General features: G+C 38.6%; 1 protein-coding gene across 3 annotated transcripts; it reads right to left on the minus strand.

The window, feature by feature from the left end:
* Positions 1 to 63,439: 63,439 nt before the first annotated feature.
* Positions 63,440 to 417,328, minus strand: PATJ (PATJ crumbs cell polarity complex component). Of its 3 annotated transcripts, none has more exons than XM_067006872.1 (45): positions 417,182 to 417,328; positions 405,017 to 405,073; positions 404,752 to 404,918; positions 402,918 to 403,112; positions 401,451 to 401,590; positions 396,009 to 396,204; positions 393,877 to 394,005; positions 382,626 to 382,844; positions 380,316 to 380,418; positions 377,905 to 377,996; positions 375,783 to 375,924; positions 371,448 to 371,591; positions 368,087 to 368,163; positions 366,001 to 366,057; positions 347,056 to 347,190; positions 342,239 to 342,400; positions 338,657 to 338,788; positions 317,344 to 317,553; positions 313,366 to 313,482; positions 311,223 to 311,618; positions 305,110 to 305,233; positions 299,498 to 299,672; positions 285,477 to 285,548; positions 284,038 to 284,215; positions 270,470 to 270,580; positions 265,883 to 265,960; positions 256,219 to 256,318; positions 211,912 to 212,108; positions 182,278 to 182,369; positions 164,500 to 164,572; positions 155,063 to 155,143; positions 135,910 to 135,984; positions 130,768 to 130,882; positions 127,560 to 127,693; positions 108,881 to 108,964; positions 104,061 to 104,254; positions 101,165 to 101,312; positions 99,756 to 99,842; positions 96,240 to 96,351; positions 95,461 to 95,498; positions 92,240 to 92,362; positions 91,387 to 91,491; positions 72,868 to 72,974; positions 69,338 to 69,461; positions 63,440 to 65,650 (listed from the first exon to the last, which is right to left on the minus strand). In XM_067006872.1, the coding sequence occupies exons 2-45, from the start codon at positions 405,036 to 405,038 to the stop codon at positions 65,504 to 65,506; spliced, it is 5,709 nt and encodes a 1,902-aa protein (XP_066862973.1). In that variant the 5' UTR covers positions 405,039 to 405,073; positions 417,182 to 417,328; the 3' UTR covers positions 63,440 to 65,503. The 3 variants fall into 3 exon arrangements, with proteins under 3 accessions (XP_066862973.1, XP_066862974.1, XP_058939176.1); XM_059083193.2 differs by having other exon boundaries at positions 64,007 to 65,650; positions 96,240 to 96,354; XM_067006873.1 differs by lacking the exon at positions 69,338 to 69,461.
* Positions 417,329 to 424,866: the final 7,538 nt, after the last annotated feature.

Below are 424,866 nucleotides of genomic sequence, written 5' to 3' on the forward strand. Positions count from 1 at the left end.
TGGAAAAGAATATGAAAAGGAATACATATATATGTATAACTGAATCACTTTGCTGTACAGCAGAAATTAACACAACATTATAAATCGACTATGCTTCAATAAAATTAAAAAATGCAAATAAATAAAGCTGAGGTTAGTGGATTTCAGGGGGGAAGGCTCAGGAAGGCCTTCAGAAGGAGCATCCTCTCAATGGCTAAGTATAATGGATATGTCCTCAAGATACAGGCCCCTGTTCCATGCCCACAGTGAAAACACCCCACCCACAGTCTTGCAGGTGAGGCCTTGTATCACTGTAGCAGATTCCTAAACACAGGCTCTGGGCCACAGGTCAGTCAGTCCTTAAGCAAGACAGTGCCTGTGAACTGGCCTGGTATGGAAATATGGGCAAGACCACTGAATTATCTGAGAAATTTGAATGAACAAACATGTAGTGTTTTATCTACTAGTAGAAGGTCATGTTAGGGAATGAGAAGAGAGAAAGCTATGAAGTGGAGTGAGGTATGAGGACAGGTAGAATTTGCATGCACAGAGGTCAAGCCAGGCAACAAGTATGAGCAACAGGGAGCTACGAGTAGAGAAAAGTTGGAGAGCAAAGTCTATCAAGTAGACACCTATGGATCGTCTGCCAGATCCTCCTGTCCTGGGAACCTCCCCTTCCCAGCCCCATCCAGCATCCACATGACTGCAGCAGGAGCAGCCACGTTCCTACATGAAATCTTGGCCCTTGGCCACTGAAGGATGGACAGTGGAACTGACTGGGCCAATCAGACCTTCTCCAAGGGGTTTTGGAGCTGGGATTTAGGAGAGAGATTCAGTCTCCTTCTGGGTGTCTGAGTTATAACATGTTGATCTCAGAAGCTGCTGGTGGCCAGGGTCAGCCTTGTGCACTGAGGAGAAAAAGTGACTCTTCAGCCAGAAAGACTGAAACAGACTTCCTGGCTTCACCAGAGCAACTCTTGTTCCTTCCAAAGACCCCAGTAGATAACTGCCCTACTTGCTTTCTTTCCCAGTCTCCCCTCAGGGCTGTGTAGCATGGTGGGAGGCAAGCAAGACCATGGTGTCTGGAATTGGCTGTCTCTGGTGCTGAAGCCCAGCTAGACCACTTGGCCACTCAGGCTCCTGATCTGTGAACTGGGGGATAATAGTGTCCCCTCTGTTCTCATGAGAGGTTAGTTAGATTAGGCATTCTTTTAATGCTTGGCCCCAGTGACAGAACTCAATATACAGAAGAGTACTTCCCCTTTCTGCTGGCCATTTGATCTTTTCCTCTAGACCTGGCCCCATAAAAATAGAAGCTTGCCTTCACTGAGTACTTAGAAATACCCAGGCATCAGTCTTAAGGGTGTTGTATGAAATCATTTGCTCTCACAATAACCCTTTGAGGTTGGCATTAATATTATCCTTGCTGAATATATGAAGAAACTGAAGCACAGAGAGGTTAAGTAACTCATCCAAGGCCACACAGCTACTAAATGGCAGATCTGGGATTTCAAGCAGTGGATTTGGCTCTGTGACTCTACTCCACCACCTGCCATACATCTGGAGCTCTCCTTGCTCCCTTGCCAGTGACCCAGGCTGGGGACGAGTGCCCAGCAGCAGTCAGTGGCTGACCTGCAGGTCCTGCTGGGTGGCCCCAAGACAGAGGAGACAAACAGGCAGAGTGTTTGGGACTGGAACAGCTGAGGGGTCAGGACCCCCAGGCACTCAGCATTCCTGGGGAAGAAAGCAGCCTTCTGTGCAGGGTACAGATAGTCTGAACCCACATTGCCTCAACTGCCCCCTAGGTAGGGAATTCCCTTTGATTCCAAATCAGTTCCTTCACCCCCTCCCCCATCCCAGAGAGGGATGGTCCTGGAACAGAGGAGCCCAGCTGGTGATGGAGGGGGTCCCACCTGCCTTCCTCTCCGCCTCAACTCCACATCCAGACTCAGTGAAACAAACAGAACCATCCTACTGTTGAAGTAGGGAGTGGGGAAATATTCTTCAATCCTCTTTTGCCTTAGAAGTGAGGAAATTTCCACTCTTCTCCCCAGAAGGGAAAGCTATGAGAAGAAACTAGATACCCTCCTCCACTGTCATTGCAGTCAGATCCGGAGCAGGATGGGAGCAAAGCCCAGGCCCTGTCTGTGCTCTGCCTGCCCACAGAGAGGATGCACGCAGGTCTGCTTTCCACCCCACTGCTGGCTCAGCAGGACAGGCCTGGCCATGCCTCATTAGGGGACTGAGATTCTGATCACCAATACCAGTGTGTGGGGTTTTCCCCTCATCCAAGCCATTCTTGCATACCAGCTGGGAGTCCTACCTTTCAACTTAATTCTGACGTTATATACCTGGAAACAGCATCAGTTTCCACAAGTTAAGGGCTCAGTCCCACAAAGCTGCCCTGCACTTCAGTTGCAAATCACAAGCCCAAGTTGGCACCTGTGCTTTTGATGGACCGGCTATAGATTAGAGTTTCCCATGACCTCCTCCTTGGGTTTGATTAATTTGCTAGAGCAGCTCACAGAACTCAGAGAAACACTTACTTACTAGGTCACGAGTTTATCAACAAAGGACATAACTCAGGAACAGCCAGATGGAAGAGATGCATAGGGTAAGGTGTGGGAAAATGGGATGGAGCGTCCTCATCCTCTCAGAGCATGCAACTCTCTGCATTTCCACGTGTTCACCAACAGGAAAGCTCTCTGAACCCTGGTCCTTGGGTTTTTATGGAGGCTTCACTACACAGCCATGACTCATTAAATCATTGGCCACTGGTGATTGATCTCAATCTCCAGCCCCTCTCACCTCCTCGGAGGTCAGAGGATTGAGATTGAAAGTTCCAACCCTTTAATCCCATGGTGGGTTCTTCTGGCAATCAGTCCCCATCCTTAGGTGCTGTCCAAAGTCAGTCCTCAACATAACAAAAGACACCTTCATGGCTCTCATCGCTCAGGAGATTCCAAGGGTTTTAGGAGCTCTGTGCCAGAAATGGGACAGAGTCCAGATACATATTTTTTATTACTAATCACAATATCACAGGGACATTGCAGGGGGCACCACGGCTCTGCCTGTGACCAGAGTGAACCTGTGATTCTGGGCTCAGGTGTGAGATGCTCGCTGTGCACATTTAAGCCACGTCCTTCTTTCTAGGTGTGATCAGCAATAAAGTTGACATCTCTGGTGTCTCATCTCCCACTGGTTTCCCAGCTTTGGAAATGAGAAAAGTAATGGTATTTATTGTCCCCGAACTCCTCCCCCAAGTCCCCCACACTCCCTGGTCATCACATTGATCTTGTGGATGAGGCCCAGCCTGGTCTTATTGGTGAAGTGGGGTGGAAAAGCGGGGCGGCGGGGTGGGGGTGGGCGGCCACAGGCAGATGAAGGAATCTTGCCTGAAGGGGGCACTGCCAGACCCAAAGTCTGTCTGAGCCTGCAGTGATATTAGTCACTTCACTTGCACAACTCCAGGGGGCGCCATCTCCCTGTATTCTAGTGAACATCACCTTCTGCTATTGTGTTCCAGGAATTGCCATTCACAGATGGCACAATGGTGTCCCTGATAGGGCTGGAACAGGGTGCCCTGAATCAGGGTGAGGTAGGATAAGATTTCACTGGGGGGGAGTTTGGGGCATCCAGGTCTCACGGTTCAGAGGTCTGGTCAGGCAGGCAGGTGGACGGACATGCAAGTAAATAAGACCGTACCAAGGGGCAAGGTGTGCACACCAGGAGCCCATCCAGGAATCAGGAGGAGGGAGTCAGTGGTCCAAGGAGGGGCCCAGCCAGGGAGCAAGGAGGGTGACAATTCAGGATGGCACAATTATAAAGCCACCCGAGTGCCACCCCCAATCGACACGATCTAGGCTTAAAAGCGCTCACAGCGCAGCAGGAAGCAGACATGGGACACGAGGGATCAGCTCAGCCAGGGCCTCTCTGCCATCTCCTGGTGGCCGCAGACACTTTGTGGCCTGTGGCAGCATAACTGCAATTGCTGCCTCCACTTTCGTGTGGCCCTCTTCTCCCTGTGTGTGTCTTCACATCATCTGCCTTTTGTGCATGTCTATCTCTGTGTCCAGATATCTTCTTTTAGGACTTCCCTGGTGGCACAGTGGTTAAGAATCCGCCTGCCAATGCAGGGGACACGGGTTCAAGCCCTGGTCGAGGAACATCCCACATGCCGCAGAGCTACTAAGCCCGTGCACCACAACTACTGAGCCTGTGTGCCACAACTACTGAAGCTCACATGCCTAGAGCCTATGCTATGGAACAAGAGAAGCCACCACAATGAGAAGCCTGTGCACAGCAACAAAGAGTAGACCCCACTCGCCGCAACTAGGGAAAGCCCAGACCAGCAACAAAGACCCAATGCAGCCAAAAATAAACAAATAAATAAATTTATAAAGAAAACACAACAAATTTCTACGTTCACAAGGATGCCAGTCATATTGGATTAGGGGGCCCCCCCTAAGTACCTTATTTTAACTGGATTACCTCTGTAAAGACTATTTCCAAATAAGATCACGTCCTGAAGTACTAGGGGTTAGGACTTCAATATATCTTTCCTGGGGGAAAGGGGGACGCGATTCAACACATATCACGTGCTTTTGTTCCTCTCTTCTTAAGATGTTCTTCCCTCTAGCTCTCACCCTTCCTCAAAGCTAATGCCTAGATATTCTGAAAGTTGCACCTCAGTGGAAACTTCTCTGGGAAGCCTTCTGTGACCTCTGCCCCCAGCACCACTACAGATACCCACACAGCTGGAAAGATGATATACAACCCTCATACCCTCCATATCAGTGCCACTCAAAGTGTGGCTAGGAACTCTACAGTAGTTTGACATTTTGCAATCAGTGGGCTTCTATTGTGTTTAATTTCATTTTTCAACTTATTCATTTTTATGGATGTTGTGGGTTGAATGGTGTTCCACAAAAAGATATCCTTGTCCTATTCCCTTGAAACCTATGAATGTGACCTTATTTGGAAAAAGAGTCTGCAGATGTAATTAAATTAGGATGGCAAGATGAGACCATCCTGGATTATCCAGGTGAACCCTAAATCCAATGTTGAGAGTCCTTAAAAGAGTCACACAGAGATGGAGGCAGAGATTAAAATGATGCAACCACAGCCAAGGGGCACCTGGAGCCACAAGAAGCTGGAAGGAGCAAGAACCATCCTTCCCTAAAGCCCCCAAAGGAGTATATCCCTGCCAACATCTTGGTTTCAGACTTCTGGTCTCCAGAACTGCAAGAGAATACATTTCTGTTGATTTAAGCCACTCAGTTTGGGCTAATTTGTTGTAGCAGCCAAAGAACATGAATAAAATGGCATTTTACAAAAGCATTGATCCACAGTAGATTTGGTAGGAAAACTCGATTCTTAACCACATATTGTTTAAGAAGCACTATTCTGCATAATATCATTGCATATAATACAATGTACTTTATCTGTTTAAATGTCTCTCTCCCCACTAAGCTGTAGACTGAAGGCAGACAGGGGGACTCCATATTTCTTCAACTTTTAATTCCCATCGCCTAGCTTCTGAACTCACAAATAGTACACAATAATACATTGAATTTACATGTAGGCCCAGGCAGATCACCTAGGGCCATGTGTGTTGAACATAAGACTAGGACCTTTGTCCTACTGGACCAGAGTCCCTCTAACCCATAACCTCTTTGTCTTAAGTCCGAATGGGTTCCAGAACTCAGGGAAGGCTGAGATGACAGATGAGATTGTCGGTGAATGCTGCCTTCCCCCCAAATAGCACCAGGACAACCTGTTGTTAAGACAAGACTGTGTTCATTCTTCTCTCAGTAAGGTGGAGTCTTAGTAGTGTCTTGGAGAAGGGAAGGCAAAGTTGGGAGATCTGCAAGGTTTTGGAGTCTGGTTTCAGAAGTTCTTTCAATGAGGGCCTTGATTAGGATTGGGTAAGGATCATGAAATAAGAGTTTGAGATTGATGACCACAACAAAGGAAGCAGCAAGGGTTCAAAGAATCTTGGGGAGTAAATTGTCAGCTGATGTTTTCTGTTGAAGAGTTAAACAATTGAATGATCATTTCAATAGTTTTTTGGAAACTTCCAGGAATAAACAATAGTGACTTCAACTTTCATCCTCTGGGCAAGAGTTTCCTGAAATAGTCAACTTATGTTGAAGCAGAGAGTGGAATAGGAAAGTCAGGTTAATATAAACAGTTGCTTTGTGGGTGTAGATGGTTTCACTTCTCTTGAGTCAGGTGGCCCAACTGAGGGAGGGAGAGCTCAGGGGATGCTCAGACCTGGTGGGCACAGACACCTATCAATTGCTTATCAGGATGCTAAAAAATAATCTTGCAATGAGAAACTCCCGTCCGTCTTAACCAAAATAGCAAAAAAACATCATTTGAATGCACGCTCACTATTCTCTTGGCATTGACTTTTCCTCATTGACCCCAGGGGAAGCCCTTTGGTCTTTCTCTTCCACCTACCCTCTCCTTCTGGCCCTGGCATAGCCTTGACTCCATCATGGGGCTAGACTAAGTGCCAAAAATCTGGTTAGGCTTCCCCTCCTCTCCCAGAGCCCACCATGGCCAGTGTGAGCACTTGCTGGTAGGCCAGTCACATATGACGGCATGGGTGACCTTTTCCACACCCCTCTGGAAGCAGGAGACCTGCCCAGCAGCTTCCAAAGTGACTATTCTGTTGCAGACACCTGGCAAAACGAGCAGGCCTAGTGGTAGTGAATGCTGATGCATGTCGGAAAGGTCAAGCAATGCTGGTGAGCACACGGTCTCTGGCTGGGAAAGACAGGCACGGCTGGCCCCAGACAAGAAGACCTGATCTAACTTCTAGGCAGGAAGAACATAGCTCCCTGTGACGGAACACCAGGCCTGATTTGCCTAGAAATGTATTGGGAGTGGGAGGTGAGGGATGATAACTAACATTTATTGAGGGCCTGCAAGGCATTTTTTACACATCGTTTCATGGGAAAGCTCAGCATATCCTCAATCTCAGTAAATTGAATAATATTTTCAGTACTCTAAGAGAGACCTCTCTTTAAAAGAAATTTGTAGCAAATCTTCTCTAAAATGAAGCCTACAACCCCTGTTTTTGTTTTTCCTCGGGTTGACTTCTCTTTGACAAAAACTGTTATCTGAAAAAAGGCGCCAGTTAATATTCTCCGCTGAATACATGCTACCCAGATAGATAAGGTTAAATTTGACCTCCCGGTCCCAACAACAGAAACCACAATTGTCTAATATTTTGTTCGTTAATTGTGAATAACATGAAAAGATCTGAAGGGTGAAGAGCCCATTCTCTCCAGAACCTACGTCCCATCAGCGCTTGCATTCTGCTCTGTAACACTCACTAGTTTAGTATTAGCAATGAGGGCGCCCTCTAGATTGAGGAGTCTTCACCGAGGTTCTCCCCTCCTCCACCTGCTGGCAGCTTCGCCCTTGTGATTCCCTGTAGCTCAGCGTGGCTCTGCCCCTTGGCTCTTATGTCTGCTCTCCCTGGTTCTCCTCTCCAGATCCCCATCTCGGTGTCCTCTCTTTAAATCCCTTTAAAGAAAGTTTCATCCACGACTCTTCCTCTCTTCCCCCCTCTCCCTTAGAATACTCAGGACTTCTCTGATTACTTCCATGCAAACCACTTCCATCCTGCATGTCTGCCCTGACCCCTTCGAGCTCCATTCATCCCACCTGACTTGAGGTCTGATCGTGCAGATGGGCCTGATATCCTGCCCTGTTCACTGTGTCTGACACCCTTGTCCTGGCATCTGCCAGACCCCTTCTGAGCTCATGGCATTCTACCCTAAAAGAGTCCATCAAGGGCTCCCCAGAGCCTGTAGAAATTCTCTAAACTTTAGCCTTGGATTCAAGATCCAGTGTTGTCTGGCTTCCAAACGTCTACCACCACCCTATTTGTCATACCCTCCAGCTAGAAAATACCCCTACTCTTTCCCTACATCTGAGAACTTCTTACAGTTTTTTCTCAGCGATTACAATCTTTTCATGCCCAATTTCTGCATATTCAGATCTCACCTAGGCTTCTTATCTAGTCCTTTGGGTTTAAGGTTCCAAAATATCTTGGAAAATACATATATCCCCAAAGGCCATCTCTAGTGGGTGTAATATCCTGGAAGGTCGATAGATGGCGCATGTCAGCTACCTCAGAGGAAAATCCCGGTACATTAACCGCCATTACAGAAAAAATACCTGAGGAGTCACCTCAGTATCTCAAGAAGTTAGAAAAACAGTAAAATAAACCCAAAGAAAGTAGAATAAGGAAGCAATAAAGTTAAAATCGGAAAATAATGATTAAGAAAACAAAGAAACAGATTTGTAAGTCTAAAAACTGGATTACTGAACAATATGGGTGTCAGTAGCTAGCTTTAAAGAAGAAACAGAAGGAGAAAGCACAAAAACACAAAATTAGGATAAAGGGAAACTTGCCCTATATACAGAGGAAATATAGACAGGTTTGTGACTATTTTATACTATTATAATTAATATATTTGAAAACTCCCCCAAAATTGATGCTCTTTTATAAAAATATATATTACCAAAATCAGATTGGAAAGAGATGGAAAACCTAAAGAAGTAAATAACATGGAAGACATTAAGAAAATTCTTCTCAAAAACTTTAGTCCCAGATCATTTCATATGTGAATCTTTCAAATATTGAACAGATATTTCTGTTGCTGTTTAAACTATTCAAGAGCAGAGACATATAGGAAACAATCTTAATTCATTTTTTAAAAGTGACAAACCATTAATCTAGTAGCCTAATAAAGACAAAGCTACAAACTAATTTTACTTGTGATTAGAAATTAAAACTTTTTAAAAAACGTTTAAAAAATATATATATCCACATATAAATTATATGTATCAAATCAAACCTGAAATACATTAAAAGAATAACACACGAAGACCAAGTGAGGTTCATTTCAGGAATCAAGAAATTAAGGATGGTTCCATATTAGGAAATTTAGTAATATAAATTAATTTTAAACAGTAAAAAGAGCAAAACCATTATGAATGCACTTTTATGAGTATTGAAAATGCATTTAGTAAAATTCCTATACCTATTTCTTATAAACCTCTTAATAAAATGCAAATGTAGAGGTATTTCCTTATCTTAAGGAAAACATTTCTCAAAACCAAAGCCACGATGCGTTTAATGCTAAAACACTAGAAGTATTTCTAATAAAGTCAGACACAAGAGGGGACCTGATAGTATCACCATTATTGGATATTATTCTAGAAGTTCCTGCTAATACAACTGGACTGAATTAAAATGCAATTGCAAAGGACTGAATTAAAGTAGTAATTAATAGAAAGGAGGTTGCAAAACTGTCATTATTTACAGATCATTAGACTGTACATCTAAAAAAAAAGCAAACCCCCAAAACAGCTTAAATCTGCTACAAAAATAAAAGAGGTGAGTAAAGAGATTATTTACAAAATTATAATTAAAAGCAGTATTTTACTAAAAATAACTTCTATTAAAATTTTAGGTCAAGATGGTAGATTAGGCACATTCTATAACACACCCTTCCTTGCCTAAAACAGAAATGCTGTACAAAATATTATTTAAAATATTTGAATATTAAAATAGTTCAAGATACATGTCTCAAAGGCAAGAAAAGAGGATTTCCTAGGTGTCATATAAATACAGCAGTAGCTGAGAGTGTATAGCCCTCAAAAAGACCAGGGACAGAGGCTGTAGGAGCTGGGGTTAAAATGCCCACAGGCCTGGCAGTTAATAAGGAGCTGGAGCCAGGACCAAGCTGCCCATCCACAAACAGGAATCTAAATGTCCTTCCACTCACCCAAGTTCTCAGCTGGAAGATAGAGTTAGTCCTAGCAGACTGGAATCATGAAATTGGAATACTGGGTCTGCACCACATACATGTGGGACTTGCATTCTCAAAGTAGCAAAATCCAAGCCAATCCACTAACATAAAAAATTATCTAGAGTCAGGGGACCCAGCATAGGACCCAAGCAGAGGCAACCAAATGGAGTTGCCCCAAATAGAGACCCCCCACAAACCAAGTCACATGAGTAGAAATCTCTTGGGCAAGAATTATACATGTGAGGAAGACCAATGCCATTTAAGTACAATCTACACACTCCTAAAGAAGTAAAGCTACTAGAACAATCTAAAAGAGAAATTAAAATACACTTGAGGTGTGTGAATAAAGAAAGAATAGCACCGTTAAGCATAAATAGGAGGTAATGCTCTACTAGCATGACTCAAGCCAGTAAGGCTTCCAGCCTTAGTCACTTGCTCTGCCAGAATCTGTTCTCTCCGACAATCTTCTAGACGAGATCCCCGTGGACCCACCTCCACGGCCCCAACTACCCCTGCCCATTTGATGCGATTTCCCCCTTGGGACACTTGGATGTCAAGGGGCCATCATCCACTCCAACAGCATTTCCTAAATATGAATTTCTAATAGAACGGGTTGTGGAGGGACCTCCATCCATTTCTACCTAGAAGACTGTTGTTTCCTTAGGCCATGCTGGCCCCTCCATCCAAGGCTCAGCAGATGAAGGCATAGCTGGAAGGGGTACAGGCCCTCATGGAAGCACAGAAAAAGTTCTATTACATCCTTCCCTCAAGGCTGCCCAGGGCCTTTTCCATGGTGACTTGCTTCCAGATTTGTCTGTTGTTTTAAAATTCCACCTCAACTGCCATCTTTTACATTTTGTTTATAAATCCAAACATAATTCAGTCTGCAGAATAATGTGCATATATGAGCTTATTTAATTTGGGTACACCTTTCTGCATGCCAGAAACTGGGAAGACAAATTTATTTTAATTTTCTAAAAAAATATACAATAGTAAACCTAGTGCCTAAAACCTAAGAGTCTGCTTTGCAAAATCAAGAAGAGTGGCGTGGGATTATCTACTGACCTGGGGGAGCCACAGTCCTGCTCCCAGCACTGGCACAAGGGTCCAGCTATGCAGGCTGGCCCCAGACCCACTGTGCCCAAGCACTTTCCAGTTCCTGGGAACCCACGGCCAGGCAAAGCCCACCTCACTCCAACTTTATTGAATTGGGGCCTTTCTGCTGGAAAATTGTCTCATTGTTTTTAGTCAAGCCCAAGATGTCCAGGACCCCCCGATTTCATGTGTGTGCTCCTGGGTCAGCTTGACCTTTCCAGCATTCATTAGTGTTCACCCCAGCCAGGCCTGCTGGTTTCCCTGACAAGCAGCAGGTTAGGAAAAGGTTACCAGTGTCCTCGCCTTCAACTACCTCACCAGGCACACAAAGAGTACACAGATTCTGCTGTGACACTTTACTCTGAGCTAATCTGATTTTAGTTTCTTGCTCTGGCTCCGTGAGATGGAATTAAGGCTAAGCCGGGAGGTGGGCACAGAGGCAAAGACACAGAAGCTGTGAGGGGACTACAGAGTCTCACGAGTCAGGGACAAAGTCATTGCTCAAGAAAACTGAGCACTCCCTGGGACCTCCCAGGTGGTCCAGGGGTTAAGACTCTGTATTCCAGTGCAGGAGGCATGGGTTCTATCCCTGATCAGGGAGCTAAAAGACCACATGCTTCACAGCCCCAAACACATAAAACAGAAGCAATATTGTAACAAATTTGAAAAAAAACTTTAAAAATGGTCCACATAAAAAAAAAATTTTTTTTAATTGACCACTCCTTAAAACACCTCAGAATTTTGATTTTTTATTTTCTTATGGGATTTGGAGAAATCAGATTGGGAGTGTGGGTGAGAGTAGAGACTTTGCATTTTTAGAATCTACATTTTTAAGTGCTTCTCTAGGAAATCGATAGCTTGTCACCACCAAACCGCACTTGGCTGGCAGGCTTTTGGTTGGGCCAACTGACTCTCACCTGCCATCTCAGCAACTTGCCAGGTTGGGGCCAATCCTGACCTCAGGAAGCATTAAGAAGCTCCAGCCAAGTACCCTGCTGTCTATAATGGACCGTCAATCTTTCACAGCTTGACAACGTGGCCCTTCCATTACTGATGCCAGGGAAGGGGAAATTTCCCCTTCCACTCTTCTTGGGTTCTTATAGCTGGGCGATTAATAAAATTGACACAAGACAGATTCACAGGAGTAAAAGAAACAAATTTTATTTCATGCACATGGAAGTCTCATAGAAAAGGGACCTAAGAAGTGGCCGGAGCAGGCAGCTTTCAGACTTTTTAGACAAAGAAACAATAAATTTGTGAGGAATTGACAGGACAAAGAAACAGGCTTTGGGTGCTTAATTAGTGAAGAAACTGAACAGAGTTTGGGCTTGGGATAGTAAATTAAAAGAGGTAACAAGGTGTGTTTATACTTCCCTATCTCTGATGATAAGGGTGTCCTTACCTCCAGAAGCAAGGAGTGCACCTTTCCCATGGGAGGTTTATCTCTTGCTTTTCAGGGAGACAGAGAAGGGTCAGAGATTCCTTCTTGCATCGGCTGCTTCTCAAGCAACTCCAACTCAGAATAATCGATATATCATTGTGGCAAATTTTGGGGTGGTCCACGCTGAGCCCCAAGTTTGAGTATTTGCCTCCAGACTGGGGCTTAAAGAGAATGACAGGGCCGTATGGTCTTAGGCCTTCGGCTACGGGTACAGCTTCCTGGAGGGGGCGAACTGACTGCTAAGTGGGACATGACAACAAGGAGAATACTTTTGCGGGAGTGGGAACAGCACATGGATAGGCAGAGGAAAAGAGAACACAGCACAGACACAGAACTGCTGGTCCCGAGAGGTTGTGAGACAGAAAGGGGGCAGGGCACAACCTTTAAAAGACCGACATAGCCGTTGAAGACACAACATAAACTGGTTAGAACCAACTAGGTCCAAGATGGCGGACAAGTCAACTTCCACTAGACCTTGAGCCTCAGTGTACGCTCACTGTAACACATCAGCATGCTAAGTGACACACCCACGGGCACCATGACAGTTCCAAGGCTGACCATAAAAGGTCAAAAAGCGAGCAGTGGCCCAATTCCTGGAAATCCCCGCCCTTTCCCCCAAATAACTGGAATACTCCTCCCACTCATTAGCCTATGAAATTACCCACCCCTGTAGAAACTGACAACCCTGAACCCTGGCACCTCTTCCCTTCTGAGGTGGCCCACACTCTGCCTATGGAGCGTGTATCTCCCTGAATAAACCTTCTTTCACTTTACGAAGGCTCATTGTTGAATTCCCTCCTGCGTGAAGCCAAGAACCCACCCACACTTAGCCATCCCAGGGACTTGCCTGAGACCTGAGATGTGACCATCCTCTCACGCCCCACTTTCTTTCCTGGAACAGTTGGATGGAGAAGTGCAGGGAGGGAAGGGAGAGACCGGGTAGTCTCTTTACAATCTCTGCTGTCTTAAGTTTTAAACTTGTTTTGGCTGTCTCTTGAGCACATATAATTTTTTAAAATAAAATTTCCCTAATCAGAATATAAATTCTTGGATGGCAGCGCGTTTGACATATATCTTTCTTCCCAGAAGAGCCCTATCCTAGTCTGGAGAGACCTATTGCCAGGCAGCCATGCCCAAATTTGGAATCATCAGAAGGATGAATACATAATGATAAATGTCCTAAAGACCTGTAAGCTTTCTGTCCCTGGTGTCCATGGGCTTGGCATAGAACACAGAGGCTTCTGCTTCTAAGCCTCTGGTAGAGGTGAGAGGGGCTCTGGGGCTGGAGGGGGGACATCCCCAAACCCCTCACTCTGGGTGACACAGCAAGGACATTGCTTTTGAGAGGATCACTTCCTGTGTCAGATGTTGCTGTGTTAATTTTTGAACAATTTGCCAGCAGAGTTCAGAATTTTTCAAAAATTGGATTTGGGAAAGTCCATGTGGTCTCAGGAACAATTTGATTTTCTGTTTTAAGTTGGAGAGGATAAGAACAAAGCTTACAATAAGCATCTTCTGGGTCTTTGCCTCACAGTGTCAGAGCTGCTACTGTCTTGGCACCCTGGGGAAAGGAGGGGTCCCCAGCTGGTCTGAAGAGAGAAATGCCCTCTGAGGATTGTCTCCACGAAACAGGTAGATCAAGAGAGCCTGTTCTGGAGAGGGCGGGACCATCATCGTGCTGTGAGCAATTATTGCATTCCGGAAAAACAACACCGTGGATAGGGTTATATTAATGTTTTGAATTTCAGTGGCTTTGCAGCTTTGTTTGTAATTCAGATGTAAGTCTGTTTCCATTTTATACTTGTATAGGAGCTGTAAGCCCAAGGAGTTTAAATATGCACAAAGCTTGGCATAGGTAACTTTATAACAGGAAATTTTATTAAACATTTTTTCTTTAAAAGAAGTCAGGCGTGTGAGGCCTTTGGCTTTGAGGAGGTGGGGGGCTGCTGATCAGACCTCATGACACGCTGTTGGTTTGGGGGCCTGAGTCTAGGCGGCCACCTGGCCCTACCTTGTATGCCCACGTTACCTCGACCTCACCTTTTCCAAGGTCCAAGGATGACAACCATCTCTAGAGCTGATAGGGAAGTGTGTGCCCGTGCAGGTCTCCTCCAAGAGAGGCTACGATGGGGATCCTGGGGTGGGTGGCCCGAGACTCATGGTCTCCTTGTAGCCAGAACCCTGGAGAAGCAGAATCTGGCCCCAAACTCTGGGCTGCCCACACATTGCACCTTTCAAATTCCATTGTGGTTTTTTTTGGTGAAATAGCTGATAATGGCGTACTTACAAGCAGCTGATTTTTTTTTTTTTTTTTTTTTTTTTTTTTTTTGCGGTATGCGGGCCTCTCACTGTTGTGGCCTCTCCCGTTGCGGAGCACAGGCTCCGGACGCACAGGCTCAGCGGCCATGGCTCACGGGCTTAGTTGCTCCGCGGCATGTGGGATCTTCCCGGACCAGGGCACGAACCCGTGTCTCCTGCATCGGCAGGCGGATTCTCAACCACTGCGCCACCAGGGAAGCCCTCAAGCAGCTGATTTTGAGCAGTGATGGATCACAAAGACTGGGCCCATTCTTCCAGGATCTGGCTGTGAGAGAAAAGCCATTTTCTGCGGAAAGCCATTTCCACTTAGAAATGGACCAGTTCCTCTCCAAAGTTGTCCACATTTTCCCCGGTGTTTTAAATGTTCTTCCTCATCCCCCATCTGCCTCTCAGCAATATTTTAGTATAAAAGCTCCATAGGTTCAAACTTAGCTCCATCCAAACATCAGTCGATCTCTGGTGAGTGAGAAATAAGAGTCCTGGGCAACTGAGTCTTCCGCACGCGGGCACAGTTATGGGGCTGCGGGTGGGGCGTGGGGGGCGGGGCCGGCTGGCAAGGAAGCATGCCGGCTCTTCCAGGAGCAACTCACACCCAACGCACTGTTAAAAGTAAGAAGCTAGCTCTTTGTCCTCCCACAAGGATACACCAATAATAATCTCGGTTTTGTTTTTCTTTTTGTGTTTGTTTGTCCTGAGTCATCCAAGGCCTTTCTCCTGCCAAAAGCAGAGTGTCTGTACTTATATTGTTACCAACCCTCCTGAGTAGGCCCCCAGTAAAAGTCCTTCTGCCTGGTGTCCCTCCTGCCAATAGAATGGTTCGGTTCAGAAGCAAAGGAAAGTTTTACTCTTCCATCAAAGAACAGAGAGGTGCGAGCTCAAGCTCTAGAGAACACCCTCTCCCTGAGGCTGTGGGCGGGGCTGCTTTATAGGGATCTGGTTGGGGCAAGGGGAGGAGCTCTCGAGGGGCAGGGGCAGGCGCAGCGCCGCTGCACACGGCCCATCATCACCATCTTGATCTGAGGTGTCATGGGCGTCACTTCCACACACGCACACAGCTTGCAGAGCTGAGGTCTCTGTGCAGGTGTTTTGCACCAGGAACTCTGGTCTGAAGTGCTGGGTGCAAGGCCTCTGATCGCGGCCCCCCACGAGCAAGTGACACCAGATGAAGCATAGAGAAAAAGCTTAGACCTTATTTCATTACCAGATTCTATTTTTATTTCCAAGGAATTGTTAATAGGCTTTGTTGCTGACAGCATCATTGATAAGTTGAACTCAAAATCTCACTAGCATATAAAACTTTCTAGCAATACCTACCCTCCCCAGTGTTACATACTAAGACCTCGATATTTACAGCAGCCTAAACCCTGTTAGGTCATGTCACACAGTGGCTCAGGGAAAAGCTTGGTAGGTGGTAGATTGAACTCCAGGAAATGACGGTGCATCACAGCACATTACCTTGCTGGTATTTCTAACTCTATTTCAGTTGAACTTTGTCCTTTTTAAAAAATTATTTCTTTCTTACCATTTTCAGGACAAAAAACTTGATTGTGATATAATGACATATGTGTCATTATACATGTATATATACAATATATGACATATACAATGTCTTATATGTATATATTGTGTATAAGTTTGTGTACATCTTTTCGTCCTCTTAATCTCTAAACGTCTACCTTTGTTTTCTTACTCTCTTTTTACCTCTGACCGAAGGTAAAAATAATTGTTTTGTATTTTAATTTAATTAAAGGTAAAAGGACTTTATCTTTTTTTATGGAGTCTGCTTCCCCTAAGTTTTAACCACCTCCTTCTTCATCCTGCCTGATAAATTCTCATTTGATCCCATATTTTTAAAAATTTACCACTTAAATCTTTGAGCATCACTTTCATCATGAATTCCCCTGAAATAAGCTCTCAAAAGCTCCCAGATTCCAGTAAATCAGAATGTCTCATCCCTAACTCTGGAGCACAAGTAAAAATGGAGGCCCACTATCCTACCTAAACGCCTAAAAATTATAAAGCTAACAAACTACAACAAATGTGCCTTCATGAGGATATAGAACGCCAAGTTCAAATTCAGAGTTCTCAGACTCCTCACAGTTCCACATTAGAATCTGGAGACAGGGAGAGGGTCATCTCTGGCCCACAGTCCATCTCTTTCTCTTCCTACCCCATGTTCATTTTTCAATTTGGAGGATTCTCATAATACACTGGTGGACATCCAGACTCATCCACACGTCTCCCCAAGCATCTCCACTCAGAAAGTCAGCCCTCGGGCTTCCCTGGTGGCGCAGTGGTTGAGAATCCGCCTGCCGATGCAGGAGACACGGGTTCGTGCCCGGGTCCGGGAAGATCCCACATACCGCGGAGCGGCTGGGCCCGTGAGCCATGGCCTCTGAGCCTGCGCGTCGGGAGCCTGTGCTCCGCAATGGGAGAGGCCACAGCAGTGAGAGGCCCGCGTACAGCAAAAAAAAAAAAAAGAAAGTCAGCCCTCAGCAAACTTTAGGGCCCAGGGATGCTCACACTGGTTGTCTATGCTCTAGAGGTTAGGTGGGTGAGTGATTCTGGAAAGCCCTAGCAGGGGGGTCCAAGCTGCTTGGCCCGGAAATTCTTGGAGCTTGGCTAGACAGTGGGGGGAGGGGCAGACTCTCTATATGGGTCCCTCCCTCAGCTCCTTGGACTCCTCCTGTGGGTGGGAGGAGAGTCCAATGGGTGAGGAGCTTTGGCGAACCCAGGGGGACAGGGATTTAGATTAGGGGGAGTTTTAGGACAGTGGTGGCCTCCAAGTTTGCTTGTGAACACACTGGGTCCTCTCTATACCTCTTCATTGGGGAACTGTTTCCTAGCCCTTGCTCTAAACACAAACTAAAGTGAAACACAGGAGAGCAAGAGAACAAACACATAATCAAATACAACTCTAAAGTGAAGTAGAGAATGAGGGTAAAAGGAAAGAGTGACGTAAAACTAACTACATTAAAAATAAGAAAAAGGTAAGTATTGGTAAAAGAAACAAAATTCAAAAATTAGCACTGGAAACCCCAAGGAGATATGATGAAGGATATTTAACATAAGTGATTCAAAGGCTAAAACCAATACAAGAAGTGAAAAACACAAAACTAGAAGGGACAACAGATTTAGTGGGTAGAAAGATAAGACGAATGCCCCAGCTTTTTATTCCTACAAGGAGAAATGAGATAAAGAGCACTTAAATATATAAAAGTAAAAGCACAGTCTACAAGTAGATAAATGGGTGCAGTGCCTGAACATAATACCCAGTGAAATAATGCAAACAGAAGTGTTATCTCAGTAGATGTCAACATTGAAAGTTATGTTACAAGGCACCACTTTTTTCTTACTAAAATGTGTTTTTAATTACAATAGTCCTCCCCCCCACCCCTTAATCCATGGTTTCTCTTTCCACGGTTTTAGTTACCCATGGTCAACCTCAATTCAAAAAGATTAAATGGAAGTTTCCAGAAATAAACAATTCATAAGTTTTAAATCACACACTGTTCTGAGTAATGTGATGAAATCTTGTGCATCCTGCTCTGTCATGCCCGGACATGAATCATCCCTTTGTCCAGTGTATCCTGTCTGTTAGCCACTTAGAAGCCATCTAGGTTATCAGATAGCTGGCTGCAGTATTGCAAGGCTTGTGTTCAAGAGACCCTATTTTATGTAATAATGTCCCCCTAATTAGAGTGGTGCTGCTGGCCATTGGAACATGCCAAAGACAAGTCATAAAGTGCTTCCTTTAAGTGAAAAGGTGAAAGTTCTCGACTTAATAAGGAAAGGAAAAAATCCATACGCTGAAGTTCCTAAGATCTACAGTAAGAACGAATCTTTTATCCATGTAATTGTAAAGAAGGAAAGAGAAATTTGTGCTAGTTTGGCTTTTGCACCTCAAATTACAAAAGTTATAGCCACAGTGCATGGTAAGTGCTTAGTTAAGATGGTAAAGGCATTAAATTTGTACAATAAGATATTTGGAGAGAGAAAAAACCACAATCATATAATTTTTATTACAGTATATTGTTATTGTTCTCTTTTATTATTATTTACTGTGCCTAAATTATAAATTAAACTTTATCGTATCAAAAAAACAAAAAACAATGCAGTTGATCCTTGAATAACGTGGGGGTTAGGGGCACCTCCACATAGTTGAAAATCCGAGTATAACTTGTAGTCAAGTCCTCTCTATCTGCAGTTCCTCCGTATCGGCAGTTCCACATCCACAGATTCAACCAACCACGATTATGCAGTACTGTAGTATTTATTACTGAAAAAAAAGTATAGGTGTATAGGTGGATCTGTGCAGTTCAAACCTATGTTGTTTAAAGGTTAAGTGTATATATAGGGTTTAGTACTGTTGTTACCAAACTAGGTCAGTTTGCCCAACTTGCAGCAAGCCAAATGCTGAGATGCCGAGGTTTACAGCCAAGAGTTATTCACAAGGCCGCCAAGCAAGGAGAAGGTAGAAATAATTCTCAAACCCGCCCCTGAAGGCAAAGGAGTTGGGGTGTTTATGGGATACTCATGATGGTCTTAGGTGAGAGGAAAGGTGATTGGAGGCAGGAAGAAGGCAAGGGAATCAGTGTTCTGTGCAGGTGCCTCTGGGTTACAACTTCTAAATATTCAAAATGGAGGCTCTCAGCTGACCTGAGTGTGGAGTTTTCTAGTCTTTGGACACCTGCGCAGGCCCAGTTTTACGTGTGGTGGTCCAAACCAGCCCTAGCTGGCTCAAACTGGGCAGGAATTGACTCCAAGATCCTGTAAAACAAATGAGCTGCATGAAGCTGGGAAGGCAATTTACAAGCAAAGGAGTTTTGACAAGCTGTTCCCTTATATATTGTTCTGGAAGACAAGTTCGAGAATTCCTATTAGTTATCAGCTTCTGTTAACTCTACGGGGCACAGTTTCACTATCTGCAGTTTCAGGCACCCACTAGGGGACTTGGAACGTATAGCCCATGGATGAGGGGGAGTACTGTACACCCTTTGTTGGCAACCAGAGGCCAGAAGCTGGCCCTCTCAGTCAAGGCAATCTAAATCATTAACAGTTTTTGAAGATCTTGTGGGTAATATTTAGCAAAAGCCATAACATGACCATGATTTTTGATCCATTCATTCCATTCCCACTAGACTGTCCTATGGTAGGAGTTCTGTGGTGAAGGGGGTAGGGTTGAACAAAGGACACATGCTTATTGATGGGGAGGAAGAAATTTCCTCTACCCTTCTAGGTTCTTCTGGCTCTTCTAAGAATTAAATTGACATGAGACAGATTAACAGGAGAAAATGAAACAGAAGTTTAACAAACCTATTAGCAGGGCAGGAATAGAGACGCAGACGTACACAATGGACATGTGGACACAGTGCAGGGAAGGGAGAGTAGGATGAATTGGGAGATTAGGTTTGGCATATATACACTACTGTGTGTAAAATAGCTAGCTAGTGGGAACCTGCTGTATAGCACAGGGAGCTCAACTCGGTGCTCTGTGGTGACCTAGAAGGGTGGGATGGAGGTGGGGTGGGAGGGAGGTCCAAAAGAGAGGGGATATATGAATACGTATAGCTGATTCACTTCATTGTACAGCAGAAACTAACGCTGTACACTGTACAGCAACATTATAAAGCAACTATACCCCAATTTTTAAAAAATTTAGTGATATGTATACATGAGAGAAACCCAGAAAAACTAACTCACCAAAATGGCCAAAATTGTCACATTAAATATCATCTTCAGCTGAAGACAAAAGAGGATGTTAGGGGTATTGGATTGGTATTGGATTGGTATTTCAAAGGTGAGGACGGCAATTTACATGGAGAAGGAAAGCAAATATTTGGTAAACAAATGTTTGCTGGGCCCTTTGGAGACAGTGGGACACAGAGAGAAATTTTTTTTTTTTTTTTGCGGTATGTGGGCCTCTCACTGTTGTGGCCTCTCCCATTGCGGAGCACAGGCTCCGGACGCGCAGGCCCAGCGGCCACGGCTCACGGGCCCAGCCGCTCCGCGGCATGTGGGATCTTCCCGGACCAGGGCACGAACCCGTGTCTCCTGCATCGGCAGGCGGATTCTCAACCAATGCGCCACCAGGGAAGCCCAGAGAAAAATTTTAACAGAATTTACTAGGTACCTCCCTGTCTACACACTTAGTTCACACTATAGTTTTATGTATGGTGACAGCTCCCTTCCTGGAATAGTTCCTCTATCCACATTTTTTTTTGTCCACGTAACTTGTGGGATCTTAGTTCCCCGACCAGAGATTGAACCTGTGGCCCCTGAAATGGAAGGGCAGAGTCCAAACCACTGGACCGCCAGGGAATTCCCCTCTATCTATATTCTTTAAGGCAGTCAGGGGGAAAGTCAAAGTGAGACAGGAAGAGAGCAGGGCAAAACCTTTAAAAGAATGACATAGACATTGAAGATACAACATAAACTGGTTAGAACCAACTAGGCCCAAGATGGTGGACAAGTCAACTTCCACTAGACCTTGAGCCTCAGTATACATTCATTGTAATACATCAGCTGCTAAATGACACACCCACAGGCACCATGACAGTTCCAAGGTTGACCACCATAAAAGGTCAAAAAGTGGGTGGTGACCCAATTCCTGGAAATCTCCACCCCTTCTCCAAAATAGTTGGCATAATCATCCCACTCTTTAGCCTATGAAGGTACCCAGCCCATAAAAACTAAGCCCCCCATATTTTGGGGCCTCTTGCCTTCTGAGATGGCCCACACCCTGTCTGTGGAGCATGTTTCTCCCAAGGCTGCTCTCACACTCTGAGACCAACCATATTCTGTCTATGGAATGTGTATCTCTCTAAATAAACCTGCTTTCACTTCAATTCAAGGCCCACCCTTGAATTCTTTCCTGCCTGAAGCCAAGGACCCATCCTTGGCAGCCGGCCCCAGGGACTCGCCTGAGACCTGCGGCGTGACCATATTCTCTTGCCCCACTTTTTCCTGGAACAAAAGGTTCTTCCTCGTCTTTGGGGCCTTAAAAATAATCAGCCTAAATTAATCCTCATGCCCAGAAGACACATTTTGGGGTGGTACATTTTGCTCCCCTATACTATTCATAAAATTTTCTGTCTTTGTATTTATGCTGATTAGAAACTTAAAACAATCAAATGTCTAGCAATAGGCGAAAGATTTAACACATCATGGTGCATTTATTTGAGGAATTATGCAGCTATTAAAATGATGGTTATAAAGCCTTTTAATGAAAAGATAACCATATTATTTATTTATTTATTTATTTTATTTATTTGTTTTTGGCTGCATTGGGTCTTCGTTGCTTCATGCAGGTTTTCTCCAGTTGCAACAAGTGAGACCTACTCTTCGTTGCGGTGCACAGGCTTCTCAAGGCAGTGGCTTCTCTTGTTCCGGAGCACAGGCTCTAGGCATGCGGGCTTCAGTAGTTGTGGCACGTGGGCTCAGTAGTTGTGGCTCGTGGGCTCCAGAGCACAGGCTCAGTAGTTGTGGCGTATGGGCTTACTTGCTCTGTGGCATGTGGAATCTTCCCGAACCAGGGCTCGAACCTGTGTCCCCTGCAATGGCAGGCGGATTCTTAACCACTGTACCACCAGGGAAGTCCCAAGATACCATTTATTAAGGGACATATGAAAAAATAAAATTCACTGTGCTCTAAAATTATACAGGTATATAAGGCAAATAATTTTTTTTAAAATTTAATGTTCTAATAACAGCTGTCATGTTTTGGTGGTAAATACAGGGTTATTCCCCCTTCCCTTTGTTACCCCCAAAACTGGGTTTGCCTCTTGGTGGATGTCGAGCAAAAAGACACAATGAAACAGAGATCAGGAGAAGGAAGGATATGTTACTTCTAGCAAATAAGGAGAACACCATGGATCTTTCCCAAAGCAGTGTCTCCAGGAAAAGCAAAATTCGGGAAACTTTAAGTAAGGGTACATGCATATTCATGAAGGGGATTGGACAGAGGAGAATTCAGCATAGAATTGGGGCAAAGATTGACAGAGTCCCAGGCTTTAGTTGATTGAAGTCACAAAGGTCAGGAAAGGTCAACATCACCATTTCTTAAATTCCTATGGATCTAGTGGTTGACCGCTGGAGGGGGGTTAAAATTCCACAACAAAGCTCAGGAAAGTGCTTCAGGCGAATCTTTACCGTTGAAACACAACTGGGAGTCTTTAAAACTAATCTGTTGTCTTTGCTATTTTTACTTCTCTTGCCTGGTAATAGTAGTTTGTTTTGTTCCCCTAAAATCATTGTTACTGAGACCTGTTCAAGGGCAAGCACTGTGGTCAGGTTTAGATGACGAAATGGCTTAAGCCCTAAAATGCCTTCTCATATGTCAGAAAGATTTACCAGGTTCTTTTCCTCTGAGTACCCCCTACCCTATCTGCTTCCATTTCTTCAGATAAACCTTCTGAGCCTCCTCTATCTCCTTTCTACAGGTTCCCAGAGTACACAGTATTTCCCTTTATATAACTCGCATTTCCTTTTTTAATGCCTGACTTTCCCACTAAGACCATAAACTCTATGAGGTCAAGGAGTGTCTCTTAGTAAAGAAGATGTTCAGACCCTTGGTATTCAGTTAGCATCTTCGGTTGTTGCAATGAAAAGAAAGATGGACATGATGGTCTCTAACAGGCTGGCCTTTGCTGCCTGCCTGGGGCGATTACCACATATAAAGTTTAAACGTCTGCACACTCCCAAAGAAAAACTAACAGTTAAACAGAAAGTCAAAATTGCAGATTTTTATAAGATCTCTAAGCCCCAGCTATACCGAAGGAACAGGAATTCTCTGCATGAGTCCAGTCCTCTCTTTTCTGGGTTTTTCCAGGCTGCCCTATCTACCTGAAAGCCCTTCTTCCTGTCTTGCCCCAGCTAACTCTTAGAACCCTTCATGGCTTAGTGTGGATATCACGTCCTTTAAGTCTTCTTTGACTCCCCAGACTCTGCAAATTTGTGGGGAATTTCTGAGAATGGATGCAAACCATTCAATGATGCTCAGGCCCACCGGTACCTTCTCTTCATAAGCTTGTAAAGTCCTTGTAAAGACAAGGACACCTTGTGTGTGGGGATTTAGTCCCTAGGGTGTTCATATTTCTTTAAAACTCTGGAGGTAGTTGGGAATGTAAAATGGTACACCAGCTATATAAAACAGTACCGAGCTTCTGGAAAAAAATTTTAATACAATTACTATATTAACCAGCAATCCCACTTCTAGGTAGATATCCAAAAAAATTCATAACAGTATCTCAAAGAGATATTTATACAGTAATGTTCATTGCACATTATTCATAGCTAAGAGATATAAATAACCCAATGTCCATTGACAGTTGGATAAAGAATATGTGGTACATTACCTATTCATTCAGTGAAATATTATGCAGTCTTGAAAAGGGAGATCCTGTCATATGCTACAATATGCATGAACTTCAAGGATACTTTACTAAGTGAATTAAGTCAGTTACAAAAGGATAAATACTGATGAGGTCACTCATATGACATGCTTTTTATTTTATAAGCCCATTAAACAAAATTTATGGATGGGAAATGAATATTTTCCTTTTATCAAATCTACAACAATGGAGGTATTTGTGTGTGTGTGTGTGTGTATAGTGTGTGTGTGTGTATATATATATATGTACATATAGATACATATATATATTTAAGAATAACATTGTTGTATTTAAGCTAACAGCCTTCTAGGTCATAAAGGTAACCATTACTAACAGTCTACATATACTTCACTGAGCACAAAAACAGAGAAATTGAGGGACCTGCAGTTTCCCTGAATGGCTCAAGCTTGTGGAAATGGAGAGGAGCTTGGTAGTGGGCGACTTGGACCTGGCAGAGGCAGGCCTCTCCCCTAGATGGCACAACTAGAAGTTATTTGGGTGGTTCTTCATTTTCACAATTCTAGAACCACTCTGAACAAACTGGCAATACTCAGCAGAATTACACATAAGCTTACTTTAGGAGCCAACAGAGGGACTCTCACCCAGGTTCCTAAAGGGACAGGGGTGAGAATGGTCATCGGCAGCATTGTTTGTAGTAGTGGGAAGTTGGAGGCAGCTTGGTGTTCATCACTAGAGAAACTGATAAATAAAATATGGTGGGTGCATACAGTGAAACTCAAGTTAGAAACAATGAATTCTACATGCATGACAACCTGCACAGATCTTTTAATAAAGGATGTTGAGTATAAATTGTAGAAAATAAATGAGGTCTAATGCATAATTCTATTTATATAAACTAAGGACATAATCATCCACAAAATAATATATTTTAGAAGAAAAACATAAATCCAAGGACTTACATGACACACATTAGAGTGAGTGGATTCTGAGGATGGGGAGTACAAGTGAGGACAGTGGATAAAAGTGGAAATGGAGGGGGACCTTGTGTAGACTTGATGATAGAGGAGCAGAGACTAAAGGATACTATCAACTGTTCACTTTTTACAGTAGAAATTCTTACCTCTCCCCCAGCCTTGGAAGAAAACCACCTTAATTACTATCCCCAAGTAAATCCCACAGGACAGGAAGGCTTGAGTTTGTGTGGCTATGTCAATGTAAGCATCCCTGTTGGAGGATGCTGCAGAAGTGCAGGCTTGTCTCTCAATCTAGTCACTGTAAATAAATGTGTCAGCAGATTCCTGTGGCTTGACCTCTTCCAATCCTTCACCTCTCATATCTAGGCAGGAATGGGTTATTAGTCTAGGGGACAGCACTAGCTTGAGAGCTGACGTGGGTTCATTACCACTATATTAAGTTTCCTAGAGCTGTCATAACAAAGTACCACAAACTAGGTGGCTTAAAACAAAAACACATACTCTCACAACTCTGCAAGGTAGAAGTCTGACATCAAGGTATAGGCAGGATCATGCTCCCTCCAAAGGATCTAGGGAAGAGTCCTTCCTTGTCTCCTCTAGCTTCTGGTGGTTGCCAGAAATACATGGTCTTTCCTGACATGTAGATGCATTATTCCAACCTCTGCCTTGTCTTCACATGGCCTTCCCACTGTGTGTGTGCCTATGTCCTCTGTTTTCGTTTCTTATAAAGACACCAGTCATTGCATTAGAGGCCATTTCATCAAAGACAAACTACATTACATCGTGGAAAGTGAAATGCACATTAGTAAGTGAAAGAAGCCAATCTGAAACCACTACATACTGTATGATTCCAACTATATGATATTCTGGAAAAGGCAAAACTGTGGAGACAGTAAAAAGATCAGTCCTTCACAGGGACTGTGGGGAGAGGAATGAACAGGCAGAGCACAGAAGATTTTTAAAGACACTGAAACGATTCTGTATGGCACAATGGTGGATACATGTCACACATTTGTCAAAACTCAGAATGTACAAAATAAAGAGTGAGCACTAGTGTAAACTTAAGACTTTGGGTGATAAGATGTATCATGTAAGTTCACTGCTTGTAATGAACGTGATTCTCGTGTAGGATGGGCTGTGCTTGTGTAGGGGCTTGGAGTATATGGGAATTCTCTATACTTTTCAATCAATTTGCTGTAAACCTAAGCTGCTCTAAAAAATTAACTTTATTAATTTTTTAAGAATCAGTATAAGATATCTTACCTGCAATGCTGAAGCCTAGAAAATGGAACTTTAAAGACTACAGTGAGCCTCCTACATACGAACCTTCAAGTTGCTAACTTTCAAAGATATGAACGTGCATTCACATGTCCAATCATGTAAGTTAGTTCACATGTGTTGTGTACATTGTCACGTGCATGCACCTTCCTCAAGTGGTTGTGCTTTTGTGTACTTTACTGTACAGTACTGTATAGAGTACAGTAGCACAGTATCTTTATTTCAAGCTAGATGTGCAAGAGGACGACTTCATTGAACTCCTTGCCGTGCAACACAAGGACCTTACTAATGAAGACCAGATGGAACTGGAGGCCCAGAGAAAGGATGAAGAGAGACAAGAGGAAGAAGAAGTAACTGAAGAACCAAAGAGATTCATGACACAAGAAAAGGCAAGGGGATTTTCTTTATTTGAGGGAGCACTGTTAGTTTTTGAGGCACAGGACCTGAACATAGAATGGTACATGGAGGTTGAAGCAGCCATTCAGAATGCAATCCAATGCTACTGCGTCATACATGACAAGAGAAAAAAGAACTACTACTCAGACATCATGGGATTGTTTTTTCAAGCAAGCAGAATGAATCAAATCCTGCAAGGAACCAGAACCTGTGCCATCAATGTCAGGCCTGAGTGAAATTGCAGCTTGCCCTCAGTCTCTTATTGCTGACTATCCTTCAGCTCTACCATCTCCAACCTCCTCTCCTTCCTCCAGTCAGTAACTCTTCTTGCCTGTTCACTTGATGCCAGCCCCTGCATGCCAGCTGTTGTACTGTACTACTGTACATTTCCAGGTACTGTGCTGTAAGATTAAAAATGTTATCTTTATTTTTTGTGTTTGTTTTTTATGTATTATTTGTGTGAAAAGTATTATAAGCTTTATTACAGTACAGTACTATATAGCTGATTGTGTTAGTTGGGTACCTAGGCTAACTTGGTTGGACTTACGAACAAATTGGACTTAACAACGCGCTCTTGGAACAGAACCCATTTGTATGTAGGGAACTTACTGTATTACAAAAAGACTGTGATGTAAGACTCATAGGAGCAGCTAACACAACGTTAATGTCAGGGCAAAAGAAAGATGTATACTTACAATTAAGAAGTTCAAAATTTCTCATTACATAAAATCTGAGCCAGGAAAAATTAAGAGAGCACAAAATTAAAAGATAAAGATTTCTATGTTTGGTATTTAAATACTAAAAGATACAGTTATTTAAATTCTACAATAACTCATCAGCTAAAAATAAGGGAAATTTGAAAATATTGGATATCAATCATAATAACTACTTGTGGTAAAAGTAGTGAAATGAGGGAAATTTATAGACTTAAAATATTAGAAAAGTAGAATAGGTGAAAATTGAGTTAAATTGAGAGAGAAACAAACAAACAAAATGGACCCAGAAAGTTGAAAACATTGAACCTCTGGGTGGCATTGACCTAGCTAGAAAAAAAGGGACAAATAAATAACACTATGAACAAAAAGGAGATAAAACCACAGGTAAACAAAACAGGAATATTATCAAACTTTCACAATTCAACTTGAAAACTGAGACACAACCTTTATCTTAGTAGTACCCAGACTCCTCTAGAGAACAGCAAAAAAGGGAATATTTCAGTATGCTCCAGAAGGCTAGATAACTTCAATAACAAACCAGAGGACAGTGGAAAACAGAGCTATTTTCCTCAAACTCAGAAACATGTAGAGATGCAAAAATCTTTTAAAAATAGTAGCAAATCAAATTCAACAGTTATTTAAAAGGATACACCAAGATGGAGTTGGTTTATTCAAGAGTGCAAAGAGAGTCACTATGGAAAATAAGGGTGTTCCTAAAAAAATTAACTATAAAATTGCCATATGTTCCAGCAATTCCACTTCTGGGTATATACCCCAAAGAATTTAAAACAGGAACTAAGTTATTTATTTGTACACCTATGTTCACAGCAGCATTATTCATAATAGCCAAAAGGTGGAAGCAACCCAAGTGTCCTTCACAGGATGAATGGATAAGCAAAATGTGGTATATATGTACAATGTATTATTCAGCCTTAAAAAGGAAGGAAAATATGACATGTGCTTCCACATGGATGAACCTTGAAGACATTATGCTAGTGAAATAAGCCAGTCACAAAAGGACCAGTAGTGTGTGAGTCCACTTATATGAGGTACCTAAAATAGTCAACTTCAGAGAGAAAGAAAATAGAATGGTATTGCCAGGGGCTTGGGGGAGGAGGAGACTAGGGAGATAGTGTTTAATGGGTAGAGTTTCAGTTTCGAAAGATGGAAAACTTGTGAGATGGGTGATGGTAAGGGTTGCATGAATGTGAATATATTTACTGCCACTGAACTGTATAATTAAAAACAGTTGTGGTAAATTCTGTGTTGTGTATACTTTACCACATTAAAAAAATGCAAGAAGTTTAAAAGCAAATAATTTATAAACATAATTCACTACATTAACCACATTAAAAACCTATAGTGGTTATTAAAAAGCCTTAAATTTAGCACTCATTTATGACAAAATAACTCAATTTATGAGTGACAGGAGGTGAAGAAAAAATGTACACAAAAGATCTTAAGTCAGAGAAAAAGTCAAAAGAGAAAGCATAAAAATGACTACTAATAAAAAAACGTGATCAGTATTAATTTTATCCCTCTTAATGGAACAAATTATTTAAAAACAGGAGTTGTACCTGAAGCTGTCCAGGTGACTATGAGGAAGCAACAGGAAAAGTCCACTGGATAGCACTTTCAAAAGGGCTCCAATACTTTAATACCTTGGGGAATAAGGTGTTGTTCTACTTTAGCAGATGGAGAGAATTGTGTGCCCCTTATTTAGATCCTGGATTGAATAAATCAATTGTTGAAGAGCAAGAAATTTTGAATATGGACTGAGTATTAAATATTAGGGAATATGATATTCCCTAACATTATTAACTGGGATAATAATATTGTGATTATTTGAGAAAACACCGTTATGTTTAGGTACTGAAGTTTTTAAGGGTGAAATGGCATGATGTCTGAGAATTACTTTAAAATATTTCAGCAAAAAAATAAATAGATGAGGTAAATGAGGAAGATGCTTGTTCTTGAATCTGCATGATGGGTATGAGAGTTTACTCTTCTGTATGCTTGAAAGTGCTCCTAACATTCAGAAAAACTGAAAAATCATTAAGAAAAACCACTGAGTTCTCCCAATTGAAACACAGGTTGTTACTGAACCAAACTTCGGTTTGCTCACCCGAGGCACAGCAAAGTCAATCTCCTGACACAGGGTTGCGATGAAGGAAAGTTCAGCATTTATTTGCAGGGTTCCAAGCAAGAAGAATGGGCAGCTAATGCTTAAAGGACCTGAACTCCCTGATGGCTTTCAGGCAAGTGTTTTTAAAGACTACAATTAAGGATAAGGGTCTTAAGCATGTGATTAGCTCATAGATTCTTCTGATTGGTTGGGTGTTAAGCAACAAAGTGATATCTGGCATCTTGATCATCACTCTTCTGGCTCCAATTTGTCTAGGTCTCCTTAGCTGTGGTCACCAGGTTTCATCATGGGGACTTGGTTTCTGTAAAACAACTCAGAGATATGTTGCATCAGATTGTTATCTATATCCCTATATCCCTTATCTATATCCTGTGATCCTGTGTTATGGCTGAGCTTTTCTTGCTTGATTGCTTTTCCTTTGTTTCTGCATTTCCTCACTTCTGTAATCATTAACTGTTTGAGTCTGCTCTTTATAACTCTGAGAAGGCCTCAAAAACTCATGCTTTTTCTACAAACAAGAAGTGGGGACAAGAGGGGATTATACCCAGGAAGACCCTGCAGGTTCCTACTCCATTTCAGTTCCCTCTTCTCTTCGATATTCCTCAATCCTGAGGGGAATGGGGCGACGACCGCTCTGGCTACTTCCTGCTGAACAGGGGCGCTGTCAATTCTTCAGGATTAGAGGAGAGAAAGTCTTGGACCGTCTTTCAAAGAATTCTTAGGGCTTCCCTGGTGGTGCAGTGGTCAAGAATCCACCTGTCGACTCTGGGGACACGGGTTCGTGCCCCGGTCTGGGAAGATCCCACATGCTGTGGAGCGGCTGGGCCCGTGAGCCATGGCCACTGAGCCTGTGCTCTGCAACGGGAGAAGCCACAGCAGTGAGAGGTCTGCATACCACAAAAAAAAAAAAAAAAAAAAGAATTCTCAGGTCCCAGGCCTAGCATCAGTATTTTGCATTATGAACACATTATCTCTCTCTTTGACCACTTTGCCATAGCATCTGGACAAATATTTGAAAATTAATAAACACATTAAAAAGAGGATGATGATCAAATGGAGCCTTGTAACAATAATCAAAAGAGTCCCCCTATTCCAGATAGTACCCAGGAAAATAAGTCCTGATGCATGTCCTCTTTACGTACATCCTGTAACCAGGTAGCCTTTTGAATTATTCTGTTGGCTCGGGTTTCAACTTCTCCAGAGGTATTGACGTATGTACAGCATGTGGTATGAGCCACTGCACATACTCCTCCTTGTTTTGCCAATAAGAAGTCAAGGGCTATTCTATTATCCAGGACCACTCGAGCCAATGAGTCCAAAGATGTTTGTCGGGCTGCAATACTTTTAGCTATTTCCTCAGCAATTTGCCCAATTGTGGCAGATACATTATGAATCATATCTCTATTGACATAAAGTCTGGCAGATGGTATGGGGCTGCCAAAAATACTTTGTCCTATATTGTCATCATACCCTTCCAATATCTCTCTTTTAAGATGTGTGTTTGATTTAGAGAGGGAAGTGATGCTCTCCAGGCTGTGCAAGGAGAAAGGGATCCTAAAATATCCCAGTAGGCATGACCCTTCAATTTCCCAGCTGTCTAAGCAGCGAAATGCCCACCCTTGTGTTGGTGAGTCACTCCCTATGCCACAGACAAAGATATATCCTGGAGGAGAGCAAGTTATACCTCCCATGGTAGTGTCATCAATTCTTTCATTTTTGGGTAATACAGAGATTATGTTATCAAGCCAGGGGTCAGAGCTACTGCAAGCCTTCCATAGTCCATTTACATGATATCCAACTTGTCTGGCTTTCTGGCATAAATTTGTGTCATTTTTAGCCCTTACACATTTGTCAAGTGTACAATTCAGGGGATTTTGGGCATCACATTTTTTCAGGAGAAATTTGAGGGAACGCGGGGGACCGGTAGTAACTTCCCCTCCAATGGAAATTACTTCAGACAGGTTGAAGCAAGGTGTTGGGATATTCTGAATTTCCTGAATTAGATTAACTTGGAATGTGATGCCTGAAGGAGGAAGATTATAGTAGGTTATGGGGTCTGGTATAGTATAAAACTCAGTTACAGGGATCACATATGGGATATAGTTTTCCTTGATGGTTTCAGATTTCAAATGACATATCCAACAATTACTTAAATTCCTACCTCTGGCTATACTCTGAGACAACCTAATGAGAGTATTTTCCTCCCAGGAAGCAGCAGACACCAGTGGGATGAGACAGTAAAGAAAAGCAAGAGCCATCATTACAGTTCGGGCCAACAGCTCGTCTGGGAAAATAGCAGTGACCCTAAACTTTGGTATTAACCCTATTATCAAACGGGTTAAATCAAAATAGAGCAAGCGTTATGTAATATCACAACAAATTACTGGTCTGATTGACTGCAATATAATCACAGGTAAAATGATTAGATGAATCAAGAAACAAGCACAGGGATATAAGCAAATAATAAATCAGAAAAATGCTCCAGCCAATTACAAATGTTATTATGAATGGCCACAATTCATTCACTACTTATCTAAGATACTTTCTTTAATTTTAACTGAAGCCCCAGTCCAGACTTGTAGGAAGGAGCACAGGTTTTCAGTCAGTGTTGTGGTTGTCTTTTCTGTAACTGCCGAGGACTGTGGACTTGTAGTTGGGTCAGAAGCCAGCTTCAACCATGTGCAGTGGATCCATAGCTTGACTCCTGTTGATTTAACAGATGAGCAAGTTACTAGCAGAACCTGGTAAGGCCCCACCCACCATGGCTGGAGTTGGTTCTTCGGGTGTACATCCTTCCACGTTATGAAGAGCACCCAGTCTCCAGGTCTAAAACACTGGAGGCACTTCTGTCTTTCTGGCATTGTCCCCTATTAGTCTTCCCTTGTTCACTCTGGATTCCTTGATCTTCCTCCTGTTCAACAGGCACCTCCTGCTTGAGGACCTTGGCATTGGCCACCTGATCCACTAGAGGCAGCTGCTGTTAATCTGTGCTCTTCCCTCAGACACCCACCTGGTTGTATGTGAACCTGCTTCAAACCTTCCCTTAAATATTGCTGTCTGAATAAAGCTCACCAACTACCCTATTTAAAACCACAAACCACTTCCTGCTTCCCAATATTGCTGACTCTGCTGGGGGTTTTTTGTAGCACTTATCACAATGTAGTATGTCATATATTTTACTTATTTGCTCTCTTTATTATTTATTGCCTGTCTTCCATCCATTCCACCAATATAAATTCCAAGAATGCAAGGATGTATATTTACTTGTTTTGCTTATGTATCCCATTTGTAGAATGAATAAATGGATGATATTCCTGGCCAGAAAAATGAATGAATGAATGAATGAATGAATGAATAAATAAATAAATAAATAAATAAATAAATAAATAAATAAATAAATAAAATAAAACACTGGAGGGGGACATCTGTGGGAATCATCATTTTTTTTAGTAGCAAATTTAAGAATAGCATTTAAAACTAATGCCAGTATTTGCACATATCTTACAGTGTCTACTTCTTTTACCTTTTGGTCATATATCTGGCCACCAAACTGCTCAGAATAGAGGAAGGGTCTCCCATAAAGTATTTCATGAAGACTCACTTGGAGTCTACTTCTAGGATCCATTCTAATTCTAAGCAGTTCAACCAGCAACACTCTATCCCAGGTTAAATTAGTTTCTTGACAGATTTTAGCTATCATCCTTTTTAAGGTGTGGTTCTTGTTGATCAAGGCCTCTAAGATGCATGCAAATTCCATTTTATTCCACATATCTGAGATACCTCCTGAATCACATTATCAATAAAGGCGCCTCCATTCTCACTCTGAATTGAGCTGGGTAGCCCAAATCTAGGAATTATCTCCTGGAGCAAGACCTTTACTCCCTCTGAAGTTTTTACACTCTAGCAAAGGAATGCTTGTAGCCAGCCTATAATGGTGTCCGTCATCACTAGTACATAGTGAAAATTTCCTTTAACTTTGGGCATGACTGTAAAGCCTACTTGCCAAACTTCTCTCAGGCCCTCCCCTCTAACTTGGACTCCATGCAGGGTAGGGGAGTGTCAGTGCTGGAATTACTTTTAGCACAAATCTTACATTTTCGTAATATTATTTGAATTTTCCTTTGCACATTTGGTCTTTAGATGTACTCCTGAATCCACTGGATACTCATAATCGGTGCTCAGGTATATTGATCCAATTATTTCCTCCATTAGATATTCAGGAATTGAAGACACTCTTTGATCATTTACCATTTGATCCTAGATGGGTAAAAGCAAATCCCAATTCTGTGAACTTTCGAAGTTCTCAGGTGAGTATGTCGGGCTAAATTGGGTCAGGTGTATACTTAGGAACAGAGCTATAACCGAAGGTGTTTTGCTCCTGGCTATCCTGGGCAATGCACCACTGCCACCTCCTTTGGCTTGAGCACTGTGTCTAGCAGTTTCAAAACTTCTTGAGGGCATGTTTGATTTCTTTTCTTTCAAAAGTGAGCAATCTCTCTTTCCAAATTGCCCCATGTGCATTCACAACTGAAAAGGCATATTTTAAGTCAGTATAGACATTAACTTTCATACCTTCACTGAGATGTAAAGGTCAAGTAAGGGCAATAATTATAGCCTTTTGGGCCAAGGTACCTGATGACAAAGCTTCTGCTGCTAGGATCTCCTGTAGGGTTACCTATGAGTATCTGGTTTGTTAGTGTTGGTGGTCCATGAAGCTACTTCCATCTGTGAACACCTCCAAGTCTGGATCTCCCAAGGAAACATTAATCAAGTCTGAGCATCTGCTCAATGACCTGCATAAATCATACATGAGCCTGCAAGCATGGGCCACCCAAAGGGGTGGAGAGCAGAGTGGCTGAGTTCAAGGAAGACACAGTCTTTTGAATCACATTAGGATTATCAAGTAAAATGGCCTGATATCCTCCCAGTGGCCTGAAGTAAGCCAATATCCATCCTTTTGTTCCAATGGTGGCAGCACATAGTGGGACATATGCACCCTGCTTGGCTGTTCTAGAGTGAAATCCTCTGCCTCTTGCAACAAATCTTTAGTATCAGCTATGACACTCAAATATGTTGACCATCCCTGGATTATAATGTCCAAAGTCTTTGAGAAATAGGATACTGGGCGTTTTGTGTTTCTCATATTCTGGGTCAATGCCTCCAGTCTCACTACTTGTTTTTCATGTTTTAAAAGATCAAATGGCTTTTTCAAATCTGGCAAACCCAAAACAGGGGCAGTCAGTAGTTTTTCCTTCCTTGTTTGGAAGGTCTTTGACATTGTCCCGTCCCCACTAAGGGCTTATTGTCCGCCCCTTTTAGGGCCTAATGCAGTGGCTTACCTATTAGCTTAAGTTGGGGATCCAAATGCAGCAGAATCCTGCCATTCCAGGAACCCACACAACTGTCTTTGGGTGGTGGGCACCTTCACCCAGGCTACTGTCCGCCGGCAGTCCTGGAGCAAATTCCTCTGGCCTTTTGTCAGTTTGAATCCTAGATATTTCACAGATGTTGGGAAATTTGGGCTTGTTTCCCAGAGACTTTATAGTGTCATTTGGCCAGAGAGTTCAAAGTAGTCCCAGTGTTTTTACCAGAGTTCTTCATCTGGCTAGTTGTGAAGGTATCCACATATGTGAGCAGAGCTCCCTCCTGTAGCTGGAGCTCCATTACGTTTTTAGCTAGCACTTTTGTGAACAATGTGGGGTGGGGTTTAAAGTCCTTTCAATACTGTCCAGCAGTATTGTTGCTTGCTTTTGTTTTCTAGATTTTCCCATTCAAATGCAAATGACTCTTGGGATTTAGGATTCCCAGGGACAGAAAGAGACATCTGTTAAGCCTAGCACAGTGAACCAACAAATGTCTCCGGGTAGGTCAATGAGCAGAATGTAGGGATTTGGGACAACAGGGTGAATATCTTCCACTATCTGATTTAATGGCTGGTAGGTCCTTAAAGTCAGGATGGGAGCATTATATGGTGACAGGGAGGCAAATAAGCTCGCATTTCAAAAAGGCAATTACAAAAGCCTGGATCACTGTTTTGCTTGCTCCTTTAAGGGGTATTGCCTTAAGCTCAGAGCCTGAGTGTCTGGCTTCAGTTTCACCTTTACTCTACAGCCCTAATGGCTCTCCCTGGCCTACAGTAGCCCATGGTCCCAGGCTTCCCTGCTGCAAGATGTCTTCAGGAATGAATGCTGGTGGTGACTCCTCCATACTTTGACAGAAGAGGGCTGCCTGCAAGGCACGGGCTAGTTCTGGTGGTACCTCTATATCCAGTTGTCCAGGTGTGAAAGTCAATTTAGTATTGAATTTACTTAATAAATCTCACCTTAGCAATGGGACTGGGTACTCTGGCATGTACAAAAAGCTGTGTTTTAAGTTAGTAGCCTCAATCTGACAGTCTAGAGGTTGCACAAGCAGTTTTTGGAGAGGCTTCTGGAGACTCCTCTCGCCATTGCACTTTTTTGGGTTAGCTAGTTAATCGAGTGTCCAAAGCAGAGCAAATGGCTCCAGTATCAGTCAGAAAGTCAATTTGTTAATTTCCCACGAATGGGTTACCCAGAGCTCCTCTTGGGAAGTGAGATGGAGCCTGTTTCCCCAAGAAGACTCCCCGCCAGGCCTTCCTCACTCTGTCTCTTTTGGTTATCCACAGCATGAACAATGCTTTTTCCTCCTCCTCCAGTTTCTTTTTTGAGCTGGGGAAAATTTCCTTCTTGGCTTACAATAGGCACTGCTGGGGACCCACTTTAACATGTCCCTTTTTGGGGTCTCCCTTCTGGGGGCCACCTTTCATTCTCTTGGTTCCCTGTGATCTTATCCTCTGCTCAGATGTTTTGTTCTCCCTTCCTCCCATGAGTGCAACTGCCAAAAGGGCCATCTGCTGCTTCATTTAACGGGTCTCTCTTTGGTCTGTATATCCTCCCGACTGTGAAAAACTGAAAGCAATTTCTACCAAATGAGATATGAGCAGGCCAAAAAGCCCTTCTATGTTCTGCAGCTGGGGCAGTCTGAGCCGTAAGGTCTGATTAACTAACTTGAAATTCTCTGGATTATCTGGATCCACATCTATATATTGGCAACATGCCCTATACATTCTCTCCAAAGACTCAGGAGTTCTCCTGTGGCAGTTGGCACACTCCTTGCACCTTATGAAACCTCCTGTGTTGGCTCTCCGTTTTAGAGCCCTGCTAAGTTGCACTCCCTGCCATGCTCAATTCGAGCTTTATCTCCCTAGGTCATTCTCAATCCCTTCCTGGATCTGTGGTGGGAATTGCATTTGCTGCTGGTGCTTGGATGGGTTTGTTAGGGGCAGAAGCATGCATGCTATCTGCCTCTTCTCTAGCCTTTTCTATCACCATCCTCCTCTCTTCCTCAGCCAACAGGGGAGTTAGCAAACTCTGAACATCAGCCCAATTTGGGCTGTGGGTGGCAAAGATGGAGAAGAATAGATTTTTCCATCCTGGTAGTGTCTTCCCAATAGGTTAGTATATTATTTTTCCAATAAACAAGTCTGAGGTTGAAAAGGGAGAGTGTATCCACATGAATCCTGCTGGCTGATCTTGGGCATTTATTCCTCCAATAGGAATCTGCCTCAGTGGGAAATGCTCTGCCTGAACAATAGTAGTTCCCTGGCCAAAATTGGGTTCCTGTCAGGTACAAGAAGGACACCAGTCTGTTTTCCTCAGCTCCTGCCCGAGCAGGTGGGGGTGAGTTGGCTACTGTGGAATATAGGACCCTGGTGATTGCTTCTGAATTCTGCCCACCATACAGGGGCAGTTGTGGCAGAACTCTCGGAGCATTTATTTGTTGAATTAATTCCTTGTCTCTTGATTTCTGAGAATCTGGTAAAGCTTTTAATATCACCTTACTGGAAGAAATTCCTTTGTGTATCATAATTCTATGCATGATACATTTTTCTGTGCTGTCAAATATCAAGGAGGCCAGCAAGCAAACAAACACAAGTCAGCTCTCAAGGTTACAGATTCCTTAGTCCAATACAGAAAATCCCCCAAATCAATGCGCTGCCACAGACAGAGCCAAGTGCCTAAAGAAAAATTACCCTGGTTCCATCACACATGAGCTCTGCTATTTAGCAGAGACATCTCAAGCAAGTGCCTTGTTTCCTTCACCATGAAAGCACTGAGGACCGTCGACACCCAGGTGGTGGCAGATGCTAAGGGCTGTCCCTGAGACAAAGGTGCTCAGAAAGCTGTTGGACAGAATCTTAGAGTCACCTCCTGTCAGGGACCAATGTGCCACAGTCAAGACACCCAGTTGGGATCGTGGTCCTTTCATGGTCACCAAAATTGTTACATAATTGAACTCGGGTTCACTTGCAACAAAGTCAATCTATTGACACCAGGCTGTGGTGAAGGAAAAGTACAGTGTTTATTTGCAGGGTGCCAAGCAAGGAATTCAGATCCTTTGAGCACTAGCTGCCTATTCTCCTTGCTTGGTGCCCTGCAAATAAATGCTGTTCTTTCCTTCACCACAACCCAGTGTCAGTAGATTGACTCCTGTGTGTTAGGTGAGTGAACCCAAGTTCAGTTCAGTAACAAGACTGCTCTATATGTCTTACAAATACTATTAAAGCAAAACACCAGTGAAAACTGAAAATAAGGGCAAAGTTGTACAGATAAATGCTGACAAAATTAAAGCACAAAGAAGGTAGTACTGACCAATAAAGCATAATTCAGGTCAAAGGTATGAAATGAAGCAAAGAAAAAATTTTCAGTTACAGTAATCTCCAAATATAAATATCTTTGTGCTTCAAACAACATGGCTAAGACAAAACTAAGAAAAGAAAAGACAAAAGTTTGTGATAAAAGTAGAAATTTAAAAGAAAGCTGTAAAGAATAAAATCAAAAACCAAGTAAGAATTTTCCTTAAAGAGAAGAAAATTACAATGTGCAAAGTTAAGCATGAAAAAGGACCCAGTGTGAGGATTTTAAAAGATTAATTTGCAAATGTATAGTAATATAGAAAAACATCTAGATGAAATAAATGATATCCTAGCAAAACTGTAAAATAATCAAATATTGATCCAAAAAGTAAAAACAAACACAAAGTCCTCATCAGATGAGTATAAAGAAAAGTCAATAAAATGCTCAACATTTAATAAAAGGTTGCATGTCCAGAACTTTCCATTTAACCATATAGAACAGACAGTTTTCATTAAAGAGTTGTGAACTGCAAAAAAGCTAAAACAGGGAAGTATTTCACAGAAGAGAGAATAACAAATTCTAAACCACCACAAAAATCATTAATGTTTCTTACAGTAAAAATTTATGTAAACTGATAAACTAAAATTTTAAAAAGAGGGAATTGGAAAGCAATTAATACTAAACATGAAAAGTTGTCCAAACCCAGAAACTGTGGCTATAATTGAAAAAAATAGGATCATTTTACCCATCTGGAGTGGGAATAGTTGTAACTTTTCAGGAACTTGGAACACCTATTAAAATCAGAAACAATACATATACTCACCCCTCAAGAATCTACACCAGGAGTAAAACCACCTAGACTTAACAGTACACAAAAAAAGGTTTAGCATTGAGCTTTTTGTGACAAAAACTCAGAAAACAATGCCCTTTAATAAGAGAAGGATTGAGCCAAAGAAACCCTATGCCCACTGAGGAGTCAGAGGTAGGTGGCTATTAGTGACTATATCAGAGACACAATGCACTGGTTAGGGATGTCCTGGATATATCAGAGGAAAAACAAGCTGCAGAAAATGCAGATGGTACAGTCCTTTTTTGTAAATAGACACAAAACCACAGAAATGAGAATGGACAGTAAACAGATAAAAACGTGCTCAGCTTTAGCAGTCAGGGGAATGCTAACAAAACTGGTTCCAGTGTTGGAGAAAGCTGATGATGGTCAGTTCTGGGCCAACTATCCCCCCTCTCCGTCTTGAGAGGAGCAGCAGGAACTGTTAGACCTTTTGGGTAATTAAAATGTGAAAAGTATACAGTAATGTCAGATGTTGGGTGGTCACAGAGAGCGGGGTGGGAATATGAACTGTTCTTTCTCTTGAGAAAAGGGAGTCCACAAAACCTCGCGAGCAAATTCAGAAAAAAAAAAAAAAATCACACTAAGAACAGCCTGCCTATTCTGAAAAGTTAATTCAGCATAGAGGAAATGCAAGTAGATAATAAACATATGAAATGATGGCAGTCACAAGCCAAGAAAATCAAAGCAAGCTGTTTTCCACCCCTGATTAAGGGGAAATTGGTTTATAGTGGCCCAGCCTTGCAGGAAGGCCAGGTGAGTCCCGGAATTGGAGACTACGAAACACAGCCAAATTCAATTTATGATTTGCTCCATTTGAGGCAGGAGACAGATGGGCCCCCAGGGCAAATGGTTGGAGATTCGTTCCCTGTGGACCGATACTCCAAGAGGAGAATAACACGACAATTGAGAGAGGAGGCAGGGCGCTGCCCAGAGAGAAGATAAGAGACCGCATATTTCTCATTCTCGAAGTCAGGAGACCTCCCTGGCTACACATGTGCAGAAAGGCTCCCTGGAGGTCAAAAGGGAGAGGGCACCACCCCATAGTAAGTGATGCCAAGTCTCCCCATAGGCCTCTTTGGTGAAATCCGTCTTGGCTAAGAGATGTGCATGCATACATGGGAGGATCCTGAGATATACCAAATAGGGACTTTGAACAAGGCAAATCAAAATGATTAGCCAAAGGAAACCCGGAAGAAATCTCCCATATAAGTGATTTAAACTGCCACAAGGGGGCGACCCTCTCTCTCTCTGTCTCTGAGTCCGCCTGTGTGTCTATCCACAGGTACTGTACTCTTTTTCCTCCTAATAAATACGTTACTTGTTTCACTACTTTCCGTCTTTGTGGAAATTCTTTTTCTGCAAAGCCAAAAGGGCCAGGGCCTTGTCACTGACCACTGGTCTAGTGGCTAGGGTTCGGTGCTCTCACCGCTGCGACCTGACCTCAATCTCTGGCGGGGGACTGAAACCCCGCTTCAAGCCGCTGCAGGTTGAGGCCACCCGAGATCACATTTATTGCACGCAATCACACACGCACCAGAAGTTAGTCACACAAGTAAGAGAGAAGAGGGGGGGCTTCCCTGGTGGCACAGTGGTTGAGAGTCCGGCTGCTGATGCAGGGGACACGGGCTCGTGCCCCGGTCCGGGAGGATCCCGCGTGCGGTGGAGAGGCTGGGCCCGTGAGCCATGGCCGTTGAGCCTGCGCGTCCGGAGCCTGCGCTCTGCAACGGGAGAGGCCACAGCAGTGAGAGGCCCGCGTACCGCAGAAAAAAAAAAAAAGAGAGAGAGAGAAGGGGGACCCGGAAGGAGGCAGCACTCATGAGTGGCGCCCCCGAACAACGGGTCTTAAGACTAGGGTGAGCAAGAAGTCACAGAGCTTCCAGCCGCATAGCCTCGGTCGCCAGACAGAAACCTTCCAGCTGCTCAGCCCAGTGGTCTTTTTTTTTTTTTTTTAATTAATCAATTTATTTATGTCTGTGTTGGGTCTTTATTGCTGTGCGCGGGCTTTCTCTAGTTGCGGCGAGTAAGGGCTACTGTTCGATGCGGTGCACGGGCTTCTCATTGCGGTGGCTTCTCGGCACGGAGCACTGGCTCTAGGCACACAGGCTTCAGTAGTTGTGGCTCACGGGCTCTAGAGCGCAGACTCAGTAGTTGTGGCGCATGGGCTTAGTTGCTCCGCAGCATGTGGAATCTTCCCGGACCAGGGCTCAAACCGTGTTTCCCGCATTGGCAGGCAGATTCTTAACCACTGCGCCACGAGGGAAGCCCAATGTGGTCTCCTTTGTAAGGAGCAGCCAATAGGGAGTACCAGTTAAGCCCTGGGTGGGACTGAGGGGGGGTCTTAACTACATCAGTTGCTCCTGTTCCAATGAAGTCTCTCCTTGGACCTTACCAAATTCCGTACCCACATTAACACTCCTAAAATGCCACACTTAAACACTCACAGTCTAACATCGACTGTTTAAGAACAATCATCATGCAGGCGCCCATCGGCCACTGTGACTCCATTTCAAACTACTTAACACAGCCTAAAGTTGTACAAGATGAGTAAGAATCACACAATTAAAAGGCACACCAAAACATTTACCATCCGCCAACCCTCCCCACCCGCAACGCCTTGGGTGTGTGAATTGCTCAGCGTTTCTCACCCTTCCTGATCCCTGTCTCCAAATTTCGCCCTCCTGCTGTATTTTGTTAGAGCAAGTTCTTAGAACATAAAGCCGTGCTCATCACCGCACTGATTAAAAGCCTCTTGTCAAGTACAAAGTAGCACTTGCCATCTACCTCTACAAGGATTAAATCATGTGCTGCTGGAGCTGCTGACTTTCAGCATGCCCCCTGAAAGGAGTTCAAGGTGGAGAGCTGAAATGAGGCACTCTGTGCTCTGGGAAAAACTGGCAGAACAGATCTTCAGACAGTTATGTATTTTCCGGAGCTCATTTTATAAGCCCAATTCTTTCATCTCCTCATATCCAGAAGAGCACAAAAATCCTTCATGGTGATGTCTGCTCCTCGTGACTAGCAGAAACTTTCTGCAAAAAAATATGTGCTTGATTGCATGAACTCCCCCTTCACCAAAATCACATATATACTGAGCCTTCCCCCCTACCTCTTTGGAGCAGTGTCTCAGAGCTCTCTGAAATGCTGTCTTCTGGGCTGCAGTCCTCATTTTGCCACAAATAAAACTTAACTCGCAACTCTCACGTTGTGCCTTTATTTTAGGTGGACACTCTGGAGTCTTCCTAAATGCTAACCCCCTTTTGATGATCCTGAAGCCCGACCTGAAACTTGCCAAGTTTGGTCCAGCCTGGGTGTTTAAACATTTCTTCCCACCTTAATTTAGGGATTCTGAACCCGGAGTGGATAGAATTTCAGGGTGTCTAGGATCTTGGGCAGGAAAGAGACCACATTTGTTTTAATTCATATCTGAATGGAATTTAGCATGATACAGTTATCAAAACAATAATTTAAGATATAGAATATGTGAGCTTCTTAATCTATTATTGAACAAGATTGAGTGGCAGATCTAAACTATATTTGAATTTTGACTTAGAGTGTAAAACTTTGTTTCATGATACCTGCAAAACTGTAACATGAAATGAAAATACCTGTTATTTCTAGTGGTGACAAAGTCATGGATTCTGCTAATAATATCAGACTACCAAAGCTCCGGGTTAAGGGTCCCCACCCTAGAATCATTCCTCATGTGATCAGAAGGTCAATTCCCCTGGATCACTCTAGAATATGTGTGTTTCCACACCCCTCTCCACTTCTCCAGTTACCAAGCCACTCAACTACCAAGTCTTAGCTGCTGCTAAAGAAAAACCACAGGCCCCAAATGGCATCACTTATGCTAAAGCCCAGAACACCAAACCTAGACTTAATACTTGACTTACTTGCAGTTTCCACCTTCCCCAGAAATGTAATCTTAGCCGACCAGTTTGGAATTTTCTGATTGGCACCAAGGAGGTCATCTGTCATGTGGGCCCTCTCCATAGCCTGACCCCCGGAGGAAGAAGCAGTCTGCATGATAAAACTGACATTCCCTTCTCCACAAAAGATGGTCCGGCCTAAAAATAATCTTTTCTTTCCCTAATGGTTCCCTTGTCCCGCCCTTCTTCTTATTTAAAAACCTTCCATTTTGTGTAATTGCTGGGAGCACCCTTCTAGTTGCTAGAATGGATGCTGCCCAATCTGACCTTTAAATTGGTTGAATTTTGTTTTTTACCACTCCTCACCGACTGAGGGTCCTTGTCCTAGAAGGAGGGTGAGTTCTCTGCAGAGCAGGACTTGGTCTCCTGTGCAACTGTGTTCAGGGTCTAGAATTCAAGCAAAGCCCATGATACAGAATTCAAAATTTAAGGTTTAGTATGTAGAAAAGTATCCCATTTTGCACTCATAAATACACGCAAAAAGATACTTTTCTAACTATGTGTTTGCTTAAATTTATATGATTATAAGAGTAAACATGCTATTCCTTTTGTTGTTTAAAAAAGAAGTCCAATCAATTGTTCTAACAATGAAGGAAATGCAGAAGAAGTTACTACTTCCAAATCTATCCCCAGTCAGAAATACTCTGAAGAAATACTTTGGAGATAAAATTCAAGACCTCACGTCTAGGGAATGGAGGAGGAGGTCCCCTAAGCTCTAAAGCTCTCACTTATACCATTGCTTCCAAAAGACACTGTCAATTTCACCTCCCGACTCTGTTTTTAAAGTTAGTACCTAAGTCCTTCCTCATTTCCTCCTGGTCTTCATTTTCTTCTCATGGCACTACTATTTCAATGTCCCCAGTTTCAGGGTAAGGGATGCCTAGGAAGGTGCCTTTCTCACGGGCCAGTGAGGGACAGAGCAGGTTGTAAAGCTAGGGGGCCCCAGGACAGCTCCCATCCCGTGCCCCATGCTTCTGCCAGCCTTACCTGGAGAGGGGCTCCAGCCTGAGATGCAGCCCTGAGCAAAGTGAGGAAGGAGGCTGGAGGACTGACCCAATCTTGCTGGCTCCTCCCTCCCCTTGCAGAGTTTGCAAATTCCTAGGCCCAATCCCTTTTCAATCTGCACCCCTTCGCTGTCTCTCCAGACATCTCATACAGCCCTGAAGCCACTGCTGACTTCCAATCCAGTAACCTCCTGAGCTCCATCTCCAGCTCCAATTCTTGGGCACCTCCGGCTGAGCGTGTCGTCGGACGCACACCCCACTGCCACAACTCCAGCCTCTTGAGGCAATAAAGGCACCACTAATTGCCCTGTTATTCAGACATAACCCCAGGCGTCAACCTTGATTTATCTCCTTTCTTCAATCACCACATTTAATCATTCCCAAACCCTTGGATTTGTCCACTTCTTTCTCTCTCTGTGGCTCTGTAACCATGCTGGACTCTGTGCAACCTTCCAGAACAGAACCCTCCCAACTTGTCCTCTGCTTTAGTTCCTCTCTGAAGTACCTAGATAACAGTATTTGATGCACATTTCCTGAGCTGTTTTACAGATGTTAAAACCCACAGCAAACGGAAGAAGTGGTCAACTCAAAAAAAAATGCATAATGTGAGAATTGCGGGTTAAGTTTTATTTGAGGCAAAATGAGGGCTGCAGCGCAGGAGACAGCATTTCAGATAGCTCTGAGACACTGCTCAAAGAGGTAGGGAGGAAGATCAGTATATGTGATTTTGGTGAAGGGGGAGTTCATGCAATCAAGCACTTTTTTTTTTTTTTTTTTTTTTTTTTTTTTTTTGCGGTATGTGGGCCTCTCACTGTTGTGGCCTCTCCCGTTGCTGAGCACAGGCTCCGGAAGCACAGGCTCAGCGGCCATGGCTCACAGGCCTAGCCGCTCCGCGGCACGTGGGATCTTCCCGGACCAGGGCACAAACCCGCATCCCCTGCATTGGTCAGCAGACTCTCAACCACTGCGCCACCAGGGAAGCCCAAGCACATATTTTTTGCAGAAGGTTTCTGCTAGTCATGAGGAGCAGATGTCACCATGAAGGATTTTAGTTCTTTTCCAAATATGAGGAGATGCAAGAATTGGGCTCATAAAATCAGTTCCTGAAAATATCTGACTATCTGAAGACCTGTTCTGCCAGTTCTTTCTCAGAGCACAGAGTGCCTCATGTTAGCTCTCCACCTTGAACTCCTTTCAGGGAGGTGTTGAAAATCAGCATCTTCAGCAGCACATGATTGAATCCTTGTAGAGGCAGATGGCAAGTGTCAATTTGTAGTTGATAGGGCCCCCTCATGGTCATAAATTCCACCACGCTTTGGGAGCCATTTCATGACCATTTCATCCCTCGGTGGTAGGAAGGCTCATTCCTAGGTCTAATGAAGATTCTGCTGATAGGCCACTCAATGTGCTATTACTGGACTAGACCTTGTAAACAATAGTCAAAGTTCTCTGGACCACCTCTCTTATTTACTAGTCTGTTATGATCCAGGAAACAATTCCCTCTTGTTGCATCTTCCCATATCTAGAGCTACACTACTGCAATCATTGATCTCATACAGAACCATATACTTTTGTCAGTGGCTCAGTCACACATTTGGTAATGCAAGAAACAAGAATCTTGTAAAACAGGCAAAATAAAAATAACATAGCTAATAACATTTATAGAGTTATAAGTAAATATTTAAGCCAAGAGCTTCCTATGCCAAACCAGTTTTTGAAGAGATCGTCAAGACTAGGGAGTGGGTCCCTTAAGGCAGAAATCTCATTTTTCATATGCTTCGTTAAACATGTTAACATTAGAGGATTCATCAGGTATGAAAACACAACATTCAGTTTGAATTATGGCACAGGTGCCTCCCTGAGATACTGTAAGGATGTCAAGGGCCATGCAGTCTTGTAGCAATGCTCTTCTCATCATGGAGACCTCAGAATTCAGTAAGCTAATAGCCTGGTTACTATCACTTAAAGGCTGTTGAGTGAATCTTTTTAAGGCTTCAATATGGCCAATTACATTCTCCAATCGTCTTGAAGGCACAAAAATTGTTGTTAAATGGTCATACCAGCATAATACATATCTCTTGACCCATTGGGCTCGTACCAATGGTAGATTGGCTGGGGTCATCTCTAAATTGTTACATATATGACCTTGACTCCAAGGGAATCCCAGGGTACATTTTCCTATCCATCCTGGGGTAAGCCAAGGCCATAAATTAGCACCACAAATCCACTGAGTTCCATTAGGTGTAACCCAGTGAATCTCTGATCCTCTGACCCAGTCAGTTCCATACAAATCACCATCTCTAAGGGTAAGAATATGTAGGCCTTGTTCATAAGGCACCCAGCCTAATTTCCTGATGTTACTAGGCTGATCATCCTTAGTATGATTCAATTGTTCCCAACATAGAGGAGCTTTTAAACTTAAATGCCCATAGCCTGGTGTTAACCACATAAATCCATCCCATAACTGTGGGAGGTTTTATTCCTTGGCTGAAATTTGCTTGTTGCTCTGATTGAGCTTGAGTAACTTTCAAGGAAAATTCATGTTTATGGCCAGGGTCAGAGCAGGTATTATTAATTGGCCAGGTGAAATTACCCCGTCTAGTAACATCAGTAGTGGCCTGAACAGGACTATAAACTTTTTCTTTTAAAATAAATTTCCCAAGGGCCAACCAATCAGAGCCTTGGAGGGAAGAAATTCACCAAGGTAACCCAGAAGTACTAGACACAGGTACTTGGCTACAAACCCAAGAATTGGATTGATTTTTAAAACTAGCATAGGATTATGCCCATGATAGAAAAACATTTGATTTATATGCAAAGGTCCAGGAAGTCAAGAAAACATTATAAATGATCATACGACTCAGGTCCAGGATCTTGGGCTAGCTGTCTCCTTCTGATGTCGTCTTCTTCTCCTCGTCCTGGTGTGAGTGTAGTTTCTCCTCTGTCTGAGCATTGTTTTAAACTGATTTTGAGGTCAGCCGTCCTCTTTATAGGCCAATCCAGTGCAGGGGCCCTTTGTGAGTGGAAATTAATCCAAAAGTCAATTCCCTTCGGTTTCACTGTGCCTGAGCTAGTTAATAGTACCTGATAAGGGTCCTTCCACCTAGGCTGGAGATAGTCCTTTAAATTATGTCTTTTTATGCATAATCCCCTGGTTGCAGATCATGGAGCATCTGATCTTCATCCAAAGATAGATTACTGAGATAAGCTTCAGGAACAAACTTACAGTGTCCTTTTAATAATTCAATTAAACTTTACATTAATATAATGTAACAGTAAGGAACTATCCAGGAAGTGAGCCTTAGTAAATACAGACCTCCATTAACAAAACTGGGATTTAACATTCATTGAAACATCTTTTTCTCTCTAAAATTATCCTCATTTCTACCAAACATAACCAAATTAAGACTAATTTGTTTGCAAAATAAATCTGGTCTCAAAAACTTGGCCTGATGATTTATGTGACTATAATTGATCACTTAGACTTTTTTGCTTTGCTGAAATTTTTATAAGGAGTCCCAGACTGAACTTTTGAAAGACCTCTCAGGGCTTGGAAAGTCACAACAAGGGCTTATCACAGACTTATCTAGGTGAATTCCTCCCATATTTAGGTGAATTCTTCCCTTTTCAAGTTTCCCAAAATACCTTGAGATTTCTGTACCTGTTAGCGAGGTAGCCTTCCTAATTTATCTGATAAACCTGCTGGGAACCAAAGAGTTTCCAATCTCTGGAGGGAGCAGATAGAGAGAAAAGATAAATGTTTCAATTCTGCTTACAAAGGTGTAATTTACCAAATTACTGTAAGTCATAATTAGTTTGAGGGGAAGATTTCCTTATACCTGGAAAACACAGATTTAAACCAGTAATTTTCCAGATAGACCATAAAAATTATAACCATATTCAGCAGTTCACTCGGTCCTATGTAACTAATCCTTTTTGTTAACAGTTTTATGAAGCCATCAGGTTTCCCATTAGAATTCTTTGATTTCTTACCCAGTTCAGCATTATGGTCTGAAAGTCAGAAACTTGTATTTATCCAAAGGTCCTTTCTATAGATCTTCTTGAAGAGGAAGCATTTTTGCAAAGGCCTCAGAATAAAACCACAACTGTCTATAATAACAAAAGACTTAAGAAGGCACATTTAAAATCTGATTACAATGCAATTAACTGAGAAACTTGGTTACTGCTATCACAGGTCACTGCGAAACAATAGTTATTCACTTAGCCAAAGTAACAGTAAAAGATTTCAAAGGCAAATACAGAACAGGTCACTTAAAAGGTAAAGAAACTTGAAACCTGTTATCAAAGGCAGTTCAACATTTTAAGGAGTCTTGTCCTCTGGAGAGAAAAAGCCAAATTCAAGTTTTACACCAGCTTACTTTTAAAATTCATTTACTCAATTAATTTTAAACTTAGTCAATCCTGACCATGCACAAAACTCTTTTCTTGGGGTCCACTTTCCATAAACCTTTCATGACTTTCTGTACCATCACTTTATTTTTTTTCCATCCAGAAACAGACAGCTGTGAATCAGACCTATTTCCTTTTCCATTGATAAACTGCAATTCCATTCCTCATGCATTCTTTACTGAAAACACACATCCTCCTTTCCTTAAGCAACCACGAACTGTCCCCTATATCAGCACTCTGTAGATTGGTAAACATAAATCCAAATAATAATTTCTTGAAAAATGTGCTTTCTTATAGAAAATACCTCAGTGTGACACCAAACATATTTATTAATGGTTCTAAACCTTTTGTTTCTCTGTAAAAGGAAGCCGATGTTCAGTAATTAATGTTTCAGTATCTTATTTTGTTTGGGAATGACCTAACTGTTCAACAAACTTCTATCACCTAACTTAGCACAACTCTAGAATTTCAAGTTACCAAAATCTGGAGAGACTATTTTAGACAGACATTCCTAAGACAAAATTATTCTTAACAGAGTTTATCTAAAATCTCTTATCTCATTTACATTTTCTTTCCTTAAAAATTTCTTCACATCAAGTTACTTTCCTTGCTGACAAATTTGCTACAGATATAACAAGATTTTATTTAACTTATATTAGACCTAAAGTGCAATAAAAGTATTACACTTAATGTTGATGACTCTAAAGACATGTCTATATTAATTAGATCAACAAACTTAAACATTAATACCAGGTATTAATTTAATACTGAATATTTCCTAGTTCATGTGAACCTGAAACTAATTCTGGCCATTTACCTCCTGCCTTTTTTTTTGAGAATTTATATAAACAATTTCTTTTAGTCTAATTAAGTAGAACTCACAATTTAATTCTGATAATACCATCCAAAGGTAAAAAGAAAAATAATGCACACATAAACATATAGACAGGCACAATGAAAGATCTCATAACTTCACTTTCTAAACTGTCATGAACCAGCTATCACAATATAAAACTCACTAGTTTTAAATAACAGTTGGAATAAGTTAAATAATTTTTTCCATCCTTTTATTTTCCCCCTCAGTCTCAGGAATTAGAGATGATCTAGAAAAGATAAGTAATCCTTAGAGCTCTGGTCTCAAGGCACAGGGAGAGAAAATCAGGTTTTCCTAGTAGGACTTATTCCCTCAGGGTTAGAATTCTGAAGAAATGTTTTAAAATTTAGTTTTATTTATTTATCTTCTCCTTCAAGCTAGCTTTCTCTACTGGTTGGGAATTAAACAGGGGTCGGTTAAACTTCAACTGGCATTGGGTAGTTAATTGGCACAATTGAAGGTTCATAATTTTCGTAGATAGCCCCTTTTCTTTCTTCTTTTTTTTTTTTATGGTCTTGAAAAGTTGGTCAGCCAGTGTAACAAGGGTGTTTGTATGTAATGTGGACCAACTTAGATTGTGTCTTTTGACTAGAGTAGCTAAATCTTCATCTAAGCCTTCTAAAAAGGCAGAGTTAAGCAAAGGATCATTTTGGTCATTAGAGAATGACTCAGGTGTCAAGCCAGAATATTGCTTGAAAGATTTTTTCTAACCTTTTATAACAGTCCAGAATTTATTCATCTGATCTTTGCTTGCACTGTTGAATCTCTGTCCAGTGTACGGTTTGTTTGGGAAAAGCTCTGGGATAACTTCGAGTTATTTCTGAGCTAATTCCTTGCATTCAGTGAGAGCCTATGATTCAAAATCCACTAAGGGGTGTTTGTTTCTCTTCTGCTTTCCTTATCCATTCCTTTGCTTTGCTTTCAGAAACTAATAGCTGTATTAATTGACATAGACCTGAAAACTGAGCTTATATCTCCGATGGTTAACTCCATCAGAGATATAAATCTCAATGGATCCTGACTTGGATGGGGAAATTCCTTAGCCACGGCTCTAAGTTCTGCTTGGGTCCAAGGTGTGTACGTAAACACCGAGGATGGTTCATCTCTCCCTGTAATAGGTTTCTCCTTAAAGGGAACTATAATCCCTTCTGGTTTTTTTATCCTCCTTTGCTGGGGAAGGGGAGCAGCTGGGAGCAGAAGAGCTGGGAGAGAAGAGAGAGCGTCTGGGCCAGGCGGTTCAGCTAGAAGAGGGCGCGTGCAAGGGGCAGACGGAGAGACAGAGTCGGAGAGCGCTAGCAGAGCCTTTTTTTAGTTTAGAAGCTCCTAGTACCAAAGTAAGCATGCCAGTAGGCTTTTTCTAACTGTGTGCACAAAAATAGCAATTTTGGACTATCAGAAGACCCCAATTTGGCCATTTTAGGTTGAGATCTCCTTTAGTATAATTTCCCCAATTAAGTAGGTATTTGCAAGTATAAACCTGACTGAGGTGTTGGTCAGAGGCTGCTTTTCTGACGTCCCTTGTTTCTTCTGTGTATGAGAGGCTCTATTCCCTATTTTAAAGTTGAATTTTTCAGGGATAAAATTTACTAGTGAAACTGTGTGGTGGGCCAGTGTGCTGCTAGTGAGCTTAACTCCTCTAGGCATCACCCTGGGGTCATTTCGGCCCTCTTACGTGTCTCGGTTTCTCCCTTGGGGGATCTAAGACCACCGTGGGTGCTCGGATTGCTGAATGGCCAATTCTTATCCACGACCCCCAGTCGAGCAAGTGTTTTAATGTATGCGTGGATTTCCCGATGGGACCACTGCACGGTATAAGGACTCTGCCTCCACCACTCCCGTATATTTCTCAGTTGCCTGAGAAAGTCGTAACCTGCGGGAGGAGTCTTTTCCCTGACCTTCAGAGCAAAAGCTCTCATGTAATATTTTCACTTTTATCCCGACAAATTCTATTAAGGCAGCTGAAATGAGGAAAAGCATCAGATCTGCCTCTTACCTAACCACTCAGTGCAGACCACTCAGTCTCCTGCAACTGAGCAAACCCCAGTATCTTTCAGCCAAGCCCTACATGTACATTTTTCCAAGCTGGAAAATGAGTGGATTGCATAGACTCCTGGGATTGCATAGACTCCTGGGATTCGCAGTGTCTCTCGTGCGCCCCCGCGTGCCCATCTGCGCTTTCGCAGGCTGCCGCTGGCTGGGGTGTGCGCGGAATTGGACGAGTCCAAGTTTGGGTGCACTTGCCTCAGAGCCAGGATTTCATTTCCAGCCTCTGCAGGTGAAAGAGAATCAACGTGCTAGGGAAGCGAGTCTCCTGTCCTCACCAGCGTGTGACAAAACCAAACGCCTGGCAAAGCTACCTGGTTAGAATCTTCACATGTCACTAGAAAATCAGTGATCAAGGAAGGATTTGAAAGCAGTAATTATATTGGTATTTCAATTATGGACATGAATTTTCGAAGCTGTGGGAGAGAAGTCACAGTAGTGCTTCAAGCCCTTGATCCCCTGCTCTGCTCTTTAAGCCACATTTAATTGATGCATCTTTGTCGTGTCAAGCAATCATACATAATGGCTTTGTGAAGCCTGCACTGTGTCTGGGAGGATGGAAGAGGCACCCGCTCTTCCCTTGCTTAAACAGGACCTAGTGATCTAAAGCCCAACACCTCAGGGAAGCCTTCTAGGTCTGGAACCCTCAGTTCTGCATGTCCCTTCCCACCTCCACCTCCTCCTCAGGAAGGGTTTATCTGGTGGGATAGAAAGTCTGAATGTTGTTGCAATTGCCTGGGACTGAAACTTTTCAAACCAGGTGTTCGTGGTAGGACCTAAAACATTTGTTCTTAACCCTGTCTGCACATTAGAATCCTCTGGGGAGCTTTAGCAAAAAAATTCTTGGATCTCACCCTTTCTCCCCCCAGTCCCCATTTAATTGGTCTGGGGTGTAGCCCCGGCATTGGGCATTTAAAATATCCCCAGGTGATTTTAATGTACAGCCAAAGTTCGGAACCATTGGCTTAAAAAGACAGAGAAGGCAGCTCACCGAGCTTTCTGGATAGTTGGGGCTGTGTGTTGTGTTGCCTGCCGATGAATGTTTATACAGGTGGCAAACTCACAGACTTGTCTCAGTGTAACACACCTCAGATAGCAAGGCGGTGAGGGAGGAGGCCTGTCTCCCTCTCCGCTGGTAACACTTGGAGGCCTCTGATATTTACCAAAAAGAACTTCGCAATTGTAACTGACCACAGATCAGAAGGAAAAGGGAGGCCAGTGCTCCAGCCTAGTGGTTCTCTAACTTTAGTGTGTATCAGAGTCAAATGGAGAGTCCATTAAAACACAGGTTGCTGGGCCTCACCCCAGAGATCCTGATTCAGTTGGTCCAGGGCAGAGCACACATTTGCATCTCTCCCAGGCGATGCTATTGATGCCTGTCAGTGGTTAAACCTTGAGCAGCATTGCTTGCTGTGCTAATGAACACTGTGTGCAAAGGCCTAAGGGCAAGAGAGCTTGGCTTATCCTGGGAGGTATTTGGTGACACTAGTGTTAATACTATTGCTGGATATTTAGATAGAAGCGAAATCATGAAGTGCCTCAAAAACATGCTGAGTTTGGACTTTACCCTCAGTGCAATGAGAAGCTACCTAATTAGGTATAAATACCTAGGGGGTCCCTGGTGGCGGGATGGCAGGGGCAAGGCCTCAGCTGTCTGTTCCTGGGGATCTAGGAAGGCGATAGTGGTGATGGCAATGGCTCCACAGCTGTGGGCACTGGAGGGGCAGGAGGCAGAAAAGGGTTGAGAACAAGGATGGAGAACACTTCCATGCTTACTGTAAGGCAAGGCAGTCCCTGGAGGAGTTGCAGTTCAGTGTCCCATAATGTCTGTGATAGTTATTGTTATGTATCAACTTTGAGGGTGTTTTTGGATGAGACTAACATTTTTTGTTGTTGTTGTTCAACAAATATATATATATATATTTAACATCTTTATTGGAGTATAATTGCTTTACAATGGTGTGTTAGCTTCTGCTGTATAACAAAGTGAATCAGCTGTATGTATACATATATCCCCATATCCCCTTCCACTTGCATCTCCCTCCCACCCTCCCTATCCCACCCCTCTAGGTGGTCACAAAGCACCAAGCTGATCTCCCTGCGCTATGCGGCTACTTCCCACTAGCTATTTTACATTTGGTAGTGTATATATGTCCATACTACTCTCTCACTTCGTCCCAGCTTACCCTTCCCCCTCCCCATGTCCTCAAGTCCATTCTCTATGTCTGCGTCCTTATTCCTGTCCTGCCCCTAGGTTTATCAGAACCTTTTTTTGTTTTTTTAGATTCCATACGTATCTGTTAGCATACGGTATTTGTTCTCTTTCTGACTTACTTCACTCTGTATGACAGATGCTAGGTCCATCCACCTCACTACAAATAACTCAATTTCATTTCTTTTTATGGCTGAGTAATATTCCATTGTATATATGTGCCACATCTTCCTTATCCATTCACCTCTCGATGGACACTTAGGTTGCTTCCATATCCTGGCTATTGTAAATAGTGCTGCAGTGAACATTGTGGTACATGACTCTTTTTGAATTATGGTTTGCTCAGGGTATATGCCCAGTAGTGGGATCGCTGGGTCATATGGTAGTTCTATGTTTAGTTTTTTACGGAACCTCCATACTCTTCTCCATAGTGGCTGTGTCAATTTACATTCCCACAAACAATGCAAGAGGGTTCCTTTTTCTCCAAACCCTCTCCAGTATTTATTGTTTGTAGATTTTTTGATGATGGCCATTCTGACTGGTATAAGGTGATATCTCAATGTAGTTTTGATTTGCATTTCTCTAATGATGAGGATGTTGAGCATCCTTTCCTGTGTTTATTGGTAATCTGTATATCTTCTTTGGAGAAATGTCTATTTAGTTCTTCTGCCCATTTTTGGATTGGGTTGTTTGTTTTTTTGATATTGAGCTGCATGAGCTGCTTGTATATTTTAGAGATTAATCCTTTGTCAGTTGCTTCGTTTGCAAATATTTTCTCTAGTTCTGAGGGTTGTCTTTTTGTCTTGCTTATGGTTTTCTTTGCTGTGCAAAAGCTTTTGTTTCAGTAGGTCCCATTTGTTTATTTTTGGTTTTATTTCCATTTCTCTAGGAGGTGGGTCAAAAAGGATCTTTCTGTGATTTATGTCATAGAGTGTTCTGCCTATGTTTCCTTCTAAGAGTTTAATAGTGTGTGGCCTTACATTTAGATTTTTAATCCATTTTGAGTTTATTTTTGTGTATGGTGTTAGGGAGTGTTCTAATTTCATTCTTTTACATGTAGCTGTCCAGTTTTCCCAGCACCACTTATTGAAGAGGCTGTCTTTTCTCCATTGTATATTCTTGCCTCCTTTATCAAAGATAAGGTGACTATATGTGCATGGGTTTATCTCTGGGCTTTCTATCCTGATCCATTGATCTATATGTCTGTTTTTGTGTCAGTACCATACTGTCTTGATTACTGTAGCTTTGTAGTATAGTCTGAAGTCAGAGAGCCTGATTCCTCCAGCTCCATTTTTCTTTCTCAAGATTGCTTTGGCTATTTGGGGTTTTTTGTGTTTCCATACAAATTGTGGAATTTTTTATTCTTGTTCTGTGAAAAATACCATTGGTGGTTTGACAGGGATAGCACCGAATCTGTAGATTTCTTTGGGTAGTAGAGTCATTTTCACAATGCTGATTCTTCCAAACCAGGAACATGGTATATCTCTCCATCTGTTTGTATCATCTTTGATTTCTTTCATCAGTGTCTTACAGTTTTCTGCATACAGGTCTTTTGTCTCCTTAGGTAGGTTTATTCCTAGGTATTTTATTATTTTTGTTGCGGTGGTAAATGGGAGTGTTTCCTTAATTTCTCTTTCAGACTTTTCATCATTAGTGTATAGGAACACAAGAGATTTCTGTGCATTAATTTTGTATCCTGCTACTCTACCAAATTCATTGATTAGCTCTAGTAGTCTTCTTGTAGCATCTTTAGGATTCTCTATGTATTGTATCATGTCATCTGCAAACAGTGACAGTTGACTTCTCTTTTCCAATTTGGATTCCTTTTTCATCTCTCATGTGCTGTGGCTAAATCTTCCAAACCTATGTTGAATAACAGTGGTGAGAGTGGGTATTTTTGTCTTGTTCCTGATCTTAGAGGAAATGGTTTCAGTTTTTCACCATTGAGAATAATGTTGGCTGTGGGTTTGTCATATATGGCCTTTATTATGTTGAGGTAAGTTCCCTGTGTGCCTACTTTCTGAAGAGTTTTTATCATAAATGGGTGTTGAATTTTGTCAAAAGCTTTTTCTGCATTATTGAGATTATTATATGGTTTCTATCCTTCAGTTTGTTAATATGGTGTATCACATTGATTGATTTGCATATATTGAAGAATCCTTGCATTCCTGGGATAAACCCCACTTGATCATGGTGTATGATCCTTTTAATGTGCTGTTGGATTCTGTTTGCTAGTATTTTGTTGAGGATTTTTGCATTTATGTTTATCAGTGATATTGGCCTGTAGTTTTCTTTTTTGGGGACATCTTTGTCTGGTTTTGGTATCAGGGTGATGGTAGCCTTGTAGAATGAATTTGGGAGTGTTCCTCCCTCTGCTATCTTTTGGAAGAGTTTGAGAAGGATAGGTGTTAGCTCTTCTCTAAATGTTTGATAGAATTCTCCTGTGAAGCCATCTGGTCCTGGGCTTTTGTTTGTTGGAAGATTTTTAATCACAGTTTCAATTTCAGTGCCTGTGATTGGTCTGTTTATATTTTCTCTTTCTTCCGGTTCAGTCTCGGAAGGTTGTGTTTTTCTAAGAATTTGTCCATTTCTTCCAAGTTGTCCATTTTATTGGCATATAGGTGCTTGTAGTAATCTCTCTTGATTTTTTGTATTTTTGCAGTGTCAGTTGTTACTTCTTCATTTCTAATTCTGTTGATTTGAGTCTTCTCCCTTTTTTTTATTGATGAGTCTAGCTACTGTTTTATCAATTTTGTTGCCTTATACCAGGTCATTTACTTCTGATCTGATATTTATGATTTCTTTCCTTCTGCTTTGGTTTTTTTGGTGTTGTTGTCCTTTTTTCCCTAATTGCTTTAGGTGTAGGGTTAGATTGTTTATTTGAGATGTTTCTTGTTCCTTGAGGGAGGATTGTATTGCTATGAACTTCCCTTTTAAAATTGCTTTTGCTGAATCCCATAGGTTTTCTGTTGTCGTGTTTTCATTGTAATTTGTTCTAGCTATTTTTTATTTCCTCTTTGATTTCTTCAGTGATCTCTTGGTTATTTAGTAGTGTATTGTTTAGCCTCCTTGTGTTTGTATTTTTTACAGTTTTTTTCCCGTAATTGATATCTAGTCTCATAGTGTTGTGGTCAGAAAAGATACTTGATACGAGTTCAATTTTCTTAATGTTTCCAAGCCTTGTTTTGTGACCCAAGATATGATCTATCCTGGAGAATGTTCCATGAGCACTTGAGAAGAAAGTGCATTCTGTTGTTTTGGGAGGGAATGTCCTATAAATATTAAGTCCATCTTGTCTAATGTGTCATTTAAAGCTTGTGCTGCCTTATTTATTTTCATTTTGGATGATCTGTCCATTGGTGAAAGTGGGGTGTTAAAGTTCCCTACTATTATTGTGTTACTGTCGATTTTGCCTTTTATGGCTGTTAGCATTTGCCTTATGTATTGAAGTGCTCCTATGGTGGGTACATAAATATTTACCATTGTTACATCTTCTTCTTGGATTGATCCCTTGATCATTATGTAGTGTCCTTCTTATCTCTTGTAATAGTCTTTATTTTAAAGTTTATTTTGTCTGACATGAGAATTGCTACTCCAGCTTTCTTTTGATTTCCATTTGCATGGACTATATTTTTCCATCCCCTCACTTTCATTCTGTGAGTTCCTAGGTCTGAAGTGGGTCTCTTGTAGACAGCATATATGTGGGTCTTGTTTTTGTATCCATCCAGTCAGTCTATGTCTTTTGGTTGGAGCTTTTAATCAATTTACATCTAAGGCAGTTATCGATATGTATGTTCCTGTTACCATCTTCTTAATTGCTTTGGGTTTGTTATTGTAGGTCTTTTCCTTCTCTTGTGTTTCCTGCCTAGAAAAGTTCCTTTAGCATTTGTTGTAAAGCTGGTTTGGTGGTGCTGAATTCTCTTAACTTTTCCTTGTCTGTAAAGATTTTAATTTCTCCATCAAATCTGAATGAGATCCTTGCCAGGTAGAGTAATCTTGGTTGTAGGTTGTTCCCTTTCATCACTTTAAATATGTCCTGCCACTCCCTTCTGGCTTGCAGAGTTTTTGCTGAAAGATCAGCTGTTAACCTTATGGGGATTCCCTTGTGTTTTTTGTTGCTTTTCCCTTGCTGCTTTTAATATTTTTTCTTTGTATTTAATTTTTGATAGTTTGATTAATATGTGTCTTGGGGTGTTTCTCCTTTGATTTACCCTGTATGGGACTCTCTGTGCTTCCTGGTCTTGATTGACTATTTCCTTTCCCGTGTTAGGTAAATTTTCAACTATAATCCCTTCAAGTATTTTCTCAGACCCCTTTTTCTCTTGTTCTTCTGGCACCCCTATAATTCGAATGTTGGTGTGTTTAAAGTTGTCCCAGAGGTCTCTAAGACTGCCCTCAATTCTTTTCTTTTTTCTTTATTCTGCTCTGTGGTAGTTATTTCCACTATTTTATCTTCCAGGTCACTTATCTGTTCTTCTGCCTCAGTTATTCTGCTACTGATTCCTTCTAGAGAATTTTTAATTTCATTTATTGTGTTTTTCATCATTTGCTTGCTCTTTAGTTCTTCTAGGTCCTTGTTAAACGTTTCTTGTATTTTTTCCATTCTATTTCCGAGGTTTTGGATCATCTTTACTATCATTACTCTGAATTCTTTTTCAGGTAGACTGCCTATTTCCTCCTCATTTGTTTGCTCTAGTGGGTTTTTACCTTGCCCCTTCATCTGCTGCATATTTCTGTCTTCTCATTTTGCTTAACTTACTCTGTTTGGGGTCTCCTTTTTGCAGGCTGCAGGTTTGTAGTTCCCATTGGCTTTGGTGTCTGCCCCCAGTGGGTAAGGATGGTTCAGTGGCTTGTGTAGGCTTTCTGATGGAGGGGACTGGTGCCTGTGTTCTGGTGGGTGGAGCTGGATCTTATCTTTTTGGTAGGCAGGGCTGCATTCGGTGGTATGTTTTGGGGTGTCTGTGAACTTAGTATATTAGGCAGCCTCTCCACTAATGGGTGAGGTTGTGTTTCTGTCTTGCTAATTGTTTGGCATGGGGTGTCCAGCACTGGAGCTTGATGGCCATTGGGTGGAGCTGGGTCTTAGCATTGAGACGGAGATCTCTGGGAGAGCTCTCGCCAATGGATATTACATGGGGCTGGGAGGTCTCTTGTGGTCCAATGTCCTGAACTTGGCTCTCCTACCTCAGAGGCTCAGGCCTGACACCAGGCCAGAGCACCAAGACCTTGTCAGCTATACGGCTGCTGGTCTTGGAGAGTCTCTTAGGGAAGGGGGCAGCTGCTGCATCTCACCCTGGGGGCATAGAAACCGGCAGCGGCCATTCCTAGGAGCTGATTCTACCGTGAGGAAGGTGGTGCTGGTAGGCGTTAGTGTGGAGACTAACATTTAAATCAGTAGACTTTGAGTCAGCAGATTGTCTTCTGTAATGTGGGTGGGCCTCATCCAATCAGTTGAAGGCCTGAATAGAACAAAAAGACTGACCTCTCTGTGCAGGAGGAAATTCTCCTGCAGCCTTCAACCTCATCTGCACTGTCAACTCTCCTGGGTTGTAAGCCTGCCAGCCCACACTGAAGATTTTGGACTTGCCAGCTTCCATAATTGCATAAGCCATTTCCTTATAATAAATCTCTTTACACACACATCCTATTGGTTCTATTTCTCTGGAGAACCCTGACCAATAAAATGTCAGACAGGAAATTTCTGCTCCTAACCTTTACAAACAGATGAATCCCATCCCTCAGGGTGTGGGGGTCCTTGGAATGTTTTCAAACAGCTATCCTGAAGTTCCCAGGAAATAAAATGTTTCTGGAGTGGCTGGTACCCCTCACTCCATCACATTTCTTCTGCTCTCCCAGGAGAGGAAAGTGGGGCATGTGCCCAGTCAAGACATTAGACAGGAGGGGCAGGTGACACTGCACCTGTCATCAGCTATGGCTGTCTTGAGAAGAATGCCTAAACTGCTATGGGAATTCCTCCCAGAATGTAGAGCTGTATGGGGAGTTGACAGACTGGGTCTTCTTTGTCAACATCCAAAAGATACATCTATTTTTCTTGGTCTCCTAGCCTTTATTTTTGTCTTGCAAGTGCCTTGTGTTGTGGAGCTAAGTTAGGGAGAACTGAAATAAACTTTAAAAATTTGGGGCTAATTTAGAAGCCATGTGTGGGTGCTCTATGACAGTTTGCTAAATTGATGAATTTCCACCGAGATTTACTGAAGAGTCTTCTGCCTGCAAATTAGCTGAATGGACTGGGCAAGCCACTTCCTCCCTCTAACATGTTTTTCTCACCTGTGAAATGAGAGTGGCATTGTGGCAAGTAGGACAGACTCCAATTCTGAGGCTGCTACAATTTCTAAAATTTGATTCTAGAAGGAGGATCAGAAAAAATATTTGCTCCTATTTAGCTTTGCCTAGCACAGGTCTTGATACTTGACAGCAGCATCTCAGGGACTCAAGACCAAAGCAGCTTCTTCCTCCTTAAAGTGACTGGAAATGGAAGCACTGCTCAGAATGGGTGCAGGTTAGAGACTCTTGCACACACACACACACACACACACACACAAACTCTTCCAAATTTCACTTTATCTTGGTGTTATGCAGACAGTGAAATGTTTCTTTTTTCATCTTTACTTAAATATAGAGAATTTGAAGTTTGAGAGTCAAGCTGTCAAAAATTTTACATTTGCAGGAGGCTGACATAAAACTGGAACTATTACCTAAATTTAAAATTGTGTGTTCAAAAAAGTCTCACTATTCTGATTGACTTTAATAGGAAAACAGAATTATAAATAAAGTATAAAATTGGGGAGAGGAATTGGGGACAAAAAGTTTCAGTTTCTTATAAAGTTTGAAAACCAACACTAAGGAAAGGCAATGTGATTCCATCTCCCAAGATAAGATGGTGGGAGTCCTCATCCTGAAAAAGTGTGTCCCTGAAGAGGGATATCCTCCCTAGGTCACCTGGGAAGGGGTGGCTGTGGGCAGGGGTGGGAGAAGGAACCCAAGGACTGAGTCAAATGGGCTGTCAATTCCAGAAACTGGGAGAAACCAAGGGGGCTTACTTGGATAGTGTTTCTTTAAGTGCAAAATGCTTACAGAAAATTGAATCATCATATTGTGAGAAACTGATTCTTATTACCATCTCAAATCCTTTTGATTAGATGAATAAAGGACTTTTGCTTCTGTCCATGAATTAAGTGCTATGGGAATTGTCCTAAGCACCTGCTGTAGTAAACAATGGAAGAGTGGATATAATATATGAAAAACCAGTTTTCAGACATTGGACAATAGGTAGCACTGGATTTTAATGCCCAAAAGAAGGGAAACAAGGGAAGGTCTACAAGTGTCCCGGTTTACTGCCTGGAGGGAGTACCCAGGCTACACCCCAGGGAAGGGGAACCAAATAGACTCCATGAGTTGCAGAGAGAGATCAAAGTTCAGGGAGGCCATGGTGGGTGAGTTGTAAGGCAGAGTGCTGGCCAGGAGGGAGCTGCATGGAGTAAGAGCTTAGAGCCCTGCAGCTACATAAGTCTTGGTTGGAATACGAATCTGCACATGCATGAGAAGGAACTCTTCAAGGAAAGAATCACCTGGAGCTCAGACAGGGCTGTGGATGGTTTCCACCTGTCAGAGTGGAAAGACCTCATGATACACAGGCATTGGATAGAAATTTCAGAATGCCTTAACAGTGGGACAAAATTAGCTCTAAAGGCTGCATTAGACCTGCCCTAGGAAAGCCTGAAAACAAGAGTTGAAAGGATCAAACTGATTATGAGTTAACATAACTGCATGCCAGAACAATCCACTGCCATTTAAAGGAATGCAATGGAATCCATCACCCAACAACATAAATTTTACAATGCTTGCATCCAATAAAAAATTATCAGACATGTGAAGAAGCCAAAAGAGAAGACCCATCCATAACCAGGAAAGAAAATTCAATCAACAGAACACTCCAGGAATAGCAAAGATGGAATACTATAGTCGAAAAGGATCTTAACTACTATAGACTTAAAATATATTCACGTATATAAAGCAGGAGCAAAGTACAGCCTGTGGGCCAAATTTGGCTCACTGCCTGTGTGTGTAAGTAAAGCTTTATTAGAACACAGCCAGCTTGTTCATTTATGTTTTGTCTACTGCTGCTTGCATGCTACAATGGCAAAGTTGAGTACTTATGACAAAGATTACAAAGGCCTGAAAAGCCTAAAATATGTATTATCTTGTTCTTCATATCAAAAGTTTGTTGACCTCTGATGTAAAGGAAAACATGGACATGAGGAGGGAAATGGAAGATATTTTTAAAAGACCCAAATAAAACATCTAAAGATGGGACATACAGAATTTGAAAAGTACACTGGATGAAATTAACATGAAGGTGAATGTGACCTTTTCAAAGAAGCATCTCATCTGGTGGTGGTGGGGGGCAATGACTTCTTTGACAGTGGATGGGTGTGAAGAAGGGAAGAAAGGGAGTGTGGCTGGGTTAATAAAACAACAGTTTACAATTCCAAATTCCTGGAATGTACCAGGTTAAAATTGCTTGTCGAGGGTTGATGGTAATTGAAGCGCCTTACCTGGTTCCGGAGGGGGGCAGCAGGCGTATGGAGTTGGTATTACTCCCCATCCAGCTATATCCCGGTGGCATGGCTGATGGAAGCCTTGGTTTCAGTTTTTTGATAACACAAGCTCACACCATTTAAATCAGTTACACACTTTGTTATCTGACTTCGGGCAACAATTCCGAGCTAAGCCAGTCTCAGAAATATTTTCTTTTTAAAGGTCATTACTGATTGAAACCACTAATCACCAGCATATGTCTAATTTCAGACCATCTCCATAAATGGGATAAGAGGTTTATTGTTAATATTTATTTATGTAGTACTTACTATGATCCAGGCACTAGACTAAGAGTTCTACTTGGATTTTATTCATTATAGTGCTTTGAAACCTCCTCTCCCCCCTTTCTTTTTTTTTTTTTTTTTTTTTTTTGCGGTATGCGGGCCTCTCACTGTTGTGGCCTCTCCCGTTGCGGAGCACAGGCTCCGGACGCACAGGCTCAGCGGCCATGGCTCACGGGCTTAGTTGCTCCGCGGCATGTGGGATCTTCCCGGACCAGGGCACGAACCCGTGTCTCCTGCATCGGCAGGCGGATTCTCAACCACTGCGCCACCAGGGAAGCCCATCTCCCCCCTTTCTGACTGAAGAAACTAAATAACTTGGACAAGGTCACATGGCTACTACATCAAGATTCAAACTCAGGCAGTGTGATGCCAAGACTCACCTTCTGGACTGCTATACCACCTCCTTTGTAAAGCATCTCTTCTAATGCCTGACAACACAGCAGCAATTAATACGAAACAGCTATTAATGGATCCTAGATATTAATAGGACACTAGATTTTGTGAAAAGTTAATTCTTTTTCTATTAGGGAACAAAATAGCTGATGAAAACACAAAACCAGATGCAGAAATTAAACATTTCCATATATAATAAAACTCCATTTGCTCCTTGGTAACTACATTTAGAATTTTTGGAAATATCTTATACATACAAACATTCAGCAGTTTTATCTTTCCTGGTTTACTTCCCTCTCATGCTAACTCTAATAAATGGTAGCATTACTATACTTAAGTGGCCCAAATGATGAGGCTAAAACAATATACGTGGCTATGAGAGAACTACTCCTTTCACAAATTCCCATCTTCATATACTCTTAGCTTGGTAAGTTCTGATGCAAAAAAGAAAAATGTTTTTGGGAAGGCAGTTATTTACTAGTCATGAAAGCAGAGACAGAACCAGTTATGAGAAGCAATAGTTATATCAGTTTACTGCAGCAAGGAGTATAAAGCACCACAATTCCTTTATCAAGAGACTTGTTGTAGCATGTCCTAAAAGGATAGTGTGTAAAGAAACAAAACAATGATATGTTACTTCAAAATGTGTATTTAATGGCCATTCCATCAAAATCAAGCAGAATCACATTTCAAAAGTATATATATATAACATATGTATGCTTTTTTTTTAAGGTGCATTTTCAAGTTTTATTTGGGCTTTATTTCTTCTTGGCTGCTTGAGGTGTTCTTGCAGATATAATTAACAGAGTGTTCTGAGGCTGATAGGTTCTCATGCATTGAAAAATAATTTCTAACAACACTGCGTATTTTGGGATACATTAGACATTTCAAAAGCCATGTGTAAATTCAGAAAACTTAATACCAGTAATGAAAGACATTTTCAACATGAAATTTAGGCACTCTATACTTTGGAATAGCCATAAAATATTCCAACAAGAGTTAATGCACTTTGTGATTACACCTACTGAAAGATAGTTCTCAATTAAAATCTATACTTATTAAATAACATTTTAAATTGGAGCCCATTACATTTTGATAATTATTGTGAACCATTTGCAGCATTGTGTTTTAGTTAAATAATGCCACCCTACTTCTATTACCCATTCTGTTTTTTTTTTTTTTTTTTTTTTTTTTTTTTGCGGTATGCGGGCCTCTCACTGTTGGGGCCTCTCCCGTTGCGGAGCACAGGCTCCGGACGCGCAGGCCCAGCGGCCATGGCTCACGGGCTCAGTTGCTCCGCGGCATGTGGGATCTTCCCGGACCGGGGCACGAACCCGCGTCCCCTGCATCGGCAGGCGGACTCTCAACCACTGCGCCACCAGGGAAGCCCACCCATTCTGGTACTCATCTTTTGTGGTGCATTTTTTCACAGAAGAACCTATAACATTGATAAGCGTCTCCCCCTCCTTTTCCTGCTAATACCTGAATAAGAAGGCCCCTAACCAACTTTAAAGGTATTCTTGTATTTTCTGCTGTAGTTGCTTTCTTACCACGCACACTTCAGCAAATGGGAGGCTGCCTGGAGACCAGGAAACAGTCTCCAAGGAGCCATCACTGATTCCTAGGCTCAGTCCATTTGTTCAGTCACCCTGTGGCTAAGTGCGCTGCTCCATCTATGTTCCTATGCTGTGTGCTGCTCGACTGACAGGTATGGAGCCAAGCGGAGGGATACTCAAATTTGTCATTCCACTTTGCACAATGCCAAGGCCATCCAGACCTTGGCTGACTTTACTAAAAACTTGCTGATCTCTGCAGTGTGGATCTGGGGCTTCCACCTCCTCGTCTGAAGCCTGAGGTGTGGGAATGATGCCTGCCTACTGAAATGCTGTTAACTCCAGATGAACTTCCCAGACTTGAGCATAACTTAGCATCGTTAGAATTCAGAATATGGATGCTAATTGTTCTTGCTGAGAAGAAGGTGCATTTTCTCAGTAGTATGCACTTATGTAGCTAAGAAAACAATTAGAAAGCCATTCAGAATTTTTAGATTACAGTCTGCAAACTGACTCATCATAATCACCAATGACTTACTTATAAAGATCTACCCAGAGAAATGAATTTGAGGCTTATATGATGATAAGTCATACAGAGAAGAGCACAGTAATTTCCCACAGGAGAATCTGGTATTTCATCATGGGCATCACTGCTAAGTTAATTACACTGCTAATGTTTTCTGGTGTATCTGAAGAGACAATTAGCATGCGTAAATCATGAGTGAGATGACAAGTTGCTTAACATTTGTTTCTGTTCATCGGATGCGATCTGGTTGCTGCTCAGCCTCCATAGGAGTCGGGATGGGGAGAGAAGGACATAAGGAATGAGAGGTTGTTAGCTTCCATTTCAGCAAATATAATCAGAACCACTTACTACTAGTTGATAAACATTGATGTTAAATGCAAAACGCATAAGACTCAGCTGTTAGAAATTAACCTCACCAAGAGGTGAGAGAATCTGGGAAACATTAGATTGTCAACTTGCAAAACTCACGTGAAACCTAGGCCATCTCTCCCAAGCAGAGAGGTTGAGATGGTAAGAATGAAGGTGGGTTTTAGTTGAGGCTGCTTTTCATCCTCAGAACTTTATCTTCCCATGGATATTCTACAACCACATCTATCTTGTGATCAGGACCCAAGGCTCAGGACAGCACAGTTAAGACTACAGTTCCTCTCTGGTGTTTTAGAATGGCCACAGCTTCCTCATGTGTAACACCTTCCAGAGTCTCACCATTAACAGCTAAAATCTGGTCACCTCGCTTCAATCGGCCGTCATCTGCAGCTGCTCCCTGTAAACAAGAAACATTCCAGTTTAATCTAGGATGATGCAATTAATATTCAAATAATATTAATATGGTGTGCATATAAAAGAAAACCTTTTAAAACTACCAATTAAAGTTATTTCTAGGTAATATTTTTAAATTAAGAAAACTAAGAAAAATGTAGGATACGTTATTTGAATAACGGTTGAACAGTAATCATAATTATGCATTGTTTACATAACATACTAGTAGAAATGTCCTGACGTTCACATTTCTTTTAATACCAGTAGGACCTTATTTCAATATTCAGTACTGAATGGAATTTGAATGTCATATCATGTCACATTCATGAATATGTAGCATACAAAGGCAGAACTGAATCTGGTATTAGTTTTATCCTCTAAATGGGTGAATTTTATGGTATGTGAACATATCTCAATAAAGCTGTTCTCTGTCTATATATATAAATATAAAAATACACAGAAGTGGAGCATTTCTAAAATTTTGCAATATCATATTCAATAGCTTCAACTTTACCTTTGATCCATCTAAATAGGTTTCTAAATGACTACTTTCATTACATATTCAGTCATGCATGGCTCTTCAGAATGGCACAAAGCAAGTGAAACTTGGGCTTTTTTTCATTCTAAAGCTGAGTATCAAAAACGCCATGAAATACTTTGGACGAGTAAGGAAATAAAAGACCTAGGAAATGATTCACAGGAAGCTTTCTCCATCTGTCGGGGTAATTGTGAGAACTCCTTGAAAAGTTAGTGCCAAAAGAGTCCTCTAAATGATGTCGAACTACTGGGGAAATTAACCAAGGCCTGTGGGCACCTGGTCGCTAATGGCCTCCTGCAGAAGCCGAGCTAAGAGGCACTAACACTCCGGAGGCCTGTGTCCTACAGCATGGAGGTCCTGAGGTGGTGGGTGAATTATCTAGAATTTCAAAGCCGTGAAAAGGGTGGAATTCCTGTAAAAAGATGTAATAAAGAATATTCAAAACCAGGACTATACTGGGGGGAAAATACCAAGATTAAATAATTATTCAAAATTTTTTTTCTTTTAAGAAGGTGTGTTAACTGCACCGGACAGGATTAAACAAGTAATGCTAACGGATACATCTAACTTGATTTTAATAACTTTTACATGCTGAGATTTAAGGGTTTAAGTTAACCTTATATATCTGTGTAATTAGTTTTTTAAAAAGCACAATAAGCTCTTCAAGTTCTTGTTTTCACTAATGCAAAAAAGGTCGATTTTTCAACTTTCTAGGATGTGTACACTATTTCAGGTATTGCGTGCTTACTTGATAATTACACTGACCTGAATCTCCTCTCCTACTTTATTAATGTGGTATCTGTAGACTAAACAAGGGAAGGAAGAAATAAATGGCTCACAGACAGACCTCCATCTAGCTTGGAAACGTGGTCTTACCCACTTGCTGTGTTCTAGTTTGGTCACTTCGCCTTCCCTATGCTGTAAAATAGGCTCTATTATCTATCTTTCACCCTGTTCTAAGGATTAAGTGTATGGCACACGGTATTTACTCAATCATGGTGGTAGTATAATAAAATGAAACGAATGATGATCAAACTCATGTTTTCAGATTTCACAGCCTCCAAAAAACTGCTCCCTCAATTTTCAGGGTTGTTGAAGTCTTTAGGCCAATCTCTTGTTGGCTTATGGTAAAATTCAGCTGCTGAAGGGACTGAGATCTAAAGTTGGCTTTGATTTTGAAGTTTCCAACCAAACACCTGAAAGAAAATGGAAGGCCCTGACAGCCAGTTAATCAGACTGATTAAGCCTCGCAAATCCTACACACCCTAAGTGTCTGTGATGCTTCCTACTTCTGGAGGGGAAGAAAAGACCTGGATGGGCCAAATTAATTTCTTAGTTGAGCAAGAGAACTGTTAAAAGATGTTTAGGACACCAAAAAGGTCACGTAATAATTCACACCCTGTGTCCACCTTGTGGACATCTGAGATCCAGAAACCTGAATCAGAGATAAACATTTTAAAGAATGTATGTTGAGTGTTAAAAAAAAAGAAAACATATAGCTCTAGTTCTTAGATCGAAACTCCTATGGGGGGAATCTTTAGCTTAGTGGGGGCTCACTTTGCAGCCATTCCACTGTCATTATCTCCATAGCTGGCTCTTTTAAATGCAAAGTATAACAATCCTCCCAAAGAATCATTATCACAGCTACTTATGGTGTTATCCTAGGAAAAGGAAGGTCTGTAGGTGGTTTATCCACCTTGGGAATTATCACACTGGGGCAGCACTGTCATCCAGAATGTTTCTGATCTGCCTTTCCTTTCCCTGTTCATCCAACATCAGGTCAACAGATGTGTGTATGGGAATAACATGCCCCCTTGACAGGCAACCTAGCAAGATGGAAACAGGTGTGTAAATCTGTAGCTGCCTAATGTGTTCCAAAAGCAAATGCCGAACGGCTTGAGGCTTATGTCAGGTCACAGGTACACCCAATTAACAGGTGATAAGGTCTGCACAGGTAAAAGCAAACTTGTACATAGTGTATAGTACAGCCTTCTGGAAAGAGAAAGAATCTGTCTTATTTCTTCTGTGGAAGGCCTTTATTTCTTTAGGAAAATAAAGCACTAGGAGGCAATTGGATCAATTCATAAACAAATGATTGTGATACAAGCAATGAAGAATAAAGTTGTAGTATCAAAACTAAATACTTTCAGAGATCTTAAAAGTTTATAACAAATTTAAATTCCAACTTTAATAATGAAATTAAAAACTTATCTAAGAGCCATCTAGTGGCAGCAGTAGAAACCTACACTATGACCTGTGTATTAAGTAGGATGAACCGGACTGCTTAATTCTTGAAAGATACCGTTATCCACTTTTTTTTTCTTTTAATAAAATTATTTATTTAATTTTTGGCTGCGTTGGGTCTTCGTTGCTGTGCGTGGGCTTTCTCTAGCTGCGGCGAGCAGGGGCTACTCTTCGTTGCAGTGCACAGGCTTCTCATTGCGGTGGCTTCTCTTGTTGTGGAGCACAGGCTCTAAGTGAATGGGCTTCAGTGGTTGTGGCATGCGGGCTTAGTTGCTCTGCAACATGTGGGATCTTCCCATACCAGGGCTCGAACCCATGTCCCCTGCATTGGCAGGCGGATTCTTAACCACTGTGCTGCCAGGGAAGTCCCCCGTTATCCAGTCTTAGTCTAACTCACTGGGTTAATCCTGCAAGTACTTGGCAGACTATTGGAAGAGAGAAACCACCTTCAGCTAAAGCATCCTGATGTTTCAGTGATGGTCAGCCATTAATGCTGCACTGATCCCAGGCTTGTGCAAAGCTTTATGCCATGGCCCTCTGCAATATCTTAAAAGTAGAAAGCTAAATCTTTGTTCTCGCAAGAACAATACTTCCAGGGCCAAAGAGCTCTTCCAAAGAGCATGCCATATTCCTTACACTGGTTGTTGAAAGAAGACACTCTTTAAAATCTGTTAGCATCTACTTTTGTAAGAGGGTCTAAAGAATATTACACTTCTTGTGACTCCACTTTTATAAAAGAACACTTCTTGCACTAGTGTGGTGTGGGAATTTCCTGTAAGATGAAAATGAAACAAGCATACATGCACACATTCAGGTATCACCCAAAGTAAAGCAAAGCAAAACACACACAAAAAATCTCACCTAAGTTTTATTTTTTTTAAAAAAGTACAGTAAAAAGGAAAAAAATACCTTTGCAAATATAGTCTTGACATAAATTGGCAGGTCTCCATGGGGACTTCCATAACCCCCTACAATACTAAACCCCAATCCTTCAGAGCCTTTCTCCAAAGTAATAATCTTAGGTGGAGGTGTTCTGAAAACACAATGCACGCTGTTTAATTCAAGAATAGATATTGAGAGGGAATTTCATTTTAATGGAAGAACACAGATTTGAGAGAGACTTTCATACTGTGAAATGATGATGGTCAGTTTATCAAATCAAACTGTCAGAAAGCAATCTAGAAACTTATTTTTGAATTTCCTATATCATGCCAATATTTTTGATGTTTTAGAGGTTTCTCTTTCATAAAACCCACTGTTTAACTGATAAAAAAGTCATGATGCTGAAGCTGACAAAGCACTTTTTTTTGCTTAGTTTTTAACTTTTTAACTTACTGTCTAAAGCTGAACGGAACTGTCTTTACATCTTTGAAGAACATGCATGGAAATGGAGAGGCGGGGTATCACCAGAGCTTGGTATACACCGCAGTCCATAGGTGGACCTCTGAACAGAACAGGTGACAGCAGCCCTAGAGCTCAGTAATGGCTGCTGTTATTCTGCCTGAATATCCTCTCTGCACCTGATCCCTACTTCCACTGAGTGTGGGAACTCATTCTTCAAAACTCACCTCCAATCTCCAATGCAATGCTTTCCTGACTCCCTTGGAAGCGTTCACCCCTACCTTCTCTGTGCTCCCTTTGTTCTTGGTCCAGATTTCCATAAAGCACTTGTCATACTGTATCATGATTTCTTAACCATCTTTCTCCTCTACCAGATTATCAACTCCTTAAGCCTCTGCCCTCTGGGCATACCCAGTACCAAGCCCTGTGCCTATCACACCCTCAGAATCACGACTACGTAAATAAGAACTGAAATCCAGGAGAGAAGAGAGAAACCAAGCTGAAGCAAAATGGATAAAGACAATTTGTTTCAAATGTATAATTTAGATTTTCAAAGCTTTGTCCAGTGTGGAAGTCATCTCTCTCAGAAACAACATGGGTAAAACTTAAATTACACGTGTGGGCTCAAGGAGTTAAAGCTAAGCTTAACTAATGCCAGTTTCTTATTCCCATACGTGGTTGTCCAAAGGGTAAAAACCTAAAGGAACTCTGGTACCTGGGCCCTGTTGTCTTATCTGCAGGAGGTTTGTATACGTATCCTGGCAGGGCCACTTGTTTTGCGGCAGCATGCACGTCCGAGAGGCAGAGCCATCTGATATAAATGCAGCCATTTGTGTACTCAGAGAAATTTGCAAAACTGGGATATGAGCAACCTTTGAATATGCTGTTCCATCTGACTAGAATATTCTTCCCTCTCCTCAATTTTGCCTGGCTTTTTTTTTTTTTTTGCGGTACATGGGCCTCTCACTGTTGTGGCCTCTCCTGTTGCGGAGCACAGGCTCCAGACGCACGCAGGCTCAGCGGTCATGGCTCACGGGCCTAGCTGCTCTGTGGCATGTGGGATCTTCCCGGACCGGGGCACGAACCCGTGTCCCCTGCATTGGCAGGCGGACTCTCAACCACTGTGCCACCAGGGAAGCCCTGCCTGGCTTATTTTAAGCTTGATTTTCAGCTGCTTCCCACTGATACCAGTTGTTTGCTATGCACTTGCTGGTTGTTTACAGCAGGCATCCACAGTAATTGCTGAATGCCTATCCCGTATATATTATTACCTGTTTTAAATGCCACTCCTGTTTTTTTCCAATTATTTAAAAATTCAGGTTAAGCATTAGTGACTCCAAGTACGCTCCCTAGCTGAGTTATGCCTCTCTTCCATGGCTTTACAGGACTCTGTGATTACTTCTCTCTCTCACTGAACTAAGCTCTCCAACACTTACTCTTTTATAACCATGGATTTATGGGTCTGTTTATCCAATCCTCTGGCAGTTCTATGAGGACTGGGGCAATGCCTTCATCTATGTTTCTAAGTTTGAGTCCTCAGGACCCAGCACTTGTAGTGTCTAGCCTTAGGAAGCACTCAATAAATATCTGCTGAAATAATGAAGTATTATCCCCTGTGGCTGAATGGTAATGACGTCATGAATAAGGCTCTACGTTTCATCACTTTGTGGCCTTGTAAGCACTCTCAGTAATAGGCCACTGGCTAGACATGAACTTGATTCATGTCTCCTCTTTCAAACACAGCCAGCCCCTATTTCCAAGGATATTGAAATGGGAACCTAGATGTCCAAAGCCATTGTTTTTGAGCTAGCCCCTGGGGGCCACCATTAGAGACCTTCATAATTGTACCTATTCACAATTAGAGCCTGTTTTCTCTGGGAGAGGGAGGAATGCAGCTTCACTCCTCCACTGGCAGCATTAGATGGAGTTTACCTCCATTTATCTCACACTTTCAGTTAGTTTTAATTTACTTTCATTTAGAAGACTAGTGTAAAAAAAAAAAATCTCCAAATGTTAACAGTGGTCAGATTAAAAGTGATTTTTAAATTCTTTTTTGCTAGTAGTTCCCAACCTGCCAGCAGCTGTGGAATCATAGCAAAGGACCCAAGATCACAGGGCATCTTGGTAGTTCCATGGACATGTTAAAGGATGCTAAGTGTATACTATTCTTCATATAAGGGTACCGATTTCTTTCTTTTTTTTTTTTTTTAATAAATGGCCACTCTAGCCTGAAAATGTTATACTTTCACGTATTTGTCACATTTTAATAGCAAGCGTTCATTACTTTCGTAATGAGAAAAAAGTAAAATGAGCCTAGTTTAATATTCTTTCCTCAAGAAAAACAAACTCAAAGCTGTCATTTAAGTTAATGAACAATCAGAAAAAAGCTGGGAACGGCTTTGACCATCAGATCTTTCCAATAAAGGGTTCAGATCAGCCAACAAACATTTATTGAGCACCAGCTAGTGACCAGGCACTGGTAGAGTTGAGACGAATAGCTTTGGGCAGCATTTCTCAAAGTGTGGGTCCTTGGCTTATCTGCAGGAACACTGTCCTGAAGAACCCACCCTAGCCCGCCTACTCAGAATCTCTGAGCATGGGCCAGAGCAATTAGCATTTTAAAATATGCTGTCTGGGTTATTCTTATGGACAGTCTAGTTTGAGAAACCCTGCTTTAATGAGCAACTTTAACTGCAGTGACAGGTTTTAGTGAAAAATGCCAGCAAGTATGAGAAGAAGATTTAACCTCAGAATAAGATTTTAGCTTAGAAAACTGAGGAAACCTGGTTCCTTGCGTAATGAAGAAGGGTGCATCTGGGCTATAAGTCTGAGGATTCTGCTCAGGCACCCGTCCCAGTGGCCAGGTGCAGTGTGTGTAGGCCCTGTGGTAACAGTCTGTGAAGAACTCACATGGTGGAGCAAAGCCTTGTGAGAAGTAGGGCAACCCTGTTGCTTTCTTGGAGGTTCCTTAGGAGTTAGAAAAGGTAATGTGTACTCTCCCATTCCTCTCCTTTAGGGACCACACTCTACAATCTGGAAAAGGTCTCACTGAGCTTTGCCCACACACATAAGAGGCACTCTGCGTCTAGAATACTCACTCTGTGTCCTCCGGATGGTGCTCGGCAGCGGGTGAACCAAGGGGGTAGCCCGTAGACATGTTCTCAAGCTGAGTTGCTATGGCACTTATATTGGTATCTGCCACAACCTGGGCAGAGGGGGAGTCAGAACAAGACAATCCATTATAAGTCAGGGGAGAATTAGAGAAATCATACTCTATCCAATGGTCAGTTCTCAGTTTTACTTAATCTATCTACAGAATTTGACATAATGGATTATTCTTTCTCAAACTATTTTCTTCATTTGGCTTCTATGACACTACACTTTACTAGTTTCCTTTCCACCTTCTGGCCATGTTTTTCATAGCTCCCAAAACTCTATCAGAGTGCCACAGGGCTCACTCCTGGAGCTTCTTATCTTTCCATCTCAACATCCCCTTAGTTATCTCACCTCATACCACTTTATGAATTTAAATATCATCTATGTAATGATAATTCCTGAATCTGTCTCTCCAGCACCACCTCTTACTTAACTCCAGACCTACACACCCAACCACCAATTTGACATCCCTAATGGGATGCCCAGCAGGTATCTCAAATCTAACCTGTCCAGCACTGAGCCGCTCCCCCGCCCCTCCTCTGCTCCCTAGCCTTCCTCATCTCAGGTAATGCAACTTCATTCTTCCAGTCTCAGCAAACACCTCGGTGTCATCCTTGATGACTCTTCCTTTCACAATCCACTTTCAATCCTCATAAAATTCAACTGGTCTTTCTAAAAAATCATCTCTTTCTCTCTCTCTCTCTCTCTCTCTCTCTTTTTTTTTTTTTTTTTTTTTTTCCTATTCTTTGGCCGTGCCATGCGGCATGAAGGATCTTAGTTCCCCAACCAGGGATCAAAACCATGCCCCCTGCAGTGGAAGTGCGGTGTCTTAAACACTGGACCTCCAGGGAAGTCTCTATAAAATCATCTCTTGCTTGGAGTTTTACAAAAGCCTCCTTACTCATCTCCCTGCTTCAGCCCCTCCCCCACTCAGTCTATAACAGCTAGAATGTTCCTCTTAAAATACAGAAGATTATTTCACTCCTCTGCTTAAAACCATCCAAGGGAAATCTGGAGTCCCCTGGATCACATGCTGAAGTTCTTAGATGGTCTGTAAGGTCATCTGTAGGTGATATGCCCAGTTATGTCTCCACTTTCGTCTTCAAACATTCTCCCCTGTGTTCACCCTGCTCTAGCCATGCTGGCCCCTGGCTGTTCCTCTAACATGCCAGAGACATCTCCACCTTGGTGCTTTGTGAGTGCTGTGCATTCTGCCTGGAATGTTCTGCCCCCAGCTCCTTCACTTCCCTCAGGTCTTTACTCTGAAGTCACCCTCCTTGGCCACCCTAACTAAAAGTCCCACACCAACACCCCAGCCCAACATTTTATATTGTTTAAAAAGAAACAACAGACCCCTAGCACAAAAACAGATGCATAGATCAATGGAACAGAATAGAGAAACCAGAAATAAACCCACACACTTATGGTCAATTAATCTATGACAAAGGAGGTAAAAATACACAATGGGGAAGAGGCAGTGTCTTCAATAAGTGATGCTGTGAAAACTGGACAAGAACATGTAAAAGAATGAAATTAGAACATTTTTTTCACACCACATACAAAAATAAACTCAGAATGAATTAAAGACGCTAAATGCAAGACTGGAAACCATAAAACTCCTAGAAGAAAACATAAGCAGTACACTCATTGACATAAGTCTTAAGCAATATTTTTTGGAATCTGTCTCCTCAGGCAAGGGAAACAAAAAGCAAAAATAAACAAATGGGAAGTAATTTAAAAGTTTTTGCACAGTGAAGGAAACCATCAACAAAATGAAAAAACAACCTACTGAATGAGATATCACCTCACACCTGTCAGACTGGCTATTGTTAAAAAGACCACAAATAATAAATTGGTAAGTATGTGGAGAAAAGGGAACCCTAGTACACTGCTGGTTGGAATGTAAACTGGTGCAGCCATAATGGAAAACAGTACAGAACAACACAAGTGTCCATCAACAGATGAATGGATAAAGAAGGTGTGGTGTCTATATACAGTGGAATATTACTCAGCCATAAAAAGGAATTTGCCATTTGCAACAACATGGATGGAACTGGAGGGAATTATGCTGAGTGGAATAAGTCAGACAGAGAAAAACAAATACTGTATGTTTTCACTTATATGTGGAATCTAAAAAATAAAGTAAATGAATGGATATAACAAAACAGAAAGAGACTCATAGATACAGAGAACAAACTAGTGGCTATCAGTGGGGAGGGGGAAGTGGGGAGGGGCAAGATAGGGGAAGGGGATTAAGAAGTACATGCTACTGGGTACAAAATAAATAAGATACAAGGATGTAATGTACAGCACAGGGAATACAGCCAATATTATATAATAACTTTAAATGGAGTATAATCTATAAAAATATTGAAGTACTATGTTGTACACCTGAAACTAATATAACATTGTAAATCAACTATACTTTAATTAAAAAATTAATTAAGAAAAAAAGAAAAGAAACAGGCCCCAAATAGTCATGTATGCTAAGCCCTACTAGGACTTAACACCTAACCTAATGATACTGTGGCTTGAGTTTCAGTTTCTTCATCTGTTAAAGAGGAATCATAAATAGCCTGCCTTGTCTGCTTATCCTGGAGTTGTCTTCCACCTCAACTACTTATCAGAGATTCTTTCTCAAGAACTCCTGGTCTACCCCTGCTTCTGATTAACAGTTCTTCCAGATAATAGCACTCAAGTACAGAGCGAAGTGACTTAGCTTGACAACAGTACAAGACCTTGATTTGATTGCAGTTTCAGAATAAGCCAACAGAGGGCATGACTGCCTGAATAGTTAAGCTTAGTTGCATCTATTAATAGAGTATTTAGACAAGGAAAGCCACAGGCTGGCCCTGGCCCTAGCCCTGGCTGGATCAGAACACATTTTGGGTGAAGCATCCTATTCTGGGGGAAAACATTTCTATCCATAAGTTTTAGGATCTTCTGGAAATACTATACTATAAAGAATGAACAAATTGGGGGAATATTTAGGATAAACAACAAAAAAGAAAATGATAGACTCTCCTCTGCACTTACCACCAGTTTCTGTTTTTTTTCCCCCTCCTCAACAGCAAATGTAGTGGAGGAGTTGTCTTTGCATGTGACCTATGTAATCCTACCTACTCTCAGACTACAACATTTTCAAAACCCCACTCCATTCCAGTTTCCATCCCTGTTGCCAGACCCAGACTTCCATGACCCACACTATCCAGCTTTCCTCCTGCCGCTTCCATCTCTGCTATTCTACTCACCCCTCGTGGCTCAGTCCTGGCCCACTTCCCACTTGCACACTCAGGGTCTAGGTCACACCATACACATTCCCACAGCTTTAAATTCCAACAACGTGCCTACAATTCCCAGCTTAGTCTGTTATAGCCAATTGCCAACTCAACATCTGCATTTTAATATTTCAAAGCCTAATTAACACAACCGAATCCAAGTTCTTGATCCAACAACCAAATCCCTTCTATTCATTTTCCCTCTAGGTTTCCTCTTCTTAATAGATGGCACCTCCAGCTGCCTAATTAGAAACCCACTAGATAATGTTGAAAATACCCAATTGTTGGCTGGTGACTGTCTAGCTGGAAAGGTACTAAAATGCTAACCTAACTGATGCTTATTCTGAATAATCTACCACCAAATCCTCTGGACTCTACCTCCAATATACTTCTCAAGTTTGTTTCCTTTTCATCTCTCTGGTGACCATCCTAATTCAATCAATCATCATCAGCTGCCTTTTACCTGGAATCCCCACTCACCCTCTTCTAATCTCTCTTCCACATAATAGCCAGTTATCTTTTTAAATATAAAATGGATAATGGCCCTCCCCTGCTTAAAACCTTTCAGTGGTCCTTCTTTGTACCTGGAATAAAATTAAGACTCCCTAACTATACACACAAATGTCCTTCCTAGCCTACCCCTCTAATCCCATTTATATCTTCCACTCCACCTGACATTCCACAGTTCTTTCTGCATGGAGTCCCGCCCCCTCCCCTCCACCAAACCAGTTGGCCTGGCATCAGCTTAAAGGTCACTTCCATTATACAAGCCTTCTTTGACTACCCATGTTTAAATTAATTTCCCCGTTTCCCTTTCCGTAGCGCTCTAAGTATTCCTTACAAATCGTCATGATACATATTTGTGTGACTGTTAGCTGTCTTTCCCACCCAATCACAGGATTCATGAGGATATGGACAGCTTCTCAATGGGAAGGTACCAGGCACACAACTGCTTAATAAGCATTTGTGGAATGAATAAATGAATGTACTTAAAACCTTCCTAAGGAATAGGGCGTACAGGGTTCAATATTCTGAATTTCCATGGAACAGAGTGAGATTGATAGAGGATACAAGGAGATTGGTTCTGGGTCTTTTTAAGAAGAAAAAATCTAATAACTAAGGCAGTTACAGAATGGAATGGCTCAACTTGTTAGGACATGAGCCCCTCACAAAGCAGAGACTCAGAGACAAAACTCTACCGATTTGGGATATGGTGAGGGGGGATTCCTATACTTGGTGGGAATCTGGACATGTACTCTCAGCTGTCCATGAACCAGACCATCTGTTATGGGGCTGAGGAAGAAAGTCAGTAAAATATTACTTTTTCTAAGATACCTTCAAAAGCCAAGACTTGATGGCAACCTGCTCCTTTCTTTACTGGCTCATTTATTCAACATATAACAGCACCATGATACTGAATATAAACTGAGCACTTCCTCTGTGCTAAGCACTGTTCTGAGTCCCTACAGACATAGGTACCTTAATTATTCCCATATTACAGACAGAGGAACCTGGAGCAGAGAGGTTAAGTAACTTTCTCAAGGTCAACTAAGGACTGAAGGCTGGATTCAAACCCATGCCATTTTACTCTAGAATCCTGTGCTCTTTTTCTTTCTTCTTTTTTTGGAACCCTGTGCTCTTAATTGAATTCAATGTGAGGCAAATCGCCTAGTGAGAGGGTACAGACCTGGTCTTGGACCCTCACACCTAGAGATCTGCTTCACCCTGCATATAAAGAAGTACAGTCTAGACATGGAGCTGGGAAGAAAGAGGGGCAGAGAGTCAAACAAGCAGCTGCAAGTAGAGCTGATCTTCATGGCTGTGCTTGGCAACAGGCGGGAAAAAAGCACCCCTCCCCACAGTACTACAAGGAGAGGGGTTGCGAGGTAGGAGATATACACCCCATGGATGTTCTAGGAAGAAAGCTTTTGAACTTTAATAAACTTTCAAGAGTCCATATAAACTGTAAAACCAAAGCCACAGTTCTATTTGGGTAAAAATTAAATTTCTTTATCTAGCTAGAAAATGTAAAAACACTAATGTAGTACCACCTTACGGAAAAACTCATATCCCTCTAAAATCTGAAGGCCTCTAGCTCACCCCCAACTCTGAAATAGGGTGGGCCTCTCAATAACGGACAATATTAAAACCAAGGATCCCTGAGCTCCTGCCTATTTTGTAGGAGTGGAATACAAATGGCGGATGGGAAACTGTGAAGCATTTTCACTGATAGTTCGGTTTTTTGCAGGGAAGCAAGGAGACAAACCCATCACCCCCAGGGTAATTCTACAGCCCCAAGGCATTTGCACCAACCTTCTTAGTCTCAGAGTTGACTGGCCTTCCTAGGCATGACTTGTGAAAGGGGATAATCCGATCTTGGAAGGGCATGTTCAGTTGGATACAAGTTGGAGCAGACAGAGCTGTGGTCTAGGAGTCTTGGTTCAGCCCCGCGTCTGAAGTGCTCTTTGTCCAGCAATACTGGGGACTAGGCTTGGAGGTGAGGCTGGGAGGGGTCTATTTCTGTGTCTGAGGAAGGGGGAAGGCAAAAAGCTAATGGGAAGTTTGGTCACTTTTTTTTTTTTTTTTTTTTTTTTTTTTGGCGGTACACAGGCCTCTCACTGTTGTGGCCCCTCCCGCTGCGGAGCACAGGCTCCGGACGCGCAGGCTCAGCGGCCACGGCTCACGGGCCCAGCCGCTCCACGGCATGTGGGATCTTCCCGGACCGGGGCACGAACCCGCGTCCCCTGCATCGGCAGGCGGACTCTCAACCACTGCGCCACCAGGGAAGCCCTGGTCACTTTTTTTTAAAGTAAATTTTGAACTACTGGGTGCAAACTTCTGTGGTAGCTTCTGAGGACATGGGTGGGAACAGAGGAAACCCAGGGAGAGCAAATGTGTTCCCGCTCTCCCACAAGCAGGCTTGCCATTGCTGTCACCTAACAGGGGAGGCAGATATGGATGTCATTCTAAATGGAGAGGGGAGGGACAGACAGGGATACATGGGGAAGGCAGACAGCCTTCGACGTCCTGAGGTGACGGTACTAAGGTCTGTGCAACTTGAAAGAGCCATGGTGTCTGGAGTCCTTCCACCCGGCTAGGACCAGCTCCATCTCATGAGATCCACAGCCTATGGTCTGGCTTTATTACATCACTCAGATCAGCAGCCCTTCCTCTCATGCCTCATACCCAGGGCCTGGAGGCAGCAGATGCTGCGCCTTGCCTCCCAATCACCCTTCAAAATCATTAACCTGGTTCAAAAGCTGTGTAAGTCTATGTTCCTCCTCACTGTTGCACACAGTACTGAGACGGAAATCCCGAGAGGTTCTTTAAGGTGGAGAACTAGATATGGAACTGCTGGGTGAGGGGGACGCATGCAGTAAATTAACAGCTTCCTGAGCTGCCACGTGATCCATCAGTTTAGACTCACCAGACGCTCAATGAAAGTACTTTGTTTTCTCCTATCTCCCCAACCTTGTTATGATCAAACATTTAATAAGGGCCTACCTGAGCAGATGCAGGCTGCTGACCCAAAGAAGAAGGAGGGGGAGACCTCTTCCCCTGAGGAGGAGGAGACTTGTGAAATGAAAGAAGAGAAGGAGTGAAGTACTCCACTCCAGGGCGAGACTTGTGAAAAGAAGGATGGGAAAGAAGCCTTATCCTTTAAGCCTAAGGAACAAGAGACCTTTGAATCCCTGGAAGAAGACGAACCAATAAGCATGTTTTCCCCTCCAAGTGAATTTTCCCCTCCCTCCGTGCTTCCCCTCCAACTGCACCGACCCCTCATCACTCCAAATGAATTTCCCCCTCCCAGAGGGTTTCCCCTTCAATATTTAATTCCTTAAATTTTGTCTTCTCCTTGGAAAGGTTTCTGTTCTGATATGCTCTCTCGTGCCTTGGCTCCTTGTGGCATTTAATAATTTATGTTAAAAGCAAAACTAAATTCAATCAGACTTGTATGTTCTATAATAGAACCATGTATATTTGGTAAATTTTCTAATTGAGTAATAAAGCACAGGTCTTTATTGCACGGACCCTAGGATGAATACCTTTCCTTAAAAATAGGTTTGGGGAATTATGTTTTGAAGAATTGAGAAGTCAAAATATTTTCCAGGTAAGTAGGACATTACAGTGCATAAAAGCTTGAGCTCCTTGCTTAGAACTTTCCTGACTTGCTGGTCTTGCAAAGGAATGAGATTAGCCTTTAGATTTGTTAGGACTCAAATCTTGTAGTACAAAATACAAACTCAGCACTCACATCCAGCCTGCATCCTAAATCCATAGTGTAGATATGCTGGAAACAGACAGGAAGACTGTCATGTTAAGGTGACCCCTGAGAAAGTTGGCATCTTAAGATGAGGGCACATTACAGAACAATCAATAAAAGCTTGCTTTGTCCCATGCCTGGCATTTGGTGTAACTTAATGAACTAGAAAGCATATCTGATTAAAGTTTTTATTTAGAATCTAGGGACACTGATTCTAGTGACATCAGAATATATTGATTTTAATTATCTGTTTTCAAACTATAATGGTCTGAAGTGTCAAATGTTTTAAGTTTGGAGTGAAGTAAGAAGAAGCAAAGTGACCTAGTCACATCACCATCTAGTGGCGCACACCTCAAATGCCACCTGGAAAACAACCACACTACTAGGATTTTAAAAGGAATTTTAGCATCCTCTGACTTCAAGACTATGTTATTATAATGAGAGTAATAAAGTATCACTTATTTAATGCTTAACATTTTCAATCCACTATTTTTCTTAAATGTTACACCTCATTTAACCCTCACGGCAACCTTGAAAGAAAGAAGGCGTGATCCAGTTTCCTACAGGAAATTTAAGAGTTAAAAGGATTCAAGATGCACAACTTTTGGACACTAAAGCCTTCATGTCCTATAGAACTTACCCCAGGTCTTCACTTCAACTTTCAGACCTTTACCTCTTGATCCTTTTCCTGAAGCTTATCACCCTCTTTCTGGCATCACTTGGCTTTCTACCCATCATGAACCCTCACAGATCATCTGGTCTTATCCCTGGCTGCATAATAAATCACCTAGAAAGCTTTAAAATATCCCACTGTTCAGGCCACATCCCAGACCAATTAATTCCATGGTGTGAGACCCAGGAACTGATACTAGAGTCAGTGATTTTACTGGGCAACCAAGGTTAAGAACTACTCACATGTACCTTTACAGAGAGGGGATACAGGTGGGGTGAGACAGGTATTCCAGGCATAGAGAACAGCATGTGCAAACCTTTGTTCATCCCTAAAGAATGCACTACTCCAGTGGGTCTCAGGTTGCTCTCTAACTAACAGCATCAGCACCACCTGGCAGATTGTGATAAATGGAAATTCCTGGATCCACCCCAGTCCTACACAATAAGAAGCTCTGGGGGTGGGAACCAGCAGTGTGTCTGTTTAACGACCCCTCCAGATAGTTCTGGAACATGCTGAGGTTTGAGAAGCACTTCTCTCAAATGTCAAAATATTTTCTTTACTCATTCTTAGAAAATGAACATCCTAGAAGGAAAGCCATCTGACTCAAACTCCCCTGAAAAACTTCTTATCCTCTTTTTCAGAGGTAACAACATCTCCATCTTTTTCTCTATGTCCCTTGCTCCCAACTACTCCTTTGCTCTCTACTGACTTGCCACAAACTTTAAAGAGAGAAATCAATTCTTTTAAAGATTGCCAGCGGGACTTCCCCAGCGGTGCAGGGGGTGCAGGTTCGATCCCTGGTCAGGGAGCTAAGACCCCACATGCCCCAAGGCCAAAAAACTAAAAAACACAGAACAGAAGCAATATTGTAAAAAATTCAATAAAGACTTTAAAAAGGGTCAACATAAAACAAAATCTAAAACAAAGATTGCCAGAGATTTATCTGTCAGCTCTAATGACTTTCTCACAGTTTTATTTACTTCTGCCTCATTCATAAGTGTGCTTTTTAAAAAAATTATTTCAATATCCCCAACTGTTTAATCTCTACATATAGTTTGGTTTGAGGTAGTTCTTTTACAAATTTCTATAAATTTATTTTTTAAAATTTTATTTATTTTTTCATACAGCAGGCTCTTATTAGTCATCCATTTTATCCACATCAGTGTATACATGTCAATCCCAATCGCCCAATTCATCACACCACTGTCCCCACCCCCGCCGCTTTCCCCCCTTGGTGTCCATACGTTTGTTCTCTACATCTGTGTCTCAATTTCTGCCCTGCAAACCGGTTCATCTGTACCATTTTTCTAGGTTCCACATATATGTGTTAAGATACTATATTTGTTTTTCTCTTTCTGACTTACTTCACTCTGTATGACAGTCTCTACATCCATCCACGTCTCAACAAATGACCCAATTTTTTCCCTTTTTATGGCTGAGTAATATTCCATTATATATATGTACCACATCTTCTTTATCCACTCATCTCTCGATGGGCATTTAGGTTGCTTCCATGACCTGGCTATTGTAAATAGTGCTGCAATGAACATTGGGGTGCATGTGTCTTTTTGAATTATGGTTTTCTCTGGGCATATGCCCAATAGTGGGATGGCTGGGTCATATGGTAGTTCTATTTTTAGTTTTTTAAGGAACCTCCATACTGTTCTCCATAGTGGCTGTATCAATTTACATTCCCATCAACATTGCAAGAGGGTTCCCTTTTCTTCACACCCTCTCCAGCATTAGTTGTTTGTAGATTTTCTAATGATGCCCATTCTAACTGGTGTGAGGTGATACCTCATTGTAGTTTTGATTTGCATTTCTCTAATAATTAGTGATGTCGAGCAGCTTTTCATGTGCTTCTTGGCCATCTGTATGTCTTCTTTTGGAGAAATGTCTATTTAGGTCTTCTGCCCATATTTGGATTGGGTTGTTTGTTTTTTAAATATTGAGCTGCATGAGCTGTTTATATATTTTGGAGATTAATCCTTTGTCCATTGATTCATTTGAAAATATTTTCTCCCATTCTGAGGGTTGTCTTTTCATCTTGTTTATGGTTTCCTTTGCTGTGCAAAAGCTTTTAAGTTTCATTAGGTCCCATTTGTTTATTTTTGTTTTTATTTCCATTCTTCTAGGAGGTGGATCAAAAAAGACCTTGCTGTGATTTACGTCAAAGAGTGTTCTTCCTATGTATTCCTCTAAGACTTTAATAGTGTCTGGCCTTACATTTTGGTTTTTAATCCATTTTGAGTTTATTTTTGTGTATGGTGATAGGGAGTGTTCTAATTCCATTCTTTTACATGTAGCTGTACAGTTTTCCCAGCACCACTTATTGAAGAGACTGTCTTTTCTCCACTGCATACCCTTGCCTCCTTTGTCATAGATGAGTTGACCATAGGTGCATGGGTTTATCTCTGGGCTTTCTATCTTGTTTCATTGATCTATGTTTCTGTTTTTGTGCCAGTACCATACTGTCTTGATTATTGTAGCTTTGTAGTATAGTCTGAAGTCAGGGAGTCTGATTCCTCCAGTTCCATTTTTTTCCCTCAAGACTGCTTTGGCTATTTGGGGTCTTTTGTGTCTCCATACAAATTTTAAGATTTTTTGTTCTAGTTCTGTAAAAAGTGCCATTGGTAATTTGACAGGGATTGCATTGAATCTGCAGATTACTTTGGGTAGTACAGTCATTTTCACAATATTGTTTCTTCCAATCCAAGAACATGGTATATCTCTCCATCTGTTGGTATCATCTTTAATTTCTTTCATTAGTGTCTTATAGTTTTCTGCATACAGGTCTTTTGTCTCCCTAGGTAGGTTTATTCCTAGATATTTTATTCTTTTTGTTGCAATGGTAAATGGGAGTGTTTTCTTAATTTCTCTTTCAGATTTTTCACCATTAGTGTACAAGAATGCAAGAGATTTCTGTGCATTAATTTTGTATCCTTCAATTTTACCAAATTCATTGATTAGCTCTAATAGTTTTCTGGTAGCATCTTTAGGATTCTCTATGTATAGTATCATGTCATCTGCAAACAGTGACAGTTTGACTTCTTCTTTTCCAATATGTATTCCTTTTATTTCTTTTTCTTCTCTGATTACCATGGCTAGGACTTCCAAATCTATTTTGAATAATAGTGGTGAGAGTGGACATCCTTGTCTTGTTCCTGATCTTAGAGGAAATGGTTTCAGTTTTTCACTATTGAGAATGATGTTTGCTGTGGGTTTGTCATATATGGCCTTTATTATGTTGAGGTAGGTTCCCTCTATGCCCACCTTCTGGAGAGTTTTTATCATAAATGAGTGTTGAATTTTGTCAAAAGCTTTTTCTGCATCTATTGAGATGATCATATGGTTTTTCTTCTTCAATTTGTTAATATGGTGTATCATTGATTGACTTGCATATATTGAAGAATCCTTGCATCCCTGGGATAAATCCCACTTGAACATGGTGTATGATTCTTTTAATGCATTGTTGGATTCTGTTTGCTAGTATTTTGTTGAGGATTTTTGCATCTATATTCATCAGTGATATTGGTCTGTAATTTTCTTTTTTTGTAGTATCTTTGTCTGGTTTTGGTATCAGGGTGATGGTGGCCTCATAGAATGAGTTTGGGAGTGTTCCTTCCTCTGCAATTTTTTGGAAGTTTGAGAAAGATGGGTGTTAGCTCTTCTCTAAATGTTTGATAGAATTCACCTGTGGACATCTGGTCCTGGACGTTTGTTTGTTGGAAGATTTTTAATCACAGTTTCAATTTCATTACTTGTGATTGGTCTGTTCATAGTTTCTATTTTTTCCTGGCTCAGTCTTGGAAGGTTATACCTTTCTAAGAATTTGTCCATTTCTTCCAGGTTGTCCATTTTATTGGCATAGAGTTGCTTGTAGTAGTCTCTTAGGATGCTTTGTATTTCTGCGGTGTCTGTTGCAACTTCTCCTTTTTCATTTCTAATTTTATTGATTTGAGTATTCTCCCCCTTTTTCTTGATGAGTCTGACTAATGGTTTATCAATTTTGTTTATCTTCTCAAAGAACCAGCTTTTATCTTTGCTATTGTTTTCTTTGTTTCTATTTATATCTGCTCTGATCTTTATGATTTCTTTCCTTCTGCTAACTTTGGGTTCTGTTTGTTCCTCTTTCTCTAGTTCCTTTAGGTATAAGGTTAGATTGTTTGAGATTTTTCTTGTTTCCTGAGGTAAACTTGTATAGCTATAAAGTTCCCTCTTAGAATGGCTTATGCTGCAACCCAAAGGTTTGGATCGTCGTGTTTTCATTGTCAATTGTCTCTAAGTATTTTTTTATTTCCTTTTTGATTTCTTCAGTGATCTCTTGGTTATTTAGTAATGTATTGTTTACCCTCCATGTGTTTGTGTTTTTACTTTTTTTTCCCCTGTGGTTGATTTCTAATCTCATAGCATTGTGGTCAGAAAAGATGCTTGATACGATTTCAATTTTCTTAAATTTACTGAGGCTTGATTTGTGACCCAAGATGTGATCTATCCTGCAGAATGTTCCGTGCGCACTTGAGAAGAAAGTGTAATCTTCTGTTTTTGGATGGAATGTCCTATAAATATCAATTAAATCTATCTAGTCTATTATGTCATTTAATGCTTCTGTTTCCTTATTTATTCTTATTTTGGATGATCTGTCCATTGGTGTGAGGTGGTTAAAGTCCTCCACTATTATTGTGTTACTGTTGATTTCCTCTTTTATAGCTGTTAGCAGTTGCCTTATGTATTGAGGTGCTCCTATGTTCGTTGCATATATATTTATAATTGTTATATCTTCTTCTTGGATTGATCCCTTGATCATTATGTACTGTCCTTCCTTGTCCCTTATAACATTATTTATTTTATAGTCTATTTTATCTGATATGAGTATTGCTACTCCAGCTTTCTCTTGATTTCCATTTGCATGGAATACCTTTTTCCATCCCCTCACTTTCAGTCTGTATGTGTCCCTAGGCTGAAGTGGGTCTCTTGTACAGCATATATATGGGTCTTGTTTTTGTATCCATTCAGTGAGCCTGTGTCTTTTGGTTGGAGCATTTAATCCTTTCACTTTTAAGGTAATTATCAATATGTATATTCCTGTTACCATTTTCTTAATTGTTTTGGGTTTGTTTTTGTAGGTCATTTTCTTCTCTTGTGTTTCCCACTTAGAGAAGTTCCTTTAGCATTCATTGTAAAGCTGGTTTGGTGGTGCTGAATTCTCTCAGCTTTCGCTTGTCTGTAAAGCTTTTGATTTCTCCATCGAATCTGAATGAGATCCGTGCAGGGTCGAGTAATCTTGGTTGTAGGTTCTTCCCTTTCATCACTTTAAGTATATCATGCCACTCCCTTCTGGCTTGTAGAGTTTCTGCTGAGAAATCAGCTGTTAACCTTATGGGAGTTCCCTTGTATGTTATTTTTCCCTTGCTGCTTTCAATAATTTTTCTTTGTCTTTAATTTTTACCAATTTGATTACTCTGTGTCTTGGTGTGTTTCTCCTTGGGTTTATCCTGTATGGGACTCGCTGTGCTTCCTGGACTTGGGTGGCTATTTCCTTTCCTATGTTAGGGAAGTTTTTGACTATAATCTGCTCAAATATTTTCTCGGGTCCTTTCTCTCTCTCTTCTCCTTCTGGGACCCCTTATAATGTGAATGTTGTTGCATTTAATGTTGTCTGAGAGGTCTGTCTTCATTTCTTTTCATTCTTCTTTCTTTATTCTGTTCCACAGCAGTGAATTCCACCATTCTGTCTTCCAGGTCACTTATCCGTTCTGCCTCAGTTATTCTGCTATTGATTCCTTCTAGTGTAGTTTTCATTTCAGTTATTGTATTGTTCATCCCTGTTTGTTTGTTCTTTAATTCTTCTAGTTAAACATTGTTAAACATTTCTTGCATCTTCTCGATCTTTGCCTCCATTCTTTTTCCAAGGTCCTGGATCATCTTCACTATCATTATTCTGCATTCTTTTTCTGGAAGGTTGCCTATTTCCACTTCATTTAGTTGTTTTTCTGGGGTTTTATCTTGTTCCTTCATCTGGTACATTGCCCTCTGCCTTTTCATCTTGTGTATCTTTCTGTGAATGTAGTTTTTGTTCCACTGGCTGCAGGATTGTAGTTCTTCTTGCTTCTGCTCAAGTGTGCTATTCTTAAAATTCTTTTCTCCTTTAGGGTCTAGTACCTGTATTCTTAACTCCTGGTTTTTTTCTATTATATTTTCCTAGTATATTTCCTTTTGTGTTCACATGATTAAAAATTAAGTATTACAGTACATGATAAAAAAAATTCAACACTCTCATTCCCTAGATACACAGTGAACATTTCTCTTTTCAATTCTAGAGGTATAAGCTAAATAATACACTTTATAAGACTATTTTGAAATTTATCATCTTGATGACATCAATAGACTCCCTATTCCAACAGATGAAAATTTAGCTTGCCAAAATCTTACGCTTAACTTTTATATTTGTAAGTTCTACTTCTTTCTTATGTTTCTTTAGATATACTTAAACCTTTGTAGTTTTAATGATTTCCAAAACTCTTATTTCAACTTTAAAGATTTAACTCTCTTATATTTTCCTCTCCAAGAACACATCTCAAACTCTCATGCTACTAATATTTCATGCATCATGATGTTTCATTCTATCAGTTTTATTATGACTTATGTTTATATAAATGTTATTCATACTGAGCCAACTACTATACTAGGATTACATTTTTCTCTCTCTCTTTTTTTGCTATAAGTTTATTGTCCTCAAGGTCAATAATGATCTTATTTTGTTTAATTTGTATATACTTATCACGAATTTAGCCCCAAACTTTCTAACTTAATTGGATCTTGAACCTCCAATTCAGTTAAATGTACAAGGTAATCTATCTGTTCCTCTTTTTTCCCTTTAATTCTGAGGCATTTCTCTTAGAGCCCTCTTCTCCTGCTCCGATTTGGATAAGTTGTTCTCTCTGCCTGCTGCACAGCTGTCTTTGGACTTCCATGTTCCTTAGCATTGGATGCACCTGCTTCCCTCTCTCTTACTTTTCTCTTTTGTTGGAGTATATCCTAAAGTAATTTTCTCAGAAATATATTGCTGAAAAAGAGTCAGGTGACATTTGAATCTCTTATTCTTTTGTAAGTAGCTTATACTTTTCTCTTTGAAAGTTTTAGAATGTAGTATACAGGTATTCTTCTTTTATTTATTTTGCTCACTGATTAATGGACCTTAAGTTAAATTTATTTCATTTCTTTTTTATTTTTCTGTTTTTCTTTTTTAAACTCCTGGTTGTTGGATATTGGACCTCATGAATTAATCCTGTGTCTTATTTTTTCTCTTCCATTTTCAAAAGAGGGTGCACAAGAGAAGTCACTGTTTTCTCTATATTATCTTGAACATGACACATCTCTCTCTCATAACCAGCAGTTGGGTCCTCTTACATCAGGTTTTTTGTGTTCTGGAGGGTGTCCCCAAGGACCTCCAAACTACATTGTAGACAGACACTTAGTTAATCTCCTTGACTTCAGACTCTCTTCTCCTCTCTCCACAGTTGCTGCTGAACCCAAGCCTTGATCCTCTCTCTTTGTCTCCACTGTTTACATGCATTTATTCAACCAATATCTATGAAGTATAATGTGCCAGGCAGTGGGGATGTCGACCCCAAGAAGCCTCAGATGGCTTTATTTATCCCATTTCCAGCACTGAAGTCTACCCTAGTATTGGCAGTCCATTTCCTCTGCCTGCTGGATATCTCCACCTGGATGCCTCAAAATACAATGTTCTCTCCCAACATGCCCTTCCTATATTCCCTGGTTTAGTTAGTGCTGCCTCCATCCACATTCTACATTCTAGAATGTTTGGATCCAGAACAAGCCCCACAAGTTCATTTAGTGACAAAAATCCCTGATGTGTTCTTTTTATCTTCTATATTGTTAAAGAAAGAGGTAAAAACAAACAAAATTTTCTAGAAGAGAGTCTGGGTTACCTGATTTTGTCCAAAAAAGGTTTTATGGTAGTTCATAGACAAAAGCACTAAACCAGGCAAACTATCAGACTACAGAAGCAAATATAGTTGAGAACGTTTGAAATGACCCCTATACCCAAAGCAATCCCCACTGACCAATCTATAATTGACAGTAAGAAACCATCAGACTTTAAGGGCAGAAATATCTACTTCCTTACTATACCTAGCAATAGCAATTTAAACTATGGGGAGAAGCTTCCAGAAGTTGTCTCCTCCACTCTCTTCCCCTTCTGCACCCTCCAGTCCACTGACCCAGACCTAATCTTCCCTGTGCCATCAGCACTTGCTGACCACTTTCCATGTGCACCGACAATAAGTCTTTTCCACGTCATCAGACACAATTATCTGACCTTCTCTACTACTCTGACAATGGGCTGGCTCACCTGATAATAAAAATGATTACCTACTGACAAGTCAGCTGTGATAATTGTATTGCTGGTACCATTCCATGCACATTGTTTTAATTAAAGTGAATACGACTATGCAACTGAAAGGCGTCTGTTGCAGGGCATAAGAATTTCCTGAGTTCTGTGTTTAAAGCCTTTGAGAGCACATGTGCTCCATACCCAGAGTTGTGTAGATCACAACTGTCAAAATCCCAAAGGATTCCAATAAGTTTTTAACAGCACCTGTTACAAAATAACACCACCAACTAATGTGATTAACACAAGAGAACATTCTGAAACCAAAAGTCATTTTCTTAAAATGCAGAAATAGGAAAAATAAGGAATCCCTTCAAAAGTATGTTGATAGTGGCAAATTTGGCTGAATGAAGGGTTAATTCTTCATGGGAGAGCATGAGTTCATTTCCACTTAAAGTACTTTAAGTCATGTTACACTTTTACACCATGTCTTCTCATTTCTTTGTGAAGAAGGTGGAGCTGAACAAATTATATTGGTATATAAAAACGTTAATAATATTAGATTCTGCTACGGGAAACACTTTTTTTTTTTCTTGACATAGTTATCATTTGATAACTTCCTGGTAAAATTCTGTATAACTAATGGGCCACAGCTCTGCGATCGAAGAGTTGCACTTGTATGGCCTCTAGGGGTCAGCATAACTCGAAGGAAGAGCAAGGGCTGCAAACAAGAAAAAGCAAGGATTTGCAGTGCAGGTTCTGAGGATGATGGAGCAGTGGAAGGTGGAATGAGAGGTAACCCCTGAGGATGAGGACAAAGGAAGTCGACTCTACAGCCAGTCCACACAGCGTTCCTGTTTGTGTTCAACAGAAACTTGAGGACCCAGATCATTGAATAATATGTTGCCTATCACGTAAACTCCCTTGAAACCACTGGCAGTACTTTACAATTCCCTTCCTACATACTGAAAGCCACTGCCTTTTTCTTAAATGTCTGTTTCGGCACTTTGGACTTAGACGTTTGAGATGTGAGAGTTAAGCACCACAAATTGGTCCTCCCCAAAGTAATGGTTTTTCAATTTGAACTGATTATTTAAAGGCTAGAATGATTGGAGGGGCTGGCTTGCCCTTTCTCTGAGATACGAAATGGTGGATTTTATTCTTTTTACCTATAAACCATTTAATACTACCCCTGCAGAAGTATGGTGATTATAATCATACATTTTGCGGGGAACTCATTAACAAAATTTGCTGCCAGTACGCTGCTTCTCACTCACTACACGATATCAATCTCAGAGATATTCAAAGTGCTGAAATCGAAGGAGGGGTGATTAACAGCACACCTCGTTTTTACTTCCTGGTGTATTTCCCTGTGCCTCTGGACAATACTCTTGGGGACCACCGCTGAAATATGATTGTCTGCCTTAGTTGATGACTACTATGTGGTGAGCATTTAGCAGTGTTGGCAATCATTTATGCTACAGGAGAAAAAGCATTGTGACTTTTCCCTTCCTTTAAAAGGAGTGGAAGAAACAGCACTTGGGCAGTTCAGACACAGTTTTGGGGCATAAGAAAAGAAACCATTTTCTATTCCTTGCAAACTTTGATTTACAAAAGAACGCCAGAAGCTAAAAGCCTTGTTGATTTATCATGTGAAGCAAAGGGTAATTTTTCTCCCCTTGTTATGCTTTCATATAATCATGTTCACTGCCTGTATGGGTGGCATTAAAGAATTTCTGAATACAAATAATAATTTCTTGCTTTCAACCTTCATAATTCACATCGGCAGGCACCCTGCTGGGCGGTGATGCCTCCTGCCAGTGACGCTCAATCTTTTTTGCACACCACTTATCTGCCTCTCGCAGCTGCGAGTTCCATTGATCGCAATACCTGCAGGATAATGCGCCCGTAGGCGTTCTTCAGCAGATTAACCACATCCACATGAGACAGCCCATCCAAAGGTTGCCCATTAATGCTGACAATCCGATCTCCAACCTGGAGGTACAAAAGTGGGAGAAAAATCACTATCATTAAGAAAAATTAAATTTGAGAAGAATGCTTAAAATTCTTTGTAAGTCATATTTCCCATTTGTGGCTATTGTGAAGATTCTGTGTCTCTATTGTGTATGCATGTTCCAGAAGCATGAGGAATTTTTATGGCTTTCCCCAAATACAGACTGATCAGAGAAACAAGAAAGGGGTCAGATTTGATTATTAAAAGGCCCGGCAGGCCACTTTTGTACCTGGGTAATGGTAGTGTTGCATATATCCATTTGCCAGTAATAGTGGGGTGTACAAATTACCTGTTCAATAAAGCTCTATTGAGGAAGCAAAATGTTTTCTGCTTTATTTTTTCTACCTTAGTTAAGATTAAGGAGCGATGGGGGAAAAAAAATTCATAAGGATGTTGATTCTTTTGGTGGAAGGAAGAGTCTAAGGTCAAATCTCTCAGGTGAAAATCAATTTTGGGTGGAATGAGGTGCTAAAAATGATATGGGAGGCTTTGCAAATGATCTGCAATTTCTTCTTTCATTGAGAAGTTTTGACACAAATGATACTATTTTTATATGTTCAGGGACATAATGAATTTCAGGTATAAACTTTCTCCAATGCATTTTGCCCTCAGTGTGGGTCTCTGATAGCTGCTGGAATTCCAGTTTTAAACACAGTGCCCCTGGCTGCCACATCTTCTCCCACCCACCGCATCACATGCTGAGAGCACTTCACCATCCCCTTTGTTTACTTTAAGCTTCTGTGTACGTGCTGCCACACCGCTGGCCTGAATCATGGCAATAAATATTGGGATATCTCCTAAGGGACTTCCTTTTCCTCCAGCAATACTGATTCCAAGGGCATCGCTGAGCTCCTAAAAAACGAAGGAAAACAAGGCTTATATGTTTAACAAAGAGCCACAACCTGACTGTCCCCAGATAGCTGTTGAATAAAATCCCTCCGTGAGGCAGGAGGTTAGGGTAACATAGGAGTTAACCATAGCGCCTTTGAAGTCAGAAAGACCAGTGTTTCAGCTCTTAATTAGCTGGAGTACTTAATTAGCTGGGGTTGCTAAAGAAGTTCCTTAACCTCTTAGAGCTTCCATCCCTACTCATAAAGTGGGAAGAAAACCACCTACCTCACAGTGTTGATCTGAGGATTAGATGAGGTGATATAGTGCAGTCCTGGCCCACAGAAAGGGCTCAGTAAAAGGCAACAGGAGGAGTAAAAACAAACAAAAAAAACAACGAAAAACAACCCTATGCTACTGCTCAGTTTAGTGGCCAATTTTGATGCAGACTTGGCAAGTATGTCCTCATATGGTGTTTACAATTAAATTACTGCACATCTCATGCTCTTCTGGGTGTGAACAAACACACTTGGCTCTGAAAGAGCTGCAGGACTGTGCTAGAACAAAGGATCTTTGAGGACACCCACTGTAGTGACTACAGAGTTTGGAGGGAGAAGTAACATGCGACCGAAAATGTTCTCTGAGATTATGAGATGAGGCAGTTTGTTTCCTCCAACCCTGGTGAAGAGATTCTGGCCTTTGTGCAGGTTTCCCCCACATTTATATCCCAGGGTTAACATTTTAAAAATCACGAAAAGAATAAATGACAAGTTCCAGTTTCAGCATGGTGGCATACACACTCTATAGCATCTTTCTCCTACTGATGAAAATGAAGACCTCTTGTCAAAATTTAAAGTACAACTACCTGAGACTTCTGAAAAGTAAAGAAACTCAAAGAAATTGTGGTGGAGAGCCAAAACTTGGAGAAACGACAGCAGAGGGTGTATCTCCCAGTTGTTTTCCTGGCAGCTTTGTCCTGAAGACAAGACCCAGTCAAGGAGCTGTAAAGGTGGGGCAAACTGCTAAAACTTTGATGTTAACTCCCATCTTTCTGGTCACAGGAACCAGGAAAAGGAGCCCTGATGGCTGGAGAATGAAGGAAGAAAACTAGAGTAGAGAGAGTCGGAGAAGGGGATCCTGTCCCTCTGTGAGTGAAGCCACAGAATTCTCAGGCTCAGTCTAAGCCACGCACATGAGGGACAGACCCACACTCGGGAACTGAACTGAGTTTTGAACCACCACTTACAAAAGGTGACATAACTTGCAGTCTGAGCCTAAATGGGTGGATGCCTGCAAAAACATAAACACCAGCATTCTTCAGAGTCTACACAGCGTAACATTCACCAGGGCTGGGAAAAACCCCTAAGTTACTCAACATGCAAAGAACCAGTAAAATGTGATCGATTTCTTGTTAAGTTTTTTCAAATATGCAGGACAGTTTAAAGCCAAGATGATACCATTGTCTGGTAGGGTTCTCAATTTATGTAGATGGAAACATATGACAACAATGACATAAATGTTAGGGGAGTGGTTGCAGAAAGGGGACCTACAGGGTTGCAAGGCTTCTGCAGTTTTATCTGATCACTTAAAAATATACACAGGTTAGTGTGTTTCAATTTGACCTAGATAAAGTTGGACAAAGGAAAAAGAACAAAATGACAACAACTTTAATATTCTGTTTTCCAAAGTGTTTGTGTCTAGCTTCTGTTTTCTGAATGCATCAATAGTAAAACCCTACACGCAAATGGTAAGATGCGTTTCATTATGAAGTTTCTTCTCGGACCATATGTGGGAGAACAGGGTGGGTAGAAGCAGGCCTTTTTATAAAAGCCTGTAAAAACAAGCAACTGAAATGACTATGGAAACATAAAATGATATGTTATAAATCTTGGAATGAGGAGAAATTTATGGAATAATTTGGCTTTGTTCAAATCCATTGTGATGTTTCCTTAATTTATCCATAATTATGCACATGTTGGTACATTAAACTTCCCCATCCGAGGAACATTTGAGTTGCCACTCTGGTGGAAAGATACTGGCAACAAATAAGGCAGATTTAGTCAAAGCTGTAGTTAATAATAATGAATTCCTGGACATTCATGATGAACTAGGTACTATGCTAAGTATACTGTATGCATTACACCTCATTTAATCCACACAACAAGATTTACCTTGTGAGGTAAGGGTTATCACCCCCAATCTACAGATAAGCAAATTGAGGTTAAGTAACTTGACAAAGGTCACAGAGCTAATAAATGGCAGTGTCTTTAAACACAACTATAACTGAGTCCAGAGAACTAAGTTAAGCTGGATATCACTTTACTGAAGTTGATCCATGATTACAACAAGGTCATAATTTTTTTCACTATTTCTTGAAGCCCAAATTTAATGGTGGTAAGAATAAGCAAAATAAAACTGCTTGCCGATATTCTGGATATCACACAGGAGTCTGAAAAATCGCACAGGATTATCAGGAGTCTGAAAATCAGGATTTGACAACTTTATGAACTGAAATGCATTTTACACAATCTTCTCAGGAGGGCAATTTGGCATTATATATAAAAGCCTTTCAACAAGTGTGGGTTTTGACTCAACAATTGCATGTCTAAGAGTTAATCCTAAAGAAATCACCCATGATATGAGCCAAAAAGAAAGTACAAAGACATTTTGCTATAAAAGATGGCGAAAGTTGAGAAATATGCTAATTGTTTAATAAGAGGACATTGGTTAAGAAAAATTACAGCACATTCATAGAAGGGAATACTACATAACTGACAAAAATCATACCATCTGCTGTCAAAAAATAGTTATTCACACAGCTAAAAGTCCATGCTTTAAAGTAAAAAAGACAAGCTACAAGAGTATGTCTTATATGATACCATTTTTTGTTTTTTAAAACTTAAACACAGTGCGCAAAATGAAGTGAATGTGGTGCACCAAAAAGTTCACAGTGGTCATGTATGTGCTTTACTGTATTTTCCTAAGACTGCTTGTGTTACATAGATCATATATTGCCTTCAGTAACTTAAAAGAACACACTAACAATCCAATATACTGTATTGAGGGAAAGATGTACATATTATGCAACACAAATTAGAAAAAAAGCAAAATAACTAACTTACCCTGATTATCTCAATGGTCCTTAGTCCCACATCTGCGCCTATGAAGAAACAACAAATTAGCTTTTTAAAAGAGACAACATATTTAGGATATAATATTGTCCCATGAAAATGGTATCATTTTCTAGGTCTTTCAGGAGGGAATACTGAGGCAAGCAGGCATTATACCCTTTCTCAAAATTCAAACTGGCGACCATCAATCAGGGGCTATGTCCTCTATTTTAAACAAGTCCTCTCTGTTTGAGACAGATGTGGTCATAATCGTTTGGTCTGACAAAAGCTGATGGCCTGTAGCAGCCGCTGCCTGGAATATGGTGATTAAATGACTTGAAGGATGAGCCATTTTTGTTTCACTGAACATTTTTCTGCCTTAATCAAAGATAACCTTACCCAAGGAAAGGCTTAAAAAGATACCTTCCCCACCTCACCCATGATGGGATATGCACTTCTGACCTTCCCCGAGGGACCTGTAATTTTTAAACTTTCTCTTTGGAAATGGTTTTACTTTATGAAGTACTTTAGATTTCTGCTTTTCTCTTTTTCATGTGTAAAGTTAAAGGCACATTCCAAAAATGAATCTCTATGGCTTTCCTTCCTTTAGAACAGGCCTTTCAGAAAGCTTGGGGCTTATGTGGCCATGTTCAAAGATTTAAAAATATTTTTGCTGTACACCTGAAACTAACACAACATTGTAAATCAACTATACTCCAATAAAAATTAAAAAAAATTTTTTTTAATTGGGTAACAGGATCGTTTTGCTGAGGGTATATCTCAAGTAATACCTGAGTTTTTTGGGGAAAGATCCAAAGCTCTTTGTGTGCTGACCAGGTTTTGCAGGCTGGTGATAACAGGAGCAAGGGAAGGATGAAGGTTGCTGTGTGTGCTGTGCTGACTCTGCTGAAAAGGAAACTCAGTGGTCAGTTTTAGAAATTCATACTTATTATTACTATTTTACTTACTGAAGTAACCATAACCATGTAATAGAAAATTCTGTGGAGGCCAGCAAACAAAAATTACTCACACTCTCTCTCTTATCACCCTAAACAATCCCATTTAACATTTGCTCCACTGTTTTCTCCATTATATGTGCTTTTATATGTGGTTTCAATCATCAAGGTAGAAAACGTGCAGTAATTTCAGCTTTTTGTGCTCCACATGAAATCAGAAACATTTTCCTAGCCTGTTACACAGTGTTTACATATGATCAGTTAATGTCACTAAGTGTCATTTGGGACTACAGGTAACATTTATTTTCTTTTTATCTAAATTACTCATCTATTTTGCTAAAACAAATATAATAAAATCTAGATTTATAGAAACTTGATCAAAGAGAACCCTCAACTGTAAGAAAAAGCAGTAAATATCAGGGGAATATATTATTTTAGGAATATTAAAATTTTTTTTCCTCAAAGATTTTCCTAGAGTTGGTAATAATTCAGCTCAATCTGCTATACCTCCATTACTGTCATTTAAAAATAAATCTAACATTTATTTAAATAAATTTAGATAATGTATAGTCATGTTTGGCTAGTGGTTATTCAATGAAAATCATATGCAATGAAAATCATATGCACAGTGAAGGATCTTTCCAATGCAGAAAACAATGACACCACTAATGAATAAAGAATTTTTTCTACCGAAGTCTCACGTTTATGCTTAAACTGCCTCAAAATTTTGAGGTAAACCTAAGACCATAATTACCTGACAAATTATAATTTGATCCATTTCCTTAGTATGATGAATTTAATATTTTAACATTCTTTAAATATGAAAAATTTCAAATATACAGAAAAGTTGAATGATGCAGTAGACACACCACCTAGATTCCACAATTAATATTTTACTATACATTTTTTGTTACATATCTATTCATCACTCAATTTGCCTTTAAAAAAATTCACTTCAGAATAAGTTACAGACATCAGTACACTTCACAGTGGATATATATATAAAGGAGTGTTTTTATATTTTTCCTGAAAGGATATGATTTAAATCAATGGTGCTATAATAGATAACTACTCAGAAATGAGGAAGTACAGCATATTATAACCTTTGCCTAAACAAAATCTCAGAACATTGTGTTTGTCAAGGCCTTTAGAAATATGAACTTTGCCTGGCAGTGCTCCCTCAGTTATCTGAAGAAAAGATTTCTCAAGTGTTTTTACCATTATACATTTTCCTCTGCAGAGTAAAGATACTCTTTCCTGGTTGGTAGGAAAACACATTTTTAAAAAAGAGGCTTGGTAGCCCCATGGCTAGAAGATCTCTCTTAATGAACCCACTTTCTCTAGGCCAAGTCAACGAGTTAAAATTCTCCTAGACCCTCAAAAGGAGGCATCTGTCTCCCTATCTTATAAATGCCCAGAAGTAAATCTGTGCTCCTAGAGAGTCCTGACTGCTTTAAGAAGGTTTGGAGGGTAAATGTTTGGGAATGGGTTCCTCTTTTTCTCCATCTGGGTCATGGGCTGATATTCAATTTCTGAAGATGGAGGAAACTTCCTTTTCACAGCCTGCTACAAGCCTTCTTCTTCCCATTAGCTACATATCAGTACAGACTCTCATATCATCTAGGTCATAATTTTAAGGACAAAGTAAGGATAAAATATATTTCTGCTTTGCTTAAAATTGAATTAAACTTCTACCCTCTGAAATAAAAATTCTGTGCAAAGAGGTTAAAGAAAAGTATTTGATACTTCGTCCCAGGTTTCTGAAATATGACAGCTCACATTTACATAACAGATAAATGGTCATGGTGGGTTTTTGACCTTTAATAATAGAGCCTCTAAATGTGTTAGTTTTGTATTTAACCTGAGTATAAACTTTATTCATCACTAAGGTGCACATATACATTCCTCAAGGACAGAAATCCAGTTCTACCTACCACCTCACCTGTCAGTCCAAAATTTTCTTAAAACACTGGAATTCCTTGTACCCCTTTGTGCCTTTGCCTATGCTACACCCTTTGTCTGGGATACCTTTTCTCTCTTTTCACTCTATCAAACTCCTTTTGGAGTGAGACCCAATTGAACCCCTTCTGTGTTGCCCTCCCATACTCTCCAGGAAGAAAAGTTTCATCTCCAGCATTGTTCATTCTTCATTCTAACCCCTATGTACAATAGGGCTTCAATGAAATCACTCAAGTTGAACCTTCCATTAAGGAAGAAGTTGAGACAACTATTTTGCATCTCAAGTTCCCACTTTTGATACAAGTCTAGTCAGAGTCCTCACCAACTACTGACCTCTAGAATCCTACTGCACCACTGTCTCTTCGTACACATGATATTTGCTGCCCATTACATAAACCAGAAATGCAAAAAAAAAAAAAAAAAGTTCCAAACTTAACATGATGTTTATTGGGTTTGATTGCTCTGATGATTATCTAAAATAAGCCAGTTAATCTGTGGTCCTATCTGAACAATGTTGTTTTTTTCTTCACTCATTTTCTAACACCAATGAGGCAAAAGGGGCAGCTAACTTAATTCCAGAAGCACCTGTGTGCTAACCATAAAATCAGAACATCATCTAAACAAAGGCCTTGGAGAGGCTTTAAGGAAATTAGGAAGGAGACCAAAAGTCATGCTTTTTAACCTCAAAACAAAGGCCCATCTAATAACCCACAAAAGGGACTGGGGGTCACATGTAAGTTTCTACAGTTTCATTAAGTCCCAAATTTAACATATCATCTACCGTCTTGATTTTGTCAGCCATTACAATGAAAAAAAAAAATACAGTGAAATATACTTTGTTGAAAAAAAAGTGGCACTTACATCAGCCTTGCAAATAAACATGAGATGTTTGCTAACCCACAAAATATCACCCACTAAGGCCTCCCTCTCACAGGAGAAACCACCCCCCCTTTGCTCTCCCAGGAATATACCATTAATTGCTCTCAGCATGTGTGAGTGGCTATTCACAAGTTAACTTTATAGCAATATTTAATTGAATGAATAGAACAATGTTGTGCTAATGAGGGTCAAATTGCCACCAGATGTTACTTCTTTCTTTTTTAAATAAACACAGCTGTGTACATGCAATGCCTAGGCAATATAGAACTAATAGTGGGAGAGAAAAGGGGTTCTAAGAAAACATTTGCAGGCAATAAAGGAGAGAAAAATCTAGGGATTAATGAATTCCCATCCCACCTTTCACTTTTTATTTCAAACACATTAAAGTACACCAAACTTGGTGTTGTGAATATGCTGTATATTACACTTTACTTCCAAATAACCATTTATGAAATGGGCAACTTTCTCCCAATTGGGACAGGTGAGCCAGTCTAACGGGAAGCCATCAACAACCTGACTGTTCTGTGATGTCTTCCTCGACGAGGTCCAGGAACCAGCTCGGAGTCTTCCAATCTCTAGCTGCACAAGCCCCTGTGCACACTTGGGAAGACAAGAAAAGAACAGAGGTGAAAAACAGTAGGATTTGTGTTCTAAATTCTCATGGCAGTGCCTCCACTCATCTCTCTGCAGCCAAGAACTGTAAATGGCTGATGAAAGTTGCAGGTAGAAAGGAAATTCAGTTATCAAAAAAAATCACACAGGACTTCCCTGGTGGCGCAGTGGTTAAGAGTCCGTCTGCCGATGCAGGGGATGCGGGTTCATGCCCCGGTCCGGGAGGATCCCACATGCCGCGGAGCGGCTGGGTCCGTGAGCCATGGCCGCTGAGCCTGTGCGTCAGAGCACATGCTCCGCAATGGGAGAGGCCACAACAGTGAGAGGCCCGCGTACCGCAAAAAAAAAAAAAAAAAAAATCACACAAGGTTACAAAAATTTATCAACTCAATGCTATTCATCTCATGATTTTGCGACTTCTTTAAACACATTAAAAGGATTACATTTCAATTCACCTCCTTTCTCTTCCTTTTCCCTTCGGATGAAAGTATTTGCGAGCAGTGAAATGATTAAGAAAGAGTGGTGAAAAGGAGGACAGAAAAATCAAACACAGAGGTAATCTAATACAAGTCCTCTCTTGAGTAATAACTGATAGTTGACTATTTTAGGAAAGCAGGATTTTAAAATAAAATTCATTTATCTTTGCAAAAGCTCCTACAGCTATAGTATTTGTGAAACAAAATGAGATACACCTGGTTATAGTTGAAGGGCAATTTACAAGAATTTGTATTAACCAGTTTCTTCCAAGTGAGGTAGGCATGTGGCAGAGACACTTAGAAGGGAACCTTGAGCCTTGCCTCCCGGCAACTTCAGTAAGAGACAGCTTGGGTGTTAGGAAAACCCCTTAAGTGCAGCTCTGAGATCTTGGGCATGCCATTCTACTTTCTCAGACTTCACTGTGAGATGAAGGACTTGGTCTTTAACAATCTTTAATGTTCCTTCAAGCAATAAACGCTGGATTTGATGAATTCATGTTAATATAGCCCAAGAGGCAGGAGGATACATTTTGTGACTCCAGGAGAACCTGTCCCATCAAATGCATTTAGAGGACAATTGAGGGTACCTGGAATTCTCACAAGTATGAAAAACTAGCTTAAATCCCCAAACAGGGTTCCCTTCAATCCTGTTAGTCAGTATAATAGCTTTCTTTTAGAGCTATTCCTGATTGGTTAAAATATTCAGATATTAGGTCTCTAGTAAAAAACTAGAATCAGCATAAAGTTCAACACATTTTATAAACAAGCCAGATTAGAATTGTTCCCATTGGACTTGAGTTATACCAGCCACGCAGAAAGCAGAGAGGGACTCACCTTGAGGATAGTGGCCACTGTTTCCTGGGAGGCACTTCTCATGTCCTCCCCATTCACAGATAAGATCTGGTCTCCCTGAATCAATCTCCCATCAAGGTCTGCGGCTCCACCTTTCACGATGTCAGAAATAAACACTCCACTTCCATTTCTGTGAATACCATAAAGCAGTGTAATGGCACAACCTAATATTTCTATATTAAATCAGAGATCACTGATATTCTTCCCAAATGATAAACCTCAGAGTGCTTGCCCTTTAAATAGCTTATACCTATTTACACTGCCTGTAATATTCACTTTCATTGGCCCAAGGGCATAATTTCTGCAAGAGGATAATTTTAGTGAAATAAAATGGAAATACACTTTAAAAAGTAGAATTAAGTACTATTAAAACATACAGGTTATTTCCTTAGAGATCAGCTCAATTATTATCATATGATCTATTTCTAGTCTCTTTCTCACTCTCCCTCTCTTTCCCTGCCTTCCTTACTTTAAGGTTTTAATTATGTTTATTTATTTGATGAATAAATAAATGTTTCAAAATTCAAGAGGTTAAAAAGGTGGGGGGGAGTTCACCTCTCACCTCTGTTTCCCTGTCCCCAAGTTTCCCTCTCAGAGGTAACCAATGTTATTCATTTCTTGGGTATCTCCAAGAGATATTCTGTGTATACGTAAGCAAATGCAGGTGGGTATAGTACACATGCTTGTAAGTGGATATACATGCACAAACACTCCTTTTTCCCCTCCAGTTTTGTTTCTTTCACTTAATACCTTGGCAACTGGTCTTTATTAGCACTTGGAGCTTCCTCAATGTTTTCTTTCTATGGCTACATACTATTCTATGAATGTTCCTTAATTTCATTTAGTAGTAAACTATTGGTGGACATATATCAGTAGGTTATTTCCATTCTTTAGCTACTGCAAACTATGTGCAGTGAATAACATATCTACAAGCATATTATTAGGCTAAATTCCTAGTCGTGGAATTGCTAGGCAAAGAATTGTGAATTTTGGGCTTCCCTGGTGGCGCAGTGGTTGAGAGCCCGCCTGCCAATGCAGGGGACACGGGTTTGTGCCCCGGTTCTGTGAAGATCCCACATGCCGCAGAGCAGCTGGGCCCGTGAGCCATGGCTGCTGAGCCTGCGTGTCTGGAGCCTGTGCTCTGCAACAGGAGAGGCCACAACAGTGAGAGGCCAGCGTACCGCAAAAAAAAAAAAAAAAAAAAAAAAAGAATTGTGAATTTTGAGAGCTTATACATCTTATCTTTTTTTTTTTTTTAAGATGAATTCATTCTAGCTCAGATGGGTTTTTGGTTTTTTATTTTATTTATTTATTATTTTTGGCCACGTTGTGTCTTTGTCGCTGCAATGCGGGCTTTCCCTAGTTGTGGTGAGCAGGGGCTACTCTTTGTTGCGGAGCACGGGCTTCTCATTGCAGTGGCTTCTCTTGTTGCGGAGCTCAGGTTCTGGGCACACGGGCTTCAGCAGTTGTGGCACACGGGCTCAGAAGTTGTGGCGCACAGGCAGCAGCATGTGGGATCTTCCCGGACTAGGGCTTGAACCTGTGTTCCCTGCATTAGCAGGCAGATCCTTAACCACTGTGCCACCAGGGAAGTCCCTACATCTTATCTTTTATAATGAAACCTTTTGTGCTAAGGAATGTAAATGTTCCTTACAAACTCAATCTAAAATGCTGGTCTTGTATAAAGATTATTTCATCAATCCACTACGAGACAATAAAGGAAAAACCATTACTCTAAATGGAATCTCTCTAGGCACGTATATGCATCATAGCAAGAATGCAAACTTCAACATGGGCTCTGTCAGTTGCTCTGTACCCAGATGTCCACTGAGTTTGCTTAGAAATATGAGTCTCAGCTCCTTTGTTTTGTAATGCATTTCCAAATTGATGGTTTTATGGTGCTGAAGTAAAAAAGAGATCATGAGAGCACAGTATGTGGTGCAAAATCAGTGCTCAAAAATGGTAGCTAGTATCTTAGTAACAGCTTGGACTGCTGGAAAAAACCACTAGGCTAGTCATCAGAGGTCTGTGAGGGCACATGACACAATATATATAAAACCAACTTCAATTCTTCCTAAGAATATGTTTGATGCCATTTAAGGCTATATTGGGGTGTCACATGAAAATCCTGCAGTCCTGTTGGAATAAGTACACACTAGATATCTAAAGCCAATAAACTGTGGAAGCTAGAATTGCAGTTTCAAAATCTTACTTCTCTAACCTGTTGATATTATTCTGGAGTAATTACTGCAATTCCTATCACCCGGGTAAGCAGCAAAGATTTCCAAAGAGTAGCCTAGCCACGAGGATCTACCTACATTTTTGCTGCAAGCTATTATTTTGGGGACATCTGTCTTAATAGAAAACTATAGTCATGAAGAATCTATGTCTGCCAACTATGTCAACTCAGCTTGTCTCAGGAACTACTCAACTAGTTTAAGTTAAGAGAGTATGAAATTACCATGGTACTCTATGGCAAGGCAATTTCCCTAACCCAACATTGTATATATACATCTCTTTCTTGATATAAGCTGTTTCTTGGGTATGGTTGCTTTAATTAACCCCTGCAAGCCTCAGATCTAAGTGACTCCAAGTTGAAAGAACCTTGGAAACTCTGTTCTTACTCTCCATGGGGATAAAAGTCTGAACAGTCTGGGTCGACTGGGCTTAGAGTTCTATCTTTATATGACACATTTTTGGGCTGAGATCTTGCTCAGAAACATGACCTATCTCGTTCAAGTATTCATAAAAATGTTAATTTTAGAAATCATATCATTAGTTTATACTAAGCTTTATCTTTCAGTGTTTATAGGTTTTAGCCCCTGAAACTCTGAAGGAAGGAGGCCAATCAATCCTGACCTTCACAGCATTTCCTTACCTCTTCCCAACGATGCTCAGGCCCAGTCCTCGGCCAGCCTTCTTCTGCAAATCCACGGGGAAAATCTCCAAGTTCTCCTCATCCCTGTAGTGTGCCTCATCTCTATACACCACCAGTTGCACCTTCTGGGGGGTCTGCCTCAGGGCTGTGATGGCTTCTTCGTGGCTGGCGCTCCGCAGGTCAATCCCATTAACCTGGAACGACAGGCATCCAAGATGGGCTGCTGACAGCAGAGGCCTCTCTGTCTGGGGAGCTCCTTGACCCAACCAATGAAAAACCTCCAGAAATGTCCAGCCATTCCCAAAGCACACAGGGAGTAACCAGTGGCAGTCATAGCTGCTTCAGATACAAAGGACGTAATTCTTACACTCTCCCACCTCAAATAAGCATAGAGGGTGGGTTAGTACACATGATAATGCAATTTTAGGTGGCTGTGAACTCAACATGAGACAGCAGGGACTACTTGGCTCATTTAATTGAGGTCAAAGGGGAAATAAACATTAGTATTTGGTCAGCATTTTTTGGACTCAGTTTGCTGATTGAATTTGACATCCTCACTCTTAATTGCTAACATCATGACTACTTCAGAATGGGCCAGAAGGAAATGAGGGACGGTTGTTTCTGACAGTGTCAAAGACTCCCTGAAGTCCACTCATCTGAATCTGTATGAGTGAGCATAGACAGGACCATGCATCAGACAGCAGACTATACTGGAAGCAGCACTGACTAAAACCATGGTCCCGCTTCTAGAAAATCATGTGAATTTGGGCAAGTCATGTAACCTCTGTGAGCTTCCATTTCCTTGTCTGTTAAATGGCAATCATAGTCAACTTATTTATTTACTTAATAAATGCTTATGTATTAGCCCTTTATGAGAATTTCCTCATTCAATCTTACACTAACTCTCTGATACTATTACCATTTTACAGATGAGGAAACTGAAGCATGGAAAGGTTAAGTGACTTGACCAAGGTTACAAAGCTAGTACATGGAGGAGCCACAATCTGAACCCAGATTATCTTTCCACCCTTAGTCTCTATACCATGCTGCCTCATCTTATTCTTAGAATGGGTTTTTGGAGCTCCCTGCCACAGCAAAAATCAAGTATTGATGTTGGTGACTCAATTTGACACAAGGGAGAAATTAAGAGGCAGAGTAACCTAGGCTCAAGTGAAGGGAATCATGGGTCACTTCTTCAAGGTCCCAGCTAGGAAAAGAGCCAAACCAAGGGACGGATGGGCCCAGGCCATGGCCAGGTGGATGACAGAGTTCTCTCAAGATGTTGGTTTCAGTCTGTGTTTTGGTCCATCCCTGGGTGTCCTGGGCAGGTCAAGCCTACCTCTGGACCTCCATTCCTTCATCTGTACAATGAGGGGCTGGTCTAAGGCTCTTCCAGTTCTAACATTCCAAAGACTCAGGACTCATGCATAAAGAATGGTTACAGAGAAGGCAGAAGAGAAGAATGAGCCCTTCTTGGAGAAGGTGACTTTTGAGCTATTATTGAAAGCTGATGCTATGAGTCAAGAAATTGTTTAAAAGCCTAATTTTCAAGCTGCTCTTTCTTTTCCGGTATATCTTGGTGGGTCTGTGAACTCACTTAGATTAACTACACCCAGAATATCAGTGTTTAAGCAGGGGTTTTGGATATAGATGGAATTCGGTTTGAGTGCTGATTTTAACTTACTATGTGAAACCTTACATAGATTACTCAAGGCCAGCTTCAACTCTGTCCTCCACAAATTGGAGATAATAATAATAACAATAATCATAATATCCATGTAGTGTTGTGAGGATTAAATGAAATAAACCCTGTAGTACATCCAGCACAGGGCTTGGCATACAGTTAAGCTTGACAGAAGTTAGGAATTGATATTTTTAAAGGGAATTGAAGTAACTGCAGTCAGGGCCGTATTTTCTCAGTGCCAGCATTCACTGTTACTTCAGGCCCACGAATGCACTTTTATTGTTTGTGAGGTAAACCCACAGACAAAGAGGAAAAGAATGTCTCCAGAAAATGTGGTCTGAGCTGATTATTTTCCTGTATTCCAATAGATGGCACACAAGACCACTTCTGCTACTCAACTGAAAAAAAGTTACCTCCATGATTGAAGGTGAATTCTCTAAGCCTCTAAAATACCCTTTGAAAGGCCCTAACAATTATGCTTTTAATTAAAAGTATTGTCATTAACTCTAATATTACAAAAGCAATTCACACTAAATGCCAGCATCAAGATGTCTGCTCAAATCAAAGTGATCTGTTCCAAGTTCACAGTTTTCATTTTCTCCTCTGCTTATCAAGAGACACCATTAAATGCACCAATAATTGTAAGAGAAATACTGCTGTGTAGCTAGAATATTGTGCAGTGATGTATTACCTTAAGTGCCTTACATAAGCACCAGATGCATTATTTAGAACATTGATTGTAGAGGGGTAGGAGTGGTAATACCATTGTTCCCTATTTGGGAAGGGTCATAGGGAGCCCCAGTTGTCAATGGGAGTATATCATGTCCCTTGGGGAGGACAGGCATTCGGGGAAATGGGTGAACTGCTGCTTTGGAAGGAAAGAATAACCAAACTAGGGCAGCAGTTCCTCATTATTTTACCCCACAGGGAAAATTAGGCATTAGCCCTCTATTCTTTCTTCTCCCACCTGCACAAAAATAGAAGGGGATAATGGGAATAGGTATAGGGTAAGAGGAGGGACTGAACCTTAAAGAAGAACCAGAAAGAAGACAGTCCATTTTAATCATAGAATCATAAATCTTACCAGACTAAAAAATTATTTGACTATCTATATCTTTGTAAGCAAAACCTGGCTTGTCCTCATTTAACATAAGGATAGTATAAAACCATGGAAGGCCAGCCTGCACCACGCAGAGGACTCTCATGAGCAGAAAAGCCATTGTTTGGAAAAAGTACAGTCTCAAAATGTATCACCAAAGCTGGCCTGTCTTCTTCTCGAGGCAACCTGCAGGTCCCAGGCTGGCTATGCCTCATTATGCATCTGTACACAGCAGCCACAATTGGAACAAGTTCAAATGTGGAATCTAAGCTGCTTAGAAGGGAAACATGTTCCTTGACCAACCTGAGAGCTATATTTCTTAACTAAACACACAGTATGCTTTTGTGGACAAGATCCCGTCTGGGGTAAGAGAAGAGCCTGTCTAGCTATCTTTAATGAGAAGTGTAGACCATCCATCCACACTGGGTAATACAATTCAGCCAGATGCCAGGAAATGGTTTAGTTGACCTTTCAAATTCTCCTTGCAGTTAAAACAAATTTGCTTTCTTCATGCTTATCTGTCCTGAGTGTTCACTTATACATGAATACATTTTATGGAAGACAGCAGCTACAGCTGAGGGTCTATTCAATACAGATAGATAAATTAAAAATTTTTCTTTTATTGAGGTATAACTGCTATAAAATAAACACTACATATTTAAAGATTTGTACTGTGAATTTATGTGAATTTATACCTGTGCAAACATCGCCATAAACAAGAAATGCACATATTAGATTGAGTTCCATGTGTCCATTACAGAAAAATTTGTGGGCTTACAAATTATGTTAACTATCAAGACATGTATGCATCTGTACTTTTCTGAATATTCAATCTATTCCTCTATAAAGCCAATTATGATAGCACCAGTTAATTAGAAAATCTAGGGAGGGAAAAAACCCCCTCAAAACTCCTGACCACTAAAAAATGGTGTTGCATGCTAAAACAGTCAAGTCAATTCCCAAAGAGGCTACATTTATTTTTCTAACCTCATACACTTGCACCTTAATGAATGCACTGGGAATATGTCCTAATCCAATGATGAAGCACAGTAAAGGCCTGCAGAGAAACCCTATAACTTGCCCTGAATTCAGTTTGCACTCAGCCTGGCCTCTCCTTTAACCCCTTCTTGCCTGTGTTTTCTACCTTTAATTATAACTCTGGTTTCATCTTGGGAGGCAGACTTGAACCACCAAAGGGAAAAATAAAATTCTATGATGTCATTCCTAATGTGCTACATTAAAGCTGCAAAGCAAAAATGCACATGCCTACCATAAAATGTTAACTATTCAATTAAATTCATCCAATGAAAGAAATAAATGTTGCCTACAGGTTTCACACCATTGAAAAAGCTCTTTAGTTCCTCCTACCAGAATGCTTGGCATTGACTTTCCATTCATCCGTTTCCTAGTTCAGACACTGCCTGCCTTGGCTCTTTTTAAAAAGCTTTAACACCTTTGCTAAATGAGAGTCCTTTTAAAAGAGGCAAGTTAAGCGTTTCAATTTTTAATAAGTACCATATACCACCTAAAGGAAGAAGATTCTACATTTTCATCAGCTAGGAAACAAAGGTACCATGGTGTGGACCTCCATTTGACATAAATATACTTATTAGGGACAAGAAAATAATACTTAAAGCTGCAATAAAGTCTTTTAAAATATCAGGTGTGCATGTTTATGTGTGTGTCTATACATATGTGTTTTTAGAAGGGAATTTAGTAAGGTGGAGAGGCAAAAAAATCAAATTGCAATACTATACAGTTTCATTTGATGATAGAACCTTTCGTTGTACTTTCCCCTTTAATTAAAGAAAGTTTTCACAGACAGATTTAGGTTGGTAATCTGTCATGATTCTAATGACAGCTATTTGATGTACATCAAAAAAAGAAAAAAGAATAAAGTACATGTTTTGTTACACTGGGAAAGAAATAATAAGGATATAGCTGAGTAGAAGACAGTGAATAGGTAAGCTGACTGTGGATCAAGGTCACTAAAGGAACCAAATTTGCTGGTATAAAATAGAATTCATAATCACATACCTCTAATATCTGGTCACCAGCCCAAAGTCTTCCATCTCGGGCTGCTGCCCCTTCTTCATAGACTTCATGTATGACTATAGCATCCTATAAAAAACAAATCCTTATTAATTTTTAACAACCATAAATGCTTCCTTAAGCCAACAACCAAACCATAGGCAACAACCCATAATTTGCTAATTTGTTAATAAAGCCACATTTTATTTGACCTAAACAAAATACACAGTTTTGGTATATTCAGAGGTATAGTCAATTTTTCCTAAGTTTATTATTTCATTCCTTTAGGACTGGTTTTACCTAATATTTCAAGTTAAACTTCCCCCATGTGTTTTACTGTTAACTGTGTACACTGCTGCTGTGTATACACCTGAGGTGAACGATGTCTCATTCTTATTTACATTTTATGGTGTATTTTGAAACATGGTTTCAGGTATTTATTGGTATTCAAGGATTTGGCATAGAAGTGTGGCCTGATGAAGGGGGTTTGCCAGGCCTCATTACTTGGGCAATGAAAGGTAAGAACTTAGGGGAATGAACTGGCTCTGGAGGACAGAGCATGGAGTAGGGGAAAGGGCATTCACAGACCTAAGTGTAAGACACTGTGGTTTCCTGACTCTGCCATTGTGTAATCTTGGGCAAATTAACTCCTGAACTCAGGATTCTGAGCCATAGAATCAGGACAGTAGTTAAGGTAGGTAAGGTTTGGCTGAGGAAAGTGTGTTGTGGTTAATGAACTAAAAATTTTTGTTTTTCTTTGACTTAATCACCTTAAATTTTTTATCATCATGAAAATAACAAGTACCAATATAAAGGACTCAAGCAAAACCACAGGGTGTAGTAGACCATGCAAAGAGACTGCCTCCTGCACCCGCCCTCAGTCCTAGTCCCCAGAGACAACCACCACCAACAGCTTCCTCATAATCCCTCCAAACAATTTACCCTTGTACACCTAATTTTCCTCCCCCCCCACCCCCAATGCTGAGCAAGAAGCCAAGCTTTGAAATCCCCTGCCTCAGGGATTTTTGTGGAGCTGGAAACTGAAGCAACCAGAAATCACTGGTTCTTCCTGCTGCTTATAAAACTGAAGGGCACTGAAATGACGGTGGTAATGGAGGTGCTAGGTGTCTTGGCAGGCCACTGGAGAGGAAAAGCGCTTTTGAATGGAGACTAGAAACAGAGATCTGTGGGTCCCTGAGAAGCGAGGATTTGAGCCCTGCACTGCCCGGTGCCCTCCCATTCCCTGCCCCTCCAGCCCACACACAGGCTGCAAGACCCTGCAGACAATGGTCAAGGGCTGCGGACTACAGGCGTAATGGATCCCACCTTGAAAGAAGTCCTGAGTCCCAATCATTGGGGCCTGGAAGCACCAGGACTTCCGGACGTGAAGAGATCATGCAGGCCTGGGTAAGCATGGGCCTGGGATTACCAGGGTGGATTGATGACAATGACCGCAGGGGCCCCAGTGTTGGGGAGCTTTGTGACAGAACCAGAACCCTGAGAGCCAATGGACCTCCAAAATGACTGAGGTTGATTCCACCTCAGTCCGGAAGCGTGGAGTCTCAGAATTAGAATTAAATTGACTTGAAGTAAATAAATGAAATATTTCTTGCAAAAATGTAAGATAGGTAAAGACCTCCAAACCAAACCTACTTTTCAAAAAAAGTTTCCTGTACAAATGCTCTAATAGAGAAACAACCGAAGAAAATCAGAGGTCTTTAACCAGATGACCCATCTGGATTCCAAATATCTTCCCAATAATAAATGCTTTCATTGTATCACCACAGAGTTCTGAAAACATTCTTTATTATTATAGCAATTAGAGAGGCAGCCCAGAAGAACCGGGAAAGGTCCCTTGATCCAGACAATTTACGTTTCAGATTCTGTACCAGCAATAGATTTTAGACCATTCTTTGCTTTAACTCTGACTCATGAAATTTCCAGACCCAGGGAGCATTTATACTGCCAACAGTTTGTTTCTTTGCACTGTTTCAGGGGAACGATTTCAAGGAAATTTGCTGGGTCAGTGGCTTCAGGCGATCCCAACAACACCGCCAAGATGACACTAAGGGCCATTTTCATGAAGATAGTTCAGGGAGAAATTAATGCAAGGTCCTGGTTACACCCTCTGTAATGCTGGTTTTCAAAGCTTGGTGGCCAAACGCCCCGTTTTCACTGGATTTGGGAGAGTCAGACTGAACTTAATGCTACACATGGCTTTTACAGAGCTGAATTTTCAGCATAAATTCCTTTGATCTTGGAACATTACAAAAGTCAAATGGGAAATTTCTCTTCATTCATACTCAAAGGGAAGAAAAAGACCCAATGAAGTTTTTAATCAGTAAAAGTAGCCTGAATCCAAAACTCTTAGATACTTTCTGGGTGCTCAATGAACTATCATACATAAAATAAATATACTGTTAATAGGCTCAAATAAATGCTGAATTCACTGCCAATGATTTGTTTTTGGTCCATGAGTCTTTCTAGATGGAAAACTCCATTTCTTTCTTTCCTTTTACTCGACTACAGTTGTGGTTTCTCTTAAAGTCATCAGTGAAAATACAATAAAATGTGAGGCACTCTGACCTGTCAATAGAAGAAGGTCACATTTCTAACCATGTGCCTTCGTGTGCCCAAAGTGCTCTATGAAACTGTGGTTCTGGACAGTTGCATTAACTGGGGGTGACAGAGGTGCGAGGTAGGGACCAAATTAGAAATGTGGGCTAGTGAATTGGAAAAGAAAAAAGATTTATTTTTCAAAACTTATGTAGTTCATAGCATAGAACAGAATAGTAAAATAGACACTGGTTTGGGATATTTTAGACATCTATTTGACAAGTCTATATTAAAATTTTACTTCTTTCTTGCTTTGAAAAATATTGCGATTAGATGAAATAGTGGGTCATTGATGAAAGACTGACCTTTATTATTTCAAATAAAAATTTGGAGTTGATTATACACATGATTCTCATCTGCTCATTGTATCCTCCTAATTTTAATGCTCTTGAGCTATTTATTCAAGCAAGGCTGCTTGTTAGGGACTTCCTGGTGGTCCAGTGATAAAGAATCTGCCTTACAATGCAGGGGATGTGGGTTCAATCCCCTGTCGGAGAACTAAGATCCGACATGCCGCAAGGCAACTAAGCCTGTGTGCCACAACTCCTGAGCATACATGCCTCAACTAGAGCCCACGTGCCATAAACTACAGAGCCCACACACCCTGGAGCCTGCACACAACAACTAGAGAAGAGAAAACCTGTATGCCGCAACTAGAGAGAAACCCGCGCACCACAGTGAAGACCTCGCGCACGATAACGAAGATCCCGCATGCCGCAACGAAGTTCCCACGTGCGGCAACTAAGACCCGAAAATAAATTACATAAAGAAATAAATAATAAATCTTTTTTGTTTTAAAAACTGCTTGTTGGCACAGTTTTGAGTGTCTTCTCCTCCACCAACTCTCTCCCACCTTCGTATCTTTGTGTATTTAACTAACACTCCACCCTGGATAACTCAGTGACTCTGTCTACCAGTACCAATGACTTCTTTTAAAACACATCTCTTCTAGAAGCAATCTATTCATCATTTCCCTGTGGGTGGGTTGCTGGCTTATGCTGAACAGAGGCTGTAGAGACAAATGATTATGAGCTAGGCTTCTGGAGTCAGACATCTCAGTCCAAATCCTGGCCCTGCTACTTCTGGCCATGGGAAGACTGTTAACCTCTCAGCTTCCCCATCTTTATATGGTTCTAACAATATTATCTACATATAAAGGTTTATGTACAATGCCAGCACATAGTAAGGAAGCGATAACATCTCACTTATTTAACATCTCTGTGCCAAAGAGGCCACATACTTCCCATTTGTGCCATTTAGTCCTCATAATAACTAAGCAAGTTCAGTGTTACTAGTCTCATGTACAGTTAGGGAAAAGGAGGTTCAGAAGGGTCAGATTTGACCAGGTCTTTGCAGCTACTAAGTAGAAAAGATGAAATTCCAGCTTGGGGCTGCTTAACACCAAAGACTGTGTTCCTATCACTATTGCAAGCTTCTCATCTGCTTTAAATATTTTATTTTGCACTTGTATAAAGACAAGTGCAAAATAAAACTTGGGATTTTCCATATGGCATCAATTCTGTTGAAATACTGTCTCCTCAGCTCCACAGCAAAAACCTTGAGGGCATGAGCCGATCATTTTATAGACAGTGAACAGACAACTGTTGAAATAAAAATTGAAGCCTTAGGCTTTAGAGGCGGGGTGATGATCTATGGGTCTCAGCTGCTAGTGCTGGTACCTGATTAGGGGTTTGCACAACACAAAGCATGATGGGGAGGCCCTCTCCCCACCCAACATGAAGTCTTTCTTAATTCCACTGGTTATTCTTATCTCCTTCTTTCCTTCCTTTCACCTTTTCAGTCCTCTTTCTGTGTACCCATATGATTCACTGAATGATTTTTTTCTACAGGAGCAGAAATAGAACAACATTATATACAAGTGATAAATTGATGTTTAAAATAAAAAGTGTTCAATCCAAGAAAACAGATTAATTTCTCCTAATGGCAGACCTGAGAATCATTTATAGATGAACAAGACTGACATATAATAAAAAAGTAATTTCCTCTTGGTAGTTGTGTGACTTTCACTGGGACAATAAGAATTTGAGTAAGATGGTCTGTTTACTTACTGCCTGAGGTAAGACCAATAGTGTCCCCTAGAAACTCTAAATTACTCATTTGACTTGCCAACTCTAGAGCCAGAGAAGAATTTGATCAGTGAGTTGGAGAGTTTCTCAAACAATGGTTTTTCCCTAAGCAGAAGGGTAAAGCAGGATTTCAGAGATGTAGGAAAAGCTTCTGCTTAAAAAGTTCTCCCTCACCAGTCTATATCTGAAACATGTTTAACTTGAAAAAAATTTCTTTATTCCACAATTAAGGACAACAGTAAAAAAAATAGAGAGCCAGGAAGAAGCCAGGCTAGCCAATTAATCATATTGTTTAAGGAACCACTGTCTTAATGTCTGCATTCCTAAAAGAATAAGTATTTATTTATTTTAAAATATAGATAAAATATGCACATGGTATTAGACTCAAAACAGTATACACTGAGAAGTTTCTCTCCAGCACTTGTCCTTCACTCAATTTCCCTAATCAGAAACATACAGTATTAAGTTTCTTATGTATTTTTACAGAGTTAGTCTATATATCTGTATTTGGAAAGTACTAAGGGCACCAAATACTTGAAGGTCGTGCCTTCTTTTATCTGCTACCTACTTTGTTTCATGAAATTCTACTGGAGCCAGGTAAGCATCACCTCTTCTATGAAACCTTCTTTGACTCTCTTCCCTGGTAGGGTGGATCAACCTGTCCTGTGGGTCACTACTATATCTTAGCATTATTGAACTCACAGTATCATGATAGCTTGTTCATGGATCTAGCTCCTATACCGCCTCCTGCCCTCAGTGGAACCCTTCCAGACAGGAACTGTTCCCAACTCCTCCTTGTATCCTGGGGCTGAGCAGGATACGTGTTTGCTCATGTATCCTGCTCAATAAATGCTTGCTAAATGATCATCAAGAAATTCGCTGGAGATAGAAAAAGGCATCAAAATGACCCAGAAAGAGGAAGCTGGCAGGGTTAGTATGTCATAATCTCACCGTAACCAAAACAAGTTTCTGATGGTAAAAGTGATATACAACCAAAATACCTATCACACATGGATATTAAATCCATCTGAATTTCCAGAGGATTTACTTTAGCTTGGAGAGCAATTTTAAAAGGCCAAGTATGAGGGATTAATTATCATGGAGCCCCACAAAAATCACAAACACCTCCAGGGGGATTTAAACTCTGAATTGCTGGAAAAGAATTTCACAACACGTGGTAATGTATCCTTAGACAGTGTCAGAGTCATCAGATACTTTAGCCCATCAATCACCATTTTCTTTACTGTTCAAGCTGCCAACAAGTAGATAAAGTAACTCATAAACACACCAATCATTCAGCAAAAGGAAATTTTACTGTTGTCACAATAGGCCTATAACACTTAAAGAAGCCATGTGTTAGAAAAATTAACTAAGGATTCTCCTGTGGACCGAAGGATACCAATAAGCAGTGTGGGTGAACTATTTTCACAGAAAGAGATTTTATAGTTTTCATTTCCAGATAATCAGTGGATTGTTTTAACAAGCATTTTAGGGCAAAACTTTGATAAAGAATTGTATAATAGACATTATTATAAAGGAATACGTACATATGGCTTAATTTTACTGCTTGAAGGCACATTTTACTTAATTTGGATTGCTCTGGAATTAAATCCAATTTTTGTCATACTCATAAAAGCCCCCGCACCCACTCCTAAGGGACATTTTAACCACATAAAAGTTTCACATTAAATTTCACATTTAGGTGGAAAACATATTTACTGATGATCCAAAAAGAGTGTCACATCCTTTTTTCTTGCTCTACAGGAAAAAAAAATCCCTCCTAACAAGAAAGACCTATGAGGACTAAAAGAAGAATTTAAAATGTTATATATAAAATGGGCATTTTTTGTGTCTGTGGAAGAAACCGTGGTTCAGATCTGCAGCCTTACAGGATTAATGCTACTTTTAAATGTCATTTAATAAAGTTCCCCTCTATGGCTGTCACTGCTCAGAAATCATACAGACATGTCTTCTATACAGTAGACCACTTTCTCAGCAGGAAAGCCAAACCAATGAGAGGTGATAATACAGTGGGGGTAGTAAAATGTGCAAACCAAAACTACATTCAACTCCACGCTGAAAAACACATGTGGATGTATTAAGTTACTGATTTGTGATGTCTACTGCCATTAGACAGTTTAAAAAGAAAGTGTGGGTTACAACTGCTAAAGGATATCTCACTTTTAGCAAAGTTGAAGGGCTCCAAACTGTATTTATATAAATAAATGGAGGAGTATCTTTAGAATATGTTTTTTTCTATCCCAAATCCTTTGTGACCACATCTTTAAAAACTTAGCTTCCCTATTATATTTCAATTAGAACGTGATTTGCACTTTGATGCAAAAAGTGGTTTGAAAAAAAAAAAAAGGGCAGTAGGGTGTGGAAGAAGGACCCAGGACTAGGAGTGAGAGGAGTTCATTTTCTGACAGCTCTGCGGTAGCCAATTCTGCAAGTGGTTCTGCAAGAACCCCTTTGTTCATGATACTTATCATCATCAGTAAAGCACAGAGCTGAACTATGTGACTTCTAAAGTCATTCTAGCTCCAAAACTTTAGACCTTGATGAACCCATACCGTGTGCAGAGCAAAGCAGAGAAAGCCTCTATTTTACATAGATGCTTAGGTCCTGCCTAGGAATAAGACCTCCTTCTATTTTTTAAAAAAATTTATTTTACTTATTTATCTTTGGCTGCGTTAGGTCTTCGTTCCTGCGTGGGTTTCTCTGGTTGTGGCGAGCTGGGGTTACTCTTTGTTGTGGTGTGTGGGCTTCTCATTGCGGTGGCTTCTCTTGTTGTGGAGCACAGGCTCTAGGCAATGGGCTTCAGTAGTTGTGGCTCACGGGCTCTAGAGCGCAGACTCAGTAGTTGTGGTGCATGGGCTTAGTTGCTCCACAGCATGTGGGATCTTCCCAGACCAGGGCTTGAACCCGTGTCCCCTGCATTGGCAGGCGGGTTCCTAACCACCGTACCACCAGGGAAGCCCAAGACCTCCTTCTAAATGACAGACCAGAAGAATAGCAACTCTCATAGGCTAAGAGAGATCAGAAAGATATGGGGGCTGGGTCGGACTGTATTAGTTATCTTTTGCTGCAAAACGTAGTGGCTTAAAACGAAAGCTAACCACTTGTTTGTTCATAATTCTGTAGGGTGGCACTTTGGGCTGGGCTCAGCGGGGCAGTTCTTGCGCTCTACGTTGTGTCAGTTGGGCTCTCCTATGAGGTTGCAGTTATGTTGGCGGGGGCCTCAGCTGGGATGGCTGGGTCCCTGTCCCTCCAAGTGCTCTCTCCGTATGGTGTATGTCATCCTCCAGGAGACCACTCCTGGCTTGTTCTCCAGGTGGCAGTATTTCAAGAGGACAAGAGCTAAGCTGTAAGGACTCTCAAAGCCACACAATGCCACTTTCACTACTATTGGTCAAAGCAAGTCGATGGGTCAGCTCAGATTCGAGGAATCTGAAAAAGCTGCACAAAATTTATGGTCAATTTTAATCTACTACAGACTTTATCAAGTCAGCCAGAGGAATCTTCCAGCCTGTCAACAATGGAAGGCAGCAACACATGGTGGGAATGGTACTGGCTATGGCCACATAAACCTGTGTTCAGATTTTAGCTCTGCCACTTATAGGTTTGTGATATTTCTACTAAGTTAATTAACCTGTCTGAACCAGTTTTTCTGTCTCTGTAAAACAGAACTCAGAAATCCTACCTGTTAGAGTTTGAGGATGAAATAAGATTATATATGTAATGTCAAACAAAGTGTCAGCCAAAGAGATGTTAAATAACTGCTAACGAGGGCTCCCAATACATATATGTCTAAGGTTTAAGAGGCACATGTGGCACATAAAGGAAGGAATACATATATGTCAGAGTGATCAAAATTCACAACTCTAAGGATGAATGACACCAGTCTTGGTCCATCTTTTTAATTTCTAATTTTCTTGTTATAATGCTGATCCTACAATATAACTGATTGCTTCTTTTCAAGAAAGATTATGCAACAAGGACATTTTAGGTTATTTTTTCTCAAGTCATGGACTGTTCAGGGTTAAGTCCAATGGACCATCCAAATGCCAACAAGATGTAAACCAGACTACAAGAGTCCTGTTCCCAAATATTTTGATTTTTCTGTTTCAATCAAGTTGAAACATATTGTTTGTGGATTCCGATTTGCAAATTCCCCTGCTTCCCCAAATCAATGCTCTTGGTGCATTAATGGTAATTTGCGGACACGAGCAGAGTGGTGAAAAATTTGAGTTGCTTGATTCACTTGTTCCTAGCTGAGATAGAACAAGGCAACATTATGCTTTCTTGTTTCGGCTCTCATACTGGAAACAAGCTTCACTTAAAGGGTCTTCTTAGTGCCACATGTTTCGCATTTTTGTGCTGTTATGTGCCTTGCCGAGAAATTGCATGTGTTAGACAACCTTCATTTGATTATGAATTATAGAGCTGTTGGCCATTCAATGTTAATGAATCAACAATATGTACTGAATAAAGTATCTTTAATCAGAAACACACATAAAACAAGGTTATATATTTATCATTGGTTAAAAATGCTGTGACCAGAGGTTTGGAGGAGGAATCTAACCCTGGTCTTTCCTCTAGAAGCAATGGTTTAGTATTCATTAATTCAGTGTTTGCTGCAACTTTATATAACATAATTACCATGAATAAGAACTGACCGTACTTCCTCCTGTTGCTTTCCCCTGGTGTTACTTCACTACAACAAAACTGGGAAACCTAATGTGAAAGCTGATAAAGGTAGAAATGCAGACATATGCTATCTGTAATAGAGATGGCAGGACTCATGTGGACAAAGGCAGCTCTTGGCTGTCCTTGGTACACTGAAGCAGTGGGTTGATTAACCCAGGGTGGGAAGAATTAATGCATTTTTCTTATGCTGTGGCATGTGTTATTATGCTTATAACTCAATGTGTTTTGTGGATTTATATTTTTTGAATTAATTACAAAGGTAAAATGCAAAGATGAAACAAGACAAGTTGCAAAGTAGCTAATCTTCCCTACTTTCAAACCAAGAACCTTTTTCCCCCTTCTTTGATGCAAAAAGTATTTGGCATACCCTCATCGATTCATAAGAAGCAAAAGGTTAAGACGTTACTTTCAATATTTCATAAGAACATGCAGGACCCGAGGCAGAATATAGTCAATAATTATCTTATTTCCTTTGTTCTAAGACAATTATTTTCTCATTTAACAATTTTATAATTCAGAGTACATTTAATGTACTGCTTTCCCACCATGAATATAATAAGAGTATTACTTAAGAAGAAGTATAGTATTTATCAAATTGATGTAGTTTTGCTTGCCAACTTCATAGAATGAATATATAATTGTTTCTGTTCAGAAAACCTGAAGGGGCTACAGTTATAGAAGGGAAGTCAGCAAGAGTCAAAAGAGCTTATCTATCATACTTGGAATCACAGTTTTTAAAATCTGGATTCTCTATTCTGCTCCCTTTTAAATAGAGTTCACAACACAGATTTTCTAAGAATCTCAGAACACAGTCAAGACTTCAATTAATCCCCATAAAACTCTGCTACAAAAGAAACAAAGAGTCTATATATATCCTAATCTCAATTTATTCATCTATTCTAATATGCTTGGGGTAGGGTATGAAGACTTGCACCTACCAAACCCTTCAAAGAGAAGGAAAATGGATCACAGTGTTCAGTACCTATAATTTTGGAATACTGAAATATTCTCACGTAATAAACTATAGATAACATAAATAAGCATTAAATCAGCAATAGATAGAGGCTCTTTTGACATAAAAGTAAAAGTAAGGATTAGGGACTTCCCTGGTGGCTCAGTGGTTAGGAATCCGCCTGCCAATGCAGGGGACATGGGTTCAAGCCCTGGTCCTAGAAGATCCCACATGCCGCGGAGAAACTAAGCCCGTGCGCTACAACTACTGAGCCTGCGCTCTAGAGCCCGTGAGCCACAACTACTGAAGCCCACATGCTTAGAGCCTGTGCTCCTCAACAAAGACAAGCCACCCAATGAGAAGCCCGCACACCCCAACGAAGAGTAGCCCCCGCTCGCCACAACTAGGGAAAGCCATGCACAGCAACGAAGACCCAATGCAGCCAAAAATAAATAAATTAATTTTTTTAAAAAGTAAGGATTAAATGATCAGTTACACAGGAAGCAATAATACCAATCTGTGTGTGCGTGTGTGTGTGTGTGTGTGTGTGTGTGTGTGTGTGTGTGTGTGTCAAAGCAATGGACTAGGTAAGCTATCCTAAAACTCAAACTCAGGGATTGCAAATTCTTGTACACTATTTATAGGTAACTAAAATGTGGAATGAAAATCACAGCAATAAAATAGCTAATATAAGAATTGCTCTGAGGGCTTCCCTGGTGGCGCAGTGGTTAAGAATCCGCGTGCCAATGCAGGAGACATGGGTTTGAGCCCTGATCCAGGAAGATCCCACGTGCCGCGGAGCAACTAAGCCCGTGTGCCACAACTACTGATCCTGTGCTCTAGAGTCCATGAGTCACAACTACTGAGCCCACGTGCCACAATTACTGAAGCCCGCGTGTCTAGAGCCCATGTTCCACAACAAGAGAAGCCACCGCAATGAGAAGCCCGCGCACCACAATGAAGAGTAGCCCCCACTCGCTGCAACTAGAGAAAGCCTGTGTGCAGCCACGAAGACCCAACATGGCCAAAAAAAAAAAAATTGCTCTGAATATATAAAAATGTTTCACATTTTAAGACTTTGAAAAGCTTTCTCTTCAAGCTCAGAAAAGAAACTGTTTTGTATTTACTTAAAATGGAGTTCCTTTGCCAAGTCTGATTTAGCAAAAAGTTGATACTTATCAATAGGAATATAATTTTTCATACTGAAATATAGGTTTAAGGAAATGGGATAATATTTGCATTATAGTTTATAAGTCCCTATAGTTCCATCTGGTACTTATTTATCTAAATTTTACTCAGCTTGCATAATATTTTTGCTTACAGTTATATTCTTTAAGATCAGAAACGCCCAAATCTGGAAATTCAGAGGTACTATTCATTAACATTCTTTCAGTGTGATTCATGGACTTTTTGCAAACTCTGCTTTGATTTAAAATAAAACTAAGGTAATAAGATGTTTTGTATAAAAATATATGACTTAAGCAATAACAATAAAAGGAACTTGGCTTTGGAGGTTTACACGCCAAAGCAAACCATGCTCCTCAGGAAACAGAGTGTGCAAAGTTCATTTGAAGGAGAACAGCAAGATAAAACACTTAATCAAATGTAAAATAGTTTTCTACTCTGCTTACTTTAAAAAGTATCTAGTGCTTTAAGTTGCCACAGTCCTACTGTTAAATGGTCAGAAGCTGTAACAGCTAAACAATGGTATGCAGCATGGTGAAGTGTTAAATCAGGTCACTTCAGAACCTGACACATGGTTATAGCTAAAGGACAGATATTCTTCATGTCAATTTCTAGATGGAAGAACTTTGCCACATAGTGTCCAAATGGGAGAGTCCTTCTATCCTGATGCTTCTTGCTAATGGACCTGCCCTAGAGAACTTTTGTTTAATAAGAATGAATTAAACTGGTACTAAATCAGGTGGTGAAAAAAATTAAAGGTGTGCAACTTGGAGAGAAATGACAAGATTCTGAATATGACATTCCCAGGCCTTTTTAATACTACAAATATCTAAATTTTACAATCTATCCAGGGAATCCACTGACCTCATTTACAACAGGATGGTACCAAAAATATAAAGATAAAACAATTGCCCTAGTCTAACTGCATTCCTCTTGAAAAGAGATAAGCTTATCTCTGGACCCAGAAGAATACCAGTATAACAAATAGGACTTATATTTATGAACTTTCCTTTCCAAAAGTGATAACAATTAATAGCTTCCCTAAAACAAAACAACAGAACAATAATTATGCCTTATTCTCTAGTTTAAAAAACTCAGGACTTTGAAGTTTTAAGAAATTTGTGAGATAGGAATGCAAAGGGGCTGGGAGGAGAATGAATTTTCTTATACTATCATTTTGAAAAAGGGATTTATAAATGTAAATGTTGCTCCTTGATTAAAAAACAAAGTCTAATAATAATAATATCCTTGCAGAGTGGCTGCCTGCCTTTGTCAAAATATTTCCTGAGATGGGGCACTCACTATCCCCAGGCAGTTCATGCCATCTTCGGTCAGCTGATGTTTAGGAAGTTCTTCCTTAAAATGATGTGAAACCTGTTTTTCACTGGGCACCTTGGGAGCACCTGAATTGTTTTCATTCTTCATCCACAAGAAGATAACCTTACATGCTTGCAGAAAGTCATTGTTGTCCTTCCTGGTCTTCCCTTTTCCAGTCTGTTCAATTCCTCCTGAGATCATGTGGTTCCAACAATGTTCTTGTCAACCACATAATTATGCCCAGAAATGAACAGAATACTCTAGCTATAGCTAAAACCGGTCAGAGAAGCACTCAGACAGACCTAACAGCATGTGCAAAAGCCTTGCATCAGGTGGGAACAAGACTCATTAAAGGAACTGAAAAAGGCTGGCATGGCTGGAATTCAGAGTGAGTAAAATGAGACTGGTTAGAGTCATATTTTTAAGTGTGCAAGGCTTTATATGGGGTACCAAAGATACAAAATAAACAGGTCTGCTCTCAAGGAGCGTAGGGTCTGGTGGGTAAGATGGATTCACCTTTCCCAGGTGAAGGCTGATGACACAGAGTGGTAGTGCTAGAAAAGGGGCCCCAACAGTGCAGCTTTTGAGTCAGACTGTCTAATTAAACTCCAACTGGACCAACTGCTAGTATTGTGTCCTTGGAGAAGTTACTTCGCTTACCTGTGTCTCGGTTTCCTCACCTATAAAATGGGGATAATGGGGATAACTTCTCCTATAGGATTGTTGTGAAAGTTAAATGAGATGATGTTTATTATTGTTGTATTAAGAACAGTACCTGAATCACTTTTTAAAAGTTTGATGCTAAAAAACAAATGGCTAATTATCTAGAAACAGAGTCATGTTTCTCAATGTGCAGGAAACATACTAAAGACACACAGATGAAGGGAGCAAAGGATCTACTTTAAGACGAATGTTTAACAATACTTAATAATAACTGAACTCAGTGTAGACAGGCACTGGGAAAAGTCCTTAATATTCTTTATCTTAATTAATCTCTATGCCAACCTTAAGAGGTAGATTTGGTGGTCATCACCACTGTTTTACAAAGGAAGAAACAGATTTAACTCAGAAGGGTTAAGTCTCTTGTCCAAGGTCCCACCACAGTTAAAGAGCTGGGATTCTGAGCCTGCAGAATCAGCATCATTACTCTGCTATGCTGCCTGTTAGGTTTAAGAGAAACACTGTCTATAGTCTGGGACCTTTGACAATGGTACTCAGAGAAAGGAAAATGCAGAGTGAGGGTTCTGGAGCAACTCTCCTCATTCTTTCTTCACTTCACTTGCTCAATCCCAGGAACAGTTCAAGTCTGCCAATATGCTTAAATAAAATATTTAAGTTTTTCTTTCTCTTCTCTAGAATTTCCAAGGCTGATAATAAAATAACCCCAATAAATGACACTGGAGAGCCATATTTTAGTTCTTCTAAGGACACTGCAAATAAAACTCCTAGTCAGTAAGCAAACATTTCTGAGAAGGGGGCATTGAGGGATTCCAGGACAGGTGTAAGAAATATGATGCAAGCATCATAAGAGGTAAGAGTCCATGGCAGAATATGCCAAGTCTTCTGAGCCACAGGATTTCATGCAAATTACCACTCCAAGACCAAAAAGGGGGCGGGAGGGAGACAGGAGGAAAAGATGGCTAGATAGATGGATGGAAGGAAATTTTAAAAATATTAATTAATATACGATCTCTTTTATGTAATGTGCCCTATCTGGTTTCCTGGCTGCGGGCCTCCCTCAAATCCAATTGTTGAAATCCTAGTGTCCCTCCTCAAAGGAGGCAGGGTCTTTGAGAGGTGATGAGGTCATGAGGGCAAAGCCCTCATGGATGGGATGAGTTCCCTTATAAAAGAGGCCCCCTTGCAGAGCTCCCTTGCTCCTTTCACCCTGGAAGGATACAAGAAACCTGCAACCCAGAAGAGGGCCTTCATCCGACCATGCTGGCACCCTGATCTTGGACTTCCAGCCTCCAGAACTGTGAGAGATAAATTTCTATTGTTTGTAAGCCACTCAGTCTGTGGTATTTTGTTACAGCAGCCTAAGGAGACTAAGACACCTGCTTACGAGAAACACATAAAAACTAGCCTGTATTAATTAAATCTAGAAAGTTCATACTACAGATTTACTTTTTTCCACTTTCCAGAGAAATTCCCTATTTTAACAGTCCCTATTAGGATTTTTCATTGGTTGATCCCCTATATAGACCACAAACATTAAAGGCAGTAGGATCAACTTAAATGAGTGTGTGAGCTCTTTAAAGGCAGGGTTATTTCATTCAATTTTTTTATCCTCAGCACTAAGCAAGGGCAGCCTTTGAAACACATGCTTTCTATCAGAGGAGCCACACTCACCAAAAGCAGACCTGGGGACACATCATATGGTTAAAACAACAGAAGAAAAGGTTGTCGTTGAGGATTGGGTCCAGGTATGCTCCTCAACCTTCCCAAGGGGGTCACCCTCAGCATTACCTTGGTATTTTAAGAGGTCTATTTAGATGACTGGGTGAAAATACAATGAGATGCTAAGTGAGATCTCCCTCTGTGATCTCAGAAACCACCTGTCTTGGATCCAGAGAAACTATTTATAGCAGATAGAACTGATGTGGTGTCAAGACCAAGTCCCAGAGGCTTAATTCCTCTAAAGATGGCAAAAAAAAAAATCTGTTGGACACACGACAAAGAGGGCACAGAAACCCTAATTGGGCATGGGGAGGTTGGGGGGGATTTGGGGCAAATGCTTAAGAAGGATCACCAGCCCTTAGAATGTGCTCTTTCCCAGCACCAGAGCTAAAATAAGGATGCATATCAGGATGCAAATAAGCAAGTGCAAAGGTGCTTCTGTCAGTGGATCTCAACATTGTCCACAATTTCCTTTAATATGCTCTCGTCTTTGTTTGCTAACTTCCTGCTGGCTGGATGCACTCCCAGGACCTGATTGGATAAAGTGACCTGGAGTGTCAATTAGGCTATGTGTCCCATATCAGAATTTGGAGCCAGGCGGAGGGGAAAGGAAAAAAGAAAGACCCTCATTGTGGTAAACAATGGTTTTATTTGTTAAAGCGCCTTCCACCCACCTCCTGTTCAGCCTCACCAAAATATCATGCCTATATATTACTTGTGAGTCTAACTTACAGCTTTTGATGAGGTACCTGAGGTTAGGAAATAAAAGCTGTGTCTCATTTCTCATTTTTAAGTGGTACTTATCCTTCCAAGGACAATGGAATTTGTAGTCTCAAAAGGCAGAACCATATATTATGAACCTCAAGACGCTCTTAAAGAATTTTTTTTGGCTGCCTCATGGTAGCAAGAGAAGCAGAGCACAGTATTTCTCAAACAGCCTCTCATGCAGGATGCAGAAGGTGATGTCAAACAGTGGAAGCCCTCAAGCTGGTGGCCAGCAGCACAAATGCACCTAGTATTAAAGACCCAAGAGCAGACAGGCACATCTAACCAACCCACACAAAACAAAAATCAAATCGATAACAACGAAAGGAAAAAAAAAAAAATCAGCCAACAGACTCATTCAGCTAGGCCAGACACGCTGATTAAAGTCTTCCAATTCCCTCTGGGAAATCTAGTGCTGTCTTATTTTAACCAATTATTAAGAGACGTATATTTACAACAAATAAATCAGAGGGTGACTTTTTCTTTATGAAAGAATTCACTGAAGAATTTCCTTAAAGCTTAATTTCTCTGGTTCATTTCAAATAGAACTTTATACAAATTCAATTTATTTACTATTCAAGAACATCTCTTTGGGAAAATAAGGCAACAGGCTATGGGAGGCAGACATCTCTAACGTTCAAGGTCAGCCAGCAGTCTCTGAAAACTACCCCGATGGCCTTCGTAGAACAATGATATATATGTATATACATAAAATTTTCTACTGTTTACAAAGTCTCTGATCCTCACCACAACCAAGTGAGTTGGGATTATTGGGCTTACTTAGTATGTGTGGAAACTGAGGCTTGGAGAAGGCACATGTCATGTGCAGTTTCTTACCATGTACTAGGCACCAGGCTAAGGTCATCTCTTTGATCCTTTTGGTAACTCTACAAGGTATTACAGTCCCCTTTAATAGATCAGGAAATAGAGAGGTTAAGGAACCTGCCCCAGATGGGAATGGTAGAGAGGAAGTATGGCTGAGAGCTAAAGGAAAGGGCTGGTCAGCCATCAGCTCCCAGATCAGCTGAGGAGAGATCATGGAGGCTGGAGAAGCAAGGGAAGATGTGGGGCGGGGGCTGGAGGAGGTACTGAATCTTGATGGGCGGGTAGGTAGTGCAAGAAGAGAGCAGTTTGAGGGGAGGTGAGAGAGTCTAAGAGGCTGGAATGCATGTGGGTCTGGGTAAGACTGGTCTGGTCCTCTACTGGTGGCGTGTTACCTCCTGGTACAGTAGGAGCTTGCTGGATGGCTGAAGTGATTCTATGAACAGTTCAAAGGCCAGATCACATATAATTAGAAGGCATTATTAAAAACACAATTTGAAAATATAACCTAGACCAAACCACTTGAAGGGGAGCTTCTAAGGAAGAGTTTGCCCCTTTCCTCAATGACAAAAGCTGAACAGAGAGCATTCCAAGCCAGACAACAAACAAAGTAGAAAAGTTCTGGGGCCTTAAGGAGCCAAAGACCCATGAAAGGGCTGGGAGCTAAAACTGGCTGAGCTGGCTGACTCCAGGTGTTCCCAATTCCACCCAAGCTGATGAAAACGTCACAGTGCACACGGGACGCTACACACAGCAGTTCCTGCCTGCACAGGCCAAGCCAGAGTAATTCAGGAAATAAATTATCCTGAACCCTGGAGAAAAGTTTTAACAATACTTTAATTGAGCTGAAGGAAATAAAATCCTTTAATAAATAAACACCAGCCTCTGAGCACATTCAGGTTCAGGTAGCTCACTAGTAGGGTCAAACTAAACATAGGATTCTCTAGATCAGTCTGGAGAGCAGGAGAGAGGAGAAGCACGACCAGGAAACATGGAGAAAGCAGTAAGACCCTGGTTTCTGCAGCCTATGCTGTTCTTGAGTTGCCTAGTGCCTTAGGGGACTAATATTCATTACAGAAAAACAGAACAGGATTCCCTGCCCCCTCCAACAGTACTAACACAGAAACATTATATTCCTGTCAAAAATGGAAAGAACTATTTTATTGATACTATACTTGTTTTAACTGTAAATCTGGCATATACAATTTACTTCTTACCAAATAAAATAAGCAAAAGAAATACCAAAATGTTCATTTAAAAGCATATTCATTAGTAAGAGTGGTTGTCTCTAGGGGGAGGCCCTGGTTGGGATCAGGGGTGGGGTCGAAGGGCAAGGCTAGGGCAAAAGGATAGGAGGGAGATCTACCGTTCACTTTATATTCTCTGTGTCAGTTTAACTTTGCATAATGTGCATGTATTACTTATTCAAGTAATACATGCACATTGATTAATCACATTTTTGTAAATCAAAGCCCAGGAAGTTTTACATTTTAATGGCACTGTTGATCAGTGACAATCAAAATACTGAATAATCAAAGATCCATCATCCAAGTAAAAATTAACATTCTAGACCAATTTAAAAAAAATTACGAGGAGACGTGAACATGGTCAAAATAAAGCCAAGCCTACATTTTGGGAGTGGAGTAACTGATGTACACTTTTATGTGGCAGTCCAGTAAATAATAATGATGATAATGATTATAATAACAATAGTTCATATACTTAACATACTATGAAAAAGCCAAGTCTTCCACAGAAGTGACCCAAGGCCATAATAAGGCTCAGCATCTAACGCTGTGCCAGTGGATATAGTTCACTTCTAAAAACTTACCAAGGGTGTGTCTTTTCCTCCCACAATGCTGAGACCAAGCCCTGAACGCCCCTTGGATATTTCGATAATCATTTCCTGGCCAGGAACAATGGGACACGTGGCAGGGTCCACTGACATAGGAGCATGGAAACCACCTGGAGTAGGATTGAACACAGGAATGACTGGCAAGTAGGAGATGCAGCTCAGCTTGCACACTCCACTGCTCGGGGAGTGCAGCGTTTACATGTGTTTATCATTTCACTCTTTTCCTCCCAAGCACCATGAAGTGAAAAGCTGGGTCACTACTGCCCATTCACCCGGGGATGAAACATGACGTTCCTATGACACTTTTGAGATTAAAACGATAGCTACCACTAACCCACATGATCAACCATTTTAGTTATACTTGAAATTTTTTAAATCTTAAAATATACCATGAAAACTGGTATGGAAAAATTTAAGTTGATTAAATGATTAAGAACATATAGGTATATGTTATAATGAGAATAAAGACTGGTATAAATTCTGAGCTACAGTTATAAAATACTAATTAAGAAATAGTGCTTAAGTACTTGCAATTAGAGCATATCATATGAATTAAAATGTATAAAGGATCTAATCAGTTAAGTATGACACAACTGAGAATAACAATCACCAAAAAATGATCCCCAAATATATACATAGTAAAAAAAAAAAAGTGTTATAAACACAACACTGTAGAATTAATTGCTGGGTCCATAACTGAAAAGGCTTGTGAAAAGAGTTATTGCTGTTTTATTTTTAAAAATCATTGTTTTAGACTGGGTTTTTCTAAAAACTGGGGGGAAAAAAAATATTAACACATATGCATCTTCAGTCAAACCTAGCCCACTGAAAAATCCAGACATTCAAAATGTTAGTTTCAAGAGACTCTTATACAAATAATATTTGCTAGAGAACGTCATCTTTTGTGACAACTAGTCTTGATCATCATGAGTACTGATTCTTATACGGTGATATAATTTGGTAAAGGTCTGATAATAAAGGGCCCCATCTGCTGGTCAGCTGCAGCTAATGCACAGGGGCCAAGCTAAGATCCACAGACCTCTGTACAAGTTGGGGCCAGTACACCATGGCCCGAGGACCAAGAATGGTTTTTATTTCAGAAGACTGAAAAACAAAAATCCAAGGAAAAATAACATTTCAACACATGTGAAAATTATATGAAATTTAAATTTTAATGTCTATTTACTGGAACACAGCCCTGCTAATTCATTTACACCTAGTCTACGGCTGCTAACAGCAGAGTTGAGTAGCTGCAAAAGAGAGACCACGTGGCCCACAAGCCTTATATTTACTCCTTGACTCCTTAACAGAAGAAGTTTGCTGACACTTGGTAGAAAACAAAAGAACACAGGCCCTAGATAAGCCTGTGAGGGCTCTGCTCTGACTCAGCGATAATCATTGTCTTCGGGACCAAAGGGCACAAGTTTCGGGGTGGTACAGAAGTGGATGTGAGTTCCCAAGAAGGAAATTAATAGTGGGTGCAGCTGAGGCTCATTCGTCATCAGAAAAATGCACGTGATCATTATCCAGGAGGCTGTCTGAGGAATTAAAGAAACAGCATGCCTGAGGTGCTCAGCCCAGGGACTGGCCCTGTGTGGCTTTCATATAGGTGCCGCTCCTGACCACATGGAATTTATTAATCGAATGGCCTCTTGTGTAACAATGACACAACCTTGGCAACAATTTTAAAAGGCCGCATCAGAAAGCTAGTAAATCGTAAACCTAATTTGACTCTAGATCTTTGGGCAACATACGTATTTGATGCTACATTGTTCACTAATTTCCAATAAAAACAATGTATGACAGTGTCATAGTTTCATGGATGCTTTAAATAGTTTATACTCCTTATGTAAATCACTAGCTTAGTCTCTTGAGTGAGGAGAGAAGACATAGTAAGAGATACTGGGGGAGGCATTTCTTTCCCTCCTCTGCTTTTGCCTCACCCTACAGCCAGTCCTGGGTCAGTCTTGGTATTTATTTCTCTCATAGAATCCAGCCCAAAGCCTGACTCCTACCAAGCCCCCAATCAATGTTTGGTAAGTGGATGGCTGAATGAATACAATTTCCACAGATTAAATTGTGGGATGATTAATTTCTTCTACAGAGGTAAAGATATGGGATATATATGATCAAAACTCAATTGGTCTACATTGGAGTCATCAAACTTTTTTGGTAAGAGGCCACATGGTAAATATCTGGAGCTTTACAGGCCATACAGGCTCTGGTGCCACTACTCAACTCTACCCTTATGGTGTGAAAGCAGCCATAGACAATACCTAAACAAATGAGTATTCCAATAAAATTTTATTTATGGACACTGAAATCTGAATTTCATATAATTTTCATGAAACATTCTTTTGATTTTTTTCAACCTTTTAAAAATGTGAAAACCATTTTTAGCTTGCAGACCATATAAAAACAGATGGTGGGCCAACTGTGACCCAGGGGTCATAGTTTGCTGACCACATCCGTCAAGTATTTTAGTAAAAAATCTAGTGCTTTAGGATAATACCTGACTCATAAATTTTTTATGAGTTAATATTCATGAAAAAATATGTAAAACGCAAATACCATAAAGGTGTCAGGTCTGCTAAATTCATGCAGGGTTATGCTTTACCACTGGTGAGCATGTGTTTTAAATAGTCCTTCTTTTAAAACTGACTTACATTGCATAAAAGCAAAATGGAAATACTCATTATTCATTTTGAAGGTCTATTTTCAACCATTAGTCAGCATAATTCAATCCAGGAATTCAAAGAGAGAAAGTGATTATCAATTTCTTTAAGCACTGAAAAGCAAGTCTTTAAATAGCTTACATCGACATCCGCAAGGCAATTTGGTTCAATGTGATTTTTAAGAGACATTACTCATGAACTAAACACAATATTTTGGGGAGACAAGAGGATAATCTGGAAGCCTCAGATTCAAGTAGCATTTACTGAGAGCCTTTTTTTTCCTACTACTTTTATATTCAATAAGTAATAGGCAATCCCACTAGTGGAGATGAGAAAAATGATTTTGGAAGTAAAGTAACCTGCCCAAGTCCCAAAGCTCAGGAAGTAGAGCAGGGATGCCAGCCAGGCTTCCTGACTCTTGGTCCAGTGCTCTCCTCAGGACATCACAATCCCTTCCTTTTCTAAGGTTTGATGAGTGGATTCAATTCTGCTCAGAGAAAGACTCATACCATAGCCTGTGAAGTCTGCATCTGTTGAATGGTATGAAGTTGGTGCTAAAGGGATCTCTTGTGAACTGAAGGAGACTTTCGTTGAATATTTTTGCTGTTTCATTCGGCTGCCGGCCTATAAAAGAAAGGAAAATTAGATGAATGTCAAAGAGAGGAGAGAGGTAACAAGAGGAGAAGACTTTTAAACTGGTGTATTGTTACCAAAACAATGGTGCACTCCAATAATGCCTCTTGAAAATTTGGAGTTGGAGAGGTGGCATGGGGAAGTTAGGATGATTTTTGTCCCATTCCCCATGCTTCCCTATTTAACTTTATATCTAAAATGCTTTGGTGAAGGATGGATCAAGGAAGGGAAGGATAGAAGCTATCTTTGTGGTTTGTGCATGAAGCTGGGGCCAGGAAGCATTTTTACATGATGAAATCAGTGTGAAGTCTGTATATCTGTGCTGTGCTTAGTGAAAAACAATCTGTGCTGCAGATGTTCTGAGCACATGACACTGCCCAACTTTTCAGGACATATTAACATAGTCAAAGATGCATGAGGTAGGTTAATTGAGCATTAGGGTTAGGAAGAGACAATAAACCCAGGTACGTGATTACATTTCAATTCACCTAAAAGAATGCTTATTCACCTTTGATTCCCAGTGCCTGGAACATAGTAGGGCCTCAATAAATGTTTGATGAATGAATGAATGAATGCAGAGAGAAAAATTGAAGACATGGAAACTCAGAGTAGGAAATAAATCTGTAATTCAGTGAAGGTACAGAGACCTTTGCTGTGCAGGCTTTGGAAAATTCACTTGTAATTCTGAATTTTGGTGATAATATCTCTAATGAATATTAGTATTAGAAAATGAAGAAAAACCAAAAGGACTCCATGCTTGCTTAACAGGCAGTTAAGAAATATAGGTAGTGACCTGGCCTGCCTTCTGAATTTGTAGTTAGCCAGGAAACCCATCCCCAGCTGGAAGATTCTCGTGGAGGCAATGAAGCACCAGGCTGTCCCTGGAGTCCAGAAATAGGATCAAGGTAACTGCTCCAGAACAATAACACCTTAAGATTCCATCAGTGGAAGTCTATGCCTCAATACAAGGCATTGTGCAGTATGTAACAAGAAAAGCAATACCACTCACTGTATATCTGTATTGTGCTTTCCAGTTTTCAAAAACACTTCTATATCGATGAATTCATTTAATCATGAGAGTAACCTTGAGAATTAGACAATATTACTCTGTTTTACAGATAAAGAAACCAAGACACAAATGTCAAGTGACATCTGAAATCATACAGCTAATTAGAGGAAGAAGTAGGACTAAAAGTCAGCATTTGAAGAATGTTGCAAGTTTAAAGTGTTTATCAAACAGTTGCTAGGTTATGATTCTACTGATGTTCTTTTTTTTCCTCTGCAATTTTCCTATCACCATCATTTACTAATGACTGTACACTTATTTAAAAAGACTTTTTTGAATATATGTTTTCAGTGATTTTAAAAAGAAAGTGAAAAAATGACAAACTAGGGGTTACTATGAGAAAACTGAACAATGGAACCACCTAAATATCCAATTACTCTAAAGACCACACTTCCCAGCCTCCTTGAAGCCAGACATGACCACAGACTAGTCTATGATCCATGGAATGTAAACAAACATGAACTGTACAATTTTCAGGTCATTTTCTTAAGGAGAACAGTCCTGCCTTCCCCTTCTTTAGATGAAATGTGGATGCAATGGTAATAACTGGAGCAGCAGTCTTAGACCAAAAGAATGAATGCTATAGTTTGAGGATGGTAGAGTAATCTAATAATGGTACAGTAATCAGATAAGAGGTGCTTGGGTCTGTGACACCATGGAGACACCATGTCATCCTCAAACTGATCACAGCCACACCATTATGTAAAAGAGAAACTTCTTGCAGCAATTGAACATAATCTTAACTCACACAGTACTTATGTCACCTTCCCTTTGTATAATCTCAAGAAAGAAAATTGATGATAAAGCTAAATGCCAGCTACAGAGTTCTTTTATGAAAAATGGTGTGAATTTTTAAACAGAAAAGCACAAGAGACAGTCATCATTACATCATGACTTTTATTAACAGCAGGGAATGTTTGTTGCCCTTTATTTCCCAGTTCATGTAGCATCCATTTCATTGTGCATACTAGGTAGGTTTCTAATAGATATGGGTTGAAAAAATAAGGAAGTAGTCCATAGAAACCAAGTGAAACAAACATATGTTTAGAGGCAGACCACTTGTTGGTAGATGTGGTGATGGATGAACATAGCTCCCATGACTTATCCATTGACATAAAACCAAACTACCAAGTATGAAAGATTAGAAAACTTGGATTTGTAGACTGTAACCTTTAAAAATTATATAAAAAATTTGTTTTAATTGGGTCATTTGTAGAGACGTGGATGGATCTAGAGACTGTCATATGGAGTGAAGTAAGTCAGAAAGAGAAAAACAAATATCATATATTAACGCATATATATGGAACCTAGAAAAATGGTACAGATGAACCGGTTTGCAGGGCAGAAATTGAGACACAGATGTAGAGAACAAATGTATGGACACCAAGGGGGGAAAGCGGCAGGGGGTGGGGGTGGGGGTGTGATGAATTGGGCGATTGGGATTGACATGTATACACTGATGTGTATAAAATGGATGACTAATAAGAACTTGCTGTATAAATAAATAAATAATAAAATAGATAACTAATAAGAACCTGCTGTATAAAAAAGTAAATAAAATAAAATTCAAAAAAGGGGCTTCCCTGGTGGCACAGTGGTTGAGAATCTGCCTGCCGATACAGGGGACACGGGTTCGAGCCCTGGTCTGGGAAGATCTCACATGCCGTGAGCATGTGAGCATGTGGCTCACTAGGCCCGTGAGCCACAACTACTGAGCCTGCGCATCTGGAGCCTGTGCTCTGCAACAAGAGAGGCCGCGACGGTGAGAAGCCCATGCACCGTGATGAAGAGTGGCCCCCGCTCACCGCAACTAGAGAAAGCCCTTGCACAGAAATGAAGACCCAACACAGCCATAAATAAATAAATAATAAATAAATAAATTCAAAAAAAATTTTTTTTTTAAAAAGAAGACAGATTGGATTTGCTGTTGAATGTTATTGTATTCGAACACCAGCGTTGGAGTGAACTTTATAAGTCATCCAGCCTAACTAAACCAGGGGTTCTCAACCCTGTCTTCATAACAGAAACTGCTAGGGGGCCTTTAAAATTTATGAATGCTCGAACCCCCATTCTAGACCAAAGAAATTGGCACTAGAGGTGTGGAGCTCAGTCAAGTGTTTTTTTTTGGGGGGGGGGTTGTTTTTTTAAGTTGAAATTTATTTTTTAGTTAAATTATGGATTCTTAACACAAGATAAATGGGTTTCTAAGAGATTTATAGAGGGAATCTAGGAACTATAAAACCTCTGCTGTTGTATCAAAGTTATACTTACCAGTGTTTTTCTGGGGAAAGAGTCTACACTTCATCAGATCTTCATGATATGAAAAAAAAAATCACTACTCAAAAGAAGACAGACTGAGTTTTCTATCACTAATTAGCTGTGTGATCACGGGCAAGCCACTCAACCTCCTAAATGTCCTCATCTGTAAATTGGTGGTGATACCTCTATACCTTGCAAGGTTGTTGTAGAGACTGAAGATAAAAGTACATAAATAAACCTATAACTATTCCAGGAACAACTTAGGAGTTCAATTAATAATAGCTACTAACGGGGCTTCCCTGGTGGCGCAGTGGTTGAGAGTCCGCCTGCCAATGCAGGAGATACGGGTTCGTGCCCTGGTCCGGGAAGATCCCACATGCCGCGGAGCAACCAGGCCCGTGAGCCATGGCCGCTGGGCCTGCGCGTCCGGAGCCTGTGCTCCGCAACGGGAGAGGCCGCAACAGTGAGAGGCCCGCATACCGCAAAAAAAAAAAAAAAAAAAAAAAAAAAAAAAAAAAAAAAAAAAAAAAAAAATAAAATAATAGCTACTAACATTTTTATGTCCTTTGATAACATATTAATAAATGATCAGCCAGCTTCTGACTGAAAACCTTCAGGGATGAAAAATTCCATTTCCATAAGGAATCTCATTTATTTTGTCATAGCTCAAATGGTTGGGAAGTTGTTTATGATGAGCTGACACAGCTTCACTGCAGATGTTGCCCAATGATCTCTGGGTCATTTCTCTTCTGCAGCTATAGAAAAGGGTAATAATCACTTTCTGAAAGGAGAATGACTTAGATATTTAAGTGCTCACTTTTCAGCAGGGAAAAGAAAGGCCAGAGGATGTGTAGATTCATCCCAGTTCTAAAATTCTATGGTTATAAAATTTTAGAGATGTTTGATATATGTCTTGAGATAAGTGGCAGTATGTAAAGTACTAGCACATTAATACTATTTGCAAATATATTACATAAAGTAAAAAAAAATCTGGTTCTAAATTTTTAAAAATTGCTTACAACTTTCAGTTGAAGTGAATTTTTTTCAATTGAACCTCATTTTTAAGGTTCTTTCTACACCTACTTGTTTTTATTTAGGTTTTTAGCATATAATTTTGGATACTTTACAAAGGCATTTTCTTTGGCAATGTTTGAACTATATATTTCCTGTAAGCTCTAGTAACGTATAGTTCCTTAAACATAAAAATAGTTAATATAGTAATAATGTAAATTTTAGCAGCACAAAAAAAAAGTTCAATAACAAAAAAAAGGACAAAAATTTGACAGAAATTTATAGTTTTTTAAGAAGAAAAACTATATAAATACAAGGAACACTTGTTATTGCATTTATAATTCTATAAAACTACAAACTCTCCTTCTTAAAATTTTTATTCATGACATTATGTAAGACATGGGGCTCTCAGAATTTAGGTGCAAGTGTGTTTCCAGAGATGCCTCACTTTTAAACACCTGCTTAGGGTGTTGGTACAGGAAGACATACAAAGGATATTTCCACACATCCTGCACAGGATCGGTGATACAGTTGTGGGTTGACTTCAGGTTGAAAGACACACCTTAACTTCCTGCCAAGTAATAAAGGATCAGATTTCATTGCAACCATCTCCTTTTCTTCTGGAACCCATTTATAACACACATCATCCAAGCAGAGCAAACATAAAGGGTCAGTTACATACGCTGTCAGCTGGACATTCCAGTGCCTTCTGCTGACCTGCCACCACACCTTGACCAACCACTTGGGAGACGTCTTCCTAAAATGTAAAAGATACGGCCAGTTATCGGTATTACTACTGTAGGCTCAACTGTACTCTCCAAATTCAGCAGTCAAGCACCATTTAATGGGGCTTGATGCTACTACATAAATGACCAACACACCAGGCAGAAGAGTTCTATTCATCCACCTGGACTAACTCTCAGAAATGAACACAGGCTTGTCATTTCCAAATGCTTTTTTGGCCCTTTCAGATCTGTCAGGTTTTAAGCTTATCAGATATCTTTTTTTTTTTTTTTTTTTTTTTTGTGGTAAGTGGGCCTCTCACTGTTGTGGTCTCTCCCGTTGCAGAGCACAGGCTCCGGACATGCAGGCTCAGTGGCCATGGCTCACGGGCCCAGCCGCTCCGCAGCATGTGGGATCTTCCCGGACCAGGACATGAACCTGTGTCCCCTGCATCAGCAGGCGGACCCTCAACCACTGCGCCACCAGGGAAGCCCATATCAGATATCTTTTGATGGTCATTTTAGCCAGAGTTTTTTCTTCTTGAACCCTTTCAGGGTTTAAGTCCTGATATTAGAATTTCCTTCCCCTTAAAATATCTAATTAGAGGCAAAAATGTACACTCACTAAAGACACTGGGAGATAAAAGTTCTGACGTCCATGGAGAAGTGCAGACTTCAGACTTAAGAGAGACGCAAACTATCAAAACACATGTGAAACTGATGCATAGTTAAAGGACAGTAAGTTGAAATAAATGATGACAGTGATAAATTGACCAGAATGCTTGTCTGCCTCCCACCATATCTCATCCTTTTTTACAGGAAATTTACAGGGGAAATTATTATATGATGGTTTACTCTAAGGCATGAACTCATGCATTTTGCTTGGACAAGCAGGGAACACAGAGAGAGACTGATCTGGATAGGAGAAAGGATGGGTTTACTTGACCATTGGTAAATGTCTGAGAGACACCCAGGCAGGGGGTCTAGTACACAGTTGGCAGATAGGTAAGCCATCTCAAGGTGAGAGGAAAGGTGTGACTTGTACAGTAGAGTGTTAGGAGTTTGTGACCCTAGCTCCTAAACTTAAAAGCTCTGAAATCCTGAGCAGGTTATCTGACCTCTCCAAGCCTGAGTTTCTTCATATATAAAATGGGAAAAATATAAGAGTAGTTATACACTAGGGATGTTGAAAGGATTAAATGGAGTAATACATGAAAAGCACTAAGCATGGTACCTGGCAAATAGCAAGTATTTAATAAAGATGCTAATGATGATAGTAAATGAAATCAACCTATGACAAACCCACGTTCCTAACTCTGCTATAGGGTTGGTGAAAACAATTACCTGGACAGGACACTTTCTCCTTTGGGGAACACCGGTGTACTATTTGACACCACCACTCTCACCCCCACCCTGGTTTCTTTTCTGGGCATATTGATATACTCTTTTTTGTTTGTTTGTTTGTTTTAATTAATTTATTTAATTTTTATTTTTGGCTGCATTGGGTCTTTGCTGCTGCGCGCGGGCTTTTCTGTAGTTGCAGCAAGCAGGGGCTACTCTTCGTTGCGGTGCGCGGGCGTCTCATTGGGTGGCTTCTCTGGTTGCAGAGCATGGACTCTAGGTGCGCGGGCTTCAGAAGTTGTGGCACTCGGGCTCAGTAGTTGTGGCGCACGGGCTTAGTTGCTCTGTGACATGTGGGATCTTCCTGGACCAGGGCTCGAACCCGTGTCCCCTGCATTGGCAGGCAGATTCTTAACCACTATGCCACCAGGGAAGCCCTGATATACTTTCTTCAACAGGCTCCCATCAGATTCGCAACAATACAATAGATAATGATCAGATTATGCCCAGCCATTCATTATTGCTAGATTAGGTTATAATTTCATTTTTGTCTCCTCAATTCCCTATCAGTTTCTAACCTGAGAGATTTAACCCCACCATGTAATATCCTGAGACTACAGCCTAGGACCCCTGGAAGACTGTGAGTACCCCTAGCTGCTTACTTGTAATATTTTTTAGGACCAGAACTAACTCTCATTTAGATTCTCTCTATTTCCCCCATATGGAAGAATGATCCTAGAACTCCTCTCCCTCATTCCTAGCTTTTTCTTTTTTTCTTTTTTTTTTTTTAAACTTTGCTCCTAAACAGATTATGTGACATAAAAATAATTTTAAAATTACCTCTTCCCTTAATTCTTCCCTGAGCCCCTGGGTGGTGCCCCTTCAAAGCATGACCAATTTATTTTATCACTATTTTTGTAACATTATATATATTTAAAAATCTTACGTGTTTGTCTCTCATATACTAACATCATTGATTTTGTCTTATTTGTTTCTTAAACATATGGCAGAATAGAATATAAGCTTGATAAAGGGCTAACGCTAAATGAATCAAAGTTCAGGAACTTAAATGATAAATGTGCCTGGGTGGATTTCAGAGCCAGCCATGAAAGGAAGGGCACACAGTGAAGGTGACCCTGTGGCCTCTATTTTAAAGGATCACAGCTGAAAACAGAGAAGAAAGACATGGGAAAGTCAGTAAATGGTGCTCATGGGAATTTTCAGAATAAGAACTCTAAACTACCTTATAAATGGAAACCACTGGTGTTGTTCCCTCTAGTGTGGATCAAATGGCCTTAGGAAGAGCAAAAAGTGCCTCTATTTGAAAATGATACTGCAGAGGTCTGCAATTCTACCTTTGTTTAAACTCAGATTAACCAGCAATGTGACAAAGGAGCTGACTTCCCCAAGCTAAACACTTTAAAACCCAATTTGCATATGACATAGGGTACTACTAATCATAGAACTTGTCCTCATCATTTACACTTGTCAATAAAAAGAAAGGGCACTGGAATAGCAGCGAGAAAAATCTGGGTTCTGATTGGTTCCACTATTTATTAGCAGCAGTAGTGCTTAGAAACCTTCATTTCTCCCAACAGTGAGAATGCAGTAACTGCTACCTGAATGAAGCATTGCCATCAAAGTTGAGCTCAACACATGCTTGCTGAGCACCTGTTCTGTGCTGTGAGAAAAGACTAATGGAGTCTTGCACTTATGACATGTACATATCTGGTGAGACAGAAACTAGAGAAATGATTATGGAAATATTGAATTACAACTGAATGATATATGTGTGAAGGTATGTGGCAGATAGCAGGTGCCCAAGAGGTATTAATTTCCTTCCCTTTCTCTTATCTTGTTCTCAAAAATGTGGAAGGATGAAATCAGAGCTCTGAAAAGCATCTGGCCCACCACAATGTCCCATCTCTTATACTGATTACCCTTAAACCTCTGGTCCAAGGGACAGAGCCAGTACATGATGGTGATAAAACAATTGCTAGAACTTACAGAGCATGGTTGCCAGTTACCAAGCCAGGTAGGTTACATTTTTTAAAAAAAATTTTCTGGGGATTTAAAAAAAAATTATTTATTTTTATTTATTTATTTTTGGCTGCGTTGGATCTTCATTACTGCAAACGGGCTTTCTCTAGTTGCAGTGAGCAGGGTCTACGCTTTGTTGCGGTACGCAGGCTTCTCATTGTGGTGGCTTCTCTTGTTGTGGAGCATGGGCTCTAGACACGCAGGCTTCAGTAGTTGTGGCACACAGGCTTAGTTGCTCTGCGGCATGTGGGGTCTTCCCAGACCAGGGCTCGAACCTGTGTCCCCTGCATTGGCAGACGGATTCCAAATCACTGAGCCACCAGGGAAGCCCAGGTTACATATTTTAGATGTCGATGTACACAACAGACGTATGTGTTAGGTACTTCTATCATCCTCATTTTAGAGATGAAGTAACGGAGGTACAGAGAATCCAAAGTATATGCCAGGGGGCTTCTCTGGTGGCGCAGTGGTTAAGAATCCGCCTGCCAATGCAGGGGACACGGGTTTGAGCTCTGGTCCGGGAAGATCCCACATGCCACGGAGCAACTAAGCCCGTGCACCACAACTACTGAGCCTGAACTCTAGAGCCCGCGAGCCACAACTACTGAGCCGGCGTGCCACAACTACTGAAGCCCATGTGCCTAGAGCCCATGCTCCCAACAAGAGAAGCCGCCACAATGAGAAGCCTGTGCACCGCAACGAAGAGTAGCCCCCGCTCGCCTCAACTAGAGAAAGCCCACTCGCAGCAACGAAGACCCAACACGGCCAAAAGTAAAAATAAATAAAATTTAAATAAAATTAAAAAAAAAAAACAAAACAAAGTATACGCCAGGCCAGAATTTAACACAGACACATCTTGCCCCAAAGTCCCTGCCCTTAACCGAGGGGTAAACCACAGGGGCAGGGAAAGGCTCACTTCCTCCCAACAATTGATACAAGATTCCCAGGAGTTGGCCTCAACATAATGATTCCATTTTTAGATTCAACAAGTCAGAACAAGGCATACCTGCTTATTTCGAGCATGGGCAGGAAAAACAAAATTCATAGCACTTGCCACTGCAGTGACCTTGGGTGAGTTACTTTCCTTTGTGTTTACAATTAAATCTAGAACTTACTAATCTCTCAACGATTGCTCCAAGGGAGCTCTTAGTGCCTTCAAAGATGAGGTTCTGGGACATTTTAAGGTGTTGACTTTGCACAGGGGACCTCTAAATAAGAAGACTGAGGAAGAAGTGCCAAAAGATTATCTCATTTCATGAAACATACTGATATGACACATTCTGTGTGTGTTATGTTATAATCCTCAGCGCAGCACTATGAGCCCCTGAAAGAAAATGCTTGGTGGGCCAGGCAAATTACTCTGATCAAGAGAAGGAGCTTCAGAGGGGTAGACATAAAAGGCGACACTGGGAATGTTCTTTATAATAGATAATAATGGGATTGATATCCAGCTTACAATCACCAAAGTTGGTTGACTTCTGTCCCAAAGTTGGGTACTCAACATGTCTGTCTGTCTGTCCACGATAACTGGTCCAAGTGTGGACACCCAAACCGCACAAGAACATCCTATAGATTTTCCAAAATGCACCCAAGGGCAGAGAGCTAGCCCCTTTCTGGCAGAGAGGCTTAGGAGCCATGGACAGCCATGCTCGTACCATGCTGAGGAAGCCAGTTTGAAGTAGAAGAGAGTCAGACAAATGTGCAGAGTCACCTCTGCCAGCACCAGGTCTCTGGTTCCAACTGTCCCTTCCTGCAGTTATGTAAAAAGAACCTGTAGTCTATCAGTGAATTTCCCCTTCTGTCTATAAGGTCAAGTTGAGGTTTTATCACTTGCAACCAAGAGACTTCTGATTAAAATGAGGTGGAGCCCAAAAACGATCAGAATAACAAACTCACTGGAGTGAGTCTGTAAATAGAGATGAAGTGAACTGAGTACAAGACAACAAACTAAAGAAAGCTGCTCAGCCTAAAAGTAGTCAAAGGACAACTTTTGCCTAGATCAGTCCCATCCTAATTCTTACCCACTCATCTACCCACCTGGATCAGGTGAAATCACATTAGCGTAGCAAAAGCTCCCACAGCATCTTAACTTTCCGTTCAATAGTACTCATCAACACTAAGTCATTTATTTAAAGTCAGATTCAAATCCAGGCTGTGACACTTATTAGTTGAGTGTCTCTGTGCCTCAGTTTCCTAATCCATAAAATGAGGAAAATAATAGGCTTGATGTCATATAAAATATGAATTAATACACTTAGAATGATGTTTTTTGGAGCACATAGTAAATGCAGTGACAGAGTTAGCTGCCATTATTCTCAGCAGTTCTGAAAGCTTTCTGAAGGGAAGACTTATGTGTCATGCTCACTGTGATATGCCCTGAGGCTTGCACAGTGCTGGGGATATAACAGGCCTTCAATATAAACTCACTTATTTTCTGCTTTCTTTGAAAGATAAGATAATAAACATAGGTTTTAGGTTATATGATCTTAAAATTATGTCAGCAAATAACCACTCCCCAGAGAAGTGAAAACTTTACAGACTCAAAGAACATCATAACATTTCTGAGATGCTCTGGGATTCAGATGATGGGGCACCAAACACAGGTAAGAAAGTATGAGTTCAGGGCTCTGAGCTGTCACAACTAAGAGCTTCTCTGGGCCCATCATGCTTGCTGAATAATTATAAGATTACTTTCTCAATTTAGAAATATCTGGTAAGCAATAGCTTCCTTCTAGGCAAGATGAAATTCCAAGTTGAATAACAAGTCTCCACAGCAGGCCATTAAATTGGCTGGGAGTGAAAGAAAGCTAGTAGATGTCCAAGATGTGAATTTGTATTAAAAATGTGTACCTATATTTCTGCTGTCTTTGAGTTCATGAGGTTACTTTACTGGCTACCCTCACATCTTTATATTATCTTCATTATGATGCAGAGGGGAAGAGAACCAAAGGAAAAGCCAAAAGCTTTTCTCTTGTGACTTTCCTGAAGGAAGTAGACTTGACTGTAGATCTACTGTCTTTTTTTATGACTGGGAAAGGGAAATTTATCATATAGGCAAATCTCAAGTGATTTTCAGAAATACAAGACATAAAGTACAATGAGCTGTGAAAAATGGGACATATTTGAATGCAGTTGAACTCTGCCATTGGCAATTTGCATACTGTCACAAAAGAGAGGCCAGCGTTGACTAAGACACATTCTTCTGCAGCGTTGACTAAGACACATTCTTCTGTAGGGAATGCCTACACTTCTGCTATAGATGCTGTTTTTATATTGGATCTGAACTACTGGATCTGAGATAGAAAATAATATTCACACAGTGGCATCGGCTTCCGTAGCTGAACCAGAAATCCTACAGTTCTTGATGGACAGCAAACTGGGGATAAAAATGGATTTTAAGCACACAGTTCAGGACCTTGCTTTAGAAATGAGCAGAATATTACACCTGAGAATTCCAGCCTGGATGTAAGACTTAACAAGAAGCCTATAATCATCAGAAACACATTTTAAACTATTTTTTCCCCAAACTTGGATGCCAGCATTTTAAAAACACTTAGGAATAATTTTCAATCAAGCACAGCAGTCAAAATTGATAGAATGAACCTGTATCAGAAGTCATGTGGTATATTATTCCTTTAAAATTCTACACTGAACTCATTATCTTCTCCCACAGATCTGTTTTTTTTTCTCATTTTTTAAAAAAATTAGTGACAATATCAGCTTCCCAGTTATCAGGTTTAAAACCACAGCCAGGGGCTTCCCTGGTGGCGCAGTGGTTGGGAGTCTGCCTGCCAATGCAGGGGACATGGGTTCGTGCCCTGGTCCGGGAAGATACCACATGCTGCGGAGCAACTAAGCCCGTACACCGTAACTACCGAGCCTGGTGCTGCAACTACTGAAGCCTGCTCACCTAGAGCCCGTGCTCCGCAACAAGAGAAGTCACCCCAATGAGAAGCCCTCGCATGACAACAAAGAATAGTCCCCGCTCGCTACAACTAGAGAAAGCCCGCGCGCAGCAACAGAGACCCACCACAGCCAAAATTAAATAAATTACTTAATAAATAAATAAATAAAACCACAGCCAGCCTTTATTAATCTCTGTCTTTGCCTGCTTTCATCTAATCATTTCCAAAGTACTCCTGATTCTAGGATTACAACAGGAAGCAAAATAGATTTTTCTTAGAATTTGGGATTTCAAAGACCAGAAATTTTTCAAAAGGACTTTGAGGTTATAGAGTTACCTTTTTTTTGGCCAGGTAATTGAGAGCAAGGGAATATTAGGTTGGAGCATATGAATTTGCTAATTTATGAGTCAAGAAATGGTCAAATATCAGTGATTTAAGAGGGGTCAACCTATTAAAGTCCTCTCCCCACAACTATCACCATATATTACCACTACAATGTCATGTAGGAAGAGCCATTTTAACACTAAAAGTTAGGTAGGACACAATCTTAAAGGACAGTCTTTTAAACTGAATAAATTTAGCTTTATGAAGAACTCTCCATGTGGTTACTATTTTTCATATTTCCCACTGACCAGTGAGAACTGTCATAGATCCACAAGGGTCTAATTAATAAATCTTTAGTATTATCTGGATAAAGAAGAAAGCTTGGACTTTGGTGTCTGACAGTGGTCATGTTCTGGTTTTTCTACTTATAGGTTACAAGCTCTATGACAAATTAGACTTCCTAAACTTCAGCTTCTTTATGGGTTAATACCAAATACCTCTTGGAGAGGCAGTCTGGCATGAGTCAGGCATGTAAGGTTATGAGTCAAACATAAGGTTTTGAATCCTTACTGTGGCACTTACTGCCCCTAAGCCTTTGAGCAAGTGCATCAACTTCTGGAATACTCAGGTCCCTCATGTGCCAAATGGAGGGAATAATGCTCCATGATGGGGAGGATGGAGATAATACACTGTGTTCAGTTCCTAACAAATGATAAGTGATCAATAAATGGTGGATGGTATTATTATTACTATTGTTACTATTACTGTTTTTGTTGGGATAAATAAGATAATCTTTTAAAGTGCCTACTACAGGGACAGGTACCTAATAAGTAGTCATTCAATAACAGTTTCCTGTCTTCCAGAGACACCTAAAACTCAGTAGACAAGAAGGAAAAAATCATCTTTCCCCACAAATCTGCTTTTCCTCCTGTTTTTCTTTTTGTTTGTTTTTTGTTTTGTTTTGGCCACTCCAAGTGGCTTGCAGGATCTTAGTTCCCTGGCCAGGGACCGAACCCAGGTCTGCAGCAGTGAAAGCGCCAAGTCCTAACCACTGGACCACCGGGAATTCCCTTCCTCCTCATTCTTTTATCAGTGAATGGCATCAACCAACCAGCCAGTCAGCTGCCCATGATGTAATCCAAGAATCCTTGCCTCACCCCCCTTCTTCTTCAACTTTGACATTCACACAATCATCAAGTCTATCAATTCTAACACCTGTATTTATTGAAAATCTGCACTCACTGACAGACCCCCTAGTTTAGGTCACTATCGACTTTCATCTCATTTCCTCCAGCAGCTTTTTAAACTCCCTGCCTTCAGTTTTGACATTTGCTAGCAGATTCTTCACAGGGAGCTCAAAAGGATCTTATCAACAGGCTAATCTCATCATTATACTCCCCCTTTAAAAACCATTGCAAAGGCTTCTGTTGGTATAAAGACCTTTCTCTTGGTCCACAAGGGCCTCCACCACCCAGCTCCTGTCTACTGCTCGGCTTTCATCTTCTGCCAGGCCCACCTGCATGGCCACAGCTAGTAGACCTGGAATGCAGCCTCAGGTACTCACAGGTGATGGAGATGATGTAGGTACTCAGGTACTTAAAGGTGACGGGGAAGCAGGCATTCTCTAAGCAGGGGTTAGAGAATGGTGGAAAGGTAGGGATTGAAATAAACTAGAAGTACATAATTGATGAAAGGGGCAGCTTGGAATGCTGGTCTGTTTTCAGTAGAAAACAGAAACCAGAATTTTTAATGTAAAAATCTCCTGACAACCAGTTTGTAACCTTTGCATTAGACCTAATGTGGTGAACTCGTATTTATCTTTACATGCCTACAGCTTGATACATCACAAGTTCTTGGAAAATGTGTACTGAATAATGAGAGTTCTAGCACACGTTGATTTTATATAGACAAAATCTAGTGTTAACAATAGCTACAGTTACTGAGCCCTTACTGCATTCCAAGCACTATTAAGAGTTTCACATACAAAATCACACTTCATCTTCACAAAAAATAGGAGGGAGACAGGATAAGTCACTTTCTAGGTCAGAGCTAGTGACAGCAGGGGGGATATTTATGTCCATTCAGGTATCAGAGCCCACAATTTATATCTGACAGCCTTTTTCATCTGAGAAAGCAAGTACTATCAGACCATTTTGAGATACAGGTATTATTTATAACACTTAACACTGATTTTTCAGTAAGTATGTTTGAAAATTTTATGTGGATCAAGTGTATCAAGGTAGAGAGTAAAAAGTGTTCCTAAAATATTGCTATTCTGGCTGGTGGGGACTCTGAAATGGTCAAACGCACTGTCAGCTGCGGCGTGAATTTCCATGTCACAGCCCATTTAAGTTAATGATAGTTAATTCAGAAACAATTCATGCTTCCCCAGGCATCTTGCTACCCTGTAAATTCTAAAATCTCCACAAAGAAACTACAGGTTGAATGCCACCTCGAGCTGACTGGAATACTTTCATTTTTCTATTCTTGCCCCTAGGGTCAGAAATTACATTTCATAATGAAAGACAACAGTAAAGACAAACACGGCAGACCGTTTGAAAAAAACCTAAACATTTTGAAAAATTTTGAAACGTCTAAATGTTCTTGAGGCTGCTGTACACAAACTAGGTCTGTAACGACAGGGATCACTTGATACACAGACTGCATGCACTGTTGCTAAGCAGTGTCATAGAGTGGGGCTAGAATGCCGGGCACATCTGCTGGGGGCAATTCCTAGCAAGGTTATCTTGGGCTGCTGGCCAAGTCTTGGGATGATGCTTGTTCTCAAGACCCAGATGGTGTAACAACTGCCATTTTAATAGCTCCAAACCTGTGTTCAGAGGAAAGCTTTAAAGCACATGTCCAGCAGAAGGTTTGCATACTGGGAGCAAGAAAGGTAAATTCTTTGACTGGCAACTCTCTGTGGAACTTACTAGGCAAACACATATACTACCTTGCTGTTTATTTTATGATAATTTTTGCAAAGACAGAATATGAGAATATATCCTGCCACCGCCATCTCTTGCAGACTGCCATTGCCTCTGCCGCAGTAAACTCCCAGCCAGCCCATCAGCATCCACTCTGGCCCCTGTCCAACCCGATCGCTACATTACAGCTACAGTTTAGAGTCACCTCCGAAAGCCCTCCATGGCTTCCCACTACCGTTAGCATAGAGACCATCTCATCAGCATGGCCTGGCCCCTGTCAACCACTCCAGTTTAGTTCCCATCTCACCAGCTCTGGCAACCGTGAACATTCAGGATTTCAGTTCCCCAAACTCCGAGGCTCTAAGTTTGCCTAGCGCCCTCCTTTGTTTCTTCTTTGCCCCACTGCCGGGTAGCGCCAGCTTCTTCAGATCTCAGTTCAGTTTTCACTGGGAGAGCCCTCCCTGATAAGGTCAAACCCCCCTATTCTGTGCTCTCTTAGCACCAAGCGCCTCTAGTTCTTAGCTTTTATCAAAGTTGAGATTTCAGTCTACATGTAACATTACATGATGTCACTCTCCCATGAAGACTGTAAGCTACACAAGAAGAGAGACTATGTCTGTTTACCTTCAGTAGCATTCTTCCCAGGAACTAGCACAGAGTGTAGCAACAGGCTGAACACAGGAATTTATAAGATAAAGTCAAGCTTTAATTGTGATGGACAAAGAAGTGGGGCTTTTTCTACTAGGGTGCAGATTATTAAACACTTGCAAAAAGATTCCAAAATGTGGAGAGACTACATTAAAAGTTCCTCGCATAGGATATTATAGTTCTTTAACAGAATCACAGAATTTCCAGTGTAGCGGTTACCTAGAATCAAATTTCTGATTTGGTTTCAGTTTGTGGATTGTCTATATTCTGTCTTCCCCTCTTTCTTCTTCCTCCTGTAATTTTTTAAAACATCTTTATTGAGATATAATTAACATATCATAACATTCATCCATCTAAAGTGTAAAATACAATGGTTTTACCATTCAGAATTATACAAGTGTCATCACAATCTAAGTTTAGAGCATTTCATAATCTCTGAAAGAAACCTTGTGCCCATTAGGGTCACTTTCTATCCCCCAGCCATAGGCAACCACTAATTTACTTTATCTTTATAGATTTTGATTCTGTTTTTTTTTTTGGGGGGGGTAACATCTGGCTTTTTATTGATTCAATCAACACATTGGGAATTTAGTAGCAAGTTAATGGCAAGCACTTACAAAATCTGGTTTTCTACTTTTATTTATTTATTTATTTATTTTTTTCGGTACGCGGGCCTCTCACTGTTGTGGCCTCTCCCGTTGCGGAGCACAGACTCCGGACACGCAGGCTGAGCAGCCATGGCTCACGGGCCCAGCCGCTCCACGGCATGTGGGATCTTCCCGGACCGGGGCACGAACCCGTGTCCCCTGCGTCGGCAGGCGGACTCTCAACCACTGCGCCACCAGGGAAGCCCTGGTTTTCTACTTTTAAAATAAGCTGTCTTAAACAATCTACAGCAACCTAAAATCACAAGAACACATGTGAGTGGCTGAAGCACTTCTGCTGTTATGTCTGTGGCAAGCTTATTAGTAATTTCCTAACAAGTCTTCTAGTGCAAGTGCACATAATCATTTGGAACCTCCATTACCATATTTGGCTCTCAGTTTCCCCTACAAATAATGGTGTCTAAATGTAAGAATTTGAAGTAAAACTGGGCAAGTGTGCCCATATTAACAGAATTACCATATGACCCAGCAGTTTTACTCCTAGGTATATACCCAAGAGAAATGAAAATACACATCACACAAAAACTTGTAAACAATTGTTTACAGCAGCATTATTAATAATAGCTCTAATAGGAGTGAAGCCATGCTGCAGATTTTGATTCTTGTAGCATCATGTATCAGTACTTCTTTATCTTTCATTGCTAAATAATATTCTACTGTATGGATAGACCATATTTTATTTATGCATTCATCCATTGGTAGACATTTAGGTTGTTTCCATTTGGGGCTATTATTAATAATGCTGCTGTAAACAATTGTTTACAAGTTTTTGTGTGATGTGTATTTTCATTTCTCTTGGGTATATACCTAGGAGTAAAACTGCTGGGTCATATGGTAATTCTGTTAATATTTTGAGGAACTGCAAACTGTTTTCCAAACTGGCTGTAGCAGCAATGTATGAGAGTTCCAATTTCTCCATATCCTTGTCAGCACTTATATTATCTGTGTATTTGATTACAATCTCCTAGCAGGTATGAAGTGGTATCTCATTGTGGTTTTTTTGTTTGTTTGTTTTTGTTTTGTTTTTTGTTTTTTTGCGGTACGCAGGCCTCTCACTATTGTGGCCTCTCGCGTTGTGGAGCACAGGCTCAGGACGCGCAGGCTCAGCAGCCACAGCTCACGGCCCTAGCCGCTCTGCAGCATGTGGTATCTTCCCAGACCGGGGCACGAACCCGTGTCCCCTGCATCGGCAGGCAGATTCTCAACCACTGCGCCACCAGGGAATCCCTCATTGTGGTTTTGATGTGCATTTCTCTAATGGTTAATGAGGTTGACCATCTTTTTATGTGCTTATTGGCCATTTGTATGGAGAAATGCCTGTTCAGATCCCTGCCCATCTTTTAATTGAGTTATTTGTCTTTCTATTATTTCGTTGTAAGCTAATAGCTCTGAAATTATTTTACTGGCTATTAGTATCTATAACAACATGGAGAAGGAGACAGACAAGAACCAAAGAAAATATAAATTGGTTTTACATCAAGGCAGAAAACTATAGAAGCAGACAAGGTTAGAGATCCAAAGGTGGTAGCAAGAACAGAGGTTAGATATTTATAAGAGCAGAACAGTACTATCTCTTCCTTTCCTTCTCTTGCTCCTTCCTCCCCACCTAACTACTGAGCTTCTAAAGACAGCAAGCTGATGTGAACACCTGTCCTTGAACATCTCAAGCCCTTTAAGAAGTGCTAATTGTTTTGCTCATCACTGAATCCCCTGTACATAACATTGTCTGACATGCAAGAGATACTCAATTAATATCTGTTGTTTGAACAAATAGATCACACAGTGATACTTCTGATATTCCAAGAAAGGCTGTCTATGTGAACTATACAGTGAAGAGAAGATGGGGTTTAGAGGCAAAGAGAACTGGGTTTGAGTCCCAGACACAGCACCCACCAGCTGTGAGACCTTAGGAACAGACTTGACATCTCTTAGCCTCAGTACCTTATCAGTAAAGTAGGGCTAAAAACATGTGCATCATTGGGTTAAATAAGATAACCAGTATGAAAATGCCTGGCACAGGTTAGCTTCTTGAAATGTTTTAGTTTCCTTCATTTTATGAAACATCGGTTTAAACGGAGGCCTGTATCACTTCATTTACCAATGTGAAAGGTAAATTTCAGTATCTACCTGTTTCTATGTTATAATTTTCTATGTTGGAGTTCAAGAATTAGGGAATGAAAATCACAAAGTTCAGATCCCCGTGTAACTCTCTTGCTGCCCCTTGACTTCAGTTCTGTTCTGTATCTGTATCTCTCTGAGAAGCAGTACTGCATAGTGGTTTAGAGTGCAGCCTCCAGCCTCACGGTGCATGGACCTGGATCCTGGCTTCACCAGGTGATTATTTAGGCAACTTACTTAACATTTCAGTACCTCAGTTTCCTCATCTCTTAAATGGGGATACTACTACTACTAACTTCATAGGATTGTTATGTGAGTGATGTTAGAATAATGCCTGGCACACAGGCATTCAATAGATGCTATCTATTATCAGCAGTTGCATTTTGGGGGTTGAAAAAATTCACTTCAGTTTTCCAAGTTACACGTAATGCTTCACTCAGAACAGCTAATCCTCATCTGGCTGACGTTTAATGCTTTAATCAGCATAACATCATCATCATCATTAACAACAACTCCCCCTTACACAGTCATTCAGGGTACTCTGGCATGGTTCTACCTAGTACTTTATAGTTATTAACTCCTTTCTCTCACAACAACCCTTTGTTTCTTTCTCCCATTTTACAGATGCAAAAATTGAGGCACAGAGAGGTTAAGCTGCTTGCCTAAGGTTGTATGGCTAGTAAATGGTGGAACCAGGATTTGAATCTAAGTAGAATGGCTCCAATCTTTGCACTCTTAATAATTTAGCTATACTGCCCCAAAAGAGTGTATTATATTAACACAGATATCCCCAACATGATAAAAACATAGGTTTATACCCAAGAGATTAAAATACTTATTTTAGGGATTCATGCTCTTCTATGTCAAGATACCAGGGAGACAAGGACCCTTCAGGATGAGGTGCAGCTCTTCTAATTTCTAGTTTTGTGGTCTTTCACTAAGCAGCTTAAGATCTCATCTGTAAGTCAGGGATTAAATAACTCCTGCCCTACTTCTTACATAGGGTTATTTGGGGGATAAAATTGAATAAAATCATGAACTAATATCATGTTAGAAAAAATAGATATTAAAATATTTAAGCTAACGAGATAATAGATGAGGCAGTTTTGCAAATTGCAAAGCTCTGTGCTAAAATTTTTAAGTTCCTTTCAAAAGCTTAAAAATAGTCTTAACAGGCTCTCACCTAGACTTCTGAAATAGATTCCAGACACTTCCCTGTCTCCAGTCTCTCACAATTGGAATCTATGCTTCACCAACCATCACCTGATTGGTTGTCTAAAAACAAGTCATTCTCCCTTTAAAAAATATTTTAGAGAAATCTAATATCTTCTGAAGTTACTATAAACTCCTTGGCTGTGAATCTGGGGACTACTGAGATATAGACAAAAGCCAATCATAACTGAATAGTGGAAATAAGCACTGGAATATATGTAGACTCATGGCTTAGTCTTAGCTCGGAAAACAGGTAATCTTGGAGAAGCACTTTAATAGCCCTTTGGAGTATAGTTTCTCATAGGTAGCACCTTGTGTATATGTTTATCCATGTAGTTAATGAGACATTTATTGAGCACTGAGCATAAAAAGATGAATACGTTAATCTATCATTCATAGCATATAGTCCCTTCAGTTCTGTGATTCTACTGTTCAACTTCTATCTGATTCTACTGTTCAACTTTGCACACTGTACATCACCCACACTGTTTGATTCACCTGGTGAACCTCTCCCCTTTATTCCAACCTCAGTAGTCAATCACCTTCTCATCTTTTTTCTTTTTTTTTTTTTTTTTGTGGTGCACGGGCCTGTCACTGTTGTGGCCTCTCCCATTGTGGAGCACAGGCTCCGGACGCACAGGCTCAGCGGCCATGGCTCACGGGCCTAGCCACTCCGCGGCATGTGGGATCTTCCCGGACCGGGGCACGAACCCGTGTTCCCTGCAACGGCAGGTGGACTCTCAACCACTGCACCACCAGGGAAGCCCTTCCTTCTCATCTTTAAAGGTTCACCTTAAAGGCCAAGAGTCTAAGAAACCGTCCCTAATCCCTGAATGAGATGGTTTTCCTTCCACTTTTGAACTCCTGTAACATTTTTTTTTCTCTCTCTTTAATACACTTCTGCCTGGTCTGATTTTCCAGGTACAAATTCTGTTATCCTCACTGATGCTTGATGGTAAGCTGCTTAAGAGCAAGACCTGTGTTTTTCTCCTGGTCTCTCCTGTAGGGGCCAGCAGTGTCTGATGAGATATATGCTCCCACAGGAAGCAAGAAATTCAACCTTTAAAGGATTAGAGCTTACTGTTTCCAACTGACATAACTAAGGTAACAGGAGTCAAGGCCCATACAGATCACATGCCGTCCTCTGACAAGGTACATCCAGCAACCATCCTAGAATGGTGCAGCAATGCTGGTGCCAATCTCATAATAGAAACAATCAAGTGATGACTAGTGATGAGGAACTGTTATTAATACAGTTGACCCTTGAAGTACATTGGTTTGAACCATGTGGGTCCACTTACACATGGATTTTTTTCAATAATAAATACAATAATACTACACAATCTGCCATCTGAGGTTGGTTGGAGCCGTGCATGTGGAGGAACCCAGAACACAGGGGGCCTTATAACTATAAGCTATACATGGACTTTCCACTGTGCAGAAGGTCAGCATCCCTAACCAATGCATTTTTCAAGGGTCAACTGTACTTTATAATGAGACAATGATGAATATGTTAGGTTGAGCCAGATGAAATTTTTACCCTCAAGAACAGCAATTTCATGATTTAATATAATTTGCTAATTTATGCATTATCTATCTCCCTTCCCCCATCTACCCATGAATGAGTCTTCATGAAGGCACGCATTCTGGTACATTTTGTTCACTTTTGTATCTCCAGTGCCTGGAACATAGTGGCATTTGGCAAATATTTTCTGAACTAATGCATGAACTTGCTAAGCACCAACTATGTACCTTATATTCTACTACATGTTCATACTTTATTGCCTATTTGTTTCTCATAACATCCTGGTTATTCCCATCCTTCAGATGAGTAAACTGAGGCTTGGTGAGGTCTAACTTGCTGAAGTTAGACACACTCTTAAGCAATACTTTATGCTAGGCCATTTATATTTACGCTATAAAAGTTGTTCAAATTTGGCTATCTTTCTTCAGTTGACTAGACCATGGATATTCTATTGGAAATGGTGACAAAGAAATTGTAGAATACCAAAAAGAGAAAGAGGTGAGGCGGGGAGGGGAGAAAGAAAAATACCAGTCAATGGGTTTGGGGAGGCTTTTATTCTTATTAAAATGCAGTATGAAATAATCTAAATACTATCCTTAGTCCTTCAGGTCCTCTGCCTGAGGGCGGGGCTCTTCAATTATTTTGGCACTTGGAGCCCCATCACTGCTGTTGCCTTCTTGGGAACAGAGGGTGGATGACGGGTGGCTTTTGGCTGCAGCCTACAAGTGAGCCTCTGTGGGACTACCTGCCTCTCCCAGCAAGCAAGGGAGTGTTCTCACTCTTTTTACCATTTCCTCTGTGGATGAAATCGGGGGCCTCTACTTGCAAAGACCTGTTGCTTTAGAAGATTTTTCCTTAATCTATCTTTGGAGAAACAGTGCTAAAAAGAACCAGTTAGTAGGGTTTTTTTTGTTTTTTTTTTAAAAATTAATTAATTAATTTATTTTTGGCTGCTTTGGGTCTTCATTGCTGTGCTCAGGCTTTTCTAGTTGCGGCAAGCGGGGGCTACTCTTCGTTGCAGTGTGCGGGCTTCTCACTGCGGTGGCATCCCTTGTTGCAGAGCACGGGCTCTAGGCGTGTGGGCCTCAGTAGTTGTGGAATGTGGACTCAGTAGTTGTGGCTCGTGGGCTCTAGAGCTCAGGCTCAGTACTTGTGGTGCATGGGCTTAGTTGCTCCGCGGCATGTGGGATCTTCCCGGACCAGGGCTCCAACCTGCGTCCACTGCATTGGCAGGCGGATTCTTAACCACTGCGCCACCAGGAAAGTCCCAGTAGTATTTTTAAATGAACAAAGGAGTTGGAGTTTGAAATTCGTTGATGTTCCCCTTTCTCCTTCAGTGCAAAGATGCAGTTTGTCTTTTGGAAAGGGAACAGTGTAACTTTGGCACGTCTTGTTCAAGAACAATGGTCATTATCTGTTGGTCCCACTACTCTTGATGCCTCACATAGGGTTTGTGTAAGAGTGGACCATTATAATTTCCACTCTTGCTGAAATGTCCTTTTCCTTCAGCCGGAAAGAATCAGTTCATTTTCTAGGATATGGAATCTAAGCCAGTCCTGATGTATATGAAAGTTGAAAGAAGATAAATGGATGATTTTTCAAACTCCCTGAAGTAAAATGAACAACTCTGTGCTGTCATAAAATCACAGTGACCCTCCTAAGTGATTAATTCTTTGAGACTCATAAGATATTTTGAAACAGAGGGGGGAAAAAAGCCCACATTTCTTTCTAGAACTTGCAGTCTAACCCTGGAAGTGCTAGGCTGCAAAACAGAAAGGTAGATTATGAGCAAAGGCTTGGGAGTCAGACCAAATGAGATCAATCTTCATGTCTATGACATACTAGTGAGTGGCCTTTGGCAAATTAGTTAACATCTCTAAGCAAGCCTTCAGTTTCCGCGCATGTAAAAGAAAAATATCACCACCTACAGCTATGAGGATCAGAAAATGAACGTAGAACACAGGATAGCACGGGGTACCCAGTAAATGTTCCATAAATATTAAGTAACAAGATATGAAATGTTAGGACACATAAGGAGGAAGAGTTCTCTAAAACTGCCTCTCTTCTAATGCTCTAGCCCCTGGGTAAGTTTAAGTATCTTTTATTATGAACACAGGAATCCATTTAACATCTCTTTTCGTGCCTCTAGAACTAATTCAGCACCACCCTAACCTTAAAGAAACCCAATATTAAACAAGATTTAAAAGAGATTGCTTCTTTAGTCCCAGACAGCACAGTTCACATATGAAGAAAGTAGGAGAATACACTGTTCTTTGGGTCATTCGCTATATGGAATAGCTTCCCCTGTCTCAGAGATGGAGATTCCTAGAGAAGCAAACACAACTGATCCAAAATATATACAGTTCATCCCTAAAAAGAACATTGGATGAAACACCCAGTATTCTCACCAGTTTGGAGCTTTCACTTTTAGGCAATTGTTTAATACAAGCTTCGAGACTGCCCTCTTCCTCACTGGTGCCACTCTGATCCTATGAGACATTAAAAAGAAAATGGCAAAGATGTCATTCTTCACTCGCACTGACTTGAACTGTAGTACATATACTCAATCATAGTTGCCTGTTTTACTGTTGTAGTGGATATTGTTTCTTCTTTTCTTCCTTTCCAGTAGGTCTTCTTTTTTTTTTTTTTTTCCAAGGTATCTACAATATCCTGTCACTCAGAGATACACCTTAGAGAAAGCTGATTCCCTAAAGGCTAATCTTATTCTTTTTGCCAATGATTTTGTCAGGAATGGGTACGTGATCCAGTTCTGGTCAATGAGACACCAAGAGAGGTTTGCTGGAGACTTCTGGAAAGGTCTTTAGTAGATCTTAAAAGAACCACAAGAAGTCCGCATACCTCCCAAGCTAACAAGAGAGCATGAAGTGCAAATAGCCATGGGCAGCCATCCCACAACCAGAAGGAAAGCAGCCTGTGAATGACAGAGCAAAGGCAGAGATGGAAGAACTGGTTCTCTGATGACAAAATGGGGCCACTGGACCAACCAAACATGAAGCCCAGCCTTATTCTTAGCAATCTTCTAAGGAGAGCTAATCTACTTCCTTATTTTTTCAGTCACTCTGAGTTAGCTGTTCTGTTCCCTCCAGCCAAAACTTTCTCAGACATTTGTTTATCTTCTGCACAAGGTTAAACTGTTTGATGGGAGACTATGTTTATCTTGTTTATTTGTGAAACTCAGGTACCTAGCACCCTGCCTGGCACATGGAAAACACTTGATAAATACTGGCTGAACCAATAAATGCAGTACTTGCTTTCTTGATGACTTTTTCCTGCGGATTCCTAAAAATATTTATTTAATGTAAATGAGACATCTGGTAATAATAAGCCACATTAAAATTCCAAAACACATTAGGCATCTCCTCAATTGAATTATGATATATTATATATTATAGTTACTTTCTTTGCTTTCTGAGGACACATAGAGGAGAATAAGGATAATAAATGGAGTATTTGCATTGTATTTATATGGATTTTTATTTTCAAACACCACCATCTGGGATTAGTACAAATTCAGGTGGGGTTGTTAGTAGAGAAGTGATTTCGATTTTGAGACATTCAATCTGGTAATTTAAGAAGTGCAAATTAAAGCAAAGATACAGCATTTTTTTCATCTATCAAATGGACAAGAGAATAGAAAAAGAACATTCAGTATTAATAACGTTGTAGGGAAACAGGAATTTTTACACACCATTGAAAAATGTAAATAAGCACAATCTTTTCAGAAAAAAGCCCCATACATCATGTAGATATAAATGCAGGGAAAATATCTGCAAGCACATAGAACAAACTTTTTAAGTTGCATACTTCTAGAGAGTAGGATGAGGGATTAGGGAATTTTTGCATTAGTTATTTCTATACTGTTCAATTATAGAAGAATTAGTGTGTATTACTGCATGTTAAAAACAATAAAGGAGAGCTATGAGAAATATCTAAAAGGAAAAAAATCCAGGAAAGTAAGTAGCATGAGCTTTAGAATTGGTCAGATCTGAACTCAAATCTCAACTTTGACGTTAGAATTAGAATTATGAGATTTTCTGCAAATTACTTTCTAAATCTGGGTACAGTTGGCCCTAATGTGAGGATTAGGGGCACAGATCCTCCCCACAGTTGAAAATCTGTGTATAATTTATAGTTGGTCCCCTGTATCTGTGGTCCCTTGGCATCCAACCGCAGATTGGGTAGTACTGTAGTATTTACTGTTGAAAGAAATCTGCATATAGGTGGATCCATACAGTTTAAACCATGTTTTACAAGGGTCAACTTGTGCTTGTTTTTAAAGTACAGGTAAAACTATCAATTTAAAAATATTACCCCATCAGGTTGCCTTGAAGATTAATGCACTAACATGTAAAATGTCTATCAGCACAACACTAGGTACAGTTAATTTTTGTTTCTAGCTTTTTGTTGAGACAGGTTCTTTGTCCATGACCTGTTTCATGTAGTCACCATATAAAGGTTAAATAAGTGTGTACCACTGTGATCCCAATTCAAGGATGATAAAAATGATACACTTAAAATAACCTGTTAAAGAACTCCTAGCCAGTAAGAGGCAGATCCAGGATTCACAGCTAGGTAAGAGTACCACCAAAGCCCATGCTCTTGGTAACTATGCTCCAGGCCCTAAGTAAATGATTCTCTTGTTTCTTTCTATTCTTTCTTTCCAGTACTCAGTGTTGGTAACTAATCTTATGGAAGACAGGATTCATAATCTTAAAAAAACAAATCACTGTCATTAGACCATGGGTTTTTTTTGTTTTTGGGGTTTTTTTGTGGTACGTGGGCCTCTCACTGTTGTGGCCTCTCCCGTTGCGGAGCACAGGCTCTGGACGCACATGCTCTGGACGCGCAGGCTCAGCGGCCATGGCTCACGGGCCCAGTTGCTCCGCGGCATGTGGGATCTTCCCGGACCAGGGCACGAATCCGTGTCCCCTGCATCGGCAGGTGGACTCTCAACCACTGCACCACCAGGGAAGCCCTAGACCATGGTTTTAACAAAAAGCATTTTAGCATTTGTTAACCAGAAAATTTCAGTAGATACATCCTTCTCTCCATGAATTCTGGGTAATCAAGAAATTACCATATAATATAAACATGCCGAAGTTAAAAAACAAAGCTTGAAAATACATAGATTTTCAGTGTTTTAGACAGTGGGTAAGTTCTAGAGACAGAAAAATTCTGAAGAAACAAATTATACTTTTAAAAATCAGTATGTAATAGATGAAAAACCTTTAATGCCTTGATTACTTAGTGTGTCTAGTTCTGTAAACTGTGGGAAGCCCTGAAGAGGCCCTGGGGAGGCTATGCTATCTAACTGGAGGATATAATGGAAACAATGCTTGTAACTGTAGCATTGGATTGTAAAACAAATCCACAGGTGGCTTCTCTAGTAACACTGCAAATGGCCAACTCCTCTGTCCGAGATGAGAGGAGATTTTTCACCAGGATGGTGGTTAACTGATGCCATTCATCTAATCAAATATATGTCTCCTTGGGGAAAGGAAAGTGATGTTGAAAAAAATCAGAGAAGTCTTTACAGTTCTCAGCAAAGTGAGTAAAAGAGATGAGATCTTCTTGGTCTTTATAAAATGAATACAAAAGAAGGAAAGAAAAGAGATGTTTGATGCTTTAACTTAGAAAATTTAAGAAAACATGGGGAAGGCAGTCTAGGTTGCACATGGCCTACATATCCTTTAAGATTTGAATAAAAACAAAAAAAGAATACCCTTTACATCTACATCCACAGAATTTATCATACGAAGCCATGTCTCAAATGCCCCTTACTCCATAAATCCTTTCTTTCTTCTTAGCTGGAAGATGTCTCTTCTTCTTCTAAGCTTACCTAACAGTTTACCTGAACTCCTTATGTCACATACATCATCTCATTTGTATCTTAATTATGTACATACAGAATTGATCTCCCTGATGAGATGGAAAGATGCTTGACACTGACATCTGAGCCTCATTCATCTCCTTGGTCCGATTCATTTTTATATTCATCCTAGGTCTGTCTCATTTCAAAGTTGATGCTCTTTTTAAATGTACCTTGAGACCCTTCTAAAGCATTTCTTCTGCTTTTAGTTACTTGTTTAGTCTGAGATAGCTCCATAAAGGAGGGTTTAAAGTCAAAATCTAGATGGAGAGAAGAGTGAGGTAAAAAGGAAGTTGGACTTGAAAGAGGTTAGCATAAAGTATTTACTTTCCTAGGAGAGCCAAAGTTTATAAAAGAGTTTTCATGCTTAAATGAAGCACAGAACAAAAACAATGTGGGTTCTGTTCTGAGAACAGAATGGCTCATATATATAAAATATCCTGCTGACTAGGAGCTTAAAAAACAGGAATCAGTCAGATGGAAAAGGAAAAACAGGTCAGCAGGCATGATTTCCAAAGCACAATTGCATCATGGTGGTTTGAAGACCATCTGGCTGATGGACGGTGGCCCATTGACACCCAAGATGATTCAGCTAATCTGGATGGCTGGGTTCCCTTCCTCTGTTGCTGATCTTCAAACCACCTGTCCAAAGCTGCCAGCTCAGCCAAGGCTGCTCAAAGAGAATGACCTTTCCTCATGAAGACCGTGGTCAGTACATTCCACAGTGAATTATGCTTTACAGATGAATGAAAGGAAAAGGCATGGCTCATGATTGTACATTTAACACAGACTTTACCCCCTTCTCCCCCACAAAAGGACTGATAAGAAATGCTACTCAATCCCTACTGAGAATTCTCTTCCAAACCCTCTGAAAGTTTTAAACTTCCTCTGCTGGGTTCCTCCAACATCTTCAACATAAAGTGATAATAAATTTTATTTTCTTTTTGTATTACTTTATTTTTTTCATACCCACTATTTGTCTATAGTTTTCTCCAACTAGACAGTGAGAACGTTGACAGTGGGAATTTATGTTTTACTTGAGAGTAGGCTATCAATAAAAGTTAAATTAGTTAAGGATGTTATTGTGGTTTGGAAAAACACTTCTGATCAGATAAACATTCCATAGTGTTGTTCCCTACCCTCTTTCCTCATTTAACGTGACAAAAGAGTATATACAACTGTTTTCCTTTTATTTTAAGATTTTACTAAGCAAAATTAATAACAAAAAACCCCAGCAACTATACCTCTCTGATATAATTGAAAATTCTTTTTCAAAATAAAACTTATGTTGGTTTAAATTTTGTCATCCCCATATTTCGTAAAACCAATACGTTCTTCAAAAAAACCACAAAATGGGGCTTCCCTGGTGGTGCAGTGGTTGAGAATCCGCCTGCCGATGCAGGGGATACGGGTTCGTGCCCCGGTCTGGGAAGATCCCACGTGCCGCGGAGCGGCTGGGCAAAATGATTTATTAGTTTCATTGCCAGCCTAAGTTCACAAATATTTCTTTCTGCAAAGTCATGTTTACTTGATGTGACAAATTAAATTTCTTTCTCCTACTCCTAATTATCAGCATATCTTCAAGGCTATTCAGAATTCCAGAAAGGCAATGCACAATTAAAGATAAAATGGAAATTATGCTAATAGGACTCCCTGAATAATCAACCTCTCCATTCTTTATGAGGCCTGCTCCATTTCACTTAGTATTCAAAAAAGCACAACTTCTGAAAAAAATAAAAAAATGAACGTTCTTACTTCTATAAAGATATTCTAAAAGATTCAGCCTGCCTTGTCGAGTAATGGAATAAATAGCTTGCCTCCCAAGTATACTTGAGCCCTCATACCTCTCAGGAGATACCATAGCAGTAACTTCCTAATTGGGTTTCCAACTTCAAGACATTTTTGACTTTGCTATTACACTAATCTACGTGAAGTAAGCCCTGATCAGACAATTTCATTATTCAAAATGCCTTCAACAGCTCCAAGTGCCTAATGCATGACATCCAAACCTTCTGAGATTTAAATTCAAGACTCTCTCCTTTGACCTCAATTTATTTTTCCAACCCCATCTTCTATTACTCTCTTTCACATACCCATTATATTCTTCTCCCCATTCCACACCCAGATTTTTCTTACTTCTGTGCTTCTGTTTGTGCTATTCCTACATTTTTATCTAACCACATTCATATTTTAAAATCCAATATATCCATCAGAAATAGCTGTTCTCCTACCAGGAAATACTATTCACCTTCTGTGAACTCCTCCTAAAGCTTTATCTCTTAGGACACCTTGCTTTAGTAACATACATGTCTTATTTCCCCTATAGGACTATAAGCTCTTGAGGGTAAAGACTATGTGCAATTAATCTCTTTATGTTTTGCAAAGCAGGTATTTGGTAAATAATGGCAGAATGAACTGAATCAGTAAGAAGTAAGTATGCAACACTAAAATGAAGCATCAAGGATACAGCAGAAAAACCATTCACTTATTCCACAAGAATTTATTAAGCAAGTACTATATGCTAAGCACTGAGGACTCAGTGGTCAGGAGAACAGTAAGCCTGGCCCTATTAAAGCATACAATTTAGTGTGGTGTTTACAGTCCTACATTATTAAAACATGGAGATAACGAGGGAAGGAAAAGTGACAGAATCCTAGTTGATAACCCCATTTAGAAATGGGTCCCTCTTTTTCTATAAGGCCTAAGTGATATCACATAAAGGACAAAGGGCAATTTTCACTTTTTAAATGAATCATGAGTATTATTTAACAATGAAGAGAGTAAAGATTACTAAAGGGAACAGTGTAGGATGAAGTTGGTCATAAGAATAGTATCTCACATTTTTGAGCACTTATATTTCAGGTGCTATGCTTATTAATCTGTATACATTATTTTATTCATTTTGAGTCATAGAAAACTTGGAGGAGGCTTCCAAAAAGCAATTCTCCATGGACTTAGTGGTTATGAATTAACAAAGAGGAAGTGGGGAGGCAACCCAAGTGGAAGAAACAATAGGAACAAAGGCATAAGGGGGAAAATCAACAGATGTATGTGGAGTGCACAGCACGTTAATACACTGTAATGCTGAATAACACAGCTGCCTCTGGGCATATGCGTATGTATGCTACATAGCCGCTCTGGACCCCAGTCTCTTCTGTAAAGTGGAAATAAAAATACTGTCTCTCAGAGGTGGATGTAAATAGGACTTGGGACAATGCATCCAAGATAGTGGACACAGTAGATACTATATTCAATCATCCTTTTCTAAGTTGCTGTCCTGTCAGCAGGAAGGCAGCAGAAACCAGCTGGCTGGGCGTAAACTAGAGAAAATACACAGTTAATATTAGAAGTCATTCCTGACAGAAAGTAAACAAAAGAAACCAAACAGGACCCCAGAAATGGTCTTCTGAAACTAAATGTTGACACCAACACTACACCTTTACTCACTCTAAAACACAAAAGCCGGATCTCATAGCAGATTTACAATTCGATGACAGGCTAGTTTTCTTGCTCACTGCACTGAGAAAAAATATGGGCAATGAAAGAAAAATTCAGTTCCAAGCGGATGCTATTTTGATGGGAACATTCATAACTAACAGTACTATAGAAAAAAATTATTCTAAAATACTGACCCCCACCCATCCAAAACAAAAAGGATTTATATGACATTCTATAAACGCAAAAGAATTAAGAATTAAGTATTAACACTTATTGGGTAGCTACCATGTGCCTGGCACAAGATAGCTAGATCTAGATAGATAGATATAGATATCGTCCCTTCTCCCTCTCTCATTTAATCTTAACAACCTTACGAAGTAGGAACTATTGTTATCTCTCTACAGATAAGTGGGGATAGAAGTTACTGTAACTATCCAAGTTCACATGTCTGGTGTACGGTTGTGCTAGGATTTGAACTGAAGTAGCACCCCTCTGGGACCCCTCATTTCCACCACAAACTGCCTACTCTAGTCTCAGTTAGAATGAAAATACCCAGTGCCAGCAAAGCTGTGGCTAAATGGCTATCCGTGGGGAGTCAACATCACTACAATCTTTTCAGATAGTAACTAGTAAATACAGATTAAAATTTTGAAGTTGTGTGCTTTTTGCCTCAGCAATTGTACATTGGGGAAATCTATGCTATAGAAATAAAAGCACCAGTACTAAATGATTGACATACACATGTGTGCAGGTGCGCACATCACACATGTATGTTTATTTTGGTATTCTTTTATTGGCAAAAAATTGGAAAGTAATCTGAATGTCTGTCAATTGGAAAAAAATATATAATACAGCATATTAAATATGACTATTAGATTAAGCAAAATAAAGCAGTTTTTCTCTTTTTAATGTATAGAATCTATTCCAGAAGAATGCATTATATGCACCTCAAACTTAACCAGTCTACAACGACCTCATAATTTCTGCCTAAATGTAAATGGCACCACCATCCACCTAGTTGCTCAAGCCAAAAATCTAGGTCTATCCACGAATCTCTAGTTCCCTTCGGCTCCCACATTTAATCAAGTCTGATTCAACATCCAAAACATCAAGAATCATCAGCTCACTTTTCTTTGCTTCCAACCCCCAAACCTCATCTAACCACGATCAGGTCTTGCCTGGGCTTCTGCCGTCTAGTGTATTACTTTTACCTTCCTTTAGTCCATTCTCCATCTGGTACACTATATATCAGGTCACCTCACTCCCCTGTTAAAAACCTTCCAGTGCCTTCTACTGCACACAGATTAAAACCTGAACTTCTTACTCTGACTCACAAAGCTCCTCTCTCCCTCCCACGTCACATTTCCTCCCTCTCCCTCGCATTTTATCCCACTACTCTCCTCCGGGGCTCCCAATATGCACCCCCAGCTTATTCTTGCTTGAGAGCTATTTTTGTCCTCTCTGCAGAGAAAGCTGTTCCCCCTTATTTTTGCATATCTGGCTCCTTCTTATCATTTTGATCTTGTTTAAATGTCACCTTGTCCAAGAGGCTTTCCCTATAACCAATCAAAGTAGTCACAAGCCACATTCCCTATTTTAATTATCTGTAAGACACTGAACACTATTGATAATTCTCTTAGTTTATTTATGCATTTGCTAGTTAATTTCCTCATTAGAAGGTAAGCTGAACCATGTCAGGGAGACTTATCTGTTTTATTCATGCCTATATCTTAAAATATACAAAATAGCACCTGACGCGTAATATGCATTCATCGAACACTTGTTGAGTGGAAAGAATAAGTATTTTATAATCAAATATTTACTAAAAGAGATGTTATTCAAATAGTTTATTTTTATTATAGAAGCAAAGGAAAAAGTATGGAAAGATATTAAACAATAAAACAACTTCCTTGAGGAGGTAGGGAAAGGAATATAAAATTTTCTAATAACTACATTGTTTGATTAGTTATAATAAATGCGTATTTTAGGGAATTAAAAATAATTTAATAAGTAAAAAATGAGAAGAGAATGTAACGTTCCTCAGCTGGGAATCCTTCAGCTGATTATTTGTATAGCCAACTACCTATCTATCTATCTATCCATCCATCTCTAGAAGCATATTACTATGTTAGCAATCTTGTTTTACTAATAATTTCTTCATCAACAGATGAAAATATTTAAAGACACCAGCAATCATAGTATTAAAGTATTTTTAAACCATAAAGAAAGGTATGATTCAGTCATTAAAAAAGAGAATTTTCTAATAAATTCTGAAATGCCTAGTTAGGACAAATTGCATATCTAGAATGAACCTTAAGGAACTTTGAGGAAGGCAGTACTCATACGGTTAAGTTCTAATGTGTTTGTTTAACATTGTTATATTACTTTATAATCAATGCCTCAAATACTTCCTATTTTAATCAGGGAAATACCCCAGCTAATAAATTCTGAGTTTGGAATACCAGATACTGAAAATCCATGTAATTCATTCACTAAGCTAATTAGGAGTCATCTTACCTCAACAGAAGATGGGGAACTTGATGGTAATGGAAAGGGAGTAACGGCCATCTGATTGACTGCATCTTCATTTCTGTGGATGTTAAAATAGTCAGAATCAGTACACAGTAAAAGGCAGAATCAGTACACGGTAAACGTTAAGTTCTTGGCTCAAATTAGAATCACCTCCTCAGTTCTCAGTTGAAAATGCACACACTGCACCACAGAAGTTAAAATAATGTAAATATACACTGGTTTTGAGCATGCAAAGCCATTAGGTACAAAAACAGATGTATTACTCAAGGGATACTAAGATACAATTATTAGTGACAATGAGTGATGATGCTAGAAGTTGGCCAACTTCTGCTTAGTAAGTCAGGTGCTGCAGAGGATACTTTTGGAAAGGCATCAACTCTTTCAACACCGAGGAGTATAAATTTTTCATATGGAGTGTGTAACCTCTAGGCCCCATTAATGTCTGGAGCATTTTGTTCTTTGAACTGGAAAGGTTCCCAGCCTCCTCACTTGGCTTCTAAATTTGTTCTGCCAGATGAAGGATGATGGAATGTATATGACAGTCCCTGCATGCGTAGACTGTGTGAGAAGGAGTGATAGATGGGGAGAACAGAGACCCAGACAGACAATGCTTTGTGAGTTAGGTTAATTCTACTCCTCGTCATCCTAATTGGGGCAGAGGAGGTGGGAGCTAAAACTTCATTACCGGGGGGAAAGGCACAGAACAACTCCTAGAATACCAGTTCTGGTGATTTGGGCTATTTTCACTATGTTACTAACAAATGGTAGGTAAAGCAGTGGTTCTGTGGGAGATCTACCCTTTACTGTTCATTCATGACACACAACCAAAATAATTATCTCAAGATTTATGTGAAGTTTGACTTTAGGTTTCACAATATAAACCAAAGAAGCTTCTTACTGGTGTGCAAAGATTTAAGACTGTTCACAGATCTCTTGTCCGGTCTACATAGGAGAGCCACTATCTGACTTAGAAGGGCACTCAAATCCATTTTATCCCATTTTATTTTTTATGTCTCACCAATTGGAAAAAGATCCATCAGTCGATGTCTTTCCTACTTTGAGGCTTTAATCATATCACTGCCTTTACCTGAAATGCCTTTCTTTTTAAAATTTATATCCCACCCATCTTTCTCCTCCAGTGTGAGTTCAATAACCTCAACTACATGAATTATTCCCTTGAGTTCAAAGACTATATATTGATGTCTTCCAAATTCACAGTTAGCGTGGATCTTTTTCTGAACCTAGGATCTGCATATCCAACTCCCACTTTACATCTCCACTAGATGTCTTAGATACATCTCAAATAAAATAAAGCTCTTTATCCTGCTCAGTTCCCAGAGGGTTCCACAGTCAACTTCCTCTCCACCTTAGTAAATATCGACAATATTCACCCAGTTGTTTAACTAGGAATCTAAAAGTCATTCCTGAAACCTCTCACTGCATACATCTAATCCATCAAGAAGTCTTATTGATCCTATCTTCAAAACGTATCTTGAATCTTTGCACTTCTTTCCATCCTATCCTAGTACAAGTGATCATCATTTCTCACCTGAATTAATATATTTAAGAACATCCTATTTGGTCTCCCTACTTACACTCTTCATCCTCTGTTCAATCCATTCTTCACCCAGCAGTTATTATGGTTCTAAAACATAAATCTGATTATATTTCTTTCTCCTGCTTAAAATCCTCCTATGGCTCCTTATTGCACTTAGGATCAAGTTCAAAATTGTTAGGGAGGCTATAAGGCCTGGAGCAATCTGGCCCCAGCTCCCACCTCTGGCCTTTTCTTGTTCTCCCTTCTCTTCCTCACTCTGATCCAACTCAGTTACACAGGGCTCCTCTCCATTTCTTAGCTGAGCCAAGCTCCATCCACCTCATGGCCTTCTCTCATCTTCTTCTCTTCTGCTCTGCATGCTTCATGCCCAAATCTTTTGTCTGACTTTTTCCTATTTCTCCTTCATAGCTCACCATAAATGTCATTTCCTGAAACAAGCTTTCCAGGACCTCTACTATATGCTCACAGCACCTGTCAATGATCATAAATCTGTTTTCTTTCAAAATGTACCTAACTGATTTGTATGCACACCTGCTTCAAATCTGTCTTCCCCTCAAATGGTAAGCACTCCAAGGACAGAACTCATGTCCTTCCTACTCTCTATTACATCATCTAGGGCAAACACATTGCCTGGAAAATAGTCTGTACTTAACATAGTTATTTTTTAAAAATGTAATGATCACTCACTTCATTAAGGAGACAGAGGCAGTTTCAGTTCTAGAACTACCATTAAACTAGCTGTGGGATTTGGGGGAAATCACTTCTAAGAGAATCCGTTTCCTGATTTCTTAAGTAATAAGTAGGTTGAACTGTAAGAATTCTGAGTTGATAAAAATTCTTGTGGAATAAAGCAGAGTATAAATAAAGAGATGAAGTCTAGGTACCATTTCTTGCTCTAACCTTCTTAAATTCTTAGATTATCTAGCATACCAGCCAAACCAAAGCAAAGCGAGAAAAACTAAAATCACAAAGTGACACAGAGCATGAAGAATATGTCTGTTTCTTCTGACATTATTATTGATGCCTTGAGCATGCACTATTATGTTAAGACATGGCTATTGTTTTTCAGGGAGTACCATCCATTCCTCAGCAGTTTGCTCATACACAGAAGAAGTAATCAATTACCCCTGGGTAAGTAACAGCATTTTCCCAGTGGTAATTCCCTTTCCCATTCAACCTCCCCCATGGAATAACACAACAGAGCTCAGCTCTAGCTTAGAGCTGAAAGCCAACAGGACATATCTGCTCCAGATTCAGAGCCCGTGGGGCAGAGTGTATTTGGCAGTAATTAAGCAGATGGCTTTTCATATCTCTTTCAAAGGTTACTGGCATTAAAAAACATAGCTACACATAAATTCTTATTGAGAAATTATGATTAACTGGACCAAGTTATCCCTTCATAATTTAACAGTTTTCCCCAAATCAGTATGACTTTACAGGCCTTTAAAGTCCATATTAATTTTTAAAAAATATAACAGTATAGAAAACCTCAATGGAGTGAAGAAAGCTGCTACCAAAAGTTACAGTTCATAATCCGTTATAATCCACTAGTGAGTGAGTGTTCACACACCTCGGCATTAAGCAAGTGGGGACCTGACAGGGCAGCAATTTTAAAGAGAAAGAAATGGGAAGACGGAAACCAAAGGAGAGAAGATAATTACACTTCACACAAACAGTTAACCTGAAAGACTTCTGGGGACCCTCTGACCTCTCATAGTCCATGATTCTCATAAGGAATGAAATCTGTTTGCTTCATAATTAACCTTTTCTTCCCAGTATAATCAACGTAAGTTTCTTAGGTCCTGGTGCCCCACACAATGTACAATGAGGAATTGTAATTGTTTGTTGGTGTTTTTGTAATTCTTTTTAACAGCTGTTGGGAGAGAGAGAGTGGAATTCTATCATGGATAAATGTGAGAAGGTTTCCAGGGTACCTTGGAACACGGTATAGGTATGTCCTTATCACCGGACTTGCTGCGCTCTATTAAGATTATTTGTGCGGCTCTTTCTCCCTCTCTAAACACAGAGATGGGATCTTATTTCTTTATATCCCCAGCTTGTAGCAGGATACCTCAGCGAGAGTAGGTGTACTATAAATGGCTGTTGAGTGAAAGGGGTCTTAACAAAGCAGGAAAAAGATATGATGTAGAACTATCAAGAGTGTGCCCTATGCTTTCCAAGCTACTTCACGAGTTAGAGACGACGTGCTGCCCGCAGTCAGCCAGCTATTGGTATTTACCGCAATAATGGACATTTATCGGAGTGTCTGCCCAGCTCACAGTGATTCCATGGATGGGCTATACTGTGTAACACTGACAGCTGGCCTCAACCTCAGTGGATGTAGGGGGTAGATGCCTGCCACATTTTGAGCCCATCAATTCTCTCTCCCAGGCACTCAAAATCTAGAACAGACTCAAAGAGATCAAGAGTGTGGTATCTAGACAATACTAATGGAAATGCTCAAGGCTGAACAGGGGGCTCAGAACTCCCTTCTGCTGACGTCTCTGAAGTCACCCTGCTTCCTTCTCTTCGATCTTAGCTGTATGGCTTCTTCTTATGAGTGCACAAGATATCCCTGTATTCTTACAATACATTCTCCTTTTAATTTAAGCTGGCTAGAGTTTACTTCAATTGGTTGAAACTCAACAATATAGCTCTGATTTCATTTTGAATATATTCATTTGTTTAACAAATATTTATACTATGAATACAAAAATGAATAAAACATGATTCCTGCCTTTGATGATATTAGCAGTTAGTGAGGAACACAGCTAGGTAAACAGACAGTTACAATAGTGGCATTTCTATCTAGGGACTGTCAATTTAGTTTTTCTCCCAAACGATGCTTGAACACACCCAATTCAGTTTTTTGTTGTAGAATATTTATATTTATGACAAAGACACATTCTGGATCCACATTTCAATTCAATCTTGTTATAAAACTATATATTCATATTGGTAAAAACCATGCAAAACATGTGTTAGGGAGAATTCTAAGAAGAGTCCCAAGATTCCTGCCCCTGGTTTACAGGTTGTGTGTAGGATGAATTTCCCTTCCATGGTTAGGTTAAATTATACAGCATAGCTGACCCTAAGATAAAGGCAGATTACCAGGTTGGGCAAGACCTAATCACATGGGCCCTTTAAATCTGGAGATTTCACTTCTTAGAGCCTCATTGTTCTGATCTCTGAAATTAGTAGGTTGACCTACATGAATTTTAAGGAATGCCTGGAGGTCAGAGATAGAAAGTCAGAGATTAGAAGTACCATCTCTGGCTTGAGCATGGAAGGGGCCTCGTGGTAAATAATGTGAATGGCCTCTAAAAGCTAAGAAAAGTCTCCATCTAAGAACTAACAAGGAGGGCTTCCCTGGTGGCGCAGTGGTTGAGAGTCCGCCTGCTGATGCAGGGGACATGGGTTCGTGCCCCGGTCTGGGAAGATCCCATGTGCCGCGGAGCGGCTGGGCCCGTGAGCCATGGCCGCTGAGCCTGAGCGTCCGGAGCCTGTGCTCCGCAGTCGGAGAGGCCACAACAGTGAGAGGCCTGTGTAACGCAAAAAAAAAAAAAAAGAACCAACAAGGAAATAGACTTTAACAAGAATGAGCTTGGAAGTAGATTTTTTACCCAAGGCTCCAGACAAGCAATCAGCCTGGCCAACATCTTAATTTCTGCCTCATGATATCCTAAGCAGAGAGCCCAGCCCCTCTGTGCCAGACTTCTGACTTACAGAACTGTCAGCTAATACATGGGTGTCGTTCTAAGCCATTAAATTTGTGGTAGTTTGTTACACAGCAAGAGAAAAGTAATACCTAACAAAACTTTTTGATTTGGAAAACACGATCACCAGAAATATAACTTTTGAGTTCTTACCATGTACTGCTGTTTTGATGCTTTTTATGTGTTAACTCATTTAACCTTCATAACAATTCTACGTAGTAGTTACAATTATTTTCTTCATTTTACACAGAGATTAAGCTACCTGACCAAAGTCACAAAGCTAATAAATAGCAAGCTGAGATTAAAATCCAGCATCTGGTTTCAAAACCTACTCTTTTAACTATTATACTACAGTGTTTTCCATTTCAGTAGCCTGACCCAAAGCGACAAATATCTTCTCTCATATATGCAAGCTAATATTCCCCAGATCCATCTTTGGGAAAAGTTCTACTAGGTCACAATTTACTCTTAAAGCTATTTCACAATTTTCCTCAGGGTAAGGAGGCATGCAGGGTTCTAAGTTTGCTCACTCTGACTCGATCAATTTCATAATTATTAAGTTCGGTGTATCACAGCTACATTACTCATCCCTCAAATAAATATAATGACTATAAAATGCTTTAAAATACTCATTGTGCTTGATAGTGCAGGTAGGATGGTGAATAATATGATGGAGTGTAATTCCCTCAGTACTCTTCTCTGACAGTGATTAGGGCTGCTCCTAAATCCTCTGGCTGGTGGTTTTCTGCACCTTTAAAGTTGAACCAGTTCTCGATTAACTACATTTCCTTTTCTTCCTTGGTGATCATGGAGATACAGGCTGAGATGGAACCTCTGTTGTCTGGGTTCCGAACTGACCCTAGTGAGCAGAGAGGCCCCCTTGCTGAGCCCCAGTACACCTGTAAAATGAGAAAGAAACCCTGTTTCGTTTTAAGCGACTGAAATTTGGGCTGTTAGTTAATGTTTGAAGCATTATTGAGTCTATCCTGACTCAAAGATATTCTAAACAAGTTTATTCTATAATAATTTTTTTCCCAAAGTCATGCTTGTACCTTAATCAGAATAGCTAAAAACTGGAAACAACCCAAACGTCCACCTTCAGGAGAATGGATCAAAAAATTGTGGTATCTTCATAGATTGGAATATTCCTCAGTAATTAAAGGAACTATTGATATATACGATGACAAGGATAAATCTCAAAAAAAATATGTAAAATGAAAGAAACCAGATACAGAATGATAGATGTTGTTTGATTCTATTTACACGAAGCTCAAGAATAGTTCAAAATAATCTATGGTGACAGAAATCAGAAGTGTTGGTTCTGCGGGGAGGGACTGACTGGAAAGGAGCGCCAGAAAACTTTCCGGGTGAATGAATTTCTTATATTTTTGTTTTCGGTGATGGCTATACAGGTGTATGTTTTGTACTATCAAAACTCAACAAACTGAACACTTAAAATCTATTGCACTGAGTATAAATCATACCCCAGTTTAAAAATGAATTCATGATTATATAATGTGCAAGACATCTATGTGCTCTTCTGGAAAGAAATCCAGTCCTAAGCAGACCTAGGTAAATGTACAGTTCCATCTGCAGTTCTACCAGTAAGATGTAAGCAAGATACTAAGCAACTTTTAAAAAATCTTACTTCTTAATCTATAAAGTTAGGATAATATCTTCTAACAGAATTGAGAGATAACATAAATGTCATAACACTGAAGCATAGGAACAATAGTTAACATTTAATGTTTTATGATGTTCAGTCTCAGATGCTTACATTTTCAGGTGCTAAGTCCTCAGTTACTCTTGATTCATTCACCCATCAACTCTTATACCCAAAGAAAGCATCCAGTCTAAAGGTTTCATTCTTTTTTCTCTTTTCTTCTAGTCCAATGTCCCCATCCTAATTCATGCACTTTTCACATCATCTATACTGTGACAACAGCTTTCTGTGTCTCAGTCAATCCAAATCACTGCCCTCTCAACTGTGAAAACCCCTTTCTGCAACCAAGCCTGCAAATGCACTCTGAATAACCCAACATCATAGAGTTCCCTCTACTGGTGTTAGTTTTGCCTGATGTATAGTTATTTATCTGCATGTCTTAGAAGTTCTTGAATATCTTCTTACTTAATTCCATGGTCTTATATAGTATCTGAGATACAGTAGGTGCTCAATAAATACTTGAATTAAATTTGTTCATGCAGTTTAGACTTAATTTTTTCCTATGTAAATCTACCCAGGTAGCATTAACTAGCTCTTGCTGTACCCACTGTCACAACAGTAATCTCTCTCTCCTCTGAATTTCTAAACTAATAACATGGCTTTTCTCAGCAACTTCTTTCTATTCTTCTAAGAATACTCCACTGCATTCTTAGAAGCACATACATGTCACATACAGGGATTTGTTGATAAAACCCTTTATGTTTATTCCTTACCCATCAAAGTTGTAACCATAATTAAGTTGTACTAAGAGATTTCAATAACATGTTATTTAAAGCATCAATCCAATAATCATTGACTAATTCCTTAGGATTAAATATGAGATTCTCTCTCTAATGTAATCTCTAAAAGAATGCTACAAATTGTGGTTAAAAGAAAGATTAGTGAGATATGAGGAGAACATACTTATCTTCAGGAAAGCACACTGAGCCCATGACAACAGTTTCTGAATGAGGAAAAAAAAAAGACATCTGATGTAATGGGCTGTGTGTATGTGTGTGTGTGTGTATTTGTAGAATTCCTTAACTTTTCATTTATCAGGGTCTGAGATATCTCCAAGGAGCATTTCTCCTTCTTTTCAAAGGGAAAGTGTGTTGCATCCTAAAATTTATACGGAATAGCCAAAACATCTTGAAAACGAAGAACAAAGTTGGAGGTCTCACCCTTCCTGATTTTGCAATGTACTACAATGCTATAGCAATCAAAACAATGTTGTACTAGATTAAGAACAGACATATAGACCAATGGAATAGAACAGAAAACCCTGAAATAAACCCTCAGTGTAGGGTCAAATGATTTCAACAAGGGTGCCAAGACCATTCAGTGGGGGAAAGGATGATCTTTTCAACAAATTGTACAGGGAAACCTGGATATACACATGCAAAAGAATGAAGTTGGGTCCTTCCCCTATACCATATACAAAAATTAACTCAAAATAGATCAAAGACCTAAACATAAGAGCTAAAACTATAAAACTGTTACAAGAAAACATAGAGGACAAACTTCATGACATTGGATTTGGCAATGATATCTTGGATTTGACACCAAAAGCCCAAGCAACAAAAAATTGATAAATTGGACTATATTAAAATGAAAACTTCTGTGGATCAAAGGACACAATCAACAGAGTGAAAAGGCAACCTATGGAATGGGAGAAAACTTTTGCAAATCGTATATCTGATAATGAGTTAATATCCAGAATACATAAAGAATTCCTGCCACTCAACAACAAAGCAAACAACCTGATTAAAAAACAGGAAAAAGACTTGAAAAAACAACTCTCCAAAGAGAGAGTTGGCCATTATTGGCCATTATTGGCCATTATACAAATGGCCAATAAACACATCAAAAAATGCTCAACATCACTAATCATCAGAGAAATGCACATCAAAACCACAATGAGATACAACCTCATACCCAATAGGATAACTACTATCAAAAAAATGGAAAACAATAAGAGTTGGTGAGGTTGTAGAGAAACTGGAACCCTTGTCCACTGTTGGTAGGAATGTAATATGGTGTAGTTGCTACAGAAACCATAGTGGTTCTTCAAAAAACTGAAAATAGAATTGCCATATAATTCAGCAATTCCACTTCCGGGTATATATGGAAAAGAAATGAGAGTCTCAAACAGACATTTGTACACTCATGTTCATACTAGCATTATTCACAATACTCAAAAGGTAGAAGCAACCCAACTGTTTCTCAACAGATGAATGGATAAACATACAATGGAATATCATTCAGTTTTAAAAAGGAAGGCAATTCTGACTCATGCTACAACATGGATGAACCTTGAAAACATTATGGTAAGTGAAATAAGCCAGTAACAAAAGGACAAATACTGTATGAGTCCACTTTTATGAAATACCTAGTGTAGTTAAATTCAGAGAGAGAAAGTAGAAAGATAGTTGTCAGGAGCTTGGGGGTGGAGGCAGGGAGGAGAGAATGGGTTATTATTTGTCAATGGGTATAGAGTTGCAGTTCTGCAAGATGTAAAAAGTTTTGGAGATAGATGGTGGGGATGGCTGTACAACAATGTGAATATATTTAATTCTACTTTAACTGTATACTTAAAAATGGTTAATAAGGTAGATTTTATGTTATACATATTTTACCACAATTAAAAAAATTAACTAAGACCCAAAAAAGTACAAGTGTGATGAGAATACATTTGAATTATTATTATTTTTATTTATTTATTTATTTTTTTTGCGGTCGCGGGCCTCTCACTGTTGTGGCCTCTCCCGTTGCGGAGCACAGGCTCCGGACACGCAGGCGCAGCGGCCATGGCTCACGGGCCCAGCCGCTCCGCGGCATGTGGGATCTTCCCGGACCGGGGCACGAACCCCCGACTCCCGCATCGGCAGGCGGACTCGCAACCACTGCGCCACCAGGGAAGCCCCTGAATTATTTAGAATATCACTTAAAACCATTTTGTCTTCAGGACTGCTCTGGTCTTACCACTTGGAAATTCACTTTCACTAAACCCATAAATCTTATTTTATGTCCACAAAACAGCATTATATCCAAAGTAGAAGTTATGTGCCTGAATTCAACCTGGAGTACTGAGTACGATGATTTAATTTTTTGCAACCTGTTCTAAAATGATTATAACTACAATCTAATGGCTAGCACATTGTTTAGGTGTACACATATAAAAAGCTGAATAAATGAACACATGAACACAACTAAACAGGCCTAGATAATTTTTTCTGACTGTATTATCAATAAATATAGTGATGTGAGACACTTGAAAATAAACTCTACATTTGCTATATTAATTGGAACATGACATTGAATTAACATTCAGCCAGGAAAGCTCCATGTAAATGAACCAGAAGTAACATATAAAACAAAGCAAATCATTATATCTCAGTGGGAGCAAAACTCCTTTCTGAAAAGATTCCAGGAAGTATTTCTAACTATATGAATACACTAAATAGTTTCCAATTTCCAACTGGAAGAAACCGCCAAAATAGCTAAATATGCTGAATCTGAAATAAATGTCTAGTGAGTGGAATTATGAACTCCATTTATGGCATTCCTAACAATGTCAATCACTAACTGAGGGCTGCTGGGAGTAACTCAGCATCTAGACCCACATTTTACAAAGGTGGCCCCAGGTAAGTTCTACATAATGGTTGCCATTTGTACAGAGGAAAAGTTGACTCATAAAATATTTGGCAGTGAATGTTGGCAGGAGAGTTAATATGGGGAGCTTTAGGACTGGATGGGATAAATGACAACCTACGAAGTTTCTCAAAGAGACTCTTTCTAGAGATAGTACAGTAGACATCCACAGCCATTCTCCTCTTTATTTCGGCTGGCAAAGCCCGAATGTTGTTCAGGTATCCAGCCCTCACCAGAAGGCCATGTGCTAGGAAAGGTGACTCTTCCTGCAGGTAAAAATCTGGGAAAAATCTTGCCTGATTTCTCTGAAATCATCGTGGTAATCTCATTTCAAGAGCCAATGGCAATGGAAACCTGTCATACTGGAGATCCTCAGTAGAGACTTGTTCAGAGGTCTTGTGCTCTGCTAAAGAAGTCTGAAAAGATAAAACCTTCTCAGGATCAAGGCTAAGAGCCTACATGTGACAAGCATATGTGCAGAGAGAACTCGCTCTGGTTGCTCATGATTTGTTCAGAGAGCTCTACTTTTAGCATCCTTCCCATTTAATAGGATTCTTTGGCAGCAAGCAATAGAAATGAATTTAGGCCACCTTAGCAAAAGGTAATTTATTAGACGGATATTGGAATCTCACAAAACATAGGCAGGCTATATGATCAGACTTGGAACAGACCAGGAACTAAGAGACTTCCAGAGGACAAGGAAGCAGGATGCAGAATGATGTCATAGCAGAAGCCTCTGATCAAGACCCTGTGTCTCCATGAATAACCACCATACATATAAAATCACTCACATTATTTGCTTCCTGTTCTAAGCCTAAGGTATCATACTGCCCAAACTTAGGTTGCATGACCGCCCACTGGCCACACCTTGGCAGTGAAAGAGAGATCTGTCTATTTCAGCTTCTACAGAGGGAGACAGGTATCTAGATTTACTGTTTTTACTGTTCCATCATACTATATACATTGTGTGTGTGTGTGTGTGTGTGTGTGTTTGGGGGAGAGGAGTCTATCAAAGAAAACAGGCATTCTACAGGGAAAGGTGTAAAAATACTGCAAAAAAGGAAAAGAAAAAAAAATCCCATCATCCCTGTGACTATCTCAACTAATTGTTTCTGAGTGCCAAAAGAAGTGAAACAAATATAGTCATGATTCCCACAAGCTGGTATTATCTACTTATGAATTTAAAATTACTATTTAAAATGGATAGTACAGGAAACAAGTATGGAAGAAATAAGCAAGAGTCAGCATTTCAGAGCACCTGAGAAACTAATACGGATCTACCACACAGTCCAACTAAACAAAGAAACAGAAGAGCCTTGAAACTACAGGAGAGTCTCTACTTCCTACAACTGCTAACATGGTTCAGTGCTAATAACAGGCCTCCTCCTCAAAACTTCTTGTCATATATGCCATGGATGATATTTTATTGTGCACTTGAAAAGGGGCATTGCATTCTTTAATGGTCTATGAGAGTGAGAAAGATGCTTGCTTACAGAAATCAAATCAAATGACATACATAGCTGTGTTCATCCAATGATACTTTCCTAAAGAAAGACTGCTTTTCTTCTAGAAGTAATGTTCAGGTATATTGGGCATAACATCCAATTCTAGAAATCTTTGGGTTTCTATACATACTATGACTTTGCTCACTTATCCTTCTGGTCTGAGCTTAAACGTCTTTCTCTGTGACACCCTCCCATAGGCTTCAAAGACCAGGCTGGTGTGTCTCTTATATGTTCCTATAGTATCACAGCACTTACACCACTGGATAAGGCACTGGACTGTTTTACTCTCTGTGTCCTCTCTTAGGGCAGAGACTGTGTTCTCTGTGTCACTCACTCCACAACACTAGCACAAGTAGGCACTCTACAAATACTTGTCAAATAAATGCATGAATGTTTCTTAAGTCAAATTCCTACTTGTTCCCACAATCTTTTTTCCCTCCTATTGATCAAAACTAGTTGTAAAGAATCAAGAGCACAATAAAGATCTTAAAAACAGGCATCAATTTGTTTATTCAGATCGACTTACTCTGACATTCACATTAATTTCAAATCAACATCATCTTTTAGGACATGGCTAGAGGATAACACGCCACAGCATATTTTTAATTACAAAAACAAGACATGTTCAATGGATTCAGGAAGGTGGATCCCATGGCGAGTCCACTTTCACTTGTTAGGGCTTGACAGCTAGCACTAAACCTTTCCAAGGGGTTCAGTTTCATTTGGCCTCCTTTAGCCCCAGCAGTTTTTAACAGTACACATTTTCCACATGTAATTAAGTAATGGAGAGTGAGTTGTTATACATGACATTTAATTTTTGATAGTGGGGGAAGGTATGACAAGAGCTGCAGGCGTGATCATTAATCTTCTTGGATCCCTGCACTGCCAAATACAGCAATTCATTCTTGATTGTATTAATAGTGTTCCTCCTGTACTGAAATTGGAGTGCTTGTGTAGAGGGGATCATGTGGAATAGGAAAACTCACAGAATTGAATGTGTGGTACACAGTAAGCCCCCAGATTGTAATATACATCTAGATGATCTAGAGTAGAATAATTTAGTATACCAGAGTCTACATGTGCCATTGGGCACAATTACATGATTACAGGATTGTCCAAAATCTAGCAATGTGGAGAGAAAAGGGCAAAAAGTGATTATGTAAGTCATATATACACAGCAGCAACTTGCTAATTTTCCTTGATGACTCACAGACCCCTTTTGTGAATTATAGAGCAATTAGTATATGAATAAAGACAAGTGTTAAAAGAATATAAGGACGTGATCACACAAATGTACATCACTACAGACTAAAGACCCTAGTTAATTAAAATGTTGCTTGCAGCATATTTTAACACTTTCTGTAATTACTACTTATCATTCTCCCAAACCTGTGGCCAGTTACCATTTTTATCTCAATTGTCAATAAATTTGAAAAAGAGTTGCTCAGGTATAAAAGCCAAAATTTTCCGTATAATGGAAATACACAGGGAATCAATAATTTCAACTAAGGAAGGAAATACTGCCAAATAGAAGCACTAATCAAAGAAATACAATTTATAAAAATCAGTTTTTAAAGTAACGTTATATCACACAAAGCAAGTTATGCCATTTTAAAGAAATGTATAATTGCGACTGCTGTACTGAGATGATTTAAGTGCTAACTTCCCGAAACTTGGTAACAAATCAATATTTAATTGTTTCAGGATTTGGTTCCAAAATAGGCAAAATTAGAGTTCTTGTAACAATAGCCTGAAAGAGGTAATTTATAGGCAGAGGCTGAAAGATGTATCTAAATGAGTAATGAACTAGACAATCAGCCTGAAAAAGCAAGGATGATGTGTTGGATAGCACCTAAAATGCACAGGTTATTACACATGAATAGGACACCAATCTACAATGAGACCCTTATTGGTGATGTAAAGAGCTGATGAGCAATAAAATATTTTCTTTTTTGATTTCCTTAAGTGCTTTAAATTCTGACCCTACTTGATATTACTTACTTCAGTAAAATCTATTATAATACACTTTATTGACATGGGAATTAATTGATGTTAATTAGATTTCTCTTTATACAGTCCTCAATTAAAGAGCGTTCTACTCCTTGTTGGAGTATCAGGTCATCATTAAAAAAAGAAGACCACAGGGCTTCCCTGGTGGCGCAGTGGTTGAGAGTCCACCTGCCGATGCAGGGGACACGGGTTCATGCCGCGGTCTGGGAAGATCCCACCTGCCGCGGAGCGGCTGGGCCCGCGAGCCGTGACCGCTGAGCCTGCGCGTCCGGAGCCTGTGCTCCTTAACGGGAGAGGTCACAACAGTGAGAGGCCCGCAAAGACATTTTAGGCAGGCTGTGTCCTTGTCTCTTATTCTAACATTTACCAGAAATGGTTGTATATAATGTCTGTACCTATCTCTTCCACTGCTTAATCATTATGATGTTAATTAAAGCATTCTAAAACTGTGAATGCGCTTCACTCAAAAAATAGTCAAGATTCTGGAATTAGACAAAGTATATATGAGAAGTGGTTCTTTTTTTAACTCCTCCTCTTCCCTTCTCCCTAACTACTTCTTTCCTTCTCTTTTACCTCTGTCCTCCCTCCCTCCCCACCTTTTTCTGCCATCAACATCATCACCATCATCTTCATCACTATATCAGCCACCATTGTTGAGTCCATATTGCCAGGGAATTTACATGTATAAATACATTAGACATGTATAAATACATTATAAATATAGAGATAGCTATATTATCCCCATACTAAAGCTCAGGAAACAGACCAAGCTCACAAAGCTGGGATATCACAGAGTAGGTTTCAAGCCCAGGCAGGGTGAACTGTGGTTTCTTTTTTTAATAACTAAGCCTTAGAGTTCAGTCTTGTTTTAGAAAACAAGGTAAGAGTTGTTAGTCAAATGACTTTAGGTAAGAGTTCTTAGTCAAATGACTAGTTCCTTCCCTATGGAAACTGAAGCATTAATTAATTAATAAAATGCTGGCACACAAATTATTAGATACATATCTATTGAATAAAACAAAAGGTTGTAAGCAGTGCATACATCTCTCTTGATACAATTCAAGCTCATTTCCCTTTAGATAGTCTAAAAGTGGATATGACTAGATTGTTCAGAATCAAGCCCACATCATTTTTCCCCCTATAAAAGAAGATATAGAAAATCTTCCTAAGTTAGATTATTCGAGAAAGTAGTAGGGAGAGGGACTAAAGTATGAGGAATTTTGTAAAATATGAGTTATATGTCTATATGTATTTTTTTTTTAATTTTTTTATTTTTTTATTTTTTTTATTTTTTTTTTGCGGTATGCGGGCCTCTCACTGTTGTGGCCTCTCCCGTTGCGGAGCACAGGCTCCGGACGCGCAGGCGCAGCCGCCATGGCTCACGGGCTTAGTTGCTCCGCGGCATGTGGGATCTTCCCGGACCAGGGCACGAACCCGTGTCTCCCGCATCGGCAGGCGGATTCTCAACCACTGCGCCACCAGGGAAGCCCTATATGTATTTTTGAATCCACAAAATAAGTCAAACTAACTTACTATGATTGTTGCCTTTGGAGAATAAATAATCTGGATTGCTCAGTAGGAGTTGAAAGGAAATTTATTCAATAAAGCTTTCTGAATGCCCACTATGTGCTAGGCACTATAATTTAATGACCATGTAAGAAAGGCTCATAATTAGATGACATATTTTAAAATCACTTAAAATCACTTCCAGTAAATAAGTATTCAACAGCATCCTCAATCATGCTTACACCATTAATTTCCTGAACAAATTTTTTTCTTGATTCTGATCCCTTCTGAACAATCAAAATTGAAACCATCAGACACTAAATTAATGGGAGTATATTATTATTATTAAAATTCTACCCAGTTTTCTCTTCTGTACTCTAAATAATTTCAGTTTGTTTAACCTTTCTTTCTTGAAGGAGGGGGGTTCTATTTCCCAACTACTTAATTGCATTAAATGATTTCCTTTGGATCCTACTCATTTTTCTTTTGCTCTCTTTAAAAATGGGATGATCCAGCATGAGTAATAAAGGTCCCACAAATGCTGAAGAGGTAACAAGTAATGTTAATCTTTAATAATGTCCCTTGCAGCAGTCGCCACCATGTGCCGAGCACTGATGTGCAGACTCTACTGAGTGCTATATAACCTCTTCTCATGTGACCCTCACACAGCTTTACACAAAGTTCTAATGTATCTGTGAGGAAGAAGGTGATCTCCGCGTCTTACTCTTCCGCCATCTTGTCCTACCTTCTATACAAAGTTCTAAAGCCTAAATAGCTTCATCTCTTTACTTGTATGCACTTCTCTTGATGGACATCTTAAATTTTTGAGGGGCTGACCTTTCCTCAAGTCTGTTCATGTTTTCATCATCTAACTCTAATTTTGTAACCTCTGGCAACAGCAAGGGCCAAGAAACCCCCCAAAAGAGATTGGTGTCTGACAGAGGACTTCAAGGTGAGTAAGCCAGAGGTGGTCGTCTTAATAAATACACAAAGACAGATGAGAAGGAGGAAGGTTTCTCCCCCTAGAAACAAGAGTAAAACCCCCTGGAAATCCAGAAAGTGTTACTGAGCAAGAGAAAAGGGCATCAATGTAGGATTTCTTCAGGAGCAAAGCAGCAACGCCTGTGAGGCTGAACTGATGGCATGGGAAGGAATATTTCAATCACCTACATTAGTGCCCATATCTGGGAATAAAGCTCCCCCTTAATCCCAGCCATCTCCTGGGAGTGGATGGGTCTTACTGACAGGTAACTATAGAGAAGGGGGAGAATAAGAATTATCATCACCATCATAAAGGACCAGGTAACATTTTTTCAAGCCTTTACTCCATGCTCGACACTGTGGTAAGCATTTCTAATTTTTGAAACAGCACAATGAGTGAGGTAAGTGCTTTATAGGCCCCATTTTACAGATAATAACTGAGGCCCAAAGCAAAAAGAAACAATGTGACAGTTAACATACAGGGTTAGTTACATCCCCTAAGAATAATTCAGACTCATCTGTCATTTTAGTCCAATAACAGGGAATCAAGCTTCCTTCTACTGCTGATGATGGCCACCACCAATGAGGAGTCCCAATTCTGACTCATTTATGCCAAAAGGGCTCAGTCAGCTAGCAGATGAAGTGTGGGCAAATGTGGAGCCCCAAACGGACCACACGACTCCAGACAGCAGAGTTCACATCTCCTCCCCTCTGTATTTCTCACCAGCACTCTTAATACGAAGCTCCTAAAATTTTCCTGGGTTCTTTTTTTCCTGCGTATTCTTTGATGAAGGCATTAATGATTCAGCAAATGTACCAAATGATGGTGACAGTAGGATGAGAAGCTAGAATATTCTATTATATTTATAAAGAGGATAATCAGGAAGGAAAGAATTTTTTTAATGGAAATAAAAATACAAGCCTCAATTACCAGTTCTATCATGTGAAACGTAAATAACAAGAACACCTCACAATTGAAACAATCTATACTTGAAGTGACAATCACAAGAGGGAAATATATTTTTAGAATACAGTGATTTTGTTAAACAAATGAAAGATGAAACAGTCTTACGCAAATTATAACATCTCAAGAGGAGATCTTACGTTTTAGAAAACAAGATGTATCTATCCTACCTGATGAAAACAAGCTTGACCTTTGATGGGGCAGTCTTAATAATGGCAGATGCATTTTGGTGACTTCTTCCATACAGGATCTGATTGTTTATCTGTGGGGGAAAAAATCAAATGCACTTGTAAAATTGTAATATATATATATTGTATGAAAATATATATGTATATATACATGTATACAAGTATATGTGTATGTATTGGAATTTAAAAATGAAGTTCATTCATTTTTAATTAGGTAGATGTAGGACTCTAATGCTAAAAATCTTAACATTCTTCACAGTATAGATTCAAACACTAATTCTAAGCAGCTGCTAAAATCTCTTAAATTCTAATTTGAATGCAGTTAATAAGAACATACAGTTTTTGACCCTTTTGCTAAACTTGACAGCAGCAGTTGAGCTAGATGCAAAAACCTTATGATAGATATTTCATTTCCGACAGCTTTTTCAGACTCCTAAAAAATGCAGAAAACAGACCAAACTGTGGTATTCATCAGAGCTCTGGAGTGTCCATTAAATATGATTCTGTAAACGTGTCAAGGTTATTACACAGCATAAATTTTGTTACTCCAGAGGATGCAAATATTACATCCCCATTTTAAGTCAGATATTAGAACAATTGCACTGAAACATTTTACTGTACCCAATCAATGAGGCATCCACTCTTATCCAAGATGTGGCAGGATTTTTAACTTGATTGAACTCACCTAAATATAATCTAAAAACATTTATATTCAAAATTTCTTCACTCCAGACTTTCCCACTGCTAAACTATGATGATAGCCATAATTAATCTTTTATTTTATTTCAACCATTTGATAATAGCTCACAGTTTTGGCTTTTTCTCTCGTCTCTTCAATAAGTAATGATCTATGTCATACTGTCCCTTTTTAACTGAGGCCTTGATAATTTCTATTATTTAAGGGATAGTATAGTACACTATATAAGGGATAGTAAAAAGGAATTTATGCTTTTCTGCAATTAGCATCTAATTTGTCTGTCCTTGATGTCTCTGAACTTTTGCATTTGAAGACATCTGGAAAAGGTATCATTTTTGTCATAACAGCTATAATGAGAAAGTATTCGGAAATAAACACTTCAAAGGATGGAATGAAAATATAATATTTTTAACTGTCTAAAATGAAGCTCATTCATCACCTCAAAGTGATAAAGCTGGTACTCATACCAAAGGCTATTGCAAAGACTAAACTTGAACCACCGCTTCACTATGCCTCTCATTTTATCAGCTTTTGTTCTCCACCAAGTTAATCAATCTTCCAGAAATCCAATGATCTCCACACTGTCATTTCTCTGAGTCTCAGTTCCTTCTTCTTTAAAAGGAATCTAAGCACCTATTTCATAAAACTATTGTGAGAATTAAATAATGTCTTTAAATTTTATTTACAGTAATCTTAATACCCAAAGGATTTTTAATTTTTATGTGTTAAAACTACTCATCTTTTCTGTTAAGGTTTCTGCCTTTTTAACATGATGTATTTAAAAATGTGCCCACCCTCCGTATGGTACTCTGATGATGGATACATGCCATTATACATTTGTCCAAACCTACAGAATGTACAACACCCAGAGTGAGTGCTAATGTAAACTTACGGACTTTGAGTGATTACGATGGGTCAATATAGGTTCATTAGTTGTAACGAATGCACCACTCTGGAAGGGGATGTTGGTAATAAGGGAGGCTGTGCATGTTTGGGGATGGGGGGGGGGGTCCATAGGAAATCTCTTCACCTTGCTCTCAATTTTCCTGTTCTAAAAAAAAAAATCATTTTTTAAGCACCCTCCTTCTAGATAACATATTTTCTCCTAATACTTTTATGGTTTTATTTTTCTTATAGTTACATCTTCTTACCTAACTTAGTTATAAGGGAAATAGTTAAAGTCATGTAGTCATTAAGAGTGATGTGAAAAAGCATACTTAACAACATAAGAAATATCAAAAATGTATTAAGTGACAAAGCCTGGCTACAACATAGTATGTCTAGCATGATCGCCTTTTTTGCTAACCATAGTTTTCAATCTCTTTAATGGATAATGAACTGCAAATAAGAAAGTTTAAATCACAATTTTAAAATGAGACAATGCATGGACTATGCTTGATCCAATGCCTGGCACTCAGGGAATTATTTGTGAATATCTTCCCCACTGTGCCTGGCCTCTGCTTTAAGAAAGCCTTTCCTAAACCACGACCTATCAAACATTCTTGTCTTTGAATTCTATGGCACTAGGTTTAAAAAATTTTCTCTTATTCCATTTACACCTCACCCACATGGTAAAGTCAACCCTTGTCAGGTGGAAAGCATCCATGCAGGCATATAACATTTATTGAACAGAGCTAAACTCCTTGAGGGCAGGAACTGGTGTCCTCTTCTTGGTATTCCCCAGCTTTCATACACAGCTTGCATACAATGGTGCTCAGTGAGGATCACTGAGTCACAGAGCCCTGAACAGAAGTAACACTTCCATTAATCAACTGCTAGTATGCTTTCTCTGAGGTGGGCTCCAGCCTTCAAAGTGACTGAAGTTTAAAAAAAAAAAAAGTTTTTTTGATTAGCAAAAACTTGAGCATATAGAAAATAGAGCTGTGTCATATTTATGGATATGCCTGTCTTTTAGCTGTGATCCTCCATTTTGATAGCATAGAATCCATGGCAGTATTATTCTAAGAAGAAAAATTCATAGCCCAAATGAAGAAAGCAAGTCATTAATTTCAATTTACCTAAGAGTAAATCTAAAGTTATAAGTCTTTCCTGGTGCTGTTTCTGAATATTCAGAGGCCCTGGCAGTAGAAAGGCGAGGCAGCTTGCTTGCTGGCAATGTTTTTTCCAGTGCCAACAACTGTGGCATTTACTGCTAAGGCAGCTGCTCCCTGCCAATGATCAGGGGTCTCTAGAGAGACTCTGCTACTCAGTGGAAAACTGGGAACAGAACAGGAAACTCAAGATAGAGGGAAACCTTATTTTACTGGATTAAATCTAAAAGGAAAAATGCAGATCTCCGGATAAAAATAATCCAAGACAAAGTCTCTTTTCTGGCTTCAGAAATGACACATTAGCAGCCCTCTGAGTTTCAGGAGAGGAAGATCTCTTTTGTGTTTTCTTAGATCTTATTGTATACAAAACAATTTCACTATTTAAACGAAAGGTATATAGCTTCCAATGACATAAGCAGATTTTTTATATTTCTTCATCTCTAAGGAAACCCATTCCAGAGAAAATTCAGTAAGTAATTAGAAAGAATATGATGCATTTTATGCAAATTAACTTCAGACTGTCACTTTTCCTATTTCCGAGAAGGTGCTGTTTTCTGAGGGCACTATTGTTTAAACAACAGATGGAGGACGTCTTCTAAGTATAGCATAGACAGAAAGAAAGCATTTTGTACCTCCTGGAAGTTTTTCAGGTTAATTCTAATTAATAATAACTACCAGCCACTGAGTGCTTTCTCCGTGCCAAACACTCTGCAAAGCTCTTGACGCACAGGATCTCAGTTAAATCTCAGAATAACCAGGTGTTATGTACTTTCACCAGATTATGAAACTGGTACTCCAAGACCTTGAGTAATTTGCCCAAGGTGATTTAGCTATTAGTTGAAAACCCTGTTTTCCTAAGGCACACCTAGAGGTATTATCATCCGTATGGTGCACATAAAAATCAGCTGATTTCTAAAGTCATCTTTGTAAAGGTGTCTATGAAATAAACTCTGAGCTGGACACCTACCATCTTAGGTCCTGGAATTTTGAGATACACAAGTCAGAATCAAGCATTTTACCACAATGCATAGAGGCAAGACCCGATAGCTCTGTTAGGCTTTTGAAATCCCTAATGCAGTATGCAGTTCTGTAAGACTGCACCTTCCCTTTTGAGCAAACAAGCTACACCCTGAACAACAATATATATACTTATTTCACTTTTTTTTCATTATACAAATAGACAAAGATTGACTAACTTTTAAGTTTTTTTCTAACCCAAGCCAAAGGAAAAGTTAAAATATTTCATCCTTTCAGAATATGTGATCATTCAGATTATCTAGAGATTGGAAAACACATTATTATTTTCCATTTACTTCCAGTAAACTGAGAAGTAGAGAAACTAAGTGCTTGCCCAAAGTTTGTCCTTTCAAAGGCAACTCAATGATATACAGAAAAAATAATAAATTATTTAAATATATCCTTATCTTTGATACTATCTAATAATTGCAGGAAGAACTATCCTTAGTCCTGACTTGTTATTCCAACTCCTCCCCAAATAGTCAATTTATTATCTTAAAATCTGAGATGGTGGCTTCCCTGGTGGTGCAGTGGTTGAGAGTCCGCCTGCCGATGCAGGGCACACGGGTTCATGCCACAGTCTGGGAAGATCCCACATGCCACAGAGCGGCTGGTCCCATGAGCCATGGCCGCTGAGCCTGTGCGTCTGGAGCCTGTGCTCTGCAACGGGAGAGGCCACAACAGTGAGAGGCCCACGTACCGCAAAAAAAAAAAAAAAAAAAAAAATCTGAGATGTACAACTCTTCCATTAAAGGGTAACCATATACTCTAAGTCTGGGACAGTCCAGTTTATGCATGTTGTTCCCATTATTTATAGTGCTCCCTCTCAAAAGTAACCCAGGTTGGGTGACAAATAATATCTTTACCCACGTTCAGCCATGACTATGGGAAGTGTATTTTATGATACTCCATCTTGATTTCCATATTGCTAAATGAGAAAGGATGTAGTAGAGACTTTGGGGATTGCTGCTAGCACACAACCACTTCCTTTACCAGGGATGGTCCTTCCAACCTTCCCATCACAAACGCCATCCATAATGGTTGACAGCCAAGTTAGTATTGTTTGTCGTGCCACTCCTGGCTGAAGCTGGAGGACATATGACACAGACTGGGACCATAAAGATTCTCTCTTTTTGGGGGGTTTAAAGGAGCTTTATATACTTTATATACTTTCTGTACGAAGGAACTTTTTATACTCTTGATCTACAATTCTGGTTTTCTTATCTGTGTTTGGCTTCCTCTTCTGATTACTGACCAAAAAAAGGCCTTTCTGAAATCCTCCACAAGGTCAGTAACTTCTATCTCAGCTCTATGATCCCTGGTCCTGAATGACACTAATATTTTATCATGGGTAAGTTAGCTCATCTTTTCCTAAGTTCTGAATTTCCAACTGAATGAAATGTCATTCAGGAGCAACTTATAGCAGTTCTACATACTGAAGACAATAGCTCCAAATAAGAAACATCTGTATTTGGAAAACTTACGTCATATTATAATGGGTTTTCATTTTGATCCATATTTCCCCTCAAGGGTTGGTTTCTGCTACTCAGGGCAGGGGGGGAACAAAAAACAAAAAACACTGATTTGAGGTAAACCCTCTATATTCAGGTAGCAGAGATGGAATACTTAATTGCAATATTTTATAGTTTGTAGAAGAAGTAGAATTAGGTTAATTCAGCAACGATTCAGCAAAAGTAAACATATAAATCCTTTTGTTATACTACATAAACTTTCACTTTAGAAGTCCTTAATGAGATTTGTTTCAATAAAATTAATTATTCAAAAATATCATGAAGAGGTAGTTTTTCAACTACTCTTAATTTTCCATAGTTCAACTGAACATGAATATAAATTTATGCTGGAGAGCAGCTCAATTAAATCTACTCAAAAATGTACCAATTTGGAAGTAAAAGTTAATTAACTTAAGCTTGGATTAGAAATATTAATTATACAAAAATTAAAATTTAGTTCAAGCAACAGATTTGCCTGAGGTTTGAATATGTTAAAATATATTATGCTCAAAAACACACCCTTTGCCCATGCTTTTATTAAATAGGATGATTTATTATGAATAGTAATAAATTATTATTAAAAAATTGAGTTAGAATTCAGGTAATTGAAATTGCTGATGAAACCTGAGAGTCCTCCCTAATTCACTTTTAAATATATTCTAAACTTTTCCATTTCAAGACATTAGAATCTACAGGTTAACTTTTTTCTTAAATGAACTCTCTTACTGACTATAACACACATGTAGAGGAAAAAAAAAACAAATCAAGGGCTTCCCTGGTGGCGCAGTGGTTGAGAATCCGCCTGCCGATGCAGGAGACACGGGTTCGTGCCCTGGTCCGGGAAGATCCCACATGCCGCGGAGCAACTAAGCCTGTGAGCTATGGCCGCTGAGCCTGTGCGTCTGGAGCCTGTGCTCCGCAACGGGAGAGGCCACAACAGTGAGAGGCCCGCATACCGCAAAAAAAAAAAAAAAAAAAAAAAAAAACAAATCACAAGTGTTTATAACTTGATGGATCTTCTTACAGTTTAATTTTTAATCTAACAATTCCAAGGACTTCCCTGGTGGTGCAGTGGTTAAGAATCCTCCTGCCAATGCAGGGGACATGGGTTCGAGCCCTGGTCTGGGAAGCTCCCACATGCCATGGAGCAACTAAGCCCATGCGCCACAACTACTGAGCCTGCGCTCTAGAGCCTGCGACCCACAACTACTGAGCCCATGCCCCTAGAGCCTGTGCTCCACAACAAGAGAAGCCACCACAATGAGAAGCCACAATGAGAAGCCCGCGCACCTCAATGAAGAGTAGACCCCACTCACCACAACTAGAGAAAGCTCACGAGCAGCAACAAAGACCCAACACAACCAAAAAAACAAAATTTAATTACAATTCCACTTCTAAGAATTTATCCTAAAAAGATTAAAAATCAAGGTGTCAAAACGCCTATTGTGGCTATAACTTATAATGGAAAAAAATAGAAAACACTATACATTCATCAACAAAAGGTTTATTATAGTTGTCTTCATACATCGATAAATGGAAAACTGTGCCATTAAAAGGTGAAGGAGCATGATATAGATCTAAATCCATTGCCATAAAAAGATGATATTATTGAGTGGAAAAAGTAAGTGACAAAATACTATGTAATCTATTCATCACATTGTTTTCATTTATGTAAAAGTTTCTGAGTCTAAAGAAAGCTCTATGCGTATCTCTACTAAATATCAACAATGATGGTATCTTTGGTGGGATTTAAGGTGATTTCCAGTTTGTTTTTTTATACTGATATTTTATAAACTACTTTGTAACAATACCATTTATAAATGCTCACAACATACAAGGCATATACACTACACACAAACATACACATATGCCTTAAATACATTATTTAACACAAATCAGTAGAGGAATGCATTATTACCTCATTATACAGATGGAGAAATTGGGGATTAATGAGTTTAAGGAATTTGACCAATATATTTAGAGCCAGTATTTATAACCAAATCTGTTTTAAGTTCAAAAGCCTGTCCTATTAATAATTAGAAACCATTATTAAGGATATGGGGATGTAGGGGGAAAGCCATAGGGTAAGTAATTTATTTTTAATCCTATGCAATTTTAAATCCAATTAACAGGGCTTCACAAAATAGAATCCCCAGACAAAGAAATAGTCCAATAAAAGTATAATAGCTATGTGTTACATCTATCAATTTATTCACTTATTCAGCAGTCATTGTGCAACTGATGAGGAAACAGGAATTTTCATTACCATCATCACCACAGCTGCCATGTATTGAGCACCAACTATGTTCCAGATACCCATTCTCTGAAAGTCACTTTACTGGTATTACTTTTATTTAGTCAGATTTGGTTCCCGCACTCAAGCACCTGGAACTCTAATAAGTGACACAGTCTTGGAAACAAATAACTGCACTGCTGTATGATGGATGTAGGCATAAAGCAAGAGGTGATCACCTCTTCTTGGAGATGCATGGGTGGGTCTTGTGGAATAGACAGAAGCTTAGCAGGCAGAGAGTTAACTGAGTGGCAGGAAGGGCACCAGGACTGGGGAAAAGTTATTTTCATATATGAAAAGATATGTACAGAGCAACAGCCAGCTCTACCCACCACCAGTCCCTCCCATCAAGAAATTAGTACAAGACTCTTAGATAGCCTCATCCACCAGAGGTCAGACAGCAGAACCAAGGAGAACTACAATCCTGCAGCCCATGGAACAAAAACCACATTCACAGAAGGACAGACAAGATGAAAAGGCAGAGGGCTATGTACCAGATGAAGGAACAAGATAAAACCCCAGAAAAACAACTAAATGAAGCGGAAATAGGCAACCTTCCAGAAAAAGAATTCAGAATAACTATAGTGAAGATGATCCAGGACCTCAGAAAAAGAATGGAGACAAAGATCAAGAAGATGCAAAAAATGTTTAACAAAGACCTAGAAGAATTAAAGAACAAACAAACAGAGATGAACAATACAATAACTGAAATGAAAACTACACTAGAAGGAATCAATAGCAGAATAACTGAGGCAGAAGGACGGATAAATGGCCTGGAAGACAGAATGGTGGAATTCACTGCTGCAGAACAGAGTAAAGAAAAAAGAATGAAAAGAAATGGAGACAGCCTAAGAGACCTCTCGGACAACATTAAATGCAAAAACATTTGCAATATAGTACTCCCAGAAGGAGAAAAGAGAGAGAAAGGACCCAAGAAAATATTGAAAACTTCCCTAACATGGGAAAGGAAATAGCCACCCAAGTCCAGGAAGCGTAGAGAGTCCCATACACGATAAACCCAAGAAGAAACACGCTGAGACACACAGTAATCAAATTGGCAAAAATTAAAGACAAAGAAAAATTATTGAAAGCAGCAAGGGAAAAACAAGTAACATACAAGGGAACTCCCATAAGGTTAACAGCTGATTTCTCAGCAGAAACTCTACAAGCCAGAAGGGAGTGGCATGACATATTTAAAGTGATGAAAGGGAAGAACCTACAACCAAGATTACTCTACACGGCAAGGATCTCATTCAGATTCGATGGAGAAATCAAAAGCTTTACAGACAAGCGAAAGCTGAGAGAATTCAGCACCACCAAACCAGCTTTACAATGAATGCTAAAGGAACTTCTCTAAGTGGGAAACACAAGAGAAGAAAATGACCTACAAAAACAAACCCAAAACAATTAAGAAAACGGTAACAGGAATATACATATTGATAATTACCTTAAAAGTGAAAGGATTAAATGCTCCAACCAAAAGACACAGGCTCACTGAATGGATACAAAAATAAGACCCATATATATGCTGTCTACAGGAGACCCACTTCAGACCCAGGGACACATACAGACTGAAAGTGAGGGGATGGAAAAAGATATTCCATGCAAATGGAAATCAAAAGAAAGCTGGAGTAGCAATACTCATACCAGATAAAATACACATTAAAATAAACAATGTTACAAGAGACAAGGAAGGACACTACATAATGATCAAGGGATCAATCCAAGAAGAAGATATAACAATTATAAAGATATATGCACCCAACATAGGAGCACCTCAATACATAAGGCAGCTGCTAACAGCTCTAAAAGAGGAAATCGACAGTAACACAATGACAGTGGGGGACTGTAACACCTCACTTACACCAATGGACAGATCATCCAAACAGAAAATTACTAAGGAAACAGAATCTTTAAATGACACAATAGACCAGATAGATTTAATTGATATTTATAGGACATTCCATCCAAAAACAGCAGATTACACTTTCTTCTCAAGTGCGCACAGAACATTCTGCAGGATAGATGACATTTTGGGTCACAAATCAAGCCTCAGTAAATTTAAGAAAATTGAAATCGTATCAAGGCATCTTTTCTGACCACAATGCTATGAGATTAGAAATCAACCACAGGGGAAAAAAAGTAAAAAACACAAACACATGGAAGGTAAACAATACATTACTAAATAACCAAGAGATCATGGAAGAAAACAGAGAGGAAATCAAAAAATACCTAGAGGCAAATGACAATGAAAATATGGTGATCTAAAACCTATGGGATGCAGCGAAAGCAGCTCTAAGAGGGAAGTTTAGAACTATACAAGCCTACCTCAAGAAACAAGAAAAATCTCAAGTAAACAATCTAACCTTACACCTAAAGGAACTAGAGAAAGAAGAACAAACAAAAACCTAAGTTAGCAGAAGGAAAGAAATCATAAAGATCAGAGCAGAAATAAATGAAATAGAAACAAAGAAAACAATAGCAAAGATCAATAAAACTAAAAGCTGGTTCTTTGAGAAGATAAACAAAATTGGTAAACCATTAGCCAAACTCATCAAGAAAAAGGGGGAGAATACTCAAATCAATAAAATTAGAAATGATAAAGGAGAAGTTACAACAGACACCACAGAAATACAAAGCATCCTAAGACTACTACAAGCAACTCTATGCCAATAAAATGGACAACCTGGAAGAAATGGACAAATTCTTAGAAATGTATAACCTTCCAAAACAGAACCAGGAAAAAATAGAAAATATGAACAGACCAATCACAAGTAATGAAATTGAAACTGTGATTAAAAATCTTCCAACAAACAAAAGTCCAGGACCAGGTAGCTTCACAGGTGAATTCTATGAAACATTTTGAGAACAGTTAACATCCATCTTTCTCAAACTCTTCCAAAAAATTGCAGAGGAAGGAAAACCCCCAAACTCATTCTATAAGGCCACCATCACCCTGATAACAAAACCAGACAAAGATACTACAAAAATAGAAAATTACATACCAATATCACAGATGGATATAGATGCAAAAATCCTCAACAAAATACTAGCAAAAAGAATCCAATAACACATTAAAAGGATCATACACCATGATCAAGTGGGATTTATTCCAGGGATGCAGGGATTCTTCAATATATGCAAACCAATCAATGTGACACACCATATTAACAAACTGAAGAAGAAAAACCATATGATCATCTCAATAGAGGCAGAAAAAGCTTTTGACAAAATTCAACACTCATTTATGATAAAAACTCTCCAGAAAGTGGGCATAGAGGGGACCTACCTCAACATAATAAAGGCCACATGTGACAAACCCACAGGAAACATCATTCTCAATGGTGAAAAACTGAAACCATTTCCTCTAAGATCAGGAACAAGACAAGGGTGTCCACTCTCACCACTATTATTCAACATAGTTTTGGAAGTCCTCACCACAGCAATCAGAGAAGAAAACGAAATATAAGGAATACAAACTGGAAAAGAAGTAAAACCGTCACTGTTTGCAGATGGCATGATACTATACATAGAGAATCCTAAAGATGTCACCAGAAAACTAGTAGAGCTAATCAATGAATTTGGTAAAGTAGCAGGATCCAAAATTAATGCACAGAAATCTCTTGCATTCCTATACACTAATGATGAAAAATCTGAAAGAGAAATTAAGGAAACACTCCCATTTACCACTGCAACAAAAAGAATAAAATACCTAGGAATAAACCTACCTAGGGAGACAAAAGACCTGTATGCAGAAAACTATAAGACACTGATGAAAGAAATTAAAGATGATACCAACAGATGGAGAGATATACCATGTTCTTGGATTGGAAGAAACAATACTGTGAAAATGACTATACTACCCAAAGCAATCTATACATTCAATGCAATCCCTATCAAATTACCAATGGCATTTTTTACAGAACTAGAACAAAAAAATCTTAAAATTTGTATGGAGACACAAAAGACCCCGAATAGCCAAAGTGGTCTTGAGGGGAAAAAATGGAGCTGGAGGAATCAGACTCCCTGACTTCAGACTATACTACAAAGCTACAGTAATCAAGACAATATGGTACTGGCACAAAAACAGAAATATAGATCAATGGAACAGTATAGAAAGCCCAGAGATAAACCCGCACACCTATGGTCAACTCATCCATGACAAAGGAGGCAAGAATATACAATGGAGAAAAGACAGTCGCTTCAATAAGTGGTGCTGGGAAAACTGTACAGCTACATGTAAAAGAATGGAATTAGAACACTCCCTAACACCATACATGAAAATAAACTCAAAATGAATTAGAGACCTAAATGTAAGATGGACACCATAAAACTCTTAGAGGAAAACATAGGAAGAACACTCTTTGCCACAAATGACAGCAAGATCTTTTTGATCCACCTCCTAGAGTAATGGAAATAAAAACAAAAATAAACAAATGGTTCCTAATGAAACTTCAAAGGTTTGGCACAGCAAAGGAAACCATAAACAAGATGAAAAGACAACCCTCAGAATGGGAGAAAATATTTGCACACAAACCAATGGACAAAGGAGTAATCTCCAAAATATATAAACAGCTCATGCAGCTCAATATTAAAAAAACAAACAACCCAATCCAAAAATGGGCAGAAGACCAAAATAGACATTTCTCCAAAGAAGACATACAGATGGCCAAGAAGCACATGAAAAGCTGCTCAATGTCACTAATTATTAGAGAAATGCAAATCAAAACTACAATGAGATATCACCTCACACCAGTTAGAATGGGCATCATCAGAAAATCTACAAACAACAAATGCTGGAGAGGGTGTGGAGAAAAGGGAACCCTCTTGCACTGTTGGTGGGAATGTAAATTGATACAGCCACTATGGAGAACAGTATGGAGGTTCCTTAAAAAACTAAACATAGAACTACCATATGACCCAGCAATCCCACTACTGGGCATATACCCAGAGAAAACCATAATTCAAAAAGACACATGCACCCCAATGTTCATTGCAGCACTATTTACAATAGCCAGGTCATGGAAGCAACCTAAATGCCCATCGAGAGATGAGTGGATAAAGAAGATGTGGTACATATATATAATGGAATATTACTCAGCCCTAAAAGGAATGAAATTGAGTCATTTGTAGAGATGTGGATGGATCTAGAGACTGTCATACAGAGTGAAGTAAGTCAGAAAGAGAAAAACAAATATCGTATATTAACGCATATATGTGGAACCTAGAAAAATAGTACGGATGAACCAGTTTGCAGGTCAGAAATTGAGAAACAGATGTAGAGAACAAACGTATGGACACCAAGGGGGGAAAGTGGCAGGGGGGGCGGGTGTGTGTGTGTGTGTGTGTGTGTGTGTGTGTGTGTTTGTGATGAATTGGGAGATTAGGATTGACATGTATACACTAATATGTATAAAATGGGTAACTAATAAGAACGTGCTGTATAAAAAAATAAAATAAATTTTTTTAAAAAATGATATGTAGGTCAGAAACTGCAGGTCTCTTCCTAGGAACCACAGGTATAGCTTTGGGGGGCAGAGTATAGACTAAAAGAATAAAGATACCCAGATCCTGTTCAAAGAAGAGTTTGTAGAATATTTTCCCTTTCCAAAAATCTTGGGTACCAGCCCCCATGAAAAACAACCCTCACTTTCCAAACCACTGCCTTCAGTTCTGTACATGAGAAAACTGAAGGGAACAAACAGGCACCAAGGCAGAGATGGAACAGGGAAGATGACTGAAACTCACATGAAAACAAAATTTCACTATAACACAAAAGTATTTCTGGATAAATTTTCACATTAATTTTTTTCTCAAAAGACAAAATAATATACTTCAACCTCTAATAACTTAATAGTTGGGCAAAAGAGCAGGTTTTAAGAACTAAATTTAACAAACACAGTGTTGAAATAAGGTCTTCTGCAACTTCATTTATTTCTTGTGAAATACAATGTTCCCAAAGAAATACATTAATTTACAAGGCTTAAGCATGAGAGATTTATTTTCTCTCAAACAAAACGAATTAAACTGAAATACCTTCTGAAGGCAAAATAATAGTGTGCAGCCCACATCTCTCCAAATTTGATATATTAGGAAAATAGTAAGATATTCCTCTGAATTCTAAACCCTGACACTACTGAAAAATATCAGCTTCAAGGAAGTGAGCAGAGAAATATGTTTTTGTGTTGCTGTGATTCTTAGTGTTTCTGTGGAAACAGCCCCAACTGCTATAGGTTGGTTCACTTGACCAAATGAAAAAGGGTGTCTGTGAACAGTTTCCTATTACATGCAGGGAATAGAAAGGAATAAGTGAATGGAGTCATAAGTATAATCTACCTCTGAACAGCTCATTAATATTGCAGAGGAATCATGTTTTCCTAGGAGGCTGAGGCATTACAGCCTACCTCTATTAATGGTATTGTTACTCAAATAAGTAAATAGGATCTCAGGTGAATAGTGACCTGGAATTCCTCTTCTAAGAACATAGATACATACTAGGAGTCAAGACTTCCCCCAGACTAGTAAGACCCAGATTAATAGTTGCTCCTTTAAACAAATGATCTGATTAGCACTCTACGCCAATTCCCTCTACTAGAATTATTTTCTCTTGACTTTAAAACATTTTTCTTGCTGCGTCTACAGACAGCCACAAAATCAGTAATCAAAGGACCTTATCAAAGTCCCAAACTCTCCTCCTTCAAGCCACAGTTTCTCTTTTTTTTTTTTCATTTTTTAAACACAAATCTCATCAGCGAATCAGTTCTGTAGAGGCAGGATTCCATCATACACATTTTATCGCTTTTGAAGCATACCTCATAAAGAGTCCAGCACTGCCACACTGAGTGTGATAGGTAGGCAAGATAGGTGCTCCTGTACTTTTTTAACGAGGACACTGAGATTCACAAGCTCAGTAACTAGTGCAAGGGTTCTAGGTGAGGTAGTGGCAGAGTTCAGAATCCAAACTCAAGTCTTCCGATCCCAAAGCCTCTTTCCAGTAAGGATGCAGCCTTTGGTATGAGTGAAATGTATATTGAACTTGATGCCATGGGACTCCTGCTACTTTACTTAATACTCATCTTAATCATCCATATGGCATCCCCAACCACCTCCCTCCTTGTCCAAAATAATTCCCAGCACCCAATTCTCATTCCAAACTCTGTACAGTGGTGAAGGCCTAGAAAAATCCAGTTCAAGTGTCAACTTTAAAAACTCTGCCTTGGGCTTCCCTGGTGGCGCAGTGGTTGAGAGTCCGTCTGCCGATGCAGGGGACACGGGTTCATGCCCCGGTCTGGGAAGATCCCACGTGCCGCGGAGCGGCTGGGCCCGTGAGCCACGGCCGCTGAGCCTGCGCGTCCGGAGGCTGTGCTCCGCAATGGGAGAGGCCCACATACAGCAAAAAAAAAAAAAAAAAAAAAACTCTGCCTCGTCAGAGTATAGGACTATCTTCTCAGTCACTTCCTTATGTGTATATGTATGATATATGTGTGAGGAATTTTTTCAAGGAAAAAAACTGCACCTGGCAGGTTGGCTAAGGTCTGATTATATTCAACGTTTTGCCAGATTTGGGGGGTGGGAAATACTCTCTTACATACTGGTAGTGGGGTGGAAAATTTGTATAACACTAAAGAAAGATGATTTGATATATTTATTCCACAGGAATTGCATAAAGACATATACACCAGTATGTTATAGTATTATTTGTACTGATATGGAAAATGATACATCATTCATTTAAAAAGGTATGTACAATATGATTCTATTTGTGGTTACTAACTATAAAATCTATATTTGCACAAATGTGTATGACCGTGCATAAGACCAGTAGGAAGGATGGTAAAATGACAGTGGTTTCTTCTGGAGGAGTAGTATTACAGAGGAGAAAGAGGGAAGATTATTACTTTTACCTGTACAATTACAATTTTTTATGATTACAAGTTACTTTAAAAACATGTAAAAGAGTTAAGTTTCTCTAAGTTTAAAAAGAGAAAAACAACAATAAGAAGCAACACATTTATAACAACTCAGTGTGTTAGGGAATCCATTAGAATTTTTTCTATTTTTTAATATTTGCTAACCTAATACTTTTGACTCATAGAAACAAGGATGGGCAATAAAATTTAGTCAAAATAATTTTAAATTATATTTAAATATTGTGCAAAATTTTGAGCCTTCAGCTGAGAAATCATCCTACTCTCCTTCCCTCATTTTTCCAGCCACAACCCCTATGTCTAGATCAGTCCTGCTTCTCTTGGCATTAAGAGTAAATGGATGGAGACAGAGACTCAAAATGAAGGGCAGGAAGTACTATGGACCATGTAGGGATCTCTCCCTTGTCCTCTGCAGATTCAAGGACACATTCAATGCTACTTGAATTGGTTGTCGAAATTGCTAGTTCCATTACTGAGTACACCATTTTATTTCATGCAGCTGGTACAGAATCTGAACTGAGGAGCAAATGGTTATATCTTCTACAGTGAGGTTACAGAGGCTCCTGGTATTTTTGTTAATGTTCTATAAGAAGAGCAAAAATTCACAGCTAGACTCCTGATTACATTTATATCATATATCAATTAGGTAACTTACAAAAAGCACACTTAGACCTTCAACATCAGAGATTCTCATCTAGTAGGCTGGGGTGAAGGGTTATTATTTAGGTGAAACTGTCCCGTGATTCTGATACACAACCTCAGTTGAGAGCAATTTATATAGTTAAAGAGATTTATTTTGCAAAATTTTTGAGAAGGGATTTACAGCTTTTATGTTCCCCAGAATAGAGATAAGAAATACCTTAGGCTAAATTATATGCTGAAATTTGAGAAGCAAAAATTTAGATCCCAGAATCACAAAACATTGTTTGAAAGTTTCTCAACGATATCATTGACTCTCCTTCTAGTTAAGTGATGATCAGAGAGATTAAGGGACTTATACAAGAAAGAGAGTTACTTAAAAATATATCTAGTACTAGAAGCCATTTCTCATTTTAAAAAAAGTACATTTTCAACAAACAATAACTAATAATATCTGTTTCTCCATTCTGTAATCTTTACCATTGAATTTCAAGCCAATTACCTAAAGTTAAAAAACATTAAAAGAAAACTCCTCTATATTAAGAAGAGATAGCAGATCTAAAGGTTTCTTTTTTCTTTTCAAAAATTTTATTTATTTATTTACTTATGGCTGAGTTGGGTCTTTGTTGCTGCATGATGGATTCCTCTAGCTGTGGCGAGCAAGGGCTACTCTTTGTTGCAGTACACGGGCTTCTCATTGTGGTGCCTTCTCTCATTGCAGAGCATGGGCTCTAGATGCACAAGCTTCAGTAGTTGTGGCACGTGGGCTCCACAGTTGTAGCTCGTGGGCTCTAGAGTGCAGGCTCAGTAGTTGTGGCACACAGGCTTAGTTGCTCCGTGGCATGTGGGATCTTTCCAGACCAGGGCTCGAGCCCATGTCCCCTGCATTGGCAGGCGATTTTTATTTAGGATAATAACAAAAATAATTTCGTAAGCTTATGCAAAAACAGTTGAGCTAGGTCTTTAAAGTGCCAGAGTATACTGAATAAAATACATGGGCAAAAAAATGGAATGAGAGAAATGCCCATCTGTACTGAGAACTTATTTAAATGGTTCAATGTAGTGGGATTATAGAATGATGAAGTAGTGGCAGAAGCTGGAAAGGTAGGTTAAAGATATCTTTTGAAAGACTTTGAATATTATGGTAAAGAGTTTTGACTATCCCACAAGTCAGTGTCCTTTTGTGTTATATTTAAATATCATTTTAAAACATATACAAATAAGTTAAATAGGTGCAGAAAAAGTAATTGACAAAAAAACAATGTCAAATTGTGATTTAAAAAGGAAAAGGAGGAGGAGGGGATGGGGGAGGAGAAGAGAAAGAAATGAAGGCAGGCAGGAAGGAAAGAAGGAAAAATAAAAGACCATAAAGATTGAAAAAGAAGAAATAAAACTCGCTATACACAGATGACACGATTGTTTACCTCTAGAAAATGCTAAGATAACAATAAAAACTACTACAACTAATAAGTTAGTTAAGCATGATTATAGGATACAAGGTCAATATACAAATATATGAAAATCAATTGTATTTCTATATAAGTACTAGCAATAAGAGAACTGGAAAATATAAAATACATAAGAATACACTTATCTGAAAATGGAAAGGTTCTGCACCAAAAATTATGCAACACTGCAGATAAGTAATTAAATGGAGAGATATCACGTTCATAATTTGGAAGACTCAGTATTGTTAAGATGTCTAGTGTTCCTAAATTAAACTATAGATTCAATATAATCTCAATAAAAATTCTAGTTGGCTTTTTGTATTTTAAATAGAAATTTACAAGTTGGCTCTAAGATTCATATGGAAATTCAAATGACCTAGAATAGCCAAAATCAATTTTGATGAATAAGAACAAAGTGAAGTATGGACAAAATTATTGAAATAATCCAAAAAGACACATGCACCCCTATGTTCATAGCAAAACTATTCACAATAGCCAAAACATGGAAACAACCTAAATGTCCATTGACAGATGAATGGATAAAGAAGATGTGGCACATATATACAGTGGAATACTACTCAGCCATAAAAAATAACAAAGTAATGCCATTTGCAGCAACATGGATGCAACGAGAGATTATCATACTAAGTAAAGTAAATCAGAAACAGAAAGACAAATACCATATGATATCACTTATATGTGGAATCTAAAATAGGAAACAAATGAACCTATCTACAAAACAGAAACAGAGTCACAAACATAGAGATCAGACTTGTGGTTGCCAAGGGGGGTGGGGGAGGGAGAGGGATGGACTGAGAATTTGGGGTTGGTAGATGCAAACTATTACATTTAGAATAATAAATGGATAAACAACATTTGTCCTAGTGGACAGCACAGGGAACTATATCCATTCTCTTGGGATAAACCATAATGGAAAGGAATATTTAAAAAAGAATGCACCTATGTGTAAAACTGAGTCACTCTGCTGTACAGCAGAGATTGGCATAATATTGTAAATCAACTAAACTTCAAAAAAAAAATTAAATAAATAAATAATTGAAAAGAAAACAACAAAGTGAAGTATCACCTCAAATCTGCCAGAATGGCTATCATCAAAAAGAACACAAATAACAAACGTTGGCAAGGATGTGGAGAAAATGGAACCCTCAAATACTGTTGGTGGGAATGTAAACTGGGGCAGCCACCATGGAAAATCGTATGTAGATTTCTCGAAAAACTTAAAAAATAGAATTACCATATGACTTAGCAATTCCACTCCTGGGTATATACCTGAAAGAAACAAAATACTAATCTGAAAAGACACATACACCCGAATGTTCATAGTAGCACTATTTACAATTGCCAAGATATGGAAGCAGAACAGCTGGCAGCTGTAGGGAAGGTAGGCCAGCACCACCCCTCCGCGGCTTGGGGCTCTGGGACTGCAGGCCTTTTGTCACTAAGCACTGAGTTTCTGTAAGCAGAATGGAGACAACTGTGGTTGAGTCTGTTCAAGGTCTGAGGGCTGCTCTGGCTAAAGCCCTGAGGAGGGCCTGTGTGGAGGGGCCAGTTCCTTGCGGTCCTCTTCCTGGGAGGGTGGGCCCAGCCAGTGCACCAGGGTCAGTCATTGAGTATGAGATGGTCAAGCAGGCCGGATGGAGATGCTCAGACCAGGAGGGCAGGGGGCCCTTGGAGAGCAAGCCAGACCCCTGGGGGCCGGAGGTGGGCAGGGAAGGCAGCCTGGGGGAGCCAGGCCTCCACCTGGACTTGGATGCTGAGGGAGGGTTCAGAGACAGATAGGGAGGGAGAGGCCTGGACAGACGGAGGCTTCCAAGCAGGGGCATCAGGGCAGGAGCGGGGGTTTTGCGGGGTGGGGCATAAAAAAAATAATAAATAATAAAAAAAATAAAATAAAAGATATGGAAGCAACCTAAGTGTCCATCAACAGATGAATGGAAAAGAAGATGTATATATACACAATGGAATACTATTCAACCATAAAAAGAATGAAATTTTGCCATTTGCAGCAACAAGGATGGACGTGGAGGGTATCATGCTAAGTGAAATAAGTCAGAGAGACAAATACGGCATGATATCACTTATACGTGGAATCTAAAGGATACAACAAACTAGTGAATATAACAAAGAAGAAGTGCACTCACAGATATAGAAAACAAACTAGTGGTTACCAGTGGGGAGAGGGAAAGGGGGAGGGGCGATGTAGAGATAGGGGATTAAGAGGTACAAACTATTACGTATAAAATAAGCTACCTGGCTCCCCTGGTGGCACAGTGGTTGAGAATCCACCTGCCAATGCAGGGGACACAGGTTCGAGCCCTGGCCCGGGAGGATCCCACATGCCACAGAGCAACTAAGCCTGTGCGCCACAACTACAGAGTCTGCGCCCTAGAGCTTACGTGCCACAACTACTGAAGCCTGCGTGCCTGGAGCCTGTTCTCTGCAACAAGAGAAGCCACAGCAATGAGAAGCCCGTGCACTGCAACGTAGAGTAGCCCCTGCTCGCCTCAACTGGAGAAAGCCCACATGCAGCAAAGAAGACCCAACGCAGCCAAAAATTAAAAATAAAATAAAATAAGCTACCAATATATATTACACAGCACAGTGAATATAGCCAGTACTTTATATAATAACTATACAGTATAACCTTTAAAATTGTGAATCATTATATTGTACACCTGTACTTAGGTAATATTTTACAATCGACTATACATAATTTTACATCAACTATAAAATATTTAAAAAAAGAACAAAGGACTTGGCACAACCTGAATTAAAGACTTGCTATAAAGATACATTTTAATCAAGGCAATGCAGTAATGGCATAAATGATAACCAGATTAATAGAAGAGAACTGAGAGCCTGCAAATAGACGTATAGTTATATGGTCATCTGATTCTTGACAAAGGTGCAAAAGAATTCAATGGGAAAGAAAAGTCTTTCACAAATGGTGCCGGAACAACTGGATATTCAGCTGGGGAAAAAATAAGCCCCACCCCCTATCTCACACCACATACACAGAGTAACTCAAGATGAATCATAGAACTAAATATAAAAGCTAACATTATAAAGCTTATATAGGACAATAGTGTTGCAACCTGAAGGATGGCAAAGATTCTTAGCTAAGACAACAACTATAAAAGAAAAAAATGAATAAAGATTTTATCAAAACTAAGAACTTCTATACATATAAAGATACCATTAAGAATACAAGTAGGGAAGCCACAGATTGAGAAAAGATCCATAAACCATATATCTGATAAAGAACTAGTATCCAGAATATATTCCAGAATATGTAAAGAACTCCTACATTCAATTCAATTATAAAAAGACAAATAATTAAAAATGAGGAGAAGACTTGAATTGATACTCTACAAAAGTTTCTGGGGAGATGGAAATGATAGGTGTTTGGGTTATACAGGTGTACACAGTTGTCAAAATTGTACAGATAAAATCTGTGCATTTCATTTTATGTAAATTATAACACACATACACGCACAGGACTATAAAAATAATAATATTTTCTGAGTAGGGGTGGGTATATGGAGGTACAGGTGATACACAAATGACAGAATATTGGTAATTGTTGAGCAATGTGATGGCTATACAAAAGAATTTCTTTATGTTATTCTATTTATTTTGTAGATTAAAAAAACCCCACAAAACTCCATAATAAAGCTTTTTTAAAAGGGCAGAAAACATATAAGGGTATACCTACCCAGTTAACATTTTCCCATACCTTTTGATTTTTAATACTCAAACTTCATAGAATCTACATCTCTCTCAATACAGTATTTTTCAATAAATGCTTATAAAGGAAAAATTTATATCTATACTCCCAATACAAAGCAAAAGATTTTAAACATTGTGAGGGAAAAGGTCAGAGCTGTATTTCAAGTACAGAATCACAGGAAGATATTTTGAACCACAAACTCAGTGTCGACAAGGAGGATGAACAGCTAAGATGCTGGCAGAGCTAACAGAAGCCATGTTACTGCATACAAAGCAACTGTGTGTTAGCATCATATTATTTTGTGATTCTAAAGCAATACTAGACACTTTACATCCTAACATAATTATGTGTTACCTACATACAATATCTTTACTGTGTCTTAGTTGCATTTTAGGAAACTGATGTATGGTCTGGGATTGACATGTAATGCATAATTTTTCCTGACTTAATGAGAAATTGGCATATGCTTACTGCTTTGGGTGGAACACCTGCTTTTCAGGTTGGATTACTGATTTTAGGCCTATCTCTTAAAAACTATAATTAAAACACACATACAGGACCCATGTTTGTGATGAGTTCAAGCAGGTGTTTGATACTGTTAGTAAGTCAAACTTGGAATAAGAATTTCATTAACACTTTTCTTTCAGGCTTTGTGTCTTAAGATTGCATGGTGACTGTAAGAAATTTCTATTGTGCAAATAAAGCAAAATATAGAAATAAATTACATGATGAGGCTGACATAAGGAAACACTCCTCCATAACCGAAGAGCATGTCTTTCCAGGCTGCATTTCAGTATGACAATGAGTGGGGCTGGAAGGGAGTGGGCAAGAAATTGGAAAAAGGAGAAACCAGAGGCCTGAACAACTATCCCAATACGTCATGTAAGGGTCCGAGGGAAAACTGCATTAAGGAGAGTCTTGAACCTCTCACTGTTGTGGCCTCTCCCGTTGCGGAGCACAAGCTCCAGACGCGCGGGCTCAGCGGCCATGGCTCACGGGCCCAGCCGCTCCGCGGCATGTGGGATCTTCCTGGACCGGGTCACGAACCCGCGTCCCCTGAAATGGCAGGTGGACTCTCAACCACTGTGCCACCAGGGAAGCCCTAAGGAGAGTCTTGAGAGGCACTGCTGAAATCCACTGATTCCTTCCAAATGGCACGTTTCTTCCCCTGCATACATTCCTATGCCTATTTTTTTTATAATCTTCCACAGTAATTGAGTTCCTTCGAATATCCTCATTTTTACTTTCTCTTTCATGCCACTTTCTCTCCATGATTTTAAGACAATGTGGCTCACTGTAGCGATCCCATACAAAGCTTTTGTGGAGCACTAATGAGGACTGCAATAATAAAAATTAATTGATTGCCATTCCTCCAAAAGATCAGTAACAATATAGATTTTTAGCCTAAATATTTCAGCAGCAGAAAGATAATGACGTGTGACCACATAATTCAAAACTCTTCCCCCGATAAGCCAAAGACAAACAGAAATGGCAAGAGGAGAGCTCAAAGACTTCACTCCAGGAAACACAGAAAAGAATGAGGCCACACAATATGAGCAAGCTTTTACATAATATTTCCTTCAGCCTGAAATAAAATCTTAACTGTATAATGGCACTGAGGGGGAAAGCTCCTAAATTGAGAAGCTCTCAAACTGGGCAAGAACAATCTCAAAAAAATAAAAGATTCTTCTTCTTCTTTGGTTCTTAAGAGATGTGTATAACTTCACTGACTGCATTCTTCTTTTAATGAATCCAAGTGGCATTAAATTTAAAGATAAAAAGACTAACAGGGTATTGCATTGTGAGAATCTATCTCAGATTTTTTTTAAGTTTTTAATAGAAAATTTATTTATTTTATCTTTCTTTTTTTTTTTTTTTTGCCGCGCTGCACGGCATGTGGGATCTTAGTTCCCCAACCAGAGATCGAACTCACACCCCCTGCAGTAGAAGCATGGAGTCTTAACCACTGCACCACCAAGGAAGTCCTATCTCAGATATTTTAAACTGGCATTGGATTAACTGCATTGATCTACATCTACCAAAACTACAAAATGATGAGAAATTCACTGGTTATCGTCTAGAATCACTATCAATCCAGAACTAAACTCAAGAACATAGCCTTTAGAGCCAGAAAAGCCAGTGTCTACATGTTGATTCTGTCCCTCATGTTTCAGTTTCCTTATCTCTAAAATGGGTATTAAAATAGCACCTACTTTTGTTATAAAAGAGAATGCATGTAAAGAATTTAGCACTGCCTAGCAAATAGTAAGTGTTCAATGTTAGCTCAATTCCCAATACAGCTCCCCTACCCCTGATTTCTTTTAATAATCTCATCTTTTTGTAACTCAAATTGAATGTAATACAATAGATTACTTAGGGAAGATGATTCAGCAAAACGCAGACAGCTATTGGTTATAATGCTGTAATGACCAGGGAGACTGCACTTGGAAGAAAGGAAAAATGTATACACATCAGGGGTCCCAGGACAGTTTTCTGTGTGAGGCTGACCACTCAGCCAGCACCACATTCTTCTTTTGACTTTCAGAGCTGTGAATTAGGCTGGAGACTATTCTGAGAGTCAGAAAATGGGGTGACTTTAGCTTTGTATATAGGAAGGTCATATTCAGGACCTGCTTACAGTTTTTGTCAGGTTTGATCAACTCATTTTTAGCAGCTTTATTGAGATATAATAGACATACAATAAATCATTTATTTAAAATGTAAAATTTGATATGTTTTGACACCACTGACACAATAAAAAATGTGTTCAATTTATTTTTGTACTTTTAGCTATTATAAACCTATCTTTGTTAATAAAACATAGGAAAAATAATTTTATTGCAATTTTGAGATCCTTTACTGTTCTTTCTCCTCCTCAAACTTATGTTTCCATAATGGAATATCTTATTCCATAAGGTCTCTTAGGAAATAATTACTTCATTAAGAAGCATACTTTATAAAATTACCTCCATGTATGGTAATCTAAAAGAGCCAATCTAAGATGATAGAAACTTTTGACTGTAAATTAGAATCTTATCTATGGATGCCTAAGAGCTGGTGATTTATTCACTACTGTAGTGTACTTCTAAGTCGCATCTAAGTCTTCCAAATATAATTCACTGGCAACAAGCAGAGAGTGAAGGCTCAACCTTTGGGACTGGGGTGGTGGTAGGGACCCTCAGACAGGAGTTTTGTCATAAAGCAGCTACACCTATCTGGGTCAGTCATTTAACTTTTGTGGTTTCAGTCTTTTCCTCTTATAAAATAAGTATTACTAGACAAAAAGATCTGAGTTTACCTGTAGTTCTAGGTCTTTATCCCTGGCAAATATGGGAAGTATTCATACTTTTTATTTTTAATGGTTCTTAAACCTATTATACACACACAAAAATAACAAGATTTAATTTAGACTATGTTGCAGGTAAATGTTATAAAGGGAATGAACTTCCTCCTCTGTCTTGAAGGGTATGGGAGCCAGACATGCTAGCCCCATCCACTGTGCACTTCTTGTGCCACCACACTGTTCCTTCTGGCTGCTTCTGTTACCTGACAAGTCATGCCAATTCCCCACAGGGCACGATCAGCTCTCTATCCCCACACTTTCACTGTAGGGGACATTATAAATAAATCCTATATTCACATGAAAGCACCATGCCCAGGCCTGTGTATTTTCTGGGACTAATTGCTGAGGGAAAGCCAATAATCTACCGAAAGTCTCATTCCAGTCTACGTGGTAATTATATGCTAATGCCTTTTGAAATTAATTCAGAACCCCTACACCAGCATCACAGTAAAGGGGAAAGAAGCTGAGATTTAATCACATTGTCTTCTGGGAGCTCAATGTAAGATTTCTTTTATACATGAGCCATAAATCGACAGAACTCGCGGACTGTTCTAGCACTGTAATGATGCAGTCCCACGGCAACAAAACTGCTGGCAGGTGTCATGCCAAAAATCAGTCACGGATGGGGCTCGAGTAGAGATGCAGAGTTTCTCACTTCAGAGAAGCTACAGTGTATGTTTGACCATTCTCGTTTCTACTTCCTATAAATTAGCCTCATCTGAGGGTCTGAAAGAAGTCAGATCAACTATAAATAAAAGAAGCTGTGAGCAAAGTAATAACATAACAATAAAAACAAAGCAATTACGAGAAACAATATGAGCAAATGGTGGAGTTGGAAGAATAATGAACAGATGGATAACTTTACCTCATTTGACAAAAATAAATGGAGTGTGAATGGGTAAGCAAATACAAAAGGTTTGCTCTAGCCCAGAAATCTAGTAAGCATAGTCTAAAACCCCATTGTAAATGCCTCCTTTGTGATGCAGTGTCCTTCTGCAATCTAATACACTGCTTATCCAAAGAACAGCTAATGTAACACTGCTTCCAGCTTTCCTGGTACTCATCGTTAAATCAATGTCTTATTCTCAGTTCAAAAGCACACTGGATTTGATATTATGCTTTATATAAATTCTCCACATAGCATAGGGAAATGATTGGAATTTTTTCTCAGCCCTAAAAAGAAACCAGGAAAATATTTCCCACATGAGTTTTTCCCCTGTCATCCCTGACCTAGAGCCAGAAGCATATGAGAAGATGACTTATAACTGCATAAGAATTCAGTATGTGCATTGTTCTACTCTCTCAGCTTTTCAAGATGCTGCATGGAGCTATTGAAGAAAAAGAAGGTGGTTTCCCTCTGGAACATACTTTCAGAGACAAGTGTATTAATATAAACAAGCTAAAAGGAACCGAAATACACAAATCCACATGAAAATATTATTTTACAAATATTATCAGCTGAAATGCATTATGGTATTACCAGGTGCCAGATACTGGGGCAAAACTTGACATATCTTTTCTCATTAATTCTCATAACACCCTGAGGTTGAGGCTATACATCACTAGACTGTAAGCTCTATGAGAACAGGACCATGGATTTTGTTCACCAATGAAAAATTGCACTGTGTTCACATACTTCCTCCTACACAACAGATGCACAGTAAAGTTCTTGCTGAATAAATGAAAAATTTCCATCTGATAAAGGAGGCAACTGAGGGTTAGAGAAGATAACTAACTAGCCAAAGTTCTGTGATGCTAGAATCTGTGTTCCAACATATTTTATTTTATTTTATTTTATTTAAATAAGAGACTCAGTGGAGAGTGGTGATTAACTTATTACCACATTTAATCTTCTTGTTCTTTTCATCTCTGAACGAAGATAAAGTTACTGAATAGCAACAAAAGACCAAATCCAGAAAGTCAAAGCAAGGAATAGGAGGGGCCTGATATAGCAAGATGTTAATATTCTTTTTCAGTCAGGAGAGCTCTTCTAGCCTCTAGCCTAGAAAACAAATACCTAAAGTTTCTGTCTTTAAGGAAGGAAATGTGATCTAATTAACAGTCAACCATGTGCCATGTACTTTAAGCCCCTTCTGAAATGCAACTAATAACTGAAAGAACTGGGATAAGATAAAGTAGGTCTTCCTAGTCCAGTGCTCACTGCCCTGCAGAGTGTGGACTTTTCTGTATGGCCTGTAAAACACTCTCAGTGCAGCCACAGCTCATCTGTTAACCTCTATCTAATAAAATGTCAGACAGAGAAATAGAATACCAGTTCTCCTGTTGGTCTGGATCACATCGGCCATTCCATCTTGAGTCTTAATAACGCAGAGAGAATAGAACTAGAGTCTTTATGTTCCAAAGTATAGCTTTTGGAACATTTCCATGTACCACATGAGACAGGAAATATGTGTTTACGTACATATAATACAACAGAATGATTTAATATACATGATTTCCTAAAGCCTGGGGCATCATAAATCAGGATTCTCATGGATCTAAACAGATTGAGTCTGGCTGAAGCACCATGGGGAACGTGGTATACTTCAGTGGCTAGAGCGTGGTTCTTGGAGCCTGGCAAGCCTGGGTTCTTAGTAATTTATTTCTGTAAGTTACTTATGCAGTTTTCTTATCCACAAAATGGGGATAACAACAGTACATACCATATAGGGCTCTTAAGAATACTGAATACAAATGTGCGAGCACATAGGTAAAATGCTAGGAATAACTCAGTAAATTAGCTTTTACTTTCATCTTATTACCACCACTATCACTTCAGTTTCGTTTATGAAGAAATCTCTAAACATAAGCCAAAGGAAATGAACGTGAAGCAATGAATTATATTGGTTAATACATACTGTCACCTTTGATTTTTATTTACATAATGATTATGCTAATCAGTGCTACTACCCGATGTGGGTCCCTTTCATGATGCTATATTACAAAAGAACAAGCAAAGAAAAGTAATTCCAGAAGAGACTTCTTTGTGAAAACAGGTTTTAGATGGAGAGAAACTACTGGGGCTTAGAAGACAGAGGGCGATACTAGTGTCCTCAGAGTTGTGTCTGATCAGCTTTAGCTGTAGATATTATTAGGCAAGTCACACTGTGGATGACTATGAATTCTATTCTGAGTCTGAAGAGGAAACTGTAAAATGAAAAATTAGTAAAGGCCTCATTTTAAGTAAGCAGTCTGACACTCGGTACCTCCTGTGATTCAGCTCCCCCAGATGTCCAAGTGTTGGAGCATTTTATCCAAGAGGCCTTAGAGCACACTGGTTAACAAAGAGCTAAGAAGTCAAACTGCCAGATATTGAATCCCAACACCTCATTTACTTTGTGACTTCAGCAGTAAAGCTATGTCTGGTACCAAGTACATATTGCTCTTGTTACGATTGTTGTTATAATTTTTTTTTCAGTTTTGTTAAGCGACAATCTTTTTATGTCTCTTTTCTTCCTTGAGAGTGTGAGCTATTTGAATGAAGGGACTGGATGTATTCATCCCTTTTTTTGTGTCCAGTCCTAAGAGACACTCAAAAAACTGTTAGCTGAATGAGGAACAGGCAAACAAATATCAAACTAAGATAAATTCAGAGCAGAAACCCTGACTTTAAGCTTAGAAAATGAGGATAGGGCTTCCCTGGTGGCGCAGTGGTTGAGAGTCCACCTGCCGATGCAGGGGACACGGGTTCGTGCCCTGGTCCGGGAAGATCCTACATGCCGCGGAGCAGCTAGGCCCGTGAGCCATGGCCGCTGAGCCTGTGTGTCCGGAGCCTGTGCTCCACAATGGGAGAGGCCACAACGGTGAGAGGCCCGCGTACCACAAAAAGAAAATGAGGATAACCTTTTCAGACTATTGTAGCAGAGGATCAGTCATCTTCTGAGCTTCTCTTGTCTTTCTCCTATTCCTAAATAAGAAACCTTATTCCTATACCTGTGGCCTTAACCACATCACCAACTTCACAGATATTAACCAATCCTTGACAACCAGTTCATAAAGTTTGTCATACTTACGGTTAATTCAGAAACTGAAGAGGATTTTGATAAACACTAATAACATTAGATTAACACACAAATTAGTTTTGAACCTTTTGGAATTTATATTTAAAAACAAGCCGTATTCTTTTTTTTTTTTTTTTTTTGTGGTACGCGACCCTCTCACTGTTGTGGCCTCTCCCATTGCGGAGCGCAGGCTCCGGACGCGCAGGCTCAGCGGCCATGGCTCACGGGCCCAGCCGCTCCGCGGCATGTGGGATCTTCCCGGACCGGGGCACGAACCCGTGTCCCCTGCATCAGCAGGTGGATTCTCAACCACTGCGCCACCAGGGAAGCCCAAGCCGTATTCTTTTAATGTGTCTCCATGAGATTTTACTTAAGGACCCCAAAATTATTTTGTGAGATTAGTTTTTTTGTTTTTGTTTGTTTTGGTTTTGTTTTGGTCATGCCACACAGCATGCAGTTCCCCGACCAGGGATCGAACCCGTGCTCCCTGCAGTGGAAGCATGAAGTCTTAACCACTGGACCGCCAGGGAAGTCCCTGTGAGATTAGTTTTTACTCAAGCAGCAAACAGCAACTGTAAGCAACAATATGATTTTTGTTCTCACTTGGGAAAATGATAATAAAGAGTTGATGAAAATGTAATTTATAACATTCTTCCCCTTCACTTCATTTTCCTATACAATATCCTCTATACCCCTTCATCTCACCAGAAAAGAAATTCAGGATATACGCCCCTAGATGGATGGATATATTAGATAGAAAGTATATGTGTATGTGTGTATATATATATATATAGATAGATATAGATATAGATATAGATATAGATATAGATGGATTTTGCCCTTATGTGATCATTATAATAAAGTAACTGTGCAGATTTTATTAAAAGAGTCAAATGAGCCTAGTAGGGGAAAAAAAAAAAGCATATATTCCCCTCACCTCCAACAGTTCATCTCCAATACGCATTCTCCCATCTGTGGCAGCGGGTCCTTCGGGGTTAATTCCCACCACAAATATGCTCATGCGTGATCTGTCTTTGTTACCAGCAAGGCTGAGTCCAAGTCCATTCTTATCCTTTTCAAGTTCAATAATGTGCAATTCTCCAGGCAGGTCTGCATATCTTTGCCTGATTTTTTCTATTAAAAAAAAAAAAGGTTAAAAAAATTTAAATAGAGCACTTAAATCTATATTAGCAAGATACTGGCATTTCCCCATCTTTGATGATGCCTCTACAATGAATTGACCCTTCTTGAGAGCGAAGTTCTTGAGGTCACTCATAGCCTTATATGTAGGTTACAGTTAAAAATTACTTCATCTCCATCTAACAAGGTTGGCTCACCCATAAAACCTTCCCTGATTGTTCAGGTTCACACTGGCCTAGACTTTCTACATATTATTTTCTTAGCTAAGAGAGTCAACACAATGTGGTGGAAACCCTGGCCTCCCTGCACTACCCTGCCACCCCCCACCTTCCAAAAAAAGAAAAATGGAAACAAAGAATATATACTGATCACCAGCTGTGTTAACAAGCAAAGTGTTTGGTCTTGGAGATATCGTGCTGAACAAAACAGACATGGTTCTATTCTCATGGACTTGCAGCCCAGTAGGAAAGAAAATCAACAATTAATTCTAAATAATTATATTTCTTTAAAGTATACAAAGGGTACAAAACAATATTGGGTGTTATGTGAGTAAAAACAAGGGGAATTAAGGATGTTGATTTACTTGTCAGATCTGAATTCAATACACAAATCTACCACTTACTTAATGTCCAATAATTAATACATTATTTTACCTCTATGGAATTCCACTTTTTCCTCTTTAAAATGGGCATGATAATACCCACATCACGGAAGTTGGGAAAATTAAATAAAATACACGTTAAAGAACTTAACGGCTCATGACTTATAGGTATTTTATAATTCATTTACTTTATCTTCTGTCTCACCTTGCAATCTCCATTATGCTCTAAATTACCTATTTTAGGATTTGGCTGGTTATACTTCACTTGTGTCGATTCAACGAAACCACACTGGCAGGTCAGTGTTGGGAATGATACTGCTTTAGACATGCCTTGTACCCCACACAGCACCAGCTCAGGCCAGGTGTGATGCCAGGGCTCAGAGGCTTGCTGACTACTCCATCGTGTGATGTAATCATCTTAGCAGCTGAATAATAACCAAGCAGTAGCTTGTGACTATCCTGAAACTCTACGCTCTATAACACTTGACTTAAGTTCATTGTCCTTAGAGGGAACCTTCCAAGATGAAAACTTAACTCAAATAATTAGTGTTAAGGGGTAGGGGAAGGAAGACAGCCTAGTCCATTTCATCACTTTACCAGATATAACACTGCCTTATAAGAGTAGATAAATTTAAACCCATAAAAGCTATTTTATGCATAAATTTATATTGAAAGAATGATAAATGACTGCTTATTTTATTCATTTATTTTTTAATGATTGCTTATTTTATAAAGAGGTTAAATCTGCCTCTTTACAAGGATTTTGAAGAGAATCTTAAAGAACTTTCACTGATAATGCTTATTGTTAATAGTAAAGAACACATTTAGCAAAATACAATAAAACAAAGAACTTGCAATGTCATAAAACTGTCCTCTAATTAGAAATAAAATTATTCATATCAACACTGAAGTAAATAAACTCAAAGTATTTTTGCTGGTCAACTACCAAGAACAAGCCACTATGTGGGTACCTTAACAGAGCATACAAAACACATGGTACCCTCAAGATGCTTTTACAGCAAAATAGGGGAAGCAAACAAATACAACAAATATTAAACAACTACAGTTATGTAAATAGAAATTCCAACCAACAAGTGCGGGTCACTAAATAAATACTAAATGATTAGTGAATTAGGTCAGTGAATAAACATTAAATTAATTGCGCTAGCAATAATTGCTTTTAGAGTTCTAAGAATTGATATGGCTAGAAGAGATTTTATGGAAGAAGCAGAATTTGAGAATGTTTTTTTCTCTTATTTTTTAAATTAAAGTATAGTTGACCTACAATATTATATTAGTTTCAGGTGTACAACACAGCAATTCAACATTTATATACATTACAAATTGATCACCACAATAAGTCTGGTAACCACCTATCACCACACAAAGTTTTTACAATATTATTGACCATATTCCCTATGCTGTACCTTGCATCCCATGACTTATCTATAACTGGAATTTTGTACCTCTTAATCCCCTTCACCTATTTTGCCCAACCACCACCCACCTCTGGCGACCACCAGTTTATTCTCTGTATCCATGAGCCTGCTTCTGTTTTATTTAGTTTGTTCATTTGTTTTATTTTTTAGATTCCACATTTATAGGAAATCATACAGTATTTATCCTTCTCTATCTGACTTAGTGTAATACCTTCTAGGTCCACCTGTGTTGTCACAAATGGCAAGGTCTTCTTTTTTATGGCCGAGTAGTATTCCATTGTGTATATATATACCACATTTCTTTTACCCATTCATCTATGGATGGACACTTAGGTTGTTTGGCTATTGTAAATAATGCTTCTATGAACACTGGGGTGTGTATATCTTTTCGAGTTACTGTTTTCATTGTTTACATAAACAAGAAGGGTTTTGAATAAGGTACAGAGTTTGGTTATGTGAAGAAGAGTCCTGGTAGATGTAATGACAAGGGGAAAAGCATCTATGCAGGTGGGTGAGGAAGAGAACGTGAAAGCCCATCTGGCTTTGAATGAAAAATTGTTTGGGTTAGTGGGTGGGTGACAAGAAATAAGAGTACAAGGTTAAAAGATTAATTGCCAGTTTGTTTACAGAAATAATATTCCAGGGCTTCTCTGGTGGCGCAGTGGTTAAGAATCCGCCTGCCAATGCAGGGGACATGGGTTCGAGCCCTGGTCTGGGAAGATCCCACATGCCACGGAGCAACTAAGCCTGTGCGCCACAACTACTGAGACTGTGCTCTAGAGCCCGTGAGCCACAACTACTGAGCCTGTGTGCCACAGTTACTGAAGCCCACACGCCTAGAGCCCGTGCTCCACAACAAGAAAAGCCATGGCACTGAGAAGCCCGTGCAATGAATAGTAGCCTCCGCGCGCCGCAACTAGAGAAAGCCCGTGTGCAGCAACAAAGACCCAATGCAGCCAAAAATAAATAAATTAAATAAATAAATTTTTTTAAAAAAAGAAATAATATTCCAGTTTAGGGACTCTGCAGAGGTGCCTTGAGGTACTCTGGGGATGGGGCCTTGAGGGGACACTTGATTTAAGACCTGTTCTCCCAGATTCAACCAGAGCACTTATACTTTCACCTGTATTGTTTACAGGATTTATAGGGTAAGATGGTTAAGAAATGATACCACAGTTAAGGAAACAAATAAAACAAAATTTTAACACATCCTTCTCAGAAAATAATAAAGCAGAAAAAGATTTTTTAAAAAAAGAAACAGAAGACTAACAACACAATAAGCTCAAGGTATTATATGTAAGAGACTGTGACATCTGACAGACAGAAAATACACATTTTGGGGGAGGCACACACAGAACAATTACAGAAACAGACTATGTATTGGATCATAAAAGAAACCAATCAGTCTCAAAAAAATCAATATCATACGGGCTATGTCTTTGGACATAGTGCAATAAAACTATGAAAAACTATAATGACAAAAAATAACTTTAAAGCTCTCTTGTGTTTGACATAAATTAATAGTTAATAATAAACTAATGTTAGTATTAACATAAAGATATTTTCAAAATAGTGCTGAATGAAATGGGGAAATAACAGAATGGGGTCAACATCATTATGTAATAATATTTATGCGAATTAACATTCTGCACAAAAACCACAACACATATTTTGCAAGTGCATATACAAAAACACAAATATTTAACACATTAGAATGGTTAATTATAGTGGGTGTAAAGAGACAGGAATACAAGGGAGCAAAGAAAACCAAACAGAGACTCTCAGATGGCCAATGATGGTAACATGCTATGAAGGATTTTACATTTAGTGCAATCTTCTGCCCCTGGGGACTGAAAAAAAGAATGAGCTGAGAAAGGTTTTAGTGTTAAACTAATATAAAAAGACTTCCAGGTTCCAAAGTTTGTCTGACTTGTTCAACCTTCAGAGACAAAAAAATAATAACCTTCATGGCCATTAACTATACATTCAACTGCTTAGACATGTAAATGATTAATGACACGAGGGATCCTCCTTTGGTAAAATGTGGCTGTATCACAAATGATGAACAACTCAAATTGTGCTGCAAAAGGTGAATCTCTATCAATGCATTCTTGTGGCTGAACAGAAACAGCAAGGGCTAAAGGGTCAGAATTTGGTTCAAGTCCTAGCTGAGGCACTTAACATCACTGGTTCCTTGGACCAAATACTGAACCTCTACTAACTTATTTATAAAATAGGGTTGTTACCTTAAAATGGATGTTAGCTAAAAATCCCTAGGACATAGGGTCCAATGTTAGGGGAACAACACAACCATGATTTCATTTTCATCATTTAGTTATATTGAGGTTTTAAGTTAAAATTGGTGACAAACCTACTTTTTTCTTCTTTAACTTTGTCTATCTTGAGGAAAAGAAACTGAGACTTGTGAAAGGAAACAGTGATTCCCCATGATGGCATGAAGGAAGCAGGCACACAGTCCTCCAATGGGAATCAGGAGAGGAAGGGGCTCTAGCATCATTATTCCCCGGATTCTCTTCTTTGAGTTACTTATATTGAGGAGTCCCAAGGACAACTTCTTGAGGAGCAAAGGAACAACAGCACTGTTTCAAGTGACTGTCCCATGGTTCATAGGTCATTGAGGTGGCTTTAAAATTGTGTGCCAGCAAGTGTGGAATTAAAACCCTTTCCATGGTTTCAGTTTGGGAAGATGAAAAAGTTTTGGAGGTGGACGGTGGTCACAGTTGCACAACAATGTGAATGTACTTAATGCCACTGAACTGTACGCTTAAAAGTAGTTAAAATGGTGTATTTGTTACGTATATTTTATGACAATTATTTTTTTTAAAAAACCCTATCTATAGGCTTAAAAGACCCATCAAAAAATTGGTTCCCTTATCAACATTCCACCAAGGGACTAAGTTGTAGATTTGTTGTCCCCAATTTTTGAAACCTCCAGCCCTATTTTTCTGGCCAGTTGTTTTGTTATGACACTGGCATATTCCCATTTTTTCAATTAACAAATATTGATTGAATCCAAATTCATGTCAGGCTTGTGATGTGAAGGGCACACTACTGAATTTGTTTTCAAGGACCTTAAAATCTATCACTGAAGACAAGCATACATATCAATAATTCTAATTCAGAGAGAGAAAAACTATGAGAAAAATACCAGCAGCTGAAGTCACCCATCCATTTCACTGTGTCGTCAGGAAAACCAATTAATGTCTGCAAACTACACTGAATATCATAGATATTCTAGCCAACTTTCATTCTACTGGTCATATATAACTTCTACTGCATAATGCTCAAAACTCATTTTAGCTGACATTTCCAATAATCTTGCATCCAACTTCTTCCAGCTTTATTTACCTAAACAAGGGTTATTCAGCTTTCCTTGACTTTAAAAACTATCTTTTTTTTTTTTTTTTTTTTTTTTTTAATAAGAGAAGTGGGTAAGCTCAACAGAATAAAGCTCAGCAAGGAAGCAAATCCTAGAACAATTAAGAGCTGAGTATCCTTGAATAGTTATGAAGTTTCAGTAATAATTTATTGGGGACCTGCTAAGTTACAGAAACTGCACTAAAATCATCCAATAAATTTTCTCCATTTATGCTAAAAACCACCTTATCAGGTAGAAATTATCATCACTACATCTAGATGTGGGAAATAAGACTCTGACCTTGACAAAGGTCACCCAGCTAGAAACTGATATAATAAGGATGCAAACCCAGTTTTGTCTGTCTTCACAGTACTATCTGAAAGTATCTTTTTAGATTTCTGCTTTCTTTCTATTGCCCTATCCTATAATATAAACTCCACGAAGTTCCTTGTACATGTAGCACACTGCTGTCTTCTGCACTTAATAGTGCCTGACACATATTAGGTGGTTAATATATACAATATATGCCAGTTGGAAGCATAGACAGATGATTTCTAAGGACTTCTTCAATTGCTCTGCTTACATTTCTGCCAATACCCCAAACAATGCTACATAAAAGCCATCTGAAACCTAAAACCATTAGTCTAATGCAATTTGTTTCAAAGACAATACATTCTTTCAGTTAAAGGAAGTAGAAAAACGGTTTGTTTCTTCTTTGGATTTGTATTCAAAAGTAACAAAATCCATTAGGACTGTGTATACAATATCTTTTAAAAATCAACTCTATTAAACTGAAGAAACTTGAAAAGCAAAGAGATTGATACTTTATCTTTTCTTTCTCTCTCTCTCTCTCTCTCTTTTTTTTTTTTGGTGCATCATGAAACAGGAAGAGCAGTAAGACAATAAAAATGCCAGATGCCACATATATACAATGGAATAATAGCCATAACAAGAAATGAAATTGAGTTATTTGCAGTGAGGTGGATGGACCGAGAGTCTGTCATACAGAGTGAAGTAAGTCAAAAAGAGAAAAACAAATACCATATGCTAACACATATATGGAATCTAAAAAAAAAAAAATGGTTCTGAAGAACCTAGGGGCAGGACAGGAATAAAGACGCAGACGTAGAGAATGGACTTGAGGACACGGAGAGGGGGAAGTGTAAACCGGGATGAAGTGAGAGTGGCACTGACATATATACACTACCAAATGTAAAACAGACAGCTAGTGGGAGGCAGCCGCATAGCACAGGGAGATCAGCTCGGTGCTTTGTGACCACCTAGAGGGGTGGGATAGGGAGGGAAGGAGGGAGGGAGACACAAGAGGGAGAGGATATGGGGATATATGTATACGTATAGCTGATTCACTTTGTTATACAGCAGAAACTAACACAGCATTGTAAAGCAATTATATCCCAATAAAGATGTTAAAAAATAATAATAATATATGTTAGTAACGAAGACAACTTTGCATTCCAGTTTCAATATGATGTAGAAGCAGAGTGCAGAGGATTTTAGAACAGAGAAAGTAATGTGTGATACTATAATGATACATACATGTCATTATACATTTTTCCAAACTCTTAGAATATACAACACCAACAGTGAATGCTAAGGTAAACTACTGACTTTGGGTGAATATGATGTGTCAATGTGGGTTAATCAATTGTGACAAATGTACCACTTTGAATGGGAGATTTTTATAACAGTGGCAGCTATGTATGTGTAGGGCAGGGTGTATATGGAAAATTCTGTACATCCTTTTCAATTTTGCTATGAACCTAAACTACTCTAAAAATATGAAGTCTTAAGAAAATGTTGTGGACAAGTATTTTATTTGTAAGTGTAATAAAGGAGATTAAGTGGTCATGCACACACAAAAAAATGCCAAATACTCTGTAACACATATGATCTTTAATTTTCAGTTAAATTTGTATCATGATTTTCAGGCCTCAGAATTTGAGTTATCCTACAATGTTTATTCAAACCCATAACTATAAGGGACTTAAAAGATGACAGGTCCAACTTTTCAGATAAATTAAATGCCATGTTTTCACCATTTCATAAAATCAGAGACAAATCAAGCGAAAGAAACTAAGGTATCATGTAAAGCTACCTTCTCTTACAGCACGTACCCCCCCCCCAATTTATAAATAAAAATAAGACTGAAGAAATGAATATAATGCTATAATGCTAATTTATAGCTAGAAACTAAGGTCTTCTAGTTTGTAGTTCAATTTTTCTTTACCAAATCATGTTAAATTTCTCCAATAACATCTCAAAGAACAAAAATGATTTCCAATTTCTCCCTCAGTAAAAGAAGCTATCTTTAGAATACTCATATTATCGTATATCTCCTTACATGAAAAAAACATTTCGCAGTTCATCATGTCATTGAATCCTTCCCACACCTTTGTAAACATCTCCTTTTGCAGGTGAGTGGACTGACACTCAGAGAGTTAAGGTGATTTGGCCAGTGTTTGGGCCAGGTCTGCTGAACCTAAGAGCTTTGTACTCTCACATCACAGCTATCTCTTAGACTGGTAGAATTTTAAATAATAAGAAGTTCACTTAAGGGAACTCAAACAATGGTTCCCAGGCTTAGTCTCCTTAGATTATCTGCCAGGCTGGCTACCTAAAAATTACCTTTAGAGCCTATAAAACAGAATCATGACTAGGCTCTACCAACAGATCCTGGGCCAGCAAGTCTGGGGAAAAATTTAGAAACAGGGTAAAGTTTTCTTTGTAACAAGGTCCTTAGATGATTCTCTTGGGCAGCTGAGTCTGTAAATAACAGACTAATCTCCCATGCAACGCAAAAATTTTTTTCTACAGCGGACATGACAGTCAACCATAAAGTTCATAGATACCAAATTTAAGGCAGCCTTTAAATATGCCTGACACAAAACTAATCTGATATGGAGATTATCTCTGGCTCCACAATCATACCTCAGGATTAAATAAGAGATTTATCTTGACTATACAATAGATTACTTTGAAATCTCAATCTCAGTCTTTCTCCCTCTATCTCCCAGCCTCCTAGGCTGCACCTCTCCTTCTCCAATTTCAGATGTTTTCTGTAACTTCCATTACCAATTGCTTCTACTCTGTGGGTATAAAAAAAGGTGATCTAGAATTTCAAAAGGGGAGAAGGAAAACAAAATTAGTGTGTGTGGGGGGAAACAGATCTGAATTCTCATCTTTGAAAAATCAAGACACGACAAGCAAGTTTGCTCACTCAGCATTTAAGAGAGAAATCATAGCTGAGGTCATCCTGTGCATGGCTGAGTCAGCACAAACTGCTCTACAGCCTCAGACATGTGATCCCACTACAGGGGAAACCCACACTGCCTGGCATTTGCTCTAATAGCTGCAGGGAGTTGTTTCCATGGCAACCAGTGAGTGAGGAAAAGGATATGTGGGGGGAAAAGGTATAAAGAGAACAGTTTTCCTGAAACATTAATTTTGATTTCACTAAAAAAAATTGAAGAGGTGGGATAAAGAGTAAAATAATACTACTATTAAAAATAATAAAATAACATTTGAAGCCAATAAGTTTCTTCTCTAAAATTAAGAAAAAAAAAATACAAAGAACCCATACTTCGTTTCCTATATACCAACACCCGCCCCCCTCCACACACACACACAAATCATGTAAGTACTAGCTTTTAGTAACATACCTGTTACTGGTACTTCCTAGAAATATTTGTAACAAACAGCCAACCTTTATATTGACTTTCATTGACTTCCAGTGTTAGTCACGTGGTAGTAGTTCCTATATCCCAAATAACCTAGATGCCTTCCATTTCTAAATACAAATCAGAGATTAGGAGATAAGTAACCCACTTCTTTTGGCACCAGGCTTTACTCAAGTACCTCTGAATGAACATCAGACTAGAATAACTAGAGAGAGAGAGAGAACAGTCTTTTGACTCAGCCGAATAGGCACACTTGCTTTAAACATGGATTTTCCAGCCCTGTGACAATGTTATCTGAAGAAAGGAATCCCAATTTGCTCATAATTCTGTATCAAAGCATCAACGTTTTTCCTTGTCCACAAAAGCCAATAAGCTTTCTCCAGTAGGGTCTCAGGGTGTTTTCGTATCATCATAGGATATTAGGTGTTGCTAAGTAACAGAGCCTTTCTCCCAAGACAGAAACAATTCAAGTCACTGCCCAGTATTTTAATAACAAATGTTCAACACACCAGAATAATGACCCAATACAATTTTAGAAGCATTTAGGTACCTGGTCTGTTTCCAAACAACACAAAATAATTTAATACAGAGAAAATACTTAAATATGTTTCTTATACATTAAATACAACCTTTCCACTTTTAAATAATCAGGTTACAGGAAGCATCTCTTAATCTAATTTTCTTACACAGTAACCAACTTTCAGTTCTCTGTTAGTACATGCAGATTTAAGAAGTAAAAACATATGGAAAAAAGCTCATAACCAATCAGAAGAAACAGCACGTGAACTCTAGCAGGAAGGAGCAAATCTCAAGTGAAATTCCAGACCAAATAAAGAAAATAATGAAAATGTGTCAGCGTAAAGAAACCATAGTTGACGTGATAAATAAACAAACTTTCCTCTTAAATATAGATGTTCTTGCCAGTATATAAATTTGATCATATCATGTGGACCTACAGATAGAAATTAATAATTGAGACATAAAACATGAGAACTACAGTTAAGTATGAAAATAACAGCTAGACATTGTTCTAAGCACTTTACTATAGTTTAACTCATTTAACTTTTATAAAAACCCTGTGATATAGGTATTATTATCCCCAAATTTACAGATGAGGAAACAAAGGCACAGAGAGGACAGGTAACCTGCACAGTAACACAGCTAGTGAGTGGTAAAATAGGGATTTGAAACCAAAGACTTCGGTTCTGGAGTCAATAATCTCAGGTGAGAGTCAGGGCTAGAATTAAACAAAAAGTATATACAGAACTCGGAAGGAAAACAGAAAAGCTAAGTCATTTCCTTCCTTTCATTCACAAAAATTCAATCCATTTTAGATACAAGAATGGAAAAGGAAAGCAACCATAATTTTAAAGTGACATAATTCAGGCTGTCAATTAGAACAAGAATCATTACAATTATTTCCTTAAGAGACCACAGTGTGAGAAAAAAAATACTCAATAGTGAAAATCTAAAATTTTCCCATTAGATGAAACAAAATTCAAATGGATCAATATGCAATGAGCAAATTTTAAACATAAGGCACTGTATTCATATAATTGAACTTTCTCTGTTAGACACTATGTTGATCCCTTTGCATATACGGTATTATGAAATATAGTCCTCAAGACGTCCATTCTCGTAAATTGGATAAACAAATTGTGGCATATCCATACAGTGGAACTTTATTCAATAATGAAAACAAACAAGTACTGCTATAGGCAACAACATGTTTGAATATTAGAAACATACTGTTGAATGAAAGAAACCAAGAAAGAAAAGTGTATACACCACACGATTCCATTTTTATCAAGTTTAAAACCAGGCAAAGCTAATCTATGGTTTTAGAAGTCAAGACAGTGACAGTGTTGACCTTTGGGGAAGAGAGAAGAAATAGTGAATCAAAGGGGGGCATGAAGTGATTCTGGGTGGTAGTAATGTTCTGTTTGGTGGGTGAAAATTCATCAAACTGTGGTACAGTTTTCTGTTTGTATATATTTCAATAAACTTATTTTTTAAAAAGAGACTTAATAAAATAATGTAATGTGAGAATCCTGTTTGAATTCCGATTTGAACAAGCCAACTACATTTTGAGACAATAAAGAAATTTGATTATGGATTATATATTAGATTAAACCACACAATTATTGGGTTACACTGTGTGTATATGTATTGTATATATACACAATTATACATATTGTATAATATACATTGCACAATATTATAGTTGTACTTTTAGAGATGTATATGTATGAATGAAATGACAAGTCTGAGAATGGTTTTTAAACTATTTCAATAAAGAAAAATAAAGGATAGGTAAAACAAATACTACAGCAAAACCTGGTTAATTACTAAGTCCAGGAGAACAATATATGGGAATTCACTCACTGTTCTCCTTCAGGTTTGCAAATGTTTGAAAATTTTCACAACTAAAAGAAAAGCAAAATAAAACCCTCCTAACAATCCTATAAGGTATAATCATCCCATCTTACAGATGATGAAACTGAGGATCATGGAGGTTATGGAACTTGCCCAAACGTACATTTAGGGATTGGCAGACCTAGAGTTCAGATTCGGGTCTGCCTCACTCCAAATCCCATATGCTTACCCACCACATAAGAAAGATCGAGAAGCATGTTGTGTCCACATGTGGTAGAGTGGCAGAAGTGAACTCTGAAAACTGCCTCAGTCCTTTTGGAATTCATGATTTAGGGGGAGACCTAGAACACACAGGCAATCCCTATAGTCTAGCCTTTGGAAGATTAATTTGCAGCAGTACACATAGGACAACTCGAAGAGGAGAGATGAGAAAAGAGGAAGACCAAGAGAAAGACTATAAAAAAAAAGGTGGAGAAAAAATTAGAATTCAGCTTGCATGTGGTGGTAGGAAATAATTCGAAAGAAAAAAATCAATAAGGCTTATGAACTGTTTGGATATCTGAGGTAAAGGAAGGTTAAGAGGAACAAGGAAACCAAGGTCGATCCTTGAAGACAAGGAGTGAAGCACAAGGAGGTGACAATTTAGTTTAAATGGGCTGGGTTGTGGTATCAACAACAGAGAGCAGCTGAATTCAGCCTGGAGCCCAAGAATGAAGGGGAAGTAAGCCTGGAACTGCTGCTAGATCAGGCAGAGAGGGACGAAACACTTTGAACACTCTTTGAGGATGAATTAGCACTCAACTCTGGGGAGGATGGCTCAGAGGAGAGGAATGGGGAACCTGACCATTTAGGAGGCCATTACTATGCAACCCAAGAGTAACAGGAAATGGATATAAATTGGGTTAAGGTGTCAGCTGTAACAGAAAAGGGAACTTAAGGAATCAGAGAAAGGAGCGACTCCACTCTATGTATTCCTAAAAAAAAAAAAAATATTGAATGCCTGCTCTGGGCCAGGCATTAGGCTACCTGCTAAGGATATAAGGGTGAATTAAAAGAGAAAGAAATAAAGATTGAATTAGGTACTATCAAAAGCATAAGAAATTCCAGATATGATTGGACTGTTTCTTTCCATCACTTAAGAGCAGGCAAAGAAAGATCTGACTTCTGTAATCGCTATCTAAACTCTTAAGAATCACATTTAGTTTGGAGAAGGAAACAAACCAGTCGAGGGCATTCATGATCAAGGACACCAAGGATGAGAGAGGTCAATTGGAAACAAACAGCAAAACCAGGAATGGAATCCAAAAGTCCTCATTAATTAGGCCAGATTCACTATTCTAAGTCTCAGATACTGGGGCAATAAGGCCAGGTCTAAACTGAAGTTGTAGGTGGGCTATCTTTGCCTCTCATTTTCACAAATCTCACCCCAATTCCTTATTTCATGCTATGATAAAACTGACCAGTCTGCTAAATCCCTCTGATAATGAGGGATGCAGGGCAAGGCAATCATTCAGGGAGGCAGATGCAGTTGACAAATGCTATCTACAAAGGTAAAGTGCAAGCTCACTGACTACATTTAGGCTTAAAATATAAAATGAAATTAGCATGCAGGAAAGTTAATTCACCCTAATTAAGGAAGATGGTTACATCTGCACCCATGCTCAAACATATAGGTTCACATCATCAGTCTTTTTTTTTTTAACATCTTTATTTGAGTATAATTGCTTTACAACGGTGTCAGTTTCTGCTTCATAACAAAGTGAATCAGTTATACATACACATATGTCCCCATATCTCTTCCCCCTTGCATTTCCCTCCCTCCCACCCTCCCTATCCCTCCCCTCTAGGTGGTCACAAAGCATCGAGCTGATCTCCCTGTGCTATGTGGCTGCTTCCCACTAGCTATTTTACATTTGGTAGTGTATATATGTCCATGCCACTCTCTCACTTTGTCCCAGCTTACCCTTCCCCCTCCCCATATCCTCAAGTCCATTCTCTAGTAGGTCTGTGTCTTTATTCCCATCTTGCCCCTAGGTTCTTCTGACCATTTTTTTTCTTTTTTTTTTTAGATTCCATATATATGTGTTAGCATATGGTATTTGTTTTTCTCTTTCTGACTTACTTCACTCTGTATGACAGTCTCTAGGTCCATCCACTTCACTACAAATAACTGTTTTGTTCCTTTCTATGCCTGAGTAATATTCCACTGTATATATGTGCCACATCTTCTTTATCCATTCATCTGTTGATGGACACTTAGGTTGCTTCCATGTCCTGGCTATTATAAATAGAGCTGCAATTAACATTTTGGTACATGACTCTTTTTGAATTATGGTTTTCTCAGGGTATATGCCCAGTAGTGGGATTGCTGGGTCGTATGGTAGTTCTATTTTTAGTTTTTTAAGGAACCTCCATACTGTTCTCCATAGTGGCTGTATCACACATCATCAGTCTTGATGGATATGCCCAGTGAGGCCTTTCTGCAACAGCACCATTACACCCAAACGAGTGTTTCCCAAAGTGTGGTCCACAGATCACCCAAGGTAGTTGTGTATAAAATGCAGTTGACTGGGCTCCATGTCATATCTACTAAATCTAAATCTTGTGATACAGCCAAGGAGTCATCACTTTTTTTTTTAAAATAAACTTATCTCTATGTAATTCTTAAACACATTAAAGAAAAATGTCTAAAAACCAAGAGAAGTCTCTAACCACGCTCAAAACGCCTTAATGACCCTTAGAGATGCTAGAAAACAAAGTATAAAAAGAGTTTGATTGTTACTGACTTCAGATTTTTATTAAGTCTTGAGACAAACCAGTAATGTTTTGATTTTGAAAACAGCACTGAGAAAAGCCAAAAGTAATTAAAAAATAAATCTGCAAACAATAAATTCTGGAGAGGGTGTGGAGAAAAGGGAACCCTCTTGCTCTGTCGGTGTGAATGTAAATTGATACAGCAACTAGGGAGAACAGTATGGAGGTTCCTTAAAAAACTAAAAATAGAACTACCATATGACACAGCCATCCCACTACTGGGCATATACCCAGAGAAAAACATAATTCAAAGAGACACATGCACCCCAATGTTCATTGCAGCACTATTTACAATAGCCAGGACAGGGAAGCAACCTAATGCCCATCAACAGAGGAATGGATAAAGAAGATGTGGTACATATATACAGTGGAATATTACTCAGCCATAAAAAGGAACGAAATTGGTTCATTTGTAGAGATGTGGATGGACTCAGAGACTGCCATACAGAGTGAAGTAAGTCAGAAAGAGAAAAACAAATATCGTATATCAACGCATATATGTGGAATCTAGAAAAATGGTATAGATGATTTTATTTGCAAAGCAGAAATAGAGACAGAGACATAGAGAACAAATGTATGGATACCCGGGGGAAAGAAGGGTGGGATGAATTGGGAGATTGTGATTGACATATATACACTGATACTATGTAAAAAATAGATAACTAATGAGAACCTACTGTATAGCACAGGGAACTCTACTCATTGCTCTATGGTGACCTAAATGGGAAGGAAATCCAAAAAAGAGGGGATAAATGTATATGTATAGCTGATTCACTTTGCTGTATAGTAAAAACTAACACAACATTGTAAAGCAACTATACTCCAATAAAAATTAATTTAAGGGGCTTCCCTGGTGGCACAGTGGTTGAGAGTCCGCCTGCCGATGCAGAGGGCACAGGTTTGTACCCTGGTCTGGGAAGATCCCACATGCCGCGGAGCGGCTGGGCCCGTGAGCCATGGCCGCTGAGCCTGCGTGTCCGGAGCCTGTGCTCCACAACAGGAGAGGCCACAACAGTGAGAGGCCCATGTACCACACACACACACAAAAAATAATAATAATAATTTTTTAAAAGCACTTTTTACAATCATTTGTTGTACATTTTAAATATCAAGAGAACATAGAATATGACTCTTTAATCACTATAAAAGCTCAGAGTTGCGAGTTCATTATGGTTATAGCATAGTAGAACTGTGTTAGAGTTGGGCTGATTTTGCTTCTTGGTCGTTACCCAGTCATGCAATAATGCTCAACAAAAGCTTCACACTAGCAACAGATCACGGTGATCAGCAGTGGCACTGACAGCATTAAGGTGTTTAATTACATTTTCTGGAGGGGGGGAAATGGGTTTCCAATAATTAAAGCAAACTGTAGTAGAATGCAGAAAAAGGAATATAACGTAATATTTGCCAAGTTACCTGGCCCCCTTAGGAACTGATACTTTGGAAGCAAATTTCCCTCTGCATACTTGCGTAGGAAACCATCTGGTTATGTTTGCCCAGGGCCCTGTACATACATATTAGTTCCAATAACCATCAGAGCAAGATTCAGGGAAGAAGTGGATTTCTAGCTGAGATCTGACAGTATTTTGTGTAGGTGTCTTCAGTTGTTTATTGTTTGTGCCCTCTGCTATCATAAGGGGAGAAACTACCTGCTTTGTCGAGTTAGAGTTACTGGCCTAGAGGAGGTGCAGCATAAACATATGAATAAATTATGGAAACACAAACTTACAAATTCTTCATTATCTGAATTAATCAAGAAACAGGTTATTTGGATTAATCAAAATTTCTAATAAACACAGAGTTTTATTTTCCCTAAGAATTAAATTGTAATAAAAGACTCCAAAATTAAGCTGAGAACAACTTTTTTGGGTAATTCATGTTTTAATATTATTAGAAACACTATCTTTTAGGTATACGGAGCCAGAGTCAATCAAAAAAAAGTACACAAGCTTTAGAAAGATCTTCACATGGTGAAGTCAAAAAAGAAGTACTGTTCGAATTCCACTGATGCCACATTGCATCTGTTGACCTTCTTCAAGTCACTCAACTTCACATTCCCATCTTTAAAAAAAGAACAATCACTTGTCCCACGAATTTGAGAAGATAGAATTAAAGAGTATATATAAGTGGCTAGTTTAATGTAATAGTAGGAACTGTACCTGAGTTTTGTTCCCTAACCAGCTATAACTTTCCTCCCTTAGCTCCTGCAGTTGGAGAGCTCCTTAAAGTACCACACAAGCCAGTTTTAATTACGTAGCGCTGCTTTCTAAAATTATTATCATTGTCTTTATTTTAAAAATAAAGAAACAGGCTAAGAGAGTTAAAGTAACAGGCATAAGGTTGCAAAGTACATTGTATATTTTAATATTTAATTTTCAAATAATGACAAGATAGTATCCCATGACACTTTCAGAGGTTTTATGAGAAAGAAGACTAATTCTATAATTTGTCATAATATGATTCATACATAATTAATTATGCTCATGTAACTTTAAACAATAGCAAAACTTTTGTTTAACAATTTCATCCCGGAGCACGTCAGATGCTGTGATGTTTTAAACAGAGTTTAGGCAAAGAAACCAGTCACTAGAAAGATCTCATTTACTTCTTCAATAGGCTGATAGCATATTCACATTTGTTTCCAAGTCAAGAGGAGAGGCAACATGGTGTAGTGGAGAGAAAAATCAGACCTGGGGTTAAGAACCTGGACTCTACTTTCTTTTTTTTTTTTTTTTTCCCTTTGGCTGTGCCACGCAGCTTGTGGGATCTTATTTCCCTGACCAGGGATCGAACCCAGGCCCTCGGCAGCAAAAGCAAGGAGTCCTAACCACTGGACCGCCAGGGAATTCCCAGGACTCTACTTTCTAACCATGAAATCTTGGGCGAATCATTTACCTTTGTCCAGCCTCAGTCTGGTCACGAGTTAAATGAAAATAATCTTGCCTGCCTTAATTGTCTCACAGTATCTTTAAAATGATCAAATAAAGAATACTTGTGAAACTACCCTAAAAAAGTGTCATCCTCTAAAATAATGTAAAGAAGTTTTACCTCTTAAAGTTTTTAGCTTTGAAGCTTTTGTTAATAAAGATTTATTGACAGAAAGGGAATATTGTCCTGATTAAATTCTTACTTCAATGACTACTAAACCAGGTGACTGAAAATTTCATCAGTGTCTTGTAGTTCTGCAGTTTGGACAATGAATACTTTGATGGTGGTATCTTCTGAACAGTTCAAAATTTTCCTGATTAAAAGTTAACTCCTTACTGGGGAGGGTGAGATAAATGTGTAGAGCACAGAAAATTTTTTAGGGAAGTGAAACTATTCTGTATGATACTATAATGATGGATACATGTCATTATACATTTTCCCAAAGCCATAGAATGCACAACTCCAAGAGTGAACCCTAATGTAAATTACAGACTTTGTGTGATAATGACATGTCAATGTAGGTTCATCAATTGTAACAAATGTATCACTCTGGTGGAGGATGTTGATAGTGCAGGAAGTTGTCGTTGTGGAGGGGGGGAATGGGTCATGCAGGAAGCATATGGTAACTGTTAACTTCCTGCTCAATTATGCTGTGAACCTAAAACTGCTCTGAATAAAAAAGTCTTAAACAAATACATACATAAGTATTTTATCAAAAACTATAAAATTTCTAGAAGAAAACACAAGGGAAAGCTTCATGACTTTGTCAATAATTTCTTGGATATAACACCAAAAGCACAGGTAACAAAAACAAAAATAGACAAATGGGACTGCATCAAAATTTGAGACTTTTGTTCATCAAAGGACACAATCAACAGTGTGGAAAGGCAAGCTATAAAATAGGAGAAAATACTTGCAAATCATATATCTGATAAGGGATTCATATCCAGAATATATAAAGAACTCCTACAATCCAACAAGAAATTAAATAACCCAGTTTAAAAATGGACAAAGGACTTGAATAGACTTTTCTCCAGAGATGATACACAAATGGCCAACGAGCATATGAAAAGATGTTCGACATCACCAATCATCTCAGAGAACTGAAAATCAAACCTACAATGAAATATCACTTCACACTCATTAGGATGGTTACTATCAAAAACCACAAATAAGAAGTGTCAGCAAGGATGAATAAGTTGGAAGCCTGTCCACTGTCGGTGGGACTGTAAAATGGAGCAACTGATATGGAAAACAGTACAGACTTCTTCAAAAAATTAAAAATAAAACTACCATATGATCCAGCAATCCCACTCCTGCCAGAAGGATTTAAACTAGAGTACTGAAGAGATATTTGTATACCCATGTTCATAGCAGCAGTATTCACAATACTTTTTTACCACAATAAAAAATAAATAAATAAGATAGTCTATTTTTTAAAAAAAGTTAGCCTGTGAAAATTTATTCAAGGTTATGTTGTGATCGAGATCTGCATTTGCCAAAACAACACCTGAGATTTAGGAAGGAAACCACATAAATATTCTGTAGGAAAGCTGCTGATGAAAGGAAGCATGTTGTATTCCACATACCCGAAGACGCCAACAAAAAAGTTTAAGTTCTAGGATTTCCCTCGTAGTACAGTAATTAACAATCCACCTGCCAATGCAGGGGACACAGGTTTGATCCCTCATCTGGGAAGATCCCACATGCCACAGAACAACTAAATCCGTGCGCCACAACTACTGAGACTGCGCCCTAAAGCCTGCGAGCCACAACAAGAGAAGCCACTGCAGTAAGAAACCCGCGCACCGCAAGGAAGAGCAGCCCCTGCTCACCGCAACTAGAGGAAGCCCGCGCACAGCAATGAAGACCCAAAGTTGGAACTGAAATCCTTAACTCCTTGGTCCCCAATTCTATCCCATGAGATAGAAGAATAGAAAAAAAAAAAAAGGTTCCATTGACTGACATGCGGGGGTGTGGCAGTGGGGGGTTGCACTCTCAGAACCACTGGGTTCACTTAAATAATTACGTGACTTTTAGCTTAGAGCTATCAAAAACAGTTATGATGAACACAGAAGATAATAACGACTAATTCTACTCCAATGCAAATAATATATACTGAGAATGAGTTTTATATTAGGTACTGCAACAGGCTCCTTCATGTATGTTTTTTTTCCATTTAATCCTCAAACTAATATTCAAGGTAAGCATTAGCTATGTATATTGAAGAAGAATAACGTGAAGTCCAGAAAGTTTAAGTGGCTTGACTGAGATGGCACAACTGGAAAGGGATTGAGCTAAAATTTGAATACAGATCTTCTGACTCTATATAAAAGGTGCTTTTTACTACACTATATGTATTTTTTAATTCCAAAGATAAGAGTGGGTTAAATTTATGTATTTTTCTTGATCAGAATCAGTAATATAAAAGTGAACTTTGCTTAGGTCTCCAGTATGAAGTATAAAGGCTGAAAATTATGCTTACTCATTCACTCACTTGAAAAAGTTTTTAGTGATACTTATCACTTCACAAGCATGGTGCTAGGTGCTGATGGACAGTGGAGACCCAGTCTGGAAAGTTATCACCTAATGGAAGAGACAGAATTAATCTAATAATCATAAGACAAACTCAGGTAAAAGGTATAAAGAAAAAGCACCACAGGGCATGTATAGTAAAAGTATCTGTATCTGAACTGGACATCAAGGAGGTCTTCCTTAAGGAAGTAAGGTTTGAGTTAAGAGAATGGAGAAAGTATTATTAGGCAGGGAAAAACTGTGTGCGAAGGTTCTGAGGCAAGGAAGAGGATGGCGTTCTGGAGGAACTACCACTACAGGGGGAACCGAGAGGGTAAGGGGCACAGAAAACATCAGGGGGATGTGTAAAGAGATGGGGGCAAGACCATGAGAACCCTTAGATAATTACAATGGGAAGTCACCGAAGTGGGGGCAGGTATTGTCAGCCAACAAGGATGAATGACTTATCTACGAAGGTATCCAAATGAACTACCATGTCATAAGTGAAACTGAAAGCTTTCTTAAAGACTACAATTAAATTAAATATAAAAAACACTATAATGTTAATTTCCAAAGAAACAGGCAAATGTAGATTTTGTAGCAGACAAAAAACAAACAAAAAACAAACAAACGGAAGAAGAAAAAAGGAAAAAAGAATTCACCAGCACAGCACGTTTTAATACTCAGGCTTAGATATAAAACCCTATTTGTACATGCAACCACAGAGTAGAGGTTTTTAAATTGTTTTTAATTATAAAATTAAGTTTTCTAATATCCTATTCATTTTTATATGATTCTAAGGATATATAATCAAATGATCAGGTAGTGTATGTAAGTAGGGGGTTTATACATGATTTGCTTTTAGCTCTAACTTACAAACTCCATTAAGAATAAATGCTACCTTATTTTCTTTTCAAATTACAACTTAGGCAGAATTTAAATACCTTTTCTATATGTCAAAGAAATCTCCTCTGAAAGTTTCAACCTGCCAATATATCACATTTTTATATTACTGGCTATTTTAAGAATAGTCAAGAACACATAAGAAATCATATTGCTTTTTAATATACCTTAATATAAACTATAATAAACAATAATGAAATACATATTACCTTCTAGAAATCATTATATTAGAATAAACAACATTCAACTAAAATCATAAACCTTTAGAAATAGCTCCAAGAGATATAAAATACTATACAGGCCAGGGACTTCCCTAGCAGTGCAGTGGTTAAGACTCTGTGCTTCCAGTCCAGGGGGCACGGGTTTGATCCCTAGTTGGGGAACTAAGATCCCACAGGCTGTGTGTAGCGCGGCCAAAAATAAAAAAAGAAATCTACAGCCAATGTGGATGAGGACTAACAGCTAATTATAAAATAAATTATAGAACCACAAAAAAAGAAAGCTTGAAAAAAAAATACCATACAGGTCAAAATTTCCACTCTCTTCTAGTTTGTGTAGATAAGTACAAGCAAGCAAATAAACACATTTTTAAAAAGGATAAGGTATGCTGCTTTTTATTCTATTCTTAAATCTCTTGAAGTACTATGTAGAAAGTATATTTGGGTTGCATTCTACAAATATAAAAGTGTGCAGAGGAAACATAATATTATACTGTAGACTCTTCCCTACTCTTATTTCCAAAGTTTTAAACCTATAACATACACATAAAATGATGGTTAAGGCCAGAATGGAACAGAAAAGAAGTTAATAAATTATAAGGCTGATGGGGCAGAAGACTGAAGGTGCTGGGCTCTCTCTGAGGTGTCCACAGGCCTAAGGTCTTTAGTCTCTCTTGTGAAACTGGAAGAGGTGCTTTTCATCTTACCTAAGGTTAAGCGCTCCACCTCTCCCGCACTGCCTGGGCACTGCTCTTAAAGGTTCCTTCTGATGTTCCTCAGAGGTCTTGTGCCAGGCCTTTACACTCTCTCCCTGACCATCACAGCTGCTCTCACAGCTTTGATCACTGACTCACACGGATAACTCCCTTTACACCTTGAACTACTCTAGGCTCTCAGGACCACTCTCAATAAATGCTTGTTGAATAACTGAATGCATGCATTACTTATCTTCTAAGAAGAGTTCTACTTAACACTAGCTTATGGCTTTCTCTCCATATTTCCTAGAATATTAAAAACCCCTCACCATTAAAAACTCTGTTAATAAGGTCTGATATCCATTACTCCTTTCTTTTTGAATAATAGAAGCAAATATTTTTAGCTATTTGTCTTTCCAGAATAAAAATAACATTTCTCAGCTTCATTTGTCTCTAGTTGTACTACTAAGCTCTGGATAATGAAATATAAGCTATAAGTGTAACTTTCCAGAAATTATCATTAAAAGGAAGAAGGTTGCCCTTCCCTTCTCTTTTCTCCTTCCTGGCAGCTGGAATAAGCTCTGATAGCTGAAGTTAGTGTCCCCCAGGCCCTGAAGTGATGCACGGAATGGAGTTCCCACACTGAAGGGCAACAACAGGTAAGGAGCTTGGGTCCAAGACACCAGGCAGTGCCCATTTCCAGATGCAGACCTGTGAGAAAAATAAACTTCTTTCCTCTAGAATAATTGTTATTTTGGGGGTTTCTTTGCTCACAGTTGGACCTTCATACAGACTAATGTATCTTCTAAGTAGTTCTCTATCTTCTTTCCTTGTAAACTATCAAGTTAATTCTCCTTTAACATTATGGTCAGAAGATTTTTTTCTCGGCCTTCATAGCTTTAACAATCCTCTTCTGACTATAAGCACAAGTCTCTCCTCATCCCAAGCCCTGCAGCATCACACCACAAACCTTATCTAGTTCCTCTACACATGAAGGTTGATTTGCCTTGTATCTGCTTTGTCAACTGTAAAATTGCTTTGTACCAGTAACTCAAAACTAAACTCCAGACAGCGTATTTGAAATGAATATTTCAAGAAGAGAAAAGTATTTAAAAAATAGAATATAGTCAATGCCCAAACCCTTTCGATTCACATGCCTTCTGAATAATTTTATATATTCTGATGTTTACCCATTCACTCGCTCAGTTAATATTTATTGAGTGTCCTCTGTCCAAGGCATGGACAAGACACGCTGAATTAAACGTACATCAAGACATGCTATTCTCTTGAAGCTATAAATACAATGAATAACCACATATGAATAACTATAATATCACGGTAGGTTGTGAAAATAAAAGTGAAATAAGAGAAGAACCAATAGAAATAGCTATAGAAGACAACACTTCCAGCAGAGACGATCAGAAAAGGTTTCCCAACAAGAAGAAAAGACAGTAGGGTTTGAGCTTTGGTGTGAAAGGCTGCTTGCTGTCCAGCTAAATAGAGTCTGCTGTATTCATATTTCTTGTGTCTTTAGTTTTTCTACCTCTTTTACTGTCAGGTTGATACATTTTATTTGTGAATCCTGCAGTCAGCAGGCCTGTCTAAAGTCTCTTTGCCAAGTAGTTTTTGTCTCATTCGATATGAATGCAAAATATGATAGGTTGTAAGTAAAAATTTTATCTGCAAATTGGTAGCTAACAAGATCTTCAAGTCATGGATTCATTTCTGAGTACAGAAAATGAGCTGAGTGCAAATGTACTCATATTCATTTTGGCCTCTGGAAACCACTTCTAATCATTTCTTTCATGGCTTTGTGCTTAGGCTAGGAATGGTCAGGATGCCAGAAAGCTAAGTTTCAGAAACTTTAGTGACAGAACCATCCGTGTTTCATTGTACAGTATGTGCACTGCACAAGAGTGCCTAAGATAGCAAGTAGAGGCTGATTTCCGTGCACCACTCATGGAGTTCCCATCCTGTGAGAGATTGTATACAAAGTATTAAGGGGTTCCTTTTTCCTTTGCTCAAAGGCCTTCACCTTACTAAGTCATCTGCCTGCTTCTAAGCCAGTGTTTTCCCAAAAGGAAGGGCTATTTCCAATTCACACAAAGGCATACAGAGTTCTAGATGTTCCACATGACAGTAAAGAGAACTTTAGTCTTCTTTTCAGGCCCATTTTGAGAGCTTAACCATATCCTTGGACCCTCATTTATCTTTCCATCTTTTTTCATCTGAATGTTTAGGTATTGCTAACAAGATATCAATGCTTCCATCTTTAACTCTGCCCCCTTCAGTGAAGATCCATCCTGTTAAAACCAAAACATCAGAAATCAGTGTTTCACCCATCTGGAACTGTGAATGAAACCAAGAACACTGAGAAAAATGCTCCATAAAATTACCTTTCCTAGAGTACTAACTGGCATCAAGATTTGGAGAAATTTTTAAAGAATCAAGAGGTATATGAAATGTTCTCCATAAAAATTATACTAAAACAATTTTTTATGATGAGCTTAGATTTATATAATAGGATGGCACAAGGGAAAGGATAATCATGATGATAAAAACTACCATGTGCAGGATATCTGCTCCATGCAGGCAGGATGCTATGCATTTTATATACATGATGTCACTTAGTCTTATAAACAATCCAATGAGGTAGGTGCTTTTGTCTTCACTTTATAGTTAAGGAAAGAGTTTCAGAGAGATTAATAAGGAGTTGGGACTAAAATTATGACACTCCAAATCCCAGGCTCTTAACCACTAACTTACAGGTTATATAAAATTATATATGGTCAAAGATATTAGACTTTCATAACAATATACAATATTGATATTGAATAAATAACTTCAAAACATTATTATTTCACAGAACATTAAGCAATTATTACGTGCAAAGGACTATGTTGGGACCCTAATGACAGAAGCACCATTTACCAGAAGAATTAGGGCCATGTTTTAACTGCAAGTACATTTAAGGTTTGTACAGTTGACTTTTTTACAGCATGGGAAAAATCTAAATAACTAACTTCGCTGACAAAATTTATGCCATCAAGTACAGAGAGTTAGAAATAGTGAGTATATCACCAATAGTATCTATAAGATAAAAATATAACACAATAAACATGTAAACAATTTTTTCACAGTAAGAGTGTATCACAATAAAGCTAACTTTCTATCTTGCACAAAGGAAAAACAATGTACAAGTACATATTTTTTTTAATGTAGCTAACTTTTTCAGAGTGCTTACTGGTTAAAAATCAGCATGTTAAAAACTTTATATATTTTATGCCATATAATCACCAGGAAAAAAATATGGGGTAGGTGTTATTATCCCCATTTATAAGAAAGGAAATCAAAGTTCAGACAATTTTGTATTAAGTAATTTGCTCAAGGCTACACAGGTAGCAAGCTGTAAGGCAGGATTTGAATCCACACCTAATTCAAAGCTTTAACTTCTATGGAGTAAGTTGAAGTTTGGCAAACTTTCTGCAAAGAGCTAGACAGTAAAAATTTTAGGCTTTGTGGGCCATATGTCTCTATTACAACTGATCAACTCTGCTGGGTTTTGTATTTTGAAAGCGCTAGAGACAATATGTAAATAAATGGGTACGTCTGTGTTCCAATAAAACTTTATTTACAGAAACATGCAGCAGGCCAAATCTGGCGCAAGGCTATAGTTTACTGAATCCTGGAATAAATGATTAATTTTAAATTAGCTCACCCTGCGCCAAAGCTTTGCTGGTTACAAAATGGAAAAGTTGCTACTTTTTCCTGTTTGACCAGGAAACTATTCTGTTACTTGCCCTGAACATATTACAATGCATAAATCATATGACCGACTTATTCAGAAATCACTGAAGAAGCAAACATGATGAATTGATCAATTAAAAGAAAAAAAGACTGATAGTAGGAAAATAAACTGGTCTGCTCATTACTCTTCTGCCCATCCTCATAAGAACTTCTTTATGATTATTGAAAAAAATTTTTTCAAGAAAAACCATTGTTCCACTGGGTGAAAATGTCCTTTTCTTATATTCTATCATTGCACTTTGCGGCCCATAAAAACAACCTTCTAGTAATACATGTAGATGGTAGAATTATTTCATTTTTGTTAGTGAGTCACGGTTCCAGGAAAATGCCCACTTTACAAATTGCATAGATCTGGCCATTCTTTCATGCATATTCATTAGGTTACATGCAAAAATGGCTTTTCTACATCAGTTCAAAAAGCATTTACTGAACATCAACAATGACCTAAGCTTTGGCTATGGAGGAGATTAACACCTAAACACCTAATCTCAACACAGCACTGTAAATGCATTAAGAGCCATATTCATATGGGGCAAGTGATATTATTTAAGTACAAACTGAATGAAATAAAAGCACAGACATATTATGAAGGTTATAGACTCCATAGGAACTGAAGAGTTGGAAGCTAGTTTTTGTAGGTTCTGTGATCTGTGAAAACACAGATTATCTGTAAAAAAAAAAGTCTTATTGAAGAACAATCAAAACAGGAGACTAAACAACTTGCAAAGTATTATATAAATGTGCCTTGGCAATCAATCAAATGCAATGTCTGTCATTTGAGAAACCAAAGCATTTAACTCAATTTTGCACAGAAGCAGACAGCTACTGTCAGAGATTTCCCATGGCATGGATGAACAGCCATAATCAATATAATTTTTTTGTTATTAGACTGTCACTATGTACATGTTTTATCCCTGCAGGTATAATCAAAATGTTTCTAAGAAACATCAGATATATTCAAGGAAACACCTAGATGGGAAGCTTGTAAACTGTCCATTAAATGTAAATTTATTTTTTTTAACCTTTTAAACCTCATGATATTTTGCTTCATGAGCTAAAAAATGCTACCCTCTCATTCCCAGCAAGCTCTTATATCTGTATTGGCTTTTGAAAGACTGGAGAGAGCAAATATTGAAAACCTGAAACAGGTACAGGCAACACCGAACCAAAACCCAAATGCAATTCAAAACATTTACCAAAATGCTAATACATTCCCATCTCGCCTAGGATGAACATGAAAATACTGGACTCATAATTTTTTAAAATTTCATCTAAACATCTGATTAACCTTAGATACTTACCCATTCCCTTCTTGTCAGCATCAGGAGACTTGTTACTTCTTCTCCAAATGTAGAAATTTTTCAGTAATGGAAAAGAAATTTGTTTACACTGAGAAGCCTGATTCATGCCGTGTTGTGTGTGATGCCATGGTGAGGTATACCCTGAAGACTAATGGCACGCCTCCATTACTGTATTTTTCCCCAATTCAGCTTCATTTGGTTTGTGACTTTTTCTTTTAAATTGGAACTTTCAACATTAAAATGTGGTTTGCTGAAGAATACAATAAACATTTTTAAGAATTTGGAACTTCTTTTTTTTTTTTTTGAATTCTAATTACATGTCTTTTGCCCAATTACTGAAAAGAATGATAGTAATCAATTTGTCTTTGCCAATGCAATGGATTACTTGAGAAGATCCTCGAAAATATGTAAAATTAAAACTTGTTAAAAGTACAGGATTTGCACTTCATCTGTAAAATGAGACTTCAAAAAAGAAACTCATAAAAGTATATGGACTGAAGAAAATAATATATGTAAAGCATTCAGAACAGTGCCTAGAACTTAAGTATGCAAAAAAAAGTAAATAAATAAAATGAAATTTTATGTCACCATTCTGAAATGTCTCCATGGGTTAGCTATCACTATAATTCACACTTCAGAAAATAGCAAATTCTTGTGCTTTAAGTTTTAGCATCCTTATTCCTCTAACATCTGATCTTGATTCACCCATTCTGCTTTCCTGCGTGTATCCCCTCTTGGTACAGATCATCTTTGCCCTCTCCCTCCTACGCACATGGCTTGGAATACTTCTTCACCTTTTAGTGGACTCCCAAGTCTGGAGCTGCCACACTCCTGGCAATCCTACCCACTTCTCAAGCTCAGTCTCTTCCTGAGTGCCTTCCAATATATCTGCTTCTGCACCTATCCACATTTTCTTTTTTTAGGAAGATCATAAACTTCTTGAGGGCAGAGATCAGATTAGCGTGTTTCTCCCCATAGGCTTAGGACTGAATTGGGTTCCAAAATTTTTTAATGTTATATCATCATAGTAACTGAGGTTATACCATACTTCTACCAACCCATGGATAAACCACTCCAAGCCTTCTTTTAAAAAGAGTTTTACTACCTATAAAATGGGAATAATAAGACTAACTGACTTGGGATATGTTCAGAATATACAAAATGAATCCTTCACACTATGTAAGTATCTTAAGAGTCTTGACATATCGTAAATGTAAAGGAAAAGAGATAAATGTGACATAAAAAAACCCACATAACATAACTATCTAAAGAGAATATAATAGAAACCTAAGAGTAATATTTCTTAGCTTCCCTCCACATTATATTCACCAAAACACAGGCAGTCTCTCAGGAAATAACTTTAAATACTACTTAATTTTTGACACACTCTCTCTCTAATTCAAATTATAATACTTCCTTTGTTCAACACTGGATCAATTAAAAGGATAAGTGTATAACCTAAATTCATATATGCAAACTTGAAATATTTTAAAGCAACATGAAACCACTGATATCAAAGCAGCACAAACCCATTTAAAATAACATTTCTAAGTAAGTACAAGAGAAAAAGTAAATTCCCTGCAGACTGAGGCCTCATCCTTTATTTATCATCCTAGGTATAACTTTTTGTAGAACATGTCAAAAAGACACATGAAATAGAAAGATGCTTTTGAAATTAACTGAATGCTGAGCAGTGAAAGTAATATAAAGACTATTACAAAGCATTAAAGTACTTTGGAGTTAAAAGTGTATACAGAAATAGGAACCTCTAATAAATGCTGAATATATTTATTATGAAAATCAAGAACAGTTAATCCTGGGCAGGAACCCTGGAAAAGTAACACATATAACACAAACATGTCTATTTATAAGACATATTTATCGTGAGTAACATTCTTTAAAAATTGAGTTCGTACATTTTTTGAAGAAAATGCAAAAGACACAGCAATTCCTACTGACTAGATGTACTCTATTTGATTTCTGGAAAACCCACTGTGGGGAATCCTGAGGGTTCTACTGGGGTTTATGAAGCTTGGACAGTGACAACTTCACAATGATGAGACAGAAATTAAGGAAATTATCAGGGATAGCAGGTTACACTGAGAAAACTAAAGCACTCATGTATTTTCAATCTGGAGAAATAGAATTTGGGATTAACATATACACACTACTATATATAAAATAGAGCATCAATAAGGACCTACTGCATAGCACAGGGAACTCTACTCAATATTCCATAATAACCTAAATGGGAAAAAAATTTGAAAACGAACAGATATATGTATATGTATAACTTAATCACTTTGTTGTATACCTGAAATTAACACAACACTGTAAATCAACTGTACTCCAATATAAAATAAAAATTTTTTAAAAAAAATAAAGAAACATCCTAAAACAAAAGGAAAATGAACAAACTGCTCTAGGGACTCTGATGAAAAGCAGAGAGGGTCCACAGTATTCAGGATCATTCCTACAGCTGCCTTGTCAATACAAGTTTGAGAAGCAGTATTAAAAAGATGACATTTAGACACTTGAAAGCAATTCCAACTATAGAATGGGAAGAAACACACTATGGACAGTTGTCACTACAAGGAATCTGTGACGTATCCATTTAAGAGCTATAACCTTTCCTCTAAATCAAAATCACAAAATTGGATACTAGATAGCTCAGGACTTCAACACTAAATTATATTTTAGACAAAAGAAAAGTTCTGGCTCAGTTATTTTGACAGCATAGCCAGGAATAAGGCTTGCTAGCTTACATTAGGAACGTAGCACGTATCCTGCTGTTGCAGTAGAAATAACCTAATTTCCGTGTGCACTGCTGAAAAGAAAAAGGTTACAATGTGATGTCTAAGACTTTGAGTTTACAACTGCCTCCCTTAGGCGATAAATGCTTAGACAAGAAGACCCCTATTATGTCTAAACAGTCCATATCTTACTTGGATAAAAAAGGAGCTCTGATGTTATTGAATTAATTTTCAAAAGTCAGGACAAAGGCATTCACTAAAGAGAGCATGTTACTGCATGTAATTATATTACCAACCTAGCAATGATTCCAAGAACCATATGCTAACAAGGAAGTTCCTGATAATACTTCCAAGTGCTAAGCCCCCACCCCTATGAATTTGAATTTGTAGGTTTCGATGAATGGGACCTCAAGCACAATTAGCAGATAATACTTATTTAAGGTACTAGCTTACAATTTTAAAAAAGCAGCCTTTTGTTTACTACTGGGATTTCTTAATGATATTTTGCTTTTATCTACAACAAAATGCTGAATGATCAGCTTTTTAAAAATTAATCAGAATAACCTTGTTCTAATGTAAAGCATCCCCTTTGATTATGGTGAAGTCACAAATAACAACAATAATAAATGTCCACAAGATCTACTTCTCAGTTACAATTCTGAGAGGATACTGCATGAACAGTGTTAAGAATTTTGGCACTGAAACTACTAGTATATTCCTGACAGTCTGATAAATTGTTCCACTTTTCAAAAGCATTATAGGGACGATTCCAGTTACAACACACATGAAAGGAAATTTTTAAAGGTTTGTTTCTAATATACAATTGCTTTGCACATGCATATGTACCCACACTCTCTGACTGAAGATAAATGCCTTAGCTTACCATTGTTCAAACCTTTAAAACAACATTCTGCATCAACACTAAAACGGCTGAAGACTGCATTCCAAAAGAACCCCGGATCACAGAGGCACAGATCTCTTACCTGGGAAACCCCCTTGGACCATTGCTGTACCAGTGTTCCCTTCAGGGTATCTGCATTCCTGATAAGCATTCAGTGCTGGAAGCAGCTCAAATCCTCACCAGACTCTGTGCTCTCTCTTCTGTCGACCTTGGGCCTATTTTCTTTTCCCCCTCAGATTTTATTCTCCTTCAGGGCAAGTTGTCAGTCCATTTCTATCACAAGAAGCAATCAATTAAGCTAATTTCCAGCTACCCCTCAAGCTAACAGTCACATCTGTCAAGTAGGTGAGCTGCCTAGGAAAGTCTGCCGGGAGAAGCAAAATCCCAGGTTTCCAACATCTGACCCTCGGATGCTTCACGCTGTCGACTGTGGCACTCGGTTACCCTGCTCGCATCAGGATGATAGCTCTATTCCAGAGCAGGAGGCAATATAAACGCAACCATTTATTCTGTGGCCAGCTTCAATTAATATCATTTTAATGAGCCGGTTTTCCTGCTGAGAAATAGTTCTTCACATTAGTGGCATCTTTCTAATGCAGATTAAAAGGAAACAGCAGTCGATTTAGCCTTTCTGAAGTGAAGGGAATAGTCGGTCATCAACTTTCTCCTATTGCTCACAGCACTGAATCATTTTTATAACAAAGAAACTGGTGAACCACATTGAACACGCATATCCCCTAGCGAGATTCATTTGTGTCTCAGTAACATTCTAAACGTGCAGTAAAGATTCTATTTAAGCAGTTAAGTCTTCAAGTTAGCTTTCTGAGGAAAAAAAAAAAAAAATTATGGGGGAAAAAAAAACCCAGAAGCTTCAGAGAAATCACTAGAGAAATGGTTGAGGTTTCTTCAACTTCACTTAAAATGCTACACTGCATCACCTATCCCACCCCAACTCCAGCAGACCTTAATATAATCATATAACCAACCACAATTGCTTCAGGATTACCTTTCTATCAATCACTACAGTATCTTCTGACCTTTCTTTGTAAAATGTGGAATAAGAAGTCATCTATCTATCTGATCACTGATTAAATAAATGGATGGGTAATAATAAGGTCAAGAACACCTGAACATAATTTAAATGGTTCTCAAGAGATCTTAAAACAATACATTTCTTTATTTATAGTTCCCATAAATGCATCCAAATTATTTCAAGGACTGAAGCTTCAGAAGTTTTCAGAATAAAAAATCAACTGAAATAGAAAGCAATGTTCACCAGTCTCCAATTATAGGGCTAGAATAAGAGTTCCACTTATTTTACTTAATTATAAAGAGAAGCGTCCAGAAAAGGATAATTAACTATAGGAAATGAGAAAAAGAATTTATAGAAAACTGAAAAATTAAATTTTAGCTTTTATGTCTTAATCTTTCCCATCCTACTTTGCAGTGTCAAAAAAAAAAGGAGAGAGCAAATACATTCTTATATTTAGTAGTAAAATTAACATGGGAAGACCACTAGAAACCACTAATGAATGCTGTTTGCTTATGAGGTGAGTATTCTTTTTTTTTTTTTTTGCTGTACGCGGGCCTCTCACTGTTGTGGCCTCTCACGTTGTGGAGCACAGGCTCCGGACGCACAGGCTCAGCGGCCATGGCTCACAGGCCCAGCCGCTCCGCGGCATGTGGGATCTTCCCGGACCGGGGCACGAACCCGCGTCCCCTGCACCGGCAGGCAGACTCTCAACCACTGCGCCACCAAGGAAGCCCTGAAATAATTTTAACAGCTTTATTTAGTATAATTTACACAACATAAAATTCACTCAAGCACACAATTCAATGATTTTTAGTAAACTTACAGAGCTGTGCAACCATCACCACAATCCAGTTTTAGAACATTCTACTAAAAAATTCCTTCAAGCCCAAACACAACTCAAACTCTAGGCAACCACTGGCCTGCTTTCTGTCCTAAAAATTTGTTTACTTTATATAAATGTAATCATATAGTATGTAGTCTTCTGCATCAGGCTTCCTTTACTTAGGATAATGAGCATGTATCAGTATTTTGCTCCTTTTTATTATTGAAGAGTATATTCCACTGTACGGATATACAACATGTTGTTTATCCATTCACCAGTTGACGGACATTTGGCTATTTCCAGTTCTTGGCTACTATGAATGATGCTGCTGTGAACATTCATGTAGGAGTCTTTGTGTGGACATAGGTTTTCATTTCTCTTAGGTATATACCTAGAAGTAGAATTGCTGGGTTCTATGGTAAACTTATGTTCAACTTTTTAAGAAAGTGCCAAACCATTTTCCAAAGTGGCTGTATCAATTTACATTTCCACCAGTAGTGTATGAGGGTTCTAGCTGTATGTCTGTTTTATTAACTAAAATCATTCTGGTGGACATGTACTGGTTTAACTTGCATTTCCCTAATAAATTAATGACGTTGAGCACCTTTTCGAGTGCTTATTAGCCATTTATATATCTTCTTTGGTGAAATGTCATTTCAAGTTTTGCCCATTTTTAAAAATTGGGTTGCTTGTCTTCTTATTATTGAGCTGTAAGACAAAATGCTTTTTCTCTTCCAAATAAACATATTTTGTTACACAAAATTCAAGTGGATCAAATAAATAGTAGAAGCTTCTTCTCAAAACTCCCCTCTCGAAGCAGTTTGACCTGAATGCTTCTGGAATTTTTTCGATGAAAAAATACTAGGGATTCTATAAAGTTCAGCTTTGGCCTTAGAATTTGACTGAAATCTGAGATTTGGCTTTGCCTCCAGAAGGCCAAAGATCTGAGAGACACCTGGGTATCATTGAGGTACCTCTGAAACAGTGAAAAGATCAATAATCCTGGGGCAACATGGATTAATAATAAAAAACTGTGTATTAATGGCAGTGATTCAAACAAGGCTATTCACTAGAATAGAAATGCTAGGTTAGCATTCTTGATGTAACTTGGAGTGAAAAATTTCTTTATGTGCTTGACATGTTGAAACTTTATCAGCTTACTAAAGTATAAATGTTTGTTTACTATTACAAGAGTAAAATACCACAAATAAAGATAAGGATAAAAGCTGATTTTTGTATTAAAATTATTGAATTTTTTAAAAGGTTAAGTAGAAAAATATATTGACAGTTATATGAATATTGAGAATTACCTCTACAAAGATTATAACCTTTGTGAATCAACAAATGTTGATTTTGTTGATTTTTTTAAATATTTAAATACTACAAAGCATGAGATTAAATCACGTCATAAACTTTGTAGGATTGTTCAGCAAACTAGCACTCATATTAAACAAAGTAATCTTTAAAAGCTGTATTTTTAGGGACTTACCTGGTGGTGCAGTGGTTAAGAATCCGCCTGTCATTGCAGGTGACACGGGTTCGATCCCTGGTCCAGGAAGATCCCACATGCCGCGGAGCAACTAAGCCCGTGCACCACAACTACTGAGCTGCCTGCACTCTAGAGCTCAAGAGCCACAACTACTGAGCCCGTGTGCGACAACTACTGAAGCCCGCGTGCCTAGAGCCCATGCTCCGCAACTAGAAAAGCCTACGCAATGAGAAGCTCGCGCACCTCAAGGAAGAGTAGCCCCCGCTCGCCGCAACTAGAGAAAGTCAGCATGCAGCAACGAAAGACCCAATGCGCCCAAAAATAAATAAATAAATTTATAAAAAAATAAATAAATCAAAGCTGTATTTTTAGTTTTTAAATTCTATTTGACCATGAATTTTAAAAAAATGATTGAAGTATAGTTGATTTACAATATTCTACTAGTTTCAGGGGTACAACATAGTGATTCAATATTTTTATAGATTATACTCTACTTAAAGTTAATCAAAATACTGGCTATATTCCCTGTGCTGTGCAGTATATCCTCGTAACAGCTTATTTATTTTATATATAGTAGTTTGTACCTTTTAATCCCCTACCCTTATCTTTCCTCTCCCCACTGGGAACCACTAGTTTCTTCTCTATATCTGTGAGTCTGTTTCTGTTTTGTTATATTCATTCATTTTGGACCATGAATTTTAATCAAAAATTTCTCCTGTGTATTCTTCCCACACTGGGAGGAATGAAATGAAAGTAAAATGCCAGCCCTACAACACTGAAATTCCATGGGAAGGAAAAATTATAAAATCAGAAATAAATCCTTCTATGATAATTCCACCTTTGGTCCAGGGAAAATAAAGAATAAGATGACAAAAAGTATTAAAGAAAAATGAAGTACTCCAAAATATCTTTCTCTTCTAATGACCTCCATTGAAAGTGAAAGTATAACATGTCACAATAGTCAACAGTGATCAAGGAACTGTCAGTAGTAGACAGTGTTAATAAAGTAATGTTCCTACATAATAATGTTAAACTTCAAAAGACTGACTTCTAAAATTAAAAAAAATTATAAAAACTTCTAGATAAAACTTTTAATATATACTTATGCCAGAATTTCATTCTGTAATGGCAAAATTTGGCAAACACTGAAGAATGTTGTATTGCTATTGATAATAATAAAAGGTAGCAGCTAACATTCTGGAGTACCTCCTACGTATGTGTCACTTCCCATATAATAAGCATGTTATATACATCATTTCTTCTAGTCTCTCACAAGCACCCAGTGAAAGGAGTACTATTATCATCCCCATCTTAAGAATGAGGAAACTAAGGGAAAGATATGCAACTTCTTCCAGGTCAAATGGCTAGAAATGCTTAGAGATTAACTGACTTAAGGCTATAGTATGTATTAATTTCATAGAACATGTATTGATCTAATTGCTACTAGTGAAAAATATAGCAGCAAACTTCTTTGTAGGTATATGTACACACAGACACACATTCACATGGGCAACAAATTCCTTAAGATATATCACTGGAAGTTGAATTATTCAAAGAATATGCACATTTAAATTTTTTATATGTGCCGCCAACTGAGTCTCTAGAAAGACATAACATGAATTCAAATTCCTACCAACAGTATAAAAGAACTCCTTTTTTCTACAACCTCTCCAACAATGAGCAACAGTAATTTTTAAAATCTTAAGTAATTTGATGGGATAAAAAATCTGAATTTTTAGTAATTTTCATATCTCTCATTGTTAGTGAGGTTGAACAGACTTTTTGTACTTGTTGCTCAAATCTATTACACAATGGCTGATATTTGCTTATTTTTCTATTGTTGTACATGTCTTTCTCCTCTGAATATATATGTACACAAAAATATGGGTGTATATATTTTAATTCTTATATAAGCCAGCTTACTATTTTCTTTTATAAGAAAGATAAAATAAAAAATAAAAATAAAAAAATTTATTATATTGTTATAATAATATGGAAACCCTTTCTCTGTACCAAGAGTATATTTTTTTTAAATCTTAGACTTTTTATAAGACACCTGGGTCTATTTCAGGATCATTTCAAATGCAAATACTAAACTGATTTAATTACTGTAGTTTTAAAGAATATTTCTAATCTGGAGTGCTACTGGTACTCTGAGCAGGAGAGTTCTCTACTGTACAAGATTATCCCATACAATGCAGTGCCCTTGGCACCCCAACTAATAAATAACAGTAGAATATCCCATCCATTTAGACCAGGGCACACTTGGCAATGTGTGAAGACATTTTTGGTTGTCACAACTGGGGTGGGAGGAAGAGGCTACTAGCATCTAGTGAGTAGAGCTCAAGGATGCTGTTAAACATCCTACAAGGCAAGGGTAAGTCCCCCACAGCAAAGAATTAAAGGTTAAAATGTCAATAATCAAGGTTGAGAAAAACTGTTTCAGACACGTCAAAACTCTCCCACTCATTTCTAGCTTTCTAAAAGCTCCAGATTGAGTCTAAAGAACACCAGTTTAGAATATATTCAGATACTAGGGAAATATGTGTCCCCCTCCTCTCAATATTTTTCTTTTCCAAAATTGCCTAGCATTTCATTTCCAAATCAATGTTCAATGAAATTCTCATATTTAAAAAAAAATGCCTATATACTCTTAGGATTTAGATTCGAATTACCTTAAATGGGCTTCAGGAGTTCCACTAAATAGGCAAAATGATGCCTATTTAAAATTGTGTGTGCAGGTGGTGAGGGGGACGGGGGTTGTGGGTGACAATGTTTCTGCATATTTGCATACATATTTCTTGAGGGTAGGTTTATAGCTTTCATCATATTGCCAAACAGTAAATGACTCAAAAGTTATGGGTCATTGTCATGATTTGCATTTCTAATTGTATTATTACTGGGTTTTTTAAAAGTTTCTCTGTTATTTCTATTAGGAAATTTCTATCATATTTTCTAAGTAGATAATACTGATTAGAAGATATTTTTCATATGTGCAATTAATATATAGCCTGACTTACTCTTGCTAAAAGATTATTTTAGGTTTTGAATTTTTGAGATTGACAACTGTATTATCTGTGAATATATTGTTTTTCTCTTTCTGGTTTTGTTTTTTGTTTGTTTTTTGAGCTGGGAAGAGGAGGTGATCTTACTGCACTGCTAGATTCTTGAGGACAGTGGGACTAGCAGGCATCTTTGTCTTCTTCCAAATTTAAATGCAGTTTTGGGGGTGTTTTTTGTAAGAGGAAGACAGGTTTGGGACAGGTTCCCCAGACCACTCCATGGGAACACAGGAAGATTATTTATGAAGTCTTTTTAAAAAATTAAAATATGTGTGTGTGTGTATTTTATACATGAATGTAAGGAATTTTTGAATAAATATGGTAAAGAAGAGTGACGTCCAATGAGCAGGGTTTGGAGGGTGGCTGATAGTGGTGATGGTTAAACAACTCTAAATATACGAAAAGCTACTGAATTGGACACTTTAAGTAGATGTATGGTAATGTGGATTATCTCTCAATAAAGTTGTTGTTTTTTAAAAAGCTCTAAACTTACACATAATGTGACTGAGTGATTTGCTAATAAATCACATTTCAGAAGGTCTTAGCTAGTATCCTATCCTTAAAAACAACTGTAATAAAAACAATAAGAATTAAAGTAAAACACAAAGATGCAAGGTATCTGTAATCTAATTTTTATTTGCATGGTGTGGTTCATGGGCTAATTTTATTATGCTTCATAACCCAAATATATTTCTTATACCAAATGTTACATTATGACATATAATTGGGGGGAAGGAGGAATCTGAGCAAAATGCCATAAAGCTGTGTCACTGTCATAATTAAACCAGATCCTTATTGAGGAAAAAAAAAAAAAAGGTGGAAAGACAAAATACCTCAGGAGAGTATGTATGCTATTCTGGAATTAAAGGATAAAGAAAGGGCTTTAAGAGACCGTCCGCATGAGGTTCCATTCACATTGCTGTTACAGCACTAAAAAGCCAGGTGTCAAACAAGTCAATTATATTCTGAATTCCTAGGATTTAATAGACATCAAGAGACATGTCTACTGTATGATTTTCATTGCTTCACTCTCTTATGTTACAGAAAGTCATCCCAAACCTTCTGCTCCCTGCAGTTTAAAACCATAATTGAAAGAGTGAATGCCAACAGGTTAGAATCACCCAAGTGATATAAAAGCATTTAACTTCTGGGATCAAAGGTGAACAAAGCGGGACTTTCTGGAGACTGTGGCAAATCCCCCTGGGGATCGAAACTTTTCGATAAAGTAATGGGTGGCATATTGAGAAAGAGATGTCAAGCTGTTCTGGACAGAATGCTCTGAAACTGCGATGGTACAGTTCAGGAGAAAGGGTACCTCCGAGGCACCAGGAGCACACCTGAGTTTTCAGTGCACCCCCATGTAACTATGTGAGTCACATACCTTCTTTCATTAATTTGCCCCAGATACTGAATTTCTATAATGTGCCAGGCCAAAACAGAGGGTAACTAGCCTCATGGAACTTAGAGATTTGATGGGGGAGACAGATTAATCTCATAAATATATAAATAATTATATTTTGTTAATACGATGAAAGAAAAATACAGGAATAAGTATTAGAAGGAGGAGTCAGGCAAGGTTTTCCAAATAACGCGACATGAAGCTGAAATCAGCAGAAGAGATATCTCCTTTCAAAGGCTCTTCTGAGAATGCACTTAAAGATCTGGGGAGAATTTATGGCACATAGTAGGTATTCATACACTGTGGCTACTACCATATAGTTACTAAAATTGTGGTAATAAAAATACAAAGGAAACTACAAATATGAGAAGAGATTGGGAAAGAAGACTCATCTACATTTGTTGATCCATTTTCAGAAAGAACGATAATAAAGATATGGCATCTTTCCAACAGCCAACTGAAAATTTTGGTCAGGATATCACAGTGAGTTTAAGGCCAGAAACAAAGATTAGAAAGTCACCGTGTGATAGTGAACTGAGTGATCATTTCATGCACTCAATGATCTTAAACCTCTGACAGGGCAATCAAGCTTTAAATTTAGGTATTAAAGACTATCCCATAAAGTAAAAAGTTCTGCACCACTGATACCTCCCTTTGACAAATCCTGCAGGTCTGATAATAGTAGTTTGGTCAACAGCTAAGCATTTATGTGGGTATTGTTTCTTAATTTTTAACTGTTTCATAATTCTTAATTAAAGTTCAAGAAATTTTCACTAAGATGGCTGTAAGACTTCTTATGGAAATTAGACACTAGAATGTCATATGTTCAACTATGCAAGATGAGTGAGCTATAATATAAATGCCTGTTATGTAACACCCTCTCTATACGGGTATACATGGGAGATGTTGCGTGCTCGGTTCCAGATCACCGCAATAAAGTGAGTCACCCCAATTTTTTGGTTTCTCAATGCATATAAAAGTTATGTTTACACTACACTGCAATCTACAAAGTAATCAATAGAATTATGTCTAAAAAGCAATGTACATACTTTAATTAAAAAACACTTTATTGCTAAAAAATGCTAACTATCATCTGACAATGCAGGGTTGCCACAAACCAATTAGTAAGAGACACAATCATTTGTGAAGGGCAATCAAGCGAATCACAATAAAAGGAGGCGTGTGGGTGTTGGCTGTTAACACTGAACTCTCACAACAACCTGAACAGTAACTCCCTTGGTTATTTTACCAAGTATCCTCTTTCTGTTCTTCCTCAGCAACCCCATGTTGCTAAGTCCAATGGTTACTATTCTGTCTCCAAACTCCTCAGCCTCTCGGAATCATTCCACAGTTGACCACTGAGGTTCAGTGATAGAACCTTTCTTGAAACACATTCTCTTAAACTACTTAATTCTACAATCTCCTCAGAGTGTTCTTATGCTAGGATGCTCTTATGCTAGGCATGTGCTGGGTTCCCTTCTTGCTGCTGTCTATACACACTTCTCTACCTCACCTGCTCCCGTGAGTTTAATACCATCCAGATCAGCAGTTTTCAGAATGTCGGCCCTGAATCAGAAGTATAAGCACCACCTAGAAATGCAAATTACTGAGTGCTCCCAGACTTAGAAACTGGGGGTAGGGGGTCAGCAATTAGTGTCTGAACAAGCTCAACAGGTGCTTCTGTTGTACACTGAAGTTTGAAAACCACAGATTTGTGGTTTTCATACTGCAGGTTGCCACTCATTAGTCGATCAAGAAAAAAATGAGCTGCAAATAGCATTTTAAAAAGTGAAATAAAATAGTACAGAGGGAATTCCCTGGTGGTCCAGTGGTTAGGACTCAGCGCTTTCAATGCTGTGGGCCCAGGTTCAATCCCTGGTCACGGAACTAAGATCCGACAAGCCACGTGGTGCGGCCAAAAAAAAAAAAAACAAATAGTAGAGAAAAAGAATAAGTTCTTCATATGTTATAAAGGTAAGTTATATTTCATGAAACTTTTGTTTCAATTATATATGCATGTTAGTGTGTGTGTCCGTGTGTACGGCGCACATCTATATTCGGTTGTTAAATAAAATATATGTTACTGTGGATCACAGTCTGAAAAAAAATCTGATCGATATGATGACGAAAAAGTCAGCTCTTTGGTTCCTTCTTGTCATTTGGGTCCTACCTTGCTTGGCCTTGCTTACCCATTCCACTTAATGTTGCCTCTTCCAAGGGATTTATTCTCACACTACCTTGTTTTATTTAGTTATTTACAGTACTTATCAATATTTAAACTATCTTATTGTTTATAAGCTTTCTTCCCCTCTAGAATATAAGTTAATGAGAGATCTTGTTCCCTGCTGTGTTCCCAACACCTAAAACAGTGTCTGCCCACCTAAAATACCCACTCAATAAGTATTTCTTGACCACATGAACTTTGTAAATGAGTAACTTGCCAAAGCTCACCTAAGTTGGATTAACTACACTTTAGAATCATGAGTATCTCACGTCGGTGATCTCTCTAATATAATCATCACTTCCTGGTAGGCCTACGGCTTGGATTCCAGCCTTCCACTTCCTAGTCCTGGACCATGGGAAAGTTATGTAATCATGCTTTCACCACTGTAAAAAGAAATGCTTAGTTTTGGGACAAGAATCTGATAAAACAGTGAACCAATTTGCTTTTAGTTTTGGAAAGATGAGTGGAGTATTCATTTAATAAGAGTTGACGAGCAAAGAAAAATTCATCAGATCAATATCAGGAGAAATACAGAAAAGCTAGAGGCTTTGGGTTCATCTACATTTTAAATGTGAACCATCTCATAGCTCTATACGGTTCAAACCCTTCTGGAGAAGGTTAATAGAAAATTCAATGGGAAGGGAAAAAATGGGGAGCAAAATGAATGGAAAGTCATATTCACAGCCCAAATTTGCTGGAGGATTTGTGAAATGTCATAGTTAGGAGATGAATTTGATACTAGAAGTCTATACAGTAAGTCCCCTACATACGAACCTTCAAGCTGCCAGCTTTCAAAGATGTGAACGTGCATTTGCACGTCCAATCACATAAGTTAGTTCACGTGTGTTGTGTACTTTGTCACGTGTGTGCATCCTCCACAGAGGTTGTGCTTTTGTGTACTTTACTGAAAGGGACTGTATCGACTAGAGTAGTACAGTATCTGTATTTCAAACTAGATCTGTAAGAGGACGACTTCTTTGAATTCCTTGCTGTGAAACACAAGGAATTTACTAATGAAGACCTGATGGAATTGCAGGCCCAGAGAAAGGATGAAGAGAGACAAGAGGAAGAAGTAACTGAAGAACCGGAGAGATTCATGACGCAGGAAATGGCAAGGGGATTTTCTTTATTTGAGGAGGCACTGTTAGTTTTTGAGGCACAGGACCCGAATGTAGAATGGTATACGAAGGCTGCAGCAGCCGTTCAGAATGCAATCCAGTGCTACCATGTCATCTATGACGAGAAAAAAAGACCTACTACCCAGACATCACTGGATCTTTTTTTTAAGAGGTTAGATAGAATTGAGTCCAGCAAGGAACCAGAACCTGTGCCGTCAACGTAAGGCCTGAGTGAAATTGCAGCTTGCCCTCCATCTCCTAGTGCTGAGGATCCTTCTCTCCGTCCTCCAGTCAGTAACTCTTCTTGCCTGTTTACTTGATGCCAGCCCCTGCATGCCAGCTGTTGTACTGTACTGCTGTACTTTTCAAGGTACTGTACTGTAAGATTAAAAATGTTTATTTTTTATGTATTATTTGTGTGAAAAGTATTATAAACCCATTACAGTACAGTACTATATGAGCTGATTGTGTTAGTTGGGTACCTAGGCTAACTTTGTTGGACTTAACGAACAAATTGGACTTAACGAATGTGCTCTCAGAATGGAACTCATTTGTATGTAGGGTACTTATTGTATCAGCTTTCAGTGTAAATCAATGCCCTTCCTGAACCCCTCTAACGCTGTGAATGTGTGCTGTGTACACACATGTACACATGGTCTTGGAACTCTGGGGAACTGCTCCGCCTATCTAATGGTATCAAAGTGATATTCACTAGATAGCCCCAAGTCACTTTGTTCCTATTTCTGGGATAGTAATGTTTTAAGTAATGGGAAGAGTAGATGATAGACAGTACCAACTCTGGAGTCAGGGTGCCTGGATTTAAACTCCATGTCCACTATTTATTAGCTGTGTAATTTTTGACATATTCCTTAATTTCTCTGAGCCTGTTTCTTTATTTGTACATTTAGAGACCTCACAAAGTTATTATGTTGATAGAGTTATTAACACATATGAAGAACTGGCACATGGTAAACCAGAGTGTTTACTAGGTATCACAATCCTTACACTAAGTTCTTTAAATGCTTTTTCCTCTAATGCTCATAGCAATCCTGTGAGGCAGATTATTATAAGACATCCCCTCTCCTCCATATTGATAGGAAAGTGTGAGACATGAACAGGTTAAGAAACTTGTCCATGAATTCACAACTAAGTGGTAGAGCTAGGATTAGAATGTAATCTTAGTCTCATGCTTAAACCAGGTTTCCTGACAACCATGCAAATATGGGCATTCTAGTATCCCAAAAATTATGAATAATCAACAAGCTATCTCCACTCTGCTGCAGCTGCCCTAATAACTATATCAAAACAAGGGATTACATTACACAAACGCACACATATATCAATCGTATCCATCATGTGTAGCTCTTCCAAAGAGGTTGAGAACCAAGGCACTGAAGTACCTTTATGAAATTTGTTTCCATGCCTTTGTATCCTCCCTTCCAGGCTGGTGACCCCACAGAGAAAACAAGGAGCTATGTTTCATTTATCTCACAGAAGACTCACTTAGCACTGTTAGTGAAAATCAGTTGGTTTTCAACAGAGATTGTTGAACAAATAAAAATGCATGAGAAAGCGTTCTGTAAAATCACAAAGTACAAACCAAGTTTTTATAAAGTCAACTTAATTGTTATATAGCTATATTTATTTTTATATTTCATTTATATATTATTATATTTAGAAAAATATAAAGTTATAGTCAACTTTATACTTGTTGAAGATTCACAATACGTCAGGTTAAAGTCCTTATCGCCTTATTTTAATCTTCATCACAACCCCTTTGAAGTAGGTACCATTATTTTCATAGAAGAGGGCATGCTTAAGGTCACACACTAGGAAGTACTGGAGCCAGAATTTTAACTCTTCCAATTTCTGTATCAGACTCCTTTTCTATATTATAGAAGGAAAAATATTATTTTAAAATATGTAAATTTCAAAAACCATGAAACTCACCCATTCAAATGTATAATCCTGTAGGTTTCAGTATAGTCACAAATTGTGCAACCATCGTCACAATCTAATTTTAGAACATTTTCATCACCCCCAAAATAAATTCCATACACAACAGCAATCAGATCTAAACTACATATACTTTACATACATAAAAGATATAGAAATTCTTGTAAATAAAGCCTCCATTAAATATATGTGTGAATGTATATTTGATACAACTAATGCAAAAGGACGTCATGAAATGACGTCTAAAGGAAAAATTATGACTTTGTTGGCCCTCTGTAATTTTGCATTGGCAATATCACCATCCACTTGAGTAGGGCACGTAAACAAGGCCTAAAATCTACATTCAACTCTGATTATTATGAGTCAAACTCCAATTTCAAGGACTTCTTAGCATTTGTATAATCATAACCAAATAGTAAGACTAGGAGGGAATGTAGATAAAAGTTTACCACCCAGCTGCCTTTGTACTCACTCTGTTATATTAGTGTCAAAGACAAAAACTTAGGAAAATAAAGTCACAGAAGTTTTGGAGATGTAAACTTTCTTTTTCAGCAAGATATGTTCATAAACATTTTCTAAGAAGTTATACCACTGTATTTGACAATTTACAACAATCATTAAAGCATAATATAATAAATTCTACATCCACCCCAAATAATGAAAAGGAACTCACTGTTGGTAAATGCATATTCTTCTTCAGTTTCATCACTGTCATCAGATGGAGCTTTATAAGGAGGCGGCAGTTTCATTGGAGGTGGAGCAGTTCCTCGCCTCTGAAGATGCAAAATTTGAGAGAAGGGTTAATTGTCTTTGTATAACCTCTTCCTCAATGACAAACAGGATAAAAAAGATAATCTGTAAATATTTTGACTCTATCCAACTTCCATCACATCACTAGGATTGTAAAATAAATACAATGCATTTTCTTATGTTTATGTTATTATGTAAAACTGACTCTGTGATGTAAACACACCAATACAGAAAACAGGAATTCAAAAGCACAGCTTTTAAGACTGTTAACCTACACAGAAGAATGAATTCCTTTCTCCAGTGAGACAGTCAATTATATGTACTTTCTTTACACTGTTGAGGCTTAGTTTTCTTTGTTTCTGACCAAATAACTCAAATGAAAAACATTTCAAAATTAAGTCTAAATGAAAAAACTACCCAATGTGTTAATCCTACAATTATTTAAACTTTTTATTCAATTGTAGGAGGTACAGATTTCATCCTTTAAAAACTACTTGAAATACCAAGATTTTCTAACCAAAGAGGTATTCATCTACAATTTATAAAGAGTCAACACACATTTTAATGTTTTATAAAAGAAAGAGAAAGCTTTATGATGAATATTTTTTGTATTTCGGTATAAGTATTCTTTAAATTTACACACCAAATGATACAGCATATCAATATTTGGTTCAAATAGGCTTAATTAAAGTAGACTTTATGATCAGATTACCTTCACAGAATGTTGACATTTTCTTGAATGCTGGGAAAAATAAAACATGCCAAACTATGGAGAGATCCAAGCTGCTGGAAAGAATGGGAGCTGATACACACAAGCACTCCACAAAAGCCAAAATAACCAGATTAAGATTTGTTTTGCTACAGGATTTCAATAAAGTACAATCAATTATGCTTTATAGGACAAAGCCACTAATGGCAGGATACACTTCAGTAAATGGACAATGACTGGTCCATTACAGAAAGCAGGCATGTAATAAATTCCTCCAAAATAGAAAACACTATTTGGGATCCATAAAGAAAAACACACACCCAAATTTATCTAAGATAATGTCGAACCAAAACAGTATTTTGTACATTTATAGAAAATCCAAAAATCAATAAAATGCAAGAGTGATGAAGGAAGAGAAGATGCCAAATACAAAGTACTTGTTAAGCAACAAAAGAATTCAGAAATGTGATCATGGTGTCTCTTTAATTCTTGTTTGAAAAAACTTAAAAGTGAGTTCAATGAAGAATAATAAAGGCAAATGAATTTTCAGCAAACCTTTTCCTCAGAACCAGATCATTCTAAGTGAAAGACAATGATCAGAACAAGGACAGCCAGCTTTTAAAATAGTATTAAGAGATACAAATTCTCTTTAATAGCCCTTTAAAAAATATATTTCAGGGGAAATTTTTATGCAACTGATTTATTTAACTTCTACCAACACCCTTAGAAAAAAATGTAGGATAAGCATATTCTGGGCCCCCTACGGTATGAATTTGTGTTGACAGATACCCGGGCATCTTTCTACCACACATGGGAGAAGGGTGTAGGCAGGTCCAGGCTCTCCCTGTGGCAACAAAGGCTGGAGCAAGGTATACATAGGGAGGGCCAGATGAACAGAACCTGCATGAGGGCAGAGAACACCACAGACTGTATGGCATCCTCAGCTCTGAGAAGAGTGCTCTTAACTATCTGCTGAACGAGTAAATAACTGGTTGTCACTCATGTTGTTTAGCTTCCCTGACATACTAACTTTTAGAAAAATGACAATGACATAAATCGTTCTTGTTCAAGAGCACCACATATTAGCTTTGTCTGGTAGAAATGTAAATTATTTTAGCGAATTATTACAGTTGCATTGCCATGTAAGACATTAACCAGTTTTGCATCTAAATTTGGATCTTACACATTCTTTCTTTCAGCAATTATAAATACTCCCTCCAATTCTCTCTGAACTAGGCTAACCACCTTATTGATTCTTTTGTTAGCCATTTCAATAAACACCTGGCACCTGAACATTCTGCACAATTTCATAGAGCATGTTTTTATTTTTTCTTACATTATACTTGTCAGTCTTAGTAGACTCACCTTCCAGAACCAATGAAACTGTGATGCCTGAGATACACAATCCATGAGCTGTTTAAACTCATACACATGATTTCCTGGTTCCGACAGTAAATCCCCAGAGGCAACAGAACTTTGCCTTTTTGACTGTTTCTCCATTTTTCAATTTCCAATTCTATGTTTTTGTTTCTGACACTAAGCTAAGTTTGGTTCTGACTTGTACTTTGGCTGAAGTTATTCGCCATTAGTAGAAGTGACCAATGAAGTTTGGCTTTATGATCTGGCAATTAATATTTGTTGGGATGATGAGGACCTAGTATATATTGTTCTATAAGCATCTATTCTCTCTTGATTGAGAGACAACAGCAAACATATTTATTTATTAGTCTTTCTGTTTGTGCTTTTGTACAAGAACATGTCTTGGTTCCATTGGAAAGAACAGTTTTTTGTCACACAGAGTTTTTGCGTTTGTGTCTACATTTGACATTAAAAACTTAGTCTCCTAGAGCAGCGGTCCCCAACCTTTTTGGCACCATGGACTGGTTTCGTGGAAGACAATTTTTTCACAGACTGCAGCGGGGGGTGAGGGGCAGGGGGCCACGGGGAATGGTTCAGGCGGTAATGCGAGCAACGGGGAGTGACAGAGGGCAGCAGATGAAGCTTCACTCGCCCACCACTTACCTCCTGCTACGTGGCCTGGTCCCTAACAGGCTGAGGACCGGTAGCAGTCTGCGGCCCAGGGGTTGGGAACCCCTGTTTTAAAGAATCTCTTTCTAATTGGTTATAGAGACTAATAAGCATTAGTTAAATCTAACATTCCCAGAGTTTTCCAGAAAATAGTGAAACTATAACTTATATTACTTTAGATGTGCCGGTCTTTAAATAAAACCTCTTTTCACAGAAACCACTAACTCAGAAGCATTTTTATATAAGAATCTAGATTCACAAAGTCAAAGAGATTTGATAATTTTAATTAGAAACACCTATACCTTCTTCCTGATCTCCTTGATCTTATTGGTGTAGAATATAAAACAAAAATATATAAGACAATAAAAATATTTATACTAATGTGGCATGATGCCCACATGTCTACATGCTGTGCATGTTTGTGTGTGTGTGTGTGTGTGTGTGTGTGTGTGTGTGTGTGTATCACAAATGTTTGGACATTAACCTGAGTATTATCAGCCAATTCTAAAGAGTAGCACAATATGGAATATCACTGATGAAAAAAATGCATAAAAGGAATTACTTCTATCAATAATAATTGTTAAAGAGATAGTTCAGTCATCACCTGACCTTCCTACTTTGGGGAAGTCTCCCTGCCTGTTCTCCCCTAGCACCCTGGGCATATTTCTGTCATACCAATTATACTTCTGTTTATTTCACTACATGTCACATTCATCTATGAACTTCTTGGAGTGAAGGTACTCTGTCATTCCAGGATGTAGAATAATGCTTGGTGCACAAGATAGAATTCCAGAGAAGAATAATATAGCAAAGTACATCCCGTAATCACTGAAACATCATCCTGTAATGGAGATGTAGATTCCGGTATGATCAATTAACTCACAAGTGGGAGTGCTTTCGGAGCAGTAATCACCTCTGAATTCTCCAAAGAATTCACTTACTTGGTTAAGTGTCACTTACTTGGTTAAGTGTGAGACCCAGAACACTGCCTGGAACCTAACAGACACACGATACATATTTACTGAATAAATAAAGAATCCTAAAAACAAAACAAACATCTCTGGCTTTAGGTCAACAGGGATTGGCACATGCTATCTGGGCAAGTGCCACTTTCCTGTGTTCTCCTTGACCTTCTGATTTGGGGTTTATGGTTGCAATGTTAACTACTGCCATGTCAACTTAGTGACTATTTCTTCTCTATACCAAGGAACTCAGCTGGATAGACTTACACTGACGTTTGGTATTACCAGGTTCTTACCAGATTTTAAAAATTTGAATGCAAATATCCTTGCTATGTATGGAAATTCAATTTGGTTTAATGGAACAGGTCAAAGTTGATAAGAATCACATATTTATCTTTTTCTTCTTGAAATCTTATGTGGAATATTCCTTAATCAAATTACGTTATTCCCCAAAGTAATTAAATTAGTAACCAGTTTGTTCATCTGTGTGTTTATTGTCTGTGTCCCCACAGACTGATCCGTTGTCTGTTTCCTTTTTGATGTTATACCCACTGACTGTAGCACAGTAACTGGCACACTATAGGTCTCCAATAAAGATTTGATGAATGTTCAGATATTTGAATCAACATATGAATCATCACAGTTCCAATAATAAGACAGACTAAATATTCTGAGAAACACTTCTTTAAAAAAACAGATAAAAATGACAGATAAAAATTCAAAAATATGTTTCTATAACTAAGGCCAGAAACAACCATAAATTCTAAATCAGAAGGTAAGTCCTCAGAGGGCATGTGCCAATCCCTAGTAACCTAAAGCCAGAGATTTTGTTTTGTTCTGTTTTTAGGATTCTTTATTCATTCATTAAATATGTATTGTGTGCCTATTAGGTGCCCAGTAGTGTTCTGGGCAATGCGGATAGAGTAATTATGAAATAGATTATCTCGCTGCCCTCATGGAGCTTATATTCCAGTCCCTTTCATATGCCATATTTTGTGGGTCTTCAGGTCTTGTCCCCAGATTGCTTTAAAGTTAGCAGTCACTGAATTCTATATTGTTTGCTTTGCCCTATTAAAATGCAAGCTCCAGAAAAACAGGGAATATTTGTTTGTCTTTAATAGCTTCACTGCAGTATACTGAAGTATAACTGACATAAAAAAATTTCACAGATTTTAAAATGTACAATTAGAATCCACTACCACAGTCAATACAATGAACATAACACCCAAAAGTTTCTTCGTGACTCTTTTTAATCACCCTCTTTCCCACCCCTTCCCCTGGCACCCTGTTCTCCTGAACCACTGATCTCCTTTTTGTTGCTACAGGTTGTATTTTCTAGACATTTATAATCATACAGTATCTACTCATTTTTATCTAATAAAAGCTAGAAATTTAATTAGTCCATAGTTTCTATTTGAGGTCAAAGAAGGTGGGAAGTGGGGCTAAAGATATCACCCTACCAAACCCCAATTCCTACAAATAAAGCCTGTACCTCCAAAAGGTTGAAGTATTCTGCAAGTAATGACTTGCAATCTGTACATAACTAACACTTCTGCAAACAATAACCATGGTCGTTATTAGAATCTATATATTGTCTATGTTTATTAGCGGTTGCCAAAATCAAACCATAGAATCCTGAACACCCAGTGGTATGCTACTGTTAATCTGAATATAATGTTTGTGATTAAGATCTGAACTCAGGGCTTCCCTGGTGGTGCAGTGGTTGAGAATCCGCCTGCTGATGCAGGGGACACGGGTTCGTGCCCCGGTCGGGGAAGATCCCACATGCCGCGGAGCAGCTGGGCCCGTGAGCCATGGCGGCTGAGCCTGTGCCTCTGGAGCCTGTGCTCCGCAACGGGAGAGACCGCAACAGTGAGAGGCCCGCATACCACAAAAAAAAAAAAAAAAAAAAAAATCTGAACTCAAAGAATGTGGACAACCAGGATAAAACTGACGTCATTCTATAATTTGGTAACCAATTCAATCTTTTTCAAGAACCCTCTCCCCAAATCTTCAAGGGGTCTTGATTGGCCTCCATGCACATTTCTGTAAATAAAGTGTTCCCAGGTGTTCAATTCAGTCATAGCTTTTTTTTTTTTTCTTTAATGGGGTGAAACCTGCAAAGGGTGAAGTTAAAAACAAATAAACAAATCAAACAAACCAAAATCTTGATTGCAGAAGACAGTAGGAATATTTCCTGGCCTTGGCCTTAGCTTGAGATGGAAGAAAACAAAAAAAAAGAAAAGAAAAAAGGTGTCCCCTGAGAATTCCTTATAAGCCCAGACCCTCTAGACAGGAGACCTGAATTCATTCCGTGTGTGGCTCAAAACTTTCCAAGACAAAATACTAGGCAAATACGAAAAGAAAGCTGGCCTAGTTTCAGAGATATAGGATGAAACAGATATTAAGGCATTTCTTAATAATGCCACATATTAATAAAAAGATCAATTATATCCCTATGAAGATATAAAATTTTTTAACTTGTAGACACCTGATAAATTAACTTAAAAAAATGTAAAATAACAAATGAAAAACTACAAGATGATTAATTTAACCATCAAAATGGAAGACTGTTAAGTTACTCCGACCAAAAAAATCATTAAGAATATAGAATGTCTGAATAACTCAGTTAATTAGTTTGCCCTAATAACTTTGTATAAAAATCTGCAACCTACAACTAGATAATAGCTATTCTTTTAAATCACAATTATACATTTACAATAACTATGTGCTAGGCCATAAAAATGTCTCAACCAATATAAAAGATATTATATAAAACAAAATCTGATTATAACTGAAATATGTTAGAAAAAACAGCAATAAGTTTTTAAACATATTTGTAGGGAAATTAAAAATACATTTTATTCTTTTTTTTTTTTTTTTTTTTTTTTGTGGTACGCGGGCCTCTCACTGTTGTGGCCTCTCCCGTTGCGGAGCACAGGCTCCGGACGCGCAGGCTCAGTGGCCATGGCTCACAGGCCCAGCCGCTCCGCGGCATGTGGGATCTTCCCAGACCGGGGCACGAACCCGTGTCCCCTGCATCGGCAGGTGGATTCTCAACCACTGCGCCACCAGGGAAGCCCAAAAATACATTTTAAAATAAACCTGGGTAAAAAATAAATCATCTGGAAGATAAAAAAAAAAAACTTAGTACTAAACAAACTTAATATCTTGGGATCTAGAAAAAGAGGAACTTAGAAGGAAATTTATGGTCTGAAATGACAATTTTAGAAAAAAAAATGGTTAAAAATTAATAAATTCTACAACTATCTAAAGATTATTAGGTGGGGGGAAGGAAATAAACCCAAATAAGACAATATAGAAATGAGAACAAAATTAATTAAGCAGAATAAAGATATAACAGAATAAAGATATATAACAGATATAACAGAATAAAGATATAACTAACAGCTCAAAACTTAATTATTCAAAATGAGGAATTAAATGAAAAATTACTTTAAAGATTAATAAAAAATAAACTATATTCATAATGAAAAAGAACTACTTTGAAGAGAACACAGATAATACACATTAAGAGAATAAACAACTTTATACCAATAAATGCAAAAATTAGGTGATATCAATATTCCTAGAAAAGAGTCAGTAATCAAAACTGACTCTAGGGCTTCCCTGGTGGCGCAGCGGTTGAGAATCCGCCTGCCGATGCAGGAGACACGGGTTCGTGCCCTGGTCCGGGAAGATCCCACATGCCGCGGAGCAACTAAGCCCGTGAGCCATGGCCACTAGGCCTGCGTGTCCGGAGCCTGTGCTCCGCAATGGGAGAGGCCACAACAGTGAGAGGCCCGCATACCGCAAAAAAAAAAAAAAAAAAACTGACTCTAAAAGGAACAGAAAATCTAAATAGCTCAGTAACACAGGCCCTTGATGGCTTCATAAGCTAATCTGACCAAACATTTAAGGCATGGATAATTACTATTTTACACAAACTCTCAGAGAACTGAAAAGAAGTACTCCTACTATTCATTTTAGTAGTCTTCTATAACCAAAACCAGACAGGATAGTATATAAAGGGAAAATTCCAGGCCAAACTCGTTCAAAATCACAGATGTAAAAATTCTAAAAGAAATAATACTAGCAAACAGGCAATAAAGATCATGACCAAATTAATTTAAGATTGGTTTAACATTACAGAATCTATTAATATAATTTACCACATTAAGGAATTCAAGGAGAAAAAAAATCACATACAAATTATTTCAGTGAATGTAGATAATACATTTGATAAAATTCAATGTCAATGCCATTCGTGATAAAAATTCTTAGCAAAATAAGAATGAAAGGGAATACTTCCGTAACCAAAGGATAATGTACAAAAGCTTACAGCACACATCATATTCAATGGTTAAATATTGAAAGCAATTTCCTAACTATCAGGAGGTAAAACAATAAGAATGTTAGCTCTTATTACTTCCACTAAACACCACAGAGGTCTTAGCAGATATAATAAAAGAAGGGAAAAAAATACTGGAAAGGGAAGAAGAAAACTGCCTTTATCCAAAGTGGTTATTATTATCCATATAGAAAATTCAGAAATGAAAATCTACACAGTACTAGAATTTGGGATTCATCTTCTTATTAAAAATTATAGATATGTGAAGTACATACACCAAGACACTAAAAGCATACATCAAGACACTAAAAGCTTCTACATAAAATATTTAATAAGTTTATCTTTAGGTGGTGGGTTTATGAGAGATTTTAACTTTTTTATATCAGCATTTTGGTCTTCCCAGTGTCCTGAACCAGATTATTTTATAAAAGAATAAGAGAATAATGTTACAAGATGTCAAAAAATATATAAAACTCAATTTCATATCTACATACTAGCAACAGAAAATGCAATTTAAAAATATTTAAAAGCAACACAAAATATAAGGATTTCTAGGAATAAACCAAAGATTTACAATGCCTTTCTGAAGAAAATGATAACAATTAATTGTAAGAAATAAAAGAGGAATTTAGTAAATAGAAAGACATACCAGGTTAATGGTTAAGAAGGCTCAATATCATAGAGATGTAAATTCTTTACAATTTATAGATCTGACGCAACTCCAATCAAAATTGCCAAATATTTTGTGGTAGAATTTGACAAGCTAATTATAAAATTAAATGGAAAAGAAAAAGGACACAAATAGGTAATACACTTCTAAAGAAAAATAAATATGTAAAGGAGATTGCTCTACTAGAAAACAAGATTTATTATTAGACTTTAATAATTTAGGTAGGGCAGCATTTGTGCTGGGATAAACAAATGGAACGAAGAGAAAGCTCAGAAACAATCTTCCCCTGATAACCTGAGATATGACAGAGGTTGTGGTGCAAAGGAGGGCCTATTTAAAAGAGTGGGATAATTATTTATCTTTATGGGGAAAAATGAAAATCCATCCTACGTGACACCACATCCTAAGATAAATTTTATATCAACTAATTCTACTAGAATAGAGGTGGGGAAACAGGAGTGGAGGATTAACTCAGATTGACAGTAAGAAACGTTTTCTCAGGAGAGATGACCTTTGACCTGCTCCTTCGAGAATATAAAGGAAGAGCAGTTTGGAAAATGGACTTCCAGGCTGAGGGAGCAGAAAGATCAGTCTGAGAAACTTTCTGGGAATGGACAGACAACCAGTCCAGCTGAACAGGAAAGACAGAGAGAGATGATGATGGCTGATTGGTGCGTCATGATATTTTTACACCTATACTCCACTAGGCTTTCATCCAGGCCACAGTCAGTCATGTTCACAGAAGGGAAATATTATAACTACAGTACTTCTATCCTGATACTCATCAAAAAAACACTTATTAATTGCAGCTCAGATATGCAAAAAGAAACCAAAAACATTTTTTAAAAGCTTGCAAGGTTAGGTTACCTTTTCTTTTTTTTCTTGGGTGTCTTGGTCCTGGTTATTAGTTAATTTTTTGGCCTTGTTATGTGCACTAGGAATGACCTACCACCACAGAAACAAGGAAGGGGGAAAAGGAAAACATTTAAATGTCACAATCATTACGTGGCTTTAATTTTTTTAAAAAACAATTAAAATCCTACTTAACTCTCTAACTTCACCTAAAAAGCAAAGACACGAGAAGGACAATTCAAGGCAAACAATACAACTTGGGAAATCTAACAAGCTATAAAACCCAAAATGTGCGTGTGCGTGTGCGTGTGTGTGTGTGTGTGTGTGTGTGTGCGCGCACGCGCATGCGCGCACAACATCAAGGGGCAATAAATTCACAGGCTTGTGTATGTAGATCCAGAAAGTGAAGACGACGACTAAGACGGTCACAATACTTACTGTCATCCAAACATCTCATTTTGCAAAATACACTTTTAAGGGTAAACAAAGTTAATTCCTAGAACGCTGAATGCAACATTTATTTCATAGATCTACTTTATTCATCATTGTACCCCAGTTCAAGTATGGTATCTAGCACTCTGTGCACATTCAATAAATATTTCACCATCACTGCTAGCATATAAATAAATAACAAAGCTATTTACATTCCTGGATAAAAGGTCAATGAGAGCTGGAATTTAGTGTTATTTATCGTTATAACCCTGTTGCTCAGAAAAAGCCTAATACATAGTAGTGTTGAATAAATGTTTATAAATGAGTCAAAAAGTTCAATTTCATAGAAATAATTTTAATTCTTAATGGTGCCAGCATCATAGATTACTTTTTGACTCATTTCTTTTTGTAAAACTATCTATAAAACATCTTAGGAAAATACAAAACTGTTAGTGATTTTTTTAAAAGGATCCTTAAATAGCTAACAAAAATAATGTTGGCATGAAATCTGATGACAGACATGCAAATTAAAAGGAAAAATAAATATCCTTTCTCAGAAAATTACAGGAACTTCCCGCCTAGGGATAATTTAAAAAACAAAACCAAAAAAACACTTCTCTCTAAAGGCAATTTAAGGGACTTCCCTGGCAGTCCAGTGGTTAAGACTTCACCTTCCAATGCAGGGGGTGCGGGTTCAATCCCTGGTCAGGGAGCTAAGATCCAACATGCTTCATGGCCAAAAAATCAAAACAAAAAACAGAAGCAATATTGTAACAAATTCAATAAAGACTTTAAATATAGTCCACATCAAAAAAAATTCTTGAAAAAAAATAAAGGCAATTTAAGATTAATTCTTCTTTACTTTTAACTTAGAGTCTAAGGAAATTAATTTTGGAATAAATGAGAAAGTCTCAGGAAACTTAAGTTTCACTTAAGTAAAAAACAACAGTAATGATACAGCAACATGTTTTTGGTGCTTCCTATGTAAATAGACACTGTACTTAATATTTATTTCTCTATTTATTTATTTTTAATATTTATTTGGCTGCGCCAGGTCTTCGTTGCGGCACACGGGATCGTCTATGCAGCATGCGGTATCTTTAGTTGTGGCATGCGGACTCCTTTAGTTGCAGCAAGACGGATCTAATTTCCCGACCAGGAATTGAACCTGGGCCCCCTGCACTGGGAGTGTGGAGTCTTAGCCACTGGACCACCAGGGAAGTTCTCTGTTTAATATATACAACAACCTAAGTCACAGTTCAAAAACTAGTGGGTCTTCAGGTATATGTTTATTGTCCTAAAGAATTTTAAAACAGGAGCTTCCCTTGTGGCACAGTGGTTAAGAATCCGCCTGCCAGTGCAGGGTACACGGGTTCGAGCCCTGGTCTGGGAAGATCCCACGTGCGGTGGAGCAACTAAGCCCATACACCACAACTACTGAGCCTGCACTCTAGAGGCCACGAGCCACAACTACTGAGCCCGCGAGCCACAACTACTGAAGCCCACGCGCCTAGAGCCTGTGCTCTGCAACAAGAGAAGCCACTGCAATGAGAAGCCCACGCACCACAACAGAGAGCAGCCCCCGCTCACAGCAACTAGAGCAAGCCCACGCACAGCAAAGAAGACCCAACGCAGCCACAGATAAATAAATAAATAAACAGAATTTTAAAACAAATACTTTGTCTCTCTAGAAAGTTATAATATCTGCCTACACTGGACCTACTTTCTCCTCTGAAAAAAAACAGCTGAAACTGAATGGCAGAAGCTGCGTGATGGGACAAAATGTTAGCTGCCATTCACAAAGTTTACAATGTTTGCTTTTCAAAGAGCAGAGAAATATCTTTCTGTATGCATATCATTAGCAAAATTTGGAAGACAAAAGGCCCACCAAAAAGACTACATCTTTAAGAAAAGTAGGACAGCACATGTTTCTTATGAAAGTAAAAAATATATTTCTATATGACTAATACACAAAATGTACACGTGTCCAAAAAATTTAGGTGCCATTATGAAACAATGATATTAGGGAAATACAAATGGAATACAGGAAAAAATAAAACAACACATGATAATAAATTTAATGAACTGAAGGCATGATGCCAATTTCAAAAGGGTTTGTTTTTTAATATATTAAAAAAACCCCGAATGCTACTGTGAAATGCAATTTTAACTGGAAATAGTTACCTTGGCATAAAAACTTTCTATAGAGGTGTACAGTATAAATCATGAGTTTTGCTCTCAAATAAGCATTTACCAAGTAAATCTAAGCGGATACACACATTTCTTTCTAGCAGGCTGAAAAAATAGTTGAGAAATTCAGGAGGAAAAGCTTTAAAAAGTAATGTGTTGTTGATCCTCCTAAACCAGCTGCTAAATGCACAAATATAAAAAAATAAAATACAACTTAAAAAAAAGGTACAAATATAAACACCGCTGCTCAATTCATGGTGTTGATGAGAATTTCCATGTAACCAAGGCATGTTTAGACACAGGGCCTTGATGGAAATGACTTATTTGGGGGTTTTGAAGAAAGTCTCAAAGTTTAATGTAAACTGATCAAAAATAATTAAGAATTTGGCTATATTTTCTATCCCTGTGATGACTAATATAACTTGCAAGAATAAGTAAGCTGAAGAGAGCACCATTTGGCAAAGATTTGAAACTTGATTCCTTTCATTTCCTTATTCAACTGAAATCACTTTGCGCTTAAAAAAAAAAAAGGAACAAATCATGGACATTAATATCATTGCCATCCCTTGGCTAAAACCACAGATAGTTCAATGCTTGATGAACCCAATGCACAATGTAACAGTCTATGATGCTGCCTGAGGGTTAAGTAACTTGAACATGGGGCGATGCTGAAGACATTTTCCCTTTTTTTGAACAGTTGAAAGAAATAGTACTGTTTATGTCATCCAAATGAAAATTTCGACCTCAGCTCAACAACAAAGGCTGGATTAAAATCTTGGCCGTTTTGGTTGACTTTATAACCTATTAAAATGCTTTGAATATTTTTCAGCGGGGCATTTGCAAGGGGCCACATAAATGTATAATTTGATTGGCTCATTCTCGCTCAAAACTATTTCTTTGGAAGTGTCATTTGGCAGGGAATAATCAGGCCAATTTTCCTACAGAATGCAGTTTCCAGAAATAAAAGTGATGGCCTCAATGACTTTCTCAATACTATGAGTTAAAAGGTGGATTCCAAAAAATCTAGAATTTCAAATTGTATAAAAATGTGAAGACCTTATTCAATTTACCTCTCTCAATTAGTCTTGATGGTGTAAACAGAGCACTAAGACTGGAAGGGACTGTGCTGCAGTGCAGTGCACCGCAACCCACTGTGTGCAGGCAGGCTACAAGCGTGCTGAAATAGCACGTTGATGCCTTCGCCCTTGGGACAGCCAGACATCTGTTTACACTGTTTGCCATACAAATATTATTTTCTGTATTCCTTGACATAAAAAAAGGTTGAAAGACACTGTATTAGTGAATTGAAAAGCAAATTTTAAAAAAATATGCAGAGTTTTTCTACTGTTCAGAAGTGTCTATGTTTTGAACAGCTGTCTTCCATTATAAAATAAACAAAAATAAACATTGCTTCCAGGTACGGGGCTGCATATTGCAATATAAAATACACATCCTGCCACTAACATCTGTGTATCAGAGTTCTAATTCCATACCAAATAAGTAATTTATTACAGAAAAAATATTCTGTGATTAAATACTGCTCTTTGCCAATTCAGAATCTCCAACAGAACATACAACAATGCAACACATTTGAATTTTTACATGCCTGTAAAAATACCGACCATTTGGTGGTCCCTCTAGAATGTTTTTAACCCTGACCTACTCTGTCATCAAAGTATTTTATAAACAAAATAACTGGTTCAGAAAGGTTAGGTAACTTGATTCCGAATTAGTAAAATTGGTAAATAGGGAATCAAGGAATCAAAAATGGGTCTGTTAAGACTCCACTGCACACTGGAATAACTCAGATTTGACCAGGAAATCAAAATCAGGAAAAAAGGGAAAATTGAGGTTAATAACTAAATTTTAATGACAATGCTTCCTTTAAGTAATAGTAGAATAACAGTAAAATATATTGAAAAATACTTGGAGGCAAAAGCTTGGTCCACAGATATAGAGAATATTTTTTAAGTATCTTACTCTTGGAGTGGATGACAAGCTCTGAACAACAAACACCACAGGGTTTCCTGCATTCTTAATGGCCTCAACTGCTTCTCTGTGAGAGGCATTCTGCAAATCTACTCCAGACACCTAAAAACACAGAAGCAATTTATTTCAATTAGAAGGGCAGCAGATCTTGTGGATAGGTTAATTCAAAGTTCATGTGTATTATCTAGTTATGAGAACAGCCAGAGTCGAATGAATTACACCAAAGCCAGAAAAAAATAAGATTGACCCAAAAAAGCTTTGCTGTTTTAGGAGATCATGCTTAAGGATATTAATGTTTCACCTTCAAGAAAAGTAAATAAGGTAAATATCTTAATAACAATGGCCCTGATTAAATACAATTATCCAAAATAGGTAGCTCAGGCAGTAACAGAACCTTAAAAAGCTTCTGAGCTTGAATGTCACCTCTGCCACTATCACAGTACACAATTCTGAGTGAGGACAGGGGGTGGGGATCTCTCTGGACTCACCTTCTCTCAAGTAAACTGAGAAGAATGACATTTTAAGCAAAATGCCCATTATCACAGTTGAGAAGCTGAACATTTCTCAAATTATACCAAAAAAGAAGTATGAAAACACCCATAGGTTCTTTCTAAAAGAGTTCTGTGTTCAACAAATTTGAGTATGTGGAATCTAGAAAAATGGTAGAGATGAACTTATTTGCAAGGCAGAAATAGAGTCACAGATGTAGAGAACAAATTTACAGTTACCAAGGGGGGAAGGGAGGGGGAGGTTGGATGAATTGGGATATCGGGACTGACATATATACACTACTATGTATAAAATAGATAACTAATGAGAACCTACTGTATAGCACAGGGAACTCTACTCAATGCTCTGTGGTGATCTAAATGGGAAGGAAATCTAAAAAAGAGTGGATATATGTATACATATAGCTGATTCATTTTGCTGTACAGCAAGAAACTAACCAACATTGTAAAGCAACTATACTCCAATAAAAATTAATTTAAAAAACTGGGGCAAGTGTAAACATCTCCTTATTATATAAATCTGAGAGAACATAACTTGTGAACATGCCCATAATCTCAAAGAGCATTCTGTATTTATCAAACATATTTACAAGAACCAATTTTTGAAACTGATAATGTAAGGAAGCCTTGGTAAAAGTTAAGGTGGTTTACAGTCAGTTGATAGTGACAATTTGTGAAGATTGTTTTGCCATAAGGGGATCAAAGAAATAGGAATGTAAGTGAAGAGGGATGTGGGATCAAGTTTGGTTTTTGTTTTTAAGATGGGATAGATTACAGTAATAATGACGCAGTGGAGAGGAAAAATGAAGGATAGAGAGGAGTGATGACTGTGGAAGCAAATCCTTGGACAAATAGGAATTTGTGAAGAGGGAATGACTTCCACTGTACAAGTTAGACTGGCTCTAGATAGAAGAAACACAAATAGTTCATACAGTCAGAAAAAAGCTTTGGTATGCAGTGGGAGCAAGGGGAAACTCTCTTTGACTGCTTCAATTTTCTCAATGAAATAAGAAACAAGAACCATAAACAGAGATCAAGACTGTGGCAGGAGGCATAGGAGGTTTGAAGTAGTTACCTCTGAAAGTAGAAGAATGGAACAACTTGAGAAATATTACAGGGCTACAGGGCAGAATTAAAGACCCACTTGAGGGGGTGGTCATGAATTTAAAATGAGACCAGACAGCATGGGTGGTTATTTTCTCCAGTCGTGCTAGAGATCTGAAATAAGCAAAAAGTTGCACTTAACTAGGATGTGGTTCTCCCACGCAAGTTCAGTGAAAGGAAAGAGGATCAAAGGAGTTGGAAGTATATGCAAGGGAGTGATAGGATGATAAGTCACTGAATCTGAGCAGAGTGAGGAAGAAAGCGAGCATGCCAGAAGCTGAGAGACAGAGAAGCGAGGGTCCTAAGGTAGGAGATAGGAGCCCGGTGTGTCAGAGGGGTTTAAAGCCAGGTTGAGTCTAAAGTACAGAGAAAGAGGAGCGAGCGGAAAGAGGTGAGGTCAGGGAGGCAGCTGAAGCTACCTCATGCAAAATCCAAAAGGCCATGGCAAGAACTTTGGCTTTTTATTCTAATAGGTATCAATGAAGATTTTAATGCTCTGTAAAAGCTCTTTTCCCATATGAGTTGAGGAAGCATACAAATAATAGTAAATGAAAAAAATACAGACAAAAATTAAAGTGACACATAAAAGCTGTCACAACAGTTTGATGAAGCTTCTTTCAAATAACCTGATCCCCAAAATATTCAACAGTAAGAGAAGTAGAGGCTATATGAGAACTACTTCCTCCTCTAGTAATAATCAGTTTTTGTTTCTCTAACAGAGATTTCCACATTGTTAAATGGGAATAACCGAAGTCGGGAAGTTAGGAAAAAAACAGTATTCTGTCATAATACAACACAAAAATAATCTTAGTTTTTCTCAGGTTTAAAATTATAACTTAAGAGTATGTTCACTCACACAGATGAAGAACCATTTCTAAAAATTACATTAAATTCTAACTTCCTAGTTTAAAAAATCTCTTCTTTATATGGACCTAAACCTTTCATGCAATTGTTACAAGACAGAGAATGATTATTAAATGTCACTAACAAAACAAACAACTAATGCTTTTCATAGAAAAAAGTAAACACATGACTCATTATGCTTCACAAAATATATATTAGAGTGTAACATTTCAGGGCTGTTGTGAATGTGAAGAAATATAAATTATTAAATATGAGATAAAACAGTGGGTTCTTATTAGTATGTGTATGAGTGATGATGATTAAATGAGAGAATACTTTATATTCAACAGAGCACAGAGAAAGATGAGAAAAAGAAACAAAATTCAAAAAGATTTTAAAAGTAAACAATCCAATTAGAAAACAGGCAAAAACACAAACAAACATTTCACCAAAGAGGGTATTGGATGGCAATCAAGCACATGAAAAGTTCTTTCTCATTAGCCATTAGGGAACCACAAATTAAAACAACAATGATATCACTATATACCTATCAAGAATGGCTAAAATGAAAAACAGTGACAACACCAAAAGTTGATGAGAATGCAGAGAAACTGAATCACTCATACATTGCTGGTGGAAATACAAAATAGTACAGCCATTCTGCAAAATAGTTTGACAGTTTCTTAAGACTAAAAAGGAACTTAATGTACAACCCAGCAATTACACTCTTGAGCATCTATCCCAGAGATACAAAGACTTATTTTCACTCAGGAACTTGTATATAAATGTTTACAGGAGCTTTATTCATAATAGCCAAGAACTGAAAACCATCAAAGTGTCTTTCAGTGGGTGAATGGTTAAACAGTGGTACCTCCATACCATGGAATACTACTCATCCATAAAAAGGGATGAACGAAGAGGCGCCTTCAAGATGGCAGAGGAGTAAGACATGGAGATCACCTTCTTCCCCACGAATACATCAAAACTACATCTACATGTGAACAACCCTTATAGAACACCTACTGAACACTGGCAGAAGACCTTAGACTTCCCAAAAGGCAAGAAACTCCCCACATACCTGGATAGGGCAAAAGAAAAAAGAAAAAACAGAGACAAAAGAATAGGGATGGGACCTGCACCTGTGGGAGAGAGCTGTGAAGGAGGAAAAGTTTCCACACACTAGGAAGGCCTTTCATGGGTGGAGACCGCGGGTGGCAGAGGGGGAAAGCTTCAGAGCCATGGAGAAGAGCACAGCAACAGGGGTGCAGAGGGCAAAGCAGAGAGATTCCCACACAGAGGATCGGTGCCAACCAGCACTCACGAGCCTGAGAAGCTTGTCTGCTCACCAGTCGGGGCAGGCGGGGGCTGAGGGCTGGGAGCTGAGGCTCAGGCTTCAGAGGTCAGATCCCAGGGAAAGGACTGGGGTTGGCTGAGTGAACACAGCCTGAAGGGGGATAGTGCGCCACAGACAGACGGGAGGGAGTCCGGGAGTAAGTCTGGAACTGCCTAAGAGGCAAGAGACCATTGTTTTGGGGTGCGTGAGGAGAAGGGATTTAGAGCACCGCCTAAACGAGCTCCAGAGATGGGCATGAGCTGGGGCTACCAGTGCGGACCCCAGATATGGGCATGAGACGCTAAGGCTGCTGCTGCAGCCAGCAAGAATCCTGTGTGCAAGCACAGATCACTATCAACACCTCCTCTCCAGAGAGCCTGTGCTGCCCACCACTGCCAGGGTCCTGTGATCCAGGGACAACTTTGACAGGAGAACATACGGAGTGCCAAAGGCTGTTGCAACATCACCTCAGCCTCTGCCACGGCAGGCTCACCCCACATTCCGTACCACTCCGTCCCCCAGACTGAGTGAGCCAGAGCCCCCCAATCAACTGCTACTTTAACCCCATCCTGTCTGGGCGGGGAACAGATGCCCTCAGGCAACCTACACACAGAGGCAGGGTCAAATACAAAGCTGAACCCCAAGAGCTGTGCAAACAAAGAACTGCATGGGAAATTTCTCCCAGCTGCCTCAGGAGCAGCAGATTAAAGCTCCACAATCAACGTGATATACCCTTCATCTCTGGAATACCTGAATATAGAATGAATCATTCCAAAATTGAGGCAGTGGACGTTAGGAGAAACTGTAGACTTAGGGTTTGCTTTCTGCATCTAATTTGTTTCTGGTTTTAAGTTTATCTTGCTTTAGTGTTTACAGCTAATTACCAATAGTAGATTTCTTTTATTCATTGGCTTGCTCTCTTCCTTTTTTATATATATATTTTTTCTTTTTCCTTTTTCTCTTTTTGTGAGTGCGTATGTGTATGCTTCTTCGTGTGATTTTGTCTGTACAGCTTTGCTTTTCCCATTTGTCTAGGGTTCTGTCTGTCCGTGTTTTGGTTTTTTTGACAGTATAGTGTTTAGTGATTGTTAGCACTGATGGATTTGTTTTTTGGTTTGGTTGCTCTCTTTCTATCTTTCTTTTTTAATGACTTAAATTTTTTTATTGTTAATAATTTTTATTTTAATAACTATATTTTCTTTTTCCTTTCTTTCTTTTATTTTCTCCCTTTTCTTCTGAGCCATGTGGCTGACAGGGTCTTGTGTTCTGGCCAGGTGTCTGGCCTGAGCCTCTGAGGTGGGAGAGCCAAGTTCAGGACACTGGTCCACCAGAGACCTCCCAGCCCCACATAATATCAAACAGCAAAAGCACTCCCAGAGATCTCCATATCAACACTAAGATGAAGCTCCACTCAACGACCAGCAAGCTACAATACTGGACACCCTATGGCAAACAACTAGCAAGACAGGAACAAAACCCCACCCATTAGCAGAGAGGCAGCTAAAATGATACTAAGGTCACAGACACCCTAAAACACACCAGCGGACGTGGTCCTGCCCACCAGAAAGACAAGATCCAGCCTCATCCACCAGAACACAGGCACCAGTCCCCTCTACCAGGAAGCCCACACAACCCACTGAGACAACCTTACTCACTGTGAGAACACCAAAAACAATGGGAACTACAAACCTGCAGCCTGTGAAAAGGAGAGCCCAAACACAGTAAGCTGAGAAAAAGGAGAAGACAGAGAAATACACAGCAGATGAAGGAGTAAGGTAAAAACCCACTGGACCAAACAAAGGAAGAGGAAAGAGGCAGTCTACCTGAAAAAGAATTCAGAGTAATGATAGTAAAGATGATCCAAAACCTTAGAAACAGAAGGGAGAAAATACAAGAAACGTTTAACAAAGACCTAGAAGAACTAAAGAGCAAACAAACAATGATGAACAACACAAAAAATGAAATTAAAAATTCTCTAGGGCTTCCCTGGTGGCACAGTGGTTGAGAGTCCGCCTGCCGATGCAGGGGATACAGGTTCGTGTCCCGGTCCGGGAAGATCCCACATGCCACAGAGCGGCTAGACCTGTGAGCCATGGCCGCTGAGCCTGCGTGTCCGGAGCCTGTGCTCTGCAATGGGAGAAGCCACAACAGTGAGAGGCCCGCGTACAGCAAAAAAAATTCTCTAGAAGGAATCAATAGCAGAATAACTGAGGCAGAAGAATGGGTAAGTGACCTGGAAGATAAAATAATGGAAATAACTACTGCACAACAGAATAAAGAAAAAAGAATGAAAAGAATTGAGGACAGTCTTGGAGACCACGGGGACAAAATTAAACTCACCAACATTCAAATTATAGGGCTCCCAAAAGAAGAAGAGAAAATAAAAGGGACTGAGAAAATATTTGAAGGGATTATAGTTGAAAATTTCTCTCACATGGGAAAGGAAATAGTCAAGTCCAGGAAGCACAGAGAGTCTCATACAGAATAAATCCAAGGAGAAACGTGCCAAGACACATATTAATCAAACTATTAAAAATTAAATACAAAGAAAAAATATTAAAAGCAGCAAGGGAAAAGCAACAAATAACACACAAGGGAATCCCCATAATGTTAAGAGGTGATCTTTCAGCAGAAACTCATCAAGCCAGAAAGGAGGGGCAGGACATAATTAAAGTCATGAAAGGGAAAAACCTACAACCACAATTACTCTATCCAGCAAGGATCTCATTCAGATTTCACAGAGAAATTAAATCATTTACAGACAAGCAAAAACTACGAGAATTCAGCACCACCAAATGAGCTTTACTACAAATGCTAAAGGAACTTCTCTAGGCAGGAAAAACAAGAGAAGGAAAAGACCTACAATAACAAACCCAAAACAATTAAGAAAATGGTAATAGGAACATACATACATACATTTATATTTACATATAAATGTAAATGAATTAAATGCTCCAAGCAAAAGACACGGAATGGCTGAATGGATACTAAAACAAGACCCATATATATGCTGTCTATAAGAGACCCATTTCAGACCTAGGGACACATACAGACTGAAAGTGAGGGGATGGAAAAAGATATTCCATGCAAATGGAAATCAAAACAAAGCTGGAGCAGCAATTCTCATATCAGACAAAGTAGACTTTAAAATAAAGACTATTACAAGAGACAAAGAAGGACACTACATAATGATCAAGGGATCAATCCAAGAAGAAAATATAACAATTGTAAATATTTATGCACCCAACATAGGAGCACCTCAATACATAAGGCGAATGCTAACAGCCATAAAAGGGGAAATCGACAGTAACACAGTCATAGTAGGGGACTTTAACACCCCACTTTCACCAATAGACAGATCATCCAAAATGAAAATACATAAGGAAACACAAGATTTAAATGATACATTAAACAAGATGGACTTAATTGATATTTATAGGATATTCCATCCAAAAACAACAGAATATACTTTCTTCTCAAATACCCATGGAACATTCTCCAGGATAGATAATATCTTGGGTCACAAATCAAGCCTTGATAAATTTAAGAAAACTGAAATTGTATCAAGTACCTTTATGGACCACAACACTATGAGAGTAGATATCAATTACAGGAAATAATCTGTAAAAATTACAAACACATGGATGCTAAACAATACACTACGAAATAACCAAGGAATCAATGAAGAAATCAAAGAGGAAATTTAAAAATACCTAGAAACAAATGACAATGAAAACACGAAGACCTAAAACCTACAGAGAGCAGCAAAAGCAGTTCTAAGAGAGAAGTTTACAGCAATACAATCTTACCTCAAGAAACAAGAAACATCTCAAATAAACAACATAACCATATACCTAAAGCAATTTGAGAAACAAGAACAAAAAAACCCAAAGTTAGCAGAAGGAAAGAAATCATAAAGATCAGATCAGAAATAAATGAAAAAGAAATGAAGGGAACGATAGCAAAGATCAATAAAACCAAAAGCTGGTTCTTTGAGAAGATAAACAAAATTGATAAGCCATTAGCTAGACTCATCAAGAAAAAAAGGGAGAAAAATCAATAGAATTCGAAATGAAAAAGGAGAAGTAACAACTGACACTGCAGAAATAAAAAGGATCATGAGCGATTACTACAAGCAACTATATGCTTATTGGACAACCAGGAAGAAATGGACAAATTCCTGAACCAGAAAGAAATAGAAAATATAAACAGACCAATCACAAGCACTGAAATTGAAACTGTGATTAAAAATCTACCAACAAACAAAAGCCCAGGACCAGATGGCTTCATAGGCAAATTCGATCAAACATTTAGAGAAGAGCTAACATCTATCCTTCTCAAACTCTTCCAAAATATAACAGAGGAAGGAAAACTCCCAAACTCAACCTATGAGGCCACCATCACCCTGATACCAAAACCAGACAAAGATGACACAAAACAAGAAAACTATAAGCCAGTATCACTGATGAACATAGATGCAAAAATCCTCAACAAAATGCTAGCAAACAGAATCCAACAGCACATTAAAAGGATCATACACCATGATCAAGTGGGGTTTATCCCAGGAATGCAGGGATTCTTCAATATAAGAAAATCAATCAATGTGATACACCATATTAACAAATTGAAGGATAAAAACTATATGATCATCTCAACAGATGCAGAAAAAGCTTTTGACAAAATTCAACACCGATGTATGATTAAAAACCCTCTAGAAAGTAGGCATAGAGGGAACTTACCTCAACCGAATAAAGGCCATATATGACAAAACTACTGTCAACATCATTCTCAATGGTGAAAAACAAACCATTTCCAGTAATATCAGGAACAAGACAAAGTTGCCCACTCTCACCACTATTATGCAACATAGATTTGGAAGTTTTAAGCACAGCAATCAGAGAAGAAAAGAAATAAAAGGAATCCAAATTGGAAAAGAAGAAGTAAAACTGTCACTGTTTGCAGATGACATGATACTATACTTACAGAATCCTAAAGATGCTACCAGAAAACTACTAGAGCTAAATGAGTTTGGTAAAGTAGCAGGATACAAAATTAATGCACAGAAATCTCTTGCATTCCTATACACTGATGAAAAATCTGAAAGAGAAATTAAGGAAACACTCCCATTAACAATTGCAACAAAAAGAATAAAATACCTAGGAATAAATCTACCTAAGGAGACAAAAGACCTGTATGCAGAAAACTGTAAGACACTGATGAAAGAAATTAAAGATGATACAAACAGATGGAGAGATACACCATGTTCTTGGATTGGAAGAATCAACATTGTGAAAATGACTATACTACCCAAAACAATTTACAGATTCAATGCAATCCCTATCAAACTACCAATGGCATTTTTCACAGAACTAGAACAAAAAATTTCACAATTTGTATGGAAACACAAAAGACCCCGAAAAGCCAAAGCAATCTTGAGAAAGAAAAACGGAGCTGGTGGAATTAGGCTTCCTGACTTCAGACTATACTACAAAGCTACAGTAATCTAGACAGCATTGTACTGGCTCAAAAACAGAAATATAGATCAATGGAACAGGATAGAAAGCCCAGAGATAAACCCACACACATATGGTCACCTTATTTTTGATAAAGGAGTCAAGAATACACAATGGAGAAAAGACAGCCTCTTCAATAAGTGGTGCTGGGAAAACTCGACAGCTACATGTAAAAGTATGAAATTAGAACACTCCTTAACACCATACACACAAATAAACTCAAAATGGATTAAAGACCTAAATGTAAGCCCAGATACTATAAAACTCTTAGAGGAAAACATAGACAGAACACTCTATGACATAAATCACAGCAGTATCCTTTTTGACCCACCTCCTAGAGGAGTGGAAGTAAAAATAAAAGTAAACCAATGGGACCTAATGAAACTTAAAAGCTTTTGCACAGCAAAGGAAACCATAAACAAGACAAAAGACAACCCTCAGAATGAGAGAAAATATTTGCCAACAGAGCCACTGACAAAGGATTAGTATCCAAAATATACAAGCAGCTCATGCAGCTCAATATCAAAGAAACAAACAACCCAATCCAAAAATGGGCAGAAGACCTAAATAGACATTTCTCCAAAGAAGATATAGATTGCCAACAAACACATGAAAGGATGCTCAATGTCACTAATCATTAGAGAAATGTAAATCAAAACTAAAATGAGGTATCACCTCACACTGGTCAGAATGGCCATCATCAAAAAATCTACAAACAATAAATGCTGGAGAGGGTGTGGAGAAAACGGAACCCTCTTGCACTGTTGGTGGGAATGTAAATTGATACAGACACTATGGAGAACAGTATGTAGGTTCCTTAAAAAACTAAAAATAGGGCTTCCTGGTGATGCAGTGGTTAAGAATCCACCTGCAATGCAGGAGACACAGGTTTGAGCCCTGGTCTGGGAAGATCCCACATGCCACAGAGCAACTAAACCCGTGCGCCACAACTACTGAGCCTGCAATCTAGAGCCTGTGACCCACAACTACTGAGCCCGTGTGCCACAACTACTGAAGCCCGTGTGCCCTAGAGTCTGTGCTCTGCAACAAGAGAAGCCACTGCAATGAGAAGCCTGAGCACTGCAATGAAGAGTAGCCCCCACTCACTGCAACTAGAGAAAGCCCACGTGCAGCAACAAAGAGCCAACACAGCCAAAAATAAATAAAATTAATTAATTTTTTTTTTTAAAGTATAACTACCATATGATCCAGCAATCCCACTACTGGGCATATACCCTGAGAAAACCATAATTCAAAAAGAGTCATGTACTGAAATGTTCATTGCAGCTCTCTTTACAATAGCCAGGACATGGAAGCAACCTAAGTGTCCATCGACACATGAATGGATAAAGAAGATGTAGCACATATATACAATGGAATATTACTCAGCCATATAAAGAACTGAAACTGAATTATTTGTAGTGAGGTGGATGGACCTAGAGACTGTTATATAGACTGAAGTAAGTCAGAAAGAGAAAAAGAAATACCATATGCTAACACATATATATGGAATCTTAAAAAAAAATAACAATGGTTCTGAAGAACCTAGGGGCAGGACAGGAATAAAGATGCAGACATACAGAATGGACTTCAGGACATGAGGAGGGGGAAGGGTAAGCTGGGATGAAGTGAGAGAGTGGCATGGACATATATACACTACCAAATGTAAAACAGGTAGCTAGTGGGAAGCAGCTGCATAGCACCAGGAGATCAGCTCAGTGCTTGTGACCACCTAGAGGGGTGAGATAGGGATGGTGGGAGGGATATGCAAGAGGGAGGAGATATGGGGATATATGTATATATATAGCTGATTCACTTTGTCATACAGCAGAAACTAACACACCATTTTAAAGCAATTATACTCCAATAAAGATGTTAAAAATAAATAAATTTTTAAAAAGGGATGAACTATTGATAGACACAAGAAATTGAATGAACTTCAACAAAATTAAGCTGAGTGAAGAAAACCAATCTCAAAAAAGATACAAAATGCATAATTACATTTATGTAACAATTTGTAAAATAACATAAGTATAAACATGGAGAAACAGAATAGTGGTGGCCAGAGGATATGGATGGGGGTGGAGGGGATGGGAGAGGAGTGGTTGTAAAGGGGTCAGACAAGAGAGTCTTGTGGTGATGATTCAGTTGAGTTTCTTGACTGCTGTGTGGGTTATGCAAGGCTGCACATGTGATAAAACTGTGTAGAGCTATAAAAACACACACACAAATGGCACATGTATAACTCGTGAAATCTTAATAAGGTCTATGAATTGTGCCACTAATCAGTATTTTGATTTTGCTATTGAACTATAGTTGTATAAGATGTTAAAAATTGGGTGAGGCTGAGGGAAGGGTAAGTGGGACTTCCTTGTACATTTGTTTGCAACTTCCCATGAACCTATAACTATTTCAAAATATAAAGAAAAAATATAATTTTAAATTTGTATTTTGTTCTAAGTTCAAATGTGTCAGTAATCAAAATAAAAAATAAATGATATTAGATGAAGATTATCAATTTAGATTTTTTAAAGGCAGTATCCAGTTATTATGTTGCTTAAAATACAACTAAAACAAAATCACAAATAAGGGTGAAAATGAAGGAAAGAAAAAAAAGCAATGTACCATGCAAATGCTAAGTAAAAGAAACCACACCTGCCCCAGAAGCCAGAATAATCCTTTTTAAAAGTGTGTACGTGTTCAGAATTCTCTAATGGACTCTCATCCATTCAGAGTAGACAACCTTCTAATCTCTACATGATGTGGCTTCCCATTACCTCTCAGACCTTTTCTCTTTCACCCTCTCTCTTGTTCACTCTACCTATATTAGCAGTGCTGGATTTCTTTCTGTTCCTTCAACACATCCAGGCAAGCTCCCACCTCAGAGCTTTCACACTTCAGTTCACTCTGTCTGGAGCCCTCTTCCCCCATGTGTCCATATTGCTCACTCTCTCATTTCTTATATTTGTCCCAATATCATCTTCCATAACAAATCTATTCATTGCAACTACTGCCATCACCACACATCATTCCTTATCCTCCTCCCTGTTATTTTTCTCCATAGTTACTTATAACAATCTAACATTCTATATATTACTTATTTTGTGCATTGTCTATCTACCCCGCTATCATATGAATGCCATAAGAGAAGGGATTTTTGGTCAAAATATAACCTCAAATTTGTATACACAGAGTAGTTTTATGCAATTCTTTGATTTAATCCTCTCAACGATTCTATGGATTTTGAAATCTCATTTCCATTTTATTTGGAAACTGAAAATAAAATAGGTTTCATAATTTGTCCAAGAACAAAGAAAAAACAAACAGGACAATCTAGACTTCAACCCATGATCTCCAGAGCTCTTTTCATTCTTCCAGAGCTAAAACACCACAGTTGATGTTTAGCATCATAAAGCATGAATCAACAAGCAGATTCTGGGATTAAAAATAATCAATATGGGGTTCCCTGGTGGTGCAGTGGTTGAGAGTCCGCCTGCCGATGCAGGGGACATGGGTTCGTGCCCCGGTCTGGGAGGATCCCACGTGCTGCGGAGCGGCTGGGCCCGTGAGCCATGGCTGCTGGGCCTGCAAGTCCGGAGCCTGCGCTCCTCAGTGGGAGAGGTCACGACAGTGAGACGGCTGGGCCCGTGAGCCATGGCTGCTGGGCCTGCGAGTCCGGAGCCTGCGCTCCGCAGTGGGAGAGGTCATGACAGTGAGAGGCCCGTGTACCGCAAAAAAAAAAAAAAAAAAAAAAAAAAAAAAGTTCAATATGATGTCATCCAATAAACCTAATGCAAAGAAATGTATCAGATTCAGACCTCTTAGTGCCTTGATGTACCCTTAAAACTCCACTCTGCAAAGCCTGCCATGTATAAAGGATGGATTCACCTCTCCACCAATACAGTCTTCCACTTTCAGCGTCAACTCTGGGAGGACAGCACAGCTATCCCACTGACATATACAATTCAGAGTTTGTTAAAGACTGTGGGAGAAGCATGATGTCCACCATCTGCCTCATTCTGTCAAATTGTGTTTCTTCAGTCCGCTGAGGCTTTTTGTTTTATCATTTTATATGCTATCAGCTCAGCTTTAGAATCTCATAAAATTGTGCAAACATGCAAACTAAAGCATCTGAATAAAATACACCAATTGTACATACATATACTCCAACACATAAAGGAAGGACTTCTGGTTAAATGATCATTTTACTGTCTTACAGTACATTTCAAACAAAAACAAAATTTTGACACTATTTACCTCAAGTATTTTATCTCCAGTTTTAAGAGCATTTGTTTTTCCTGCTGGACTGTCTTCCAAAACTTGTTTGATAAATATACCCTTAAGCTCCTCTCCATTCTTCAGGCGTTTTATAACAGTCTGTCCACCAACGATACTAATACCAAGAGATACATCTGGTTCTTTAAAAATCTCAACACTGTAAAAACAAAAGCACAAAATTCACTCATGAACAAGGTAATTTGTTGTACTGTCACTGTGTTTAATGTGTACCATATCTTGTGACTCATATTCTATATAAATATATTTTCACAAATGTTACAGAAGTTATACCTAACTCCAAAATTATAAGATTCTATCAATAATTCATGGCATATGTGAAAGTGTAAATTCTGAAAAAGATTTCCAAAACAACAAATACAACTCTTAATATTGAGAGATTTAGCAAGGACTTAATGTTCTCATCTCCCACCACCACATATTTTCTGTGATGAGTCCCTTTCATCTATATCATAACATGAGCAAAGAATGAATTAAGGAAATAACTAATGGGTGGAAAAAAAAATCAAGAAAGTCACATGTATCATTTTGGCAAAAAGCAGAAACTTTCAGAATAAAATAAACTTGCCACCGACAGGCTCACTGCCCATACTGCTTTTCCCAGTCAGCCATTTTAACCCGTGGTTCTTTACGTGGAGGACAGATTTTATAGCTCCAAAGGCTGGAAAGGTTTTCTCTTCTTCCTACATCCACATCATTTTAATAAAGTATAGAATAAAACTTGCCCCTCAAAATATTACGAATTTTGTTCAAACTGCACAGACATGGCCAATAATTAATTCCAAAAAGTGGCTCAGAAAACAGCTCCTAAGAGTTTTTAAGACAAAAACTCAAAAGTGCAAGAAAAAATCAATTTGGGTGGCATGGTGGAATTAATAATGCATGAAGATAGAAGACAGCAGCTAAAGAAGACTTTTATAACCTTAATAAAGTGCAGCGCTGGTGACTACCTAAAACCATTAGAGTATCCAAGGGAGCATGGGCCCAACACACTCTGTTAGTGCAAACGAGGCATAAACTTGGACTAACACAAGAGGAGGAGTGATAGAAGCCTTAACTATTGTTGTCGTTTGAAAAAAAGAACTTCTTTACTGCAATCAAGGCAGGCCTACCTGCTTTGCTTAGTGATACAGTGACAAAGTATACATAGTCCATCACAAATGGACATTTGTAAGTTGCTTTCTCTGAAAGAGTATGACAAAGATTTTCCTAATATTGGTTTCAGTTATTTTGCCTGGATAAAAATCTCTAGATAAGACAAAATGAAACTAAAATTTAGGCCAGCATACGTGTGAACTATGGCAATCATTAGAGAATGACTGAATGACACTATGAAGTTAAAGAAAAGAGCAACTAATTGCATTGTCCTATTGAGAAAGTCAGTAATGTCATCAACATACATTCTTGGTGGTCCCCAGTGGCTGAAGTTTGGAGTTTCTTCTCCTTCACCTTCTTCTCTCTCAGGTAATTCACTGAGGCGAAAGAAAGGAAAAAACACACACACATATAACTTACAACGCACTCTTATTATTAAAGGTTCTTAAAAAGTTTTACATTACACAATCTATATGTAGTTAAATTGTTCTTAATTTCTAAGCTTTAAAAATATTTACATCAATAGTTAACTATCCATACAAAGCAAAGATATATTGCTTTAGCATTCAACTTAACAAATATCCACCCAGCACCAGAAAAATCATTGATTATAAACACTTTTATTGGTGACACTCTAGATGTTATTTCTTAAAAATCGGTGTTTGAATTGTATGATTTCCCATTTGTTTCTATAACAGCATTTAAATATTATAAAATATATTTCTTAAAATTTGGTGTGATTGACCAGCTAACAGTCTAGTATAAACTTACACAAACAGCTGAAATGATTAAACAGTCATTAAACATGATCATTCTTTCTAGATTTTTCTGTCTCTCTAACCCTAAATAATTTCCCTGTCATTTGTATCCCATAAATATTTTGTGTAGTTACACAGCACTTTTCAGTCTACAGAGAGATTTCTTAAACAATGTGATTCTCCCACCTACCACCACCATACTTTCACCCATCAAGTTATGTTAATATGCAACTGCCTAGCGGGATACTGTAAAATGCTGAATTACAGAGTAGTTATAAAAGTAATGTTATCTAATAGAGTAGAGACACTACCATCTATTATCTGGAAGGGGAGTCAGGATTTCTAAGCTCCAGTCTAACCTGTACCACAAAATAGGTGTGTGCCTTTGGACCACCAAATGAAATGACTTATGTGATACTGTCAGTTGTATTACTCTACACAAAAATGTAGGGACTACCTCTTCCATTTCATTTTCACAAAAACCCTGTGAAGTAAGCACAGCAGGTCATATTACTATATATTCCCTATGAGGCTCAGAGAAGGCTTAGATGTAGTACACAATCTCTCCATAGTACCCAAATCTTTCAGCATGAAGTTTCAATGCTCCATTCTCTTCTTAACTCTCAAATAAGTCCTATAAAAAGTATAAAACTCCAGCTACTTGCCACTCTACAACCTTCTCGGATATAATGGTTTAAGGCTGTGTGAAAAGGAGAAAGTGAAAAAATTTGGACAATCTAAAAATCAGTTAAGGAATTGAGATAATTAGGGATCAATGACATCTCACCCACTGCAGACAGCCTTCTTGCCTTAGCCAGTCTATTTTTTATGATTAAAAGCATCATAGAATTCAAGGAAAAACAACTTGGCAGATACTTGCCAGTTACTTATCTAATGTCTTCTCTCCCCATCTTCCTTACCGAACAACATAAGCCCCCTTTATTCCAGATGGCACTATGCCCAGCTTTAAAATAATAAATTTTCTGGACTTCCCTTCAGCTAATGGTAACTGTGTGCCATAGCTCTGATCAGCAACAAGGAAGCAAAAGTCCCCAGATGAGATTTCCAGGAAAACTCACTAAATGGAGGGAGAATCAGCTGACAGGAGCCTTTTGCTCTATGCTCTTCCCCTTCTTCTTGCCTAGAAGGCAGAGGTGATTATTGGTGGTGAAGCATCCATCTTAAAATCATGAAGAAACCATGAGGACTAAAGCAATACATTGATGACAGCAGAGCAGAAAGAAGAAGATGTCTAAGACCCTGACAGGACTTCTTCAGGACTTTTTTACATGAAAAAAATTAAGCCCTAGTTGAGTTAAGCCGAGAGGGTGGCAGGAGATTCAGTTTATAAGCAGGTAAATGCCATCGCTAAGTGATACACACATGATTCCACCAATTTAAGTGAAGTCTTCACTTTATCATATCACATTATTATTCTTGGCACGTATGCATATATGTTCATTGGATAATTGTAATCATAGCACAAACTTTCATATTTTGATTATCCTATAATAGTAACAAGGATTAAATGAGATATGACTGGCATTTAACTGAGGCTCAACCAATATGCATTTCCTTTACAATTTTTTCACTTGAGTTTATATCAAAATTTTCCCCAAGATTATCATAATTTTCATCATTTTTTATTTAATAGCATCTTAATAGTCCATGGTATTGATGTAATTTAATTTGTCTGCTATCCCAAAATATAATGCACTTAGATGTCTTGTTTATATGGAATATAGACATTAATGCAAGGAATATTTTCATGCTCTGCTGTACTTTAGTATCCTCCTTTAAGTAGATATTAATTGAAGATTGAAAGCTAAAAACCAAACCAACACGGAAACCTTCCTCCTCTCCATTTTCCACTTTCTTGTACCCTAATTTTGACAGGTGTGATAAGATGAAATAAATATTTGGTCCTTGTCCCTGGTTCCTTCCACAGAGCTTCTAAAACCCTTGGAGTTTTCCAAACGATAGGGGTGACAGGAGCATTTTTTGTTGTTCATAACAAGTCCCTTTCAACCATACCTGAGTTGATGTTAATAAGGTATCTCTAGGCAGGACGACAGACAGTTTCAGGATGGGGGCTGATTGCCAGAGAAGCAGCTGTGTGATTAGAGTTAGAACTTTCAGCCCTACCCCCACCTCTGGGAAGGGGAAAGGGGCTAGAGACTGAGCTCAGTCACCAATGGCCAATGATGTAATCAATCATGTCTGCATAACGGAGCCGCCATAAACCACCCCCCACCCCACCACCCCAGCCGCTCCAAACAACAGGGTTGAGAGAGCCTGAAGGTTGAAGGACACATTAAAGTGCTGGGAGGGTGATGTGACCCAAGAGAGCATGGAAGCTCTTGCATCCCACACACACCTTTCCCTGGCTTATGCATCTCTTCCACTTGGCTATTCCAGAGTTGCACCCTTTGTAATAAACCAGTAATAGTGAAGCACTTTCCTGAGTTCTGTGAGCCATCTTAGCAAATTATCAAACCTTAGGAAGGTGTTACGGGAACCCTCAATTTATGGCCAGTTGGTCAGAAGTACAGTTGGCAACCTGGAATTTGTGACTGGCATCTGAAGTTGGGGCAGTCTTATGGGACTGAGTCCCTAACCTGTGGGGACTGCACTAACTACAGGTAGTCAATGTCAGAATTGAAATGAATTTTAGGATACACAGTGTCCAGAGAATCAGAGAATTGGTTGTTGGGTGGACGAAAAAACTCACATATTTGGTGTCAACAGTTTGTGAGCAAAAACAGTTCATGATAGGTATTAAGAAAAAAAAAAGTATGTATTTTTATTATGGCACATGTATAATATCATTATAAGAATTAAATTCTTAAATTTAAAATTACCTAAAATAGAATGGAAACCAAGCTTTAACATTAGTATGGGCTATATGCTTTTCTATTAAAAAAATTAAAATAAAAAATATCCTAAACTGCTGGCATTCACATACAATATTAAGCAAAGGGGGAAAAATTTTGTCTAAAATATGGACAATTTTAGTTTTCTTTAAGAAAATGTATACAAAAGGATTTATTCTGTTAGAAGAGACTTTTTCAAAGCATATTATCCTTTTTTAGGGAATTGATAAACATATTTTGTTCACATTACTTCATACCTAAAGAGGGATAAAACTTTCAAAAACATAGTGTGATTAGTTTTAGAAATACAGTCATAGGAGACAAGCAACTATAAAAAATAATATAGTCACTTTACACTGATAAATGCATATACCTTTCACCCCAAATTAAAATTTAACTGAGAAAGTAAAATACTTTTACTGTACCTATTAAGGTGTAAATTTGCACAAATGTACTTGAATCTTTCACAAGAGAATTCTAACCTCTAATTTTATAATTTGCACTTTGATTAAACATGGTCAATAGCTCAATCAGTTAGAATCTCGAATCTTAAAATAACTGAACTTTTGCCTTTTATATTTAACCAGAGTTTTATAACCACTTTTTCCCTAAAGGAATTAACCATCTAATAGAAACAATGCTTTTTACTTTTAGTTCAGTCCTTTATAACAAATGCCCAAAGTTATAATTCATTACAGATTTGGGAGGAAAGGTGGAGTGCCCCATTAATGAACAAGTGGATATTAATAGTAAGACTTCATCATAATATACAATGTCTTTGAGAATAAAATTTTCAACATCATACAAAAATCAGATGAATCTAGATGGCCAAGGTGACCTTTCCTTTTTTTTTTCCACAAATGATAATATTTTATTATAGAAAAAGCATCCCAAATATAGGATTTCGTAAACACTGGTAGGTGAACAAGTGCAACTTTAAAAGTAAATACAAGGTAAAGAGGCAAAACCTACAAGCACTTTGCCTTTATGAGAAAATGTACTGTTCTCCTGCAGAGGTGATCCCACCCAGAGCACAAATGTGGCTCCATCTCCCATAAAGGCATCAGGTTTGCTTTCTGAACTATGCCCAGTTTAACAATTTCAAAATGATGGCAAGAATATACCTTTCTTTCATGTGAAATTTCTGTACACTAAACCATATGAGGGTCAAGCAAACTTGGCACCCCAAAATGATGTAAGCAGGAAGGGTTATGGTTGTACCTATCTCAAGATTTCCTTTTCCTCTTAAAATATAGATACTATATGGCAATTTTCTGTGACACACCACAGGGAATATGAGCATTTGGAACCAGGCAGAATAGGCACTAGTGTTTTCCAAACTAGTAGGGCTAGCTGTACAAATGTTACACTATGATTTTGAAGTTACAAAGCAAATTATTACCTGATACCAGTATGCATAAAAAATTAGGCATTCTTGTACATGAAAGTTTAAAATGACACAGACATGGTGCTCAGTAAAAGAAGCCATATACAAAAAAGTACCTACTGCATGATAACATTTACATGAGTACTAGAACAGCAAAAATAATTTACATTATTAGAAGTCAGAGGCAAGGGGGAACTTTCTGGATGGATGGAAATGTTCAATATCTTGATTGGAGTGTTGGTAACATGAACGTATACATTTATCAAAATTAAGAAAATTGTCCTGTAAAATTGCACTTAAGACATTTGTTAAGAAAAAGAAGTTTAAGCCGTAAAGGGTAAGTTGCTTCCTTAGGTCTCTCCATTTTCTCTTCTGACCTTCTGTAGAGGCTGGGTTAGCAATCAAATGTCTAATTATATTTTCATAGGCATTAATGTAATATCCCTATGTGCCTCTTGTCCTAATTTCTCACATTCATCTTCACCTGCAGTGACAGGCATCTGCAACAGCATGCCAACAGCATGGTAAAAACAGGCAAGTGTCACATACATGAGGCCACAGACTCCTTGGAAACGTCCCCCTTTTACTCCCAACTCAAACATTCCAGAGCAGTCCTCTCTCAAATGTACACATTTATTCTCTCCCTTACCCACAGTCTTCTACCAGTATTCTGAATTTACACATAATTTTTGGCAGTAGAACTCAAAGGTAAAACTATTAGATACTACTGTTTACTTAGAAGGCACTAAATGACAGGCAGTGCTGGGGACTTAAAATATCACATTAACTCACTTAATCCTTTCCCCACCTATGATGCTCTGCCTCCTATTTCACCTCCCACTATTAAAAACAAAGTATCCAATACCTGAAAGTACTTCTTTTCATTTGCATTCTATTATAACTACAACATGATTTTTTTTTTCACTTTAGAATATGCCTTTCACCTCAAGTTCATCATCTTACCAGGTTTCAGTCTCTGACACCTTCCCTGTTTTACTTACTGTGACTTGATTGTATTTTATTTCTTTTTTTTTCTTATATTCCATATATATGTGTTAGCATTTGATATTTATTTTTCTCCTTTTGACTTACTTCACTCTGTATGACAGACTCCAGGTCTACCCACCTCATTACAAGTAACTCAGTTTCATTTCTTTTTATGGCTGAGTAGTATTCCATTGTATATATGTGCCACATCTTCTTTATCCATTCATAAACTGATGGACACTTAGGTTGCTTCCATGTCCTGACTATAGTTAATAGAGCTGCAATGAACATTCTGGTACATGACTCTTTTTGAATTATGGTTTTCTCAGGGTATATGCCCAGTAGTAGGATTACTGGGTCATATGGTAGTTCTATTTGTAGTTCCATACTGTTCTCCATACTGGCTATATCAATTTAGAATCCCACCAACAGTGCAAGAGTGTTCCCTTTTCTCCACACCCGCTCTACCATTTATTGTTTCTAGATTTTTTGATGATGGCCATTCCGACCGGTGTGAGATGATATATCATTGTAGTTTTGATTTGCATTTCTCTAATTATTAATGATGTTAAGCATTCTTTCATGTGTTTGTTGGCAATCTGTATATCTTCTTTGGAGAAATGTCTATTTAGGTCTTCTGCCCATTTTGGGATTGGGTTGTTTGTTTTTTTGTTATTGAGCTGCATGAGTTGCTTATAAGTTTTGGAGATTAATCCTTTGTCAGGTGCTTCATTTGCAACTATTTTCTCCCATTCTGAGGGTTGTCTTTTGGGCTTGTTTATGGTATCCTTTGCTGTGCAAAAGCTTTTAAGTTTCATTAGGTCCCATTTGTTTTTCTTTTTATTTCCATTTCTCTAGGAGGTGAGTCAAAAAGGATCTTGCTGTGATTTAGGTCAGAGTGTTCTGCCTATGTCTTCCTCTAAGAGTTTGATAGTGTCTGGCCTTACATTTAGGTCTTTAACCCACTTTGAGTTTATTTTTGTGTATGGTGTTAGGGAGTGTTCTAATTTCATACTTTTACATGTAGCTGTCCAGTTTTCCCAGCACCACTTATTGAAGAGGCTGTCTTTTCTCCACTGTATATTCTTGCCTCCTTATCAAAGATAAGTTGACCATATGTGTGTGGGTTTATCTCTGGGCTTTCTATCCTGTTCCATTGATCTATATTTCTGTTTTTGTGCCAGTACCATACTATCTTGAGTGCTGTAGCTTTGTAGTATAGTCTGAAGTCAGGGAGCCTGATTCCTCCAGCTCCATTTTTTGCTCTCAAGATTGCTTTGGCTATTCGGGGTCTTTAGTGTTTCCATACAAATTGTGAAATTTTTTGTTCTAGTTCTGTAAAAAATGCCAGTGGTAGTTTGATAGGGATTGCATTAATCTGTAGATTGCTTTGGATAGTAGAGTCATTTTCACAATGTTGATTCTTCCAATCCAAGAACAAGGTATATCTCTCCATCTATTTGTATCATCTTTAATTTCTTTCTTCAGTGTCTTATAATTTTCTGAATACAGGTCTTTTGTCTCCTTAGGTAGGTTTATTCCTAGATATTTTATTCTTTTTGTTGCAATGGTAAATGGGAGTGTTTTCTTAATTTCACTCTCAGATTTTTCATCATTAGTGTATAAGAATGCCAGAGATTTCTGTGCATTAATTTTGGATCCTGCTACTTTACCAAATTCATTGATTAGCTCTAGTAGTTTTCTGGTAGCATCTTTAGGATTGTCTATGTATAGTATCATGTCATCTGCAAACAGTGACAGCTTTATTTCTTCTTTTCCGATTCGGGTTCCTTTTATTTCTTTTTCTTCTCTGATTGCGGTGGCTAGAACTTCCAAAACTATGTTGAATAAGAGTGGTGAGATTGGGCAACCTTGCCCTGTTCCTGATCTTAGTGGAAATGGTTTCAGTTTTTCACCATTGAGGACAATGTTGGCTGTAGGTTTGTCATATATGGCCTCTATTATGTTGAGGAAAGTTCCCTCTATGCCTACTTTCTGCAGGGTTTTTATCATAAACGGGTGTTGAATTTTGTCAAAAGCTTTCTCTGCATCTATTGAGATGATCATATGGTTTTTCTCCTTCAGTTTGTTGATATGGTGTATCACGTTGATTGATTTGCGTATATTGAAGAATTCTTGCATTCCTGGAATAAACCCCACTTGATCATGGTGTATGATCCTTTTAATGTGCTGTTGAACTCTGTTTGCTAGTATTTTGTTGAGGATTTTTGCATCTATGTTCATCAGTGATATTGGCCTGTAGTTTTCTTTCTTTGTGACGTCTGTGTCTGGTTTTGGTATCAGGGTGATGGTGGCCTCATAGAATGAGTTTGGGAGTGTTCCTCCCTCTGCTATCTTTGGAAGAGTTTGAGAAGGGTAGGTGTTAGCTCTTCTTTAAATGTTTGAGAGAATTTGCCTGTGAAGCCACCTGGTCCTGACTTTTGTTTGCTGGAAGATTTTTAATCACAGTTTCAATTTCAGTGCTTGTGACTGGTCTGTTTATATTTTCTATTTCTTCCTGGTTCAGTCTTGCCAAGTTGTGCATTTCTAAGAATTTGTCCATTTCTTCCAGGTTGTCCATTTTATTGGCATACAGTTGCTTGTAGTAATCTCTCATAATCTTTTGTATTTCTGCAGTGTGTGTTGTTACTTCTCCTTTTTCATTTCTAATTCTATTGATTTGAGTCTTCTCCCTTTTTTTCTTGATGTGTCTGGCTAATGGTTTATCAATTTTGTTTATCTTCTCAAAGAACCAGATTTTTGGTTTTACTGATCTTTGCTATTGTTTCCTTCATTTCTTTTTCATTTATTTCTGATCTGATCTTTATGATTTCTTTCCTTCTGCTAAATTTGGGGGTTTTTTTGTTCTTCTTTCTCTAATTGCTTTAGGAGCAAGGTTAGGTTGTTTTTCGAGATGTTTCCTGTTTCTTAAGGTAGGACTGTATTGCTATAAACTTCCCTCTTAGAACTGCTTTTGCTGCATCCCATTGGTTTTGGGTCGTCGTGTCTCCATTGTCATTAGTTTCTAGGTATTTTTTGATTTCCTCTTGATTTCTTCAGTGATCACATTGTTATTAAGTAGTGTATTGTTTAGCCTCCATGTGTTTGTATTTTTTACAGATCTTTTCCTGTAATTGATATCTAGTCTCATAGCATTGTGGTCTGAAAAGATACTTGATACGATTTCCATTATTTTAAATTTACCAAGGGTAGATCTGTGACCCAAGATATGATCTATCCTGGAGAATGTTCCATGAGCACTTGAGAGAAATGTGTATTCTGTTGTTTTTGGATAGAATGTCCTATAAATATCAATTAAGTCCATCTTGTTTAATGTATCATTTAAAACTTGTTTTTCCTTATTTATTTTCATTTTGGATGATCTGTTCATTGGTGAAAGTGGGGGGTTAAAGTCCCCTACTATGACTGTGTTACTGTCGATTTCCCCTTTTATGGCTGTTAGTATTTGCCTTATGTATTGAGGTGCTCCTATGTTGGGTGCATAAATATTTACAATTGTTGTATCTTCTTCATGGATCAATCTCTTGATCATTATGTAGTGTCCTTCTTTGTCTCTTGTAATAGTCTTTATTTTAAAGTCTACTTTGTCTGATATGAGAATTGCTACTCCAGCTTTCTTCTGATTTCCATTTGCATGCAATATCTTTTTCCATCCCCTCACTTTCAGTCTGTATGTGTCCCTAGGTCTGAAGTGGGTCTCTTGTACACAGCATATATATGGGTCTTGTTTTAGTATCCATTCAGCCAGTCTGTAAATTTTGGTGGGAGCATTTAATCCATTTACATTTAAGGTAATTATCGATATGTATGTTCCTATTACCATTTAGTTAATTGTTTTGGGTTTGTTCTTGCAGGTCTTTTCCTTCTCTTGTGTTTCTTACCTAGAGAAATTCCTTTAGCATTTGTTGTAAAGCTCATTTGGTGGTGCTGAACTCTCTCAGCTTTTGCTTGTTTGTAAAGGTTTTAATTTCTCCATCAAATCTGAATGAGATCCTTGCTGGGTAGAGTAATCTTGGTTGTAGTTTTTTCTCCTTCATCACTTTAAATACGTCCTGCCACTCCCTTCTGGCTTGCAGAGTTTCTGCTGAAAGATCAGCTGTTAACCTTATGGGGATTCCCTTGTGTGTTATTTGTTGTTTTTCCCTTGCTGCTTTTAATATGTTTTCTTTGTATTTAATTTTTGATAGTTTGATTAATACGTGTTTTGGCGTGTTTCTCCTTGGATTTATCCTGTATGGGCCTCTGTGCTTAAAAAAAAAAACTCTACCATCTCCTTGAGTGTTTTAATAAACTCAGCAACAATGAATACCCTAGATACACCTCAGGGCCCATGATCCTATCACTGTCATCCCGTATCACTGCCAGCCGCCTTTCGTTAAACAATTACTATGTTCAAGGGATTATATGAAGTCCTTTATATTCACTCTTACTGAACCTTAGAACTACCTACTTTACAAGTGAGGAAATACAGACACAAGGGAAACCCTCTCAAGCTCATGAAGTCATAAATAAAAAAGAGCATATTTGAACAGCACCAAAATATATCTATACTGCAAATCTCCTATTAGTCTGAGAAATGCCATGCCCTCCACTGATGGGCACACCTATGTCTTCAGACAGCAGGTGATGACAGAAGTGAGTTAGGAAAAGACTAAAAGAAGGTGAATTCTGAAAACTTGATCTCAAGTGACTTTATGAAGAAAGAAGGGTACTCAGAACAAGATCACTTAGATCCCTTTCAGAGTTATCATGCTCTGCCTGCCCACCATCTTCCCTTCCTAGAGATTGCCAGTTTCGGGGTGCATCTAACCTCTTAATATCAGTCCTGCCTCCAAAGGTAAGGAGAATTTGGCTTGATGCAAAAGCACAGTGCACACTGAATAACTCTGCTGGGCCCTACACAAAAATTAATGCAAAGAAAAAACTGTAAAATAGCATACAGTATTTAGCGCTAGATGACACCCTCATGATCTAAAAGACTATATTCTGAAAAGAATCTATGCATTACTCAGGAAGTCTCCTGAGTACCAGTAAGTATTCACCTATGAACCTAACTCTGTGGGGCATACCCTGGAAGATTAAAAGGGGGAGTATGATTTACAGGAACTCTTCTGGAGCCTGCTGAGATTTAAATATATCCTAAATCTATGACGGCAAGCCAAAAAAACAGCATTCAAACGCAAGACTGATCTCCCAAGACAAGGATTAGGCTGGAGCCCTTAAATGTCTGCGCCAGCACAAGGAAACAGCTTGTCAAAGTACTCACTTCAGGACTAAAGCATTATCTCCTCTCTCTGAAGCTGGGAGAACTGAGTAAGACACAACTGATAGAATGTTTCACCTTCTGCAGAAGGAAGGACGGGGTGGGCTTGGAAATTTGTTTAAATCTTTTCCAATCTACAGTTACAGTTCTATAGCCTGAAAAGCAGCCTCATTTCTGAATTCTTTGGCCAGATTCAATTAACACTCAGCACAAGAGAAATTTAAAAAATAAAAGTGTCTCGTTTGAAAAGTAATTTGATCACATAAAAAAGTTGAAACATGTTCCTAACTCCTCCAGCACTTCCACTGCCAAACATCTCTCTTAAAAAAACAAACCCTGGCTGTTTGATACTGTGTTCTGTTCCTCTGGGAGCTGCTTAGAGCCCTCGCACGAGGACCCTGGGCCTGTCAGCTCCTCCCCTCTACACCCTGGTCCAGGTCTGCTGAGTGAAAAGCCACTAGATTTCTCTAACTAGTTGGGCCTATGGGTCTTCCCTTTCCACTCAGAGATGAGCTACACAGAAGCCAGGCAACTCTTTACTAAGGTTATATCTAAAACTCTAGGCAAAGGCAACAGGTCGCTGAACAGAGTAGTGATATAAGTCTGAGACACTTCATATAACACAAAATCTTTCTTGGACTAAGGTTTCAATAAAGCGTTAAGATTCTTTTCCCATATAGGTTATTACAGAACACTGAGTAGAGTTTCCTGGGCTATACAGTAGGTCCCTAGTAGTTATCTATTCTGTGCATATGTTAATCCCAGTCTCCCAATTTATCACTTCCCCCCATGTTTCCCCTTTGGTAACCATAAGTTTGATTTCAAGATCGGTGAGTCTGTTTCTGTTTTGTAAATAAGTTGATTTGTATCATTTTTAAATTAGATTCCACATATAAGTGATATCCTATGATATTTGTCTTTCTCTGTCTGACTTACTTCACTTAGGATGATATATATCTATATATGTATAACTGATTCACCTGTTGTACACCTGAAACTAACACAACATTATAAGTGAACTATACTGCAATAAAAATAAATAAATAAATAAAGCATTAAGGCCGATTAATCCCACCCCTTTCTCACCTCTGTTATGCTTTGCAACACCTCCAACTCCTTTGTTCGCCTCTCATGTCCTGTACTCACAGTGCTACACGGCTCTGGTTTTTCTTTCAGAGGTGCTTCTGTTCCCATACCCCCACCCCAAGCACCACCACCCCCAGCCAAACTACCTGTCACACTCTAAGGAATCTCCTTGAATTGTAAAAAAGCTACCCCACATGCTAACTTCTTCCCTCAGTGTTCTCTCAACAGCTTCCGCTTCTCTGCCATGGATGCCACACTTGAGTGGGTGACACTCACTCTCTCACTCCCTGGCAAACTGGGAAAACAGAGTCAATATTTTTCTAAATTCCTTCCCACCACTAGGCCATTACTCTCCTACCCTTGTTTCAAAAGCTAATCTCTACTCTCACACCTCTCCTTTTATGGCCCACTTTACTAGCACCCCATCATTCTGAGTAAATAACCTTTCTCCTAAATGACAGAAAAAAAAAAAAAAATAAGGTCATTGGGCAAGAATCTCCTTGGATTCCAGTCCTCAAGGTACTAATAGTACTGCATTTGTACCTTCCTTTCATTCCTGGCACCTGTGTCCGTGGAGGAGATGAGTTTCCTCCTATCAAACTATCAGAAGTTAATCTCTCTAGGTGTGCAGTGTCCTCCTCTCCCTCCACCCTCTCCAGGGACTACACTTAATCACCCACTTTCTAGTACCTACATATTCCTTTTCTGGATCTTTCACACTCACAATCTGTGTGTGTGTGTGTGTGTGTGTGTGTGTGTGTGTCTGCCCCCTTGTCCCATTTCCACAGTGCCCTTCAGTTGTCTAGGTAACGTGTTCTTTCTGCCTCTTTTCATGATCGGGTTCCTCAAAACACTAGTCTGCTCTTACTTTGTCTAATATCTGACCTTCTGTTCAATTCTCAACTCACTACTCTCTGATTTCCACTCTAATGAAACTGTTAAGCTTACCAAGGGCATCCATGTGATCAAGCCCCATGAAAACTCTTCCATTTTATCTACCTTGACCTCTCTGTAGCATGTAATAGTCTGTAATGATCCTTTTGTTAAAATGCTCTCTTCACTTGGTTTCTATAACAACCTCTAGTTCATCAATTTCCTCCTACCTTTTGTTCATTCCACTTCATTATTTTCTTCCTCAGTTCATGCCCTTAATATTGCTGCTTTGCAGGACTCCAATTTTGGTCCTGTTCTTTTATCACTTGAGCCTCCCCTGGATGACTATTCAAATCCAGGAGTTTCACCTACACTTGATCTTGTTCCCAATTACCCACATCAGGATAGACCTCAACACTAATCCCCAGAGTCATGTATTTAATTAACTCCATTTCACTTTATTGTCCTATGGATACCTGAACCCTCAACATGTGCCAAACAGAACTCATCATTTTCCTCTTCAACCTGTTCATGCTCCTATAATCTTATGCCAAAGAATTAATGGTCCCGCTATCCATCTAGTTGCCCCATTCAGAAACACAGGTCATCCTCCTACTCCTCACTCCCAACATGTTATCAGTCATCAATTCCTACAGCTTCTCTAACTCTTAAGTCCAGTCCCTCCCTAATTTGTCCTCGAGTACTTCTTGCTTGAGTTGTTAAATTCTTAATTAACCTTCCATTCTCTAAGTAAATACTCCCATAATCTATTTTGCAGACAACTGCAAGAATACAAAATTGTATATATGTTTTAAAAAATTATATATATGGTACAATTTTAAGTATGTGAAATTCTCACTGTAATTGTTTAGTATGGTGGGTTTTACTAATAATATTTCCTTGCATTTTCCAAATGTTCCACCATAATCATGCCCGGTTGTTTTCGTTTTTGTTTTGTTTTGTTTTTAAACATCTTTATTGGAGTATAATTGCTTTACAATGGTTTTGTTCTTTTTTTAATAGAAGCAAAAAGAAAGCTATTTTTATAATGTGAAAACAAAGAGAAATAATATCATACCATGCATCAGTGGCATATCTAGAAGACAACATTCCTATGTATGCCGAGGCCTTGGAAACAGCTAGAGTCCTGGGGAGTTGGTATAGAGGCAAGTCTTCTTGCTCCCCTGTTTGAACCACAGCAGGAAGTTCAACAAGCAAGCCAGGACCTTGGACATCATTTGGAATCATCATACCTAAAAAGCAAACCCAGATGATAGTGAGCACACGATATACTCATTTATTCTTCATTAATTCAATAAATAGTTATGGATATCTACTACAGGCAGGCCCCTTCCAGATAGAAGACTTATTTATACTAAACTAAATAAGTAAAACATTTAATATGTCAGATGGTGACAGTACTATGGTAAAAAAAATTCTGCAAGGAAGGGGGATAGGGGTTGCTCGGTGAAAGAGGGTTACAATTTTAAGCATGGTCTCACTGAAAAGATGTTATTTTAGCAATATGAATCTTTTATCAAAAGAATCCCCTTTATAAGTCAGAAAGAGAAAGACAAATACTATATGATATCATATGTGGAATCTAAAAAATACAACAAACTAGTGAATAAAACAAAAAAGAAATGGACTTACAGATACAGAGAACAATTTAGTGGTGACCAGTGCGGAGAGGGAAGTGGGGAGGGTTAATATAGGGGTAAGGAGAAAAAAAAGTTTTGATGGGATTATATGAAATCATGTATGTGAAACGTCTGAAAACCATAAAGCACTGTAGAATTTAAAGAATCTTTCATTCAATTTTTTTAAAAAAGAAGAAGAATCCCCTCTACGATGGTATTCTTACTTTACTACAAATTTTCCCTTTATCAACCTAGGCTGTCTCGATTACAGGCATACTGACATTTCACTGATTAAAAAAAAATAATTCCACAGAATAACAAATAACCAAGTAAAAACACTTACATTTTTAAAGGGGCTTGGTTTATAAATTCCAGGATTCTTTTACATTTGTTACCTTATTTCATTCTCACATTAAACTATGAGTTAGAAAAGATCATAGCAAGCATATTTTATAGGTGGGGAATTCCAGGTCAAGGAATTTTTGCTAATTAGAATGAACAAATTGGGACTTCCCTGGAGGTCCAGTGGTTAAGACTCCGTGCTTCCACTGCAGAGGGCATGGGCTTGATCCCTGGTCAGGGAACTAAGATACCACATGCCGTGTGGCACGGCCAAAACAAAAAAGAATGTACAAATTTACCTGACACGTCATCTGTGTCATTTTCCAATTTACTGAAAAAAAGAGTAACAAGAACAGAGCTGCGCATGCAGTCCTACAGCACATGTTTAGAGACCTGCACCCAGACTGGCATAAACCCATTAATTACTCTTAAGATATACCTCAGTATCCATTATATCTCATCCATTATAAATTCCCAGCCAATCTTTCTTCATCATGTTATACAAATATGATGAATAGTGAATCAAATGCCTCCCTTAAATCCATACATTTATGGTATATTTTTGAGACTTGGCTTATCAGAAAATTAGAAATGATCACTAAGAGATATAGACACTCTTCTAAAACTTTTCCTATAAGCATCACTTAAACTTTCCATTTCTTCATATTGAACAAATTTTCTAGTAAACTCACTTCTACTTCTGCTTTTTGTCTTGTCTAGACACATTGGAATCAGGATCTAATCAGCAGAGAATCTGAAGAGGGGGTGAAAGTAACTGTAATGCTCAGGTGGTATTAAAGGAAGTCTCCAGTACCTCAGACATGCTTCACTCCCATCCCCTGGGCTTACATTCCTGCACGCAGTCAAATCCATACCAGTGCCGCACTGCTCTAGCTTTGCCTGTGTCTACCTTCTCCCCCTTGAGAAGGGGCCAGGGATGGGATGGAAATTCTGGCACGAATGGCCTAAAACAGGAGTTGAAAGAACAGAGAACCGGCTCTGTTTGCAGAACTATTTCCCATCCAGCTATGCTGGTAAAGCAGTCTATTAAATTGTGGCACTGGGTTTCATAGGTTGCTTCAGTTTATTTAAAACTTTTCATTACCTGCTCCACACAAGGCTGCCCATACCCTTTGCCCACTCCTCCTCCACAGACACCTTGGCAGTGCTCAGGTACACATCTCTCCTCTCTCACCGTGCTTGACACAGGCAGACTCACAGAGCTGTTCATCAAGTGCACCACGGTACCTGGGAGCCCATAAAATAAAACGCATCCTTCGGGGCCTATGCAGTTGTTAAGTAACAACCACAATAGAAGCATACAAGTTAGGAAAACAGGGAAGTTTACTTATTTATTTTAAAAAATATTTCTTTATTTATTTGACTGCATCGGGTCTTAGTTGAGGGATCTTCATTGCGGTACGTGCAATCTTTCATTGCGGCATACGGGCTCTAGAGCATTCAGGCTTAGTTGCCTTGCAGCATATGAGATCTTAGGTCCCCACGAGGGATCGAACCTGCGTCCTCTGCTTTGGAAAGCGGATTCTTAACAACTGGACCACTAGAGAAGTCCCCAGGGAAGTTTATAAAAAAGGTTCCTAGATAAACGGAAGTTAAAGCTTATAGGAAAGAAATGGGGGAAATTTCCAAAAGGTTTATACTTAGTGAGGTGCACGAATAGAAAGATAAACAAAATAAAGGCAAGAAGAATCCAAGTAGAGAAGACAGGGCATTACTGCACAACTTAGCAACTGGAAAAAAAAAAAAGCATAGGGAATCGGTATGCTGTTAAATCACCACACAGGAGCAGCACATCACCTTCTCATTCAAGAAATATTTCTTGAGCGCCCACTATGGTAACATAATCAAATATAAGCCTTGCCCTCCAGAAACTTATGGTAATAGACAGGCATGCAAATACACGAGTGTGCCTGATTCTGTGTGCAATGACAGAAATTCATCCAGGTTCACTGGAGGCCCACTCCAGGCTGGGCCAGCCAAAGACTGGGAAACAGAACTACTTTCTGCCTGAAATCTTCTGAAATCTCTTAACACTAAATGTATTACTGATTTGACATTTATCTTGTATGCTTTACATTATTAATTATGCTAATTTCTAGATTTAGTTTCACAGCCCATGAAGAGCACAGGCTCTTTGAGGAAACCTACTTTTAGATTAAGCACAGGGTCAAAAATAGCCCTTTACACATAGGTTCTCAAAAATAATTTTTAATGTAATTGCCCATAAGTAAATCTAAAATTGTCTGTTACTAACAGAGTGGTCAAAGGGCTGCAGATTTGAAAGAGGCCTCACGAACACTTGGCCCAATTCCATCATTTTACAGCTGAAGAAGTGGAGGGGCTTGGAGAAGCGGGTGGCTTGCCTGGTGACACAGCAGGTTAATGGCTTAGTACTGAGGGGCCTGGGACTGAAACTATACTGACTCTGTACCAAAAATTTCTTAGTCCACCCATGGTTAGCACTAACCCAAGTACTCACACTTGCCACACATCATTCTGGCAGCTCTCAAAAATTTTTTCAAAAAGCATGTGGTTATGAACACTCTTCTAGTGAGGACAGGCCTAAGGTATACAAGCGTAGCTTAATTCCTAAAGCTATAATGTCCAAAAATAAATTCCCAGGGCCTTGTCAAATATTAGATTAAGGCAGTATGGTGGGTTGAATGATGGCCCACCTAAAATATATATATCCCTGCCACAGAACCTATAAATGAGAATTTATATGGAAAAGAGGGCTTTGCAGATATAATTAAATTAAGTATCTTGAAATGAGACCATCCTGGATTATCCAAGTGGGCCCTAAATCCAACAGCAGGTGTCCTTATAAGAGAGAGAAGAAGAGTAGACATGGATAGGGAGAAGAGGAGAGGGCCACGTGAGGACGGAGGCAGAGATTAGAATGATGCAGCCGCAAGCCAAAGGATGCTGGAGCCACCTGAAGCTGGACAAGGAAAAGAACAGATTCTTCCCTAGAGCCCTCAGAAGGAGCACAGCATCTTAATTTAGGACTTCTGGACTCCAGAACAGTGAGAGAATTAATTTCTGCTGTTTTAAGCCACCAAGTTTGTGGCTCTTTGTTACAGCAGCCCTAGGAAACTCATACAAGCAGCAGAAGGCAGAGGCAATAACTTTGGAGTCACTTAGATGATACCCAGAGCAGGGCTCAGAGGAAGACTGGATCATCCCATGAGGACAAAAGCCCTTTCCCTATCTTTTTCCCAACTCCACTGCCCTTCCTCACAAACACCCACCCCATATTTCTAGTCTATTCCTTTCAATCCTGACAGTATAAAACAGTGAATGGTTCTCAACCAGGGCAATTTTGTCTACCAAGGGACATCTGCCAATGTCTGAAGATTTTTGATTTTTTGATTTTGATTTTGATCATGACTGGGAATACCACTGAATCTAGGGTTAGAAGGCAGGCATGCTGCGAACATCTTACAATGCACAGGTAAGCCCTCTACAACAGAATTATCTGGTCCAAAATAGTGCTTATATGGCTATAAAGTATCAACGGTAATCAAACAGATATGCACCATTAATTCATTTATGAATTCATTTGTGCCATAAATCTTCTCTAAGTATTAAATAGTCAGAGGATACAGAAATGTGGTGAATTAGAAAAAAAAAAGTATACCAGGAGAGTTTTGGTGAAAAATCCCATTTTTCTCCTAGTCACAATCAGTTACACATTATGAAAAACTGAATAGACTCATTTAATCTTAGATATTCAAAATTAATTATCCTAATTTTCTTTTTAAATTAACTATTCATGACGTGTTCTGACCTGCAGGGAACTGGCAACTGTTATCATTTCATAGATGCCTTCAATCTTTAACCACATTAAGAATTCCATTCTTTAGATTTTTACTTGACAGAATGTTGAATTCATAAAAAACGGTTACATAACTTTTCTATAGCTATCTCTGTCTCCTAACAGCATATTACCATACAACACAAGAACTGCCCACAGAGAAAGACTTTTCCCATAAGTAGAGTCAAAACAGGTGAAGGACAGCATAAATCCTGAACAATGGCTCTATAAATCCCAATGCTATGAAAGAACTTACCAGGCCCACCTAAGGATCTTAATATTACGACATTAAACATTGCAGTGTTAGATGAGGAAAGATTATTTTTTAAAGTCAAGTTTTCAAAAATATATAAGAATCAATATGGGAAGAGGCAAGGAGAAGCACTATACTTTTAGGATTCTTTAATGGAAACTAAGTTGTTAATGTACCAAAATTGACTGTAATATATGGCTATAAAAATGTTTCATAAATGTTTAAAATATGTCTCTCTTTATTAATATTTAACAACCCCATTCAATGAGCTAACAGTATCACTTAATAGCATCAGAGATTTTAATATATATTAGTAGAGACATTTCAGATTCGGCATAAGGCAGTAGTTTTAGTTTTAATCCATAAAGCTAATAAAAAGCAAAACGAGGCAGGGAAAATGCAGCTTTCTCAGAAAACAGACTCTGAAAGCTCTAAGTTGAAATATGATTCACGTTACTTTTCCAGATATTTTGAAGCAGATTAATTAATAAGCAGATTTCAATTCAAAACGTTATAATGAATGAAAATGTGACAGTAAAATTCATCATATATACAAATAAAACTGAAAGATTGCAAAATAATGTAATTTGTGTTTATGAGAAATGAAAATCACAAACCTAAATCCAGACTACTTTTCGTTAATGAATTAAGATTTTCCAGATCATCAAATCTGCTTTGTGGACTGTTTCCTTCAGTTGAGGGTATGGAGGATAGGGAATCGATGCCAAAGTTTTCTTTCATCTCAAGAGGAAGAAAAACAGAAATGCATTAGTACTTTATGATAAAATGTGGTACACCATAATGTTGTTCAATGCAGATCATAACGATAGCGGAAAACTGGCCCTGCAAACAAGCCTTCTCAAGTAACGGTTTATACTGTTGTAAGCAGTAACAAATGTTAGTAACTTAATATCTGTAAGAGTACAGGCTAGTAAAATCTTTTTTCCAAACACTGGATTTTTTTACCAAAAAAAAAATTGTTTTATAAACATTAATAAGTAGATTTAAATAAACATTCACCAAGGCAGAGGAATAAAAGATCTATCAAATCAAGCAAGGTCAATGGTTGATTCTCATTATGTCCTGGATCATGTTGGATCACAACTTAAACAGCTTCACTGCTGATCTGGAAACACCTAGTGAATTTTCATAGTTCTAAGCCTTTGCTATGCCCTCCCTAACACTCTTATCTGCCTAGTGAACAACCTGTTCCCCGAAACTAAAAGCTACAGGTAAGCACAGTCAAAAGTTATTACACTTTCCTTGTCGTCCTTTTACACACGTCTTTTATGGTTTTCCAAAGTTACAATCTTCCAGAACAATTTTCATTGATGTATTTTATTATGATATTTAAGAAACATTTATATGCATGAAATTAAATGCCATTATGGCCACCATAGGCATTTATCTTAACTCATTTAAGGTGAATAACACTATGTTATTCTCTATTGTTGGAAATTTAGGTTGTTCGAAACAAAAAAATGAATTATATTTTTTACAACAGTCCATGTTTTTTCATGGTTATACTGGTCATACTTCAATGATAAGAAAAGGACCTCTCATAAACTGATGTACCAAATACTGCTAGATTTTATCAAATAGATTATGAATATAATTGAGTATATAACTGTATCAGATACCCAAAGGAGGCTACAGTATGTAGAATTCAACTCAAATATTAAAAAGAGGTGAGAAAGGAAATATGACTACTTAGTTGCCTAGAATAAAATAAGCAAGAAGAACTTATTAGAGAAGGGAGACAGGAGGAGATGGCAGCCACTGAGTACTTAAAAAGAAATTTTACAACAATTTTTGAACTGTCTGGATTTCTTTTTTTAAGTGAATGGCAATTATGTAACTGAGGAATAAGAATTGATGCCTAAATCTGAGATTTCAATACAGTGGGTATGAAAGGTTAAATCTTTAGAAAAATCAATTCAGTTTTTTTCTAAACAGAGAAGAAAATAAAAACATAAAATTATTCTCAGGTAACTAATCCTCAGGCAAAAAGAATCAGATATTTTAAAAAAGAGCAAAGGACTTAGACATTTCTCCAAAGGATATGTGAAGATCGCCAATAAGCATATGAAAAGCTGCTCAAGGTCACTAATAGAGAAATACAAATCAAAACCACAGTGAGCTACCACTTCACACCTATTTAAAAAACAGAAAAAAAGTGTTGGTGAGCATGTGGAGAAATTAGAAAACTTGTGCATTGCCAGCAGAAATGAAAATGGTACAGCTTCTATGGAAAACAGTATGACGATTCCTAAAAAAATTAAATAGAATTACCATATGATCTTGCAATTTCACTTCTGGGTGTAGAGCACCCAAAATTTGGTTTTTGAACAAATATTTGTATACCAGTGTCCACAGCAGCATTGTTCACAATAGCCAAAGATAGAAACAGCCCAGATGTCCATCCACTGATGAATGAGTAAACAAAAGGTGGTATATATACCTTCAGTGGAATGTGATTCAGCCTCAAAAAGTGAGAAAACGCTGACATGATACATGTATGAACCTTGAAGACATCATGCTAAGTGAAATAAGCCAGACACAAAAGGATATTGTATGAGTGCACTTACATGAGGTGCTTTGAGTAGTCAAATTTTTAGAGACAGAGAGTAGAATTGTGGTTGGTTGCCAGAGGATGAGGGAAGGTGAGAATGAGCAGTTATTGCTTAGTGTGAACAGAGTTTCAATTTGGGAAGATGAAAAAGCTCTGGAGACGGATGGTGCTAATGGGTGTACAATAATGTGAGTGTATTAATGCCACAGGAACTATAAGCTTAAAAATGCTTAAAAGGTCAACTTTATGTAACGTGTATTTTATCACAATTAAAAATAAAGAACCAGGGCTTCCCTGGTGGCGCAGTGGTTGAGAGTCTGCCTGCCGATGCAGGGGACGCGGGTTCGTGCCCCGGTCTGGGAAGATCCCACATGCCGCGGAGCGGCTGGGCCCGTGAGCCATGGCCGCTGAGCATGCGCGTCCGGAGCCTGTGCTCCGCAATGGGAGACGCCACAACAGTGAAAGGCCCGCGTACCGCAATCAATCATCAATCAATCAATCAATCAAATAAAATCAAGAACCAGATCTATAAACCTTGATGGCTTCACCCTTCAACTAAAATGGAGTAATAGGGTGGTAGAGAATGATAGACTTATAAGTAGTTGGGTACTATTTGCACTCCACAAATATAGCTATATCTGTAACCCAAAATGGATATTACAATGAAGACAGAAGTGATAATGTTCCTCTACCTTTTTGGAGGGCACCCTCTAAATAGAAGAGTATTGGGAATTACATATTTGTAAGGTATTTGACTGTGTTTTTTTGTTTGTTTGTTTGTTTTTTTGCGGTATGCGGGCCTCTCACTGTTGTGGCCTCTCCCATTGTGGAGCACAGGCTCCGGACGCGCAGGCCCAGCGGCCATGGCTCACGGGCTCAGTTGCTCCGCGGCATGTGGGATCTTCCCGGACCAGGGCACGAACCCGTGTCTCCTGCATCGGCAGGCGGATTCTCAACCACTGCGCCACCAGGGAAGCCCCTTGACTGTGTTTTTAAAATCCACCCACTCAGGGCTTATTATATTAGATAATAAAGTATCGTCACTGGATCCACCATAATGAGAGAAAGGCAAATAAAGATCCAAGCCCATCCTGATCATGTGGGTACAACTGTTACAGGGGATCAGAATATTCCACCCAGAACTGTGCCACTTTGGCATAAGGATTATTTTGAACTGAAGAAAAAGAGTGAACTTAGAAAAGCTTCCTATCCTCCCCTGATTCTCAATCACCAGAGACAACTCTAGACTCTTCAGCTCAGAGATGGCACTAAGAAAGATGTACATGACAAACCTTACTAAAACAATCCTTACCTTCCATCAATTTCCCCCAGATATTTACCTTCCCACAGTATGCTGACCCTAAAAGCCTAAATCCCTTTTCCTTTGTCTTGTTACTTCTCTACAAATTCACTGTTCTTTGTTAAGATGCTGTATAAGCCCAAGTTCTAACCCCTCCTTTGAGTGAATCATCACTGAGTTTCTCCTGTGTATATGCATTGCAGGTGTTAATAAACTGCTTTTCTTTTCTTAATCTGTCTTTGTCAGTTTAATTTCCAGGGCTCCAGCCAGAGGAACCTAGGAGGGTAGAGGAAAAAGGGTTTTTCCTTCCATACACTGTCATCACTGCTGGGTGTGGGGAAGGGAGGAAAAGAGCTAATGCCCACATATCCGGGCAAAACTCTAATTTAAAAAGATGCATGAACCCCTATGTTCACAGCAGCACTATTCACAGTAGCCAAGACATGGAAACAACCTAAATGTCTATCAACAGAGGAATGGATAGAGAAGATGTGGCACATATATACAATGGAATGTTAGTCAGCCATAAAAAAGAATGAAATAATGCCATCTGCAGCAACATGGATGGACCTAGAGATTATCATACTAAGTGAACTAAGTCAGAAAGAGAAAGACAAATGCTGTATGATATCACTTATATGTGGAATCTAAAATGACGCAAATGAACCTATTTATGAAACAGAAATATGGACATGGAGAACAGACTCGTGGTTGTCAAAGGGAAGGGGTTTGGGGGAGAGATGGAGTGGAAGGCTGGGGTTAGCAGATGTAAGCTTTTATATATATAGAATGGATAAACAACAAGGTCCTACTGTATAGCACAGAGAACTAGAGTCAATATCTTATGATGATATTTTATATTCTTTTCCATAATGGAAAAGAATATTTAAAAATGTATATATAGATATATAGCTGAATCACTTTGCTATACAGCAGTAATTAACACATTGTAAATCAACTATACTCCAGTAAAAATTAAAAATTAAAAAAAAGTTAATGCTCAAAGCAAGAACATATAATTATTTAAGGAAAATAAAACACTGTTTAGGTAAGACACAGTAGGGCTGAAACAATCTTAATCAATGCCAGTTTAGGGAGCCTATACATGTTACCTCACAGAATAAGAAAGCTGGGAGATTTAACAGTTGGTAATTAAGATGCATGTCCTTCAAACTGTGAGCATTGAATGCTGTTTAAACAAGCTTTATAAAGAGCACTTTGATAAACAATAGAGGCAGTGGTTACACTGTGAGAATCATCAGTATAAACTTAGAAGAGGGATTTTTAAAAAATCTAATATTATGCAAATGATGCTTGAGATCAGAATAAAATTTTGACTGACAAAATGGATTCAAAAATTACTGTATCTAAAACAACCTAGATGAAAATGAAGATGGTATAGTTGAAGAACAGTGTTGAAAGATCAAAGTGATTCTAGTAATAATATAGATTCTGGCATTAATATGCATTGAAAGAATTTGAATAAAATTCTATCATTAAATGTGAGAACAGGCAAAAAAGTTGATATTTTATAGGTTTTAAAATAGGAATGCTTAACTAAATTTATAAAGTAAATATTATTAATATACATTTGTCTATTTCATCTATATCCCTACAAGTTTGTATATTAAAATGGGCCTATATTTTAGGTTGCCTTATATTGGGGTAAATAGAAAAATTTATTTTTATGGAAGAAAACAGCCATAATAAGGCAGTATGTATGAATATTCAATAATCTGCAATTACTAACTTGCTCCATATAACTGACTGTTCTGTTTGAGGTCAAGCACTTACAGACATAGGAATGGGACTGGCAGAGTGGCAGAGGTAGAAAGAACCAATGTCAGTGGCAACATACCAGGTGATTCGATGTCACCTCTTCCCACATTAGTCACATAATGCCAAAAATCTGTTCGCTAGTAGACTGCCCAGAGTCCACTACCACAGGGAATCCTCTGGGGTTCCTTAAATACATAAATACAGCATCTTGCATAGCAGAGGGACCCACAAGCATTTGCAAAAAGGATAAATGGAGGAAGATCTAAGGGAGGCAAGGAAAAAACCCAGCTCTATCTGCCTGTGAGAGAGCAAATGAAGGCTACTTTGCACATCACTGCAGGGAAGTTGCTGACCTCAGTGAGGAGGGCACCGTACTGCACCTGAACACACTGCTATGTACCCCATATAAAAACTTTCTTTTCATTTTCTTGGAAGTTAATTTGGGGAAAGAAATAAACAAAAATAAAACATTAAAAATATCCCTAATGAAAGATTCCAACTGGTGACCAGTTAACTCTAATTTGATTTTTTTAAAAACTTATTGGTGATTTAATAGCGAGGGCAAACCTATTAAAATATAATGCTTTCCTGCCAAGTTGTCAACAGGTAGTATCACAAATGTAGAGAAAATCTTCTAGAGTTCAGTGACTTTCTATTTAGTATCATATATAATACAGAGAACAGTGTGGATAAGCAAGACAGAAACAACAATAAATCTAATCCATTTTGCCTTGATTTTCCTTGACAAATACATTATGTGAGAAATACAGAGCTGTGTCTCCCTGATTTTTTTTTTTTAAATCACAAATGGCAAAAGAACTCTTCCTTGAAATCAGTAATTAGGAGAAAAACATCACTAAAAAAGCAAGGTAAAAAAAAATAAAACCCACCATAAAAGCAAGGCAACTACAGTTTATTGACTCCAGCCAGAAGTTACATAATACAGAAATGGTGAGGTTTACTTAAAGCAACACACTGTATGGTACATTTTGGAAAAAATGATTAATGATGAAAAGATCCATTGAATTTTGTTCTGGAGGAGTCAGGGAGGATGTGGAAGATGTGTTCTAATCCCTTACCATCTTTTCAGTGTTATAGCCACACTGCTGCATCTCCTGGGAATACACGCTCATCATGGACCTGGCTTCTTGAGGCTCAGGCAGTTCACAATCCTGGTACCACTGTGTACCAAAGTGAAGCTCCTTCAAGGATGGAACAGGAGAAGCCTCTTGAATGTGAGATGAGGGATACGATTCCATGGACTGAAAGTGGTTTTGATAGAGCTCATATTCTTCATCAACAAGCATTTCTCTTTCTTCACCCATTTCCTGCAATCTAGGCGCCATAAATTCAAGCATTTCCCAGGCCTCCTTACTATTGTCTATCTCTTTTTGTTGGGACTGGAAAGCCTTTCCCAAATCTAGAAATGGCTCATCCACAAGCTCTTCTTTAAAATAGGGCTCATCTCTAAATCCCTGTGAATAAAAATTATAAAAAAAAAAACCTTTAAACTACGTCTGTATTAAAGCTGCACCCTACACATTAACTGGAAAATTAACCCCTGACATAACTGCAATGATGGTATTACATGACAATGCATGGTTAACCTGACAGCTCTCCATTACAAATGAGAAGAAATACAACCTCACTGCCACACAATCCTCAACCCTGAAAAGAAACAAACGACAAGAGGCAAAAATCTGCCTTTGGCAAGGTGACTGACTAGTCTGAAAGTTTCACTATACATCAACTGCCTTAAAATTCTCAGTCAGAAATAGGAATTTTGTTAAATTGCTACATTGAATATTTAACTCCTGCATCTCATACAAAAAATAATACATAAATATGGATGCACTTCATACTATCACTTAAGAAAGCAAAGACTTAAAAAGTCAGGATTTTCAGGTTTATGTAACTAAAAAGAAATTAATGGTTATTTCAATGTTTACAAAACATTCTCTATAAACTAAAGATATGGGGAATATGTCTCAACTACTTTGAGTATGACTCTTTTATAATATACCACTTAATAGAAATTTATTTTTGCATCTGCATTAATAATACAAAACAAAAGGAATGAATACAGTATGCTCTTCAATTCATACTTCACTAATCAGAAGAGCAAGTACATAAAACTGAAGCTAGATAGTCATGCATGAGCAGAAACTTTGTTGAGTTCCTAGGTAACGCTTGAGGAATATATGGATCTGCTGAGCCTTTGACCTAACTCCAAGGCACCTTAGGGTGCTGGGCACGATGAGGCCCAATTCCCTCTAAGGTTTCAATGACATTTCCTATTTTAAGTCCTATTCATTAAGTATCAATAAATGCAAATTCCTGAAATGAATCTACTCCTTCCCATTGCTTCCTCACTTGCAGTTAGACATCATTGCAGTGACACTTTTAAATTAATATACTATACCAAATACTGTAACCTAGTTATTTCAAAAAAAGAAAAAACTGCATTTAGAATGTATATTTAAACATGTCACACAGTTATGAAATTGTAACAAAAAATGTTTAAGCTAAAAAAATATAATGGACACTACAGGACTACATACCAGCTTTAGACACTGTCAACAAACTATGTAAAGAATATCAAAAGACAGTTGTTATCTAGTAAAGCAAAACCATACTCTAACTGCAAGAAGCAAAATAAACACTATTCATTTTAAGAATAAAAAGGGAATAGCTTCAAAATATACTTTCTAATATTAAAGCATAAAGTAAGGTTTGACAAAATAACTCTTTTCTTTAGACTGTATAGCTCTTATTCTACAGCATGTTTTTAAATGCAGGTCTATTTTCAAAAATATGTTCTACCCTCAAAATTTTAAGAGTATATTAGTGATATAACATGAGGTATGTTTGTTCTTTGAAAATGCCTTATACCTGGGCTATGTCATTTATGGAGGCAATGTGATACAGGAGAGAAAAGATTTCAGTTTTAAAAAAATTAATAGGGACTTCCCTGGTGGTCCAGGGGTTAAAAATCTGCACTTCCACTGCAGGGGACACGGGTCTGACCCCGGTCGGGGATCTAAGATCCAGCGTGTCACGCACTGCAGACAAAAATAAATAAACAAATAAATATCTGCGATTTAAAAAATTAATATGGGGGGGATTATTTAATTTGTATCTATTTAGCCAAGAGAGTGAGAACAAGCTTTTGTCTTCTTTATAATAGCAACTGTTTACTTGGGAAACAAATGTACTAAATACCTTGGGTGCTTCAAGTATCAAAGATGAATTTACATCATGAACTGTTGCTGAAATTTCAGTCTTGTCTTCATTATTGTTTGAATGTAAAATATGATTTTCTTCCTCTTTATCACCTTCCTGAAAATAGAAGCACTTTTAATTTTTAATTATTTTAGCATGACTGAAGAACTGTTTTTGTCAACCATGAAACTTTTTTTTATTGAGTTCTAATTGACATAAAACATTATATTAGTTTTAAGTGTACAACATGATGATTTGGTAGATGTACATATTGCAAAATAATCACCACGATAAGTTTAGTTAACAATTCAAATTTCAAATATACAATACAGTGTCATTAACTATAGTCACCATGCTATACCTTACATCCTTAGGACTTATAACTGGAGATTTGTATCTTGTGACCACCGTCACCTATTTTGCCCACCCCCAGCCGCCAACTCTGGCAACCAAAGAAGTACTTTGGTAATGAAGAATAGTTTCAAATGCTTTTCAGATTAATTCTCATCTTTCCATTAAATGCAAGTACACAATAAAATTTATGTAAATTGTTTTATTAGACCAAATTTTTCTTTAATAACCAAGAAAAGCCATGTTCAGGTCAAAGCTTCTCAAACTTTTTATTCTTTTTAGGTATTCCTTAAAGAAAAAAAATCACCTTCCCAGGAAGAGACCTTAATATTAAGAAACACCTAAGTTTATACAGGGTGATACTCAAGATATTTAACAATGGTACAGGGTAGCCACTCTCCATCAGAAGAGGGACAATCATCATGGTTCTCACCAGCTCAGCATCAGTCCCAGGTAATAACACAGCTACAGTTTATCAAGTCCTAGCTATATATCAAAATCTATGGTAAACACTTTTACGTGCTTTGTCTCAGCTTAATCTTTACAGCAATTCTATTAGGTCAGGATTTTTATATTTACATGAAAATAATATCAAATAGATATGTATCTCACAGGCACAGGTTTTAGCACTTTAAATATATCAATTCATTTTATATATTTATTAATATATTAATACATATTCTAAGAAGTAGGTGCTCTTATTAACCTCATTTTACAGATGAGTAACACAGGCACAGTAATTTGCTCAAAGGTACATAACTAGTCAGTTACACACCCAGAATTTGAGCCCTGGCTGTCTGGCTCTAGAGCCTGTGATCTCAGCTACCATGATCTGTGATCCCAGGTGGGGAGCTGGTGAGGTTAAATAACTGGCCCAAGGACACACAGCTTTGCAAATCACAGAACTAAGCAAAATCCCAGATGTCTGGCTCAAGAACTCCATTGCCAACTCTGTCCTGTGGGTTCTGAAGATACAATGTACTTTTTAAAGTCAGTTCACTCATTTTTTATCTGTGACATCTGAGGTGAGTTTTTAGAAAAGAGAAAGTAAGTCACATTTCTGGTTAACATGAAACTATATATATAATAACTTTCTACATAAGACTATAATGTGAGATTATAGAACATCTATATTACATAGATAGTACATATCTATATGGTACAAGACTTAATAAAAAATAATTCTATTCTCCTGTTACATATTCATAGTCTTTCTGCTCCAACTTGACTTTGGACCTTCTTATTCATACTCTCTCTCCAGTTCTCCTGAGGACTGAGAAAATGCTCAGCAAACATTAAGTGATGAGATAAGTGGCCACCAACCGGACCATGAGAGAGAGAGACAGAGAGACCTCAGAGAAGATCCATGCATCACTATTTACAGCTCACAAACAGTTTTGCTAAAAGAACCCAGATGTTAAAGAAGGAATTACTTAGTGATGATTCCACTAAAAATTTCTAAGTCTTGAAAGTGACCTTCTCTCATTCCTTCACTGGCCTCCCACTCCCCAGCATCCTGGCAGCCTTCTACTCACTGAGGGAAGCCTAGGCAAAGGTCCACCTCACAATTACTGTGTTCCAAAATCCTCTCAGAGCAAGGCTCCAAGGTCCTGAGGTTTGTGTGGCTCTACCTCTGCCAGAAATAGCACAGGAATCCACAGCCAGTTGTTACTAAGTTCTATTCTTTACACTGCCTGAGACTTCCTTCAATTGCTTCAAAGTAAAGTCACACTGCTTAGGTCTTATAGATCATAAATAGTTGGGACTTTCTCTGGTAACCCAAATAATCAGGCAAATAATCATCAGGGAAAATCTAGACAAAGTTCTTGCCACAATCCAAAATACCAAGATGAGGTCCCATAAAAATATTAAGTCTGCCCTCCTTAATTTGTCCAACAATCAAACTGGGTATCTCATGGTATATACTGACTATGGCAACACTCACACACCAAATACACAATATAAAGTCAAGAACTTGACTTAGCTATGTCCTATATCCCATTTCAAAATGTTTAAAATATCTGATAGATGTTACATATAGGCATCTTGATGTATAATATGTGAAGAATAATAAAGTAATATATGAAGGTCATGTGAGGTTCCCCAATGCAAAAATACTATGTGTAATACATGACTCTATGTCTATAAATGAACATATGTAACAATATCTATATAGACAGATCTCTATCTATATACCTATTTATCTATATGAACACTTGTAGTGTGCTAATATATTCCACAGAATAAAAGAACTTTAGAGTTAAGAAAGATCTTATGAATTCTCTAGTTTTTAGTCTTTTCAGAAATGAAAAAGTAGGCTCAGAAAAGTGCTGTACCTATGATCGAATTACTGGTATAATGTTTCTCAAAGTGCAAAAATTCTGCATCAGAACTACGCCAGTGATTCACTGAAGAGGCAGATTCCTGAACAGCACACAAGAATCACTAAATCAGAATCTCCAAGAGTAGGACCTGGAAAACTGCATTTTAACCATCTCAAGGTGATTCTTACGTCTATCACATATCATTGAATTTGAGACCCACTGGGCTAACTTGTAGCAAAGTTAGAAACAGAGCCCAGATTTCTTAAAATCCAGTCCAACACTCTACTACAACCATGCAATCTGTTTCAGACATGTGGCATGAAACTAAACTTGTAACAAATTAGAATAGGAACATATAGCATTGTGGCTAAGAGTACACGGTCTGAAGCCACTCTGCTGAGTTTATATTCCAACTCTCCCCCTTACTAGTTATATTACCTTGCATAAGTTACTCAGCTCTGTGTCTTGACTAACTCAATACATAGTAGTGGTAATAAGAGGATTACCTCCTCTTAAAGTTTCTGTGATGATTAAATTAGTGCATGTAAAGAGCTTAAAATACTGAGTGACATATATCAGCACTCAATACTTTAATGCCACTTGAAAATTATCATCAAGTTTGTTTTTACATTGGGGAACCTCAATATCACCATAACTAATAATACTTCAGACAGAAACAGTGATCTAGGGAAGTTGCAGAAAAAAAAAAAAGAAAAAGAAAAACAAACAGTGATCTGACATAGTACATGAGAATAAACACTAAGATGACTTCAGGATGGCTTGACCATATTGGAGTTTAGATGCTAGGGGTTACAAGGCACATTGATGGTCAGAAAAGCATATTAAAATCTTACTGAGCTATGGTTAACTAGATTTCAACTTACCAAGCCATCTCGAAATCATGCCCAAATGAAAGTTAAAACACATAAACACACTTATTTTAATTTATAACATAAGGAATGAAATGAGAACTTAGAAGTCTGTGCTAAAAGTATAAAGATAAAAGTAGTAGCAGTAGGACTAGTAATGTTGGCAGCTAGCACTGATGTAGTAATGTGCTAATAAGCACTTAACAAAAATCATCTTTAATCCTCAAACTCCTATGAGGTAGACATTTTTTTCTGAAAATTAATTCAAGGACGTTAAGAAACTTGCACAGACACATGTATAGTAAGCGGTGGAACAGGGATTCGAAGCCAGGTGTATTTGCCTGCAAAATCCATGTTCTTAACTATTGATATTATCAGTATCCTATAATGATATAGTATTATCATTTCCTATATTAACAAAATTCGACACTTACCACCAAAGGCTTACAGATGCCAAGGTGTACAGTGCCTGGTGGCACAGCTTTCAACACTTCCACAGCTTCAGCCAGTGTGGTGTTGTCCAAACAGTATTCATTGACTGAGACCAGGCGGTCTCCAGGTAATAGTTCTCTGCCTCTTTCTGCCACACCATCTGCCACCAGGGAGCGAATCACAATCACTGATCTTGTAGGATCTAAGGGGTCCTAAGGAAGCAAAAAAGACAGATGAGTCAGTTCCCTAAAAACAAATATATAGCCTTAAGACAAGTATGTGGACAGTTATACCTCAGCGATATTGTGGGTTTGGTTCCAGACAACTACAATAAAGCGAATATCACAATAAAGTGAGTCACATAAGTTTTTCGGTTTCCCCAGCGCATATAAAAGTTATGTTTACACTATACTGTAGTCTACAAAGTGTGCAATAACATTATGTCTAAAAAAAACAATGTCATACCTTAATTTTAAAATACCTTATTACTAAAAAATTTTAACCATCATCTTATGACACAGGGTTGCTGCAAACCTTCAATTTGTAAAAAATGCAATATCTGCGAAGTGCAAATAAAGCTAAGCACAATAGAAAAGGGTATGTCTGACTCATGAATCTCATTTGACTATTTACTTTATGTGTCCAGTATTCTGGTGGTATTCGTCCAAAAACAAAATCTATTAAAATATCACTCTATATATCCACACAAATATCAGCTTGTATGAAGGTAAAGACATAACCTTAACAACTTCAGTTGCATGTCTGAGTGCTCAATACATATAAATTTCTTTTTTAAAGTTTTGATGACTGATAAAAAGAGATCTGGGGAGAGTTGGAAAAGAATCTCTGACATCCTTAAGCATAGTCATACTATGGACCAAAGACAAGCCCATCTATTATTGCTCTTGGGCACTAGGTAGGCTCCAAAAGTAGCGTACTATGGGAAATGATACTGCATTCTTAGGCATTCCACCAGTATAAAATCTTCTTGGTAAATCACTTAAGTTCCCAAAAGACATGGAAACCATGGCATATACCACTGCATTTAAAAAGTATGTTTAAAAATAACGTAACCTAAAATTATAACATGGTATAGGTACCCTTAGGTGAGAATTATTCTAATATTAGAGGAACTGAATATCAATTCATGAACAAAACCATCGTGCAAATCTCTCTCATCCACTGGGAGGTCCCCATATTTCTTTTCATTAAGCATGGAAGATAACACTGACACTCTATAAATACATTTGGCTAATAAAAACCAATTTATAGCCACACTATTATTTTTTATTTTATTCAACAAACACTGGTATATAGCACTTAACTATGTGTCAGGCTCTGTTCTAAGTGCTTGACAATCATTAATTCAGCTAATCCTTACAACAAATTCCAGGATGTGGGTAGACTTATTGTCTGTATTTTACAAATGAGGAAACTGAAGGTCAGAAAGTTAAGGAAACTTGCCAAGATCACCCAGCTGGTGAGTGGCAGAGCCAGGATTCAAACTCAAACAGTCTGGCTCCTAAGCCCTTCTCTTAACCACTGTGCTCTGCACCATAATAATAATCAGAACAAACTGGAAATAAAGAGTTATGAATGGAAAAGAAACATTCATGTGGAAATCTTATGGTTGAGTAGAATCTCTGATTTGTCCTAATGGTGAGGTTTTACTAAACCTCAAAGTTCGTAAAGGAGAGAAAAAATAAATCTCACTCTTAACATCACTTGCTTGGCTTGTCTATTTTGCTCCTATTGTTTCATTACATACATACTGTTCCATAAAGGCAAAATGTAGTAACATGAGATTCTACTATTGTTAGTTTCTATTAAACCCTTCCTGAGAAAGTAGAAACTACCACGTTTTGTGTTAGAATGGTAAGACTTTGGAATTAGTAAAGTGAGAATTTGCCAAGTTCCAGGCTATGTCTGTTTGAAGGGGTTGATGGTTCTTTTGAAGGTTTCTGCTGCAGTTTTCTATACCTCTCTGTTGTAGACATCAAGACTTATTTTCAATACTGCATGGAATCTTAACCAAATATACCATATTTAAATCAACAAAGACTATAGAGCAAATTCCTTGAAAATGCCTTCAAACAACTTATTTTACTTTCCTTAACTAAATCTTGCTTTTCCACTACCAAGTCAAAAGATTCCTGGTAAATTTCTAACATGCTCTGTTGTAATAACACCACATACTAATAAAGAGGATTGAAAGTAAAAATAGTCATGGGAACTCACTAATAAAGTACCGTGTTAAACTATAATTACACCAATATTTTCAAGTAGAGGGAGCTATTGCATAGGAAGAGAACAATAAGGAATCAGCCTCCCCCAAAAAAAGTACAGTGGGATATCAGCAGCGATCAGTGCAGTAATATAAAAGAGCTGTCTATTTTGTCACCAGCAACCATGAATCACAACACACTTTTTCATTCTGAAATATGAAACCATTACATTTTAAGTTTGACACACTAATAAATAAGCTGTACAATTATGTCCTTCATTTAGGCTGCCAGTTTCTGATGGAGGGCTTTTTTATTGGGGGGGAAGGGAAACTATAAAATAGCTTATTCCCTTCATGAAATGCACAGAAAGCAGCTAGCATTACTTCATATAAGTAATAACTAAACTTTCTTAGAGAAAACTGCAACAGTAAAATACACCAAAAGCAAATAAATGATTTCACTGGGTGGGTGTGAGCCATCTCTGCAGTTTCATATAACATCTAATCAAAAAGTACTATTTTTTACTCAAATAAATAGTGAATTGGTTTTCAAAATGCAACCAGTTGAAATGATAATTAGAAACATTTCAAAGAAAGATTACCAGGAAATAAGGGAAATAGAAAATAGATTAATAGATTTCCCTTATTATAGAAAAATCATGGTGAGCACTTATTTATACAAAATGCAACCTTCTTTAGACCGCAAACTAGTACCAGGTGTGCCTGCTTACTAAAATTTATTCAGGCTTGGGCTTCCTAGTTATTCTAAACACTAAATCCAATCTACCACCCCTTTTCCTGGAGGAAAGAAGCCCACGGCAGCTTCTCTGTCACTTAAAAAAAGACAAACCACCCACTACTGAAGATACCCCATCATGGATAATCACCACTGCATTTTCTATGATGACTTTTCTGACCAGGTGACCTCTCACGTAACTACATGGAGTTGCTTTAATGAGTAACAGTCATTTCCTTTCATGGTCATCACATGTAGTAGCCACCCTATGGAAGAACAGCAGCTGCTACTGCCTACCAGGGCGGCTACTATTCTTGAGGCTTTGCCACATATGACATGCTTAAAAACCAGGCTGCTTCTCATCAGAAAAGTCTGTTTTCTGAAAATGTAGTCTACAATATCATACCCATGTTAAATCCAACAAAATGTTATAAAGATATTTTTCAAGACCTCTACCCAACTTCTAGACCCTATCCAGATTTTTTCAAGTCCCCATCAGTTTTTATCACCTTTTATCATAATTTTAAAATCTCTAATTTTTCTTGTTTTGGTAAACAACACTGTAAGGAACATTGTATTCAAGAATCAAGATGTTGTTTTAGACTAAACAGCCAATAGGGGGTACTAAATACCAACCACAGAACACAAGATACATCATCTTTTACTATGGAAGACATTCTCCTCTTCTGAAAGATGTTTTTTCCTATTTATTCGAAATCCTTATATTCTTACACATGTTCTAACAGTATCCTATATGTCTGCTTTAACTCAACCATTTATGAAAGTCATTCCCTACAGCTCTTAAAAACTCCTACAATCAATTAGGCACAGCCAACTTTCATCAGAATGCTACGTGGGAAGACAGGAGCTCTAAACCTGAATTCTCCTGGCTACTTAGCTATGAAATCCTAGGAGAACCAATCTAACTGCTCTGTCTCACAGGTGAATAAAAGTGCCTGAAGAAAAGCTCATATGAGGATTTTTGAGGTCTCTTGAAGTGATACTAATGTTTGATAGTTATTATAAACACAGGAAGTTTCAATGTTGGGGGAAATCCAAGGTGACAAACAGACTTCTCTCCTCCCATAGTCCCTGAGTGGCACTGCCATACACCCAAGCACTCACTCGCTCTCTCTCACCTTTTCACTGGGTTGCTGGCTAGGGCACATCAATTGACCTTCTGTCTCTTCTATCCAATCCTTTCTCTCCATTTCTGCTGCACTGCCTTGGTGCAGTTTCTCATTATTTCTCGCCTATGCAACTGCTTCAGTCTTCCCAAAGGTCTACCTGTCTCCAATCTTACCCTCTTCAGTCTATTGTCTACAGAGAGAAAATAATTATTTTTAAAGATGAAAATGGGATTGCGGGCTTCCCTGGTGGCCCAGTGGTTGGGAGTCCGACTGCCGATGCAGGGGACACGGGTTCGTGCCCCAGTCCAGGAGGATCCGACATGCCACGGGAGTGGCTGGGCCTGCGCGTCCAGAGCCTGTGCTCCGCAACGGGAGAGGCCACAGCAGTGAGAGGCCCGCATACCACAAAAAAAAAAAAAAAAAAAAAAAAGGGATTGCAATTCCTCCCCTGCATAAAATATTTCAGTGACACCCACTGCCTTCACGATAAAGTGCTCTTTGGCAGAAAAATTCCTTCAGGTCTGCAGTTTAGTCTCATCTCCCCTTGCTCTTCCCACATGTACCACTGCTCACCCCCAATCTGCCCCATACATTGTCCCAACAATCCAGAACTACTGAAGTTCAGGACTGTGGAAGGCTTTGGTATGCTTCACAATATTGTACAAACCATTCCATCTGCCAGGAATGTTTTTCCTGCCACACTGCCACTTATCTGTATCTTTGCCACCAGAGTCAACTCACATGTTTCCTCCAATGAGAAGCTTTCCCTGACTTCCCAAAGAAGACTCAAGCACTTCCTACTCTGTGATTATCTCTAAACCTAAAAAAAGACCTTCCATTATAGCATTTGTCATAATATAGTTTTCTCACTGTCCTTGACTTTTTAGAATAAGTTAGGCCCTCCTGCTAGATGTATACACAGCATGATGCATTTTTCCTATTACAACTCTTTTGACATTCTACTGAAATTATTTTAACCATCTTCCCTACTAAGAATAAGCTTCATGAGAGCAAGGATATGATTGCTTATTTGCTACTTTATTTCCAGGGCCGACTACAGTGCCTGCCACAGAGAAGGGACTGAATAATAGCTGAAATATCAAATGAATGAATCTATTTAGGTTCTCTCTCCTTGCTGGACTATAAGTACAGCTATAAGGCAAAGGCTACATCCTGTCACATGTGAATAACAACAACAACTGTTGACACTTACTGAGGTCTTGCCATGCCAGGCATGATCTAAATATCTTACTTCACTGAACCTATTTAATTAATCCTCACACCAACATGAGGTAGGTTCCATTATTATCCCTACTTTCCAGATGAGAAAACTAAGGCAGAGGAAAATTAAATAACTTAACCAAAACACACAGTTGATAAGTAGTAGAATCAGAATTTAAACCAGCCAGTTAAGCCCCAGAGTTCATGCTGTTAGTCACTATGTCATGCAGCTTCTTAAGGTAAGTATTTATTTGCTAAATGAATGAATGTTGAAAGAAGGCAAATTGTTAGAATACATATTTATTACCTTGCCAAAGTGTATAAAACTGAGTCCCTAAAGTACCACATTTGGCCACTAGAGGTTTATATGTTGGTACCTAGTTAATGAAAGTTAGAACAGAATGTGCAGCCTGCCTAGATGGACAGCTAAAACATGCATTTGTTTGCCAGACTTTAATTTACACTTAACATTCTCAAGAATCCATTCCTTTGGTGTCCTTTGGACACCTTCACATGAACACATACAAACATGTGACAATCCTTATTCCCAAATGGATGGAATTCAAAGTTCAGAAGTGTCTATAAAATGTATTATATGAATATTTGTATACATTCCCACAGATCAAAGAGACAGGGTTCACATTAACTAAAGCACTGTACAGTGGGGTCACCTGGGGCAGAGAGGTGGTTCAATTGAAACTGGGCTGTCTCAGAGACAAGGATATCAACCAGAAGATGTAGAGAGCTCTAGTCTTAAAGCTGCTCCAAAATTAAAACTACAAATACAGGTAAGCAACCATGGCAAACTCAGTGGAAAGGCATGAAGCAGAAAATATTACATAAAGAGGAGGCAGAGGAAATGAACATGAAGGAAAGTGCTCACATTTAATAAACTGGCCAATGCCTCAGTAAAAGGCATTTTTTAAAATAAGAGGAATATGAGACATACACCAAGGACAATTCTGACATTCAACATTTATACATTTGCAGTATTACTCCAATAAAGGAAAACAAAAATCAAGGTGTTACAAGGACTTGACTACATGGATTCAAAATAAAGGATAACTGGGACTTCCCTGGCGGTCTGGTGGTTAAGACTCCACACTTCCACTACAGGGGGTGTGGGTTCGATCCCTGGTCAGGGAACTAAGATCCCGCATGCTGCATGGCACAGCCAAAAAATAAAGATAAAAAAAATTTTTAATTAAAATTTAAAAAATAAAGACAAACAAAAAATAAAATAAAGGATAACTTTTGGGTTGTTCTTGTTTTAAAAATCTATTCTATCACCCAAACTTTTAAAAACGTTAAATAATGGAATAAGAGGACTTCCCCAGTGGCACAGTGTTTAAGAATCCACCTGCCAATGCAGGGGACACAGGTTCGATCCCTGGTCTGGGAAGATCCCACATGCCTCAGAGCAACTAAACCCGTGTGCCATAACTACTGAGCCTACACTCTAGAGTCCACAAGCCACAACTACTGAGCCCGCGTGCCACAACTACTGAAGCCCAATGCCAAGAGCCCGTGCTCCACAACAAGAAAAGCCACCACAATGAGAAACCTGCGCACCACAACGAAGAGTAGCCCGCGTCTGCTGAAACTAGAGAAAGCCCGCACACAGCAATGAAGACCCAATGCAGCCAAAAAAAATTTTTTTAATAAAGAAATTAAATTTTTTAAAAGGCTTATTTTCACTTAAAAAAAATAATAATGGGGGCTTCCCTGGTGGCGCAGTGGTTGAGAGTCCGCCTGACGATGCAGGGGATACGGGTTCGTGCCCCGGTCCGGGGGGATCCCACGTGCCGCGGAGCGGCTGGGCCCGTGGGCCATGGCCGCTGGGCCTGCGCGTCCGGAGCCTGTGCCCCGCAGGGGGAGAGGCCACGGCAGTGAGAGGCCCACATACCACAAAAAAAAATAATAATAATAATAATGGACTAAGAATGTAGTGACCACAATTGGATGGCAAAGAGATAGACAACAGTTTATTTCAGATAAAAACTTGGGTACAAATTACTTACCTTTGATAATGTTGACACTTATTGACAAGCGAGTACAATAAAACAAAGTTGGCCTACAGTAAACTCATGAGAGGAAATATGGTTCATTCATACAGCCTTAATTCTATGTCATTAAAGTTCTGCGCTCTTAGGCAGCTCACCACACCAAAATACCTGCTCTCCTGTATTGCAGGAGTCCTTCCTCAAAATGAAATGATTCCAAAGAATGACTAGAAAAACAACTTCAAACAACTATGAAACAGAAAGCGCTCTACAAATCAGATCTCCTAACCAATGAATTCAATGTTGTGGTGACATTATTACAGAATTGGGCTACGGAGCTTCACTCTACAAATAGTTATTCACATTAGTGTGAGGAATTAAGTTTCAAAGATAATTTGAAAGGACCTACATAAATTTCTGGATAACATGAGGCAGCTAGCACATACTATTTGATAAGAGAATTGCTCCAACTTAATAATGGTCAACTGAGAGAAAACTATGAAAGCAGCAAAGAGCCCAATATAACAAAATTTACCATTTTAACCTTTTTTTTGAATTTTATTTTATTTATCTTTTTATACAGTAGGTCCTTATTACATTTAACCATTTCTTTCTTTTTCTTTTTTTTTTTTAACCATTTCTAAGTGTACAGTTCAGTGGCAAGTACATTCACATTGTTGTACTACCGTCACACTTTTTTTTTTTTTTTTTTGGCTGTGCAGCTTGCAGGATCTTAGTTCCCCGACCAGGGATTGAACCCAGGCCACCGCAACGAAAGCGCCAAGTCCTAACTGATGGACTGCCAGGGAATTCCCCCATTTCACTATTCATCTCCAGAAATTTTTCATCTTCTCATACTGAAACTCTATATCCATTAAGTGAGTCCCCATTTCCCCCCAACACTCAGTTCCTAGTAATGACTATTTTGCTTTCTGTCTCTATGAGTTTGTTCTAGGTTTGAAGAGTATACTCTTAAATGTGGCAATTATTTTTTGAACTAAAGAGTAGTAAGTTAAAATATAAATGAATTAACAACTAAATAATTTTAAAAATAAGATCCCAAGGAAGTTACTGAAATGGAGAACACAGAAAGAAACCATTAAGTTTAAAAGGGAGATAGATAGCTAGTTATTTCATCCTGGAGGTAGGCAGAACAAGGAATTGAGTACAAAGAAGGGCAAAGCAAATGTTCTTTTACACACACACACACACACACACACACACAGACGTACACATCTTAACGAAAAAACAATGATCTGCAGAAGTTCTGATGCACAGCTGGCATGAATTAAAATGTCCACTGTGAACAATGTCAGTCAGAAAACAGGAATCCAAAGATTTTTCTAAAAAGAAGAAAATATACATAGGAGAGAGAGACAAGGAAGACAGCCATTCAATCTACTAGCGGTAGGATGGGTGTCGATTAGAAGTCAAGGAACAAGTTTTGAGCCCCCAGCCTGACTGTGTACAGTTTCACAAGTTCTTCATTTTTCTGAGTCAGTTTCTTCAATTGTAAAATGAGAAAGCTGGATACATGACAGTTGTGATCTGTTCCCGTAACTCCAAAATTCTATAACTAAATTTGACAGAATATCTTGAGTCAAATTTGTCATTAATTTCTACCAAAACATTCACAAAACCACTATAAAAAGTAGGGAATGACAGAAGTTAATTCAAAACACAGCATCAGCAATGAAAAAGACTATACTTTGGTCACAAACATGGTGTAACTGTAGTTAGTGATGTCTTTTAAGAACTCATAAAAATGCCACTAACTACGCAATATCTAACTTCTGAGTATTCTACCATCAAAACAAAAGATATAACAAAATATATACATGTACTCTTTTTTATAAAAAGAATATTAAAACTTTTTTTGCCATTTTTAGATAGCAACAAAGACATGTCAGAGACTATTACTTGAATTTAAATCACCAGACTAGCTCTGGCTTAAGAATGCAGGATGTAATTATTTATACTAAAAGAGCATCCTCTGATTTGACCAACAAGCTAAGCATTTACTTTTAGGAAAGAGCAATAAATGTATTTACAGTGAATGCAAGGCAATAAGTAAATGATTCTAATGAATAATGAGTAAGCTATCTTATCAGAATCTAACCCCAGTTTTTACTATTTTATAATATAGCCAAGTTTTACACAAATCTTACCAATTACCACAACACCATCATGTTCAAACTAAGTGCCCACAAAATACTTTCAGTGCACTCAAGATAAATTAAACTGATATGGTTCCTGGTTCCTTGTGCCTTATTACTTCCTTAATACTATTAGACATTAAGAATAGATTTTTCCACGCATCATACATAGAACGAAACAGTTTCTGAGTAGCACAGTAAGTACAGCACACAAGGCAATTAAAGGTGCAATGGAGGGCTTCCCTGGTGGTACAGTGGTTAAGAATCCGCCTGCCAATGCAGGGGACACGGGTTCGAGCCCTGGTCCGGGAAGATCCCACATCCCGTGGAGCAACTAAGCCCACGCCACAACTACTGAGCCTGTGCTTTAGAGCCCATGAGCCACAACTACTGAGCCCACATGCCACAACTACTGAAGCCTGCACGCCTAGAGCCCGTGCTCTACAACAAGAGAAGCCACTGCAATGAGAAGCCTGAGCACCATAACAGAGTAGCCTCCGCTCGCCGCAACTAGAAAAGCCTATGCACAAAAATAAATAAATTTAAATAAATAATTTTTTTAAAGTACAATGGAAAAGAGGTACACAGAGAAACTTGCTAAAAGACAAAAATATAGTCTAAAATGGAGGAAAAATACATAAGCTTGCACATAATTTTATTCTGTATAATTTCATTTTAAAAATCTATTTTAAACATCATAATAATTTAATTGGTTCAAGCAGAGGCCCACGACTTTCTCTCATCCCCTTCTAGTCTCCTAGTTGACATTCTCCTTGGATACTGAACATTTTCTTTGGATGTTTCATCTCTTGAAAGTTTTATGTCATACTGTAATTGTTTACGTACTTACTGTTCACTCCTGGCCCAGGACTTTTGCTAGTTGTGAGGAAAACAAAACAAACCAAACCACACAACTGTCCTTTATCTCAAAGTCCCATCACCTGGCTGAAATGGCTGGGGTTCCACCAGGCTGATGATAGTATTCAAGGACAAAGTCACACCCTCTATTAAAATTACATTAGTTGAAATGTGAATATACCTAACACAACCAAACTATACACTTAAAAATTAAGATGGTAAATTGTGTGTTATGTGTATTTTACCCAAAAAAATTTTAAGAAGAAAATGAATTTATAAATAAGAAATATCCCATTATCTTCCAGAAAAAAACTATATTAGTTGAAAGTTATTATGATGATGCAAGGAAAGTACAGACACACAAAACTTTTTAAAAAGCTTTTTAAGTATTAGTTTTGGAATTTATTTTAATTTTCCAAAGAAATCACTCTCAACTTAAGCTAAACAGTTACAAATACCAGCTGAGCGACTTCCCTGGTGGATCAGTGGTTAAGAATCCGCCTGCCAACGCAGGGGACACGGGTTCAAGCCCTGGTCCAGGAAGATCCCACATGCTACGGAGCAGGTGTGCCACCTGCCACAGGTGTGCCGGTGTGCCACAACTACTGAGCCTGTGCTCTAGAGCCCGTGAGCCATAACTACTGAGCCCTCATGCCACAACTACTGAAGCCTGCGTGCCTAGAACCCATGCTCCACAAGAGAAGCCACCGCAATAAGAAGCACACACACTGTAATGAAGAGTAGCCCCTGCTTGCCGCAACTAGAGAAAGCCCATGTGCAGCAACCAAGACCCAATGCAGCCAAAAATGAATTTTAAAAAAATACCAGCTGAGTGGTAATATTCAAGTTGTTTAATCTCTGAGACTCGAGTTTCTCATTGTAAGTGGAAATAACAATAATACAGATTTTGTAGAGTTGTTAAAAGCATTAAATGAGATAAGGCACGATAAGTGCTTGGAAAGCCCATAGTAATCACTCCATAAGTGCTTTTACTCTTATTCTTGTTATTACTCCTTCTGTTTCTGTTACTATGAAGATAAGGGAAAAGAATTTGATAGGACATATGTGTTTGAGGAGTTAATTGAACTGAGCATGTGTAATTTATACCAACAGTGTTATCCATTGCTAAACCATCCCTGATATTACACTTACTGTGTTAACACATGACAAGGAAGTGCTGACCTTCTACTTTCCAGGTACATGCCTCTGTACCTGAAGAGAGGCTCAGAGCAGCATGGTGTCCTCCGTTCTCACTCCCCCTTAAAGCCAACACTAAGGGACAGGAGCCATCCCCACACCAGAAACTCCTCTGACAACCACTGCCGCATGAAAGACATAGGACCCGCTTCATTCTTCTGAAAAGATTCTGTGACTTTTTTTTTTTTTTCAATCCTTGAAAGGGCAAGCACTACTCTGTGATATGTAGCACACAAAATGCAGAACAAAACTTTTCCAACTTTGAAACTGCACAGGAAAAAGGCTAAGGAGTCCTGCTGGGAAATACAAGGTAAAACATAGTTTCTACTCTCTGGCAGTGAAAAGGTCATCAGGTCTAAAGAGCTTTGACTAGGTGGGACGGGTTAAGGCAAGGGACCATAAGGATCTAGGAAAATATGAAGTAAATTTTTTAGAATTGTAATAAGTGTTTCTCTCTGGAAAGATAATCAGAAATTTTTATCCTCTTTCACTAGAGCCACAATTATGAAGAATCAGTGTTGTTTCTGGTCTAAAGACCATACTTTCACTCTACTTGACCACAGACTTAGGAGCCCAGCTCCACTACTTAACAATTGGATAATCCTGAGCAAATTCCTTAATCTCTTATCATCAGGTTCCTCATCTATAAAATGAAGATGATTATAGGACCTACCTCATGAGGTTGTAGAGATAATTAAACCAGTGTGTGTGAGCAATACATAATTACTAGCTATTATTATCATGGGAAATGGTGGTCTTATGTTACAAATGTTGGAACAGAAAATTTCTCAAAGGATTTTTCATTAAAAGGACTAAAATATGAAAGCTTAGATAGATATTAAACAGTTCACAGTTACTAAAGAAAATCAAGACATAAAATCAAGGCCAAGTTATCAATTCCAGGACACTTCTGTTCCTGGAATGTCCACTACCTGTTTGTTTGCAAGTCACACCTCAGTTCCCCCATCAAGCCTCTCTGGGTCTTAAGAAACAATCATCACGAAATCTCTTAGTCTTACTTCTACCACTGCTAAAATCATAATGTATTATAGAGAGATGTTCCCAAGTCTGTTTCATCTATTATATTTTAATATATGCTTATTTATCCACTGTCTCTCTACTCCCAACTGAATTTAAATTCCATGAGGACACAGGGTCTATAGTCTATTTTGTTTATTACTATATTTCCAGTGTCTGGAACAGTGCCTGACACAGAAGATGCCCAATATACATTTGTTAAATATACACTTGAAAGGAAGTATATCTTTTCATCTTTAATCTCTCATACTAGCTCATAAGTGAACAATAATTTTTTGGAAGGAGATAATGAATAACAGGTATAGCAAGTCTGTGCTCAGATTCTATTTTTAAAAATCATCATCATCATCACCATCATCATTTTTCAGTAACTAGTAACACATTATTTTATGCCCAGAAAAGTGTGGGCATTTATATACATCTTTTATTTAGTCTTTATAACTTTATAAGGAAAATATTATTTCTATTTTAAAGATTATTATATAAGAAAGACTAACAGGCTTGTCCAAAGTCCTAGTAGGGTGTCATAGCCAGAAGGCAAATCTTGGTCCTTTCTGACTCTATGTTCAAAGTGCCATACTGGTGAACAAAATATCTGATTAAAATAAAACACAGAGGGAAGAGCTGAAAGGGGAACCTGAGCCCTAGAAAGTGGTGTGTCCAGATCGGGCAGCCAATCTCCTTTCACGCATCATTAACAAATTAGGCCTTTGATACCAGAAGGAGGCAACACCACTTCCTGGCCCTCACTGGTACAATGGGGAAAGCAAGGCTCCTCTGGATCACTGCCTGGCTCCAAATGACACCCACAAACAGGTCAGAGCAGTACAAAAATCCAGGCCTTAGGAAAACAGGTTCTCAATACCTGTTGGTAGATCTGATTCCATCTTTCTGCCATACTCTAGGAAGGACTATGACTCTCATTTACTAGCATGGTTCTCAACGCTGACACCAGAATCCAGTGGGAACTTTCAAAACACACCCACACCTAGAGATGGAGGAACACTGGTGATGAAACACCTCTGGAGGCTATTTCCTCTTTAGACCAACTACTTTTAAAAAAATAGTTATTGTTCTGTTTTTAATTACATGGGAGACAGATGCATAGCCCGACTGACATTCACTAACTTCCTGGAATATCTTGAGCATTTCATAGGAGAGACAGAAGTACCGGTATTGCAGTAAACCTGAGCACCTTTATGCCTATATTTTAGCTCTCAATGGTCGCTTCATAAACACTAATATATACTGTTTGGCCATCTCTGGAATACTCACTAAAGGTAATATAACAAATATATCACTTTCAGAATCTCCTCCTCCTCAGCAATGCCTTCTAGTGTGATGCAGAAACAGTCCTTATGAAACATTTGTGAAAAGGAGAGCTACTCTAGGAGAAAGCACCACGACAAGCATTTGCTGCTTGCTCTCTAATCTCTCTCTCCCCCATTAGACACAATGGGATTTTTTGCCACATTCGTATTCCAGAGGAGCCATGAAATTCCCTCAAAGTTCAACATCAGGCCTGACTTAAGATCTTTGAGGCCTCCTGCTAATTTCATACCCCTGCAGCTGCCTCGCTAAGGCGAGCTTTTGATCTGTACTATCTGGATTTCAAGCTGATATACACACAGCCTCTTTGATCTCTTATTAAGTGGCTTCTGGTCTCCTGATGCCTTTAGTCTTGCTGCACTGTGGTGTTTGGAAGTCAGTCATCATCCTGAGCACACTTCAAACTCCACACACCAGGAGTGGGTCCCCTTCATTCACCCACTTCGCAGGCTTGAAAAGCAATCTTTAAGCCATGAGAGAATTTCCCCAGTAGCCACAATCAATCCACTCCATGAACACACTACTACTAAGAATTATTTTTCAAATGAAGCAGCTTAAAATGATTTAAAGGATACAGAACTTTCCCATAGAGGGAAAGGAAGCAAATCCTCTGTGAAAAGAAATCTTCAGCCCAGTTGGCACTGGAGCTTACAGTACTTTGATGTTAATAAAAATAAATGTGGATAGGATTCAGGGATAGGCAAAGATTGGGACTTTATCAGTCCCAAGTTCCATTAAGGAAAAGTGACCTTTAAATGCAGCTGTGTGGTTTGTACAGAATATATTTCCAAGAACACAGATACTGCCATTAGTAGCAGACTCACTGCATTTTGCTCAGTACCAATATCTTAATCATACACGGATGAACTGGAACCAGAGCTCACTTAAAACAAAAAAGAAGAAGAAAAAGAAGAAGATAAAAACAGCAACAAAAGAAAAAAACCCAAAGAACAGATACTGGTGGCCATGTTATGAGATCCCATGAGCATTAAAGTGGAACTATATAATAACTTACAATATATTACTGTCCTGTAGATCTCAGATTCTGAACCCAACTTAATAATGTTAATAACATAGGTACTACTACATGTTAAAATTATATCAATACTTATCAAATTCTATATCCCAGATTCTATAAACTAATCAGTTGGCATGAACATAAAGATACTGGGCTTCCACAAGTTACTAAAGACTATATACTGATAGCAACATTCACCCAAAATCTCAAATCTTGTGGCAAAATTAGAGTCCTTAATTTCTTCCATTTTTAAACTCAATCTTCTGATAAAGAAGATTAAAACTGGTGGAAAAAATAGGAATAAATTTTGGGGCACTAATATCATAGTCTGAATATAGTTTATGCCCTCTCTTAACTATAAAGGTCAATAAATTACTGACAATATAAAGTTGAAACAAAGTTGATAGTATTAGCAAATCCATGAATTATGCACTTACTTATACTTTATTTTTCAGGAGAATTATCTAAACAAGGAAATTACATAAGAAGGCATCAATTTTAAGTAGTCTAAATACATGAGTCTCACAAACATTTATGTGCAAGCTGTTTTGTAAAAATGTACCAAAATTTAAAAGATAAATGCCCTTTTGATGAGCAATTCTTCTTCTAGGAATTATCACAAGATTTATTCGCACCTTTTTATAAAAGAGTATGACAAGGATATGCAATACAGCCTCATTTGAAATACCCACCAACTGGGTACAGGAGCTTGGTTAAATAAATTACTGTTCAACAACAATAATATACTATGCAGTCATTAAAAACAATTAGATAGCTCTATAAATACCAAAATGAAAGAACATATAATTGAGAGGAAAAAAGCAATATGCTGAAAGCGTGTATGACATATTCCGTTTATGTATTAAAAAATAAACAACCAGCAAACTACCACTTATATAATCGTATCTGTATAAAATATCTCTGGGAGGATAGACAAGAAAAACAGGAGTTTTTATCTGGGAGATAAAAAATGAGGGATTATGGTCAGAGGTAGATACATTCATCACAGGATACCACTATGTACCTTTGAATTTTTATGCCCTATGTATATATTATTTATTTTAAAAACATTTCTAATGTGCACAGAAAGTCATTCTGTTGCACATATGATAAGAAAAAAACCAATTTAAACCACATGCATGAAATATATACACTCCCTTCATATAATTTTTAAAAATCTTTTAAGGAGAATTCCATTTAACAGAGCAGTCAGGCAGAAACTGCACACTAGGTTCTTCTCACAAATACTAAGGCATAACATATCCAAGACTCAGCAATACTGCAATTTTTATATTCATATTATTTAAGTTTTATAACCCATTTCTTCTAAGAAAAATTAATCACTGTTAATTTTTATAGGGAGGAATATTTTCACTATTATTTTAAACAGCCATCTTTTGCCTTTGGTCTTTCAAACAGCTTTTTAAAGTGTTACTAACAGTATTTATATATGAATCACCTCTCAATGGCTATGCTATTATGCTTTCTATTTTTATCTCTCTCAGTGTCTGAGATAAACCCAAAGCCTTTCAAAAATATCTGCTTTGGCAAAAATTGAGTTCAGTCCCCATATCGGGAAGGGAGAGAACTGAGGAATGGGATGTAGGAGGGAGGAGAATTACTGGTTAATAAATTTTACCTGCTAAATCACTGAAATTCAAAAGTATCAAGAATGGCAATATCATGGCTAATGTTCAAAAATTGGCTACGTCAAACATTTCCAGTGAATTATAATCATGAGGGGTTATTCAAAGTTCAACATAAATCAAAACACCAGAAAATATCCACTTGCGATGTTTAACTTATAAGGTCAAATGAAGGTAAAATCCACAGTTACAAATTTATTTGAAGCTTTTTGGTAGAAATTAAAAATACAGACTGTCAGACTACCTAATAATTGCTTCATTACTGAACATTATCCCACAACAAATTACCTGCACTAATTTAGGACTCAAATTTGTAATTATTTTCGCTTGAAGCAATAAACACTAGCTCTTACACAGTGCATATAAGCAAACTATATTAATTTTTAATACTTACTAAACTTTCATATAAGCATTGAAAATGAGATAGTATCTAGCAGCTTGTCTTTAAGATATGAAATGGTTCTGCAAGCTGAAAAAACAGGAAGATCTGCTGCAATAAATTTATTACAGGGACTCCCTGTAATAAAATACCCACAGAAATACCACTCATAAGTAAAGAAGCAGTATGTGTGGTGGTTAAAAGCCTAGATTCTGGCAGCTGACTGCTTGAGTTCAAACTCTATTTCTGCCATATACTAGCTGTGTGAATTTGGACGAGTTACTTAACCTCTCCATGCCTCAGGTTCCTCACTTCTAAAATGAGGATAATGATAGTACATATTTCATACGGTTCTTGTGAGGAAAGCATTAAGTAATTAGAACAGTGCCTAGGAAACAGCAGACACTCACTATATGTTAGCTATTATTATTGGATTTGTATTAATTATTTGGATTAATATTAGAGTTAGTATCAATATGAACATTAGTGATATTCCAAGGAATAAAGACATTACACATAAATAATGGGAATCAAGACAAAGATAACTAGGGCACAGTATGTAATCATACCTAGAAACTGGCAAAAAACTATACTATAAAAACTTATAACCAAATTTCTGAAGAGTTCTATATTGCTTAGAAACAGAGTACACAATTAAGCCATAATAGTCATGCTTTTGACAAACTATGCACATCGTTGTTTTCTATGACATGATCTTATAAGGCATGACGTTACAGTGACCAAGGACTCTTCTAATATGGTATACTTACAGGGCCAGATTTTAACCAGCCATGACATGAAGCAATGCCTAGGCACAGTTGAGACTAACAAATATCTTACCTCCTTTCAAATCACAGCCAAAAAAGCTACAATCACTTCACCCTAAAATTTAATGAGGAGACTAACAACCTGAATCATATTTACTAAGTCTTCCCTGTTGCTTTCTCCCCTTCCTTTGCCCCAATTTATTTAAAATGCTTTTCATGAAAATGAAAATGCCACACATTCCTCTTTGGCCATATGACTGAGCTGTAGAACTGTATATCAGCTCTTTCATTGCAGGTACAAAGACCTGCTTATTTTCTCTGCTCAACTACACAATTTCCATCACTGGTGAATCACTGAATCCTCTATCCAGACGGCCATCCCATAGTTCCGTGGCCAATTCAAGATCCTTTATGTTCTCACTCATCTCTTCCTAAAGCTTGGCTCAATTTATGTAAAAAGCAAATTTCTGGCCAATAATCCACAAATGGGTAATTCACATATGGCTCATCAAGAGTTGGCTGCATTTTAGAACGTAATTTTACAATTAAATATAGACCTCATTAAACAAAAGCATCTACTTATTAATTTTCCTAATCTAACTAGTTAAAAATTATAGAACACAAACATATTGTAGTATGGCTCCATCTCTGAGGGCAATATCAAGACTTTTTGTGTTTATTTTTAAATTAGATTACTAATAATACATTTCCATAATAATCTAACATCTCCCACTTCTTTACATGTTAATTTACTTAAACCATAATAATCCTTTGAGCTAAACATTATTATCCCCACTTTATAGATGAAGAAATTGTAAAAGCACCTACAAAATATATATCATATATAATTTTGTCAGGCTCTTGACAGAGTTCTTATTTTTCTAGAAAAAAACTCAGTAGTAAGAAAAGTGGTTAACTGAAATTAAAATACCAAAGTAAATTTTCAATCTCTTCAGTACTGCTAATACAGGTCTTTTATAACCTGGAAACTCTCCCACTATACTAAAATCTTTTCGCTGTGGCTAAGATGTTTCTACAGCATTTCTTATACAAACTATTCTAAGCTTGGGGGTGAGCGTGAAGCTCTGCATCAGCCCTATTCAGCTGCCTAATAAATTCATACAAGAAGCATCAAATTCAGGCTTCCCTGGTGGTGCAGTGGTTGAGAGTTCGCCTGCCGATGCAGGGGACACGGGTTCGTGCCCCAGTCCGTGAAGATCCACATGACGTGGAGTGGCTGGGCCCATGAGCCATGGCCGTTGAGCCTGCATGTCCAGAGCCTGTGCTCCGCAACGGGAGAGGCCACAACAGTGAGAGGCCCGCGTACCACAAAAAAACAAAAACAAAAACAAAAAGAAGCATCAAATTCAATAATAACCAGGAATGTGGCCTTTCATGGCTTCTGCTAAAAAGTATTTTACGTCTGGCCTGGCAAAAAATATTTCTGAACTTTAGAATTTATTACCTAATTACAACAAGAGATGGTATAACCAATTAATTAACTTGCTCAAAACCAAATTTTAAATTGTGTTTACATGCCATCTAAATGTCATGGGGATAATAGTTCTACATACCACTGACAAATGGTGAAAACATGCTGTGTACAACTATAAGTGTATTTAAGATTGACTTAAGAAAAACATTCAGTTTAAGACTGAATGTTTTTTCTTCCAAGGTTTAGTTGCAGAAATAAATAAGCTGAGCCCTTTAATGTGAATCAAAGTAGCATTTAGAAAATGAAGTTTTTTTCTATCAGTTCTCCAATAAACACAAAAGCAAGAAGAATATCTAACACTTCTTTTGCAGCAAAATTACTTCACATAATTTGTGCAGAAATAAACATCAGTATGTGTAATGGTGATAGGGGGACATTTAGAATTTTACAAATAAAAAGATCCAAAAAAAACCAAAGGTATGTTACAAAGCATATATATATATTTTTTTAAGTGTACAACTCAGAACTGATAAAGGAATTTTTCTCTTAAGTAGGGATTACACTGTTAAAGACTATCAAGTTTTTCTTTCCATCTTTTACTGAACTTTTTTTCTTTTTAATTTCTAAAGCACTTCTCTAACATGTGCAATATTCAAAATATAAAATTTGCAGATAATGTTTTTTAAGAGGGTAAGAGCAATCATTATGAGATATTTATAAGAATGCAAAATATAGATTCCAATGATAATGAAAATGTAGCTGAATATCTAAAACCACATCTGAAAAGTGTTTTCTAAACTAAATCCCAATTATCAACATGTTAACAAAAAAACCCATTGAATATGTTCATTTAGTCCCAATTAATTTTGGCTAACCTAAACTTTATTCAATCATTCTGCAAATATTTATCAATCACCTACCATGTGCTAGGTAGTAGAGCAACACTGGAGAGGAAACAAAAAGTATCAGTATGTGCCATTTGCTTTATATTTATATGCCCTAATAATTAATCAATATATAAACTTCCAGAATCTTACAGTATTAATATTTCTTGAAAAAGATATTTCCCAAAATATGCAGTTTTTGGAATCAACAACTCATAATTCAATAATATTCAAAAGAGAACTTCCAATAACGAAGAGGGTTATCTGGCACAGAAATATGCCAGCAAAAATAAAATAGATATAATCTATTTCAGTAATCTTAAAGCACACTGCCAAAATACGGAATTTAATGTTCTTACATAATGCTCAAAGTATTTTTCTTTCAATCTATTCCTGACTGCCTTATTAAAAAAAATTGATTTTTATATCACTTGGCATTTTATGTGCTTTGATAGAGTACATTTTGTTTTATTAAACCACAATGTCTTTAGGCAGCACTAATGTATTAAAATATGCATCTTAAAAGTGAAGAGATTTCTTGCCAACAATTTTAATTCCCCATGATAGTCAGATGGTCTAAAAATACTTTAACTGGTAAACTGGTATAGTATACAGATGTCTTACTGTGACCTTTCACTTTGCCACCCCCAAACCAAATGTATCAGTAACTATACCGTAGTTATAATTGGGGTACATATATGTTCTATATTAAATATAAATATAAACTTCACCGAGAACATTTCTACTCAGTTATGCTCATTGAGATTAATAGGTAAGCAAAACTATAAAAACCTTCATGTGAAGGGAAGGGAGAAGAGAGTGAGAATTGGGAATGACTGCTAATATGTATGGGGTTTCTTTCTGGGGTGATGAAAATGTTCTTAAATTAGACTGTGGTGATGGTTGCACAACTCCAAATATACTAAAAACAACCGAACTGTATGCTTTAAATGGGTGAACTTTATGGTGTATGAAATATATCTCAATAAAGCTGGAGGAAAAAATCCTCCATATAAAAAAATTCATCAAGTTTCAGTCTCTAAAAGCATCCATGGGTATAAAACTATTCCTTCCCTTATGTCCACTTATTATATCATCTATCATTTTATTCACTAAGGGAGCTATCAATTGTAATGGTAACAATGGAAATTATAACACCCCACCTTTGGACAGTAGCATTATACATCAAATAATTCAGTTTTGCCTAAGTCAGTGGATGCCTTAAACAATTACTACTTCATATAACTTTAATACAAACTAATTGCTCCAAAAAGCTCTGTATAGGTTCTTATACCTGGTAATCCAAAATGCTGAATCCCAAGCCTTTATGATCTTTTACTAGTTCAACAATCTTGACTTCAGGAGACCACAGGGCTAATTCCCCATCATCATCTTCTTCAGTATTGACATCTATATTGTGGTCAGCCTGAAATACCAAAGAACATAAATGCTTCAATACATTGTCCTTTCGAGTTTGAAAAGAATTAACGTATCAGGAATCTCATAGCTTCTTCTCAAAATGAGGATACTCTTTGGCATGCATAGTTTTTCTTTTTAATCTTTTTAAAAGGGGCATGCACTGGGGCACGTATACTTTAGTATAAAATCTTCATGAAAATTCAAGCACTTAAAAAAACAGGTTGTTCATATAGTTTTGTTCTTTTTTTTACGTTAAAGTGTCTGTTTCATTCAAAGTATTAACACTGACCTCTTATACTAAAATGAGTTCTGTCATCCCAGTAGAAGCATAAAAGGAAAAATATGCAATTTAAGAAGATATGAAAACATCACACAAAATCAAAGCTTTTAAGATATTTAAGCAGCAATACCTGAATTCATAATTACAGTCAGAGACAGAGAGAAAGACACCAACACAGAGGCCAGGACAGGACACAGAGATAACCACTTCTGCTGGCTCCTAGTTTTCAAGAAGAACTTTACCAGAAAAATAAGGTGAAAAAAAATCCAAGTCTTTGGGAATCATGTAAGTCTAAAAACAGGTAAAAATCAGAGTTGAAATAATGAAAACCTGATCTTGGAGGAAGGAGGTCAACACAACTACTCAGTACACAGATCCTCAGCTGCTTTCCCTGACTCCACACCCACACATCCCCTATTCCAAGCTCCCTCCTTTCAGGGAAAAGAGTCACTGCCACATTGAATTCTAGGAAGCTAAATGACAGACGGTCAATGAGTCGACTACGCAGAAGGAGAATAGCTGCTCCAACCTTCTGCTTTTATACTATTTATAGTACTGGATTATATTCATGTGATTTATCTTCCCCAAATACTCTGAACTTCTATCTGAGGCTCAAGAATTATCTTCTTTTTCTTCGTGGCCCTAGCAATTAACAAAATGCCTAGCTTCTAGGCTAGAATGGTGCGGGCTGTCATAGAGTTTACCATGGTTATCCCCTCAACCCACAACAGTGCGTGCCTTATAGTAGGCACTCCATACATGTTTGTTCAATACATAATGAATCAATCACCCATCTTTGAGTGGCCTTCCCTTGAAACTCTTTTTAAATAAAGCTAAAGACTAAATAATAGGCTTCAAGAAGTCTACTTCTAAAAACTTGGAATGATTTTAGTAAATAAAATGGAAGTAAATAAAATAAAATGATGTACTTCCTATGAATATAATTTTGAGTTACCTGTATAAGACAATCCCTTTAACGGAATCAAAGCTGGCAGATGTGGCAGGCAAAGGGACCCCTCTATTATGGAGGAGTAAGGCACCATAGCTAATACAAAAACATCTTAAAATTAGGGCTGGACCAGATCTCACACTGTCCCTGCAGGACATGGTGGATTAAATCTAAACATGGGAACGATTTCTTGGTTCTTGAATTACAGAACTTGAAATTAGTGGGAACGTTCTGGATGAATAAACATCTGTTTATATCAGTCTGATGTGAGGAACTGATAGATTTAAAAAGAAAACACTTATGCTTTCCAATAAGAAGTAAAATTACAATGGTACTATAATACAATTGATGTTTTATTGAGGTATTTAATACCTTTACTGATTAATAAGCATTAGAATTTTGTCTGAGCTGATTAACAATATAGGGTTGAAGAACCTGAGATCGTATTGAGATAAATGAAAAAGAAAGACAGAAAAGGGAGCCAGGATTTTAAGAAACTACATATAGTTTTAAAATCCAAGTTTATAGAAATTTCAAGGCATCCAACATATATAAGATATTATACTCGAACCAGAAATATATCACTTTGATACAATCAATTCTGCATAACTCCTGTATTTACAGAATAGAAAGCAATCAACTAATGGGCAGCAAGGATGACATTGAGCATAATTCAAAGCTGTTGTTTACCCATTGTGGTAAAGTATGACAGATGGGAGCACAGAGTCAGCAAGCGGAGTTGGTGATTTACACACCCTGTAAGATTAGATTAACGGCATTCTTATCAATAGAGGTAAGCTATCACCCACATTTAATTTTAGTAAAAATTGCAAGAATCATAAAAGTGTGGCGCATTTGACTCCCTTCCTTGAAATACGTTTACCAAAAATAAACATTAAAAAAAATTATCAATCAACAATCAATAATTTACTAAGCACTTTGTATATGTGCAGTAAAGAATAAAAACACCAAGAGATAAAAAATAATTCTAAGATTTGGCCTCTGCCCACAGGAGCTGACAGTCTTCTTGAGAAAACAAACTTAATATACACTAAAGTATCTGTGACTACAGGACAGTGCTACACTCATTTATTTTAGGAGATCACAAAAAGGGACAGGTGAACAGGAGGAGTTGAGAACAGCCATAGCTATTTTTTTTTTTTTTTTTTTTTTTTTTTTTTTTTGCAGTATGCGGGCCTCTCACTGTTGTGGCCTCTCCCGTTGCGGAGCACAGGCTCCGGACGCACAGGCTCAGCGGCCATGGCTCACGGGCTTAGTTGCTCCGCGGCATGTGGGATCTTCCCGGACCAGGGCACGAACCCGTGTCTCCTGCATCGGCAGGCGGATTCTCAACCACTGCGCCACCAGGGAAGCCCTACCATAGCTATTTTTTACTGAGCACTGTCCTTATGCGAGGCATTGTGCTACGAACTTTGCACACATTACTTCATTTCCTTCTCTCACCACAGATGAGGTAAGTACAATGAGTATCTTCGTTTTTCAGAGGAAGAAGATCAACAGAAAGTCAAGTTATCTGCTCAGTCATTCAAATCATTAAGTGGTAGAGACAACATTAGGGTCTATGTATCTTGAAAATCAGACTGCAGGTAGGCAAAAGGGAAGGCCCTGATTATCAAAACTGGTGTTAATGGAATTATAATCTAAAAGAGTCTGGAAAGGGGAAAAGTGACATAAAAGTTACAAAAACATAATTTGGAAAAGCATGTGCTTAAAACTGTTTTCATAATTACAATGCCCTTTTAAAAAAGTGTTATTTTATTCTCTGACCTTCTGAAGGCTTTTACAGCAATTTTTAGACTCATTTCAAAACTGGTCATAGATCTTCGTGTTTTTAAAGCTCTTAAAAAGGGAAGCCCATTAGATATTCAATATTTACCAACATCTTAAACTTGTTAAGATGAACTGAGTTGAACTGGGAGCCAAAAGTAATGAGCTCAGGTAATTACTAAAAAAAGGTTTTCTAAAATCAAAGTGCATGCACATTGTTACCAACCTTTCAAGTTACCAAAAAAAAAAAGAGTAAAGTTTCATGACATTAAAGAAAAGTAACAATTTGAAAAGCTATGCATTGTTGCCTTTGAGAGCTACTGTTCTCAAACAAAAGAGGAAGGTTTTTCCCTCCCCCTTCATATTGCAATACACTCTCGGGACATCCCTGATGAAGGGGCATGCCTATGGGAACCACAGTGCGAGTATTCATTTAGTACCTCCATTTCAGGAAGAGAGGTGTCAGCGGTCCTTGGTTCATCTACAGAGGCTTCATCATCAAACAACCGTCGACAGCAAACCAAGGTAAAGGGGGGCGGCACTTCTTTAAGAAAGGAGACTGCTTCTCGGCGAGATTTCCCATAGAGCTGCACTCCATTGACCTAGAAAGATAAGGGATAAGTCAGAACTGAGGACGCCCCAAATGAAAAACAACAAAAATCTCTTGCTTACGTCAATCTATCAAAGTGAAAACAGGATAATCATTTTATTTTCCCTGTAAACAAAGGGCCTAAATTTGATCATTTTAGTAGTACAAAAAACCAGAAATTTAAAAAAAACCAGAAATCCCTAAAATTTATAAAAATTAAGGCTGAAGTTTTGCTGAACTTGGGTGAATAAAGTATAAAATGTGCTCAGAGTACAACTATTACTGGGTATGTGATTTGCCTAATTTTTCACACCTCCCTGGCTTTCTCCTTTCTATACTACAATGTTGTATTCTCTCATCTACTCCCCATCTCTCCTAAACACACTAAATATCAATGATAGCCTTCTTAAGACCGCTTCCTTTTGCTTTTCATTTTGTAAGCATATCAAGAGAGATATTAACACTAATTTTTAAGGCTGTTAAAAACTGCTCAACTTACAATGTGTAGGTAACAAAATCTAGGATACTTGGCCGTCAAAATTTAGCATCAGTTCACAATTTTCTTTCACATCTCATAAACTCTTAATACCATCCTAGAAAAATCACCTCTGTAGAGAAGAAATACACATAACTTTGCCTCAGATCCATTCTTACATACTCTGCTGACACAGCCATCAAGTGTAAGAAGTGTGTCAGATTTTCAAACTGTTGTATACAAGGGTCCCACATGTTCAGAAGAACAAAAAGATAATCAACTATTCCTTATTAATGATTAATGCTTATCACCAAAAGATTATCTAAATTTCACATTATATATAGTGTATAGTAACAATTCTTTGCACCAAAGATGATTTAGAAACATGTCTATTCTAATTTTTTATATATATGACTTTAGCTCAAGGAGCTCCCTCATCTGCCTGCCACTCCCAAAAAGCTGAGGCATAAACACAATCCAGGCAACATATAATCTTTTCACATCTGACTCCTACCTTCCTGGCAGGATTCAGCAGCATTATTAGTTTTAAAAGTATTTCTGGTCTGGCCTTAATTTCTGACAGGTGCAGTGCTAATGTCCAGATAACTGGCAGGGTTGACTTTCCTGGGAGGAACCTTTCCATGAAATCTGTCAAAATTGCTCAGAGAATAAGAGCACAGTGGGTTTTTGGAAGCATCCCATCAACAGTGGCCTGAGCCCAGAGTTATTCATCCCTTGGAACCACTCTCACCTGTAACATACCCAGCACTTAGCCATCAGACTAGACATAATCTCCCTGCCTTTCAATTATTTACAAAGAAATCACCACATAGTAAAGAGGCCCACATGTGTTTCAGGGAGCTAGTCCTAAAAAGTAAACATTGTCTCCCAGGACTTTATGACTGAGGAAGGGGTCCAGAGGATAGCAAGTTCAGCAGCACATGAAAGATTTTTTCCTGGAAGAACCGCAAGTCAATCTTCACACAAAAATGGGGAGGGAGGTACTTGCCACGGGTCACACCATGTCCATGGTGCCAACCAGTGCCATGAGCACAGAAAGTTCTAAAATCAACCAAATGGGGAGTAACATACTGAAAATAATGCAAGCGGATAGATACAATCAAAGCAGGAATGCTACTCTTGCACAAGTATTTTAGCTTGTGTTTCACATTACTTCAACAAATTTGAAAATCACTTTTCAGGTTTTTATCTTGGTGTACATTTAAATATTTATCTAGCTCATTATTTATTCATTTGAATTGTCTCCAATTATTATAGCAATGCCTGGTAGTCCTCCTCACCACTCTATATGGCTAAAGGGACTGGTCACATTTCCCATTAGCAACTCCTATCAAAGGGGATTTATGGCTGCTGTAAATAGCTGCTCTGGGCTGAGACTTGGCACAATGTTCTAACCCTGAAGCATATTTGTGTTCCTAGTTTTAAGCTCTAAGGAGTACATTAGACAGACAGACACACACACACACACACACACACACACACGTACAGTTCAGGCGTTTATTTGGCTAACTTTACAGAGACTTTTTAATTTCTGTATTCAGTTGCTCAGAAGCAGCCAATTTTTTTTAACATCTTTATTGGAATATAATTGTTTTACATTGTTGTGTTAGTTTCTGCTGTATAACAAAGTGAATCAGCTATACATATACATATATCCCCTTATCCCCTCCCTCTTGCGTCTCCCTCCCTCCCACCCTCCCTATCCCACCCCTCTAGGTAGTCACAAAGCACCGATCTGATCTCCCTGTGCTGTGTGGCCGGAAGTAGCCAATTTTTATTTTAGAGTTCACAATATTTTTCTAGACTCTTCAAACCTCTTAAGTACTGTCAATATAAGTACTCTTAAGTACTCTCAATTATTCAGACTTTGTGACTAGAAAACTCATACACATGTATTCATCTGCAGAGTACATGATACTGGACAAGTATTGTCCCACTACTTCATTCAATCCTCATTCAATCCTATCCTAAAAAGGTTGCTTATGTCTTTTCACAGTGGTCATGTTGCCAGTATCTCACAGTGAGATAAGGTATAAAGCATTATCTTTACATGGACAATATTCCATTCGATCCTCACAAACATAGAGTGAAGTAGGCATTTATTGATGAAGAAAATGATTCTCAAAAAGAGTGACATGCTAGGACATATGGTTCAGCTGTGGCAAACTCAGAACCAAAAGCAGCTCTCTGACTTGCAAACCTTCTTTCCCTATCCCAAGTTCTTTCACTAGAAATCTATACTTGTGAATTCAACCAGTCTTCATGCTACCTCATTACATCACATTCTATTACAAGGGAGAAGGCCCATGGAATTCCAATCTCGGCTAAGGCACAAAGGACTCAGTTGACGGCTGAGATCACCTACACTTGCTCTACTCAGATCCAGCCAACATTTCTTTATCACCTACCAGGTACTAGTAGTGAATTATACTTAATGCTACTGAGCTGTAGACTAAAAATGCTTTAAATGATACAGTTTATGTTATGTTTATTTACCACGAAAAAAGTAAACTAAACTGGTTTTTACTCATATTTCCGTATCTCTCAAACAAATATATCTCATTTCTCAATACCTAATAACTACATATTATGGCATTGTTTTCCAAATGGTCTCCAATCTGCAGATTATCATGTGTGACACCACAAAGTTATGTCATATAATCTGCAAATCAGAAGAGAAAGACATGATTCAGCACCAAAAAACCCATGACAGCGTAAATTCTAGGGCATTAATCCATAATAAGCAGCCCAATATCATTACTTGAACATCTCTGAAAATAAGCCATTTACTACATCTTAAAACAGGACCTGGCTTCCCATGCTTATGATAAAATTTGTCAATAGTCACAGCACTTTTCTCTCTGACCTCAAAATTCAACTCGGATTTCTCAACATACTCCTCCAGGTGACTGAACACTACCTAAAAAACCCAACAAGAAACCTATTTGCTATTCTTGCCATCCCACTTTAAGCAAATATAAATTTTAGAAAGAAATCTCTACTTCAAGGCCCATGGGATTCTAATCTTGGCTAAAGCAACTAGGTTGACTCTATTAAACCCAACCTAGGACTTCCTGTGGATCTAACACTTGGGAGAACCCTCTTCTATACAGCCTTCTCAAAGTTTGACCATTCCCCAAATCTTTTTTTAGAAGCTTAGAAAGTAGTGTGATGTATTGAAAAACCAGTGAAGTGGGATTTAGAAAACATGAACTAAAGTCATCACTCTACCAGTGTATAAATATAAAGTTAGTGGAAATCGATGCCTTGTTTTCTTATCTGTAAAATTAAGTGTTGTTGCTTGGTTTGTCTGCTGTGTTGGCTATAGAACTTTCCAATCTAACAAAATCTCTCAAGGCAGTCATGTCACAGCAGAAGTACTCTAGAATTGCTCTGACTGAAGAGAGGCTGAGAAGCCTGAGTGAGCCCAGTAGAGGCTGCCATCATGGCGGGGAGGGAGTCCCAAGGAGACAATCTGAAAGCTAGTCAGTAACACATAAGCCTGAGGTTATCCAGCTCTAATCCTTATTAGAAATAATCAACAAAACCTGAAAATAAATGTGACTACATGTTCCAAACAAGGGTCAGGGGTTAGATTCTTAAAAAGAATTTTGAAAAAAAAAATACTAATTATGCTATCAGGACATTAGCTTCTTTCTTAGTTAATCATTTAAATAAGCACTCAAAAGGACATCTCAGGAGTCCCAAAAGACAGGGAAAATGAACTGAAAGTATGTTATCTACTTCACTTATCATTACATAAGTTGTTAGTATTTTTATTCATCTTTATTTTATTTTTCCCAGCTTTATAGAAATATAATTGACATATAACATGTAAAAGTTTAAGGTGTACAATGTGATTATTTGATATATATATTGTGAAATCATTACCACAATGAGGTTAGTTAACACATCTATCACCTCACATAGTTACCACATTTTGTGTGTGTGTGTCTGTTTATGTGTGTGGTAAGAACACTTAAGATCTACTCTTTCAGCAACTATCAAGTACACAACACAGTTTCGTTAGGTACAGTCACCAATTATTTTCCAATCTAAGTAGCTCACATTACATTGGTATTGATGATGTAACTGTGGATTTCTGGTAAGAACACATTCTCCTACAACTTAAAAATTCCTGCCCTGTGTCTTTTTCCCCTCAAAAATTTTACCTCAAGAAGCTCATCTTCTGGCTGTAGGAGGTTCAGTGTATCAAGAGGACCACCTGGAGCAATCGAAGAGATATAATGGTGCCCATCAAAGGAATCCACTTCCATGCCAAGCCTCAGAGTGTGAATGGGCAACAGCTGCAACAAAACACAGAACAGTAATATAAACACGACAAGGATACATCTGGCTGTTAATCCTCTATCAAGTATTTTTTTGACATAGAAGCCCCATCCCCTGAATCAGATCACCAAAATCCCGAAAGAGATAATAAGGGGAAAACTAGCCTCAAGTAAAACATGAAGTCATTTGTCATCTTGTTCTCACTCTTGTCCTCTCAGATTCCTTGGGAATGGAGAGACAGATGTACAAAGTCTCCAGTTCTTAGCTCCAACTTCCTATAGTTCCCTGTATGTATTCTATGTTTCACTTTCCTGCAGGGCTTCCCACCCCTCAGGACATCTAGCTCCTTTATATTATCTAGGTCCACTCACACTTCAAAACTAAAGCAGTATCACTTCCAGGAAGCCCTTCCTGATATCTGAGCTAATCCGCTTCCATCTGGGGTCCAAGATCACGCTGTACACATCTCCATCACAGCTCACAATACACTGCTTTTAAAATGCCTATTTTCTTAACTGTCCCCCCACTGCTTGAGGGTATCTTTTCTCTCTATAACCTCAGGCCCTAGAATAGTACCAGGCATCTGAACATGGGCTCATTACGTGTTATCTGAACTAATCCATGAAAGATGGTACCTCTTTCAAGATGTCTTTTTCCATCTCCCCAGCTTAAGAGAGAACAATTTCTGATTTGGGGGAGGTATGGGTGTGTAATAAGGAAGGCAGTCATTATTCCACTCTAGGATTGGTTCTGTTGACTTAGAAGGATTCATATGGGTTCAGATATGAGCCAAGCATTAAGAAATTCCAGCCAATGTCAAGGTAAAAAGATGAGTGTCTTAGTGTTGTTGGCTCTAAAGGTCAAAGGCATTCACCAAACTCCATTCCCCAGACTTTCAAAATTGGAACTAATGATTTCTCATTGTGGATATATAAACTCAAACATGGTAAATGGTACTACAATAGTCTGTTTATCCAAAATACCAGGCCCGTCTCTAACTGTATATTTGCTAAGGAGAAAACCCTACACAAGGTGGCAATGCATCCACAGCATAGCTCTTTCCCTATTTCCTTTCCTCTGTGATCACTTATCCTGGAGCTTGTCACCTCCCCTTAGTCATCTGCTCTGAGTCCTCAGAGTTCCACAGGCCTTGCTTCAGACACCCCCTGGGGCTCATTTCCAACCCACTACAGACAAACAGACAAATGTGAAGTGTCAAGGCGTCCAGCTGACTATGGCCTCAATGGCTTAAAACCGACAGGAGGGATTCCTGGCCTGGGCTAATTTTCTGAAAATTAAGTGCTCTTGACCACCAAGCACTTCAGGATCTACAGCCATCTCTGGCAATAAGATATTCTAGCAATGCGAGGGGGAGGATTGCTTTTACTCTTGTTCCCTCTCTGTGATCTCTTTATTTCTCACTGCTGCTACCTCATTCTGTTTAGTCATTGTACAAAATCCTGTATATCAAGCTAGGAGACATTAGGGTTAGTTTCTTTAGCACTAAAAAGTGAATAAAAACTCTGAGAAATGTTTCTATAATAACACTTTATCCATCCATCTCTGCCAACTCTCTTCCTTCCTTTGTTTATGAGCCAAACACTAGGGCAGGGAGTGGTCAGTGGGTCCACCTGTAGGTCATCCCCAGTGCTGTGCTAAAGTATGCTTGCAAGAGCGGATTTTTCAATTTTCAGGAATTCTGCAAGCCAGTTGTTAATGACAGCCATTATTAAATATGAAATTATAAGATTACAATTAAATAAATATTAAAAGTAAATGTAGTAAGTACTCAAAATCCATCACTTCCTAATTATTTTGACCACATTTTATCTATGTTCTTGAAGTGACTTCTACCCATTACACATGTATGGTAGAAACACTCTCTATCTAAGTATTTAGTAAATACCAAAGGGATGAACAACTGAAAAAGACAGATGAAATGGTTGATTTGTCTAGCGCTAAATGCAGGTAGTTCAGGTAACAATATAGACCTGCTCCCATGGAGAAACCTGCATCAATGAAGTGCAACTGTGAATCGTTACCTAACTCAGTGTTCATTGCTGTCATTTTGTTTGCTTGAAATCTGTCACAGTGGAACTATTTATACCACAGGTATTGGTAAATGCTACAAACTAGGGTTGCCTTTTTTTTTTTTTTTTGAGGGCTAGACATTTCCCAGCATATCATTGATTTACAATCTATTTTGGACATGATGCCCAGCATATATTTATAGACTGTAAACTATGTGCAAGGATTTGAGCTTTGGGCTGGAATTACAGGATGAACAAAAGAAACAGTTTCTACCCTCCGGAACTAACATCTAGGATGGAAGACACACAATATAAACAAGCAAGAGAGAAATAAGCAAAACAAGTACGCCAATAAACAATGCACCAACAATAAGTGAAAGATAAACCCCAAGTTACCAACTGTGATAAGTGCTATGAAGGAACTAATCAGGGTCAGGACATCAGACACAACTGTGGAGGCTGTTTGAAAAGCTGGTCAGAGTAGGTTTCACAGAGATGGGGACATTTAAGGTGAGAACGCATATATATGGAATATAAAAGAAAAAAAATGGTCAGAAGAACCTAGGGTCAAGACGGGAATAAAGACGCAGACCTACTAGAGAATGGACTTGAGGATACGGGGAGGGGGAAGGGTAAGCTGGGACAAAGTGAGAGAGTGGCATGGACATATATACACTACCAAATGTAAAATAGATAGCTAGTGGGAAGCAGCCGCATAGCACAGGGAGATCAGCTGGGTGCTTTGTGACCACCTAGAGGGGTGGGATAGGGAGGGTGGGAGGGACGGAGACGCAAGAGGGAAGAGATATGGGAACATATGTATATGTATAACTGATTCACTTTGTTATAAAGCAGAAACTAACAAACCATTGTAAAGCAATTATACTCCAATAAAGATGTTTTTAAAAGTATGCAGATGGGGCTTCCCTGGTGGCGCAGTGGTTGAGAATCCGCCTGCCGATGCAGGGAACACGGGTTCGTGCCCCGGTCTGGGAAGATCCCACATGCCGCGGAGCGGCTGGGCCCGTGAGCCATGGCCGCTGAGCCTGAGCGTCCGGAGCCTGTGCTCCACAACGGGAGAGGCCACAACAGTGAGGCCCGCATACCACAAAAAAAAAAAAAAAAAAAAAAAAAAAAAAAAAAAAAAAAAAAAAGTATGCAGATGGAAAATAAGCATATGAAAAATAATTTAAAAAAATTTTTTTAATTAAGGGGAAAAAGTTCATCTCAACTGATATAAAGGCGAACAAAGATGAAAAAAAAAAAAAAAAAGAATGAGTCAGCCCTACAAAGAGCCTGCTTGGGGACTGCTTGTGGGAGGTTAGTGAAAAAGGTAATTGCAAAACTTTTGTTTCGAGCAACTGAGTAGTTGGTGGTAGCAATTTCTGCATAGAAATAAGTGCCCAAATTAAAAGACATTGCTGTACACACAATTTGCTACTTATATAATAGCATGCCCTCATAAAAAAATAAAAGGATTAAGGAGGGAACTGATTCCAGTCTCCCCTGCCAGCCCCTTACTAATCAATCCTGCTCTCTTCCCCACATCTATGGAACAGCTGATGTCAGGAACAGGTTGGAGCACTGAAGAGCAGCAGAGGCTCACCCATGGAATCCCTTACCCACCAGATACAGGATGCCCTTCTAAGCTATTCCCCCCGATATCTATAAACACCACATGCTCCCCAGAAATGTGCGCCATGAACGGAACACACGTGCCCCATCTTCAATCACACTGAATAAGTAAACCAGAAATGATGTTTACAAAATCTGTCAATCTAAAAGACGCCTACCTAATATTCATTCTGCATCTAAATCTGAGTACAGCTGGGTTTCTGAGACTTGATGTTACATGGCTGCAGGTTTCTCTGTGGGAGCAGGACTCTTTAATTACCTGTCCCAGCTGCATTTTGCAACTAAACAAATCAACTGTTTCATCTGTCTCTTTCGGTTTTCCACCCTTTAGGAATTCTGAGAGCAGAAAGGGCTAAAATGACAGGAGTGGGTGCAACAGACAGATGATTGATGCCTTCACACACAGAGCATGTTATGCTTTTTGATGCTTATTCAATGCGCTTTGCAAGGGGTCCTGTTTAAATCTACAAAGTTAATGAGAAGTGGGATTTTCATGATCCTGATGTGACAAGTAAAGGATACAAGGAAATATATCCAAGGAAAGTGTGACCACTGTGTGATTTACTATCAGCACTAAAATGATGAAGATCAAATGAGATCAAGAAAGCTAGAGGAGGACTTCTCTGACAGCGCAGTGGTTAAAAATCTGCCTGCCAATGCAGGGGACACAGGTTCGAGCCCTGGTCCGGGAAGATCCCACATGCCGTGGAGCAACTAAGCCCGTGAGCCATGGCCGCTGAGCCTGAGCTCTAGAGCCCACGTGCCACAACTACTGAAGCCCACGCACCTAGAGCCTGTGCTCTGCAATGAGAGGCCACTGCGATGAGAAGCATGCACAGTGCAAGGAAGAGTAGCCCCCGTTCGCCACAACCAGAGATAGCCCCCATGCAGCAACGAAGACTCAACGCAGACAAAATAAATAAATTCATTTATTATTTTTTTAAAAAAGAAAGAAAGCTAGAGGCCTTGAACCTATGAGTGGAGAGACCTGTCAGGAAACAAGCTGCAGCTCATTCATTTCACTAGAAGCTCTACTTTTAGGTCCCTCAAACAAGACATCGAAATGTTCAAGTAGGAATATAAATAATGTTGCTCCAAGGGGGAAAAAAACTTCCAGAGAGGAATAGCTATGTCAGTGGGATGGGGAAGGATGCTTCCAAAAAATCTGAACAAAAAATAAAACACAACAGAAAGAACCCTATGACTGGTTCTTATAACACACACACACACACACACACACACGCATCCTCCCTCTCTCTCTCCCTCTGTCAATGGAGATACTAAATAATCATTTATGTTTAAAGATTAGGTACAAAGAGTTACTAAATTTACCACAAATAAAAAACAAACTTTAAAAGAATGAGGCTACAACTTTTAAACTAATGGTGAAACACAGGATAATAACCTCAAAAGTTAGGTATGTTCACACACAGGTTCTGCAAGACAATCAAACAATCTAGTAAAGTTTGATTTATATTAGTTTTTCTCACCCAATTAAACTTTTAATTCTGGGGAATTCCCTGGTGGTCCATTGGTTAGGACTCCATGCTTTCACTGCTGAGGGCCCAGGTTCAGTTCCTGGTGGGGGAACTAGATCCCACAAGCCTCAAGGCACATCCGAAAAAAATAAAAATAATAAAATTTTAATTCTGAATGTTTAAAAAACACACATTACACACTCCATTGTACAGAAATATACTGAAGGATCTCTTCAGCTACCTAACACCAAGGTCAAGCATCAGTTGCCATTTTTTTTTTTTTTCTGCAGCATGCAGGCCTCTCACTGCTGTGGCCTCCCCTGCCGCGGAGCACAGGCTCCAGACACACAGGCCCAGAGGCCATGGCCCACAGGCCCAGCTGCTCCGCGGCACGTGGGACCCTCCCGGACCAGGGCACGAACCCACGTCCCCTGCATCGGCAGACGGACTCTCAACCACTGCACCACCAGGGAAGCCCCAGTTGCCATTTTTTCATTTCAGATATCATTGATGTTACCTGTCTGGCTCATGTGATATTTGAGCCTTTTTTTTTTTTAACATCTTTATTGGAGTATAATTGCTTTACAATGGTATGTTAGTTTCTTCTGTATAACAAAGTGAATCAGCTATACGTATACATATATCCCCATGTCTCCTCCCTCTTGCATCTCCCTTTCACCCTCCCTATCCCACCCCTCTAGGTGGTCACAAAGCACCCAGCTAAACTCCCTGTGCTATGCAGCTGCTTCCCACTAGCTATCTATTTTACATTTGAGAGTGTATATTATGTCCATGCCACTCTCTCACTTCATCCCAGCTTACCCTTCACCCTTCCTGTGTCCTCAAGTCCATTCTCTACATCTGCATCTTTATTCCTGTCCTACCCCAAGGTTCCTCAGAACCTTCATTTTTTTTAGATTCCATACATATGTGTTAGCATATGGTATTTGTTCTTCTCTTTCTGACTTACTGTATAACAGTCTCTATATCCATCCACCTCACTACAAATAACTCAATTTCGTTTCTTTTTATGGCTGAGTAATATTCCATTGCATATATGTGCCACATCTTTTTATCCATTCATCTGTCAATGGACACCTAGGTTGCTTCCATGTCCTGGCTATTGTAAATAGTGCTGCAATGAACACTGTGTTACATGACTCTTTTTGAATTATGGTTTTCTCAGGGTATATGCCCAGTAGTGGGATTGCTGGGTTATATGGTACTTCTATTTGTAGTTTTTTAAAGAACCTCCATACTGTTCTCCATAGTGGCTGTATCAATTTACATTGCCACCAACAGTGAAAGAAGATTCCCTTTTCTCCACACCCTCTCCAGCATTTACTATTTGTATATTTCTTGATGATGGCCATTCTGACTGGTGTGAAATGACACCTCATTCTTTTTTTAAAATTTATTTTATTTATTCACTTTTTTGCTGCATTGGGTCTTCATGGCTGCACGCAGGCTTTCTTTAGTTGCAGCAAGCGGGGGCTACTCTTCGTTGCGGTGCATGGGCTTCTCACTGCTGTGGCTTCTCTTATTGCGGATCACGGGTTCTAGGTGTATGGGCTTCAGTAGTTGTGGCATGCTGGCTCAGTAGTTGTGGCTCACAGGCTCTAGAGCACAGGCTCAGTAGTTGTGGTGCACGGGCTTAGTTGCTCCAAGGCATGTCGGATCTTCCCAGACCAGGGCTCGAACCTGTGTCCCCTGCATTGGCAGGCAGATTATTAACCACTGCTCCACCAGGGAAGCCCGAGGTGATAACCTCATTGTAGTTTGGATTTGCATTTCTCTAATGATTAGTGACATTGAGCATCCTTTCATATGTTTGTTGACAATCTGTATATCTTCTTTGGAGAAATGTCTATTTAGGTCTTCTGCCCATTTCTGGATTGGGTTGTTTGTTTCTTTGATATTGAGCTGCATGGGCTGCTTGTACATTTTAGAGACTAATCCTTTGTCAGTGGCTACGTTTGCAAATATTTTCTCTCATTCTGAGGGCTGTCTTTTCATCTTGTTTATGGTTTACTTTGCTGTGCAAAAGCTTTTAAATTTCATTAGGTCCCGCTTGTTTATTTTTTTTACTTCCACTTCTCTAGGAGGTGGGTCAAAAAGGATCTTGCTGTGATTTATGTCATAGGGTGTTCTGCCTATGTTTTCCTCTAAGAGTTTCATAGTGTCTGGCCTTACATTTAGGTCTTTAATCCATTTTGAGTTTATTTTTGTGAATGGTGTTAAGGAGTGTTCTAATTTCATTCTTTTACATGTAGCGGTACAGTTTTCCCAGCATCACTTATTGAAGAGGCTGTCTTTGCTCCATTGTATATTCTTGACTCCTTTATCAAAAATAAGGTGACCATATGTGTGTGGGTTTATCTCTGGGCTTTCTATCCTGTTCCATTGATCTATAGTTCTGTTTTTGTGCCAGTACAATGCTGTCTTGATTACTGTAGCTTTGTAGTATAGTCTGAAGTCAGGAAGCCTAATTCCACCAGCTCCGTTTTTCTTTCTCAAGATTGCTTTGGCTTTTCGGGGTCTTTTGTATTTCCATACAAATTTTGAAATTTTTTGTTCTAGTTCTGTGAAAAATGCCATTGGTAGTTTGACAGGGATTGCATTGAATCTGTAAATTGCTTTGGGTAGTATAGTCATTTTCACAATGTTGATTCTTCCAATCCAAGAACATGGTGTATCTCTCCATCTGTTTGTATCATCTTTAATTTCTTTCATCAGTGTCTTACAGTTTTCTGCATACAGGTCTTTTGTCTCCTTAGGTGGATTTATTCCTAGGTATTTTATTCTTTTTGTTGCAATTGTTAATGGGAGTGTTTCCTTAATTTCTCTTTCAGATTTTTCATCATTAGTGTATAGGAATGCAAAAGATTTCTGTGCATTAATTTTGTATCCTGCTACTTTACCAAATTCATTGATTAGCTCTAGTGGTTTTCTGGTAGCACCTTTAGGATTCTCTATGTATAGTATCATGTCATCTGCAAACAGTGACAGTTTTACTTCTTCTTTTCCAGTTTGCATTCCTTTTATTTCTTTTCTTCTCTGATTGCTGTGCTTAAAACTTCCAAATCTATGTTGCATAATAGTGGTGAGAGTGGGCAACCTTGTCTTGTTCCTGATCTTAGTGGAAATGGTTTCAGTTTTTCACAATTGCAAATGATGTTGGCTGTGGGTTTCTCATATATGGCCTTTATTATGTTGAGATAAGTTCCCTCTATGCCTACTTTCTGCAGGGTTTTTTATCATAAATGGGTGTTGAATTTTGTCAAAAGTTTTTTCTGCATCTATTCAGATGATCATATGGTTTTTATCCTTCAGTTTGTTAATATGGTTTATCACACATTGATTTTCATATATTGAAGAATCCTTGCATTCCTGGAATAAACCCCACTTGATCATGGTGTATGATGCTTTTAATGTGCTGCTGGATTCTGTTTGCTAGCATTTTGTTGAGGATTTTTGCATCTATGTTAATCAGTGATACTGGCTTGTAGTTTTCTTGTTTTGTGACATCTTTGTCTGTTTTTGGTATCAGGGTGATGGTGGCCTCGTAGGTTGAGTTTGGGAGTGTTCCTCCCTCTCCTATATTTTGGAAGAGTTTGAGAAGGATAGGTGTTAGCTCTTCTCTAAATGTTTGATAGAATTCGCCTGTGAAGCCATCTGGTCCTGGGCTTTTGTTTGTTGGAAGATTTTTAATCCCAGTTTCAATTTCAGTGCTTGTGATTGGTCTGTTTTTATTTTCTATTTCTTCCTGGTTCAGCCTCAGAAGGTTGTGCTTTCCTAAGAATTTGTCCATTTCTTCCTGGTTGTCCAATAAGCATATAGTTGCTTGTAGTAATAGCTCATGATCCTTTGTATTTCTGCAGTGTCAGTTGTTACTTTTCCTTTTTCAGTTCTAATTCTATTGATTTGAGTCCTCTCCCTTTTTTTCTTGATGAGTCTGGCTAATGGTTTATCAATTTTGTTTATCTTCTCAAAGAACCAGCTTTTAGTTTTACTGATCTTTGCTATCATTTCCTTCATTTCTTTTTCATTTATTTCTGATCTGATCTTTATGATTTCTTCTGCTAACCTTGGGATTTTTTGTTCTTCTTTCTCAAACTGCTTTAGGTGTAAGGTTAGGTTGTTTATTTGAGATGTTTCTTGTTTCTTGAGGTAGGATTCTATTGCTATAAACTTCCCTATTAGAACTGCTTTTGCTTCATCCCACAGGTTTTGGGTCGTTGTGTTTTCACTGTCATTTGTTTCTAGGTATTTTTTGATTTCCTCTTTGATTTCTTCAGTGATCTCTTGGTTATTAGTGCATTATTTAACCTCCATGTGTTTGTATTTTTTACAGTTTTCTTCCTGTAATTGATATCTAGTCTCATAGCATTGTGGTCAGAAAAGATACTTGATATGATTTCAATTTTCTTAAATTTACCGAGGCTTGATTTGTGACCCAGGATATGGTCTATCCTGGAGAATGTTCCATGAGCATTTGTTAAGAAAGTGTATTCTGTTGTTTTTAGATGGAATGTCCTATAAATATCAATTAAGTCTGTCTATTTAATGTGTCATTTAAAGCTTGTGTTTCCTTATTTATTTTCATTTTGGATGATCTGTCCATTGGTGAAAGTGGGGTATTAACGTCCCCTACTATGATTGTTACTGTCGATCTCCCCTTTTATGGCTTCTAGCATTTGCTTTATGTATTGAGGTGCTCCTATGTTGGGTGCATAAATATTTACAATTGTTATATCTTCTTCTTGGATTAATCCCTTAATCATTATGTAGTGTCCTTTGTCTCTTGTAATAGTCTTTAAAGTCTATTTTGTCTGATATGAGATTTGCTACTTCAGCTTTCTTTTGATTTCCATTTGCATGGAATATCTTTTTCCATCCCCTCACTTTCAGTCTGTATGTGTCCCTAGGTCTGAAGTGGGTCTCCTATTGACAGTATATATACGAGTTTTATTTTTGTATCCACTCAGTCATTCTATGTCTTTTGGTTGGAGCATTTAATCCATTTACATTTAAGGTAATTATCAATATGTATGTTCCTATTACCAGTTTCTTAATTGTTTTGGGTGTGTTTTTCCTTCTCTTGTTTTTCCTGCCTAGAGAAGTTCCTTTAGCATTTGTTGTAAAGCTGGTTTGATGGTGCTGAATTCTCTTAGCTTTTGCTTGTCTGTCAAGGTTTTACTTTCTCTGTCGAATCTGAATGAGATCCTTGCTGGACAGAGTAATGTTGGTTGTAGGTTTTTACCTTTCATCACTTTAAATATGTCTTGCCTCTCCCTTTTGGCTTGCAGAGTTTCTGCTGAAAGATCAGCTGTTAACCTTATGGGGATTCCCTTGTATATTATTTTTTGCTTTTCCCTTGCTGCTTTTAATATTTTTTCTTTGTATTTAATTTTTGATAGTTTGATCAATATGTGTCTTGGCATGTTTCCCCTTGGATTTATCCTGTATGGGACTTTCTGAGCTTCCTGGACTTGATTGACTACTTCCTCTCCCATATTAGGGAAGTTTTCAACTATAATCTCTTCAAATATTTTCTCAGTCCCCTTTTTTTCTCTTCTTCTTCTGGGACTCCTATAGTTCAAATGTGGGTGCTTTTAATGTTGTCCCAGAGTTCTCTAAGACTGTTCTCACTTCTTTTCATTCTTTTTTCTTTATTCTGCTCTGCGGTAGTTATTTCCACTATTTTATCTTTCAGGTTACTTATCCGTTCTTCTGCCTCAGTTACTCTGCTATTAACTCCTTCTAGAGAATTTTTAATTTCATTTATTTTGTTGTTCATCATTGTTTGTTTGCTCTTTAGTTCTTCTACGTCCTTGTTAAACATTTCTTGTATTTTCTCCATTCTATTTCCAAGATTTTGGATCATCTTTACTATCATTACTCTGAATTCTTTTTCAGGTAGACTGCCTATTTCCTCTTCATTTGTTTGGTCTCGTGGGTTTTTACCTTGCTCCTTCATCTGCTGTGCGTTTCTCTGTTTTCTCATTTTGCTTGACTTACTGTATTTGGGGTCTCCTTTTCACAGGCTGCAGGATCATAGTTCCTATTGTTTTTGGTGTCTGCCCCCAGTTGGTAAGGTTGGTTCAGTGGGTTGTGTAGGTTTCCCAGTGGAGGGGACTGGTGCCTGTGTTCTGGATGAGGCTGGATCTTGTCTTTCTGGTGGGTAGGACAGCGGTTGGTGGTGTGTTTTGGAGTCTGTGAACTTATTATGATTTTAGGCAGCCTCTCTGCTAATGGGTGGGGCTGTGTTCCTGTCTTGCTAGTTGTTTGGCATAGGGTGTCCAGCACTGTGGCTTGCTGGTCATTGAGAGGAGCTGGGTCTTAGTGTTGAGATGGAGATCTCTGGGAGAGCTTTCACAATTTGATATTACGTGAGGCTGGAAGGTCTCTGGTGGAGCAATGTCCTGAACTCACCTCTCCCACCTCAGAGGCTCAGGCCTGACACTCAGCTGGAGCACCAAGACCCTGTCAGCCACATGGCATGGGAGATGTTCACAAATTTTAGGAGTCAACCTGAGAATGAGGAGAAAAGGAATGGAGATAGCTGGGTAGGGTAACAACAGTCTTTTAAGAGAAGCTGACGCAAGCCTCTAGCATCATCACAGAATTATAGCACTGAAAGGATTACTGAAGCAGAGGCACTTTACAAACCTGCTGAATAATGCTCAGGTTTCTCTGAGTACAGCACTTTCATTTTCTCAGTCTTCCCACTGAAATTCTATCCTCTTCATTCACAAAGGTGGGCATTATCTCCAACAAATGAAAAATAATAACAACCTTTGAGATCACTTCAGGTCTCTTGTTTCTACACAGAAGCATCTTCAGGTATTGCTAAGGAAACATCCTGGTATAGTCCATTTCCGTGGGGCTCTGAGACAGTCTCTTTTGTGCGATACTCAATCTTTGCCAGGTGGCTGATGAAAGAGCCTTCAGGCAGAAATCAGAATAAACTACCTTAAGTTTCAAGACATCGCACCCCTGCACAGCCTTTGGGCCAGAGCTCCATTCCCCAACCTGGCCAGGCCTCTGGAGCTAGGTGCTGCTTCACTGTGACTCTGAGCAGGGAAGGTAGGGGAACTGAATCACACTGAGGAGGTTTGGGGTTTGCTTGATAGGTGATGTGAGCCACGCTTGTCACAGAGAACTCTGAGACCCCAGGATGTGGGCAGCAACGGCAGCCCGCACTTTCTCTTTCCAGGATTCCCCTGCCGGCTCCCTGAGAGCTCCTGAGATCCCTATTTGAGCTTTTGATACCTAACCTAACACTTTGCACTTATGACTCTTTCTCTACCTTTGCTCATTGTATTTCCTCCACCTGGAATATCCGCTGTTCTTATTTCTCCAATAAGAGTATAGTTCATCCTCCCAATAAGCCTCCTTCATCTGTCTTGAGGAAGTAACCCCTCCCTCCTTGAATACAGTTGACCATTTATAATTCAGGGTTAGAGGCACTAACCCTCCACAGTGAAAAATCTGGGTATAACTTATAGTCAGCCCTCCATATCTGAGGTTCCTCCGAATCTGAGGATGGTGTAGTACTGCAGTATTTACTACTGAAAAAAATCTGTGTATAAGTGCACCCATGCAGTCCAAACTCATGTTGTTTAAGGGTCAACTGTATATATAAGGCATGTTAGCAATACCAGAAGAGTAATTCTCAATGAAGCGAGTCAAGGAAGGAATCACAGTTTTCTTTAGAGACCTCACCCCAAACCTACAAAATCAGTATATTAGTCAGGAGGAACAAAATAGGGCATGTGTATTTTGAAAAGCCTCCTCTGATATTTCTGAAAAGCCATCTGCCCTAGCGGATAACCACTGTCACTACAGTTATTTGATTCTGTGTCTTATGTTCTCCACTCAAAACAGAGACCAGAAAAGTATAAAATTACAGACTGAAGAATTGGTGAATGTGGTTGGTTGCCACTGGGGAGGAGAACAAAGGGACTGGTGTGGGAGGGAAACTTATTTTTTGCAGTACTTCCTTCTGTAACTTTTAAATTTTGTGCCTTGTCCATATATTATCTATTCAAAAGGAAAAACATAAAGAATGGCACAGACTTAAGAGTCAGATAACCCTGATTTGCTTCCTAAATTTTGTCACTTACTAGCTGTGTATGATCTTGGGCAAGTCACTTTACCTACCTGACACTCAGTTTTCACGTATTAAAAATGGAGAGTTAGAAATAGGTGCTGACCAATAGGGTTATTGTGGGAAACAAAGGAGAAAAATGTCTTTAACGCAAAGCACTGACCCTGGTCACTGAGTGGGGGCCTAGTACATCCCACTGCCTTCACAATTCTACTTGCTGAAACAGAGTGACAGGCAAACTCACATCTTAATGCCCTTTGGCTCAGAGAATGTAATTCAGGAAGGAAATAAAGTGAAATTTGTCAGTCTGTCTTGTCAAAACCAGAGAACAGGGCCTGGTCTTTTGTTTCCCACACCACAGATCTTACTAATGCTCACTTCATATTACAGTAGATGGCCGGTAGAAAGGTCACTAGCATGAGCATAATGCTTCTCCCTCACAGTGCTGTGATTATCTTAATAGTGAACAATTGCCAAGAAAGCCACCCCTAAGAGTGCAAGTCTCCCCAGATGTGGGAAAACTTCTTGTGTCACGATTAACAGCTTCCTAGAAGCAGTGCAGCTAATGTTCAAACCACTGTAAATTGCTTTCACCTCTCTCTTTCCGTACAACTCCATCCACTTCAAAAGAAAACTTTGTCTATTAACACTGGCTTGTCATATAGGAAGATGCTTCTTGAATCAGCGTCCCTTCAAGAGAAGTGGCTATGAGGTGGGAACTGGAGTGACCAACTAAAGACAGTTAAACCCTTAGAAACACCAGTTATAGCTGTGAAACATGATTTTCCTAATCAGAAAGCTGTCGGGACAGAGGAAAAACCTACAGCCTTGGGACTTCCCTGGTGGTGCAGTGGTTAAGACTCCACGCTCCCAATGCTGGGGGCCCAGGTTCGATCCCTGGTCAGGGAACTAGATCCCATGTGCATGCCGCAACTAAGGAGCCCAGAAGCCGCAACTAAGACCTGGCACAACCAAATAGATTAATATTTTAAGGCAAACAAACAAACAAAAACCCTACAGCCTTGACCTCAGAGCGTGACACTACCCTGCTTAGAACCTTCCACCAGTATTACCTGGCACTGAGAATAAAACCCCGGCTTACCAGCATGGATCTCGAGGCCCTGTACGCACCTGGTCTTCCTCACCTAACAACATCCTACTCTTCATTTAGTTTGACTGAGACACTCTGAACAAACAACTTCCATTCCTCCCACAGGACATCTCTTTTCCACCTGTACCTGCCATTCACCACATTCTTATCCTTCAAGCCTGAACTTGGAAAGGCTTTCCCCAGCTCTCTCTCTAAGGTGCCCCCCAGTTATATTCTCATCACCCTGTTTATGCTTCTTGAATCATCATCACTTCTTACAAGCACTTCTTTGCATCACTTTTTACAGTTTATAACTATCTTCTCAGGTTATTTTTTACTTGTTTATTATCATGTCCTGACTGAAGCACAGAACCCAGACTCTAGGAGAGCAAGGACCTTTTCTATTTTGCTTCTCACAGTTGGTAGTGCAGTGTCTGGCATAGAGTAGGAGCTCTGTAAATATTTCAGGAAGGAAAGAAAGCTCTCTAAGCTGCAAGCTGCCTCTGCTACTATCCAGTTGTGTAATTTAAGGTGATTCATTCAACCTATGCAAACTTTAGCATCCTCACGTGTGAAATGGGTTTGGACAGGCCAGTCTTCTTTATATATTGTAGGGAGAAATTAGAAGCTACTGAATTAAGAACTAAACTTCCAATTTTAAGAGGATTTTTAAAAATTATAGTTCATCAAAATAATCAATCTGTGCAGTCCAGTGGTTAGGACTCGGCACTTTCACTGCCATGGCCCGGGTTCAATCCCACAAGCTGCACAGCATGGCTCAAAAAAAATAATAATAATCAATCTGTGGACATTTGTAATTAAGAAATCAATGTACAAAAGAGTAAATATGTGTGATAATTTTACAGAGAAAATGCATACATCCCTTCTCTGACATGCATGTTACACAAAAGAATGGGTATACCAGCTACAGATATGTAAACATATACAGGCAACAACTAAATATGAAAAGAGAATAGTGCAATTATGGCTGACTCTTCTAGTGCAAAAAATAAAAAAAACTTTGCTACAACAAAATTTCAATTAAATAATTAAATGTTTTAAAATAGCTTTTTATTTTTTTAAAGGAGGCTTTAGAAGGTCAGAGACTAAAAGTACTAGAAGTATACAACTGGGAAACAAAACCACCATTTATCAAACGGTTCTTACGTGTTGGCATTGAGCTATTTTAATTAGGGCATGTATTAAATATATTTATATTTAACCTTCTACCACATAGGTATTATTGTTCCTATTATGTAGAAGAAAAATTAGGCTGCTTATTTCACCTCCTAAAGTATTTCCTCAAATGTTACCTTCTTAAGGAGGCTTTTCCTGGTCAACCTATTTAAAACTGCAAACCCACACTCTCTCCTGAATTCCTTATCTATCTTCTCTGCATGGCACACATCATCTATACCACAGAAATTATTACTTATTTTGTATCTCCCCCTACTAAAATGTGAGTTCTACAGGATAGCGATTTTTTTTTTTCTGTTCTCTTCTGAAACCCCAGCACCCAGTAGAGGACTTGGCACTGAGTAGATATCAATAAATAATTGATGAATGAATGAACAGTTGAATGTACTGGTGAGGTGGTTCTGAAAGTCTGTTTGACTCGAAGACTTTCCACATCATTACACCAGAGTAACTGAGTACAAGTAGACATAATTCATAGAAGCTGATCAGGAAGAAGATAAAGTTAGACTGGTGGCAAGGAACCAGGTATGAAGATGAAAGAGAACATGTTCTGCCTGGAGAAAGACAATGACATTCTTTAAGATGTACCGAGTGTGGTTATGATCCTTTTTTCTTATTATAGAATATGATGATACAGGGTCTTATGGCTTTGAACATGTAAGGACAACTAAAGCTGAACTGCATGATGAACTGAGCCTGAGCAAGGGCATGTTTTCCTCCAAGGATGTCTCTTGAGTTCTAACAGGCAAGGAGGCTAAAAGTTCCTCAGGAAAACTCTGAAGAGCTAAGCAAAGATTTCTACAGTCCCAAAGTACTAAGGGAGAATTGGAGTTCAGGTCCCACTGGGGAGAAGGGATTGGTAAACACCCCAGACTCACTAGAATACCTGGAAGGCCATGTGTTAGGAGCAAAGGCAACAAGAGAGTCTGAACCTTACCCAAAAGGTACCTCTGCCTCGTTTCAGAGATGATCGCCCACCTGTACCACACACACACACACACACACACACACACACACACGCACGCACGCACACACACACAGTATCTCCTTATTAGAAGAAACAGTGACTATTCTGGATGGAGATGACATCACCTGAAGCCTTTTGTAGCTGGCGTACATAATATTGAACATTCATTCAAATTATGGCATGACGAGATATACAACCAAATAACTATAATGAGAGAAAAACATCAAACCACAGAAACACATCTAAAGTGGATCCACATATTGGAATTAATTATTTTAAGTCCTTATAAGCTATGATTAATATGTTCAAGAAATAGAGAAAAAGATGGCAACTACAGATTTTTTAAAATTGAGAATTCCTCCAAAAGAATTATGATCTAAAAAGGGATAAAATAAATTCCAGAATAGAAAAATATAACAACTAAAATTAAGGACTCAATAGACAGGCAGATTAGGCACAGGAAATTCAGTAAAGTAGAAGACTGGTAAATAGAAAATATCTACTATCTAAGACTTTAGTGTAAATTAAAGAACAATTTTCAAGAAAAGCATCATCGATTTTTATGAATGATAGTAAAAATATTAACAATATCCTATGTGCTTGCAACTATTCTAGGCACATTAAATTTAATTCCTATACAACCCATGAGATAGGTACTAATCTATTAATATCTTCCTCTTACAGACAACAAAACTGAAACATAGAGTCTAGATAATTTTACAAGCTAGTAAATGGATAAGCCAGAATCTGAACCCAGGCAGTTTGACGCCAGAGTCCATGTCACCAGTAAACTATACTGCAGTAATTAATAACATGTGAAGTTTGATGAGGTATTTATATTTCTTACTCTTATTTTGAATTAAACTCCTCTCAACAAATTTAGATGGAATTAGTAATCAGTGACTAATCTAACCTAAATATGATAATGTAAATAATTTGAAATTAAGTACAAGCTGTGCGTGTTCTTTCATATTGCACATCTGAGGAAAGCCTGGTCAGTTGGCCCACACAGCCCAGAAAGGAAGTGACTCCAAATGCAGGCTAGCTTACAAGGAAAGAAATACTCTCCAAAGCATCGGCTGTGAAAATTCCAACCTAAAAATAACAGCACATGTAACATAAAATTTTAGAAGGAAAATATTCATCACAAATACCCAAAGAAGGAAATGGTAGAACTATCTAAAGAGACAACTTCTTACAAAACCCACATGGGACACAGAAAACTCATTCTGAATACTGCATATGACAGTAGAGTTTAAGCTGGGCTCAGCTCACATACCTCAGGTGGGATTACAGTATAACTTTTGAAACTATTCGGACAAGAAAACCTTTCCTTTCTCATCATTTATTGAGAAAGCCACCTGGAAGGCTTCTCTAAGTTTCAATTACCCTGGCCTTTGATTATCCAGAGTGGGGACTACGAAATTAATTTGCAGTGAGAGGTCACTAAAAATGTTAGGAAAAACTGTAAAAGTTACCTTCTGGCATTTTGCCATTAGAAATAAAGGTCTCAATACAAAATTTTTTAAGTCCAAGAAAAAGCACTGCCTATCTCAAAAGATAAGCCACTTTTTTGTTCTTAAATATCTGGACCGGGAAGATTTTTTTTTAAGTCTATATCATGGTCTTGAATTTTAGGAAACATTTTAAAAGGACTTACAATATCTGAAAAGCTAACACACTCTGCACAAGGCCACTCTGCATACTACCTTTAAGGTGGGCAAAGCAGTCAAACCAGGGATTTTGGTTTCTGGAAGTGGCCCACGTTCTTCCCAGGCATATCTAACCATCACGTTTCATAACAGTCAGAACCTACTACATTTCCAGAAAACCTCTAAAACTGAATTCTAAAAGCTTTAGATCACAGCACTAATCTAGTTTCTTTGACAAGAACTTAGAGAAAGTTCTTCAAACAACAAAAAACTGGCAACAGTTTAAAAAATAGGGACTTCCCTGGTGGTGCAGTGGTTAAGAATCCACCTGCCAATGCAGGGGACACGGGTTGGGGCCCTGGTCTGGGAAGATCCCACATGCTTCAGAGCAACTAAGCCCATGTGCCACAACTACTGAGCCTGTGCTCTAGAGCCCATGAGCTACAACTACTGAGCTCAGGTGCCACAACTACTGAAGCCCGTGCGCCTAGAGCATGTACTCCACAGCAAGAGAAGGCACCGCAATCAGAAGCACGCGCAGCACAAGGAAGAGTAGCCCTTGCTCGCCACAACCAGAGAAAGCCCGCGTGCATCAACAAAGACACAACACAGCCAAAAATAAATAAATAAATTTATAAAAAATAAAAATAAAAAATAATGCTTACCTTTGAATATTTCTGTAACTCAGCATCATCTGCAATCTGTGTGTCCAAAGTAGCAATCTAAATTCACAAGAAAAAATATTCCCAATATTTGTAAAAGCATAACTTTATTTCTTCCCATGCTTTCTGAAAAAATCTGTATAAAACCTATACATTGATAACTCCATCTAAACTCTTTTCCAAGTTTCTGAAATCCATAACACATAATGTAAAATTTCAGAGAATATTCGCTTTTTTGTTATTGTTCTCCACAGCAATCTTTTTTCATAAATTATGCAAAAGCTGAACTAGAAGGTGATGGGCAAATACATGCACTATTTTTAAAAACCCATGACCCCTAAAATTTTAATATAATCCTCCATTGTATTAAAACCATAAAAATTTTATTCTTTTGACAAAACCAAGAGTATGGTCATTTTTACTTCTAAACCCAGGCCTTGAAACAAAGTTTTCAAGGTCAGAAAAATCAGACAAGTTTGGAAAAATTGAAGCATCTGACTTTCTACAGCAAGCTCAAACCAGTTCCCTAGGAAAGTGCTGGCAAGGACACAAACAAAAGACCTGGACTGGTGGAAAGATCGTGGAATACTGAAAGCTTTTAATCCTGGCCTAAAACTATTGTTCTGAGCTTCAATGGTGGACATCCACAGGAAGTGAATTCCGTGCAAGCAAAATACTGCACTGATGATTTGCATCTGTAAGTTGTTAATAGAATATGGTGCATCTGGAGGGAGGAAATAAGTTAAACAGTGGTCCAACTAAGGCTTCTAAAAGTACTGCACTTCAGATAAGTAGATTCTGGAAGAAAATAAAGTAAGAAACACTGGAGCACATGCATAAATGTATGTATGCATATTTGCATGTATGCATTCATTCATCCGTCTTGCCTGGCTTCTCCTTTTTTCGCCTCATCCCTCAGAACATGTTACAACTCTTAATGAATAAACTGTCACTTTAAGTTTCCAACTTCAAATTCTGTCTCCTCTTTCTAGCCCCTCTGTTATGACCTCACCACATGATAAATAAAATTTGGAAAGGTGGTTATAAAGATGATAAATTTTTAACCAAAAAGAGTTCATCGCAAAACAGACCATTTAAAAATACTGGTACACCAAACTTCTTTAAATACCAACCACTCAGAATAGCAGAAAAGGTCGCTTGCTAGGTGATAACCTAATGAAAAAACCGCTTTGAAATCTATGAAGTAAAGAAGCAGCAGCTCATGAGGACGGACATGCAAGTACAAAACCAGTAAGAAGAGGAAGTATGGACTGTTTTGACTCATCTTAATGACACTGGAAAATGTCTAACAATAGATAGTGGCTAGAAGAGAAAAAAAAAAGTCTCCAACCAGCCAGCAAGTACTAATGACAAACATATGTAAGAAAACGTGAAAGACAAAAGAAATTTAATAGAATACTTTATTACTAACACATTTAGTGAACACTGCAGAGGCTTTTCTAAGTGCAGCTTTCTGTTTTCATGAGGATTCATATGGGGAAATGTAATAAATCCCTTACTCAGTGAATCTAATAACAGGTGAAAGGAAGCCTAATGGACCACTGGCATATAAACTTATACCTGACCTAAATTACTTCCTGTTCTCCCAAATACATTTGATAATCATTCTTTCATTTTTCTCATAAAACTGTAAGATTCTTTGTGAAACATAGGACTAATATCCACAGCCCTTTCAGTGTATAATAAAACAAACATCATAAAAGCAATCATAAAAATGCCAGCAATTTTAAGCAGCTGATACAGGTTATAAATTTAAAGGCAAGTCCTTTCTCTCCTAACATTTTTCTGCCTATTGTTGACTTAAATTGTTTCCACATGAACTGAGTGTCTGCTAATTGTAACTGAAACTTATCTGCAGTCCTTAACTGTCCTTGCAGCTTAACATGAAAAAATAAAATAAAATCAAATCAATTAATTGATCCAGTACGGAAGAAACACAGGAGGAAAAAATAAAGGCAGGCCGGCTATTCTTTGACTCTACCATTTCTTTCAATTGTAGCATTCAGAGCTACATTTCATTGACATGAGATGAGACATGAGTGTTTTTTATTAGAAGATTTTAACATACCATTACTTCATAATCAGGGCCCAGTAGGTTTTCCCATCTGGATTTCAGCTCATTTTCTAAAGAGACTGGGACTCCTTCTGGATTAAAAAAATAAATAAACAAAACATTGAAACTACTGTGAGCTAAACACACTAAACTACTAAATTCTTCCATAACAGCACAGCTTCAGTAACTAAAAGGGAAATAAATAGAAAGGAAAGTGCATTAACTTAGGTCTATTAGGTAAAGTAAATCAGAGATGACTTGTAAGACTAATGTAAAACGTAAAATTTTACATTTTACTAATGTAAAAATGTAAAATGTAAATTTGGTCTGTGACCAAATTATGAAAGGGCTTTTGCTGTTAAGGAATATTTTAAAGGGAAGAGGAAATGATGAGTTATAAATGAAATTTGAATTGTATAGTTTGTATACAAACATCCTGTGGCTTACATGTAAAATGCATCTGGCTTTGGTTTATGCTATGTTAGGACAAACAAAGATTTAAGGTGAATGTTAATCACTTCAGAGTAGTACCTTCCACTCACCCACAGGAAAAGTAAAAACTTATCAAAATATCTTTACTATAAACAAGGCATATCAACATGACCCAATCAAACTTTTCACTTGGGCAGATATAAAATCTTTTCTGGTTTAATTCAACCAGTGAGTTCCATGAGCTTTAATATAATAGAAACTTTGTTTTACTTTGGTCTTTTGTGGCTACGTGGTTATCATATCTTTATAACTTTCTTACTTAAGGGTAGTATAGCCTTTATTGCATGGGTCGGATGATTTTAAAGAGCGCAGACAGATTTTAAGTGTCCTGCCTGTCCTCCATATGATCTTAGCCAGAAGCTCTGTGCAGTCTGTAGTCTGAATAATGCCTAATAGACAAAAATCAAAGTACTAAAACTGTAATTTCAATTTAGATCCACAGTAGCAGCAGAAAATAAACAAACCTCCACCTTTTTTCTTTAAGAAAAATTCAATTTTGTCACAAGATTGGACAAGTCTCTAAACACCACAACTGATATAACCATCTGCCTAAAATCAAACATAACTTGCAATATCAGTTTTTTCAAGCCTTCAAGCAGACATTAATCTCGGATGCATATCATGCTTAATTACATAATACAAATCACTAAGTAAAACAGGCTAACTTCAAAAATCAGAGACTAAGACTAATAAACACTAAAGAACTTAAAATTACTAGATTTACAAAAGTATATTCATAAAGTAACTATATTAACTGATATGCTAGATTACATTTCCAGGATAACTAACTAAAGATCCTATTAAAAACAAAATATCAGGGCTTCCCTGGTGGCGCAGTGGTTGAGAATCCGCCTGCCGATGCAGGGGACACGGGTTCGTGCCCCGGTCTGGGAAGATCCCACATGCCGCGGAGCGGCTGGGCCCGTGAGCCATGGCCGCTGAGCCTGAGCGTCCGGAGCCTGTGCTCCACAACGGGAGAGGCCACAACAGTGAGGCCCGCATACCACACACACACACACACACACAAAAAAAAAAAAAAAAAAAAAAAAAAAAAAAAAAAAAATATCATTCATGTAGGCTCTGCACCTTTGTGCCTACTCTGTTAACATTTCCATAAGAAATTACATTAAGAGTTCTACTAAATTTCTTACAGGCAGCAGTTTCCTATGTGGTAGGCTAATCTGAATAAAATTTGCAATGTACTGGTTGAACTGTAAGCTTAAAAACATGGTATTTAAAGATATTTTATACATATATAAAATAATGTTGATATTTCACCTACAATTCTTTTGACTATATTTTTACCTTTCAGTCATACAATGAAATCATAGTCATGAGTTTTAAAGCACAGCACAAAGGCCTAAGTACCAGAGTAAAGAGATTTATTTTAAGCAGCTCAATAAATCCTTGGCTACACAAAATGATCACACACAAAAATGAATATTATGATGCTCTGAAACGATTATTCCAATGGCAACGAAGGGGAGCAGAATATGCCACCCCCAAATATTGCCACTTCGGCATGTGGATTATTTTCAGCTGAAGGCAATCAAGACCCAGCAGACTTGGGGGAAAACTTTCACCTCTCCCTTAACTACCTAAAAGAATTTAGATAGGGAACCTGTACCAGAAAGACAGCTATTACCAGAGATAACTTTTTTATTTGAAAGACCTATCTGCATGGCTGGGCAAACTTCTAATTACCAAACATCTGCTCTTCTTATCATCCTGTAAATTACTCTCCTCCCCTTGGAAGGCCCAGGCCCCTATCCCATTCCTTAACTCAGGATAGCACAGAAGCCTCAATTGCCCAACTTGCCCTTGGGGCTCATATTTTTATGGGACTCTTACACATAGGAAATTAGTTTTTCTCCTGTGTTAATCTGTCTTATGTCAATTTAATTATTACACCAGCCAAAAAAACTAGAAGAGAAGAAGGGAAAACATTTCTGCCCCTACAGCAAAAAGAGAGTTAACTTCATAACAGTTGGAAGAATTTGGTCTAACTCTTTAGCTGAAATTATACATACTCATGAAAAAAAAAAAAAAGGTAGTGAGGTTGATCCAAAAAGAGCAGATATTTCTAAAAATATTTCTAACTTTAGAATGTATTTGATATTCACCTGATAGTTCACTGTACATCTCTCTGGGTTCACATGAATTTAAAGAGCAAAAGTTAACTGCAATCTACTTGGGTCAAAAAGAACAAGTTAAATTTCCAAACTATAGGAAATTTTAAAACTTGAATGAGGGGTTTACTCCTTGCTTCAGGCCATTCTTTCCCAAGAGAAGGCAATCAAAGCCAAAAGCCAACGTGGACACGGATGAAGTTTAAGTAGTCCATTTCATTCAACTGTCAAGGCTTCCCTGAGTGCCTTTGTACAGGAAACTGTGTGAGACGGTTACTCAACATGCTTACAGAATACAGTCAACTAGAGTAGACGAGGTGTCAAAGAACAAAGCACAAGGACAAAGCTGCACATCAATTAAAAACAAAATTAAACAATAAATATATAGCAACCTGGAAATTTGATGAAATATATAAAAATGTATACATTATTGTTATGGTGAAAAGGAAATACTACTATATGTATACAGACAGCTGTATATCTATAGCTATATCAATGATAATGATACAAGCTAAAGTAAGCAGTAATTAAAAATGCCAACAAGATTAAAAGTTATCACACTAATAAAATGTATTCAAAATCAATATAATTAAACAATGATTAAACAACAATATGCTCAATTCTCAACTGCCACAAGTGTTAAGATGTTGATATTAAGAATATCTTATTTTATATTTCTAAAAATGTCTCTAAAATTCCTCATACTATATTAACTATAAAGAGAGAAAGCTTTGAATTGAATGCTTTGTGCCTACCCAGTTTTTCTAAGGCTTGTATATTGTCATTTTTTAGATAATCCATTCTTTCTTCAGTTTCCTCATCTTCACTGAAATTAGTTTCCTTTTCCACTGCTCCAGTCAGAAAGAGGGCTGGTGTTTTCGGTGGTTCTACCACAGTTCCTAAAATAAGAATTGTTAATTTGAATCACTATCAGATGAAGGCCATATTTAAGTAAGCTTATTCCACTCTATTGTCCCATTTCACAACCTCCTTACAAACTTTTCAGGTAACTTACACATATGATTCCTTTATTTAAAATGCCACTTGTGACAACCACTCAATTCATTAAAAAATACACTTGTAGTAGTATTGAAAAGAATAAGGAACTAGGCAATAGGAAGAGAAAAGCAAGGTAAAGTCAATGACAAAGCAGGAGGAGATGCTTTTCAATATAGCCTTGGGGGCTGGGGGGAAGGAGGAGCACACTGGGGGCCATATGTTCTTGCTGCTGTGGTGGGCAGGGAGCAAGATATGCAGAAGAAGCCGGTTCCATTGCTCTGGGCAATCCTAGGTTCTGGCATGACATTATCATAAGTTTTACAAACAACTCTACATAAGTAACCTCGTGAATGGGAAGTAAAAGGGAGAGTATTCCCCTGGTTGCAGAGTTTCCTTCCTTAGCTAAATTGAGTTAAGTAAGCTTTCAACCTCAAGCATGCCAGTCACTATGTATCTCTTAAACACAAGAAAGGTTGAACAAGAATCATTTTAGGTTATTTTTAAATAACCAGATATAACTTATAAAGTATTCTTATCAAAAATATTGAACCTGAATTTAGGCTTTAGCTCTAGCTCCTAGCTCACAAGAAACATAGGGGATAGAGGAACAAGTCACATGACACCACAAGGAAACAATCAAATTCTGAATGTACTATTCTAGTGACAAATGGCTAAATCCCTTCAAAAAGTCTACGCCATGGAGGCAGGGGCAAGGGATTCTTCTAGATTAAGAAACCAAAGAAGCATAATACAATGCAATAGGCTCAATGCATAAAAATCAATGATCTTGATTTTATGAGGTTTTTGAGGGGAAGAAAGGGAAGTGGAAAAAGGAGCTACAAAAGACATCCGGAGGCTCCCCTGGTGGCGCAGTGGTTAAGAGTCCGCCTGCCGATGCAGGGGACAAGGGTTCGTGCCCCGGTCTGGGAAGATCCCACATGCCGCGGAGCGGCTGGGCCCGTGAGCCATGGCCACTAAGCCTGCGTGTCCGTAGCCTGTGCTCCACAACGGGAGAGGCCACAACAGTGAGAGGCCCGCGTACTGCAAAAAAAAAAAAAAAAAAAAGACATTTGGGAGCAAGTGGGAAAATGTAAATATGTGTTGGGTATTTGATATTAGGGAATTACTATTAATTTTCTTTGGTGTGATAATGATATCATGACTATTTTTAGAAGCTATAACTGAAGTATGTAGGGCTAAATTGTCGTGATATCTACTACTCACTCTTAAATGGTTCAGAAAAAGGTAAACAGATGATGCAAACATGGCAAAATGTTAACTGCTAAATGTAAATGGTGGGTTTGTGGGTATCTGTTACATTAGTTTTCAATCTTCCTGTATGTTCAAAACATTTTACAACCAGTTAAAAGTTAAAAGTTCCTATGATCTTAACATGACATTTTAAACCACACAGGATTTTTTAGAACATTAATCTCTTGATACACACTAAATGCACAGCCCATTGCCAGCAAAACAAATGCCAGCCAGAAGCTGCTAATGTAGCTTGGGGAGAAGAGTTACACACTAAACAGTGTGCAGAGTACAAAGCAATACACGATTGGTTGTATGCTACAAGCAGTATACAAATTGGTACACAAATAAGTATATACAAGGTATGCAAATAAGAGTTTAGAGGAGAAAAAGACAGTAAGATTTTGAATGGCAGAGGAAGGTACTGCACAAGAGCTAGAAGCCGTGCAGTTTATTTCAGTAAAACAAACTTAAATGCTGACTATGAGGAAGGCACACAGAGATGTGTTCAATGGGGCAGGGGAGACAGGCATAACCACTCCCCTACATTATAGTGGCCACACACAAAACAGGTGATTACAACACGGTGTGATAAATGCTAGTGTAGAGTGCTCTTCAAAGGGTGCTAGTGAAACACACAGGAAGGACACCCAAACCATGGAAGAAGTGCAGATTTAGAGTCAAAACCTATCCCAATACAAATTTAAAATATAGGCACGCCCAGTAAAGAATTGCTAATTCACAGATGACATAGTTCATTTGATACAGCAGACTAAAGCCAAAGGCTCTATCAGAGCTACTAAAAACCATTATAATGGTATAGATATTTATGTAAACCTTTAAGGTCAATATAGCATTTGTACATTCTGTACTATTTAGGCAATTTTAAATTTCATACACACAATGCAGTTGACAGGGCATCTATCTTTCAGCAGCAGAATTTCCACTACCACATAAAACTTAAAAAGTTCCAACATAGGGACTTCCCTGGTGATGCAGTGGTTAAGACTCCGTGCTCCCAATGCAGGGGACCAGGGTTTGATCCCTGGTTGGGGAACTAGATCCCACATGAATGCTGCAACTAAGAGTTTGCATGCCACAACTAAGGAACTGATGAGCCGTAACTAAGGAGCCCACGAGCTGCAACTGAGGAGCCCACATGCTGCAACTAAGACCCTGTGCAACCAAATAAATAAATAAATAAATGAAAAATAAAATTTAAAAAAAAGTTCCAATGTAAATACAATTTAATATCAGTTGAAAGCCAACATTTCTAGGCTCATTATATCTTCAGAAGAGGGGGAAAAATGTATTCAACTTTTAACAAATTCTAATGGAATTATTTCTTACCCACTAGTTATATAATTAGTCATTCATTTTATTTTTTTTGAACCATACTTTAATTTATTGGCATAGTTAATCTATGAACAAGACAGGTTTTTATTCTTTCCATGAAGGGAGATCGTTTTCAATCTACCATAACATGTGCCCACACATCTTCACCCTGAACATGCAGCATTTCAAGCTGTAGTCAGGGTAAATTATTCTTTTTATGCTTTCACAATTTTTATGCTGCTGCCAGAAGTCTTCTCGGCATTTGCTTTTAATCCTGTCTTCAATGCATCCCTCACTGCTTTTGTACAGATCTGGGAGTATCAGATGTAGCTAAGTCCAGCTTGTCGCCAGTATGCCACCATGATGGTCACGAAAGGGGACACATCTGGCCACATTGCAAGGACCTGTCAATGTCAGCTCAGTGTGCAGCCCGGCTGCCAGAAGGTCAGGCCTGAGAAGTGTAAGGAGTGGGGCCCCAGACCTGCCAGCCATTCATTTTATTTATTTTTTATTTTTATTTTTTAAAATAAATTTATTTATTTTTGGCTGCGTTGGGTCCTTGTTGCTGCGCACAGGCTTTCTTTTTAGTTGTGGTGAGCAGGAGTTACTCTTCACCGTGGTGTGCAGGCCTCTCATTAAGGTGGCTTCTCTTGTTGTGGAGCACAGGCTCCAGGTGCGTGGGCCTCAGTAGTTGTGGCACATGGGATCAGTAATTGTGGCTCAAGGGCTCTAGAGTGCAGGCTCAGTAGTTGTGGCACACAGGCCCAGCCGCTCCACAGCATGTGGGATCTTCCCAGACCAGGGCTCGAACCCATGTCCCCTGCATTGGCAGGCAGATTCTTAACCACTGAGCCACCAGGGAAGCCCCAGTCATTCATTTTAAATTGAATGTGTTCCCATGATTGCCAAATTTTGTTGATCTATCTAAATTTATAAGTTGATAATTAAAAATTGTCATGCATACAATTACGCATTTGTTCCATAATGAAAATTTACTATTCTTAGAATCAAAGTAACAAATATTATTTTATAAATAGAAGTGTCCATGATAGAAATCTATGTTTTATTTTCTCTTGCTATAGTTCATAAAGTAAATCAAGAAATATTAGAATCAAATACATCATCAGAGGTAATATGAAACCTGAAGTTTGCAAAATTTCAAAGCATTAGACAACTGAGAGCCCCTGGAACAAAATGTGGCAAAGCTTTATTATTCAAATATAAGAAATAAATGAAATTTGGAAGGTTTTTGGGAAAATGATTTCCATCTCCATTTATAGAAGCTCTCAGAGCTTAATGCATGTCAGGGTTCACATTCTAACATCTGGACTGGCACGTTATAATAGGCAAAGGAAACTCTTCAAGGCATAAATGAATTGATTCACTTCTCCACTGCTGCGTTTCACAAGGTGGGCAGTTTTTCCTTCCTTATAGAACAACTTCCATAAATGAGCTGATCTTCCAAACACAGACAGGGTAGGGGGAGGGACAGAGGAATTAATTACCTCTGTCAGAGGGCCTTTCATGTGGAGAAGCAGATGAGGATGTTTTCCTTCGAACTAGGGTTAGGTGTACCACTTGCCCTGCATTTCTTAACACTTCAACAACATCCTGGTTGGCAAAACCCTGAATATTCATACCATCGACCTAAAACATTAAAAGACACATTAAACAGAAGTTCCAAGTTAGCTACCACTTTTAATTCTGGCAAGGCAGTATAAAATTAGGCAATTCATTTCATCCCCCAAATAATTTGTATTAGACCTAAGCAAGTATTTTTGAATAAGGATAAAAAATTAGTAGTAAAACATGCTGACAAATTTCCTGACAAACTAGAAAGCAAACTGAAACTTGTATTCCTAAGTCATACATTTAACTTATAGCCTGAGAAAGGTAGAGGGTCTTAATCTCTGATGCTATTCAAAATTCAAAGTGCCATAAAAGGTGGTCAGTTGTTATACAGAGCTCTCAAGATGTATTACTAGAAGCCATTATTACTAAAAGTGAAGAGGCCATCCAATACTTCACCTCTCTACCATATATCACTATGTGATATTTTCCAGAAGAAACTGATCTCCCTCTATTAGGTTTTCTAGTATTCTAAAAAAGCACATGCAAGAAAGGTATCTCAGTCAAGTCCAATCACCCATTCTTAAGTCCATCATGACCAACAGGCCTACTCGCTCAATCTTCTTCAAGCTAGCCAAACCACTGCTTTAGCTTTCCCCCTAATATCTTCTCCAAAGTTTTATCACTCGTCTCCAAACTGCCAATCACAAGACATTTCCTAAGCCCAATAATGGAAAAGCCAAGGGTCATGAAAGGTGTTTCCTTAGATGGACTTGAAGGACAAACATTCAAATTATACCAACAAACATTTGTTTCTGTATAAATCAATAAATTAAATGTGTGTGTATGTGTCTGTATACATGCTTCAAAATTATTATGAAAATAAACCGTAGGGCTTCCCTACTGGAGCAGTGGTTAAGAATCCACCTGCCAATGCAGGGGACATGGGTTCGAGCCCTGGTCCGGGAAGATCCAACATACTACAGGGCAACTAAGCCCATGCACCACAACTACTGAACCTGCGCTCTAGAGCCTGCGAGCCACAACTACTGAGCCTGCGAGCCACAACTACTGAAGCCTGCATGCCTAAAGCCCATGCTCCGCGACAAGAGAAGCCACCACAATGAGAAGCCCGCACACCACAACAAAGAGTAGCTCCCGGTCGCCGCAACCAGAGAAAAGCCCGTGCACAGCAACAAAGACCCAATGGAGCCAAAAATAAAATAAATTTATAAAAGAAAAAGAAAATAAACTGCAAAATTTAACTAATTTCTACTAAATGGAGGAAATACATGCTTCATAATTATTATGAAAATAAACTGTAAAATTTAACTAATTTCTACTAAATGGAGGAAATATCAATTACAATCCAAACTGATAAAAGGCAATGATTGCATTCTCAAAAACAAAAAATATCTCAATTTTGTATATACTCAAAATTACTATTAATAGAAAAACTACTTTCACAAAGAGATAAATAGTTCTAGTAAATGGTCTACTAATTGCATATAAAATTGATGAATTTAAAGAACACAAAGAGGTGCTTGAAATGTTTTGTAAGAGAATGCTACAGCATCTTTCAAATATATGTGTATGTATATTATAATATACATATATATACAGTATTTTTTTCCTGCCAATATCATTAGTGACTCCTTTCTTCACAGGCAGTTAAAAAAACAATTAGAATGGACAAACAACAAGGTCCTGCTGCATGGCACAGGGAACTATATCCAATCTCCTGGGATAAACCATAATGGAAAAGAATACTAAAAAATGAAGGTATATATGTGTAAAACTGAGTCACTTTACTGTATGGCAGAGATTGGCACAATGTGGTAAATCAACTTATACATCAATTTTAAAAAATTCTTTTTAATTAAAAAAAATTTAGGACCATGAGAGTCCAAATTAATGAGATTTCACTGCACTAACAAACTTAATTTTTTTAAAACATCATGAGACTATATTAAGCCATTCCCACTGCATATATATTATAATAATGATAACTTTTTCTCCCAACTTGATTCAATTCTAAAACAGAGGGCAGTTACTTACAGCAACTATTTGGTCATTCACTTGAATTTGACCATTGTGGTATGCAGCGCTGCCAGGTATTATACTTTTCACATAAATCCCTGAAGCTTCTCCTACGGTGCACAAAACATATGGAAAAAGGAAGAAAGCTCTAATTAGGCCTTGATTGCAAAATTCATATCAAGAGGTTAATTAGCTAAAGGGGCTGACTGGAGGCTTGATAAATACTATTCTGAATGCAAGCAGAGAAACTGATGGATTATTTCAAACTGTCACCATAACAAGTGACCCAAATTTGAAATGATTTGATTGATGCCTATTTTTGGAAAAATAATCAGTAATGGAACCTTGATGAAATGCATTCCAGTATCAGCTGGAATTCAGCAGAGCTCAGGTTAAGTCTTACTCTCTTCTCTTGGTCCATCTCCCTTCTCACTGCTGACTTGCCATAAACCTTCATCATTTCTCAGCAGCACTAAGCAAAGAGGGTCCTAACAGGTCTACCTACATTTAGTTCACTGCTCATGTTAGCTTCTATATATATCACAAAATGTATATAAAAATTACAACTATATAAAAAGTAAGCATGCCTATGGGCAAGGGCTGGAAGAAAAGTTAGAAAAAGAAAGACCATAGCTCTGGATGATTTTATATTTTTATCTCAATTTCAAATGAACTTAAAATACTGTCTGTAGAGGAATATAAACAACAATGGATTCCTATAACCTACATGATAAAATGTAAATTTCACAGAATCACATTCAAGGACCTCCATAATTTGCCCCAAACTTCTTGTTTTACTTCATCTTCCAACTACTGCTCCAATAAGACAGAAGTCCATACACACAAGACTCATGATGTTCCACCAAAACACCAAGTATTTTCTATATTTTATCCCTTTTCTCATTTTTTATTCCTGTCGATCTCAATCCTTCTATCTAAATCCTTCTCCTTTTCCATGCTTAGTACAAATGCCTCTTTCTTTGTGAATTCTCCATTTCCCTCTGTCATAATGAGTCTTTCATCTGCCATATGATGATAGTTTGCTTGCATTTCTGATAAAACATACATTTCATTTATCCTCAAACAACTGAGTTATTACATGTTTATCTCCCTGAATAGACTTTTCTTATATTCATTTTTCTACTCCCACCAAAACTAAGCAAACCAACTGCTCAAAAGTTCCAATGAATGAAATAAAGTGAAAACTATTTTGAAAGACTACATGTTTAAAAAGCATATTGAGTTATAAAATGTTCTAGTGTTTGGATTCAACACTGCTCCCCCAGCCCTTGCTCCAGTCCCCAAAGCTTCTTTTGAGGGTAAAGAAGTAAAATGATTCTTTTCTTACTCAGTAACATAAACATCAAATTTTCTCAGTTATCTATCTTTCACTTCATTTTACTCTGCATGTATATCGCTAGGTTTCCAACTAGAAAACTTAATGTAATAAAGGTTCATAAACCACAAGTTAATGATTTCTCTAACCAGACAGCATATTAAGAGCTACTCAGTACAGTTTTTTCTTGCAACATTATTATACAATCCATACTTAGCTCTTTAAAACTCATTTAAATTCTGAACCTAAAAATGGTGGCACTTAGAAAAATCTAAAGGTTTGAAAACAGTTATTTCATTAGGCTAAAATAGCACAAGGTGGTCTGACATGAATTTCATTCAGGACTTTGAATACATTAGCACTTTTAATCTTTCCACCTGCTGTAAATATGCAAAATAATAACTTTAAAAAAGATTAACTCTCTAACCTTGCAATTTTTAAAAAAACTAGAACACTTCATAACTTTAACTTTTCATCTTACTAGCAAATATTTGTGAAAAAGATTTATTTTTCCTTACTGTAGTGATTTCTTATCATAATAGAGTAACTCGTACAGTGAAAGTTACCAAAGCTTTGCATGTCGGAGGTCAGGGAGTATTATTCAGAGATACTTGGGCCATGCATTTATTCTTACAATGTATTCCCTTTATATGAAAGAAAAATAATTCTAATTAAAGCATTTGTTTTACCTTCTTTTGATAATTAAACATAATAGTAATACTTTTTTGACATTCACAATATGAAATATATGCAGTAATCATTTTACTTTATCACATGTAAAATGTCATAATATGCAACAGTCTCAATATTCAAAATATATCTATCTTAGAAACAAGAGGAGGTACGATTCAAATGTTATACACTATGTTGGATAAATTAAATTCTTTTTTTAATGACTATCAAGCCAGCTATAAGACTACTGAGATAAAACTGTGATTCTCTAATCATTTTTTATAATTGGTTGCTATTACAGATTCATGGTATTATTGTTCAATGTTTAAATTAAAATCTGCAGAGATTTAATTTTACTCTCTAGAAACCTTAACATCCTTTACAATTATTTCCAAATGTAAAATAGAAATGATTCATTTACCTGTCTGAGTGGTTCCAACATAACCAACAATTCTAATTCCAAGACTTTGTCCATCTTTTTTAATGAGTTCAACATCATAAGTTTCAAAAAGAGTAGAATTGTCCTGAAAGGAAAAAATAATTTTAATTATATATAACGTTTAGTTATCTAGCTTGTGTACATAGTCAATTTTTGCCTGGTTTGTCAAGTATTTTCTGAGCACCTGTGGTACGCAGAATTTTAAGATTGTCTCTATGACTTTTGATCCCCGGTGCCATTCCTGTGTTTTTATCATGGAAAAAGGGAGATTATCCAGGTAAGCCTAATCTAAGCAGGCACCCTTCAAAAGCAGAGAGTTTTCTCCTATTGATGGCAGTAAGGAAAGTGAAAAAGATTTGAAGCATAAGGACTGGACTTGTGGTTTGAAGAAGGAGGGGTCATGTGAGAAGGAACACAGGGGGACTTAAGGAGCTGAAAGAGGTCCTTAGCTGACAGCCATTAATACAGAGACTTCAGTCCTACGGCTACAAGAAACTATTCTGCCAACAATATGATAGAGCTTGGAAATGGACTGTTCCCAGAGCATCCAGATAAGAGCCCAGCCAGGCCAACACCTTGATTTAGGCTTTGTAAGACTCTAAGAAGAGCCCAACAAAGCTCACCCAGACTTGAGACCTACAGAACTGTGGACCAACAAAGGGTACTGCTTCAAGCCACTACGTTTGTGATCATTTGTTATACAACAAGAGAAAACTAATGCAGCCACTTAGAAAAAACTCAGCATAAATTTGTATCTGAAAGAATTTAATGTAAAGAAAAAGTTAGAAACAAATGGTAAGACTAACTACTGTAAGCAAAAAATATTGACCTAAAACTGATTATCATTCTTGTCTTCTAATTTAAAATATTTCTGTAAAAGAGTAAGGTGTCTAAAAACATAATACCTTGCTTTCAATTCAAAACATTAATAATAGAAAGTAAATAACTGATTGCATCAAATTCTCACTTATCACACAGCTACACTGGTCCCTCACTACAAAGTAGAAGGCTTTAGAAAACCAGAAGAATGGATGGAAAAGAAAATGGTTCTAACTAGTTTGGAGAAGAAAACAAAAATGATTCTATTATCTCCAACAGAAAACTTCCACTCACATGGTTCCAAGTAGGGAAAGGCTTTCCAGAAGACACCGAATGGTTCCTCAAATGAATTTGAAAGGTGGCTTCCCACCCCCTTCTCACCATAATCACTTCTCTTTTCTTCTTCCTGGCTCATCCTTTTAAAAACTATTTCTTTCCTTTTGCCTTATTATCTCTTGATTCAGAGCCTGTGAGATGGTTGGAAAGAACTTGGGACTGAGGGTTAGGGGGACCAGACTGAGGCAGTCAAAAGGTACAAACTTCCATTTGTACCTTGTATTATAAGATGAATTTGTACTATGGATATAATATACAACATGATAAATATAATTAGCACTGCATGTTATGTATGAAAGTTAAGAGAGTAAATCCTGGGTTCTCATCACAAGAAAAAAATGTTTTCTATTTCTTTAATTGTATATGAGGTGATGGATGTTCACTAAACTTATTTTGATAATCACTTCATGATGTATGAAAATTAAATCACTAGGCTGTACACCTTAAACTTATAAAGTGCTGTATGTCGATTTTATCTTAATAAGACTGAAAGACAAAAACCAAAAAAAGAACTTGGAATGGACCAGAAAGATCTAAATTCAAACCCCAGCTTTGCAACTTACTACCTATATGACCTTTAAAACAAGTTATCTGGACTTCCATTTTCCTCATCTATTAAGTGGATGATAAGACCTATCTTGCAGAATTCTTATGAAAAATTCAGATGACTTAGACAATTCCAGGTGCTTGATAATGATTAATAGTAATGATTATTATATAACTGTAATGATTGTTAATAATCAAAATAAATATTATTATTATTGTCTATTCCCTTTGGCTAGTCTGTTCTTATCAGTGATAACACACATACATTGACCAGTATTTACAGTTTCCCCTCCACTATCTGGATATCTGTTCACCAATCTTATGAAATAGAAATGCAGGTATTATTATTCTCTAATTTACAGATGAGCAGCTGAGGCTCAGGGAAGTTGAATGACTTAACCCTGAGAAATGGCAAAAAAACAAAAATCAAACTTGTCTAGCGTCTACAAATTGGGCTCTCCTCTGCTTCCCTGTTGAGCACTGAGACACAACTCACACCCATGCGACACTTGGAGTGGAAAACATTTCTAATCCTGCAGTAAATCACACCCAGTACTGAATTTACGATGAAAGAGTAATTTGTATACTCACAGAACTAGGGCTCCTGTTGGCAATAGCAGGCAGGGCAACAGGTAAGGCTGCAGGAGTAGGAGGGGCTATGGAAATTTCACCAACTGGATCTCTTGCAACAAGCATCCTGACAGAATTCCCACAGTTCCTCAGCACTTGTGCAACTTGCTCACTGGTCATTCCCTGCACATTTGTGCTACCAATCTTCAAGATGTGATCCCCTGTCTGGAGTCTTCCATCCTTTAATCCAAGGAAGAAAAAAAAAAAAAAAGAAAATTATTATGAGAAATCATTGGTCTAACTTCACTAGTTAATAACAATTCATCAGACTTTGAGTCGTGGCAAAATGGCTAATAAAGAAGCCATCTAAAAATGCTGAATAAAATATAATACTTTTAATGAACAGCTGAATTGGCAACAGAGAAAAGGAAGTCCTTATAAAACAAAAAAAAGAAGGGGAGGGGTGGGGGGCACAGGAGGAGAGTTCAAAAGGAAAAGAGTAACCAGATTTTTTAAATGGCCATTTGCTTGAGGGTATCACTTCATGCCTAATGGCCTAGAGCCAGGTAAAAATAGCCACATATGTAAGGAAGAGACCTGAAAGCCCTGGGCATCAGGAAAGGAAGAAAGTCAGATCAGAGGCCACCGACAAGAAGTGAAGAACCCTAAGGGCCGACAAGCCCAGTGACACATTTGAGGAACAGCAAGATGTCAGTGTGGCTGGAAGAGTATGAGCAAAGAGGAGAGTAGTCAAGAACCGATGGGAGGGCTTCCCTGGTGGCACAGTGGTTAAGAATCTGCCTGCCAGTGTAAGGGACACAGGTTCGTGCCCTGTCCTGGGAAGATCCCACATGCCTCAGAGCAACTAAGCCCGTGCATCAAAACTACAGAGCTTGAGCTCCAGAGCCCGCGAGCCACAACTACTGAGTCCACGTGCCACAACTACTGAAGCCTGCACGCCTAGAGCCCGTGCTCCGCAACAAGAGAAGCCACGACAATGAGAAGTCTGCACACTGCAACAAAGAGTAGCCCCCGCTCACCACAACTAGAGAAAGCCTGTGCGCACAGCAACGAAGACCCAACGCAGCCAAAAATAAATAAATTTATTTTTTTTGAAAAAGAACCGATGGGAGCATTACCAGGGGGTCGGCGGAATAGAGCATCTGCTCTGAAACAGGGGTAAGGGAAGTCATTGGAGGGTTTTGAGCAGTGGAGTGACATGATCTGTCTTATTTTTAACAAGATCACTCCAGCCTCTGTGCTGAAAATGAACTAAAGGAGAGAAAACAATAGAAGCAGAGATACCAGTTGGGAGGCTAATGTAATAATCCAGAAAGAGACAACAAGAGCCTGGACTAGGTTAGCAGTTGGGGTGTTGAGAAGTGAGATTCTAGATGTATTTCTAATGAACTGTCAACAGGCTCTTCTGAGAGCTTCTACATGGGGTGTGAGGGGAAAATGGAATCAAAACTCTAAGGTTTTAGCCTAAGCAGCTGGAAAGATAGAGTTGCTATTGAGATTTTAAAAAAGAAAAAAACTACAGAGGAACAGGTGTGTGGGAACAGAAATCAGGAGTTCAGTTTTAGAGATGTCTAGTCTGAGATGCCTATTAGACATTGCAAGTGGATATATCAGATATGCAGCTGGATATACAAGTCTGGAGTTCAGGAGAGAAGTCCAGACTATACATTTAAATTTCAGAGTCATGAGCATATAGAAGGTATGTAACATCATGACTCTGGATGAGTTTAGAGGAAGGATATGCAATCTTCTGTTTCTTAAGCTGGTGATATATATATATGGGTAATCATTACTATTATTATTATTATTTAAAACAGTCTACTTCTTAAACTGGATTATAGGTACATTGGTGATTATTATTATTTAAAATGTGCACAGACATTATATATACTTTTATATGTTTGTATATTTCACTCATGGAAAAGTTTAAAACATAATACATCAAAAAGTATATCAGTTCCATTCTACCTTCATTTGTGAAATTTTTGAATAGCTGATCCACTGTATTTTCACTAAATGCGTTTCATCAGAAAGTCTGAATTCTCTTTACTTATCTTTACTACAATATATTAAAGATTCCAAAATGTAAACAGAGCCAGTTATGAAAAATTATACCACCAGAGCACTTTACAGGATGAAAAAATCACTTTTCATGTATCATCTCTTTCAGTGAAGAACAGCTTTAAAATGAGAAAACCGAGATTCACAAAGGTTGACAGAATTGACCAAGATCACAAAGCTAATAAGTGGCAGAGCCAAAGTTCAACCCAAATTGTCTCACTGAAGACCTGTTCTTATTTAGTCATTTGTCTTATACTTTGATATCTCCACAGTAATATCAGTAGATAATAAATATACTGTTGCCTAGTCTCCAAGAAATTTCCTATAACTGTCAAAAAGCTTGAAATAAAATGAAGATGAAAATAGATATTTTGCACCTGGGAGAGAAGGACAACCTGAGAATACAGCCATGACCACTGGGCTAGTACAGTTCTAAGCTTCATGCTCCTGGCTCTGGGAGGCACCATCTGTAAGTTCCAGATGGAACTCAGAAGAAAAAATGTGGAAAGGAAGGAAGGGAGGAAGGGAGGGAGGGAAAGGAGCAAAAGAGAGAGGGCCTTAAAACGAAGTCTATTCCCCATCCTTCCTTTTCTCCAATTTTGCAGAAACCTGTATGAAAGAAGGTGTTAGATCAAAACAGTGAGTAGAAAACTATATGCTTTGTTGTGAATTCTGCAGAAGGCACTAGAAGCTACTGCAAGCAAAGAGGAGCCATGAAACAGAAATGCAGTTCAAGTCAGAAACATTTGGAAAGTCTTAGAAAAGAAAAACATGCAAGGAAGAAATTATTGTGGAAAAAGGAACAAAGAATTACTGGATTTCTACTTTAAGCACTGATAATTTGATGTTCTATTTTTATCAGTGCAACAGACTTGAAACAAAACAAGCAACTACTTAAGAGACAGTCAAGTGTTCATGATGAAAAATAAGGGTAAGATGCCTCTGTGAGTAAAGCATTCTTGAACAGAATTTTGGCCTGACCACAGAATAAAGAATATGGAGAGTGTTTTCCATACTTGGCTTGGACAAAGGACATTTCACTGTAGTACAGAGTCACCTCCTAAGCACTATATTTTTCCTATATTACCTCAACTCGATTTAAAATGATGTAGATAGGGCTTCCCTGGGGGCGCAGTGGTTGAGAGTCCGCCTGAAGATGCAGGGGATGCGGGTTCGTGCCCCAGTCCGGGAGGATCCCACATGCCGCGGAGCGGCTGGGCCCGTGAACCATGGCCGCTGAGCCTGCGCGTCCGGAGCCTGTGCTCCGCAACGGGAGAGGCCACAGCAGTGAGGGGCCCGCGTACGGCAAGACAATAAAAAATTAAAAATAAAATAAAATGATGTAGATAATTTGCACCTTTCACTGAAAGTCAAACATTTTCTTATTCCAGAAAAACAGGTGTTCTAAGGAATTCATAAGTGCAAATCAATCATAATCAGATTGATAGGAAAGACACCAAAATGACAGCTAGCTCTTAAAAGTCCAGTAGTCTCAAACATTGCATTTTACTGATAATTTCTGATCAATATTCTCCTTTCATAACCTGTCTACTGTGGAAGGAAACTAAAAGGTATAGAGTCCTTTTTGTTCTTTAACAGAAATCATAAGTCAATGATAGCCAACAAATAGCTATGCCAAGATTCAAAGTCACAGCATGCTAATCCAACAGTGAAATATAAAATGTATTAACCCATAGATTCTTTCAAAAGAGAGAAAAAATTATGCATACGGGAAAAGATAGTATGGAAGGCAAAAAATTAAAATAGCTGATGTAACAGGGTAACACACTATTACAGTGAAAACACTAACAGTATCATTCATATAGTTTTTTTTTAAAGAAAAAATGCTTTAATCCAAGTTAGCAGTTATTGGCTAAAAAAACATTTATTACTCTGCACTTTTAAGTTCTCTGATAGGCTGTTGTAGATGATAATTTCAATTCAAAAAATATTTGAAAACCTAAAGGATTTCAGGCTTGAGCTACAAAAGAAAGAAACCAAATTTGTTTCTCTGAAAATTAAAAAATAGCACCAAATACTTCCACAGCTCAGAAAATGAAATTATTATCACTTCTGATTCCAGGCCATTTCTATCATTTGTCTTTAATCAAAAGACAAAAGAGAAAAACAAATACCATATGCTAACACATATATATGGAATCTAAAAAAATAAAATTAAATTTTAAAATGGTTCTGATGAACCTAGGGGCAGGACAGGAATAAAGACTCAGATGTAGAGAATGGACTTGAGGACATGGGGAGGGGGAAGGGTAAAGTGGGATGAAGTGAGAGAGTAGCATTGACATATATACACTACCAAATGTAAAATAGATAGCTAGTGGGAAGCAGCTGCATTGCAGGGGGAGATCAGCTTGGTGCTTTGTGACCACCTAGAGGGGTGGGATAGGGAGGATGGGAGGGAGACGCAAGAGGGAGGGGATATGGGGATATATGTATACGTATAGCTGATTCACTGTTATACAGCAGAAACTAACACTGTAAAGCAATTATACTCCAATAAAGATGCTAAATAAATAAATAAATAATAAGAATGCACATTTTAAAAAAAAGAAAAGAAAAATATAAATAAATGTCAACCTCATGGCAAGTGTCTCAGGTTTGAATCTCCAAAGGAAAATAATCCTAATACTGTATTTTGACCAAAAATCAGAGATGGATAACTTAGACCCTTGTTTAGTTTGATTTGGTATTCTTTTTTTTTTTTGTGGTACGCAGGTCTCTCACTGTTGTGGCCTCTCCCGTTGCAGAGCACAGGCTCCAGACATGCAAGCTCAGCGGCCATGGCGCCATGGCTCACGGGCCTAGCTGCTCCGCGGCATGTGGCATCTTCCCGGACCAGGGCACGAACCCACGTCCCCTGCATCGGCAGGCGGACTCTCAACCACTGCGCCACCAGGGAAGCCCATGATTTGCTATTCTTTTATCTTGACTTCTAGTAAGAATATTGCAAGGCTTTTATAAAGATATAACTTATATTACTAGAACCATAAAAAAATGCTCTTTCCCTCAAGGAATTAAAGGTACTAAGTATAAGTACATCTATCCTATCCTTCTCATATTTCCAGAGCCCTCATCAAGGATTTTTAAGGATAAGGAAAATACCAGTTTACAGACACACTCAAAGCAAAATTACTGGGAATAACCAACTGTTCAGTGGCCTCAAGCTGGGCCTTTATTATTCTAGACTAAAAATTCCTCATAGTCCATGCCTACTCTCCAGTCCTTGGTTGGTTCCATTCCTTCTTAGTCTTAAAGGTTACTAGATAGGTAATAGGACTCATATTATAATTGCCTGATACCAAAAAGTCAATAATTCATGACAACTTTTAAGTAGTTTGTGCTTTAATAATCACCTTTGGGAGACAACAGGGTAACTCAATGTACCTGATTTCCCTAGAATTCCTCCAGACCACATAAAAGAGATTTCCGCAAAACAAAAAAGTTTTACACTGCCCATATCAATTTATTTAAAAACAAACAAAAAACCAAAAACAATAAACAAAACTTCTAACTGCTGAAAAATTCTGAAATTTTTGCCATAGCTGAACAGAATTCTCAGAAGATGTTTCAGGCACTGTGAATTTTGGAGAGTACCTAAAGATTACAGGTAGATAGGTCTTTTAGCTCCCCTTTCATGATACCATATAATTTCCCTATTCAGGGAATTGGCCCTGATTACATTTACTGATTGCTCACTGTAATTAGGTCTCAATAAACGTTTCTATAAAACCCATATAAGCCAATATTTTTCCACTTCATTTACTTTACAACAGTAGAGGCAGTAGACAGCAGAATGACAAGTAAAGGCTTTGGAGTCAGACACACCCAAGTTCAAATCCTGGCACTACTCTGATCAAGCTGTAGGGCCATAGGTCAGTTACTGATCCTACCTAAATCTCAGATCCCTCTTAAGTAAGATGGGGATAAATTTCCTCTCTCATTTTGTTGTGAGAACTAAACTCAATACTATATGTTTGGGACTTCCCTGGCGGCACGGTGGTTAAGAATTCACCTGCCAATGCAGGGGACACAGGTTCGATCCCTGGTCCGGGAAGATCCCACAGGCCGCGGAGCAACTAAGCCCGTGTGCCATAACTACTAAACCTGCGCTCTAGAGCAAGCGAGCCACAACTACTGAAGCCCACGAGACACAACTACTGAAGCCCACGCACCTAGAGTCCATGCTTCACAAGAGAAGCCACCACAATGAGAAGCCCACTCACCATAAGGAAGAGCAGCCCTTGCTCACCACAACTAGAGAAAGCCCATGTGCAGCAACAAAGACCGAATGCAGTCAAAAATAAATAAAGTCCATAAATATAATAAATAAATAAATAGCTTTAAAAAATACTATATGTAAAAGCTTTAGCCTAGTGCCTTCCTTACAGCAAGTCCTCAAATGCATCCATTTCTGATACTTCTTTAGGCTCAGTTAGGTATTCTTTGGCCCCTCAACTCTACCCCATATTGACTTATCTGTACACAAAAGGAAATACAAGGGGCTATTTTATGAAACCCTTTTAAATAAGAAATACCGACTTGCTTTTTCTAACTTTCTGTTATACAATTTTACAGTCTTTAAAGAAAGTAGTATTAGTTAACCCCTTTAGCAGAATGTAGGTATCACTTTACGATCAATCTTAATCACATCTAACTAATGACCTAAGACATCCATATTCCCTTACCATGAAGATTGCCATGGCCAACAGTGAGCATTAACAGTCAAAATATGAGTACATTTTAATGAAAAGCAATATTCCCTTTAATAATTTTAAAGCTATGATCAGGCTACATGAGCAACAACTCTAAAGATTTAGCAACAAAGCAGAGTTAGTTGAAGAGATTTTATCTGCCATTTGGCTGGGATGAGGGGAAGAGAGAAGTGAATACTTCTCTGTCCCCTATATTTAGGTCTCATCATATTCCCTACAGGAAAGGACCGATAGCAATGTTGCTGTGAGAGCTGGCAATTCCCTCATAGGCTTGACCAACCCTGGACAGGTATACACCAGGAAAATCAAAACATCGGGATCAACTTTGTATAAGTAGATTTAAGCAGTAAATCTAACAGATATGGGCTCAATTCTGACTTTGTCATTTCTTAGTTGCATAGCCTTGGGCAATTTCTTAAGTTTCTATACCTATGATTTGTGAATAAAATTTATGACTGTTCTGAGGATTACACAAGGCAGATGACCATATCTGGCATAAACACTCGCTTCTCCATTATGACTCTGACAGGCACATGCCCCCCATCCTGAAGACCTGAAACAGTGACAATCCCTTCCAGGAAAGGGTGAAAATCAGACCTGAGCTTTTACCAACAGTGTCACAAAGGGAAACTCTGCATATCATATTCTTCTTGTGAAAATTCATAATGTACATTAATGTACAGTAAAGAAATCTATTTGATTTTGTTTAACTTGGTGCTTTCCAAATTTATTTGACCCTTTGTTCTTCATGATAACTACTCCACTTTGCATCTTGAAAAATGCTACTATAGCAAATAAGTCTATTAAAATTGCTAAAGGAGGGGGGTTGGGGTGAGAAAAAACACCAAAATACTCAATATCTCATCCCTTTCCAGGTTTCAAAAATTTTCAAAAATATCCTTAAAGATTATTGCTTATTTTGTGCCACAGATGTCTTTTGAAGACCCTACAACGAGCATTCTCAACCTTTTTGGTCTCAGAACTCCTTTACAATCTTAAAAATAACTGAGGATGGAAGAGATAGGGACTACAAAAGGGCACAGGAAATCTTTGTGGGTCGTGAATATGTTCTTGACTATAGTGATAGGTGGTATCATGGTTAAATTTTATGTGTCACCTTGGCTAAGCTCTGGTGCCCAGTTGTTTGGTCAAACACTAGTTTAGATGTTACTGTGAAGGTATTTTGTCAATGTAATTAATATCTACAATCAGTTGACTTTAAGTAAAGAATGTTACCCTTGATAACATGGATAGGCTCCATCTAATCAGCTGAAGACTTTATGAGCAAAAACTGAGGTTTCCTGGAAAAGGAATTCTGCCTTAAAACTATAACAGAAACCCTGCCAACTTGCCATACAAATTTCAGAGTCCAGACTTTAATGTCAACTCTTGCCTGAGTTTCCAGCCTGCTGGTCTGCCCTACAAGATTTCAGACTCGCCAGCAAACACGTCAAATTGTATACTTTACATATGTGCAATTTATTGTCTGTCAGTTATATCTCAAAAATTACTGAGATCTCAGAGCTTTTGTTTATGTAGTTCTCTCTGTTGATATCTGCTGATATCAACTGAATTGGGAAACAGCATAGAGAAACTTTTTAAATATTTAAGATATGTAATATATTAATATATACTTTTTACATATTGATTTTATTTTAAAAAGTTATGTTTTCTAAAACAAAAAAATTGTGAGAAGAGTGGTATTCTTAAAGAAATTTGTACAAATCTCTTTAATATCTGACTTAAAAGAAGACAGCTGAATTTTCATATCTGCTTCAGCATTCAGTGTATTGCAATATGTTGCTTTGGTTGAAGTATATAAAGAAAATCTGGTCTCAATCAGATATATATTCGGAAAATGGGGGAGTATTTTAATAGCCCTTTCAGTCCATTCCTTGATAACACACCAAAACTTGACAAGTGGTGATTTCTTAAAGATCAGTTGCAATGTGGAATCTGAAACAACATCAACAAACTTAAGGATACTGTTTCATTAAAATCTATTGATCAATCTTGAATTCTGAATGGATTTTTTACCTATATATTATTTTGCCATACTACACATTGATTTTCAGAAAATACTGATTCCTAGAGTTATGCAGATTTTCTAAATATTGACATATAACATTATACAATATTAAAAAATCATATTTATTAATATCACCAACAATCTAATCAGAGAAGTATTTAAATATTGGAAAATTTCAAGCTTACGGTAAAACACAAATTTTTCCAAAATTCTAATTTTTGCTTGAAAGTTCAAATTTTTTCATCAGCAACAAATGCTGTCAGTTGTTTTTCCTTGAGGTAACAGGCTTAACTTCATTCATTTCAAGGAACTGTCTACCAAATAACCAAGTCTGAATAATCATAATTTTTCTGTCACTTATCCTTTCAAAAATAAAAATGGTATTCTAGATTGGTGGCTGCCAGAGGCAGGGGGGTGACGGGCAGGCAAAATGGGTGAAGAAGATCAAAAGGTACAAATTTTCAGCTATAAAATAAGTAAATCATAGGGATATAAACCACAGCATGGTGACTGTAGTTAACAGTACTGTACTGTATACCTGAAAGTTGCTAAGAGAGTAGATCTCAAAAGTTCTTATAACAAGAAAAAAAATTTTCTAACTATGAGGTAATGGATGTTAATTAGACGCATTGTGGTGATCATTTCATAATACATGGAAATATCAAATCATTATGCTGTAATCCTGAAACTAAAATAATGCATTTCCAAAAAATTAGATCTCAGAAACTTTGGGGAAAAAAAGCAAAAAATTAAAAATTAAATTTAAAAAATTAAAATGCTGTTCCATATTAAAACATGGCTAGTTTGTCTCACAAATGTTTTCCCTCAAGAAAACCGCCATACTTCAGTACATGACAGAAGTGCTATACGGTACATCCGATTTTGTCACATGGTATTAAAAAGACATGCGCCTAAAGGTCATATTTACTTAAATTCGTTTTTATTGCACTTTCTTAAGTGAGACTGGCATTGTTGCTGTTGCGGTGGCAAGTCACATGTGGAGAAGAATGCAATGACTACTAGTACAGTTGTGTGCCACTGTCCTGTTTCACATGAAGGCACCAGCAGGTTTAGCCTACCACTGCTTGTGTGTCATCAGTGCAAACGTCAACATGGTGAAAGGGCTAATACATCTTAGTATTATTATGTAAGTTGTTTTGATCTTGTACAGGCCCTGCAAAAGACTCAGAGACCCACAGACAAAACTCTGAGAGCCATTATGCTAAATAAATACACTTAGCTGCTGAAAGGATAATAGGAATATTAATAGCTCCACAATTTGTATAAGGTAGAGCAACCTTTTTTATTTTCTTGGCCTGGCCGCATGGCTTGCAGAATCTTAGTTCCCTGACCAGGGATCGAACCTGTGCTCCCTGCAATGGAAGCACGGAGTCCTAACCCAAGGTAGAGCAATCTTGACTAGAAAGAGAGAGCTGAGGAACTTGCCTCAAAGCTGCAATGTGCACAGCAAGTTCATTTTTACTTTATATGTTTTTTAGAAGGGATAAATTTTTACATGTGACTAGACATTAATCAGTAAAATTTACAAATCATTCTGATTATCATGAACAGTCTATATAATATGAACTCATTACTGTATTAAGTAGCTTCAAATTTCTAAACTACTTTTTAAAAACTCAATGTAGTATTTAACATTTTCTTCAACGTAAAACTAAGCAGAAACAGTTGATAAGTTTTAAAATGGCCCACTTTCAGTTTGAACACTGCTAAATAATGAAGGGTAGTATTTTTATTTATAATGCCAGAAATTTGTAACTCTAGTGAAATTTACCACAAACAATATTGAGATAAAAGTTTGTAATCACTGTACCATCTGATTTTAACATTTAGGACCTTGAAAGATACACTGGGAGAAAATAATATAGACGTTCAGAATACAATACCCATTAATGATTCCTTTCAATAAAAAATATTGTCTTTTGATAGAAACAAGATGACTGTCAATCACAGGCCAAAAAGAAAAAAAAACACCCCCAAAAACATTGATTTAGGAGCTTTTTATTTTTTATTTATTTATTTATTTATTTTGTGGTACGCGGGCCTCTCACTGTTGTGGCCTCTCCCGTCGCGGAGCAGAGGCTCCAGACGCGCAGGCCCAGCGGCCACGCCCCACGTGCCCAGCCACTCCGCGGCATGTGGGATCTTCCCGGACCGGGGCACGAACCCATGTCCCCTGCATCGGCAGGCGGACTCTCAACCACTGCGCCACCAGGGAAGCCCCTAGGAGCTTTTTAAAATAAAGCAGCGTGAGTGTATATTAACACTTATAGAAAAAAACATTTTCAGCTATACTTAAATTCTGGTCATGGAAACATGTATCCTAGTAACCCATGTTATAAAATTACATTTCAAGCCATACAATTTAAATTGTATAAAACCAAAATTAAATCAAAGAAGGTCAACTTACTCGATCTGCTAATCCTCCAGGAACTATAGTCCTCACAACTACACCACTCGATTTTCCTCCAACTATTCCAAAACCTAATCCAGAGCCATCATTAATGAGCTCGACATCTTCAAAATGGCCCCAACGAACCTACAAATTAATAGCAAGTAAGAAGCAAAGTGTTAGCAAAACACATACATTCATTGCTTACCAATACAGTAATTACTAAGGTAACAGGTAGACAAAAAATTTAATATTCATACAATTAATCAAGTCAACTTTCTAGAGGCTCAGAGATACGTAAAGATGATCATATGGTCCTTGCCTTTACAGATTTTATAATCCGGTAGAGAGATAAACTAAAACATAAACAATTAAAATATAAGACAGAATATTGGACCATAGGACACTGTAGCTCTAAGAGGACAGAAACACACTGTCTCATTCCCTGGTCTATGCCTGATACCTACCACAGTGCCAAGCACCTAGTAGGAACCAATATATATGTGTTTATCTGAATTAAAAGAGAATCATAAAATATTATAAAGATGGGAGGAATGTAGAGACTAGAGGTCAAATCCAATGAAAACTTATGGAAAGCTTCAAGGAAAAGGTAGCATTTTAATTGCTCTACAGAGAAAAAAGACATTCAAGCAAAAGGGAAATTTAAGAGCAAAGCTAGGCTCAGATAAGTGAGAATTACTGAAGGTTTTAGAAGAGGGAAAAACAGGAACAAAGCAGTGGTTTAGAAAGATTAATCTAGCAGCAATGTGAAGCATGCGATTGTGAGGACACAGAGTGACCAGAATAACTGAAGAGACTCTGATGAAGGAGAGGAAAGGCAGGCCTAACTGAAGATATTAGCAATAGGATCATACAAATCAGACTAAGAGACATAAGCATTTTTCCTCTAATAGCAGGCTCCATCAGAAGTATGCATTAAATTCACATAATGCACCTGCAGAGCAAAAGTCTCCCCCTCAAGACATTAGGGCATACTTATGACTTAGTTCTTCTATTACACTAAATTGGAAAGTTACTATGCAATGTTAAAATAACCAGAGATATTGGGGCTATTTAATAAATTCACACCTGGAACAATACCTAGTATCCAGGAAGCAACAATGTTTGCTAAAAATGCCTAAATTAGGGACAGCAATTAATATTCATAGAGTATTTATTCTGCCGTAGGCACTGTTTAGCTCTTCACATGCATTCTCACTTAATCCTCACAACATCTCTGTGAACTAGAAACTGTTATTAGTTCCAAGCAACAGATGAGAAAACTGAGGTATGGAGAAGTCAAGGCATCTGCCCAGTAAGACTCACCTATGAAGTAAGAAGTGGACCTGAACCCACCTTAGCCTGACTCCAGAGCCCTTGTTCTTAACCACTATGCTAAGCAACTTCCCACTTTGTTAATTCTATTTATTATGTAAATTGTGCTATATAAATATTACTGATTACAACAGGGAAAATGTCTATACATTAGTGTTGTGACCTTGTACTGTACCCAGTCTATTTTTTCTTTTGTCCAACGAATGTAAATTAAATAAATCAGCTAGCACTTAGTGTTATAAGAAAATAAGATTTATTAGCTTGCATTTTGAAGATGCAGGCCAAAATCTGTAAAATGTTACAAAGCAAGTTTAAAGACTCCCAAAGGAACATAAACTTTTATTCTTTTAAATTGTTCAGTATACATCCTGACATGAAAAGAAGAAAAACTTCTATAATTGTGCAGTATCCATAATCTAGTCATAAACACCCAATATAATTTTTAAAAATAATGTTTTTGAAACAAATAACCAAATCTTAACTTAAAAACTCAATAGTAAATCTCTAATTAAAACTCCCAGCTTAATTAAGTGGTTACATCACCAAGGAATTCCTTCCATCACCAAATTATACCCAATACTACAATTTGCCCTCTATATTAAATAATAATCTTAAACAAGGAGAATGATAGGACATTGAAAAAACAAAACAAACCCCCCGAAGAAATATCTTGTTTAACATGCTAATGCTGCATTTGGAGATATAATCATCTCTTGAACTATGACAAATAAAACGACATTTTCTAAATGTCTTTACACTTCTTAAAATCCAAGGCGTAATTCAAAATTAAGTGTTTTTCCAAATTTGCAACTCACTGTTTCAGGCAGATTTGCATCAGTTAGGCTGGTAGAAGTGCTGCTTTTTGCATGGACTGGTTCCCTGGCCACAACCAGATGCAAAGATCCAGTGGTTTGTTGTAACAATGCAATTGCTTGCTGGTGGGAAATATTCTGATCCAGTGGTGTGTGATTAATAGCCAATATTTGGTCATTTTCCTTTAACCTTTGGTCCCTTGATGAAATAAGAAAATTTTAAGTGACATAATAGCCTGATCCTTAAAATCTACTATCCAGGTAGTTTATATATTATGGTATTACTTCACTTAGTACATTTATTGAAATATTTAATTGTATAATATAAAAGAGCTCTTCAGACTGCTTTTCATTAAAGCACTTATTAACTAATTAACCAATTAAGTACTGCATCCCTACACACACACATTTTAAAAGCCATATGGCTAGAAAAATAAGCAAAAACAATGTACAGGGCCCCATTGCTAAGGTTTTGCAAGTATGGACATTGTCCTCATTGTGGCACCAAACCTGTACTCCTGAAAGCCTTCCAATCTGACTTCTGCATGTACCATACAGGGCTATATGTTCACCAATAACCTCCTCTCTAACAGATTCATCCCATCCCCATTGTCCTTTACTTCTCCAACATTTGTCAACAGAGGTCAAACTCTCCATGAAAATCAAGAGATTATTTCCAAATCTGTATCTGAGCCCTTCTCTCTGTCCCAATCACAAATTTCCCAACCGCTAACCAATGTAAAAAGGATTTTTTAAAAGACATTTTTAAAAGAAATTAGCAAAATCTTAAGAAAAAAGTACTATTATAGTTAATATTTACTGAGCATTTATTATGAGCTAGGAACTGTGCTAAATGCTTTATAGGCATTATCTCCTTTATTCCTCACAATCACCTTTTAAAGTACTTAGTTAAATTTGACATGCAAGAAATTAAAGCAAGCTTAGCATCTTATCTAAGTAGTCTGACTCTAAACCATACTCTTTAACTTCTTAAAGTGCATACTAAGAGTAGGATTTACTCTGGTTTGCTGTATTTGACTTCATTATCTCCTATACACCCTTCCTGCTCTCCGTTTCTTCATTATCATCACAATTCTTATCTTTCTTTATCTCTGCACCTCCCATCTCCTCCTTTCTATTCCCAATGTCAACCACCCAACTGAGATCCTTATCAAATACCTAAAACCTAACTTGTAAAATTCCTCAAGGTGTATTTTTCTAAGCTCTCTTCATGCTAGTATTCCCCAACTACAAAGTATATAATGATTATCTATAGTTGTTGACCAATAAGGAGAGAGTCAAAGGAAAGTAAACAAACTCTTGTCATGACTATTTTATAAAAGAATATCGTTAACCTTCAATATAAAAAAATCTCCCTGAAAAGGGATTCATCTCAGAACAGAGAAGTCTAACTCATAAATTTAGAATTATGAAAATTCCATTATATTGCCCTTATTTTTTCTCAGGTCACAGCAGATTCAGCAAAACTTTATCATGGACCAGAATTTGGTTAACTTCTGACCTCTAGGACACAATGTAAACTTGGTTGGTATTCAAAGGTCTCTACATTTGGCCCCAAAGTACTCTTCCAACTTGGCTTCCTCCCTATATAAACCTCTTTTCCAACTATCCTGATTTACTCTTTCCCTCTCAAACATGTCTGGTATTTCCTGCTTTTGTGTAAATGGTTTTCTCCATCTCTAATGCCCTTCCACTCTGCTCAGCCAAATTCAATCCACCCTCCACATTGCAACTGAGTGTCTCATCTCTGTCTCTCTCTCCCTACAGCACTTACCTCATTATTATGGTGCTCTAAGCCACTTGTTTATCACTCACTGAACATCCATTTATACTGAGTATGCTGTCCACAAAGCTAACTATATCCTTCCCTGTTAAATTTTAAGTTTTCTGAGGACAGGGATTCAGACATTTTAGATTCTCCTTTGGAACTAACAAGTTGGATATTTCAATTTTTTTATGCCAAAATTGTGGGTGGCTCTCACAATAGATCATGTTGCTTTAAAAATGTTGCTTATATATCTTTTTATGACTATTAGGAAAGGCTTACGTTATATTAGAAAATAAGAATGATATAAAATTGCATATATTCTAAGACGATGTCTTTATAAAAAGAAAACATTCTAGGGAATTCCCTGGCTGTCTAGTGCTTAGGACTCCACACTTTCACTGCTGTGGCCCGGGTTCAGTTCCTGGTTGGGGAATTAAGATCCCACGAGCTGCACAGCAAGGCCAAAAAAAAAAAGAAGAAAAGAAAAGAAAAAAAAAACTTTCTAGGGCCTTCCCTGGTGGCACAGTGGTTAAGACTCCATGCATCCAATGCAGGGGGCCCAGGTTCGATCCCTGGCATGGGAACTAGATCCCACATGCATGCCGCAACTAAGATTTCACATGCCACAACTAAGGAACCCACCTGCCACGACTAAGACCTGGTGCAACCAAATAAACAAACAAAAAAGAAACCTTTTAAATGTATTTCCTATAGTTGTCTCAGGGTGGTCAAAGTCCAAGAGCTTTTTTGGGGGGGCGGAGTAATTATATTTCTATATTTTATATTATAGGCATGTATTATTTTCATAATGATTTTCATCATTTTGAAATATATATTTTTAAAATTGAAAATGTTGCTAGTGAACTTTTCCCTAGTCCTAAAGAAACTGGTTTTTTTTTAAGAAACATTATTTTTTTAAAGGAGGAAAGAGAAAGAGTAGTTGTATTCTTTGCCAGGCAAAGAGGGAACACAGGAGGCTAGCGCCTTCAAAAACTGTGCCAAGAAACATTTATTTTTAAATGTGACCACTACAGGACAATATCCAGGAATACCTTCCATTTTCCCATCTCCTACATTGTCCTTTCTCTAACTTTATCACCTAAATTCCTATTCACAGTTTGTTCATTAAGGGAAATTTCTTAATTAACCCCAAATGAATAAGTTACTCTTTAAAACTTTTTAACCTTGATATAACTCATTTTGCATAAGTCAGTCCTTAATTTACTCACACTCAAATTTTCTATTTTCTGGGAATCAATCTATTTTAGTCTACCTTTCCCTCTACCCAGTAGACTTCCAGAACATCTCATTTCTTTCCAGTTAGTATCTGCCTATGAAATATAAACTCAACCCAAAATAAACAAGCTGCAGAGGAGAAGTCTCCTGGAAAATATGATTTTGATGCATTCTAAAGTTGAATAGTATTTATTTTACTGCTACTATTATTTCTAATTTAACTCTCTCATACTATATACATAATTGAATTCACTTTCCATTCAAGAGGAAACCAGCTCTTGTCTCTCCATTGCAACATTCAGAAATGATGGATTTCCATGACTTTGAGAGCCAACAGGGGTTAGGCAAGCTCATAAAATAACACAGTCCTATGTGGAAAGTCCTCAGAAGAAAGGAAGACCATTTAAGATGATCTGGAAGGTCCTGCATGGTTGGCCCCTTCCTATCTCCAGCCCCTTCTTACACTGCCTTGCACTAAGCTCTCACACCAGGTAAATACCAGACATACTCCAAAGATGGAGTTTACCAGGGCTACCAGTAAAGCGTCTATTCCTCTCCCTGACACCTTCTGCCCTCTGCGGACTCCAATATCACCTCTCAAATTTCCCTTCAAGAACCACTGCCTATGGGAAGCCACTTGACTCCTTAGCCTTGGTCAAGGATCTTTACATACTCAAATATGAAACTCCTCTTTTTAGAAGTGCTCATCTCAATTTGTACTTACAGAACTATTAGTACCGAGTAACTGAGACATGAATGGACCACAAAAAGGTTGCAACATTGAAAATACACTAAAAACTACTGAATTGTACACCTTAAAATGGTGACATTTATGTCATGTGAATTATATCCCAATAATGACTTTTAAGTTAAAAAAAATTAAAAAGAAAATTTAGGCCAATCAAAGTTAAATAGGCTTTTTGTTCAGGGACTTCACAGTCTTAAAGAAGCTAATATTAAGTGACTCTAAGTCCAGGTTTACCCTGGATTGTCTAGGTTTGCCAGAATAGTCCTAGTTTATACCTGCTGTCTTAGTGTCATTATTAATGGCACACCCTCTCACCCCCAAAACTGTCCCAACTTGGACAATAAATTATATGATTACCCTAAGTATGTATAACCAATCTCCAAGAACAGGAGTTTCTCAAATATAGTTGACCATTGCTATGGCTCCTCAGAACAAACTTGAGGAAATGCTACATTAGATGATAGAATAATACAAAGTCATGGAAACCCATTATTTCTGAACTTTCAGCTGGGGAGACTATAACTCTGATCCCCTTGAATGGATAATGTGAATTCAAAAATATATTATTAACTGAGAAATTTTTTGTAATAGTTATGCTACTGCTGCTAGTTTTCTAACAGGCCAACAGTAATATAATGAATACTGTGCTTTTTAAATGAGTAATAAACTAAAGATCTGAAGTCAAATAGAAACAAAATACAAGTCTTGCACACAACCCTTAAAAAAATACAGCCCAGGCACAAGTGCAATGAGCTGGGGGGTGGGGGCGTGTCACATAGACTTGAGAGGGATTTTCATTGACAATAAGTGAAATAATCAACAGTGTGTTATGACCACCAAAAACGCTGTTGTAATATCAAGTTTAATAAACAATATAGGACTTCCCTGGTGGCGCAGTGATTAAGAATCCGCCTGCCAGTGCCAGGGACATGGGTTCGAGCCCTAGTCCAGGAAGATCCCACATGCTGCGGAGCGACTAAGCCTGGGCGCCACAACTAGTGAGCCTGTGCTCTAGAGCCCGCAAGCCACAACTGCTGTGCTCACACACCACAACTACTGAAACCCGTGGGCCTAGATCCCATGCTCCGCAACAAGAGAAGCCACCACAATAAGACTGCGCACTGCAATGAAGAGTAGCCCCCACTCGCTGCAACTAGAGAAAGCCCATGCGCAGCAATGAAGACCCAACACAGCCAAAAATAAATAAATAATAAACAAATTTTTTAAAAAAATTTTTAAATAAATAAACCATATAGTATGCAGAACGTGAATTTCAATATGCCTATCTTATTGATCAGACCATAGCTAAAATATCATGTTCAATTGGAGAGTGTGTGATGGAGTAGAAAGAACACTAGCTTTGCCATTGGACAGTCTTGGAATCACATCATGGTTCCAGCATTAATAGCTCTGTGACTATAGGTAAACCATTAAAACTCTGAAACTCAGCATTCTCATCTATAAAATGGACTAATGATACTACTAGCTAGACTGCTGCCACAAGTATATGTGAGAATACCTGCAAAAGGCCTAAAAACTGCATAGGAAGAGAAAATGTTAGCTGCTATTGTTAACTGTTTTGTATGACTTGTTTCTTATTCTCTTTATAATAATGTTTTCAGAATTGTCAGAAAAAAAATTAGCAAAACACAAAATGAACATCCTTCCTCACCTGCTAGCTATACTCCCTGGCTGCACTTCCTTCACGAAAATGTCGACTTCTCCCAGAGTTTGACCTCTGAAGGCCACCACACTGAATCCAAGGCCTCCAGTTGAGGGCCGTTCTATGTCTATATATTCGATTTGCCGGCCCTAATGAAGGGGGATTTAAAAAAAAAAAAAAAAAGTCAGTGAAGTTTATATTTAACCAACACACCCTTTCTGAAGAACTAAAGTTTCTATTTTGTGAATAGCCCCAAAATAACTTCTCCTAAGTCATTTCTAGAAAACCAAATAAATTCAGCATTTCAGTAATAAATTATTTATGGAAATCCTCTCACTTGATTATTTTCAGGAGAACATAAGAGGGCATGGGCAGTGTTCTGCAACCTCAGGGAATTGGAGAGGTACTTTCACACTTCATTCACAGTATGAGATGAATTCCTAGCTGGATGAAAATTCCTGAGAAAAATGTCTTTTCCCACACTAAATTCTAAATTACTTTGTACACAGAATTTCTCAAATTCTCTTGAAGCAAAATAAATTTTTAAACGAGGAAAATAAATTAGATTTATCAAAAATATACTAATGTTGAGCCCTAAGTCAGAAGAAGCTGCATTTTTTAGGGTTCTGTTTTTAATTCTATCATGATAAATTAATATTCCATTTTATTAGGTTAATTCAAAAGATTATAGAAAGGCCACCATTCAAATGGGTTTACCTGTGACAAACAAGTATTTTATTACTTTGGCTAATAATTGCACTTATGACATGAAAACATCATAAATGTAATCAACTAATAAAAGCATCATATAAAAATAATTATTAGTCAAATTAAGGATATAGAGCAGTAAGATCAAAAAAGGAATTAGGTATAGAACATTATTTAACTATTACACCTTAAACAGATTCTTTTTAACTTTCAAACTCAAGTTTCATTTTTTCAGATACTTGTTAGAAGGTATAGTGAACAAACAGAAAACTAACATCCAAAAATTCAGCTGTCTATTATTTAATTTTTAATAGGTATTAAGAATAAAATGGATTACTCTTTCAAATATTTCCCTAGATTTTCCAAATTATGTTAGTTCTAACTCCCATTAATTCTTTTTTACATAAAATTTAAAATAGTTTCAAAGGAGTTACATCACTTCTGGTAGACATATTAATTTTCCTCCTATGAGCAAAACCATAAGAATCTTTTTCCTTACAAGTGTACAGATGTGTCAAATTGGAGTCCGTGTCTTGAAAACTCTCCTCACCACACACATGGATATTTTCCTTATGTAATTTTAAACAAATAAATTTCCAACACATATATTAGAAAACAGTGTCAATTCCTCCTAACAATATAAAACCACAAGCAAACAAAACACAGACTAACACATTTTAAAGGCAAAAAGAGTGAGTGTAGGTTTCTTTTTTAACCTATGATAGGAGAAATAAAACTAAATATTCCCATGACAAGACATAACTTTACCTGAGCCATCTGTTGCATGACTGAGTTAAAATCTTCATTTCCCAAGTTTGGGGTCCAAGGAAACAACCCAGATACAGTCAAGTTATTAGAGGGCCTATGGGCATTCCCATTAGTAATGGCACCATCCGTAAATACCAATAAACCTTTCCTAGAAAAATCAAAGTTGGCTGAACAATCTGAGGGTAGATGGCTGAGCTGTTGGAGAAAAAAAAAGAAAATTATCAACAGAAACCTATAGACAAAAAATATTTCTATTTATTAAATATTATTTTTGTTCATCACATGAATAATGGCACGCTAAATACATACACACAAAAGAAATAAGATACAGATACATGAATCTGTGTTTATAAGGCTATAAATTTTTTATTTAGTATTACACAAAATGTTTAATTTGTTCTCATTTCCTGCCTTCTACGATTACCTCAAGTTAATAGCATGTTCAACAGCTTATTACACTTCAGATACACAGACACATTCAGTCATATAAACATGCATGTAAGACACTGAGCCCTTTTGCATTTATCTATACATTTCCATGTGGAGAGGCACAAAAGATCTGCAGGTGGTATATAACAAAAATAACTCAGTATTTATTAAGTGCTTGCTATAAGCAAAATACTATACCAAAACTCTTATGTAATATCTCATTTAATCCTTACAATAGCCTTAGGAGATATTATTTCATTTTGTGAACATAAGAACTGAGGCACACAGGGATTAAGTAACTTGCCCCAGGTTAGTAGCAGATGAATTTCAGAGCCACTTAAACACTAATTAAAAAAAAAAAAATTGGAGGAGACTCCAGTAATTATGGAAAAAGGAAAACAGAAGTTAATTTTTAAAATATCATTGGCTGAAATGAGTGCCAACACAATGGAACAAAGGCAACATCAAGAACAAATGTCAACAGGACTTCACAGAAAAAAATCAACACCCGTAGAAACTCTATGAAAACAATGACAGGAAAAATATCACGGGGATTTTACAGTTGAATGAATATGATATGATTATTTATATAACTGCAAACTATATAAATATAAAAGATTATTATCATGAAGAGACTGGTTAAGTCCACTCTTAGTCCAGTAACAATGATTGATTTGTAGCAATCTTTCCCAATTTCTATTCCTACCAACAGCATTCACTGCTGTGATGTACTCATTCCAAGATCCGAGAATACAGAAATCTAACCTTCAATATGGGGAGTGCTAAAATTCTGGTATAAATTTTGATCTAAAGACAGAAATTCACAGTAAGACATATGTGCAGAATTTAATCCTTAGTTAGTTATACAAAAATCACTTGCTAAATATTTATGGATAGGCATTTTGGTTTATCAGCAAAAAGCATTTTTTTCCAAATTTTAATTTTCACATAACAACTCTGTTACATTATCTTCAATTACATTTAAAATTCTGCCCAAATTTAATCTATAAGATAGCTACTATTCAAGTTCAGCTTCTAGAATAGATGATTTAAAATCAATTTGCCATCCCTGACCCCGAAAGAGAACAACCAAGAGGACAGTTAAAACTCTTAATTTATGTCACTCTAAGCAGAGGTGCTATGAGTCCTATAATTTTGAAGAAAATGTTGAGAATTCTCAAAGCATCTGACCTTTACATAAATAAGTACAAAAACCATATTCCAAAGCCAAACACAAAATTTATTACCAAAAATTTTAAACTATCCATGCCATGCTACCCACAGGTCACAAGTCCCAATACAGTCTCTTTGCTGAATTAAGGGTAGACAGTTTGCACCTATCTCCTTCTATATTTCTTTGCTGGTTTGAATATATCAACATGTAAAACCCTGAAGGGTAACTTACTTGCCCCTTCAGTTGCTTGATGGACTGTTGAAGAGTGAGTATCTGGTTGAAAAGAGGGCTCTTTAGTGTCTCATAAAACATAGAGAGCTTCTCATTCTGCGAAGTGTCACCCTTCTCCTGCAATTTTATTTTCAAGCGATCAAGAACTTGCAGGACCTGCAATTTATCTTGTTTGAAGAAGGATAATAAGAGTACAAGTTAAATCCCATCTTATATTCCATTTTTGAATAATTAATTTAGTGATAGAAGTATATATCTAGTTTACCTGTAGCAGGATTTTCAGGCATTTTGAATTATTGTCTTCAATCACTTTTAAAGAAACCTAAAGAAAAATTTTAAATTAAAAAAAAAGATTTACCATTAGTGTATACAAGTCTATAGCCCTATAGAAAAATTAAAGAAAACCTCAAGAACATTCTCCATCAAAAGACTTCACTCAGGGCTTCCCTGGTGCCACAGTGGTTAAGAATCCGCTTGCCAATACAGAGGACATGGGTTTGAGCCCTGATCCGGGAAGATCCCACATGTCGTGGAGCAACTAAGCCTGTGCACCACAACTACCGAGCCTACGCTCTAGAGCCTGTGAGCCACAACTACTGAAGCCCACGTGCTGCAACTACTGAAGACTGTGTGCCTAGAGCCCGTGCTCTGCAATGAGAAGACACCACAATGAGAAGCCCCAGCACCACAACAAAGAGTTGTCTCCGCTCACTGCAACCAGAGAAAGCCCGGGCACAGCAATGAGGACCCAACACAGCCACCGCCCCCCCAAAAAAAAACCCCACTTCATTCAGGAAATTCAGATTAAAAGCCACTACGCAGCCACTAAGATGGCTAAAAACCAAAACAACAGATAATACTAAGCACTGACAAAGATGTGAAGCAACTGGAACTCTTGATACGTTGCTAGTAGGAATGTAAAATGGCACAAACACTTTGAATAATTGTTTGGTAGTTTTTTGAAAGTTAAAACTACACTTACTATATGACCCAGCACTTCCACTCCTAAATACTTACCCAAGAGAAATGAAAATATATGCCTTGTTCAGGGAATTCCCTGGAGGTCCAGTGGTTAGGACTCCGCCCTTTCACTGCCAAGGGCCTGAGTTCAATCTCTGGTCAGGGAACTAAGATCCAGTAAGCCACAGGGTTTGGCCAAAAAAACAAAAGGAACAAAAAAAAACAAAAAAGAATGTTCACAGAATTTTTATTTATAAATGCCCAAAACTAGAAAAACCCAAATGTCTAATAACAGATGAATGGATAAATCAGTTATGGTATGTAAACATAATAAAATACACAGAAATAAAAAGGGAAAACATTACTGACATACAGAACATGGGTGAATCTAAAAAACAGTATGTTGAGGGAAAGAAAACAGACAAAATGTATGTAAGTTGTATGATTCCATTCATATGAAGTTGAATCTACAGTTATAGATTAGTTTACCTGGGCAGGGTGGAAAGGAGTTGACTGGGAAGACATTTGAGTGAGAATTTTGGGGTGATGGGAATGTTCTATGTTTTGAAAGGAGTATTGTTTACACAGATGTATACATTTGTCAAACTTCATTGAACTATATATTTTTAATTGTTTTATCATATGTAAGTATACTTTACTAAAGTTAATTTTTTTAAAAGGATTCTAGACTGGAAAGGAATATACAAATAAGGGATCAAGAAGATATTAGAGAGATTAGGGGAAAAAACCCTCAAACTAGTCGTCTGAGAGAGTCTCCAAAAGGTAATCACCCAATATAGCATTTTCCATGGATAATTTTTTTTTAATTGCAGTGATTTGCTGAAAACTAGCCTAAAATATAATCAAAACTCAAAAAGCTTGGACTTCCCTGGTGGCACAGTGGTTAAGAATCCACCTGCCAATGCAGGGGACACAGGTTCAAGCCCTGGTCTGGGAAGATCCCACATGCCACAGAGCAACTAAGCCCATGCACCACAACTGCTGAGCCTGCACTCGAGCTTGCCTGCCTAGAGCCCGTGCTCCGCAACAAGAGAAGTCACCGCAATGAGAAGCCTGCACACCACAATGAAGAGTAGCCCCCGCTCGCCGCAACTAAAGCTTGCATGCAGCAACAAAGACCCAACACAGCCAAAAATATATAAATCAATAAATTCATTTTTGAAAAACCTCGAAAAGCTAGCAAACCCTTTGCTGTGTCAAAAATGACACTTTCACAGTGGTCATTTTCACTAGTGGTACACTGTTATAATAAACCATCTAAGAAATATGAGCACTATACAGTCAAAATGTTAACATCATCCCTGGATACAGTTGCTAAACACAATCTTTATCTTCTAATTCAAGGTCATTAAGTAAGAAAGCATATTAAAAACCAGTAAGGAATGCCTTTGGCGTTGATAAAAGGTTCATGTATTCCATCAAAATATTCACGGGATTCCATGAGAACTACCAAAAGAACTGCTGAATAGAGCATCACAGAAACACTTCTGACGTGCTCAGCATCTCAACTGTGAAACCCTTAAAACTACCCATTGACAGGTAACTGTGAATAAAGGAAGGGCAATCACAATGGCACTGTCCTTTTCTGTAGCAGCACTAGCCTAAAACGACTGACAAGAGCAGTTTTGTGATCATTAATACATCAGCCTCTCTAAATCAAAGAAGTTAAGCTAAAACTATGAGGTGCTATTTTTTATTGTTAGATTGGCATTTTTTTCTAATAATAGACTGTACCCCAGATGTCACAGAAAAACAGGTGGGAATATAAATTTGCACATTCTTTTAGGAGAGCAACTGAGCTATATCTGTCAATATATTAAATTTATATTCTCTTCTACGCAGAATATCTCTTCTGAGTGTCTCTCCTAAAGAAGTATCTGCAAAAAGGCACACAGATGTGTGTACAAGCATATTTACTGCATTGTTTTTAATAACAAAACTCCTGGGAAAATTCAACTATCAAACGTAATCAGTCATTAAAATAATAAAGTTGGTCGGAAAGTACTGAAACAGGAATGGGTAGGAAACGGTTAACAGCAAGCCTGTGGCTCAATCCTTGAGCTGGGGATTCCCAGCTTGATACCAGACCTCCATGCAAACAAGCTAAAGGTTTTTAATAGATAACAGAGTCCTCATTTTAAAATGTCAGGAAATACCTGATCTATCTTAATTGCTTTTGTAAATAATCTGAGAACATATGGATTTATAGAGCTTGGCTGGCTGGAACATGGGAGGTAATCACAAAGACATTTTCTTTTTGGGTAACTAATGGAGTACAAACCTTGGGACTCCCCAAACAGAAGAGGCTTCCTTTAAGAAAATGTTTCTGTATATACTGTTCACAACTTGTCTGATAACCCAAAACAAACAAACAAAAATGTGTCCCAAGGTTGAATTTTGCTCCTGTAAACACACCAAAAATCACAGTAAAAGTCTGTTATGAATATGATTATAAGTGACTTAACATCAGTCTATATATAAGTAGGTATTTTAAGCATGCTGATAATATGTCCTAATATGAGAAAGTGACATTCTTTGGAAGCTGTTTCTACCGGCTGAGGGCCCCTCCGGCAAGGAATGTTGGTGCCTAGCTCCTGTGTTAGCCTCCTGCCTGTAACATTCAAGTCATGACTAAGGATGGTGTTGGGTAAGATCTCTCATTTACAGGATGCTTTGGCAATTCAAACCTTTGTGTTAATTATCTAATATACACAACCAAACAGGGAAGACAGCAAGTTTCAGGATATATGAATTATTTGCCCCTTTTTGCAAGGAAAAAAATACATATTTGTGTCTGCATAGGTTTCTAGATTTAGAAAGACAGTCAATTTAATAATACTGCTAACTTACAGGAAGTGGAAGTGGGGATGGGGAAATAAAAAATTAGACCTTTACTTTGTAGATACTAGTGTTGTTTGAATTTTATTTAAAAAGCATGTATTATGTTTATAACTTGAAAGGTAAAAGGGACAAAAAGATAATGGCTAAAGATGGCCTAATGAGAGAGCAAGACACCTATACAGCAAGATAATGACAACACAATAGGATAATTATATTGTAAGGCACATACATACAATGGCAAAGGTGTGTACCATGTGCTCAGAGAAATCATAAAAGCAGAGTGACTCCCCTGCCTGGGGAAGTTTGGGAATGCTGGAATGAGAACACAGTAGAGACCTCTCTCATAAAAGAAAAAGAATGGAGTGTAAAAGCAAAGTGACCATTTGTCCTCATTTGCCTAAAATAGTCTCAGATTACCCAGCATCATTATTAATAGTGCTCCACTTCACTCTCAACAGTGTTCTGGTTTGAATGACATATAGAGCTGCCCTAAGTTAGTGCTTCTCAAATTTTAGTGTGCATCAGAATCACCTTGAGGACTTGCTAAAACACAAATTGCAGGGCCCACTCCCAATGTTTCTGATTCTGTACGTCTAAGGTGAACCCTGAGAACCTCATCTCTAACAAAGCTCCCCTGTGATCCTGGTGCAGCTAGTCTAGAGACCACAATTTGAGAACTGCTGCATAAAGGTGTAAAAGTGCACGACTGTCAGTGAAACTAGTAACTAGCTCTAAATGAACTGTTATAAGGTCTCTAAAAGCAACAGTAAGGGCAAAAAAGTAATTTAGACCAGTGTTACTACAAGTGTGGACTGTGGATTGATGCTTGACCCACAAAAAGATAAGTACCAAAACTGGGAATAAGCACTTAGAAATCGTGGAATGCGGCAGAGTCATGTAGATCTATTAAATTTAGTAATACAAAACACAACTTACATTATACTTATTTTTGTAATTTCATTTTTCCAACAATTCATTTTTCTAATAATTTTATAAAAATGTCAGTCCTTGAAAGACTGAGAGAGGGGAACCATAATCTTTTACCACCGATAGTTTGAGAAACACTGGTTTAGACAGACTATTTTGAGAGGGTTCTTATAAATAACGCTAAGTAGACTGATCTTTATCCTGTAAGCAGCAGGAAGTAATCAAAGGCTTTTAAGTAGGGAAGTATTGAGTCCAGATTTCTATTTTAAAAGGTGGGACTTCCCTGGTGGTACAGTGGCTGAGAATCTGCCTGCCAACGCAGGGGACACGGGTTCGAGCCCTGGTCTGGGAAGATCCCACATGCCGTGGAGCAACGAGGCCCGTGAGCCACAAACACTGAGCCTACGCGTCTGGAGCCTGTGCTCCACAGCAAGAGAGGCCGCAATAGTGAGAGGCCCCTGCTTGCCACAACTAGAGAAAGCCCTCGCACAGAAACGAAGACCCAACACAGCCAAAAATAAATAAATTAATTAATAATAATTAAAAATGAATATCTGCTTATAAAAAAAACAAAATGCAAATTGTTTAAAAAAAATAAAAAGGTGATTCTGGTAACAGGATAGATTAGTGGCCTTTAAACATTTTTAAACACATTCCTATCAGTAAAAATGTATGTTGACCACTCACCTTACTTTTTATAATTATAAACATATTAATATATTTATATGTCATGTGTTTTAAAACATATATAAAATAGAAACATCATGAGGGTAAGGTAAAAACTAAAAAGTAAGATTTTACTGTCATTCTCCTACTCTCCCAGTAGATTGTCCTGCACATTTTGGAAACCATGGTAGTAGATGTCTCTCAGTAAGGGTTAAGGTTAGAAACTGGTTGGCCATCCAACCCTATGACTCATATTTAATAAAAGCTAAACTATGTGCACAAAGCAGGCCTGGAAAAGTACTACAATTTCACAGCGTTGGGTAATATCTTAGGGAAGGGCACTAAGGCTTTCAGAGTATATGAGGACAGGAGAAGAAATACAATTAACTCTATAGCTGAACATCCAGGAAGTAGCATGTACACTAAAAGGAACCGATGTTTCACTCATTTTATGGTCATAGGAAATCTTCAACCAAACAATTTTGACCTGTTTGGCCTCGCTAAGAAACTAACAGGGCTTACACAGCAAGGAATTTCAAGTTTGTTTAAACATGGTAAAGCTGAGTCTACCTTGTCATAGATAGGCTACCTACAATCAGTCAGAGCCTAGACATTAAAATGCCACAGTGTGCCGCTGTCCTCATAGTTGCACAGCCTCCAGAGAACCAGTAGTTTTTTATGTTTAACAGCTTCTACTCCATCATTGATCAAGGAGTTTGTGCCATGAATTTTTCATGTCTGGTTCATTGTGGTATTTGATTGAAGGAAATTATTATAATACTGTGGCTTTTAAAAAATACCCATGCCCTTAGCCATCACCAATTAATGCAATATTTGAGAAAAGCTGATGCAAAGTTAGAAATTTAAGTTGATTCAAATTTCTAGGTGGAGGAAACTTATTGAAAAGATTTATTAACCTCCTCAGTTCAAGAATGTAAGGCCAATTAAGGATCCTGAGAAACACTCTTCAGACTCCCAGTAGCACACAAAAATATAACTCCCTAAGACATCTTATGTTTCTTTCTTGAACTGAACAAGATACCTTATACCTTGAAAATTTGGTTTAACAAGACATCTTATACTTCTATCTTAAAAAATTGAGAGAAAAGGTTACTGGCAATCTGTTTGAGGAAGTACAGGTAGTCAGCCTGTAAATGCAGGTGTGAATTGGGCAGATCACAATTAGACTGCATGTAACTCCTCAATGGCAATTCCCCAGAGCTCAAGGGAACTAGGGACTCAGAACAATCTAAATGCTATTAACTGTAGATAAAGTCATGATTTCAGAACTTATTCAAAAATTGAAGTCCATGAACAACTTTAAATTTATTTTGCTTCCTTTGGAGTGCAAAGCTCAGATTGTGTTTAGTTACCATGGCTTTGTCCTCAAAGCTCAGCATTTATGAGGTACTGATTAAATGGAACAAACTCACCTTGCCAGAGAGTAATGGTGGCTCTTCACTCAAACTACACATAAACACATCTGCTGTCACCCTAATGTATAGTCAAGACAGGTGTCCTGGCCTTGTGTCCCTATCAAATGGCAAGGCCTTTTCTAAACCCCTTAGATGTAAAAAATACTATATTTTTGGCTGCTGTCAAAACACTGTACTCCTGGAATTTTGGAAAAAAGATATATATAAATTCCAAAACCATCCTGATATTTTGGGACCATGTGCCTAAGCCATAGGCAACTTTTAAGTCCACTTAATGTTGGACATTCAGGACATCAAAGCTGAAAGATACCATGTTAAACTCAGAATCAGAACTGAAAATTGAGTCACTTCATCAGAATAATCCAATTAGCTAAATACTAATTTTTCTCATTGAACTATTCAAAGTTAACCAATGCATATCAGTTTCTGCCTGTAACTTGGCCACTGTGTATGAACAAAGTTAAACGGTTTTATGATATGCTCTTGTATTCCTGTTGGTGGCAGTTTTCTCCAATGATCAGCAAAAAATACAAATCTGGCAATTTTCACACTTGGGGATCTCTGATGTGTAGCCAGTCACTCACTGAATGAACCAGGCATTCATACTCCTCACTAATGATTAGTTTCCACTTCTGATATTCTGTTCAATTCTCCCCACATTGCAGACTGTGTGCCCTTGGCTTCTCTCCAGAGTAGAGTCATGCCACTTTTGGCATGCTTGTGATATTCAAAACAATCCTAACAAATTGCAAAATAGGCCAAACTATGCTTTGGACACCCTTCCCACTAATGTTCACCATTCTTCCTTCTCTTGGTCTTTCCTCAAAATCCATTTTATCTGTCACTAATTCAAGTAACTAGTTTTGGTGTCTACTGTGAGCATTGCAGGATCATTCTGTATAATATCTCATTTATCTTCTTAACAAATGTATAACCTCCATTTCACAAATGCATTAAACTTCTTACAATTTCAAAAACACAATGGGGAAAGCACTTTGAAAATGGTAATGACAGGAACTGAGTGAAATTAATTAATTAATTTCATCTTGGGGGGAGGGACGTCAACGGTTGAAGACATTTTTAGCAGGTAACTACTTTAAAAATGAGAGTCAGATATTACAAATTTTCAATCGAGAGGGAATGAATGTTTGTAAACCTGTCAACATCTATCTACTTAACTCATCTTCCTCTTCTACCACACTCTGCCCTGGAGCTTCAAGTTCCAGAAAATAATACAGAGAGGGACTGCCTTTCTCAAGGCAGAAGCCTTACCCAGCCCCAATTACCAACGTCACGCCCATCAATTAAAGGCTAAAGCTAAATGAAAACAGGACAGTCCCTGAAAGGCTGCAGACCTGGGCTTCAAAGCTATCTACCAACCAGACACTGTGGGCACAGCATCAAAGCAAAGAACAAGACCAGTTTGGTTTTGTTCTTTTAAGAGTAAGATCAACATTAGAGAATGCTCATTTCACAGAGCTTTTACTAACTTCATTCAATCACAAGGCAGCTTCACAAATGCATGCAATCAATATAGACAGAATTCAAATCTGAAATTCTTAAAACACACTATCTTTGTTTACAATATTATTGTTTGGCAAGTTTTTAAAATATATAAATGGTAATTATACTGTATACTTATCCTTCAGCAATTTTAACTCAACTTTACATTTTTAAGATTTATTCATGATGACATACACAGCTAATCTCCTGTTGATGAGCATTTCCTATTGGTCACTAACACAAAAACAGGATTAGAACTAAATATCTACTTTGATAACCAACTTTTTTCCAGTTGGTTCAATAACCAATTCTTGAAATATGGGAGAATCTATAGCTTGCGAGCTTTGAAATCATAGAGAGATGGGTTCTACTCCTGGGACCAGCTCTGTGTTGCTGTAGTCAATTGTTTAAATCTCCCTATATTTCAGTTACCTCATTTATAAAATAGTTAATTAAAAATATTAAATATTTACAGTTGAAAGAACTAAATAAGATATAAAGCAGCCTGGCACACGGGGAACATGCAATAAATGGTAGCTACTATTATCATTAATACTCTTCAATCAAAATTATTTAAGATATTTTGGGGCTTTGGGCTTCCCTGGTGGCGCAGTGGTTGAGAATCTGCCTGCTAATGCAGGGGACACGGGTTCGAGCCCTGGTCTGGGAGATCCCACATGCCACGGAGCAACTGGGCCCGTGAGCCACAACCACTGAGCCTGCACGTCTGGAGCCTGTGCTCCGCAACGAGAGGCCACAATAGTGAGAGGCCCACACACCGCGATGAAGAGTGGCCCCCGCTTGCCACAACTAGAGAAAGCCCTCGCACAGAAATGAAGACCCAACACAGCAAAAATAAATTAATTAATTAACAAACTCCTACCCCCAACATGTTCTTTAAAAAAAAAAAAAAAAAAAAGATACTTGGGAGCTTCAAAAAAGCTAATAATTATTTTAGCAGAGAATTTTCCTTTGTAATCGATAGTGGTTGCTTCTCAAAAGACTGAACAACAAATATTTCACCAGTGCAATGAATACAAGGGAGGTGGGAGTGGGGAGGCCTGTAGCTGGGAGTTTTTTTAAAACAAAATTGGTTTATAAATAGAAATGTAAGGGATTCAGTAAACCAAACCCTCTTAAGGATAAACATACACTGAATCCTAACCCAGTGCTATTCAAGAGAAATAAAATGTGAGCCACATATGTAATTTAAAATATTTCTAGTAGCCACATGAAAAGTAAAAAGAAACAAGTAAAATTAATTTAAATAATATATTTTAATTATCCTTATATAAACTATCATTTCAATATGTAAGTAATATAAAAAATAACAAGGTATTTAGGTTTTTACACTAAATCTTCAAAATTTGATGTGTAATTTACATTTACAGCACACCTCAATCCCAACTAGCCCTATTTCAAATGCCTAGTCACTGGGGCAACTGGCTAACCATGTTGACAGTGCAGTTTTAACCTAGGCCTTTTCACAAAGAGCCCTGCACAGTGTTTTTAGCAAAGACTTCTGTTTATCAGCTAATGCAGCCTCTATGCCTTTTATCAAAGTAACTATCAGTATGAGACCATTCCCAAATCTGAGTTCTTCCCAATAAAAACAGCAAAGCTCCTTAGTTTTATCAGAATTAAACATTTCAGTGAACGAGCAAAAAGTGGGCGAAGAGTGACTTACAGATTGCAAGACTCATCCTTGAACATTATTTCATTTCGACTTCCCCAAACTCAGTGAGGTAGATCATTTACAAATGGGAAAACAGAAGCAGAGTCAAGTGACTTGCCAAGAGTTACACAGTAGGTGGACCCAATCCCATGTCTCCAAACTCCACAGGCTACAAAACTGTACAAATGCAAAAAATAAGCAGGCTTTCCATCTTCTCTCTCCATTTGCACCAGAACTTAGAATGAACACTTTGAAAAAAGGCATCGAAGTCTACTAAAAAACATCAAAGTATGGGGGGAAAAAAACAGAGCAATGGTCAGGCGATGACAAAAATTAAGGTGGAATAGTCCTGTTTCTCAAAATTTTACTCTACTACCAAGGTGAGCAAAATCTTTAAGTAAACAAATTAAACCCCACTTTAGTTTCCCCAAACTAATGTATTTTTGTTAAAGTTTAACAAAGCAAGGAAATTCAGACTGCTTGGTTGTTTAGTTTAAGGATAATTATTAAGTGCTTTTAAATAAAAATGCAATTACAAGGATTACTGAATGTGGAGCCTCTGTCTCAATCACAAGGTTGTAAAAGTGAACTGGGCTTCCCTGGTGGCGCAGTGGTTGAGAGTCTGCCTGCTAACGCAGGTGATACGGGTTCGTGTCCCGTTCCGGGAAGATCCCACATGCCGCGGAGCGGCTGGGCCCGTGAGCCATGGCCGCTGAGCCTGCGCGTCCGGAGCTTGGGCTCCGCGACGGGAGAGGCCACAACAGTGAGAGGCCCACGTACCGCAAAAAAAAATAAAATAAAAATAAAAAAATAAAAGTGAACTCATCATGGGAAAATATACAGGTTTTTCTTTTTAAGAATACTAACTGAAAGGCAAGATACCATAATTTTATTAGTGATTATTTTCAATGGTAGGTGGGTCTGGGTGTGCTTTTAGCTCCTTTTCTGGAAATTCTCTCCAATTTTTCTACAATGAATATGTTAGTTTTATAGTTATAAAAAATATGAATACATGACTTGAACTTATTAAAGCATCTTTAAACACAAATGAGGGATTAATACAATTTACTTTCAACCTTAAACACAACTATTATTGATATACCAAGCTCACCTTATGTGACCGTTAACAGGACCTCAATGAGCAAAGGGCAAATGTCTTCAGAACGCAGTTTACAAATTCTATCTGTAAAGTACCTTCCAGCTCCGTTATTTATTAACTTTCTAATTATTTTAAATTTTGAACTCTCCTTATAAAGGTTGTTAGCGGCCTAGAAACGTCAAGCTCATTTCAGCTAAAAGCCCCGACCTCACCTTTTTCTGATACTGCAAAATGAACCAATTTGAGTTTTTACCTCCGTTCCTCCTTAGCTTTACTTTTAAAGTTATGCTTAAATGAATTAGCAACCAATAGGAGCTTAGACGGCCTAGAAGTAGTATTACCATCCTCGGTGTAACAGATTTTCCTTCTAAGTCTCCAGAAGTCTTCCTTGTTCTTTTAAGAAACACTTGTTTATTGCGCACCTACCCATGGCCAGACTCTCAATGCAGCTGAGAAGCAGCATAGGGAAATAAGGTCCTTAAAGGCCACCCTCCCAATCGCGCAAACCAGTAAACAACTAATTCGAATCCAGAGTGATAAGAGCCATCTGGAGATAATGTCAAACTGCCAAGAGAACACTCCAGGGGAAGATTAATTCGGCCTGCTAGGTGTCCCAGGAGGGCTGAGGCGCTTTGGAGGGGGTGGGGGGAAAGGATTTGAAAACGCTTTCCTGAGCTTGACATAAAGCAGGAATCCAGCGATTTCCCCAAAGCCTGGAGCCAGAGCACTCTCCGTCTGGTCCTCCCCATCTACAAAGTGAGGCTAGCAGAGCCCAGGCCTGACCGTCGGCCTGGGAACTCGTCTACGTGACCACCAGGCTCCCAGATGGGGTCGGGGCCAAGTGGCCCCTCAGCTGGGATCTGAGTACCCCCTCCTCCAGGACCCCGAACAGGCCACCACCTGTTCACTCCTTTCACCGTCACCAGTTGGGGAAAGACTCCGCCCAGCTCTAGGGGCGAAGCACAGGCACCCACTTGGGTGCAAAGTTTGATCCAGGCCACTCCCGGTACAGACCCGGGCCGAGATTTGAGTGCCGCCAGGGCCTGCCGCGGAGGCGCGGCTCCGTGGCCCGCGGCCTCCGGCAAGCCCTGCACCGAGGGGCGGGGACCACGGCGGGGTCACCGGGCCCGACGCAGACGAACGGCGCCCCGCACCCTCCGCGAGCGCCCGGCGGCGTCCTGGGTCTTCAGTGCCCACTCCTCCCGGAGGGCGGGCGGGGAGCGCGCCGGGGCAGCGGCGTAGGCTCCGGACGCGGAGCGAGGGGTCCCCGCCGCACAGCGCACGCCCAGCCCCCTGCTTTACCTGGTCGGGCGGCGGCGCCGGTGGGAACCCGGAGCGGGCGGGCGGGCGGACTCGGCGTCAGCCCTCCCTCACCTGGGCGGAAGTGAGAGGCCCACGAGTACTGCGCCTCACCTGGCAGGCCCTCCCCTCCCTCCTACCCTCTCCGACGGGGCGGGGCGCCGAGGTGGCGCGGGAGGGGCGGGCGGAGGAACCCGGGGCCGCGGGAGGCCGACTCTGGGAGGGGAACGCGGGGGCGATGGGCTTCTCTACTTCATGCAGGTAAAGTTCTACTGGGCGAGGGAAGGTTAAAGAGGCAGAAAAAGGTGGGATCTGAGGGCCAAGTGGGCAGACGAAAAGCCAAGTGGTGGGGAGATCCGGCTGGACAGGTGTAGGATGGCTGGGCAGAGAGGAGACCTGAAATCATGGAAATTGAAGGAGGACATTGATGAAAGGATTTCGTCAAATCTGCTTGGTCCCTCTTTGTCTCTTACCTTTCCCGTTCTGTCATCCCTCCTTGTGTCGTGTTCATCCGCTGACCCCACATTAAATTCTAAGTATAACCGGGGGTTATTTTTTGCTCATTTAGTTGAGGAAAGGAAAGAAACCAATCTAGCAGTATTTGCCTGCGATATGCCGGGCGCTAGCTTATATACATTACCTCATTTGCCCTGTGAGAAAACCGATGAAGAAACTGCGCACCTACGGGTTAAGTAATTTGCCCAAAATTTTGGGACCCAGATGGGATCTTCTGACTATAAGTCCAGTGTTGACGTCCCTAGATGTTTTTTGTTTGTTTGTTTGTTTTTTGTGGTACGGGGGCCTCTCAATGTTGTGGCTTCTCCCGTTGCGGAGCACAGGCTCCGGATGGCGCAGGCCCAGCGGCCATGGCTCACGGGCCTAGCCGCTCTGCGGCATGTGGGATCTTCCCGGACCGGGGCACGAACCCTGTCTCCTGCATTGGCAGGCGGACTCTCAACCGCTGCGCCACCAGGGAAGCCCTTCCCTATATGTTTTAACATTTTTGTTCTTGATATCATAACTTGACTTTGAGAAAGATTGTGTAGAACCTACAACAGCTTTATTCTACTCTCTCTAATGTAACTAACTAGAATTTTGATGATAGGCGTTTTATTTTGTCTAATACAGTCCACACATTAACGGTACACAGAATCAATCTTCAGGTATGTGTTCATTAAATAAATCTAGTATTTGTTAAGCACTGTGATTGACTTTTTAAAATATTAAATATGGGGGATACCGGTCCTCAAAGAAGATGGTATGTACAAGACAGCTGCAATGTAAGGACATCTGTTTTAAGATCATGCACTTGATACCTCTTAGTGTTATCGTTAGTTGTTTTTTTGTTTGCTTGTTTTTAAGAAATTATCACTTGTTAGGCCTGGTAAAAGGATACACAGGATACAAAATTTCAGCATGGTCTCTGTCTCTTAAGAATGAACATGGGCTTCCCTGGTGGCGCAGTGGTTGAGAATCCGCCTGCCAATGAAGGGGACACGGGTTCGTGCCCCGGTCCGGGAAGATCCCACATGCCGTGCAGCGGCTGGGCCCGTGAGCCATGGCAACTGAGCCTGCGCTCCGCAACGGGAGAGGCCACAATAGTGAGAGGCCCGCATACCGCAAAAAAAAAAAAAAAAAAAAAGAATGAACAAACTATTGAAGGAAATAAACTTACACAACAATTTAAATTACCAAATATGTATAATGAAGCTAGAACTTTCAGAAAATAGAGATCTATTATGCTTGTTGAAAGGATCTCTTAGGATTTAAACAGGTCTAACAGGTGTTTGGGATTTGCTTAAGGTAAAATGGAGAAGGAAATGCTTCCTAAATTGGGGTGGGAGGGAGAGGGGCAGCATACAGGTGGAGACCAGTTATCTCAAAGCATCACCTTGCAAACATAGAGTAAGGTCTCTTCTTACTCTAACCTTTGATGATGGTCATGAACATATTCCCCCTTTCTCAAAAAATAATGTGACTTTGGGGAATTCCCTGGCAGTCCAGTGGTTAGGACTTGGCGCTTTCACTGCAGTGGCCTACTTTGATCCCTGGTTGGGGAACTAAGATCCCACAGGCTAAGTGGCTTGGGCAAAAATAATAACAACAAGAACAATGTGACTTTTAATTGACTGTGAAACAAAGTTCAAACTCCTTTTCTTGGTATCCAAGGCCCTCTAAACTCTCTCCTTGCTGCCTCTTCAACCTACTCTTCCATTTCACTCTCCAAGATCTGACGCTGGCCAAATGGTCTGGTCTACTCTATGCCCTTGGAATAACCACACCATGACTTTTCCTTTGGTTACTCATCCCCTTTTCCATGCTTGGAATGTCCTAAGAGCCCTACCCTTCCCCCAAGGCCTCAATGATCATTCCCAGAAAACATCCATCTCCACCACATTTAATCCTATTTTCTCCATATTTTAGTGTGGTTATTTTAATTTCTGCTTTCCTCTGGCTCTTACCTGGAATTTTTTAAATGTTTGACTTATTCAGTACATTTTTTAAGGCACATACTCTGTGGTAAACATTTTCTGGCACAGAGTTTTTTTGGCTTTTTGTTTTTTCAACCTGAGAACCCTCAAGAGTATTTTATTCACAGAATGATGAAGATGAACACAGTTTTTAAGAACACATCTCTGAAGTCAGAAGATCTGAGCTTGAATCCTGATTCCACCATTTCCTAAAATATGCGACTTTGACAAGTTATTTAAACCTTCGAACTCCCATTAGTGAAATTTCAGTACAAGTACTTACAATACTTCATATGGTAGTTTTGAAGGTTAAATGAAGAAATTACATGTATTGAATACACCTGGCACATAGAAAGTACTGAATAAATGAAGCAGCACATAGATGGGCATGAATGTGACAGATACTTGTGACAGCAAAGAGAAAGCCAAGAGTAGTAGTAAATAAAGTGAGGCCAGAGCAGATGGTGGAGGACCTGAAAATACTACAGAGAACTTTAGGTTATAAGACTTTATCCTTCATCTCTAAGAAATTAAAGAGCCATTGAAAATTTCTGAATAAGATTTTTATTTTTTGCTTTTTTAAAAAACATTTAATGATTGGTTTTTATTTTTTTAAATGCTTGATTTCTTTAGAGCAGTTTTAGGGTCTATATTGAACAGAAGTTACAGATTTCCTATGTACCCCCTTCTCCCACACATTCATAGCCCCCCTCTTTACCAACATCCCCCACCAGAGTGGTACATCTCTTACAACTGATGAACCTATATTGACACATAATCACCCAAAGTCCATGGTTTACATTATGGCTCACTCTTGGTGTACATTCTATGGGTTTGGATAAATGTATAATGACATGTATTCACTATTATAGTATGCAGAATACTTTCACTGCCCTAAAAATCCTCTGTGCTCTGCCTTTGCATCCCCCAGCTGCTGCTGCCCTCCCTCCCCAACTCCTGGCAACCACTGATTTTTTGTTAACTCCATATTTTCATCTTTTCCAGAAGGTCAGATAGTTGGAATCATACAGTATGTAGCTTTTTCAGATTGGCTTTTTAGTAAGATGCATTTAAGTTTCCTCCATGTCTTCTCACGGTTTAAGAGCTCAATTCTTTTAGCACTGAATAATATTCCATTTTCTGGATGTGCCACAGATTATTTATCTGTTCGCCTACTGAAAGACATCTTATGCTTCTAAGTCTGGTCAATTATGAATAAAGCTGTTATGACCATGTGTGCAGGTTTTATCTGGACAAACATTTTCAACTCCTTTGGGTAAAATACAAGGAGCTTATAGGATTTTGAATATGATATAGGTTTTATGTTTTCTTAAGTGAAAGATTAATCTGGAAGCAGTGTGAAAAATAGATTGACAAAGTTGAGGAGAAGGCCTAGAATCAAAAAGAGTAAGGAAGAAGTTGCTATAGCAAGGTACATAGGAAATGACGTATACCTGAAATAGGGTGAAAATATAGGATTAAAAAAATGAGCACTTAAAAATATCAGTTGCTTACTGATTAGAAAAAGGGATAAAGAAGAACAAGGACTGGGGCTTCCCTGCTGGCGCAGTGGTTGAGAATCTGCCTTCTAATGCAGGGGACACGGGTTCGAGCCCCGGTCTGGAAGGATCCCACATGCCGCGGAGTAACTGGGCCCATGAGCCACAACTACTGAGCCTGCGCTCCACAACAGAGAGGCCGTGATAGTGAGAGGCCTGCGCACCGCGATTAGGAGTGGCCCCCGCTTGCCGCAACTAGAAAAGCCCTCGCACAGAAACGAAGATGCAACACAGCAAAAATAAATATATTTTTTTTTTTTTTAGAAAGGGGCTTCCCTGGTGTCGCAGTGGTTGAGAGTCCGCCTGTCAATGCGGGGGACACGAGTCCCCGGTCCGGGAAGATCCCACATGCCGCGGAGCAGCTGGGCCAAAGAGTCATGGCCGCTGAGCCTGCGCGTCCGGAGCCTGTGGTCCGCAGCGGGAGAGGACACAGCAGTGAGAGGCCCGAGTACTGAAAAAAAAAAAAAAAAAGAACAAGGAGAAAACTGAAGTGCAAAGATGATTCTAACCTCTGAAACTGATAAAATGGATGTTGGTGTTGAAACTTAGAAAAGCCAATTTATTTTGTTTTGTTTTTTTGAGAAGTAGGACTCTGATAAAGTCAGTTTTAGATCTTACATTTGACATTCACGATGAAATATACTTGGCATAGAGTAGGGTTTATTAAGTGATGAGTCAGTTAATTGAATTGGATGGCAGTTAGACTGATGCACCAAAGAGAGGACACAGAAATACCTGAGAGACAGCATGGATGTAGAAAAATTCCCAATGTGCAGAAGACTATAATAAAGATTCACCAGGACCTGATATTATAAATTTACCACCAGAGGAAAAAAAATGCCCATCTCAAATAAAAAAGCAATTTGGGGAGAATAACCATCTTTTATCTCTTAATGATTCTGTTCTAATCATGGAAACAGGGATTGGGTTGCTCAGGACAAAACTATCTATTAATGTAATTAGGTGTATACTAGAATTTTAGGAATGAAAAGATCCAATGTTCAGAACCTTTGAATCCCAGAGGAAGCTTTGCTTCAGGCTTCACTGGCAAACCTCTTTCTAATGTTTCTATATAGCAATTTCCATATTGGGCTGTGCTATTCATATCCTTTACTTTCTATAGAATTTCCATAGAATCCTATAGAATTTTTATGAGACAAAGAAATTTTGCATTGAAAACATGCCTAGGGCTTCCCTGGTGGCGCAGTGGTTGAGAATCTGCCTGCGAATGCAGGGGACACGGGTTCGAGCCCTGGTCTGGGAAGATCCCACATTCCGCGGAGCAACTGGGCCCGTGACCCACAACTACTGAGCCTGCGCGTCTGGAGCCTGTGCTCCGCAACAAGAGAGGCCGCGATAGTGAGAGGTCCGCGCACCGAGATGAAGAGTGGCCCCCGCTTGCCGCAACTAGAGAAAGCCCTCACACAGAAATGAAGACCCAACACAGCCAAAAATTAATTAATTAATTAATTAATTTTAAGGAAAAAAAAAAGAAAACATGCCTAAGATTGAGATTTAACGTTCTTACTAAAATTAGACAACGTAGTATCTTGTTATCAGGGACTATACTTGCAAAGATATAAAGTAATATATTTCACTGAGCCATGAGAAAATAGATTAAGGGGCAGTAAGAAGAGAAAGTTAACCAGAATCACTTCAAGAGTCAAAAATTTTGTATTTCTTTACTTTCACGGGAAGACTCTTGTTCTTTTCAGTTTATACATTGTAGGAGAGAACAAAGACAATCAGTAGAACCATAAAAACAAATTTTGTAGTGGGATTAATCAGCAAAGCACAAGCATTTTCAAATAGTTAATTGTTCAAAATCTATATGAAAACTGACACAAATATCAGCAATATTCCTGCAGTCAGCAGGAAAATACCTAATTTTGTCATAATTTCAATAAACTCAACTAGAAAGTTGTTTCCTTTCACCTCATTTTCTTTAGATTGTATTTTGAAAATCAAACCAGAACTTTTTGAAAGTGTCAAAATGGTAGTCAGAATGCAAAGTCACTATTTTTTATCACCAGATACTATGTGTAACAGATATTCCGATCCTTATCCCTGGATTTTACCTAATCCTTGGCCCCAATCCCTTTCCTAAATTTCATCTCAGGATGAGGATGAGGGATGGTGTTGAGCTGTATGTTATACACATTATGGGTAATTTTTAAAACTCAAAGTTAATGGTTAATTTTCTAGGTTGTACATTTTTAGGTGGTCATGCATCCTATGAAGAACCAACTCTGTTCCTCCAGTTTGGTGTGGATTTTGAATTATTTTGATGTCAGTGACAAAATATTGTGTTCCAAATACTGTTTGGGGGATTATCTTATCAAAACCCTTGTCCTACTACAGCAACTAATACATGCTTCTATTGTGAAAATTACCAAGCAGTATTTTAACAGTTTGTATTTCCCCCCAGCAAACACAAAGTGTTTAACTACTGGGTTCTTGCCTCTTTACTTTTTGAGGCTGTAGGGTCTCATCTTATGCTGGGTACAAAGTAAATGCTTGATAAATATCTTTATGGAGGGGAAGGAGGGAAAGAGAGAGAAAAGAAAAGGAAGGAAAGGAGGGAGGAAGGAAGGAAAGAAGGAAGGAAAAGAGGGTGGGAGAGAGGGAGGAAGGGGGGAAGGAGAGAAGGTGTAAGTCCAATTAAAATGGGAAGTTTAAAAATTGAACTAGTAAGTTTCAAATTTCTTATCACTTAAGTCTTTAAGCATAAATGTTTTAATTTTAAAAATAGCATAGTAATGCTGCAAAATTGGTTTAAGAAAAATTTTAAATGTAGTTACAATACTAAGATATTATTGCAAATAGTTTCATGTCTTCTCATTCAAAAATGATACATCTTGTAATACATTATCTCAGGGTTGTCAAAGTGTGGTCTCTGGACCAGCATCACTTGGCAATTCATTAGAAATGAAAATTATCCTGCCCTATCCTAGATCTTCAGAATCAGAACCTGAGGCTCAACCATCTGAGTTTCAACAAATACTCCAGGTGGTACTGATGCTCCCTAAAGTTTGAGAACCACTGCACAGCACAATTGTTCAAAATTAGTCCCACTGTGGATGAAGAGGCCCACTCAACCTTAAATATTTTTACGTTAGAGAAAAACAACTAAAATTTCACTTAAAAATAGTACACATTTTGTTCCATATAAAAGATAACCCCATTACTTTTGAATACATAGAAATTTAGAAAGAAGAGATGGAGGAAAAACCCTCCAACCTTTCACTTAGTTGAGTCGTAAACTCTTTGGTCTCCTCTTGTTTTAGGCCCTTTCCTTCCCCTAAATTTTCACTGTTAAAAATAAAGGTGTAAAAATGAATAAATTGAAAAAACATATAATTTTTTTAAAGAAAAAAATCAGAAGAAAAAAGGTGTAATGCTTATTTTTGTGAAACAGTCCTCAAGATCAATTTGTATCAGCCTTCCAAAAAGTTCTTCTCTAAGACAACAAGGAGGCCATCATATCATAGTAAGAGCAGTTTCCGAAATCGGGCAAACATCAATTCTATTCCAACTCAGTAACTAAGGCCAACATGTTCTTTAGCGTCTTTGAGTCTGGTTCGTTATCTGTAAACCCAAATCCTACCAGACTAACAAGAGATAATGTTTGTAAAGGGTTTATCAAATTGCCGGGCGC

The sequence above is a fragment of the Kogia breviceps genome, chromosome 1, assembly GCF_026419965.1.
Source record: "Kogia breviceps isolate mKogBre1 chromosome 1, mKogBre1 haplotype 1, whole genome shotgun sequence".
In the NCBI taxonomy this organism is placed as follows: Eukaryota; Metazoa; Chordata; class Mammalia; order Artiodactyla; family Physeteridae; genus Kogia; species Kogia breviceps.

Excerpts from the sequence above, each read along its gene's own strand:
- PATJ (XM_059083193.2), bottom strand. The coding sequence starts at position 405,038 with ATGCCTGAAAATCCTGCTACAG. Across the intron at positions 401,591-402,917 it reads TCATGCAACAGATGGCTCAG|GGCCGGCAAATCGAATATAT; the intron begins GTAAAGTTATGT and ends CCCCTTCATTAG. Across the intron at positions 135,985-155,062 it reads AAAGTGAAAGCTCCAAACTG|GAAGACGTCTCCCAAGTGGT; the intron begins GTGAGAATACTG and ends TTTACATTTTAG.